Genomic DNA, 574642 nt, shown 5'->3' with positions numbered 1-574642 from the left:
GTCTGTAGACTGATCATCTTCTCCAAACCAGGAGCTGAAACACAACAGCTGATTGTGCATTTTATCGAATTTTTGCTACAGTCTGGGAGATATCACTTGGATATCAAAGTAGTCAAATTTCTGGGTCCTTTTTATTTTATGTGAATATAAAGATAGGATACGTAAAATAGGACTATTGAGCTGGGCAGCATGGCTCCCACCTGTAATCACAGCTACTCAGGAGGCTGCGGCAGGAGGATCCCTTGAGGCCAGGAGTTTGAGATTAGCCTGAGCAACATAGGGAACCCCACCTCAATCTGTAAATAAAGAAATAAAAATAAAATAAGACAGCCAGGCATGGTGATTCTTGCCTCTAATCTCAGCACTTTAGGAAGCTGAGGCAGACAGACCACCTGAGGTCAGAAGTTCGAGATCAGCCTGGCCAATATGGTGAAACCCCGTCTCTACTAAAAATACAAAAATTAGCTAGGCACGCTGGAGCATGCCTGTAATCCCAGCTACTCGGGAGACTAAGGCAGGAGGATCGCTTGAACCCGGGAGGCAGAGGTTGCAGTGAGCCGAGATCATGCCACTGCACTCCAGCCTGGGCAACACAGTGACACTCTGTCTGAAAAATAAAATAAAATAAGACTACCCCAGAAAATTCCAAATATATAATCTCCATAATCATGTACTGCATGTATTGTGTAGTTGGTTTAAAATGTTTTGAAAACATCCACCAAAAATGCAGGCATCAGAGCAGAGGGAGTAACTGGCTTCCTCATTCTTACAAACAACACCAGAAGTGGCACTTAAGGCAGCCACCAATTTAACTCAGTTCTCTGTGCTATCCCAGCTGGGTCATTTTTAATTGTTGGTTCAGTTTTACAAAGTGAACGTGAGCGTCAATCTTTCTAAAGTCTTTCATGACTCAAATCTACACAAAATTGTTTTGAGTAAAGAAGGAGGATCCAAGAAATAAAGGCATTTTACAGAAATGACAGAAAAAAATAAGATCCTTTGATTACATTGGTAGAAAAAAACTAATTTAAATTATGAGATAAAGCTGAGGAAGAAACCAACCGTGACTGCAAGTAGCACTAAGTACTTAGCATCCAGTGCCTTCTTAGATTTATCTCGGTTAGAGCACCAATAAATCATAGTGTCTAATGCAGATTCCTGAAAGGGAGCTGGAGAGCCCTGGTCCGGTCCTCACACTCTGTGGGAGGCGGCAGCCACTCCTTCCTGCCATCTGTCTAATGAACCATATGAATAAATGGCTGTTTCTCCACTCTGCTGCCCATTAGAATCACCTAGGGAGTTTTATAAACATACCAATACCCCAATCCTCACCCCTCAAAAATTCTAGAACAATTAAGCTGGACCCTGGTGGTAGATCTTGGGCATCAGTATTTTTAAAAAGCCCCCCGAGTGACCAAGGTGTTGCCAGAATTGAGAATTCCTAGAGGAGCTCAGTGATTTCTGTGTTTTTTTTTTGTTTTTTTTTTTTTTTGAGACAGAATCTCGCTCTGTCGCCCAGGCTGGAGTGCAGTGGCATGATCTCAGCTCACTGCAACCTCCGCCTCCCGGGTTTAAGCGATTCTCCTGTCTCAGCCTCCCAAGTAGCTGGGATTACAGGTGCGTACCACCACACCCAGCTAATTTTTGTATTTTTAGTAGAGATGGGGGGGTTTCATCATATTGGTCAGGCTGGTCTCAAACTCCTGACCTCAGGTGGTCTGCCCACCTCGGCCTCCCAAAGTGCTGGGATTACAGGCATGAGCTACCACGTCCAGCACGTTCTTTTTAAAAGTCTTAGATCTCTATTTCATGGGCACCTCTCCCTTGGTCTCCCAGTCCAGAAAGAAACTCCAGAAAGTCAGGAGCCTCCTTTCGTTTTCAACTGTGAAACATACAAGGGCAGAGACACCACATGCGAAGGCAAAAGCAACATTGACAAGGGAAAATGTGATGTTTTTGTTTGTTTTAAAGGGGAATTCTAAATTAACTCTTAAAGTGTGTTTGGGGCTTCAGGTGCACTGGAAGGTCTTCCCTGGAGCAAGGAGCAAGGAGCAGGGACAGAGCCCCTGGGCAGGGGTGAGTGCTCTGCCTGGAGACAGCCCTCAGCACTCACGTGGGAAACTGCTCAAGGCAGCCCAGAGTCCCTGCAACAAACTTCATGCCCAAGGAGTGAGCAGTTTCTCTAAATACAATAGAACCTCTGCCACTTTGAAGATAAGCTCTCACAGGCTGCTTAAAACAATAATTCTGTACTTTCTTTCCTGTTTCTAGATTTATTTTAAGTATTAGTATAAAATGTCAGAGCAGCTGATAGCAGCCAGATCAGTTTGTATAAAGCCTGACTGCCTGTTTGTAGTATATTACAGCTATATTTGACACAGGAAAGCACTTAATCATGCCTGCTATCAGCACACCACACCCACCTTTGTGAGGACCCTCAGGGGCTGTGAGATTTATCACTGTGAACTTGAACTGGATGGACAGGCCCTAATGGATAATGCAGGCTGCTTCTGAGAACTTCGGGCTAAAAGTGTACCATCCACAACCCCAGTGCCAAGAGAAAGGTCAGGAACACCAAGCACCTCCCAGGACTGGCCTCAATAGATCCAACCTATGCCCTGAATTTTATCTCAAGCAGTTGAAGTCTGACGAGTATAAATCTGAGGACATGGTAAGAAACTCCTTCTGCTCCATTTTGCCCCAAAATTGCCTCTCCTGAGGGCCCATTAGCCACGTTTTCGTCTTCACACCAACTGATAAACACTAGTGCTCAGATAGAAAAGGCTAGTAGCATTTCTGCAGGGTTCTTGCAGTTAGCCAACCTCTTCACCGAGTCCCTCTGCACCTCGAGGGACCCTGGGAGGCTGGCGCAGCAGAAGTGGTGGTGCTGTCCAATTCACATATGGGATATTTAAGGCCCACAGAGCTAAGGGAGGTGACCAAGGGGGACCGCAACCCAGAAGTCCTGTCCCTAAATCCTTCCTCTTAAATGTGATGCCATTGGCCCACTGGGTCTGCTGTCGGCATTTTACTAGAAGTTGAGAAACTTCGGTTCCACTCTTGGTTTCAGCATTCTTTAGTGAATACCTGACCTCTCTAAACTTCTGCTTCCACCTCTGAAGTGGGGATGATGTCGTCCCTGCATATCACAGAGGATTGGTGTAGAAAGGAGAGGTAAGCGTTATCACTTTGCCGTTAATATTAATATTTTAAAATGCCTCTTTGGAATTACATTTTGAATTCAGACTGACTGGTCTCAGCTCTTCCAAGGCATTTACCAGACCTCTCTGAGCCCCAGTTTCCACATCTGTAAAATAGCAATAAAAGAATCCCACAGGTTTTCTCATTTTTTTATGGAAGCTTTCAAACTTGTTTTTAGTGTGTTTTTTTATTTTAAAATATTTAATTGACAAATAAGGATTATATATATTCAGAGTGCACAGCATGATGTTTTTATATGCATACGTACTGTGTAATGATTACCACAATCAAATTAATTTAACACATCCGTTACCACTATGCTGTATATTAGAGCCCCAAATCTTTTTCATCCTATAACTGAAAGTTTGGACCCTTTGAACAACACCTCCCCTCTCATTTCCCCCTTCTCAAAGCCCCTGGTAACCACGGTTCTACCCTCTGCTTCTATGAGTTAAAGCTTTAGAGCATATTTTTGAAAGTAAGCAGAATAGTAAGCTGCCATGTATACATCACCTGGTCCCAAACACTTTTTTCTAGATTCCTTGAAAAAATTCTCAGGCATCATGCCATTTCACCCATCGCTGATAATTAGGATTGCATTTTTTTTAACGTGACCACCATGCCACTGTCACACCTAGCAAAATTAACAATCATTCTTTAACATCATGTCACATTTAGTCCAAAGCCAATTTCCCCAGTTGTCTCAAAGATGTATTTTTACAGTTGGTTTAGTCACATCAGAACGCAAATAGGGTCTGGATATTGGATGTGGTTATTGTCCCTTTTTTTTTTTTAAGTCATATCACTGTTTTGTTGGAGAAACCACATCATTTGTCTTGTGGAATGTTCCACATTCTGGATTAGGTTGATTGCTTCCTTCCAGTGGTGTTTAACTTTTTTCTTCCATTTCCATATCTCATAGGTTGAATTGTAAGGATTAAATGAGTTAATACTTGTAAAATGCTCAGCAGGTATATTAATTTGCCAGGGTTGCCAAAACAAAGTACCGCAGACTAGGTGGCTTAAACAACAGAAATGTGTTGTCTCACAGTGCTGGAGGCTGGAAGCCTGAGATCCAGGTGTTGTCAGGGCTGGTGTTGCCAGGGCTGGGAGAGAAAGGTCTGTTCTAGGCCACTCTCCTTGGCTGAAAATGCCCATTGTCTCCCTGTCTTCCTATCATCTTCCCCCTGTCTCTGTGTTGAATTTCCCCTTTTTATGAGGACATCAGTCACATTGGATTAGGACTTACATTAATTAATAACAATTTTATTTCCAAATAAGGTCACATTCTGAGGTACAAAGGGGTAAGAATTCAACAGATGAACGGGGGACAGGCGACAATCCAACCGCCAACAGCACGATACACATCCCATGGTAAAACTTCTATAAATATTAGCCATCAGCCTTCAACCATTAACATGTTATATTGTTACTTAAGGAATAAAAGTTAATATATGTAAAACCCTGAGCACAATACCTAGCACTTGGTAAAATTTCTATATAAATATTAGGTATTGGCTGGGCATGGTGCCTCACGCTTGTAATCCCAGCACTTTGGGAGGCTGAGGCAGGTGGATGACTTGATATCAGGAGTTCGAGACCAGCCTGGCCAAATGGAGAAACCCTGTCTCTACTAAAAATATAAAAATTAGACAGGTGTGATGGTGGGCGCCTGTAATCTCAGCTACTTGGGAGGCTGAGGCAGGAGAATCGCTTGAACCTGGAAGGCAGAGGTTGCAGTGAGCTGGGATCATGTTACTGCACTCCACCCAGCCTGGGCAACAGAGTGAAACTCCATCTCCAAAAAAAAAAAAAGAAAAAGAAAAAAAATTAGGTATTACATTGTAAAATGTTACAATGTTATTTTGTAATTGTTTTAATACTAATTTATATTCATGTTAGAATGTTATTTAGTAATTTTTAAGTACTAATTTAAATTCATAAGACTCCTAAGAAAGAGCCACAGCAGTAATCACTTTTGCTAGGTGGGGAGACAGGAGTAGGTCTGCAGATTGGGAGGCCTAGAGAGAGAGCGCGAGCCTGGGTGGGCGCTGGAGCAGCCCGGAGCCCCAGCTCAGGCAGGGCAGGGTCCTGGCTCTCCTGGGTCACCAGCGACACAACACCGGGAAAGTCACTGTTCCAGACTGGGGATTCCTTTTCTCTAAAATGACTATACAATAGGTATTCTCCAGCCCCCTTTTCACAACTAAAATTCTAGGTTCTATAAAGAAAAGGACCATGAAAGGCACAGCATGTGACTATCAGTTAAACAATAAGAAAGTTATTTCACATTATTTGTAGTATGTCCAAAAAACTTACAAAAACATTTACCAAGCAACACATCATTCTTTTTTTTTTTTTTTTTTTTGAGACAGAGTCTCGCTCTGTCACCCAGGCTGGAGTGCAATGGCATGATCTCAGCTCACTGCAAGTTCCGCCTCCCGGGTTCTGCCATTCTCCTGCCTCAGCCTCCCAAGTAGCTGGGACTACAGGCACCTGCCACCACACCCAGCTAATTTTTTTTGTATATTTTTTAGTAGAGACGGGGTTTCACCATGTAAGTCAGGATGGTCTCAATCTCCTGACCTCATGATCTACCCGCCTCAGCCTCCCAAAGTGCTGGGATTATAGGCATGAGCCACTGCGCCTGGCCTCATCATTCTTAAAAAGGACTAGGAAAGAAGGATTTTCGTAAAAGGAGCCAGGTTGTCATGTGCCAGTCTTCTCAGATTACACCACTATCTTCTTTACTTTGATTTATCCCTAACTTTTTTTTTATATATTTCATGGACCATTTTGACTTTCTTTTTATATGTGAACTATTTTTTGGTCTCAGAGTTGTTTGTGGTTATTTCTGTCTTCTTGTTTAAGCCTCTTACCAATAGCTTTTTGTTGTTGTTGTTGTTGTTTTGAGACAGGGTCTCACTCTGTCATCCAGGCTGGAGGGCAGTAGCATGATCACAGCTCACTGAAGCCTCGACCTCCCCAGGCTCAAGTGATCCAACTGCCTCAGCCTTCTGAGTAGCTGGGACTATAAGCACACACTGCCATGCTCTGCTAATTTTTGTACTTTTTGTAGACACAAGGTCTTGCCATGTTGCCCAGGCTGGTCTCAAACTTCTGAGTTCAATTGATCTGCCCGCCTTAGCCTCCCAAAGTGCTGGGATTACAAGTGTTAGCCATTGCACCCAGCCCATTTTGTCTTTCTGCTCCAGTTTTTTCACCAAGCACTTTTCCCTGACTTGTTATCTCTTTTATTCCCCTCATGGTACACCTGTTTCTTCCTCTTATTTCTTTTTTCTCGAATCTGGATGGAAAACACAAAATTTCTCAATATGGAGATGGAATCACTTACAGCATCCCAGTGAGGCTTCACCCTGAAAACCCTGCCTACTTTGTTCAGATGAGAACAGTCCCCCAGGGGAGATGTCGTGGCTGGGAATGAAGACAACAGAGCTCAGTGTGGACTCACAGCTTCTCAGACCTCTGCAGGTGCACAAGTCCCCTCTCCAACAGAATGTCACTTGTCCCAGCTGGAACATTTCTCCCTGGGGGCCGCTCTATCAAGAGTGCTCATTGCCCATCAGCACACTGGGAAGAATGATGATGGAGGGGTGTTAAGGGGGGGAAAGGAGATCCTGTTGTTCGGGGCAGGAGAGAACACAGGCTTTCATGCTGTTGAGCATTGGGAGAAGTGAGCTAATACATTTTCAGATCATCAGAAAGGATTACTAATCATAAAGAAACCCTAGAGTTTGCCAAGGGTCCTTAACATTTTCATGTTGCCCATCATCAGAATGGAGGGTCTGAGAGGGCAGCCACGGCTGGGATGTGGAGAGAAGGGGACACCGGTCTCCAGCAGTCAGGAGGGCAGAGGCCTTCACACCAGAGGATGACGTCTAGAGGACTAGGGACTTGGAGCCAATTTCTATGGTGTCTTCATGTTTTTCCATCCATTCTCCAAGCAGCTTTTTTTAAAAAAGCTGTGGGGTCCCCTTCTGTTGCCTGGTCTGGAGTGCAGAGGTACAGTCATACCTCACTGCTGCCCCCAACTGCTGAGTTCAAGCGATCCTCCTGCCTCAGCCTCCCAAAGCACTGAGATTACAAGCATGAGCCACCCTGCCCAACCTAAACAGCTTTTTTATCTTCATGTGGCCTTCCTAGTAGACTTCCCTCCTGAAAAGACACAGTTCCTGTTCAAAAAAATTACATGGCCTTTCTGTCTCAGACCAATGTCATTTGCTTGAACAGTATAAAACAGTTTTCTCCCAGATTTCTCTAATTACTTTGGATAAGCTGAAGAGTCAAAATAATATGACCAGAACTTGGCAACTCTTCGGATATGAGGAGTTGACAATGAGAAGAGTCAATGGTAATATCAAATTTTGAGGTCAGAGTTCCCAGAAGAAGGATATACCACATATAGAACACAAAAAGCTAGACTCTATCGCAGTACTGATCATCTTCAGGTCTCCTCTCACCACCAACTCTCTATCTTAAAATCTTGGGGTGGAAGCTCTGTTGGAAGGAAGCTGTCATTTCAAGGGCCATATTTCACTTTCATATATATTTATAAATTCCATGTTAGTGCTTTGTATGTGCAAGATGGTAAACCAGGTGTTAGGAGATTGAACAAGGGAGAAAGATACAGCATACCACCTAAGAACAGAGGGTTGGCTGGGCGCGGTGGCTTATGCCTGAAATCCCAGTACTTTGGGAGGCCAAGGCGGCAGATCACCTGAGGTCAGGAGTTCGAGACCAGCCTGGCCAACATGGTGAAACCCTGTCTCTACTAAAAGTATAAAAATTAGCCAGGCATGATGGTGGATGCCTGTAATCCCAGCTACTCGGGAGGCTGAGGCAGGAGAATCACTTGAACCTGGGAGGTGGAGGTTGCAGTGAGCTGAGATCACGCCATTGCACTCCAGCCTAGGTGACAAGAGAGAGACTCCATCTCAAAAAAAAAGAACAGAGGGTTAAGTAGAGAATATAAGACACGTATAGAAATAACTAGAATGCAAACATATTGGTTATTTGTATTAGAAATCATTTAGGAGACTGTCAACTATAAATAACAGAAAAATCTTACTTTTAATTGATTTTTTAAATAAAATAATTTTATTATCTCACCAAAAGTCTAGAAATAGAATGATTCTAGGGCTGGTTAACATAACAGCTTGAGGATTTCATGGAGCCAGGTTCTTTCCATCTTTACCCTCTGCCATCTGAGCATTTTGGCCTTGGTCTTCAAGCTTGTCCCCTTATGACACAAAAGGGCCACAGGTTCAGTCATTCCACAGGGGCACAACCACTCTGGGTGAAAGAAGAGGGGCCAATGTCTCCAATTGTTTTTCTTTTATTTTTATGGGCAGGAAATTGTCCTTGGAACTACCCCTCCCCCACTTCCTCTATGTCTCACTTATCACAAGTACATCACGTGACTATTCTTAGATGAATCACCAGCAAGGAGAATATTAACCCAATTGCTGGGACCAATAAAGAGTCAACGTTTCTTTGGACCTGGAGAGGGAGTCCTGGACACCAGACACCTAAACAAAATCTGGATTCTGTTATAAAGGTAAAGAAGAGGGCATGGCTTTATGGGGATAAAGAAGAGAATTTGTTGCAACATGCCTGTTGTAGCTGGCACATTCACTTGAAGCTGTTTAGTCCCATCTAACAATGTTTAGACAATGAAGTGTCTGAGATCCTTCCATTGTTTTCCAAGGGAAAGGGTAAATACCATGTTCCGCCAGAACTGAGGACGGCTCTTGAATAAACACAACTACTGATTTCTGTGGCACCAGTTGTATGCCAAATGCCACATGCCCGGCACTGCACTGCGCTAAGCATTTTAGCCCATAGCTCATTTTGTTCTTACCACAGTTTTGCAAAGTAGATGCTATTACCCTCATTTATGCAAATGAAAGAAAACAGACAAACACTTGCTTCAAGGAAAGTTAAGTAACTTGTCAAAGTCACAAGCTAAGCCATGACAGAGGTGAGAGCCAGCCCACACCTACCTCAGGCCCAAGCTCCTTCTCTTCCGGCATACATCTCCACTGCTTGATTCCCAAGACAAGTGTGCGGGGAGCAGGAACTTGTGATAGTGATGGAGGGGTGTTAAGTGGGGGAAAGGAGATCCTGCTGTTTGGAGCAGGAGAGAACACAGCCTTTCATGATGTTGAGCATTGGGAGAAGTGTGCTAACACACTTTCAGATCATCAGAAAGGATTACTAATTGTAAAGAAACCCTAGAGTTTGCCAAGGGTCCTTAACATCTTCATGTGGCCCATCATCAGAATGGAGGGTCTGAGAGGGCAGCCACGGCTGGGATGTGGAGAGAAGGGGACAACGTCTATGTATGACAGCAGGGGCAGAGGAAAGATAGCTTTATGCCCTCCCAAAGGTACTATGCTGCTGTAGAACTGGAGACCGAGAGTCGGGATAAAAAGGAGTCCCTGAGCTTATCCAGGAGGAGGTGTTGATTGATTGAGGACAGTGGGAATCCAGGAGTTAGAGTGGACAAGACTTTTACCCTCTTTCTGCCCAGAAAAGGTGGGTTCTCAGCACTGCTGATTATAATGGAAAAAAAAATAGGGCTGACTTAGAAAACCATTCAACAGATACACCAAAAGATTCAGATTATTTCATAAAGCTTTTCATTAGGAACCTGGAATCCACTTTGCATCCATCCAAATGACAAGTCAAGGCTGACAACAAGGCTTGTGTTGCACTTCATAATATGCAAAGTGTCTGTACATGCACCATCTCATGCGACATCTGAGGTGCCTGTCACTCCCCTCTCAGATGATGAAATAGGCGCTGATGGAAACATTCTCTATCTGCTTGCTCTATGCCGTAGCCACAGCCACATGTAGCTTTTGGGCACTTGACTGTGACTAGTACAATTAAGGAACTGAATTTTTAATTTTAACTAATTTAAGTTTTAATTTAAGAAGCCACCTGTGGGCCAGGCGTGGTGGTTCACACCTATAATCCCAGCACTCTGGGAGGCTGAGGCAGGTGGATCACCTGAGGTCAGGAGTTCAAGGCCAACCCAGCCAACATGGCAAAACCACATCTCTACTAAAAAGTGTAAAAATTATCTGGGTGTGGTGGTGGGCCTCCGTAGTCCCAGCTACTTGGGAGGCTGAGGCAGGAAAGTCACTTGAATGCAGGAGGCAGAGGTTGCTGTGAGCCAAGATTGTGCCACCGCACTCCAGCCTGGACAACAGAGTGACACTCCGTCTCAAAAAAAAAAAAAAAAAGAAGAAGCCACCTGTGACCTGTGGTTCTGTATTGCCGGTGCACTTGTAGATGTTGAGGACTTGCCCAAGTTCATGGCTCCAGTCAGCTGCAGTGCGTTACTCCTCTATTTCCAATAACAGATTGCAACAGAAATTTTTTCTGGGTTCCTTAAGTTAATCATTAACCTGATTTAAATGTCAGAAATTTAATTCTGTTGTGGAAACTTCTCAAGGATGAATGCTATAAGGGGAAAGGACCAATAATAGTTGAAATGAACATTCCCTTATGTCAGTTAGGTCTGGATTTGATGGGCAATGGGAGCATAGCATATATTCCAGCACTTGAGTGAAGTTTTCCACGCAGGTTGTGGGGAAACAAATGAGCTTCTGCACCCAGTAATGCCGGCAATTGTCTAAAAGAGACTACTCAGTGAGAGGCATGACCATAGCTGTCCTTCACCTTCTGGGAGGAAAGTCTCTCTTGTGATTTACTGGTAGCCATAAATCTTGGAAGGTCCTAGGCACCCAACAGAAATCTGACATTATTGCTGACATCATGATCTGACACTATTTCTGCTCATCAACACTGTTAGGGCAATTGAAGGGACATAGCAGCGGCAAGGGCCCAAGAAGGAGTGCAGGAAGGGAGGAGCGTTCATCAGTGTAACCTCATGCTTTCATGGAAAAGAGGGGCAAGGGGAGTAAGAATTACAGCAAGTTCCCAGGGAAAATATCTAATCTGTTTTGAGGGTGTATGTACAGTCCTCTGTTAATCTAAACAAAGATTCCCATCTGCGCGGGGATGAGGACCATCATCTCACTCTCAGTGCGGCCCCAGGTACTGTTTCCCTATCTCAACTCTTTGCCTACTAAGGGATTTTGGACTTGGTTGGGAAAATGTGCCAATGACAACACTGACCCCTCCCGCCCAAGCCTGACCTTCGGGAGGCTTGGGTTACCCTGTTGCGTGAAGTCGAGGGATTCCCAGCATGTTGGACATTCCTATCTCCTTAGCCTGCCTCCAGATAGCTCCCTTCCTTCCTGGATAGATAGAAGTATAGGTTAGCCAGGCAGGCAGGTGACCCTCACCTCCACCCCGGATTTAGTCAGAAATTTCATTCCATCATCATTATTAATAGCTGGGTGTGCTAATGTTTCCTGAAGAACATGATAAGAACCACACAAAATCTGAAGGAAACAAATCCATGACTCGGCACTTTCCCTCGTACTCGACAGCAATGGAGAGTTCCTGGTTGACCCAAGAATATCTGTGAGGCCTGGGACTCTTGCCCAATGTCTGCGTGAAAATCTAATCTTATGTGGGATAAGGGTGTGCAGCCACTGAAACTTAGAAAAATCATAGACAGACTCTGTGTAATGTCACCCTCGAGCCCTGCAGCTGCCCGAAGTCAATGAACAGAACCGCATTCTAACTACAGTGCCAGTTGCTGCTTCCTGAATTCCAATTAGTTTGCTAAAGGGAGGAAACCTAAAGTTTACTGAGAATTGTCTTCAAGGTTTTTATATGCATCTCAGATTAGTCCCTCCATCTCCCTGTGAGATAAGAAATATGGACTGATTGTAGAGGTGGAGAAGCTGAGGTTCAGAGAAGTTAAGTGATTAGCTCAAGATCACACAGCTAATTAGAAGAGCCCAAATCCAAACCTGACCTGTTCGTCTCTCAGCACCGAGCTCCTACCCCAGGCAACATGATCTGAATGGGGGCTGGGTACCCACTGGTATGGACTGAATTGTGCCTCCAATACAAAATAATTGTATGTTGAAACCATAACTCCCAATGTGACCGCATTCAGAGGTCAGGCTTTTAGGAAGGTAGTTAAGGTTCAATGAGGTCATAAGGGGGTGCCCAAAGCAATAGAACTGATGTTCTTATAAGCAAAGGAAGCCTGGGCAACACAGTGAGACCCTCTTTCTATAACATAAAAAAAAAAATTAGCCAGCCATGGTGGCACACACCTGTGATCCTGGCTACTTGGGAGGCTGAGGTAGGAGAATTGCTTGAGCTCAGGAGTTTGAGGCTGCAGTGAGCCATGATCACACCACTGCACTCCAGCCTAGGTGACAGAGTGAGGCTCTGTCTCAGAAAAGAAAAAGAACTGGCACCATGACTCTCTCTCCAAGTGAACACAAAAAAAGAGTTCATGTGAGCATCCAGTGAGAAGGTGGACATCTGCGAGCCAGGGAGAGAGGCCTCACCAGAAACCTACCCTGCAGGCACCTTGACCTTGGATTTCCAGCCTCCAGAGCTATGAGAAAATAAGTGTTCATTGTTTGGGCCATCCAGCCTTAGGGATTTTGTGATGGCAGCTTGAGCAGACTAGTACACCCACCTTGGTGCCTTTAAGACTTTCTCTTCAAAACACCTCATATAACACTCAGAAAAATGCCATGCTTACCTAATCCCACGTCCCACAGCGCCTTCCTAACCCCTACTGCCTCTCCAGCAGGGCCAGGGCTGGGTAAGGTGGGGAGGTACTTTCTTTCCCAGGGCACAAAAATGACAGGGATACCAAAAACTCAGTAATTAAATAACATTTTAATTAAATGTTTTAAAAAATCAAAATTAGGCCGGGCACAGTGACTCATGCCTGTAATCCCAGCACTTTGGAAGGCCAAGGTGGGCAAATCACGAGGTCAAGAAATAGAGACCACCCTGGCGAACATGGTGAAACCCTGTCTCTACTAAAAATACAAAAATTAGCTGGGTGTGGTGGCGTGCGCCTGTAGTCCCAGCTACTCGGGAGGCTGAGGCAGGAGAATAGCTTGAACCTGGGAGGTTGCAGTGAGCCAAGATCATGCCACCACACTCCAGCTTGGTGACAAAGTGAGACTCCATCTAGAAAAAAAAAAAAAAAGTCAAAATTAATGCAAAAACTCCATAAGACTTTGGATACTTCACAATTTTGCCCACAAACTCCGCCTCCCGGGTTCATGCCATTCTCCTGCCTCAGCCTCCCAAGTAGCTAGGACTGCAGGTGCCCGCCACCATGGCTGGCTAATTTTTCTGTATTTTTAGTAGAGATGGGGTTTCACCGTGTTAGCCAGGATGGTCTCGATCTCCTGACCTCGTGATCTGCCCACCTCGGCCTCCCAAAGTGCTGGGATTACAGGCATAGAGCCTCTGTGAGTGGAACCCAAACTTCATGCTTGAGATAACGGAACTACCCTTTTTTCCTCATTACAGATTATTAAGATGTTAAGGTCAGGCACAGTGGCTCACGCTTGTAATCCCAGCACTTTGGGAGGCCAAGGCAGGCGGATCATTTGAGGCCAGGAGTTAAAAGACCAGCCTGGCCAACATGGCAAAACCCCTTCTCTACTAAAAATACAAATATTAGACAGGCATGGTGGTGCACACCCGTAATCCCCGCTACTTGGGAGGCTGAGACATGAGAATCGCTTGAGCCCAGGAGGCAGAGGTTGCAGTGAGCCAAGATCACGCCATTGCACTCCAGCCTGGGTGACAGAGGCAGACCCTGTCTCAAAAAAATAAAAGATGTCAATAATAATCAACAAGCACGGGCTGGACACCGGCTGTGTTGTAGGCTTTGTCCTGGGTGCAGAGTATTCAGTAGTGAGCAGGGCAGATGAGGCCAGCCTCATGGAGAGGGCAGTCTGTAGGGGAACAGAAACAAGTAAGGGGCTGCAAGAGTCCACAGCACTGGGGCCACATGTGGTGCTTGCAAAGGAGAGTGGATGATAGAGGCATATGGAGGACACCTAAGCTTGAGTGAGAGCATCAGGAAGGTGCCCCTGGGGAAAGAGGCATCTTTGGCAGTTTAGCAAGTGACAGAGGTGGGAACACCCAGATCTAGGCAGAGAAGAAACATGTAAGAATCTTCAAATTGCTGCTGTTTACTGAGCACTGACAGATTACAAACATCGTGATGTTGAAAGCTCATGACATCCTGTAGGATAGGTGAGCTGCTTCCTCACACACTCCCATCTGATCCATCGACAAATTCCATTGGTTCCCATTTCAAAATAGGTAAGAGAGTCCGACCACCTCTCCCCAGATCCATCCCTACCACCCCAGTCTGAGCCTCCTAAATGGTCCCTGGCTCCCACCTTCAGTTTAGTTTAGTTTAGTTTACTTTGGTTTGGTTTTGAGACAGGGTTACACTCTGTCACCCAGGCTGGAGTGCAGCGGCATGATCATGGTTCACTGCAGCCACAACCTCCCTGGGCTCAGGTGATCATCCCACCTCAGCCTCCCAAGTAGCTGGGACTACAGGCTTGTGCCACCATGCCCAGCTAATTTTTGTATTATTTGTGGAGGTGGGTTTTCACCATGTTGCCCAGACTGGTCTCGAACTCCTAAGCTCAAGTGATCCACTTGCCTCAGCCTCCCAAAGTGCTGGGATTATGAGAATGAACCACCATGTCCACCTCCTGGTTCCTCACCTTTGCTCTCTTCAGTCATTTATCAATGTGGATGCCAGAGTCATCCTGCTAAATGATAAAGCAGATCATGCCACTTCTCTGGCTCAAGCCTTCCAATTGCTTCTCATCCTTACTCAGAGTAAAGTCAAATAAATAAAACAATCTGCCCTGCAAAGCCTCCTTCCCATGAGCCCTCTCCCTTCATCTTGTTATCACAACTCTATAATTTATGTATCTTGTTGATACGGTTTGGCTGTGTCTTCACCCAAATCTCATCTTGAATTCCCATGTGTTGTGGGAGGGACCCAGGGGGAGGTAATTGAATCATGGGGGCAGGTCTTTCCCATGCTGTTCTCATGAGAGTGAATAAGTCTCATGAGATCTGAGGGTTCTATAAGGGGGTGTTTCCCTGTACAAGCTTTCTTTTTGCCTGCTGCCATCCATGTAAGATGTGACTTGCTTCTCCTTGCCTTCTGCCATGATTGTGAGGCCTCCCCAGCCATGTGGAACTGTAAGTCCAATAAACCTCTTTCTTTTGCAAATTGCCCAGTTTCGAGTATGTCTTTATCAGCAGCGTGAAAACAGACTAACACACTTGTTTATTGTTGTTGACTACCCAATCACCAGAAAAACCTGTTAGTCAATCAAAACTGGGTTTATGAGATTTCCTGCAATAAAGAAGCAGACCACTTTGACAGAATCTTAGTAGTGTTTCAAAATGAGAAGTTAGAGCAGAGTCTTTGTGGGGATTTAAGGCTTCAACTAGGTGATGCCAAGGATGATCTTGTAAGGAGGAGAATTGGCTGGAATCAGATGATGTATGACATACCAGCTTTGAATTGGTGGGAGGATTGAGGTGAGGGTCTTGTAGGGTTTGATACGTAAACTGTTAGTCTTGATAAACAAGCACCATTTCCTAGTATTGTTTAATACATCAATTGAGAATTATTTCTGTTTCAGTTCTCACACCACTAGAATGTAAGTTCTACGAGGGCATGGATTACTTTTTCTGTTTTGTTCACCTGTATCCCATCTCATAGAATAATGCAGATATTGAGAGTAGATATCAATAAACATTTGTCAAATAAAATAGTGTGTTATTATTTCCATTTTTTAAATAAGGAAACTGTAACTCAAATAACTTCCCTTAGTCACATACTAGATGAACACAGGGCTATTTGATTCTAAAAACAAACTCTCCAGCACCACTGTGCTGATGGTAACAAATGGTTACAGAGGCACTATGTGTTAAGTGCTTTGAATATAGTCATTTAACTCAATAACTCTACAATGAAGGCACTATCATTATCCCCCTATTAAGGATGAGGAAACTGAGGATTACACAAATTAAGTTACCCAAAGTCCAAAAGCTCACAAGTACAGAAACAGTTCTCAAAATCAGGTTTTTGTGACTGAAAACACTGTGCTAATATCCAAAAGGTGGGAGCAACACAAGTGTCCATTGATGGATAAATGGACATAGAAAAAGTGGTCTATACATGCAAAGGAATATTATTCAGCCATAAAGAGGAAGAAAAGGCTGATACTTGCTATAACATGGATGAATTTTGAGGACATTATGCTAAGTGAAATAAGCCAGTCACAAAAGGACAAACAGTGGATGATGCCACTTATATGAGGTACCTGGAGTAGTCAAATTCATAGAGATAGAAAGTAGAATGGTGGTTGCCAGGGACTGGGGATAGGGGAAAGTGGGAAATTATTGTTTAATGGGTACAGAGTTTCAGTTTTGCAGGATGAAAGGACTTCTGGAGATGGATGTTGTAATGGTTCACAACTAAGTATACTTAATGCCAGTGAACTGTACATTTAGAAATGGGTAAGACGGGCCGGGCATGGTGGCTCACGCCTGTAATCCCAACACTTTGGGAGGCCGAGGTGGGTGGATCACCTGAGGTCAGGAGTTCAAGACCAACCTGGCCAACATGGTGAAACCCCATCTCTACTAAAAATACAAAAATTAGCCAGGTGTGGTGGCGAGCACCTGCAATCCAGCTACTTGGGAGGCTGAGGCAGGAGAATCACTTGAACCCAGGAGGTGGAGGTTGCAGTGAGCTGAGATTGGGCCATTGCACTCCAGCCTGGGCAACAAGAATGAAGCTCTGTCTCAAAAAAAAAAAAAAAAAAAAAAAAAAAAAAAATATATATATATATATATATATATGAGTAAGATGGTAAATTTTATGTCATATGTAATTCATCACTATCTTTAAAAGCTATACTAAACAAGCATATTCTTCAAAACTGGATAACCTGGATGACATGGACAAATTCCTGAAAACACATGATCTATCAAAATTGACTGATAAATAATTAGAAAATCTGAATAGACACAACTAGTAAGGAGATTGAATCAATAATCAAAACCTCTCAACAATATCAACAACAAAAAGCTGAGGAACAGATGGCTTTACTGGTGAATTACACCAAATGCTTTTTTTTTTTCCTGAGATAGGGTCTTGCTCTGTCACCCAGGCTGGAGTGCAGTGGTGTGATCACAGCTCACTGCTGCCTTTACTTCCTGGGCCCCAGCAATCCTCCCACTTAAGCCTCCCAAGTAGCTAGGACTACAGATACATGCCACCATGCCCAGCTAATATTTTTTAAAAATTTTTTTGTAGAGATAGTGACTCCCTACATTGCCCAGGCTGGTCTTGAACTCCTGAGCTCAGGTGATCCTCCTACCTTAGCCTCTCAAAATGCTGAGATTACAATCATTAGCCACCATGCCTGGACTATACCAAATACTTAACAATGAATTAACACCAATCCTTCTGAAACTCTTCCAAAAACTTGAAGAGGAGGTAATACTTCTTAAGTCATTCTCTGAGGCCAGCATGACCCTGATACTGAAGCCAGACAAAGATGTTGCCAAAAAAAGAAAACTGTAGGGTAATAACCCTTGTGAATATTAATGCAAAAATCCTCAAAAAAAAAATTAGCAAACCAAATTCAACAGCATATTAAAAGGATTAAACACCATGACTAAGTGGGATTTAATCTCGGAAAGCAAGAATGGTTCAATGGAGCAAGATGGCTGACCAGAAGCCTTTAGTGCTTGTCCCCCTCACAAAAACATCCAGAACAATGAATAAACGATAACATTGCAATAAAAATAACTGAAGGAGAGTGTCATTGTGCATCAGAGGAGTAATAGAAATCCGGGTGAGCACAGAAAATTGGAATGGCCACATAGAGAACCAAAGGAAACACTGAGCCTCCACCATCCCATTCCCTAACCAGGATGGGCTGGGAATGAGGAGAGACCTTCTCCTTTGGCAATGAGGTAAGAAAGAGGATCCCAGCAACCTGCATGAACACCTTGGACACCTACAGGCCTCACCGCTGGGGTCCCCTGCAGTCCTCACAGGAACTAAGCCCAGTGAGGGAACTGCCTGGAGACCACATAGCTGTGGTCCCACTAGAGAAGGCACCAACACTGTGCTCCACCTCCTGGGGCCTGCAAAACTACTGTGCTGTGCCATCTTGGATTTGAAACTATGGATGGAGAATGTCTTGTCCAGGAAGTGAGTACCCTTGGCTCGCCTTCATCCTTGAGGCTAAGCCACCACTGAGCTACTCCAGCCCAGTGGCCCAACATCCCCAAGCTCAGCTGTGAGCAGCTATTACACCCTTCCCTACGGAACCAAGCAGAGGCAAAGGTCCTCCACCTACTCCTCCCCAGCCCCTCAGGTCAGAGCTGAAGTGGTACCCTGTCTCCTGGGAAAAGACTACCTTGTACATGTATGGCACTCATACTTCTCTGGTACCTAAGTTGAAGCAGCACCCTGCATCCTAGAAAGTGGTGCCCTGACCACCCAGAGCAGTCACACACACACCAGTACCTAAGCCGCAGGGCATCCTGCATTCCAGGGAAATGGTTCCTGGGCCACCCAGAACAGTCCTGCCTTTCCAGGCCTGAGCTGAAGTAGCACATTGCCCCCTAAGGAACTGGTGCCCTGGATGAGCTGAGCAGCTCCACATCCCAAGGTTGAGCTGAAATAGTATCCGGTGTCCCAGAGAAATGGAGCAATGGCTGAGCTGAGACACTCAGCCCTACAGGCCAAACGGATCTAGTATTCTGCTTCCCTGGAGCTGGACTAGCCTACTAAAGTCTTAGCTGCTGAAACACCCCTCTTCCTGGGGAGTAGACTCATCACTGTGCTTTCTTCTGCCCTACTCCTCAGGGCCCAAATGATAGCTGTGCTCTGCCATTCTGGGGTACTTACTGCCACTGCACTTGCCCTCACTGAGTCTGAGATACTCCCAACCCTGACCATCTCAAGGCCTAGAGTCACTACTACATAGTACCTCATCCAATGGGACCTGAGTTATCACTGAGCCCTACTGGCTCAGCTTCCCAAATTGCAGCCATACCCTGCTTCCCAGGCTCAAACCTCTAAAGCATTCATTCCTTCCTCCCCAAACTCAGGCCAGGGTTGTGCCCTCCCCCCAGGGGTATAATCTCAGCAACAATTCCACCCCTGGGCCTGAGCTACTAGGGGGTGCCATAGAGTCACAGATCCTGGCTCTGTGGGCAACCTACATCTAACCCTGCCACAAAGAGCAAACCTGCACCCCAAGACCCAGGTGCCATGATAAGTTCATGAGACTGTGAACCGAAGACCACAACCCCACAACTGCTTAAAGCACTTGCACCTGTAATCCAGTGCCACTGCAGATGCTTGTAGGCTATGTCAGACCCAACACCAAGAGAGATCCCCTCAGCTAAGTCCCCTCATTGAGAAGAAAACAACAGGAGGACCACAAAAGCCCTTTATACTGAGGATATTAACAACCAATGCCACTATTGCCCCGTCACAAATTTTTACAGCCTAGGCCACTGAGATGTCCACAGTTATTACTGACATTGAACACAACAGAAGAAGCTGCATAAAGAGTATGCTAATGCACCTATCCAGAAATAGGGTCACCACACTCATCACAACTGGCACTCTAAAATCCAACTGCAGATGAAAGTCTTTCTCTATGAAAGTCACTCTAAAACATTTGGAAGAGGCAATTGTTCTATCAGATGCATAGACATAAATACAGGGACAGAAGAAACATGAAAAAGTAAGGAAATATCATACCACCAAAGGTACATAATAACTCTAGTAACAGAGTCCAGTGAAAAGAAAATCAATACATTGCAGGAAAATGAATTCAAAATAATGATCTTAAGGAAACTCAATGAAATACAAAAAATACAGATAGACAATTCAACAAAATTAGAAAAACAACTTATGATACGAATGAGATGTAAAACAAAGAGATAGAAATTATGAAAAAGAACAAAACAGAAATCCTGTGGTTGAAGAACTCAATTAATACAATTAAAAATACAATAGCTCAACAGCAAGTCTGCTGCTGAAGCTCAGCAGACTTGATCAAGCAGAAGAATTTCTGAACTTGAAGATGGGTTGTTTGAAATTACCCAGTCAGAGAGCAAATAAATAAGAATGAAAAAGAGTGAGTAGAACACAAAGAAGGAAACAATAGACACTGGAGTCTATTTGACAGTGGAAGGTATCAGGAAGGTGGGGATCAAAAAACTACCTACTGGTTACTATGTTCATTATCTGAGTGACAGAATAATCTATACACTAAACCCCTACAACATGCAATTTACCATACAACAAACCTGCACATGTACCCACTGAGCCTAAAATAAAAGTCAGAAAGGAAAAAAATAGAGCCAATGAAACCTACAAGATTCATGGGACACCATTACAAGATTCATGGGACAATTTTTATAGTATGGAAACTCCAGAAGGAGAAGAGAAGGGAACAGGCATAGAAAACATATGTAATGAAATAATAGCTGAAAATTCCCAAGTCTAAGGAAATATACAAACATTCAGATCCAGGAAGCTCAAAAGTCTCCATATAGATGCAACCCAAAAAGATCCTCCTTTAATGAGGCACATTACAGTCAAATTGTCAAAAGTCAAAGACAAAGGGAGAGTTCTAAAAATAGCAAGAAAAAAGTGCCAGGAAACATATAAGGGGAATCTTCATCAGACTAACGCAGATTTCTCTGCAAAAACCTTATAGGTCAGGAGAGAATGACATGATATATTCAAATTGCTGAAATTCAATTTAAAAAAATGCCAGCCAAGAATACTATGCAAAGCAAAACTATCCTTCAGAAAGGAAGGAGAAATAAAGTCTTTCCTAGGCAATCAAAAAAGTGAGGGAATTTATCACCACTAGACTAACCTTACAAGAAATGTTCAAAGTGTCCTACATCTGGAAGCAAAAAGACAATAATCACTATTATGAAAACACACAGAGGTATAGCACTTACTGGTAGAGAAGACACACAAGATACACAAAAGAGAAAGAGAAAAGAATCAAAACGTATCACTACAGAAAACCACCAAACCACAATAATAACAAGAGAAGAGACAAGAAGAATATACAAAATGACTGACCAGAAAACAATTAACAAAATAACAAGAGTATGTCCTCACCTGTCAAAAATAACTTTGAATGTAAACAGATTAAATTATTAAAGATACAGCCTGTCTGAATGCATTTAAAAAATCATGACCCAAATATATGCTGCCTACAAGAAACTCACTTCACTGTAAACACACATACAGACTGAAAATGAAGTGATATTCCATTCAAATTAGAATCAAAAGCACACAGGCATAGCTATACTTATGTTAGATAAGACAGACTTTAAGTCAAAAACGGTAAAAAGAGACAAAGAAAGTCATTATGTAATGATAAAGCTTTCAATTCACAAGAGAATATAACAATTGTAGGCCAGGCACGGTGGCTCACACCTGTAATCCCAGCACTTTGGAAGGCTGAGGCAGACAGATCTCTCAGAGCTCAGGAGTTCAAGACCAGCCTGGGCAACATGGCAAAACCTTGTCTCTACTAAAAAATACAAAAAATTAGCTGGGCATGTTGGCACATGCCTGCAGTTCCAGCTACTCAGGAGGCCAAAATGAGAGGATCACTTAAGCCTGTGAGGTGGTTGCAGTGAGCTCTGATTATGCCACTGCACTCCAGCCTGGGAGACAAAGTGAGACCCTATCTAAAACACAAAACAAAACAAAACAAAAATTGTAAATATACATGTGCATTCAATATCGGAACACCCAGATATATCAACAAATATTATTAGGTCTAAAGGAAGAGATACATTCTAATACAATAAGAGTTGGGGACTTCAACACCCCACTGTCAGCATTGAATAGAGCATCTACACAGAAAATCAACAAAGGCAGATCGAATTTAAACTGGACTGTAGACCAAATGGACCTCACAGACATTTACAGGACGTTTCACCCAATAGCTGCAGAGTAGACATTCTTTTCACCAGCACATGGAACATTGTCCAGGATAGACCACATACTAGGCCCACAGAACAAGTCTCAACAAGTTTTTAAAATTTTAAATCATATCAAGTATCTTTTCAGATCACAATAGAATAAAACTAGAAATCAATAACAAGAGGAACTTTCAAAAATGTACAAATACATGGTAATTAAACAACATGCTCCTGAATTACCAATAGGTCAGTGAATAAACAAAGAAGAAAATTTAAAAACTATTTGAAACAAATGAAAATAGAAACATAACATACCAAAACCTATGTAATACAGCAAAAGCACTATTAAGAAGAAAGGTAATAGCAATAACTGCCTGTATCACAAAGGTAGAAAGATTTCAAGTAAATAACCTAATGATTCATCGAAGGAACTAAAAAAAGCAAGAAAAACCAAACCCAAACTTAGTAGAAAGAAAGAAATAATAAAGATCAGAGCAGAAGTAAAATTGAGACAAGAAATAAAAAAGATCAACAAAATAAAACATTGATTTTTAAAAAGATAAATCAACAAACCATTAGCTAGGCTAACCAAGAAAAAAAGGAGAAAAGACTCAAATAAATTCAGAAATAAAAAATGAGATGTTTCAACTGATACCTAAGAAATACAAAGGATCATTAGAGATTATTACAACTATACTTCAACAAATTAGAAAGCCTAACAGAAATGGATAAATTCCTAGACACGTACAACCCACCAAGGCTGAACCAAGAAGAAATAGAAAACCTGCACATACCAGTTATGAGTAATGAGATTGAATCTGTAATAGAAAGTCTCCCATCATCTCTTCACTGCAGAATTCTACTGAACATCTAAAGAACTAATACCAATTTTTCTCAAACTCTTCCAGAAAATTTAAAAGGAGGAAATTCTTCTAAACTCATTTAATCAGGCTAGCATTAAACTTATGCCAAAACCAAACAAAGACACAACAAAAAGAAAACTATAGACCAATATCCCTGATGAATAAAAATGTAAAAATCCTCAACAAAATACTAGCAAACTGAACCCAGCAGTACATTAAAAAGATCATTCACTGTATTCAAGTGGGATTTATCCCATGGATGCAAGGATGGTTCAACATACTAAAATCTATAAGTGATACATCACATCAACAGGATAAAGGACAAAAAAAATACACTCATAACAACAGATGCAGAAAAAAACATTTGATAAAATGTAACATCCCTTCATAAAATATCTTAACAAGTTATGTATAGAAGGAACATACTTCAAAATAATAAATGCCATATGTGAAAAACCCACAGCAAACATTATACTGAATGGGAAAAGTTGAAAGGTTTTCCTCTAAAGACTAGAACAAGACAAAGATATCCACTTTAACCACTTTTATTCAACATGGTACTGAATATCCTAACCAGAACAATTAGGCAAGAGAAAGAAATAAAGTGTATCCAAATTGGAAAAGAGGAAATCAAATTTTCCTTGGTTGCAGATGACATCATCTTATAGTTTTCAAAAAATTGTAAATGCTCCACCAAAAATCCCTTAGAACTGACAAATTAAGTTGCAAGATACAAAATCAACATACAAAAATCAGTAATTTTTCTATACACCAACAACAAACTAGTGGGAAAGGAATCAAGAAAGCAATTCTATTTACAATAGCTACAAAAAAAGTTAAAAATATGTAGGAATAAATATAACCAAGAAGGTAAACAATTGCTACAAGGAAAACTATAAAACATTGATGAAAGAAATTGAAGAGGACACACATACACACACACAAAAATGGAATGACATCATTCCATGCTCGTGGATTGAAGGAATTGATATTGTGAAAATGACTATACTACCAAAAGTGATGAACAGATTCAATGCAATCCCTATCAAAACATCAATTACAGTCTTCACAGAAATAGGAAAAACAATCAGAAAATTCATACGGAACCAGAAAAAACCCAAATAGCCAAAGCAATCCTGAGAAAAAAAGAACAAAGCTGGAAGTATCACATTAAAGACTTCAAAATATACTACAAAGCTATAACAACCAAAACAGCATGGTACTGGTATAAAAAACAGACACATAGACCAATGGAGCAGAATAGAGAACCCAGAAATAAATCCACATATTTACAGCCAACTGATTTTTGACAAAGTTGCCAAGAACATTCACTGAGGAAGGAACAGTCTCTTCAATAAATGGTGCTGGGAAAGCTGGATATCCATATGCAGAATGAAACCAGACCCATATCTCTCACCATATACAAAAATCAATGCAAAATGAATTAAAGACATAAACATAAGACACAAAACTATAAAACTACTAGAAGAAAACATAGAAGCAATGCTCCAGGACATTGGTCTTGGCAAAGAGTTTGTGGTTAAGACCTCAAAAGCACAAGCAGTGGAAACATAAATAGACAAATGGGACTATATTAAACTAAAAAGCTTCTGCACAGCAAAGACAACAATCAACAAAGTGAAGAGACAATCTGTTGAATGGGAGAAAATATTTGCAAACTATTCATTTGACAAGAGGTTAACATCTAAAATATACAAAGAACTCGAACAACTCAACAGCAAGAAACAAAACAAAACAAAAAACTCAGATTATCTGATTTTAAAATGGGCAAATGAGCTAAACAGACACCTCTCAAACAAAGATATACAAATGGCCAACAGGTATATGAAAAAATTGTTCAACATCACTAATCATCAGGGAAATGCAAATTAAAAGCACAATGAGATACCATCTCACTCCAATTAGAATGACTACTCTCAAAAAGACAAAAAAGGCCAGGCACAGTGGCTCATGTCTGTAATGCCAGCACTTTAGGAGGCTGAGGCAGGCAAATCATTTGAAGTCAGGAGTTCAAGACCAGCCTGACCAACATGTGAAACCCAATCTCTACTAAAAATACACACACACACACACACACACAGCTGGGCACAGTGGTGCACACCTGTAATCCCAGCGACTTGGGAGGCTGAGGTAGGAGAATTGCTTGAACCCGGGAGGCAGAGGTTGCAGTGAGCTGAGATCGCATCACCACACTCCAGCCTGGGTGACAGAGTGAGACACCATTTCAAAAAAAAAAGCAACAACAACAAAAAAAAAACAGATGCTGGTGAGGATGCAGAAAAAGGACAATTCTTATGCACTGTTGGTGGGAATGTAAATTAGTACAGCCACTATGGAAAACAGTATGGAGGTTTCTCAAAAAACTAAAAATAGAACTACCATGTGACCTAGCAATCCCACTGTTGGGTATGTATCCAAAGGAAAAGAAATAGGTATGTGAAAAAGATATCTGTACCCCCATGTTTACTTCAGTACTATTCACAAGATATGCAGCCAAGATATGGAATCAACCTAAGTTCCATCAACAGATGAATGGATAGTCAATGGATGAGTGGATAAAGAAAATGTGGTACATATACATAATGGAGTATTATACAGCCAAAAAAAATGAAATCCTGTCATTTGCAATGACATGAATGGAACTAGAGGACATTATGTTGAGTGAAATAAGCCAGACACAGAAAGACAAATATCATATTTCTCAATCATATGTGGGAACTAAAAAAAAACTTAACGCATGGAGACAGAGAGTAGAATGATTTCCAGAAGCTGGAAAGGGTGGTCAGGAGGAGGAAACATACAGAGGTTGGTTAATGGGCACAAAAATATAGTTAGATAGAGGTAATGAGAGCTAGTGTTCAGTAGCAGAAGAGGGAGACTATAGTTAACAATAATTTATTGTATATTTCAAAATAAGTAAAAGAGTGGCATTAGAATGTTCCTAGCAGTTTGGCACGGTGGCTTACACCTGTAATCCCAGTACTTTGGCAGGCCAAGGTGGGCAGATTGCTTGAGCCCAGAAGTTCGAGACCAGCTTGGGCAACATAATGAAACCCCATCTCTACAAAAGAAAATTACAAAAATTAGCTGGGCATGGTGGTGTGCACCTGTAGTCCCAGCTACTCAGAAGTCTAGGCTGGGGGCTTCCTTTGAGCTGGGAGGTTGAGAAAGCAGTGAGCCACTCCAGCCTGGGCAACAGACTGAGACCTTGTCTCAGAAAAGAAAAAAAAAAAAGAATGTTTCTAGCACAAAGAAATGATAAATGCTTGAGATGATGGCTATCCTAATTACCCTGATTTAGTCATTACACACTGTGACACTCGTATCAAAATATTACATGTACCCCCATAAATAAGTAAATATGTACAACTATTGTGTATCCATAAAAATTAAAAGTTTTAAAACAGATGAATGCATAAAGAAAATGTGATATGTATACACAATGGAATACTATTTAGTCATAAAAAGGAATGAAATTCTGTCATTAGCGGCTATATAAGTGAGCTTGGAAAATATTAAGTGAAATAAGCCAGGCATAGAAAGATAAGTACTGCATGTTCTCACTCATATGTGAAAGCTAAAAAAAGTTGATCTCACAGAAGTAGAGAGTAGAATAGTAGTCACCAGTGCCTGGGAATGGTAGGTGGGAGCAGAGGATAGACAGTAAAGGTCAGTTAATAAATACAAAAGTACAGCTATATAGGAGTAGTAAGTTCTAGTGTTCCGTAACACTATAGGAAAACTAACAAAAACTTATTGTATATTTTCAAGTATCCAGAAGAGTAGATTTTGAATGTTCCGAACACCAAAAAAAGGAAATTTTTGAGATGATGAATATACTAATTACTATGATTTGATCATCACACATTGTATAAGTGTATCAAAATATCACAATTTACCTCATTAATATGTACAATTATCTATCAATTTAAAATAGAAAAGCAAAAAATGAAATAAGAACAATGAAAAAAGAATGCTTCAACAAAAAAAAAATCAATCAATATAGTACACTACATTAATAGAATTCAGGGGAGAAAAGCACATGATCAACTCAACTGATGCAGAAAAACACCTGACAAAAATTCAACCACCTTTCACGATAAAAACACTCAATATACTAGGAGTAGAAGGAAACTTCCTCAAAATGATAAAGGTCATATATGAAAAATCCACAGCTAACATCATACTCCAAACACCTTTGCATATATGGTCAACTGATTTTTGACAAGAGTGCCAATACCATTCAATGGTGGAAAGACAGTATGAAACCTTTTCCTCTACAATCATTAACAAGACAAGGCTGCCTGCTTTCACTATTTCAATTCAACATAGGATTAGAAATTCTAGCCAGAGCATTTAGGCAAGAAAAAGAACAAAAGTAATCTAAATTGGGAAGGAAAAAGGATAATTAATTATCACTGTTCACAGAGGGCAAGATCTTTTATGTAGAAAACCCCAAAGATTGTGCGACTGCACACACACAAACTTTAGAGCTAATGAATTCAGCAATGTTGCAGGATATGAAATCAACACACAAAAATCGGTTGCATTTCTATATACTGGCAATGAATAGTCTGAAAAGAAAATTAAGAAAAACATTCAATTTACAATAATATCAAAAAGAATAAGTTGACCTCCTGCATAGTCAAAATCCACATACAACATTTGACTCCCCAAAAGCTTAAGTACTAATTGCCTACAGTTGACTGGAAAACTTACCGATAACAACCTGTCAATTAATACATATTTAATGTTATATGTATTATATACTATATTCTTAGAATAAAGTAAGATAGAGAAAAGAAAGTGATATTTTAAAAATCAGAAGGAGTCTCAACAATGTCTGGATAATTACAAAAAGAGGGAAAGAATAAGAACAAAATAAAATCATAAGGAAGAAAAAATATATTTGCAATTCATTAAGTGGAATGGATTATCATAAAAGTCATCATCCTTGTCATCTTCACATTGAGTAGGCTGAAGAGGAGGAGGAGGAGAAAGGATTCATCTTGCTGTCTCAGGGGTAGCAGAGGTAGAAAAGGTAGAGGAGGTGAAAGGGGAGGCAGGAGAGGCAGGCACACTTGGTGTAACTTTTATTGCAAAAACTGAGTGTAAATGAACCTCGCAACTCAAATCTATGTTGTTTAAGGGTAAACTGTACTTAGGAATAGATTTAACTAAGGAGGAAAAAGATTGGTACACTGAAAACTACAAAACATGACTGAAAGAAATCAAAGAAGATAAATTAATGGAAAGACATTTCCATTTTATCTTAATATTGTGAAGAGGACAAAACCACCCAAAACAATCTACAGATTCAGTGAAACTCCTGTCAAAATACCAATGGCATGTTTTGTAGAAATAGAAAAATTGATTCTAAAAGTTATAGGAAATCTCAGGAGATCCTAAATAACCAAAACATCTTGAAAAATAACAAAATTGGAAGATTCACATTTCCTAATTTCAAAACTTACTACAAAGCTACAGTATTCAAAAAAAAAGTGATACTGGCATAAGGACAGCTATATAAACCAATGGAAAAGAACAGAAAGCCCAGAAATAATCCCAGAAATGTGGGGTCAAATGATCTTCAACAAGGGTACTAAGACCACTTAATGGAGAAAGGACATTCTCCTTAACGAATGGTGCTAGAAATACTGACTATTCACATGCAAACAAGTAAAGTTGGATCCTTACATCATACTTTTTTAAACTCAAAATGAGTCAAAGATCCAAAGTTAAAAGCTAAAACAATAAACTCTCAGAAAAAACGGGGAAATCTTCATGAGATTGGATTTGACAACCATTTCTTGGATACGACACCAACAACACAGTCAACAAAAGTAAATATTAAAGAACCATTCTTTTAATGAAAGTTTAAAACTTTTTGCATCAAAGGACACAATCAACAGAGTGAAAAAACAACCCACAGAATGACAGAAAATATTTGCAAATGACATATCTGATAAGGGATTCGTATCCAGAATAAACAACTCCTAAAACTCAATGACAAAAACAAACAACTCAATTCAAAAATGAGTATTACCAAACACTGAGCCGCCGTGCAGCTAGTATGCCACGTGGAAGCCGAAGCCACACCTCCTACAGGGCCCCTCCCACCAGCCAGGCACCTCAGATGAGAGCTACACCCAGGCTAGCACCAGCAGCTCAGCCGCCAGCAGTGGCACCCCCATCTGCAGTTGGCTCTCCTGCTCCTGCACCCCGGCAGCCAAGTCTGATGGCCCAAATGGCAACCACTGCAGCTGGCGTGGCTGTAGGCTCTGCTGTGGGTCACACACTGGGTTATGCCCTCACTGGGAGCTTCAGTGGAGGAAGTAATGGTGAGCCTGCAAAACTTGACATCACTTACCAGCAGCATCAGGGAACCTGGCCAGCACAGCAGCAGCAGCCTTGTTTCCATGAGATCAAACAGTTTTTGGAGTGTGCCCAGAACCAGGGTGACACCAACAAGCTCTGTGGGGCTTTCAAGAGGTTCTCAAACAGTGCAGACTTGCAAACAGATAGGCCTAATCAAGAAGTTCAAATTGGAGAAATGGAAAATCAGCTCTCCTAACCAAGTTAATTCACTATTAAAATAAAATTGATAGTGAAGGTATAAAATATAACCACCAGTTAAACCTCTCGTATGTCATCTATAGCTTCCTTGCTTCAGAATTGAAATGGAAGAGGGTGTTCTAACTGTGTAGAATTTCATTAAGATGGTGTAGAATTTGGGGCTGGGCAAATGTTTGTGTGGCCTCCTTAAACTGGCTGTTACGATTTTATTCTTTGTGAGTCAATTAGAATGAGATGATTTTCTTCCAAGAAAATGAATATTTCTCTAGAAGATAAACAAATGGCCAATAAATACATGCCTTAGTCATTTGGAAAATACAAATCAAAACCACAGTGAGGTACCACTTCACACAAATTAGAATGGCTGTTTATTTTTCATGAAAATAACAAGCATTAGTGATGATGTGGAGAAATTGGAACCCTCATGCATTGCTGGTGGAATGTAAGATGGTTCAGCTACTATGGAAAACAGTTTGGCAGTTCCTCTAAAATTCAAAACATAAAATTACTATATAATCCAGCAATTCCATTCCTCAATATATACTCAAAAGAATTGAAAGCAGGGACTGAAACAGATACTTGTACACCAATATCCCTCAGGATCTGTAGGGGATTGGTTCCAGGACCCTCTTGGATACCCAGATCTGCGGATGCTCAAGTCCCATATATAAAATGGTGTAGTTTTGCAAAAGCAATCAGTAGATATAAGGGAAAAAATGGTGTAGTATTTATATAAACTGATGCACATCTTCCCATATACCTTAAATCATCTCTAGATTACTTATAATACCTAATATACTGTAAATGCTATGGAAATCATTAATACTATATTTTTTAATTTGTATTATTTTATTATTGTATCTTTTTTCCAATTTTTTTTTTTTTGAGACAGAGTCTCACTTCATAGCCCAGGCTGGAGTTCAGTGGTGTGATCTCAGCTCACTGCAACCTCTGCCTCCCAGGTTCAAGTGATTCTCATGCCTCAGCCTCCCAAGTAGCTGGGATTACAGGCGTGCACCACTATGCCCAACTAATTTTGTATTTTTAGTAGACACAGGGTTTCACCATGTTGGCCAGGCTGGTCCTGAACTCCTGACCTCAGGTGATCCACCTGTCTCAGTTTCCTAAAGTGCTGGGATTACAGGCATGAGCCAGCACACCTGGCCATTCCAAGTATTTTTTAATCCATGATTGGTTGAATCCATGGATGCAGAACCCACAAATACAGAGAGACAACTGTATTATTCATAGTAGCCAAAAGGCAGACAGCAATGAAATTTCAATACATGCTACAACATGGATAACGCTTGAAAATATTATGCTAAGTGAAATAAGCAGACACAAAAAAAGACAAATATGGTGTGATTCCACTTGTATGAGGTATATAGAATAGGCAACTTCATAGAGACATAAAGTAGAATGGTGGTTACTAGGGACCTGGGGAGAGGTGAGAATGAGGAGTTACTGTGTAATGGGTAGAGTTTCTGTTTGACGTGATGAAAAACTTCTGAAAACAGATAGTGGTGATGGCTGCACAACATTGTGAATGTACTTAATATCAATGAATTAATCGTATTCTCCAAAATGGTCAAAATGATAAATTTTTGTTATGTTTATTTACCACAATAAAATAAAACACTCTAAAAGGGAATTCAGTCCTCAGCAGAGGCCCTATCTGCATTTTTCCTGGTTCAACCATGGCTCAATTGGGTTTCAGAGCCTTATTCATTTTTTTTTTTTTTGAGACGGAGTTTCACTCTTGTTGCCCAGGCTGGAGTGCAATGGCACAATCTCCACTCACCATGATCTCAGCTCACCGCAACCTCCGCCTCCTGGGTTCAAGCGATTCTCCTGCCTCAGCCTCCTGAGTAGCTGGGATTACAGGCACCTGCCACCATGCCCGGCTAATTTTGTATTTTTAGTAGAGACGGGGTTTCTCCATGTTGGTCAGGCTGGTCTCGAACTCCCAACCTCAGGTGATCAGCCTACCTCGGCCTCCCGAAGTGCTGGGATCACAGGCATGAGTCACCGCACCCGGCCTCAGAGCCCTATTCTTTTATGAATGCTATTCTAGCGTGAAAATAAAATCTTCCTGCAAGTATCAATCACCCTTGAGCCTGTTCATGTGCTGAGAAATAAAGGAGACAAAAAAATAATAGGGAACATAGAAAGATGTAGAGGGAAAATATAAACAACACAGGCAAACAGGCTGTGTTAACCAAACAAACACCTACTGTACTTGTTTCAAGTACTTTGGGAAATTTAAGAAAAATATGTTAAATGCTCAATAAGGACCAGGGGTTTTAAAATTTTTTATGTTACAGAAGAAAGTCCTTGTAGATATGCACTAATTGTTTCCTTCCCTCTCTCCAATCCATGATTTATGGAATACTTAATGGTCATTTACTACTCATCTACTCACAGGAAACTGGCAGATCTGATATTTTAACCTACTTAGAAGCTGATAAATCGGCCTGTTACCGTTTGCTTCATGGATGCTGGCAAAAGACAAGAGACTCATGGGTCAGAGACAAAGAATTTTATTACTTCCTATATAGCAAGCAACATGGGTACCAGAATGTTGCATCTTTCTTGCCCCCAAATCCCATGGGATGAATGCAGTTGGCCCAGGGGGGCACCTGAACACACCATGAATTGCCTTACAGTACAGAGGAGGAACTCTGGGCTTCAAAAGCCCAAATCATTCATAACAAGCAGTAAGCATACCTGTTCTTTGCTCCAGAGGGAAATATTTCTTTCAAGAAAGTCTGCTATATAAACATCCTTGAAAAGATAGTCTAGGCTGGGCATGGTGGCTCACACCTCTAATCCCAACACTTCAGGAGGCTGAGGTGGGCAGATCACGAGATCAAGAGATTGAGATCATCCTGGCCAACATGGTGAAACCCCGTCTCTACTAAAAATACAAAAATTAGCTGGGCATGGTGGTGTGCACCTGTAGTCCCAGTTACTCAGGAGGCTGAGGCGGGAGAATAGCTTAAACCCGGGAGGTGGAGGTTGCAGTGAGCCGAGATCATGCCCCTGCACTCCAGCTTGGGCAACAGAATAAGACTCTGTCTCCAAAAAAAAAAAAAAACGAAAGAAAGAAATTAAAGAAAAGATAGTCTAGAACAAAGGGCTGTCAGTGCCTCTGTTATTAATATTTGCTGGAACTTGAGAGACCCACAGAGAATTGTTTCCCCCTAATATCCACTCCTCACTTCTACTCTGTGGCTAAGCTCATCCAATTTGTCTTATATGGCATTTAATTAAGGCTACTGCCTACAGGACTCCAAGCAGCAGGATAGGCCAACCTACAGTACGGACCTCAGCCACGCCTCTCAGGGTCCTGTATCCAATCAGCAGAACACCTCACAACCCATCAAGGTCTACCTCAGAAATCCAGGTGGCTTTCTCCTTCACTTTCTGTATTGATTTTTTTTTTTTGGACACGGAGTCTCGCTCTGTCGCCCAGGCTGGCAGTGGTGCGATCTCGGCTCACTGCCACTGCCTGCCACGTTTAAGCGATTTTCCTGCCTCAGCAGCTGGGATTACAGGCTCCTGCCACCATGCCCAGCTAATTTTTTTGTATTTTTAGTAAAGTCAGGGTTTCACCATGTTGGCCAGGCTTGTCTCCAACTTCTGATATCAGGTGATCCGCCTGCCTCAGCCTCCCAAAGTGCTGGGATTACAGGCCTGAGCTAAGGCACCCAGCCTCTGTATTGATTTTTTAACTTCGCCCTAGATATTAATCCAGGTACAGGAGGAGGAAGTCTAGGGCAATCCCATCAACCATAACAACCCTAGCCAGTTGGTTTAGACTGACTTAAATGGCTTTAGCGGGAGAATGTCATAGCTGTGATCACTTCAGCTAAAAAAAGTGGCGAATTCCAAACCACCTTTTCTCATTGGATGCTTCCCCTCACAGAAAAAAACTGCCATAGGACTTACATAAATAACAAGTCAGTTATCCTATCCCTCCAAGACACAAGCCACAGAACCAAGAGCAGCTGCTTCTGGAGAACTCTGCACAATCATCTGAGGCTGCATGGTCTCCTGGTGCTGTTTCCTCAAACCCTCAAAGGTCTGTTATGGCCATCCCCGGGGTACAAGTCCCCATGAGAAAGGCTAATTAACACCTGGCTTCCAGACTAAAAGCAAATATCAAGGGTGCACACGCTGCCCCTGGAAAGAGAGCTTACAATTGTTGCAGCCAACAAATGAGGTCTACATCATTCAGCAGGGATGGAGTGCAGAGGGATCTGTGTGAAAAAAAACTGACAATGCCTTAGTGGCCTCCTGGCCAGCTGATACACCTAGAGTTCCTAGCTCAGTTTAAATAATTGAGTCTAGACCTTGATTTGGAATGACGGCCTAAAGGACAGACAATCCACTTATCCTGTCTGTACGAGGACTAGTACACCAGGGGAGGAGCGTTCATTCACCCCACAGAACGACGGAGCCACAGCTGTGAGAATGGGTGTGGAGAAGGCAGGAGACAAAGGAGAGTCCCCCTTTGCTACTTCCAGCAGATTTATCAGCAAGGGTAAGGGAATGGCAATCAAATCACAGTGAAAGTCATCTGGAGGAGGATGGCAGACCTAGAAGTCTTAAATTTCAGGTACTTGCAACAGCTTAAGAGAGCTACTGTGGGTGATTTTCCTTTTTGAGAAAGGCTGCAGAGAAAGATCACTAATATTGCTCACTCCCCTATACCTCCTGAGGTCTAAGGGGTTCCCTTTCCAAGTGCCAGGGTTGTTCCTTTTCCTCTACTACCATAAAATCATTGTTGTCCATTTCAGTAGCTATAAAGTCACCCTTTGTCCAATTATTCCCTTACCCATACCAAGACCTTTCTTTGGAAGGGTCAAGTACAAGAGGAACAAGGAACTTTTATTAAATGGACAGAGAACACTTCTATTAGTTTGCTTGTGCTGCCATAACAAAGTGCCACAGACTGAGTGAGTGGCTTACACAAAAGAAATTTCATTTCTCACAGTTCTGGTGGCTGGAGGTCCAAGATCAAGGTGCCATGGGTGCTTTCTGATGAGACCACTCTTCCTGGCTTGTAAGTGGTGGCTTCTTGCTGTGCTTCACATGGCCTTTCCTCTGTGCTTGAGTGGAGAGAGAGAGATATCTGGTGTCTGCTCCCCTTCTTTTAAGGACACCAGTTTTATTGGATTAGGACTCCTAATTACCTCTCTATTCTATTTCCAAACACAGTTACTTTGGGGATTAGGGCTTCAACATGTGAATTATAGGGGAACACAGTACAACTCACAACAACACTTATTTCCCCACTTTGGCCTGTGCAGACCCCCATAGGAGGACTTGGTAAGCAGTCTATTCAAACATGTGTTCACTATTTTTAGGACCTAAGGCCATGTTAATCCAACAAGAAAATCTAGGTGGCTTAACCAGAATGAAGTTTGAATTCCCTAGGGTTCCCTTTTGGCTGGGTTGTTACCCAGAGGGTGCCCCACAAAGCAAACCTGGAACTGCCACTTGAGGAAAGAAGAGAGCATTGTCCCAAGTTTTCATAACAGCAGAAACCCAAATTTTCAAAATAGGTTTGTTGCAAGACCATCCCCCAGGGCTTCTCCCTGCACATTTTAAGGTCAAAGACACTGACTCCCTATGTTCTAGACTCTTTTTTCCAGAATGTTTGCCTGGCAAACAGCCTTTGAGGATAATCATGTCTCCCTCTAGAGCAAAGGCAGTGTTGTTAAATTTTCAGTGTAATAATGTTTTATTCTAGAGCGAAGATCAGACACACTCATTTCCCACTAATGGAGAATTGGGATTCTTAAACGGAATTCCTTTCTTGTACACAACCTAATGAATGCTCAGATTTCATCTGCCCCCCATCACATTACCCCATGGGAACTGGGCTTGGGGAACTGGTGTAAATATGCTAAACTCTGGCTACTACCGCTATTCCATGAGACATAAAGTCCTTTGTCTCTGAGCCAAGTGTCTCATGTTTTCTGCCAACACCCTGAAACTATAGCAAGCTCACTTGTTAGCTTGCAAGTAGGATAAAACCTCAGATTTTTCATACCTCTTCTTTTTTTTTTTTTTTTTTTTTTGAGCCAGGGTCTTGCTCTGTCACCTAGGCTGCAGAGCAGAGGTGCAATCATAGCTCACTGTAGCCTCAACCTCCCAGGCTCAAGTGATCCTCCCACCTCAGCTTCCTAAGTAGCTGGGAGTGTGTCCTGGCATGTCACCATGCCTAGCTAATTTTTTAATTTTTTCTAGAGATAGAGTCTTACCATGTTGTGCAGGCTGGGCTTCTCTTTTTTTTTTTTTTTTTTCAACAGAGTCTCCCTCTGTCACCCAGGATGGAGTGCAGTGGTGCGATCTTGGTTCACTGCAAGCTCCACCTCCCAGGTTCAAGCGATACTGCCTCAGCCTCCTGAGTAAGTGGGAATACAGGTATGCACCACCACACCCAGCCAATTTTTGTATTTTTGGTAAAGATGGGGTTTTGCCTTGTTAGCCAGGCTGGGTTCAAACTCCTGACCTCAGCTGATCCACCCGCCTTGGCCTCTCAAAGTGCCGGGATTACAGGCGTGAGCCACTGCACACAGCCACTTCACACTTCTTGATGATCACTCTCATATCTTTTGTCCTGATCATTACCAAGGAAGCAGCCAAGAGAATATAATTCCTTTCTGAAGACAACCAAATTCAGTGACCAAACTGCCTTACTACAGTGCATGGACCAGGACAAGGTGAGAGAGTAGAGTGAGAAATATTTTTCAGTCAGTTTTTGAGGAGGCAGTTTCAATACTCAACACAGGAAGCTTGTGAATGGTAAGGAACTGTGCTGGTCCATTTGTGTTGCTACAAAAGAATACCTGAAACTGAGTAATTTATAAAGAAAAGAGGTTTATTTGGCTCGTTGTTCTGCAGGCTGTATAAGAGGCATGGCACCAGCATCTGCTTCTGGTGAGGACTCAGGAAACGTACAAACATGGCCGAAGGCAAAGGGGGAGCCCATGTATCACATGGTGAGAGACAGCAAGAGAGATAGCAGGAAGCTCCAGGCCCTTTTAAAAACTCAAATCTTGCATGAACTCATGGAGCAAGAACTCACTCATTACTGCAAGGATTGCACCAAGCCATTCATGAAGGATCTGCCCCCATGATCCAAACACTTCCCACCAGACCCTACCTCCAACTTCGGGGATTACGTGTCAACATAAGATTTGGAGGGGACAAACATCCAAACCATATCAGGAACACATAAAAACTCCATCAAATACCTTGATTATCAGGCCACGGTTGACTCCCCTTTGAAAAAACGCTCCTCATTGTCAGAATGCAAATGGTCCAGAAAACCAGACACATGACATGGATCAGTTTCACAGGCTACAGTGGTCTGACAGGAGTTGGCTGATCAGACTAGAACAATAACGCTGTAGCCTGAAGGAGTGTCCACAGTGGTGAAGTACCACTGATAGCCCTCAGAGGGGTCAGGGATCCAGTGTAGTCAATCCACCAGGAGCAGTCAAGGGCAGTGTCCCATGCAACACGGTCTCCCATTCTGTGAGGGGAGGAAGGTTGGATGGCTGGAGTATGGAGACTACAGAATGTTCTGAAAAAGTTTCAGCAAGGGTAATGGAGGGTCCTAGACCCAAAGTGACCTGTTAGAGACATCCAAGAACAGATCTTAGGATACCTGCTGTATTCAACCATTCTCTGGAAGCAGCCATGAGCAGTGTGTCCTCTGCATCCACGTAGTGATAGATATCAGAACTTGCCATCTAGAACCGTGTTCAACCACACTCTCTGCAAGTAGAAAACCTAAAAGATTCCTTCTCATGGCCACCACAACCAGCTATGGTTAACAAAAGGATTCCATAAAATGGGTACCAAAAGAAATAGAAAGAATAAGACCTACTATTTGATAGCACAATAGGGTGACTAGTTTCAGTAATAGCTTAATTGTATATTTTAAAATAACTTAAAGAATGTAATTGGTTATGTGCAGCTCAAAGGATAAATGCACATTACATGCCTGTATCAAAACATCTCATGTGCCCCATAAATATGTACACTTACTATATACCCACAAACTTTTTTTTAATGTAAAAAAAAGGTACCATAAGAAATTCTACTAAAGGCCGGGCATGGTGACTCACACCTGTAATCCCAGCACTTTGGGAGGCCGAGGCAGGCGGATCACCTAAGGTCAGGAGTTCTAGACCAGCCTAGCCAACATGCCAAAACCCCATCTCTACTATAAATAAAAAAGCAGCTGGGTGTGGTGGTGGGCACCTGTAATCCCAACTACTCGGGAGGCTGAGGCAGAAGAATCACTTGAACCCAGGAGGCAGAGGTTGCAGTGAGCCCCAAGATCGTGCCACTGCAGCCTGGATGACAGAGTAAGACTCCCATCTCAAAAAAAAAAAAAAAAAGAAAAAGAAAAAAAGAAATTCTATTACAAAGAACAAAGCAGGCGTGGTGGCTCACACCTGTAATCCCAGCACTTTGGGAGGCTCTGGCAGGCCATCACTTAAGTCTAGGAGTTCGAGTCCAGCCTGGCCAACATGGCAAAACTCTGTCTCTACCAAAAATACAAAATTTTATACAAAAATTAGCCAGGTGTGTTGGCACACGCCTGTAGTCCCACCTACTCTGGAGGCTGAGGTAGGAGAATCACTTGAGCCTGGGAGGGAGAGGTTGCAGTGAGCCAAGATCGCACCACTGCACTCCAGCCTGGGTGACAGAGTGAGACGCTGTCTCAAAAATAAATAAGTAAAAATAAAAGAACAAAGGAAGTAAGATTCTTTGGAGTCTTATTTAGAATAAGTCTATTTAGAATAATGTGCTAACAGACATTCTATATATATATACGAGTATTTTAAATATGTAAAAGGAAAGGAACTAAGCAGAGTATCATAGGTAGTGTCAATTTCTAATACAGAAATATTTATAATTTATAAAAAGATTATTTGAGGTACTAAAAATATCTCTAAAGCTCTGGAGAGAAAGGTACAATAAAAAGTATGTAATTTTTTCAATGTGTAGATTATCTTTTTCTTTTCTCTGTAACTAAAAACAGCCTGAAGGATTTTTTGTTGTTGGCCTCTTTTCTGTCTGTGGAAATCAGACAAGTAAGAGGAAGGAGTAGAGAAACAGCTCCCTTCCTATCTCACAGCCCAGATGGACAAGGCCTCCCTTTGACTGCCTGGAACAGGGATCTGGTGAGAGGGAGAAAAGGCAAGTGGGAGTTGCAGCAGTCCTAGTAAGGGCATCATAATGTCTTATTACCCCCCTACCCAAGTGTCAATTCTTCTAAACAATGTATTGAGATATAAAAACACCCCGTTACAGTATACAATTTATTCCCAAAGTATATTCACAGGGTTGTATAACACCATCACCACAATCTGAGTTTAGGATATTCACATCATCCCAAATAGAATCCCACTGGTAATGACTCCCTCAACAACTACATACACACACACACAAACACACACACACCAGCCCTAGAAAACCATTCACTACTTTTTTTTTTTTTTTTTTGAGACAGGGTCTCCCTCTCACCCAGACTGGAATGCAGTTGTGTGATCTCAGCTCACTGCAACCTCTGCCTCCCGGGTTTAAGCAATTCTCCTGCCTCAGTCTCCCGAGTAGCTGGGAGTATTGGTGTGTGCCACCAGGCCCAGCTAATTTTTGTATTTTTAGTAGAGATGGGGTTTTGCCATGTTGGCCAGGCTGGTCTCGAACTCCTGGCCTCAAGTGATTTGCCCGCTTCAGCCTCCCAAAGTGCTGGGATTACAGGCATGAGCCACTACATCCCGCCATTCATCTACTTGCTATCTCTATAGATTTGCCTATTCTGGACATTCATATAAAGAGAACCATACAATATGTGGTCTTCTGTGGCTGGCTTCACTTACTTAGCTTGTTTTCAAGGTTTATCCATGTCACAGCATGTATCAGTACTTCATTCCTTTTCATTGCTGAACTGTACTCCACTGTACTGGTGGATATACCAAATTTTGTCTATTCATTCATCATTTGATGGACATTTGAGCTGTTTCCACTTGTTGGCTATTATGAATAATGCCACTAACAACATTCTTGTATAAGTCTTTGCGTGGACATGTGTTTTTAATTTTCTTGGGCCTATATGTAGTCATGAAATCGCAGGCTCATGTGGTAACTCTATGGTTAACATTTTGAGGAACTGCCAAACTGCCTTCCACAGCAGCTGCCCTATCAAAAGTGTGCAAGGGTTCCAATTTCTCCATAACCTGCTCAACACTTGTTATTGTCTTTCTTTAATATAGCCATCCCAGTGGGCTTGCAGTGGCATCTCATTGTGGTTTTGATTTGCATCTCTCTAATAGCTAATGATGGTCAGCATCTTTCCATGTGCTTATTGGCCATTTGTATATCTTCTTTGGATAACTGGCTACTCAAATACTTTCCCATTGTTTAACTGGATTACTTATCTTTTTGTTGTTGACTTGTAAGAGCTCTTTATATATTCTGGATATCAGTTTCTTATCAGGTATATGATTTCCAAATACTTTCTCCCATTCTTTGGGTTATCTTTTCATTTTCCTCATGTACCATTTGTAGCACAAAAGGTTTAAATTTTTATATAGTCTTATTTTTCTATTTTTTACTTGGTTTCTTGTGCTTCTGATGTGATAACTAAGCACTGAGTAATCCAAGGTCACATTTACTCTTAGGTTTTCTTCTAAGAATGTAATAATTTTTGCTCTTTCATTTAGGTCTATGATCTATTTTGAGTTGATTTTGTATATAAGAAAGAAGTTCAATTTTATTCTTTTTCATGTGTCCACTTCTTCCAGGACCATATATTGAAAAGGCTAATTTTTCCCTCATTGAACTGCATGCCCATTTTAAGCAAAAAAAGATTGTTTTCTATGACTGCAGTCCGAGAGAAGGATAATCAGGCTCATTGACTCAGTCTTCTCACATCCCAGAATTTCTAGCACTTGCTATTTTGTGACATAAACCTCCTCCAAACACATTTGTTACCTAAACAAACACAAGAACTGTACTTAACCTTGCTGAACTACATAAGAATTTGAACCACTTCTGTTTGCTATAAATACGCAGTGCTGTGAAAGAGGCTGTTGGTTTCTATTGAAACTCAATTCTAGAGTATTTGTCTGGGAAGCTGGGGGACTGATTTTCCTGTTTTACCCATGACCTCTCCCAATAAATGCATTTATTAATTTCCATGAATTGTTGTGGCTGGTGGGAGGTATGCAGCAGCCGCCAGTTGTATGGCTAGAACATGCAGGCTGCCAACAGAAGGCCACAAAGACTATTGAATCTCTCTTCCCAATTTCATCACTGCCTTGGCCCCTGTGAATTCATGCCCCTCCTGGGCCTCCCACCTTACTGCAGAGAGAATAACGGGGACATAGAAGGATTCTTCAGGCTAATCCCACTGCAGCAGTTCTAAAACATCAGATGAGACTGTTGCCCTCACGGTGGTTCACTGAAGACCAGAGCTGGACAATAGTTAAATAGAACTGTGCTCAACTCCGAACACAGCAAGAGAAAGTGAGGATTTTATAGCCAAGGACCAGGGTGAGGGTCAGTGGATGGAAAATTATTAAGAGGAAATATCAGAGGTAAGAGGGAATCTGGCTGAACCAACATGAAAGGATTCTGGCTGAAGGCGGGCCAGGGTGATCAGACATCAATGGGACTGTAGGGCGTGAGGAAGCTGATGAGATACTGAGAATGATTAGATATCAACGGTGACCAGATATCGATGCTGGGGGATTCTGGCTAAACCAACTTTAAGGTATTCTCTCTAAAGCTGAGCAATGCAAAAATGGACAAAAAGTCCAAAAGTCAAGGCCTCGTCAGGAATAGGAACCAGAGGAGGCTGAGTTGGTCAGGAAGAGACCCTCTGTCAGTGGACCAACTCACACAAGCAACTTGGTGCATTAAAGGCACTCAAAAAAAAAAAAACTATCGATAGAAAACATTGAAGATTTAACTCAAAGCCTAGATTTGTTGCATGGGACTCCAGAAAAAAAAAATCTATTGAAATGGATTTTTAAAAGCCTACAAACAATCTCAGATGAAGAGTTATCATTATTTTAGAGAAGTCAATCTCTATTTCAACCTCTACTGATCTTTCAGACTGCACTGTTCATTCTAATTCTTATAATACAAAGGCAGAGCAGCAGATACTCTAGGGAAAGAATGCTTGCACCGTGAAATCCACAAGTCCTGGACATGGCCTGGAGACACAATGTCCAGGTCCCCCACCCAGTCAGGGTGCCAGATGGTGCCTGCTCCTCCCTAGGTAGAGACATGGAAAAACGTAGAATGCCAGGATCTTAAATCTGTAAGAGTAAAGATTCAGGAAATTCCCTTATTTACAGATAAGACAACTAAGGCCCAGCGTATTAAGGGGTTTGACCTATGCCACACAGGGATTTGAAGTTGATGCAGAAATATCTGCAGTGTACTGTTTTTCATTTAAATCACAGATGTAAGATGGTTTTTCATTCAAAATCTGATACTTCAAGCATGCCACTGCCATATCCAAACTTTTAAGCTGACGTTTTGATAATGAATATTAAGTGCTAGGTAAGATGGGGCAGGGTGGTGTTTAGTTACTACAGCTTCAAAACAACCAAATCTAAATATAATTTCTAGCTACCTTGTTGAAACACAAAAGACATCCTCCAGTACCTTTTTCTCTGCATTACATGCATTACAATGAGAGGTCAGTTGACCTTTGTTCCTTGGATTATTCTGACATTGTTCAAAGAGCCTCCCAGTTTGCAGCTCACACAGCCCAGGTGCTAGCCACCCCTGAACACAGATCCCCAGACCTTACTGTCAAATTCGGCAATTATTTTCTGTCTCTCTCTGCAGCTGCACTCAGAAGACTGCTTTTGTGGACCACCAGGAATTTCCTGTGATAGAATATCAGAAAGCTACTGGTGACTCGGAGGAGGTGACTTCACAGGGCAAAAGTTCCCTTTCTACAATAAACATTCTCAGTGTGGCCATGTGGGAGACTTCCTACACAGACCCCACACCTCCCAGCCACTTGTCATCTTGACACCAAATAGCCAGAGAAAGAAATAGAACCATTTGTAAGAGGTCATCTTTTTTTAAAATGAACTTGCCTATGGGTTCTGAGTATGTTATATCATCACGAAAACCCATGGAAAAAGCTTACCTGAAAATGATTTTAAGAAAACATATGGGCTTTTTAGGGGCCGGGCGTGGTGGTTCACACCTGTAATCCCAGCACTTTGGAAGGCCAAGGCAGGCAGATCACGAGGTCAGGAGATCAAGACCATCCTGGCTAACATGGTGAAACCCCGTCTCTACTAAAAATACAAAAAATTAGCCGGGCGTGGTGGCGGGTGCCTGTAGTCACAGCTACTCGGGAGGCTGAGGCAGGAGAATGGCGTGAACCTGGGAGGCAGAGCTTGCAGTAAGCTGAGATTGTGCCACTGCACTCCAGCCTGGGCGACAGAGCGAGACTCCATCTCAAAATAAAGTAAAATAAAATAAAATAAACATATGGGCTTTATAAGGCAAATAAGCAAGCCAATTCACAGTTCTAAGTGAGGGATGAGGCTGCCAAATGATTATAAGGCCCTTAAGCCTCTTGAGGCACCTTGCAAGATGTTTGAGAGAAAGTGAGGCTTTGCTCCCTCCCCAGCACATGGACTTCTCAGTCACAGGACCCCGCGGGAAGCCAGATGCACTCAGCCCTTTACTTCTCCAACAGCCGTTACAAAAGGCACCATTTGGAAGAAAGTCATTGAAGAGAGAAGCCAGGTTGGGCGCGGTGGCTCATGCCTGTAATCCCAGCACTTTGGAAGTCCGAGGCAGGCGGATCACGAGGTCAGGAGATCGAGACCAGTCTGGCCAACATGGTGAAACCCAGTCTCTACTAAAAACACAAAAAATTAGCCGGGCATGGTGGCACATGCCTGTAGTCCCAGCTACTCAGGAGGCTGAGGCAGGAGAATTGCTTAAACCCAGGAGGCAGAGGTTGCAGTAAACCAAGATTGCACCACTGCACTCCAGTCTGGGCAACAGAGCAAGACTCTGTCTCAAAAAAAAAAAAGAAACAAAAGAAGAGAGAAGCCAGAGCACGTGGTGATCAACCATCAGAGCTGGTGCACACTTAAGACACCTACAGTCCTCTTGCATCAGGTAAGGGCATGGTCCGGGGGAAGAGGAGCCAGCACCTACACGCACAGACACCATTACCAAAGGAAAGACAGCACAGCTGGCGAAACTTTGACTTTCCTCCTCAGTCTTTTAAATAGAGCATTCTACTCCTTAATTTATCCTGTTTTTGTTGTTGTTGTTGTTTATTTTTGTTTGTTTTTGTTTTTTTGAGATGGAGTTTGCTCTTGTTGCCCAGGCTGGAGTGCACTGGTGCGACCTCAGCTCACTGCAAGCTCTGCCTCTCGGGTTCAAGCGATTCTCCTGCCTCAGCCTCCCGAGTAGCTGGGATTGCAGGCATGCGCCACCATGCCCGGCTAATTTTGTATTTTTAGTAGAGACGGGGTTTCTCCATGCTGGTCAGGCTGGTCTTGAACTCCCGACCTCAGGTGATCCGCCCGCCTCGACCTCCCAAAGTGCTGGGATTACAGGCATGAATATGCTCATCCATATTCTAAGCAAGGGCTCTTGCCCATACACCTGGCTGCCCCTTCTACCTAGCTTATGGCTTTGACCTCATGACTTTCACTTGTCCCCTTTGGTCAATGTTTCCCATTCATATGATCAGTCTCCCCAAGGAACTAATAAGCTCCTCTCCCTTTTGTAAAACAGGACCTAATGCTTTGGTTAGACTTGAGTTTTCCCAGGTTCGTGTGTGTGTGTCTGTGTGTGTGTGTGTGTATGTATGTGTCTATGTACGGGTTCTCTCACACACACACCACCGTGGGGGGTCTAGAGCCCTTACCAGGCTTTCTGTAAAAAGCTAATGGCTGACCGGGTGCGGTGGCTCATGCCTGTAATCCCAGCAATTTGGGAGGCTGAGGTGGGCTGATCACCCGAGGTCAGGAGTTCCAGACCAGCCTGGCCAACATGGTGAAACCCCATCTCTACTAAAAATACAAAAATTAGCCGGGTGTGGTGGCACATGCCTATAATCTCAGCTAGTCGGGATGCTGAAGCACGGGAATCGCTTGAACCTGGGAGGTGGAGGTTGCAATGAGCCGAGATGGCGCCACTGTGCTCCAGCCTGGGCAACAGAGCGAGACTCAGTTTCAGTTAAAAAAAAAAAAAAGGTCACGGCAGCTAGGACCAGCTGCAGTTGGAGCAGGCAGCTGCCCTCCCAGGGCCATTCCTGTTCCCTACAGCCCCACAGGCCCTCTCTCCCCTAGGGGTCGAGTAGGAGACCAGTGCTATAAGCAGGAAACAGAGTTACACACATCTTTGGCACCACCCATGACAGAGCCCGGACTGGATTCATCACAGTTCTCCTAACGGCTTCCGCGTATGAGGCGTGAACTTCACCATCTCCATCTTGATTTTGACCTGTTTCTACGGGAACTGGGATCACAGGCAGGACTTTGCAGCACAACGCTGGCACCGATTTCACCTTTTCTGGGTGAAATACAGATTTGGTTGAACGACGGTCGCTTTCACTGCCTCCGGCTGAGGATTTGGTAGGGGCTCCTTTCAAGGCCACAGGTGTGGGTGACCCAGCCCCACCTCAAGCGGGCATGAAAGTACAGGCCGTGGAACCCGTCCGACCAAGGGTGATGAAAAGGGAAGTAGTGGGCACCATAGACACATGATTCCAGACCCCTCTTCATCCAGATTGTGGCTTGAGCCCTCAGCAATGATGTGGTTCCCATCCCTGCATCCCACACCGCAGCCCCAGGGCTCTCCCTGCCCAGGCAGCGCCGTCTGTGGCAAAGGCACACAGCGCAGATTGTAGGGTTTGGGGCTGGGCCAAGACCTACCAGGCTTCGCAACAGCGACTGGCAGCGGCTCCCTGCTACACGGGGCTTACTCCCCCAGCTCTGCCGGGGGCTCCACTCCCAAGCGGCTCCCCGTTTTCCTTCACTCACGGTGTCTCCTTTCCCCGGATTCCTGGGTTCAACCTTGATTTTCACCCATTGTCTCGCTTCCTCCTAGCCAGCCTTCTAACCCCACCGAACTGCTGCGCATTGACATTTACAAACGCACGCTTTAGGTAGAATAAACCGGCACCGCCCTATTCCCTACAGAATGTTCAGGAAGGATCTAGACAAGGGGACCCAGGCAGTCCCCGGGCCTGAAGGACGCAACTGGGAACCGGAGTGGAGTAACCCGGGTGCAGCGCCAGGCCACAGCCTGTAAACCTTTCTAAAATTACTCTCTCATCAAGGGTCTCTGAGGCCCTCACCTTCGAAAATTTCAGGTCAACAAGATGGCGTCTGAGCACTTACTTGGTGCCAGGCATAAAATAGCCCAGATCCCGGCCCTGGTGGACTCCGCATAACGAGGACGGCAGACAGAAATCAAATAACTATAAAAATAAACTTTAAAGTGTCTGAAGTGCTCCAGAGGAAAACTCAAAGGGCTCTAAAAGCAAATAACACATCCTGGGTATGTGATGGCATGAACTTTCCCAACAGCCCGGGAGTTTAGCCTGGTTAAGGAAGTGGCACCGTTATGCCTGCGGGGAATCGCCCTGAAGCGTGGGTGCGGGCGCAGCGGGGCTGCGGGAGGCCCCGGCATCACACAGCCCACAGGCTCCGGGAAAACGCAAGAGCGGAGGCGACCGCTTAGGCCCCGGCTCTCACCCCCGTCCTGGTAAATTGATGCAGCCCTGCCTGCTGCCACCATTCAATACGCCTGGTGTCTTCCGCAGCAGCAGAAAAACTGACCCTGGAGAATTTAAGCAGAAAAGTATTCCCTGCATTTCTCAAACAACCTGGAAAGACGCGAGAACTGCGCTCAGAAAACTGCAAGAAATGCGGCAGCCCAGGTGGGAGGAGTCCAGCCAAAATCACAGCAGAAGCGGAAGCCGGTGAGTAATGCTCGCGGGGCCCCCTAGCTCAGCGCACAGGCCCCAGGGTCAGCCTGTTTCCTTCACTTCTTAGTTTTTTTGTTTGTTTGTTTTCTTTTGATTCGGAGTCTCGCTCTGTCGCCCAAGCTGGAGTGCAGTGGCACGATCTCGGCCCACGGCAACCTACGCCTCCTGGATTCAAGCGACTCTCTTGCCTCAGCCTCCCGAGTAGCTGGGATTACAGGCACCCGCCACCACGCCCAGCTAAGTTTTGTATTTTTAGTAGAAAAGGGGTTTCACCACGTTGGCCAGGCTGGTCTGGAACTTCTGGCCTCAAATGATCCGCCCGCCTTGGCCTCCCAAAGGCCTGCTGGGATTACAGGCGTGAGCCACCGTGCCCAGCCTTCACTTCTTAGTTCTATCACTTACTGTGAATAGCTGTGCAACCTTGAGCAAGTTTATTAACCTCTCTGTGCCTCAGTTTCCTCATCTCCAAAATTAACCTTTTAAAATGCCATATTTCAACAAATCTAAAGTGCTGTCAATTTTATGATGTACTAATACTTTATAAGCCACTAAGAAGAAAAACACTGCCAGTTAAACTATGACACATGCTTTCACATCGCTTCAAATTTTTATCTTATATATCATTAAAAATCCTTAATTAGGCAGGGCACAGTGGCTCACACCTGTAGTCCTAGCACTTTGGGAGGCCGAGGCAGGCAGATCACTTGAAGTCAGAAGTTCAAGACCAGCCTGGCCAACTTGGTGAAACCCCCGTCTCTACTAAAAATACAAAAAGTAGCTGGGTGTGGTAGTGCACACCTGTAATCCCAGCTACTCAAGAGGCTGAGGTAGGAAGATCACCTGAGCCCAGGAGGTTGAGGCTGCAGTGAGCCGAGATCATACCACTGCACTCCAGCCTGGACAACAGAGCAAGACTCTATCTTAAAAAAAAAAAAAAAAAAAAAAAAAGGAAGAAAAACAAAAAAGCCTTAATTAGACTTTATTTAGATACAGGTTTTCATCATGTCATTCTTATACACACACACACAAAGGAGCATATAATTTTTAAAACCAGTTAGGATAGTTCTAGATCTTTTTCAATTCAGAGTCCAAGTATCAAAGGGCGAGAACCGTGTATTAGGTGTCAAGGTCAGAAGCAGAATCCAGCATTCCAAATTCTACCACCTGCGGCCTGTTCATTGTGGTCCATGAGTTTCCACTCAAAGGTCTTTGCTCTGTGCCATCAGGACACCGGCAGCATTTTCTCCTGGACCTTCATCAAGCCTCAGACACCTCTTTTGCAAGTTTTGGTGTGCTGTTTTCTTGACCTTACCTGGGGTGTCAAGAAGCTTTCAGAACACAGCCACAGTCCCTTCCAAATGATCCTTCTGGGGTTGTTGTCTGAAACAGCGGAGACTGGCATCCTTTTATGCCAACAAGAAGACAACTAAGTGTGTGCATCATGGACAAGGATGACCATGGGGCTGACGGCCATCTGATCACCTAGGAGGATCACAAGATGCTCACTGGGGCTGAGCCCCATCTCAGCACCGACCACAGACAGGCATTCCTACCAGCCCCAGGAAGAGGGCTGCGAGGGGTGAGTTAATTTACATAAAGAACTTAGACCTAGGCCTGGCACACAGAAAGCACTCAATAAATGTCAGTTATGTGTGTGTGTTTGAAGAAATACTGTAGTAAATTATTAGTGTTTTATAAAGTTGAGATTTTCGTTTTGTTTTGTAGATTGAGCAGGGCTTATGCATACCTGCAAGATAAGGAAAATGAGCTCAACTACTACACCATTTACATGCTTTCAAAAGTATTTTATAATTTGGGGAGGGCTATGAGGGAGAGGAATAGATAAGCAAAATAATCTTTCTTTAGTTTTGCCAGACAGCCAGGCTGTCCTGTTGATGAAAATGAAATGTACATAACCACATAGCTAGGATTCAGACCAGCTCAAAGAAGTCACAGCACACAGAGATATTCCTTATGGTTCAGCGCAATTGTCTAAATAAACTTTGCGGCCATGCGCGGTGGCTCACGCCTGTAATCCCAGCACTTTGGGAGGCCGAGGCAGGTGGATCACCTGAGGTCAGGAGTTTGAGACCAGCCTGGTTAACATGGTGTAACCCTATCTCTACTAAAAATACAAAAATTAGCCAAGCATGGTGGTGGGCACCTGGAATCCCAGCTACTTGGGTGGCTGAGGCGGGAGAATCACTTGAACCTGGGAGGCAGAGGTTGCAGTGAGCGGAGATCACGCCATTGCACTCCAACCTGGGCAACAAGAGCGAAACTGTATCAAAAATAAATAAATAAATAAATAACTTTTTCCCCAATTTTCTCCACTTCCAATGATTTAAATGTATCTCAGTTATCATGTAGTGTACTTAGGAACTAAAAACAGCCTTGTTGGTTTTCTTTGTGTTATGATTTGGAACACTGGATTCTGCTTCTGACCTTGACACCCAATACACAGTCCTCGCCCTGCAAGAGTTCATTTAGAGATGGAAAAGATTCTCCCCATGGAGGAGCTGTCAGAATAGGGAGTGGGAACAAAGACCAGGACACCCTCTCCCAGTTCCTGCTGCATGAGTAATCAGAAGCCACAGAAGGCAGTGTGGCTCAGCTGGCCCAGGCTGGTGCTCTGCTCAACTGGAAAAGCCTTTATTTCACAATCCTTTTTGAGTAATAGAAAATATTTTAACCCTTAAACACCATCACTCCTTTATCCATGCATTTATTTTCAGTGTAATTTGGTATTTCTAAGACTATTTGAAATCCGGATTTGGCAACTCACTGGCTACAGGGATCAAAGTTCTGCTCTCTTTGGGTTTACCTATAAAATGAGAATAAATAACTGGGTGCAGTGGCACATGCCTATAATCCCAGCTACTCAGAAAGCTAAGGCAGGATTGCTTGAGCACAGAAGTTCAAGACCAGCCTGGGCAACATAGCAAGACCCCGTCTCAATTTTAAAAGAAAAGAAAATACTGTTGCATCACGAGGGAAAAAAAAGAAAAAAAAAAGTTATCTCTTGAGCTGCCAATGTCTGTGACTGATTTCCAATTAGAATCAACTAAAATGGCCAGGCACGGTGGCTCACACCTGTAATCCCAGCACTTTGGGAGGCCGAGCAGGGCAGATCACTTGAGTTCAGAGTTCAAGACCAGCCTGGCCAACATGGTGAAACCCCGTCTCTAATAAAAATACAAAAATTAGCCTGGTGTGGTGGCACGTGCCTGTAATCCCAGCTACTCGAGAGGCTGAGGCAGGAGAATCACTTGAATCCAGGAGGCAGAGGTTGCAGTGAGCGAGATCGCGCCATTGCTCTCCAGCCTGGGCAACAGAGTGAGACTCCATCTCAAAATAATAATAATAATAATAATTAACTAAAATGAGAATGAATAGCATAGACCCAGGCGGCAGGTGCACAGGGAGCAGCAGTAGTTTGGGGCACTTGCCAACTCTCCCCATTTGCAGGCCATTTTGTCAGGCTTCCAACCTTAGAAAACAATTGTTAGCTTAGAACATGGTTTTGGGCCAAAATATAAGGACTTTTTACTTTGACAAACACTGTAAAGTTGCCCTCAAAAAGGATATGCCAAGTATAGTCCCAACGATGGTGTAAGAGGGTACCCAGTTCCACATATTCTCGCTGACACTGGATTCTGCAATTATGATTTCATTCTTGGTAAGGTTGTGCAGACTCCGTATGCTTATGGACTACTTTTTCAGATTTCTCATTTCCCTGTTGGGGTGTTTCATCCATCCACAGTCTTTGCACCTTACAGCAGTAACCTAACAGGTGGACATCCACTCAGACTGAAGAGGACCATGAGCACATAAGCTGGTGCAGTGGAAAAAAAGGGAACTCCAATTCCCAAGGTCATTAGGCCCAACACAAGCTGGGACCCTCTCCCAGAAGCCTGCTCTCAAAACCTTCAGGCAGAGGGGATAAAAGTGCTTCAAGGAACGCTTACTGTGTTTCGCCCTTCATGAAAAGAGTCAGTGGGCTGTCACTGTGTGGAGACAAAGCCAGGAGGGTGAGGCCTGTGGCGATTTGGTGCAGCCCAGAAGTGCAGGGCGAGCAGCTGCGGCCAGTTCTCCCTCCTGTCACTTAGCCTCTCGCCTTGGAGTTCCCGTAGCTGTAAGCTTGAAGTCTCAATTTATAGATTTCTTTGTTTATTCTAAAGTAAAGAAGCAGGAAGTTCATTTTTACCATGACCTTGACTAGATGTCTTTGATGATCATGTTTAATGGGTTAAAAATTCAACATCGTTTATTTATGTCATTATAACATGACGCCATCCTTGTTGTTATATTTTTCACATTTCTTTAGTGAGCGTACTTCCTGAAATAAAGTATACACACACACACACACACACACATCATGTCCATAGATTAAAGCAAAAGTTTTTCAACTTAATTTACTTAGTTTTATTGCAGCTGCATCACAATCTACAATACAAGTAATGTGATCTCATTCTTCAATATTTACCTGGACTTTTAAAATAATTGTTTGAGTCTTTCTAAAACTTTTTAGACTTTAATAGAGAAATTTTTAAATTTTCTTTTCCACAATCATTCATCAGATATAATCTGTATATCAGAATAGCTTTTTTTTTTTTCTTAACAGAGTCTCACTCATGTCTCCCAGGCTGGAGGGCAGTGTCACAATCTCGGCTCACTGCAACCTCCACCTCCCGGGTTCAAGCGATTCTCCTGCCTCAGCCTCCCGCGTAGCTGGGACTACAGGCGCGTGCCACCACGCCTAGCTAATTTTTGTATTTTTAGTAGAGATGGGGTTTCACCATCTTGGCCAGGCTGGCCACGAACTCCTGACCTCAGCTGATCCACCCGCCTCGGCCTCCCAAAGGGCTGGGATTACAGGCGTGTGTTTTCTCTTCCTTTAAATAGCAAAATGTCATGTCAATGGGAAAAAAAGAATTGCAAAACAACTTACAGCGGCTGTTCTAAACACCCTTAAGAAGTAGCCAAAATTTGAAGAAATAGCTCCACCTATTGTTCAAGATGTGGTACTGCAATGATAATATAGGCTCCTTAACTTCTATCAGTTTTTCAACCTTTTATGTGCACAGAAATCATCTGGGGATCTTGTTAAAAAGCAGAACCTCGTTCAGAAATTGAAGGGTGAGAACTGAAAATCTAACTGCTAACAAGCTCCCAGGAGGTGCCAATGCTGCTGGTTCATAAACCACTCTGAGTAGCATGGACTTAGTTTTTATATATGTAGCACATTTTAGTGAGTTTGACTATTAAGCCTAATTGCCTAAAAAGAATTAGAAAGTTTTTATTATGTGTAAAGATCATTTTAGATGCTAACAATCCATAAATCAAACTCATTTTCTCCCTTTCTACAAGGGATTACTTGAGATGAATTGGTGATGTTGAATTAACTATTATTTTTAAAAATTGCCCAAAATCAATCTACTTGAATATTCAACCCTTACTCTATTTTTTTTTTTTTTTTTTTGAGACGGAGTCTCTCTCTGTCACCCAGGCTGGAGTACAGTGGCGCGACCTCGGCTCACTGCAACTTCCATCTCCCAGGTTCAAGCAATTCTCCCGCCTTAGCCTCCCAAGTAGCTGGCATTACAGGCACCTACCACCACACCCAGCTAATTTTTGTATTTTTAGTAGACAGGGTTTCATCATGTTGACCAGGCTGGTCTCAAACTCCTGACCTCAGGTAATCCACCCATCTCGGCCTCCCAAAGTGCTGGGGTTACAGGCGTAAGCCAACACGCCCGGCCTATGACATTCATTTTAGGTCCAAGGGGTGCATATGCAGGTTTGTTATGTGGGTAAATTACATGTTGCTGTGTTGTGACAGTTCAATATACAGATTATTTTGTCACCCAGATCATCAGCACAATCCGCTATAGGTAGTTTTTCTATCCTCTCCCTCTCACCCTCCAGCCTCAAGTAGATACCAGTGTCTGTTGTTCCCTTCTTTGTGTCCACATGTACTCAATGTTTAGCTCCCACATATAAGTGAGAACATGCAGTATTTGGTTTCCTGTTCCTGCGTTAATTTGCTGAAGATAATGGCCTCTAGCTCCATCCATGTTGCTGGAAAAAAAAAATAGATTTTCTTTCTTTTTTTTTTTTTAATTTATTTGAGACAGTGTCTCTGTCACCCAGGCTTGAGTGCAGTGGCGCAATCATGGCTCACTGCAACCTCTGCCTCCTGGGTTCAGACAATCCTCCTGCCTCAGCCTCCCAAGTAGCTAGGACTACGGGCATGCTGCACCATGCCCAGTTAACTTCTGTATTTTTTTGTAGAGACAGGGTTTTGCTATGTTACCCAGGCTGTTCTCCAACCCCTGGTCCAAGTGATCTGCCCACTGTGCGTAGCCTATTCTTTTTTTTATGACTGCGTAGTATTCCATGGTGTATATGAACCACATTTTCTTTAAGCAATCTACCTTTGATGGGCACTTAGGTTGATTTCATGTCTTTGCTATTGTGACTAGCACAGCTATGAACATATGTGTGTGTGTTTCTTTATGATAGAATGATTTATATTCCTTTGAGTATATACCCAGTAATGGGATTGCTAGGTTGAATGGTAGTTCTATTTTAAGTTATTTGAGAAATCTCCAAACTGCTTTCCACAGTGGCTGAACTACTTTACATTCCCACCAGCAGTGTAGAAGCATTCCCTTTTCTTCACAACCTTGCCAGCATCTGTTTTTCTTTTCTTTTTTTTTTTTTTTTTTTTTTTTCCAGAGAGAGTCTAGCTCTGTTGCCCAGACTGGAGTGCAGTGGCATGATCTTGACTCACTGCACCCTTTGCCTCCCGGGTTCAAGCTATTCTCCTGCTTCAGCCTCTCGAGTAGCTGGGATTACAGGCGCAGGGTACCACACCAGGATAATTTTTTGTATTTTTAGTAGAGATGGGGTTTCACTATGTTGGCCAGGCTGCTGTCAAACTCCTGACCTCAAGTGATCCTCCTGCCTTGGCCTCCCAAAGTGCTGGGATTACAGGTGTGAGCCACCGCACCCGGCCTATTTTTTTATTTTAATCATAGCCATTCTGACTGGTGTGAGATGGTATCTCATTGTGGCTTAGCGTGTTAATAGCCCTCTTTGGTAAGTGGCCAACTTGGAACATAAACCCAGGACCAAGTCATTCCAAAACTCTTACTTTAAACCACTTTGCTACCTTGCTAGCTTGTGAGTGCACACCTCTTTGGGCTTCTCTTTATTAAATAATATGCAGCTTTCAGATACATATGTATAATATATAGTCGCAAGGGACTTTTTTAAGAGTTTGCCTATTCTGTATTCTTAAGATGCGAGGAGGTACTATAAATGCAAGTTTAGGAGACTTAAGAAAGTCGACATCTAAAAACAGAGAGATAATGGTATCCAACTTTAAAGTGTTTCTGAGAGGGTCAAGTGAACATCACGGTAAAAGGCAGTGTTACTACTTTTGGTTTGGTTGCTTTTTCTTTTTGTTTTTTTTTTTTTTTTGGTCACCAACTTCTCCCAATAAAGAACTTGAGTTTGTGGTACCCAGATTTAGGTTCCAATACCTTTAAAATTGAAGGTGAACCAGAGTGTTGGGAGGCAGATTACTTATAGCATAGCACCACACTGTATTTTAATGATTTGTTCCCTTAATTACCTGTTCCCTTCTCCTGGTCTCTGTATGCCCATGGGGCAATAACTCTACCTTTCTAATTTTAATATCTCCTGGCCGGGTGCGGTGGCTCACTCCTGTAACCCCAGCACTTTGGGAGGCCAAGGTGGGCTGATCATGAGGTCAGAAGTTTGAGAGGAGCCTAGCCAACATGGTGAAACCCTGTCTCTACAAAAATACAAAAATTAGCCAGGCGTGGTGGCGTGCATCTGTAATCCCAGCTACTCAAGAGGATGAGGCCAGAGAATCACTTCAACCCGGAGGTGGAGGTTGCAGTGAGCTGAGATGGTGCCATTGCACTCCAGCCTGGGCGACAGAGCGAGACTCCGTCTCAAAAAAAAAATTTTTGTTTATTATCTCCAGTGTCCAGCATTGTGTCCTGTGTGTATTTCAGGTTTGTTGAATTATAAATTCATGAATAACTAATTATCCCAATTAATTGTAGGGCAAAGATCAAACCTAGAAATTCCCTGAGGAATGTTCCCATTTGGTCAGTAGGTGGCAGTCTTGCCTATTTTGAGCCGGCTACATTCACTTCGTGATAACAAAACCTACTTTTCCACTCGAGGGAAAAGGAGGATGATTTGGAGCGCTCCAGAGCTGGAAGGCTTCTCAGGGGTCATTGCTCATGACTTCCGTGGGTCCCTTACTCTAGTCTGTCAAAGCAGAAGTCAGCATTTCACTCTCGATAACTACTGCATACAAGTAACCAAGAGACTACTGGCTCAATGAGGAAAAAGGCGTGGACACCCCTTCAACTCAGCATTTGAGAAAAGTGAGACAAGTGCCTGCTCAAAGGCGCTTGGTGTGCAATAGTGTGTCCCAGGCTATCAGCATGCAGGCAGTGATGGCAGATACACGCCCTGAGAGTGAAGCCACAGCGAAGCTTCGACAGCAGGGGCCAGCGGCGAGTCATGAGGGGAATATAATGGCAGCTTCTCTAACTCCGGACAATATCCAGCAGCAGCTAACACTTTCTCATTCTCCAGTTAATGCAATAAAATTGCAGAGATGCTACATACGGTATTAATAGGAAGCAATAAGTATGCATTAGAATAACTCCTTTCCCAGTGTCAGGTTATTCTGACCAATGTGACTCCAGAGAGGAACTAGGCTCGCTATCAGCAACACTGAGCTACAGCTGGCTGGACTGGGCTATGGCCTAAAATTCTCTGTCACATCTCCCTGTGCAAGACAGCAAATTTCTACCTCTGCCTCCAGCAACTTTTGTACACAGAACAATGACCCAATCCCTCCTGAGAACTGTCCCACCTACATACGGGAGAAGCAATAAAAAGAGACCCAGCCTCCCCAGGAATTTCTCTGGGCCAGAGTCACTCCTTATATTTAAGACAGTCAGCAGTTTATAACACCTGCTGCATTATAAATCTTAGTCCTCCAAACCAGTGGTCTTTCATCTTAAAATCAGTTGAGTGATGATTTGATGTCAATGTAATATTGAAGTCAGGGAAGAGAAATAACCACAAACCTCTGCTTGATATGAGAAGGCACTGTGAAGGAAAATGTTTAGGACTTACAGAAAGTACACAAGAAAAATGTATAGAATCCTTATGTTGGCAGACTGGATGTCAATTTATGGCATTTGCACATAGTATGTCTACTATTCTAGTTTTATTTTAAATGTAAGTTTCTTTACATTAAAAAAAATGTTTTGGGGAGGGCACGGTGACTCATGCCTATAATTCAAGCACTTTGGAAGGCCGAGGCAGGTGGATTGCTTGAGGCCAGGAGTTCAAGACCAGCCTGGCCAACATGGAGAAACCCCATCTCTACTAAAAATACAAAAGTTAGCCAGGGGTGGTGGCATGTGCCTGCAATCCCAGCTACTCGAGAGGCTAAGGTGGGAGAATTGCTTGAACCCAGGAGGCAGAGGTTGCAGTAAGCCAAGATCACACCACTGCACTCCAGCTTGGACGACAGAGCGAGACTCTGTCTCAAATTTTAAAAAATTGAAATATTTTAAAGTTTTGGTTTATAAATATTCTTATGGTAATATAAAAGGTATCTTTTACCACGTGCAGAGCAAATGACTAAATCAGAAATGAATAAGACAACAGTCCCAACCCAAAATAAAAAAGGCTTATAACAGGCCTGGCATGGTGGCTTACACCTGTAATCCCAGCACCATGAGAGGCCGAGGCTGGTGGATTGCTTGAGTCCAGGAGTTTGAGACCAGCCTGGGACACATTGTGAAACCTCACCTCTATTAAAAATACAAAAAATTAGCAAGTCATGGTGATGCTTGCCCATAGTCCCAGCTACTCGAGAAGCTGAGGTGGGAGGATCACCTGAGCCCAGGAGGTTTAGGCTGCAGTGAGCTGAGATGGCACCACTGCACTCCAGCCTGGACAACCAGAGTGAGATCCTGTCTCAAGAAATATAAAAAATAAATAAAAGAATTATAAGAGAACACTGTGACCAGCCTAACCAACATGGTGAAACTCCATCTCTACTAAAAATACAAAAATTAGCTGGGCATGGTGGTGCATGCATGCAGTCCCAGCTACTCGGGAGGCTGAGGCAGAAGGATGGCTGGAACCCGGGAGGCAGAGGTTGCAGTGATCCCAGATCATGCCACTTGCACTCCAGCCTGGGTGACAGAGCACATTTCTGTCTCAAAAATAAAATAAAATAATAAAAATAAAGAGAACACTGTGAAAAATTGTGTGCCAACCAATTAGATAACCTAGTTGAAATGGATAAATTACTTGACAGACACAAACTACAAAAACAGACTCAAGAAGAGTAGAAAATCACAGAAAAAAAGAGAAATAAAAAAGAATAGAAAATCTGAAAAGATGTATAACAAGAGAATTATTAATCAAAAACTTCCCACAAAGAATAGCCCAGGGTCAGATGACTTCACTGGTGAATTCTACCAAATATTTAAAGAATTAATGCCAATTCTTCAAAAATTCTTCAAAAAAAAAAAGAGGAGGAAACACTTCGAAATCATTCTATTTGCCTAGTATAACACTGATACCAAAGACATCACAAAAAACTACAAATATATTTTAAATGATACATGCAAAACTCAACAAAATACAAGCAATCCAAATTCAGCAACATATAAAAGAGGATTATATACTATGACCAAGTGGAATTTATCCCAGGTATACAAGGTTGGTTTAATATCTGAAAATCTATCAATGTAATACACCAAATTAATAGAATAAAAGACAAAAACACATACTGATAAGAGATAGCCCATGTTCATGGATTAGACGACTTTTTTTTTTGAGACATGGTCTCACTTTGTCACTCAAGGTGGAGTACAGTGGCACAATCATGGCTCACTGCAGCCTCAACCTCCAGGGCTCAAGGGATTCACCTTAGCCTCTGCCTGTCCCTCAGGTACCTGAGACTATAGGCATGTTCCACCAGCTAATTTTTTATTTTTTACTTTTTTGTAAAGATGGAGTTTCACTATGTTGCCTAGGCTGGTCCCAAACCCCTGGGCTTAAGTGATCCTCCCACTTTGGTCTCCCAAAGTGCTGGAATTACAGAAGTGAGCCACCATGTCTGGCTAGAAGACTTAGTATTGTTAAAATAGCCATATTCTCTGAATTGATCTACAAATTTAAAGCTTGCATTTATCAAAATGCAAGCTGCCATTTTTGCAGAAATTGGCAAGGTGATTCTCAAATTTGTATGGAAATTCAAGGGGCCCAGAGGAGTCAAAACCATCTTGAAAAAGAAGAATAAGGCTAGGATTTCTTATTTTCAAAACTTACTACAAAACTACAGTAATCAAGACTGTATAAGACTTTATGTATCAAGTGTATAAAGTTAGACATATATAGCTCAATGGCACTTATGGCCAACTGATTTTCTACAAAGATACAAGACAATTCAATGGGAACAGAATATTTCTTTTCAGTAAATGTTGCTGGGACAACTTGATACCACATGCAAAAGAATAAAGTTGGACTCTTGCCTCACATCACATACAAACATTAACTCAAAAGTATTAAATGCTCAAATGAAAAGCTAAAGCTAGAAAACAGAGAATTTTAAGACCTAGGAGTAAATCTGCATGACTTAGCATTAGGTAATCATAACTTAGATGTGACAACAAAACCACAGGCAAAAAAAAAAAAGAAAAAATAGATAATTTAGACTTCATTGAAATTAAAAACTTTTGTTTATTAAAAGACACTGTCAAGAAAGTGAAAAGACAATACACAGAATGAGAGAAAATATTTGCAAATAATATATATAATAAGGATCTAGTATCCAGAATACATAAATATTATTATAATTCAATAAAAAGACAAATGGTACCATTTTAAAATAGGCAAAGGACCGGAAAAGACATTTATCCAAAGAAAACATACAAGTGGCAAATAAGTTCATGAAAGTGATTATCAATACCGTTAATTACTAGGGAAATGCAAATCAAAACCACAATGAAATACCACTCCACACCCACTAGAAAGGCTACAATCAAAAAGACAGACAATAATAAATCTTGGCAAAGATATGGAAAAATTGGAAGCTTCATGAGCGGCTGGCAGGAATGTAAAATGGTGCAGCCACTGTGGAGAACAGTTTGGCTGTTCCTCAAAAAGTTAAACATGGAATTACCATGTGTATTAGTCCGTTTTCACACTGCTGATAAAGACATACCTGAGACTGGGAAGAAAAAGAGGTTTAATTGGACTTACAGTTCCACATGGTTGGGGAGGCCTCAGAATTATGGTGGGAGGCAAAAGGCACTTCTTGCGTGGCAAGGGGCAAGAGAAAAATGAGGAAGAAGCAAAAGCGGAAACCCCTGATAAACCCGTCAGATCTTGTGAGACTTATTCACCACCACGAGAATAGCATGGGAAAGACCGGCCCCCATGATTCAATTACCTCCCTCTGGTGCCCTCCCACAATACGTGGGAATTCTGGGAGATACAATTCAAATTGAGATTTTGGTGGGGACACCGCCAAACCATATCATTCCACCCTTGGCCCCTCCAAATCTTATGTCCTCACATTTCAAAACCAATCATACCTTCCCAACAGTCCCCCAAAGTCTTATTTCAGCATTAACCCGAAAGTCCACAGCCCAAAGTCTCATCTGAGACAAGGCAAGTCCCTTCCGCCTATGAGCCTGTAAAATCAGAAGCAAGCTAGTTACTTCCTAGATACAATGGGGGTACAGGTATTGGGTAAATACAGCCATTCCAAATGGGAGAAATGGGCCAAAACAAAGGGGTTACAGGGCCCATGCAAGTCTGAAATCCAGCAGGGCAGTCACATTTTAAAGCTCCAAAATGATCTCCTTTGACTCCAGGTCTCGCATCCAGGTCACGCTGATGCAAGAGGTGGGTTCCCATGGTCTTGGACAGCTCCCTCCCTGTGGCTTTGCAGGGTACAGCCTCCCTCCTGGCTGCCTTCATGGGCTGGCATTGAGTACCTGCATCTTTTCCAGGCACATGGTGCAAGCTGTTGGTGGATCTACCATTCTGGGGTCTGGAGGACGGTGGCTGTCTTCTCACAGTTCCACTAGGCAGTGCCCCAGTATGGACTCTCTGTCGGGGCTCCGATCCCACATTTTCCTTCTGCACTGCTCCAGCAGAGGTTCTCCATAAGGGCCCCACTCCTGCAGCAAACTTTTGCCTGGGCATCCAGGCATTTCCAAACATCTTCTGAAATCTAGGCAGAGGTTCCCAAACCTCAGTTCTTGACTTCTGTGCACCTGTAGGCTCAACACCACGTGGAAGCTGCCAAGGCTTAGAGCTTCCACCCTCTGAAGCCACAGCCCGAGCTCTACGTTGGCCCCTTTCAGTCACAGCTGGAGCGACTGGGACACAGGGCACCAAGTCCCTAGGCTGCACAAAGCACGGGGATGCTGGGCCTGGCCCACGAAACCTCTTTTTCCTCCTGGCCTCCAGCCTGTGATGGGAGGGGCTGCCATGAAGGTCTCTGACATGGCCCGGAGACATTTTCCCCATGGTCTTGGAGATTAACATTAGACTCCTTGCTACATATGCAAATTTCTGCAGCTGGCTTGAATTTATCCTCAAAAAATGGGTTTTTCTTTTCTACTTCATCATCAGGCTGCAAATTTTCTGAACTTTTATGTTCTGTTTCCCTTTTAAAATGGAATGCTTTTAACAGTACCCAAGGTATCTTTTGAATGCTTTGCTGCTTAGAAATTTCTTCTGCCTGATACCCTAAATTATCTCTTTCAAGTTCAAAGTTCCACAATTCTCTCAGGCAGGGGCAAAATGCTGCCAGTCTCTTTGCTAAAACATAACAAGAGTCACCTTTGCTCCAGTTCCCAACAAGTTCCTCATCTCCATGAGACAACCTCAGCCCGGACTTTATTGTTCATATCACTATCAGCATTTTTGTCAAAGCCATTCAACAAGTCTCTAGGAGGTTCCAAACTTTCCCACATTTTCCTATCCTCTTTTGAACTCTCCAAACTGTTCCAATCTCTCCCTGTTACCCAGTTCCAAGGTCACTTCCACGTTTTCAGGTATCTTTTCAGCAACGCCCCACTCTACTCGTACCAATTTACTATATTAGTCCATTTTCACGCTGCTAATAAAGACATACCCAAGACTGAGAAGAAAAACAGGTTTAATTGGACTTAATAGTTCCACATGGCTGGGGAGGCCGCAGAATCATGGCAGGAGGTGAAAGGCACTTTTTACATGGCAGCCACAAGAGAAAAATGAGGAAGAAACAAAAGCGGAAACCCCTGATAAACCCATCAGATCGTGTGAGACTTATTCACTATAATGAGAATATCGTGGGAAAGACTGGTCCCCATGATTCAATTACCTCCCCCTAGGTTCCTCCCACAATGCATGGGAATTCTGGGAGATAAAATTCAAGTTGAGATTTTGGTGGGGACACAGCCAAACCATATCACCATGTAATTCCATTCCCCAGCATATACCCTAGATAACTGAAACCGGGGACTCATTTCTTGCACTCTAATGTGCACAGCAGCTTTATTCACAATAACTCAAAGGTAGAAACAGGCCAAATGTTCATCAACAAATGAGTGGATAAACAGTTGTCATATATACATGCAATGGAATATTATTTAGCCATCAAAAGGAATGAAGTACTGGTTCATGCTACAACATTGGATGAACCTTGAAAATATATTAAGTGAAGGAAGCCAGACACAAAAGACCACATAGTGTATGATTTCATTTACATAACATATCCAAAATAGATAATTCTGTAGAGATAGAAAGCAGATTAATAGGCTGGGAGTGGTGGCTCATGCCTGTAATCCTAGCACTTTGGGAGGCTGAGGCGGGTGGATCATCTGAGGTCAGGAGTTCGAGACCAAATTGGCCAACATGGTGAAACCCCATCTTTACTAATAATACAAAAATTAGCTGGGCGTGGTGGCAGGCACCTGTAATCCCAGCTACTTGGGAGGCTGAGGCAGGAGGCAGGAGAATTGCTTGAACCCAGGAGGCAGAGGTTGCGGCGAGCTGAGATCACGCCATTGCACTCCAGCCTGGGTGACAAGAGTGAAACTCCGTCTCCAAAAAAAAAAAAAAAGAGAAAGAAAGCAGATTAGTAGTTCCCAGGGGCTGGAGGCAGGGAGAGATGAATACAGACTGCTTAATGGCTATTAGTTTCCTTTTGGTGTGATGAAATGCTTTGGAACTAGATGGAGGAGGTGGTTGCACAACACTGAGAATGTATGACATTCTGCTGAATTGTTTTCAGTTGTCAACTTTATGGTATATGAATTTCACCCCAAGGTTTAAAAAACTTCTGTGAAGATGAAATGTCTTTTACCTTGTTTCCTACAGCCTTTCTTTGCTTTTTTGTTCCAAAAAGGTCTTTGAGATCTCTGTAACGCAATGCTTCCTTCAGGCACAGCATCCTGATGCACGCTGCTCCCTTTGCACAGAAGGATTGCTCTCATCGCCTCACTGGGCTCACTCTCAACCCTTGTTTTGTCACTTCTAAAGGAATCCTTCCCTGATTTCACTTACTAAATCAGATTACCTTCTTGTATGCAGTCGTGTCCCACATAAACACCATTTCCAGCACTTATCTTCATTGCAATTTTATATTCATTTGCGTGAACAACTCTGCTTTTAGACTATCAACTGCATGAGGGCAAAGACCATGTATTTTATTCAGCATGGAAGACCCAGAGTTTGGGACTTAGGAGGTACTCAATAAACAAGCCTTGGAATGATTAATCAAATAAATATTTGAAAATTATCTGCACAGTGCCTTGTAGGCCAAGCAGGGCAGATAATCTGAGGTCAGGAGTTGGAGATCAGCCTGGCCAACATAGTGAGGCCCTGTCTCTAATAAATATATAAAAATTAGCGGGGTGTGGTGGCACACACCTGTAATCCCAGCTGCTCTGAAGGCTGAGCCAAGAGAACTGCTTGAACTTGGAAGGCAGAGGTTGCAGTGAGCTGAGATCGAGCCACTTGCACTCCAGCCTGGGCAACAGTGTGAGACTCTATCTCAAAAAAAAAAAAAAACAGTTCAAACATAGAATAACCATATGACCCAGCAATTCCACTCCTAGGTATATACCCAAAAGAATTGAAAGCAAGAATTCATGGCCAGGTGCGGTGGCTCATGCCTGTAATCCCAACATTTTGGGAGGCCGAGTCGGGGGATCACCTGAGGTCAGGAGTTCGAGACCAGCCTGGCCAACATGGTAAAACCCTATCTCTACTGGAAAAACACAGAAAATATTAGCCGGGCATGGCAGCACATACCTGTAATCCCAGCTACTCGGGAGGCTGAGGTAGGAGAATCGCTTGAACCTGGGAGCTGGAGGTTGCAGCAAGCCGAGATTGCACCACTGCACTCCAGCCTGGGTGACAGAGTGAGACTCCATCAAAAAAAAAAAAAGCAAGAACTCAAACTTGAAAACCAATGTTCAGGGCAACATCAACCACAGCAGCCAAAAGATGGAAACAACCCAAATGTCCCTCAACAGAGGAGTGAATAAATAGAATCTGGTATATACATACGATGGAATATTATTCAGTCTTAAAACGGAAGGAAATTCTGACAGGTGCTCAAGATGAATGAAGCATGAGACATTATGCTAAATGAAATAAGCCAGTCACAGAAGGACAAATACTTCTGATTCCACTTAAATAAGGTATCTAAAGTAGTCAAATTCATTGAAAAGGAAAGATGAATGGTGGTTGCCAGGGACTGGGGGAGGGGAGGAAGAAATAGGGAGTTGTTGGCTGGGTGCGGTGACTCACGCCTGTAATCCCAGCACTTTGGGAGGCTGAGGCAGGTGGATCGCCTGAGGTCAAGAGTTCAAGACCAGCCTGGCCGACATGTTGAGAACCCCGTCTCTACTGAAAATACAAAAAATTAGCCAGGCATGGTGGCGGGCGCCTGTAATCTCAGCTACTAGGAGGATGAGACCAGAGAATCACTTGCACCAGGAGGCGGAGGTTGCAGTGAGCCGAGATCGTGCCATTGCACTCCAGCCTGGGCGACAGGGCGAGAATCCGTCTCAAAAACAAAAAAAAGAAAAAGAAAAAGAAAAAGAAAAAGAAAGAAATAGGGAGTTGTTTGTTTAAAGGGGTATAGAGTTTCCATCTTGCAGAGTTTCCATCTTGCAAGATGAAAAAGTTCTGGATATCTACTGCACAACAGTGTGAACATACTTAACACTATTGAACTGCACACTTAAAAATGGTTAAGATGATATTTTTTGTGTGATTTTGTTTGTTTGTTTTGAGACAGAGTCTCCTTCTGTCTCTCAGGCTGGAGTGCAGTGATGCAATCTTGGCTCACTGCAACCTCCACCTCCCAAGTTCAAGGGATTTTCCCGCCTCAGCTTCCCAAGTAGCTGGGATTACAGGCGCCCGCCACCATGCCCAGCTAATTTTTGTATTTATAGTAGAGACGGGGTTTTGCCATGTTGGCCAGGCTGGTTTTGAATTCCTGACCTCAGGTAATCTGCCTGCCTCAGCCTCCCAAAGTGCTGGGATTACAGGCATGAACCACCACATCCGGCCTTGTGTGATATGTATTGTACCACAATTAAAATTTTTTTAAATTTAAGAATGAAATTTTGATACATGCTGTCATATGGATGAACCACATGAACTAGGTAAAACAGGCCAGACACAAAAGGACAAATATCATATGGTGCCACTTATATGAGATACATAGAATAGACAAATTCATAGACAGAAAGTAGAATAATATAGTTACAAAGGGCTGGGGCAGGAGAAAATGGAGAGTTACAGTTTAATTGAATGGAGTTTAGGTTTGGAATGATGAAAAAGTTCTGGAAATGGATAGCAGTGATTGTTGCATAACCTTGTGAATGCACTTAATGTATATCATGCACTTAAAGCGACTTAATGTACACTTACGAACGGTTGAAATTGTACATTTTGTGTCATGTAAATGTTACTATAATAAAAACATTTAAATCATTTTAATGTACTATGTGTATATAACAACTGTTTGTCTAGTATCCAAGAACATAGGCCAGGTGCAGTGACTCACACCTGTAATCCCAGCACTTTGGGAGGCTGAGGCGGGCGGATAACCTGAGGTCAAGAGTTCGAGACCAGCCTGACCAACAAGGTGAAACCCCCATCTCCACTAAAAATACAAAATTATCCAGGCATGGTGCATGCCTGTAATCCCAGGTACTTGGGAGGCTGAGGCAGGAGAATCGCTTGAACCTGGGAGGCAGAGGTTGCAGTGAGCGGAGATCGTGCCACTGCACTCCAGCCTGGGCAACAAGAGTGAAACTTCGTCTCAAAAAAAAAAAAAAAGAACATTGTCTCTGGAGCCAGTTGACTTGGGTTTAAATCTTAGCCCTAATACTTCTTTCGAGCTAGATGTCCTCATACTAAATACTTGACCTCTCTGTGCCTCAATTTTTTTCAACTATAAAATGGCATAAATAAAAGGGTCTGGTGAGGATTGAATAAGATGAACAGATAAAGCTTTTAAAAACTCCTATATATATGGATGCTCGATAATCATCAGAATTATCTTTATAAAATTTCAAGTACATAGAAGAATATGAAGTCTCTTACATACAAATGGCCAAGAAGCTATTCTCATTCCACATGTTCCACATCATTATTAGTGAAATGCAAATCAAACCCACAATGAGAAACCATTTCGTGCCCACTAGAATGGTTATCATCAAAAATGCAGATAATAACAAATGTTGGCAAGGATGTGAGAAACAGGAACATTCATTTCTTGTGGGGGAGTAACATGGTGCAGCCACTTAGGAAAACAATTTGGCAGTTTCTTTAAAAGTCAAACATGGGCCAGGCATGGTGGCTCACACCTGTAATCCCAGCACTTTGGGAGGCTGAGGCAGGTGGATCACTTGAGGCCAGGTGTTCGAGACCAGCCTAGGCAACATAGTGAAACCCCATTTCTACTAAAAATACAAAAAAATTACGTGGGCTATGGAGGTGCGCACCTGTAATCCCAGGTACTCAGGAGACTGAGACACGAGAATCGCTTGAACCCGGGAGGCAGAGGTTGCAGTGAGCCAAGATGGTGCCACTGCACTCCAGCCTGGGTGACACAGTGAGACACTGTCTCAAAAAAAAAAAAAAAAGTTAAACATAAATTTGCTAATCTACTCAGCAATTCCACTGCTAAATATATTCCCAAGAAAAAGAAAAACATGTTCACATAAAGACTTGCAAACATATGTTTACAGTAGCATTATTTATAATAGCCCCACCATGGAAACAATCCACATGTCCACCAACTGATGAATGCATACACACTCCACACGATGGAAAGCTAGTTGGCCATAAAAAAGAATGAGGTACTGGAACATGCCACCACATGGATAACTTTCAAAACATTATGCCAAGTGAGGTCGAGCATGGTGGCTCACGCCCATAATGCCAGCACTTTGGGAGGCTGAGGCAGGTGGATCATGTAAGGTCAGGAGTTCAAGACCAGCCTGACCAAAATGGTGAAACCCTGTCTCTACTAAAAATATAAAATTAGACGGGTGTGGTGGCAGGTGCCTATAATCCCAGCTACTCAGGAGGCTGAGGCAGGATAATCACTTGAATCCAGGAGGCGGAGCTTGCAGTGAGCTGAGATCACACCACTGCACTCCAGCCTGGCGACAGAGCGAGACTCTGTCTCAAAAAAAAAAACTTGATTTATGAACACTTACAGAGGCACTTATGTGTCAGGCATTATGGTAAGTGCTTTACAAATATTGACTTCTTTCAATCTTCATACCCATATGCATTAGGATTAATCATCCCCCATTTTTCAGATGGTGAGACTGAGGCAGAGATATTAAGTAACATATCAAGGTCACACAGCTAGTCTTGGCATCTGAGCCCAAGTAAACTGCTCCAGGTGGCTCTGCAAACTGGCTGAGCTTCGTGTCTCCCCGCAAATAACCTCACTGGGTCTCCCAAACACAGAAGCACAGAGGTGGGTATGATTATCTCCATTTCACATGTGAGACAGATGAGAGCACAGCAGTTATGTGATGTGCCCGAGGTCACACAGCTGCTGTCAGAGCCTGGATTCAAATCCAGGTTTGGTGACATGGAAGCTGTGCTACTTCAACCATGCTATGTCTTTTCAGTAAAGCATCAAAATGCAGCCATTCTGGGATCTGTGCGAACATCAGAGAGCGCACTTTTTTCTCTGACACGAACTAAATTGGGTTACACTGCTGTTATCTGACATCTTCCCCGGCTATGGTAGAGCCACTCTCATTGTCAAAGAACAGAGAGTAGCATTTTTAAAAAAGAAAACCCGGGAACTCAATAGACAGGAAATCCCTAGCAATTATTTCTCTAAGGAGTTAAAAAAATATTTTAAAATCCATATTAACTCAATGGATTGGATGCAAACTAGCCACATATACTGGAAGCCACATACCACGAGAGGACTAAAATCTAGACTGAAGCATTCTTACTTTTATTCTTAGATTTCCAAGTAATATGAACCCTTAACAAGATAACAATACCATCTGCTAGCACACTCTCTGCCCCATTATCCTTGTACACGGCTGAAGGGCCATGGTATATCAGCATCATAGAGCCCAGTATTGCTGCGTAGTTACAATGAACTTGAGTCTCCCGGCTATACAGCAATTTGAGGATTAACTTTATTAAACAGAATAGACAGATTTTGTGGAACGTGCCTGTTTTGGCTGAGAACTTATCTGCACGATTCTAATATTGAGACCAGGATACAGCTGTTTGTGACTAAGCCCATGCTCACTGAGTAAGTACTATCTGAGCATTATTCATCACCAGACATCTGTTTCCTGTTTTCTTTCTTTCCTTTATCATTCTTTCCCAATTTCCTTTCACCTGTAGGCCACCTAAGACAACCACAGTGAAGTAAGTCTAATGTTTGACTGTCTCTTTTCCCTTCCGTAACTGTTGTTAGGGTAGTGTAGTCATTCTACTTGGAGGATGGGGGAGGGAACCCAAGGGTCACTCTGAGCCTGGAAGGCTGTTGCCTGTGCAGTCTATCTTTAGGTGACTAACTTCCTCCCTTGTTCCCCATTAAGAACTTTTCCTGTTGAGGCAGTACCAGCCCCTCCAAACATACAATTGTGAACTGAATCACAAATGGAAAACCTCCTGTGGCACAAATAAGGCAAGGCAGTAACTTACCTAAAGCAAAGCCAGTACACTCTGATATGAAAAAAATGGAACCTCTTACATGAATACAGAACACAGGATGTGTTTAAATTTAAGGAAGTTCATTTCTATGCAAATAGGTTGAGGTCAGAGAAGTTTTCCTCAGCCCAAGGGAACATCTTTATCATCAGTGTATTACAACAGACTTTAGAGGTCATTTTACACAGTCCTCATATTTTACAAAGCTTGTCATTGTATTTTACAGTCTAAAAGATGAAGTGATTTGTCTAATAGATTCCATTTTAAATGGCTTAAGAATAAGAGAGCGCAATTTAAATACCCCAATAATGAATATTCAGAAAATGTGTTGTATGAAAGGAGAGAAGGTTAGCCCTCCCCTTAACAAACACAGAGTTCCTGGCATCTCACTATGTTTTTATCTTCATCTCACTGTACTCTAAGAATTCTTCTTTTTTTTTTTTAATTTCAGCTCACTGCAACCTCCATCTCCCAAGTTCAAGTGACTCTCCCACCTCAACCTCCCAAAGTAGCTGGGATTATAGGCACGCACCACCACACCCGGCTAATTTTTGTATTTTTAGTAGAGACGGGTGTTTCACCATGTTGGCCAGGCTGGTCTCGAACCCCTGACCTCAGAGGTGATCCGCCCACCTCTGCCTTCCAAAGTGCTGGGATTACAGGCGTGAGCCACCACGCCTGGCCAAAAACACATTCTTTGTACCTTGGCGCTTTTCTTAGCAACCTTCTTTGTATCTTATCCTCTCTTTTCCTCCCTATGTTATATGCAAATAGGACTTTTGAAATATTTAAGGCCGGGCATGGTGGCTCACGCCTGTAATCCCAGCACTTTGGGAGGCTGAGGCGGGCGGATCACGAGGTCAGGAAATCGAGACTATCCTGGCTAACATGGTGATACCCCGTCTCTACTAAAAATACAAAAACAAAACAAACAAACAAACAAAAATTAGCCGGGCGTGGTGGCGGGCGCCTATAGTCCCAGCTACTCGGGAGGCTGAGGCAGGAGAATGGCATGAACCTGGGGAGGTGGAGCTTGCAGTGAGCTGAGATTGCGCCACTGCACTCCAGCCTGGGCGACAGAGCGAGACTCCGTCTCAAAAAAAAAAAAAAAAAAAAAGACACTTTGTAAAATATTTAACATAGGAAGATGGCTTTATTATTAAAAATGTTTATTAAAAGCAGGCATAGAACAAAGTGAATGCTTCTTCTCAGATGGTTTCCTGTGCTTTGTCATTGTTACGGGAAAGGGGTCCCGATCCAGACCCCAAGAGGTTCTTGAATCTTGGGCAAGAAAGAATTTGGGGTGAGTCAATCCATAAAGTGAAAGCAAGTTTATTAAGAAAGTAAAGGAGGCTGGGTGCGGTGGCTCATGCCTGTAATCCCAGCACTTTGGGAGGCCGAGGCAAGCGGATCACAAGGTCAGGAGATCAAGAAAACATCCTGGCTAGCACCATGAAACCCTGTCTCCACTAAAAATACAAAAAATGAGCCAGGCGTGGTGGCAGGTGCCTGTAGTCCCAGCTACCAGCTACTCAGGAGGCTGAGGCAGGAGAATTGCTTGAACCTGGGAGGCAGAGATTGCAGTGAGCTGAGTTCGCGCCACTGCTCTCCAGCCTGGGCAACAGAGCAAGACTCCATCTCAAAAAACAAAAATAATAGTAATAATAATAAAGGAATAAGAGAATGGCTACTCCATAAGCAGAGCAGCAGCATGGGCTGCTAGCTAGCTATTTTTATGGTTGTTGATTATATGCTAAACAAGGGGTGGGTTATTCATGAGTTTTCTGGGAAAGGGGTGACCAATTCCCAGAGCTGAGGGCTCCTCCCCTTTTTAGACCATATAGGGTAACTTCCTGACGTTTCCATGGCATTTGTAAACTGTCATGTTGTGGTGGAAGTATCTTTTAGCATGCTAATGCATTATAATTAGTGTATAATGAGCAGTGGAGACGACCAGAGGTCACTTTCATCATCTTGGTTTTGGTGGGATTTCGCCAGCGTCTTTACCACAACGTGTTTTATCAGCAAGGTCTTTGTGACCTGAACCTCGTGCCAACCTCCTATCTCATCCTGTGACTAAGAATGCCTAACCACCTGGGAATGCAGCCTAGTAGGTCTTTTACCCAGCCCCTGTTCAAGATGGAGTCCTGTGGGTCAAATGCCTCTGACATCATCACTCTTCAAAAATACTTTGTAAATCAAGATTAATAATCAACTTATTGGCTGTTACACAACTTACTGAACCTAGCATTCCAGATGGTATAGAATTAAATAATTCTGCACTTTTCCTGTGTTTGTCTGATGTTAAGTCAATTAACTTCAGAGTTGAGGTTTCAATACCAACACAGGTGACAATTACCTTGCTGGTTGTCTAATACATCTACTCTCTTATGCACCCATTATAATAGAATTTTTCAGTTCAGCTCAGAAGCGGCCAAAGTAAAGGCTTCAACCTCCTTTGAAATAATGGGACTGCATCCAAGTTCTGGCCAATGGTATATAAACAAGAATTTTGTGTGGAAACTTCCTTAGGAAAAGCAGGCTTGCTCTTTGCCTGCTTGGATCATGAAAATGAGTATCTCACTCTAGGAATGAGGGTGCCTGGGGCTGAGACTTTGTGAAGCAGATCCAGCAACCAGCCCTCAACTGATCGCAGCTCTTCGTGCACAAGAGAAAAATAAACTATCTCATTCAAGCACTGTGATTTGGGGATCCTATCAGTGGATCCAAAATGAATGCTAACACACCAGCTCCGTCACTTGGGTCTCTGAAAAATAAAAGCATGTTTTAAAATTTTTGCCTGTCCTTTAAAATTCACAGGATTTCGTGTTATTATAGAAGATGGTCGGCTGGGCACAGTGGCTCACGCCTGCAATCCTAGCACTTTGGGAGGCCGAGGCGGATCACCTGAGGTCAAGAGTTCAAGACCAGCCTGGCCAACATAGTGAAACCCCATCTCTACTAAAAATACAAAACATTAGCCAGGTGTGGTGGCGGGCACCTGTAATCCCAGCTACTCGGGCTGAGGCAGCAGAATCATTTGAACCCAGGAGGTGGAGGTTGCAGTAGCTGAGATCACACCAGTGCACTCTAGCCTGGGCAAAAAGAACAAAACTGTGTCCGCCCCCCAAAAAAAAAGATGGTCCCAGTCATGATTCTTTACAAGTCCTAGGTTCTAAGGAATCGTTTAATAACAAGTCAATTATATAATCCTGGATAAAAATTGAAAGAGGCCGGGCACTGTGGCTCACGCCTGCAATCCCAGCACTTTGAGAGGCCGAGGCTGAGGTCAGGAGTTCGAGACCAGCCTGGCCAACATGGCAAAACACCGTCTCTACTAAAAATACAAAAATTGGCCAGGCGTGGTGGCAAATGCCCATAATCCCAGCTACTCAGGAGGCTGAGGCAGGAGAATCACTTGAACCCGGGAGGCAGAGGTTGCAGTGAGCTGAGATCATGCCATTACTCTCCAGCCTGGACAACAGAGAAACTACGTCTCAAAAAAAAAAAAAAAAAAAAAAAATTGAAAGATAATCTTGGTACATAAATTATTTTGTAAATAGAATCTCAGAAGAGCAATATATGAGATCGATAAGCAAACAAAACAAATATTGCATTGTTGAGGTTTTCAAATTTTTTTTATTTTTAAGAAAATAACTAGCCAGGAATCATTTTATTTCTACTGTGGAAGAATTATGAATTATTCAAGATCAATCTTTAATTGCTCAATGTAAATTAAGCCTTCATATGATTTGGATATAAAGTATCTTTCAGAAGCTAAATAATCATACTAACTGCTCCCTTGAGCCCGGGATGCAGAGGTTGCAGTGAGCTGAGATTGCACCACTGCACTCCACCCTGGGCAACAGAGGGAGACTGCCTCAAAAAAAAAAAAAAAAAAAAACTTATTAACTGCTGAATCTTTTACATTAACTTAAGCTTAATTCTCACATTATCAATTGTATTGCTCATATAATATTTGAACCATTTTTTCAAAATCAGTTGTAATGACTGAAAGATGAAGGTCTCCAATGTCTGAGATAAGTAAAAGGATATCAATTAATACTAGAACATTTACCTTCTTCAAGAAAAATATGTTAATGGCTTAATCATGATTGTCTACTTTTGAGAGACAGGACTCGCTGGATTTCCTAGGCCGACTAGGAATTCCTAAGCCTAGCTGGGGAAGGTGACCACACCTACCCTTAAACACGAGGCTTGTAACTCAGCTCACACCCGACCAATCAGGTAGCAAAGAGGGCTCACTAAAATACAAACTAGGCTAAAAGCAGGAAGTAGAGAAATAGTCAAATCACATATCGCCTGAGAGTACAGGGGTAGGGACAATGATTGGGATATAAACCCAGGCATTTGAGCAGGAAGTGGGCAACCCCCTTTGCATCCCCTCCCATTGTATGGGAGCTGTTTTCATTCTATTAAATCTTGCAACTGCACACTCTTCTGGTCTGTGTTTGTTACAGCTCGAGCTGAGCTTTCGCTCACTGTCCACCACTGCTGTTCACTGCTGTCCCAGACCCACCATTGACTTCCACCCACTGGATCCAGCAGGGTGTCCGCTGTGCTTCTGATCCAGAGAGGTGTCCATTGCCGCTCCCAATCGGGCTAGAGGCTCACCATTGTTCCTGCATGGCTAAGGGCCCAGGGTTCATCCTAATCGAGCTGAACACTAGTCACTGGGTTCCACAGTTCTCTTCCGTGACCCATGACTTCTACTAGAGCTATAACACTGACCACATGGCCCAAGGTTCCATTCTTTGGAATCCGTGAGGCCAAGAACCCCAGGTCAGAGAACAAAAGGCTTGCTGCCATCTTGGGAGTGGCCACCACCATCTTGGGAGCTCTAAGAACAAAGGCCTGCCTGTAACACTTCTACCACAGAATTGAGAAAATAAATTCATTTGTAATTTTTGTTTCTCTCACCTTCAATGTCACTGGCAAACATACTGCCTACCAGCTACTCCTCAGCCTTACACCTTAAGCATACGTCCTGATCTTACTCTTCGAGTTGAGGGTTTACCATCTTGGCATTGGGTAGCCGTGTTTCCCTGAGGCTACAGATTAAGAGGGGTCACCAACTCATTCCATCTGCTCTCATCTCGGCAGAGCAGGCCTACAGGTCAATCCCATTCCACTTGTGCATTTCATTCTGATCTGTAACAGTAACAAGGCCTGGATGAAAAGATCACTGAAAAAACAAACTAGAAATATTCTAAAATAGTTGTCATTTTCCTTCCATAGACTATCAGGGAGTTTGTATCTTTGAGACAGAACCCACACAGACTCAGTTTCTCTATGCAGTCCTTGTTTCCTGCCATTTAATTTTAGATGAAAATGAGACATATGAGTACACTGAAAAGTAACATCACCATCTGGAAAATTATACATAAGGAAAATGCAATAAGGGAATATAGATCCTTCAGCCCCTATTCCAGTACTCTTTAACAACTCTGCTTCCTTGGACGGGAATTCATGAGGTATAATACTTAAGGAGATTTTCATCTGTAGGTTTTAGGATTTTCTTATCGGCCATATTCACCACCCATCCTGGAGCAAGACCAAAGAAAATCTGCCTTGGATCCTTCCTAGTACAGAGCATTTTGAAGAGTTCATCTTTAGTGATATCAGGTAAGATATAACCATACTTCCTGGCGAGTTCAAGTCGTGCTTCAGGAAATTTGGCAGGATCCGCCAGGTACCCACGGTTCTTTGCATCAGTGTAATATGGTACCAGTTCTTCTGGTGGAAGCATTCTTTTTGGAATGGGTTGTCCACGAAGAAAGAATGGAACAGGTTTGCATACAATGTCTAAAAGAAAATTTAAATTTAAAAAGTGAGATGCAAATATTAGCTCATAGACATACCTAGAGATGTAACTCTAACATAGAGATGTAACTCTGTACCATAGAGATGTTACAGAGTTTCTCTTGATTATTAATTTTTATTATTTTTTTTTTGAGACGCAGTTTCACTCTTGTTGCCCAGACTGGAGTACAATGGCACCATCTCGGCTCACTGCAACCTCTGCCTCATGGGTTCAAGCAATTCTCCTGCCTCAGCCTCCCAAGTAGCTGGGATTAGAGGCACATGCCGCCACGCCCGGATCATTTTGTATTTTTAGTAGAGACGGGGTTTGACCATGTTGGTCAGGCTGGTCTGGAACTCTTGACCTCAGGTGATCCACCCACCTGGGCCTCCCAAAGTGCTGGGATTACAGGCATGAGCAACCATACCTGTATCTGGAAAACCAATTTTACTAAAATGAGTTATCTTAACTAAAGAGCAGGCAAAGAAATCTTATGTGAAACAAACCAAGGAATGCTGCATAACCCCAGTTCTGTTTTCAAACATTTTAAAGGACCCGAGACACATGTTCTGAAAGTGAGATAGTGAAAAAAAGGCCTACGCACAAGATATCACAGATGCCACAGGGCCTTTAGATAGCTTAGAAAGCAATTACACAAATAGATAACTGTATGAATACAACTGACACTCTACTCATCGTGTTAGCAATGCAACCTTAACCAAAGCTGGTTACAGAAATCAAAACAGTACTAAGGAAATTACTGAGAACCTCAAAATAATAGTACATATGTCACAGAGCAGTTACAAAGTTTACCTGATGTAATCCACAGAATCCATTCACACATGTATAGTATTTGGTATACAATGAGACAGATGTTAACTATCACCCACCAGGGCGTAAGCTCTGTGAAGGAAGGGACTTTTTTTTTTTTTTTTTTGAGACAAAGTCTCGCTCTGTCGCCCAGGCTAGAGTACAGTGGCATGATCTCGGCTCACTGCAACCTCTGCCTCCCAGACTCAAGTGATTCTCCTGCCTCAACCTCCCAAGTAGCTGGGATTACAGGCATGCACCACCATGCTCAGCTAATTTTTGTATTTTTAGTAGAGATGGGGTTTTGCCATGTTGGCCAGGCTGGTCTTGAACTCCTGAACTCAGGTGATCCACTTCACTTGGCCTCCCAAAGTGCTGGGATTACAGGCGTGAGGCCACTGCGCCCGGCCAGGAAAGGACTTTTGACTCTTGCACTATCGTCTCTCCATCAGCTGGAACAGTATCTAGCAAACACTAGCCTCTGGCTGTTTGCTGAATGCAAGAATCTGACAGCTGTTTTATACAGCTCTAATATATTGCATCACCTAGCAGTATCTCCACACAGGGCAAATGAGAAATGGTGATTAGGAGGTACTCCAGGCAGGCCACTCACAGAAATGAGAACTGGAAGCTATCTGCTAAGGGTCGAGACCAAGAATTATAAAGCAGAGCCACCTAAAGCCAGGTCATGCTCTGGATAAACCATCCTACCTACTTCACCTACAACAGAGGGTAAGTAAATAGTGGATGTCCTTGAATCATCAAGAAAGTATCTTCAAAATATATTTAAGAAAGAAATTTGTAGACCAGGCACAATGGCTCATGCTTTTAATGCCAGCACCTTGGGAGGTAGGAGAATTGCTTGAGCGCAGGAGTTCAAGACCAGCCTGAGCAACATAGTGAGACCTCATCTCTACAAAACATAAAACAAAAAAAAGTTAGCATGGTGACATGCACCTGTAGTCCCAGTTACTCAGGGGGCCTAGGTGGCAGGATTTCTTGAGCTCAGGAGTTTCAGATTGCAGTGAGTGGAACTGCACTCTAGCCTGAGAGAGCAAGACCATCTCAAATGAAAAGAAAAAAAAAAAATTTCTGGCCCGGCATGGTGGCTCACACCAAGGATCACTTGAAACCAGGAGTTTGAGACCAGCATGGGCAACACAGTAAGACCCCTATCTTTATAAAAATCAAATTAGCCAGGCATGGTGGCACACACCTGTAGTCCCAGCTACTCATGAGGCTGAGATGGGAGGATCACTTGAGCCCAGGAGTTGGAGGTTGCAGTCAGCCTTGATCACACCACTACATTCCAGCCTGGGTGACAGAGTGAGACCATGGTGCAAAAAATTTTCTATAACTTGGAAAACTAAAGTACAACAAAGTAAATTATTCAGAGGCAAAATTGCTAATAAGTGATAAGCCTGTGATTGGATTTGTTTTATTACTTTTTTAAACAAAAAGATCCTGGGACAACCTGCAGAGCTGCTGCAGAGAGCCACGCACAAGAGCATCAAGGCTGAGGGTGCCTCTGAAGATGCCAGCTCAGTGTGGCAGAGGGCATCTGGCTAGAGAACAAACTCCACCACCACATTCTGTGGTAACAATCACTGAAAAACACACTAACACCAAAGTCCTTCCAAAATGTCTGTGACTCTTTTAAAAATGCTGGTTTTCATATTTGAGGCAGCCTACCCTAAAAACTGAGTGATGGACCAAAATAAGAAAAGATGCTCATCTATAATAAACTAGAGGGAAAACGGAATCATCATGTTGGCAAATTTTTTTTGTTTTTTTTTTGAGACAGTCTCACTTTGCCACCCAGCCTGGAGTGCAGTGGCGCGATCTCAGCGATCTCAGCTCACTACAACCTCTGCTCCCAGGTTCAAGGGATTCTCCTGCCTTAGTCTCCCGAGTAGTTGGGATTACATGCGCCTGCCACCACACCCCGCTAATTTTTGTATGTTTAGTACAGATGAGGTTTCACCATGTTGGCCACGCTGGTCTAGAACTCCTGACCTCATGTGATCCGTCCATCTCGGCTTCCCAAAGTGCTGGGATTACAGGAATGAGCCACTGCGCCCGGCCTTTGATGAATATTTTTAAAAAGCTTTCAATTATGGGAAAAAGGAAATGGTAGTTATTTGTTTCAAACTCTACATACAGATGACACAAATCCTTCCCTTTTTCCCTTTTATATATTAATTTTCAAAGAATTTTCTTCTAATCATGCAATTTGGCCAGGAAATGTTTAACTCCCATTTGAATGTAAAAGCATCAAAGAATCCTTTGTAGAGCATTTAGTCAACAAGTTACATTTGGTTGTCATCTCTGCAACTTGAAAAATCCAATTAATTTATTCAACAAAATTTAAGTGAGCCTCTTCTAGATACCAGGCATCGCTCTATGTGCAGGAGATACAGCAGGTAGCAAAAGGTCTCCATCATCCTGAGAGATGGGAAAGAAAGAATGAACAGAGAAAGAGAAATGAACTTATACTTTGTCAGCTGGTGATAGCTGCCAAGGGCAAACACAATGCAGGGCAAGGGGACAGGATGTGACTGTGCGTGTGTGCGTGTGCACACCATGCATGTGCATGTGTGTACATATGCTCTTTTATTTAGTACAGGTGAGAAAGATCTCCTAATAAGCAGAGACCTGGAACAGTGGGGCCCAAAGCCATGAATATTCCAAGTGGGGGAAGCTCCAGGCAGGAGGAACAGCAGAGGCCGAGGCTGAAGTACACAGTACACAGGGCTCGGTGTATGGAGGAAGGCCAAACCCGGTGGCCAGTAAGGGAATGGAGGGAGCAGGGGAACACCAGGAGGGACAAGAGCTGGTGCAGATCACAGCCAGCCTTGCAGGAGCAGCACGGACACCACTGCAGGTTTTGTGCAAAGGAGTGACAGTCCATGCTTTAAAAGGAACCTTGTGCCACGTCACTCCACTGCAGATGGAAGCAAAACAGAGAGGCAACCTGAAGGCCCACAGTCATCCAGGCAAGAGGACAGTGGCTAGGACAGACTGGCAGTAGCTGGAGAAGTGGTCAAATGTGGACACAGTTTGAAGAAACAACTCAAAAGATTTATGAGGGCATAAAAGAAAAAGTTCAGGACTCCAAATTTTGGATGGACTTGTCATTTACTTACATAGGGAAGACTACAAGAAGAGCCAGGCTGAGGTAAAAGAGAAAAGAGGGGTTGGGCGTGGTGGCTCACACCTGTAATCCCAGCACTTTGGGAAGCTGAGAAGGGTGGACCATTTGAGGTCAAGAGTTCAAGACAGCCTTGACAACATGCTGAAACCCGCCTCTAGCCAAAATACAAAAATTGGCTGGGTGTGGTGGCAGGCACCTGTAACCCCAGCTACTCCGGTGACTGAGACAGGAGAATCGCTTGAACCTGGGAGGCAGAAGTTGCAGTGAGCAGAGATTGCGCCACTGCACTCCAGCCTGGGCAACAGAGCAAGACTCTGTCTTAAAAAAAAAAAGAGAGAAAAGAGACATTTCAGACATGCTATATTTGAGGTCCCTGCTAGACATTCTAGAGAATTGGCCAGGCAGGCAGATGCAGGTCTACAGTTCAGGGGAGGGGCTGAGAGCCTTTTTTGCCCTTGGTGTATGTGTCAGCAACAGGCTGTATTCTTTAAATCATAATAATCCATATGGTAGATGTAGATCAATACTACATCCAAACTACTACCAACATTTGCCATTCACTAAGTAATTTAAAATTAGTAGCCAACATGAGACAAAGAGAGAAAGAAGAAAATGACCGTGGAACAAACTTACCCAGACTTCTTGGATCATAGAAGGCTGTAGTAACAACACCACCATTTTTTTCAATGGCAGCAATAGCTAGTTCTGAAGCCAACTGTACTTCAATATTAACTTTTGCCGTAAAGGTGTCAGCACCCTGAAATATGTCAAAACAGTCTGTTGGTAAACAGCTTGGCTAAAAGTAAATTAATTATGTCAAGCTTCCTTTTTAGACAGTGTTTTTCCCTCCAAAGTGCCTATAACATAACAATACAGTTAGTCCTCCATATCTGTGGGTTCCACATCTGTGAGTCAACCAACTTGAATGGATAATTTTCGGAAAAAAAGTAATAATAAAAAATAAGGCTGGGCGCAGTGGTTCACGCCTGTAATCCCAGCCCTTTGGGAGGCCAAGGTAGGTGGATCACCTGAGGTCAGGAGTTCAAGACCAGCCTGCCCAACATGGAGAAACCCCATCTCTACTAAAAATACAAAAAATTAGCTGGGTGTGGTGCCGCGTGCCTGTAGTCCCAGCTACTCAGGAGGCTGAGGTGGGAGAATCGCTTGAACCCGGGAGGGGAAGGTTGCAGTGAGCTGAGATCGCGCCATTGCACTCCAGCCTGGGCTACAAGAGTGAAACTCCGTCTCAAATAAAAATAAAAATAAAATAAGGCCAGGCATGGTGGCTCATGCCTGTAATCCCAGCACTTTGGGAGGCCAAGGCAGGAAGATCACCTGAGGTCAGGAGTTTGAGACCAGCCTGGCCAACATGGTGAAACCCCGTCTCTTAAAATACAAAAATTAGCCGGGCATGATGGCAGGCACCAGTAATCCCAGCTATTTCGAGGCTGAGGCAGGAGAATCACTTGAACTCGGGAGGCAGAGGCTGCAGTGAGCTGAGATCACACCACTGCACTCCAGTCTGGGAGACAGAGCAAGACTCCATCTCAAAAAAAAAAAAAAAATCAATACAACAATAAGAAAACAATTCTTTTTTAAATACAGTATAACAACTATTTATATAGTATTTACATTACTTTCAATGGCAAAAGCCACAATTACTTGTGCACCAACCTAATATTACATGTTATAAGTAATCTAGAGATGATTTAAAGTATATGGGAGGATGTGGCAGGTTATATGCAAATACTAGGCCATCTTAGAGACTTGATCATCTGGATTGTAGTGAGAGGAGGCGGTCATGGAACCAATCCTAAGGGACGACTATAATTCCTATTTTAAATATCTCTGCTTTGAGGTCCTATCACTTTTTTTTTAACATTTTATTTAGGCTACCTTGTTTTACTAATTTTCAATCCGTGTAAGTAAGACTGACTACATTTCCATTTTATGTACACCTACTAAGCATTCATTCCTGACTTCATTAATAGTAGGCTGCTTAATCCTCATAACAACCTTATGATAGGATTATTGCTATCCCGACTTCATAGATGGAAATACCGACTTCATAGATGGAAATACCGACTTCATAAATGGAAATACCAACTTTCATAGATCGGAAATACCGACTTTCATAGACGGAAATACCGACTTCATAGATGGAAATACCAACGCACAGAGGTTGCATTGCCCAAGGTCACAAAGCAAGTATTCTAATCCAGGGAGTTTAGTCACAGTATCTGTATTCTTAACCACAACATTATGCTGTCAAACATAGATTAAAAACTAATCTTCCTTATCCCTAAGTAAGCAAGAGGCCAGCAGGAGGTTAAACAGGGGAATATGCAGGCTGGAGCAGGTGGAAGAACAGAAAATCTGACAAAATCTGAGCTTTGGAGAAGTTGGCCTCACTAGGGAAAAAAAGACAATAGAAATTTCACTTTGCATTCACTATTGACTTTATTATAGCCTCTAAGCTGAAAAAAAAAAAACCTCCAATTTTTCCTAGAATAGTCAACACTAGAAAATGTAGTTCTAGGCCGGGCGCAGTGGCTCACGCCTGTAATCCCAGCATTTTGGGAGGCCAAGGCGGGTGGATCACGAGGTCAGAAGATCAAGACCACCCTGGCTAACACGGTGAAACCCTGTCTCTACTAAAAATACAAAAAAATAAATAAATTAGCCGGCCATGGTGGCGGGTGCCTGTAGTCCCAGCTACTCAGGATGCTGAGGCAGGAGAATGGTGTGAACCCGGGAGGCGGAGCTTGCAGTGAGCCGAGATCGCGCCACTGCACTCCAGCCTGGGTGACAGAGCGAGACTCCATCTCAAAAAAAAAAAAAAAAAGAAAAGAAAATGTAGTTCTAGGCCGGGTGCGGTGACTCAATCCTAGCACTTCGGGAGGCCAAGGAGGGCGGAGTACTTGATGTCTGGAGTTTGAAACCAGCCTGGCCAACATGGTAAAACCCCATCTCTACTAAAAAATACAAAATGTAGCCGGGCATGGTGGCATGTGCCTGTAATCCCAGCTACTCGGGAGGCTGAGGCAGGAGAATGGCTTAAACCCAAGGTGGAGGTGAAGGTTGCAGTGAGTCGAGATTGTGCCATTGCACTGCAGCCTGGGCAACAGAGCGAGACTCCATCTCAAAAAAAATAAAAAAGACAGAAAAAAAAGGAAAATGTAGCTCTGAACTCTGAAACGTTAAATTTTTGGTCACAGTCAGGATGTGCTATATTTTTCTCTAATTTCAAAGCAGATTCTGATAAAAGCAAAAAGATGGCAGCATTACCACTCTATGGCAATAGAAAGCTTTCATGAAGCTGAAAGAAAGTGGCTCCCAGTTTAGCTCCTTCTATTATTAATTTTTCATGTATTTCAAAAATATTCCATCAATTCTAAGATGCATTTTCACACTTTTTTTATATCCAATACTGGTATATGTTTAAAATCAACAGTACCTTTGATTCAATAAAACAGGGTCTTGCTGTATCATTTGTGATTTTTAAGCAATCCATAGTTTGCTTAACCATCTCCCTATTTGGGGGCATTGGTGTCAGTTCCAGTATTTTCAGTAGTATAAATAGCATTTTTAGGACTATCTTTATATCAGGTTTCTTTCATTTTGCTTTTCCTTGAGAACATGTTTCCAAATTGATAATTTTGTGCTAAAGGATCAAAACTGTCTTATTATTCACTATTTACTACAAATCTGAAATCACAGAAGTAAATCAGTTAACAGAGCTATAAATAATGTGTCATTGCAATTACTTGACCAGTGCCCTGGGGTAAAGTTTTCAGGGTTATTTTTATTAATCTAATAGACAACACCTAAGGATGTTGGGATGTGCAGTTTAAGGGCTGATAAGGTCATGGATTTCCATATGTTAAGTTACATGTGTATTTCTTTATATACACTCAGGGTAGAATACTGAGGCTTAATCTTGTATTTGGTATTCTCTTTTCAAATTACTTTATTTGGAAAGTTTTTATCCATACAGTTCACTTTTTCAAAAGAATCTGAAAGGTTTTTTCATAAATATATGCTTCCCTCTAGTGGACACTAACTTACTTATACAACTGTATTATTGGCAAACAGTAGTTGATTAACAATGTACAAAAAATTTGGCCGACGGGTAGCTCACGTCTGTAATCCCAGCACTTTGGGAGGCCGAGGCAGGCGGATCACCTGAGGTCAGGAGTTCAAGACCAGCCTAACCAACACGGTGAAACCCTGTCTCTACTAAAAATACAAAATTAGCCTGGCATGGTGGCACATGCCTGTAATCCCAGCTACTTGGAAGGCTAAGACAAGAGAATCGCTTGAACCCGGGAGGTGGAGATCGCAGTGAGCCGAGATCGTGCCACTGCACTCCAGCCTGGGTGACAGAGTGAGACTCCATCTCCAAAAACAAAAAAAAAGCAGAAAATTAGCTGGGCCTGGTGGCAGGTGCCTGTAATCCCAGCTACTTGGGAAGCTAAGGCAGAAGAATCACTTGAACTCAGGAGACAAGAGGTTGCAGTGAGCTGAGATGACACCACTGTACTCCAGCCTGGGCCACAGAGTGAGATACTGTCTCAAAAAAAATAAAGAAGAAAGTAAAGCAATGAATCAAAGCACCTGCCCTCAAGGGAGCTTATATTCTAGTGAGGAAGACAATGAAAACAAATGCATAACTTGGTAATAAATGTCAAGTGCTCATATATATTCAAAGAAAAATACTTTGGGCAGAGTAAAGGAAACACTGTGACTCCTGAAGCAGGGCAAGTGCTCTTTTAAAAAGACTCTCAAAAAAGACCTTCCTGGCCAGGCGGGGTGGCTCACATCTGTAATCCCAGCACTTTGGGAAGCTGAGGCGGGCAGATCACCTGAGGTCAGGAGTTCGAGAACAGCCTGGCCAACATAGCAAAACCCCACCTCTACTAAAAATAAAAAAAATTAGCCAGACGTGGTGGCACGCACCTGTAGTCCCACCTACTCAGGAGGCTGAGGCACGAGAATAGCTTGAACCTGGGCAGCAGAGGTTGGCAGTGAGCTGAGATCGCGCCATTGTACTCCAGCCTGGGAGACAGAGTGAGACTCCATCTCTATTTAAAAAAAAAAAAAAAAAAAAAAAAAAAAGATCTTCCTGATATGTTGACATTCAAGCAGAGAACCAAAAGAAGGGGGCGCCGTGGGCGGTGGCTCACGCCTGTAATCCCAGCACTTTGGGAGGCCAAGGTGGGTGGATCACGAGGTCAGGTGTTCAAGACCAGCTTGGCCAATATGGCGAAACTCCATCTCTACTAAAAATATAAAAAATTAGCCGGGTGTGGTGGCGCACGACTATAGTCCCAGCTACTCAGGAGGCTGAGGCAGGAGAATTTCTTGAACCCAGGAGGCAGAGGTTGCAGTGAGCCGAGATCGTGCCACTGCACTCCAGCCTGGGCAACAGAGCGAGACTCCATCTCAAAAACAAAAACAAAAAAAAAAGAAGGCAAGCTTTACAGATATGCAGAAGAGCAGCATTCCAGGACCAAGGGACAGAGCCCTGCCATGATAGTATGACAGCTTTCCAAAACCACAGCTATCACCACTACATAACAGTTATAAACACAAATGGGCTAAAAATAAAGGGGGTAGAGTACTGATTATCTGGAAATCAAAAATATCTCCTACGGGCCAGGCATGGTGGCTCACACCTGTAATTCCAGCACTTTGGGAGGCCGAGGTGAGCAGATCACTTAAGGTCAGGAGTTCAAGATCAGCCTGGCCAACATAGTGAAACCCTGTCTCTACTAAAAACAAATAAAATTAGCTGGGCATGGTGGTGGGTGCCTGTAATCCCAGCTATTCAGGAGGCTGAGGCAGGAGAATCACTTGAACTTGTGAGGTGGAGGTTGCAGGAGCCGAGATTGCGCCACTGTACTCCAGCTCAGGCAACAGGGCAAGACTCTGTCTAAAAAAAAAATCCTCCTATATAACACCAAAAGATCTAATCAAGACTTACCTCCTCAACCAGCTGGACACCATAATCCCTTTTAAGTGGCTGGATGGTCACACCTCTCCCATTGACAAGCTGGGTTAAGTCAATAGGTTGACTAGGATCAACACGACCCAAATCAATAAGATACTGCAGTCTATTGAGACTCAAAGGCTTATACTGGCGTCTGAAACTGTAAAACAAGAATGTAAGAGTTGGAAAACTCTCATCTTCCTGTAACTTCTCGAAATCAACTCAAAGCTTTGTCTTGTGTTTTCCTCCACCAATTTTATTTAACTAAACAAAACCCTCTTGAGTGTAACACAAACATGTAATACTGCTTGATTTTGGGTAATGAAAACAAACCTGTACCACCTTTGTTCCACTAAAAATTATTTCCCTCTCTAAGCATTTACTTCACTTATTTACACAAATAAATCTGTGGAAAATTTAACTTACTATGGAGCTCAAAGTAATAATGGTAGTTATCATTTATTAGGTGACTACAGTGGGCCAGATTTTTATGTATACTGTCTATTATTGCTCACTCTTTTAATAACCATTAGAGCTGGCATTAGAATCTCCATTTTGCAGGTCTAAGTGCAGTGTCTGGGCCTCTTTTCCTTTTAATAATCCAGGCAAGATTTCATTACCAAAAAATGGTTCAGGGGAACAGTAGCAAAAGTTTGCTTCAAAGTGAATTTACAATTTCCACCAAAATTTCTACCAAACTATTTTTAGGTGCTTTTTAATGGAAATTGGGGACCTGTACTTTAAAAAGCAAAGCAACCTTACCTATGTCCTTCGTTAAACCCGTATTTTGGGATTCGGATGTAAAATGGAGTCTGGCCTCCCTCAAAGCCCAAGCGGGGCCGGGTTCCTCTTTGCCTTTCTCCTTTATGGCCTCTGCCACATTTTCTACCTCTTCTCCGACCTCTTGGTCTTCTCTCCTGCAAGGAAAAAAAAGAATTTTATGAATTTCAGATGCATTTCTAAAAACTGCATTTCAGCTCTTCACTTTTTGTTATGCTGTTCATTCATCCAGCCCACCAGTGCTAGCTAACACTATTGTGTCAAGCATGTCCTAGTTGCTCAAAGCTCCACACACTCTGTTAGCATCTTTGCCTCTAAAGACATAGCTAATTCTTGTAACCAAAGTCCAAGTGTGTTTCAAAAGCAAAAAGTAAAGGTTAGGATGGGGATAAGGTTTTTATAATAGGTTGAAACCGAAAAAAATCCTAGAATTAAATATTCACAACATTTTAAATGATAGGCAAGAATTTATTCTGAAATTAATTGTAAATATGCAAATGTTATTCATAAACCTGTAATTTTATTTGAAAACTGATCTGTTGAAGAAAATCTTTTCCTTAATTTCCTGTCATTTCACGAAAGCAATGAACTGACTGTTAAAATGACAGTACATTGTCAACTAACAGCTTTTCTAGCTCTATTTAGTCAACTGCAGAAGGGACAGCTGCAATTCAGATCTTTCCAATGAACATAAAGATACACCGGGAAAACATTTCATTTTAAATCCAATTTTGAATGACACAAAGACTTTGTAGTTTCAGCGAGTCGGCTTCTCCGCCTGGTATCTTTACACTTGTAAACATAACCTTATTAAGAACTGGGTGCGGCCGGGGGCGGTGGCTCACGCCTGTAATCCCAGCACTTTGGGAGGCCGAGGCAGGCGGATCGCGAGCTCAGGAGTTCAAAACCAGCCTGGCCAACACGGTGAAACCACGTCTCTACTAAAAATACAAAAATTAGCCGGGCGTGATGGCGGGCGCCTGTAATCCCAGCTAATCGGGAGGCTGAGGCAGGAGAATTGCTTCTGGGCGACAGAGCAAGCCTCCGTCTCGGAAAAAAAAAAAAAAAAAAAAAAAAGAACTGGGTGCACGTGGAAAGATTCCCCTCTGGGCAGTAAGGGAGAACAGGCATGAGGCAATCCTATTTTCATCCCAACACTCTCCTAGAAAGGGCAGTTCTCCTAATGACAGGGAGAGAAGGGCCGCTTTCATCGCCCGGGTCCCCAGCGCTTCCCCGCACCGCCACCACCCATTTACCGGTTTCTTGGAGCCGGGATTCGGCTTTAAGTTGGCCAGGCTCACACGCGGCAGGCCCCGGAGTAGGTCCAGGGCCCGGGCCCCACCGCCCTGCAAGGGACCGGCCATAACCCGCAGATCCAAGAACTTTCAAGGGCGCCCTGAGCTGCTCGGAGGCCACGTGGTCTCGGGGGCTGCTTTGTGGCCGTGGCCCCGCCCCTGTCGCGCTGCAGCCGCGCGCGCAAGCCCGGGAGTCGGGCAGAGGCGTGGGAGTCTGCAACCTTGTCTCGGTTGTCCTTTTAGTTGTTTGGGGATGTGATCTTATTTTCCGAGATCCTGCTTTGTCCTCGGGGTCCCTTTTAATATTCTGAACGTAAAACCTTCTCTTTCGCCAAACGAGAGCATGCACTAAAAACACTGCGTTAAATAAAGGATCTTTTTTGAGTCAGTGTTGGGCCTTGCCTGTTTGTCTAGGCCGTGTCTTCTCTGAGGTCAATGCAGAACCCAGAGTAAAGCAAAGTGAGCTGTCAATTATTAGCTTTTGAGCTTGCGTAATTATACACCGTGAGGTACGAAAATAAAACTGAGTGCACCTATCAAAATGCCTGGCTAATAACCAATCTTTGAATAAGACTCAAAGTGTGAACTCTCATCCGTGTGCATCTGTATTGTTTTGAGTGAATCGCAGTTAGTAACCACCTATTGTTAATGACTGGCGCCATACTGAATGCCTGGTGTATGCCAGACGCTGTATTAAATAAGCCTTACTCGATTTACAGCCATTCTAGAGGTAAATGGTGTTACTACATTTTACAGTTACAACAGGGAAGGCTTAGCAAGGTCCGATAGCTTGACCAACTTCTTGCAACAAGCGGCAGAGCCAGGATTCAAACGTACACTGCTTCCTACTATAAAAGTAGTATTTTTAGAATGTAAAATTGAGTATCTGCATCACAAAATACGAACATTATTACTCGAAAAATACCAGCTCTTCTTTTTTCTCTCAAGTGACTTAAATATAGAAAAGACTGTTCCTTTCTTTTTCTTTCTTTTAGTAGTGGTTTGACATTTCACTTGCTGGGGAGTTTTTTCTGCTAGCTCTAACTAGTAATCACAAATAATGAAGGTGAGACAATTTTTGGAGGGCGTCTGTCTCTAGGTATAACTGCGTCTTTTTAAAGTTCCTTTAAATCAAGTGTAAAATAACTACATAAAGAAAAAGTTGTATTCATTCCTTCAAGTACTATTTATAAGTAAGACACTGAACTTGTTGGAAATACACATGGATGAACTCAAATAGGATTTCATTCCCAAGTTGTTTGAAATCTAGTAGGGAACAGTTTCCAAAAGTGAATTATTATTATTATTATTTTGAGACAGAGTCTCGCTCTGTTGCTTAGGCTAGAGTGCAATGGTTCAATCTCAGCTCACTGCAACCTCTGCCTCTCTGGTTCAAGCAATTCTTCCGCCTCCGCCTCCTGAGTAGCTGGGATTACAGGCGTTCACCAGCACGCCCCGCTAATTTTTTTTTGTATGTTTAGTAGAGACGGGTTTTCGCCATGTTGGCCAGGCTGGTCTCCAACTCCTGGCCTCAGGTGATCCCCCTGCCTCGGCCTCCCAAAGTGCTGGGATTACAGGCGTGAGCCACGGCGCCTGGCCCGTGAATGTTTTTTAAAAGTTAAAGATAAAAGTAGGCCTCTTGTAGACTAATTAGCAAAAACAAAATATGTGAGTTCGATAAAATGATATGATGGTAAAGTCTAGACTCTATTTAGAAGCACAGAAGAAATAGAATGGGGTGTGGGGGGCAATAGAACCTATTTTCTGCCTTTAATGATTTTTGGTTTGTTTGTTTGAAATGGAATCTCACTCTGTCGCCCAGGCTGGAGTGCAGTAGCGCCATCTCGGCTCACTGCAGGCTCCTCACCCAGGTTCAAGCGATTCTCCTGCCTCAGCCTCCCCAGTAGCTGAGATTACAGGCATGCACCACAACGTACAGCTTTTTTAGTTTGTTTGTTTGGTTGGTTTTTTAGTAGAGACTGGGTTTCACCACGTTGGCCAGGCTTGTCTGAAACTCCTAACCTCAAATGATCCACCTGCCTTGGCCTCCCAAAGTGCTGGGATTACAGGTGTGAGCCACTGAGTCCAGCCTGCCTTTAGTGATTTTTAATTCAGTAGTTTTCATTGTGTTTTTATTAAACTTTCCTACCTTTGGGAAGAAAATTGCAAAATATAATTGCAAACTGTACCCTAATCTACAGAAAAGTGCACAATTATTTTCAATCCCCAAAAAATCATTGTTTGCATTAAGTAATGAACTTCTTGATTAAGTGTTAATGCCAGTAATGTTTTTTATCATGGAAAATTTTTTTATTGAATAAATAAAATACAAGAAATATGCTGCACTTCTTGGAAGTAGAAGTCGTATGGGTTATATAATGTTATTGGTGGACATCAGTTAATAATAATGGGAATAACAATTGTTGACAGTTAATTGTAGGCTACGTGTTTGTTTATCCCATATCCAACATGTTGATTAAGCATATAAAACTGTCAAAATAATTTGATGAGTTTCGTTTGTGTTGTAAGAATGTAAATTAAGGGTGTGTGGTCAATAAGTCAACAATCCTTACCTTAAGTATATAGTAGTTTTATGTCATCCTCATAATTGCACAAGTCATATTTATTACCCACCTACATGCTTGGGATGTGCTAAATCCTGTTTAAATCAAGTTAACAAGAACTTGTAATAAAAACATTAATATCTCAACAACTATTTAAGGTCCATCCTGATTCCAACCCCAGTTGATAATAACTGCTGAATCATTACATAATAACAATGAAGCCGGGCGCAGTGGCTCACGCCTGTAATCCCAGCACTTTGGGAAGCTAAGGCAGGCGGATCACCTGAGGCTGGGAGTTCGAGACCAGCCTGACCAACATGGAGAAACGCCATCTCTAATAAAAATACAAAATTAGCTGGGAGTGGTAGTGCATACCTGTAATCCCAGCTACTCAGGAGGCTGAGGCAGGAGAATCGCTTGAACCCCGGAGGCGGAAGTTGTGGTGAGCCAAGATCACGCCATTGCACTCCAGCCTGGGCCACAAGAGCAAAACTCTGTCTGAAAAAAAAAAAAAAAAAAGAATGAAGTGATACAATTTGAACTGCTTTGGAAGACTTCACACACTGCCACGAAATCTTCCCCAATCTATATATATATCAGCACCTGACAGTGTGTTAACATAGATTAATTCCTTTGAGTTAATTATTTTTCTAAAAAAAAGTTTTTTTGCCGGGCGCGGTGGCTCATGCCTGTAATCCCAGCTCTTTGGGAGGCCAAGGTGAGCGAATCACGAGATCAGGAGTTCGAGAACAGTGTGACCAACATAGTGAAACCCCGTCTCTACTAAAAATACAAAAATTAACCAGGCATGGTGGCATGAGCCTGTAATCCCAGCTACTCAGGAGGCTGAGACAGGAGAATTGCTTGAAATCCCAGGAGGCAGAGGTTGCAGTGAGCCAAGATCAGCCTGGGCAACAGAGCGAAACTCCATCTCAAAAAAAAAAAAGAAAATTTCAGGATTAGCAGAGAAGGGGACTGGGAAATGAAAATAAAAGGGAATAGGCTGGACACAGTGGCTCACACCTGTAATCCTAGTAAACCCAGAAATTTGGGAGGCCCAGGTGGGTGAATCACTTGAGGTCAGGAGTTTGAGACAAGCCTGGCCAACATGGTGAAACCCATGTCTACAAAAAATACAAACATTAGCTGGGCATGGTGGCAGGTGTCTGTAGTCCCAGCTACTCAGGAGGCTGAGGCAGGAGAATCACTAAAACCCAGGAGGAGGAGGTCGCAGTGAGCTGAGATTGTGCCACTGTACTCCAGCCTGGGCAACAGGGCAAGACTCCTCTCAAAAAAAAAAAGTTGAGCAGAAAATAACTGGAGAAGCAATATTCCTAAGTGAAGGTGGGAGAAAGCCAGAGGCAGGAGAACAATGAATCCCTTTGATATTGGGAGAAAACTAATATTGAGAGAAGGCTATGAAGAGGGCATGGAAAGGGGCTGGAAATAAATGTCCCCTTGATAAAACTTAACTAATTTTGCCTTGATAAAACTTGGTTCCAACCTAAAGGTCTTTATTCACACCTAAATAGGTTTTAATTTTATTGAAGTATTGTAATGCCTACATATGTTGAAAAAATCAGATAGTACAGAAGGGCTTATAATGAGAAGTAGTTGTTTCCTATTCCATTTCTAGTTTCACTCCCATAAGCAATCACTTTTAATGTTGTTTTTGTTTCTTCTAATGATTGCCTCCTTGTTTACAAATTAATAAAATGTCTACTTCACTAATTTTTTTATCATTTCTTTTTTTTTTTTTTTTGAGATGGAGTTTTGCTCTTGTCACCCAGGCTGGAGTCCAATGGCACAATCTCGACTCACTGCAACCTGCGCCTCCTGGGTTCAAGTGATTCTCCTGCCTCAGCCTCCCACGTAGCTGGGATTACAGGCACCTGCCACCATGCCTAGCTAATTTTTGTACTTTTAGTAGAGATGGGGTTTCACCTTGTTAGCCAGGCTGGTCTCCAACTCCTGAGCTCAGGTGATCCACCTGCCTTGGCCTCCCAAAGTGTTGGGATTACAGGCTTGAGCCACTGAGCCTGGCTCATTTTTTTTCCTTGAGACGACAAGTTTCGCCCTATCACCCAGGCTGGAGTGCAGTGACCTGATCACAGCTCACTGCAACCTTGAACTCCTGGGCTCAAGTGATCCTCCCACCTCAGCCACCTGAGTAGCTGGGGCTACAGGTATCCGCCACCATGCCCAACTAATTTTTGTAATTTTTGTAGAGACGGGTTTTTGCCATGTTGCCCAAGCTGGTCTTGAATTCCTGGGCTCAAGCAATCCTCCTGCCTCGGCCTCCCAAAGTGCTGGGATTACATGAATGAGCCACCACACCCAGCCTTTTATCAATTTTTAGCATTGTATATTCTCTTGTCTTATGATAAATGAAGATTTAGGTAATTTAAGCTATTTCTTCCTAAAATTTTTCTTCTCTCGTGGTAAACTTTGTAATTTAAATTATGTAATCTAAGTACTTTAAACATCTAATTCTTGGATTTTCAACCTTCAAAAATATACATTAACTCCTCACTCTGGGTAAGATAAAGATATTCACACTCCAACCTCTCATACTTCTTCACTCTTTCTACTTTCCAATTTTTGTTAGCTGTATCTTTCTTCAACATTGCTATGTATTATATTATAACTATATACTTTAAATGATTATTTAGTGTAAATGAGCTACAACAATTACCATATTTGCTGTCTCTAGGGCAATTTTCAGTGTTTTCCTCTTTACCAGCTAAAACAACTGACTTTCAGGCTGTTAGGCTTACTTTATTTTATATGTATATGTATATGTGTGTGTATATATATATATATATATATATATATATATATATATATATATATTATTTTTTGAAAAAGGGTCTTGCTCTGTTGCCCAGGCTGAGGTGCAATGGTGTGATCTCAGCTTCATCTGACGCCCAGGGTCAAGCAATCCTCCCACCTCAGCCTCCTGAGTAGCTGGGATTATAGGTGTGCGCCACCACGCCCAGCTAATTTTTGTATTTTTTGTAGAGATGGGGTTTCACCATGTTGTCCAGTCTGGTCTTGAACTCCTGGGCTCAAGTGATCCTCCTGCCTCAGCCTCCCATAGTACTGGGATTACAGGCCTGAGCCACTGCACCAGGCCTGATAGACGTTACGTTCATGATTAGGAGTCTCAAATTGGTCATCCTATTCCAGTGTTCAAAAAACTTTGTATTTTCACTCTCCAAGATGACTATTTTGTATCCTCTCTTCTTCAGTTAGTGATTTTTTTCTTATTCTTTTATTTATTTATTTATTTATTTATTTAATAGAAATGGGATCTCACTTAGTTGCCCAGGATGGTCTTGAACTCCTGGGCTCAAACTATCCTCCAGCTTTGGCCTCCCAAAGTGCTGGGATTACAGGAGTGAGCGACTGCAACCAGCCTGACTTTTCCTTATTCTTTTGTTTTATTTTGATTTGTTTTTTGAGATGGGGTCTTGCTCTGTCACCAGGCCAGAGTGCAGTGGCAGGATTTCAGTTCCCTATAACATCCATCTCCCAAGTTAATCCATTATCCTGCCTCAGCCTCCCAAGTAGCTGGGATTAAAGGTGCCTGCCACCACACCCAGCTAATTTTTGTATTTTTAGTAGAGATGGGGTTTCACCATGTTGGCCAGGCTGGTCTTAAACTCCTGATCTCAAGTCATCTGCCCACCTCGGCCTCCCGAAGTGCTGACATTACAGGTGTGAAGCACTGCACCTACCAAGATTTTGTTGTTTTGGTGATTCCTTCTCTCTCCTGAATCATCCAATCTCTCCTCACGCTGGATGGTCTCATCAGTGTACAAAAATGCTGTAACACAAGTTTGTTCTAATATGATTCATCTTTAAAAAGTAAAAACATCTGTAATCCCAGCACTTTGGGAGGCCGAGGCAGGTGGATCACAAGGTCAGGAGTTCGAGACAAGCCTGGCCAACATGGTGAAACTCCATCTCTACTAAAAATACAAACAAAATAGCTGGGCATGGTGTCATGTGCCCGTAATCCCAGCTACTTGGGAGGCTGAGGCAGGAGAATTGCTTGAACCCAGGAGGCAGAGGTTGCAGTGAGCCAGGAGCATGCCACTGCACTCCAGCCTGGGCAACAGAACGAGACTCAGTCTCAAAAAAAAAAACAAAAAGTAAAAACAAAATAACACTTTTCTTACCCCCACCAACTCTGTATCCCTCTAGCTGTGCCCATTTCTCTGCTTGCTTTCACAGTGGGAAAGGAATATAAATCTTGGGACCCCAAAATCACTAAGCCAAAGAAAAAAGTCAAGCTGGGAACTGCTTAGGGCAAACCTGCCTTCCATTCTATTCCTAAAAAAGATGGCTACTAAGATTAAAAAGTTACATACCTGGCTGGGCATGGTGGCTCACGCCTGTAATCCCAGCAGTTTGAAAGGCCGAAGTGGTGGATCATTTGAGGCCAGGAGTTCAAGATCAGCCTGACCAACATGGCGAAACCCAGTCTCTACTAAAAACACAAAAATTAGCCGGGTGTGGTGGTGCACATCTGTAGCCCCAGCTACTTGGGAGGCTAAAGCAGGAGAATTGCTTGAACCCGGGAGGCGGAGGTTGCAGTGAGCCAAGATTGCACCGTTGCACTCCAGCCTGGGCAACAGAGCAAGATTCTGTCTCCAGAAAAAAAGCAAAAAAAAATTTCTGTCCTCTTACCTTAGTTCTTAGCAGCATTCAAAACACTTGACCACTCTATCCTTGAAATATTTCCCTTGTTTAGTTTCTGGGATTGCTCACATTTCTGGTTTTCTTCTTCCATCCCTAGCTGATCTTTCTCCGTTACTTTTGGGGGCTCCTCCACACCTGTCTGACCTTTAAATGTTTTTATTTTATTTTTTTGAGATCGAGTTTTGCTCTTGTCATCTAGGCTGGAGTGCAATGGCATGATCTTGGCTCACTGCAACCTCCGCCTCACAGGTTCAAGCAATTCTCCTGCCTCAGCCTCCGAGTAACTGGGATTACGGGTCCCTGCCACCACACCCAGCTAATTTTTGTATATATATATTTTTAGTAGAAACAGGGTTTTACCATGTGGGCCAGGCTGGTCTCGAACTCCTGACTTCAGGTGATATGCCTGCCTTGGCCTCCCAGATTGCTGGGATTACAGGCGTGAGCCACCGTGCCCAGCACTAATGTTAAAATGTATTTTGGTATACAGATATTCTCCAAAAGTGATCATAAATGACTTAAAAATTCTCAGATTTATATCTGCTACCCAAATTGATATACATATATCAGAATGTCTTCTTAATATACTCAAAAGGGAATTCTAGATTTCCAGCCGTTTGCCACAACCTTTCCCCAAACTGTTCGTCCCTTACTATTCCCATCTTAACAAATGGAACACCTGTTTACCTAGTTATTAAAGAGAGAAATCTGGGAGTCATTCTCGTTTCCTCACTTTCCCCATTTCCCACATCAACAAGACCTATATCTTTGGTCCACAGACACCACCCTAGTTCAAGCCACCATCATCTTGCCTAGGATAATGCAACAGTCTATTGACTGATCTATTTTCACTGTCACTGTTGCCCCATTCCCATGGCCATTCTCTGAAAGTAGTCAGAGCTTCATTGTCCTTCAGTGGCTTCATGTTGCACTTAGAATTAAATGCAAACTTAGGGGCCAGGCACAGTGGCTCACACCTGTAATCCCAGCACTTTGGGAGGCCAAGGCAGGTGGATCACTTGAGGCCAGGAGTTCTAGACCAGCCTAGCCAACATGGTGAAACCCCATCTCTACTAAAAATACAAATGTTAGCCAGGTATAGTGGTGCGTGCCTGTAATCTCAGCTACTTGGGAGACTGAGGCAGGAGAATCACTTGAACCCGGGAGGCAGACTTTGCAGTGAGCCCAGATGGCACCATCGCACTCCAATCTGGGTGACAGAGAGAGACCCTGTCTCACAAATAAAAGAGAAAAAAAAGGAGTTAAATGCAAACTTCTTGCCATGGCCTCTAAGTATCTGGCTGATCTGGTCCCTACTTTTCTCTATCCTCAAAGCATTAGGGAGACTTCTGTGAATGAAATAAGCAGCAAATTTTCTGTTTTAAAGAGGGGAGGCACACACACACACACACACACACACACACACACACGAAGTGCTAATAAATAAAAAACTATTTCAGGGAGTAAGGAGTACCATGAAGACAATTAAACATGGGAATGTGTTAAAAAAGTAACCGATATCCTTGAGGACTTTTATCCTGAGTGGTCAAGGATTGCCTTTCCAAAGGGTCATTTAAGCTGAATGATACAAAGGAACTTTTAGCGCTTTCTTTTTTTTTTTTTTTTTTTTTAATTTTTTTTTTTATTGATAATTCTTGGGTGTTTCTCACAGAGGGGGATTTGGCAGGGTCATGGGACAATAGTGGAGGGAAGGTCAGCAGATAAACAAGTGAACAAAGGTCTCTGGTTTTCCTAGGCAGAGGATCCTGCGGCCTTCCGCAGTGTTTGTGTCCCTGATTACTTGAGATTAGGGATTGGTGATGACTCTTAAGGAGCATGCTGCCTTCAAGCATCTGTTTAACAAAGCACATCTTGCACCGCCCTTAATCCATTTAACCCTGAGTGGACACAGCACATGTTTCAGAGAGCACAGGGTTGGGGGTAAGGTCACAGATCAACAGGATCCCAAGGCAGAAGAATTTTTCTTAGTGCAGAACAAAATGAAAAGTCTCCCATGTCTACTTCTTTCTACACAGACACGGCAACCATCCGATTTCTCAATCTTTTCCCCACCTTTCCCGCCTTTCTATTCCACAAAGCCGCCATTGTCATCCTGGCCCGTTCTCAATGAGCTGTTGGGCACACCTCCCAGACGGGGTGGTGGCTGGGCAGAGGGGCTCCTCACTTCCCAGTAGGGGCGGCCGGGCAGAGGCGCCCCTCACCTCCCGGACGAGGCGGCTGGCCGGGCGGGGGGCTGACCCCCGCCACCTCCCTCCCGGACGGGGCGGCTGGCCGGGCGGGGGGCTGACCCCCCCACCTCCCTCCCGGACGGGGCGGCTGGCTGGGCGGGGGGCTGACCCCCCCACCTCCCTCCCGGACGGGGCGGCTGGCCGGGCGTGGGGGCTGACCCCCCCACCTCCCTCCCCGACGGGGCGGCTGGCCGGGCGGGGGGCTGACCCCCCAACCTCCCTCCCGGACGGGGCGGCTGGCCGGGCAGAGGGGCTCCTCACTTCCCAGTAGGGGCGGCCAGGCAGAGGCGCCCCTCACCTCCCAGACGGGGTGGCTGGCCGGGCGGAGGCTGACCCCCCCCACCTCCCTCCCAGACGGGGCGGCTGGCCAGGCGGGGGGCTGACCCCCCCACCTCCCTCCCGGATGGGGCGGCTGGCCGGACGGGGGCTGACCCCCCCCACCTCCTTCCCGGACGGGGTGGCTGCCGGGCAGAGAGGCTCCTCACTTCTCAGACGGGGCAGCTGCCGGGCGGAGGGGCTCCTCACTTCTCAGACGGGGTGGTTGCCAGGCAGAGGGTCTCCTCACTTCTCAGATGGGGTGGCCGGGCAGAGACGCTCCTCACCTCCCAGACAGGGTCTCGGCCGGGCAGAGGCGCTCCTCACGTCCCAGAGGGGGCGGCGGGGCAGAGGCGCTCCCCACATCTCAGACGATGGGCGGCCGGGCAGAGAGGCTCCTCACTTCCTAGATCTTTTTTTTTTTTTTTTTTTTTTTTATTGACAGGGCCTCACTCTGTCACCCAGGCTGGAGTGCAGTGGCACAATCACGGCTCACTGCAGCCTCGGCCTCCCAGGCTCAGGTGATCCTCCCACCTCAGCCTTCTGAGTAGCTGGGATTATAGGCACATGCCACCATGTCTGGCTAATTTTTTTCAGTTTGTTTTTTAGTAGAGATGGGGTTTTGCCATGTTGCCCAAGCTGGTCTTGAACTCCTGAGCTCAAGCAATCCACCCACCTCAACCTCCCCAAGTGTTGGGATTGCAGGCATGAGCCACTCACCCAGCTAGAAGACACTTTCAAGAAGGCCATGGTCACTAGTATCAGCTACTTAGAGCTCAAGTCAGATAATGCTGGGAAAACAGCCTAAAATTGAGCAACAAGGTTGTTAGTGATCTTGGCTGGACCAGTGTCAGAGGAACATTGGGGCAGCAGCCAGATTTCAAGGAGAGTTTCAGGGTGGAGGGTAAGGAAGTGGTGGTGAGTGTGGACACCTGTTTCAATCACTTTTAGCGCTTTCTAAGCAAAGGTTTATTTTGGAATTACATAGTAATCCCATGAAGGATCAGCTGGGGGCTCTGCTCCTTATCTGTCTAATTAAGACTCAAGCTGAGCAAGCAGGCACCCGCTTGAAATTTGCATGTTGTCGTGACAGGTGAAAAGAGAATCTGGAGGATCTCACACCAACAATGGAAAGCTCTCAGCCAGGTGCAGTGGCTCATGCCTGTAATCCCAGCACTTCGGGAGGCCAAGGCGGGAGGATCACCTGTGATCAGGAGTTCAAAACCAGCCTGGCCAACATGGTGAAATCCCATCTTTACTAAAAATAGAAAAATTAGCTGGGCATGGTAGCAGGTGCCTGTAATCCCAGCTACTTGGGAGGCTGAGGAAGGAGAATCGCTATAACCCAGGAGGCAGAGGTTGTAGTGAGCCGAGACCGCACCATTGCACTCTAGCCTGGGCAACAAGAGTGAAACTTCGACTCAAAAAATAAAAATAAAATAAAATAAAATAAAATAAAAATAAAAAAGAAAGAAAAGCTCTGGTCTGGAAGTGATGCTTGTCTCTTTCACTTAAAACTCACTAACCAGAACTACTCACATGGCTTCATCCAAATCAAGCCTAGGAAATACAATCCTACCATGTCCTGGAAAACAGAGAATCAGGAATATTTAGAAAACATGATTAATGACTACCACAATCCTTCAAACTGAGAGGAAAAATAAGAGGGAAAGGCTGGGCACCATGGCTCATGCCTGTAATCCCAACACTGTGGGAGGCCAAGGCGAGTGGATCACCTGAGATCAGGAGTTCCACACCAGTCTGACCAACATGGTGAAACCCCACCCTACTAAAAATACAAAATTAGCCAGGGGTGGTGGCACATGCCTGTAACCCCAGCTACTTGGGAGGCTGAGACAGGAGAATCACTTGAACATGGGAGGCAGAGTTTGCAGTGAGCTGAGATTGGACCATTGCACTCCAGCCTGGGTAACAAGAGTGAAACTCCCTTGCAAAAAAAAAAAAAAAAAAATAGGGAGGGAGGGAAAGACATAGATACATGCTTGGCAGTGGCAAGAGTTCTGTTAACTGTACAGGGGCATCAGTATTGCTAGGTCTGGTCCTTCTGGTAGGCACAAGACAGAAGGTGATCTGGTGAGCTTCCCCAGGTCTTTCTGCTATTTCACTCCTCTAAAATTGGGGAAATGGTTTCCTACTGTTTTACAGAGCTGCAAGAAAGAGCCCTTAAACTGTTACCTCCTTCTCCCTACTAATGATTTCAGTTTCCTAAGCTTCAGCCACATGGCCTTAAAATTCTCTAAAAGTAAAGAATAGTCTGGAGACATGTATTTTCTCCATACCAAATTCACAGAGCAAAAATCAAAGAAATAGGCACAAGACCAGCTCAATTATTTCATAAATGGTTGATCATTGTAATTTTTTTTTTTTTTAAGATGGAGTCTCTCACTGTTGCCCAGGCTGGAGTGCAGTGGCGCAATCTTGGCTCACTGCAACCTCCACCTCCCGGGTTCAAGAGATTCTCTTGCCTCAGCCTCCAGAGTAGCTGGGATTACAGGTGTGCACCACCACACCCAGGTAATTTTTGTATTTTTTGGTAGAGACGGTGTTTCGCCATTTTGGCCAGGCTGGTCTCGAACTCCTGACCTCAAGTGATCTGCCCGCCTGGGCCTCCCAAAGTGCTGGGATTACAGGCGTGAGCCACCACACCCAGCCTGATCATTGTAATTTTAAGACGATTTCTTATATATTACACACACATTTGTTTTTTGTTGTTATTGTTGTTGTTTGAGATAGAGTCTCACTCTGTCACCCAGGCTGGAGTGCAATGGTGGGATCTTGGCTCACTGCAGCCTCCACCTCCTGGGTTCAAGCAATTCTCCTGCCTCAGCCTCCCGAGTAGCTGGGATTATAAGCACATGCCATCACACCCTGCTAATTTTTGTATTTTTCCTAGAAACAGGGTTTCACCATGTTGGTCAGGCTGGTCTCAAACTCCTGACCTCATGTGACTCACCCACCTCAGCCTCCCTAAGTGCTGGGATTACAAGCGTGAGCCACCACACCCAGCCTACACACACATTTGAAGGAGAAAGTAAAAGGTTCAGTCAAGGTCATAGATGCTCCTAAGACATACACTTTTTTTCTTTCAGTGTTGTTAGAGTGTCTTTGTCTTTTTAATAACTTAATCCTCTGTTCTTTTGGGAATCTATTCATTGTAAGATATTTTCAGTCTGATGTCTGATATTAAATATAACTAATAGTAAACTGAATATCTGTGTGCCCACCACCCAGCTTATGAAATAAAATATTACATATACAATTATAGGCCCTTTTTCACATCTTATCACATTCCTCTTTCTCACAGCTTCCCCAGAAGTAACCAACATTCTGAATTTGGAATTTATCTTTCCCATGCATTTCTTCATACTTTTATTATATGTGTGTATATATATATATCCATTAACAATATATTTTTCAGATTTTTGCTTTTATTTATTTATTTATTTTGAGACGGAATCTCATTTTTCACCTAGGGTGGAGTGCAGTGGTGCGATCTTGGCTCACTGCAACCTCTGCCTCCTGGTTTCAAGCTATTGCTATTCTCCTGCCTCAGCCTCCCCATAACTGGGATTATAGGCATGTGCCACCACCCCTGGCTAATTTTTTTATATTTTTAGTAGAGATAGGGTTTCACCATGTTGGCCAGGCTTGTCTCGAACTCCTGACCTCAAGTGATCCATCTGCCTCAGCCTCCCAAAGTGCTGGGATTACAGGCATGAGCCACTGCGCCCACCCAGATTTTTGCTTTTAGTACAGCTGGATTTTCTTTTTTGAAAAAATGAGATTTGGCCGGGCACAGTGGCTCACACCTGTAATCCCAACACTTTGGGAGGCCGAGGCAGGCGGTTCACGAGGTCAGGAGATTGAGACTATCCTGGCTAACACGGTGAAAACCCGTTTCTACTAAAAATACAAAAAAATTAGCCAGGCTTGGTGGCGGGCACCTGTAGTCCCAGCTACTCGGGAGACTGAGGTAGGAGAATGGCAGGAACCCAGGAGGCAGAGCTTGCAGTGAGCTGAGATAGCGCCACTGCACTCCAGCTTATGGAGAGAGTTTCAAAGGAGAATTGATCGGCACATTGTGTGAGGAAACTACCAAGGCCAGTAAAAGCCCACCAGAAAGATTCTGGCAGAGCCAGTCTCAGAACTCACACAAGGTTGGGAAAACTTCATGTTCCCATCAGCCAAATCAAAAGATCTAACAGAAGGGGCATTATCACAAGGGTGTTGCACCAATACTGAGACCAAATTAGTCCTACACTAAAGGCTGTAGTGGGCCCAACTAACAAAGCAAAAAAGCAAGCCTCAAAATAACAAAATTGATTTTAAGTGACTTAATTGTATTCCAAAACAAAGCCCCCAAATCAGAAAAAAATACAAAAACTTCATTAATCAACAAAGTAAAATTTACAGTATCTGTCATTTAGTAAAAAAATGCCACTTATGATCAGGCAGGAAAATAAGATCTATGATGAAAAAAAATCACTCAATATAAACAGACCCAGAAATGGCAGAAGCGATAGAAATTGTTGTCAAGAAAGTTAAAACAGTTAATATATGGGTCATGTGTTCAAGAAGGTAGAAGGATGAGCACTTTAAGGAGAGATATAAAAAAAATGTTTTAAGATTCATGACAATATGAATATACTTAACACTACGGAACTGTATACTTAAAAATGTTTGGTCAAGTGCGGTGGCTTACACCTGTGATCCCAGCACTTTGGGAGGCCGAGGCAGGCAGATCATGAGGTCAGGAGATTGAGACCATCCTGGCCAACGTGGTGAAACCCCGTCTCTACAAAAATACAAAAATTAGCTGGGTGTTGTGACATGCACCTGTAATCCCAGCTACTCGGGAGGTTGAGGCAGAAGAATCACTTGAACCCAGGAGGCAGAGATTGCAGTGAGCTGAGATCACACCACTGCACTCCAACCTGGCGACAGAGTGATACTCCATCTCAAAAAAAAAAAGTTTAAGATGACAACTTTTATGTGACATGTTTTTACCGTAATAAAAAGAACACATCTGCTAATTAACAGACAAAAACAAACCTACAAGTAGACATGTAGAGATGAAAAATACGATGTCTGAGAGGAAACATAGTCTGAAAAAGATCATCAGCAGGTTAAATACTGTAGAAGAATAATTAATAAACTTGGGGACAACATAAATCATCTAAAATGAAACAGAGGAAAGACTGGAAAAAATAAACATAACATCAGTGAGCAGTGGAATAACATCAAGTGGCCTAGTACAGGTGTCATTGAATTCCCAAAAATTGTGGAGCAAGAAAGGAACAAAAAAAATACAAGAAATAAAGCCTAACTTTTTCCAAAGTTAATGATAATTATAATGACAATTATAAGCCTACATTTCCAAGGAGATCAATGAACCCCAAGCAGGAGAAATTTTAAAAACTATTCCAAGGCACATGTCTTCGTCAATTTGGGCCAATACACAAATCATCATAGAGTAGGTAGTATAAGCAACAAATATCTGTTTTCCACAGTTCTGGATGCTGGAAGTCCAGGACCAGGATGCCAGCATAGTCAGGTTCTGGTGAGGGGTCTCTTCCAGGTTGCAGACAGCTGACTTCTTGTTGGCAGAAAGAAGGCTGGAGAGCTCCCTGTGATCTCTTTCAAAAGGGCACTAAGCTCCCTGCAGTCTTTCTTTATAAGGGCGATAATTGCATCCATGAGATCTTCACCCTCATGACATTATGACCTCCCAAAGGCCCCACCTCCTAACAACATCATATTGTTGTAGGATTAGGATTTCAACATATGAATTTGGGGGAGAACACGCTACTTTAGTCTACAGTAGCACATCATAATTATAGGCCTAAAATCAGTGGTAAAGAAACAATTTTAAAGCAGCCAAAAAATAAAAAAAACACACATGTACAGAGGAACACAGATAAGAATGGCAGCAGACTTTTGTTTCTTTTTTTCTATTCTCAAGCTAACATGTTATAGACGTCTTGAAATGAATGAAAACCAGAAGACACTGGAGCAACATCTTTAAAGTACTGGAAAAAAAAAAAAAAGGCTGGGCACGGTGGTTTACACCTGTAATCCCAGCACTTTGGGAGGCTGAGGCAGGCGGATCACCTGAGGTCAGGAGTTCAAGACCAGCCTGACCAACATGGAGAAATCCCGTCTCTAATAAAAATACAAAATTAGCTGGGCATGGTGGCAGGAGCCTGTAATCCCAGCTACTCAGGAGGCTAAGGCAGGAGAATCACTTGAACCTGGGAGGCAGAGGTTTCAGTGAGCCAAGATCGTGCCATTGCACTCCAGCCTGGGTAACAGAGCAAAACACCATCTCAAAAAAAAGAAAACCACCAGAGCAACCACCTAGAATTCTATATATAGTGAAGATGTAGTGGCTGAAAACTTCCCACATTTGATGAAAAACATTTATTCACACATCCAAGAAGCTCAATGAATTCTAAGAAGGATAAATCAAAGAAGAGCCACATCTAGACACATCAAAGTCAAATGTCGAGAGCTGAAGGTATATATCCAGATAAATTAACGGCAGGGATCTAAGCACATACTTGTACTCCAACTGTCAATCAACAAATGGATAAATGAAGTATAGTATATACATATGATGGGATATTATTAAGTCTTAAAAAGGAATGACATTTGGGCCGGGCACAGTGGCTCATGCCTGCAATCCCAGCACTTTGGGAGGCTGAGGCAGGCAGATAATGAGGTCAGGAGTTTGAGACCAGCCTGACCAACATAGTGAAACCCCATCTCTACTAAAAATATAAAAATTAGGTGGGCGTGGTGGCACATGCCTGTAATCCCAGCTACTTGGGAGACTGAGGCAGGAGAATCACTTGAACCCAGGAGACAGAGGTTGCAGTGAGCCAAGATCACACCACTGCACTCCAGCCTGGGTAACAGAGTGAGAGTCCGTCTCAAAAAAAAAAATACAAAAAAATTAGCCAGGTCTGGTTGTATACACCTGTAATCCCAGCTACTCAGGAGGCTGAGGCAGGAGAATCGCTTGAACCCGGGAGGCAGAAGTTGTGGTGAGCCAAGATCGCGCCACTGCACTCCAGCCTTGGCGACAGAGTGAAACTCCATCTCAAAAAAAAAAATTGTTACTAAAAATAGAGAAGGACATTGTATAATGATAAAGGGGTCAACCTATGAGGAAAATATAGCAATTATAAACATATATGCACCTAACACCAAAGCACCAAAGTACATAAAGTGAAAACTGACAGAAGTGAAAGAAGATATAGACAATTCAAAAACAGTAGTTGGAGACTTCAATTCCTCACATTCAATAATGGATTTAAAAAATAGGCATAAAATGTCTAGGTTATAGAAGATTTGGACAACACTATAAACTAGTTAGACCTAATAGACATCTATTGAATACTCTACCCAAAAACAGCAGAATATATATTATTCTCAAATGCAGATGGAGTATTCTCCATAATAGATCACATGGTAGGCCATTAAAAAAGCCTTGATAGATTTTAAGTGATTGAAATAATGTAAAGTACATTTGCTAAAAACACTGGAATTTGTGAAAGAAATTTAGGAAATTCACAAAAATATGGAACTTTAAAAACACAATCTTAAATACCATTTGGTTAAATAATAAATCACAGAGGAAGTCAAAAAATACTTTGAGATGAATGAAAACAAAAACACAACTAAAACTTATCAGATTCAGGTAAAAGCAGCACTTGCAGGGAAATTCATGGCTATAGTTGCCTATATTAAAAAAGAAGACAGCTCTCAAATTGAAACTTTGAAAACTGAAGAAGAGCAAACTGAACCTAAAGAATAAAATAGTAAAGATATAATGAAAAGAAATAAAATAGAGGATAGAAAAACAATAACCAAGAACCCAAAAGTTGGTATTTGAAAAGATTAACAATATTGATAAGCATTTAGCTGCATTGACCAAGAAAAAATGGAAACAACTCAAATATCTATCAACTTATTAATGTAAATAAAAGGGTATATCCATACAATGAAACATTACTTGAAAATAAGAAGGAATAAAGTATCAATACATGCTATCACATGGATGAACCTTGAGAACATTGTACTAAGTGAAAGAAAACCACATATGTATGTCTAAAACAGGCAAATCTATAGAGATAGAAAGTAGATTAATTGTTGCCTAGGGGTAGGGTGGGGGAATTGGGAGTGATTGCTAATAGATAGAGTTTCTTTTGTAGATGATCTAAATACAGTTATGCATCGCTTAACAACCAGGATGCGTTTTGAGAAATACATCATTAGGCAATTTTGTCATTGTGTGAACATCATAGAATGTACTTACACAGACCCAGATGGTATAGCCTGCTATGCACCTAAGCTATATGGTATAGACTATTGCTCCTAGGTTACAAACCTATACAGCATGTTACTGTACTAAATACTCTAAGCAATTGTAACATAATGGTATTACAGTCATGCACAGCATACTGACATTTTGGTTAACAATGGACTGCATATACAACGGTGGTCCCATAAGATTATAATGGAGCTGCCCTACACAGGTATACCATTTTTTCACTTTGGGAGGCCACGATGGGCAGATCACTTGAGCCCAGGAATTCAAGACAAGCCTGCGCAACATGGAAAAAACCTGTCTCTACAAAGAAATAGAAAAATTAGCCAGGTGTGGTGGTGTGTGCCTGTAGTCCCAGATACTTGGGAGGCTGAGGCAGAAGGATCGCTTGAGCATGGGAGGTGGAGGCTGCAGTGAGGTGAGATTGTGCCACTGGACTCCAGCCTGGGCAACAGAGTGAAAGTGTCTCAAAACAAGAAAAAAGTATACCATTTTTTATCTTTTATATTAGGTTGGTGCAAATGTAATTACAGTTTTTGCATTGTGGAAATTTGCTGTTTGATATTGGAATACATTCTTAAATAAATGTGGTTCTGTTATACATCATTTTCATGAACATTTCTCACTTTATGTATTTTGCTAATGACTTATTACTTGATGTTTATTTTATATTTATTTTAGAATATGAAAATGATGTTCTACAAAAAGGAAATTCAAACGATTTTCTTATTCAAGTTCAAAATAGGTCGTAAAGCAGTGGAGACAACTTGCAACATCAACAACGCATTTGGTCCAGGAACTGCTAACGAACATACAGTGCAGTGGTGGTTCAAGAAGTTTTGCAAAGGAGATGAGAGTCGTGAAGATGAGGAGCATAGTGGAAGGCCATCAGAAGTTGACAACAACCAATTGAGAGTAATCATTGAAGCTGATCCTCTTACAAGTACACAAGAAGTTGCCGAAGAACTCAACGTCAACCATTCTGCAGTCATGCGGCACTTGAAGCAAATCGAAAAGGTGAAAAAGCTCGATAAGTGGGTGCCACAAGAGCTGAGTGAAAATAAAAAAAGTCATCTTTCTGAAGTGTCATCTTCTCGTGTTGCAGGCAACAACAATGAACCATTTCTCAATTGGTTTGTGATGGGTGACGAAAAGTGGATTTTGTACAACAATCAGCAACGACTAAGTCAGTGGCTGGACCCAGAAGAAGCTCCAAAGCACTTCTCAAAGCCAGACTTGCACCAAAAAAGGTCATGGTCACTGTTTGGTGGTCTGCTGTCGGTCTGATTCACTGCAGCTTTCTGAGTCCTGCTGAAACCACTGCATCTGAGAAGTATGCTCAGCAAATTGATGAGATGCATTGAAAACTGCAATGCCTGCAGCCAGCATTGGTCAACAGAAAGGGACCAATTCTTCACGACAACACCCAACCGCACCTCGCACAACCAATGCTTCAAAAGTTGAATGAATTGGGCTACAAAGATTCGCCTCATCCACCATATTCACCTGATGTCCCGCCAACCAACTACCACTTCTTCAAGCATCTCGACAGTTTTTAGCAGGGAAAATGCTTCCACAACCAGCAGCATGCAGAAAATGCTTTCCAAGAGTTATTCGAATCCTGAAGCATGGATTTTTACACTACAGAAATTAACATACTTATTTATCATTGGCAAAAATGTGTTGATTTTAATGGTTCCTATTTTGATTAACAAAGATGTGTTTGAGCCTAGTTATAATGATTTAAAATTCATGGTCTGAAACCACAATTACTTTTGGACCAATCTAATACCATATTTTGACTGTATCTTTTCTATGCTTAGATACACGAAATACCACAGTGTTACAATTGCATACAATATTCAGTAGAGTGTATAAACCTGTACAGCATGTTTATAACCTAGGAGTAATAGGCTATCCTATATAGCCTATGCGTATAGTAGACTAGACCATCTAGGTTTGTGTAAGCATACTTTATGACAATTGCACAATGACAAAATCATCTAATGATGCATTTTTTAATGTATCCCTACCATTAAGCAATGTACTTGTACTCCACTTGTACATTAAGCAATGTACTTCTACTCCACTTGTACATCTTGTGTATCTTAACATAGTATGTGCTATACTGTTATACAGCTGGCAGTAGATTTGTTTACACTAGCATCACCACAAACATGTGAGTAATGTATTGTGGTACAACATTATGACAGCTATGACATTACAAGGCCGTAGGAATTTTTTACCTCCATTATAATCTTACAGGACCACTGTCACATATGTGGTCTGTCATTGACTGAAATGTCATCATGCTGTGCATGACTGTATTTTGAATTAGATGATGGTGATGGTTGTGCAAATTTTAGATCTCACACTTTATATAGGTATACGGTATGCGAATTATAGCTTTATAAAGCTATTTTTAAAAAGATCTTTTAAAAAAGAAGACCTAGATAAAATAACTAGCTTTATGCCTAGGAAAAGGAAATTAATTTTAAGTTAAAAACCTTTTCCCAGACCAGGTGTAGTGGCCCATGCCTGTAATCCTAGCACTTTGGGAAGCCAAGCAGGAGGATCACTTGAGACCAGGAGTGTGAGACCAGCCTGGCAACGTAGTGAGACCCCATTTCTCCAAAAAAATTAAAGAAAAAAGTGAACAGGGCATGGTGGTGCATGCCTGTGTTCCCAGCTACTCAGGAGGCTGAAGTAAGAGAATGGCTTCAGCTTTGGTGGGGGTCAAGGCTGCAGTGAGCTGCGATTGTGCCACTGCACTCCAGCCTAGGTGACACAGTAAGACCCCATCTCAAAAAAGAAAGAAAGAAAAGAAGAACAAACAAGATAAAACAACCCAACCTTTTCCACAAGGAAAACTTCAGGCCTAAATGGCTTTACTGGTAAATTCTAGCCAACATTTAAGAAGAAATAATATGAGTTCCATACACTCTTTCAGACTTTTGAAGAGGGTGGAATACTCCGACTCATTCTGAGGCCAGCACTATCCTGATATCAAAACCAGATAAAGACATTACAATAAAAGAGAACTACAAACCAATATCCTTCATGAAAAAAAATTCTTAACAACTTTTAACAAATTAAATCCAACTAAATATATAAAAGACAATAGGTAATGACCAAGTGGGGTTTATCCCAGAAAGGCAAAATTGGCTTAATATTTTAAAAATTAGTCAATATCATTCACCATATTGACAGACTTAAAAATTATTTTAATAAATGTAGAAAAAGCATTTGTCACAAAAGGTTCATTTATTGCAATAATTCTCAGCAAATGAGGAATGAAAGGGAACTTCCTCAACCTGATAAAGTGTATATACAAAAAACTTACAGGCTGGGGCCGGGTGCAGTGGCTGACGCCTGTAATCCCAGCACTTTGGGAGGCCGAGGCAGGTGGATCACCTGAGGTCAGGAGTTCCAGGCCAGCATGGCCAACATGGTGAAACCCCACTCTTTACTAAAAATACAAAAAATTAGCCGGGCGTGGGAGTGGGCATCTGTAATCCCAGCTACTCGGGAGGCTAAGGCAGGAGAATTGCTTGAACCCAGGAGGTGGAGGTTGCCGTGAGACCAGATCATGCCATTGCACTGCAGCCTGCACAACAAGAGCAAAACTCCATCTCAAAACATGCACACAAACAAAACCTTAGAGGCTGGGCACAGTGGCTGTCACCTGTAATCCCAGCACTTTGGGAGGCTGAGGCAGGTGGATCACTTGAGGTGAAGAGTTCGAGACCAGCCTGGGCAACATGGCCAACCCCTGTCTCTACCAAAAATACAAAAATTAGCTGGGCGTGTCCAGGCGTGGTGGCTCACACCTGTAATCCCAGCACTTTGGGAGGCCGAGGCGGGCAGATCACTTGAGGTCAGGAATTCGAGACCAGCCTGCCCAACCTGGTGAAACCCTGTCTCTACTAAAAATACAAAAATTAGCCGAGTGTGATGGCGGGCACCTGTAATCCCAGCTACTCAGGAGGCTGAGGCGGGAGAATCACTTGAACCCAGGAGGCAGAGGTTGTAGTGAGCTGAGATTGTGCCATTGCACTCCAGCCTGGGCGACAGAGCAAGACTCCATCTCAAAACAAACAACGACAAAAAATTAGCCAGGCGTGGTGGTGGGCGCCTCTAATCCCAGCCACTCAGGAGGCTGAGGCAGGAGAATCGCTTAAATCTGGGAGGCAGAGGTTGCAATGAGCTGAGATTGTGCCACTGCACTCTCAAAATACAAACAAACAACAACAACAAAAAACCTTATAGGCCACGTGAGGTGGCTCACACCTGTAATTCCAGCACTTTGGGAGGCTAAGGTAGGAGAATTGCTTGAGCCCAGAATTTTGAGACCAGCCTGGGCAACATAGTGGAACCCCCATCTCTACAAAACATAAAAAAAATTTGCCGGGGGTGGTGGCTCAGGCCTGTATTCCCAGCTACTCAGGAGGCTGAGGTGGAAGGATCACTTGAGCCCAGGAGGTGGAGGCTGCAGTGAGATGTGATTGTGACACTCTACTACAGCCTGGGTGACAAAGTGAGACCCCGTCTCAAAAAATAAAAAAACTTACACTTAACATTATACTTAAGGGTGAAAGGCTGAATACTTTTGCCCTAATATCTGGAATGAAGCAACGTTCATTCACAACTTCTATTGGAGGTACTAGATAGTGTGATAAGGCAAAAGAAAACAACAGACATAATCACTAGAAAAAAGGCAAAACTGTTTATTTGCAATTACGTAATTGTCTAAAGAATCCTAAGAAATCTACAAAAAGAGCTACCAGAACTTTTATGTGGGTATAGAAAATTGCAAATACAAAATCCATGTGCAAAGATCAGTTCAATTTCTATATCTAGCAATAAACAATCAAATTGAAATTTTAAATACCATTTAAAGTAGCATGGAAAATATGGAATTCCTGGGGACAAATTTAACAAAAGATATGCAGACCTATACATTGAAAAGTATAAAATAAAGCTGACAGAAATCCAAGGTGACCCAAATAAATTGGGAGATTTATTTAGGTTCATGGATCAGAAGACTCAGTTTTCTTCAAATTGGTCTATAGATTTAAGGCAATCTCAGTGAAAATCCTAATAGGCTTGTATGGAGGAATAGGCAAGCCAATTCCAAAATGAATGCAGAAATGCTAGAATAGCCAAAGTAACTTCGAGATAGAAAAACAAAGTAGGAGGAGTTACAGTCATTGATTTTAGGCTTATAGAACCAGACCAGTCCAGATGAGGTGGTATTGGCATAGACATACAGATCAATGGAACATCGTAAAGAACTCAGAAGCAGGTTCACAAATTTATGGACGACTGATTGTTTAACAGCTTTATTAAGATACAATTCACACATTTAAAATGTGCATTTGAGGGACTTTTAGTACACTCAGAGTTGTGCAACCATCACCACAATCTAATCTTAAAACATTTAGGTTACCCACAAAGAAAACCCTATATTGATTAATAGTCACTCCCCATTTCCTCCCAAATCCCCCCAACCCCCTGTCCCTAGGCAATCACCAATCTACTTTCTGTCACTATGGACTTGCTTGTCTGGACATTTTACATAAATGGTATCATGCAATATGGGGTCTTTTTCCCTTCTGGAATTGCCCAAAATTTGGTGGGAGGAACCAGCTAAATTGTCTCCCAACTGTAGCCAGTTATTCCAATACCATTTATGGAAAATTTTCTTTTCTTTTTCCACTGGTTTGAAATGTTAATGAAATACCCTCATCATGTACCTATTTCTCCCTCATATGTGTGTTTTCCTCAGAGTTTAATTCTGTTCTAGAAATAAATCCAAGTCACAAAGAATATTCAGTGAATGATCTGATTTGCTTTTTTCTCTGTGCTGGTAATTTGCTATTGCAATTTCTGTAATTCTAAATGATGTCATACATTTGGGAAGATTAGTGCCACATCAGTACTCTTTTTTGTTTGTTTGTTTGTTTTTGAGACGAGTTGCCCAGGCTGGAGTGCAGTGGCACGATCTCGGCTCACTGCAACCTCCGCCTCCAAGGTTCAATTGATTCTCCTGCCTCAGCTTCCTGAGTAGCTGGGATTACAGGCACATGCCGTAATGCCCGGTTAATTTGCGTATTTTCAGTAGAGATGGGGTTTCACTGTGTTGTCCAGGCTGGCCTCGAACTCCCGACCTCAGGTGATCTGCCTGCCTCGGCCTCCCAAAGTGCTGGGATTACACGCGTGAGCCACCGCATCGGGCCCTATTTCTATTTTAATATTAATGAATATTCTTCTATGTTTATTCTCCCATGTTAATAAATTTTATAAGTAACTAAATTAAAAAGTCTTATTGGGGTATTTAAATATCATGTTTATTAAAGCATAATATTTTGAGATTTTAATGGGGATTACATTGCATTAGTAGATTAATTCTAAGAAAATTGACAACCTTACAGTATTAGATTTTCCTATCCAATTATGTCTTTTTTGTACTTTGGTAGCTTTTTACTTTTCCTGATATAGGTCTTGTAAATTCAAGTTTTGCTTGTGTGAAGTAAAACTGTCTCTGTTGACTGATGTCATAATCTTATTTATAGAAAACCCTAAAAACTCCACCAAAAAACCTGTTATAACTAATAAACAAATACAGTAAAGTTACAGGATACAAAATCTACATACAAAAATCAGTTGTGTTAGTTACCTTAAGAACAAACTATTCAAAAACATTTTTTTTTTTTTTTTGAGATGGAGTTTTGCTCTTGTTGCCCAGGCTGGAGTGCAATGGTGCGATCTTGGCTCATCGCAACCTCTGCCTCCCAGGTTCAAGCAATTCTCCTGCCTCAACCTCCCGAGTAGCTGGGATTACAGGCATGCACCACCACGCCCGGCTAATTTTGTATTTTTAGTAGAGATGGGGTTTCTCCATGTTGAGGCAGTTCTCGAACTCCTGACCTCAGGTGATCCGCCCACCTCAGCCTCCCAAAGTGCTGGGATTACAGGCGTGAGCCACCGCGCCTGACCTATTCAAAAAAAATTGTTAATCCCATTTATAATAGTATAAAAAATAAAATACTTAGGTATAACTTTAACCAAGAAGGTGAAAGCTCTATAAAATGTAAAAACTGTAAAGCATTAATGAAAAAGATTAGACAACAATAAATGGAAAGGTATCTTATGTTTATGGATGGGAAAAATTAGTATTGTTAAAAATGTCCTTACTACCCATCAATCTACAGATCTACAGATTCAACGCAATCCCTGTCAAAATCCCAATGGCTTTTCTTTACAGAAATAGAAAAAAAAATCCTAAAATTCACATGGAACCACAAAGACCCCTAATTGTCAAAAGAATCTTGAGAAAGAACAAAGCTGGAGGCATCACACTTCCTGAATTCAAATTATTGTATCTTACAAAGCTATAGCAATCAAAGCAGTATGGGGTTGGTATAAAAATAAACACATACACAAGTTGAACAGAATAGAAAGCCCAGAAATAATTCCATGCATATAAATCAACTAATTTTTAACAAGGGCACCAAGAATACACAATGGGGAAAGGATAGTCTCTTCAGTAAATAGTGTTGGGAAAACTGTTTATCCACTTGCAAAAGAATGAAACTGGATCCTTATCTATACACAATACACAAAAATAAACTCAAAACGGATTAAAGTCTTAAACATAAGATCTGAAACCATAAAACTCCTAGAAAGAAACATAGGAAAAAAATCTCCTTAACGTTGGTCTTGGCAATGATGTTTTGGATATGATACCAAAAGCACAGGCAATAAAAGCAAAAATCAACAAGTAGGATTATATCAAATTAAAAAGCTTCTGCACAGCAAAGCAAACAATCAACAAAGTGAAAGGGCAATCTACAGATGGGAGAAAATATCTGCACACCATGTATCTGATAAAAGGTTCATATTCTAAATATACACGGAATTCATACAACTGAATAGCAAAACAAACAAACAACTTGACTAAAATATGGGCAAAGGACCTGAATAGACATTTCACACAAGAGGACATGCAAATGGCCAGCAGAAATATGAAAAGATGCTCAGCATCATTAATCACCAGAGAAATGCAAATCAATACCTCAATGAGACATCATCTTACACCTGTTAAGGTGGCCATTATCAAGAAAGCAGAAGACAACTGCTGGCAAGGATGTGGAGAAAAGGGAACCCTTGTACACTGCTGGTAGAAATGCAAATTGCTGTAGCTGTTATGGAAAACAGTATGGAGCTCCCTCAAAAAATTATAAATAGAACTATCAAGTGATCTCACAATCCTATTTATGGGTATATAGCCAAAGGAATTGAAATCAGGAGCTCAAAGATATATTTGCATTCCCATGTTTATTGCAGTATTATTCACAGTAGCCAAGATATGGAGGCAACCTAAATGTATACTAAGAAATGAATGAATACAGAAATACAATGGAATATTATTTAGCCTTAAACCAAAAAAAAATCCTGCCATTCAGGACAACATGGTAGGACCTGGAGGACGGTATGTTCAGTGAAATAAACCAGACAAAGAAAGACAAACAGAGTATGATTTCACTTGTATGTGGAGTCTCAAATAGTCAAGCTCATAGAAGCAGGGACTAGAATGATGGTTGCCAGAGGCTGAGGAGAGGGGTAAATGGAGAGGTGAAGGATGAGGAGTACAAAGTTTCAGTTATGCAAGATAAATTCTGGAGATCCATACAACACAGTGCCTATAACAATATTGTATACTTAAAATTGCTAAGATGATAGATCTTCTGTTACGTGTTCTTACCAAAACCAACCAACAAAAACAAAAGCCTCCACAATATGTTTATTTTTATTTTTGAGACAGGGTCTCGCTCTGTCACCCACCCTGGAGTGCAGTAGCACTATCATGTCTCACTGCAGCCTCAACCTCCTGGGCTCAAGCAATCCCCCTGCCTCAGCCTCTCAAGTAGCTGGGACTATAGGTGCACACCACCACACCCAGCTAATTAAACAAATTTTTGTTTTTGTAGAAACAAGGTCTCCCTATGTTGCCCAGGCTGTTTTCTAACTCCTGGGCTCAAGAGATGCTCCTACTTCAGCCTCCCAAAGTGCTGGGATTATAAGCATGAGCCACTGCATCTGGTTAAAAAACCCTACAATAATATTAATAAAGAGGATGGGAGGAAACTTTGGGAGGTGATGGATATATTTATGACTTTTATAGTGGTGATGGTTTCATGGGTGTATGCGTGTCCCTAGACTTATCGAGATGATGTCAATCATACCTCAATAAAGTGGTTTTTAAAAAGTTTTGCCTGTGTGTGTGTTTACATATATATATATATAATATATATATGCCTGTGTGTGTATTTATATAACATGTATTTATTTACATACACACACACACACACACACACACACACACACATATATTTTTTGAGACGGAGTCTTGCCCTGTTGCCCAGGCTGCAGTGATCTCTGCTCACTGCAACCTCCACCTCCCGGGTTCAAGAGATTCTCCCTGCCTCAGCTTCCCAAGTAGCTGGGATTACAGGCACCTGCCACCATGCCCAGCTAATTTTTGTATTTTTAGTAGAGACGTGGTTTCACCATGTTGGCCAGGCTGGTCTTGAACTCCTGACCTCAGGTGATCTGTCCACCTTGGCCTCCCAAAGTGCTGGGATTACAGACGTGAGCTACTGTGCCTGGCCCTTATTTTTTTTTTATATTTTTATTTTTTTTGAGACAGAGTCTCACTCTGTCACTCAGGCTGACCTATGTTGATATTTTTAAATTTCTATTTTGAACATTTTTCTTCCATTTACATATTCTAACCAGCTATTGTTTGTAGCTAGAATAACCATTCCTTTTTGTATGCTGATTTAATAATTGGTTATATTACTGAATTTTCTTGTTAATAATGTTTATTTTGGGGGGGGCACAGGTGGGGACAGGGTCTTGCTCTGTCATCCAGGATGGAGTGCAGTGGCATGAACACGGCTCACTGCAACCTTGACCTCCTGGACTCAAGCGACGCCCCTGCCACAGCCTCCTGAGCCCAGCTAATTTTTTTCTTTTTAAATTTTTTGTAGACAAGGTCTCGCTGTTGCCTAGGCTGGTCTTGAACTCCTGGGCTCAAGCAATCCTCCCACCTCAGCCTTCCAAAGTGTTGGGATTACAGGTGTGAGTCACCACACCTGGCCTTATTAGTAATTTTTAAATGCTCTTACTGTATTTTTGCTTTGTACAATCATATCCTCTAAAATAAGAATAATTTTGTCTTTTTCAATTATTATATTTATTTCATTCCCTTACCTGGGGAAGAGAGAGATTGTTTTCATAGAAAGCTCCTTGGAGGATACATAACTTGGGTAAATGTTGCAGGTATAGTAGCGTAGACACCTCAACCTGAACTGTCCTACTCCCCACTAATGGAGTAAATTAATAAATGATTGGTGGCCCTTAGAATTCTCTACTTTTTACATCATAGAAAAACTCAACGTAATAGTGATTTGGAACATGTTCACAGTAAGAACTAGAGAGTTTTGTTTTCTCAATTAACGTCAGAAGCATTAGAACCAGAACGACTTCCTTCTGAATGGAGGAAGGTAAAACGAGGCCGAGACCCGCTGGGCTGCATTCCCACGAGGTTAGGCATTCTTAGTCACAGAATGAGATTGGAGGTCACCGGACTGGTATTACAAGACATAGGTTATAAAGACCCTGCTGATGAAACAGGATGCAGTAAAGAATCTGGCCCAAACCCACCAAAACCAAAATGGCAAGGAAAACGACCTCTGGTCGTCCTCTCTGCTCATTATACACTTACTATAACGCATTAGCATGTTAAAAGACACTTCCACCAGCTCCATGACAGTTGTAAACTGCTATGGCCAGGTAGGGAATCTACCCTATATGGTCAAAAGAGGAACCCTCGGTTCCAGGAAATCCCTGTCCCTTTACCAGAAAACTCATGAATAATCCACCCCTTGTTTAACATATAAACAAGCAATAACTATTAGTATACTCAGTGGAGCAGCCCCTAGCCCTGCTCTGCCTACGGAGTAGCCATTCTTTTGTTTTTTTTTGTTTTGTTTTGTTTTGTTTTTGCTTCTCTAATAAAATTGCTTTCACTTATGGCCCCAAATTCTTTCTTGCCAGAGATCCAAGAATCTTCTCTTGGGACTGGGATCCCTTTCCAGTAACACTGATATCACAACTAAAGGACTTAAAAGCCTGATAAATGTACACAAGTACATGAAATGTGAATCCCACTATTATCATTTTCAGTAAATTGTCATCAATTTAAAACTTTTGGAGAATCCACAAAATTCTCATTGTCCAAATCCAATCCACAAGAATGATTAAAAACAGTGTGAATAAGACCTCAAATCCTTCAGAACGCTGATATTACAGGAAAGGGGTCCCAATCCAGACCCCAAGAGAGGGTTCTTGGATCTCACGCAAGAGAGAATTCAGGGCAAGTCCATACAGTAAAGTGAAAGCAAGTTTATTAAGAAAGTAAAGAAATAAAAGAATGGCTACTCCATAGCTGGTTGCCCATTTTTATGGTTATTTCTTGATGTTATGCTAAACAAGGGGTGGATTATTCATGCCTCCCCTCTTTAGACCATATAGGGTAACTTCCTGACATTGCCACAGCACTCGTAAACTGTCATGGCGTTGATGGTGTGTCCAGCATTGGTGGGTTCTTGGTCTCACCGACTTCAAGAATGAAGCTGCGGACCCTCGCGGTGAGTGTTACAGTTCTTAAAGATGGTATGTCTGGAGTTTATTCTTTCTGGTGGGTTCCTGGTCTCACTGGCTTCAGGAGTGAAGCTGCAGACCTTCGCAGTGAGTGTTATAGCTCTTAAAGGCACTGCGGACCCAAAGAGTGAGCAGCAGCAAGATTTATTGCAAAGAGCAAAAGAACAAAGCTTCCACAGTGTGTAACGGGACCCGAGTGGGTTGCCACTGCTGGCTCAGGCAGCCTGCTTTTATTCCCTTATCTGGCCCCATCCACATCCTGCTGATTGGTCCATTTTACAGAGAGCTGACTGGTCCATTTTGACAGGGTGCTGACTGGTGCATTTACAATCCCTGAGCTAGACACAAAAGTTCTCCAAGTCCCCACTAGATTAGCTAGACACAGAGCGCTGATTGGTGCATTTACAAACCTTGAGCTAGACACAGGGTGCTGATTGGTGTGTTTAACAAACCTTGAGCTAGACACAGAGTGCTGATTGGTGTTATTTACAATCCCTTAGCTAGACATAAATATTCTCCACGTCCCCACCAGATTAGCTAGATACAGAGTGCTGATTGGTGCATTTACAAACCTTGAGCTAGACACAGAGTGCTGATTGGTGTATTTACAATCCTTTAGCTAGACATAAAGGTTCTTCAAGTCCCCACCAGATTAGCTAGATACAGAGCGCTGATTGGTGCATTTACAAACCTTGAGCTAGACACAGGGTGCTGATTGGTGTGTGTACAATCCTCTAGCTAGACATAAAAGTTCTTCAAGTCCCCACTAGACTCAGGAGCCCAGCTGGCTTCACCTAGTGGATCCTGCACTGGGGCCGCAGGCAGAGCTACTTGCCAGTCCCACGCCGTGGGCCTGCACTCCTCAGCCCTTGGGCGGTCGATGGGACCAGGTGCCGCGGAGCAAAGGGAGGTGCTGGTCAGGGAGGCTTGGGCCACGCAGGAGCCCACGGCGGGGGCGGGGGAGGCTCAGGTATGGCGGGCTGCAGGTCCTGAGCCCTGCCCCGCGGGGAGGCGGCTGAGGCCCGGGGAGAATTCCAGCGCAGTGAGGGCGGGCCCACAGTGCCGGGGGACCTGGTGCCCCCTCCGCAGCTGCTGGCCCAGGTGCTAAGCCCGCCGAGCCCACGCCCACCCGGAACTTGCTCTGGCCCCGGTTCCCACGGACACCTCTCCCTCCACACCTTTCTGCAAGCAGAGGGAGCTGGCTCTGGCCTGCGCCAGCACAGAGTGGCTCCCACAGTGCAGCGGCGGGCCGAAGGGCTCCTCAAGTGTGGCCAGAGCAGACACCGAGGCCGAGGAGGTGCTGAGAATGAGCGAGGACTGCTAGCGCGTTGTTATCTCTCAATGAGAGTGCAGTAGTGAGGATGACCAGAGTTCACTCTCATTGCCATCTTAGTTTTGGTGGGTTTTGGCCGGCTTCTTTACTGCATCCTGTTTTATCAGCAAGATCTTTATAAGCTATATTTTGCGCTGACGTTCTATCTCATCCTGTGACTTAGAATGCCTTAACCGTCTGGGAATGCAGCCCAATAGGTTTCAGCCTTACTTTACTCAGCCCCTATTTAAGATGGAGTTGCTCTGGTTCACACGCCTCTGACACTGGTTACCGTGTGAAAGAAATGGAGTGTTGTTTTTTTTACAGCTTTCTTCCGAACCTTACTCTCTAAGGATGGTATCCAGTATGTCCTTTTTTTTTTCAGATGGAGTCCTGCTCTGTTGCCCAGGCTGGAGTGCAGTGGTACTATCTTGGCTCACTGCAAGCTCCGCCTCCTGGGTTCATGCCATTCTCCTGCCTTAGCCTCCCGAGTAGCTGGGACTACAGGCAACCACCACCACACCCAGCTAATTTTTTTTTTTTTTTGTATTGTTAGTAGAGACGGGTTTTCACCGTGTGAGCCAGGATGGTCTCAATCTCCTGACCTCGTGATCCGCCCACCTCGGCCTCCCAAAGTGCTGGGATTACAGGTTTGAGCCACTGCGCCCGGCCTCCAGTATGTCCTTCACTGAATTGTAAACTTCTGAAGGTCAGGGCATTTTGGCTTTAAGTGTTTCTATCTTGTGCTCTCTTCCAGATCTTACCATGTAGTTGATATGCAACACATTTGTTGAGTAACTACATTTTAGGCCATAAAGGCACCTGTGCAGAAAAGGGCAGTCTAGTCTCATGCTTATGTGTCCAGAGTTGGTTCCTTCCGGTGGGTTCATGGTCTCGCTGACTTCAAGAATAAAGCTTGTCACCTTCGTGGTGAGTGTTACAGTTTTTTTTTTTTTTTTTTTTTTTTTTTGAGACAAGGTCTCTCTCTGTCTCCCAGGCTGGAGTGCAGTGACGCGATCTCAGGTCACTACAAGCTCTGCCTCTCAGGTTCACGCCATTCCCCTGCCTCAGCCTCCCAAGTAGCTTGGACTACACGACCGGCCAATTTTTTTTTTTTGTATTTTTAGTAGAGACGAGGTCTCACCGTGTTAAGGCAGGATGGTCTCGATCACCTGACCTCCTGATCCACCCGCCTCGGCCTCCCAAAGTGCTGGGAGTGTTACAGCTCTTAAAGGTCCCACAGACCCAAAGAGTGAGCAGCAGCAGCAAGATTTATTGTGAAGAGTGAAAGAACAAACTTTCCACAGTGTGGAAGGGGACCCAGGGCTGCCACTGCCAGCTAGGGGATGGGGGGCGTGGCCAGCTTTTATTTCCTTATTTGTCCCGGCCCAAGTCCTGCGGATTGGTCCACTTTACAGAACACTGATTAGCCCGTTTTACAGGGTACTGATTGGTGCATTTTACAAACCTCTAGCTAGCCACAAAGTGCTGATTGGTGCATTTTACAATCCTAGCTACAGAGTGCTGTTGGTACATTTTACAATCCTCTTGTAAGACAGAAAAGTTCTCCAAGTCCCCAACCGACCCAGAAGACCAGCTGGCTTTACCTCTCACTTAAACCTGTACTGTGTCAATATCCGTACATCAGTAAGTGTTGTCGATCAAGTTAGGGAAGTAGTGGATTTCTGGTGACAAATGTTACCCTTTCCAACTAAAGTTTAAAGAAGGTAAGTTGAACCCAAATCTACATACTGCTGTAGCCCCAAACGGAAATACTGCAAAAGCTCCATCAACGTCTCCCAGTCCATCCAGACTTTTACAAATGGATAGACCCCGGCCGCAGGAAACCAAGGAGCACCTGGGGTTGGGTTGGGTGAATTGGCTCTGGGGCTCATTCTTTTCACTACAGCGCCAGAAAAGCAAAAACCTAAACCAAGACCCAAGAGACCAGCCCTCAGCCTGCACCTGAGAGCACATTTTCCCTAGCCAGCACTGAGCATGCGCAGGCTGCGTGGTGTGGCGAAAGCGCAGCCAGGTCCGCGCTGCCGCCGCAGCCAATCGGAGGGAGGGAGCCGCCCGGACATTGTGAGGTGCCGAGGGAGGGGCGGCGGGCGAGGGGCAGGGCAGGGCGGACCCTGGACGCGCGGGCGCGCGCGGAAGGTAGCGCGGGGCCGCGTTGGCGCGCACGCGCCTGAGCGTGCGCCCGGTGGGGCCGGCCGGGACTCGCCGCTCGCACGCCCTTGGGCCGCGGCCGGGCGCCCGCTCTTCCTTCCGCTTGCGCTGTGAGCTGAGGCGGTGTATGTGCGGCAATAACATGTCAACCCCGCTGCCCGCCATCGTGCCCGCCGCCCGGAAGGCCACCGCTGCGGTGAGTGGCGTAGGCGTGGGCTCGGAGGGGTCCACTGGGCCGGCCACCGGTGGTTGCCCCTCGCGCGGGGTGGGCGTTGCGGGCGCGTGGCGGCCTGCGGACGAGGACGCTCCTCCCGGCCCGGGTGGGGTGCGAATGGTCCGCGCGGCCGGGTCCGCGGGGGGCGGGGGCAGCCGGGGGGTCACAGCCGGCGCGAGGGCCAGTCCCCAGCTCCTCCCTGCATTGCGGAGGAAGTGTGGCCCCGGGACCCCCGCGGGCCGGCCTAGGGCACGGCGTCAGCCTCTGCAGCGTGTTTCTGCCTGGTGTGTGGGTGAGGGAAACCTAAGTCCGCCAGGAAATCGCCTTATTGTCACCTCGCACTCTTATCCTCAATGAAAGAAGTTTGAAGATTGAGTGTCCTACAAGGTCAGACGTACTGTTTTTTAGAAAACTCGTGTATGAAAAGTCAAACTTATTTTTGCCTCCGGAAGCTTGCTTTTGCAGTGGAAAAATTCTACAGGATATGTGAGATGTTCCTGATTTCACTTGAAAGAGATAAACTGTTTTTCTTAGAATGTGATCATTTGCACTCAATGTCTAACTGGGACCTCTCAGTGCTACCCCCCCCCCATTCATTATCTCAGGAAATAAAGGGAGAAGTTGATCAGAATTTTTGCCATTTAAAAGAGGTCGATAAAGATTAAGTCGCCGAAGATAGTGTTGTGTAATTCTCTCGTAGGTTTCGTTCCGTTTTCCACCTTAAGCAAAGCTAGTGTGTAACAATCCTGTGTGGGCTTATTTAGGCATTGCTTATTAATTTTCCTCTTCTCTTATAGGTGATTTTCCTGCATGGATTGGGAGATACTGGGTAGGTACCATTATTATTAATAGTAACAGTAATGAAACTGGGTCATGCAACTTTTGTTTACGCGTTCAAAGGTTTAATGTTTAAGGGCGCTAAAATGGTATTTTAAGATTGCCAGTTAATGTATCTTACAGTGCGGTGATTTTATGTTTTGAAAACCCTCAGAATTTTCCCCTTATCATCGTGAGTTTATTGATTTTTTAACTCTGGTTTCTGGAACATATTAAAATTTCAAATTCCTCATTAGTTGCTTTGGGTATTGGATACCAGAGATCCGTGGAATGTTAGTAGGGACGGTGTGCAATTGAGAGCTTTCCAGAGCAGTTAAAATTTCAGAGCAGATTGAAGAGAAGAACTAGTTGATTTTGATAAGAGAACTAGTGGCAACATAAGGCATGCAGCATTCTGAATAGAGGGATTAGATGTTCACTCTAATGAGTTGAAAGGCAGGGGAGGCAACTCAAAGATTTATTTGGAGGCTTATCAAACAATTTGTTGTACTAACTACTTATTTTTATTTTATTTTTTGTTTGTTTGCTTTTTTCTTTTGTTATTATTTTTAGAGACAAGGGCTCTCTCTGTCGCCCAGGCTGGAGTGCAGTTGCAGGATCTTAGCTCACTGCAGCTTTGAACTCCTGGGCTCAAGTGATCCTTCAGCCTCAGCCTCTCAAAGCACAGAGATTAGAGGTGGGAGCTGCCTGAGCCTGGCCTTTTGTACTAACTTTAGATACATGATTTATCTTTTACTCAAGCTTTTTCTATATTGAGATGTTTTTGTTTTTATATTTAAATTGGTGATAATCTGTGAAACTTAAGCAAAATATGAATGTTGTTGAAAAATTGCAGAAATAGAGGAAAACTGAAGATAAATAAATTTTGATAAAGTAGCCCCAGAACGACTAAATTTTCTTTAAAATGAACCATTGGGGCCGGGCGCGGTGGCTCACACCTGTAATCCCAGCACTTTGGGAGGCCGAGGTGGGTAGTTCACTTGATGTCAAGAGTTCGACACCAGCTTGGCCAATATGGTGAAACCCCATCTCTACTAAAAATATAAAAATTACCCGGGTGTGGTGGTGCATGCCTGTAATCCCAGCTGCTAGGGAGGCTGAGAGAAGAGAATCACTTGAACCTGGGAGGCAGAGGCTTCAGTGAGCCAAGATTGCACGACTGCACTCCAGCCTGGGCCACAGAGTGAGACTCAAAAAAAAAAAAAATGCCATTAGGCTAGATTTTTGTTTGTTTGTTTGGAGACAGGGTCTGCTGTGTTGCCCTGGCTGGAGGGCAGTGGCGTGATCTTGACTCACTGCAACCTCCACCTTCTGGGTTCCTGGGTCTCCCGAGTAGCTGGGACTACAGTTGCTTGCCACCATGCCAGCTAATTTTTGTATTTTTAGTAGAGACAGAGTTTTGCCATGTTGGTTACGCTGGTCTCGAACTCCTGACCTCAAATGATCCACCCACCTGAGCCTCCCAAAGTGCTGGGATTACAGGCGTGAGCCACCACTTAAAAGTGATTCCTATTTTTTGCCTAATAAGTCGAGTTATGTAATACAAACTTTGTATGGAGTTACAGAAAAGGTTGCAGCACTCTTTCTGGCAATCCAGTGGTCCTGTGAAAATGATGAACTTATTTTACCAAATGAAACTCGAATAGCAGAATCTCTATTTTATGGCCAAACCTTTCTTGATGTTGCAAGTCAGGGAGAAGGTTGCTATCCTCTAACTTTGCCAATAATGAGCACTTCTATGCCTGAATGATTAGTTCAAGCAAAAAAAAAAAAACTTCAGTCTAGGCAGATTCCACAGACTGAAGCTAAAAGTAAAAATGGTGAAGACTATTAGGATCAAAAATACCAAGAACATCCATTACATCTTGACCAAAAGTTAAGTTTATATTAAAAAAGTATCCTTCTTTTTAACCTGTTGTGATAAAAGAAAAAACAAAGGTCTCCAGTTCTGAAATTATTTGGTGGGATAATGCTAAGGAAAGGCTGACTCTAGATTGGTTCCATGAGTGCATGATGAAACTTCGAACCTGTCAGCCTGACAAGTGGCAATTTAATACTTAAGATATTGTAGTCTCCCCTTACCTGCAGTTTTGCTTCCCATGGTTTCAGTTACCCGTGGTTAACTGTGGTTTGAAAATACTAAATGAAAAATTCCAGAAATACTTTATAAGTTTAAAATTGTACACCATTCTTTTTTATTTATTTTATTATTATTTTTTGAGATGGAGTCTCACTCTGTCACCCAGGCTGGAGTGCAGTGGCACGATCTCGGCTCCCTTCAACCTCTGCCACTCGGGTTCAAGTGATTCTTGTGCCTCGGCCTCCGGCGTAGCTGAGATTACAGGCGCGTGCTACCACGTCCAGCTAATTTTTTTGTATTTTTAGTAGAGATGGGGTTTTGCCATGTTGGCCAGGGTGGTCTTGAACTCCTGACCTCTAGTGATCCACCCACCTCGGCCTCCCGCAGTGCTGGGATTACAGGCATGAGCCACCATGCCTGGCCTGAATTGTACACCATTCTGAGTATTGTGATGAAATCTCATTCCGTCTCACCCAGGACACGAATCATTCCTTTACCTAGCGTATCCATGCTATATCCATTCACCATCTGTTAGTCACTTGGTAGCCATCTGGGTTATCAGGTCAACTGTTTTGGTATTGTTTTGCTTTTTTTTTTGAGACAGAGTCTTGCTCTGTCACCCAGGCTGGAATGCAGTGACACAATCATGGCTCACTGCAACCTCCACTCTCCAGGTTCAAGCAACTCTCCTGCCTCAGCCTCCTGAGTAGCTGGGACTACAGGCGTGCACCACCACACCCGGCTAATTTTTGTATTTTTAGTAGAGACGGGGTTTCATCATGTTGGCCAGGCCAGTCTGGAACTCTTGACCTCAAGCGATCTGCCCGCCTTGGCCTCCCAAAGTGCTGGGAATACAGGCATGAGCCACCTCGCCCAGCCTGTAGTGCTTTTATCCAAATAAGCCTTACATTGCTTAATGATGGCCCCAAAGTGCAAGAGAAGTGATGTTGTCATATTGTTATAATTGTTTTATTATTGTTAATCTCTTCCTATGTCTAATTTACACAATAAACTTTATCACAAGCATTATGTATAGGAAAAAACATAGTATATATAGGGTTTGGTGTTATCCATGGATTCAGGCATCCACTAGGGGTTTTAGAGCATCCCCCACTGTTTATTTCTGGAATTTTCCATGTAATATTTTCGAACCACAGTTGACTGTGGGCAGCTGAAACCATGGAAAACAAAACTGTGGGTGAGAAGGACTAGGGTATTTTAAACATTATATAATCACAGAAAAGTTATCCCATTAAATTTAACATTTAGTATTATCTAATATATTATGCATTCAACCTTTGCCAGATTGTTCCATTAATATCCTTTATAGCTATCTCCTCCCTAGTCATACATTATATTTAGTTATCACGTCTCTTTAGTCTCTTTTGTCTCTTTTAATCTGGAACAATTCCCTAGATTTTCTTTTGTCTTTCACGACATTGACACTTCTGCAGAGAACAGGCTAGTCCTTTAATTTGGGTTTGTGTATTTACTCATGATTAGATTCAGTTTATGCATTTCTGGTATAAATACCATGTAAACAATATGTCCTATTCATTGCGCGCATCAGTAGACTAATGATGCTGAGTCCTTTTATTGTTGTAACTTCGATCTTTTGATTAAGGTGGTATCTTCCAGGTCTCGACTGCAGTTACTTTCCTTTTGTAATTAAAAAGCAAGTTGCGGGGGGATACTTTGTGACTATGCAAGTTGTTCATCAAGCTTTCACCCAATATTTTTATCATCCATTGATAATTGCTTGAGTCAATCATTTCTACAGTGTGATTTTCCAATTCTGTCATTCCTTTTTTTTTGTCATTCCATTTTGTTTATTAATCTGCTACTCCCCATTTAGTTAGTATGGACTCAGATTTATTTTCTATTTATTTATTTATTTGTTTATTTTTTGAGACAGAATCTCGCTCTGTCACCCAGCCAGGCTGGAGTGCAGTGGTGCAATCTCGGCTCACTGAACCTCCACCTCCCAGGTTCAAGCAGTTCTGCTGCCTCAGCCTCCCAAGTAGCTGGGACTATAGGTGCGTGCCGCCACACCCGGCTAATTTTTTTTTTTTTTTTTGAGACCTTGTCTCGCCCTGTCGTCCAGGCTGGAGTGTAGTGGCGTGATCTTGGCTCACTGCAACCTCTGCCTCCTGAGTTCAAGTGAGTCTCCTGCCTCAGCCTCATGAGTAGCTGGGATTACAGGCACGTGCCACCACGCCTGGCTAATTTTTTTTGTATTTTTAGTAGAGACGGGGGGGTTTCACCATGTTGGTCAGGCTGATCTCAAACTCCTGACCTCGTAATCTGCCCTCCTCAGCCTCCCAAAGTGCTGGGATTACAGGCGTGAGCCATAGTGTCCAGTCAGATTTTTGTAGTTTTAGTAGAGACGGGGTTTTGCCATGTTGGCCAAGCTGGTCTCGAACTCCTGACCTCAAGTGATTTGCCCACTTCGGCCTCCCAGTCCCTCCCTGGAATTACAGGCATGAACCACTGTGTCATGCCTGGACTCAGATTTATTTAATAGGTTATGTTCTATTCTGTTATGTTTTAAACTTTTTAACTTTTCATTTTAAATAACTTGAAATTTACATAAAAGTTGCAGAAATAACATTTATAGCTCCTTATACCTTTCACCCAAATTACCCAATTGTTAATATTTCTGAACTATTAAAGAATAAGTTGCAGGCGTGTTGCCTCATTACAGCTTAATTCTTCAGTGTACATTTTTAAGTACCAGGACACTCCAGTATAACCATCATTAAGAAGTTAACACTGATGGTATACTACGGTCTAATCCACCAGCTCCATTCACATTTCATTGATTTGAGCCAATAATGTCCTTTATCAGTCTAGGATCACATATTGCCTCTACTTATCATTTCTCTTTAGTTTTCTTTATTCTGAAACAGTCCTTGTCTTTCATGACCTTGACACTTTGTCAAGAATACAGGCCGGGTATGGTAATACCAGTGCTTTGGGAAGCTGAGCATGAGAATCGCTTGAGCCCAGCTGTTTGAGACCAGCCTGGGCAACAGCCAGACCCTGTGTCTACCAAAAAAAAAAAAAAAAAGTGTAAGCCAGTTACTTTGTAGAATGTCCCTCAGTTTGGGTTTATCTGATGTTTTGTGATTTATACCTTTTTGACAGTAACACTATAGGGGTATTGCTGTGTCCATAACAGTGCATCATATTAGGCAGACCTCATGATGATTTTGTTGTTACTGATGTGTTTTATCACTTGGTTAAGATGGTGTCTGCCAGGTTTCTCCACATTAAAATAATAAATATAACATATGAAATATTTAAAATATTGAATATGTAATTAAAATATTAAAAAATATTTTGTGGGGAGATACCTTGATATTATAACATATTCCTGATCCCCACCATATGTTCACCCATGGATTTAGCACCCATTAATGATTATTGCCAGAATCTATTGTTGTGGTAGTTGCCGAATATCTTATGATATTTAAATATTTAAAGTTAAAATATGGTCTTTTAATTAAATTTCCTTTGTTCTGGCCGGGTGCAGTGGCTCATGCCTGTAATTCCAGCACTTTGGGAGGCTGAGGCAGGAGGATCATCTGAGGTCAGTAGTTCAGTACCAGCCTGGCCAACATGACGAAACCTCGTCTCTACTAAAAATTAAAAAACTAGCTGGACAGGATGGTGCATGCCTGTTGTCCCATCTACTTGGGAGCTGGAGGTTGCAGTGAGCCAAGATGGTGCCACTGTACTCCAGCCTAGGCGACAGTGAGACTCAGTCTCAAAAAAAAAAAAAATTCCTTTATTCTGGATTTATTATTTAGCAGTCTACTGTGGGGTAGAGCTTTCCTTTCTCCTTTATTTATTACTTATGTAGATACTCATTTGTTTCAAAATTTTAAATCAGTACAGACTCTTGGATTCCTATTGTATTCAGAGGATAACAATCAAGTTAGTTATTTATTTTGATGCTCAAATTGTCCTTTAGTTGGCCACAGTAACCCTTTCAAGCTGGTACTTGGTGTCTTTTGGACATATCCTCATTCTTATTTGATCACTTCCTCACTTTATGGTACAAGACTTTTTCTAGGATTGTCTTATATGTTTCCTGCTCTAGTCCTGGACTCAGCCATTTTTCCAAGAACCCTGGTTCCTTTTAGTAGACAGTGAGATCTGGATGCTATATGTGCTCCCAGATCTAGACCCTTGCAGTGGACAGAGCTAAGAATATATGGACATACATACATATGTACACACATATCAGTTTTAGTATTTATAAGTATTCAAAATCTTGAGTTTATAATGATTCCTCCAATTGCAGCCCAGCACCACAGGGTTTATTATAGCCTTCTCCCTTTCCATATTTGTAATTCCGTGAGGAACCTGACTTCTGTTCTTGGGGGGTTCTGGCCAACAGTGCAACTGTGGAGTGTGCCCCTCCAGTTGCACCAGCTCACAGCTATGCTTCATTCATGGGACCTCTCCCCATCTGCTGAATATCACACCTGAAAGCTCAGTTCCAATTAAGGGGAAACGAGGAGGAGGAAAGGCCTGGTGGAAAGCTTGGTTCTCTTCATGTGTCCCCCTCCCTGCTACTCCCCAGCCCCGATGTATTCCAGGAATTACTTATCTGTATTACCAGTCCCTGTGACATTTCCTAGACCAAGGAGATTATAAAAGTATAGAGAAGAATGTTTGAAAGATAAAATAAGTGGTTGACTGGATCAGATTTTACTGAGAGGTCAAACAAGGTGAGGATTTAAAATAAATTGGCAACATGGATATGTTTTGTGACCGTAATAAGTTTGCAAGTCTTCCTGTAATCAAGAACTATTAATAATAGAATTATAGAATGTGATTTGGAGATCATTTAATTACAAGGAATAGAAAACTCTTCAACTAGCTTAAACAAAAATTAGAATTTGTGGAAGGATAGAAGGGCAGCCCACTGGCATATAAAGTCCATGAAGGCAAAGGTTTCTTTAATAAACTTTCATTAAGATAAAATTCACATACCATAAAATATACCTCAGCACAGGGATTTTTTGTGTTTTGTTTAAATTAATACTGTATTCCCAGTGCTAGAATAGTATAGGACATGTAATAGCACTAAGTATTTGTTGGACAAATAAATGAATAAATAAAGAATTAAAGGGTGAGACATACGAGGAGCATCAATCACCACATGTATTAGTTTCCTAAGGCTGCCATTATAAATAACCACAAACTAGATGGATTAAAAACAACAGAAATTCATTCTCACAGTTAAACAGGCCAAAAGTCCAAAACCAAGCTGTCAACAGGGCCACATACATTCTCTTTAACGGAAGATCCGTCCTTGCCTGTTCCGTTTCTGATAACTCCCGGCTTTCCTTGGCCTCAGGCACCATACCCCCAACCTCTGCCTCTGTCTTCATGTGACCTTTGCTGTGTTTCTGTTCTCTCCTCCTCTTAGGAGGACACCAGTTATTGGATTTAGGGCTCACCCTAATCAAGTGTGATCTCAACTCTTAACTAAGGAAATCTGCAAAGAGCCTATTTTTAAATAAAGTCACATTCCGAGGTTTCAGGTGGATGTGAATTTGGGGGGAACACTGTTCAACTACACCATTATTCTCACTACCTTTCCCTGGTCTTATGGTCTCTCACTTGCTTCTTTCTGTAGATTTGCGTAATTCTCAGTGTGGACACACTCGTGTTATCCACAAGTGAACGATCCTAGCTCTGACTTATATCAACCCTACTTCTGGTGTTCAGTCAAGAATCTGATCTGTCTTAGGTCATTTTTTTTCTTGTCTAGTTAGTTGGTAAGACTGATTGGGACTGATAGGAGAGTTCATAAGAATAACGTGCTACATGAATGGGGTTGGGGATGAGTGGTGTTTCTTTTACAAACCCAGACAGAATCTCTGTTCTACACCCATATTACTACAGGATAATGAACAAATGGAAATAATATGTGTGCGTGCCACCACACAGGTCCTGATTTTGTTTTGTTTTGTTTTGTTTTTAAGTAGAGACAGGGACTCATTATGTTGCCTAGGCTGGTCTCAAACTCCTGAGCTCAAGCAGTCTGTCCACCTTGGCTTCCCAAAGTGCTGGCATTACAGGTGTGAGCCACTACACCCAGCCAGAATTCTTAAATCTTGAGTTTTTCATTGTCACTGAAAATTATCAAAAGAGTTGGCTACAGCTTGGCCATCCTTTTTATATTAATATGGTTGGAGTCAGAGTTTTATAACCTGTATAGACCTTCGAATCATCCAGTACAACTAGCTCCTGGTTATGGATGGGAAAACTGAGAACTAGAAAGGCATGATTCTCATACTATAGCATGCATCAAAATCACTTGAAAGACTTGATTCTTGGGCCCCACTGCCAGTTTCTGATTGAGTGGGTCTGGAATGAGACCAAGGAATTTGTCTGCATGCCTCCTCTTCTTCTTTCTTCTTTCTTCCTCCTCTTCCTTCTCCTTCTCCTCCTCTTCCTCCTTCTCTCTCTGTCTCCTCCTTCTCCTCCTCCTCCACCTTCTCTTCCCCCTCCTTCTCTTCCTTCTTTCTCCTTCTCCTCCTTCTCCTTCTCTTCCTTCTTTCTCCTTCTCCTCCTCCTCCTCCTTCTCTTCCGTCTTTCTCCTCCTCCTCCTCCCCCTGACTTCGACAGGGTTCTCCTCCGCCGCCGCCTCTGCCTCTTCCATCTCCTCTGCCGCCGCTGCCTCCCCCTCCCCCTCTTCCTTCTCCTTTTCCTCCTCCTCCTCCTTGCTTCGACAGGGTCTCTCACTCTGTTGCCCAGGCTGGAGTGCAGTGGCGTGAACACAGCTCACTGCAGCCTTGACCTCCTGGGTTCAGCCTCCCAAGTGACTGGAAGTACAGCTGCATGCCACCATGCCTGGCTATTTTTTAAAGTTTTTGTAGAGATGAGGGTCTCAGTATGTTGCCCAGGTTAGTCTAACTCCTGGGCTCAAACTGTCTTCCCATCTGGGCCTCCCAAAGTGCTGGGATTACAGGCATGAGCCAGTGTGCCTGGCCAGAATTTGCATTTCTAACAAGTTCTCATTGGATACTGATAGTACAGGTCTGGGGATCACACTTCTGAGAACCACCAGACTGACGGAACTGTCTGTGACCACACTTTTAGATAGTGGCTGAGTGGGGACTAGAACCCAAGATTCCTATTTCTTTTTCTCATATAAGGGTTCTTAGTATTTCTCCTTCCTTCCTTCCTTCCTTCCTTCCTTCCTTCCTTCCTTCCTTTTCTTTCTTTCTTTCCTTCCTTCCTTTCTTCTTTTCTTTTCTTTTCTTTTTTCTTTTCTTTTTCTTTCCTTTCCTTTTCTTTTCTTTTCTTTTTTTGAGACAGTTTTGCTCTTGTTGCCCAGGCTAGAGTGCAGTGGCGTGATCTCGGCTCACTGCAACCTCTGCCTCCTGGGTTCAAGCGATTCTCTGCCTCAGTCTTCTGAGTAGCTGGGATTACAGGTGCCCGCCACTGTGCCCGGCTAATTTTTGTATTTTTAGTAGAAACAGGGTTTCACCGTGTTGGCCAGGTTGGTCTTGAACTCCTGACCTCAGGTGATCCGCCCACCTCGGCCTCCCAAAGTGCTGGGATTACAGGCATGAGCCACCATGCCCTGCCTGGTTCTTAGTATTTCTTATGTAGAATGGAGGTTGGAGCCAGGCATGGTGGCTCACACCTGTAATCCTATCACTTCGGGAAGCTGAGGTGGGAGGATGGCTTGAGCCTAGGAGTTTGAGATCAGTCTGGGCAACATGGCAAAACCCTGTGTATTAGTTCTCTTGCTGCTATAAATAATTACCGAAACTGGGTAATTTATAAAGAAAAGAGGTTTAATTCACTCACAGTTCTGCATGGCTGGGGAGGCCTCAGGAAAGGTGGAAGGCACCTCTTCACAGGGTGGCAGGAGAGAGAAATGAGAGCTGAGCGAAGGGGGAGGCCCCTTATAAAACTGTCAGATCAAATGAGAACTCACTGTCATAAGAACAGCATGGGGGAAACCACCCCTGTGATTCAATTATCTCTACCTGGTCCCACCCTTGACACATGGGTATTGTGGGATCTGGCCAGCAGCCCGCAATGCAATGGGGCTCTCTCTTTGTTCCCAGGCGGATCGGCAGGTTGAGAAATAATAGACACACACAAGATAGTGAAAGCTGGGTCCAGGGGGGTCACTGTCTTCTGGTCCCGCGGTGCCAACAATGCACTGGATATACCAGCATTTATTACTAAGTTTAGTGAGGGCGGGGGTAGGTTAGTGAGGGATTTAGGGTCATTTGATTATGAGGTGAGATGGTCACATGGGGATGAAATAATTCTTTAACATAACATTTGTATGTAGAAGTATAGTACATTTGTATGTAGAAGTACAGTATACAGAGATAAGAATTTACAATATAGTGTGTGCATCAGTAATTTCTAATAGAGCCTTAAAACAGAAACACAGTCTTTCCATAACCTATGATTAGCAAGATATTAATCAGCAGTAACAGTTGTAGCAAAAGCTGGTTACAAACAATCCATAGAAACAGGATGTGAAGCTAGACAACTGGTTAGACCAGAAATTCTCAGAAGGGGAGTATGTCTTAACCCTAAAGAGGCCTAGAAGAACCGTGGCAAGATGAGGGCATTTATAGCCCTATCTTATCCATGTGGACAGGCGCCCCCAATGCGTCCGTTTATAGGCTCTCCACAAGGGTCGCATTCTGTTCCCAGAGCTATGAACATCTGCTTTTCTGGGATAGGAATCTTGGTGATGTGAATCCTCCGTGATTGCACATCCATTCATAGGCTCTTTGCAGGGGGAAGCACATCACACGCTGTTGGCTCGTTCTGGCAGTCCAACCTGGCATTGTCTTTACACAATCCTGCATGCAATTTTGTATTTACAATAATCAGGAGCATTTCATCTTTTATTCCGTAGCAATAGTTTCAGGGGGTCTCCCTACACATGGGGATTATTACAATTCAAGGTAAGATTTTGGCAGGGACACAGCCAAACCGTATCATCCACCTTCTACAAAGAATACAAAAAATTGGCCAGCCATGGTAGAGTGTGCCTGTAATCCCAGCTACTTAGGAGGCTGAGGTGGGAGGATCGCCTGAGCCTGGGAGGTCGAGGCTGCAGTGAGCTGAGATGATGCCACTGCACTTCCAGCTTGCGCAACAGTGAGACCCTATCTCAAAAAAAAAAAAAAGAGGTTGGCAAACAAGGGCCCATGGTTCAATTCTGGCCTGCCACTTACTTATTATTACAGTGTTAGTATATACATTCTAATACATACATATTAGTGTTAGTATTGTCACATATGTTCAAAGATCCCGCCCCCCCCCAGGGATGTCTGAAATCACAGAGAGTACCAAACCCTATGATACTATGTTTTTTCCTATGCATGCATACCTGTGATAAAGTTTAATTTATAAATTAGGCAAAGAGGTGAACAACAGCAATAGAATAATTATAACAACATACTGTAATAAAAGTTATGTGAATGTGATCTCTCTCTCAAAATATATTCTTGTTCTGTACTCACCTATTTTTTGATGGTGGTAACTGAATCCACAGAAAGCAAAACTGTGGTTGATGGGGAACTACTGTACTTATAGAGATATAATTCACATACCAAAAACTTCACTCTTTTAAAGTATACAGTTCAGTAGTTAGTTTATTTACAGAGTTGTTCAACTATTACCACTGTCTTAATTCCAGAATATGTTCAACATCCCCAAAAGAAACCCAACATTCATCTGCAGACTACTTATTCCCCTCCCTGGCAACCACTATCTTTTTCTGTTTCTGTGGATTTGCTTATTCTGCGTAGAAATGGAATCAGATAATATTTGGTCTTTTGCATCTGGCTTCTTTCATTTTATAACATAATGTTTTTCAGGCTCATCTATTTTGTAACATGTACCAGTACTGCTTTCTTTCATTGCCAAGTAAATAATTAGCTGAGCATGGTGTCATGCACCTGTAGTCTCAGCTACTTGGGAGGCTGAGTCAGGAGGATCCTTTCAGGCCAGGAGTTCAAGTCTAGCCTGGGCAATATAGTGAGACTCTGTCTCTTAAGAAAATTCACATAAAAATAATTCATTCATCAATTAATGAACATTTGGATTGTTTCTACTTTTTTACTCTAATGAGTAATACTACTCTGCACGTTTGTGTACAAGACTTTGTATGGACATATGTTTTTAGTTCTCTGGTGTATATACTTGGGAGTCAAATTGCTAAGTCAATGGTAGCTCTATGTTTAACCCTTGAAGAACTCCAGGACAGTTTTCATAGTAGCTGCACTTTTTTACACTTCTGCCAAGATAAATGGCCAGCAGTGTGTGAGTGCTCTGATTTCTCGCCATCCTCGTTAACACTTGTTATTGTCTTTTTGATTATAGCCATCCATTTCTATGTGAAGTGGTGTCGCATTGTGATTTTGATTTGCATTTCCTAATGGTTAATGTTGAGCATCATCTCATGTCCTTGAAAAAAGTAAAATAGAGGTCCCTCTTTAAAGATTTTCCTCTCCATCTAATTAGGAATAAATAGTAACTTCTCTTAAAAGCAAAATTTATTCGAAGACAGGTGCTAACATTCTTAAATATCTGCTAGCCGTAATAAAGAAATCAATGTACTTTATGTTCTTAGCTCCCTCAATTTAGCCTAAATATTTGCCCTGGCATGCTTATACTGGTCCAAGCAAGCATTAGGTCATAGCCTGTTCCTCTTCCTTATTTAAAAGTGTTTTTATCTTTCTCAGCATTCCACAAGTTAACTTCCTCCTTCCTTTGTTCTCCTCTACCTTTGCCTCTTTTAAAAAGTTCTAAGTTGCTAGCCAGTCGGGACAAATAACAGAATGTGAGGTCCCGTTCCAGCCAATGGAAACCAGACACAGCAGTAGGGTGGACTTGTCAGATTATAAATGACTCTGTCTCCTTTGTTCGGTGTACTCTCGTGACACAGCTACTGGCAAGTGTACCCTTTCTGCAGAAAGTAAAAATGGCCTTACTAAATAAATTAAATTTATGTTCAAGTGCTGTTTCTTTACGGCACCGGAGAACAAGCATTTCAAACATCCTTATTGGCCATTTGCATATTTTCTTTGGAGAAATATCTGTTCAGATCCTTTGCCGTTTTAAAAATTGGGTTGCCTTTTTGTTGTTGATTTATAAGAATTGTTTATATTGTCTGGACACTAGACTCCTATCAGATACATTATTTGTAAATATTGTCTCCCATTGCGTGGGGTGTCTTTGCACCCTTTTGGTAGTATGTTTTGCAGCACAACAGTTTTTCATCCTGATGATTTTTATGTTTGTTTGTTTGTTTCAGACAGAGTATTGCCCTGTAGCCCAGGCTGGAATATAGTGGCGTGATCTCGGCTCAGTGTAGTCTCTGCCTCCCCTGGGTTCCAGCGATTCTTCTGCCTCGGCTTCCCGGGTAGCTGGGATTACAGGCATGCCCTGCCATGCCCTGCCCAGTTTTCAAGTCCTTCACTTATTTTGTTAAATTATTCCTCCAAGTATTTTATTCTTTGTATACTATGACGAATGGAATTGTTGACTTTATTACATTTTTATATTGTTCATTGCTAGTGTATAGAAATATACCTTTTTGATAAGTTTTTTATATCCTGGGATCTTGCTGACCTCAATAGCTCTTAGGATGTTTTTGTAGATTTCATAGGATTTTCTGTATATAAGATCATAAGATACTCAGCTCACAAGATCATGAGAGGGAATTTTACTGATTCCTTTCCTATCTGGATGCCATTTATCTTGCCAGTTTCCCTGGCTACAATCTCTGGTAAAATGGTGTATTGTATTTATTAAATTTTTATGTTGAACCATCCTTGCATTCTAGGGAAGATCTCTCCTGGTCATGGTGTATAATCCTAATTATATGTCGATAGATTTGGTTTGGTAGTTTTTAGGATTTTGTATTTATATTCCTATGGGATAGTCTGTGATTTTCATTTTGAGACAGGGTCTCGCTCTGTCACCCAGGCTAGAGTGCAGTGGAGTGAACACAGCTCACTGCAGCCTCAACCTTCCAGGCTCAAACCATACTCCCAAGTATCTGGGACCACAGGTGCACACCACCATGCCTGGCTAATTTTCTTATTTTTTGTGGAGATGGGGTCTTACTATGCTGCACAGGCTGGTCTTGAACTCCTGGGCTCAAGCAATCCCCCCACTTTGGGCTCTTAAAGTGTTGGATTACGAGTGTGAGCCATCACACCTGGCTGTCTTTTTTTTTTTTTTTTTTTTTTTGGTACCCTTTGGTTTTGATGTCAGAGTAATAATGGCCTTCTAAATGAGTAACTGTTCCTTTTTTTGGGCGGGGGGGATGAGGAGAAGGATTCTTTTTTTTTTTTTTTTTTTTTTTTTAATTTTTTTAGTATTTATTGATCATTCTTGGGTGTTTCTCGGAGAGGGGGATTTGGCAGGGTCATAGGACAATAGTGGAGGGAAGGTCAGCAGATAAACATGTGAACAAAGGTCTCTGGTTTTCCTAGGCAGAGGGCCCTGCCGCCTTCCTCAGTGTACAGTCCCTGGGTACTTGAGATTAGGGAGTGGTGATGACTCTTAACGAGTATGCTGCCTTCAAGCATCTGTTTAACAAAGCACATCTTGCACCGCCCTTAATCCATTTAACCCTTAGTGGACACAGCACATGTTTCAGAGAGCACGGGGTTGGGGGTAAGGTTATAGATTAACAGCATCCCAAGGTGGAAGAATTTTTCTTAATACAGAACAAAATGGAGTCTCCTATGTCTACTTCTTTCTACACAGACAGTAACAATCTGATCTCTCTTTTCCCCACATTTCCCCGTTTTCTATTCGACAAAACCGCCATCGTCATCATGGCCCGTTCTCAATGAGCTGTTGGGTACACCTCCCAGACAGGGTGGAGGCCGGGCAGAGGGGCTCCTCACTTCCCAGACGGGGCGGCTGGGCAGAGGCGCCCCCCCCACCTCGCGGACGGGGCGGCTGGCCGGCCGGGGGCTGCCCCCCCCCCACCTCGCGGACGGGGCGGCTGGCCGGGGTGGGGGCTGCCCCCCCACCTAACTGACGGGGCGGCTGGCCGGGCGGAGGGGCTCCTCACTTGTCAGACAGGGCGGCTGGTCAGAGATGCTCCTCACCTCCCGGACGGGGTGACGGCGGGGCAGAGACACTCCTCAGTTCCCAGACGGGGTCGCGGCCAGGCAGAGGCGCTCCTCACATCCCAGACGGGGCGGCAGGGCAGAGGCGCTCCCCACATCCCAGACGATGGGCGGCCGGGCAGAGACGCTCCTCACTTCCTAGACGGGATGACGGCCGGGAAGAGGTGCTCCTCACTTCCCAGACTGGGCAGAGGGGCTCCTCACATCCCAGACGATGGGCGGCGGGGCAGAGACACTTCTCACTTCCTAGATGGGGTGGCGGCCGTGCAGAGGCTGCAATCTCGGCACTTTGGGAGGCCAAGGCAGGCAGCTGGGAGGTGGAGGTTATAGTGAGCCGAGATCACGCCACTGCACTCCAGCCTGGGCAACATTGAGCACTGAGTGAGCGAGACTCCGTCTGCAATCCCGGCACCTCGGGATGCCGAGGCTGGCAGATCACTCGCGGTCAGGAGCTGGAGACCAGCCCGGCCAACACGGCGAAACCCTGTCTCAACCAAAAAATACAAAAACCAGTCAGGCGTGGCAGTGCGCGCCTTCGGCAGGCTGAGGCAGGAGAATCAGGCAGGGAGGTTGCAGTGAGCCGAGATGGCGGCAGTACAGTCCAGCCTCGTCTCGGCATCAGAGGGAGACTGTGCAAAGAGGGAGAGGGAGAGGGAGAGGAAGAGGAGGGAGAGGAGGGAGAGGGAGAGGGAGAGGAGGATTCTTTAAACATTGGATTGGTAGACTTCACCTTGAAGCCATGTGGTACTGGGCTTTTCTCTGTGAGACTTTGGATTACTGATTCAATTCCTTGTTACAGGCCTGTATAGATTTTGTTTCTTGAATCCGTTTTTGGTAGTTTGTGTCATTCTAGGAATTTGTCTATTTAGTCTAGGTTATCTAATTTATTACCATGTAATTGTTCATACTGTTCTCTTATAATCTTTTCTATGTGTCAAGTTAGTAGTAGTCTGTTCTTTGTTTCCTGATTGTAATAATTTGAGTCTTCTCTGTTTTTTTTCTTTGGTTGATCTAGCTAAAGGTTTGCCATTTTTGTTGATCTTTTCAAAGAACCAACTTTTGCTTTAGTTGATAGTCTCTCTCTTTTTTTTTGAGATGGACTCTCGTTCTTTCTCCCAGGCTGGAGTGCAGTGGCTCAATCTCAACTCACTGCTACCTCCGCCTCCCAGGTTCAAGCAATTCTCTTGTCTCAGCCTCCTGAGTAGCTGGGACTACAGGCACGTGCCACCACACCCAGCTAGTTTTTGTATTTTGGGTAGAGATGGGGTTTCACCATGTTAGCCAGGCTGGTCTCTAACTCCTGACATCAAGCGATCCACCCGCCTCAGCTTCCCAAAGTGCTGGGAATACAGGCGTGAGCCACCGCGCCGGCCTCTGTTGCATTTATTTCCACTCTAGTTTTTATTATTTTCTTCTTTCTGTTTACTGTGGATAAAGTTTTTTGGTTTTGGTTTTTTTTCAGGTAAAAGATTAGGTTGTTAATTTGAGGTCTTTATTTTATATATATATATATATATATATTTATTTATTTTTTTTTTCTTTGGTCTCCCAGGCTGGAGTGCAGTGGCGTGATCTCAACTCACTGCAACCTCTGCTTCCGAGGTTCAAGTGATTCCTCTGCCTCAGCCTCCCAAGTAGCTGGGATTACAGGCATTCACTGCCACACCGGGCTAGTTTTTGTATTTTTAGTAGAAACAGGGTTTCACCACATTGGCCAGGCTAGTCTTGAACTCCTGACCTCAGGTGATCTGCCCACCTCAGCATCCCAAAGTGCTGGGATTACAGGCGTGAGCCACCGTGCCCGGCCTGAGATCTTTATTTTTAAACACAGATGTCTACAGCTATACATTTCCATTTGAGCATTGCCTTTGCTGCATCCTATGCATTTTCGCTGCTGCGTGTTTTTACTTTTTCTAAATGGTTAGGAAAAAACTTAAGACTTAGTGACACATGAAAAGTATATGAAACTCAGATTTTATTGTACATAAATAAGGTTTTGTTGGAACAGAACCACATCCTTTTGTTTACATGTTGTCTATAGTTAATTTTCATCCTAGAGTGGCTGAGTTGAGTAGTTGCAACAGAGACCTTCTGGCTGGTAAAGCCTAAAATGTTGACTCTTTTGGTCCTTTGCAGAAAACAATTATTGACCCCTGTTGTTTAATATTTCTTGATATACAGATGTTTTACATCATGATAAATTCATCATAAAATCAAAAAATCATAAATTTAGCCATTATAAGTTGGGAACTGTTTGTATATTCATACTATGAAAAATTGAGCTTTTCATTGTTATTTTTAGCTTGCATGAGAGTTAGAGCTGTATTTGCTTAGAGTAATATTCCTAAGATGATAATATTCATCATTTGATTTTTCTGTGGGTTCTTATGGGCTACCTGTTAACATTCAAATATAGAGCACAGCAGTCATTTCTTCACCATGTGGTCTTAACCTACTTTATCTGAGGTGTCTTCAATTTCTGTCTCTGATTTTTAAGTATTCTTCTAGACTAATTTAACAGTATATGTGCAAAGGCCTAATTTTTTAAAAGATTTTTGTGACATTAATGTTTTAAAGAATTTTTTCTAAGGAAAAAATGATGTCTGCGAACATTCATTTTATAAGACTGTACAATGAGACCGGGTGCGGTGGCTCATGTCTGTGATCCCAGCACTTTGGGAAGCCGAGGCGGGCGGATCACGAGGTCAGGAGATCGAGACCATCCTGGCTAACATGGGGAAACCCCGTCTCTACTAAAAATACAAAAAATTAGCCAGGCGTAGTGGCGGGTACCTGTAGTCCCAGCTACTTGGGAGGCTGAGGCGGGAGAATGGCGTGAACCTGGGAGGCGGGGCTTGCAGTGAGCCGAGATCGCGCCACTGCACTCTAGCCTGGGCAAGAGAGCGAGACTCCGTCTCAGAAAAAGAAAGAAAGACTGTACCATGAGAAATCTGTGTGAAAAAAATTGAAATGCCAAAATGTTTACAAAGAAGAATATTTGATAAGTTAGAATTCCAGCAATTTAAGTGGAAAAAGTGTATCCTGGGCAGGTGCAATGGCTCACACCTTTAATTCAAACACTTTGGAAAGCCAAGGCAGGAGGATCACTTGAGGCCAGGAGTTTGATACCAGCCTGGGCAACATAGTGAGATCCTGTCTCTACCAAAAAAAAAGTACATTCTAAAACTGTAGATACAATATAGTCTCATAACAAATAGGAGCTAAGCTGTTAATGATTGTTTCTTTTTTTAAAAAAAGGATTAGTTCTTGATCGCACCAGTCCAAATGCTTTTCATTTTCTACTTTTGTCTTTTCTCCCCTAATTGTAATAAGGAATAAAACATACTATGGTGCGTATGTATGTGCGTGTGCGTTGTGGGGAAAACCTGTCCTCTGTCTTACTGCTCCTGCTGTATAAATTCTTTTTGATTTTCATAGCTGAAACTAATCTTTTCCTTCTCTTCCACATTTTGACATTCTTTGTAACTTGTTTGTAGGGCTTAACTTTTGATCTGTGTGGTGGTATGTTTATATCTTGTTTCTCCTACGGGACTGCAGTTTCGTTGAGGATACAGTCTGTATCTCAATCTTTATCTTTCATGCATGTAGAATGTTTGTTTTTTAAATTTCTCTCCTCAGATGCGGTGGCTCATGCCTGTAATCTCAGCACTTTGGGAGGTGGAGGCGGGCGGATCACCTGAGGTCAGGAGTTCAGGACCAGCCTGGCCAACATGGCGAAACCCCATCTCTACTAAAAATACAAAAATTAGCCAGGTGTGGTGGCACATGCCTGTAATCGCAGCTACTTGGGAGGCTGAGGCAGGAGAATCACTTGAACCTGGGAGGCGGAGATTGCAGTGAGCCAAGATCGCACCATTGCACTCCAGCCTGGGCAACAAGAGCAGAAGAGCAGAACTCTGTCTCAAAAAAAAAAAAAACGAAAAGAAAGGCTGGGCGCAGTGGTGCACGCCTGTAATCCCAGCACTTTGGGAGGCCAAGGTGGGCAGATCACGAGGTCAGGAGTTTGAGACCAGCCTGACCAGCATGGTGAAACCCTGTCATGGTGGCGCGCTTGTAATCCCAGCTACTCGGGAGGCTGAGGTAGGAGAATCGCTTAAACCCGGGATGCGAAGGTTGCAGTGAAGAGATTACAGGCTGCACTCCATCCTGGGTGACCGAGCAAGACTGTGTTTCAGAATAAAATAATCTTCCAGTTGTTTTTTTTTTCTTCAACATGTCTTCTGTTATTTAAAAAAGACATTTTCTTGAGCTCTTTCATTGGACGAGAGCTGCTGGCCAAAAACTGTGTATATAGTAGGGAAAACAAGGGTCTATGTGGTTAAGACATAAACACAGTTAAGAGAAGTAGCACAAAATATAAATAAATAATATTAATAATTATTGAATTACAATTTTGAGCACAAATAGGGGCAGAGCCACAAATAGTCAAAATTTACTGTGAAATATTGTTGCATTGTCTGTATATTTGGGGTGAATAATTGAGAGGCAACTCTTCAACAGCCTGTTACTCCAGACAGGGGTAGAAACTAGTGAGTACAGCAAAAGGCCTTTGAACTATAAAGTCCATACCTTAAAGCTGTTGTACTTTTCTGTGTGAACTCCAGCATTTTTATTCTTTGGCAAATGTCTAATACATACAAAAGATTGTAAGTACTCAAAAAGCCAGTGGTATAGAGTTCTTTGGTATGGAGAAAATAGCCAATGTTTTATTGTATTAATAACAATTCTAAAATTCATGTTAAATTTAAATTTTTGGCCAGGCACAGTGGCTTACGCCTGTAATCCCAACACTTTGGGAGGCCAAGGCAGGCGGATCACTTGAGGTCAGGAGTTTGAGACCAGTCTGGCCAACATGGTGAAACCTTGTCTCTACTAAAAATAAAAAAATTAGTTGGGTATGGTGGCACAGGCCTGTAGTCCCAGCTACTCGAGAGGCTGAGGCAGGAGAATCACTTTTACTCAGGAGGCGGAGGTTGCAGTGAACCGAGATCACCCCACTGCACTCCAGCCTGGGCAACAGAGAGAGGCTCCATCTCAAGAAACGTAATAAATAAATAAATATATTTACATTTTTTATTCTGTTTCTATAGTCACCATCAATTTACATATTTCTCAATATACTTCGTAAGTGTAAACATAAAGGAATACGGCTGTCATCTGCCTTGGCCAGCCATGATATAGGTCAAGCTTTTATTATATGTAGTAATGTTTTGAGGAACATAATTGAAGCTTTATTTTATTTTGGACTCTAATAAATAGGTGGAAGATTGTTATTACTATTTTTTGAGACAGAGTCTTGCTTTGTTGCCCAGGCTGGAGTGCAGTGGCATAGTACGCTCGTGGCTCAGTACAACTCCCACCTCAGTCTCCCGAGTAGCTTGGACTACAGGTACGTGCCACCACACTTGGCTACTTTTTGTAGAGACAGGGTTTTGCCATTGTTGCCCAGGCTGGTCTTGAACTCCTAAGGTCAAGTGATCCACCCACCTCAGCCTCCCAAAGTGGTGGGATTACAGGTGTGAGCCACCACGCCCAGCCTGAAGATTATTTTATAAGTGTGATTTTTTTTAAGTGGCTGTGTAGTCCCAAAACTATAATTAGCTGAAATAATACTGTAATGTTTAAAACTTATTTAGTTATCCCTGAGGTCATCAGCACAAATCCTGAAATAGAAAATATAGTAACGATATACTTAGAAATTGAAATAGAAATAGAAAAAGCTTACAGAAAATCAGCATTGGCAATAACCATGGAAAACATTTTATAATGTGGTTATACTGTTATCTTTTGCAGAGATAACAGACAGGTTTAAATTTTATTTATTTATTTATTTATTTATTTCAGGGGGAAACGAGGTCTCAGTCTGTTGCCCAGGCTGGAGTGCAGTGGTGTGATCTCCGTTTACCGCACCCTCCGCCTCCCAGGCTCAATTGATCCTCCCACCTCAGTCTCCTGAGTAACTGAGACTGCAGGAGCGCTCCCAGCTAATTTTGTATTCTCAGTAGATATGGGGGATTCGCCACATTGCCCAGGCTGGTCTCAATCTCCTGGACTCAAATGATCCGCCCAACTCAGCCTCCCAAACTGCTGGGGTCAAAGGCTTGAGCCACTGCACCCAGTCTAGTTTTTTATCTTATATGCTGCTTGGATACCTTTGCTGGTCAAGGCTCTGTGACAAAGAGTGCCTTAATTGCTTGGTAATGTCTACTCTGGGCCCACGATCTAGGAATGGTAGCCCATATGCCAGGTATTTATTATTGCTGCAAAATATTGCTTATTATACACATTAAAATCTATTTGCAAAGCTAACTATGCACGTTAAGTTTATTCCTAATTCTACTGAAATTATCAGACAGAAAACTGGACGGGCGTGATGGCTTAGGTCTGTAATCCCAGCACTTTTGGAGGCTGATGTAGGTGGATCACTTGAGGTCAGGAGTTCAAGACCAGCCTCGCCAACATGGTGAATCCCCATCTCTGTTGAAAATACAAGAAAAATTAGCCAGCCTTGGTGGTGGGCACCTGTATCCCAACTACTCAGGAGGCTAAGGCACGAGAATTGCTTGGACTCAGGAGTCGGAGGTTGCAGTGAGCCATCCCTGCACTCCAGCCTGGACGACAGAGCAAAACTGTCTCACAAAAAAAGAAGAAAACTTAGTGGCTGTTAACACTGAAAATACGTACATTGAAATAGTGTATCAAATTCAAGTGAATAGCTTGTAATAAAGTGTTAAACATAAAAAGCAAAAAAAAAGGGGGGGGGTTGTTGAACATAGACTTGCATAGACCTGTAATATGTACTTGAATCAATTGATATAGCTCATAACTTACATTTGTCTTAGCAGATGGTAGAAGGTGTTTCTATCTACAGAATCTATAATCTTGTCTCAAAATGATTTCCCAAATGTTTTCAGACTTACCTCAGGGCAAACAGCTCATTTCCCTCAACTTCATCTCTCTCTTCCTGCTTATCCCAAAGTCACAAGTCTAGATCAGCAGTAAGCAGCAGGTAGCCCAGAAAAGGCCACACTCAGCCAAATCTGGTGACCTTTAGCTGAATATAGATGCGCCTTGACTTACAATGGGGTTACATCTGGCAGAGCTGAAAAGTTGAGCAGCGTACGGATGTGTTTTGCTTTTGTGCCATTGTAAAGTTGGAAAATCTTGAGTCTAACCGTTGTAAATTGGGGACCATGTATACTTTAGTAGTTGAGTCTGGTGGGTAGAGAATTTATCAGTTGCTTTGCTTTGCAACTATTATGCAGTTCTAAACTCAGATTGGTTTGGTGTAAGAACTTTTTTGAGTTGGATTTGCTATTTTTGAAAATTATTTTGAAAATTGTATTGGATTATGATATAGTCAAGTATTCAGATCTTAAATGTTCAGCCAGGCTGGGTGCGGTGGCTCACGCTTGTAATCCTGGCACTTTGGGAGGCTGAGGAGGGCAGATCACTTGAGGTCAGGAGTTGGAGACCAGCCTGGCCAACACAGCAAAACCCCGTCTCTACTAAAAATACAAAAAATTAGCAGGGCGTGGTGGTGCACGCCTGAAATCCCAGCTACTCAGGAGGCTAAGGCACGAGAATTGCTTGAACCTAGAAGGTAAAGGTTGCAGTGAGCTGAGATTGTGTCACTGCACTCCAGCCTGGGTGACAGAGTAAGACTCTGTCTCAAAAGAATAAAAAATAAATGTTTAGCTGGATAAATTTTTACTTACACCCATGAAACCATCAACATGATGAAGATAGAGAACATTTCCAGCTCCCCAGGAGTATTTTTCATTCTCCTGGAGTTAGTACCCTCCCATCCCAGAGGCGACCATTATTCTGACTTCTATTGCTATACCATACTTTTGCCCGTTCTAGACCGTCAGATAAATGGTATTATATGTATATCTTCTGTGTCCAGCTCTTTTTAAAAGTTGGAACATACACTTTACTATCTCATAAATCTATTCCTTTTATTTTCAGAAGAATAAACTTTTTATTTATTTATTTATTTATTTTTAGTAGAGACGGGGTTTCGCCATGTTGGCCAGGCTGGTCTGTATCTCCTGACCTCAAGTGATCCGTCTGCCTCAGCCTCCCAAAGTGCTGGGATTACAGGCGTGAGCCACCGTGCCCAGACTACTTTTTTATTTTTTACTTTGTAACTTGTTATTTAGATTCAGGAGTACATCTGCAAGGTAAACTGCATGTTCTGAGGGTTTGATGTACAGATAATTTTGTCACCCAGGTAATAAGCGTAGTACCTGATAGGTCTTTTTTCTGATCCTTTCCCTCCTTCCACCCTCCACCATCAAGTAGGCCCCAGTGTCTGTTGTTCCTCTCCTAGTATCCATGTGTTCTTGTTATTTAGCTCCTACTTACAAGTGAGAACATGTGGTATTTGGTTTTCGGTTCCTGTGATGGTTTGCTTAGGATAATGGCCTCCAGTTCCATCCATGTTGCTGCAAAGTACATGGTCTCATTCTTTTTTTAATGGCTGCATAACAATTCATGGTGTATATGTACGATATTTTCTTTATCCCGTTTGCCGCTGATGGGTATCTAGGGTGATTTAATGTCTTTGCTGTTGTGAATAGCAGTGCAATGAAAGTAAGTATGCATGTGTCTTTATGGGAGAACTGCCGAGACCAGCTCTGTCAGGGAGACCCTAACCCAGCGGTGCTAGAGGAATTAAAGACACACACACAGAAATATAGAGGTGTGAAGTGGGAAATCAGGGGTCTCACAGCCTTCAGAGCTGAGAGCCCCGAACAGAGATTTGCCCACATGTTTATTAACAGCAAGCCAGTCATTAGCATTGTTTCTATAGGTATTAAATTAATTAAAAGTGTCCCTTATGGGAAATGAAGGGATGGGCCAAATTAAAGGAATTGGTTGGGCTAGTTAACTGCAGCAGGAGCATGTCTTTAAGGCACAGATCGCTCATGCTGTTGTTTGTGGCTTAAGAATGCCTTTAAGCGGGGCCAGGTGTTCCTTGCCCTCATTCCGGTAAACCCACAACCTTCCAGCGTGAGCATTAGGGCCATTATGAACATGTTATAGTGCTGCAGAGATTTTGTTTATAGCCAGTTTTGGGGCCAGTTTATAGCCAGATTTCGGGGGGGCTTGCTCCCAACATGTCTCCCTTCTTTGATTTGCAAAGAGATATAAAAGCAAAGGCAGCTTTGTCATGGTGAGCTACTTCTCGCAGGAGTCAGGATCCGCATCTGCAGACTATACAAAGACAAATAACATAGATTAAAAGCACAATCATCATTGAAATCACAGAGCTTCCAAGTGTTTTTATCCATTTTAATGGGTTACTAGCTGCTAATTTGTCTGCAGCTCCTTTAAGCACTCCAGTTCCTGGCATTAAGGTCAGGTGTGCCTGGGATGCTTTAAATATTTGTTCTTTTAATTTTGCAATATCCAAAGACAAGTTTGTAGGGTGTCCTTCTAGATGCTTTTTTATTCTTTCCCAAATTTTGATCTTATTAAGAGCATTTAATAGTTTCCACAAATCCTTATGTTAAGCTCCTAGAGCAGGCCATATCATTTGAGGTTGAGGTGCCACTATACTGCTGTGGTTCCAGATAATAGGAGCTCTTGCCATACTTCTTATCATTTCTACCATCTGACCGTTTTGTTCAGATCACCTGAACATAGTGTGACCGTGGCACACAGACTGAGAGGTGCAGTTCAAGCTAAACATCCCCTTAGGGGACCAATCAATAATGATTCCATAGGAATCATTGTGCCGCACCTCTGCCTGTTCTGCAGTGCAATCTTCCTAAACAAATATGTTCATTATTTCTGGCCAGGTCCAGTCCTTCTTAGAAATAGGTTTTTGAGGGTAGTATGCCTCAATAATAGGAGCAGATTTATTATGGTAAATACTGAGATCAGAAAGCATATGTAACTGTGTCAGAGTGATTACATCTAGGCATTATTGCCAGCCAAGATTGATGAATATGCCTAATAAGTATAATTGTTCTCTGTGTCAGCCCTTATTGAAGGAATACTCAAGGCAGTGGTGATAACCACTATCATAGCTACCTTTAAATTATTCATTGTGACTGGTTGTCCCGCTTTCCTCAGGTTTTCTTCTGCCGTCTGTGACAGCTTCTTGATCTGTCCCCAGGTGGGTGGCTCTGTTCGGGTGTTGCTCATGACAGTTGGGATCCTCCTCAGCGTCCGTCTCGACATGGCTGCAATCAGGGGGCCCTCGGGATGCTCCCGGGTCTCTTACTCGGCATCTGGCTCATCTGATAAGGTTTCAGGTGTCTTGATGGTATCCAAATCGGCTGTTGATTTTTGCCTGGAGAAACACAAGCATAACCTCTACCCCAAATTATTATTTTACCTATTTACTAACTTTTTGTAATCGGATCTCTCCACCAAATCAGTTGTTCTGCTTCTGTCTTTGCAGCTGGTTTCTGTAGATGCTGTTCAGCTGCTGATAACATCTGGCCTTTGGGCAGGCTCAAAAAATTTAAAGTTAATAATGCTAGGTTCAGTTGCATCTGTGGGGTTCCATATTCTCTGTCTCCTTTCTGCTTTTGCAACTGCTGTTTTAGGGAGAGATTCATTCTTTCCACTATGGCTTGTCCTTGAGAATTGTATGGGATACCAGTAATGTGTTTGATATTCCACATAGAGAAAAATGTAGCTAGAGCTTGGCTAGTATAGCCTGGGGCATTACCTAATTGTTTTAATAGAAGTTGGAATGCCCATCACCGCAAAACACTGCACAAGATGATGTTTAACACAGGCAGAAGACTCTCCTGATTGGCATGTAGCCCAGACAAAGTGAGAAAAGGTGTCCACACATACATGTACATAAGCTAGTCTCCCAAATGAGGGAATATGTGTGACATCCATTTGCCAAAGAGAGTTAGGTTCCAATCCCCGATGATTAACTCCTCCTGTAAAAGATGAGGACTGTACCATTTGGTAAGTTGGGCATCGCTGGATAATAGCTTTAGCTTCTTTCCAGGTAATGCTGTATCTGCGTTTGAGACCAGAGGCATTAACATGGGTTAAATCATGAAAGTGTCTAGCATTAAATAATTGCATTAGCAACTAGGCGATCAGCCATTTGATTCCTTTCAAAGGTCCTGGAAAAGGTGTATGAGCCCTAATGTGGGTGATGTAAAAAGGATGCATTCTATTAACTGCTGTTTGCAGTTGAGTAAATAAAGTCATCAGTTGTTCATCTGCATGAAATTGTAACTGAGCATTTTCAATTAACTGTGTGGAATGAACCACGTATGAAGAATGCTTAGCAGGCTGCAGGTTGTTTACTGCAGGAATTGTAAATGTAAACCGTTCACAGTCTTGCTCAGCTAAGGGGATGGTAAAGAAACAGTCTTTTTAATCTATGACTATTAAAGGCTCTGTCGCCCAGGCTGGAGTGCAGTGGCACGATCTCGGCTCACTGCAAGCTCTGCCTCCCGGGTTCCCGCCATTCTCCTATCTCAGTCTCCCAAGTAGCTGGGACTACAGGCTCCCGCCACCACACCCAGCTAATTTTTGTATTTTTAGTAGAGATGGGGTTTCACCATGTTAGCCAGGATGGTCTCAATCTCCTGACCTCGTGATCCGCCCACCTCGGCCTCCCCAAAGTGCTGGGATTACAAGCATGAGTCACCACACCTGGCTGCTTTCTTTCCTTTTAAAGAGACTATTTTAATTGATTTTGATCACCTCTACTCAAAACTATCCTAAGGTCCACATTAGGATTAGTCTCTAATAATCTGAAGATATAATTCAATTGTTTAAAAGAACATATTAAGAAGACTTTGGTAGAATTACATGTATCAAGAAACACTGGACTTGGGCACAATGGAGATATGGCTGACTTTTGAAAAAAGAAGTAGTTTTTTGGGGGAGGGCAGGGCAAAGAGGTAGGAAGTAGTTGGTACTATAAGGAAATGTTAGAGACTATTTTGGAAATGTATTCATTATTTTAAGGCAACTAACAAATGGTCATCTTTCTGTTAGGACATTGTAGCAGCAGCCTTTACTGGTCATGAAATTTGCATGATATCTAAAATTATACTTCTGTAAATAGGTCAGTGTCGATTAATAGTAACTTTGTATAGAAAAGCAGATGCCAGCTGGCATAGAAGTGGCAGTGTAGATGCTGGTAGTTCTGGAGTCCTGGAAGCTATGAGATGCCATACATCACAAGGCCATCACAGCCAGGTAGATAAATGGCTGAGGAAAGCAGCGGAGCTGGCCGTGCCAGCATTTACAAATGGAACACTTCTTGGGCAGCCAGGTGTCATGGGGCACAGACCCACAGTTCTCTTTGCACACATCATGCTCACAGTTCCGTCCATAGAAGGAGAGGGGGCAGGCACAGAAGGACCCCAGCATGCAGGTTCCCCCATTCAGACAGCAGGTTCTGTTTAGTTCCTTACTGTCCTGTATCTCCCTGGGCGGCACAAGTTGGGAAGACCGAGGATGAATTGCAGGCTCCTCCTGGGGCTGAATGCTGTCATCTCTGAAGGCCAGGTCTCCCTGAGATGGACGCGCAAGTTCCTGATGGCCCAACCCTTAACGACCTTTTTTGACTTTTTGATGATAGCCATTCTGCCTGCTGTGAGATGGTATTTTGTTGTGGTTTTGATTTGCATTTCTCTAATCATTAATGATCTTGAGCATGTTTTCATATGCTTGTTGGCCACATGTATGTCTTTTTTTTTTTTTTTTTTGATTCAGTCTTGCTCTGTCGCCAAGCTGGAGTGTTCAAGCAATTCTCCTGCCTCAGCCTCCTGAGTAGCTGGGACTACAGGCACGCACCACCACGCCTGGCTAATTTTTTGTATTTTTAGTAGAGGTAGGGTTTCACTATGTTGGCTAGGTTGGTCTCGAACTCCTGACCTCAAGTGATCCGCCCGCCTCCGCTACCCAAAGTGCTGGGATTACAGGCATGAGCCACGACCACGCCCAGCCTGTCTTTTGAAAAGTGTCTGTTCATGTTTTTTGTCTACTTTTCAATGGGGTTGTTTGATTTTTTTTTTTTTAACAGTAAAGTGGAAGCAAGTTTATTAAGAAAGTAAAGGAATAAAAGAATGGCTACACCACAGAACAGCTAGGTGGTTTGTTTTTTACTTGTAAATTTAAGTTCCTTATAGATTCTGGATATTAGACCTTTGTTGGGTGCGCAGTTTGCATATATTTTCTTCCATCTGCAGGATGTTTGTTTACTCTGTTGATAGTTTCTTTTGCTGTGCAATAGCTCCTTAGTTTAATTAGATCTCATTTGTCAATTTTTGTTTTTGTTGCAGTTGCTTTTGGCGTCTTCACCATGAAATCTTAGACAAGTCCTATGTCTAAAATGGTATTTCCTAGGTTGTCTTTCGAGTTTTTATAGTTAGGGGTTTTACATTTAAGTCTTGAATCCATCTTGAGTTGATTTTTGTATGTGGTGTTAGGTGGGGGTCCAGTTTCTATCATCTGCATATGGTCACCCAGTTATCCTGGCACTTTTTATTGACTGGGGAGTCCTTTTTCCCATTGCTTGTTTTTGTCAGCTTTGTTGAGTATCAAATAGTTGTAGGTGTGTGACCTTACTTCTGTGCTGTCTATTCTGTTTGATTGGTCTATGTGTCTGTTTTTGTACCAGTACCATGCTGTTTTGGTTATTGTACCCCTGTAGCATAGTTTGAAGTCCAGTAACATGATGCCTCCAGCTTTGTTCTTTTTGCTTAGGATTGCCTTGTCTGTTTGGGCTCTTTTTTTGGTTCCATGTGAATTTTAAAACATTTTTTCCTAATTCCGTGAAGAATGTCATTGGTAGTTTGATAGGAATAGCATTGAATCTGTAGATTGCTTTGGGCAGTATGGCCATTTAACAGTATTGATTCTTCCTATCCATGAGCATGGAATGCATTTCCACTTGTTTGTGTCATCTCTGATTTCTTTGAGCAGCGTTTTGTAATTCTTGTTGTAGAGATCTTTCACCTCCCTGGTTAGCTGTATTCCTAGGTATTTTATTCTTTTTGTGGCAATTGTAACTCACACTTTTAAAATAAAATGTGTGCTTTTTGTACAAAAAAATCTCATATCGCTGTCATGGAGCTTCCTTGGTTCATCTTTTACTGCGTGTGTTCCATTGTGTGTGCACTCAGTCCTGTGTGTGCTTGTCCACGCCCCCACCCTGTATATATATGTACGTATATATAGATGAGTCTTTTTTTAACTCTTGAGATAAACCTGCAAACATGTTCCTATCACCTCTAAATACTCTCATGTGTATTTCCCATGCACAAGGATACTTGTACATAACCAACATACAACACTCCAAATTAGGAGATGAGCATTGATTAAACACTATATCCAGTCCACAGACTCCATTGAAGTTTTGCCAGCTTTCTCAGCTGTGTCCGTTTCCTTTCTGGCCTGAGATCCTTTCCAGGAGTATGTGTTCATTTGAGCTGTCATGTCTTGAGTCTGAAACTGTTTATCAGTTCTTCTTTCATTTCCTTTGCAGTTTTAAAGCATATAGCCACAGCCTTCAGTTCTGCATATTCTGCAGAGTGACTCTTCAACTTGAGTCTGTCTAATGGTTCCTCATGACTGGGTCCAGTCATGCATTCTTCGTCTTTATTTTTGGTACCAGTTTTATTGACATATAATTCATATACCACACAATTCACTCATTTAAAGTGTGTAATTTGATGGTTTTAGATGTATTCACCGTAAGTTTTGCAACCATCACCACAGTCAATTTTAGAACATTTTCATTGCCTCAAAAAGAAACCCTATACTCTTTCATTTGTGTTCTATTGTAACTGGCTTCTTTCACTTAACATTGTTTTCAAGGCTCATCCGTGCTATAGCATGTCAGTACTTCCTTCTCATTGTTGAATCATACTCCGTTGTATGGCTGTGCCTCATTTTATTTTATTTTATTCTTTATTTGAGATGGAGTCTCGCTCTGCCGCCCAGGCTGGAGTACAGTGGTGTGATCTCAGCTCACTGCAACCTCCTCCTCCCGGGTTTGAGTGATTCTTCTACCTCAGTCTCCCCAGTCGCTGGTACTACAGGCATGCGCCATCAAGCCTGGCTAATTTTTGTATTTTTAGTAGAGACAGGTTTCACCATGTTGACCAGGCTGGTCTCGAACCCCTGACCTCAGGTGATCTGCCAGCCTTGGCCTCCCCAAAGTGCTGGGATTACCGTATGAGCCACCACGCCTGGCCTCATTTTGTTTATTCATCCATCATTTGATGGACATTTGGGTTGTTTGCACCTTGAAGTTGCGTAATACTGCTAAAAAAGAACATTTGTGTACAAGTTTTTTGTTGTTGTGTTTTTGTTTTTGTTTTGAGATGGAGTTTCACTCTTGTTGCCCAGGCTGGACTGCAGTGGCACGATCTCGGCTCACCGCAACTTCCGCCTCCCGGGTTCCAGCAATTCTCCTGCCTCAGCCTCCCGAGTAGCTGGGTTTACAGGCATGAGCCACCACATCTGTACTGGACATATTTTTTCACTATTCTTCGGTATAGACCTAGGAATAGAATTGCTGGATATGGTAACTTCATATTTATCCTTTTGAGAACCTAAAGGTTATCTAAAGTCGCTGCACCATTTACATTTCTACCAACAGTGTATGAGGGTTCTGATTTCTCACCATACCCTTTAACACTTGGCTATTATTTGTCATTTTTACGATAACCATTCCGGTAGGTATGAAGTGGTATCTCACAGTGGTTTTGGTTTGCATTTTCTAATGACTAATGATGTTGAGCATCTTTTCATGGTGTATTAACCATTCATTTGTCTGAGAAATGTCTATTCAAGTCTTTTGCCTATTTTTTTATTGAGATGTCTTTTTTGTTTAATTCGAGGTAAAATTCACATGACATAAAACTAACCCTTTTAATGTGAACAATTCATGACATTTAGTATATTCCTTTTTTTTTTTTTTAAACGAGACAGAGTCTCACTCTGTCGCCCAGGCTGGAGTGGAGTGGCACAATCTCAGCTCATTGCAATCTCTGCCTCCCAGGTTCAAATGATTCTCCAGCCTCAGCTTCTGAGTAGCTGGGACTACAGGTGCGCACCACGCCCAGCTAATTTTCATAGATTTAGTAGAGACGGGGTTTCACCATGTTGGCCAAGCAGGTCTTGAACTCCTGGACTCAAGGGATCTGCCCGCCTTGGCCTCCCAAAGTGCTGGGATTACAGGCATGAGCCACCATGCCTGGCCAAAGTTTTTTTTAAAGTATTTTTTCTTTTCCTTTTACTTTTAGTTGATACATAATTGTTCATATTTATGGGATACTGAGTGATATATTTTGATACATGTATACAACATGTAAGAATCAAATCAGGGTAATTAGCATATCCATCACCTCAAACATTTATCGTTTCTTTGCATTGTGAACATTCAACACCCTTTCTTCTAGCATTTTGAAAATATACACTGAATTGTAGTTAACCATATTCACTCAACAGTGCTACAGAACACCAGAATTTATTCCTTTCATCATTATATTGATAGCCATCCTAGTGAGTATGAAGTGATGTATCATTGGGGCTTTGATTTATGTTTCCTTAATGACTAATGATGTTCAGCATCTTTTCCTGTGCTTTTTGGCCATTTGTATATCTTCTTTGGACAAACATCTCATCAAGTCTTTTGCATATTTTTTAATTGGGTTGTCTTTTTGTTTGTGAGTTGCAAGTTTTTTTTATTATGGATACTAGACACTTTAATTAGATGTGATTTGCAAACATTTTTCCCACTATGTAAGTTGTCTTTTCATTTTCTTCATAGTGTCCTTTGAAACACAACAGTTAATTTTGATGATTTCTAATTTATCTATTTTTTTCTTGTCGGTTGTGCTTTTGATGTTATATCTAAGAAATTGCCAGATCTGAGGTCACAAAGATGTATGTGTGTTTTCTTCTAGTTTTATAGTTTTATCTCTTACATTTAGGTATTTGGTCAGTGTTTACATATGGTATGAGGTAGCAGTCCAACTTCTTTGTATTACATGTGGATATCCACTTGTCCCAGCTACTTTTGTTAAAAAGACTATTCCTTCCCTGTTGATTTGTTTCAGAAATAAGTTTGACAGTAAATGTGAGGTTTTATTTCTGGATTTTCGGTTGATTTATATGTCTGTCTGTACTCTAGTACTAGTCTTTCTGAATGTTACTTGGTAGGAATTTTTGAGATTAAGAAGTGTGAGTCCTCTAATTTTGTTCTTTTTCAAGATTTTTGTTGTTGTTGTTATTCTGGGTCTCTTGAGTTTCCATACAAATTTTAGATCGGGTTCTAATATGTGCAAAGTCAGGTGGTATTCTGTTAAAGATTGCATTGACTCCATAGATCAATTTGAGAGTACTGCCGTCTTTAAAATATTATATCTCCCAGTCCATGAAAGTGGGATATCCTTCCATTTATATAGATTTTCTTGTATTTCTTAATATGTTTTATAGTTTTCAGAAAAAAGTCTTTAACATAGCTATTTACACATATACACATGTGCATATACACAAAACTCCTATATAATATCCTGGTTATAGTTAATGTTATGTAAGTATTGCAGTTAATACTGTTGTTACTAATCTTTTTATATGTCTTTAACACTTTGGGGGAAGTGGGTTGAAATAGAAAAATAGTTAATAGAAAAGTATTTAACAGGGGGCTGGGCATGGTGGCTCACGCCTGTAATTCCAGCACTTTGGGAGGCTGAGGCAGACGGATCATGAGGTCAGGAGATCAAGACCATCCTGGCTAACACAGTAAAACCCCGTCTCTACTAAAAATACAAAAAAAAAATTTAGCTGGTGTGGTGGCGGGCGCCTACTCGGGAGGCTGAGGCAGGAGAATGGTGTGAGCCCGGGAGGTGGGGCTTGCAGTGAGCCGAGATCGCGCCACTGCACTCCAGCCTGGGCAACAGAGCAAGACTCTGTCTCAAAAAAAAAAAAAAAAAAAATTAACATTCATCAAGACTCTTTGATGTAAGAAAGGCTGAAATTACTGGTACTTTATTCTTTAGTAGAGATAATATGTAAAAAGCATCAAGTATATGGCCAAATGTAAATAAGCAGGAAACTATATGTATAACATGATCCCTGTTTTGTAAAATGTGCATCTATTCCTTAATTGACATGCATGGGAAAAATCAGAAGGAAATGCATCAGAAAATTAACTGTTTATTCCTGGCTAGAAGGATTTGATTATTTATAATTTTTCAATTATTCCATGTTCTGCTTTGAACGTGTATGTATGTGAACATGTACGCATGAAGAAATATTAAAGTTGCTGGATTAAAAAATTTTTTTTTCTTAAGTTTTCTGTAGAGTGGGTCTTACTATATTGTTTAGGCTGGTCTTAAACTCCTGGTCTCAAGCTGTCCTCCTACCTCAGCCTCTCAAAGTGCTGGGATTATAGACATGAGCCACCATGCTCAGCGAAAGTTGCTGTTTTTATTTTATTTACTCACTTATTTATTTATTTTGAGATGGAGTCTCACTCTGTTGCCCAGGCTGGGGTGCAGTGGTCTAGTCTTGGCTCACTGCAACCTCTGCCTCCTGGTTCAAGCGATTCTCCTGCCTCAGCCTCCTGAGTAGCTGGGATTACAGGCAATGCACAAAAACGCCCAGCTAGTTTTTGTATTTTTAGTAGAGACAGGGTTTCACCATGTTGGCCAGGCTGGTCTCGAACTCTGGACTCAAGTGATCCGCATGCTTCAGTCTCCCAAAGTGCTTGTAAGCATGAGCCACTGTGCCCAGGTGAAAGTTACTGTTTTTAAATAGTGTAGTAAGCATGTAGAGATGTTAGACAACTGATTTAGTTTATTTATCTGAGGCTTTTTTCTTTTTCTTTTTTTTCTTTTCTTTTTTTTTGAGATGGAGTCTCGCTCTGTTGCCCAGGCTGGAGTGCAGTGGCGTGATCTCGGCTCACTGCAGCCTCCACCTCCTGGGTTCAAGCAATTCTCCTGCCTCAGCCTCCTGAGTAGCTGGGACTACAGGTGCACACCACCATGCCTGGCTAATTTTTGTATTTTTAGTAGAGATGGGGTTTCACTATGTTGGGCAGGCTTGTCTTGAACTCCTGACCTCAGGTGATCTTCCTGCCTCACCCTCCCAAAGTGCTAGGATTACAGGCGTGAGCCACTGCACCCGGCCAAGGCTTTTTTTCTTTGTGTAAAATGTTAATTATTTCTCTTGCCTACTTTATAAACACATTGTATAAAGACATTTTAAAAATATATCTATAGTTTGGAAGTTGTGAAGCCCTGTGGAAATATCTGAAGGGGCACACACTGCTGTTCAGAAATCTGAGAAATCATCCTTATCCCTAGGTAAAACTTAACAGCTGCTGGGTTCTTTTTAGATTCATGGTGTTGTTTTAATAGTATTGAGGGCCCACATTTTAAAGATATTTTTAGGCCGGGTGTGATGGCTCACGCCTGTATTCCCAGCACTTTGGGAGGCCGAGGCGAGCGGATCACGAGGTCAGGAGATCAAGACCATCCTGGCTAACATGGTGAAACCCCGTCTCTACTAAAAATTAGAAAAAATTAGCCGGGCGTGGTGGCGGGCACCTGTAGTCCCGGCTACTTGGGAGGCTGAGGCAGGAGAATGGCGTGAACTCGGGAGAGGTAGCTTGCAGTGAGCCGAGATCGCGCCACTGTACTCCAGCCTGGGCGACAGAGCGAGACGCCATCTCAAAAAACAAACAAACAAAAAAAAACCATATTTTTAGGATTTAACATTTATCTTCACAATTTTTTAAAGCTACTCTTCTGCTACTTACTTACTGGGATTTAAAACAGTGTCTAATAGCATTATTCAATGATTTTTCCACCAGGCACGGATGGGCAGAAGCCTTTGCAGGTATCAGAAGTTCACATATCAAATATATCTGCCCGCATGCGTGAGTATTTCTGATCTTCAGGCTTGTGATTCAGAGTCTGGAGAGGAGCAATTGTGATTGCTTTACCCTTCCAGAAAAGTATTTGAATACAGTTAATTTTTACTTTTTAAATATTGTTTAAAAATAAAGATTAGTAGAATTCCTTAAAACTAAAATGGTTTCTTAGGTAAATTGATTTTTTTCTTTTTCTCTTTCGTTAAGCAATTTAAAATATTGCTGTCTTGGAGGTCAGCTGAACTTAAGACCAGAAAAATTATTTTATTTATTTATTTATTTATTTATTTATTTTTGAGACAGAGTCTCACTCTGCCACCCAGGCTGGAGTGCAGTGGCGTGATCTCGGCTCACTGCAACCTCCACCTCCTGGGTTCAAGCGATTCTCCTGCCTCAGCCTCCAGAGTAGCTGGGATTACAGGTACGTGCCACCACGCCCAGCTAATTTTTGTATGTTTAGTAGAGGCAGGGTTTCACCATGTTGGCCAGGCTATTCTCAAATGCCTGACCTCAAGTGATCGACCTGCCTTGGCCTCCCAGAAAAATTATCTTAGATATACAAATATCTATAAAGTTCTAGGATATCCCTAGGGTATCTCTGAAGGGGATTTACCTGTTAGATTTGTGAGAACTCTTTATTACGTTGAAAACACTCTTTAATTTTATCGTTTGGGGCAATGTTGATGTACTGTGGAAAGAGCACAGACTTTGGAATATGATAGGTATTGTTTTGAATTCTGGCTCTGAAAGTTTTGAGCAAACTTAGAAGATCAATAAGATTGGCACATTAGGTCAAGCTTGTCCAACCTGTGGCCCAGGTCAGTTTGAATGCAGCCCAATGCAAATTAGTAAACTTTCTTAAAACATTATGAGATTTTTTTTTTTGCGATTTTTAAATATTATTTTATTTTTTACCTCATCAGCTATTGTTAGTGTTAATGTATTTTTATGTGTGGCCCAAGACAATTCTTCTTCCAATGTAGCCCAGGGAAACCAAATGATTGGACACCCTTGATTTAGGTCAAAAAGTTGCTGAGAAGCAATAACCATGGAGAAGACAAGAAGGGATTGGACATACTCATGTCAGTTAGTAATTCATCCCCAGAAGTGGTAGTAGCAGTAGAGTTGGGACAGATACATAAACATGAAAGAGGGAATGGGAAGAAGAATAACAGCTGAGAAGATTGGATAAGAAAACATTTCTTCCTCTTTTTATCCTGAAATACAGTCTGTCTTACCTCTAGGCTACAGTGAATACTGTGGCTAGGGTTGCTATGTCCTCTATCATTCTGCTCAAGCAAGAGACAGAATTCTTTTTATTCTTTTTCTTTTTTTTTGAGATGGAGTCTCTCTCTGTTGCCCAAGATGGAGTGCAGTGGCATAATCCTGGTTTACTGCAACCTCTGCCTCCCGGGTTCATGCGTTTCTCCTGCCTCAGCCTCCCAAGTAGCTGGAATTACAGGCGCCTGCCACCATGCCTGGGCTAATTTTTTGTATTTTTAATAGAGACATGGTTTCACCATGTTGGCCGGGCTGGTCTCAAACTCCTGATCTCAGGTGATCCGCCCGCCTCGGCCTCCCAAAGTGCTGGGATTACAGGCGTGACCCACCCCGCCCGGCCCAGAATTCTTAATTACGTTGGAATGGATATTGATATTTGCCCCAAGTTGAACTGCTTTAAAAGGCTGTTGCCCAACCTAGGAAGTTTGTATTTTCAAAGAAATTTTGATACAGTTTGTAACCTCTAAGGTGGACTTACTTCATGAATCAGGAGGAAAGTGGTGAGATGTAGTTAGAGTGTGCTTATTTTTCTTTCCTTTGGATGGAGCTGAATTCAGATTATCTAGCATATTTTTAATCACAGACTTGAATTGGCTATAATGGACACTTAGGCAAATTTTGGATTTCCCTTATTTATTTAGAGGTCTCTTAAGCAAGTACATAGCTAAGAACTAGAAAATTAGGAAAAGTGTAATCTGAGCATATGAGAATTGATGCTACAGTATCAGTGTAATAAATCACTCATTGTCCTTAGCCCTATACCGGAATCTCGTGTTTTATACATTTCCAACTGTCTTGGTTTCTGGTTTCTCTTCTCGTGTCTGAGAAGTCAAAAGTAGTAAGTAAGGGTGTTGAGAAGGGAAAATGTATCTGTCAAGCTTCGTCCTTTGTTGCTGTTGCTCTGTCTTCAGAACACATTTGGAGGGGCGTGGAAAGCAGAGTTGTACAGGTGTGGATGAAATAAAACAGTTCATATGTTAAAACTGTAGCATATAGTTTTGTGTAGGTCTCAAGCAATTATCTGTTTTTGATTAATGGAATTTATCAGTTTTTATGCTTTGTTATTCTGATTTTGTTGTTTTTTCTTTTCCATGTAGGCCTGTTAGGCCTGTTACATTAAATATGAACGTGGCTATGCCTTCATGGTAAGTAAGAATTTACTTATTGAATAAGAACATTATATTACTTATTTAATGTTATCAGAAATGCTTTTGTGTACAGCAGTTTTTATTTAGCTGTTTTTTAAATTGCAAAGTTGCATAGTTAACCTCTATTTACATTTTCATACTCTGGATTTAGGGGTAAACTTAAGGAGCTGTACATACAGGTAGAGGAAATAGGAGAGAGTGTTTGAATAAAAATCATGTGGGAGAATATCTTCTGCTGCTTGATAAACCTTTGTTGGTTTTAGTAACCCAACATTCGAATGACCCCTATTAAACCACAGCCTCTTCATCTTTCCAATTTCTTGCCTGTCTGGGTTGTTTTTAAGGAAACCGCTTCCCTTCCAGCCCTCTGAAGATATCCTCACATTCCCTCTGCACTTTACTGTCAGAAAGTAGGGTCAGTTTTTTGTTCCTATGTGCTACTTCCAGACTATGATTTTTCCTAACTGTTCTCTGAGACTCCTAACATCAGGTCTGTTAAAAAACGATGACTTTAGCCGGGCATGGTGGCTCACACCTATAATCCCAACACTTTGGGAGGCAGAGGCAGGCTGATCAACTGAGGTCAGGAGTTCAGGACCAGCCTGGCCAACACAGTGAAACCCCATGTCTACTAAAAATACAAAAATTAGCCGGGTGTGGTGGCATGCACCTGTAGTACCAGCTACTCAGGAGGCTGACACAGGAGAATTGCTTGAACCTGGGAGGGGGAGGCTGCAGTGAGCAGAGATCATGCCACTGCACTTCAGCCTGAGCAACAGAGTGAGACTTCGTCTCAAAAAATAAATAAATAAATAAATAAATAAATAAATAAATAGTGAGACTTCGTCTCAAAAAATAAATTAATTAAATAGATAAATTAAATAAAATAAAACATATTTCTGGTTAGCCTTTTAATCCAAGCTACCATGAATGTAGTAAAATATACTTACTACAATAATAGATTTTTCTTAGAATCAAAAGATTTTGCCTTATTTTACAGGTTTGATATTATTGGGCTTTCACCAGATTCACAGGAGGATGAATCTGGGATTAAACAGGCAGCAGAAAATAGTAAGTACAGAAAATGTTTATAAAGCCAAAAGTGTTCTTAAATGTTTTTAGTAGATTTAGTAATCATATCGCTACTGGTTAAAAATTACACATTTGGGCCGGGCACGGTGGCTCACGCCTGTAATCCCAGTACTTTGGGAAGTAGAGGCGGGTGGGTCACCTGAAGGTCAGGAGTTCAAGACCAGCTTGGCCAGCATGGTGAAACCCCATCTCTACTGAAAATACAAAAAATTAGCTGGATATGGTGGTGGGCGCCTGTAATCCCAGCCACTTGAGAGGATGAAGCAGGATAGTTGCTTGAACCTGGGAGGTGGAGGTTGCAGTGAGCTGAGATCGCCCCACTGCGCTCCAGCCTGGGCAACCAGAGCAAAACTTCATCTCAGAAAAACAAAAACAAAAACAAACCAAAAAAAACCACATTTATCTAATCTCAGGAGGTACTGCTGTTTCCTTCCTTTTACCCCCTGCCCCCCAGAGAGGGTCTTGCTGTGTCACCTAGCCTGGAATGCAGTGGCGTGATCAAAGCTCACTGCAGCCTTGACCTCCTGAACTCAAGCGACCCTTCCACCTCATCCTCCTGAGTAGGCTGGGACCATGGAGGCGCACACCACCATGCCCCGCCAGGTTTTAATTTTTTCTTTTTGTAGACACAGGGTCTCCCTGTGTTGCCCAGGCTTGTTTTCCTTTCTGGTCACTCTGTTACTTGTTTGCCACAGTGTCCGCATGGACTCACTTGAGTATAGGCAATGGAGATGAGGTGGATGGGGACAAATGGCATTTATCAACTTTAAACTCTGTCAGACGTATAATAATTTTTCTTTGATTTACATAGGAAAATGGAGAAAACAGCAGAATGTTTATATAGTTTTGGCCGGCCGGGCGTGGTGGCTCACGCCTTTAATCCCAGCACTTTGGGAAGCCGAGGTGGGCAGATCATGTGAGGTCAGGAGTTCGAGACCAGCCTGGCTAACCTAGTGAAACCCCGTTTCTACTAAAAATTAAAAAATTAGCTGGGCGTGGTCACGCACGCCTGTAATTCCAGCTACTTGGGAGGCCGAGGCAGGAGAATCGCTTGAACCCAGGAGGCAGAGGTTTCAGTGAGCCGAGATTGCGCCATTGCACTCAGGCTTGGGCAACAAGAATGAAACTCTGTCTCAAAAAAAAAAATAGTTTTGGCCAGTTATCTTCATTAAAGAGACTTGGAATAACAGTGAAAATAATGATATAATGAGTATAATGATAAGAAACAGTGAAAATGTGGTCAAGTGCGGTGGCTCACGCCTGTAACCCCAGCACTTTGAGAGGCCGAGGCAGGCAGATCACCTGAGGTCAGGAGTTTGAGACCAGCCTGGCCAACATGGTGAAACCCCGTCTCTACTAAAAATACAAAAAAATTAGCCAGGCGTGGTGGCGGGCACCTGTAATCCCAGTTACTCAGGAGGCTGAGGCAGGAGAATCGCTTGAACCCAGTAGGTGGAGGTTGCAGTGAGCTGAGGTTGTGCCATTGCACTCCAGCCTGGGTGACAGAGGGAGACTGTGTCTCAAAAAAAAAAAAAAAAAAAAAGGAAGAAAAAAGTTGTTAATGTTAGTGCGGTAATAATAACACGTGCCACTGATTGAGCACATAACTGTTTACAAGCTAGGTGTTTCTTACAGGGCACCTCATTTGACACCGCTGTGAAGTATTAGCTCTGCTTTACAAAACCTCGAAAGCCTGGTCTCTGGTTAGGAGTCCATCTCCTTTATGATTATGGTAATTCTAGTTGTTCGGAGGGAGAAACAGAATACTAACTTACTGGGACGTGTCTATTTTTAACAAATGCACAGGAGGCCGGGCACGGTGGCTCACACCTGTAATCCCAGCACTTTGGGAGGCTGAGGCAGGCGGATCGCCTGAGGTCGAGAGTTCGAGATCAGGCTGACCAACATGGAGAAACCCCGTCTCTATTATAAATACAAAATTAGCCGGGCATGGTAGCGCCTGCCCGTAATCCCAGCTACTTGGGAGGCTGAGCCAGGAGAATTGTTTGAACCTGGGAGGCAGAGGCTACAGTGAGCTGAGATCCCACTGTTGCACTCCAGCCTGGGCAACAAGAGTGAAACTCCGTCTCAGGAAAAAAAGAAAGAAAGAAATGCACAGGTGCACAGGAATGTGCTTTTCTTTTACATATGTGTACTGAAATATTGACAAGTATAATAATGTGAGGACTGGGATTGCCTTCAGGAAAATCTGGTTGGTGACTCTTGAGTGTGGGTGGGTGTAGGTGGGTGTGGGCAGCAATGGCAAGGCAGGCTGGCTGTGAATTGTTTTGCTTTTTGGTAATTTTTTATTTACATAGTTACTTAGAGACTGTCGCCCAGGTTAGAGTACAGTTGGTGATCATATCTCACTGCAGCCTCAAATTCCTGGTCTCCAGCAACTCTCCCGCCTCAGCTTCTGAGTAGCTGGGACTACAGGCATGTGCCACCATGCCTGGCTAATTTTTAAACTGTTTTGTAGAGATGAATTCTCATTATGTTGTCCAGGCTGGTGGGAAACTCTTGCCCTCAGGTGATCCTCCCCAAAAGTACTGGGATTACAGGCATGAGCCACTGAGCGCAGCCCTTTTGTTTTAAAAGAACTCTTTAAGGTCTTTAAAACAGGGAAAATGGCCGGGCGCGGTGGCTCACGCCTGTAATCCCAGCACTTTGGGAGGCCGAGGCGGGTGGATCATGAGGTCAGGAGATCGAGACCATCCTGGCTAACAAGGTGAAACCCCGTCTCTACTAAAAATACAAAAAATTAGCCGGGCGCGGTGGCGGGCGCCTGTAGTCCCAGCTACTCGGGAGGCTGAGGCAGGAGAATGGCGTGAACCCGGGAAGCGGAGCTTGCAGTGAGCCGAGATTGCGCCACTGCAGTCCGCAGTCCGGCCTGGGCAACAGAGCGAGACTCCGTCTCAAAAAAAAAAAAAAAACAGGGAAAATACATTCAAAAGATGTGAGATATTTGGGAATGTCAAACCAACAACACTGACTTATGGGATCATTAAAAAGTAGATTAGAGTTAGAATCCTAGAGTTGGGATTTTGTCTGAAAATAATAGATGACAAAAGTATGAGGGTAAGTGTTAGATGCTATGGAAAACAGGGAGGGCCTGGGCCCTGTGAAGAAGATACGTGGGCCTCATGAGGTCCAGAATGAAAGATTCTGTCCTAACAATAGAGTTGGCCTATGAAATACTTGTTACTTCTTTCCTCTCTGAAAATTCCTCTCAGAGAAAATTAGAATCAGACTCAGCCAGGAAAGAAAAAACAAAAGAGAATGTGCTACTGAACAAAGAAGACAGTGCTCAGGTTACATAGTTGGGGGTACATAGTGCCCTTACCCTTAGGTGAAAGGTGATTGAGGCCAAGGGATGTTGCTCATACCTGTAATCCTAGCACTTTGAGAGGCTGAGGCAGGAGGATCACTTGAGCCCAGGGGTTCAAAACCAGCCTGGGCAAGAGTCGCTACAAAAAAAAAAACAAAATTAGCTGGGCGTGGTGGCGCATGTCTGTGGCCCCCTCAGCTGCTTGAGAGTCTGAGGTGGGAGGATTGCTTGAGCCTGAGAGGTCAGCAACAGAGTGAGACCCTGTTTTGAGAGAGAGAGAGAGAGAGACAGAGACAGAGACACAGAGAGAGAGTGTGAGCGAGCAAAAGAGATTTATTCTGGTTTTTTTTTGTTTGTTTTTGAGATGGAGTCTTGCTCTCTTGCTCAGGCTGGAGTGCAGTGGCGCAATCTCAGCTCACTGCAACCTCCACCTCCTGGGTTCAAGTTATTCTCCTGTCTCAGCCTCCCAAGTAGCTAGGACTACAGGCCTGTGCCACCATGCCCGGCTACGTTTTGTATTTTTAGTACAGACGGTGTTTCACCATGTTGGCCAGGCTGGTCTCAAACTCCTGGCCTCAAGTTGATCTGCTGGCCTCAGCCTTCCAAAGTGCTGGGATTACAGGCGTGAGCCACTGTGCCTGGCCAATTCTGTGATTTTTTTTAAAAAACAATAGAATGAATGGTTTTAAACACTTTTTAAACCATTAACTTAACTACGTACAACACTTAACTACGTACAATTTTAAACACTTAACTACGTACAATTTTAAAATGACAACTTTTAGGTACAAATGCCTATGGTTCATTGAAGAGAGAAACATGGAATATATATGAGCAGAATTAACTATTAATTTTTTAAAAATCCATCTCTTGATGAGAGAAAGAACTGTTGTTAACAAAATATTTAATGGGAAATTATTGAAGTTTTAATTAAAATTTTATTTTTTTATTTTCAATTTTTGTGAGTACATAGGTGTACATATTTATATGTACGTGAGATGTTTTGATACAGGGATGCAATGTGAAATAAGCACATCATGGAGAATGGGGTGTCCATCCCCTCAAGCGTTTATCCTTTGAGTTACAAAGAATCCATTTACACTCTTGTAAGTTATTTTAAAATGTACACTAAGTTACTATTGACTATAGTCACCCTATTGTACTGTCAAATGGTAGGTCTTATTCTATTTTTTTTGTACCCATTAACTAGCTACACCTCACCTCCAGCCCCCTTCTACCCTTCCAGCCTCTGATAACCATACTTCTACTACTGTCTGTGTCTGTTAGTTCAGTTAGTTTTAGATCCCACAAAAAAGTGAGAACATGCAATGTTTGTCTTTCTGTGTCTGGCTTATTTCCCTTAACATAATGATCTCCAGTTCCACTTGTGTTGTTGCAAATGACTGGATCTCATTCTTTTTTTATGGCTGAATAGTACTTCATTGTGCATATGTACCACATTTTCTTCATCCAGTCATCTGTTGATGGACACATAGGTTACTTCCAAATCTTGGCTATTGGGAACAGTGCTACAACAAACATGGGAGTACAGATATCTCTTCAATATACTGATTTCCTTTCTTTTGGGTATATATCCCAAAAGATATATACCCAAATATAGTTAAAAGAAAGATACTTTCTTTTGAGTATATATCCAGTGGGATTGCTGGTTCATATGGTAGCTCAATTTTTAGTTATTTGAGGAACCTCCAAACTGTTCCCCATAGTAGTTGTACTAATTTACATTCCCACCAACAGTGTATGAGGGTTCTCTTTTCTCCACATCCTTGCCAGCATTTGCTATTAACTGTCTTTTGAATAAAAACCATTTTAACTGGGGTGAGACGATATTTCATTGTAGTTTTGATTTGCATTTTGCTGGCGATCAGTGATGTTGGGCACCTTTTCATATGCCTGTTTGCCATTTTTATGTCATCTTTTCGGAAATGTCTATTCAGATCTTTGGCCCGTTTTTTTTGTTCTTGTTTGTTTTGAGACAGAGTCTTGCTCTTTCGCCAGGCTGGGGTGCAGTGGTGCAATCTTGGCTCACTGCAACCTCCGTCTCCCGAGTTCAAGTGATTCTCCTGCCTCAGCCTCCCAAGTAGCTGCGACTACAGGTGCGCACCACCATGCCCAGCTAATTTTTTAATCTGTAGTAGATACGGGGTTTCACCACGTTGGGCAGGATGGTCTTGATCACTTGACCTCGTAACCCACCCTCCTCGGTCTCCCAAAGTGCTGGGATTGCAGGCATGAGCCACTGTGCCCGGCCTGGCCCATTTTTTGATCAGATTATTAGATTTTTTTCCTATAGAGTTGTTAAAGCTCCTTATATATTCTGGTTATTAATCCCTTCTCAGATGGGTAGTTTCCAAATATTTTCTCCCATTCTGTGGGTTGTCTCCTCACTTTGTTGATTGTATCCTTTGCTGTGCAGAAGCTTTTTAACTTGATGTGATCCCATTTGTCCATTTTTGCTTTGGTTGATATGCTTGTGGGGTATTTCTCAAGAAATTTTTGCCCAGACCAATGTCCTGGAGATTTTCCCCAATTTTTTCTCGTAGTAGTTTCATAGTTTGAGATCTTAGATTTAAGTGTTTATTGTGATTTGATTTTTGTATACAGCAAGAGATAGGGTCTAATTTTATTCTTCTGCATATGGATATCCAGTTTTCCCAGGACCATTTTTATTGAAGAGACTGTCTTTTCCCCAGTGTATGTTCTTGACACCTTTGTCAAAAATGAATTCACTGTAGGTGTGTGTGTATAGATTTGTTTCTGGGTTCTCTATTCTGTTCCTTTAGTCTGTGTGTCTGTTTTTATGCCAGTACCATGCAGTTTTGGTTACTATAGCTCTGTAGTATAATTTGAAGTAAAGTAATGTGATTCCTCTAGTTTTATTCTTTTTGCTTAGGGTAGCTTTGGCTACTCTGAGTCTTTCGTGATTCCATATAAATTTTAGGGGGCTAGGCACGGTGGCTCACGCCTGTAATCCTAGTACTTTGGGAGGCCGAGGCGGGCGGATCTCGAGTTCAGGAGATCGACCATCCTGGCTAACACGGTGAAACCTCGTCTCTACTAAAAATACAAAAAATTAGCCGGGCATGGTGGTGGGCACCCGTAGTCCCAGCTACTTGGGAGGCTGAGGCAGGAGAATGGCATGAATCCAGTAGGCGGAGCTTGCAGTGAGCCAAGATCACGCCACTGCACTCCAGCCTGGGTGACAGAGCGAGACTTTGTCTCAAAAAAAAAAAAAAAATAATTAGGATTGTTTTTCTATTTCTGTGAAGATTGTCATTGGTATTTTCATAGAGATTGCATTGAATCTGTAGATTGCTTTGGGTGATTTGGGAAAAATATTCCATGGTCATGGATTAGAAGAATTCATGAACAATAACAATCAATATTGTTATTGGTTCTTCTTATCCATGACCATGGAATCTTTTTTCCATTTTTTGGTGTCCTCTTTCATCAGTGTTTTATAGTTTTCATTATAGAGACCGTTCACTTCTTTGTTTAATTCCTAGGTATTTAATTTTATGTGTGACTATCGGAAATTTGATTTTTTTAAAATTTCCTTTTCACGTTGTTCTCCGTTGGCATATGAAAATACATTCTAATTTTGTATTTTAATGAAGTGCTTTGAATTTTTCACTCATTTCCACCTTAAAAGTAATTGCGCTTTTCTATTACTAATTTTTTCCTAATTTAAATTTTATCAGTGGGCTTAACTCTGAAAGTATTGCTGACTAACTTTCATGTTGTTTTTAGTAAAAGCTTTGATTGATCAAGAAGTGAAGAATGGCATTCCTTCTAACAGAATTATTTTGGGAGGGTTTTCTCAGGTAAGATAAAATTTGAGTGGAATGTCAGTACCATCAGTATACTTATTTAGAAGTCTGTGCATTAATCCTTTCTATAGAGTAGTCTTTTTTGATGTTATAGAATCTTGACTGATACACTTACCTTTGATGTTTAATTAAGTTTCAGTGTACTGGAACTAATTAATTTCTTCTTGAAAGAACTATAATACACATGTACACATGTAATTAAATTTCTAAGTTAACACAGTTTATCCTTTTAATTAATTAAAACTGATAACACAGGCATGAGTCCCCTCTATAGGAGGAGACTACTGATAGGAACAGTAAAGTGGAAGACAAGAGAATTTCTTCCCTTTACCTTCACGTATTACAGGTTTTAGGTATGAATATGTGGTGTTTATTTTTGGCATTTTTCTTTGTCTCTGTACTTTTTCCCCTGCTTTCTGTACTCCCTCCACAGACGTAGCTTCCTCATACGGACCTTTCTTTCATGGCTACTGCGGCATATAAGCTGTTTGCCATGGAACCAGTCCCCAGATGCTCTAACTTATCATCTGTAAATCTTCTAAGTTAGCAACTTAGTGTTTGGATTACCTTAATTAGGGAGATGTTTGGATTACCTTAATTAGGGAGATGTCAGAATTCTGAAATTATTTAGAAGATAGAATTCAGTAGAAAGATTTGTTGATACAATATAGTGAAAAGGTGTTACTGATTTGGTGTTTGTTGAAATTCACAGATAATGTATATTGTAATACACATTGTGACATAAACATAGGGACAGAAATTAATGATCCAGGCCAGGCACGGTGGCTCACGCCTGTAATCCCAGCACTTTGGGAGGCCAAGGTGGGTGGATCACTTGAGGTCAGGAGTTCGAGACCAGCCCAGCCAACATGGTGAAACCCTGTCTCTACTAAAAATACAAAAATTAGCCGGGCATAGTGGTGCACGCCTCTGTAACTCCAGCTACTCCGGAGGCTGAAGCAGGAAAATCACTTGAACCCAGGAGCCAGAGGTTGCAGTGAGCCAAGATCGCACCACTATACTCCAGCCTGGGCAACAGAGCTGAGACTCTGTCTCAAAAATAATAATAATAATGATCCAGAATAACAAGTTCATGTGGGAGTCTGTATATTTGATATTCATTCATTACAGTATATAGAAACCAACTCAATACCTCAAGCAAGGAGTAAGCAATGAGTCTGTGGCATCCTATCAAGGAAACTGAGGAGGAAAATGAGGCAAGGCCTCAGGAAGTAGCTAGAAATTGAAAAGCAGTTGGGCCTTGCTCACCATCTCTCATCTCTTGTTTCTTTGCTTGTCTGTTTCATTTACCTTTCCATAAACAATTGGCCATCTTGGCTTTTGCAGCCTATAGCTTTTCCAGCTCTTGAATTTACATGTTACAGGTGTAGCCACACAGAGAGTGACTGGTGGTCATCGAATCCCATTTCCACAGTGCCAGGAGAAAACATCACTGCCTGGGATGTGAAAGGCTCTCGTGTACTCATGTGTTGCAGTAACCCATGGGCATGGTCAGAGTGATGGGGCTTCTGGATGCTGGCAGGAGTACAGCTTCCAGAATGTGGGATGTTGTGAGCTGGGTAGGCAGATACTCTGAAGGTGTCTGCTAAATAGTTATTATTATCTTAAATTCTCATTTAGAAAGTAATACCAATTTAAGGGCCAGGCACGGTGGCTCACACCTGTAATCCCAACACTTTGGGAGGCTGAGGCGCGTGGATCACCTGAGGTCGGGAGTTTGAGACCAGCCTAACCAACATGGAGAAACCCCGTCTCTACCAAAAATACAAAATTAGCCGGGTGTGGTGGTGCATGCCTGTAATCCCAGCTACTCGGGAGGCTGAGGCAGGAGAATCGCTTGAACTCAGGAGGCGGAGGTTGTGGTGAGCCAAGATTGCACCATTACTCTCCAGCCTGGGCAACAAGAGTGAAACTCCATCTCAAAAAAAAAAAAAAAAGTAATACCAATTTAAGAGCAGATTGGATTTTATGCCTAAAATTCTGCAAAGGAGAAAATATAAATTCAGAATATTCGTAAGGCATGTTGTAAGTGCAGCAGTTTCCCATGGTACAAACTATGTCTCGTCGGAAAGGAAGTCTGTATGTTCTCTGGTGTAGAGAACCGCATCCTTTAGGACACGGTGGGGTGTGTTTGTATTTCCGATATTTGCCTGATTTGATTTGACACCAGCCACCAAGTTTGATTTTTTTATGGATATCATTAGTAACAAGATATTCCCTAAATTGCTGTGGGCAAGCATGTGTGTTCCATTGACTTTCCCTGCTTGTCTTTTCAGGGAGGAGCTTTATCTTTATATACTGCCCTTACCACACAGCAGAAACTGGCAGGTGTCACTGCACTCAGTTGCTGGCTTCCACTTCGGGCTTCCTTTCCACAGGTAACTTGGTTGATGCACTCAACATGAGATTACTGAGCTAAAGGTAGCTAGTAGATATTGTTGGAGATAAAGTCATCTTATTTTTTTTTATTAATAAACTTTATTTTTTGGAGAAGTTCTAAATTCACAGCAAAACTGAGCAGAAGGTACAGAGTTACTATCTACCTCCTGTCCCCACACATGCACAGCCTCCCCACCATCAGCATCCCCACCTCCACAGCCATGTTTTTGCTGCAGTCAGTAATGCTGCACTGACACATCACCATCACCAAGTCCTCCACTTACAGCACTCATCCTTTTTTAAAAATAATTTTCTTAGACTTTTGTGATGTATTACTAGGCCTTATTTCTGTACGCTATACTGTCTGTATTGTGGAGTACATAGAATGGAATTAGAAAGAAACCTTATTGTCACAAATCTTATATTAGAAGGATTTGATACATTTTAGGATATATATGAAAATTAGGACTTTTTTTAACATATAGAAATCATACTTATTTTTAGACCAGGTGCGGTGGCTCATGCCTGTAATCCCAGCACTTTGGGAGGCTGAGGCGGGTGGATTACCTCAGGTCAGGAGTTCAAGACCAGCCTGGCCAACATGGTGAAACCCCATGGCTACTAAAAATACAGAAATTAGCTGGGCGTCGTGGTGCACACCTATAATCCCAGCTACTCAGGAGGCTGAGGCATGAGAATCACTTGAACCCAGGAGGTGGAAGTTGCAGTGAGCCACGATTGTGCCACTTCACTCCAGCCTGGGTAACAGAGCAAGACTCTGTCTTTGGGGGAAAAAAAAAAAAAAAGATAGCTGAATAAAACAGCAACTCAAAATACTAAAACAACCAACCAAACAAACAAAAAAAAGCTGAAAATATAAAGATGGATTAAAATATAATCTGCTTGGCTGGGTGCAGTGGCTCACGCCTGTAATCCCAGCACTTTCGGAGGCCAAGGCAGGTGGATCACAAGGTCAGGAGATTGAGACCATCCTGGGTAACACAGTGAAACCCTGTCTCTACTAAAAAATACAAAAAAATTAGCTGGGCGTGGTGGCACGTGCCTGTAATCCCAGCTACTTGGGAGGCTGAGGCAGGAGAATTGCTTGAACCTGGGAGGCAGAGGTTGCAGTGAGCTGAGATCACGCCACTGCACTCCAGCCTGGGCAACAGAGCAAGACTCCGTCTCAAAAAAACTAAACGAAACAAAAAAATGTATATATAATCTGCTTCAAGGAACTCATTCACTGGGAAGATATATATTATAATATGAGGCAAGGTGATCATACATCCTATAGAAGTCAAAGGGATGTGGTGAGTATATGGATGAAGGAATTTTATTTTTTTGGCCAAATGTAACTTCTAATATGTTATATATATGCATATTTATGTACAATTTTAAATGCCTGGCATAGTGTCCTATACTTTTACAAAAATAAAACTATTTCTTCTTTTGCTTTTTGCAGGGTCCTATCGGTGGTGCTAATAGAGATATTTCTATTCTCCAGTGCCACGGGGATTGTGACCCTTTGGTTCCCCTGATGTTTGGTTCTCTTACGGTGGAAAAACTAAAAACATTGGTGAATCCAGCCAATGTGACCTTTAAAACCTATGAAGGTATGATGCACAGTTCGTGTCAACAGGTAGGTGTCTAGAAGCAGTGATCAGCGCCATATTTGTAACTTTTTTCATGTGATATTTTCAAGAAAAGTAACATTTGAATGCTTGGGGATTTAAATGAGTTAATTCATATTGAGTCATAAGTTAGCAGTCATTAGATGAGTGTGTATTCAACTTAATTCAACAAATATTTACTGATTGGCTATTATACACAGCATTGTACATAATTCAAAGATGAATAATAAACATTCCCTTTCATTAAAATTTAAGATAAAATTTAATAGAAAGATGCATGTCTAAGTAACTGTATGGATAGCAGAATGTGATATACATTGTATTAGAAGCTTTAAAAAGTGCCCTTGGAAAATAACAAAAGGTGCCCTGAAAAACTGAGAAGAGATTAATTTTATCTTAGGAGGCACTGAGACCATGATGAAACAGCTAGATTTTGAAAAACGGTGGGATTTGGATAGCAAATGTGCAGAGAAAGAACTATAGGACAGGAAAAGCAAGCCATTCAGTCTTAGGAAAAGCTGGGCATGATAGGACAGAAGACATAGGGAACAGAGACTCTTTGTGCTGAGAAGGGACTTACTAGACTTACTCTCTAGGCAGCAGGAAGCTGTCAGTGTTTTTGGTTGAAGTGAGATGTGATCTGATCTACATTCTAGAGACAGGTGATCCAGCAGGATTTAGAGATTAATTATGTGGGGTGTAGTAACCAAGGAAGTATCAAAAGGGCCTGAGATTTCTAGTTCTGATGCCATCATAAAAAGTAGGTGCAAGAAACAGTTTTAGAGTAAAGGAAGGAGATAATACTGAGTTTAATGTATTGAGATCAATGTGCCCCCACAATATCAAAATAGGATATTGGAAATACTTGTCTGAAGTTCAAGCCTGGAAATGGAGATTTGAAATAATTACTAATATAATTGATCAACGAAGAATTATCTTGAGAAAGCATTATAAGAAAAAAAGCTCAGGGATAGAACTTTGGGGGACACATTACAGTTTAGCCTAATGAGAAAAGGAGTTAGGTGTTGAGAGTATGGGTGGAGAGAATTTCAGAGTGGGAAGGAGATGTGTAATGTGTTCCAGAGAAGGATTAAGGAGAAATAGTTTAGGAAGAAAGTACCCAATATTAAGCCACCTGTGACCTTGGATGTTTGGGTAGATAAAGCCAAAATGCAAAGGATTGTATGAAGTGGATAGGGAAATGAGGAAGCAGAGGCAACATGTATAGACCTTTTAAAAAAGTTTTGGTAAACAGGAAGAAGAGTAGGAAATCTGTTCTTCAGTGGGATCAGAGAAAGACCTATGAGTGGAAGGAGGGAGGAAGAAGATGCAGTAAAGAGAAGATAATTGATAGAGGCATTCTCAGAGGGATCATAGAATAGAATTAAGTCCTGAGATGTATAGTGCTTGCCTTAAAAGAGGAGAAAACCATTTTCAATCAAGATAGAAGAGGACAGGCCGGGTGAGGTGGCGGGCACCTGTGGTTCCAATTACTCTAGAGGCTGAGGCGAGAGGATCACTTGATCTCCGGAGGTTGCTGCTGCAGTGAGCCATGTTGGCACCCTGCACTCCAGCCTGAGTGACAGAGTGAGACCCTAAAAAAAAGAAAGAAAGGATGGATGAATATAAACAGGAGATGGAGAGAGAAGAGAGTGCTTGGGAGCTCATATTAGATGTGCTTATCTTTTCAGTCAAGTAGAAGGTGCGATCACTTGATAGAATGAAGGAGGCCGGAGGCCTGGATAGGTCTGGAGGCTTGAGAAGACCTAGAGTAAAAATTGATTCCTAGTGAGATAGTCATACTGACAGTTTTACAACCACTCAGCCTGGGTTAAATAATTTAGGGACGGAGAAAGAGGTGGTAATATGATTTATCCAGAAAGACAAGGGTGCCTGGGAACCTGAACCTAGGGTGTTCTCCTACTGATATAGAGTATTACAGTGTTGAATCCAGAAAAGAGAGGGCAGGGGAAGTCCTGGAACCCTTAATGTGTGCAAGAGGGACTGAAGGTCTCTAGAGCAGCTGTTTTCTTCATGGGCTTTGTATCACAAATACCTTGGAGCTTCATAAAAGCTCTATAGATGAGTCTACAACAACTCTGGGCTGAATGAGGAGGAGCAGAAAATGAGGAGAAGTAGGATAGTGGGAGGTGATCTCACAGGAAACTCTTTGGGACTTCAGAGTATTGTGAAATAGAACACTTTCATGCTGGGGCTCTTTTCTGAGTGACTAAATTACAAGGCTGAAGGTTAGCTGCATTGCTACTATTTGGCACTGTGAGGCTAAGTAAGGCCTTGAAATATAAGAGCTGATAGCAGGAAGTGAGTTTGAGGGAGGTGAGAAAACTGAGCCAAATGCAAGAGGCTAAGAGGAGAAAGTTTCTTCTATGATAAATCTTTGGTATATTAATGTTCATATCTTCCCAGGAACATCTTAGGTACATGCTCTCTATCAAATGGTTAGTTGTATGTAATTCTTTATGAAAGACACAGCATAGTTAATGCTATGGATTTAGCGCATAATTCAGTTTGAAGAATGGTAGAAGCTCTGCTTTGTCACTCATACTTAGTTGTCAGTAATTGTTCACTTACTGAGACTTCTCAGTGTAGGCACCATCGCTTCTAAACTTCCCTGCCCCCCAGTGTCTTATATTGTTCCAGTATAGGAAGATGCAGAACTAGATACTGGATGGGAGCTGTCATTTCAGTGTACAATAATCATGATAGGAAATGTCCTGAAATTTCTGTTGGAGCCTCATTTCTCTTTTGTCTTATTTAATTGTAGTAAAAATGTGATTTCGCCTTTATGCATACCATAGATTTGATTAGTGGCATTTTAGTGGGAATTTAATTTCTGACTTACATAACTACCTACCTATTAAATTACTTTATTCCAAACAGGAAATGATGGATGTCAAGCAATTCATTGATAAACTCCTACCTCCAATTGATTGACGTCACTAAGAGGCCTTGTGTAGAAGTACACCAGCATCATTGTAGTAGAGTGTAAACCTTTTCCCATGCCCAGTCTTCAAATTTCTAATGTTTTGCAGTGTTAAAATGTTTTGCAAATACATGCCAATAACACAGATCAAATAATATCTCCTCATGAGAAATTTATGATCTTTTAAGTTTCTATACATGTATTCTTATAAGACGACCCAGGATCTACTATATTAGAATAGATGAAGCAGGTAGCTTCTTTTTTCTCAAATGTAATTCAGCAAAATAATACAGTACTGCCACCAGATTTTTTATTACATCATTTGAAAATTAGCAGTATGCTTAATGAAAATTTGTTCAGGTATAAATGAGCAGTTAAGATATAAACAATTTATGCATGCTGTGACTTAGTCTATGGATTTATTCCAAAATTGCTTAGTCACCATGCAGTGTCTGTATTTTTATATATGTGTTCATATATACATAATGATTATAATACATAATAAGAATGAGGTGGTATTACATTATTCCTAATAATAGGGATAATGCTGTTTATTGTCAAGAAAAAGTAAAATCGTTCTCTTCAATTAATGGCCCTTTTATTTTGGGACCAGGCTTTTATTTTCCCTGATATTATTTCTATTTAATACTCTTTTCTCTCAAGAAAAAAAAAAAAGTTTGTTTTTTCTTTATTGTCCTTCATAGCAGGCCAAGTATTGCCTCTCTGCAATAGACAGCTACTGTCAATACATGCTGTAATTTGACATTCTGGGTCACAGATATAAGGTATTTAAAATCTATTTATGCTTTATAGAGAAACCAGACATTAAAACTTCATGCACTACTTATTTCGAATTACTGTACCTTATCCAAATTTACACCTAGCTATTAGGATCTTCAACCCAGGTAACAGGAATAATTCTGTGGTTTCATTTTTCTGTAAACAACTGAAAGAATAATTAGATCATATTCTAGTATGTTCTGAAATATCTTTAAGACTGATCTTAAAAACTAACTTCTAAGATGATTTCATCTTCTCATAGTATAGAGTTTACTTTGTACACGTTTGAAACCAACTACTGTAGAAGATGAGGAATCTATTGTAATTTTTTGCTTTATTTTCATCTGCCAGTGGACTTATTTGAAATTTTCACTTTAGTCAAATTATTTTTTGTATTAGTTTTTGATGCAGACATAAAAATAGCAATCATTTTAAATTGTCAAAATTTCCAGATTACTGGTAAAAATTATTTGAAAACAAACTTATGGGTAATAAAGGCTAGTCAGAACCCTATACCATAAAGTGTAGTTACCATACAGATTAATATGTAGCAAAAATGTATGCTTGATATTTCTCAACTGTGTTAATTTTTCTGCTGTATTCCAGCTGACCAAAACAATATTAAGAATGCATCTTTATAAATGGGTGCTAATTGATAATGGAAATAATTTAGTAATGGACTATACAGGATGTTAATAATGAAGCCATATGTTTATGTCTGGATTTAAAAATTTTAAACAATCATTTACTATGTCATTTTTCTTTACCTTGAAGAACATAAACTGTTATTTCACTTCTACAAATCAGCAAGATATTATTTATGGCAAGAAATATTCCATTGAAATATTGTGCTGTAACATGGGAAAGTGTAAATGTTTTTCATGGTTTCTATCAATGTGAAATAAAATTTAATTCTGACTTTTCTGTGACTTTGAGTATTTTAATATTTGGAATGTTAACATTTGGAATGAATGTCTATAATGCAATGGAGGAAAATAACAATGTACTTAAAAGAATATATATTCAGAGAGAGAAATTTTGATGATGGTGTGGTTGACTTAGAATGGAACCAGGCATAAGAAATAATCTCATGTTATTCAGTTTTAATTGGCTAAAAAAAAATTTCCCAAATTTGGTTTTCAATGTTTCTACCTATTTAAGAAGTTTTATTTGGTGTTTATCTTTTGTCTTTTTCTTAACTCTTTTTAAATTTTATTTTATTTTATTTTATTTTTGAGACAGAGTCCCATTCTGTCACCCAGGCTGGGGTGCAGTGGTGCGATCTCGGCTCACTGCAACCTCTGCCTCCCAGGTTCAAGTGATTCTCCTGCCTCAGCCTCCTAAGTAGCTGGGATTACAGGAGCCCACCACCATGCCCAGCTAATTTTTGTATTTTTAGTAGAGACAGGGTTTTGCCACGTTGGCCAAGCTGGTCTCCAACTCCTGACCTCAGGTGATCCACTCGCTTCAGCCTCCCAAAGTGCTGGGATTATAGGCGTGAGCCACTGTGCCCGGTCTTTTTCTTTAATGTAGTATTCACTGGGTTTTTTAAATTAGTGTCATAAGTCAGTTATCCAAGTAGTTTTTCTCCTTTATTTCAACATTGACTTCTGACTTTTCCGAATATAGGAATTCCTTCTGTCCTGTTAAGCAGTCCTTCGCTTTCTGCTTTTGGATACTTAAGTGACCACCTCACTTTTTTGTGATGCAGCTTGTTCAATTTTTGGATAGTTCTCGTGGTAAGAAAATTCTGGACCAAATATGTTGTCTCTAACTTCAGTTCGTTTTATAAAATGTTTATCTTTCACATCAGCACTGTATTTCATATGATAATCTTTAGTTCATGATCCTTTTAAAAATAATTTTGTTAACTACTAAATGTGGTCAGAGCTTGGTACTGACTGTTATGATCTAATTACCAATGGGTAACAATAGTTGTATCTATATGTAAATAGTTGGGTAATTTGCCTACTGTTGCAGCCACTCTTACTGCTGCATTTTGAAAGTATAAATAGTTTTAAATCCTCTTAACAAGTACCATTTTATTTTGTAGAAATTCCTAAAAAATGAAAATGTAATTATTTAATATATGCTGGGCACTATACTAAGCATTTTATATCCTTTAAGCATATAGTCCTCTGATCAACCATCTTGATTTTACAGAAGAGGAAACTCTAGAGAAGGAAACTATTTACTTAGGATTCCAGAGCTATTAATGTGCAAGAGCCAGGATTCAAATTCATGTGCCTAACTTCATGGTCTTTATAACCTTGCTCTGTGCCCCAGTGGGGTAATTTAAATGCTTTGAAACACACAAATGATGTGTATTTCATATAATACAGGACACATGGAAATGCTGAGTAGAACTATGATACAAATCAGCTCACCATAAAGTACAATCTCCAGTGGCCAGAGAGAACTAAAAGGAAACTAAAAACCCGCATGACACAGTTAACTTTGGGGCTTAAGATGAGATAAGGTATGTAAGTAATTCACCCTTATTTTTTTTATTTTAAAATGTTTTTGTAGAGATGGGGTCTTGCTATGTTGCCCAGGATGGTCTCGAACTCCTTGGCTCAAGTGATCTCACCGCAGCTTCCCAAAGTGCTGGGATTACAAACAGCCACCATGCCCAGCCAAGCCAGGACCCTTTTAAGGGCAGTGCACATAGGTGAACTAGAAAAAAAAAAATCTGGCCCCTTCCACCCCGTCACCCCCCAGCATAGGGAAGTGGAGGGAAACTTGCCTGTTTTGGTCTGGGCTGTGGACTGGGAGAGATGAAATCATCCCTCAAAACTTTTTCACCAGGAGTTTGTGTTCATGTGCATTTTGATTTTCAAGGTATATACCATTTATGTGGTCTGTCAACACACGAAGTTAAATATTAACGTCAAGAATCTCCCTGGACTGGCTTTACTCTCAGGCACCTGGAAGAAGCAAACAAATACTTTATGAAGACTGACAGCCTCAGAATTTAAATTCTGAGGTTGCATAAATTTAACCTTGTCAAAAATGAGCTCAGAGCCCCCACATTTCAAATCATAAGAGGGAATGATTTACCTACAGCTGAATACCAGGTGACCCGAAAGATAAAAGGAAGGCTGGGCACGGTGGCTCCCTCACACCTGTAATACCGGCACTTTGGGAGGCTGAGGCGAGTGGATCAGTTGAAGGTAGGAGTTAAGAGACCAGCCTGGTCAACATGGTAAAACCCCATCTCTACTAAAAATGCAAAAATTAGCTGGGCATGGTGGCGTGCACCTGTAATCCCAGCTACTTGGGATGCTGAGGCAAGACAATCACTTGAACCTGGGAGGTGGAGGTTGCAGTGAGCCAAGATCATGCCACTGCACTCCAGCCTGGGTGACAGCAAGACTGTCTCAAAAAAGCGGAAGAATAAGTGAAAAAGAGTAACAGTATAAAATGCAGATTTGAGGCCGGGTGTGGTGGCTCACACCTGCAATCCCAGCACTTTGAGAGGCCAAGGAGGGTGGATCCCTTGAGGTCAGGAGTTCGAGACCAGCCTAACCAAGGTGGTGAAACCCCGTCTCTACCAAAAATATGAAATTAGCCGGGAGTGATAGCACATGCCTGTAATCCCAGCTACTTGGGAGGCTGAGGCAGGTGAATTGCTTGAACCCAGGAGGCTGTAGTGAACCGATTTTGCACCATTGCACTACAGCCTGGGCAACAAAAGTAAACTTTGCCTAAAAAATAAATAGGGTCAGGTGCGGTGGTTCATGCCTGTTTCCCCAGCACTTTGGGAGGCTGAGGCAGGTGGATCATGAGATCAGGAGTTCAAGACCAGCCTGGCCAGTATGGTGAAACCCCGTCTCTACTAAAAATACAAAAATTAGCCAGGTGTGGTGGTGCACGCCTGTAGTCCCAGCTACTCAGGAGGCTGAGGCAGGAGAATCATTTGAATCCGGGAGGCGGGGGTTGCAGTGAGCCGAGATCACACCACTGACTCCAGCCTGGGCAACGGAGCGAGACTCCGTCTCAAAAATAAAAAATGCAGATTTGAAAAAAGGTTCAAAAAATGAAAAACAGCCTTTTCAAATGAAAATTTTCATCTAGGAGTGATGGCGCTTGCCAGTAATCCCAGCTATTCCAGAGGTCGAGCTGGAAGGATCCCTTGAGCCGAGTGCGAGGCTGCATTGAACTATTACCACACCACTGCACTCCAGCCTGGGCAACAGAGTGAGACCTCATCTCTGGACAAGTGTTATTTGTGACAGCACAATGTTTGATACAACCCAAATGTTGAATGAAAGTGGACCAGCTAAATAAACCATGAACATTTACTCAATGGAATGTTAGGCAGCTATTAAAAAATAAGGTGCACTGAATTCGTTAGGAAAGGATTTAGGTTATGTTATCGGATGAAAAAAATGTAAAAAACTGAAAGGGGTGGAGGAAATAAGACCATATACTTGACTTGGCTAGAATTTGCATTTAAAAAAACACTGAAAGGACATTTGAAGAGTGTAATAAAAGTAGTTAATATCTATGGAGCGTGAATAGGGAAGGAATGAAGTGAATAAGGATAGGAGTGGGAGAGAGGAATCCTGCCTTTGGGATACATTGTTTATTCTAACACAGATTTAAAAATCTGAATACATAACAAAATTTACCATCTTAACTACTTTTACCTGTATGCTTCAGTAGCATTAAGTACATTCACATTATGCAACCATCACCACCATTCATCTCAAGAACTTCATCTTTCCAAACTGAAACCCTGTACCCACGCTTTAGATTTTAAATTGTGTTAACCTGTGACCTATAAACACGATTCAAAGGCCAGGTGCGGTGGCTCACGCCTGTAATCCCAGCACTTTAGGAGACCGAGGTGGGCAGATCATGAGGTCAGGAGTTCGAGACTATCTTGGCCAATATGGTGAAACCCCATCTCTACTAAAAATACAAAAATTAGCTGGGCGTGGTGGCATGCGCTGGTAATCTCAGCTACTCAGGAGGCTGAGGCAGGAGAATCACATGAATCCTGGGGGCAGAGGTTGCAGTAAGCCAAGATTGTGCCACTGCACTCCAGCCTGGGCAACCAAATGAGACTCTGTAAAAAAAAGGAAAAAGAAAAAAGATTCAATGGATGAGTTAAACTATATTAGAGACAACAGATTTTAAAGGTAGTTCTGAGGAATTTACTCAAGGAAGCGCAGCAAACAAGGGAGGGTAGGAGACTACAAAAATAAAGTAAAAAGGTCCAATACAGGCTTTAAAAGGTCCAATACAGGCTTTAATAGAAGTTGCAGAAGGAGAGAACAGAATGGAGAGAACTATAAAATGGCTGATGTTTGCAGGGTGTGGTGGGTCACGCCTGTAATTCCAGCACTTTGGGAGGCCGAGGTGGGCAGATCACGAGGTCAGGAGTTCGAGACTATCTTAGCCAATATGGTGAAACCCCATCTCTACTAAAAATACAAAAATTAGCTGGGCGTGGTGGCGCCTGCCTGTAGTCCCAACCACTCGGGAGGCTGAGGCAGAAGAATCGCTTGACCCCAGGAGGCAGAGGCTGCAGTGAGCTGAGATCGCGCCACTGCACTCCAGCTTGGGCGACAGAGTGAGACTCTGTCTCAAAAAAAATAAAATAAAAATAAAATAAAATGGCTGATATTTTTCCGGACTTCAAGAAAGGTAAGAAACCCCAAATTCAGGAAGCAAAAAATGAGTTACTAACAGGATAAGTAAGTGAAATCTCCACTGAGACACGTGATGGTGAAGAGCAAAACAGAATACCATAGAAAAAGAATTTGTTTTCTTTTTTTTTTTTTGAGACGGAGTCTCGCTCTGTCGCCCAGGCTGGAGTGCAGTGGCGCGATCTTGGCTCACTGCAAGCTCCGCCTCCCGGGTTCACGCCATTCTTCTTCTGCCTCAGCCTCCCGAGTAGCTGGGACTACAGGTGCCCGCCACAACGCCCGGCTAATTTTTTGTATTTTTAGTAGAGACGGTTTCACTGTGTTAGCCAGGATGGTCTCGATCTCCTGACCTCATGATCCACCTGCCTTGGCCTCCCAAAGTGCTGGGATTACAGGCGTGAGCCACCGCACCCGACCAGAATTTGTTTTCTTTAGAGATGGGGTCTTGCTCTCTTGCTGGCAGTGCAGTGGTATGATCATAGCTCACCGTAGCCTCGAATTTTAGAAGCTCAAGGAATCCTCCCACCTCAGCCTTCCAAGTAGCTGGGACTACAGGCATGTGCCACCACGCCCAGCTAATTTTAAAATTTTTATAGAAACATGGGGTCTCACTGTGTTGCCCAGGCTGGTCTTGAACTCCTGGCTCTGGCCTCAAACCATCCTCCCGTTGTGGCCTCCTAAAACCCTGGGATTAGAGGCATAATCCACCACTCCAGGCCAGAAAAAGATCTTAATGGCAACCAGAGAAAAGGAAACTACTTAAGCTGTCACATTTTTTAAAAAAATGGCAAAAACCTCAATTACTTTTGCACCAACCTAATATAAAAGTTGAGGAGATGTCAATGTGGAATTTTCTGACTGAAGGCAAAAGAAAACCATTTTTAAATACATAGTTTATAAGAAAATGACTACTGGCAGAACTTTTTAAAGGTGTTTGTTCTATGAGAAAAAGAAAAGTGAATGAGAGGAAAAGCGATTCAGAGAACTGGAAACAGTGATAAGCATTTGGGTAACTAAACAAGCACTGATGACTGTGTGAAACTAATAATGCTAATCTGGGGGCTAAAATACTGGATAAAGATAAAACACACGCAAAAATCAAGTGCATTTTATATACTAGCAGTGAGCACATGGAAATCAAAATTTTAAATGCAATACCATTTTCTCTTGCTAAAAAATAGTACTTTGGGCTAGGCGCAGTGGCTCATGCCTGTAATCCCAGCACTTTGGGAGGCCAAGGCCGGGGGATCACCTGAGGTCAGGAGTTTGAGACCTGCCTGGCCCACATGGTGAAACCCCGTGTCTACTAAAAATACAAAAATTAGCCGGGCATAGTGGTGGGCACCTGTAATCCCAGCTACTTGGGAGGCTGAGACAGGAGAATCACTTGAACCCGGGAGGCAGAGGTTGCAGTGAGCGAAGATCACGCCACTGCACTCCAGCCTAGGCGACAAGAGTGAGACTGTCTCAAAAAACAAACAAAAATAGTACTTTGGGATAAATCTAAAAAATCTTTTTATAGGATTTGGAGGCAGAAAACTACAAAATGATGATGAAAGACATCAAAAAAGATCTGTATAAATGGATACATATACCATGTTCACAGATTAGAAGGTTCAGTATAGTAAAGATGTTTATTCTGTCCACACTGATATACTAATTTAATGCAATTCCTATCAGAACCCCAGCAAAATTGTTGTAGTTATACACAAGATGATTCTAAAACATATAGAAAGGCAAAGGAACTACAAAACTTTAATGTTAAAAAAGAAGGCCCAGGCGTGATGGCTCACACGTGTAATCCCATCACTTTGGGAGGCTAAGGTGAGAGGTTGCTTGAGTCCAGGAGTTCAGACCAGCTGGGGCAACATAATGAGATCCCATCTCTTATATTAAAAAATAATAATAATTAGAAAAAGAACATGGAGGGGGGTGGTCTCTGTACCAGATTTCAAGATTTACTAAATTGAGACAGTAATCAAAAAGGTATTGGCAGAAAGACACATAGATGAACAGAACAAAATAACACAGAAATAGTCTCCTCACACAAGTGCAGCCAACTGATTTGAAAAAGTTACAAAACAGTTCAATATGGCAGGGTGAGGTGGTTCACGCCTGTAATCCCAGCGCTTTGGGAGGCTGAGGCAGGTGGATCATGAGGTCAGGAGTTTGACACCAGCCTGGCCAACATAGTGAAACCCCGTCTCTACTAAAACCACAAAATATTAGCCGGGCGTGGTGGCGGGCGCCTGTAATCCCAGCTACTCAGGAGGCTGAGGCAAGAGAATCGCTTGAACCTGGGAAGCGGAGTTTGCAGTGAGCTGAAACCGCACCACTACACTCCAGCCTGGGTGACACAGCGAGACTCTGTCTCAAAACAAAAAACAAAGAAACAGTTCAGTAGAGGAAGGATAGTCTTTTCAGAAATTGTGCTGGAGCAATTGGCTATCCATAGGCAAAAGAAAAAAAAACACACGAAAAAATCTCCATCTAAATCTTACGTAGAAACTAGCCTAAAATGGATCATAGATTTAAATGTCAAATGTAAAGCTCTAAAACTTAGATAAGAAAACAGAAATCTTGGGGACCCAGGGCTTGAAATGTTTCCAAATATGACAGCAAAAATGTACTCCTTGCAAGAAAAAAAAATGAATTGGACTTCACTGAAATTAAAAACCTTTGCTGTTTTCAAAGACCCTGTTAAGAGGATGAGAAGACAGCTGAGACGGGGAGGAAATATTTGTAAACTACATATCCTGACAAATGACTAGCATTTAGAATATGTAAAGAGCTCTCAAAATTCAACAGTTACAAAAAAAATCCAATTAGAAAATAGGCAAAAGACATGAAGAGATATTTTGCTGAGGAAGCTATAAGAATGGCAAGCACATGAAAAGATGACCAACATCACTAAGCCATTAAGGAAATGAAACGTAAAACCACAGGCAGGACATCGTGGCCCACCATGCCTGTAATCCCACCACTCAGAACTTTGGGAGGCTGAGAGGGGGGTGGATTGTTTGAATCTAGGAGTTTGAGCCCAGCCAGGGCAACATGGTGAAACCCCGCCTCTACAAAAAAAACTACAAAAATTACCCAGCCGTGGTGTCGCATGCCTGTGTTCCCAGCTACTGTGAAGGCTGAGCTGGGAGAATCGCTTGAGCCCGGGAGGCGGAGATTACTTACAGTGAGTTATGATCGCTGCCACTGCACTCCAGCCTGGATGACAAAGTGAGATCCTGTCTCAAAAAAAAAAAGTAAAATCACAATAAAATATCACTATATATATATTAGAGAATATCTAAAATAAAAACAGTGACAATGCCAAATGCTGATGAGGATGCAGAGAAATGGAATCTTTCATACCTTGCTGGTGGGAATGTAAAATGGTACGGCCACTTTGAAAAAGTTTGGCAATTTATTTAAAACCTGACATATGCTGATATAACTTCATAATTGCATTCTTGGGCATTTATTCCAGGGAAACAAAAACATATCTACACAAAAACCTGTACAGGATTATTTGTAACAATTACAAATAATTACAAACACAGCCAAAAACTAGAAACAAGCAAAAAGTCCTATGGCTGAAGAATGGTTAAACAAACTGGTGCATCAATACTATGGAATAGTATTTAGGAATAAACAAGAACGATGTACATAATGACTTAGATGAATCTCAAGGGCATTATTCTGTTTTTTTCCTTCTTTTTTCTTTCTTTTATTTAAGAGATGGGGTCTCACTCTGGCATCCAGGCCAGAGCGAGCACAGTGGCATGATCATGGCCCAGTGCAGCCTCGAACTCCTGGGCTCAAGTGATCCTCCCACCTCAGCCTCCAGAGTAGCTGGGACTACAGGCACCTGCCACATGCCTGGCTAATTTTTAAATTGTTTTTTATAGAGGTGGGGTCTGGCTTTGTTGCCCAGTCTGATCTCAAGCCCCTGGCTTCAGGCAATACTCCCACGTTGGCCTTCCAAAGTGCTGGGATTACGGGCGTGAGCCACCACATCCCACCCGAAGGGCCTTATTCTGAGTGAAAAAAGCCAGTCTCCAAATGTCATGCACTGTATATAACTTTTTCAAAATAACTAAATTACAGAGATGGAAAATGGATTAGTTGCCAGGGGCTAGAGATGGTGTGGGAGAGGGTAGTAGATGTGACTACAAGGGAATAGCATGACAATGATCTTTGTGGTGACAGAATAGTTCTATATTTGATTGCAGTGGCAGTTATATGAATCTACACATGATAAAATGATAGTGGACTATACATATTTTTAAACGATGTCAATGTCATGGTTGTGATATTGTACTATATGTATGATGTAACCATTGGAGGAAACTGGATGGAAGGGGACACAGGACCTCTATGCTTATCTTGACAATTCCCTGTGAATCTATAAAATATTTCAAGATAAAAAGTTTTTTAAAATGTACAATGGGAGGGCTGATAGAAGTTGAAATATTCTGTGGTTCTTCCATTTTGTGTGAGTAGATAAGAAATAGTTATTCCTTTTAAAGCTAAGTGTTCACAGTGTAAGGCTAACTAAAAAAACGAGAATAAATAGATGTAAATTCCAAAGTAGTGGGGATGGGGATGTTTTTATTTATTTATTTATTTTGAGATGGAGTCTAGCTCTGTCACCCAGACTGGAGTGCAGTGGTGCGATCTCGGCTCACTGCAACCTCCACCTCCCAGGTTCAAGCGATTCTCCTGCCTCAGCCTCCTGAGTAGCTGGGATTACAGGCGCCTGCCACCACTCCCAACTAATTTTTGTATTTTTAGTAGAGACAGGGTTTCACTGTGTTGGCCAGGCTGGTCTCAAACTCCTGACCTCGTGATCTGCCTGCCTCAGCCTCCCAAAGAGCTGTGATTATAAGCGTGAGCCACTGCGCCCAGCTGAGGGGATGAAATTTTTAAGGTTCCATTAAAAAAAAAAAAGATGAGAAAGGAGAAATAAAGCATATAAAACATAGAATAAGACATTTCATACTATGATACATACAAATCCAAAAATAACAGTTATTTCCACTGTGATGGACTAAATTTGTCAGTAAATGACAGAAGCTAGGCTGAACAAAAGAATGATCTAAAGCTACACACACACACACGCACACATTTTGGTTTTTGAGACAGGGTCTCGCTCTGTTACCCAGCCTAGAGTGTAGTGATGTGATCACAGCTCACTGCAGCCTTGAACTGGGCTGAGGCAATCCTCCTGCCTCTGCCTCCCAAGTAACCAGGACTACAGGTGTGCACCACCATGCCCAGCTAATTTTTAAGATTTATTTTTATTGTTTCATAGAAAGGGTTTTAGTATGTCACCCAGGCTGGTCTCTAACTCTTGGCCTCAAGACATCCTCCCACCTCAGCCACCCAAGTGCTGAGATTACAGGTGTGAGCCACCACACCTGGCCGAAAGCTGTATTTTCATTACAAGCAATATCAAACACATAGGGCACAGAAAGTTTGAAAGGGATGGGAAATTATAAACAAATACTACCCAAAGTAAGCTGGCTTGGCTATATTTGTATGAGGTGAAATAGACTTTAAGGCAACAAATATACGTCCACACAAAAACTTGTACACGAATATTCATAGAAGCATTATTCATAGGAGCCACAATGCAGAAATCACCCTGATGTTCATAACCAACAAGTGGATAAATAAGACGTGGCATAGCCATAAAATAGTATTCAGTAATAAAAAAGAATGCTGGCCAAGTGCGGTCACTCACACCTGTAATCCCAGCTCTTTGGGAGGCAGAGGCAGGTGGATCACCTGAGGTCAGAGTTCGAGACCAGCCTGGCCAACATGTGAAACCCTGTCTCTACTAATAATACCAAAATTAGCCAGGTGTGGTGGTGCACGCCTGTAATCCCAGCTACTCGGAGACTGAGGCAGGAGAATTGCTTGAACCTGGGAGGTGGAGGTTGCAGTGAGCTGAGATCACACCATTGTACTCCAGCCTAGGCGAGAAGAGTGAAACTCCAGTCTCCAAAAAAAATAAAATTAAATTTAAAAAGCTACCACATGGATGAACCTAATTTTATCTAAATAAAGCTGTTAAAAAAAAAACTTTAATGCCTGGTAGGAAGGCTTTGTGTCATTTTTACTTATGCTTAATTATCCCTCCCAGTCATGGTGATGCTGTTGAAGATAACAGTTCACATTCCCGTGGGTTCCAGATATCGGAGGAACCAAAGTCAATCTTGTTTTCAAAGAATCGTGGTTGTCTCTCAGGTGGCTTTTTGAAGGACTAATACAAAGACTGCCTTTATTTGCTCTAACTCAGAACTCTCTCAGGGTGAAGAAATAGCTCAGAACTCTCTGAGGGTGGAGAGTTGACCAACACAGAGGGTGTTGGTCAAAAATATTTAAAGTCAAATGAACCACTGACTACCACTTAGGGCAAATGATATAAGTTGGAGCAAACAATAGACACACCAAAAAGCCTGGGAGGAAAGGCTGAGGAGTGAGATGCTTTGGAGAAATAAAGGTTTTCAAGTGCTTTCACGTATTTCTGGATATCCAGACCATGTGTATGAACAGGGCAGGGTGCAGGTTCAGAAAAGTGGCTGAGTGGCTGGTTGTGGTGGCTCACACCTGTAATCCCAGTATTTTAGGAGGCCGAGGTGGGCGGATCACTTGAGGTCAGGAGTTCAAGACCAGCCTGGCCAACATGGCGAAACCCCATCTCTACTAAAAAATACAAAAGTTAGCCAGGCATGGTGGCCCCAGCCTGTAATCCCAACTACTTGGGAGGCTGAGGCAGGAGAATTGCTTGAACCCAGGAGGCAGCGGTTGCAGTGAGCCAAGATTCCACCACTGCAGATTCCAGTCTGGGCGACAGAGAGACTCCCTCTCAAAAAAAAAAAAAAAAAAAAAAAAAAAAGATTTGAGAAATTCCTAAGCTCTCACCTCTGGCTGACCTTGAAGTCCTGGGCCAGCAGGTCATGAAGGTTAAGGCAGAGTTGGAAAGTGACCAGCTGAATATTACAAGTGTGCCCAACACAAAGAGCTCTACTGCAAAGTCTGGGAGATTTTTTTTCTTGCTCCAGGTGTTTAAAAAAATGAAGTATCTGTCAAAACATTAGGTAGACACTGAGCTAACAAAACAGATACTTTAGTGACTACACATGACAGAGTTTAGATATGTCATTAAACATATAAACTAAAAAACTCACATAACTCTAACAATAAGCGGCAACAATTCTGATTTTAAAAGTTACATTATAATCTTCAAAATGTTCAATTTTCAGCAAAAATTATGAGGCATACAAAGAAACAAAGCCTGGCCCATTCATAGGGAGAAAAAAAGAAATGAACAGAAACACTGTCCTTGAGGAAGCTCAGATATTGGACTTACTGAGCAAAGACCTTATTAAGCTGTCTTAAATATACCTCAAAAAGCTAAAGGAAACCATGGAGAAAAAAATTAAAGCAGGAGGACAATATCTCAACAACTAGAGAACATCAATCAATAAATAAAAATTATAAAAAGGAACCAAATACATATCTAGAACTGAAGATAACAATAATTAAAATTAAAAATTCACTAGAATTGCGCAGCAGGTTTGAGCAGGCAGAAGAATCAGCAGACTTCAAGATAGTACAATTGAAATTATCCAGTCTGAGGAATAGAAAGGAAAAAGAAAATAAAAATGAACATAGCCTAAGAAACCTGTGGGTTTCTTAGAGTAGCAACATACACATAATGGAATTCCAGAAGGAGAGAAAAAAGAGGAACAAAAGGAATATTTGAAGAAATAATGGCCAAACCCCAAATTTAGCTGGGTGCAATAGCTCGTGTCTATAACGCTAGCAATGAAAGGCTGAGGCAGGAGGATCACTTGAGGCCAAGAGTTTGAGACCAGCCTGGGCAGTATATTGAGACCCCATCTGATATAGTTTGGATGTTTTCCTCTCCAAATCTTATGTTGAAATGTGATCCCCAATGTTGGTTGTAGGGTCTCATGGGAGGTGTTTGAGTCATGGGGGCAGATCCCTCATGAATAATGGCTTCGTTCCCTCCTCACAGTAATGAGTGAATTCTGGCTTTATTAGTTCATGCAAGAGCTAGTTGTTTAAAGAGCCTGGCACTTCCTCCCTGCCCTGCTTGTTCCCTCTCTCACCATGTGACATGCCAACTCTCCTTCTCCCTTCTGCCATAAATAAAAGTTTCCTGAGGCCCTCATGATGCTTGCACCGTGCTTTTTTTTTTTTTTTTTTTTTTTTTTTTGCATTTTTTTCTTGAGACAGGCTCTTGCTCTATTGCTCAGGCTGGAGTGCAGTGACATGATCTCAGCTCACTGCAACCTCTGCCTCCCAGACTCAAGCCATCTTCCCATCTCAGCCTTCCAAGTAGCTGGGACTACAGGTGCTCACCACAATGCCTGGCTAATTTTGTGTTTTCTGTAGAGATGGGGTTTCCCCATGTTGTTTGGGCTGGTCTTGAACTCCTGAGCTCAAGCTATCTGCCTGCTTCAGCCTCCCAAAGTGCTGGGATTACAGGTGTGAGCCACCATGCCTACCCACCGTGCTGCTTGTATAGTCTGCAGAACCATGAGCCAAATAACTTTTTTTTTTTTTTTTTTTGAGACGTAGTCTTGCTCCGTTGCCAGACTGGAGTGCAGTAGTGTGATCTCAGCTCACTGCAACCTCCGACTCCCTGGTTCAAGTGATTCTCCTGCCTCAGCCTCCCGAGTAGCTGGAATTACAGGCACCTGCCATCATGCCCAGCTAATTTTGGTATTTTTGTGGAGATGGGGTTTCGCCACGTTGGCCAGGCTGGCCTTCAGCTCCTGACCTTAGGTGATCCTCCTACCTCAGCCTCCCAAAGTGCTGGGATTACAGGCGTGAGCCACCATGCCCGGCCGAGACCCAGACTTTTGAAAAAAAATCCCTGACTTTGATGAACGACATAAATCTACACATCAAAGAAGCTCAATGAACTCCAAGTAGAATAAACTTGAATATATTCACACTGTGGGGAAAAGCGAGAGAGATCAGATTGTTACTGTGTCTGTGTAGAAAGAAGTAGACATAGGAGACTCCATTTTGTTATGTACTAAGAAAAATTCTTCTGCCTTGAGATTCTGTTAATCTATAACCTTACCCCCAACCCCGTGCTCTCTGAAACATGTGCTGTGTCAACTCAGAGTTGAATGGATTAAGGGCGGTGCAGGATGTGCTTTGTTAAACAGATGCTTGAAGGCAGCATGCTCCTTAAGAGTCATCACCACTCCCTAATCTCAAGTACCCAGGGACACAAAAACTGCGGAAGGCCGCAGGGACCTCTGCCTAGGAAAGCCAGGTATTGTCCAAGGTTTCTCCCCATGTGATAGTCTGAAATATGGCCTCGTGGGAAGGGAAAGACCTGACCGTCCCCCAGCCCGACACCCGTAAAGGGTCTGTGCTGAGGAGGATTAGTAAAAGAGGAAGGAATGCCTCTTGCAGTTGAGACAAGAGGAAGGCATCTGTCTCCTGCCTGTCCCTGGGCAATGGAATGTCTCGGTATAAAACCCGATTGTATGCTCCATCTACTGAGATAGGGAAAAACCGCCTTAGGGCTGGAGGTGGGACCTGCGGGCAGCAATACTGCTTTGTAAAGCATTGAGATGTTTATGTGTATGCATATCTAAAAGCACAGCACTTAATCCTTTACATTGTCTATGATGCAAAGACCTTTGTTCACGTGTTTGTCTGCTGACCCTCTCCCCACAATTGTCTTGTGACCCTGACACATCCCCCTCTTTGAGAAACACCCACAGATGATCAATAAATACTAAGGGAACTCAGAGGCTGGCGGGATCCTCCATATGCTGAACGCTGGTTCCCCGGGTCCCCTTATTTCTTTCTCTATACTTTGTCTCTGTGTCTTTTTCTTTTCCAAATCTCTCGTCCCACCTTACGAGAAACACCCACAGGTGTGTAGGGGCAACCCACCCCTACACACACCAATCCAATTATAATCTAACTGTAGAAAGACAAAAAGATTACTGATAGCAGCAAGAGCAAAACAACTCATCACATCCAAGTGTTTCAATGAGATTAACAGCCAATTTTGCAGCAGAAACCACAGAAGCTAGGAAGTAGTGGGATGATACTATTTAAAATGCTGAAAGAAAAAATACATGTCAATGAACAATTCTGTATCCAAGAAAACTATCCTTTACTTGAGCCCGAAGTCTGAGACCAGCCTGGGCAACATGACAAAAATACAAAAATTAGCATGGTGGCATGCACCTGTAGTCACAGCTACTCCAAGGAAGGAGGGTGGCTCAAGACTTGGATTTTGAGGCTATAGTGCACAATCACACCTGTGAATAACCACTGCACTCCAGCCTGGGCAATGCAGCAAGACTTCTTTTTCGATGACTTTGGCTGGATACCACAGGTGGTTTGAGACCTGGATTTTGAGGCTATAGTGCACAACCACACCTGGGAATAACCACTGCACTCCAGCCTGGGCAACGAGCAAGACTCCTTTCTTGATGACCTTGGCTGGATACCCGTGGGTGCCCTTAGACAAGTGACCAAAACTGAGAGGGCTCCAATGGATGTGGAGTAGGAGGCAGCAGGCCTGGGGCAGCCAGAAGTGGGGAGAAGCCTCTGCTGCAGCCAGTTGGTGGGGGTTCATGGCCCCCACAGCATGTGGCAGACCCATATGCTCCCTCCTGTGAACCCAGAGCCTTAAGAATCTAGTTTAAATAGGCCGGGTGCAGTGGCTCATGTCTGTAATTCTAGCACTTTGAGAGGCCAGGGCAGGTGGATCACTAGGGGTCAGAAGTTTGAGACCAACCTGGCCAACATGGCGAAACCCCACCTCTACTAAAAGTACAAAAATTAGCCGAGCATGGTGGTGGGCGCCTGTAATCCCAGCTACTCGGGAGGCTATGGCAGGAGAATCGCTTGAACCCGGAAGGCAGAGGTTGCAGTGAGCTGAGACTGCGCCATTGCACTCCAGCCTGGGTGACAGGAGCAAAACTCCATCTCAAAAAAAAAAAAAAAAAAAAAGAAAGGAAATAAAAAAGAATCTAGTTTAAATAATCCCAACTTAGCTTCAGCAGTATACAAATGCTGTGTTCCTATTCAATTTCATCCTTCCATCTTCATGTAGTTGTTGTTACAAAGGAAATCTTTACACAATGTATGCCCATTAACATGGATTTATAACTTATGCTTCTATGCACTTGTGTTTTAAATGGCAAATTCAGCTCCTAATAGGATTAAAGTATGCAACTGAAAGAGATTGGTAAAATAAAAATTTAAAAAAGAGATACAACTATATGTCTTGAAGAGACTCATTTTAGATCCAAGACAAATATATTGAATGTAAAAGGATGGAAAAAGGTGTTCCATGAAAACAGTAACTAAAAGAGAGCTGAGGTGGATATACTAGTATAAAAATAGAGTGCAAGTAGGCTGGGCACGGCGGCTCACGCCTGTAATCCCAGCACTTTGGGAGGCTGAGGTGGGCGGATCACAAGGTCAGGAGATTGTGACCATCCCGGCTAACATGGTGAAACCCCGTCTCAACTAAAAATACAAAAAAAATTAGCCAGGTGTGGTGGCGGGCACCTGTAGTCCCAGCTACTGGGGAGGCTGAGGCAGGAGAATGGCGTGAACCCGGGAGGCGGAGCTTGCAGTGAGCCGAGATCGCACCACTGCACTCCAGCCCGGGCGACAGAGCGAGACTCTGTCTCAAATAATAAAAAAAAAAGTGCAAGTCAAAATTTGCTACAATTTGCTACAAAAGAACATTATATATGGATAAAAGGGTTAAACCATCAAGAAGATATAACAATCATAAACATGTCCATACTTTACAACAGAGCCCCCACATATATGAAGCAAGAACTGACATAGTTTAAGGGTGAAATAGGTGGTTCTATAATAATAATTAGAAACTTAAAAATACACCCCTTTGGCCAGGCGTGGTGGCTCATGCCTGTAATCCCAGCACTTTGGGAGGCCGAAGCAGGTAGATCACCTGAGGTTGGGAGTTCGAGACCAGCCTGACCAACATGGAGAAACCCTGTCTCTACTAAAAATACAAAATTAGCCGGGTGTGTTGGCCTGTAATCCCAGCTGCTTGGGAAGCTGAGGCAGGAGAATCGCTTGAACCCGGGAGGCGGAGGTTGCAGTGAGCCAAGATCACGCCATTGCACTCCAGCCTGGGCAACAAGAGCAAAACTCCATCTCAAAAAAAAAAAACAACAACAAAAAAACAACCCCACGACTTTTATTAATGGATAGAACAGTTAGAGGATCAGTAGGAAATACAGAACTTAAACAACATTATAAACCAACTAGACATAATACATACAGTACACTCCACCCATAAGAATGCATATTTTTCCAAAGTGCACATGGAACATTCTCCAGAATTGGTCATTTGTTAGACAAATTAAATGTCTCAATTTTTTTATTTTCAATTTTTTGGCAGAGTCTTGCTCTGTCACCCAGGCTGGAGTGCAGTGGTGGGTTCTCAACTCAGTGCAAACTCCACCCCCTGGGTTAGATGATCCTCATGTCTTAGCCTCCCAACTAGCTGGGACTACAGGCGCGCCACCATGCGTGGCTAATTTTTGTATTAGTAGAGACAGGGTTTTGCTATGTTGGTTGGCCAGGCTGGTCTCAAACTCCTGACCTCAAGTGATCTGCTCGCCTCAGCCTCCCAAACTGTTGGGATTACAGGCATGAGCCACTGCACCTGGCCTCAATAAATTTTTGTTTTTATTCATTATTTATTTATTTATTTATTTATTTTTTCTTGAGACAGAGTCTCACTCTTGTTGCCCAGGCTGGAGAGCAATGGCGCGATCTTGGCTCACTGCAACCTCCGCCTCCCGGGTTCAAGCGATTCTACTGCCTCAGCCTCCTGAGTAGCTGGGATTACAGGCGCCCACCACCACGACTGGCTAATTTTTAGTATTTTTAGTAGAGACAGAGTTTCACCATGTTGTCCAGGCTGGTCTCGAACTCCTGATCTCAAGTGATCCACCCGTCTTGGCCTCCCAAAGTGCTGGGATTACAGGCATGAGCCACAGCGCCCGGCCTTGTTTTTATTTCTTTATTTATTTTGAGACAGGGATCTCGCTCTGTCGTCCAGGCTGGAGTGTAGTGGCACAATCATAGCTCACTGCAACCTCTGTCTCCCAGACTCAAGTGATCCTCCCACCTCAGCCTCCCCAGTAGCTGGGAGTACAGGTACATGCCACCATGCTTGGCTATTTTTTTTTTTTTTTTAATTTTTAGTAGAGGTGAGATCTCACTATGTTGCCTCCCTATGGTGTTTGATCTTGAACTCCTGAGCTCAAGCAATCCTCCCACCTCAGCCTTCCAAAATGCTGGGATCACAGGTGTGAGCCACCATGCCCGGCCAAAGAATTTTTAAAAATCATAATCATACAAAGTATTTCTTTAACTATAATGTGATGAAGCTAGATATAAATAACAGAAGGAAAAAGTAATTTCACAATTATGTTCAAATAATACATTCACACAACTTCAAAAAGAAATCAGAAAATAGAACAATATTTTGAGACAAATGAAAACAAAGCTACGATATACCAAAATTTATGAAATGCAGTGAAAACAGTGCTCAGAGGGAAATTTATAGCTCAAAAAGAATAATCTCCGCCAGGTGCAGTGGCTCATGGCTGTAATCCCAGCACTTTGAGAGGCTGAGGCGGGTGGATCACCTGAGGTCGGGAGTTCGAGACCAGCCTGACCAACATGGAGAAACCCCGTCTCTACTAAAAATACAAAATTAGCTGGACGTGGTGGCACGTGCCTATAATCCCAGCTACTTGGGAGGCTGAGGCAGGAGAATTGCTTGAACCCGGGAGGTGGAGGTTGCAGTGAGCAGAGATCACGCCATTGCACTCCAGCCTGGGCAACAAGAGTGAAACTCCGTCTCAAAAAAAAAAAAAGAAGAAAAATCTGACATTAATTACCTAACTTTATGGCTTAAGGAATTGGAAAAAGAGAAGAAAAGTAAACTGCAAAATGTCAGAAGGAAATAATAAAGATTAATTAGAGACAAAAGAAAAGATTAGGGCAGGGAACCATGGCTCATCCCTGTAATCCCAGCACTTTGGGAGGCCAAGGTGGGAGGATCTCTTGAGCCCAAGACATTGAGGCTGTAGTGAGGTATGATTGTGCCACTGCACTCCACCTGAGTGACAGAGCAAAACCCTGTCTCAATAAAATAAAAATTAATAAAATATAATATAAATAAATAACAAAATAAAATACCAAGAATAATTTTAGCCAATGAGGTGAATTTAGCCAAGAGTTGCACACTGAAAATTATGTTATATTGCTTAAAGAAATTAAAATAGATCTAAATAAATGGAAAGATATCCCGTTGTAATGAATTGATAGACTTAATGTTGTTAAAATGGCAATGGTCAATCTTCATGACCTTGGATTTGCAACTCTTTCTGAGATTTGACACCAAAAGCACAAGTAACAAAAGCAATATATGAATTGGACTTTGGTAAAATATAAAGTTTGTGCATGAAAGGTCAATATCAAGAGACTGAAAAGAGGCTGGGCGAGGTGGCCTACATCTGGAATCCCAGCACTTTGGAAGGCCGAGGCGAGAGGATTGCTTGAGTTCAGGAGTTTGAGACCAGCCGGGGCAACATAGTAAGACCCTCTCTCTACAAATAATCCAGAAGTAGCTGGGCATGGTGGTGTGTGCCTGTAGTCCCAGCTACTCAGGAGGCAGAGGCAAGAGATTTGCTTGAACCCAAAAAGTGGAGGCTGCAATGAGCTGTGATCACGCCACAGGACTCAGCTTGGGCGACTGTGAGACCCTGTCTCAAAAAAAAAAAAAAAAAAAGACTGAAAAGATAACCCACAAAATGGGAAGGGAGACAATGATTGAAAAGCATATTTATCTCAAGGCTCTAGAGTCCAGAATTATATAAGAACGTTTACAACTTAACAACATAAACACAACTCAGTTAAAAATTGGGCAAAAGACTAGAATAGACATTTCTCTAAAGAAACCATAGAAGGCCGGGGGAGGTGGCTCATACTTGTAATCCCAGCACTTTGAGAGGCCGACGTGGGTGGATCACCTGAGGTCAGGAGTTCCAGACCAGCCTGGCCAACATGGTGAAGCCCCATCTCTGCTAAAAGTGCGAAAATTAGCCGGGGGTGTTGGTGCTCCCCAGGAATCCCAGCTACTTAGGAGGCTGAGGTGGGAGAATTGCTTGAATCCGGGAGGTGGAGGCTACAGTGAGCTGAGATTGTGCCACTGTAATCCAGCCTGGACTGTTGTCACTCTGTTAGTGAGACCCCATCTCAAAAAAAAAAAAAAAAGAAACCACAGAAATGGCCAACAAGCACATGAAAACATGCTTAACATATTAGGAAAATGCCAATCAAAGACACAATGAGATACCATTTCATACCTCATCAGATAATTAGAATTCTAAAAATGAACTAAACAGGCTGGGCACAGTGTGTCACTCCTGTAATCTCAGCACTTTGGGAGGCCAAGGTGGGCAGATCACCTGAGGTCAGGAGTTCAAGACCAGTCTGGCCAACATGGTGAAACCCAGTCTCTACTAAAAATACAAACCATTCGCTAGGCATGGTGGCAGGCACCTGTAATCCCAGCTACTCCGGAGGCTGAGGCAGGAGAATCACTTGAATCTGGGAGGTCGAGGTTCCAGTGAGCTGAGGTCACGCTATTGCACTCCAGCCTGGGCAATAAGAGCGAAACACTGTATCAAAAAAGAAATAATAAAAATAAAAATAAAGGACAACAACAATTGTTGACAAAGATACAGAGAAGTTCGAGCCCAATGACGTTTCCGATGGGTATGTAAAAATGTTGCAGTTGCTGTGGAAAACAGATGGACAGTTCCTCGAATTTAAATGTAGAATTACCATGAAACCCAACAATTCTACTCCTAGGTTCACACCCAAAAGAACTGAAAACAGGTGTTCCCACAAAACTTTGTACAGGCATGTTCATAGCTGCACTATTCACAAGAGTGAAAATGTGGAGTAGTGAAAGGTGGGTGGAAACAATGCTTATGTCCATCATGTGATGAATGAATTTTAAAAATGTTATCTATAGGAAATGCATATTATTCAGCCATAAAAAGGAATGAAGTACTGACACGGCTACAACACAGGTGAACCTTGAAAACATGCTAAGTGAAAGAAGCCAGTCAGAAAAGGTCACATATTCTAGGATTCTATTTATTAAATATATAAAATGTTCAGAATATTCAAGAGTATAGAGGCAGCCAATTAGTGGTTGCCAAGGGTTGAGGGGAGAAAGGAATCAGGAGTGACTGCTTAATTGATACTGGGTTTCTTTTTGAGGTGATGAACATTTTTGGAAAACTTTTGGGAACTATCGAGTGGTGATGGTGGCACTATATTGTTATCATTAGAAATGCCACTGAATTGTACACTTTTTTATTTTATATTTACTTATTTATTTATGTTTGAGACGGAACCTTGCTCTGTCACCCAGGCTGGAGTGCAGTGGCGCCATCTCAGCTCACTGCAACCTCTACCTCCTGGGTTTAAGCGATTCTCCTGCCTCAGCCTCCCGAGTAGCTGGGATCACAGGCGGCCACCACCAGGACCAGCTAATTTTTGTATTTTTAGTAGAGACGGGGTTTCACTATGTTGGCCAGGCTGTTCTCGAACTCCTGACTTCAGGTGATCCGCCCACCTTGGCCTCCCAAAGTGTTGGGATTACAGGTGTGAGCCACTGCGCCCAGCCAGAGATCTTTATGTTTAAACATAGGTATCTACAGCTATACATTTCCATCTGAGTGTTGCCTTTGCTGTATCCCATGCACACTGGGTATGCACACACCAGGCCTTTACACTTTAAAATAGCTAAAACAGGCCAGGTGAGGTGGCTCACACCTGCAATCCCAGCACTTTGGGAGGCCGAGGTGGGCAGATCACCTGAAGTCAGGAGTTTGAGAACACCCTGCCTAACATAGTAAAATCCCATCTCTACTAAAAATACAAAAATTACCAGGGCGTGGTGGTGGGCACCTGTAATCCTAGCTACTTGGGAGGCTGAGGCAGGAGAATTGCCTGAACCTGGGAGGCAAAGGTTGCAGTGAGCCGAGATCACGCCACTGCACTCCAGCCTGGGTGATAGGCCGAGACTCCGTCTAAAAAAAAATAAAAAATAAAATAAAATGAATTAAAATCTAAAAAAATAGTTAAAAATGGTCTTAGACAAGGTAGCATGAAAAAAGAAGAAAAGTAGTTAAATGGATAAATTTTGTGTTATGTGTATTTTAAAGAAAAACATCAACTGATTCTTTGGGAAAAAAGAAAAATGACAGAATTATTACAATAAATGTACAAATCCACATTATAAAGGGAAATTTTTACATACTCATTAATTGAGGCATGAAGCAGACAGCAAACAGGGATGTAAATATTGCAACATTTTCTGTAGAAAACAATTTTTTTCTGTGTGTTCTTTTTTAGAACACATAGATATGCATAAAAATTGACGAGATAGGCCGGGCGCAGTGGCTCACGCCTGTAATCCCAGCACTTTGGAAGGCCGAGGTGGGCGGATCACCTGAGGCCAGGAGTTCGAGATCGGCCTGGCCAACATGGTGAAACTTTGTCTCTACTAAAAACACAAAAAATTAGCCGGGTGTGCTGGTGGGCGCCTGTAGTCCCAGCTACTCAGGAGACTGAGGCAGGAAAATCGCTTGAACCTGGGAGGTGGAGGTTGCAGTGAGCCAGCCGAGATGGCACCACTGCACTCCAGCCTGGTCAATAAGAGCAAAACTCCGTGTCAAAAAAAAAAAAAAATTGACAAAATAAATCTCAACAAATACTACAATTTAAGCTGGAAATCAATAATAAAAAGATAATTTAAAAATGAAACAAAATAGGGAAACGATCCCAATACTTCTCCCCCAAATGAGTGAGTCATAACCAGGAAAAACCTGTCATCTCAGTATAGAAAGAACATTATTAGGCGGTGTATTTTGATGAATGATAGTTACGTGGTGTGGGAGTTATACCTGCAAATAGCATGAGTTGGTCGTGAAGGGTTTAAGTGGGGAAAGACTTTTTGGAGGAGCCTGCATTCTCCACTATGAACCCTGTCACAACTTAAGTCACCTTCCTCTCTGATCCTCAGAAGCTGGTGGGATGCCTTGTGTAATTTCTGACCAGAAGGTTTCCGTCAACTGTTCTTCAACTATTCAAAATGCCATGCCCAAGACTGGTTCTTAGTACTCCAGGAGCTCACGAACGATTTCACCTTTATTTATTTTTTATTTTTTTTGAGACGGAGTTTCGCTCTTGTCGCCCAGGCTAGAATGCAATGGCAGTCTCGGCTCACCGCAACTTCCGCCTCCCGGGTTCAAACGATTCTCCTGCCTCAGCCTCCCGAGTGGCTGGGATCACAGGCCATGACGCCCGGCTAATTTTGTATTTTTAGTAGTGACGATGTTTCTCCATGTTGGTCAGGCTGGTCTCGAACTCCTCACCTCAGTTGATCCGCCCGCCTCGGCCTCCCAAAGTGCTGGGATTACAGGCATGAGCCACCGCGCCCGGCCGATTTTTTTTAAAAAAAGGAACGCTTAGCCGGGTGCAGTGGCTCAGGTCTGTAATCGCAGCACTTTGGGAGGCCGAGGCGGGCGGATCACTAGGTCAAGAGATCAAAACCATCCTGGCCAACATGGTGAAACCCTGTCTCTACTAAAAATACAAAAAATTAGCAGGGCGTGGTGGCGGGCGCCTGTAGTCCCAGCTACTCGGGAAACTAAAGCAGGAGAATCGCTTGAACCCGGGGGGGGGAGCTTGCAGTGAGTGGAGATCGCGCCACTGTACTCCAGCCAGGCGACAGAACGAGGCTCCGTCTCAAAAAAAAAGGAACTCTTAAAACGAGTAACTCCGTAACCTAACTTAGAGGACACGGGTTCCATTTTTCCCCGTAGCAGTCTCCTATGGAGAAAGTGCTTGGCTTCCCACAGACTTTAAAACCTGCCAAAGTTCCATGCTCGGAATCTGCCCCCGTTTCGAGATACTTGGGCCTCCGCGAGTTCTAAAACTCCGGGATGTCCCGATGCAATAGGGGGCCGAAAACCCGCCCCGTGAGGGGGCGGGACCGGAGGTGAACGCGCAGCAAAACCGGGCGCCTTCCACGACCCTCTAGCCGGAAGCCACGCCTGCCCACTAGCCCGACGCCCGCCTGGCGGGAACATGGGCTCGCCCCTCACCAGCGATCTGCAGTCAGTTGGTAGCGCCTGCACGTCGCGCGCGGTGTTCGATTGTCGCTGCCTGGGGAGGAGGAGCCGGAGCCGCCGCCGCCGCCGCCGCCGCCGCGGGCTTCGTTCGTAAGGAAGGGGGCCTAGGCCCGGGCCTGCGGTGGTGGGGGTTGCTGCGCGCCGGGGGTCGCTCCTGCTGTGTCTTCCGCTCCAGCTTCGCCCACTTCCCCTTGCCAGCGGGGTGGGCGCGGAGAAGACCTGCCGGAGCCATGGAGGACGAAGTGGTCCGCTTTGCCAAGAAGATGGACAAGATGGTGCAGAAGAAGAACGCGGTGAGCGCGGCGAGCGGCGCGGGCCGGGAGGGAGGCCGGGCCGCGGTCCGGCCCGAGGGGGCCGCCCCCTCCCTCCTTCTCCCTCCCCTCCCCCTGCAGCCTCCCGTCTGGGAGCCGGGCCCGCCGCGCCCGCGTCCCCGGGGAGGGTGTCCGGGCCCGGGGCGTCGGGTCCCGCGGCAACCTGCGTTAGGACCCGCTCGCTCTTGTATTTCCAGTCCCTGCTCGCTGGTGCCGTGTAATAAACCTAATCGATTTAGGGATTAGGGCACGCTCTCCGTTGACTTTAAACTTTCGTGCTAGTAAAACCTTGGCAATTTAGCTTAGGAATTGAAGCGTAGAAAGTCCTCAGAACTTGAAAGAATGGAGTCTTCCGTGATCCGTGGCCAACATCTAGAAAGAGCATCAAATAGAGGCTTGTGATCGGTATTAGACATCGGGCTGGTAAAATGTAAAACTTCTGTGTCTTATTTTTGAAGAGGGCTGAACGTCCGCCTGGTTATCTCAACTGTGCTACATGTTTGCTTAGCGATTAAAAAGGTAAAGTGTGCCAGTTTCTTGGCGAGTTGCTAAACGTTTTATAAAAAGCGGGTTTTGTCCTGTCGTAATGTACAGAAGAGTTAGGACTACAGCACGCACACTCACCGGAATGCTGGTAGAGGGATTTGGACAAATTATATTGTTGGGTATTTTCTAAGTGGTTTACAGTTAATACTGGTGGCATTTTTTTTGTTATTGATGAATATTCATGTAAGCATATGCTTTTGTGGTTTGTAAGAAATCCTCATACGACCAGTTTCTACAGCTTGCCCATTTGTGTGGCACTTTCAGTCCCTTGCTTCAGACTCATCTGTTCTTAGCTAAACATATTTTTTCGAGACGGAGTTTAACTCTTGTTGCACAAGCTGGAGTGCAATGGCTTGATCTCGGCTCACTGCAACCTCCGCCTCTCGGGTTCAAGTGATTCTCCTGCCTCAGCCTCCCGAGTAGCTGGGATTACAGACGTGCGCCACCACGCCTGGCTATTTTTTTGTATTTTTAGTAGAAACGGGGTTTCACCATCTTAACCAGGCTGGTCTCGAACTCCTGACCTCAGGTGATCCGCCCACCTCAGCCTCCCAAAGTGCTGGGATTACAGGCGTGAGGCCACTGCGCCTGGCCTCTCAGGTAAACTTATATAATTGTCCTCACCTAAATTTGTTTAACCACGTTCGGCACATTTTCATCATCAGTGTACCTGAAATAATTTTTCTTCCATCTATGAAGTAAATTCCATGTCAAACTAATGTGAAGAGAAAAGGGATGCTCTGATTTGTACAGCACTTTGGAGTTAAAAAGCATCTGCTCAAAATTCTTTTGTGACTCACACAGAGCTGTGAGTACATAAAGGGTATCCATTTTACAGATTAAGACACTGAGAGAGATTAAGTACTACTACTTAAATTAAGTACTGTGTAGTTTGGAATAAGCCAGGACCCAGGTTTTCTTCTGGACAGCATGCTTTCCACATGACAGCTAGATCAGGAATTAGTGTTAACACTAAATACGTAAGACTTCAAACATCCTCTGTTCCCCTTTTTCCTTTAACAGGTGCATTGCCTCGTATTTCATTTCATACCCTGTTAATCTGTATTTGCAAATTTTGGCCTTTTAAAGTATTTCCTGTTTATTTTCTGTTCTAGATATTACCAGTGCCATTTTTCCTCCCCATTGATATGGCCCTTCATTTCCCACTTCAAATTCTGGTTATTTGATAGGTTATCTGGTTATTGGAACATTTTCGTTATTTTGTTTAAACTGGAAGATTTTTCTCTGGTCTGGAGATCCCCAGACTTGCACAGTAGAAGCTCCCAGGGAAAAAAAGCCATTTGTTGGGTAATGTTCTCTCCAACTTAGGCTGTAATATGTATCCTTTAATCATCTAATGCATTAGATGTTTGCTTGATTTTGTTTCTTTCCTTGTAATAATGTTTCTAAGTAATTTTTTAGTGGGCAGGTGTGGAGAAGATAAATTCATATTTATCTGCAGTTCTCAAATCGTCAACAAATTTTCAGATCTTTTGTAATGAGTCTGGAAGAGAATGAGAATAAACTCCACAAATAATCCTCAAATCTAAGTTTTCTTCTCAAATCTAAGTTTTCAGGTAGTTCAAAACTTTTCCAGTATGAAAACTTGCCTCCCAAAAAGAAAGGTAAAACTGACTGGCTCTTGTACTTTTGTTTTCCCCAGCATTTTCCCTGCCTGTCCTCTGGAAATTCAAACAGGCTGATGAAATACAGAGAAAGAGAAATGGTCAGAATGACACTCCTCTTTTCCCCAACTGCATCATCAGCCTACAGATGGCTTTTTAAGTGTTCAGTAATTCAACAAAATGTGTTTTAGGGGTTGTAGAATTATGGTATATGTGTTTCTCTTTTTTTCGGTAGTTTTCAGATTTTTCTCTCAGCTTTTTTAATGTTTTATATTATGAAAAAGTTAACTTTTTTTTTTTTTTTTTGAGACAGTGTCACTCTGTTACCCAGGCTAGAGTGCAGTGGTGCAATCTCGGCTCACTGCAACCTCCGCCTCCCCAGTTCAAGCGATTCTCTTGCCTCAGCCTCCCTAGAAGCTGGGACTACAGGTGTGCACCACCATGCCTGGCTAATTTTCGTATTTTTAGTAGAGATGGGATTTCAACGTATTGGCCAGGCTGGTCTTGAACTCCTGATCTCAGGTGATCTGCCCGTCCTGGCCTCCCAGAGTGCTGGGATTACAGATGTGAGCCACTGCGCCCAGCCTGAAAAAGTTAACTTTGAAGAGTAATAGTTGTCATCAGAATTGACAAATTTAAGTGCAAATTTAGATATCATTTAAAAAAATATTTTAACATGCTGCTGCTTTACCTGAATAATTTTGTTTTACTAAAACCATAGGTGTCACACTTAACTAAAAACAGCTTACCATTTATTGAGCTATTACTCTGAGCCAGGTATTCTGCTAAATACTTACCCACCTTATCCCATTTATTCCTCAGGCAACTTTGCAAGATGAGTATTATCCTCATTCTGAAAATGAGGATGCTAAGTATTTAGAATAGTCTTAAGCCAAATAGCTAGTGAATGGCCAAGTGAAGATGTGAATCTAAATCTGTTTTGCTCCAAAGCTAGTACTCCTCTCTTAAGCTACAGTGTCTCTCTAGAAGACCCTTGCATCTGCTCTTGAACCATGCATGGATACAATTAAGTGAATACAAAATCAGGAAGTAAGAGTATGAACTTGCTGTTTTGGGGCAGGTGTGTTTCCCTAGTTACCTAGATCAATATCCTGACCCTAGTTCTACCCAAGATGTTGTCCCACATGTGTACTTGATCTCAAGTGCACATGACCAAGCCACAGTGAACCACAGAAAGTAGTTCGAAATTTTTAGGTATTAGCTGTTTTCTGCTTAAGCTGTTTTCTTGTCACTTTGATTCGGTGTCAGTAACCAAGTCTGACTGCTAATGTGGGTTCAAATCCTGGCTTTTCTGAACTTTTCTGAACTTTAGCTGTGTGATTTTAGGCAAGTTCTTTGTCATCACTAAAATGTTTCTCGTCATGGTAAACTGGAGATAATTTAGTAAGGATTAAGTGAATATAAAATGCTTCTAGTGTAGGATTGTGGGCCTAAAGGATGTAATAAGGCCTAAAAAACAATCTGAGGTTGCCTTTCTTTGTAAAGGATTCATTTAGATTATAGAAGGAGGAGTGAGGCAAGGACATAAAGTTTTGAAGTTCATGGAGAGATTTTGTGGGTAGTGCTGAGGTTTATTTATTTATTTCATTGAAGGCTCAAGGTTGAGTGGAATTAAATTGCAGGGAGAGAAATTGAAATTAGATGTTAGAATTTCGTAGGAGCTGGGATACCTGAAATATTGATTTACATTTCCAAGTACCTCAGTTAAAATAACAACTGCAACAAAACTTTGATATCTATATCAGAGTTAGATTAATTAGCATAATTCAAAATTTAGAATGACTATACAATTTTTAATAACAGCTTTATCGAGAAATAGAATTAAATTCATTCTTAAAGTGTAGTTGACTCTTGAACAATGCAAGGGTTGTGGTGCTCACACTATCCCCCCTCCCTACCCGCATGCAGTCAAGTAGTATAACTTTTGTAGTAGTATAACTCATGCAGTCATGTCACTCAGGCTGGAGTGTGGTGGCATGATCTTGGCTCACTGCAACCTCCGCCTCCTGGGTTTAAGCAGCTCTCCCACCTCAGCTTCCCGAGTAGCTGGGACTACAAGTGCGTGCCACCACACCCAACTAATTTTGTATTTTTAGTAGAGATGGGATTTTACCATTTTTCTCAGGCTGGTCTCCACATCCTGACCTCAAGTGATTCACCTGCCTCGGCCTCCCAAATTGCTGGGATTACAGGCGTGAGCCACTGAGCCCAGCCTTTTTTGGGTATTTTTTATAGAGATGGGGTTTCACCATATTGCCCAGGCTGATCTAGAACTCCTGAACTCAAGTGATCTGCCTGCCTTGGCCTCCCAAAATGTTGGGATTATAGGCACTTAGCCTGGGTGACAGAGCGAGACAATGTCTCAAAAAAGAAAAGAAAAGAAATAAAGGAGAGAAAATATGTTTACTGTTCATGAAGTGGAAATGTGTCGTCGTAAAGGTCTTCATCCTCTTTGTCTTCACATTGAATAAGCTGAGGAGAAAGGAAGAGTTGGTTTTGTCATCTAGGGTTGCAGAGGTGAAAGAAAATTCTCAGGTGAATCTGTGCAGTTTAAACCCATGTTATTTGAGGGTCAACTGTTAATTCAGTGGCTTTTAGTGTATTTACGGGTTTGTGCAACTATTACTACTGTATAATTTTAGAACATTTTCATCACTCCAAAAAGAAACCCTGTACCTATTAAGCAGTCACTCCTCATTCAGCCCTCATTTGCCCCCACCAATTTCTCACACGCCTCTGACAGCCACTAATATACTTTCTGTCTGTGTGTTTGCCAAATCTGGAAATTTTCTGTCAGTGAAATTATACAGTATGTGGTCTTTTGTAACTGGCCTCTTTTGCTTAGTATAGTCTTTTTTTTTTTTTTTTTTTTTTGAGACGGAGTCTCATCTTGCTCTGTCGCTCAGGCTGGAGTGCAGTGGCGCGATCTCGGCTCACTGCAACCTCCGCCTCCCAGGTTCAAGCAGTTCTCCTGTCTCAGCCTCCCGAGTAGCTGGGACTATAGGCGCGCACCACCACACCCGGCTAATTTTTGTATTTTTAGTAGAGATGGGGTTTCACCATATTGGCCAGGCCGGTCTCAAACTCCTGACCTCATAATCCGCCTGTCTTGGCCTCCCAAAGTGCTGGGATTTCCACGCGTGAGCCACACCGCCTGGCCTGATTTTTGTATTTTTAGTAGAGACAGGGTTTCACCATGTCGGCCAAGCTGGTCTAGAACTCCTGATCTCAGGTGATCTACCCGCTTCAGCCTCCCAAAGTGCTGGGATTACAGATGTGAGCCACTGCACCCAACCACGATTTGCTTATTCATTCATCATTTGGTGGACATTTGGGCTGTTTCAGCTTTTTGGCTGTTGTGAATAATACTGTTAAAAACATTGCTGTACAAGTGTCTCGCTCTGTCACCCCGGCTGGAGTGCAGTGGTGTGATGGCTCACTGTAAGCTCCGCCTCCCGGGTTCCCACCATTCTCCTGCCTCAGCCTCCCGAGTAGCTGGGGCTACAGGCACCCAGCACCATGCCCGGCTATTGTATTTTTAGTAGAGACTGGGTTTCACTGTATTAGCCAGGATGGTCTCGATCTCCTGACTTCATGATCTGCCCGCCTCGGCCTCCTAAAGTGCCGGGATTACAGGCGTGAGCCACCGCGCCTGGCGACATATGTTTTCATTTCTGTTGGGTGTATACCTCGGAGAATAATTACTGGGTCATATAGTAACTATGTTTAACCTTTTGAGGAACTGCCAGACCTTTCCAGTGTGGCTGCACCATTTTACATTCCAACTAGCAGTGTGTGAGGATTCCAGTTTCACCTCATTTTCACCAATATCATTTGTCTTGATTATAGCCTTCCTAGTGGGTGTAAAGTGGTATTTCATTGTGGGTTTGATTTGCATGTCCCTTGTGATTAACAATGTTGAGCATCTTTTCATTGCTTTGTGGCCATTTGCATATCTTCTATGGAGAAATAAATGTCTATTCAGATCCTTTGCCCATTTTTTAGAAAAGAGTCAGGGTCTGGCTATGTTGCCCAGGCTGGAGTACAAATTGGATTAGTCCATTTTTAAATTGGGTTGTCTTTTTATTATTGAGTTGTAAGAGTTCTTTATATTCTGAATACTAGAACCTTGTTAGATATGCTGATACTGTCTCCCATTCTGTGGGTTGTCTGTCTGCTCTTGGTTGTGGCCTTTGAAGTATAAAATATTCTAATTTTGATGAAGATGAATTTATATATATTTTTCTTTTGTTGCTTGTGCTTTTGGTGTAGTTTAACTGCAAATTTGAGATGACATAGTAATATCATAAGTCCTAGCTTTATAGTGATGTTATTGAGCTACAACTCAAATATCTATAATTCATTGTTTAAGAAAATAGATAATGGGCCAGGCATGGTGGGTCACACCTGTAATCCCAGCACTTTGGGAGGCTGAGGTGGGCAGATCACGAGGTCAGGAGTTCAAGACCAGCCTGGCTAACATAGTGAAACCCCATCTCTACTGAAAATACAAAAATTAGTTGGGCGTGGTGGTGGGCGCCTGTAGTCCCAGCTGCTTGGGAGGCTGAGGCAGGATAATCGCTTGAACCCAGGAGGTAGAGGTTGCAGCGAACTGAGATCACGCCACTGCACTCCAGCCTGGGCGACACAGTGAGACTGTCTCAAAAAAAAAAAAATGGATAATATCTTAATTCTTTAACCTTGAAATCTTATAATAATGCCTATGAAGAAGACATTATTATAGAAGAAGTAACTGTTTTACTTGATTGAGCTTAAATATGATCACTGAAAATGCTGGCTTATGGCCCCTGGAGATTATTGTTATGGTAGAAATAAGTAATTATTTGTATATTTTTGTACTCCTCATCAACCATGCTATGTGTCAGACCCTCTATTTTGATACTTTATCTGTGTAATGTTGCCTCATTTGGCTGTTTTAACTACTCAAGGTTGGTGTGTTATGCTCACCTACGTATAAAGAAGCTGAAGCTTGAAAAGGACAAATAACATTACCCAGATCTTGTAGTTAGCAAATGTCAGAGCATGGATTTGAATCTAAATCTGTCATATATGTACACCATATTCTTAACTATAAATCCCTATTACTCCCTCCTTTTTACATCTCCTTGAGGAGAGGGATGTTCGTATCCTACATGGTCTTGAGTATACTGAGCACATAGTACAAGTATCATGGTTTATAAAATCACTTGTTTTCTATTACCAGATAGGAGCACCAACAATGTAATAAAATAGTGTGATAGCTGTAGTTTATCTTTCAGCCAGTAGTGTGAACTAAATTTGGCTCTGGAAATTAAAGAAGAGTCTTTCTTTCTCTTGCATCATCTGTAGGAGATGCTACAATCTCATAGACTTGGACATGTATTCTTTTCTTTTCTTTTTTTTTAAATAGAGGTGGGATCTCATTCTGTTATCCAGGCTGGTCTCGAACCCCTGGGCTCAAGTGATCCTCCTGCCTTAGGCCTCCCAGAGTGCTGGGATTACAGGCTGAGCCATTGTGCCTGGCCTAGGCTTGACATTTAGAGCTAGGTGATGCTTGGGGAAGGCTAAAATACAGCTTCTTGTTTGGTGATACTAGTCATCTGAATTCACAAAGGAGTGCTGCCACTGGCGCACTGCTGGGGAAAGGGCAGCAGTATAAGGGTCAGGCGACTAGTTCATGACCTTACTACCCGTCAGTATGACCTTGGGCAAGTCACTTTTCTTTTCTGGGTTTAAGTTTCTTTTTTTTGTGTGTAGTTAAGGGTTTGAAATAGATGATTAAAGATTTCTGTTTGTTTTAAAATTCCCTGATGTCAGAAAGGGTTTCAGTCTTGCTCACTGCTGTATCCCCAGTACAGTAGAGCTTGGTACATTTGACATTACTGGAGTAGATCTTACCTTTTCTAGTTAGTAATCATAGAACCTTGTGCAAGTTTCTTGACATATTTCCTCATCTGTAAAATGGAGATAATACCTGCTTCTATAGGGTTTATGGTGAAGGTGGAATTAAATCTATGTGAAGTATTTAACAATGCCAAGCACATAGCAGCACTCAAAGTTTGTTGTCACCGAATTAATGTATGATTATCTGTTTTGCATTTCACTCATTCAGATCATCATAGTTATTTCTTTTTGTTTGTCTGTTTTTTGTTTTTTTTTTTTTTTTTTTTTTGAGATGGAGTTTTGCTCTATCGTCCAGGTTGGAGTGCAGTGGCACGATCTCGGCTCACTGCAACCTCCGCCTCCTGGGTTCAAGTGATTCTCCTGCCTCAGCCTCCTGAGTAGCTGTGGGATTACAGGTGCCCGCCACCACGCCCCGCTAATTTTTGTATTTTTAGTAGAGATGGAGTTTCACCATGTTGGCCAGGCTGGTCTCGAACTCCTGAGCTCAGGTTGATCCTCCCACCTCGGTCTCCCAAAGTGCTAGGATTACAGGTGTGAGCCACATGCATAAGCCACCGTGCCCAGCCCATAGTTATTTCTTAAAGACCCTTCAGTGAAATATTTATTTGAATTAGTTGGAACACAGTGCAGTTTTCAGAAAGGTCATAGTTTTATTCCGTGAGTGTTACTTTTAGCTTTTTATTCCAACCATGGCCTCACCAGAGAGCTGAGTAGAAAAGGAAAGTAACAAAATTAATGCAAATATATTGCCTCTACTTGGAAAACAATTTAAACTGTATGTCTCATTGCTGATATGTTGGAAGAATCAACTTAATACTTAGGAAACCCTGCTTTTTAAGGAACTTCTAGAAGTGTGATTCTTTACCCTTATTAAGAGATTCTTGGTCAGAAGTGGATCAGAAATCCTGGAAATGTGGATAGAAGAAAAATGTCAATGGTAAATGGAGAATACAGGCCCACAATCTTTTTTTTTTTTTTTTTTTTTTGTCGTCGTCGTTTTTTAATTTTTATTTTAGAAATGGAGTCTCACTCTGTCCACACAGGCTAGACTGCCGTGGCACGATCATGGTTCATGTAATCTCAAGCTTCTGGGCTCGAGCAGTCCTCCCGCCTCAGCTTCTGGAGTAGCTAGGACTACAGGCACTATGGCCAGCTAATTTTTTATCTTTATTTTTTGTAGAGAGGGGGTCATGCTGTGTTGTCCAGACTTCTAGAGTTTGTTAATCAAAACCCTTAGGGTCTGATATATTTGGTAATTCCAGATTTTTCAGATTTGATAAAGATAATTTGGTATATACATCATATATTACATAATACCCCCAGCAGGATTTGGGCACTTCAGCAACCAGACATTAACATTTCTTTTTTTTGTTTTGTTTTTTGTTTTTTTGAGACGGAGTCTCGCTCTGTCGCCCAGGCTGGAGTGCAGTGGCGCGATCTCGGCTCACTGCAACCTCCACTTCCTGGGTTCAAGCAGCTCTCTGCCTCAGTCTCCTGAGTAGCTGGGATTACAGGCACCCGCCACCACGCCCAGCTAATTTTTGTATTTTTAGTAGAGACAGGGTTTCACTATCTTGGTTAGGGTGGTCTTGAACTCCTGACCTCGTGATCCATCCACCTCGGCCTCCCAAAGTGTTGGGATTACAGGTGTGAGCCACTGCGCCCGGCCTTAACATTTCTGTAGTCAGTTGTAATAGTCACATTACGTGGCATAGAGCACAAATAGCTTTACATGTGTTGTGGTTAGGTTTAGCTGCCAAATGAGTTTACCTATGAGAAATCTAGAAATCTTTTGCTTTTCAAAGGTTTTTGGTCTGGAAATTTGCAGATAAGGGATCGAAGACTTCATTTACTCACAACAATGTCATACCTGTAGAAATGCTTGTTTAATAATACGTTTTAAGTCAGTGTTAGATTTCTTTTCCAACAACTTTAATGTTTTACTGTTTCTAGATGACTAAATAGGAAGAATTTATAGAATTTTAAGATTAGGAGAGATCTTTAAACAGCAAATAATTAAACATTACTTATAATAACGTGTCATAATTTCTGTTGAACTTAAATTTTTATTTATGAGGTATTGGGTTGAATTGAAATGATGTAACTCTTTGTTACCAGAATAAAAGCTAATGGTTTTATTCTGGAAGGCCAAGCCTAATGTCTGTCACCTTTAAATGAAAAATTACATGACTAGAAGCCTTTACTTGATTTTATATCTAAGAAATAAAGTGATACTATGAGAGTCTTTGCTCGCTTTTTCCTTTGGCGTGTTGAATGAGGGACGTGCTGTGGTTCTTTCTGTTTTTTTGGGGGGATAGCGTGTATTTCATTGATTTGTAGGGTGCCTGTTTTCATACTTAAACATTTTAGAAAGCAGGATAGGTACACATATCATTGGCCAGATGGCCATTGTAATGTTCTTTCACAGGCAGAATGCTAAACCTAGCATCAGAACTTGTGGAATGAGTGTCATTGGCTTGGAAGGAAATCTGAGAGAGGATTTCTTTCTCTTTGAATCCTGAGGAACCAAATGACTGTGAAGAGCATTGGAGGTGAAAAGCAGCTGTGCACACTACTACAAAGCCAGCCCTAGAGCTCACGGCATTAGCTTTTTTGTGGATTCTTCTATGAAATGCTTTGTCACTTGTGTTCTTAAACAGCTCTTTGTGGGGTAAAAACAGATACTGTTGAATCTGAGTCAAAAAGTTCTGAATGTGAAGTACTTTTAGTAACAGCCAATTTTGTTTTACTTATATGTATGTTTTTACATATGTAAAAGGTGACGTGGTAAAAACTTCAACTCTAAAATAATTCTTTCAATAAGCAAAAGTAGAAAGAAGTTATAATGCCAGGCATGGTGGCTCACGCCTGTAATCCCAGCACTTTGGGAGGCCAAGGCAGGCAGATCACCTGAGATCAGAAGTTTGAGACCAGCTTGGCCCCCATCTCTACTAAAAATACAAAAATTAGCCCAGCGTGGTGGTGTGTGCCTGTAATCTCACCTACTCAGGAGGCTGAGGCAGGAGAATCGCTTGAACCCAGGAGGGGAGGCAAAGGTTGCAGTGAGCCGAGATCACACCACTGCACTCCAACCTGGGCAACAGAGTGAGACTCTGTCTTAAAAAAAAAAAAAGTTATAATAAAACACTGTATCATAGCTTAATCGTTTTTTCTTTATTGATGGTATACAAAGAAATGATTTATCCAGATATAGTACATTAAGTAAACATTAGACTAAATGAAATAGAATGTGAATATATTCAATTAGATGAAATGATTAAATTAAATTAATATCAAATTGTAATATTTGGCTGTAAGCTATAGGTGGTGCTGTTGCTCCTTATCTGATTTTATTCCTCTTTAGCTGTTTTCTGTGATTCTCCCATGAACCTTATTTCTGGCTAGTCCCTGTTTTACCATCTTGGGAATTCAATATGAAATTATTTTATTTTATAGGCTGGAGCATTGGATTTGCTAAAGGAGCTTAAGAATATTCCTATGACCCTGGAATTACTGCAGGTATGTGCTTTTATGCATCAAAGTTTTTTTAATAGGTAGTCGTCATAAAATACCAAAACATCTTCAGTACCAATATGTTTTTGTAGTCTCTTGATAATGGTGTAAACCATTACTAACTGCTATTTTTTTTTAAAGATGGCAATATAAATCAATAATCTACTAAGTTGCCATTATAGAGCAATGTCGCCTTTCTTAAGGAGAATAAAACCTGAATCTCTAAAGTTGGCAGTAGCAGTGAAATCTCACTGTGAGAGGAAGTTGGATTCTTGGCCCTGATTTGGTCTCCTAAGATTTCCCTTTCTTGATCTATTATTGATAGCTGCTGCCAGCATGAAGCTAGCTTCAGGGTGAGGATGGCAAGGTGTCGCTCCTCTCCCTTTTTTTTTCTTTTTTTTTTAGCACCAGTCAAGCATGTACACAGTTGATGTCTAGTAGACATTACACAGATTCATTACTGAAGTCTTATTCTTTATTGATAATATTTATAGATGTTTAAGGGGGTATATGTAATATTTGGTTACATGCATAGAATGTATAATGATGAAGTCAGGTTATTTAGGGTATCCCTCACCTTCAGTATTTATCATTTCTCTGTGTTGGGAGCATTTCAAGCCCTCTCTTCTCGCTATTTTGAAATATATAATGTTTTATTAACTATAGTGACCCTACTCTGCTGTGGAACCTTAGAACTTATTCCTTCTATCTAACTATATGTTCGTACCCATGAACAAACCTGTCTTCATTCCCTTGCCTCACTTACGCACCCTTCCCAGTCTCTGGTATCCATCACTCTGCTTTCTATCTTTGTGAGGCTCACTGTTTTAGCTCTCACATAGGAGTGAGAACGTGGTATTTGTCTTTCTCTGCCTGGCTTATTTCAGTTAACATAACTTCAGTTCCATCCGTGTTTCTGCAAATACATGATTTCATTCTTTTTTATAACTGATGGTATTTCATTGTGTATATACATTAAATTTTCTTTATCCAGTTATTCATTGATGGGCACTTAGGTTGATTCCATATCTTGGCTATTGTGAATAGTGCTGCAGTAAACATGAGGGGTGCAGATACCCCTTTGTTAAACTGATTTCCTTTGGATAAATATTTGGTAGTGGGATTGCTGGATCATATGGTACTTCAATTTTTAGTTCTTGAGAAATCTCCATACTGTTTTATACAGTGGCTGTGCTAATTTACATTCCCATTAACAGTGTATGAGTTCCCTTTTTTCTGCACCTTCACCAGCATCTGTTTTTTTTTTTTGTCTTTTTAATAGTAGCCATCCGGGCCAGGCGCTCATGCCTGTAATCCCAGCACTTTGGGAGGCTGAGGCGGGTGGATCACCTGAGGCTAGGAGTTCAAGACCAGCCTGGCCAACATGGTAAAACACCGTCACTACTAAAAATACAAAAATTAGCCAGGTGTGGTGGTGCATACCTGTAGTCCCAGCTATTTAGGAGGCTGAGGCACGAGAATCAGTTGAACCCAGGAAGTGGAGGTTGCAGTGAGCTGAGATTGCGCCACTGCACTTCATCCCAAGCCGCAAAGTGAGACTCTGTCTCAAAAAAAAAAAAAATAAATAAATAAATAAAAATAAAATAATAGCCATTCTGACTGGAGGAAGATGGTATCTCATGGTGGTTTTTATTTGCATTTCTCCAATGATTAGTGATGTTGAACATTTTTTCTTATACCTGTTGACCACTCGTATGTCTTGTTTTGAGAAATATCTATTCATGTTCTTTGCCCACTGTTTTTTTTTTTTTTTAAGATAAGGTCTCTGTTGCCCAGGTTGTAGTGCAATGACATGATCATTGGCTGACTGCAGCCTCCACCTCCTGGGCTGAAGTGATCCTCCCACCTCAGCCCCTCCCGTCCCTTACCCCCAAGTAACTGGGGACTACAGGAGCATGCTACCATGCTTGGCTAATTAAAAAAATTTTTTTTTTTAGAGACGGGGTTCTCCCTTTGTTGCCCAGGCTGGTCTTGAACTCCAGCCTTGGTCTCCCAAAGTGCTGGGATTGCAGGCATGAGCCACTGCAGCCAGCATTTTGCCTACTTTTTAATGAGATTATTTGTTTCCTGGTTGTTGTTGTTGTTGTTGTTGTTGAATTGTTTGACTTCCTTATTTATTGTTAATATGAGTCCCTTTTCACATGAATAGTTTGCAAATATTTTCTCCTGTTCAGCAGATTGTCTCTTTACCCTGTTGTTTCCTTTGCTGTGCAGAAGCTTTTTTTTTTTTTTTTTTTTTTTTGAGACACAGTTTCACTCTGTGGCCCAGGATGGAGTGCAGTGGTACGACGTGCGACCTCAGCCTTCTGGATTCAAGCAATTCTCTTGCCTTAGCCTCCCCAGTAGCTGGGATTACGGGCGCCTGCCGCCATGCCCAGCTAATTTTTGTATTTTTAGTAGAGACGGGGTTTCACCATGTTGGCCAGGCTGGTCTCAAACTCCTGACCTCGGGTGATCCACCATCCTTGGCCTCCTGAAGTGCTGGGATTACAGGCATGAGTGTATTTTAATGTTCCATCAAGAATGAAATATAAAAATAAAACTTTGATAAAAGTCAAAGTGTTAAAAAGGAAACTTAATATAGCCAATAACATGAATATCGTTATTTTCTGGTTGATGTTTTTTATTATCCACAAGTGCTTTCTTTGATATTTCTATTATATTAATTCAGAATTTAGGGAAAGGTGGTGGGGGTGTGTGAACATGATTGAGAAAAAAAGTCACGTTTATTTTCATTAATGGCTAACTGAAATTGAATATTTCTTTCAGTTGTGAAAACACTAAACCACAGTTGTATTACCAGTATTTACGACTAAAACTAAAATAATTCACAAATGTTTTAACTTCAGTTTACTTACATTGTAAAAGTATTGAAATTGCTCATTATTGTTGCTGTTCTACCTTATGCTAGGTCTTAATGTTTTAATAAGGAAGGGCTTGGCACAGTGGCTCGTGCCTGTAATCCCAACACCTTGGGAGATCGAGGCTAGAGGATTGCTTGAGCCCAGCAGTTCAAGACCAGCCTGGGCAACATAGCAAGACTCTGTCTTGATAAAAAAGAAAAAAATACACACACACAAATTGGGGAGCATGAACATTACTATCTTACATTTAAAAATATTTTGTAATTTTATATTATATAATTGGTTTGCTTCATAATCCTATGTATTTTATTTAATCCATTTTTAACGGATTCTGAGAAGGGCTCCATAAGCTTCACCAGACTGCTAGAAGGATCCATGGTGCAAAAAAAGGGTTAAGAACTCCTCCTCTAGGCCGACCAGGTGGCTCATGCCTGTAATTCCAGCACTTTGGAAGCTGGAGGTGGGTGGATCACTTGAGCTCAGGAGTTTGAGACCAACTGGCCAACATGGTGAAACCCCGTCTCTATTAAAAATACAAAAAAATTAGCTGGGCATGGTGGCATGTGCCTGTAATAATCCCAGCTACTCGGGAGGCTGAGGCAGGAGAACCACTTGAACCCAGGAGGCGGAGGTTGCAGTGAGTCAAGATTGCGCCACTGCACCCCAGCCTGGGCAACAGAGCAAGACTCTGTATCAAAAAACAAAAAAGAACTCCTCTATCTCTAGACCCCAGAAAGAGAAAGTAAGAGAAAGGAAGTAAGTCATGAAGTCCTACCTTCTGAGTTCAGGTTTCTGTCTAATGATCAGCAACTTCTCTTGCAAGTCAACTCTAAGAATAAACTTTCCTTTGAGATAGTTCCTTACCAAGGCATAACTTTATCCCGACAGACCTGTGTGGGGAAAACAACATAGTAATCCCATTATTTATTTAACAGGCACGTGTAGAGTTAGAGAGAGTATGGAGGTTGGATAGGGTTAATATTTATGAGCATCTCTAATTTTTTCCTGTGCTTCCTTCTTTGGAAAGCCTGTGTATTTATATAACAAACATTCGAGGTTTTTTTTTTCTTTGAGATGGAGTTTCACTCTTGTTGCCCAGGCTGGAGTGCAATGGCACGATCTCGGCTCACTGCAACCTCCACCTCCCGGGTTCAAGCGATTCTCCTGCCTCAGCCTCCTGAGTAGCTGGGATTACAGGCGTGTATCACCACACCCGGCTAAGAGTTTTTACTATGATTAAGAATTGTGCTGGGTTTATAAAGATGAATAAGATAAGGCCTTTCCCTCCTCATTGAACTTAAATTCTAGTAGAGGAAAACTGACATATAAACAAAGATGTAGGTACCCAAAGAAAAGTCCATACAGTGTTCATCTGGGGGAAAGAAGGAGGGTAGGAAGAAGAACGAAGAAGTTTACTTGTCAATCTAAGTACATAATCTGGGAGGTGCAGAATGCTGTTATGTAGGTGATAAAGCTGAAACTACATCTCAGAAGATGACTAGGTTCTCCCTCAGCAGATAGACAGGGAAAGATATTTCAGCAGAGAAAACAGTATGTGGAAGCAGTGTGGCATTTAGAAGTGAAAATAAAGGAGAGCTAGTTGCATATGGGGTTAAAGACATGGGAAGAGCTAGTTGCATACAGGATTTTAAAGACATAGGTGGTGTGGCACGCAGGGCTTCATATGTGATGCTGAGAGCATTACTACTGAAAGGTGTTAGGCAGGGGAGTATGTGACCAGATTTGCACATTGGAGGAAATGGGAAGCTGGAGCCTGAAAGACCTGTTGACTAATGAAGTTATTCAGGTGAGGAGTGATGAGGGCTTAAACTAAGATAATAGCAATATAAATGGAGAGAAGGGGAATTTGTTAATGAAAGACAGCCTATAAGGATTGGTAGTTGTTTGGATGGAGGTGAAGGAGTGGAGGAATTTAGGATGACTGAGATTTTTGCCATGGCAACTGGGTAGATGGTGCCATTTAGCAATATAAGAATATTCAAGAAAGGTAGTATGAAGGTGAGCTTGGGATGAGAAGAAAATAAAAATGGAGGGGTGAAGAGATAAAGGATAATTTGGATACACTGGATTTTGAGATGCCTATGAAACAAGTATATGCAGGTATCTGGTAGGTAGTTGAGTATGTCCTCCCTAGCAGTGCTGTCAAGTATGACTTTGCAGTGATGGAAATGTTTCTGATGTGAGTGTTGACTGATATGGTAGTGCTTAACTACATGAGGCTATTGAGCACTTGAAATATGACTAAGGAACGGAATTCTAAATTTCATTTAATTTTAACAAATTTTAAATAGCCATATATGTAAACAGCTCTAGAATATAAGAGAAAGGACAGGTTTAGGAAATATTTGGGAAGTAATAGCATAGAGGTGGGTTAGATCCCCTAGGAAAAAGGGAAAACAGAGTTGGGATATAACAGACTGATTAAATCAAATGAGATCTGAAGAGTCCTTGGGAGTTTACAATTAGGAGTGCAGGAAACTGAGCAGAGTGAGAGAGTAGAAGGTGGGTATTGGGTTGAAGGTGAGGAAGTAAACAGGAAGACAAATATTTGGGCTAGTAATAGATTCGGCTAGTTTTGTAAGTTTTTATATATAGTAGATTAATTTATTCAATCATGATTAAGTGTCTGCTATGTGCTAGATATTATTCCACATGCTGAATATAGTGGCAGACAAGACAAGGTCCCTGCTGTCTTGGAACTTATTAAAAGGATAGTAAACGTAGCTGTATGTTTCTTTTTTTTTTTTAAACAGTATTATTGAGATATAATTCACATACCATACAGTTCATTCATTTAAAGTGTATGATTCATTGTTTTTTAGTATGTTCTGGTACTATCACCACAATTAACTTTAGAACATTTTCATCACCCCAAAAAGTCATTCTCCGTTCCCCCCAACTGGTCTTCCTCCTTCCAGCCTAGGCAACCACTAATCTTTCTGTCTCTATAGGTTTGCCTGTTCTGGAGTTTTCATATAAATGGAATCATACAGTATCTGACCTTTGATGTCTGGCTTCTGTCACTTAGCTTAATGTTTTCAGGATTCATCCATGTTGCAGTTTATGTCAGAATTTTCAGGCCTTTTTATGGCTGAATAATATTCAGTTGCATGGATATTTCACATGTTGTTTATCCATTTGTCAGGTGATGCGTTTAGACTTTTTTGGCTGTTATGTATCACACTGCTATGCGTGTTTATATACAAGTTTGTGTGAGCATATGTTTTTGTTGTTCTTGTGTAGATACCTGGGAATGGTATTGCTGGTTTATGTGGTAACTGTGTGTTTAACATTTTGAGGACCTGCCAGACTCTTTTCTCCAGCCACCATACCATTTTATATCCCTAGTAGCAGTAAACGAGGGGTCCAGTTTCTCTGCATCCTTGCAAACACTTGTTGTTGTTTGTTTTTGATTATAGCTATTGTAGTGGGTGTAGTGGTATTTCATTGTAGCTTTAATTTTTATTTCCATAATGTCTAAGGATGTTGAATATCTTTTCATGTGCTTGTTGGTTATTTTTATATCTTATTCGGAGAAATGTCTATCCAGATCCTTTGCCCGTTTTTAAATTGGATTGTCTTTTTTTTTTTAATCGAGTTGTAATAGTTCTTTATATATTCCAAATACAAGTCGCTTATCAGACATAGAGTTTGCAAATATTGTCTCTTTTTCTGTGAATTATCTTTTTGCTTTCTCGATGGTGTTCATTGAAGCACAAAAGTTTTAAATTTTGATATATTCTATTTTTTCTTTGATTGCTTGCGCCTTAGGTGTCATATCCAAGAAACCATTCCCTAATCCAAGGTCATGAAGCTTTACTCCTGTTCATATTGAGTTAATTTTTATGTGTGGTATAAGGAAGAGGTTCAGGTTTATTCTTTTACATGTGGATGTCTAGTTGTTCCAGCACCATTTGTTAAAAAGAATATTCTTTTCTCCAATGAATTGTCTTGATATCCTTATCTAAAATCAGTTGATGAAAAATGTAGGAATTTATTTCTGGAGTCTTAAATTTATCCCATTGATCTGCGCGTCCATCCTTTTGCCAGTACTATGCTATCTTGGTTACTATAGGGAATTGTGAGTGCTCCAACTTTGTTCTTCTTTTTCAAGATTGTTTTGGCTGTTTTGGGTCCTTTGCATTTCTGTATGGACTTTAGGGTACGCTTGTCAATTTCTACACTAAAGGCAGATGGGATTCTGATAGGCATTGCATTGAGTCAGTAGTTCGACTTGATTAGTATTGCAGTCTTAACATTTAAGTCTTCCGGTCTATCGACATGAGATTTAAAAATTTTGTTTGGGTCATCTTTAATTTCTTTCAAAAATGTTTTATAGTAGCTGTGTGTTTCTTTTATATATGTGTGTTTTAAATGTATGTTTTACATATGTGTTTTATAGTAGCTGTACAGTAGCTATATGTTTTTTACCTTAAGATTTAGTGGCTACCTTGAGATCATCTTGGCAAAAACTCATGAGTGATCACAAAGGAGACTTTTCTTCTGGAGCACACCAAATCTGCTTGTTTCCTGTGATGTTAACAGTGTCTCTTGATCTCAGTACTCATTCCTTTCTGCTTTTCCATCAGTGTGCAGCTGACCCCTAAGGCTGCTTAATGCACTCTCCACCTTTCCAAGGTAATGTCTTTCTTTCTGTATACCTGATGTTCTATAGAAATCATAGGCAAAGGCACATATTTTATCTGCTAGAGTTTCACGATGTATAGTTTGTCCTGAAAGCTTTCATTAGTCCTGCAGTCAAGAAAACAGTTATAATCCCACAATTCCTAAGGTCACTTGAGCACAGAATACTTTCGTATAACCTATCTATTACATCTTGTAAGTCTTAGCATACCAATTTTAGGAAAAATCTCTAGGGAATTCATAGAGTCAACTTCAGACTTGCTTATCCAAGTAAATAGCTTCATAATCTTTTCCTCTACTTTTTTTTTTTTTCATTTTTTCCATGGTACCCCCAAAGGAAAAAAGAAAAACTTATTTCAAATCTTTGTTTTTCATTCTACCTCAGCAGCTTCATTTCTTTTTTTTCTTTTTTTTTTTGAGACGGAGTCTTGTTCTGTTACCCAGGCTGGAGTGCAGTGGTGCAATCTCGGCTCACTGCAACCTCTACCTCCCGGGTTCAAGCAATTCTCCTGCCTTAGTCTCCCAAGTAGCTGGGACTACAGGTGCGTGCCACCATGCCCAGCTAATTTTTTGTACTTTTTAAAGATGGGGTTTCACCGTGTCAGCCAGGATGGTCTTAATCTCCCGACCTCGTGATCCACCCACCTCGGCCTCCCAGAGTGCTGGGATTACAGGCGTGAGCCACCATACCCGCCCTTTTTTTTTCTTTTTGGAGACAGTCTTGCTCTGTCGCCCAGGCTGGAAGCTGGAGCGCAGTGGTGTGATCGTGGCTCGCTGCAACTTCTGCCTTCTGGGTTCAAGTGATTCTTCTGTCTCAGCCTCCCGAGTAGCTGGGACTACAGGCGCTTGCCACCACGCCCAGCTAATTTGTTTTTTGTTTGTTTGTTTGTTTTTTGTTTTTTTTTTTTAGTAGAGACAGTTTTACTATATTGGCCAGGCTGGTCTCAAACTCCTGACTTCGTGAGCCGCCCGCCTCAGCCTCCCAAAGTGCTGGGATTACAGGTGTGAGCCACCGTGCCCCTCATTTCTTATTATTTTGGCTTGACAATCTCTTCCATAGATAAGCATGTTTATTACAAGATAACTATATTCTCAGTATAGGTTTTGTTTGAGGCTAAGCGGGATAATCATTGACTTTTTAGTAATCAAAACATCCTCTGATAATTAAAAAGCAATCACCCAGCAGTACACAATTCATCATCTCCTTACACCTTTGCTCTCCTGCAAGCCCCTAGTAAAGTGCCATTTTATTTTTTTGCACGTTTGTGTCAGTTCTAAGCTTCAGAACCACACTAATAAGTTATTTCCTCTACACATTCAAAAAGTGGAGTTTTTTTCCTAGTAAACTAGCCTTGTTAACCCCAAATTGTTTGGGGCTTTAAAATTGTGGAGTCCCTTTATCTTTCTGCTGTTCAATCTTGTCTGTTTTGCTCAGCTTTCTAAGAGATATAGGACACTCTAGCCAACCACATATTCTAAATTCTTGAATAAAACTTAGATCCTGAATCTGTTTGTTGAGAGGATTGAATAATTTAGAAGGAAACCTCAAGTACCCGTATATTTTTCTACCGTAAAGCTTACAATAGGGTGTCTCTTTTTTTTCACCACTAAGAATTCCTTTTGTTATTTTTTTCTTCCATAGACCATATGTTTGAAATATTGTCTGTTAACAACCCGAACTTACTAAATAATATACCATTTTTTATTTATCATCCATATTTGGGCTGTCATAGCTTTTGTGTTCTTTGAGCACAATTTGAAACCATTAATGTGCTACAAAGACCATGGACTTCGGCAGTGAACAAACCTGGATTAAAATCCCAGTTTTTGGCTGGGCCGGTGGCTCATGCTTGTAATCCCAGCACTTTGGAGGCTGAGGTGTGTGGATCACCTGAGGTCTAGAGTTTGAGACCAGCCTGGCCAACGTGGTGCAGTCCGTCTCTACTAAAAATACACAAATCAGCCGGGCGAGGTGGCATGTGCCTGTAATCCCAGCTACTCGGGAGGCTGAGGCAGGAGAATTGCTTGAACCAGGAGGTGGAGGTTGCAGTGAGCCAATATCGTGCCCCACTGCACTCCAGCCTGGGTGACAGAGTGAGAGTCCGTCTCAAAAAAAAAAAAAAAAAATCCCAGCTTTGCTGGTTGGTAATGGTGTGATGCTGGGCACGTTATTTATTGGTACTTCCAATCTCTTCATCTTTAAAAATAGGGATGATCTCAACTTTGAAGGGTTGTTAGAAAGATTGATGAATGTGGATGCTCTAAGCATAATTCTAGGCACGTAATTATCACAGGTTAAATTTTACCTGTATTTTGTGAAGTGCATTTTAATGTCTCTGATTATATGCTGGTTCCTGGCAAAATAAAGCCTTTTAAACCTGGATAGGTGGTAGTTTTTGTTTGGATATCCTCATAATAATTTGCAGCTGGTGCTCTATGAAGTAATCCATGTAGAGGAATGTATAGAAACAAAGAAATGCATGTATTAGTCATGATTGCTTCAGCCTGACTTATATACAACATTATATATTTTATCCTCGTTTATCTTCACTTCTCCCTTGTGGAAAGATTGATTGCATTTTTCTAGTTAACCAGACTTATTACAGTAGTGAATTTTATGCTTCTAGATCTTGATGATAAGAACATTAATGAGTCTAGTGTTTGATCTGAAGATGTATGTATCTTAATATAATTTGCTATTATAAGGATCCAAAAATTGAAGTTTTGAAATTCTAAAATAGAAACAGGAATCTGGGAAAGAAAAGAATGTAGGTGAAATACTAATTTGTTTAAAATAAAATTGGTATACATAATTTTTTTGTTATTGCCTTGCAGTCCACAAGAATCGGAATGTCAGTTAATGCTATTCGCAAGCAGAGTACAGATGAGGAAGTTACATCTTTGGCAAAGTCTCTCATCAAATCCTGGAAAAAATTATTAGGTATCATTGATCTTCCCTTACATATATTTATGATGTTGTGATTTATTCAAATAGTTAATGGTTACATTTTATGGTTAGTTAATGGTTACATTTTTTTCTTAGTGAATCTAGATATACTGAAAGCAGTGCCTCGTAATAAAGGCGAGGGGAGTTAATTTGATCTTTAGGGTTTTTTTGCCTTTTAGGCCAGTCAAATTTGGCTTTCTTAACTTTTGACACAACTGGATAAACTCTTTCAGTAAGAAGAATTTTCTCTTAAAGGAAAGGTTGTGGATACCTTTTGAAATGGTTTTTGAAATTTTTTGACTTACAGAAAACTTGCAAGGATGATTAAAAGAATGCCGTATCCTTTATCCATATCATCAATTTTTAATATTTGCCATATTTGTTTTATCATATTCTCTCTTTTTCTTTCTCTATTTGCACACACACAAATTATTTTTTTCGGAACCATTTGAAAGTAGGTTGAATATATCATGCTCTTTTACCCTTTAAATACTTGCGTGTATTTCCTTACTACAATCTTATTTTTTTATGGAATCATAGTATAAGAAATATAGGAAATTTAACATTGGTATAGTATTTTATGGTTTATGTTCAGGTTTGTCAGTTGTCCCAATAATGTTTTTTTATAGTTCTTTTGTTTTTCTACCTTCAGGAAAAGATCCACTTCAGGATCACATAGCTAGTTTTCTTTCTTTTTTTTTTTTTTTTTTTTTTGAGACTGAGTCTCACTCTGTTGCCCAGGCTGGAGTGCAGTGGTGCAATCTCGGCTCACTGCAAGCTCCGCCTCCTGGGTTCATGCCATTCTGCCTCAGCCTCCCGAGTAGCTGGGACTACAGGTGGCCGCCACCACGCCCAGCTAATTTTTTGTATTTTTAGTAGAGACGAGGTTTCACCGTGTTAGCCAGGGTGGTCTCGATCACCTGACCTTGTGATCTGCCCGCCTTGGCCTCCCAAAGTGCTGGGATTACAGGCGTGAGCCACCTCGCCTGGCCTCACATAGCTAGTTTTCTAATTTGAAATCATTCTTAAGCTTTTCTTTATCTTTTATGAAATTGACATTTTGAAGAATACAGGTATCCCTTCTCCTTTGTTTTCCCCCCAAGGCAGAAATGTTCCTTTCTCATTTGAAGACCAACCTGTTTACTTAGGTTCATGATTTTACTTTTTCTTTGTTTTTGGTCTGTGATCTTTCACTATCAATTATCACCTGTGTAGGAAATGTACATAGGGTCCTAGCCCAACAAATATGAATTCCCTCACCTTAAATTTTATTTTGGGGCTGTCAATTTTTTGTTGATATATTTCCTGAAAGTCAAATTTGGAAGGAAAGAAAATTAAACGCAATTTTGTCTTTCACATTAATTGCACAAACCCAATAAAAAAAATTACTGTTGTGGGCCATGCTTTAAAATTTTATGTGTGTGTGTGTATATATCCTGTCCCTTCCCCCTCATTCCTGGTCCCCTGCCTCAAGTAGGGCTAAAAGAAACAAGGTCATTTCCTATAGAAGAAAGTATGTATGCCTCCTGAATATGTGGAGTTTAACTTTTTATTTTGACATAATAAGTGACTCACAGAAAATTACCACAAAAAAAAAGTACAGAAAGGTCTCATGTACCCTTTATCCAGCTTCCTCCTATGGCAATATCACATAACTCTCATATACAGAATCTCAACCAGGAAATTGACAGTGATACAGTCTACAGACCTTATTCAGATTTCATCAGTTTTTACTGGCGCTAGTGTATGTGTGGGGGCATGTATCCTTCTGAGCAATTTTATCTTACATATACATTCATGTAACCATCATTAATGTGTATTTTAAAATACTTTCATGCAAATCAGATTTTTATCAAATTCATAATGGGCTTAAAAAATAGAACTTGGATATGTTATACAATATGCAGAAAATGACCAATTGTAATGAATGCAAAGTGGAATTGGATTTTGGTTTAAAAGTAAACTAGGAAATATATTCAAGGCAGAATTTCCCACATTTTTAAGTTGTATCCTTGAAGCAGGTTTATTCCCCTATCCACCCCCTTTCCCACCACTTTTTTTGTTTTGTGTTGAAATAGGGGTCTTGCTATGTTGCCTAGGCTAACCTCCAACTCCTGGGTTCAAGCAGTCTTTCACATCAGACTCCTGAGTAGCTGGAATTGCAAGCATCCGCCACTGCCCTCCTTTGTTATTTATTTACTAATTTGAGACAGAGTCTCACTATGTTGCTAAGGCTGGTCTTGGACTCTTGGGCTCAAGCGATCCAACCTGCCTTGGCCTCCCAAAGTGTTAGGTTTATAGGCGTGAGCCATCGCGCTTGGCCCCTCCTTTGTTTTTAATAGCATATTCCTTATTTGAGGTGTACCTGCTTTTTTCTCATGATTAGATCAGGTTGTACATCCCCAGTTGGAATACTGTTTAAGCATGTTATGTCCTTCTCAAGGTATCATATCCAGAGTGATTGATAGTAATTTTGAGAATCTAGTCAAAGCCACACTGTATAGTGTATTGTTTTTCCTCTTGTAGCTAATAGCCATTCTGTGGGAGACACTTTTAAGATCCTGAAACTGTCTTACACCTTAACAAATCTTTTTCCTCCCCTCCCAATTTAGGATCCATTGATTTTTTGCTCAAACCAATCTTTGTAGTAGTAGTTGCAAAATTGTGATTTTTCTGACTCCTCTGCTTCAATACTTATAAAATCATCATTCTGTTAGAAGAAGAACCTTCTGGCCAGGCATGGTGGCTCACGCCTGTAATCTCAGCACTTTGGGAGGCTGAGGCAGGCAGATCACGAGGTCAGGAGATCGAGACCATCCTGGCTAACACGGTGAAACCCCATCTCTACTAAAAAAATACAAAAAAATTAGCTGAGTGTGATGGTGAGCACCTGTAGTCCCAGCTACTGCTACTCGAGAGGCTGAGGCAGGAGAATGGCGTGAACCCGGGAGGCGGAGCTTGCACTGAGCCGAGATCGCGCCACTGAACTCCAGCCTGGGCAACAGAGTGAGAGTCTGTCTAAAAAAAAAAAAAAAGACAACCTTCTTTTTACCCCTTAGCTAGTTATCCATTAGTGTAGACTCGCAGGTTCCTTTTCTGTATAATGGATTGTAATACATTACTATTCAAATTTAATTTGCATAAATTTTACCCCTACTATAATTTTACCTATGCTGTGTGTGTACTTAATTTATATTACCTTTTTTAATGAAAATAGTTTGTTTTTCTATCATAACTATTATTTTTATTGGTTTCAGAATGATTTATTCAGTTGACTATACCATATTTTAGTTGATCACTTGCCAGTTGTTAGATTTCTTGTTTTTAACTTTATGGTGGTTGTAACTAATGTCTTGATGGATATCTTTCTGCCTAAAGCTTTTTCTTTACATTGTTAGCTAGATTTCTACATTTACTACTACTGCTACTAGGTAGCACATTGTTGAGTACTTAAGATGTGCCAAGCATTGACCTGTATTAATGCATTTAATCCTCACAACAATCCAATTTGGTAGGTGCTATTATAATCTCCATTTTATGATGAGGAATCTGAGGCACTGAGCGGTTAAATACCTTGCACACAGTTGAATCAGTGGTGAATAGCCAAGCTGGGACTTGATTGCAGACAGCTGGAGTCCAGAGCTGGAGCACCTCCTTCCCAGCTAGCTGGACTGTGTTGCCCACAACACCGTATCAGATAGTAGGAATGCTTCTGAGGCTGTTCATGCCTCTTACTGCTCTGCTGTCTAAAAGGATTGTACTAATTCACTGTGCCAGAGCAGTGTGTGAGATAGTTCTGCTGTCCCTTTGGCAGCATTGGATCCTTGCTGGATCATATTTCATTGTTATATCAGTTTTCCCTTTTAAATGCTTTCTACCCTATTACTTTTGGACCATTTCTTAGTCCTTGCCATGTGTCATTATTAATCTTTGTTTTCAGTGTTACAGTACTATAGCATCTTTGGGATTTGAGCCTTCAAGGAAATTATTGAGAATAACAAGGAGCAGTAAAATTATGTGAAGACTAAAGTGTATGTGCGTGTTTTATCAGAGGGCTTGAATTGTGTTTTAGGTTTGACAAACTTCAACTTTACAAGATGAGTTCTACAGTTGTGATTTCAACCATTCTCTTATCAGTGATTCTCATCCAGACAACTATATATTAGAGTTGTCTAAGGAACTTTAAAAAATAATGATGCTTGCGCCTCACTGCCAGAGATTTGGATTGAATGGATCTGGTTCGGAGCTTGGCATGAGGATATGTTTAAAAGCTCCCTAGGTGATTCTGCTATCCAGTTGGATATAGTTTCTTCTATATTCTATACAGAGAGATGTGAAGAATTGAAAGAATTCTTTATGTAGCCTTTATTGCTTATGTAGGGAGCAAAATGTACTTAACTGGTATACTTTGTACAGTAGACCCAAACGTTTTCTGAACTTAGCTTCAAGGCTATGTGTTTTGTTTTTGTTTTGTTTTTTTTGAGACAGGTATCACTCTGTCATCCAGGCTGGAGTGCAGTGGTGCAGTTATAGCTCATTGCAGCCTCAAGTTCCTGGGCTCAAGCGTTCCTCCTGCCTGGGCTTCCTGAGTGGCTGGGACTACAGGCATGCACTGAATTTTTCTTTTTTTTTTTTTTTTTTTTTGAGACAGAGTCTCACTCTGTCACCCAGGCTGGAGTGCAGTCGCACAATCTCGGCTCACTGCAACCTCCTCCTCCCAGGTTCAAATGATTCTCCTGCCTCAGCGTTAGCTGGGATTGCAGGTGTGCACCACCATGTCCAGCTAATTTTTGTATTTTTAGTAGAGATAGGGTTTCACCATATTGGCTAGGCTGGTCTTGAACTCCTGACCTCAAGTGATCCACCTGCCTCAGCCTCCCAAAGTGTTGGGTTTACAGGTGTCAGCCACCACATTTGACCCCAGGCAGGCACCAGTTTTAAAATTTAAGACTGTGTTGATTGATTTAAAAGTGAATGTTTCTTTGGGCTATTGAAATATTGCACTGACTCAACCTATTTTTATGTACCTTATTTCATAATATCTCATTGCTTACCTCTTTTTTTTTTTGAGACAGAGTCTTGTTCTGTTGCCCAGGCTGGAGTGCAGTGGTATGATCTCGGCTCACTGCAACCTCCGCCTCCTGGGTTCAAGCTATTCTTCTGCCTCAGCCTCCTGAGTAGCTGGGACTACAGGCGCGTATCACCACGCCCGGCTAATTTTTTGTATTTTTTTTAGTAGAGACGGGGTTTTACCATGTTAACCAGGATGATCTTGATCTCCTGACCTCGTGATCTGCCCGCCGTGGCCTTCCAAAGTGCTGGGATTGCAGGCATGAACCACTGTGCCTGGCCGCCTCTTTAAGTCTTAAAGCTTGTGCACTCTGTATTACTTTATAGTTCATTTAAGATAGAGAAGGTACTGGGTAGGTCTTACTCATCCTGAGGTATTTTCTATGAAAGTGTTTTTTGTTTACCATCCCAGAAATATTTGTTTATATTTTGGATACCACCTTAAATTTTCTAACTTTATGGAAATTTATTAAAAACAATATTGCTGTGTATGCTTTAATTTTTATTTTATTTGACTTTATTTTGAGAAAAGGTCTGGCTCTATTGCCTGGGCTGGCATGCAGTGGTGTGATCTTGGCTCACTGCAGCCTCCACCTGCTGGGCAAAAGCCATCCTCCCACTTCAGCCTCCCGAGTAGCTGAGACTACAGGTGTGCACCACCACGCCCGGCTAATTTTTGTATTTTTTGTAGAGACAGAGTTTTGTCATGTTGCCCAGGCTGGTCTCAAACTCATGAGCTCAAGTGATCCACAGCCTCCCAAACTGCTGGAATTACAGGCGTGAGCCACTGCACCGGCCTGTGCTTTCATTTTTAAAGTAACAGTGCAGATATTTCCATATTCTTCCCATCTCTTTGTTCCATATACTTTCCTCCCTTTAGGTTCCCATGGCATGTGAATTTGTAGTTCCCACCAAATGAGGGAATTTATTTGGGAGTGTTGACTGAACTTGCATTGTGAAAAATAGTACATATGCTAATAGCTTATGCAAACTTCATCTACTTGTAGGAAACTTAGGATTTTAGTTCATGTTGTGCAAATAGCCTGTTAACGCAGTATTTTAGTTTTTAGTTTTTACAAATGCTAGCAACTTAAGAGATTTCATAATTTTCAGATGGGCCATCAACTGAGAAAGACCTTGACGAAAAGAAGAAAGAACCTGCAATTACATCGCAGAACAGCCCTGAGGCAAGAGAAGAAAGGTACTTCACAGTATAGACATATATTTATATTGAAAGTCATAGTTTTACTTCCTGCATCAATTCCCCTGTCTAATGTTCCCCTATTTACACTCCTTTTTTTGTTTTCTAATCAAATGGAAGTAGTAAATGTATGTAGCCATGTATTCTAATTTATTTTTTTTTCAGATTTCTTGAACATTTGAGAGGTAGAAGACATTGAATAAATAAGAAGTTATTTATATTGTACTCAACAAGTTTAATTGAATGGGATTGCTGGGGTAGGCACTGATGGAATTGATAATGGAGGTAGTGATTAGGGATTCAAATGGTTGCTTCCTCTATTTACCACATTTTTTTTTTTAGATTTATTTTGGCCCTTGATCTCATTCTCCTTTGCATGCTTTTTTTCTTCCTTTTGAATTTAGCAATTTGTGGCTAGGCACAGTGGCTCACTTTGGGAAGCTGAGGTGGGAGGATCACTTGAGGTTAGGAGTTCGAGACCAGCCTGGCTAACACGGTGAAACCCTTTCTCTACCAAAAAAAAAAAAAAAAAAAAAAAAATTAGCCATGTAGCCATGTGTGGTGGCATGTGTCTATAGTCCCAGCTACTTGGGAGGCTGGGGTGGGAGAATTGCTGGAACCCGGGAGGCAGAGGTTGCAGTGAGCCAAGATCATGCCACTGCACTCCAGCCTGAGCAATGGAGTGAGACCTTATCTTAAAAAAAAAAAAAAAGCCATTTGTTATAAGAACTTAAAATGTGAAGTTCATTAACAAAGAGTTCAGATTGTCCCTCACCTCCTATGAGGCCTTTGCATGTGTTCTTTCCTATTATATCTCACGAACTATGCAGTATTGAACATGTTGCTTACTCATAGTTGGTTAAATACAAATCGTTCTTCTGTTCTTGGGAAGCTGGTAGGTTAACAGTCAACATTGATTTAAAGCAATGGTTCTTGAAAGTGTGGTCCCTGGAAGAGGAGAGAACCTGACAGCTTGTTAGAAATACAGATTCTCAGACTTCGTCCTGTAACTACTGAATCAGGAATTCTGGTGGGGAGGGGCCCAGATACCTGTTTTGAGACAGAGTCTTGCTCTGCCGCCCACTCTGGAGTGCAGTGGTGCGATCTTGGCTCACTGCAACCTCCACCTCCCAGGTTCAAAGCAATTCTCCTGCCTCAGCTTCCCAAGTAGCTGGGATTACAGGCGCCCACCACACCTGGCTAATTTTTGTGTTTTTAGTAGAGATGGGGTTTTGCTATGTTGGCCAGGCTGGTCTTGAACTCCTGATTTCAGGTGATCCGCCCTCCTCAGTGTCCCAAAGTGCTGGGATTACAGGCGTGAGCCACTGTGCCTGGGGTTTTTTATTTTTTATTTTTGAGACAGAGTCTTGCTCTGTCACCCAGGCTGGAAGGCAGTGGCACGATCTCGACTCACTGCCACCTCCACCTTCCAAATTCAAATGATTCTCCTGCCTCAGTCTCCTGAGTAGCCGGGATTATGGGTGTATGCCACCACACCTGGCTAATTTTTATATTTTTAATAGAGACGAGGTTTCACCATGTTGGCCAGACTGGTCTTGAACTCTCAACCACAGGTGATCCACCTGCCTCAGCCTCCCAAAGTGCTGGGATTATAGGCGTAAGCCACTGCACCCAGCCCGTGTTGAGGTATTTAGGACATTAAGGCAACTACCGATTTTAACTTTGTTTCTCAATATTTTCCCAAAATTGATCATGTACTCTTCATGTTAATGTTAATGTCTCATACACTGTTATTTTTTTGTATTTGTATTAACTATATTAAATATATATATTAAACATATTAACTATATTAAAAGAGGTAAGTCAAAGGTAGGCTTAAACAGCAGTTGTTAATAAAGTTTATGTAATTTTTTCTAACGTTATATCCGTTTAGTTTTCTTAAATCTGGAATAGTTCCTCAGTCTCTCATTGTCTTTGTTTTTATTATTTTATTATTATTATTATTATTTTTTGAGACAGAGTTTCACTCTTGTTGCCCAGGCTGGAGTCCAATGGCACAATCTCAGCTCACCGCAACCTCTGCCTCCTGGATTCAAGGGATTCTCCTGCCTCAGCCTCCCAAGTAGCTGGGATTACAGGCATGTGCCACCATGCCTGGCTAATTTTGTATTTTTAGTGGAGACGGGGTTTCTCCATTTTGATCAGGCTGGTCTTGAACTCCTGACCTCAGGTGATCCGCCCGCCTTGGCCTCCCAAAGTGCTAGGATTACAGGCCTGAGCCACCGCGCCCAGCCTTGTTTTTATTTTTTTTTTTGAGACGGAGTCTTGCTCTGTTGCCCAGGCTGGAATGCAGTGGCACAATCTTGCCTCACTGCAACCTCTGTCCCCCAGGTTCAAGCGATTCTCCTGTCTCAGCCTCCCGAGTAGCTGGGATTAGAGGTGCACGTCAACACACCCAGCTAATTTTTGTACTTTTAGTAAAGATGGGGTTTCATCATGTTGACCAGGCTGGTCTCGAACTCCTGACCTCAAGTGATCCACCCACCTTGGCCTCTCAAAGTACTGGGATTACTGTCGTGAGCCACTGCGCCTGGCCTCTCGTTGTCTTTTATCAGTTTTACGTGCTTGACGTGTAGGTATAGAGCCTGTCTGCAAAAGAAAATTACTGTATGTGAAGTCTGATAAAGTAACTGATTGGTATCTATCTACACCCCATCCCCGCCCCAACACACACAGAAATACAGGAGGATTGAGAAATGAATTTTGAGGAGTCATGTAAAGAAAGATAGAAGGTTAAATCTAAGTTGCTTGTAGCTAAGCAGGATTTTATATTTTGGGTGCAAGAATTTAAGAAGAAAGTAATGTGTTTAAATGCTTAGAAAGGAAGGATCAGAATGTAGGAAGTGGGACCAGCAGTAGTGAAACTAGTGAGGAAAAGTTTCCCTCAGCCCATATGGGCAATTTCCCTTGGTTCCTGTGGAGCATTTGGCTACAGACACAGAAGCAAAAGCATTTAATCAAAGTGTTTAAGAACTGGGTTTTTGGCTGGGTGTGGTGGCTCACACCTGTAATGTCAGCACTTTTGGGAGGTCAAGGTAGGGGGATCACTTGAGCCCAGGAGTTTGAGACTAGCCTGAGCAACATAGGGAGGCCCTGTCTCTACAAGTAATAAAAAGCATTAGACAGGTGTGATGGCACATGCCTGTGGTCCCAGCTACTTGGGAGGCTGAGGCAGGAGAACCGTCTGAGTTTGGGGGTCATGGCTGCAGTAAGCCATGGTTGTTTCACTGCACTCCAGTCTGGGTGACAGCGTAAGACTGTCTCAAAAGAAAAAAAAAAAAAAAAAGAAAAGAAATGAGTTTTGGGGCCTGGCACGGTGGCTCAAGCACTTTAGGACGCCGAGGCGGAATTATCACTTGAGGTCAGGAGTTTGAGACCAGCCTGGACAACATAGACCCTTTCTCTACCAAAAAAAAAAGGTTTGTTTGTTGGATTATTTTTTTTTTTTGGAGACAGAGTCTTGCTCTTTTACCCAGGATGGAGTGCAGTGGCGTAGTCAAGGCTTTCTGCAGCCTCAACCTTTCAGTCTCAAGCGAGCCCCCTACTTCAGCCCCCAAGTAGCTAGGACCACAGGTGCATACCACCATGTTTGGCAAATTTTTAAAACTCTTTTTGTAGACCCTGGGTCTCACTATTTTGTCCGGGCTGTTCTTGAACTCCTGGGATTACAGGCATGAGCCAGCTTGCCCGGCCAAAAAATATTTTTAAAATTAACTGGGCATGGTGGCATGCACCTGTAGTCCTAGTTACTCAGGAGGCTGAGGCAGGAGGATTGCTTGAGCCCAGGAGTTCAAAGCTGCATGAGCTGTGATGGCACCACTGCACAACTCTTGCTCTCTTCACCACTGTGAAAAGTCTTGCTCAGTTGCTCAGGCTGGAGTCTTAAAAAAAAAAATAATAAATGGGTTTTTAAGCATTAGTTTGCTCATTCATTTATCACTGAGAGGCATTATGCTACATAATGAAAATACAAAGAAAAGTAAATCCTAGTTTTTGCTCTTGAGAAACTCAGTCTGATAGAGAAGAAAATGTATGAAAAGTTATCATATACAAACCTGTGTGAATCAATATTTTGGGAATACAGGGGGAAATCAGTGAAGGCTTCAAAAAGGAACTGACTAAATTTAAAAGGTACTAATGTCCGTCTGACCCACAGGCACCTGTTTGTGAAGTTTAACAGTGGTTATGTTTTGGAGAGAAGGCAAGGGAGTATGTTCTTGTAGCATTGCAGCAAACCACATCTATGGATGGTGGATGATTTAATCAGTCTTTGAAAAGGGTTATGGCAGCTGTTTTCAATGTGATAAAGCTTAATTGTAATCATGAAGATTATTTTGGAAAGAACCCATTTTAGTGATAATCCAACGTAAGAAGCTACTCAGAAGCAATTGAAAGGATTAGGTTGACTGGAAAATTATAAAACTGCCTAAATGTTCATATCGAGGTGATGTTTCTGGGGAGAAACACACCATTTTGTAGCCTCATGACTCATCAGTACACATGGTATTTGTCTCACTGGGGAACTCACTGTCTAAGTGGAACAAGGTTTTCCTTTTTCTTTTTGTTCTTTTTTTTTTTTGAGGTGGAGTCTCGCTGTGTCACCCAGGCTGGAGTGCAGTGGTGCAGTCTTGGCTCACTGAAACCTCTGCCTCTGGGTTCAAGCGATTTTCCTGCCTCAGCCTCCCAAGTAGCTGGGATTACAGGCGTGTGCCACCACGCCCAGCTAATTTTTGTATTTTTAATAGAGACGGGGTTTCACCATTTTGCCCAGGCTGGATTTGAACTCTACTGGCCTCAAGTGATCTGCCTCTCTTGGCCTCCCAAAGTGCTGGGATTACAGCTGTGAGCCACCATGCCCAGTGAAACAGAGTTTTTCAAGCATTCTCTCTCTCTATCTCTAGTTTTGGTTGAAAGCTGTCATTCTCTGGTGTGAACCTGGGAGGTGGAGCTTGCAGTGAGCCGAGATTGCACCATTGCCCTCCAGCCTGGGTGACAGAGCAAGACTCCGTCTCAAAAAAGAAAGCTGTCATTCTCTGGTCCCATCCCTTCATCCCTCTCCTTATACCAAGATCATTGCTTTTCATTTATTGTACTGAGCTATAATGGGTATTTTCTCTATTAAAAATATTGCTTAATATTTAAAATGAGAATCAAAGATAAAATGTTTAGTTCAAAAAAAAGGCATACTTGTCACTTTACTAAATTGTAAAATTTTTAACTTCTTTTTAATCTGTATGCAGGCAATTTTTTTTCCATCACATAAAGGTCACTGAGATACTGTGTCATTTATTTAGACCCCAAATTTTGTTTTTACAGCATGATAGTAGTATTGTTACTTTGAAAGGATTGTTCTTGATTTCTTTTTGGGGTGTTTGTGCGTATTTCAGTACTTCCAGCGGCAATGTAAGCAACAGAAAGGATGAGACAAATGCTCGAGATACTTATGTTTCATCCTTTCCTCGGGCACCAAGCACTTCTGATTCTGTGCGGTTGAAGTGTAGGGAGATGCTTGCTGCAGCTCTTCGAACAGGGGGTAAGTCCAGTGCATGTTATTTCTCAGTCCTTTGGTCACCACCCACAACCACTGCCATCTCCAACTCCATATTGCTGTTTGATGAGTGTTACCCTGTGGATAGCCCACCCACTGCTGCTTAGCTTGGGGAGAAGTTGTTGCTGATACGGGTCTGTTAAGGGGGAGAGGAGGAGGAATACTGGGGCATTTGCTTATTACTATGTAATTGTAAGAAATAGATTCCCTCTAATACATGGATGTTTTCCCTGATTTCATAGTAATGTACACTTTTTTCTCACAAATCTTTTGTTTCCCCACAATTTAATCTGCAAACTACATACCCTGATCTTATATTGAGAGTTAACAATACTGAATTGTTGAATAGTATGACATATAGTATGAATGTTTTCCATTTTCTAGTTAGAAAAAGGGAGGGTGAGTCTTGATTTATATATGGGAGCTTAATTTAATTTGAAAGTATCCAGTCTTAACATGTAACATTTGGATTTAAAGTTTTATATACAGGAATATTTGTTATTTTATACGAATTCATCCTTTTTCTTTTCTCTCATTCTGCACCATGGCTAGTTTGACCTGATTTTCTCCTTACTCTGCCCTTTCTACTTTGATTTCCTGACTGTCTCTTTTATTTTTTCTGCCTAGTTTATTTCCTTCTATCCTCTTGCATATTTGTATAGCAGTCTTCTGAGTGTGTCTGTATATGTGATTGGCAGATTAACTAAATGATTTCTTTGCATTGAAGCCTGAGTCACAGGAGACTAGACAGTTCTTTCTGTAACTTTCTCTACTCTGCTGGAGCAGCCAGAATTTATGGAGTTACGAAAAATGAATTGCCTGCTAGATCAGTTACTTCCTGTGCCTGAGGGATCAGGAATCATCAGTGCAGGAGCACTGTGGGTATCAGGTGAAGCCCAGAAAAGAAGTCTAGCGGGCAGTGAAGTGATCAGATTCTAACGAACTAAACTGAACGGTTTCTTTATGTCAGGCAAATGGGGTTTAAGAAATAGGAATGCAGTTTAATTACCTGGTATTAGAATTTTCTTTTAATCTGTTACAATAATTTGACAATTCTTTATGCCTATTTTTAGATGACTACATTGCAATTGGAGCTGATGAGGAAGAATTAGGATCTCAAATTGAAGAAGATATCCTTTGTGTGTATATTCATAATTGTTTTTTTTAATAAGTAATATTTATTGAACATATGCAAATGCCAGGCACGGTTTTACATGCAGTAGTCCTTCCAATGAATTAGGTGCTCTCATCCCATTTTACAGAGAGAAAACAGAAGCAGAAGAGGATTGGTCATTGTTCTAGATCACACAGCCTGACACTGACAGGGCTGGGATTCCATTGTAGGGAATTTGGCTCCAAGCCCATGACCTTGACCACCACGCTAGACTTTTTCCTTCATGTTGAAGCTGAATGAACTAGAAACAGCGAAGTTTAAAAGGACCTGGCTCTTTGGAAACTGAAACATATAAATCCCTAGTAAAATTGCTTCAGATAGCAGGAGAGTGAAAATATGATTGAGAACAAGAAAGGCAAACCGATAACATAATTAGAAGAGATTACAAAATACATGAGAACATTGGGTGTATCTCGTTGGCAATTTGAAAACCTAAAGAATTTCGCTTTCCTAGCAAAACATGAGTGTCCAAGATTGACTTTATGTACTTGGCAGGACAGGCTGTGTTATATTATGGTGACAACCTTGAAATTTCAGTGGCTTAACACCACAGAGGTTTCTTTCACAGATTAAACTGGACAAACAGGAATGTATTTGTCCTATATGTTCATCACAGGCTAGCTGAGGACTCTGGGCTTTGGGTCATTGTCCTCTAGGACCAGGCAGGTGGATTGGCCATTGTGAGTGGTGATGTGGCAGAAGGTAAAATGGATAAATTGCATACTGGCTTTCAAAACTACTGCTGAGGAGTGACATCTATTACTTCTGCTACCAGCCAGAAAGGTCTCTTGGTGTCACACAACTTCAAGTGGTCATAATTGTTTTAAGTAATCTGCTAGCTTAATTTTTCCTGTTGGTATAGAATTCAAAGTCTTATTCTTCACTTTTTATCTTGATTGTATTGTTTTCTTGGAAAGGAGAGGGACATCTATGTCATTTTATTTGTCTTGTTTTTCCTGTTATTGAAAAGGAAAGTACAGTATTGATGGCATTTATGACATTTAAATTTTTCTGCCTTGTAGATTGAGACTGTAGTGTCTGAATTTAAGTTGTGCAAAAGGGCATGGAAAGCACACACATATAAATGTGAAGACTTCTCAGTTAGGGGGACCTCAGAGCACACACAGTCACCTGAGCTCATTATCCCAGAGGAAGCGTGTTCTTGCTAAGCACCGGGAAAGGGCTCCAGGAGAGGGGTACTGTGTGTGAGTAGGGGCAGGGAGCATCTAGGTGGCTGTGTAACATGAGATTGTCCTGGTTGAGGAAATGGCCTTATTAGGAAGGGAGCTGTTCCAGGGTTCAGCTTTGGCAGTGGCCTCTTCTGCAGAGAAGAAGAGCCTGCTGAGGTAGCTCCTGCTGAGCTGGGGGAGGAGAGGAACCCTCACGGCCATGCTGAATGGTCTCTTCTCAGAGACCCTGTGGGAACTGTGTGACCAGAGAGACTTTAGGATCCTTAGTAGAATTCGGATTTGGGCAAGTAAAGCTTGAATAAGTTCAAGCTCCTTTTCAAACATGTGCTTTCTCATGTTGAGTACTTGAGTTACTTTTTGAAACCCTGTTGACTTGCATACTGCTGGCACTAAACATTTAGGAAATAAAACATGACTAGGCCGGGCGCGGTGGCTCACGCCTATAATCCCAGCACTTTGAGAGGCCGAGACGGGTGGATCACCTGAGGTCAGGAGTTTGAGACCAGCCTGGCCAACATGGTGAAACCCCGTCTCTACTAAAAATACAAAAATTAGCCGGGCATGGTGGCAGGCGCTTATAATCGCAGCAGCTACTCGGGAGGCTGAGGTAGGAGAACTGCTTGAACCCGGGAGGTGGAGGTTGCAGTGAGCTGAGGTCCAGCCTGGGTGACAGAGTGAGACTCCTTCTACCCACCTTCAAAACAAACAACTACTTTACAGTGTAAAAGTAATATCACTATTATTCGCCAATTACAGCTCAAGGAATTAGATATAGTACCTTGTTTTTAACATACTCTAAATTGGAAACAGTTGTCGTGAATTGCTTAGAAATTTCAGGTTTGTTTTTTTTTTTAAGATGGAGTGTCCCTCTGTCGCCCAGGCTGGAGTGTAGTGACCTGATCTCAGCTCGCTGCAACCTCTGCCTCCCAGGTCAAGTGGTTGTCCTGCCTCAGCCTCCCGAGTAGCTGGGACTGCAGGCACCTGCCACCATGCCTGGTTAATTTTTTGTGTTTTTAATAGAGACGGGGTTTCATCATGTTAGCCGGGATGGTCTCGATCTCCTGACCTCGTGATCCACCAGCCTCAGCCTCCCAAAGTGCTGGGATTACAGGCATGAGCCACCGTGCCTGGCCTCAGGAATTCTTATTTTGGCAGAACAGGAAAAAAAAGTGATCTTACTTTTGTAATTTTGCCTTTTTTCCTTAACGGCCTGGTACCTATATATCAAGAAATAAGGAATACAGACATGAAATACAAAAATAGAGTACGAAGTAGGATATCAAATCTTAAAGATGCAAAAAATCCAAATTTAAGGAAAAATGTCCTCTGTGGGAATATTCCTCCTGACTTATTTGCTAGAATGACAGCAGAGGTGAGTATGTGTGAATCTGAGGTTTCTATAATGTGATTCTGTGTTGTGAAGTGTAAAGCCTATTATCATCATAGACTACTATATAAATATTGCATATGTAATAAATTTCCGTTATTCTGATATATTTATATACTAGACAAATACTTAAGGTGATTGTGTCTTTTGTCAGTACTTTGCTCCCCCTCCAACTGTTTCCATGCTTTTAATGTGATTACACTAAATTATTTTCTAAAAACAAACGTGTTTTACTTTTTTTTCTTTCGAGACAGAGTTTTGCTTTTGTTGACCAGGCTGGAGTGCAATGGCACGATCTTGGCCCACCGCAACCTCCCCCTCCTGGGTTCAAGCGATTCTCCTGCCTCAGCCTCCCAAGTAGATGGGATTACAGGCGTGCACCACCACACCCAGCTAATTTTTGTATTTTTAGTAGAGACAGGGTTTCTTCATGTTGGTCAGGCTGGTCTCGAACTCCCAACCTCCAGATGATCTGTCCGCCTTGGCCTCCCAAAGTGTTGGAATTACAGGTGTGAGCCACCACGGCTGGCCACCAAGTGTTTTTTACTTTTTATGAATTAGTGTAGAACCAGAGAGTTGAATCTCTTAATTGCAAGTACACTTTGTAAGTGCTAACCTTTTTTGTGGTTAAACACTATAAAATTGGTCACATCATATTGATTATTTCTTTTTTTTTTTTGATACGAAATTTTGCCCTTGTTGCCTGGGCTGGGATGCAATGGCATAGTCTTGGCTCACTGCAACCTCTGCCTCCCGGGTTCAAGCGATTCTCCTGCTTCAGATTCTCCTGCTCCTGTAATCTCCTGCTGGGATCACAGGCGTGAGCCACTGTGCCCATCCTATTGATTATTTCTTAAATTTTTACAGGGAATTATGGAAAAAATGAAATTTATAGCTTGCTATTTATAGACATGGTTGTTCATAGATATTAGCTATATTGTATCTACAATTTCAACGTTTTAGTGAACATTGAAGAGAGTGAATTTTTCTTCTGTACACAAACATACCTCAGATACATTGCAAGTTTGGATTGGACTACTGCAATAAAGTGACACACGAGTCACACAAATTTTTTGACTTTCCAGTACATATAAAAGTTATGCTTATACTATAATCTACTAAATGTACAATAGCATTACATCTAAGAAAACAGTGTACACCTTATACCTTGCTAAACAATGTACACCTTGCTAAAAATTGCTCATGATCATCTGAGTCTTCAGCAAGTCATACTATTTTTCTGGAAAAGGGAATTGCCTGGATGTTGACGGCTGCTGACTGATTAGGGTAGTGGTTATTGAAGGTTGAGGTGGCTGTGGTAATTTTGTAAAATAAGACAACAGTGAGATTTGATGCATTGATGGAGCAAATATTCATGAAATATTTCTTGGTAGCCTGTGATGCTGTTTAATAGCATTTATCCATAGTAGATGTTCTTTCAGAATTGGAGTCAGTGCTGTCAAATGCTGCTGCTGCCTTATCAACTAAGTTGACATATTATTCTAAATCCTTTGCTGTCATTTCAACAATGTTCACAGCATCTTCACCAGGAATAGGTTCCATCTCAGGAAATTACTTTTTGCTCCTCCACAAGAAGCATCTCATCTATTCAGCTTTTATTATGAGATTGAAGCAACTCAGTCACATCTTGAAGCTCTACTTCTAATCTTCCTTCTCATGCTTTTTCCATTACATCTGTGGTTACTTTCATTTTTTTTTTTTTTTTTTTTTTTTGGTGGGGAATGGAGTTTCACTGTTGTCGCCCAGGCTGGAGTGCAGTGGTGTGATCTCTGCTCACTGCAACCTCTGCCTCCTGGGTTCAAGCGATTCTCCTGCCTTAGTCTCCTGAGTAGCTGGGATTACAGGCGCCCGCCACCAAGCCCAGCTAATTTTTGTACTTTTAGTAGAGACAGGGTTTCACCATGTTGGGCAGGCTGGTCTCAAACTCCTGACCTCAGGTGATCCACCCGCCTCGGCCTTCCAAAGTTCTGGGATTACAGGCGTGAGCCACCGTGCCTGGCCCCTCTGTGGTTACTTTCTCTGGTGAAGTCAAACCCCTCAAAGTCATCCATGATGATTGGAGTCAACTTTTTTCAAACTCCTCTAAATGTTGACATATTGACCTCTTCTCAATGAATCACTAATGTTCCTAATGGCATCTAGGATGGTTAATCCTTTCCAAAAGGTTTTCAGTTTACTTTATTCAGATCTATCTGAAGAATTACTTTTTGTAGAAGCTACAGCCTTGCAAAAAGTATTTCTGAAATAATAAAACTTGAAAGTCAGTTGGGCATGGTGGCCACACCTGTAATCAAAGCAGTTTGGGAAGCCGAGATGAGCAGATCACTTGAGTCCAGGAGGTGGAGACTAGCCCGGGCAACATAGCAAGTTCCCATCTCTACAAAAAAAAAAAAAAAAAAGAAAACTTAGCTGGGCATGGTGTGGTGCGTTCCTGTAATCCCAGCTACTCAGGAGGCTGAGGTGGGAGGATCACTTTAGGCCAAGAGGTGGAGGTTTCAGTAAGCTGAGATTGCACCACTGCGCTCCAGCGTGGGTGACAGAGTGAAATCCTGTCTCAAAAAAAAAAAAAAAAGTCAGAATTACTCCTTGATTCATGAACTGCAGAATCAATGTTGTTGTTAGCAGGCATGAAAATAACATTAATCTCCTTGTATGTCTCCATCAGAGCTATTGGATGACTAGGCATATTGATGACTAAGTGCATTGTCAATGAGTAGGAATATTTTGAAAGAAATCTTTTTTCTGAGCAGTAGGTCTCAATAGTGGGGTTAAAATATTCAGTAAATCATGCTGTAAATAGATGTGCTGTCATCCAGGCTTTGTTGTTTCATTTATAGAACACAGACAGAGTAGAGGTAGCATAATTCTTAAGGGCTGTAAGATTTTCCAAATGGTAAATGAGCATTGGCTTCAACTTGAAGTCACCAGATGCTTTAGCCCCTAACAAGAGAGTCCTTCAAAGTCCTTTGAGGCTTTGAAGGCAGGCGTTGACTTCTTCTCTTTAGCTGTGAAAGTCCTAGATGTCACCCTCTTCCAATATTCATCAACATTGAAAATCTTTGTTTAGAATAGCTACCTTCATCAATGATCTTAGCTAGATCTTTTGGATAACTTGCCGTAGCTTCTCCATCAGCACTTGCTGCTTCACCTTGCATTTTGTACTATGTTATGGAGACAGCTTCTTTCCTTAAACCTCATGAACCAGCTTCTGGTAGCCTCTTGACTTTTCTTCGGCAGCTTCCTCATCTCTCTCAGCATTAAAGAGTTAAGGCCTTTTTCTGGATTAGGCTTTGGCTTAAGGGAATGTTGTGGTTGGTTTGATCTTCTGTCTAGGCCACTAAAACGTTTTCATATCGGCAATAAGGCTATTTTGATCATTATTCATGTGTTCACTGGAGTAGCACTTTTAATTTCCATCAAGAAATTTTCCTTTGCATTCACAATTTGGCTAACTGGTGTAAGAGACCTAGCTTTTGGCTTATCCCAGCTTTCCATATGCCTTCCTCACTAAACTTAGTCTTATTTCTAGGTTTTGATTTAAAGTGAGACATGTTGACTCTTCCTTGTCCTTGAATACTTAGAGGCCATTGTAGGGTTATTAATTGGCCTGATTTCAATATTGTTGTGTCTCAGGGAGTAGGGAGGCCCAAGGAGAGGAAGAGAGACGGGGAAAGAGTGGAGCAGTCGGAACACACACAGCATTTGTCAAGCTTACTGTCCTATGTGGTCAAAGTTAGTGGTGCCCCTAAAACAGTGATAGTAACATAAGAAATTACTGATCACAGATTACCTAACAGATATAATAATAGTGAAAATGCTTGGAATATTGTGAGAATTACCAAGATGTGACACAGAGACATGAAATGAGCACATGCTTTTGGAAAAATAGCGCCAATAGATTTGCTCAACACAGCATTGCTGCAGACCTTCAATTTGTAAAAAATGCAGTAACTGCAAAGTGCAATAAAATGAAGCACAATAGCGCAGAGCAAGATAAAGCAAAGTATGACTGTAGCTGGTAAAAACTGGCGTGAGAAGATGACCCTGGCATATTCTATACATTTCTTGCCTCAAAACTGGAATCAGGCATTCCTCCAGAGATCCCTGACTTCTTTTGGGAGTGGGGTGTAGGCAATGCTATTAGAAACTATAATCTGGATACTAGAGGTACTCGTTGTAAGTTTACATTGTTCATAGTGTAATCACCTGACAGCTTCTTCCCGCCCACTACACAGACAAAACCAATTCACTGAGACTGCGCTATTGCGGTTAAGAAAGAGTTTTATTAATGCAAGGCTGGCCATGCAGGAGACGAAGTTATTACTCACATTAGTCTCCCTGAAGACTTGGAGGTTAGGGTTTTACAAGAATAGTTTGGTGGTAACTATTCCTAGGTGACTAGGGAATGGGTGCTGCTGATTGATTGGGGATGCAATCATAGGGATGTGGGAACTGGTCCTTCTGTACCTCTGGGTGAGGGGCCTGAGTTCTGGAGGGGTCAGTCTGAAAAACATCTCAAAAAACCAATCTCAGGTTCTACAATAATAATGTTACCTATAGGAGCAATTGGGGAAGTCACACACTTTGTGTCCTCTGGCCACATGACTCCTGAGCAGTGAGGGATTATAGAAACTATGTCTACATTTTAGCAGAGTTCAGGCCTGTCCCATAATCCTAATCCTCTGGCATTTCATTAGTCTTAACAAAGGTGATCTCAGGCTCTGAACAAGGAGGGATCGATTTTAGGGAAGGACTGTTACCATCTTTGCATCAAAGTTAAACTAAATTCCTTCCATGGTTAACTTGGCCTGTGCCCAGGAAAGAGGGAAGACAGCCAGCCTGTGACACTAGAAGCAAGATGGAGTCAGCCATGTTCAATTTCTCTCACTGTCATAATCTTTGCAAAGGTGGTTTTAGTAGCCTTTAAACAGTACTTAAATCCAATTTTCACATGTAAACTTTTAAGTATTTGAAGAAATTTTTAAAAGGAATTAAACTCTTACAAAGCCTTTGAGGAAAAATATTAATTTAATGCTTTTAAAACCTTAAAGGTTGATATGTGGTTTTATTATTATTAGGCTAATTGAGCATAAAAGCATTCAGGATATATATAGAAGGTGTCTATAACTGAGTGGTATTGCCCCCTACCTCATAGGAAATGGCTAGTGATGAGCTGAAAGAGATGCGGAAAAACTTGACCAAAGAAGCCATCAGAGAGCATCAGATGGCCAAGACTGGTGGGACCCAGACTGACTTGTTCACATGTGGCAAATGTAAAAAGAAGAATTGCACTTACACACAGGTTTGTGATTGTTTATAGATTCTTATTTTTATATAAAAATGCTTGCAACTCCTGTTTTAAAATAAATAGCAAAGATAATTACCAGTATGATAGTCCCTCACTTATCCATGGAGGGATATGTTCTAAGACCCTGAGTGGATGCCTGAAACCACGGATAGTACCTAACCCTATGTATACCACGTTTTTTCCGATACATATGTACTGATAAGTTTTATTTATAAATTAGGCATAGGAAGAGATTAACAATAATAACTTAATCAAATAGAATAATTATAACAAGATACTGTTATGAAAGTAATATGAGTGTAGTCTTTCTGTCTCTCACAGTGTCTTGCACTGTACTCACCCCTGTTCATTTGATGAGATGAGGCGAAGTGAATGATGTAGGCATTGTGACTAAGTGTTAGGCTGCTGTTGACCTTCTGATGATCCATCAGAAGGAGGCTCATCTGCTTCAGGTGGTCCTGCCTCATCGAGCCCTGATGATGTGGATGACTAATGGGTAGGTAGCATTACAGTGACACACACTGGACAAAGGGATGATCTGTATTCCAAGTGAGACAGAGTAGGATGGTACAGGCTGTCTTCATGCTACTCAGAACAATGTACAGTTTAAAACTGATGAATTGTTTATTTCTGGAATTTTTCATTTAATATTTTCAGACCATAGATAACTGAAACCATGGAAAGCAAAACCATGGATAACTGGGGACTAGTTCAAGAGGAGATAAGATTTCTTTCTTAAGTGTAAGAATGATTTTTTTTAAAAAAAATTATTATTATTTTTTTGCGGAGATGGGGTCTTGCTGCATTGTCCAGGCTGATCCCAAATTTCCAGACTCGAATGATCCTCTCACCTTGGCCTCCCGAAGTACTGGGAATACAGGCATGAGCCTCTGTGCCTTGTCAGAATGCTTTCTTAATACTGATTCTAGTTAACTAAAACCAAGTTGATATATTTATACTTTCACAGAAATAGTTACTATGAAAGCTATGTCAAAATTTATAAAATATAAGAATTAATAAAATGACCATGTTCTTTTTTAAAAGTTCATAAGCAATTGTATTGGTTACTAGGTAAATTGGCCATAATCCTTTTTATTTTGCAGGACTATATAATTTAAGGAAAGTTCTTCACGCTCCTCCACATGGCTTATGAGTACTTTAGGCTTAACTGTCTTCTGGATAATTTGTTCCTTTTTGTAATATTGATAACTTACATTTATGTACGATATGACTAGCCTTTTTATTCTTTAACAGCTGAAAACCGTGTTATAGTTATTTTGGTTGCATGTGCATATGTGAAAATTTTTTTTATCACTGTCTTAATTTCATTTGCCAAATAGGTTTTTGTGCTATGTTATCTGCTGTAAACTCAAGATTGTCTCCTTAAGGGACAACTTACTATGTTTCAGATAGTAGATTTGGGGAATTGATTTTTTCACCGATAGAACATTAAGCACTTAAAAAATAGCATCACTAAACTCTAAAGGGGCCTTTACTTAAAACAAATTTTGTTGGTAGTTATTTTTGTGGTTAAAAATTGAAAAAGTACAAAAGTTTATGAGTAGGAAATTCCATTCCCACTTTTGCCTGTGGCCACCTCGTTCTCCCTCCCTGAAAGTAAAGCAAGGTTACTAGTTTGTTGTGAAACTTAGGTATTTTATGTGTATACATGCAAATATTTTTGTTTTCCTTTTTCTTTGAGACAGAGTCTCACTCTATTGCCCAGGCTGGAGTGCAGTGGCGCCATCTCAGCTCACTGCAAACTCCGCCTCCCGGGTTCACGCCGTTCTCCTGCCTCAGCCTCCCGAGTAGCTGGGACTACAGGCACCCACCACAACGCCTGGCTAATTTTTTTGTATTTTTAGTAGAGACGGGGTTTCACTGTGTTAGCCAGGGTGGTCTCGATCTCCTGACCTCGTGATCTGCCTGTCTCAGCCTCCCAAAGTGCTGGGATTACAGGCGTGAGCCACCACGCCCAGCCTTTGTTTTCCTTTTTCTAAACACATATGGAAAATGTTATATGAGCTTCTGCCTCTTTTCTACTGTTTACAGACATGTAATCTCTATTTTCAGATATACTTAATTTAACTAGTCTGAAGTCCTTTACCTGTTTGAAGCCTCATTAAGTCACAGTTGTGTATTTCCATGTTTCATTTTGTAGCAGTTTTACTACTGATTGTTACTAAAATGCATCAACACTGATAAAAGTGGTCTCAGAAAATTCTGAGTTTGAATTGCTCTATTTTCTTTTAATCAGGTAGAAATATCTTAACAATAAAAATTGCACCCTAAAAAATGCCATCTATTAGAAAGTATTAAGTATAAATAGTTATTTAAAAGTTAAAACTTCTTTAAAAAGTAAAAGTGATATACTTACATAATCAAATTATAAATAGCTAAGACAAAAAACATAAATACCAAGTTTGTTTCTTTTAGCAAAAGGAACCCAGCCTAAAGTTGGAGCCAGTATGATTTTCTTAGAATCACAAAGTGTTCGCTTCAGATAGAAAACTCTCAAAGTTCTCATGGAAATAACAGATGTAAAAGAAATAAGTGTAACTCTTGATTACTACGTACCCAAGAGGAGATTAAAATTTTTCCCAGAGAGCAAAAGATTCATGTCCACTTTTGGGGCCCTGGATATCAGAATTAAGTATATATAAAGTATAGCAGGAGTTTTCAAACCATTTTCATCTGAAGGCCTTAAGTGAGTAGAACGCTGCTGTTCTGAGGATGGTGCTGCTTTGTCTTCCTTTGGGCCTTTGAGTTGGAAGGCATGTTAATAGTTTACCGGTGTCATGAACCTTTGATCTTTGAAGTGGTGATAAACTGGTATTTTATCATCTCTTACGGAATTTCAGTATACCTTATTCTAACTGCAACATTATTAGTATTTAGGTTCTTGCCACAACTTAAGAATAACATTTAACTTTAATAATGCTTTGTCATCTTCATTCAGAGAAATAACCTTTCTGTTTTTGAGACCTTTGATTCTGGTAATTCTCTTCAGTTTAGAACTTCAGAAATTTATAATCTTGTATAGATTAAGTTTTTAAAAATCATATTAGCTTTTTTTCTTGCTGAGTTCTCTTTTTAAGTTTTAAAAAAAGTAGTTGTGGTAGAATTTATATGTAACCTAAAATTTCCCAACTTAACCAGTTATTTTTAAGTGTACTGTTCAGTAGTAGAGCATTCACAGTGCTGTACATCCAGTCTCCGGAACACTTTTCCTCTTGCAAAAGTGAAACTCTTTACCCATTAAACAGTAACTCCCCATTCCCCTCTCCCCAGCCCAACAACCACCATTCTGCTCTCTGACTCTCAGAATTTGACTATACCAAGTACTTCATATAAGTAGAATCATAGAATGTTTGTCTTATTGTGACTGGCCTATTTCACTTAGCATAATATCTGCAAGGTTTATCTGTGTTGTGATATATGTCAGACTTTCCCTACTTTTTACGGCTGGATAATATTCCATTGTATGTTCATACCACATTTTGTATATTCATCTGTTGATGGACACTTGGGTTCCTTCTACTTTTTAGCTATTGTGAATAATGCTACTGTGAACTTAAGTGTACAGATACCTCTTTGAGACTCTACTTCCTTTCTTTTGGTTATGTACCCAACAGTGGAATTGCAGTAGTAATGGCTTATAGAAAAATTAGGAAAATACAGAAAAATATGAGTAATAAATTTAAGTCATCCATTAAGCTGCCTTCCAAAGAGAACAATTACCAGTATTTTGTTGTTTGCAATATTTAGTGAATTTTTTTCTGTGTATAGTTGGAATTAAGTACTGTAAAAACTATTTTATGCTCTTCTTTTAACTTAGCTACCATAATGTAAGCATTTCCCTCTCTTTTAAAATTTTTCCAGAGAATAGTTTGAGATGTATAAAATAAATCAGTGCTATACAAAAATAATAAAAATATTTTGCTCTTTTATTTACAAATTAATTTCATAAACAAACTTAACATGATAAACAACAAAAAGTTCTTCCATCTTTTATGGCTAGAAAAATAAATTATTTTAATAGCTATTTAAATCTGCCTCCTGCTCCCAGAGAAATTAATGTATTATATATATATATATTTCAAATTATCCCTAACCTTTAAACAAACAAGCGTAGATACTGCTCTATTTTTACATAGAATTGTAAACAGCCTTTTAAAAAGCTGGAGTAGGCTGGGTGCGGTGGCTCACATCTGGAATCCCAACACTTTGGGAGGCTGAGGCAGGCGGATCACCTGAGGTCAGGAGCTTGAGAACAGCCTGGCCAACATGGTGAAACCCCCATCTCTACTAAAAATACAAAAAATTAGGCAGGCGTGTTGGCGCTTGCCTGTAATCCTAGCTACTTAGGAGGCTGAGGCAGGAGAATTGCTTGAACCCAGGAAGTGGAGGTTGCAGTGAGCTGAGATCATGCCATTGCACTCCAGCCTGGGTGACAAGAATGAAACTCCGTCCCCCCCCCACCCCCACCCCCACTACCCCCCAAAAAAACCAGAAAGCTAGAGTAACTTTCCACTAGTTGGAATTGAACTTCATAAAATATAAACATTTTATAAACCCTACAATTCAGGTAATTTGATTTAATTATGACTAATCTATAGGAATATACAATACAAATTTGTCAGTCATCCACAATTAAGAACAACTATTTATGAAGAAAAATTTTACTATGTTTAGAATGAGATTTTATTCATATTCTTGAAAGGTAGCTTTGTTCCCAATAAATATTTCTCCTACTATTTCTGTATATTTTAGGGGATGTTTTCAATTCAAAAAGAAATAACATCCAGTTATTTGACTTTTTTTTTCTTGCTTGAAACTGCTCTGTTTTGGTTTTTACAGATTTAATAAACATTGACAAGGCAGGATCAGTGGACTTCACCGAAACCCCCACCTCCCTGGTTCAAATGATTCTCCTGCCTCAGCCTCCCGAGTAGCTGGGATTACAGGTGCCAGCCACCATGCCTGGCTAATTTTCTTGTATTTTTAGTAGAGACAGGGTTTCACCATGTTGGCCAGGCTGGTCTCGAACTCCTGACCTCAGGTGATCCACCCATCTTGGCCTCCCAAAGTGCTGGGATTATAGGCGTGAGCCACTGTGCCTGGCCCTCTTTTTTCTTTATTGCCTGAGTAAGTTCTTGTTTTTTCTGTTCTCTTTGCCAGGCTTTCTCCTCAAGGGTTTTTTCCACAGCTTTTGTTTTCTTGAAATTGGGATCTGAGGGATGCACATTGAACAAGTGGGAAGTGTACATTGCTTGAAACCATGCATTGCTAACATTTACCTCAAAGTCATCCTCTAATAATTTCTTTTTTTTCATGAGCTGCTTTTTCTTCTTTTTCTTCTTTTTGCTCAGGTTCTGGTGCTCCACAATCTTGTTGTAATTGAAGTGTTTCTTACTTTCCTCCTCCTCATCCAGTAAGGAAAGCCATTTCAGCCTTTCATCTTTCTATTTTGGTTTCTTCTTCTGGAGATGTGCCATCTTTTGCAGATTTTGTTCACTTTTTTCTTTATACCTATTTTTTTAAACTTCTTTAGCAAAGTACTGGTCATTCATATCAACATCAGAGGGAAGTTAATTTTCACTGGCCTCTTTAGCAAGAGTCTTCTTTTTCTTTTTGTCTTTTTTTCTTTCTTCTTTAAAAATTGTTCCCAAGGGGTCAGTTTATCCTTTCCTTTCAATTTGTTCTTGACCATCTCTTTGCACTTTCTTTAAGACCTGGAACCCACTTCGTTTCCATTTCCATATCATTTTCTTTGTCTTTCTTTTCTTTTTCTTGAATAACCTGCAAAAGTTGCCTATATTTAGTGATTTGTTCTTCATCGTCCTTCTGACTTTTGTTTTCCCATCTTCTTCTACATTGACTTCATCATCACCTTGTAGCTCCTCTTCTATCTCCTCTTCATTTTCGCTAGAGGAAGCTAAGTAGTCTTGAAAATCCATGTCCAAAAGCTCTTCCTTTTAAGCTTCCTGTTGAGTGTTGTAATTCTTTCATGTTCAGTCTCATCCCAAGTGATTTCCACCATTGATGTTCCCATTGCAGCAGATATGATATATATTTAGTTTATATGCTGTTAAATACACCTCTGAGGCTACGTCCTTCGGCTCATCATCAAAAGTAGTATCATCTGGTATAAACCTTAGATCTGTGAAAGAACAACTACTTTCAAATTCCAGGCCACCACAATCCTCATAAATTTTACTGGCTGTTTCAGGAGAATCACAGTCTACTACTGCATAATAGTACTTCAGTCATTTGAGTTGATAACCTCTCAGTTTTTCTCTAGAGGTCCAGTCCTTTTTTGGGGCATCTTCAGGAACACTTAATAGCTCTACTGATCCTCAAACTTGCTCTTCCTTCACCCTCTCCTTTCCAAACTCTGAAGAATATATTTTTACAGGAAATATAACACCTCCTTTAGGTTTAAATCAGTTGAACAGAGTCAGCAAATCTTTTGCCTTTAATCTATCCCAGTCCATGTTGCAAACTGCTAATTAATGTGTAATGTCATCAGCACGAGGAGCAGGTTTATCTGATTCTCTCCATGCATGCCCAAAACTTGATTCTTCTGGAAACAAATCTGCCATATCATCTTCATTTTCAGAACTAGTTTCTATATTTCCTTTACCCCTTGCAAGATTAGGGCTGCTGTCACTTGCATCATCATCCTCACCATTCTCTTCATCCTCCTCTTCATTTTCATCATCACTTCCATTGTCATCATCACCTGAAGCTCTACCAATACTTGTAATTTCATTTTTAGATTCCTCATCACTTCCTGTTTTACTAACACTTTCTAAATCTTCCTTTAGAGCATCTTTGTCAAACATTTTACTGTCTGTTGAGTTTTCATAACCATCACTGCCACTTGCCGTTATGGATGGAACCACTGGTTGCATTTCTCTTCTTGTCTTAGAACACTTGATCTTGGGAGATTTCACATCAGAGGTGCCCGAGTCTAATGTCCTTCATCTTTCTTTGAGAGAAGAGTTGATAGTATGTTGAATAATGTTTTTTTTCTCTTTTGTACTTTTTTGTGTAAATTTTTTGCTCTCCTTCTTTGGACTTATGTTGGGAGCTATCTTAGATTTACATGGTTTTCATTTTTTTAATTCTCTCAGAATTATCTATATCAGTTTTATTTTCAGAATCCTTTTGATTAGCTTTCTTGGTTTCTTTCTTTTTCTCAACTAGATTTTTTTGAATATTTCTTTTTTAGTCTGGAGTTTTTTCTTCTGTATTTTCTTTTGATTCATTGCTTTGCTATCTTTATCAGAAAGATCAGAATCAGAATCTGAAAGGTCATAAAAACGTTTCAAGTACTCTGCAGTGCTATGGTTAATGTGGTACCCTCTTATCCACAGCATAGTTCAACTTGAACTTTTTTTTTTGAGATGGAATCTTGCTCTGTTGCTGGGCTGGAGTGCAGTGGCGTGACCTCGGCTCACTGCAGCCTCCGCCTCAGGGGTTCAAGTTATTCTTCTGCCTCAGCCTCCCCAGTAGCTGGGATTACAGGTGCCCACCACCACACCTGGCTAATTTTTGTAGTTTTAGTAAAGACGAGGTTTCACCGTGTTGGTCAGGCTGGTCTCGAACTCCTGACCTCAAGTGATCCACCTGCCTCAGCCTCCCGAAGTGCTGGGATTACAGGCGTGAGCTACCATGCCCGGCCAATTTTGACTTTTTGATTCTTTTCTGGCATTTCCCAAAATCTCAGGTTCTTTGCAATGTGCCTAAACTGTTGGTCACTGATTATTTCTTGTTTGTTGCCATTTTTAACTTTTGATCTTGCTGAACATTAAATGCTTGAAGAAACCAAACACATCTGGAGTTCTCTCCCTTTTCTTTAAAAAAACCCAAAAACCTTTGTAAGCATCTTACTGGCTGTGTAATATTTCATCAGATGGATATACTTTTACTTTATGTCATTACTTCCCTGTTGGATATTTGTTTTTAGTGTTGTGCTGTTATAAAATTATACTCTTTAAACATCCTTTGTATTTTTGTGTTTTTAATTGCCATCTTAGAAATAGATTAGATATCAAGTTTCTAGGTTACAGACAATGCTGCCTAACTTTTAGAAAGGTTGTTGGAGTTATATTTGTCAGACTGAGATATTCTCAATTTTTACATCTTCTTAATTTGTAAGAGAATATTGACATATGTTTAAATTTATTCATTTCTGTGCTTCTTACTGATGAAATTGTTTTTGAGATCCTTATTCGAAATAACTTACTGATGAATTTTTAAAATATTTATTAGCTATTTATAAAAAATATAAGGTGTGACTTTAGAGGATTTTCCCACTTATCTGGGATATATTAAACAGGAAAGACAAAGAAGGACTTAGGAAAATGAAGTTTGGAAGTGCGTGCTCTGTTGACATTATTTAGCTTATTTGAACTTGTTTCAGACTTCTATTCATTTTATTGTGGTACCATTATATTTATTAAATATATATCTTTATGTATAACATTATTTGGGTTGGGTTTTTTAATAGTACTGCAAAAAGTACATTTAATTTAATTTTGCTGCAGGTACAAACCCGTAGTGCTGATGAACCAATGACAACATTTGTTGTCTGTAATGAATGTGGAAATCGATGGAAGGTATGGACTCTCTTGGATTCATATTATATACTCACTTAAAATAGAAAGATTTCTTCTGGTCTTTTCATAGGTCTGCCTAGATATCTAAATATATACAGATATGCTCACACTATACAGTACTCTTGTACTCCCTGACTACTTGTAATGGAATATACCATCTTGTTACCCTACTAGAAATAAAGAGTATTAACTTGACTTTACCACCTTTATTTGTTTTGGTGCAGGAAATGGGGAGTGAATCTTAACTGTTCAATTATTATATCACTGTCCTATTTATACTATATTCATTAAGTTGTTTTGACTCTTGTACTTCCAGAAAATCTATACATGTGTATTACTTGTTTTAATAGATTTTGATTTTGGAAAATTTTTTTTCCCTTGTTGAAATCAGACCCAATGATTTTAGTGTTTATTTTAGAAATTACAGATGAGCACTGCTGTCATTTGGTAGGCTTTTCACTAAGCCTTCATATTGCCTGTGTGCTCTTGAAATTAGTCCCACACAGGCAAGTTTATATTATTTAAATGATTCATTCTTGAGGGATTTTGTGAAACAAAAGCATAAAATTTAAATTTGGGAGCAGAAATACATATCAGTACTAAAAACATTTTAATCATTATTATAGATGAGGATGTTAAGGGTGTGAGTTTGGGAGGCTTACGTGGTAGGAGTTTAGTCTTTGGAATCATACAAACTGATTTTGAACTCCTTTGCCACTTCCCATTACTGAACTATATTGTTCTTATGTATTAAATGTAAATAGTACCTACATTTCGGATTGTGATGAAGAGTAGAGATAATATATTTAGTGTGCCTGATAATTGTTGGTGTTCTAAAAATGCTGGCTATTTTTATTAGTTTTTCTGAAGTTTGTACAAGATTCTTTTTTTTTTCATTTATACTTACATAGACTTTTCAGTTTAATGCTCATTTTGAATTATTCACTTAGCTTAAAGCACTTTCTGAAAATCAGAAATGAACTAGAAGCCATTTGGGCCAGAGTCCCAAACCATGTCGAAGATATCCATTTGGCTTCTTCAACTCCACTTTAAGGGGTTGGGGCCAGTACCTATTTTGTTTTATTTATTCATTAATTTTTTTGAGATAGATCCTCACTGTGTTGCCCAGGCTGGAGTGCAGTGGCGCTATCTCAGCTCACTGCAACCTTCGCCTCCCAGGTTCAAGCGATTCTCCTGCCTCAGCCTCCCAAGTAGCTGGGATTACAGGAATGTGCCACCATGCCCAGCTAATTTTTGTATTTTTAGTAGAGATGGCGTTTCACCATGTTGGCCAGGCTGCTCTTGAACTCCTGACCTCAGGTTATCTGCCTGCCTTGGCCTCCGAAAGTGCTGGGATTACAGGCGTGAGCCACCGTGGCCGGCCCAGTACCCTTATTACGTACAAAGATTTAGTTCTGAGCTGGAAAGATTACTGCTACTGAAAGTGTCTTCATGGTTTGAAACAGTATTTCCTACCCATCTCAGGTTGCAGAAGTTGTCATTGGTCTAGGAGAGGGACATTCACCTTCTTTTTCAATCGTGTTGAGAAAATTTGGCCTGTTCTCTTGGATTTGTTTTGCATGATGGATCTTTTTTGTTGTTGTTGTTGTTTGAGATGGAGTCTTGTTCTGTGGCCCCGGGTTCAAGAGATTCCCCTGTCTCAGCCTTCCGAGTACCTGGGACCACCATGCCTGGCTAATTTTTTGTATTTTAGTAGAGACGGGGTTTCACCACGTTGGCCAGGATGGTCTTGATCTCCTGACCTCATGATCTGCCCATCTCGGCCTCCCAAAGTGCTGAGATTACAGGTGTGAGCCACCGTGCCCAGCTGATGGATCATTTTTATTATGGTGATGAGGTGTACAGTGCAGTTTGCTTTGAATACATGCACTTTGTGACACAAGTTTTGACATAGTACTTAATTGAATTTAAGAAAGTTCAATTTTAGGATAGAAAGCTGATGCCTAGAGTGGCATATTTTAGAAGTTCAATTTTGGAATTGTTATTTTTTTTTTTTTAACCTTAAAAACATTATAAAGAGGTATTTAATAAAAATGCTGAAATTGTTTTATACAAGTTCTTTAGTTGTATGTTCCTAGTAGTTCTAAGTTGGGAAAGTCAGGCACTTAAGATAGGTGATTATTATGTGTGAAAAATACAGCATCTTTTTCAAAAATGCATCTTTTTTAAAAGCAATATCAGGTGTATGCTGTATTAAATGGGGAATGTACCTTATTGGTATTTAAAGGTCTTACAAAATATTTTTTCTTTTTTGACAGTTCTGTTGAGTTGGAAGAATTGGCAAAATATCTGGACCATTAAGAAAACGGATTTTGTAACTAGCTTTAAACTAGGCCAAGCAACTAGTTTTCCTGCAAATCAAATTTTTAAAGCAACTTGGGTTAGACTTTGTTTTTGACCTAACATCCCTTCCTTAAATGCCTTCTGTAGTTTCAGATCAGTAGGGAGACCATATAATAATTTTATGGTACCTGTTTCAAAACATATTTTTTCTGTTTTTATAAGTAAGTTGATATTAATTAAACTCTTGGCAATATTTCTTCTTTCTTAAAGGAAAATATACCTTAACTTTTTTTCTTTTACACTGTGAAACATACACAGTAGAAATTCTGTTACTCTCTGTTATTAATACATAAATGAAAATACATTTTTTTCCATATTGGCATGTAGCTACAAATATTAAAGGAGGAGAAAAGGTAATATAATTTTAGGTTTACCAAATATGGTGTGTATTCAAATAATACTTGACCAGCTTATCTAAAATGTACATAATTTTGAGGTAGCTTATGAATTTGATTTTAATTATTATGTTCACAAGCTTGGAATATTAGATATTATTTTGCATCTGTAACTAACCGTGATCATCATTTCTTGTAATTTCTTGTACATGTATATTACTTGTTCTTAATAGATTTTTGGAAACAAGACTTTATTGAGATCAGTTTGGTTTTCCTGTTAATTTACCTGTTTGACTTTATAATGTGTTTTAGTTTTGCAGAAGAACACTGTTGTAGTTTAGAAGGCTTTTCATAAATCCCCTCATAGGCAAAGATGAAAACTTCCCACTATTTTTTTCCCCTCTTAGGAAGACATACTGGAAAGAAAATGTTTAGCATCTTAGTGTAGTATAGCTATTGTAAACAGTTCATGACTAGATTTTGATTCGGAAATCTATACTGACCAAGGATTAATCTTAAGGATTGTATAATTCATTAAAGCTGTGGTCTTTCCATGTGGAGACTGATAGAAAATAATTTTGTCCCAAGTCTTATTTGCTGACTTTTTCTGTCATGAGTGAGATTGTTGAACAAACTGAATATATGGGCTATAGCAAGTAGCTTTACAGTACAGATCTTACAATTAAGTTTTGCTTTTGTTAAAGTGTGTACCATTTTTTCTGTTTGGAGTAAGACAAAAATTGTTTTGACATAGGTTCCCTAGGGTACACTTGCTCTAGCATACTTTAAAGGCCACTGTTGCAAAGTCTACATTTTATGCTGAATCTGCATTCTGTCAGGCACCCGTAGAAAGACCTCAGTACATGCTTTGCACTCTCCTTTGCTCCCTTTTTCCAATTTCTTATTGCATATCATTTTGTTGTAATACAGAAAGCAGCATTTTTAAATGTCCGTGTTAAGAATTGGCCCACTGGTACCAACTCACCTCTATTTTGTCAGTTCATAGTTGAAGATTTTGTTTTATTTCAAAAACAAAGTACATTTTTGAAATAATGTTTCAGAATAAAATAATCTCACTTTTAAGTGATCCATTTTAAAATTTGTAATTCAATAAAGTTTTTTTTGTTGTTAAACATATATCACATTTTGTCATTTTATTTAGACAATGAAGCTTGCTTTACCTTTTGTTTAACCACACACCTGCTGTCCCCTCAACTACTAAGGTATTTCTAAAGTACAGTTTTAATTAAGTGAAGCCTGGTCTTCAGTAAAAACTAGTATTCAGCAGCATTACAGAGCATGTTTTCTTTCTTATCTTTTCCTGGACCTCTGGCGATGGATGGAATGGCAGGTTCTGAGTAAATACGTGAGTGCATCCCATGTGTACACTTAATTTAATGTGAGAGACCAAATAGTGAGTCTTGCTATTGGAAAATACTAGACTTTATTTATTTATTTTTTTATTTTTTTGAGATGGAGTCTTGTTCTGTCACCCAGGCTGGAGTGCAATGGTGCAATCTCGGCTCACTGCAACCTATGCCTCCCAGGTTCAAGCGATTTTCCTGCCTCAGCCTCCCAAGTAGCTAGGATTACAGGCGCCCGCCACCATGCCCAGCTAATTTTTGTATTTTTTAGTAGAGATGGCATTTCACCATGTTGGTCAGGCTGGTCTCGAACTCCTGACCTCAGCTGATCCACCCACCTCGGCCTCCCAAAGTGCTGGGATTATAGGCATGAGCCACCGTGCCCGGCCCAATACTAGACATTTGTAAAGTAATCAGAAGTAAATATTAAGGGTAGTATTTTATGATATTTACTTTGAGGGCAAAGTAACTTTGTTAAATGAACATGCAAAGGAATTAGACAAATATACTAGCAGATAATGAAGAACCATCCTGGGGAAAGCAGAAAATGATAATCTTGGTTTTCTAGCTTACCTGGATGATGACGAGCATTGGTTTATAAATTTTGCTAAGCTGTGGCAAAAATTCAGAAATATTTATATTCACCCAATCACTTAAACCTATATGTAATCTTACAAATGGCAAATATTTTAAGTATTAAGAAGACAGCAAAAGAAATAACAGGCTGTGCTTTGAATTATTATAGCTACATAGTCGTTGTCCTTGTGGGTCAAATTGTAATTTGTGGATTTGAATTGACTTTATTTCTTTTTTCTTTATTTCTTTTTTTTTCTTTTTTTGGAGACAGGGTCTCACTCATTCACCCTGACTGGAGTGCAGTGGCACAATCTGCTCACTGCAACCTCCACCTCCTGGGCTCAAGTGATCTTCCCACCTCAGCTTCCCGAGTAGCTGGGATTATAGGTGCACGCCAGCACACCCAGCTATTTTTGTGCTTTTATTAGAGATGGGCCATGTTGCCCAGGCTGGTCTTGAACTCCTGGGCTAATGCAGTTTGCCTGCGTCAGCCTCCCAAAGTGCTGGGATTACAGACTTGAGCCACTGTGCCCAGCCATTTCTCAAAATAAAAACTACAGTTAGAGTTGTGATTTAGAGAGTTTCACTCAACAGTTGTTCCCAGGCTGGGCTTGGTGGCTCACACCTGTAATCCCAGCACTTTGGGAGGCTGAGGCAGGAGGATTGCTTCAGCCCAGGAGTTCGAGACCAACCTGGGGAACAAAGCAAGACCCTGTTTCTACAAAAAATAAAAAAACTAGCTAGGCATGGTGGTGCATACCTGTGGTCTCTGCTATTCAGGGGGCTGAGGCAGGAGGATCCTTTGAGCTCAGAAGATTGAGGCTGTAGTGAGCTGTGTTTGCACCACTGTACAACACCCTGGGCAACAGAATGAGACCCTATCTTAAGAAAACAAAAACAAAAAAACAAACCAGACCAGTGAGGTGGCTCATGCCTGTAATCCCAGCACTTTGGGAGGCCAAGGCAAGAGGATTGCTTGAGCTCAGGAGTTTGAAACCAGCCTGGGCAACAGAGCGAGACCCTGTCTCTATATAAAATTTTTAAAAAACAAAAAATTGTTTTCTATCTCCCCTTTATTTAGTTGTATTTAGTTGTAGAAAATTAATGATTCAAAAGGAATTGTATATCCCACTGGGAAACCCGATGGGGATAATCACTGAATTACTAGTGAAAGCCACATATGAGGCCAGGCACGGTGCCTCACTCCTGTAATCCCAACACTTTGGGAGGCCGAGGTAGGTGGATCACCTGAGGTCAGGAGTTTGAGACCAGCCTGACCAACATAGTGAAACCCTGTCTCTACTAAAAATACAAAATTAGCTGGGCATGGTGGCACATGCCTGTAATCCCAGCTACTTGGGAGGCTGAGGCAGGAGAATTGCTTGAACCTGGGAGGTGGAGGTTGCAGTGAGCCCAGATCGTGCCATTGCACTCCAGCCTGGGCAACAAGAGCAAAACTCTGTCTCAATAAAAAGAAAAAAAAAAGCCACATATGAAAAACAAAGGACCAATGTTAAGGATACTACTTCACAGGAAATAGGACAGAGTTACTGACAAATTCCTAGGAAGTAATGGAAGAATTATGTTGAACAATGTTTAAGTAAGTTGAAGTCAATAAAAAGTAATAGTGAAATTGAGTGGAAAAAACAGCTTATAATCATGGCTATATTCGATAATCAACAGCTATAACTTAGTAGAGGTGGAGTTAAGTTCTTGTGGGAAATGTGTTCACTGCTGTCTCTAGCATCCAGAAGAATGCCTGTCACATAGGTGCTCATGAAATAGTTTTTCTTGGATATGTCTTTATCAATGTGTTACATGATGTTCTTGGCTGTTCAAGAGCTAAGATATAAAGAAAGAAAGAATGTTCCATGGGTCGAGGACTTGCAGAGGTAGAGTGGATAATTAATGGTTGGTCATGTTTTAGACTCCAACTTTAAAATAAGGAATGTAAGGAGTTAGAGTGTTGGGAGATCCCTTTTGGTGCTTTATTTCTGCAAAGTGATGCAACAGTTTCAGTGTACTCTTGGTACTTGTTTATCCAGCTGGAGGATGGAAATTGAAAGCACAGGGAGCTGTCTCAGGTGACTTACCTTGTTCTGATTCCTCTCCCTGGATGCTATATAAAGATAGCTAATTTTTATTTTTCCCCTTAATGGCCATGATTCCAAAGAGACACATTTCATATGTGATATCCCATACAGTCTGGTTAAATTGGTCCAAGTGTTTTTATAATTGGGTGACTGAACTACTTTGAAGTAAACGTTATTTGTGTGATAATGCCAATGTGAAAGTATAGCAGGTATTAAAAAAGCAAAAACTGAGAGCACTGGAGTTTGGACTGTGATAGGTATAGCTTCTGTCTCAGCATTAGTGAACTCATGAATGAACTCAGCATTAGTTCCCAAATGCTTTCCTAATTTATTTAGGGGCAGCTTCGCCCCTTCTCCTCTCTACATGACTCCGGCAGGTCTCATTCACAGTGTCCCCCCTACCCCATGCCCGTCCTTGAGATTCCCATATGAACAGTGACAGCTAAGCCACCTTGAGCTGCGTTTGGGGCTCCCTGCAGCTTTTTGCCTACTACATGCAGAGATCCTTTGTGTATGATGAAGCTGAGGGGAGTTGAGATGGAGAGAGTCCTGATAATATCGGACATCTGGACCCAGCCATGTGGAAGCTGGAACTACTGTAGACTTCCTGCTTATGAGGAGAAATCATTTTCCTTTGTGCTTAAGCTAATTTGAAACAGGTTGCTCTCACAAGCAAGTGAAAAAAAATCTTAAATTATTTTGGGTGAATATTTGAGTTAAATAAAAGAGCTGATACAAAACATCAAAAGCTGTGAGAATACTGCTAAGATTTCCAGTTAACCTGCAGAAGCAAAAGAGACCTAGGGGAGCATTAAGGTTATGGGTTAATATCAGGCTGACTTATCTTAATGTTTTGCTGATCTGTCCATCTTTTTCAATTTTTTTATTGAGTAAGAACAGGTAACATGAGATCTACCCACTTAACAAATTTTTATATTTATAAGCACAATGTTGTACAGCAGATCTCTAGCACTTACCTTATATAAGTGAAACTTTATACCCATTGAACAGCAGCTCCCTACTTCCCCTCTCGCCAGCCCCTGGCAACCACCATTCTATGCTTCTATGAGTTTAACTATTTTATGCAGTATTTGTCTTTCTTTCACTTATCATAATGTCCTCACGATTTGTCCATTATCCTGATTCATCAATTCTGTCACATATGGCAGGAGTTCCTTACTTTTTTTTTTTTTTTTTTTGAGACAGAGTTTCGCTCTTATTGCCCAGGCTGGAGGGCAATGGCACGATCTCAGCTTACCACAACCTCTGCCTCCCGGGTTCAAGCAATGCTCCCGCCTCAGCCTCCCAAATAGCTGAGATTACAGGCGCACACCACCACACCCAGCTAATTTTTGTATTTTTAGTAGAGACGGGGTTTCACCATGTTGGTTAGGCTGGTCTCGAACTCCTGACCTCGTGATCTGCCCGCCTCAGCCTCCCAAAGTGCTGGGATTACAGGCATGAGCCATCATGCCCGGCAGGAGTTCCTTACTTTTATGGCTAATATTTCATTGTATAAACACACATATATATACATATCACTTTTTTTTGAGATGGGAGTCTCAATTTATAATGACTCAAATGATAAATATTGTGCAGAATATTCCTGCAACATTAAAAAATGGCCCCCAAACACAGGATGTAGGTATGACTTAAGAGGTCAGGTTTCTTGGAGGAGGCAAATCTTATAGAAATGATAGGAGTTCGCTGGGTAAAGAGTGGAACTTTAGAGGGAGCAGGTAAGGGAGAGCAGAAACCAAGTTTTCAGGAACAGTCATGAAGGTCTGAGTGGCATATGCACCTTTTCTACACATCTGTGTTCTAGAGACTAAAACAGAAACAGCTGGCTAGGGAGGCAGTAGCCTGACTGCAGAGGGCCTTGCTTATTATGCTGGGCCAAGAACTCAGTATTTGACTCCAGGCAATCAGGAACTACTGAAAGATGTTAAGGAGTGGAGGGATGGTGACAAGCAGAAATGTATGTGAGGATGACCACCTTGTAGGCATTTGAAAGATGGATTTGAATGGGCTGAGACTGGGAGCAGGAGACCAGGAAGCTCTTTTGTCAATGATGCAGATAAGAGATGATGGGGGTCGGAAGAAAGAAAGAGACAGGTAAGAAATATTTAGGAGGTAAAATTGGCAAGGCTGGGTGATTATGTGTGGGAAGAGAAAAGGAGGGAAGAGTCACAGTTAACACCAGATAAGAGCTTAGGTGATTGACTAGGTCACTGGGCTGCAGGCAGGGCCAGGCTTGGGGTATGGAGGCAGTGGGGTCATGAGTCACAACCAAGCAGTGGTGTGTTCCACCCTCCGTGGGATACACCGGTGGAGATGGCCAGCTGGGAGCTGATTCTCAAGTTCAGGAGAAAAGTCTTGATCCCAATTTGGTAGCCATCAGTAGATTGGTAGGTATTTTAAACAAGGGGATATGAGGACCAAGGGAGAACATACAGATTGGCAAGAAAAGGAAACCCAAGTCCATGCCTTAGGGGCCACCACATTTAACGGCCAGGTAATAACAGCAGCGACTAACGTGTAGTAAGTGCTTACTGTATTGTACATGGACTCGCTTTAATCCTCAGCAACACCAGGGATTAGCACCATTATTATCCTCAATTTCACTGATGAGGAAGCAGGCCCAGAAAGGCTGAGTTCCCACTGCCACATGGCCAGTAGAGGAGTCCGAGAGTCTGATTCCAGAACCCAAGCCCTTAGCTGCTGTGCTCTTCTGCCTGGGAAGGAAACGAAGAAGAGAGAGAATATGGAGAACTAGGAGAGCACCTCAGAAGCTGAGGGAAGTGCTGTTTCAAGGAAGGAGCCATCCATGATATCAGGAGCTGAGCAGCCCACTGAGAAGGCTGGGAAAACTGCGCTGTAGACTTGGCAGGGAGAGGCCTCCTTGGAGAAGTTGAGGGCACTGGAGCAGCTCAAGGTGAGAATGGGGAGATGAGGAAATGGAGACAGCAAGTGTGGGCTATTGTGAAAGGTCTGATGAGAAAGGGGGCAACAGGAGGCAGCTGTTACAGTGGAACGCGCGTTTGTTTTTAACCGGGAAATCGAGCATGCTTACGGTGCGGGAAAAAGCCAAGGTGAACTCAGTGATACAGGAGGGTGGGGAGAAACTGCTGGAACAAAGCTCTAAGTAAGAGTCTTTCATTTACCACTGTTCACCACCGCCCCTCGAGACACTCCCATGCATTTGCTGCCATATTTCCATATTCCCCAACTCTTCTTACTTTTATTGACAAGGTGAATCCTAAATCTCCTTTGGGGCTGTCAGTTCTGTCTATCCTTGCAATGATTTACCCTCAGCTATCTTTTCATGCATAATTCTCCAGGCAATCTTATTCCCCTATGTGCTGAAAAACCCCAAAATCAGTACGCCAGCCTAGACTCACCCACCCAGATCCCTCCATCCAACTGATTCCAACATGTCCTTTCATGTGTGTCTTCCCTCGTTCTCAGCATGTCGATTCCTTTGGGGTCACTCAGTTATGAATACCATCTCATCCAGTGCCCTCTCTGCCTCCAACACATCCATTCTTCTTGTTCTCTGGATTTTGACTTTGGTGCCATCTCCACCAGAATCTTTCCATAACCCTTCGTGACTCCCACAGCGCTGTTCTTCCCCTGCTGTGGTTCTTACTATATCAGAGTTGCCACTGACATGTCTGTCTGCCTTTACTGAATGTAAACTACTAGAGGGCAGGGTTTATGTCTTATTTGCAATCACATCCTTTTTTTTTTTTTTAGTAAGAAATGAGATTGGAAAACTTGGAAGCACATGTAAGGGATTGACACCTCAAAAAGGAGGAGAGCACATTGTTCTCTGGGACTGGACTGAGGGAGATGAGAATAGACGCTGATCTATATATATTTATAGGTTGCACGGGAAGTTGAGGGGACTTACGGACACAATTTGCATAGTAGAGTAGGAGGTAAAATGGTTTCCTGAGAATGAAGGAGAGGGGCTTGGGTTTGGGGCTTGAGTTGAGTCATGAAGATACAGGCAGGCTATGGAGGGGCCAGGGAGGGAGAAGGACCCAGAGGAGAACCATTCCCCTCGAGGGCAGGAGCACGGTGCCGCCTCCTGCAAAGTAGCGTCTTTCCCACTACTCAGAGCGTCCCAGATTTTGAGTGTGTTTCCTATTCTATGTAGAGATGGATTTCTTCAGGATGGTCTAGGTCTACCAACTGGTAGTTTTACCTGTGAGAAGTTATTCTTTTTATCTATGATAAAAATAGTGGGATCTAAGGACAGAATCCTAGTCTGGGAGCTAAAAGATAGGCTGCACGTATCCCTACTTTCTTAATCTTCTATTTCCCAAATACGTACATATGGAAAAATAAAGATTGAGATAAAATTCTTGTGCTTTATTTCTTTAAAGAATGAAAATGCCCATATTTCTTTCAGTAATAAAAATGGAAATATGCTTATTTGACAGTTTTGTTGTGAACATGACCAAGTTATGAATTTAAAAATTCATTCTTTAGGTTGGCAAATTCTGATAATAACAGTAACTCTTTTCAACAAAAGAATTTTCTAAGCACTGCTGCTGTTACCAGACACTTGAGACTGATCCACTTCAGAGCACAGTGCTTTCCATTAACCATGTAGACATCCACACGCACACATATGTCTCCATACATACATACATACATACTGTAAGATCAAGTAGAATGCTATTTTTACATGTAGTGGTCACATCTTTTATGAACTGTGAATTTGGGTCCTGCAATGGCACTGGTAAGTGACGTATTCAAACCGAGCTTGCTGGACAGAAGATGTCGTTGAGAAACACCTGAATGTCTTTTCTTTGAGGGGAGAGTAATCAGTTACCAAACTCATGCAAAATAAAAGTGGTTCCCTTTGCTCTGGTGGATGTACCTGCTCCGGGCAGCAGGGAGCCTTCTGTGTAGCCTTGGCCACTGACAACATGCTACTGTTATTGTAAATGCAAATACGCTATCTTTCTACAACAGCCATATCCCTTTATTTTTTTTTTTCAAAAGTATCACTAAAGGTGGCTGCAGTTTACATGGTGAATATATAGCAGTCTGTTGAAGGAATCATCTGTTATTAGAATAGCCTGAGTATTACTCCAGCAGAAGATGCTACAACCTCTAAATTCCCTGTGCTAGTTGTAGCCCATGAATTCTTTTATTATTTTATTAATAATAAATATATTTGAAAAATCCTATGCTTCAATAGATTTCTCCGATAAGGACTGAAGCAAGTCCTTATAGACAGCAGAGTTCATGAATCGAGGATATGAGTCTCTGTGCATCAGGGTGTAAATCTGAAGTTGAGCATCATCGAATATGTGTTGGGATGGCTCCACCATGTTTCTGTTGATCACTTCTCTCACCCGGGAGTCTAAGCTCACCTGTCGACAGAAACGAGTAGGAGCTGTATTAGAGACTTCAGTTGTATCTCTATCCCAAACTCCTAGAGCTTGTGGGGATTTTTGTTGTTGTTTTTGTTTTTTGTTTTTGGTTTTTTTGTTGTTTGTTTTGTTTTGAGACAGAGTCTTACTCTGTCACCCAGGCTGGAGTGCAGTGGCGCGATCTCAGCTCAGTGCAACCTCCGCCTCCTGGGTTCAAGCAATTCTCCTACCTCAGCCTCCCGAGTAGCTGGGATTACAGGCACCCACCACCACACCCGGCTAACTTTTTTAGTAGAGACGGGGTTTCTCCGTGTTGGTTGGTTTCGAACTCCTGACCTCAGGTTATCCGCCCGCCTCGGCCTCTCTAGCTGCTGGGATTACAGGCATGAGCCACTGTGCCCGGCCTTGTTGTTTTTTAAATATCCCAAACCAAACAAGATCATCCAAAAAATCCAAACTGCCAAAGAGAAACCAAAAGCATAATCAACGCAGTTCTCAAATGTCAGTGGCATCAGCAGGCTCCAGAGGGCTTGTGAGAGCGGTTCCTGGGCCCCACCCCAGACTCAGTAGGTGTAGGGGCCCCTGATGCTTGTTATTTCCCACAAGTTCTAAGTGATGCTGGCAGGGCTCACACTGCTGCTTTGAAGAAAACAGGCAGCACAGACTGCCCCTTGCTCATTTCCTTGTAACGTGGGGGCTGACACCTGGAGGCCCAGGCTTCCCCTGCTGGCCCACAGTGGCAGGGCTCTGGGGATGAGTGCTGGCCTGCCCGGAGGGTTGGGCACAGGGGTGAAGTGGAAGTTGACTCAAAACCCTGGAAGGTTCCAATCACAGGGCCTGAGGGCAGACAATGCCTGTGTTTAAATTCCAGCCCTGCCTGGGTATGGTGGCTCACGCCTGTAATCCCAGCGCTGTGGAGTTCGAAACCAGCCTGGCCAACATGGCAAAACCCCATCTCTACTAAAAATAAAAAATACTAGCTGGGCATGGTGGCAGGTGCCTGTAATCCCAGCTACTCGGGAGGCCGAGGCAGGAGAATCGCTTGAACCTGGGAAGCAGAGGTTGCAGTGAGCCGAGACCATGCCACTGCACTCCAGCCTGGGCAACAGAGCGAGACTCCATCTCAAAAACAAAACAAAACAAAATCCATCCCTGTCACTGTATAGCTGTGGGGCCTCAGGCAAGGTAAACTCTGTGTCCTAGTGAGCTCTTCCCCTGAAGTGGGGATGATGATGATGGTAATGTCTTAGGTTTTTTGTGATTTAATGACAAAGTGCTTGGATTTCACTAAGCCCATAGGAGATGTTGATTGCTCTGATGTTTGGCTCTTCCTAGACAAGGTGATCTGCCTGCTTCGGCCTCCCATAGTGCTGGGATTACAGGCGTGAGCCACTGTGCCCGGCCTGTTTTTGGTTGTATAATACTTTAAAAGATTGATGAAAAACCTTGCCTTAAAAAAAATCATGACAAAATAAAAATATGTGGAAGCCATAAATTAAAGGACAAAAATTATCTTGCTCCTTATTAATTCAAAATGAAAATAACTTTTTGGACTCAGTATTCAAACATGTCAACTGAATATTACCAATTTAACAACGCAAACTTAAGAAAGCAAAACGTAACGACGCAAAATTAAGTAAGCCAACGACCCCACCACCTGGTCTGCCTACACCAGACATATGGGAGTCATTTGAGACGGTGGGGTTTGCCTCAAATCCGACTCTTCCTCTCTAGCGTCTTCAGCTGGCCTAGCTAGGCCCTCACCATGTCCCTTTGGACTCCTGAATTAGTTTTCTAACGTCTTCTGCCCCTGGTCTTCTCCAAATTCACTCTGCAGCCCTACTGGTCTTTCAAAAATCAAAATTTGATGATATAAACAGGCTAAAATCCAAGGGCTTCCCAAGATAAAAATCCAGACACTTCGCCATGATGCCCAAACCTCTCCATGCTCTCCGACTACCCCTTCTCTAAGTCTCCTCCTGCTGCCTGCCCCCAGCCCTAATAGTTTGGTAAGCACCCTCCCTTTCTGGCACAATCTGTGTATACTTGCAGTGATCACACAACTTCATGCTCTTCCCCTGGGCTCGCCTGGTCCTGTCTCCTGGGATGTCCCCATCCTGCTGTGTTTGTGGAAATTTCCTTTTCACTATCCTTGGTCCATCTGTAGCCTCCTTGAGTATTTTTCTCATTCTCGCCCACCCCTTTGTGGATGGCTCACCCCCGAGCCCCAGTGAGTGCTGAGAGTGTGGCCAGGGGTCCTGGTCTGTCCGCCCACATCTCCAGGAGCTCCATGACAGGAGAGGCCCTGCTTCTTCAACTTGACATTCCTGTCGGCACATAGTAGGAAATAACTAATAGTTTTATAATTAGAGCTACAAGGCACCCAATTTGAGAACAATCTGACCTCCTAAATTTTATTTTATTATTATTATTTTTTTGAAATGGAGTTTTGCTCTTGTTGCCCAGGCTGGAGTGCAATGACGCAATCTCTACTCACTGCAACCTCCGCCTCCCGGGTTGAAGTGATTCTCCTGCCTCAGTCTCCTGAGTAGCTGGGATTACAGATGAATGCTACCACACCTGGCTAATTTTTTGTATTTTTAGTAGAGATGGGGTTTCACCATGTTGGCCAGGCTGGTCTCGAACTCCTGACCTCAGGTGATCCACCTGCCTCGGCCTGCCAAAATGCTGCGATTACAGAAGTTGGCCACTGTGCCAGGGCTGGCCTCCTACATTTTAGATTTGAAGAAACTGAAACACTGACAGGTGGAAACTTGCCCAATCTCATTCATCTGATAATTTCTTGAATGAAAAAGCCAGCCTGGGGAAAACCTTTTCAGCATCAGTATCACATCTGTGATGCTGCTGCTCTATAACATCAAGATACCTAAATACAAGATTTTTCTCAGAATAACAAGATAATTTTATTTAAAGGAACGTCTTAGGGTATAATATTTGTAAACAGTGTTCAGTGTCAAATGGAGACTCCAGGGGATACTTTTTCCAGAAAAATGCACAAAATTTTTCACAGATTTCAGAGGACACTTGGAGCCCTCTGCAAGTCCACAGTCAAAGTGATCTGAAAACCGTGAATGTGGGTGCAGCTGTTTGGTCATGTTCAGCTTGACCCAGAACATCAACTGCAAAATGTAGAAAACAGCTGCACCCGCATTCACGGTATTCAGATCCCTTTGACTGTGGACCTGCAGAGCGGCTCCAAATGTCCTCTGAAATTGGTGAAAAATTTTGTGCATTTTTCTGGAAAAAGTTAAAAGTAATGGCGAGGCCGGGCACGGTGGCTCACGCCTGTAATCCCAGCACTTTGGGAGGCTAAGGCAGGTGGATCACGAGGTCAAGAGATCAAGACCATCCTGGCCAACATGGTGAAACCCTGTCTCTACTAAAAATACAAAAATTAGCCAGGCCTGGTGGTGCGCACCTATAATCCCAGCTACTCTGGAGGCTGAGGCAGGAGAATTGCTTGAACCCGGGAGGCAGAAGTTGCAGTGAGCCAAGATTGCACCATTGCACTCCAGCCTGGGCGACAGAGTGAGACTCCATCTCAAAAAAAAAAAAAAAAGGCAATTACTTTTGTTTAGTTTTTTGAGATGGAGTTTTGCTGTTGTCACCCAGGCTGGAGTGCAATGGCACAATCTCGGCTCACTGCATCCTCTGCCTCCTAGGTTCAAGCGATTCTCCTGCCTCAGCCTCCCAAGTAGCTGGGATTACAGGCGCCCATGACCACACCAGGCTAATTTTTGTATTTTTAGTAGAGACGGGGTTTCACCATGTTGGTCAGGCTGGTCTCCAACTCCTCACCTCAGGTGATCCGCCCGCCTCAGCCTCCCAAAGTGCTGGGATTACAGACGTGAGCCACTGTGCCCGGCCTATGGCAATTACTTTTGCACCAAGTTAATTTTACCAACAGCCTTGGGAAAAGGCATCTCGTGGTCACATACCTCCTTAGGAGAAAGTATAGAAATGTAGTCTTCATAGATTATCCTTGCTTTCTCTTCAATAATGTTTTTATTAGCTTCCTTTTTCAGTTCCTCACAGGCCATCCAGAAGAGCATATTTTCCTCACTGAATTCTGTTCGGAGGAATTCACGGAATGCATTCCTTCCTGCTGGAGTGACCATTAATTTGTCAAATGACTGAGCCCAGGCGTTGACTTCTTCCAGAGTAGGAGCAGGGCTTCGTGGAGACCAAAAGAGAGGGGGCAAAAGGGAACTGTTAGTGGTAGTTAATTGGAATTCATCATTAGGAACATATCTTTTCCTCCTCCAAGAATGAAAAATATATGCATTTAGGCCCTTTTAGGAAGGGAAAGAACTGTTCGCATTTCCTCAAACCTTTGGGAAAAACACATGAATATGATACTTTCAAATTTTTTGCTGGATTGCATACCAAAAGGCTTGCAAACCAAGTTGCTAGAATAAATGCTAAGAACATGCTTGTTTACAAATGGGCACATCTTGAAATATTTTAAAAACTGTAAATGTAAAGAAAAATCCTGCAACCATCTGACCCAAAACTTCCTAATCATCTGTGATGAGTTCTGTACTACGACAGAACTAAGTCAGATTTGACAACATTAAACCTCTGGAACAATAGAGCAAGTGTCTGTTTAATATATTTTAAAATTATATAATATTTGAGAAAGAGAATATATGTAGTATAAGTGCAAGTTATAAATGCCACCGCTGTACTGTCCAAAGGTGACAACAAAATGAACACTTTTTTTTTTTTGAGACAGAGTCTCACTTTGTTGCTGAGGCTAGAGTGCAGTGGTGTGATCACAGCTTACTGAAGCCTCGACTTACTAGGCTCATATGATTCTCTCTCCTTGGCCTCCCAAGTAGCAGACCCTGCAGGCACGTGCCACCACGCCCAGCTAACTTTTTGTATTCTTTGTAGAGTCAGGTCTTACTATGTTGCCTAGGCTGCTCTCAAACTCTTGGGCTCAAGCGATCTGCCCACCTTGGCCTCCCAGAGTGCTGGGATTACAAGTGTGAGCCACTGCGTCTGGCTCACTTTATAAAAAACTTATAAACATTTAAAAACTATAATTAGGGGGTGCAAGTGCACTTTTGTTACATGGATATATTGCACAGTGGTGAAGCCTGTGTTTTTAGTGTAGCCATCAATGGGATAGTGTACATTGTACTCATTAGGTAATTTGTCATCCCTTACCTATCTCCCACCCTCCCATCCACCTTTCCGAGTCTCTAGTGTAAATGAACACTTATGAATGCGCCATTTTCCTTAAGAACCAGAACAGCACTGATAATGTTGCATTTATTTTCGTGCTACTTCTACTTGCTACTGTCTCTTGGCTTTGTCCTCTAGGGAACTGCTATACTTGATTTTGGGCTTACCCCTTTGAGTTAATTCTTACTTCTGTCATAATTATATTGAGATCAGAAAACATAGCTTAATAATGATCCTTAATATCTCTTTTATCTTGTTTCCATAGTTTCAAATGTATGTATGTAATCCTGAAAAATGTAGTCTTTAGTTTTTATTTCTTTATTTTATTTTCTTGAGACAGAGTCTCTCTTTGTTGCCCAGGCTGGAGTACAATGGCACGATCTCGGCTCACTGCAACCTCCGCCTTCCGGGTTCAAGTGATTCTCCTGCCTCAGCCTCCCAAGTAGTTGGGATTACAGGTGCTTACCACCACACCCGGGTAATTTTTTGTATTTTTAGTAGAGATGGCGTTTCACCATGTTGGCCAGGCTGTCTGGAACTCCTGACCTCAGGTGATCCACCCACCTTGGCCTCCCGAAGTGCTGGGATTATAGGTGTGAGCCACTGTGCCCAGCCAGTTTTTTTTTTTAAGTTTATCAAAATGGTTGACTATATGTTGTCTTCTGCAACTTGCTTTTTCCACCCAACATTAAGTTTCTTTTTTCTTTTTTGAGACAGAGTATTGCTCTGTTGCCCAGGCTGGAGTGCAGTGGTGTGATCTCGGCTCACCACAACCTCTGCAATACTCTGTCTCAAAAAAAAAAAAAAAAAAAAATTAGCTGGGCATGGTGGCATGTGCCTGTAATCCCAGCTACTCGGGAGGCTGAGCCAGGAGAATCACTTGAACCCGGGAGGCAGATGTTGCAGTGAGCCGAGATTGCACCACTGCACTCCAGCCTGGGTGACAGAGTAAGACTCTGTCTCAAAAAAATAATAATGATGTAAAATAAAATAAAATAAATGTCAAACATATGAGGATTTTTAGTTCACTTTTTAATTTCTGTTTTTTTAGTCTTACTCTGTTGCCCAGGCTGGAGTGCAGTGGCGCGATCTCGGCTCACTGCAACCTCTGCCTCCCGGGTTCAAGCGATTCTCCTGCCTCAGCCTCCCGACTAGCTGGGATTACAGGTGGGTGCCACCACCCCCAGCTGATTTTTGTATTTTTAGTAGAGACGGAGTTTCACCATGTTGGCCAGGCTGGCCTCAAACTCCCTACCTCAGGTGATCCGCCTGCCTCGGCCTCCCAAAGTGCTGGGATCACAGGCGTGTGCCGCAGTGCTCGGCTTTATTTTTTAATTTCTAACTTCTATTTGAATTATATTGGTGTCAGTACAGTTTGATTAATTATGTTCCTTGAAATTTATTGAGATACTTTATAAGGTAATGCTTGGTCAGTTATCATAACTGTTCATGTTTGCTTGAGAAGGATATATATTTTCAAATGTTTAAATCCAAGTTTTTGTAAATGACCAATAAATATAGCTTATTAATTAATTTCTCCCTGTTTCTTTTTTTCTTTTTCTTTTTTTCTGATACAGGGTATCACTGTGTTGCCCAGGCTGGAGTGTAGTGGTGTGATCATGGCTCACTGCAGCCTCAACCTCCTGGGCTCAATTGACTCTCCCACCTCAGCCTCTAGAGCAGCTGGGACTGCAGGCACGCACCATCACAGCCAGCTAAATTTTTTTGTATTTTTTTGTAGAGATGAGATTTTGTCATGTTGCTCAGGCTGGTCTCAAACTCCTGGACTCAAGCTTTCCCCCATCCTTGGTCTCCCAAAGTGCTGGGACTACAGGCAGGAGCCACTGTGCCTGGCCCAAATTTCTATAATTTGTCTAAAATTTCTATCTGTTAGAAATATCAGTAACTAAGAAAGGAATGTGGCAATCTCCCTCTATCGTTAGCAGATTTGTAAATGTCTTGCTCTAGCAATTTTTGCTTTTGATGTTTGAGATTATTTTATTAGGTACATACAAGTTGTTACACTTTCCTAGTAAGCTAAATCATTTAACGTTCTAGTAGTGACTTGCTCTGTCTCTAAAGTGCTTTAAAATTTTTTAAAGTCTATTTTGTTTACTGCTAGTATGGGGAAGAAGTATAGATTAGTGGATAAAAACAGACTCTGGCCTGTAATCCCAGCACTTTGGGAGGCTGAGGTGGACAGATCACTTGAGCTCAGGAGTTTGAGACCAACCTGGGCAACATGGTGAAACCCCGTCTCTACTAAAAATACAAAAATTAGCCAAGTGTGGTGGCCCATGCCTGTAGTCCCAGGTACTCGGGAGGCTGAGGCAGGAGAATCACTTGAACACAGGAGGCAGAGGTTGCAGTGAGCCAAGATCGTGCCACCGCATGCCAGCCTGGGTGACAGAATGAGACCCTGTCTAAAAAAAAAAAAACAAAACATTAATGTCAATTCTTATCATTCTATCCTCCATTTATTTTAACTTATTTTTATATAGGTTGAACATCCAAAATTCAAAAATCTAAAATCCATATTGCTCCAAAATCTGAAACTTTTTGAGCATTGACATGACACTCAAAGGAAATGCTCATTGGAATAATTTGAAGTTTTGGACTTGGGATGTTCAACTGGTAAGTATAATGCAAATATTCCGAAATCTGAAAAAATCTGAAATCTGAGACATTTCTAGTTCCAAGCATTTTGGATAAGGGAAACTCAAACTGTATTTCAATCTCCTTGTTACGTGGGTCTTTTTGGATACCTTCAGGTTCACTAATTATTTATTTAGTTGTATCTAATCTTCTATTTCAATCATCAATTTTTTTAAAATTTGAACAATAATATTTGATTTTTAAAACTTCTATTTTATTTCTTTTCAAATCTTCCAGGTCATTTCTTAAAGAAATGTGTTAACACGCTGGGCGTAGTGGCTCACGCTTGTAATCCTAGCACTTTGGGAGAACGAGGTGGGCGAATCACCTGAGGTCAGGAGTTCGAGACCAGCCTGGCCAATATGGGGAAACCCCATCTCTACTAAAAATACAAAAATTAGCTGGGCATGGTGGTGGGCGCCTGTAATCCCAGTTACTTGGGAGGCTAAGGCATGAGAATCGCTTGAACCCAGGAGGCAGAGGTTGCAGTGAGTCAAGATTGCACCACTGTACTCCAGCCTGGGTGACAGAGCTAGACTCCATCTCAAAAAAAAAAAAGAAATGTGTTAACAGTGTTTACTCTCTTAGAGGTTAGACCACTTTCTTTACTTATATACCATTAAATTTTTGGCAAGCATCTATAGCTTTTTCTTTCTCCCTCTCCCTTTATTGATTGATTGATTGATTGAGGCAGAGTCTTGCTCTGTCTCCTAGGCTGGGGTGCAGTGGTGCAATCTTGGCTCACTGCAACCTCTGCCTCCAGTGTTCAAGCAATTCTCCCTGCCTCAACCTTCCAAACAGCTGGGATTACAGGCGTTTGCCACCACGCCCCGCTAATTTTTGTATTTTAATAGAAAAGGGGTTTCACCATGTCAGCCAGGCTGGTCTCAAACTCCTGACCTCAGGTGATCCGCATGCTTTGACCTTCCAAAGTGCTGGGATTACAGGTGTGAGCCACCGTGCCCACCCACCGTATATTATATAATATACTTTTATTTTTAAAATATAACTGTTTCATGTTTGCTTGAGAAGGATATATATTTTCAAATGTTTAAATCCAAGTTTTTGTAAATGACCAATAAATATATATACTGTATCTTATATATAGTATATATAAATATATACTGTATCTTATATATAGTATATATAAATATATACTGTATCTTATATATAGTATATATAAATATATACTGTATCTTATATAGCATATATAAATATATACTGTATCTTATATAGCATATATAAATATATACTGTATCTTATATAGCATATATAAATATATACTGTATCTTATATAGCATATATAAATATATACTGTATCTTATATAGCATATATAAATATATACTGTATCTTATATAGCATATATAAATATATACTGTATCTTATATAGCATATATAAATATATACTGTATCTTATATAGCATATGTAAATATGTACTGTATCTTATATAGCATATGTAAATATGTACTGTATCTTATATAGCATATGTAAATATGTACTGTATCTTATATAGCATATGTAAATATGTACTGTATCTTATATAGCATATGTAAATATGTACTGTATCTTATATAGCATATGTAAATATGTACTGTATCTTATATAGCATATGTAAATATGTACTGTATCTTATATAGCATATGTAAATATGTACTGTATCTTATATAGCATATGTAAATATGTACTGTATCTTATATAGCATATGTAAATATGTACTGTATCTTATATAGCATATGTAAATATGTACTGTATCTTATATATAGCATATGTAAATATGTACTGTATCATATATAGCATATGTAAATATGTACTGTATCATATATAGCATATGTAAATATGTACTGTATCATATATAGCATATGTAAATATATACTGTATCATATATAGCATATGTAAATATATACTGTATCATATATAGCATATGTAAATATATACTGTATCATATATAGCATATGTAAATATATACTGTATCTTATATATAGCATATGTAAATATATACTGTATCTTATATATAGCATATATAAATATATACTGTGTCTTATATATAGCATATATAAATATATACTGTCTTATATATAGCATATGTATATATACTGTATCATATATCGTATATATAAATATATATACTATAACTTACATATAGTATATATACTATCATATATATAGCATATATAAATATATATACTATCTTATATATAGCATATGTAAATATATATACTATATCATATATATAGCATATATAAATATATATACTATATCATATATATAGCATATATATACTACATCTTATATATAGCATATATATACTACATCTTATATATAGCATATATAAATATATATACTATATCCTACATATAGCATATATACTTATATATAGTATATATACTATCATATATATAGCATATATAAATATATATACTATCTTATATATAGCATATGTAAATATATATACTATATCTTATATATATAGCATATGTAAATATATATACTATATCATATATATAGCATATATATACTACATCTTATATATAGCATATATAAATGTATATACTATATCCTATATATAGCATATATAAATGTATATACTATATCCTATATATAGCATATATAAATGTATATACTATATCCTATATATAGCATATATAAATGTATGTACTATATCCTATATATAGCATATATAAATGTATGTACTATATCCTATATATAGCATATATAAATGTATGTACTATATCCTATATATAGCATATATAAATGTATGTACTATATCCTATATATAGCATATATAAATGTATGTACTATATCCTATATATAGCATATATAAATGTATATACTATATCCTATATAGCATATATAAATGTATATACTATATCCTATATAGCATATATAAATGTATATACTATATCCTATATAGCATATATAAATGTATATACTATATCTTATATATAGCATATATAAATGTATATACTATATCATATATAGCATATATAAATGTACTATATCTTATATATAGCATATATAAATATACTATATCTTATATATAGCATATATAATATATATACTATCTTATATATAGCATATATAATATATATACTATATCTTATATAGCATGTATAAATATATATGCTATATCTTATATAGCATGTATAAATAAATATGCTATATCTTATATAGCATGTATAAATAAATATGCTATATCTTATATAGCGTGTATAAATATGCTATATCTTATATAGAGTGTATAAATATATATACTATATCATATATATAGCATATATAAGTATATATGCTGTATTTTATATATAGTATATATAAATATATATGCTATATCTTATATAAAATTATATGATATACTTTTATTTTTAAAAGTATATTATATAAAAATAAAATAACATAATATGTTTTGTTAGGAAGAATCTATTTGTATTTGCAATTAGCAAAGGGATTAGACTAATAATGGAACTGATTTCTCTCCCTGTCACACGATGAATTAAATGGAATTCTGCAGGGGAGGAATGCGAGGCCACATAATGATTGGATATTACTAAATTACAGTTAGAGAAAGTATGTGTTCTGTTGAAACATACAAGGCAAAGAAAAGAAAGAGGTTAGTATTTCTGTTAGTTTAGTGAGGTAAAAAAAACGTGTGATTTCACCTTTCTTCCCAGGTTGGAAGATCTGCTCTGAGTTCGTGGGAAGCTATTGTGGGCCTCTGATCTTCCTGGTTTCTAACAGTGAGACTGCAAAAAAAAGACATTCACATGTTGACAGCTCAGTCCCTGCCAAGAAAAGATTTTTTACAAATACTTTAAAGAGAACTTCAGATCCCCAAGTATTAATAGAATTTCTTCCTCTACTTGGAAAAAAAAATGACCCCAGTTAGTTTTCCCAAGCAAACCAAAAGTGTGACAATAAGGTACTAGAAATATAAATAAACGTTGTGGTTTCTACTATTGAGAAAGAGTTAGAAATTATTGTGTTCAATTATACTTAGAATAATGATTTTTTAAATAAAAACATTCATTAGAAAATAGTAAAAAAGGGTTCGGCGCGGTGGCTCATGCCTGTAACCCCAGCACTTTGGGAGGCCAAGGCAGGAGGATCACTTGAGGCCAGGAGTTTAAGACCAGCCTGGGCATCATAGCGAGACCCTGTCTCTATTTAATACAAAAATTAAAAAAATGAAAATAGTAAAAAAGTAAGACTGTCAGGAATGTATTGGGGTTTCATTTCATTTTCTGCATCTTAAAAAGTATACATCCTCTAGGCTTTGTTTCCAGTCAAAATGGAGGCTTCATATATTTATAGGCAAATATACAAAAGTAGTAGAGAAAAATAAAGTGCATAATCAAAATCTATTGTATTTCTCTAAAGAGTTTGTTTTCTTATACACATTCTGTACATTTGTCTGTAAACTTATTCCAAGTATTTTTGTTGTTATCGTAAATGGAATTTGTACTTTTATCTCATCTTGTAACTGGTTATTGTTGTAATATGAATGCTATTTTTTTTTTTTTGGAGACCAAGTCTTGCTCTGCTGCCCAGGCTGCAGTGCTGTGGCGCAATCTCAGCTCACTGCAACCAAGCGATTCTTGTGCCTCAGTCTCCTGAGTAGCTGGGACTACAGGCATGTGCCAACACGCCCGGCTACTTTTTGTATTTGGTTTCACCATGTTGGCCAGGCTGGTTTCAAACTCCTAACCTCAAGTGATCCACCCACCTGGACCTCCCAAAGTGCTGGGATTACAGGCATGAGCCACCGTGCCCGGCCACTTTCTTAATCACTTTATTGAGCTATCATTCATATGCCGTCAAGTTTATCTGTTTAAAGTGTACAATTCAGTGGTTTTTAGTATACTCACAAAGTTGTGCAACCATCCCTACTATCTAATTCCAGAACATTGTCATCACCCCCAAAAGAAACCCCACCAGTAAGCAGTCACTGCTTATCACCTGTATCTCCCCACTCTACCGGCCCTAGGCAAGCACGAATCCGCTTCCTGTCTCTATAGATTTGCCTGTTGTGGAGCATACCGTATGTGATCTTTGCTGGCTGTCTCCTTTCACTTGGCGTAATGTTTTTGCACTTAGCCCATGCCGTAGCATGTATCGGCACTTCATTTCTTTTTCCAGTTGAATAATATCTCATTGTTTGGATAGACACATCACATTTCGTTTGTCCATTCATCAGCAGATAGACATTCGGGTTGTTTCCACATTTTGGCTGCATGAATCATGCTGCTATGCACATTCCTGTGCAAGTACGTGCGAACATATATTTGTGTTTCTCTCAAGTAGAAACCTCGGAGTAGAACTGCTGAGTCATATGGTAACTTGAGTTTTAACATTTTGAGGAACTCCCAAACTGTTTTACAAGGCAATTGCACCATTTCACATGGTAATATTTGAGGGATCCAATTTCTCCATGTCCTTGCCAACAGTTACTGTTGTCTTTTTTATTCTAGCTTCATAAGTGGGTGAGAAGTGGTATTTCATTGTGGTTTTGATTTGCATCTTGCTAATGACTACTGATGTGGAACATCTTTTCATGCATTTACTAGCTATTTGTACATCTTTGGAGAGATGTGTGTTCAGATGTTTTGACCATTTCTAAATTGATTTATTTGCATTTTATTATTGAAATGGAAGTGTTCTTCATTTTAAGACCTGAAGCCTACAGAGTATTATTTTAATGATAATTTTATATCCTTCTTATTTCTGAATTCTTCTGTATTTGTATCAGTTATAGCTATAATTCTCTTCGGGTTTCATCTGCAAATAGGAAGAATTTTACCTATTTCCAATTCTCAGGCCTCTAATTTTCTTGTCTAATTAGCTAACACCTAAAATACTTTTTTTTTTTTTTTGAGACGGGGTCTTGCTCTGTCTCCCAGGCTGGAGTGCAATGGCGTGATCTCAGCTCCCTACAACCTCCGCCTCCCGGGTTTAAGTGATTCTCCTCCCTCAGCCTCCTGAGTAGCTGGGACTACAGGCGCGCACCACCACACCCAGCTAATTTTTGTATTTTTAGTAGAGACGGGGTTTCACTATGTTGGTCCTGCTGGTCTTGAATTGCTGACCTTGTGATCTGCCCGCCTCGGCCTCCCAAAGTGTTGGGATTACAGGCGTGAGCCATCGCGCCTGGCCAAATACATTGTTAAATAGTAGTAGAGATTGTGGACATTTTGCCTTATTCATGATTTTTGCAGGAATGCTTTCAGCATCCCATCAACATGAAAATGGATTTTATCACTGACAATTTGGGTTTTCTTTATCTTGTTGCTACTGTATTTTCTATATTCTTTATTATATCTTTTCTTAACACTATTTTATAAAAGTTTTTCAGCCTGTTTTTAGCACAACTGTTTTATAAATTTTCAGTGTGTGTGTGTGTGTGTGTGTGTGTGTAGCTCTATTTTTCTTTAAAGGCAAAATCATTAGAAATGCAGGAACCCTTTTGACTTCTTTCTTTCATGATGTCAGGGCTAAATAGTTTCAGTAAATAATGGCTTCTTTAAAAAAAAATCCAACCAAAAAAAACTTGAGAGGCATCTGAGTGGTACGCTCTCTGCATGACTTCCGAGGCTTCTTTTGTAAGCAAAACACATTACTGCTCAGTGGGTATGAAAAAGCAGAGGAAAAAAGAGATGAATTTGACAGGAGTTCCTCAGAGAACCAGAAGCTGTACTGCAAACTAAATAATGCAAACTTATTTCAGCTTTGATATACTTTTTCCCTCATTTCAAGTAAGAATGTTTTAAAGAGACAATGTGGTTTTGAAAAAGAGAAGAATTTTTTTTTGTGAAGTTTTCTTTACCTCGGTCCACTGTTATTGTTACAGCAGACCTAGAAGATGTCTATAGTAGCCAAGATAGTTGCTCGCTGTGTTTTAGGAAGTTTCAGTAAAAGAAGACCCATGGCCAGATATATTTTGGTAAAATTTTGAGTGATAAAGAGAAAACTTACTAGAAAGGAAAAAAACTTTATATTCAACTGAACAAGAATCAGCATGCCTTCCCTTATAACACTAAATACCAGAAGGCCTTACAGCAAAATGTTGAGAAAGATTCACAAGTACTTAGAAAAGAAATTGCCATTTACTTTTCTTGAAAATTGACTTGACTATGTATATTAATATGGATAAATCTCAAAAGTGTGGTGAAAAAAAACAAGGAAATTCACTATTAAAACAGTTGAAGTTTGCTGTGTACTTTTCCCCATCTCATTTCTTCCTCTCTTTACCCTAGAGAGAGCCACCATTTTTAACTTACTGTTTACCATTCCAATTCATAATTATGCTACTATATTATATTCATAAACATATTTTTAAACATAGTATAAATGTAATTATGTAACATGTATTGCTTTATAATTTTTTTTCCCTCTAGCATATGAATTTATTTATTTCTGAGACAAGGTCTCACTCTGTTGCCCAGGCTGGAGTGCAGTAGCATGATCATAGCTCACTGCAGCCTTGAACTCCTGGGTTCAAGTGATCCTTCCACCTCAGCTTCTAGAGTAGCTGGGACTACAGGCACATGCCACCATGCCGGGCTAACTTTTTTTTTTTTTTTTTTTAGTGGAGACATGGTCTCGCTGTGTTGCCCCAGCTGGTCTCGAACTCCTGGGCTCAAACAATCCTTCTGCCTTGGCCTCCCAAAGTGCTGGGATTACAGGCATAAGCCACCACGCCTAACTTATTTATTTGTTTAGTTTTGTTTTTCTAGTATATGAATTTAAGTGCTGTATGGTAGTGGATTGTATAACTATACCACAATATATTCATCCATTCTCCTGTCTATACCCTTTAGAACCATTTTAAATTTTTCTCACTCAGATGAATGCTGTAGTGAATCTTCTCATACATGTCTCCTTTTTTTGCAGGGGTGTGAGAAGTTTTTCCAGGGTATAGGTTTTTCTTTTCTTTTTTTTTTGTTTTTGTTTTTCAGACAGAGTCTCACTCTGTTACACACACTGGAGTGCAATGGCACAATCATCATTCACTGCAGCCTCAACCTCCCTGGGCTCAAGCGATCCTCCCACCTCAGCCTCCTGAGTAGCTGGGACTACAGGTGTGCGCCACCATGCCTGGCTAATTTTTGTGTTTTATTTTTTATTTATTTATTTTTTTGAGATGGAGTTTTGCTCTTGTTGCCCAGGCTGAAGTGCAATGGTGCAATCTCGGCTCACCGAAACCTCTGCCTCCCAGGTTCAAGCGATTCTCCTGCCTCAGCCTCCTGAGTAGCTGGGATTATGGGCATGTGCCCCCATGCCTGACTAATTTTGTATTTTTAGTAGAAACGAGTTTTCTCCATGTTGGTAGGGCTGGTCTCGAACTCCCGACCTCATGTGATCTGCCGGCCTCGGCCTCCCAAAGTGCTGGGATTACAGGCGTGAGCCACCGCACCCAGCTGATCTTTTTTTTAAGGTGGGAATTGATTTTTGTATATGGTGCTATGTAGGAATATAAATACATTTTTATATATTTGGATACCAAGCAGGATGACCAATTTTCCTGGTTTGCCTAGGGTTTTCAGGTTTTCTGGGCTATGGGACCTTTCAGTGCTAAAACTGAGAAAGTCCTATCAGTGGGGATGAGTTGGTACCCAAATACCAAGTATCCTGCTATTTACTGAATAGTTCATTTTCTCCTTTGCTGATGTCACTTTTATCACGTGTTGGTAAGGTTTTCTAGATTTATTGTCTTTCACTGATGTTAAAACTATAGGGTGTATTTTTGGACTAATTATGAATAACATTACTTTTGAAAGAAAATTTTCTTTTAATAATTTTTTCTAAGAAAGTCTGAATTATTTGATTGTATGTCATTGACATGAGATTGTTTACAGCTTTGGTTTCACACTTTTTAACACAAAATTCATTGCCACATTTTATATCAATATTTGACCCCGTTGTATCTATGATTGTTACTTGTTTCCTGAGTCTTTCCTCTGGGTTCCCTTTTTTTCCTCTGAAGTAGGCCCTTTCTTCGGTTCTTTTAGGTTTGCAGGCAGTAAACTCGGTTGGCCTTCGTATGTCTGAGAATGTCTTATTTTACCCACACTCTTGAATTATGGTTTGACGGAGTTTTCAGTTACTTTTCTCCAGCACTTTGAAGATATTGCTCTATTGTCTCTTCTACACACACCTAAGTACTACAGAAGTGTTGGCTATGATGGTGATGATAGTGTCTTAGGTACAGATACTTATTTTATTCGTCCTACTTGTTACCTGTAGGAGGAGCCTGCTCTGGGACCTGACCCGCCCTCTAGCCTTACACTATCCCGGGACAATACGTTGTTCAGGTCAGCATGTCAGCCGCCTCCCACACCCTGCGTGAGGCAGCAGAGAAAGGAGGGAGCGGAAGGTTTGAACGTCAGCTGGAGTCTCACCTGCACCTGGACATCCTGCACATCTCTAGGAGGATGGTCTCATTTCCCCACTGAGACCTACTGGCAGAGTGAGAATATAGGCCCCTAAATGCAGTCTGGCCATCACTGGTGTCTTCCTCCTTTAGGGCAGGCCCTGGACACCCACGTGTTTCCTCTGCCCACCACCAGCGCCTCTCCTCTGGCTTCCTGCAGAGCTGTCCAGATTCCTACCAGGGGCTGAAGTCTCACCTTGACACTGCCTAGCTCTTGTCAGCCCCATGGCCACGTTTCCTCTTGCTGTGGGAATGAAGAGACCATCGGTATCGGGATCCCCTTGGTGGATGTTCTATTGCTGTGTCCCTTCCACCAGATTGGAACTTCTTGGAAATGAATACTAGCCTGAGTTGGGCAGGAGCCACCAAACTTCCCCGGGCATTTCATTTTCAACTCCACTCTCCTCCCCAGGGATCAGTTCTGTTAGTTCCATTTCACGGTTCGTGATCAGTCCATTATCAGTTTTTCTTCTCTTCCAGCAGACAGTGAGGTCTTGGTCTAACTTACTGCCAAGCCTACATAAATTTAGGATGATTTGATTGCTGAAAGTGGTTCACAAACTTGGCTGGCACTAAGCACTTTTCATATCCAAGATTCCAAAGATGTAACCTAAAGTTCCCATGATTTTTAGGTGTAAATTATCTCCTTTTCTCCAGACCTTTAACAGCTACTCAAAGGGTCACAGATGTTTTACATTCAAGTCGTTTCTTTCCTTTTTAAAGCAATGACTGTCTGTGTGTCTTCCTCTACCCAGTAAGTTAGCATATATTTTAATATTTCTCTCTCTTTAAAACACATATTTTGACATTTCTCTTTATTACAAAACAAAATTTATGAAATGGAAGCAGCAGAAGGTAAAATCCAGGCTCCCTCTACTTCATCGCCCTAACCTTTAAGACCTATCTTAGATCCTAAGCCTTCATTACCACAGGAGTGCCTCGAGTCCAATTCTTTCTAACCATTTCTGCCCAAATGTTGATAGTCAATCGTGAACCGCCTGAGGTTGTTCTTTAGTTGTTTAACACACGTTGGCCTGATTTGAGGGATCTGAGCATAAACCCCTTGAGAGCTAGACAGATGCAGCCTGTTGTTATTTCTTGGGTGTCCCTGTGTGTCAGGCATATAGTAGTTGCTTAAAAAACACTTATTGAATTAACCATAAGCTGCCACCACTTTCAGGGGTGCCACGTCCCAGTCAGGAGCACATTACACTTCCCAGTCAGGAGCACATTCATTAAAAAGCCCCAAACCTTACCACGAGCAGCTACAACAGCAGCACCAGCAGAAGCAGCATGCGTTGGACCCGCGACTCCCCGCTCCGGGCTGGCCTGGGGCGGCGCCTGGTGTGTCCTGGGCGGCGGGCATCTGCCGCTTCCGCATCTCCATCCGCTCTGATCCCATCTGCTGCAAGAGGGAGAGGAACAAAGCGGGCGGGAGGGGGTTCCAGCGTTATGAAGGCGTAAGCCCAGGGAGTCAGCTGTTTGGATCATTGAAAAGATACAGTGCGACTACATTCAGGTCATTTTTGCTACTTCTCGTAAAATTTAGTGCTTAGAATCTTAGGATCAATTAATGTATCCAACATGTAACGCTTATCCTCTGCCAAGCATTGAGATACATTCCAGGGATAAACTAGCAGATGGAAGGCCCCTCCTTAGGCGCTCACAGTTCAGTAAAGGAGACAGAGACACACGCACTGAAGACTCTGCAGTCAGTGCTACGCAGGGCCGTTCCCAGCTCCAGGCATCCCTGTGGCCTGAACCAAAGGGGGACAGGGATGGTGGCAGCTTCATGACGCTGCCTGTGAGGCCAACGCTCAGATATGGGAGGAGGTCAACATGGGAAGGGCGGCCCAGCTAATACAGCAGGCTGACGAGAGGTCAGAAGAGGAGGTGAGTCCTGGATGCCAGAGTGGCCTGAGTCACATCTTTCCTAGCTGCGTCACCTTGCAGAAGTGATTGAAATTGGGACGTGGAAGCATTCAGAACCCCGCCTGGTACAGAGCAATTGCTCAATTATTCCCAGGAAGCCAGGCAGGAGAGCCAGACTGTGGCCTGCCCGGACCTGTCTTTCCGTACCAGGGATGGTCACCCTCACCTACTTCAATGGAGGCCAAGCCATACGACACAAAAGATCTGTGCCCTTCAGCCTCTGCCCTGTTGTTGGGGACTCCAAGAATGTGAAAGAAGAGAGATATAAAAGCAGCATGAGAAGCAAGAAATTGCTAAGCCCATTTTACGTTGGATACTATCACTTGATGGAGCTAATTGCAAGCTAATATCAAGGACACATTAAAGAACCATAAATAAGACTTTAGAATTAATTTCTGGATCTATTATTCTATTTCAACATTAGATTTGTCTGTTCCTATTGATTATTACCTAATTCTCTATACTGCTGGACTTTGTTCTAATTATTTTATTTATTTTTATTTTTTAAATTATACTTTAAGTTCTGGGACACATGTGCAAAACCTGAAGGTTTGTTACATAGGTACATAGGTATACACGTGCCATAGTGGTTTGCTGCACCCATCAATCCGTCATCTACATTAAGTATTTCTCCTAATGCTATCCCTCCCTTAGTCCCCCATCCACTGACAGGCCCCAGTGTGTGATGTTCCTCTCCCTGTGTCCATGTGTTTTCATTGTTTAATTCCCACTTATGAGCGAGAACATTCAGTTTTTGGTTTTCTGTTCTTGTGTTAGTTTGCTGAGAATGACGGTTTCCGGCTTCATCCATGTCCCTGCAAAGGACATGAACTCATCCTGTTTAATGGCTGCATAGAATTCCATGGTGTATATGTGCCACATTTTCTTTATCCAGTCTATCATTGATGGGCATTTGGGTTGGTTCAAGTCTTTGCTACTGTGAACAGTGCCTCAATAAACATATGTGTACATGTGTCTTTATAGTAGAATGATTTCTAATCCTTTGGGTATATACCCAGTAATGGGATTGCTGGGCCAAATGGTATTTCTGGTTCTAGATCCTTGAGGAATCATCACACTGTCTCCCACAATGATTGAACTAATTTACACTCCCACTAACAGTGTAAAAGCATTCCTATTTCTCCACATCCTCTCCAGCATCTGTTGTTACCTAACTTTTTAATCATTGCCATTCTAACTGGCATGAGACGGTATCTCATTGTGGTTTTGATTTGCATTTCTCTAACGACCAGTGATGATGAGCTTTTTTTCATGTGTCTTTTGGCTGCATAAATGTTTTCTTTTGAGAAGTGTCTATTTGTATCCTTTGCCCACTTTTTGATGGGGTTGTTTGTTTTTTTCTTGTAAATTTGTTTAACTTCCTTGTAGATTCTGGATATTAGCCCTTTGTCAGATGAGTAGGTTGCAAAAATTTTCTCCCATTCTGTAGGTTGCCTGTTCACTCTGATGATAGTTTCTTTTGCTGTGCAGAAGTTCTTTAGTTTAATTAGATCCCATTTGTCAATTTTTGCTTTTATTACCATTGCTTTTGGTGTTTTAGTCATGAAGTCTTTGCTCATGCCTATGTCCTGAATGGTATTGCCTGGGTTTTCTTCTAGGGTTTTTATGGTTTTAGGTCTTATGTCTAAGTCTTTAATCCATCTTGATTTAACTTTTGTATAAGGTGTAAGGAAGGGGTCCAATTTCAGTTTTCTTTTTTTATTTTATTTTTATGTTTATTTATTTATTTATTTATTATTATACTTTAAGTTCTAGGGTACATGTGCACAACGTGCAGGTTTGTTACATATGTATACATGTGCCATGTTGGTATGCTTCACCCGTTAACTCATCATTTACATTAGGTATATCTCCTAATGCTATCCTTCCCCTCTCCCCCCAACTCCACGACAGGCCCTGGTGTGTGATGTTCCCCACCCTGTGTCCAAGTGTTTTCATTGTTCAATTCCCACCTATGAGTGAGAACCCAATTTCAGTTTTCTGCATATGGCTAGCCAGTTTTCCCAACACCATTTATTAAATAGGGAATCCTTTCCCCATGGCTTGTTTTTGTCAGGTTTGTCAAAGATCAGATGGTTGTAGATGTGTGGTGTTATTTCTGAGGCCTCTGTTCTGTTCCATTGGTCTATATATCTGTTTTGGTACCAGTACCATGCTGTTTTGGTTACTACAACATTGTAGTATAGTTTAAAGTCAGGTAGCGTGATGCCTCCAGCTTTGTTCTTTTTGCTTGGGATTGTCTTGGCTATACAAACTCTTTTTTGGTTCCATATGAAATTTAAAGTAGTTTTTTCCTGTGAAGAAAGTCAGTGGTAGCTTGATGGGGACGGCATTGAATCTATCAATTACTTTGGGCAGTATGGCCATTTTCAGGATATTGATTCTTCCTATCCATGAGCATGGAATGTTTTTCCATTTGTTTGTGTCCTCCCTTATTTCCTTGAGCAGTGGTTTGTAGTTCTCCTTGAAGAGGTCCTTCACATCCCTTGTAAGTTGTATTTCTAGGTATTTTATTCTCTTTGAAGCAATTGTGAATCGGAGTTCACTCATGATTTGGCTCTCTTTTTGTCTGTTCTTGGTGTATAGGAATGCTTGTGATTTTTGCACATTGATTTTGTATCCTGAGACTTTGCTGAAGTTGCTTATCAGCTTAAGGAGATTTTGGGCTGAGATGATGAGGTTTTCTAAATATACAATCATGTCATCTGCAAACAGAGATAATTTGACTCTCTCTCTTCCTATTTGGATACCATTTATTTCTTTCTCTTGCCTGATTGCCCTGGCCAGAACTTCCAATACTATGTTGAATAGGAGTGGTAAGAGACGGCATTCTTGTCTTGTGCCAGTTTTCAAAGGGAATGCTTCCAGCTTTTGTCCATTCAACATGATATTGGTTGTGGGTGTGTCATAAATAGGTCTTGTTATTTTGAGATACATTCCATCAATACCTAGTTTATTGAGAGTTTTTAGCATGAAAGGGTGTTGAATTTTATTGAAGGCCTTTTCTGCATCTATTGAGATAATCATGTGGTTTTCGTCATTGGTTCTGTTTATGTGATGGATTATGTTTATTGATTTGCATATGTTGAACCAGCCTTGCATCCCAGGGATGAAGCCGACTTGATGGTGGTGGATAAGCTTTTTGATGTGCTGCTGGATTCGGTTTGCCAGTATTTTATTGAGGATGTTCGCATTGATGTTCATCAGGGATATTGGCCTGAAATTTTCTTTTTTTGTTGTGTCTCTGGCAGGTTTTGGTATCAGGATAATGCTGGACTCAAAATGAGTTAGGGAGGAGTCCCTCTTTTTCTATTGTTTCTATTGTTTGGAATGGTACCAGCTCCTCTTTGTACCTCTGGTAGAATTAGGCTGTGAATCTGTCTGGTCCTGGGCCTTTTTTTGGTTGGTAGGCTATTAATTACTGCCTCAATTTTAGAACTTGTTATTGTTCTATTCAGGGATTTGACTTCTTCCTGATTTAGTCTTGGGAGGGTGTATGTGTCCAGGAATTTATCTGTTTCTTCTAGATTTTCTAGTTTATTTGTGTAGAGGTGTTTATAATATTCTCTGATGGTAGTTTGTATTTCTGTGGGATCAGTGGTGATATCTGCTTTATAATTTTTTATTGTGTCTATTTGATTCTCCTGTCTTTTCTTCTTTATTAGTCTGGCTAGTGGTCTAGCTATTTTGTTGATCTTTTCAAAAACCAGCTCCTTGATTCATTGATTTTTTGAAGGATTTTTTGGTGTCCTCCTTCAGTTCTGCTCTGATCTTAGTTATCTGTTGTCTTCTGCTGGCTTTTGAATTTGTTTGCTCTCACTTCTCTAGTTCTTTAATTGTGATGTTAGGGTGTCAATTCTAGATTTTTCCTGCTTTCTCCTTTGGGCATTTAGTGCTATAAATTTCCCTCTAAACGCTGCTTTAGCTGTGTCCCAGAGATACTGGTAGGTTGTGTCTTTGTTCTCATTGGTTTCAAAAAACTTATTTATTTTTGCCTTAATTTCATTATTTACTCAGTAGTCATTCAAGAGCAGGTTGTTCAGTTTCCATGCAGTTGTGCGGTTTTGAGTGAGTTTCTTATTCCTGAGTTCTAATTTGATTGCACTGTGGCCTGAGAGACTGTTTGTTGTGATTTCTGTTCTTTTGCGTTTGCCGAGGAGTGTTTTACTTTCAATTATGTGGTCAATTTTAGAATAAATGTGATGTGGTGCTGAGAAGACTGTATATTCTGTTGGTATGGGGTTGAGAGTTCTGTAGATGTCTATTAGGTCTGCTTGGTCCAGAGCTGAGTTCAAGTCCTGAATATCCTTGTTAATTTTCTGTCTCGTTAATCTGTCTAATATTGACAGTGGGGTGTAAAAGTCTCCAACTATTATTGTGTGGGAGTCTACGTCTCTTTGTAGGTCTCTAAGAACTTGCTTTATGAATATGGATGCTCCTTTATTGGGTGCATATATGTTTAGGATAGTTATCTCTTCTTGTTGTGTTGATCCCTTTACCATTATGTAATGATGCCCTTCTTTGTCTTTTTTGATCATTGTTGGTTTAAAGTCTGTTTTATCAGAGACTAGGATTGCAACGCTTGCTTCTTTTTGCTTTCCATTTGCTTGTAAATATTCCTCCATGCCTTTATTTTGAGTCTATGTGTGTCTCTGCACGTGAGATGGGTCTCCTAAATACAGCACACTGTTGGGTCTTGACCTTTAGCCAATCTGCCAGTCTGCATCTTTTAATTGGGGCATTTAGCCTGTTTACATTTAAGCTTAATATTGTTATGTGTGAATTTGATCCTGTCATTATGATGCTAGCTGGTTATTTTGCCCATTAGTTGATGCAGTTTCTTCATAGTGTTGATGGTCTTTACAATTTGGTACATTTTTGTAGTGGCTGATGCCGGTTTTTCCTTTCCGTGTGTAGTACGTCCTTCAGGAGCTCTTGTAGGGCAGGCCTGGTGGTGACAAAATCTCTCAGCATTTGCTTGTCTGTAAAGGATTTCATTTCTCCTTTGCTTATGAAGCATAGTTTGGCTGGATATAAAATTCTGGGTTGAAAATTCTTTTCTTTAAGAATGTTGAATATTGGACCCCACTCTCTTCTGGCTTGTAGGGTTTCTGCAGAGAGATGTGCTGTTAGTCTGATGGGCTTCCCTTTGTGGGTAACCCGACCTTTCTCTCTGGCTGCCCTTAACATTTTTTCCTTCATTTCAACCTTGGTGAATCTGATGATTATGAGTCTTGGGTTGCTCTCTACGAGGAATATCTTCGTGGTGTTCTCTGTATTTCCTGAGTTTGAACGTTGGCCTCTCTTGCTAGGTTGGGGAAGTTCTCCCAGATAATATCCTGAAGAGTGTTTTCCAACTTGGTTCCATTCTCCCCGTCACTTTCAGGTACACCAATCAAATGTAGATTTGGTCTTTCTCATAGTCCCATATTTCTTGGAGGCTTTGTTCATTCCTTTTCATTCATTTTTCTCTAATCTTGTCTTCACACTTTATTTCATTAAGTTGATCTTCAATCTCTGATATCCTTTCTTCCACTTGATCAATTCGGCTATTGATACTTGTGTATGCTTCAGGAAGTTCTTGTGCTGTGTTTTTCAGCTACATCAGGTCATTTATATTCTTCTCTAAAATGGTTATTCTAGATAGCAATTCCTCTAATCTTTTTTCAAGGTTCTTAGCTTCCTTTCATTGGGTTAGAACATGCTCCTTTAGCTCAGAGGAGTTTATTACCTACCTTCTGAAGCCTCCTTCTGTCAATGCGTCAAACTCATTCTCTGTCCAGTTTTGTTCCCTTGCTGGCAACGAGTTGTGATCCTTTGGAGTAGAAGAGACATTCTGGTTTTTGCAATTTTCAGCCTTTTTGCACTGGTTTTTCCTCATCTTCATGGATTTATCTACCTTTGGTTTTTGATGTTGGTGATCTTTGGATGGGGTTTCTGTGTGGACGTCCTTTTTGTTGATGTTGATGCTATTCCTTTCGTTTGTTAGCTTTCCTTCTAACAGGCCCCTCTGCTGCAGGTCTGCTGGAGTTTGCTGGAGGTCCATGCCAGACCCTGTTTGCCAGGGTATCACTAGCAAAGGCTGCAGAACAGCTGCCTGTTCCTTCCTCTGGAAGCTTCATCCCAGAGGGGCACCCACCAGAGGCCAGTTGGAGCGCTCCTGTATGAGGTGTCTGTCGACCCCTGCTGGGAGGTGTCTCCCAGTCAGGAGGCACAGGGGTCAGGGACCCACCTGAGGAGGCAGTCTGTCCCTTAGCAGAGCTCAAGCACTGTGCTGGGAGATCTGCTGCTCTCTTCACAGCCGCCAGGCAGTAAGTCTGCTGGAGCTGCTCCCATAGCTGCCCCTTCCCCCAGGTGCTTTGTCCCAGGGAGATGAGAGTTTTATCTATAAGCCCCTGACTGGGGCTGCTGCCTTTCTTTCAGAGATGCCCTATCCAGAGAGAAGGAATCTAGAGATACAGTCTGGCTACAGCGACTTTGCTAAGCTGCAGTGTGCTCCTCCTAGTTCGAACTTCCTGGTGGCTTTGTTTACACTGTGTGAGGGGAAAACCGCCTACTCAAGCCTCATTAATGGTGGACGCCCCTCCCCCTATCAAGCTTAAGCATCCCAGGTCAACTTTAGACTTCTGTGCTGGCAGCAAGGATTTCAAGCCATTGGATCTTAGCTTGCTGGGTTCCGTGGGGGTGGGATCCACTGAGCTAGACCATGGCTCCCTGGCTTCAGCCCCCTTTTCAGGGGTGTGAACGGTTCTGTCTCGCTGGCATTCCAGGTGAAACTGGGGTATGAAAAACACTTCTGCAGCTAGCTCGGTGTCTGCCCAAATGGCCACCCAGTTTTGTGTTAAGGGCAGCCAGAGAGAAAGGTCGGGTTACCCACAAAGGGAAGCCCATCAGACTAACAGCACATCTCTCTGCAGAAACCCTACAAGCCAGAAGAGAGTGGGGTCCGATATTCAACATTCTTAAAGAAAAGAATTTTCCACCCAGAATTTTATATCCAGCCAAACTATGCTTCATAAGCAAAGAAGAAATGAAATCCTTTACAGACAGGCAAGTGCTGAGAGATTTTGTCACCACCAGGGCCCTAGTGGTGTAGGCATCAGAGGAAATCTTTTGGTCTGTAGGTTGCAAAGACTGTGGGAAAAGAGTACTGTCTGGGTCGGAGTGCTCTGTCCCTTATGGCACAGTTTCTCATGGCTTCCCTTGGCTAGGGGAGGGAGTTCCCTGACACCTTGCACTTCCTGGGTGAGGCGACACCCCACACTGCTTCTGCTCACCCTCCGTGGGCTGCACCCAACTGTCTAACCAGTCCCAATGAGATTAGCCAGATACCTCAGTTGGAAATGCAGAAGTCACCCACCTTCTGCATTGATCTCATTGGGAGCTACAGACCGGAGCTGTTCCTATTCAGCCAGTTTGCCAGCCACAGGTTGTTTGTTGTTGTTGTTGTTGTTGTTGTTGTTGTTGTTGTTGTTTTGGAGTTTTGCTCTTGTTGCCCAGGCTGGACTGCAATGGCATTATCTTGGCTCACTGCAACCTCTGCCTCTCAGTTTCAAACAATTTTCCTGCCTCAGCCTCCTGAGTAGCTGGGATTACAGGTGCCCACCACCACGCCCAGCTAATTTTTGTATTTTTAGTAGAGATGGGGTTTCACCATGTTGGCCAAGCTGGTCGCAAACTCCTGACCTCATGATCTGCCCACCTTGGCCTCTCAAAGTGCTGGGATTACAGGCGTGAGCCACTGCACCTGGCCTTAATTAGTCTTGCATGTAAGTTTCAGGACCACAAGAAAGACCCATCAAAGGGCTTTACTGTTTTTTTCTTCTTTCATCCACTGTGAAAACAATGCTCCCAACATACCCAGAGACCACCCACAGTGCTCTGCTGGGGTTACTGAGTTGGTGTGGCTCACTTAGCCAAAAGGTGGAGGCAGAGACACACGGTCAGCCACAGTCATGCTTTATGGGTACCACAGGGAGACAGCTTCGAAGGCAGAAACTCTAGGCTCAAGTGACTCCAGGGATCACGTCTTCACCTCACCTGTGGAGGAGATAGCCTAACCATGGTTTCACTTCATTCACTCAATTCGGGCACTGAGGCCTCAGGACAAGCCAGCACAATCTCCAAACCAAGATGTTTTGAACAAAAGATGCTCCAGGTAACTATTATTTCCTATGAGATGTTGATGCAACTTGCCTCATTAAAAAAACATATTCCTTGGGAGGCCGAGGCAGGCAGATCACTTGAGGTCAGGAGTTCGAGACCAGCCCGGCCAACATGGTAAAACCCTGTCTCTGCCAAAACTACAAAAAAAATTAGCTGAGTGTGGTGGCACACACTTGTAATCTCAGCTACTTGGGAGGCTGAGGCAGGAGAATCACTTGAACCCCGGAGGCAGAGGTTGCAGTGAACTGAGATCGTGCCACTGCACTCCAGCCTCGGCAACAGTGAGACTCTGTCAAAAAACAAAAAACAAAAAACAAAACCATATCCTAATTAATTTCCAGAAGTAGGAAGGACTGTGACATGGTGCTGTCCCAAGGTCTCAGGGGAGTCCTGTTCCAACATCTTGGCCACACTGGGTCTTCCCAATCAGTCCATGAAATATCTATTCACTTAAATCCTCTCTTACATGTGGGGTAAGGGTCTCTTCAAACAGGTCTTGCACATTTTTGATAGGTTTACTCCTGAATATTTTGTAGGCTGATTTTTGCTGCTGTCATAAATGATATCTTCCCCTAGTACCCAACTGTGTTTTCTAAGTAGATATTTTAGCATATAGGAAGGCTAAGAATACTATATTGAATTCTCTTACAGTTCCAGTAATTTTTCTGTTCATTCTTTAATTAGATGATCATACTGTCTCTACATGATCACACTAGTCTCTTTGCTTCCTGTACCTTTTTAAGGTATCTGTTCTTACCCTGGTCTTATTTCATTGGCCAGGAAGTTGAGTAAATATTGAGAAGTAGCAATAGTACTAGGCACCTTTGTCTTCCTCAAGACTTTCTTTAATGAGCAGACAGTGTTTTGCTGACATGTATGCTATGTGTTGGAGGTTTCTGGAAGATAACATTTCAAGTTAAGCAGGCTTTCTTTCACTATTTACATGGTATAAAATAAGCTGTGCTAACTTATTAACATTAAAAAAAATTTTAATTTTAACTCTCTAGCCCTATGTCATAAGCTAACATATTTGATTTGTTTATACACACCTATCTGTTTGTAAATGTCTGGAAGAATTTTAATGACTGAGTGAGCTAACTCTTAGAGAACATCATAAGGTTTCTTAGGACCAAATATAGCCATTAGAAGTCAAAGGTAACTTCTATCAAAGTCTGTTATTAAACATTTTTTTTGATATGTAGTTTTGCTCTTGTCACCCAGGCTGGAGTGCAATGGTGCGATCTTGGCTCACTGCAACCTCCACCTTTTGGGTTCAAGCAATTCTCTTGCTTCAGCCTCCCGAGTAGCTGGAATTACAGGCGTCCGCCACCATGTCCAGCTAATTTTTGTATTTTTAGTAGAGATGGGAGTCAGGCTGATTTTGAACTCCTGACCTTAGGTTATCCACCCGCCTCAGCCTCCCAAAGTGCTGGGATTACAGGCATCAGCCACTGCGCCTGGCCTGTTCTTATACATTTTTAAAAAAATTTTTGAGACTGGAGAGCTCTGGAATTGTATACATTTTTAAAAACAGCTTTATTGAGGTCTAACAGACATCCAATAAACTGCACATGTTTAAGGTATATAATTTGATAAGTTTTCATATGTATACCTGGGAAGCCATCATCACAATCAAGATGGTGAACACATCCTCACCCTCAAAAGTTTTCTCAAAACCCTGCTTCTTGAGAATTTCTCTTTTGTTCCTTCCCTCTTATGCCTCTGCCTTGGGTGCTGACTGATCTGCTTTCTCTCTATATCCATTAATTTGCATTTCTTGATTTTTATATAAAGGGAACCATACAACATCTTTTATTGTGGTCTGGTTTCCTTTGCGTAGCATGATTGTTTTGAGATTGTTGCATATATCAATAAGTCATTCCTTGTTATTCCTGAGCAGGATTCCACTGTATGGATGTACTACTATTTGTTTATCCATTCACCTGTTGATGGACTTAGACCTTTTTGATGGTTGCTGAAAAGTTTAGATATATAAGACATTGTCTTCTTTCGAACATGAAAATCTTTTTTTTTTTTTGAGACGGAGTTTTACTCTTGTTGCCCAGGCTGGAGTGCAATGGTGTGATCTCAGCTTACCGCAACCTCTGCCTCCCAGGTTCAAGCAATTCTCCTGCCTCAGCCTCCCGAGTAGCTAGGATTACAGGCATGCACCACCACGCCCGGCTAATTTTGTATTTTCAGTAGAGATGGGGTTTCTCCATTTTGGTCAGGCTGGTCTCGAACTCCTGACCTCAGGTGATCTTCCTGCCTCAGCCTCCCAAAGTGTTGGGATTCCACATGTAAGCCACCGCGCCCTGGTGAGCATGAAAGTCTTTTATCAGACTAAATTAGAAGAGACTGTTATTAAGACTGTATTCATGTTTACTGAACTATAATTTTGACATTTTAAATCATTTAAAGATTCGATAAGTAAGTGTACAGAAATACATGCTATTCCTGGAAAAGTTTACTAACAATCTCTCATCTCTATGTACAAAAAAATTCTAAATTAATGGGAATGGCTTTCACTTCCTTGCTAAATGTTGGAGTGTTTGGTGGTGGGAGTGATCATTTATACCATAAATGTCTGTGGAGAAATGCAAGAGCCTGAGGGGAACTAAAAGTGTTAATAAAACATGAATATTAAAAAGAAGCCAATGTTGATTTGATAATTATTGAAGTTGACTAACACACAGGGTTTGTTATACTATCCTCTCTACATATTTGTGTGGTTGGAAATTTCCTTAATAAAGTTTTTAAAATGTTGAATTCTTTTAGATTAAAAAAAATCTATTTAGGTGAGCATATCAATTTCCTCCTTTGAATAGTTAATGAAGTGAATTAATGCATTTCTTGATGTTGAGTCACCCTTACCTTACTAAGCAAACTCTTCTCAGGTCTAAAAGATAATTATTCTTTTATTATACCACTGATATAAATGCTACCTATTTACAAGATTGTAAAAATATGCCATCAATGTATATGTTAATTCCACTAGTCTTTTCAGACATCGGTATAGGATCTAATTAGCCAAACCAGCTTCATACATCTTCTCCTTTGCCTTCATCATATCTGTGGGAGAACTCTATGCACATATCATTTCCATTTGTCCTTTCTAAATAACATGGAATCAATGCCTTTTGACAGTGCTCTTCTCTCCTTTTTTAGTCTGTTTGGCAGAGAATGCTGGGCATCATTTTACTGTCCTTTGGGATGACCATGTAAGTCACACACATCATCCCCCAGGTACTGGCTGCCTTCACCTGATGGTCCTAGGGCTCAGAACTTAGAAGAATGTGAAATCATTGTTAGCATCCTCATATGCTAACATGTGTGGGATTTCAAAAGCAGCCTGAGGGCTGGACATGGTGCCTCATGCCTGTAATCCCAGCACTTTAGGAGGATGAGGCGGGTGGATCGCTTGAGCTCAGGAGTTTGAGACCAGCCTGGGCAACATGGAGAAACCCCATCTCTACACAAAAATATGAAAATTAGCTGGGTATGGTGGCGCGCGCCTGTAGTCCCAGTTACTTGGTTGGGGGGCTAAGGTGAGAAGATCGTTTGAGCCCAGGAGGTTGAGGCTGCAGTGAGCTGTGATTCTGCCACTGCCTCTAGCCTGGGTGACTGAGTGAGACCTTGTCTCAAAAAAAAAAAAAAAAACGCCCCAAAAAACAAAAAGAGCATCCTGAGGAAATGGGAATAATACAGGTTGATAGCTTATTAAACATTTCAGATCTCAGTCAAGAGACAATCCTCAAACAAGGCTTTTCCAAATTCCTAGGAACTCAACATCTAAGAGGCCTTTCAAAATTCAACTAAAAGCCAAGGCAAACTCTTAATTTTGATCACAATCTTTTAGTATTTTGGAATTGAAACCAGTAACTAGTTTTTAAAAAAGTTTTAACCTAACTAATTATCTCAGAGAGGTTCTTTCTTTCTTTCTTTTTTTGAGATGGAGTCTTGCTCTGTCACCCAGGCTGGAGTGCAGTGGTGTGATCTCGGCTCACTGTAACCTCCGCCTCTTGGGTTCAAGCGATTCTCCTGCCTCAGCCTCCCAGAGCAGCTGGGATTACAGGCGCCCACCACCACACCTGGCTAATTTTTGTATTTTTAGTAGAGATGGGGTTTCACCATATTGGCCAGGCTGGTGTCGAATTCCTGACCTCAAGTGATCCGCCTGTTTCAGCCTCCCAAAGTGCTGGGATTAGATGTGTGAGCCACCATGTCCAACCCAGAGAAGTTCTTTCTTATTTTCTGGTAAACACACTTGGTAGCCAGATTCCTTTAATAGTTATTTATTTTCACTGTAGTTCCCAAATCCTGAAGATAGCGATTATTGAATTACATATTGAGAATACGATGAAACACCAAGTATTGTGTTTAAAAAAAATCTCTTATCTCTTAAGGCCTAAGACTCAAGTTCCTGTTCCAGAAAGATATAGAATCATAGATAAGCTTCTGATGAAGGAGAACCAAGAATCCAAAAATACATAAATTCAAAGCCTTCTTCAAAGACCCTAAGAAGCAGGATCCTACCATCAGGGGATAGTTTAGGGCCTTGAAAGAGTTAGACAATAATATAAGAAAATTTGAGAGGACACATTCTCCTGGAGGAGACTCAAATCCCAAATCCATTTTCTTTTTTGTTTTTTGAGACAGGATCTCACTCTGTTGCCCAGGCTGCAGTACAGTGGTGTGAACACGGCTCACTGCAGCTTCAACCTCCTGAGTTCAAGCAATCCTCCTGTCCAAGTCTCCCAAGTAGCAGGAACCACAGGTGTGTGCCACCATACCCAGCTAATTAACAATTTTTTTTCATAGAGGTGGGATCTCACTATGTCTCAAACTCCTGGGCTCAAGTGATGCTCCTGCCTCAGCCTTCCGAAGTGCTGAGATTACAAGTGTGAGCCACTGAGCCCGGCCTACTTTTGCTTTAATAAACCTTGGCTCTTGAAGTATTTTTTCTTTGGGCAGTATGGCTGGGTAGATCATGGCTCCCACAGGGCCTCCGTTAGTAACATCTTTGTCAGAACACAGTGCTACTAGATTATTCCTTAGTACTAGCTGTTCCCTGCTTTAGACACTGACCTTGAATATCTTACTTCGTTTTAACTTCTTTTTTTTTTGAGACTGAGTTTCGCTCTTGTTGCCCAGGCTAAAGTGCAATGGCACGATCTCAGCTCACCGGCACCTCCACCTCCCGGATTCAAGTGATTCTCCTGCCTCAGCCTCCTGAGTAGCTGGGATTACAGGCATGTGCCACCATGCCCAGCTAATTTTGTATTTTTACTCCTGACCTGAGGTGATCCGCCCACCTTGGCCTCCCAAAATGCTGGGATTACAGGCATGAGCCACCACATCCAGCCACCTAGTTTTAACTTCTAACTTTGTTTTCCTGCACAGAATCTTGCCCTGCTGGGAACCCTGCCACAGGCCTCACCATTACCCTACCCAAACTCTGGTTCATATTTTTTTTTTACTCCTGGTTTCTGTGTCTTGCTGATCCATTCCACCCATCACTTCCATCCAAAAAGCTATTGTGAATGTTACAGAGAAGCTAAAGACTACAGCCTGAAATGGCTGACTGCAAATTCAGGATGGGATTGGGACTCTAGGCAAGCTGGGGCAATGATCTCACTTTGATCACTGATTCTGTTCCAAGCAAAAGCAATGACAGATAAGAAAAGTCTAAAAACATGTAGTTGAGTTCAAAACCAAGATAAATATACCTCCAACCAGAAACGCAATGGCAGTGTAAATCAATGGGCAGAGTGCAAGCAGTGGGCCTGCTTGGCTGTAGGTCCAAGTAATGGGCAGAGGCAACATCAGTCCAGAAGCTAAAAGGGACTAAAATTGCTCCAGGTTAAATGTGGAGTTGGAGCTACAGTCAGTGCTTTAAAAGTTGAGAAGAATCTCCTCTTCCTTATGATGGAAGCTTATAAAAAACACCAACTGTAGCTGACCTCTGCTGAGGCTAGATGTGGAATATGGGAGCATATAGACATCTCTATGGTCTGGAATGAGCTGGAACTGCTGGTTCTGAAATCTGCCATATTCACAATATCACTTGGGCAGAAATTCTGAATTGTCATCATAACATCTGGCTCTTAGTAGGTTGCCCAGATGATCAGTGAAGGAAATCTTAATGTTTCTAGATGGAGATAAGTAAAAACTAAGGAGGACAGAAAAAAGATCAACAACAAAAAAGAATGAAACAATTGCTTTAAAATGAACTTGCAGCTGGGCATGGTGGCTCATGCCTGTTATCCCAGTGCTTTGGGAGGCAGAGGTAGGAGGATTGCTTGAGGCCAGGAGTTTAAGACCAGCCTGAGCAACATAGTAAGCCCCATCTCTACAAAAAAATTAAAAAACTAGTCCAGGCACGGTGGCTCACGCCTGTAATCCTAGCACTTTGGGAGGCCAAGGGGGGTAGATCACTTGAGGTCAGGAGTTCAAGACCAGCCTGGCCAACATGGTGAAACCCCGTCTGTACTAAAAATACAAAAATTAGCCGGGCGTGGTGGTGCACCTGTAATCCCAGCTATCTGGGAGGCTGAGGCAGGAGAATCTCTTGAACCCGGGAGGCGGAGGTTGCTGTGAGCCAACATACACCACTGCACTTCAGCCTGGGTGACAGAGCAAGACTCTGTCTCAAAAAAAAATAAAAAATAAAAAAATTAGCTGGGTCTGATGGCACACGTCTGTAGTCCTAGCTACTCAGGAGGCAGAGGTTGGAGGAATGCTTGAGCCCAGGAGGTCAAGGCTGCAGTGAACTATAATCATTCCATTGCACTCCGGCCTGGGCAACACAGCAAGACACTCTCAAAAAAAAAAAGTATTTGCAAACTAAAATTCCAAAACATATGAAGAAAGGCAGTCATTAAAATCACCCACTGAAATATGAATTTAATGTTGCAGAAGAAAATGAAAAATAAAAGTTGCGATGCTCAAATAATAATGAAGAAATCATTTACATTTAAAATGTCAAAAAATAGGAAACTAAAACAAATAGAAATAAAATAAGAACAGGTAGTCACGAAAAAGAATCAAGTAGAAAGTTGCAAGGATATTAGAAAATAGTACTGAAGGACTAATTTAGAATGTTCAGAAAGACTAAGAGATAAAAAGACGCAGCGCATCATCTGCAGTTTGGTTCCCGAATGGCTACGTGAGGGACGTAGACCCTCTCTCCAGCAAAATATAATCATATAACTAGTGAGTTATTAAAAAACAATCATTTAAAGTCTCTGGAAATTTTTTTTTTTTTGAGACAGAGTCTCACTCTGTCGCCCAGGCTGGAGTTCAGTGGCGTGATTTTGGCTCACTGCAACCTTTGCCTCCCGGGCTCAAGTGATCCTCCTGCCTCAGCTCCCCAAGTAGCTGGGACTACTGGCACACACCACCATGCCAGGCTAATTTATATATTTTTTGTAAAGACGGGGTCTCAGTATGTTGCCCAGGCTGGTCTCAAACTCTTGAGTTCAAGCAGCCTGCCTTCCTTGGCCTCCCAAAGTGCTAGGATAACAAATGTGAGCCACCAGGCCAGGCCTAATATTTTTTAAAGAAGAAACTCTATACGTATATTTCTGCTCTTGTTTCTTTTCTTAGCTTCTTTAAAAGACATAGGATTGGCCAGGTTCGGTGGCTCACGCCTGTAATCCCAGCACTTTGGGAGGATTATATAAAGCAGTAATTATAACAATATGTTATTGGATTTGTAATACATATACACCTTAATATGTACAGCAGTAGTAGCCACAAAACAGTAGGGAGAGAAAGGAGCTACATATAAGAGAAAAGTTTCTATATCTTACTAGAATTAAGGTAGTATACATCTAAAGTTGATTCTGATACATTAAGGTATTATAAGCATTATAGAGGCCATGAAGAAATTACCTCAGGGCCAGGCACATTTTCTCATGCCTGTAATCCCAGCACTTTGGGAGGTCAAGGAAGGAGGCTCACTTGAGACCAGGAGTTCAAGACCAGCCTGGACAACATAGTGAAACCCCATCTCTACAAAAAATTTAAAAAATTAGCTGGCATGAGGGTGCACACATGTAGTCCTAGCTACTTGGGAGGCTGAGGCAGGAGGACTGTTGAGCCCAGGAGTTCGAGCTATGATTGCACCACTGCACTCCAGCCTGTGTGACAAAGTGACACCCTGTCTCAAAGAAAGATTAAAAATTAAAAAATATACACATACAGTGAAAAAATAACTAAAGTAAAATGGTACACTAGAAAATATCAACATAAAACAAAGGAAGTTAATAAGGGAGGAAAAGAGAACAGAGTAGTCATGAAATATATAGAAAGTGAAAAGAAAAACACAAAGGTAAATCTAAATGGATCAATGACAATGTGAAAAGTGTGCAGATTAAACAATCCAATCAAAAGATAGAGATTGCCAGAATGATTACAAACATAATCCAACTATATGCTGTCTACAAGAGACATACTTTAGATTCAAAAATGCAAATAGATAGAAAGTAAAAGGATGGAAAAATATATATCTGGCAACAGCAACCATAGAGAGCTGGAATGGCTCTAATAATAGCAAATAAAATACTATTAAACACAAAATGTTACTAGAGATTAATAGGGACATTTTATAATGATAAAAGAGCTAACGTCTCAGGAAGATACAACAATTATAAATATATATACACCCAATAACAGAACCACAAAAATACATACAGCAAAAACTAACAGAATTGAAGGGAAAAACCGACAATTCAATGATAACAGTAATAAAGTTCAATACCTTGCTTTCAATAATGGACAGAACAACTAGATAGAAGATCAACAAGCATATGAATAGAGGACATCAGGACACTATAAACTAACTACACCTAACAGACATCTATAGAGCACTCCACCTGCATCAGTGGAATACATATTCTTCTCAAATACACATGAAAATTCTCCAGAATAGACCATATAATAGGCCGTAAAACAGCCTCAACAGATTTAAAATCATTATTATAATACAAAGTATGTTTTCCAAACACAATGGAATAGAAAATAGAAATAGAAAAATACAAAAGAGAAAATTCATGAAACCAAAAGTTAGTTATTTGAAAAGATCAACAAAATTGACAAACCTTAGCTAGTTGATGAAGAAAAATGAAGACTCAAATTACCAAAATCAGGAATGAAAGATGGGAAATTACTACTGATCTTACAGAAATAAAAAGAACGATAATGGAATACTGTGAACAACTGTATGCCAACTAATTAGAAAACTTAGATGAAATGGAAAAAATCCTGGAAAGTCATAAACTAACAAAATTAACTAAAGAAGAAAAAATCTAAATGGAACTTTAACAAGTAAAGAGATTGGTTAGTTATTTTAAAAAATCCTACAAAGGAAAGCCCAGATCTGTTCAGGCTGGTGTATTTAAAAAAAAAAAAAAAAAGAAAAGCTCAGCTCAGCTCAGATCAAGTTGGTTTCACCGGTGAATTCTACCAAACATTTAGTAAAGAAGGACTACCAGTTCTTCAAAAACTGTTCCAAAAAATGGAAGGGGAGTGAATACTTCCCAACTTATTCTCTGAGACCAGTATTACTCTGATACCAAAACCAAATAAAGACACCATAATCATCTTTTATGAATACAGTTGCAAAAATCTTAAAATACTAGCAAACGGAATCTAGCAACATGTAAAAAAAGGATTATATGCCATGACTAAGTAGAATTTAATGTAAGAATGCAAGGTTAGTTTAACATAAAAAATAAACATAATAGCCATACCAATAAAATAATGGACAAAAATCATAATAGACAGAGCAAGATTATTTTGTCAGGCACAGTGGCTCACACCTGTTATCCCAGCACTTTGGGAGGCCGAGGTGGGTGGATCACCTGAGGTCAGGAGTTCAAGACCAGTCTGGCCAACATGGTGAAACCCTATCTCTACTAAAAAATACAAAAATTAGCCAGGCGTGATGGCATGTGCCTGTAATCCCAGCTACTCAGGAGGCTGAGGCAGGAGAATCGCTTGAGCCCAGGAACTGGAGGTTGCAGTGAGCTGAAATTGCACCACTGCACTCCAGCCCGGGCAACAGAGTGAGACTGCCCGTCTCAAAAAAAAAATTATTTGACAAAATCTAATGCATTTCATGATAAATAATATTCAGCAAAATTGGCATATAAGGAAGCTTCCTAAACCTGACCAAAGTCACCTATAACACACCTATATCTAAGATCATATTAAACACTGAAAGACTGATGGCTTTCTCTCTAAGATCAGAAATAAGAAAAAAAATCTACTTTTACCACTTCTATTCATACTACATTGGAACTCCAGCCTCGGCAGTAAGGCAAGAAAAATAAATAAAAGGCATTCAAATTGAAAAGGAAGTAAAACTATCTCTATATCTCTATTTGCAAATGACATGATCTTGCTTATTTAAAAATCCTAAGAATTCCACTAAAAACAAACAAAAAAAACAATTAGAACTAATAAATGAGTTCAGCAAAGTTGCAGGATACAATATTAACAAAGAAAAATCAATTGTATTTCTGTACACTAGCAGTGAACATTCTGGAAGTGATATAAGAAAATAATTCCAATATAGTATCAAAAGAATAAAATAATTAGAAATAAATTTAATAAAAGAATTATAAGATTTATACACTGGAAACCACAAAACGATTGTTGAAAGTAAAGAATATCTAAATAGGTCTGGGCATGATGGCTCACATCTATAATTCCAGCACTTTGGGAGGCTGAGGTGGGTGGATCACTTGAGCCCAGGAGTTTAAGATCAGCCTAGGCAACAGGGTGAAACACCTTCTCTACTAAAAGTACAAAAAATTAGCTAGGCATGGTGGTGTGCGCCTGTAGTCCCAGCTACTCAGGAAGCTGAAGTGGGAGGATCACATAGCCCAGAAGTTGAGGCTGCAGTGAGCCAAGATCACACCACTGTGCTCCAGCCTGGGCAAAAACAAACAAACAAACAAACAAAAAATCTAAGTAAGTGGAAAGATATCCCATATTTATAAAATATAAGACAATGCTGTTAGGATGGCAACATTCCTCAAGTTAATGTACAGATTCAATGCAATCCCTATCAAAATCCCAGATGCCTGTTTTGTTTTCTTTTTAGAGATAGGGTCTTGCTATGTTGCCCAGGCTGGACAACATAACACCTGGGCTCAGGTGATCCTCCTGCCCAGAAGTTGAGGCTGCAGTAAGCCAAGATCGCACCACTGCATTCCAGCCTGGGCAACAGGGCAAGACTGTCTCAAAAAAAAAAAAAAAAGAAAAAATGTTATGCTTCAAACGACACCAGACCAGCATGATCAACATGGTGAAACCCTGTCTCTACAAAAAAAATATACAAAAATAAGCAGAGCCTAGTGGCACGTGCCTGTAATCCCAGCTACTCAGGAGGCTGAGGCAGGAGAATCTCTTGAACCTGGGAGGCGGAGGTTGCAGTGAGCCGAGATTGTGCCATTGCACTCCAGACGGGGTGACAGAGCAAGACTGTCTCAAAAAAAAAAAAAAAGTGAAAAGACAACCCACAGAGTGGGAAAAAATATATGGAAGTCACATATTAGGTAAGAGACTTGTATCCAGGATGTATAAAGAACTCTTGCAACTTAAGAAAAAGGAGAGAAAACCCAATTTAAAAATGGAGAAAGGATTTGACTAGATATTTCAAATGGCCAATATACACATGAAAAGATGATTAACATAATCAGTCATTAGGGAAATAAAATCTCTACCACAATGAAATACTATTTTATTCCTACTAGGATGGGTAAAATAAAAGTAGACAATTAGTGTTAGGATGTGAAGAAATTAGAATCCTCATATGCTACATGTGAGAATGTAAAATGGGTTGGCCACTTTGGAAAACAGTTTGACAGGTCCTCAAAATGTTAAACATGAAGTTTCCAAATGACCCAGCAATTCTAGTCCTATATATGCCCAGAAAACTGAAAACACATGTCCACACAAAAACTTGTAAACAAATGCTGTTTGTTTATTGTTGTAAACATTATACATAATGGTCACAAAGTGGAAAAACACAAATATCTATCAACTGATGGATAAACAAAATATGATATGTCCATACGAGGCAATATTTATTTAGCTATGAAAAGGAATGAAGTACTGGATCCTGCTACAACATGGATGAGCCTTGAAAATATGTTAAGTGAAGGCTGGGCACGGTGGCTCATGCCTGTAATCCTAGCACTTTGGGAAGCTGAGGCAGGTGGATCATTTGAGGTCAGGAGTTCGAGACCAGCCTGACCAACATAGTGAAACCCATCTCTACTAAAAATACAAAAAATTAGCTGGGTGTGGTGGTGGGCACCTGTAGTCCCAGCTACTCAGAGGCTGAGGCAAGAGAACTGCTTGAACCCGGGAGGCAGAGGTTGCAGCAAGCTGAGATTGCACCATTGTACTTCGGCCCGGGCAACAAGAGCAAAGCTCCGTCTCAAAAAAAGGAAGAAAGAAAAAAAAAGAAAATATGTGAAGTGAAGTGAACGAAGGCAGACACAAAAGGCTACATAATGTATGATTCCATTTATAAGAAATTTTCAGACTAGGCAAATCCATAGAGACTGGAAGTAAATTAGTGGTTGCCAGGGGATGGGGTAAGGGGAATGAGTGACTGCTAGTGGGTGTGGGATTTCTTTTCAGAATTATGAAAATATTCAGGAATTAGTGGTGATTGTTGCACAACTTTGTGACTGTGCTAAGAACTACTGAACTGTATATTGTAAAATGGTGAGCCTTACGGTGTATGATTTATATGACAATTTTATAAAAGGAATGCAGGACTCATACATGCTATGGCATGACTAAGTCTTAAAAACATTCTGTTAATTGAAGGAATCAAGACCCCGAAGTCCACATGTTGTATAATACTTGTACATGAAATGCCCAGAACAGGTATGTCTAGAGAGACAGAAAGTAGAATAGTGGTTGCCTAGGGTTGGGAGCAGGGAGAGAGAACGGAGAATGACTACTAATGGGTACAAGGTTTCTTTTGATGAAAATGTCCTAAAATTAGATTATGATGATGGCTGCACAACTTTGTAAGTATACTAAAAACTACTGATTATGATTGACTGAGACAGAGTCAGTCTCTGTCGCCCAGACTGGAGTGCAGTGGTGTGATAGTAGCTCACTGCAGTCTCCAACTCCTGGGCTCAAGTGATCCTCCTACCTTGGCTTCCCAAAGTGCTGGGACAACAGGTATGAAACACTGTGCCTGGCCTGTGCTCTTTAAATGAGTAAACTTTATGGTGTGTAAATTTTATCTCAATGCTGTTTAAAGGTAAAAGAGTAAGGGAGTGTAGAGTTACCAGTTTCAATGTACATTTAACAGGAGTTTAATATAAGGAAAATGGAGATAATGATGGGAAAATAACAGTTAAAAAGAAAGTAGGAGGCCGGGCATGGTGGCTCATGCCTATAATCCCTGCACTTTGGGAGGCTGAGGCAGGCGGATCACCTGAGGTCAGGAGTTCCAGACCAGCCTGGCCAACATGGTGAAACCCTGTCTCTACTGAAAATACAAAAAATTAGCCAGGTGTGGTGGCATGTGCCTGTAATCCCAGCTACTCAGGAGGCTGAGGCAGGAGAATCACTTGAACCTGGGAGGCAGACGTTGCAATGAGCTGAGATCGCACCACTGCACTCCAGCCTGGGCAACAAGAGTGAAATTCCATCTCAAAAACAAAACAAAACAAAACAAAAAACCAACCAAACAAAAAGAAAGTAGGTGTTCTGAGAATTTCCAGAACTGAAAAAAACACAAATCCTCAGTGCTACAGACTGAATGTTTATGTCTACCACAAAATTCATTAATTGAAGCCCCAAGGTGATGATATTTGGAAGTGGGGCCCTAGGGAGTGATTAGGTCATGAGAATGGGGCCTTTATGAAAGGGATTCGTGTCCTTATGAAAGAGGCTTCACAGAGCTCTCTCCCTCTTTATCTACCCTGTGAGGGTGCGGTGAGAAGACAGTTCCTGGTTTCTGGCAACCAGGAAGCAGCCCTCACCAGACACCTATCTGCCAGTGCCTTGATCTTGGACTTCCCAGCCTCCAGAACTGTGAGAAACAAATTTGGTCGTTTGAGCCACCCGGCCTATGGAATTCTGTTATAGCAACATGAATTGACTAGACACTCAGAAAGTCTCTCTCTTTACAAAGCAGGACAAATAAACAAAAATCCACTACTAGAAATACCATGGTAAACTTTAAAACATCAGGAATTGACAGATAAGAAGCTTCCTACAAAAGTTTCCTACAAAAGAATGACAATTAGGCCAACAACCATACTTCTCTTCAGCAACAACAGATCCCAGAAGAAAACAGATAATATCTTCCTCTGAGATAAGACTCAGAGAGCTTATCTCTCACAGACCGTTGCAAAAAAATTATTAAAGCATATTTTACCAAGAAAAATAGATCCCAAGGGGAAGTATGGAATTCAAGAAACAATAGTAAATCTAGAATTTGATAAAATATGTCAGTAAATTTAATTAAGTACTGTCTGCAAAAATGGGTCTTAGGCTGGGCTCAGTGGCTCATGCCTGTAATCCCAGCACTTTGGGAGGCTGAGGCAGGCAGATCACTGGAGGTCAGGAGTTCAAGACCACCCTGGGCAACACAGTGAAACCTTGTCTCTACGAAAAATAAAAAATTAGCCGGACTTTGTGGTACATGCCTGTAGTCCCAGCTCCTTAGGAGGTTGAGGTGGGAGGATCCCTTGAGCCCAGGAGGTGGAGACTGCAGTGAGCTGTGGTCATACCACCGCAGTTAGCTTGGGCAACAGAGTGAGACCCTGTCCTCGGATGAATATTTGCTGATCTCTCACAGACTCTTGCAAAGAAAATTATTAAAGCATATTTTACCAAGAAAAGTAGACCCCAAGGGGAAGTATGGAATACAAGAAACAATAGTGAATCTAGAATTCGATAAAATATGGTAAAATATGTCAGTAAATATGTCAGGTGGGGTGGTTCATGCCTATAACCACACCTGCCTGAGAGGCTTGATTGAGGCCAGGAGTTCAAGACCAGCCTCGACAACATAGCGAGACTCCAATTCTAAACACATTTTTAAAAAAGAAAGAAACTCGGGCACCAGCCCTGTCCTTGTCCTCAGATGATTCAGAAGACTCCTGGGGAGAACCTGGCAAAGCATGAGAAGTACAGAGACTGCAGCTTCCCTCCGGACTGCCTGAGACTCAATGGGAGGGCCTGGTTGGAACAGCCAGGTCTAGGAAAAAGGGAAGCGACCCAGCTGCATGCATGGGTGAGTTTTTCCATGGGAGACATGGAAGGTGGCCAAGCTTGAATCTTCTTGAAAGATCCTGTGCAAAACTGTTGGACTGGGGAGGAGAACCCCAGAGCTGTATGACTGGGACCAAAGCTGAAGAGGTCAGGCAGGAGTGGGGAGATCCCTGTAGAAGAAAGACTGGTCTGAACTCCGGGAGATCCCTGTAGAAGAAAAACTGGTCTGAACTCCCATTGACCAATACCACCTCTGTCTTCAGCAGTGCTGCATCCAAGGCAGCAGAGCTCGGAAAGGAGAGAAAGCAGAGAGGAACTGGAAGGGCTATCCTCCTCTCCCCTGCCACTGTTGGTCTGCGCAACCTCTGGAGAGGCCAAAGCTGGGTGAGGGGAAACTGAAATGGAGGGCACTAAAGTTTGATTTCAAGGGGACTGAACTTTTTTTTTTTTTTTGAGACAGAGCCACACTCCGTTGCCCAGGCTGGAAGTGCAGTGGCGCGATCTCGGCTCACTGCAACCTCGCCTCCCAGGTTCAAGTGATCCTCCTGCCTCAGCCTCTCAAGTAACTGGGATTACAGGCGTGCATCACCACACCCAGCTAATTTTTGTAGTTTTAGTAGATACAGAGTTTCACCATGTTGGCCAGGATGGCCTCAAACTCCTGACCTCAGGTGATCCACCGCCTTGGCCTCCCAGAAGTGCTGGGATTACAGGCATGAGCCACCGTGCCTGGCAGGGACTAAACATTAAAAAAATTTTTTTTCTTTTTTTTTCTTTTTATGGAATGCTTCATGAATTTGCATGTCATCCTCGCGCAGGGGCCATGCTAATTTCTCTGTATTGTTCCAATTTTAGTATATGTGCTGCTGAAGTGAGCACTGAAATTTTTTAACGCCTGAAAATGAGACTGTTCTAATACTGACATTGACTTGAAAAGCTATAGAATCTGCATGAGATAGAGTTGAGGGGAGAGGAGGGGAAAACCGATACTGTTTGAACGTGGTGATAGGAGAAGAAATTCACTGCCTGTTTACACTCAGTTCAGTCTGGCTTGTTAAATTAGTGAACTACATAAAGAAACTAAGATTATCTAGTGCACAAGAATGGATAAAAGGTGACAGCAAATATCACAAATTACAGTTTGGGGGCAGGGACATGAAGGGAGATCTGTAAGGGATAAGATCAAAAATAGGAAGAGAAAGAAGGAGAGAATGGGGAATCCACAGTGGACCCAAAGTACCAAGGTTAAGAACCTAAAATTGGATTGGCATCAAAGAACTAAGAAGGGCCTGTAATCCCAGCTCCTTGGGAGGCCAAGGTGGGAGGATCACTTGAGGCCAGGAGTTCAAGACCAGCCCAGGCAACATTGCATGACCTCTATCTCTACAAATATTTAAAAATTAGCCAGATGTGGTGATGCATGCCTATAGTACTAGTTACTCAGTAGGCTGAGGCAGGAGGATCACTTTAGCCCAGAAGTTTGAGGCTGCAGTGAGCCATGACGGTGCCACTGCACTCCAGCTTGGCTGACAGAGCGGGACCCTGTTTCAAAAAAAAAAAGAGAGATTGGAAAAAAGAGAAAAGAAAAGAAGGAAGAGGAAAAAAAGAAAGGAAAAGGAAAATATAGCCAAGGCCAGAAGTCATGGTGCCAGAGCTCAGTAAGTGATCGAAGTAGCCACGTCCACACACCTTTTATTAGAAACCTCAATTTCTATGTAAGAATAAACTTTAACATCTGGATTAGTTTCCTAGAGCTGCCATAACAAATTACCACAAACCCGATGGCTTAAAACAACAGAAATTTATTCTTGCACAGTTCTGGAGGCTAAAAGTTCAAAACCAAACCGTCAGCAGGGCCAGGCATCTGCCTCTGAAGGCTCTAGGGGAGGATTCTTCCTTGCCTCTTCTGGCAGCCTCGGTGGCAACAGAAACCCAATCTCTGTCTTCTTTGCCACTTGCCCTTCTTCCCTCTATGACTGCCTGGGTCTTTGAAGCTCTCCCTCCTTATAAGGTCACCAGTCGTTGGATTTCAGGCCCGCCTTCATCCAGTTTGGCCTCATCTTCACTTGATTAGCCAGATGTGGTGGTGCATGCAAAGACCCTGTTTCCAAATAAGGTGATATTCACAGGTATCATGGTTAGAACTTCAACATATATTCTGGGGGGACACAATTCAACCCATAACAATGTCCAACGTGGAGTGAGGAATAGGATCTCCTGTGAAGCCACTTTAATGCTTCTGTCCCGAACTGTCAAGTGCATTAGATGACTGGACATTTTAATCTACAGCTGAGTTGACTAACCAGTGTGATAATTTATTAATATTATTTTTAGGCTGGGCATGGTGGCTCATGTCTGTAATCCCAGCACTTTGGAGCCTGAGGCGGGTGGATCACCTGAGGTCAGGAGTTTGATACTAGCCTGACTAACATGGAGAAACCCCATCTCTACCAAAAATACAAAAATTAGCCAGGCGTGGTGGCAGGTGCCTGTAATCCCAGCTACTTGGGAGGCCGAGGCAGGAGAATTGCTTGAACCCAGGAGTCGGAGTTTGCAGTGAGCTGAGTTTGCACCACTGCACTCCAGCCTGGGCAACAGAGCAAGACTCTGCCTCAAAAAAAAAAAAATCAATTGCAGTGCATTGAAACACATAAAATATGTGTAAAACTATGAATTCATAATGATACTAAAAAAACTTACTGACTACTTTTAGACAGTGATAGGGAACAATTTTGAAAACTGATAAATAAGGGGAAAGAATCAAGTTTTTATCCTACTTTTCCTATAAAAATTATACTTCAGGGTAACCTAATAGTTTAAGGATAAGTTTTTCTTTTAAAACATTTTACTCACTAATAAATTAAAAAATCATGGATGAAGAAATCACATATACAAACATACACATGCACACTACATATGTATATATACACAAATAAAATCACCTATGAAAAAATGTTCAGTTTTATCAAAAGTAAATTTAGAAAAATATTGGTATTCTCAATGAAGTATCAGAATAGACAGATGAACAGTAGCTGGAATCCAGTGGGATGAATTCATTTGAGGAATGTAACTAATGAAAGATTTCATAAATACTGAAGATGCAAAATTGAAGTTAAATGTGATTCAAGAATAAATATTAAAATTTATGTGGCAGGAAATCATGCAAAACAAAGAGATGCAAATTAAAACCAGGTATCTTTTTTTGATATTTTTACCTACAAAATTGGCAAAAAAAAAAAAAAAAATCAAGATTAACTGTATCCATTGTGAGGACTGGGGGAAATTGGCTTAAATCTCAACTCCATTGTTGATTAGCTGTATGAGCTTAGAGAAGTTATTCCATCTTTTTGAGTCTTGGTTCCTTCATCAATAGAACTGGGATACTGAGTATCCTGGAGGTGAAGATTAAATGAGGCGATACTGGTGAAGCACTTCAAATGTGCTTGCAACACATAGCACTCAATAAATGTTTGCTATGTGGTTATTCCTATGCATAGGAATTTGCAGTCTTGTGATTTATGTTCCTATTATGAATAGGATCTCCCTTCATGAATTTTCCTTTTTTTGGCCATCTTTGTCCAGTTTAAATATCCTTATTTTTCTGCCTTTTAAAACAAAGTTGGAAATGTTCCATCTTTTTATTTTTATGTATTTTTTGACACAGAATCTCACTCCATCACCCAAGCTGGAGTTAAGTGGCCCAATCTCGGCTAATTGCGACTTTCACCTCCCGGGTTCAAGCGATTCTCATGCCTCAGTCTCCCGAGTAGCTGGGATTACCGGCACACACCACCATGACCAGCTAATTTTTTTGTATTTTTAGTAGAGATGGGGTTTCACCATGTTATGTTGGCCAGGCTGATCTCGAACCCCTGACCTCAAGTGATCCACCCACCTCAGGCTCCCAAAGTGCTGGGATTACAGGCAATGAGCCACCGTGCCTGGCCAGGGCCTGATGCCTTTCTTAGGGACAAATCTCATAACACCTTTTCGATTTTTTCTACGTAGTTTAGGATCTTCTACTACCATATGACTATATTTTAAATTTATATTTTTTCAGAAAAGTATCTATCTTACCTAAGATTTTCAAATACGTTGGCATTAAACTTGTACATGTTATTTGGTTTTTGTGTAAAAAAGTCTTGATCCAGTTATGCACCGTAACTCATTTCTGATGGTTTGGGCTTTTCTATCCTCTTATCTGAATCAGATTTGCCAAAGGTTAGTCTGTAGTTCTGTTTCCAAAGAATTGGCTTTAGGTTTTATGGATCAATTTTGCTTTCTGTTAACTGTAAATTTCATTAATTTCTGCTTTTATTTTCATTATTCTTCATCTACTTTTTAAAAAATGGCTTACTTTTCTCCTGGCCTCTCACACTAAAGTTTTAGTTCATTTACTTTCAGTCACTGCTGGTTTTTAATAAGTGGGTTTAAAAGTACAAATTTTTATCCAGTTACTGCTTTGATCATATCCACTGAGTTTTGCTAGATAGCACTATTTTTATTTCCAAATAGCTCAGATCTAATAGTTCACCTCCAAATACCTCAGATCTAATTGCAGCTCAGATTTTTTATCCACAGCCTTTTTAAAGTTTATTTTTAATTTCTTGACTAGCCTGACTAGTTTGTATGTTTCTTTACATTTTGATCAGAAAATGTGGCCTGTATGATTTTAACATGTTTAGGTATATTATTACTTTGTAGATTGATATGATAGTTTTTCCTTTTCCAAAATATCATACAAATTAAATCATATGGTATGCATTGTTTGGAGTCTGGGCTTCTTTCACTTAGCGTAATGCTTTTGAGATTCACCTGGTCGTGTGTATCAGTAGTTCATTCTTGTTTACTGCTGAGTAGTACTCAATTATATGGTTATAACTGTCTGTCCAGGCACCTACTGATGGACATTTGTGTTATTTCCTGTTTTGGGTGCTTATGAATAAAGCTTCTATAAACATTTGTGCAGAGATTTTTGTGTGGGTGTATGTTTTCATTTTTCTTGGGTAAATACTCACTGGGTCACATAGTAAGTGCATGTTTATTCGCTTTCTAAGAACATGCCAACTTGTCTTTCAAAGGAGCTGTATCTTTTTTCTGTTCCCACCAGCAATGAATGAGAGTTTCAATTGTTCCACATCCTTGTCAGTAGCTGACATTGTCAGATTTTTTTTTTCCTGGCGATTTTAATAGGCGTAAGTGGCAGCTCATGGTGGGTTTAATTTGCATTTCCCTCTTGACTGATAATGTTGAACATCTTTTCATGTATTATCTGCTATGGGTACCTCTTCCTTGGTGGAGGGTCTTGGTAATTTTTTTTGGCCCATAGCCTGAAGCAAGAGCCCCTCAAATACCAGCTTTGTGCTCTTGCTGGTACCAGGGCATCTATACTTTTGCTGGCTACATGGCTTTCTTCATGTTCCTAATAGTGCTTTGATTGATTCTGTTTTATGTAAAGGTGTTTAATACATATGTGATGAATGATTAAAGAACTAATAATGTATCCCTCTGTGTTTTACCTCATGACTCAATGCATCTTTACCCTTTCTGTTTGATAATGTAACAGGGAATTTAATAAAATGTATGAACCCAGCCCAGGAAGGCATTTGTCCCTGCTCTCTTCAACTATCTACTGGTCACCTTCATTTCCCCAGTCTCAGACACTCTAGATACAAAGGACTCTAGAAGGAAAGAGAGAGAATACACACCCAGCAGACATTTTCCTTCCTCATTAGAGTTTCCATCACCTCTGTCCTTCCACATCAGTCAAAAGTTGTCAAAGACAAGTGTATCATACACATTTAATCCATTCTCAGAAATGGTTCATCATTATTCACACAACAATTCCTTCCCACTGTATTGCTACTTTCTATAATGTTACTTCTCTACCAGAAGCAAGAAACCTCCAATATCAAGTACCAGGACTATGATATCATTCTGCCATAGGAACATTAATATATCTCCAAATTTTTAATATAAGCATGCATTTAAATATCTACCTGTACACTATTATAATAACAGCCTTTAAAAAAAATAGCATAAGGGGCTGGGTGTGGTGGCCCACAGCTGTAATCCCAGCACTTTGGGAGACCAAGGCCATGGGCGGATCACTTCAGCCTAGGAGTTTGAGACCAGCCTGGGTAATATAGGGAAACCCTGTCTCAACAACAACAACAACAAATTAGCCATATATGGTGGTGCGGGCCTATAGTCCCAGCTATTTGGGAGGCTGAGGCTGGAGGATTGCTGGAGCCTGGAAGGCAGAGGCCACAGTGAATTGAGATAACACCACTGCTCTCCAGCCTGGGTGACAGAGTAAGACCCTGTCTCAAAAAAAAAAAGTATATATATATATATATATATATATATATATATATATATATATATACACACATACCATAATGGATAATAGAGTACTCAGAATCAAATGGACCCAGTACCACCACTACCTGTATGACCACAGGCAGGTCACCCCAACTTCTCTGTGTCAAATCAGGAAAATAATAGTATCTGGCTCATGGGGTTGCTGGGAGGAATAAATATGATAATTCATGTAAAATCCTCACATAGTGCCTGGAATTATTAAATGCTCAACAACTGTTACCAAGTATATTTTTAAAAAGAATAACATGCCATAAATCCATCATGCCAATATTTTAAATTTTATTTTGCATTTCCTTCCCTTTGTTCACAAAAATTATTTACATGATTACAAGAGTATATATATGATTTTGAATGCTGCTTTATAACTTTCTGTGTTGATATGATAGTTTGTTTATTTATTTATTTATCTTGAGACAGGGTCTCACCCTGTCACCCAGGCTGGAGTGTGGTGGTGCAATTATAGCTCACTGCTACCTCCGCCTCCTGGGCCTCAGGTGATCCTCCCACCTCAGCCTCCTGAGTAGCTGGGACCACAGGTGTGAGCCACTGCACCCAGCTAATTTTTTTTTTTTTGAGATGGAGTTTCACTCTTGTTGCCCAGGCTGGAGTGCAATGGCATGATCTCAGCTCACTGCAACTTCTGCCTCCCAGGTTGAAGAGATTATCCTGCCTCAGCCTCCCGAGTAGCTGGGATTACAGGCACCTGCCACTATGCCTGGCTAATTTTTGTATTATGAATAGAGGCAGGGTTTCACCATGTGGCCCAGGCTGGTCTCAAACTCCTGGGCTCAAGTAATCAACTCAGCTTGGGCTCCCAAAGTGCTAGGATTCCAGGCATGAATCACCGCTCCCAGCAGCAGTCTGTATAAGTTTTAGTAGCTCGGCAAGTCCAGTGTTTTACTTTTCTGTATCTCCATTATCTATTGCTTTATTCCAACTATTGCTTCTAACTTTCATGACTTCCTTTCCATAGCTGCCTTGTCTGCATGTGCCTGCCTTTATTTTTTGCTTTCAATGTTCTATAAAGAACATTTCTAAGAGTTAATCACCCATTATCCCATCTCCCAACGTTTTCCATCTTTTTGTTCCATATGCATATGCCGTTTTCAATAGTTTCACTGTCAATGATCTTCAGATTGAGCGCTCTCTGTCAAGCATCATGAATGCGTCAGGCAGCTTTGACCTTTCATCACCTGCCTCACAACTTCATTGAACCCGAGACTCTACCCTGCAGAATGCACTTCTAGATGGATTTTTTCTGGGCTGGCATTGTGAGTATTTCAGGGTCAGGGTGACCGTACCTCCTACCTCTGATGGCTGCACAATGACACAAAGGCAGGAATCCCAAACCTCACCCTTAGACACGGTAGCCGGTAATGACCTTTAAACTTAATCTGTATCCTGGTTAAATCTTTTGGCCCCTCATTTCCTACCCCTCTAAAATGCAAAGTGTAAGCTTGCCATTCATTTTCTGGGATCCTAAGAAGCCATGAGATGCAGGAGCCTGTTAGCCTGGCCTCTGGCCTCCCAGGAGAATCATTACCTGCCCCGCCACTCCTCATCCCCAAGAGCGTCTCTCTTACTCTTTAAATATTTTGGAAAGATTCTTTAAATCTTTTTTTTTTTCCTGAGATGGAGTCTTGCTCTGTCACCCAGAGCTAGAGTGCAATGGGGCAATCTTGGCTCACTGCAACCTCAGCCTCCTGGGTTCAAGCAATTCTCCTGCCTCAGCCTCCTGAGTAGCTGGGATTACAGGCTCGTGCCACCATGCCAAGCTAATGTTTATATTTTCAGTAGAGACAGATTTCACCATGTTGGCCAGGCTGGTCTTGAACTCCTGATCTCGTGATCTGCCCACCTCGGCCTCTCAAAGTGCTGGTATTACAGGCGTGAGCCACCGCGCCCAGCCAAGATTCTTTAAATCTTAATAGATACAGGAAGGCTAACAAGACATAGAAAACATCAAATGCTTCAGAAAAAAAATGTGGTTCACAAGCAGGAGGAATCTGCATGCTTTGTTATCTGAGATAAGGAAGAATGGGACCAGTGTGAAGGCAGCTCTGATACCAAGCCACCCGGCCACTTAGCTCCATTGCTTCTCCCAGATTTTTGTTACGATATGCTACAGAGTTAATTGATGGGACATTTCTTTCTGCTTTCACATTGAAGAAATGACTAATGACATTAAAATGGGGTGGAACGTGAAGCCAGAGAGCTATGTCTGGGGATTTTACAGCTTTGGTAATCCCCAATATACCAACTATAGCAGATGGACACAAACAAGGGAGTCTCCCTCCTAACTCTCAGCTGTAAGCCTTCCCCTTGCATTGCACTGGGATGCTATGATTTTACCTTAGTCCCTCAGTTGTGCCCTATACATATCTCTCCCAGTACTTTTTTAAGCCTGTTCAAACGATTGGGTCTTTGTTGCTGTTCCACATTAAGAACAAAACTCCTTTCCTCATGAGCCTCATTCATTTCAATTTCACTGTTTTCTGAGCTCCCACTGACTGTGGTTCCCAGGTGCATGAAAAGCACTGCGATATTCCAGGAATATCCTCCTGTACTGCAGCCTCAAGAGACACTCTCATTTCCTTGTTCTCTGCAGTAATGTTTCTGAGTATTTAACACAACGTGTTTCAATTTACTCCTAATTTTACCCTCCTCTAGGTCGTCCTGCCTTCTAGGTTTCCCCTGCCTGGGAAATCTTTCTCTAATACTATTTTGCCTTGGATGGAGGATGATTTTTCACAGATACCACATTTGCCAGCACACTTAGGGGGCCACTCGATAGCAAAGTAGCAGAGGGTTGAGTGAGTTGTTTTTTTTTCTTTTTTTGAGATGGAGTCTTGCTCTGTCACCCAGGCTGGAGTGCAGGGGTGCTGTCTCGGCTCACTGCAACCTCCACCTCCCGGGTTCAAGTGATTCTCCTGCTTTAGCCTCCCAAATAGCTAGGACTGTAGGCACGTGCCACCATGCTCGGCTAATTTTTTGTATTTTTAGTAGGGACGAGGTCGTGATCCGCCCGCCTCAGCCTCCCAAAATGCTGGGATTACAAGCATGAACCACCGCGCCTGGCCTGAGTGAGTTTTTTGTAGGATCCTCTGGTCTTAAATACTTGGTCTTAAAGTTGGATGTTCACTTGTGGGTGGAGGAGGGGGACCCTGTGACCCAGGCCCCTCTCAGCCCCATGCATGCCTCTGACTTCAGACAGAACTGGAAGTCGAATGAACGGGAGGAGGAAAAGGATGGAAAAGCCATTTGGCTGGGGACAGGAGGCATAAAGTGTGTTGGGGAGAGGGACAAATCTCATTTGAAGGGCTCTAGGCTTCCAGAACCTGAAGGAAACAGTTTCTGAAGATGTTTGGCTTCAAGGAAGATGAGTTCACAGGAAGTCTTTTTTTGGCTGCTCGCTAGATTCTCATTCAAGAATTTACACAATGAAGTTAGAAAAACAGACCTGCTGAATCCATGCTAAACTCTCCCTGGGTTTAGCTGCCTACCTGAAAATAGCAACAGGGGAATGTGGCTTTCTCTGAATCACGTACTGCAAGAGTAACACCGGGTCACCAGATGCTGCTGAAGTCACAAACAGGCCCTGTTACTATTAGCAGCCGAGACGTAAGCTGAATGCTGGTCAACAGTGATGTTCTGTTTAGTAGGATGCTGAGATGAGGCGATTCTAAGTTTGAGAGGACGCTGGCCCATTATCCTGCAGTATAGTCATCACCAGACAAAAGTCCATCTCACTGTGGCTCATGAAATATTAATGAAGAGCTAGAATTACTTGCACTGACTTCAGCACAAATAGACCAAAAAATCAAATCAAAGCTCTATTTCCACTATGTTTGATACAGAAAGCCAACAGTTTAGTAGCTGGTGGATTTTTGTGGAAATTCTAAACTTTGCTTCCAGGCAAATCTATGGGTTTTCAAAAATTTCTGTCTTTTGGTTTTATTGTCTGACTATTTGGGTTTTATTGTCTATTTTAAGAAAAAGCTGGTCCATTGTTTTCTAGTAGGGGAAGTCAACTGGAAGCTTAATAGTAACAAAAGACTTTTGAATTATAATTACTTCCAGATGGATGCTTACAGATGTCCTCATCTTTTAAAAAACCACTTAAGCATCTTACCATCTGTTTTTCAGTGACTTATCATGGAAATCTTTACACTTTTGTTTATATAGCCGTTGCCAAATGTGTAAGCCCCAGGAGGTTTTAAGCCAGTGAAGGCTTTAAGACTATAATAAGAGTGTCTTTCTCTTCTCTTCTGCCATTACTAAATGAACATCCTATATAACTCAACTTTTACAATGGCCTTTTGGGAAGTATTAGAAAGAAGAGAGTATGATATGAAGGAAATAAATAAATTATGTATGTTTTTATTTGTTCTTTCCTAATGTCAGCCAACAACGAAGGACCATTTTGTAAGTACTGATTGAAATCTTTATTAAGAGCTTTGCTTATCCCAGGAAATAGTGGCATTCTCAAGAAAATTGCAGCTGGGGTGCATTCCCAGTGATAACTTGGCCCAGGGCACCTCTGAAAGTATTAAACACTTGGGAAAATCTTTGTCTGTGGGGCTGCTTTAGGGACTCTTCAAATGGCTGAGGAATATATGAGGCCATCATTAATGGTTTGCATGAGAATGGCCAGCTATTTACTGTTTCCCAGCAAGGAGCAGGCTCCCTAATGAGAATTTCTGCGTAGTTATTGCAAATTATAGAAAAAAACAGCCAAATCACTTACATCATAGAAAAATTAATGTCAAAAATCAAAGTTGTGGCCAGGTGTGGTGGCTCACGCCTGTAATCCTAGCACTTTGGGAGGCCAAGGCAGAAGGATCACTTGAGGTCAGGAGTTCGAGACCAGCCTGGCCAACATGGCGAAATCCCATCTCTACTAAAAATATAAAAATTAGCCAAGTGTGGTGGCAGGCACCTGTAATCCCAGCTACTTCAGCTACTTGGGAGGGTGAGGCAGGAGAATCACTTGAACCTGGGATGCGGAGGTTGCAGTGAGCAGAGATCACACCACTACACTCCAGCCTGGGTGACAGAGTGAGACTTGGTTAAAAAAAAAAAAAAAAGCAAAGTTATTATCTCCCCAGACAAAGCTACCCCTTCTTGTTTTTTCTCTCTTGGTAAGCAGTGTTACTATCTCTCCAGTTGTTCAAGAAAACTCATCATCCTCAACTCCTCCCAATCCTAACTCCTGGCAAAGGCAAAGGCAATCTGTCTCCCAGCATGCCTCTCACATCTGCCCTGTTCTTCTCCACGTGATATGGCCCTAGTTAACATCTCAGGTCTGGATAATGGTGGAGGTCTCCCAGCCACTCACTCTGCCTCCATTCTCACCTTGGATAAAAGGTAAAATTCTGGTAGGAGCTGTAAGAAGACCGCAAATACCCTTCTTCCCTCTATGGTCTTTCTGCTCTGCTTCTCCTTCTGAAGCAGCATCTAGTGCTGAGACTTGGTAGGGAGGGACCTGGCTTTAGGGTGAGTGTGCTTTTCTTGGGAAATACCTTTCATTGTGAAAGGTGGGGTAGGCAAGGCCAAGGGACAGAAGAACAAGTTCCCTGATGCTGCTTGGCTCAGGCTGGGAAGAAGCATGGAGAGTGCTGAGCTGTGTAAGTGACATCACCAAGGCTGCAGAGCTGGCAGAGATCCTGGGCAGAAACCAGTTTGCTCTTTGTGGCTTCCTGGGTGCCGTCTCCTGTCAGGGACCTAACTGCTGTGGAAGGTGGCTGGCTGGGGTGCAGCTATAGCCAGATTAGGATCAAAATTAATTTCAGGACTGTGTAACGAGCATTCCAGGTTAGTCAAAGTTGACAACATTTTTCTAAATTGAGATTTCTTATCCTGTAACAAATGTTGTAAGCCTCATTGTTCACTATTTTCAGAATTTTGTTTTTAATCAACAGTAAAACAGGGCAGTGCTTTTTTACTGATGGTAGAACAGTGTCTAGCATACAATAGGCACCTAAAATATTATGTGTCCAGAAAAATGTATAGTTATGTATGTACATATACATCTATCTATACAAGCACACACACGTACCATATTGATAACACAGCTGCTTAATAAATTAACCTGTCCATTTTTATTTAGAGGAAATAAAATTAACTGCCAGAGTATGAACTGATCCATCTGATCTCTCTGTCAAAAATATAAGAATCAATCATTTTGGGCTGGGCACGGGTGGCTCACACCTGTGATCCCAGCACTTTGGGAGGTCGAGGTGGGCAGATCCCCCGAGGTCAGAAGTTCGAGCCCAGCCTGGCCATCATGGCGAAATCCTGTCTCTACTAAAAATACAGAAATTAACCGAGCATGGTGGCGAGGGCCTGTAATCCCAGCTACTCGGGAAGCTGAGGCAGGAGAATTACTTGAATCCGGGAGGCAGAGGTTGCTGTGAGCCGAGATCGTGCCACTGCACTCTAGCCTGGGCGACAGAGGGAGACTCCGTCTCCAAAAAAAAAAAGAACCAATCATTTTGTTTTTACATTTAAAAGCTTATCTTTTTCTTCATTTTCACAGCAGTATCCATAACCTATTGGTCAGTGTAATGAGCCAGTGCAAATATTGCAACTATGCATAGACAGGGAATGGCATGCACATCCCCACACAAAAGAGCAGCTAAAATAATGAAGGAAATGCCAAGTGATGAGAAAGATAGAGAGGAAGGATAGAGAGCAACCAGAACTCTCCCGCACCGCTGATGGGAGTGTAAATTGGTGTAACCAGTTAGGAACACTCACAGAATGTGTTTTGGCTGACCCCATACACACCCTCTGACCCAGCCATTCCAGGCCTTGGTATATACTCCCTGAGAACGTTGCACCAAAAGTATGCATTAGGATGTTCTACACATAATAGTCAAAAACTATTCAAATGTTCATCAATAGTAGAATGGGGCTAGGCACAGTGGCTCATGCCTGTAATCCCAGCACTTTGGGAGGACACAGCGGGTGGAGTTGAGACCGGCCTGGGCAACATGGCAAAACCCTGTCTCTACAAAAAGAAGCAAAAATTAGCTGGATGTGGTGACATGCGCCTAGTCCCAGCTACTCAGGAGGCTTAGGTGGGAGAATTCCTTGGGTCCAGGAGGCAGAGGTTGTGGTGAGTCCAGGTCGCATCACTGTACTTCAGCCTGGGTGACAGAGCGAGACCCTGACTCAAAGAAAAAAAAATAAAAAGTAGAATGGATAAGTGAATGTGTTTATATAATGGGATATTATTCAGCGATGAGAATGAACAATCTCCAACTACCTCAATAAGTGGATTAATCTCACCAATGATGTTGGCAACTGCCATTCTGCATTCTATTCTATCTCTATAATGTTTTCCTTTTTTAAGGGACAGGGTCTCACTCTGTTGCCCACAGTGGAGTGCAGTGGCTATTTGGAGGCATGATCATACCACTGCAGCCTCAAACCCCTGGGTTGGAGCAATTCTCCTGCCTCAGCCTCCCAAGTAGCTCGGACTACAGGTGCGTGCCAGCTCTGTCTCCATAATTTTGACTACTCTAAGTACCTCATATAAGTGAAATCATATAGTATCTGTCCTTTTGTGTCTGGCTTATTTCCTTCAGCATAATGTCCTGAAGGTTCAACCATCTTTGTAGCATGTGTCAGAATTTAAGAGGTGCGGTTTTTCAGAGAAGGAATGTTTTAGAAGTGGCAATAGACAGCAGAGACACCTACCTTACTTCTAAGCCCTGAAGTGGCAGAATTTCTGTGGGGAAATGTCTCTAACTACCAGGGCCATAGGGAAGGCAATGTTCTCAAAGACTAGCCAGATCCCAGTGAGAGATGAAACAGAAAGAGACATTAAGAGACAAGTATAGGCTGGGCGCGGTGGTTCACGCCTGTAATCCTAACACTTTGGGAGGCCAAGGCGGGTGGATCACTTGAGGTCAGGAGCTCGAGACCAGCCTGACCAACATGGTGAAACCCCATCTCTACTAAAAATACAAAAATTAGCCGGGCGTGGTGACGGGCATCTGTAGTCCCAGCTACTCGGGAGGCTGAAGCAGGAGAATCACTTGAACTTGCAAGGCGGAGGTTGTAGTGAGCTGAGATTGATTGCGCCACTGCACTCCAGCCTGGGTGATAGAGCAAGACTCCATCTCAAAAAAAAAAAAAAAAAAAGAGACAAGTATGAAGGCCAGGGCATGTTGCTGTTGGTAGACCGAGGTCGAGAGAGTACAGTGGGATGCTGTGAGGGGTGTGGAGGAGTGTCCCATGGAGCCAGGTCAGGACGTGAACAGCCCTGCCGTGACTGGGGTCAGAGGGCCGAGTGGGAATATTGGGTTTACTTGGAGGAGTCCTCTGAGTGCTGTGCTGACCTTCTGGCCCACAGCTGGTCCCTAGAGAACACTCGCTTAAAACAGAGAACTGGGCCAGGAATGTCCAGCAGTCTGGTGCAATAGCGGGAGGAGAGCATAGGGTGTCCAGTCAGAGGAGCCCTGCCATCCTGACCTTTGCCACTTGTGAGGCCTGGACCAAATTACTTCACCTTCCTAAGCCTCCACGTCCTCATGTGTATAACATTAGCTGCCTTGAGATTTGTTAAGAGGATTAAATGAGAGAATGTATGTGAAAGGTCTCTGAAAACTAGGTGCTACTCTGGTGCCTTATTTCTTTAAATTTAGTACTTATTGATATTTTATTTTTTGTTTACATTTCTTGCTATATAAACATTGATATTTAATGTAAAAATACGATGAGTAATATAGAAAGACCTTATAGGTGTTTTAAGATTGTAAACAAGGCTGGGTACAGTGGCTCACAACTGTAATCTCAGCACTTTGGGAGGCTGAGGCAGGTGGATGGCTTAAGTCCAGGAGTTTGAGACCAGCCTGGGCAACATAGTGAGACCCCGTCTCTAAAAAAAATTTAAAAATCAGCCAGGCATGGTGGCACACACCTGTAGTTCCACCTATTCAGGAGGCTGAGGTGGGAGGATCGTTTGAGCCCAGGGGTTTAAGGCTGCAGTGAGCTATGATTGCACCACTGCATTCTAACCTAGGGGAAAAAAAGACTGTAAACAAATTGGTCCTGTACCTTTGTGTCTATATTCAGCAGGGACTGAAATAGCAGGGACCCCATTTACCCACCCTCAGACATCTGGCACCTCAACCATTCACAAATCTAGAAGTAACCCAGAATGCCTTCAAGGACACGCAAGCGGTGACAAAAATAGCTGGGCAAAGCTGAGAACAGAAAAACTAGAGGGCAGGCATGTAAATCTGCCAGTTCACCAAGCAGAGCACCTTTGCACGCAGGTCAGGGAAGCACCAGGAGGTCTGCTGAGGGCGGTGAGTGGTGAGGGGTCTAGCTGGATCCTCACTCTTCCCCTGCTGGGCTTTGTGACTAGAGCCTGAAGCCACCTCCCTAGGCCTTGGTTTTGTCTTCTGAACTGGAGGCAAAATGACCACCAAGTTTTTCTTCTCTTTCTGACATGCCATGGTTACCTACCACTACATGGCTGAACTGTGCAAACAGGATGCTGAGTGAGAGAAGCCAGCTAGAAAAGGCCACGTATCATATGAACCCATCTATATAAAATGTTCGGAACAGGCAAATCTGTGGAAACAGAAAGTAGCTCAGTGGCTGCCTGGGGCTGCTGGAGGAAGGGACTTGGTGGTTGACGGCTAAGGGGTGCTGGGTCTCTTCTTGGAGTGATGAAAATATTCTAAAATGAATTGCAGTGATGGTTACACATCTCTATGAATGGATGTCATAAAACAGTTTTTAAATGCTGGTATTTTAATTTACCTTAAAGGCAGCATAGTGGATTGAGTACCAAAAAGTACAGAAATGCAGGTTGTGAGTTCTGTTCTGTCACTAACTTGTTCGCCTGACATAAGTCAGCTGCCTGCTCTGGGCTGCTGTTGGCTAAGTCGTTCCCCTTTCTGTTCCATAAAGTCATGATTCTGTGACTTAAACCTGAGACACCTGAGAAAAGGAAGGAAAAAATACCCAATAAAGAGAATAGAGAGACAAAAGGCAGTGGACATAGCACATGTAGCATGCTGGTGACAAACATGGCACACAGGCATTGTGGTGCCAGGAGGACAGACACAGGAGCATCGCACAGCATTGTAGTTAGTGTGGGGGCCAGCTGCCTGACTTCTGAAGGAAATGCTGTTAACACATCACAGCTGGGAACATAAAGTTCCTAACAGCAGAAATTTTAATATGTATTTGAACAATAATGTGCCATGAAAATAGTTTCCCTGACCATCATGCTACAGTGTGAAATGCAAATGAACATGCCAGTCACGTTACATAGCATTTCAGTGTTTTCTTTCATAGGCATACGTCAGTACAAAGATCAGAAATGCAAACTCTTTCCTTGGTTAAAAGCACCTGCAGTGCTCCTTGGCCTAGAGAATTATTGTATTTATAGTCTTTTCAACATTCACCAGGTGGAAAAGTGGGTTCCCACAGTGCATCTGGAAAAACAGAAATGCATCTGGCTTAACTAATTACAGTTCAGCTTTTATTTAATAGAGAAAACAATAAATATGTGCAATTAATGCCACATAAGCCCTTACTGTATTCAATCTCATACATATTTCATTTCTATCTCTGGTTTTGAAATCTAAGTAATCTAGAGCCCACAGGATATCATGTGTTATGCATGCTTCAATATAACCCTAAAAAATGTGAATTGACATTTGATATGAATTTAAATCCTCCACAAATCCACACTTCTGTTAAAGTGCCACAAGGTTATTATATGGAAGTAATGGTGAAGGCAATGGAGCATTAGGAGGAGGCCAGTTTCTTCTTTGGTTCTGATGTGGTGGAAGGAACACAGCCTCCCAAAAGAAAAAGGGTAACACTCCTTCTGTGCTCCCTAATGGCCACACCTACTTCTAGGTACACTCTGAGTACCCTCAATACCAGGACAGTGGTCTGGGTAACATCTGGTATCCTCTGAAGGTGATGCATTTTCCTCACCTGGAACATTCTCCAAATTAACAGTGCAGAAGGGAAACACAACCTCATCATCATCATCATCATCACCACCACTCCTCAAGTCAGGCAGGGAATTATAGCCAGGGGGAGGCAGAGCAGCAGCTCCTGGTGGTGCAAGGCGAGCGGGTGGGATCCAGCCCCACAGCCATCAAGGAGGCATTCCAGCCCTGCTGAGGAACAGAGCTCCCAAAGTATGGCCCGGAGTGGACACTCAAGCTCTTTCAGCAAGCAGAAGGCAGCTGTAGTAAGAGTAGCACCTGTTGCCTTTGCAGTGTGTGCCCCACATGCCTTGGACCTATCAGCCGCTCTGTATAATTTGGACTGACCTACCAAGCTTTTAGAAATAATGTCCTTTCCATAACTAAAAGCGAGCCAATTTTGCAGACATTGTGTCCCTCTGATGTGATGCAACAGGAATTTATTTGAGCCTTTGAGTCTAACCTCTAGTTTGCAGAAATTTAGGGAATACAGGAACAAGTTAGCAACTTGAGAAAGCAGCAAATGAATTCAATGTGGGACAATCGACGGGGCAGCAGGTCCAATTTCTTCAAGTTGGCGTATGAAAAAGAAGATGGATGATGAGGAAGATTAGTAAAGAGGCTAATAAGAAAGAATGTACTATGGTTACACATTAGATGATGTGAATTGCTTACTGTTAATTTTGTTGGGTATGACAAATGTATTGTGGTTACTATATGGATATTATAAAGTATGCTTAGTAAAAGATAAGTTCCTTAAAAGTAACATTCATTTTTATTTGAACTGTCTTTAATGAATAACATTTCTACTGATGCTTCCTACCATTGCCCCTAAATTATTAGCTGGAACTAAGGAAACTCTTATGGACAGGGCATCCAAGTTTGACCACAAGTGAGAGCAGGGCCTTACCCAGTGCTGCAGGAATCCACCTCTAGTCTGGTCCAGTCTGCCAGGGCAGCCCTAGCCCAGTCTGCTTGTGCTGGGCACAAATCTTAACAGACATTAGGCCTGGATGAATATTTGCTGAAGAAGTTCCTCTCCATCAATTACAGCAGATGGGTTATGGAATGTGTCAACGTACATGCAAATTAAGGATAAAAATGTACAAAAGATGTGTTTATAAGTGACTAACTAGCTTTCTCTACTTCTTACAGGAATGTCTGGGCAAATTTTCCCTCTACATTTCTTTTTTCACAAATTCCACTTTTGCCCATAGAAAATTCTCTATGATCCCCCGTGGACAGTAGCATTGGCTCCTCAAACTTTGTCTTTTGTCCATTATTAGAATTTTTTATCCTGGGATGATTCTTCTATGATAATGGTATGAAATAGCAAGCTCCTATTCTATTTAAAGCTTTCAAGCTGTAAGTAATTTGAAATCTCTGAAAGCCATCTGAGCTCTCTCAGCCACAAAACCTTTGTGCATATTATTTCCCTGTGGTCCTTCTTCATTAGTCCTTTTGGGGCTTGTTAATTGCTACTAAGTTTTCCTGTTAATATGAAAATGCTGAATGTTGAAATAGTGCATACCCAAAGGAATCTTAAGTTGGGTCCTTTGATTTTATTTCCTATAGGAGATTGCCTTTAATTGGTTTTCTGGTCTGTCTTTTGAAATTTTTTTAAAGAGTAGACTATTCTATAAGAATTAAAACTGTCATTGCTTGAACTTCGTATTTACTTTCATACAGATTGTTTCCTACAAAAACTTAGTAATACCCCACACTTATATTTATGCTATAGTCCAGAGGTAGACAAATGTTTTCAGTGAGGGACCAGAGCATACATATTGCACACTTTGCAGGCCTCCTGGTCTGTCTGCAACTACTCAATTCTGCCTCTATATCACAAAGGCAGCTCAAACATCAAACAAATGAGCATGGCTGTGCTCCAATAAATCTTTATGAATGCTGAAATCTGAATTCTGTAAAATTTTCATGTGTCACAAAATATTCTTCTTTTTTTGGGGGGGACAGCATCTCACTCTGTCACACAGGTTGGAGTGCAGTGGTGCAATCCATGGCCCACTGCAGCCTCAACCTCCTGGGCTCAAGTGATCCTCCTGCATCAGCCTCCTGAGTAGCAGGGACTAAGGCTCATGCCACCACACTTGGCTAATTTTTTACTTTTTGCAGAGGCAGGGTCTTGCTTTGTTGCCCAGGCTGGTTTCAAACTCCCAACCTCAAGAGATTCTCTCGCTTTGGCCTCCCAAAGTGCTGGGATTACAGGCATGAGCCATCATGTCTGGCCTTATTCTTCTCACTTTTTCTCCCAACAATTAAAAAATGTAAAAACCATTCTTGGCTGGGCGTGGTGGCTCATGCCTGTAAACCCAGCACTTTGGGAGGCCGAGGCGGGCAGATCATTTGAGGTCAGGAGTTTGAAACAACTCTGACCAACATGGTGAAACCCTATTTCTACTAAAAATACAAGGAAATTAGCCAGGCATGGTTCCGGGTGCCTGTAGTCCCAGCTACTCAAGAGGCTAAGGCAAGAGAACTGCTTGAACCTGGGAGGCAGAGGTTGCAGTGAGCCGAGATCCCGCCACTGCACTCCAGCCTGGGCAACAGAACAAGACCCTGTCTCAAAAAAAAAAAAAAGGAATAAAAAGAAAAACTATTATTAGTGTTCAGGGCATACAAAAGCAGGCAGAGGGCTGGAGGTGGCCCTGTGCCTTGTTTGCTGACCCCTGTCATAAACAGAAATTCTTCATAGACTGTTTATGGATAATTGAGAAAAGGAAGCGCAGATTCTAAAGTAGTAAGATCCTACTGATTATTTTCAAGGCTTCCCACCATAACTTCATGATCATTTAGCGTACCACAGTACAGCAGGCTGCACATCATCAGAGCCTAACGAATCCACATTTCTGCCTCTAGCCCAGGCCATTCCCTGGGTGCCATACACACAGATCCAACCAGCTGCCTGGCACCACAGTTGGAGCTCTCCTGGACATCTCTAGGGTCTAACATGGAATCTTGCATCTCCTCCTCCAGCCCCTCTGTTTCACCTCCTGTCTTCTCCATGGCCACACATGTTGCCACCATCCACCTACATCAAGAAGTCACCTTGATTCCTCATGCATCACTCATTAGCAAGCTCACTGCATCTCCAGGACTCACGCCAGGCCTGCACTGCATCCCCGCTACTTCTCCTAGGCTGGCGGCCCCATCTCTTGTCTCGATGGCTACGATAAGTCCCATATCCACCTCCTTCCCTCTCCCCGCACAGCTTTCTGCTACAGTAGCAGAGGTGAGTAATTGCAATGACCCACAAGCCTAAAATATTTACTAACTCTTTTAAAATAGAATCCAGATCCTGTTAGTCCCCTCCTGTGGGCTTCAATGGCAAATCCTGACACTAGAAAAAATCCAAACTCTATCAGGGTCTAAATATTGCACAATTTTCCCCTATGTTTACATGAGCAAATGTATCACATCTTACATTTAATATGTGAAATGATTTTGTGGAGATTTTGAGATCCCATTTATTAATAGGGAAAACTCAGCTTCAGGGAGGTTGCCTAATGTGCCTGACATTCAGTCAGCCCCAAACAGACTTGAATCTAGATCATGTGGTTCAAGGCATGGATGCATCTGTCACCCCACAGAACTGTGCCCCTCATACCACAGCTGCACATGGGCCACATTCGATGGATTTGGATTATTTGTGTAGGCCCATCAGTGAAGTCTTCTGGAGTCCTTTTCCCAGAAGGTCTGCTGTTGATTCGAGTGGGCTAATAGAAACTCCAGGGCATTACGTTGTCCCACAGGGCCTTAGCATTCCCAAGACAGTTCTCTGGGCTAAGCTGACAGAATGTTTTTGTCTGCAGTTCCTAGGATGTGCATGGGAGAATCTCTGCTCCTCGAGGTTTTAGTTTTCTACAGTTTGCACCAAAATATCTACTGAATTTTAGATCTCCCTCCCCCTTGGTGTGAAGTGTCAAATAGTAGATATGTTGAACAAACAGATCTAAAATTGAAGAAATTTCAGACTTGAAATGTTCAGTGGTTATGCGCTTTGGACTCTTCGCAGGGAACCATAGCATTTATAACCTTTCAGTAAGACAAAACAAGGCAGTTGGACACAGAGACCCAGGACAAAAACCTCCATACTAACGTATTGGGTAAAATGGCACATAGGGGACCTGTTTCAATTAAGAAAATATAAGCTATATGTAGCCTCCTAATTATCAGACCAGACTTGATAGATTTTAACAAATGTTTTATCTACCTAAGTTAGTATTTATACTTTTCATAAATGCCTTTATGATTTTGAACACAGATCACTAGAAGATAAAGAAAAGAAATAAAGCCTTTTGTTTAGTTTATGACATTTGTTTAACATGCTCGGGTGAGTTTTTCGCTTTACTAGATTTTGCATAATTTTATCCTTTTTATACTTCTTAGTACTCTTTCATCCTTTAAGCCAAATTTATTCTATGTGGTCTGGTTATGATGTTCTGGTGTTTTTGTTAATAAGTATTTCATTTTGCCAAAAGAACAGCACTGCCTAACCAGTCACTCAAGGGGCCGAAGGCAACTTATGTGTTTGGCAAAAACTTAGCTCTAGTGAGAATTTGATAAATTTCAGGTTGTTGCATAACTAGATCCCCTCACTCTTATGCTTTGACTTAAATCTGCCCACAAATGGTAAGGAGAGCAGTCCTCAGAATACGGAGGTCAGAGAGCAAAGCCGGCTGTCACTGAAGCTGGCTGTCATCAAAGTAAGGAACTAAAGGCTGAGATAATAAGAGTGAGATGACAGGTGAGACTGAGATAAGTCCAAGGCCTTGGGGACACACACATCAGTGCTGTCCTCCTGGCCCAGGTCAGGAGAGTCCTGCTACTCCGCCTCCAGGTTTACTATTTTCATCTCAGCTTTAGAGTAGAATCTAACTATTTCTATATATTAATATAGTATTTTTTTTTCAAGAAGCAAATGCCATAGTCAAAATAAAAGAGCAACTTGGCAACAGGAAATCTAATATGAAAATTAATTATATTTAAATCATTCATGGAGATAATGTTAAAATTACAGTCTCCACATAGACTTTCCTCTGCAAAGGTCAACCAGCTATTCTTTCCAGAAAATACTGTTAGCCTTTTCTTAATATTTTTTAATATTGTTTTCTTATTGCCAATATCTTATTATAAGCCCTACTTGATATAACACGAAGTAGTTAAATGTGGATTTTACTGAGAGTGACTATTCTGAATGCAATTCTTTCTGCAACTAAATTTTATCTAAATTCTTCAGTTTCAGGAGGTCATTTTTTGGGGGTCTACAAGTGACAAAGATTAGGCCAAATATGAATTCATAAACTTATTAGTAATATTTTTCCTGGATATTAAGTCATGGTACAGGTCTTTTATATTAAGTTTTTTTAAAAGAACATTGTTCAAATGGTGAAAATTTTAGAAACTGTACCAAATAGAAATATATCAAAATATAAATGTTTAAAATCAAATTATACATGGTCAGGGGCTTAAAATAATGATAAATATTAGGAGAATATTGGCAAGAGGTACCACTTACTGATACTCTCTTGAACCCTCTGCTGTACATGTATTACGTTAAAGCAAGTATTCTTATCACTGCTATACACATTCAAATTCAGAGGCTCACAAAACTAATGATCAAAGTCAAAGTTTGAGCCTAGTTCTCTTTCATTCCAATACTCATGCTTTTTACATTACATAACTGCAATCTGAAGCATAAAGAGTTGCATGATTTATAGTCCTTTGGGTATATACCCAATAATGGGATGGCTGGGTCAAATGGTATTTCTAGTTCTAGATCCCTGAGGAATCGCCACACTGACTTCCACAATGGTTGAACTAGTTTACAGTCCCACCAACAGTGTAATCATGCTGCTATAAAGACACATGCACATGTATGTTTATTGCGGCACTATTCACAATAGCAAAGACTTGGAACCAACCCAAATGTCCAACAATGATAGACTGGATTAAGAAAATGTGGCACATATACACCATGGAATACTATGCAGCCATAAAAAATGATGAGTTCGTGTCCTTTGTAGGGACATGGATGAAACTGGAAATCATCATTCTCAGTAAACTATCACAAGGACAAAAAACCAAACACCGCATGTTCTCACTCATAGGTGGGAACTGAACAATGAGAACACATGGACACAGGAAGGGGAACATCACACTCCGGGGACTGTTGTGGGGTGTGGGGAGAGGGGAGGGATAGCATTAGGAGATATACCTAATGCTAAATGACGAGTTAATGGGTGCAGCACACCAGCATGGCACATGTATACATATGTAACTAACCTGCACATTGTGCACATGTACCCTAAAACTTAAAGTGTAATAATAATAATAATTTAAAAAAAAATCTGGGCCTAGGCTGCCTAGATGAAGGGACTGACCAAAAAAAAAAAGTTGCAAAAATTATAACATACTTCTTTTCTTTCCAGTGTTTTCAAACTGACAAAACATGTATTACATTTTACACTCACAAATGGCAAATTTTTAAATACACATTTTCTGAATTACATTGGAAACAAATGATATAAAAGAAAGATAACAATGTAATACACAGAAAATTAATTCAAGAAAAATGTCAATAGGTCAAGGCAGATCACTTTTTTTTTTAGACAGAATCCTGCTCTGTCACCCAGGCTAGAGTGCACTGGCATGATCTTGGCTCACTGCAATCTCTGCCTCCCGGGTTCAAGCGATTCTCCTGCCTCAGCCTCCTGAGTAGCTGGGACTACAGGCACACGCCACCACACCTGGCTAATTTTTTTGCATTTTTAGTAGAGATGAGGTTTTGCTATGTTGGCCAGGCTGGTCTCGAAATCCTGACCTCAAGTGATCCACCCACCTTGGCCTCCCAAAGTGCTGGGATTAAAGGCATGAGCCACTGCGCCTGGCCCAAATCACTATTCTTATGCAACAACTAAAAAACTCAGATAAATAAGTGAAATTACATTTCTAAAGTCATCAGAGAACTGTGAAAGCAAAAATATTATATAAACTAAAATTTCTGAGTAAGAGAGTTCTTCCAAGCTGAGCTGTCTGTCACTAGCTGTTTTTTTCCTGAGGGCTTTTGCTGACCGTTAGCACAAGCTGTGGACATAAAGGGACTCTTTTCTCATGTGGCAGAACAAGTCCCCTTCAGTAACAAGGACTTCCTCAAACACATGGCTGGGTCCTACAAGACATTTATCAAATGTGGCGGCCATATGGGGAAGGTGGAGGCAAAGAACAAACTTAAAACCTCTGAAGGCAAGACTGAGTCTTCCATTCTTTTGAGACCAAGGAGATAGAAGTCCATCAGGCTTTCATTCTGGAATCCAAGAGAAAATTCCCAAGGAACAAGAAAGAACTGGGCATTAGCTAAATCTTATTAAAACTGCAGCCACCAGTCTGGGTAACATAGCGAGACCCCATCTCTACAAAACATTTGTAAAAAATGGTCAGGTGAATTGGCAAGTGCCTGTAATCCCAGCTACTCAGGAGGTTGAAGTGGGAGGACTGCTTGAGCCCAGGAATTCTAGGTTATAATGGTGCCAATGTACTCCATTCTAGGGGTGACAGAGGGAGATTCCATGTCAAAACAAAAAAACCCCCAAAACTGTTACCAGATCTGACCCATTCTAATACCTGCTGGCCTGAAGTGATCAGCCCTTCAGTCCTTCATCCTTAGACAGGAAATCCCTCCAAGGGAGATTCAATCCTTGCTGGTGGAAGAAATTACCAGAACCTACACAGTTTCTTTATATACAATGTCTACATATAATAAAAATTACTAGATATGTGAAGAGAGATAAAAATGTGATGAATAAAAAAATGGATACAGGCACACAGATGATCTCATTGGATTTAGTAGATAAGAATTAGATGGACTAAACTGATGAAAAGATGGGAAATTTCATCAGATAATTTAAATGTATTAAAATGAATCAAATTGGCATACTACATTTAGAAGAAAACAAGTTCTGAAATTAATAACTCACTAGATGATTTGACAGAAGACTCAGGCACAGAGGAAGACAGCTTAATTAACTAAAACACAGGTCAACAGAAAATATTCAAATTGAAGCAGAAAGATATGCGAAATGAACAAAACAGATCAGACAATAAGAGACATGAAGGAAAAAGGCCAACATATCTGTGATTTGGGTCCCAGAAGCAGGAGAGAAAGAAAGAAAACCAGACAAAGCCATATTTGAAGAGATATTGAGTGAAAATTTTCCAAAGTTGATGAAAGACGTCAATCCACAGATAAAAGAAGCTCAGTTAACCCAAAGGAGAATAAATAAAATGAAAACCACATATAGGCACATTATATTCACTGTGGTAAGTCAAAAATGAGAGAAAAACTTTATGAGGATAACAACAGGCTACCTTCAAAGAAGCATAACTTTCCAACAGAAACTAGGAAAGTCAAAAGATAATGGAATGAGAGTGTAAAGGCAGGCCAGACTGGAAGAAGAGATTTGCAGCACGTGCACACACACACACACACACACACACACACACACAGAATTTTGACAGATGGCTTGTATCCAGAATATATAAAGAACTGTGACAGATCAATAATAACAATAATAAAAGATCAGCGGCACAATAGAAAAATGGGCCAAACAGAAGTTCAAGACCAGCCTGGGCAACATGGTGAAACCCCATCTCTACCCCTTCCCAATATCCAAAATAAAAAAATTAGTTGAGTGTGGTGGTGGACACCTATAGTCTCAGCTTCACGGCTAATTGTGCCACTGCCTTCCAGCCTGGGCAACAGAGTGAGACCCTGTCTCAAAAAAAAAAAAAAAAAAAAAAAAAAAAAAAAAAAAAAAGAGAGAGAGAGAGAAAGAAAGAAAGAAAAAGAAAAATGGGCCAAAGGCTTGTAGAGGCATTTTAAATAGAAAATATACAAATGACTTGACCCAAAAACATATAAGAAGATGCTTAACATCATTAGTAGCCAGGGAAATACAAATTAAAACCATAATGAGATACCACTACACAGCCACCAGAATGACTAAAGTTAAATGGGCAAACAATACTAAGTACTGGTGAGGATGTGAAGCAATACACACTTTGCTGGTGGGGATGGATGTAAACTGATTTGGACTATGAAACAGTTTTGCAGTATCTACTAAAGCTAAACATACACTGGACTTATTACCCAACAATTTTTATCCTGGGCATATACCCAAAGGAAATAAGTTCATCAAAAGACATGAATGAGAATGTTCATATTAGCATTATTCATAATAGCTCCACACTGGAAACAACTAAAATTTCTTCAGTAGTGGAATGGAATACACTGTGGTGTATTCACACAAAGGAACGCTGCACAGCATTAAAAAATAACAACACGTACAACAACAAATGAATCTCAAAAACATAATGCTGAGCTAAAGAACCAGATGCAAATATTATACACTGTTTAATTACATATGAAGTTTAAAAGCAGGCACAATTGGTATATGGTGAAAAAAGTTATAAAAGTGGTTACCTGTGGGAGTGAGTCCTGAATGGAAGGAAGCGAGACGGAATCTTTGGGAGAGCACGGGGGGCTGAAAATATCCTATATCTTCATCTAGAGCCGTGGTGAGTGATTTTGGCCCCAGAGGACGCTTGGCAATGTCTAGAGACATTTTTGGTCATGGCATCCAGGGAGGGGCGCTACTGCATCATGCAGTGGGTGGAGATCAGGGATACTGCTAAACATCCTACAGGGCAATGGACAGCCCCCCTCAATAAGGAGTTGTTCAACCCCAAATTTCCACAGTGCTGAGGTGAGAAACCCTGATCTAAATGGTGGTTCTGTGGGGGTACACTTACATAAAGTTTACTAAGCTGTACTCTTAAGATGTGTAAACTTTACTGTAAGTTATAACTCAAGTAAATGAAGTTAAAAGCTGTCATAAACCTCACAAAAATACCAAATAGCTCCTCACTGAAACCTAACAAACACAGAAAAACTTTGTTTCAGTTTTAGAAATACTCTAATTCATTAAACAGTCCTAACAACTGAAATTTGCGGGGATTATAGTAGGTCAGGAAGAATTAAACTCTGTATGTAAAGTCCCCCTTAAATGCAAAGAAATATCTATACCTTTCTTTATGGCAGGAGATATATGAATTATATCTGGGTAGTCACTAGAAATAAGTATTTGTAAAAACACAATGAATGTATAATGGAAGACCCCATACATGTAAGATTCTTCTGGAGTCATCAAAAGATGAATAGAGAAAAATATACATATACCTTTTTTTTTTTTAAGTCAGGGTCTCACTCTGTTGCCCAGGCTGGAGGGCAGAGGCAAGATCATGGCCCACTGCAACCTCAGTGTCCCCAGGCTCAGGTGATTCTCCAGCCTCAGCCTCCCAAGTAGCTGGGACTACAGGTGTGCACCACCACACCCAGCTAATTTTTTGCATTTTTTAAAGAGACGGGGTTTCACTATGTTGCCCAGGCTGGTCTGGAACTCCTGGGCTCAAGTGATCCACCCGTCTTGGCCTCCTAAAGTGTGGGAATTACAGGCGTGAGCCACCACGCCTGGCCACATGTACTTTTTAACAGTAGTCTAATCTGAGTTCTCTGGATAATGACTTCCTGTCATTAATTATCAACATGACTTTTATACAAATTAAGAAATCTATGGGCGTGTGCTCTTGGGCTGCTCTCTGGCCAGCACCCTCTCCTGTGTCACCTCTCTTGTGTCCACAGTCTAACCCATCTCTTCATTTCCCTCAACCTCAGGTGGAGCCTCCACCAAAATGCAGATTTTTCCAAAAATCCTTACAGGGACGATCATCACCCTAGAGGTTGAACCCTTGGATACAACAGAAAAATGTAAAGGCCAATATCCAGGATAAGGAACGAATTCCTCCTGATCAGCAAAGACAAGTGACTGGAAGCTGGCAAGTAACTGGAAGATGGACATAACTTTCTCTGACTACAACATTCAAAAGGAATTTACTCTTTTTATGTTGTGTTGAGACTTCATGGTAGTGCTAAAACTAGGAAGAAATCTTACACGACTCCCAAGAATAAGCATAAGAGAAAGAAGGTGAAGTGGGTGTCCTGAAATACTATAAGGTGGATGAAAATGGCAGAATTAGTGGCCTTCGCTGGGAGTGCCCTTCAGATGAATGCGGTGCTGGAGTTTTTATGGCCAGCCACTCTGACAGGCATTATTGTGGCTAATGTTGTCTGATTTATTGCTTCAACAAACCAGAAGACAAGTAATTGTGTATTAGTTAATAAAAGACATGAAAAGAAAGAAAGAAAGAAATCTACGAGTCCCTTAAATCACATTATCACCCCACCCTGAGACATAAAAGTCCATTATAAGGGTGAGGTAAGGAGTAGGTTACATAATTCTTTCCAATGTTGCAAAAATTCAACAGCTGTATAAGTGTTGATTCTAGCCATTCAGCCCTAAAAGGGTTAAAGTCCCCAGTGTCCTTAGTCTAAGAGCAGCAGTACAAACTTGTGCTCCAGCCTTGAACAACCACAATTCAGTCAGCTTCAGAGGGGCACAAATGTAGACAAACCAGATAGCAGGGCGTTCTCCACTCCTTCACTGTTGGACGGAGGTGCACATCGTACAACCCAGCACCTCAGGAAGCCAAGCTATCAGATAACTTTGCATGAGATGCCTTTGCCTAAAACCCAAATGCTCACATGAAAAGGATTTTACACTTTAGAATAAAATAAATGCGTAACTAGAAATTGAGCTTTCAAAATCAAAAAGGTCAACTGGCTTTAATAACTATTGAAATAACTCATGTAAAATATCACTGCTGGGCAACAGAGCATATTACTCATATTTCACAAGTGATTCCCTATGCAAATAGCTAGACTCTAATCAGCTGGATTAGAATCAAGGTAATCTACTCCATGAATTTATAATCATGTAATATTACTCTGAGCACTCAGCCACATCAAACTTGATTGTGAATGGCCTCTCCAAGAGCCCATTCAATTGTACTATGAACTGACTCACTCCAAGCAGCGTCGCCTTAACTCTTGAGCTAGCTGCGCAAAGTAACATTCAGGGACCATCTCAGATGGTGCCGTGTAGTCAGTGACTCCCACTTATTGTACTAAATGCTAAGCTCTGACTCAGAGTGAGCCCTATTAGTTGCTGACTGACACTGTACTTGTTTGAATAGAAGCTCACATTGTGAGTCACCTGGTGGTGCACTGAAAACCAATCTGAAATATTCCCAATTGGACAGTGATTCACATTATAATCATATTGGGACCTAACTTGACACATGTGATTTCAAAACTAAGTTCTGCCAAACTGGCTTGGGAGCATGCTAGAAAGTCACTCCCTTCTTAATGCCCTGTCCTTCTGTCTAAGAACATGTAGTAAGTATCCCAAGATGCAAAGTATTCAAGAGTAGGGTATTCATGCAAGAGGTTTCTTGGAGTCAAAAAAAAAAAAAAAAAAAAAAGAGTAAGATACTCAGTATCCAGTTCACACACTGGAAAAAACCACGGTTTCCTTTTTCAAGGATGCAGGCATAATTCCTAGAAGTACCTCCCCTGGAAGACACACCATCCCTATAAATAACTTTGTAAGACCAGATGTTCACTAGAAAGTCTCTGCCGTATAATTCATTTTTTTTTTTGAGACGGAGTCTCCCTCTGTCGCCCAGACTGGAGTGCAGTGGCGCAATCTCGGGTCACTGCAAGCCCCGCCTCCCAGGTTCATGCCATTCTCCTGCTTCAGCCTCCCGAGTAGCTGGTACTACAGACGCCCGCTAATACGCCCAGCTAATTTTTTGTATTTTTTAGTAGAGACGGGGTTTCACCGCATTAGCCAGGATGGTCTCGATGTCCTGACCTCGTGATCCACCCGCCTCGGCCTCCCAAAGTGCTGGGATTACAGGCGTGAGCCACCGCGCCCGGCCTCTGCTGTATAATTCTTAAACTGTGGATGTGAGGGCTGGACCTTTAAGCCACTATCTGCATCTGTCCATGGAAGGTGAATGTGGTTAGATGCCCACATGCGGAAATAAAAGAACAGCAGGATTTCAGGAATTAATACTTAATGCCTGGAATGAAACCAGTTACAGGCTACTGCATTAAAATAAGAAAGCTTTTCTCTTTTACTCTCGCTAGTCCATAAAATCTAGAATAATAAAATCTCCTTCTGTGTAATTTTGAAGGCGTTTTCTAAAAGGCTTTCTTATAGGAAAGACCTTCAAAGCCAGCTGGAAGGATATTTTAAGAATTCAAGAAAAGCTCAAAAATGATTTCTAAAACTGCTACAGGAGATTAATAGAATATGCAATCAAATGTATACCCAAGTGGGGCCTAAAATGCTAATGCTGGCTCTGACAATAGCTTGATCTGTGACCTTACCTTACCTGAGGCGAGTCATGTGGTCATGTCTTATAATGTGAGGGACCAAGATAAAGCTGTGGGACAACAGTAGCCACGACATGACTGCCTGGTCCTTCTTGGTGCTAGAGATAGCACATGCTCGTACACTTTTTCCTTATTTATACTTTCTATCTGTTAACAGTTCATTAATCCGTAGTAAACAGGAAATCAGCAGTGTGGTGTGTAAGAGCCCTGGGGAATGAGTCAGAAGTCTTCATTCTATTTTGGCCCCTAATTAGCTGGAGATCTCTGGCCCAGACCCTTAACCTCTCTGAATGTTTCCTCATCTGTAAAACGAAGGAGGTAGAATAAGTAACCTGATTTTCATCATTCTGTATTTTTGATATAAGGGGTGTTTCAGCTAAAACGTTTACAGTGATCTCAGACAAGTTAGCACTTCAAGCTCCTAAGGTACATTTTCAGATTCTCTTAAACTGGCTGTTCATCAGCCCTGGCAACACAGCGAGATCCTGTCTCTATAAAAAATTAAAAAATTAGCCAGGTGCGGTGGCAGGCACCTTAAGTCTCAGCTACTCCTGAGGCTGAGGTGGGAGGATCCTTTGAATCTGGGAGTTCAAGGGTGCAGTGGGCCTCAGTCGTGCCACTGCACTCCAGCCTGGGTGAGAGAGTGAGACCCAGCATCAAAAAAAAAAAAAAAAAAAAAAGACTGTTTTTCTAATTTGGATGATGGACATGTGTTTCATTATGCATACTCTTTATAGTATACAAAAATATGCATTCTGTTACTGATCTTATTTATAGTTTGAAGTCTAGCCAATTTAGCATCAATATAATAATAGTAATAACAGCTTTTGCTTGGTATGTGCCATCCCGTTATAAGAGCTCTATGTTATTAATTTACTGAATGCTGTCAGCTAGCACATTAGGTAGATACTCTTTTTTTTTTTTTGAGACGGAGTTTTGCTCTTGTTGCCCAGGCTGGAGTGCAGTGGCTCCATCTCGGCTCACTGCAACCTCTGCCTCCTGAGTTCAAGCAATTCTCCTGCCTCAGCCCCCAGAGTAACTGGGATTACAGGCGCCAGCAACCACACCCGGCTAATTTTTTGTATTTTTAGTAGAGATGGGGTTTCACCATGTTGGCCAGGCTGGCCTAGAACTCCTGACCTCACGTGATCCACCTGCCTCGGCCTCCCAAAGTGCTGAGATTACAGGAGTGAGCCACCGTGCTCTGCTGAGCTGCCGAGGTAGGTGCTCTTATTACCCCCATTTCACAGATGATGAAACTAACGCCCAGAGAGGATAAGTAACTAGTCCAAGTTTATGCAGTTAGGTTGGGATCTGAACCCAGTTACAGAGCTCAAGACTCCCACTGGTTTGGCAACACTGCCTCTCATATGCGTTACTAATACGTGATAAGAAAGATGTCACTTATGGCCAGGCGCAGTGGCTCACTCCTGTAATCCCAGAACTTTGGGAGGCGGAGGCAGGCGGATCACCTGAGGCCGGGAGTTCAAGACCAGCCTGACCAACATGGAGAAACCCCGTCTCCACTAAAAATACAAAAAATTAGCCGGGAGTGGTGGCGCATGCCTGTAATCCCAGCCCCAGCTACTTGGGAGGCTGAGGCAGGAAAATCTCTTGAACCCAGGAGGCGGAGGTTGCAGTGAGCCGAGATCGCGCCATTGCACTCCAGCCTGGGCCACAAGAGCGAAACTCAGTCTCAAAGAAAAAAAAAAAAGAAAGAAAGATGTCACTTAACGAACAGAAGATAAACAGGATGAGACCCCCAAAAAAATTAGGTTTGGAGAAAAAATATTTTAACAAAAATAGTAAATTGCAAACTATGGTTGTGCCAAAAAACTTACAGATAGAGTAATTTCACTAGAAATGTCCTTGTCAAGTTTGGGGCGGAAGTCAGACCGTTTTGCGAATTTGAACATTTGTTTAGTCAATTCCACGGTTTGGAGCCACTAGGGATGAAATGAAGCCAAGCCACGCCAGGGCCCTGCCACTTGTGTCCCAAGGAGGGTGGCTGGAGACTGATGCAGAAGCCCCTTCCTCCCCACACTCCGGGGCAATGAGGAGCCCGCGTGCAGGTGCCTAATTCCGCTAGCCAGTGGGCGAGGGTCCTGCTGGCACCGAGGGCACCAAGGCTGGGGTTTTGACACCAACGAACCCCAGCCAGGTGACTGGGGAACGTGGGGAGTTCGACAAAGAGCGATAGGCTTTTGCCATTTTTTTTTTTTTTTTTTGAGACGGAGTCTTGCTCTGTCGCCCAGGCCGGAGGGCAGTGGCGCGAGCTTTTGCCAAGTTACGAGACGGACAGGAATCGAGGAGATTCCCCTGTAGCGCTCTCCACCTTCCGGACAGAAATCCTGTAGACCACGTTCACTTCTCCACTCCGTGCATCGCCCGTGGCCCGTGGGCAGCAGCTGCTCCCCTGGGATCCCCCTCGCCTGTCCGCGAGCTCTCGCACGGCCGCGTCCCTGCTGCTGGGGTCGCTCGCTGGCCCTGGCTGCTCGCCAGGATTTTCCTTTGATGCTGTCAAGTCCGGGAAGCTCACGATGCACCTCAGTGCCCGCGCGCCGCCTCTCCCAAAGCCCCTTCCCCACTCACTCCCCCACAAGCGTGGAGGGAGATGGGGTAGGTCGCGGCGCCTATAGACCCCCTCCCGGCGCCCACTCTCTCTCTTCCACTTCTCTAGCAGCGGTAGGGCCGCAGCGCACGCAAACCTTTCCCCAAAACGCCCACCCCACTCTCAGCTAGCCGCTTCTCTCAGGGCTCCTCCGCCCGAGCTGGGTGTGGGGATCGCCGCGCACACAGAGACGGGAAAGCCACCCCGGTCCCGGAGCGCCGCTTCCCTAGAGGCCCCTGGCCCGTCCGCTCCCCCAGCGCTGGAGGACAGCCGCGCACACAGACCCTCCCCTCCAACGCCCACCGCGGTCCCCAGCTGCAGCCTGCACCTCCACTTCCCGCCCCCAGTCTCCCGCCCTCCGCCCCCTGCTTTCCAGTCTCCGCAGTCCGGGCGCCCAGACTTGTTTCGACTTCCCAGGGCAGCTCCGAGGGTGCGGAAGATCAAGTGCCCGGGTTTGTTCCAGGAAAATCCCGGCGGCGCCTGCACGTTAACTGCCCTGGCGCAGGCGAAGGGTGGAGGGCACTTCTCTGTTCATTCGGTTTTCAAGAGCGTGAACAGAGGCTCCGAGTGAACGCCCATACCTAGTCGGTCTTCTAGGGTCCACGCGTGGGGCGTCCACTTCCTCACCCTGCCCCTCGGTGCCCCTGCCCTGGTTGCACTTCTCCTAAAAGGAGGCGCTACGATTCCAGGAGGCTCTGTCTCCTTACCCTTCCCAGCGGCGCTCAAACCACCAGCCCCGGGCGCCCAACCCCTTCCTTGTCCTCTCCCTATCCCGTGAGAAAGCCGACGCTTCCACCCGCCTGGTCTTTCCGAAATACGCTTCGGGTGGTCAATGCGATTTCTAGGGTCTAAAGACTAGACTCCCGCGTTCCCCACCAAGACACCGACGCGAAGCCGCAGAGGTGGAATCGCGGACGCCCTGGCAGGCCCGGGACATATTGATCCTGGTGGCGCGATGCCCCTCTTCGCACGCGGACGCACTCGCAGCCCCACTCCCCCAAACTCGCACTGCGGGAAGGAACCCCCGACTCGCACCGGCTCCCGCCCCGCAGCAACGGCGACACCCTGAGGTCCGGACGAGCGGCGCGCCCCTCCCAGCCTCGGCCACTTTCCAGCACGAAGCCTCAGGGCGAGCCCGAGACGAAGAAAGAGAGTTCGAGGAACTGGGATACTCACGAGCCCACCGTCCACCCTGCCGGCCGGGGAGGAAGCCCCGGCCGGCTCGCCTCCGTCCGCCGTGCGCATGCGTCCCGCGGGTGCCTTCTCAATATTGCAGCGCGGAGGGCTGCCCTCTCTACGTCGGCGATTGCTCACCGCGCCTTTCGCCTTTCTCCGGCTCTCGGTCTTTGCTCTAGCCCTCTTCTCCCGGCCTCTTCCTCCCCTTGCTCTGCCTCCTCCCCGCCCCCTCACTCCTTTTACCCGGCCGGGCAATCCCACGTCTCGCCTCCCTCCAGCGGCGGCGCACTCCACCGCCGCGGGTGCTAGGGGTACCCCCGAGGCCCCACGCGGGGCGCGACCTCCACCCCGGCCGCAGCCCCACTGCTCCAGCCCCGCATTAGCAAGTCCCAAGAGTGTGGATGCGAAGCCAGGCGCGCGTAGAGGGCGTCCGCGAAGCCCTCTGTGTCATCGCCTCCCCTCGGCGCGCGGGGCCGAGCGAGACTAGAGTGTGCTGGACTGCGTGCTCGGACCTCGTGAATGAAGGGAGCGGGAGGAAGGAGCGGGGGTGGGCGGCAGGCATGGAGGGGGCGCTTGGTCCCCAGAGCTTCGCGTCTGTGGACTGCGCGTCTCTGGAGGGCAGCCCCCTACCTTCTCCCCGGCCCGGGGCGCCTCTCTGAGCTCTGTCCCCGCCCCACCCCGGCGCAGCCTAGGCCTCCGGTCTTCCCGCCCTGGAAAGCGGCCCTCGCCCCCTCCCAGCTAGCCAGAGCGCGGAGGCCCCACCCAGCAACCGAGCGGGGGATAAGGGGGGGAACTAACCCCTGACTCCAGATCCCGCTGAGACCCTCGGCAGTCGCCCTCCGCGTCCCCTTCTCCAGGGACTCCGGAGTCCGGGGAAAGGAGTAGACCAGGGGGCAGCGGGAGGGGGAACCCAGCCGCCCAGCTCTCCGGACTCGCAGCACCGCGTGTCCCCGTAGCCCGCAGCGTCCCTTCGGGAGTGGGACCCGGTGGGGCCGCGGGGTTAGTTCCCTGGAGCCCGGAGGGCTAAGCTGAAGCTGGAAACTGACCTGACACAAAAATAACATCACGTCATTTCCTCCCTTGCCTGCCGAGAGGGCAGGGGAGTGGGAGAGCGAGCGCTGGGAGCAGGCGGAGGCGCGTTTGGGGGAGGCTCGGAGTAGGCGGAGGAGAGCGACACGCTGAGAGTTTGAAAGGCAGCCTCGGGGAAGAGCGAGGGCTCCCTCCCGTTTTCTTGGACCATGGAAAGGAAATGGCCCAGGAAAAAGTAGCTTGGAGTGTCTTCCCGCGGGGAGGGGCGGTGTCCCGGGAGCCGCCAATGTCCCGTCCTAGGACTTGCCCAGCCACGTCCCGGCCTTCCCGACCTTGCCACCCTCCCTACTGCTAGCCCCAGCGGAGCGGGTCAGTTGGGGTTAGGAAGAATCGGGAGAGGCTGGTGTCCTGGGGAGGCTGGGTGTGGGGCGTAGTGGAGACCACGGTACTCACCGGCATAGGCGAGCTCTGCCCAGCGGTGGCGTCTTCTTCCCTGGGCTTGGCTACCGGATGGGGGGGCCTCAGCGGACGACCCCCCGAGGGTCGGCCGGGCAGTGCCAGCGCCGCCCCGAGCAGGAGCGAGAGGCGGCCCGGCAGCTCCTCGTGCCCCCTCGAGAGCCGGGCGGCCGGCAGGGCGGGAAGCAGGGGGGAGAAGTCCAGGCGCCTCCGGGGAGCCTCGGGAGGGGGTCGCCGGAGAAGGTGAGAGAAGAACCTTGCGAGGCTGGAAAGCGGGCTAGAAAGGAGGCCGAACAGCTTCGGGGCGGCGGGCGAGTCTGGGAGCTGTGCAGGCGGGAAGGACTGGGGTGGGGAGAGAGAAACAAAACCAGCATACGGTTACTGTGGTGTCCGGCCGCTTAGATGGGGCTCTTTACTACAGAATTTTGAAGCGTTACTTTGGGGGTGCAAGAGAAGGTCGGTGAAAGCAGAAGGAAAGGCCTATAGTTAGATTCTTTCCCCTCCCACTCCTGTATTTCCTAACTCCGTGCTACTTGAAGTGTGGTCCGTAGGCCAGCAGCTTCGCCAACACCTAGGAGCTTGTTAGAAATAAAGACTCTTGAGCCCCACCCAGCCAATGCATCGGAATCTGCATGGTAACATTCCCAGGGGACTACCATGCGCGCTGAATGTGACATGCGGTATGCAGAAGGGTCTGTGTTCACATCGCCTGGTTCTTCAGAATTTGGATGAAAATCTTAGTTCACTTTTGTAACTGTTGCTCTTCCCCTCCCTTCTCTGGTCTTCCCTTGTTCCCCCTGCCCTTTCCCATCTCCCTAAGTGCCCAGGGCTCTGCCTGCCAGAGGCACAGAGTTGGCCTTGGCTACTAGATTCTATTGGGATTGTTGTCTATGGAAGGTCCAGATAGTGGCTGAAGGTGGCTGAAGGGCCTCAGACCCTCCACAGGCTGGTTGGAAAAAGGGACTGGCCAGTGCGGCTGTAGGTATGTTGCGTGGAGCTGGGGACACCGGGATTCCATGTTAGGGCTGCTACTACAAGTGAACCCTCTGCAGACCTCCTTTCCAAACTCCATGTGTCCTTCTTATTCCCGGGAACACCGGCCTTTCCACCTTCCACTTGTTGCTTAGGAGACCTAAGCAATGAGATATTTTTTTTCTTTTGGAAAGTGGAGGGAAGCACTAGTTTAGAAGTCAGAAACCCACGGTTCTACACTCAACCTTGCCACTAACTTAATGGCTAACCTTGGGAATGTCTCTTTATTTTTTGAGTTCATTTATAAAGGGGTTGAACTCAGTGGCTTTTTAAGGTCACCTGCCACGTTCAGACTGTCATCTTTGAGACGCTCTTAGTTTCTTGGTACACTAACGTTTAGTGTAGTTACAAACCGGAATGTAGCTCGGCCAATCCAAACACCCCCTCATGCCAAACAAAAAACAATTTAATCTGTCTGTGAAAAACAAGAGCGGTGGTTGCCAAAAAAAATGAAGGTGGAGGCGGGAAGCAGCGAATAAAGTGCTGGGGTGGTGAGGCGCGGGAGGCGAGCGCGGGTGTTCTGGGTTGGGCGTGGGTCCCAGGGGCGCGGCGGCCGCTCTCCAGGGTCCTGAAGGCGGGAGCGGTCGCGAGCGGCCTCGTGGGCCTGGCGCGGTTCCCTCACTCCGCAGTCACCAGGCCCGGCCTGTATTCTTTCGGCGGTGGAAGTCTTGTGGGAAGCGATTGTCAGGAGAGAGGGAAGGAAACCTAGCAACCCATTCTCATTCATGAGGCCCTTTCTGGGAAGCCGCGAGTGCGGTGGCTGATTTGTCTTGCTGTCGTTTGTTTGCTCCTGGGTGAGTTGAACTCGGTTTGCATTTCCGAGTAAGTTCACACTGTTTCACTTCCCCTCATTACCTTTTCCTGGAGAATGGGGTCGTTCTCCCAGTATTTTCATTCTCCTCGTTCAGCTGCTCCCCTCCCCCGCTCTCTGGCAAGGTGCTTTTATTTTAGGGGCTGGAGCTGGGAGCCGAGGAGGCTTCTGGAGAAGCGCCAACAGCTCCCTCGAGGGGGAAAGTGGGCGACTTGGAAATCGGTCTTGGCGCCCAGGGAACGAGCTGCTGAGCGTTCGTCTCGCTCGGGAGGAGGACAGGGGACGCGCCCCTCCGGCTGGGGCTTGGGGTGGAGGCTCAGCTGCCGCCAAGCGTGCTCGGCCTCCGCCGGGCAGCTAGTCCTGGGCGGCACCTGCGGGGGACTGCGGGCCGGCGGCCGCGTCTGCGCCCCACTCCGGAGCGAGGGCCCTCGGCGAGGGCGGGAACTTCGGCGGCCACGGGCGGCAGGGCCGGCGGGACCCCACGCTAAGAAGTCGAGAGAGGACCAGCCGGGTTCCTGGCGACCTAAAGCCTGACTGAGCCCACCCACGGCCTTCCCGACCCTACGCAAGGGCTTGAAAAAAGCCGAAAATGCTGAAAGAGAGCGCCCAGCACTGTTCTGCGACGCACGCCCAACTTCGAGGAGCCCGAGCGAGCTCCAAAGCCTTTCGTGGGTCCCAGAATTTGGCGTCTCCAGCTCATGTTTTCAAATGGTTTTGTGAGAACGTGCGAACTCGTAACCTCCTTTCTCCCTTCGCCCCAGTCCTTCTTCCCAAGTCACTTGCAAGCCCCTGCCCCTTCCTCAGGCACGCTTCATTAGGCATTTTGCTTCGGTCCTGTGCTTCGAGACAGAGACTCTTGTGAGGCAAGTGGTGGAAATGGTCAGACAGAATAAAAGTCCCAAACCTGATCCAAGAAAAACAAGACTCGGCTCCTTTGCTCCTCTGGAGACAGTCACCGCTTGCCGGCCCCACACTGGCCTCCGGATCAGCCGCCTGCTCCCCTGCTACTCTGAAGCCACCGCGAGCCTGGCGCGGGACCCAGCGGCTTCTCCAGTTAGGGGAGGGGATGAGGGTGAATCAAGCAAGGTGTGGGGCGCTGGAATCCTTCCGAACTTCTGGCAAGGACAGAGCCGAAGAGTATCAATGTAGCCAAAAAATTCGATCTGAGAAAAGTTATCTGCAGAAAGACCTTCAGCTGCCCGAAGGGCTGCACTTCAGAGAGCCTTGTCCTCCTTTTAGGCCAGATTCTATTTGACAGTCTGAGGACTGTCAAAAAATAGCCACAAAATGGAATCATCAGTACCGTATTCCTGGAAGCACTGGTCCTTAGGGATCCAGAATACTTGGGGAATACTTTATTCTGATTGAACCACCACTTCCCTAATCAATCATGTTGGCTACTGAACAGCAACCAGAGTGCCTTTATGCAGACGAAAATCGCCACAGCCTAAATCCGTATGAACAATGTCTTGCCCATTTCAAATGGAAGGTTTTCATTCATGCTTAAATAGCAGCATTTCATAAAGGAAATATCCATAGCAGAATAAATGACTCCTGTACCAAAAATTTCTGAGACTCTTTAGAATTAAAGTCACAGTTCAAATAGAATTTGAAGTTAGTTTTATGAAATGACCTATTTTCTCCTGAACTTTATTTTTAAGTTCCACTTTGCTGTAGTTTAGTCACATTATACATTTTAACTTTCTGTTATTTGGAAATGTAATTCTTCCACTTGGATGGAAGAATCTAGCTGACAGTGAAAACTATAAAGGCAAATCTTTCCCTGCATTGACCATAAATTATGCAGATTGAAAGGTGGCAATATAAATAAGCTAACAGATCCTGGCTATTAGAGTCACAGGTTAATATTAACTTGAGGTGAACCCAACTCTTCATAATATGTTTCTATTATTAAGGTTCCTTCAGAATCTTAATGTTCCTTGTGAACATACAACTCTTAAAAAGAATATTTCTGCAGCTCATAATCAGTTCTGACTTGTTCCATTCTTTTAATAACTTTTAAAATGTATTTATGCCTAAGGCTTACATGGAGATGTCATAAGGAAATGTTGTGTAATGGAGGCAATGATAACGAGGGAGGAGGGGCTGGAAAGGGAAGTGGAGTGGGCCAGAAATGAGAGCTACTTAGATGACTTGTATGTCTAGAGAAGGGAAACACTCAAAGGCTCTGTCTGCCTTGCTTCTGCAGAGATAACTGGGTCCTCTGTTCTCGCCATAGGTATTACTAGCCAAGTAAGGGACTTAGGGTAGGAGATGGTGTTTTTTAGTTTTTTTGGTTTTTTTGGTTTTTTTTTTTTTTTTTTTTTGACAGAGTCTTATTCTGCTGCCCAGGCTGGAGTACAGTGGTGTGATCTCGGCTCACTGCAACCTCCACCTCCTGGGTTCAAGCGATTCTCCTGCCTCAGCCTCCTTAGTAGCTGGGACTACAGGCATGTGCCACCATGCCCAGCTAATTTTTGTATTTTTAGTAGAGATGGGGTTTCACCATGTTGGCCAGGCTGATCTCAAACTTCTGACCTCATGTAATCCTCCCACCTTGGCCTCACAAAGTGGTGGGATTATAGGTGTGAGCCACCATGCCCTGCTGGAGATGGTGCTTTGAAAACTTATTACATAAAAAACTGAACCCTTGTTATTCTTCTCCGAGCTTTCTCCTCTTGCAGTCTTCACCAGCTCAGCAAATGGGAAGTTTAACTATTTTTGTTCAGGCGAAAAACATCATTGGAGTATCCCAGACTCTCTTTTTAAAATTCTCTGGCCAAATCCAACTACTTCATATTCACAGCTGTTACCCTGTGTTATAGGTTGACTTGCACCTCCCAAAATTTACATATTAAAATTCTAGTCCCTAGTACCTTGGAATATGACCTTACTTGGAAATAGCATTGCAGCAGATGTAATTAGTAAGATGAAGGACACCCTATTCCAGTATGACTGGTGTCCTTATACAAAGGGGAAATTTCGACACAGATATACACACAGAGAGAATGCCATGTAAGGCAGAAATTGGGTTGATGCATCCACTGCCCAAGAAATGCCAGAGATTGACAGCAAACCACCAGAGGCTAAGAAGAGGCATGGAGTAGATTCTACCTCAAAAGGAATTTGGCCTCAAGATTGCAACATGGAAACGCTGACTGAGTTTCCAACTGTTCTGTCCTGTCCTGTGGACTTCAGAATGAAGACTGCAACATCAGCTCTTACTTGAATTTCCAGCCTGCTGGCTTGCCCTACAGATTTCAGACTTGACACCCTCCACAATTACATGAGCCAATTCCTTAAAGTATATCTCTCCCCATGTAACACACAGATGCACGCAAGCACACGCGCGCGCACACACACACACACACACACACACACACACACACCCCTTATTGCTTCTGATTCTCTGGGGAACCTTGACTAATGCACACCTTTCACTGATCTTTCTCCTTCCGTTTGCCATATTTCCTGTCATAGTCTCATCTCAACACCGAAGCCAAAGTTATCCTTCAAAACAGTTATCCTTGAAAATGTCACTCTACAGGTGCAGACTTTCTTTCTTTTTTCTTTTTTCTGAGACGGAGTCTTGCTTTGTTGGATCACCGGGCTCACTGCAGCCTCTACCGCCTGGCTTCAAGCAATTCTTATGCCTCAGCCTCCCTAGTAGCTGGGATTACAGGTGTGTGCCATGACGCCCAACTAATTTTTTGTATTTTTAGTAGAGACAGGGTTTCATCATGTTGGCCAGGCTGGTCTTGAACTCCTGTTCTCAAGTGATCCACTCTCCTCGGCCTCCTAAAGGGCTGGGATTACAGGTGTGAGCCACTGCACCCATCCCGGCTCCAGACTTTCTATTGACTTCTCATTTCAGAGTAAAATCCAAAATCCTTACTCTAGTTCTCAAGGAACTACGTGAATGATTCCACTCTGCCTTTGAGATCTCTTCTTCCTCTACAGTTCCTCTCTGCAATACAGTTTTTTTTCTATAGCACTTGTCACCATCTGACATAGTATATATTCACTTGTTTATTTGTAAGAACTAAGCAATAATTTTGTCTCTTTCACTTATTGCTCCCTCCATAGAATCTAGAAAAGTGCTTGGGTGGATAAACTACTCAATTAATATTTGTTGGATAGATGAATTAAAAACAAACTCAAATATCATTCAGCCATAAAAAGGAGTGGAATTCTGATATATGCTATGACATAGATGAACCTTAAAAACATGATGTTAAGTGAAAGATGACAGACACAAAAGGACAAATATTGTATGATTCCATTTATATGAGGTGCCAAGAATAGACAAATTCAAAGAGACAGAAAATAGAATAGAGGTTACTAGAGGCTGAGAAGAGGGGAGAATGGGGAGTGATTGTTTGGTGGATACATAATTTCTGTTTGAGACGTGTATCAGGCCATTCTTGCATTGCTATAAAGAAATACCTGAGACTGGGTCATTTATCAAGAAAAGCAATTTAATTGGTTCATGGTTCTGCAGGCTGTACAGGAAGCATGGCACTGGCATTTGTCCAGCTTTTGGAGAGGTCTAAGGGAGGTTTTATTCATGGTAGATGACGAAGTGGGAGCAGGCCTGTCACATGGCAAGAGGGGGAGCAATAAATAGAGTAGAGGAGGGAAGTACTACATGTTTTTAAACAACCAGATCTCCTGATAACTCACTTACTATCATGAGGACAGCACCCAGCCACGAGGGATTTGCCCTCGTGACTCAATCGCCTCCTACCAGGTCATGCCTCCAACACTGGGGATTACAATTCCACATGAGATTTAGAGGAGACAACATCTGAACTACATCAGGAAGATAAAAGAGTTCTGGAAATAGATAGTGCCATTGAATTGTATGCCTAAAATGGTGAATTTTATGTTGTTTATATTTTACTAAATTAAAAAAAAACCCTCAAGATGTGAGCTGAGAGGCGCCCAAGAAGTCCATTCAGGGAGGAAGGACGGCAGAGTTAATTACTCTTTATTCTCTCATTGAGTTTGCAGCTATCTCTTGGGGTTCTCTCACTTGATTTCTGCTGCTGCCACTCAAAGTGCTTGTAAGAGAGACATTGCCTAGTCTCATTCTGCTCCTAGCATTTGATGGAACATATATTGTGACATGGGGGAGTAGAAAGAGAACAGCGGAAACAGAAACCAGACGAGGAAGGGTCTTGTAAGCCACTCACTTACTCATTCTTTCAACAAACATTTATTGTGTGTCTCCTGTGTATGAGGTACTGTCCTAGATGCTTGGGATTCCATGAATGAGAAAGAGCATGACCTGCTCTCATGGTGTGGTGAATGGGAGGGTATTAAGGGTCCATATAGCCTGAATAAGGGCAACCAAATCATGGTAAGGATTTTGGATTTTATTGTAAAAGCAATGGGAAATCATTGAGAGGTTTTTCAGCAAGAGAGACATCTAGTTTATATCTTTAAAGACTGCTTTGGCTGCTGAGTATTGGAGTGAATTGGGGAGGGGGCAAGGGTAGGAATAAGAAAGAAGATGATGACTTGGACAGGTCATGTAAATAAAAACATAAATAAATGGACAGGTTTGGCAGAAGTTTTAAAGATTGAATTAACAGGACTTCAGATGGATTGTAAGTGCAGGCTGAGAAAAAAGGAATCAAAGATAATTCCTAGTGTTTTTTTACTTGAGCAGTTGAATGGCTTACTGAAAGGAGAGGACTAGGGAGGAAAATCAAGAATCCTGCTAAAGACAGATTTTTGAGATGCCTATGAGTCATTCAAATGGAGATGTCAGACAGGTTGATGTAAAAGAGGCTTGAGCTTAGGGTAGGGAGGTCTGGGTGGGAGTCTAGGAGATGTGAATTTGGAAGCACTAGCATACAAAGGTATTTAAAGCTACTGGAATTGGATAGGATCCCTAGAGACCAGGAAACAGAGGGAGAGTCAGAGAGATAGAAGACTGAATCAATTTAAGGAGTTTGAACCATATCTAGGTGGAAAAGGGTATCCCTTGACAACATTTAGTCAGGAAGTCAACACAATCATGTGTGTGTTTTTGAAAGATCTCTCTGTCCTCTAGTGTTATTTAGAAGCAGGCATCACTGGAAAGGAGACCAGGGACAAGCTGTTGTAATTATTATTATTATTATTTTTTTTTTGAGATGGACTCTCACTCTGTCACCCAAGCTGGAGTGCAGTGGCATGATCTCAACTCACTGCAACCTCTGCCTCTCAGGGTCAAGCGATTCTCCTGCCTCAGCTTCCTAAGTAGGTGGGATTACAGACACCAGCCACCAAGCCCAGCTAATTTTTGTGTTTTTAGTAGAGACAGGGTTTCACCAAAGTGCTGGGATTACAGGTGTAACCCACCGTGCCTGGCCTGCAATAATGTTTTGAGAAGTGATTGTGACTTGATCCAGGAAAGTTTTAAATGGGTTGGAACTAAATGAACAGATCAAGGGATAATTCTGAGTAGTGTGGTCAAAATTTGAGGATTGACTGGAGGTTCAAATGAGGACAAAAGCAAGGTCAAGAATTATACCTCCAAGTTTCTAGGTTGAAAGGGAACCATTTGCTGGATAGAAAACTCAGGAAAAGAAGAGTCTGGGGAAAGGGGAAAACATATTGCTAATCTTTTTTTTTTTTTTTTTTTTTTTTTTTTTGTGAGATGGAGTCTCACTCTGTCACCCAGGCTGGAATACAGTGGCACGATCTTGGCTCACTGCAACCTCTGCCACCCGGCTTCAAGCAATTCTCCTGTCTCAGCCTCCTGAGTAGCTGGGGTTACAGGCTCCTGCCGCCACACCTGGCTAATTTTTGTAGTTTTAGTAGAGACACAGTTTCTCCATCTTGGCCAGGCTGGTCTTGAACTCCTGAGCTCGTGAACCACCTACCTCAGCCTCCCAAAGTGCTGGGATTACAGGTGTGAGTCACCGCACCTGGCCTATATTGCTAATTTTGAAGTGCTGCTAGACATTTATATCTCGACACTTAGCATATATTTGCAGCTTCTGTGTGGACCTCAGGAGACAAAGCTGAGTGGAATCATCAGTCCACAGGCTGTCTCAAAGCCACCGACACAGCCAAGCTTAGCCAGGGAGAATGAGTCAAGTGAAATGAGAAAAAGACCAAGGAGGAAAGCCTAGAAAATTCCTGGTATTTCAAAGTCAACAAAGGAAGGGGAAATTTCAAATGAGGCTGATGAAGTGCAGCTCAAGAAGTTGAAGAAAAACAAGATAAAAGGGACACCATCTATAATGTTCCTAATACTGTTCCAAAGATGCATTATTTATTCCATACGATAATGATGCATGCAGGCATTAGTCTCATATGCACTTTACAGAAGACTGTAAAGACTTCAGAAACTCATAAAGGTGAAAAAACTTGCCCAATGAATCGTATCTAGAAAATAGCAGAGCAGGTTTGAAGAATTATAAACAAACTCTAGTCTAGCTGGTGTCTAACTCTTTGTTCCTTGTAAAGGGAATGAGATGTGTGTGTGTGTGTGTGTGTACACACATATCTGTGTATACATAGACTATCTCTGTAAGGATGCATAGAGCTTAGGAGCTGAAAAAAGTGAAGAGTGGTTTGGTGCCTTGGGTGAGAGAATGGTGGTTGGAAAAGGTGGGATGGAGACTGACTATACTGTATATATTTTATTCTTTATATTGTTGTAATAAAGAGTCTGTGACACAGAATCCATTTTTTTTAAATGTTTGGCCATTGGCAGCTTCTAGTTACCATCACTCCTACTCCCCCATCTGCCCAACATCTGGGTAAGCTGACACAAAAGCACAGGTGCTCCCTCCTTGGGCAGCACCTGCAGGAAGTTCAAACCACACAAGTCCTGGCCATTGCAAAGGAGAACCCTCCACTCAGTCCCACTATGAACCCCAAGCCACGCTCCTTTCTCTGCTCTCTTGGCCAATTTTGGGCCTGCTTGTGGTCCTGCCCTGTTCTGCTCAGAGGGCCTCAATATGTGATCAATAAACCTTTCCATGTTCTCTTGGTGTGTGTAGCCTACCGGTCCTGACAACTGTAAAGCTGTGCTATTTTAATTTTGTGTTGTTTTGGTTTTTTGTTTGTTTGTTTTGAGACTGAGTCTCTCTTGTGCTATCACCTAGGCTGGAGTGTAGTGGCGTGATCTTGGCTCGCCGCAACCTCCAAATCCCAGGTTCAAGCGATTCTCCTGCCTCAGCCTCCCGAGTAGCTGGGACTACAGGCACCTGCCAGCATGCCCGGCTAATTTTTGTGTTTTTAGTAGAGACAGGGTTTCACCATGTTGGCCAGGCTGGTCTCGAACTCCTGACCTCAAGTGATCTGCTCACCTCAGCCTATCAAAATGCTGGGATTACAGACGTAAGCCATCGCACCCAGCCCCTATTTTAATTTTGAATGTTCTAATAAATAAATGTGAATTAACTAAACAACATTTTAAATGACAGGAATATAAAGAGTCCATGTGCCAAAGTCCTAAGATTCCAAGATCTACCTGTGCTTTCTCCCCACTTTTTATATTTGCTAGCTAACTAAAAAGAAAAACAAACATGAAATAAACTAAAGCTCCTGCTTCTTTTCTTGTAGCATTCTATATCCCCAAAGAGTAGGACAGGAATTGTTACATTTGATATCAGAAAATTGAAAAGAAACATTTAAAACTCACTTTTGAAGTTTTAGAATGTTTTTCTGGGATCCCCAGCTCTATAAAAATTGTATTTGTTTCCAGGCGCGGTGGCTCATGCCTATAATCTCAGCACTTTGGGAGGCTGAGGTGGGCAGATCACCTGAGGTCAGGAGTTCAAGACCAGCCTGGCCAACATGGTGAAACCCCTTCTCTACTAAAAATACAGAAATTAGCCAGGCGTGGTGGTGCGTACCTGTAATCCCAGCTACTTGGGAGACTGAGGCAGAATAATTGCTTGAACCTGGGAGGTGGAAGTTGCAGTGAGTTGAGATCGCCCCACTGCACTTCAACATGGGTAACAGAGGGAGACTCTGTCTCAAAAAAAAAAATGCATTTGTCCAAACTGCTATATTTTCTTATCATGGAGGTTTACAATTTTAAAAATTCAGTGAGTATATCTATATCTAATATAGACATACATATATATATATATATTTACCAGTGAAGCTATTCCTAGAGAATAGTAGAACCCTATAAAAACACATTTTGTATACTTATCTTTATTATAAGAATATTGACTTTTTTTTACCCTGAGGTATACACATTTATAAAATGTTCCTATAAACGTTATATCAATAACTACTCCCTCCTGCCCCCAGCTATTCGATGAGTAAACTGCAGACCAGTGAGGCCGGATGATTTCTGTTAGCGTGAGTAAGTAGTAGAACTGGCTCCCCAGACCCACCTCCTGGCTGTCACGCTCCTTGACACCATATCCAGGAGACATAGTCATTGTTAACTGATGCTGATGACTGTAATCTATGAGAGTGATATTCTTGGTTCATATTCTCCCAATGCCTATTTATGATAGTTTCTAGGAGTAATTAAGTACTTTTGACCACATTCATCATCTTAGACCAAAATTTAAATTTGTCATCCTCTCACCCTCAGCAAATAGGAATTCAATGACTAATTACTAATCCCATATTTCCAAGCCTACACAGGAGGTTGAATTACTGACTTGAACTCTGTAGGTACTAGCTCAGTTAGTCACATGGCTGCTAATTCTCCACTTTACTTAGTAAATTGATTAGTTCTCTGAATAATACAAAAATAATAAAAAGAATGACCCAGCTTTGGCAAGGCCTATAATCTCAGCACTTTGGGAGGCTGAGGTGGGCAGATCTTTTGAGCAGAGGCATTTGAGACCAGCCTGGGCAATGTGGCAAAACCCCGGCTCTACAAAAAATACAAAAAAATTAGACAGGTGTGGTGGCGTGTGCCTGTAGTCCCAGCTACCCGGGAGACTGAGATAGGAGAATCACCTGAGCCTAGGAGGTTTAGGCTGCAGTTAGCTGGGATCACACCACTGCACTGGTGATCGGAGACCCTGTCTTGGGGAAAAGAAAGAAGGAAAGAAAGAAAGAAGGAAAGAAACAAAGAAAGGAAGGAAGGAAGGAAGGAAGGAAGGAAGGAAGGAAGGAAGGAAGACTACTTCCGTAATGGTTGGATTTACCTAAGATTTGGAAACAGTGTTTTAGATACCAACAGGGCATTAGAAATGACAGACGCCCCTGACATTTTACACAGTAAAGAGTGCACACCAAAATGAAGATATTAGCAGGATCTGCGTCAAGTAATGCCAGACACCTTTGATAAATTAAATCCATGGAGTACAGAATATTGTTAGTCTGTAAAACAAGTCAACAAGGTTCATACTGTCATATTTCATCCTAAGGTTTTTTGAAGATGGATGTTAGTAGCCATGAGAAATGAAAAACCCTCTCATCCAAATCCCAAGAGCTGGTGGAAGCAAATGCAGGCATGAAAAATGTAGCATGAGAAACGTAGGGGATGGAGTTGCTCAGAATATTTTTTTTAAAAAACAACTTCTCTTTTTTGAGTGGCATAAGAGATAAATTTCACACTGCCACCATTTGAGTTGTCACGTTTTCCCAGGCTCTGCCGCTCTCCTGAGGCACTGGTGAAATGAAGGGAGACAGTTGGCTAAAGCACAGAGCGATGGAGGAAGGGTCAGGAGAGGGAGACATGACCACAAGTTTCCTTTGTGACTTTGGATCCATCTCTGTACTCGCCTGGGCCTCAGTTTCCTCATCTGTGCCGAAGATGGTCTCTAGGGCTTCTAGCCGAGCCTACGTTTGGGTTCAGCATGGGGCCCATTCTCTGATACGTAATCAGTCTCCAATGCCCTCTCTTAGGACACACACACGTCCAAACCCCAAACCTTCCACCTTACAGAGGAAGCAGAGCATAATCCCCAGCGAGAGCCAACCTGCCTCCCCAAGCATGCACTTCTCAACATCCCCACAGTTACTTCCCAGCTCTCTTAATTAAATTATAGTGGCCTCCTTAACAGTTCCAGCCTTTGCACCTACACGGCGCCTCTGCCCACCCCACTCCATTCCCCACGTTACAGATGAGGGATCTTTCTAAAAGGTAAATGTGAGGCTGGGCTAAGTAGCTCAAGCCTGTAATCCCAGAACTTTGAGAGGCCGAGGCAGGTGGATCACCTAAGGTCAGGAGTTCAAGACCAGTCTGGCCAAAATGGTGAAACCCCGTCTCTACTAAAAATACAAAAATTAGCCAGGCGTGTGATGGTGGGTGCCTCCTGTAATCCCAGCTACTTGGGAGGCTGAGGCAGGAGAATTGCTTGAACCTGGGAGGCGGAGGTTGCAGTGAGCCGAGATTGTGCCACTGCACTCTAGCCTGGGTGACAGAGCAAGACTCAAAAAAAAAAAAAGAGGTAAATGTGTCCTTCTCTTCCCTTCCTTTTAGCCTCACAGGGGCTCATCATTTCTCTGCAGGATGAAGTTCAAGTGACTTCACATGGCATAGAAGACCTTCTGCGATTTGCTGATGTGTACTCTGTCTACCCATCTTTCTGTCACCTATTCCTTGGTACTCAAAGCACCATACATTCATGTTCCTTCCGTTCCTAAAATTTCCTTGTTCATTCTCATTCCTGGGACTTTGTGTCAGCTGCTGCTTCTGCCTGAATCACTCCCCTCTCCAGTTACCTCTTCTTCTCTCCCAGGGCAATCTCCTCTCCTATTTATCCTTCAAGTCTCAGCTTAGATGCCATTTCCCTCAGGAAGCTCTCTCACGTTGGGGTTGCCTGCATGCTCTGTATTGTGATAGTCTGTTTTCCCATCAGGCTCTGAGCTCTGTGAGCCTCAGGACTTTGCAATATTCAGACCTGTGTCTCAAAACCCTAAGCAGTTGGCCAGGCACAATGGTTCATGCCTGTAATCCAGTACTTTGGAACATTGAGGCAGGTAGATCACTTGAGGCCAGGAGTTCAAGACCAGCCTGGCCAAAACAGAGAAGCCCCATCTCCACTAAAAATGGATAAAATTAGCTGGGCATGGTGGTGCACACCTGTCATCTCAGCTACTCAGGAGGCTGAGGCATGAGAACAGCTTGAGCCCAGGAGGCAGAGGTTGCAGTGAGCTGAGATCACACCGCTGCATGCCAGCCTGGGCGAGAGGGCAAACTCTGTCTCAAAAACAAACAAACAAACAAAAAACCCCCACAAAAAAACCTAAGCAGTACTGGGATATAACATGTACTTAATGAATATCTGTTAAATGAATGAACTTTGAAATGTCATGATCTGGAGTTGATAATTGTTGAAGCTGGGTAATGGGCACATACGGTTTTATTATGCTATTATGTCTAACACTTTTGTAATAAAAATGTTTTTTGATAGATGTGGTTTTACATTTCTAAACAATGCATCTCATCTCTTTCTCAATTACAGAGGCGAGAAACTGTGGGATAGAGGCTGCAGCAATTGCATGAGTAGACCCTGAAGGTATGAGGTTTGTTAAAATGGATGTTCAGAGAAGGCCTGACACAAGAGGGCCACTCCATTTGTCCCCACGGACCTGGGCCGGATCTCTCAATTTCACACTGATGGAGCCTGAAAATCAACAAACAAGACGGCAAGAACAGGGAAGACATTGTTCTCTCCAAAGTGGACAATTTGTGACAGGCCCAGGAAGGCTGCCTGGGCTTTATAGCTTTTCCAGTGGTTCCTAATAAACCAGGCTTTGTGTGAGCCTCGTTCAGGCCATGCGGGGCCCTGTCGTTCTAAGGCTTTCTCCCTCCTCTGGCCTGGCTGCTGGGAGAACTTGTTAGCGGGCATTGATTTCTTTGAGTTGGACGCGACTGAATTAGACTGCTTTGCTTGGCATTTTAAAGGGGATGTTTTCTTGGGGAAGTTGGAGGTTGGCACTGCCTTGATATGAAACATTTTAGGGGCCATTCAGAATTCTTAACTGTCATTAATTTCTTTCAGGGCATATGAAACATTTGTCTGAAGAAAGATTTTAACAATTTCAGTTTGAAGACATCAAGAAATACCATATGATCTCTGACCTTAATCAGATGAAATCTTGTTTCATCCACATGGTGGAAAAAAATTAGGGAAATAATGCATTTCTATATCTACTAATCAACTGGCCAATCAATATTAACTGGGCTCTTACTCTGTGCCCACTATGTACGAGGTCCATCTGCAGATGGAGATAACTAGATTAACAACTATTATGGGAGAAACTGGCTACAAACCCAGCCCATAGGATTCCAAGGGGTTCCCGGGAGGCAGCACAGGGCTAATGGAAAGCTGGACTCACCGATGCAGGCTTTTAAAAGAAAAACTCAAAGTATCTGAGTTTTTTTTTTTTTTTTTTTTTCATGGAGTCTTGCTCTATCGCCAGGCTGGAGTGCAATGGCACAATCTCAGCTCACTGCAACCTCCAACTCCTGGGTTCAAGCTATTCTCCTGCCTCAGCCTCCCGAGTAGCTGGGATTACAGGCACCCGCCATCATGCCCAGCTGATTTTTTTTTTGTATTTTTGTAGAGACGGGGTTTCACCATGTTGGCCAGGCTGGTCTTGAACTCCTGATCGACCTCAAGTGATCCACCTGCCTTGGCCTCCCAAAGTGCTGGGATTACAGGTGTGAGCCACCATGATCTGAGTTTTTTAAAAAAGCCCATGTCTTTATAGTTTACCAGCATTTTTACATGCCTTGTCTCATTTGATTTTTTCAAAGCAACCATTCAAATTGAATGTGAAAAGTATTATTGTCTTGATTTTATAGAAGATAAAATGTCATGCCTGTAATCCCACCACTTTGGGAGGCCGAGGAAGGCAGATCACGAGGTCAGGAGATTGAGACCATCCTGGCTAACATGGTGAAACCCTGTCTCTACTAAAAATACATACAAATTAGCTGGGTGTGGTGGCATGAGCCTGTAGTCCCAGGTACTTGGGAGGCTGAGACAGGAGAATTGCTTGAACCGGGGAAGCAGAGGTTGCAGTGAGCCGAGTTGGCGCCATTGCACTCCAGCCTGGGTGGCAAAGTGAGACTCTGCCAAAAAAAAAAAAAAAAAAAGATAAAACAAAGACTCAGAGAATGAAATACAACTTAGACCTGAATTCAAAAACCAATTCTTGGCATTTCAAAGACATTGCCCTTTATGTCATCATCTTGCTTGGTGGCAGGGTGTACCTGTGTCAGCCAAAAGGGTGATATCACTGAGCTTTTCACTTGGTAAAAAAGGACATCTTCAAGTACTCAGACTTCAGTTAGTTACAACTGAGCCTCAAGTCGCACTGGTTCGAAGTGCTGCAGTGCTTGGATTTCCACCAGATGTCACCATTTGCCATTGTTCTACTCCCTGCCTTTAAAAAGCATTAGCAAAGAAGAGCCCATCTGCTCTTGGGCCCCTGAGAATGCTTATTGCATCTGGGAGTGAGGTGGAGGGCTGTATTCCAAGAAGGGAGCAATGAGCTCTGAATCTTGACTCAGGGAGAAGGAATTTGAAAATGTCATGGCCGGGCGCTGTGGCTCGCACCTGTAATCCCAACACTTTGGGAGGCCGAGGCGGGCGGATCACCTGAGGTCCGGAGTTTGAGACCAGCCTGACCAACATGGAGAGACCCCGTCTCTACTAAAAATACAAAATTAGCCGGGCATGGTGGCACATGCCTGTAATCCCAGCTACTCGGGAGGCTGAGGCAGGAGAATCCCTTGAACTGGGAGGCAGAGGTTGCGGTGAGCCGAGATCGTGCCATTGTACTCCAGCCTGAGAAACAAGAGCGAAACTCCATCTCAAAAACAAAAGAAAAGAAAAGAAAAGAAAATGTCATGAGCTCTCTGGTTCCCGATTTCCTAAAACCCAAAGGCATTATTTCCCCCTCCCCTTGTGATTTCGTGTATCTAAAAACCCAGCCCATTTCTGATGGATAAACCAAGCAGAACTATAACCTGGCTTTTGGCCAAAACAACTTAGAAAAGGAGGAGATTTTCTTTTCTTTTTAGAGATAGGGTCTCACTCCATCACTCAGGCTGGAGTGTAGTGGCATGATCATAGCTCACTGCAGTCTCTAACTCCTGGGCTCAAGCAATCCTCATGCCTCAGCCTCCTGAGTAGCTAGGACTTAGGGGCATGTGCCACTCACCCAGCTAATTTTTAAATTTTCTTGTGGAGACTGGATCTCTCTTTGTTGTCCAGGCTGGCCCCAAACTACTGGCCTCCTAAAGTGCTGGCATTACAGGGATGAGCCACCATGCCTAGCCCTCCAGCTAATTTTTTATAAAGCAGGAGGTTTTGAAGTGAAGACAGAACCAAGGAACGCTGCACCTTCTCTGTGATCAGAAGTAGAAGCCAGCAGGATTTGCATCACGCTGGAGTGTGGTTTCTGAGGAGGGGCTGGAAGTAGCCCTGAACCCCAAGTCTCCCACCTGCTCAGATTTTATATGGTCCAAATTACACTACTCAGGTTCATTCTTGTGGATCTAATATGAGTGTTCCCTGTAGATTTCATGAGCAGGAGTGATGTATGAATTCATTTACATCTAAGTGCATTTGAATTTGAACTTTTGTTTCTTTTTTTAAAGGGAGAAACTAGGCCAGAATGAGAGAATGAGGTTCCTAGGGTATGTCTGTGGATGTTGGCGAAGAGTCCAAGGTGAGGGGTGGGTGAGAGAGAGGGGAGGCAAACTTCTCTTAACTTCTAGTTTGGTCCAGGCTAACGACCAGGGGCCTGAGGGACCCTCCTTTGCCTCCTGTTCCTCACACCCTCCTCACCTTCACTCTGCTTATCTTCAGGGTAGCAAAGAATCCATGTGGGGCAATGGTTGGCCCCCCCAAAGCTTGGACTCCCCACGGGCCAACAAATGATGGGAGATGTGTGGCTTCTCCAAAACTGCAGCTCTGGGAAAGGGGAAGCTTAGAGATCTTAATGATGCTAATAAGTTGGTAAAAATAATCAGGTGCAGGTATTTTTAAGACAAGGCAAAAACAGAAAAAAGGAAGCAATAGTACCTGGATTTTATTTGCTGATCATAAGCTTACTTTTTAATCCAGCAAACTTGTTCTTCAACAAAACTGTCTGTAAAATTAATTGCATGTCCTCCTGATACGATGTTGATGGTAATAATACTTTCTCTTCAAATGAAAACTTCAAAAATATATCCTTCAGAACATGATCCTCTGGGCAAATGGTCACAGATGAAAGCCTTAAATACAACTCACAGAAGCAGAGACAGCAGATTTATTACAGAATTCGGAAATGCAGTGTGACATTGGTAGTATCAACTGCTTTGATCATTTCTTTCAAGTAATGTTTTATTCATTTCATTTGGTCATATTTTGCTCAACTATTTTTATGTAACTTCACACAATCTATATATTTTGTTGATAACTTACAGGTAAAAATATTCATTTATTAGTGTGGGTGTTTATCCGATGACCCACACTGGGTCACGCTGACTCAAGAGAGGACAGAGGGTCACACAAGAACTTCACAGCTTGTGTCCCCTAGGGGCTGAGGGTCTGCTGACTCTAGTTTTGTGGGGCTTATCCACAGATACTTTGCAGAATGTCTGGTGGTGGGAATAGGAGATAAACAGAGAAGATGTGTAGAATTATCTCTGAGGCGTGATTACAAAGCTTGTGGGTGATAGATATAAAAATGCCAGGCCTCAAATATCTAAATCAGGGCTGTCTACTTCAGGTGTCATCGTTGATTTTGGAATCCCATAAGTTGGTTTAAAGTTGCAATCACTCAAAATATGTGCTGGACAACCCCTTAAGATTGTCTTACAACCTAAAGAACAGCTAGGGCTGATTGATCTTTTTTTTTTTTTGGAGACAGGGTCTCACTCTGTTGCCCAGGCTAGAGTGCAGTGGTGTGATCTTGGCTCACTGTAGCCTCTGCCTCCTGGGTTCAGGCAATTCTCCTGCCTCAGCCTCCTGAGTAGCTGGGATTACAGGCATGTGCCACCACACCCAGCTAATTTTTGTATTTTTTAGTAGAGATGGGGTTTCACCATGTTGGCCAGGCTGGGCTCGAACTCCTGACGTCAAGTGATCCACCTGTCTTGGCCTCCCAGAGTGCTGGGATTAGAGGTGTGACCCACTGCGCTCAGCAGGGCTGATGGATCTTGAGACAGAGACCACATCTATACTGGGCCAGATCCTCTCTCCTGGGAATTTGGAATGAGAACATGGAGCCACAGCTATTAGAGGCAGTTTGCTGGTGTTAAACTATCTTCCACAGATTCCTGGTCTGAGGTTCCTGGGCTGCTAGCCTCCTGCCTCCTTGCTATTTCCTTTTGTCTTCTAGTCATATGCAATTTGAACAGACAGTTACAAAAACGTGTTGAGACAATGTCTTGCATATTTTAGTTCATTTCCAGTCTTATTTTGAATAAAAGTTCTTAGAATGATCTATCACTTGAATATAAATCCTTACAATTTTTAGTGTTGAGAATTCGAAATCATATAAGCCAAATATAGTCTTATGGGAAAACATATTTGGTTACATAGTTGATGTCAAATCAAATTACTTTTGTAGTCTGTGATTTGGGTTTCTTTCTTGAATATTTGAATATATTCCAGTTGTCACTATATGGTTTAAACTATTATCCTTTCAACATATTTGCTTCATCTTAAAATTTCATTTTTCAGTCATTTGAAATGCAGGAGCTGTAAAACCATTCTATAGATGTTTCTAAAATAAACTCTTAAGTGACACAAGCTTGATTTGGATCACCTTTTCTCATAGAATGGAAATAAATGGTTTCTAGAGAACCTAGAAAAACAAGTTTACTCCCCGATATGGTTTGGCTGTGTCCCCACCAAAATCTCATCTTGAATTGTAGCTCCCATAATCCCCATATGTCATGGGAGGGACCCGGTGGGAGGTAACTGAATAGTGGGGGTGGGTTTTTCCCATGCTGTTCTCATGATAGTGAATAAGTCTCATGAGATCCGACGGCTTTATAAAGGGCAGTCCCCCTGCACACGCTTTCTTGCCTGCCACCATGTAAGACATGCCTTTGCTCCTCCTTTGCCTTCCACCATGATTGTGAGGGCTCCTCAGCCATGTGGAACTGTGAGTCCATTAAACCTCTTTTTCTTTATATATCAACCAGTCTCGGGTATTTCTTCACAGCAGTATGAAAATGGACTAATACACTCCCTGAGTTTCCCAATATAGTTTATTCACATCTTTATCTTGCAAGAGGGTAAAACTTTAATGTAAATTTTCTAAAACATTTGCAGTGATTCTGTGGCTTTGTGAAGACTGGCTTGATTTCAGCAGGGAAGCCAACATGATTTTATGAGACTTTTGAACAATGGTAATGATACTAGATATATTTTTCTGTAACCATTAAAACCATTTAAAATCTGAGAGTTGTAAAATCAATGAAAAGACAAACAAACCAGTATACTAAAGCTAGCCAGGATTTTTGCAGTATGCTTCTTTGATTTTCATATGGGATATTTTTTGCCATTTAAAATATTCCCCAAAAGGTCAAGATGATTTGTGCAGTTACTGAATGTTTGCTAGACAGCATACACAACAGCTTCCATTGTGGTGTATAAATAGAATATGAAAAGTTTGTTCGTTTGTTATTTAAATTTAAAGGTACATCGTAAGCTCTAGTCTTTGGGATTCTTAAAAACAAATGTATTATGTTAATTTTCAAAATACAAAAAATCTGAGTGACTATCTTCATGAACCCTCATGTCCATCACCCAGTTTCAATAATTAAGAACACATTGTCAAGTCTGCATTATCTCTTACACTCCTACTTTCCTCCTCCCCTGGATTATTTTAAGGCAAATCAAAGACCACATCTCTCTTCTGAAAACCCTTTCAGTACTTCCCACTTCCTCTGCCCCACCCCCCGCGGTTTTTTTTTTTTTTTTTTTTAAACATAACCCCAGTTCCATTGCTGGATATTTTTCAGACAGTCAAGGAGGCATTGGACATGGCCTACAGGTTAAAAAAAATGGGGCCACATTAACTGCAGCAAATAATCTTTTGAGCTTGCCCCAGCTGATCACCGGAGACCCTTCTCCACCTTCCTTGCTTGGGGGCGTCTCAATTGTTTCTAAAACCTCCAGGGTGAATCAGTATCATGTGCCATCGCCCTTTTCACTCTTCCCTGCCTCTCTTTCTTCAGCAATGCCACCTCTGGCTCTTTGCAATATTACATTGACTTTTTTCAAGCCAATGTATATCTGAAAAGCACAAATACACATTATGCTTTCTTTCGGGTATGTGTACATAGAGGTTTTTAAAAGGATGTGTGTGTGTGTGTATATATATATATGTATATATATATGCATCCATTTCTGATATAAAGAATGCTTTATTTTTTATTTATAGTCACCAGAGTTTTCTAATTATGACCTCTCCTGCGGGCCTTACTGCAGTGAGATACTAGCCTGTTTCATTGATAGAATGGTTTTCAATTTTTCCTGTTCAGATTCTTAATCAGAATTGTAAGTGGAGTGTACAGGTGCTCAGATTAGAGCCCAGTGGATGGTGTGGTGAAGGCTGCCAGTGTAATCCCAAACGCTGGGACTACAGACGTGAGCCACCACATCTAGCCGCCATTTACTTTTAAGTTGATCACCATTTCATTTTTTACTTTGAAAGGCATTAGCTGGTATCTTAGGTGCTTAATTAATGTAAGGGATTGTCCAAGTTAGCTATATAAGAATAGTCTCTGGGATGATAATAAGTACCTTTTATGACAAGATGAAACACTATTTTATTTTATTTTTTTATTTTTATTTCTAATTCACACATAATAATTGCATATATTTATGGGGTACAATGTGATGTTTTAATATTTGTATACATGGTAGAAACCTTAAATAAAGCTAACATATCCATCATCTCATCTATTTTTTTTTTGTGATGAGACAGTTAAAAATTTGCTTTTTGCAACTTTGAAATATACATGATTACAAGCTAAGTATTCCTTAAACAAAATGTTTGGAACCAGAAGTGTTTTGGATTTCAGATTTTTTTCAGCTTTTGGAATATTTGCATTATATTTACTGGCTTGGCATCCCGAATCTAAAAATCCAAATCTGAAATGCTCCAATGAGCATTCCTTTTGAATGTCATATCTGCACTTAAAAAGTTTCAGATTTTGGAGCATTTTGCATTTTGGACTTTCAGATTAGGGATGCTCAAGCTGTGTTAACTACAGTCACCATACTGTAGAATAGATCACTAAAATTTATTTCTCTCATCTCACTGATACTTTGTGCCCTTTGACCAACATCTTCCCTTTCTCCATCCCCCCTCTTTTTTTGTTCTTAATATCACATGGATTGTCCTGGGTTCTGTGAGCTTAGAGGCTGAATAATTGAAGACCTTTTTTCACTTTCCCAAAGAGCATACCCAAGGTCTTCCTTATGGTCTCCATCAAAGGAAGACCAAGTAAGTACTGCTCACTGAGAACCCAAGGACCTGAGCCACAAGGCCTGTGGAGCCACATCCCCTTGGCCTCACTTGGGAAGACCCTGCAGCAGGTGCCAGAGGAGACAGCCACTGAACATGTGCATGCTAGCCACGGCAGAGAGAAGTATGGCTGACTTCCAAATGAGCCCTTTCCTCAATAGGTTTGTGAACATCTCAAGTGTTAAACTACTTACTATGGAATTATTTTTGGAGCGCCTTCAGGAAAATAAGAAACAACTTTATTCTTCTCAGTGAACTTACTCTTTCACAAATGGAGGCAGGACAGAATAATTCTGTCTTCTGAATACACTTATGGTAAGGTGTTTGGCCAACAGGCGTACTTGCTCTCTTACTAAGCTGTTTTTCCTTTCTTCTTTCCTCTATCATTTTCATCACACAAGGCTCCATTGTCTTTGTAGCTGCCCTTTGGTGCCTTGAGATTTATTTTCTCATTTCTGTGTATAAGGTCTCAAAATAAGTGCTTTGATCAGCTGCTCAAGGGATCACATGTCTGGAACAGCAGAGCACTCAGAAGCCCACACTTTCAGAAGGGCATTGACTTTGGAATGGGCTGAAAAATAACCTTGTGGAAACAGCTCTCTTGTCTAAGCTCTGACCATGTTTATAATTAAGAAAGAATGCACACACATAAACATATATATCTATATTGACAGAGTTGACTTATCACTAGAGCAGCTGTAATGCTTTCTCTTCCTCATGTCGATTGTCTAGAAAAACTGCTGGCTAGAGTTCACCCGCCCTCCCACTTGCATTCTTGCCCTGAAAGGAAACAAAAATCCTGATGGAAGAAAAAAGAAATCTGATCAGCCGGGCACGGTGGCTCACGCCTGTAATCTCAGCACTTTGGGAGGCCAAGGCAGGTGGATCACATGAGATCAGGAGTCTGTGACCAGCCCAGTCAACATGGTGAAACCCTGTCTGTACTAAAAATACAAAAAAAAGTAGCTGGGGGTAATTGTGGACGTTTTTAGTCCCAGCTAGTTGGGAGGCTGAGGCAGGAGAATCACTTGAACCTGGGAGGTGGAGGTTGCAGTCAGCTGAGATCACGCCACTGCACTCCAGCCTGGGCAACAGAGCAAGACTGAGTCTCAAAAAAAAAAAAAAAAATTGAAAAATAAATAAATAATCTGATGAAGACAAGTGTGTGAGTGTATGTGCAGGTGCGTGGGATTTTGTAGTTTATTTTGTAGTAAATTAGTGGCCCATGTTGGAGTATTTTGGGCAGAAATCATACAGAAAGTACTATGAAGAAGACTGACTTCAAGCCCAGGAAACTACAGTCCACTTTTTAAATCACTGTCAGAAGCTATCAAATACTTATTGAAATCAGTGTCAGAAAATCCAGATTCAAATCACCTCTCAGCTGACTTCACATATGCAACCAATAGTATATCTAAACTTGTTTTCTCATCTCTAAAACAGGTCAGACCACATCAATGCTATTAACCCAAGGAGCCAAATGAAAAGAACAACTGGAATAACCACAACAATAAATGTAGGTGATTTGTGTGTCATATTGTCAGTTTAACCTGCCTTTAGAGGTTTGCTTTTTAAAATTGTTTATTTTGAAATAATGCTATAGTCATAGGAAATCACGTGCACAGAATGTACAGAGTGGTCCCGTGTACTGATCACCCAGTTTCCCTCAATAGAGACTGCATAACTGAAGAACAATATCAAAACCAGGAAATGACATTGGTACCATTCACAGAGCTTCTTCAGAGTTCACTCATTTCTGTGTGTGCACGTGTATAGTTTCATGCAATTTTAGCACATTACACATGTAATGTGTGTAACTGCCACTGCAGTCAAGACACAGAACTGGTTCATCACCACCAGGCTCCCTTTAAAGTATGACCCCTTTGTAGCTATATCCACCACCCTACCTAATCCCTAATCTTTGGCAACCATGAATATGTTCTCTACGTCTATAATTTTATTTCAAGAGTGGCTTATATAGGCTGGGCATGGTGACTTATGTCAGTAATCCCAGCACTTTGAGAGGCCGAGGTGGGCGGATCACTTGTGGTCAGGAGTTCAAGATCAGCCTGACCAACATGGTGAAACCCTGTCTCTACTAAAAATACAAAAATTAGCTGGGTGTGGTGGCACGTGCCTGTAGTCCTAGCTTCTTGGGAGGCAGAGGTGAGAGAATCGCCTGAACCCAGGAGGCAGAGGTTGCAGTGAGCCGAGATTGCCCCACTGCACTCCAGCCTGGGCGACAGAGCAAGACTCCGTCTCAAAGAAAAAAAAAGAGTGGCTTATATAGAATCATACACATATATATAGTGTGTGACTTTTTGGAATTGGCTTTTTCTCCCCCACTCAGCACCATTCCCTAAAGTTTATCAAGTTGTTTCGTGTATTAGTAGTTCATTCCTTTTAGTGGCTTCATAGGATTCCATAGTATGGATGTACCACAGTTTGTTTAATCATTCATCCCTTGAAGGGCTTTTGGGTTGTTTCTGGTTTTTGACTATTACAAATAAAGCAGCTGTGGACATTGGCATACAGGGTTGGTGCAAATGTAGGTTTTCATTTCTCTGGGATAAATGCCTAATGGTGAAATTGCTAGACCATATGGCAGTTGTATCTTCAGGTTTATGAGAAACTGCCAAATTGTTTTCCAGATTGGCTGTACTATTTTACATTCCTATCAGCAATGTATTAATGATTCAGTTTCTCTGCATCCTTTCCAGCAGTTGGTGTTGTCACAATTTTAGCCATTTTAGCAATTCTAGCCATTTTTATAGTCACTATTTTTTTCCATTTTAGCTATTCTTCTCGGTGTGTAGTGATATTTCACTGTGACTTTAATTTGCATCTCCTAGTGGCTAACAATGTTGACTATCTTTTCATGTATTTATTTGCCATCTGCATATTCTCTTCAGTAAAATGGCTGTTCATGTCTTTTGCCCATATTCTTGTTGGATTGTTTGTCTTTTACTTTTGAGTTTTGAGAATTATTCTAGGTTCAAGGTGTTTGGCAGACATGGGGGTGAAAGTATTTTCCTGCCATCTGTATGCTGTCTTTTACCCTCTCAATAGAGTCTTTGGCAGGACAAAAGTTTTTTAGATTCTAATGAAGTCTTATTTATTGATTTTTTTTCTTGAACGGATCATGATTTTTTGGTGTCTGTGTATTCTTCACCTAGCCCTACCTCATAAAGATTTTCTCCCATTTTTTTCCTAAAAGTTCTATAGTTCTCCGTGTAGTTGTAAATTTAAGCCCATGTTATATTTGGGGGTAATTTTTGCATGAACTGCAAAGCTTAGGTTGAGGATTTTTGGAGAATTTCTGACTGACCCCTTGACGTCTAGATACATTTTAGCTCACGTTCCCTCTTTCTGCCTCTATATATGTTCTTAGACATTATTTCACGTCTACCTTAGATTTCACTGCTTTCACTCTAACACTGGGCTTCTTCAATTGTCTTACCCCATAGTGATCATATTCCTCCCCTAATATCTTACTGATTGAAAGAATATACAATAATTATGTAGGTATCTTATGTTATTGACATGAGTCATGCTGATAATATGCTATATGTTTGTCTTTCTCAATACACAGTAAGTCTCTAGAAAGGAGGGAGCATATCTTGCTCTTTCTCTTTATTCCCTATGGCTCCTAGCCCAAGGTTTTGCAGTTAGTAAGGATTCAATGGTATCTGCAGACTCAAAATGAGTTGAGTGTTTCCATCCTTACATTTGCTAGATGAGGCACATGTCTCCTCTTTCTGTATTCAAATGCAATATAAAAAGATTTTTTCAAAAGGCAAAAACTGAGTGAAGGAGCCAGTAGCATCCCAACTGGATTGCTTCCTTCTACCCTCACCTGCTGCTGTACAGACTGGAACCTGTTAACAGGTTAGTGAGGTTAGGATAGAAGTTAGGCTGCCCAGCACCAGCATGTGTGGTCGATTCCAGGATGCCATGGGAAGGTGTAATACTGATTCTTAAATATTTTTGCATTTTATTTGTCTTTGATTCCACTTAGAGCATACCTTCTCAAGATAGTTAGAACTTTGAAATTATATATATGTGTGTGTGGGTGCATATACATACACACATATACAACAGCATACATATGCACCATACAATGGGTATATTTGTTGTTGTTGCTCTCTGTTTCCTCAAAGTAGCCTCCACATTCTGCCTTTTAGAAATATCTTTTGCATGTGTCGCCTACATTAAGATGTCCATTAATTCAGGACTCTTGGACACTACATCCCATTTCATTGCAGCTTGCTAAACTCTTAGTGCTTAGATGATAATAGGCGGTGTGGGAATTCATGTGTTATTTGTTCACATATGTCTGAAAGCTCAAAAGAACAGGTCCGTATATTTTTACAGAAAAAGCTTTGTGTTGACCCTTTTTATTTTTTTTTTCCCCTCCACTTGTGCCAAATGGTTAAAATAACATTAGGAGAAAGGGCAGACCTAGAGAATTTTGTAAAGAATTTGCAAATAAATAATGATATCAGGATATGAGCCGCGGCAAAAGAACAGGTGAATTTTCTGGTGTTAAAGTATTTGAACAGTTTTATAGTTTTGCAGCATTTAATTTTGAGTGTGCTCATTGCTTGTTAGACATTAACACATGTCCATATTCTATGCCAAGTAACCTTTTATGAGATGGTTCTATTAATAGCTAAGAGGATTTACAGACTCAAACTGTATTTTTTTCAAATATACACACAACATCCAGCAGGAAAATTGTCACTTTTTGGAGAAATAATGTTATTACCTACTGATAGAAACTCATGCTTAGGAAATTCACCTTTGGAAACTTTGAATTTGGAAAAAACACCCCTCAGCTCCTTAATGTTCTTATGTTCTTAGTTTATCAATTTTTTCCCAAGGAATTTTTTGTAGAAAGCGGTCTATAATTTTTCTTTCATTATTATATGGGATGTAATATTTATATCGGAGAAAGATATCCTAGGGCTAACACTAATAGCCACAAAATCTGTCTAGATTTGTTGAATGTTATCACCTGAAACAAGCAAACAAACAAAAAAGCAATACATAATAATTTATTTTGGTAAAGGGAATCTGTTTAGATTGGAGAAAACTAGATAGATCAGGTAATTATCATCTAGGTTCTAGATTTCCCTTGGGGATGGTTTGAAAACATTTTTGATAAAACATTAAGATAAGTGAGCAATGGCACTAAAGCTTGAGTATAGTTTTATATTCTTTCTGGGTAAACACTTTCCCTTGACGGGAAAGGATCATGGATTGTGGAAATCACCTTACCTTGATATCAGGAACAGCCCTGAGGTCTCCTTCATTTTCTGTGATTTGGTGAATGTCTGTATTATATCTCTGAGCCCTGAACAGGGGCAGAAACTGTGTCCATATAGACGGCCTGGAGAAATGTTTCTGGAGGCACTCTTGGTTATCTTGGGAAAGCTGGGGCATGTTTTCACAATAAAGGCCCCAAATGAGTCCTGTTGCCTGGTTTTCCCAATATTAGCACAGGATCCACTCTGCTTCTCTTTGTTTGGTTAATGCTGGGCTGGCTCTGAATCTGTGGGGAGACTTCTCCAAAAGTTATACTAATGAAAGCAAAAGGATTACCTGCTTTGTGGATCAGCAGCTTATCCACAGATCTTTCATGTTCTATTCCTGGTAGAGCTGCTTATTTTGAATGTCTAGGTACTGTATGTTATGAGTGCCCTCTAAAGGCAGAAATGTATTCTTAATTAAAATGTAATCCTAAATCAAAATGGAAAGAAATGATCCAAGTGATATACAGCTTAGCATATAGTGATAAATTAAATAGATTGTTTGGCAAAAATTCTTGTGTTAGTGGTGTGTGATAGCCAATAGTACTTGACAATCTTGGGCTATGCAATTGACAGGCAGATGGTTGGCTTAATCTTTCCAGGTTTCTTAAAAGGTCATCTTAATAGCAGTCATCTTTGTAGCTAGTAACATATGCAAAACTCATACCCAAACTTAAACTCAAGAATTATTATTCTTTTTACATACATCATGTGGAGTAAGTTAAATTGATTTTCTTATGAGATGACTAGGTACCCAATGAGTAAGCCAAGAATTGGCTTCTAACACTATACTTCATATTTATAAACTGCTTTATAAATATAAGATTATTAAACAGAGTGGAAAAGGTAGAATACCTTTCTGTCAAGAGGCAACTAATGCCCAATAGCTTCTGTTGGGTTTGAGGGTGCACAAAGGTAAGGGATGTGTATTACTGGGGTCTATGAACTGGAAAAGTTTCCTTTTGTAAAATTGCTTTACAGATTCAACACAATGGCTATCATATGTCAGCTCCTTTCTTTTGCAGGAGTTGATAGTTGATTCTAAAATTCATATAAAATTATAAGGGGCCGGGTGCAGTGGCTCACGCCTGTAATCCCAGCACTTTGGGAGGCTGAGGTGGGTGAATCGTGAGGTCAGGAGTTCGAGACCAGCCTGACCAACATGGTGAAACCCTGTCTCTACTAAAAAAGGCTGGGCATGGTGCTCACGTCTGTAATCCCAGCACTTTGGGAGGCCGAGGCGGGTGGATCACGAGGTCAGGAGATCGAGACCACGGTGAAATCCTGTCTCTACTAAAAATACAAAAAATTAGCCGGGCGCGGTGGCGGGTGCCTGTAGCCCCATCTACTCCGGAGGCTGAGGCAGGAGAATGGCGTGAACCCAGGAGGCGGAGCTTGCAGTGAGCTGAGATCGTGCCACTGCACTCCAGCCTGGGCAACAGAGCGAGACTCCATCTCAAAAAATAATAATAAAAATAAAAATACAAAAAAATTAGCTGGGTGTGGTGGCATATACCTGTAGTCCCAGCTACTCAGGAGGCTGAGGCAGGAGAATTACTTGAACCCGGGAGGCAGAGGTTGCAGTCAGCCGAGATCATGTCACTGCACTCCAGCCTGGGTGACAGAGCAAAACTCTGTCTCAAAAAAAAAAAAAAATTATAAGGGACCCAAAATATCCAAAACAGTCTTGATAAAGAACAAAGTTGAAGGATCACACTTCCCAATTTTAAAACTTACAACAAAGCTACAGTAATTACCATTGACATTCTTCACAGAATTAGAAAAAACCATTTTAAAATTCATATGGAACCAAAAAAGAGCTTGTATAGCCAAGATGATCCTAAGCAAAAAGAACAAAGCTGGAGGCACCATGCTACCAGACTGCAAACTATACTACAAGGTTACAATAACCAAAACAGCATGGTACTGGTACAAAAACAGACCCATAGATCAGTGGAACAGAAAAGAGAACTCAGAAATAAGACCACACATCTACAACCATCTGATCATCAACAAATCTGAAAAAAAAAAAAAAAAAAAAAAAAAAAAGCAACTGGGAAAGGATTCCCTATTTAATAAATGGTGTTGGGAAAACTGGCTAGCCATATACAGAACATTGAAACTGGACCCCTTCCTTACACCTTATACACAAATTAACTCAAGATGGATTAGAGACTTAAATATAAAACCCGAAACTATAAAAACCCTAGAACAAAATCTAGGCAATACCATTCAGGACATAGGCACAGGCAAAGATTTCATGACAAAATCGCCAAAAGCAATTGCAACAGAAGCAAAAATTGACAAATGGGATCTAATTAAACTAAAGAGCTTCTGCACAGCAAAAGAAATTATCATCAGAGTGAACAGGCAACCTACAGAGTGAGAGAACATTTTTGCAGTCTATCCATCTGACAAAGGACTAATATCCAGAATCTACAAGGAACCTAAACAAAGTTACAAGAAAAAAAACAAACAACCCCATTAAAAAGTGGGAAAGGACATGAACAGACACTGTCAAAAGAAAACACTCATGTGGCCAACAAACATATGAAAAAAGCTCGACATCACTGACCATTAGAGAAATGCAAATCAGGCTGGGCATGGTGGCTCAATGCCTGTAATCCCAGCACTTTGGGAGGCCGAGGCAGGTGAGGCCAGGAGGTCAGGAGTTCAAGGCCAGCCTGGCTAACATGGTGAAACACTGTCTCTACTAAAAATACAAAAATTAGCTGGGTGTGGTGGCTCATGCCTGTAGTCCTAGCTACTCAGGATACTGAGGCAGGAGAATTGTTTGAACCAGGGAGGTGGAGATTGCAGTGACCCGAGATTACGCCACTGCACTCCAGGCTAGGTGATAGAGCAAGACGCTGTCTCAGGGAAAAAAAAAAAGAAGAGAGAAATGCAAATCAAAACCACATGAGATACCATCTCTCACAAGTCAGAATGGCAATTTCTTAAAAAGTCAAGAAACAACAGATGCTGGTGAGGTTGTGGAGAAATAAGAATTCTTTTGTACTGTTGGTGGGAATGTAAATTAGTTCAACCATTGTGGAAGACAGTGTGGCAATTCCTCAAAGATCTAGAACCAGAAATACCATTTGACCCAGCAATCCCATTACCGGGTATATACCCAAAGGAATATAAATCATTCTATTACAAAGATACTTGCAGCACATGTATATTCATTGCAGCACTATTCTCAATAGCAAAGACATGTAATCAACCCATATGCCCAACAATGATAGGCTGGATAAAGAAAATGTGGTTCATATACACCATGGAATATTATGCAGCCATAAAAAGGAATGAGATCATGTCCTTTGCAGGGATATGGATGGAGTTGGAAGCCATTATCCTCAGCAAACAAATGCAGGAACAGAAAACCAAACACCACATGTTCTCACTTACAGGTGGGAGCTGAACAATGAGAACATGTGGACACAGGAAGGGGAACAACTCACACTGGGGCCTGTTGGGGGTGGGGTTGGGGGAGGGAGAGCATTAGGAAAAATAGTTAACGTATGCTAGGCTTAATACCTAGGTGATGGGTTGATAGGTGCCACAAACCACACGTTTACCTATGTAACAAACCTGCACATCCTGCACATGTACCTGAGAACCTAAAAATTAAAATAAAAAAATTTTAAAAAGTGACAGTAATTAAGACTGTGTGGTACTGGTATAAGGATAGGTATGTAGATGTGTAGATCAATGGGACAGAATTGAGAGTCCAGAAATAAACCCATACATTTATGGTCGATTGGTTTTTGACAATGTGCCAGAACAATTCAATGGGGAAAGAATTGTTTTTTCAGCAAATGGTGTGGGGACAAGTGGTTATCCACACGCAGAAAAATTACATAGGACCTCTATTTCTCACTCTTTACAAAAACTAATTCAGCATGAATCATAGATCAAATGTAATAGCCAAAACTATGAAACTCTGAGAAGAAAACATAAGGTTAAATCTTTCTGACCTTGGATTAGGCAAAGCCTTCTTAGATACAATATGAAAAGCACAAGAAAGTAGGTAAATTAGACTTAATCAAAATTAAAAACTTTTGTGCTTTAAAGTACATCAAGAAGAAAGTGAAAAGGCAACCCGCAAAATAGGGGAGAATATTGCAGATCATGTAAATAATAAGGGACTTGTAATCCAGAATATATACAGAGCTCTTACAATTCAAAAACAAACAAAAAATACCAATTAAAAATGGGTGAAGTGTTTAAATAAACATTTCTCCCAAGAAGATGTACAAATTGCTAAATAAGCACACGAAAAGATGTTCAACATTATTAGACATTGGGAAAAGGAAGTCAAAACCACAGTGAGATACCTATTCATACCCAAATGGATTTGCTTTAACTAAAAAGACAGACAATGACAGTGTTGGTGAGGATGTGGAGAAATGTAGATCTTTCATTCATTACTGGGGTGAATGCAAGGCCTTGCGACCACTTTGGAAAACAATTTGGCAGTTCCTCAAAATGTTAAATATAGAGTTACCACATAAGCCAGCAATTCTACTCCTAGGTATCTACTCAAATAACAGAAATGAAACCTACGATCGCACGAAGACTTGCACACAAATGTCTAAAAAATTGAAACAATCTGCATGCCCATTAACTGGTAAGCAGATAAGCAAAATATGGTACATCATACAATGGAATATTATTCAGCCATAAAAAGGAATGAAGTATAGATACATGTTGCAACATAGATAAACCTTGAAAACTTTATGCTAAGTGAAAGAAGTCATCCACAAAAGGCCACATATTGTATGATTACATTTATTAAAGAAATCTCCTGGATAGGCAAATCTTGAGATATAAAAAAATTAGTATTTGCCTAGGGCAGGGGGGTTTTTGGAGAGGAAGAAAGTGACTACTAATGGATAAGAGGTTTCTTTTTAGAGTGACGAAAATGGGCTAAAATTGATTGTGGTGATATTTGTATAGTGCTGTGAATATACTAAAAACCATTGAATTGTACCTTTTAAATGGGTGAGTTACATGGTATGTGAATTACAGCTTAACAAAGCTGTTAAATTTTCTAAAAAGAAAGGCAACTTCCTAAATTGACCAAATGTTTTCGAGTGGGGCAATAAATCTCATACATCATTGCAATTTCAGGAACCAAGCTGCAGTATAGCTGTGTTTTCTGGTGCCAGGTCTCTTGCAAGGCTGCAGTGAAGGTGTTGGCTGCTAACATTTCAAAGCTCAGCTGGGCTCACTTTCAGGCTCACCCATGCAGTTGTCCACATTTGGTTCTTTGAAGCCTGTTGGACTAAGGGCTTCAATTTTCTACTAGTTGTTCACTTGGGGCTATTCTTAGCTTGGTCACATCAGCCTCTTTATGGTTAACAACACAGCACCTTGCTTCATCAGAGTGAGCAAGTGAGAAGAACCTGGGATAATGCAAGCAAGGCAGCTTGCATTGTAACCTGATCTCAGAAGTGACATCCCTTTACTTTTGCCATTTTCTGGTCCTTATAGGAACATCAGTAGATCTAGCCCACACTCAAGAAGAGAGGATTTCACAAGGATATGAGTCATTGGGAGGTGGTGATCATTAAGAGCCATTTCAGAAGCTGTCTACCACATGGACCATATTTTTAAAATGTCAAATTGTGGAGGTTGTCCTTATGGGGCCGATGGTGCAATGCAATGAAATTAACTTACCTGAAAAATCTGAAGCTTGGTTGCCATGAGTATTCAGGACACTGGTATGGAGTGTAAGTGAAAACCAGCATGATTGATGATAGATGTGCTTTGGCAATACCAAAGCAATCAGAAGTTGTTAGGACAGTTGGTTAGAGCACTTTGTGAAGGGGTCATGACGTCACTACTCAGTGTTACCATTAGGCCAAACTAGGCCAGCTTCTTGCAAATGCCTATTGTTCCCAAGGAGACTGTGTGAAAGAATGGAAAAACCATTCTTCCATTAAACTAATAATTTATTCAGTCAGCTATAAAAACTTCTCAAAGTCCTTGTGTAACTGAAGGTAGGCTGGCAGCATAATCTTCACTTGGGGGTGGTAAGTTTTCATGACAAATATTTTAGAATAGGATTTTCTTTGACTAGAACTCTTCTACTTCTGTGGGCAAATATAAGTTCAATTCATACTTGGAAAGAAAAGATTGGAAATGATGGTGTTTATAGCATTCCATATATTTCAGACAGAAGAAATTCCTTTGAAACGTCATATATTTTCTACCTTCTGATGATTCCTAAGTGGTAGATTCCTAGTTTACATCTCCAAACATGTAATCCTATTCTAGTGAAGAATTGAACATTAACTTAATAAATACATTATTAATATTATTTTCTCCTGTCCATATAGATTCATCTAACTTCCCCTTATGTCATTTCTAAATAACAAATCTGAAGCTCAATTTCAAAGAAATTACAAAGTAGCTCAAAGGTTATCTTTCTTATGTCATAATACAGCAGTCCCCAACCCTTTTGGTACCAGGGGCCAGTTTCGAGGAAGACAATTCTTCCACAGACAGGGTGGGAGGTGATGGGGCTGGTTTCAGGATGACACTGTTCCACCTCAGCTCATCAGGCATTAGATTCTCATACAGAGTGTGCAACCTAGATCCCTTGCAATGTGCAGTTCACGATAGGGTTCATGCTTCTGTGAAAATCTACTACCGCTGCTGATCTGACAGGAGGCAGAGTTTAGGCGGTAATGGGGCTTGCCCGCCGCTCACCTCCTGCTGTGCAGCCGGGTTCCTAACAGGCCATGGACCACACCAGTCTGTGGCCCAGGGTATGGGGACCCCAGGTATGTTATATAATTAGGTAACTGAGATCACCGCTATGGTCTGTGTCTCCCCAAAATTCCTGTGTTGAAATCCTAACTCCCAAGGTGATGATATTAGGAGGTGGGACCTTTGGGAAATGATCAGGTCATGAGGGTGGAGCTCTCATGAATGAAATTAATGTCCTTATGAAAGAGACCCCAGAGAGCTCTCTCACCTCTCCACCATGTGAAGCTACAATGAGAAGACAGCAGTTTGCAACCTGGGACAATCCTTCCCAGAACCTCACCATGATAGCACCCCAATTCTGAACTTTCAACCTCCAGAACTGTGAGAAAATGACTTTCTGTTGTTTATAAGCCACCCAGTCTACAGCACTGTTACAGGAGCCTGAATGGACCAAGAAAAATCTCCGATAGAAGTGTTACAGAAATAATGTTAAGAGAGATAATGCCGGGAGTACCTGCCTCTTCTCTTCTCCCTACTCCAGGCAAATTGTCTGGTAATGTTGTGATGCTCGGAGAACGCCAGCCCAGGTGCCTGTGAAGCAGTCCCCTCTGCTCACTGCACTGTTCCTGATTTTGTTCCATAACTTTGTGCCTCTAGGAAAAGAGGAGAGCCTCCCGAAATCTGATGAGACTCGCTGTATCACGCCAGTCTGTGGCTTAGGTGATACAGAAAGGAAATGCGAAGATCAGGCCTCACTGCCAGCTTTGCTCAGTTACACAGAAAACATGCTGTTTCAGCTTTTGGGAGTTTCTTAGTACACGATCGGTTTCTTTTTCTCTTTTATGAAAGTTTTTCCCCTTAGATTTGCTTTCAAAACAACAGACTTTCACTTCTGGCTAAGACAGAATGAGTGACCTAGTACAATCTTTGACACTGTTATTATATATCTTTATTCATAATCAATGCATGATTTTGATTATTCTGACTTTAATTTTACGAGTAAAAATGGGTTGGTTATAAATCCCTTTCAAAGAATTTTTTTTTTTTCTTTTTGAGACGGAGTTTTGCTTTTTCTGCCCAGGCTGGAGTACAATGGTGCGGTCTTGGCTCACTGCAACCTCTGCCTCCTGGGTTCAAGTGATTTTCCTACCTCAGCCTCCCAAGCAGCTGGGATTACAGGCATGCGCCACCACACCCAGCTAATTTTTTGTATTTTTAGTAGAGATGGGGTTTCACCATGTTGGTCAGCTGGTCTCGAACTCCAGACCTCAGGTGATCCACTGGCCTCGGCCTCCCAAAGTGCTGGGATTACAGGAGTGAGCCACCGCGCCCGGCCCCTTTCATTGCTTTTTAAGGAAAACATGCTATCATATATACTTCACCTCCAGGGCAGTACATTCTTACTTTAAGGCAAAGACAGTTGCTGAGGCCTGGACTAGGGGAAAATTTGGGCTCCAGATGGGACTGTTGGATAAAATACCAGACGTCCTGTAAATGTGAATTTTAGATAAACAACGAATAACTTTTTAGTATAAAAGTAAATACTGCAATGGAATTTATTATTTGCTAAATGTGCAACCCTAGGTTAAGAGAGCTTTTCAGACCCACTTCTCAGCCCGAGTTTTCTATTTAAAATCAGAATAAGAACGCCTGCTTCATGGAGCTGTTAAATCCAAATGGAAATTAATTTGAAAGCGCGAAATCAAACTTTTCAAAAGAATGACGGTTACAATAAGAGCGTTTTGGCCTCTGCTAGCTGCTTCCGGGCGGAGGTCCTCGGCCTCCCCTAGGCGAGGCACTAGGTCTGGGGGCGGCGGGTCTTAGCGTGCCCGCCACGCTCGCCGCCTCCCACCTGCCCTGGCTGGCTGGGGCCCGACCCTTGCGTCGCTCCGGGGCCCAAGTTACGGACTCGGGAATCCAGTTGTCCGCACCGAACAAGCCCCGCCGCAGCGCCCGCCCCTCCTCTTGCTGCTTTGGAGTCTCCCGGCTTCCGCCTTCCGCAGCAGTCACGTGCCTCCGATCACGTGACCGGCGCCTCTGTCATTCTACTGCGGCCGCCCTGGCTTCCTTCTACCTGTGCGGCCCTCAACGTCTCCTTGGTGCGGGACCCGCTTCACTTTCGGCTCCCGGAGTCTCCCTCCACTGCTCAGACCTCTGGACCTGACAGGAGACGCCTACTTGGCTCTGACGCGGCGCCCCAGCCCGGCTGTGTCCCCGGCGCCCCGGACCACCCTCCCTGCCGGCTTTGGGTGCGTTGTGGGGTCCCGAGGATTCGCGAGGTAAGGCCGCCCTCGCGTTGTTTGGTCTCAGGCTGCAGACCAGGTCAGGCGACTCTTGCAGTTTCTCCAGCTTGCCTGGTGCGTGCTGGTGTCTCGCCGCTTGGTCCTCTCCTGTTCTTCGGCCCCCGGTTGCCAGATTGCTTTTCTTCCAGGCCTCAACCAGGTTTATTAAGCGAAATTCTGGAGCCTTTCTCGCAGGGGGAAGAAACGTCAGGGGCGGGCAGGAGAGTGGAGGGGGAGGGGTAAAAAGTATACCTTCTCCAGGACTGGGCCACGGCCCTGGATCGCTGGGGGTGCGAGTAGTTCAGGGACTTAGGTAATTGTCTAGAGACACCTTGAGCTACGCCAGGACGGGCCGCTGAGGCTGAGCCTCCTTGGCTGCAGAGTTCCAGCCTGGCCCAGTTGAAGCCTGTTTTTTCCTGGGCCCTGTCGTTCGCGCTGCCCAGGGTTGTTTATACAGCAAATCTTCAGATACAGAGATTAAGTTCCAAATTGATTAAGATCGTTGGAAACCCGGAATATAATTTTGGGTAGGATTTTAACTTCTTTGTGGCCATGGCCGTGAATTTATGTTTTGCAAGTGGCAACCTGTATTTTGCTTTGTGTTAAAATCAGTCGTTTGTATCTGGAAGTTTAGGAGTGAGAATTACATAGAATTTCATTATTGTAGGTTCTTGTCGTCCAGCCAGACCGCCATTGTTGGCTTACCTAAATTGTAATATGTATTTGTTCTAAAACTTTCTCTCCGAATTTTGATTTTGCAAATACTATGAATTTTGTTTGAAAAGGAAAGCACTGTCTTCTAAGAAATTATGTTCCCACTTTGTGTATTTTAATTTGAGTAATTTTCGAAAGGACTTAGAATTTTTAATGTGCCACTTCAAAATGATGCTTAGTAAATGTTTATAAAACTAGCCTTATCCGTACTATTCATATTCTTATTGTTTCTCTATGAGAAAAGTTAACCACAATTGTATAAATTTACAATTTTTCCCATATTTATACCTATTCTATTTAATCATGATTTCTGATTTCAGTATATTAGGTGATTGCTTTAAAAATCTTACTGCAGTGTTAGTGCCAATAATGAAAAAAATTTTTCTAGAAAAGCAAAAGCCTAAAGAACTCTTTTATGGAGCAGTGGACAATATTTGAAATATAATGATACTTTCAGACTTAGGACATTTAATATTTGAGTTGAATGCCTGGGGAGATTAAAGTGATCACGATATTCATAATCATAATATTAATAGTTGTAAAAAAAAGAAACACCTCGTATTCTGTTTTTACCTTGCATCAAAATTGAAGATTTGTTGAAAGACATTCAAGATTACGAAGTTTAGATGACCAAAATGGATATCCGAGGTGCTGTGGATGCTGCTGTCCCCACCAATATTATTGCTGCCAAGGCTGCAGAAGTTCGTGCAAACAAAGTCAACTGGCAATCCTATCTTCAGTAAGTACCAATTTGCTGTGAATCATGGACAGTCATATGCTTTTGCATCAGACTTTTTCATGGTCATGCTTCTATGAGAGAAATACAGGGAAAATACTGAAAAATGTGGAAGAAACACTTCCTCTTCAGAATAATTAGCTGTCTTAGGGAGTTAAGTGTAGTGGGGTGGAAACAGCTTGGCGCCCTAGTGGGGAAGCAGAGCGGCTTATGGTGCTTTTGACCTTCTCTGGCTGCCTGGGGAAGTACTTTTGGAATAAGTGGGAAACATAGGAGGAATGTCCTTGGGCTAACGGAGGGAGGAAGGGGATGAGGGGCAAAACCTGCTAGACTGGTCTGATATGCCCTGGCAATCAGCATGGGGGCAGGTGGCCTTTTTAGAGTGGTGCATACAACTAATAAGAAGCACAGATATTTGAGTTGAGAGACTTGGATTTGAGTTTTGGTTCTTGCTATTAGTTTGGTGATCTTAAGCAAATCACTTAACTTCTCTGAGGCTCAATAAAGTAAAATGTGAAATGGGGAGACATACCCCACAGGCTTGTTGCTGAAATAATGTATTTATTAGCACAGTAGAATACAAGCATTAGTATGTTGAATACAATACATTTTAGTTCCCCCTTCTTTCTTGTATGTATTAATATTTAATGTGCTGATGTTTCAGTATTTTGTATTTATCTATAAAGTGAGCATTCATGTATTCTTGACCATATTTTATTGACTTCATATTTATTTTGGTATATTTATAACTGAGTTACCAAGGAATTCAGTTCAGATTTGCATATGCATTTTGAAAAACAAATTGAGGAATCTAGTTTTATATTAGTGTTAATTTTATATTAGTATTAATAGTTTGTGTTGTTGTAGGAGGGATCTATAATGTACAAAAATGATCCTTTAATTTCTGTTAATTTAATCACTCATCAAACATTTATTGATTACCTGCCAAGTTTGAGGCATTTTTCCAGGCTTTGAGGCTACAAAAATTCCATACAGAGTACTGTCCCTGAAGGAACTAAAACTCTAGTAGGGAAGTCAGATGTATTAATAGATCATTTTAATTCACTATTTTTTTTTTTTTTTGAGACAGAGTCTCACTCTGTTGCCCAGGCTGGAGTACAGTGGGGCAGTCTTGGCTCACTGCATCCTCCGCCTCCCGGGTTCAAGCAGTTCTCCTTCCTCAGCCTCCCGAGTAGCTGGGATTACAGGCACCTGACACCTTGCCCGCCTAATTTTTTTGTATTTTTAGTAGAGACAGGGTTTCAACATGTTGGCCAGGCTGGTCTCGAACTCCTGACCTCGTGATCTGCCCCTCTTGGCCTCCCAAAGTGCTGGGATTACAGGCGTGAGCCACCGTGCCCGGCTCTAATTCAGTATGTTAACTGTGGCAATAGAAAGATGCACAGGGTCTGGCAGGTGCACATAAAAAAGACAAGTAATTCTACCCCTTGGAAATTTTCCTGAAGGGGCTGGTCCCTGAACTGAGTTTTTGAGGATGATGGGTATTTAGCCATGTGGCAAGTAGGAGCAGCCTTGGGAATAGAACAGATAATGTGAGCAAAGGCAGGGAAGCAAAAACAGCACACTGGGTGGGAGTCATACATGTTTTGGAGGCAGGCAATGCAGAGAGCTGAGGCTAGAGAGGCAGCCAGGGGCCGATCGTGAAGATGCTGTGTGTGGGTGTGTGGTTGGAAGGAGTTTGGACTTGATCCTATCAGTCAGTGCTTTTCAAGCTGATTTTTAAGCTGTGAAGCCCATGATTGATATGAAGTTAGCATGTAAAACAGATGAAAATGATAGAATGGAGGTGGGAGTGTGTGTCCCAGAGCCCTCTTTTTGAGACCATTCACCATTTTCCAAGGAGCTGTAGGTGTTGGAAACCAATGAATCTTGTAGCCGGGAGTTAGAAGACCATATCTGCCTCTTGATTGAATTGTTCTACTAGCAGCATGAAGGGTGAGTTTGTAGGTGATAAGTCTAGAGGTAGAGAGAAGCTATAGCAGTAACCAAGGTATTGGAATAGATAGAATTGGTTAGATTGAGAGAGTCTTAGTGATTGATTTGGTGTGTGGGGGTGAAAGAGAAGTCTTGGATGACTTCTGGATTCCTACTTTAAGGAACTGGGTTATTGTGGGGCCACTGACTGAAGGACAGGAGGAGGGGAGACTTGCTGATGTTTTCTCTGTTCATCAGTGTTTGTGTAATTGTTTAAATTCCCTGTGAAATTAGGATTCTGAGCTCTGTTTCCTAATTTCTTTAGTCCAGAGTGCATTTAGACTAGAGGACAGGGAGTTTTATGTTTATAAAGCCTGGATCTGTTTATAGCCTACATAGAATAATATTGTTGATCATAAAGCACTGGTGGACTGGCCAGAGCTCCGCCTAACGTTGGCATTTGGAATGTTTGTAGTTACATGGAGCTTTTAAAATTGCTTTATTTCTGTTCTTCGTTACCCATGGTCTATGACATGTTGTGTTTTCCCGTTTTCCTATATATCTGTCTTTTGTTCTGATGTCCATCTCACAAATTTCTTTTGTAAAACCCCTCCACTCCGTAGGCCTGTGGGCAAATGTTCACCAAATGTTAACTGTGGGCCTGTTGAGCCTGTTGATGTGTGGGTGCTGGTGGGTGTGAAATGTGTCTCATATAAAAGAGCTTACAGATTGTTGGGGGCTGGAACCAACACATGAAGAATCAGTGAATCTTCTATCACATTCTGTACTGAGATAATAAGACCTGTGGAAGCGTCCCCCAGTGTCGAGAGCCCAATATGCTTTTGTTCTTCACAAATTAATATGTTATGAAAATACAGTATTTGAAACATGTATTTATATTTGATTAAGCTTTTTTCTTAATAAATAGACATACATAAATGAATGGGTATGGCTGTGTTCTAGTCAAACTGGAATCTGGTAAAACTACCTTGAGGATACAAGAATTATAAAATGCCATCCTTGCTCATGAGTTTAAATCTCATGAGGAAACAGACTTTTATCAAATTAAATAGCAAATTGTGCTAAATGTTAAGATAGAGAAATATATAAATATATAAAGTGTATATATATTTACAACAAAAGGAAATACACAACAAAAAGTGGGAGCAAATAAATGCTGGGAGTATTGGGGGAATTTTCACAGAACGCATAAAGACACTCACAGGTGGCCAGGCGCGGTGGCTCACGCCTGTAATCCCAGCCCTTTGCGAGGCCGAGGTGGGTGGATCACCTGAGGTCAGGAGTTTGAGACCAGCCTGGCCAACATGGTGAAGCCTCATCTCTACTAAAAAATTAGCCGTGTGTGGTGGCAGGTGCCTGTAATCCCAGCTACTTGGGAGGCTGAGGCAGGAGAATCGCTTGAACCTAGGAGGTGGAGGTTGCAGTGAGCCGAGGTTGCACCACTGCACTCCAGCCTGGGCAATAGAGCAAGACTCTGACTCAAAGAAAAAAAAAAAAGACAGTAACAGGAGTTGTCCAGGCCGAGGAACACCTGGAGTTATCTAGGAAGGGAGGTCCAGGCAGGGAGCTGAGGCCTGGGAGGACATGCAGTGCTTGGGAGCTTCAGGTAGTTCAGTGTGGCTCTCTCCAGGCTTCTTCATTTACCAGCTTCGGAGGCCAAAAACCTTGGGGCCATCCTTGCTGCTTCCCTTTTGCTCACAGTCCATGTCCAGCCCATCAACACATTCTTCCAGCTCTACGTCCAAAAGATGCCTCGAATCTGAGTGCGATCCTGTGTCTGCGGTTCCTGCCTCGTGCATGTTGTGTTCCCCTTGCATGTGCTCTGTTGTTATTGCCTGTTGCCTGCTGTCTGTCTCTGCTATCCTTGCTGCCTCAGTAGGAGCAATTCTTCACAGAACTGCGAGAGTGATTTCAAAAAAATACAAGTCTGATCATGCCCCCTCGCTCACAGCTCTCTAGCTCCCGCCTTCTTGATCTTTCTCACATAGCAAACCTCAGCTCCTTGGACCTGTGTATCTGTCTCTCCAGAAGTTCCACCCTTAGATTCTTTGGCCTCTTCATTCACTTCATTTGTGTGGCTGTATAGGTGATCTCACAAGCCCCCTACCCGGACTGGTTTTTTTTTTTTTTCCATAGCATTTACAGCCTTAGCATTATAACATGTGTGTGTGTTTTCAAGATTATTTGTTTTTGTATTTGCGTATTTTCTGTTTTCCTCACTGGAGTGCAGGCTGAAAAGAGGGGTCCCTATTTATTGATGTGTCAACTGTTCTTACAGGTGCCTGGCATGTAGTAGGCTGCCAGTTAATATTAGTTGACTAAATTATGAATGGAGTATTGTGCTTATCAGGAATTGGTGGAGATGAGTATTTGGAAAAGGAAGTAACATGCTTGGTAACTAACATCCTATTTAACATTATTTTCATAGAAATACAGTGACATAGGTTTTTCTATCCTATTCACTCTCTCTTTTTTTTTTTTATGAGATGGAGTTTCACTCTTGTCGCCCAGGCTGGAGTGCAATGGTGCGTTCTTGGCTCACTGCAACCTCCGCCTCTTGGGTTCAAGTGATTCTCCTGCCTCAGCCTCCCGAGTAGCTGGGATTACAGGCACCTGCCACCTCGCCTGGCTAATTTTTGTATTTTTAGTGGAGACAGAGTTTCACCATGTTGGCCAGGCTGGTCTCGAACTCTTGACCTCAGGTGATCCACCCGGCTCTGTCTCCCAAAGTGCTGGGATTACAGGCATGAGCCACCATGCCCAGCTTCTATCCTATTCTCTTTTAAAGATGAGTAGATAACTGTTCTGATGGGTTAAGTAACATGTGCATGATTATATAGGTTTTAGTTAGTCAATTGATTTTAAATATTTTTACTGAATGCCTCTGCGTAAGTGCTAGGTAGAACTCACAGTCCAAGGGAATAATATGACCCCATATGTACTTGAGAAGGCCGCCTGGTAGTAGGTAAGAAGATGGTTTTGAAGAAGGTTGAATTGGATGCGGGGAAATCCACTGGTGGAAGGTTGTCCTAGTGCTGAGCTACTCCAGAGGCAGGGAAGTAGAGAGGAGAGTAGTTTTAAGGGGAAGATTGTTAGGTCTGGGGCCTGATTAGCTGTGGGTCATTCTAGAAGATACCAGAGCCCCGAACCTGCTGGATTATGGAAATGTCAAAGGAAGACCCAGAGAGAAAATAACTTAAACAAGGAAAGAAAAAGGTTAGGGAGTGGCTAGACAAATAAGAAACAGTTATTTTAATGGAAAAGAAAGCTGCAAAATTATAAGGTTACCAAGTGTAGCCTTCATGGTATACCTTCTTCATGGTAGAAAAACCACCACCTTTTGACATGATTTTCTTCACAGAGGTTATGACATCCCTTTACATATCAGCATAGCAAAATTTAGGGGTAAAATTATTTTTATCTAGGAAGTTCAGGTTTATCAGTGTGCTCAACATTTCATTTATTTTGGGGCCAGATCTAGACTGGATGACCTTGTTATTTTAGTCTACCCCAGGGTGCAGAGTGCATTTTTTCCTGACCGGTACGTGAAGTGCTTAGCCAGAATGGAAAGTGGGCAAAGTGTCTGTTTTTGCTTCCAACTTCTAGCCTTTGGGATTAACAATCTTAGTTCTGCGCCTGTAGGGTGTGGAGTGCCACTGCCATCTGTGGGAGGATATGAGTGGGGACCGGGGGAAATAATGCCAGAGTTCAGCGCAGGGGGTGTAGTGAGAAATGAAGAGAGCTTTTCATAGTAGCTGAGGCACAGGAGGCAGTGAAGATGAGTGACTTGAGTGGGATGAGAAGAATCTGGAAGCTAAGGAAGAGAGTGTCAAGATGTAGTCATAGTGTCACCTGCCTAAGAGAGATCTAGAAAGACAGAATTCTCCTTTGGGTTGGTAATTAAGAAATTGTTGAAAAAAATAAATGCATGAGAATAGTTTAAAATGTTAAAAAATGAGCATGTGTGAAAACAAAGTTACAGTGCTTAAAACAGTGTGAAACTGATGTAAGAAGACAGAATAGTGAATTACAAAGTCCAGAAGCAAATTTGAACTATACAAAACAATTTGGCATATAGCAGTAGTATGTACAAAACCCAGAAGGGACACTGATAGATTTTTGAATATGTAATAATCAAGGTCTTCTTTGGAAGAGGGTGGGGTTAAGGGTAGAAGTAGTAGGACATATGCAAGTTCAGGTCCCTTCTCTTGGGGAGGGGACAGTTCTGAGTGCCTCACCTTCCCAGGCTCTCCTGTGGGCTCAGGGAAAGCTGTCCTGGGTTCTTTGCTTGAATCCTGCTGGGCTTTTTTGCTTCAGTGTCCTGAGCCCTTCATGCTATCCCTGGCTTCTCCTGGGAGCTCTTCTTTCATAAATCACTTGTACATGAATCTTCGTCTCAGGGCCCAGCTCTGGGAGCCTGACCCGAGGCAGCTCTGAAAGTGGGCCATCCTTCTATAACTATGCTTTTTTTTTGTTTGAGACAGGGTCTCACTCTGTCACACAAACTGGAGTGCAGTGACACAATTTCAGCCCACTGCAACTTCTGCCTCCTGGGTTCAAGTGATCCTCGTGCCTCAGCCTCCCGAGTAGCTGGGACTACAGGAGTGTGCCACCACACCCAACTTATTTTGTTGTTTTATTTTTTGTAGAGATGGGGATCTCACGGTGTTGCCCAGGCTTGTCTTAAACTCCTGTGCCCAAGGGGTCCCCCCATCTTGGCCTCTCAAAGTGCTGGGATTACAGGCATGAGCCACTGCACCTAGCCTAACTGTGCATAGTGGGAACCTGCTTTACATTCAGTGTTTCTCTGAGTGGGTTTTGAGAACACCAATTCCTCAACATATTTGGGGTCAGGGGAGGAGGGACAATTTTTTAAACTACTGAGTTAAAAACTATATTGGGGCCAGGCGCAGTGGCTCATGCCTGTAATCCCAGCACTTTGGGAGGCTGAGGCAGGTGGATCACGAGATCAGGAGTTCGAGAGCAGCCCGGCCAATATGGTGAAACCCCGTTTCTACTAAAAATAAAAAAATTAGCTGGGCGTGGTGGCATGGGCCTGTAGTCCCAGCTACTCGGGAGGCTGAGGCAGGAGAATGGCTTGAACCCAGGAGGCAGAGGTTGCATTGAGCTGAGATCGTGCCACTGCACTCCAGCCTGGCAACAGAGTGAGACTCTGTCTCAAAAACAAACAAACAAAAAACCAAAAAAACTATATTGGTGTTGTTTGAACAGGAAAATAGATTACAAAAATTTTTAATTTTACACTTGCTTTTACCCATGTTCTAATATACAGCGAGTGCTTTTTCTTATATTTTTTCATTTAATCTGCATAACCACCTAGTGGGCTAGGGCAGGTAGTATCATAGTTGCTGTTTTACTGGTGTGAATAGTGGTCAGATGAATAGTGACTTGCTAAGCTTTCACACCTGGAACTGGAACTCTTCCCCATATTGACTCAAATTCTCTGCTTTTCCTACCATACTGGTGGCTTAAAGGAGCTGACTTGAATGAATCCTGAAGTGCCCAGAGTCTTACAGGGGGCTAGCAGGTCTGTTCTGCTGACACATCTTTTAGACAAGGAAGGGTCTGTATTTAGAGATTAGGATGGGGGTTTGCTATATTGTATGATTGAGTCCCTGAGGAGTGGAGAAGTTGGGAAGGTTGAGCTGTGTTTCTTCTACCTCCAGAGATAGTCTTATCATTTTCAAATTCAGCAGCATCACCACCGGGGAAAGTGACAGTGGGATATCATCTTCACTGGGGATGACAGGGAAGATGACAGGAACATGATGCTGAATTTGAAAATGGTAAGACTATCTCTGGAGGTAGAAGACAGTGGAAATGATTGGGAGGGAGGGAAGATGGGACTCTCGATTGAATCTCTCACAGGAAGGAGTTTGGAAATCAAAAGCAAGATTTCAGTGATTGAGTGCTGGGGAGGAGCCTTGAAGGGCGAAGAGCCAGTGATGAAGCGACCCCTGGAAGAGATGGAGGAAAATAGGAGAGTGTGGGGTCAGGATGGAGAGTTATTTTCCAGAGAGGAGGAAAATCAGTTTTGTTTTTTTTTTTTCTGTCTGGAGGGAAAGAATGTACTAGAGAAAAATGGTCGTAGAAATTCATATAAAGTGGCTTTGGACTTGATAAATTAGATAGCCATGTGAATTGTTTGGCTTGAGAGGGGGAATAAGGGTGAGACACTGGGTAATGCTGAGAGGTGACATTTTACTGAGTGCCTACCATTTGCCACATGCTACTAACCACCTTATGTGAATTTAATTTTATCCTCAGTACAGCCCCTTAGAGGCAATGCGATTATTGTTCGCATTTTGCAGATAAATTAACTCAGGTTCCAGGGAGTTCACACTGTCTTATTTGTGGAGAAACTAAGCATTGAATCCAGGTCTGTCTGATGCCAGGGCCCTTGCGTCAGCCCTTGTGGTTTGCTGCCAAGGAGAGAAGAGAAGGACTGAAAATTCCTCTATCGCTTGCTTACATATTCAACTCTTACTGAACAAAACATCTTATTCTTACTTTCTAGGGGACAGATGATTTCTGCTGAAGATTGTGAGTTTATTCAGAGGTTTGAAATGAAACGAAGCCCTGAAGAGAAGCAAGAGATGCTTCAAACTGAAGGCAGCCAGGTGATGAATAAACATTATATAATGAACACTTCCCCGTGTCATCCAAAAGTTTAGAAAAATCTTAGTGATTATAAGTGACTTCCAGTTTTCTTGCTAATTTGGAAAGAACGTTATATTGAGCATGTTTACCTTCATCCTTTTCTGTATTTCTGAATATTTTCTTAGAATATACACCTGGAAGACAAATTTCTGGAAAAGAAGTTACTGTTTCAGAGTATGTTAAGTTTTAAAAGTTGCTTAACTTTTCTTTTTTTAAGAGAATTTTTTCCACTTGGTATTCTTACTAGTAATGTTTGAAATACCTAATATAATTGAAAATGTTTGAATTTGCTAAGTTAAAAGGGATATCACTTTGATGACATGGGATTACATTATTTTCCTGTTGATTTATTAAGTATTTATATGTCCTTTGAAATTTTTTTGGCGGTGGCATTCTTTTTATTTTAATATATAAGGTTTTGTTACTTTTTGATAAACAGTCTTTTTACATACAAAATTTATTACTGTTTGCCATATTTATAGCAAACATAGTTTCCTTTTTTACTATTTATCTTTGAAGGGTTGTGGAGTTTTTTCATATACAGTGGTTTAAAATGTTTAGTTACATATATTGATGTTTTACATTCTTTCATGGTAAGTTTATTGTAGAAAAATAAAATACTATTAAGCAAAAGAAAAAAGTTATTCTACCTAATATTTCTCTGTTCAAGGTGACTTGTTTACACTTAGCGTATACCTCTCTAGATATTTTTCTGTGCATAAAATAACTTATACACTTATTTCTACAAATGTGAACTTTTTACAAAAAGGGGTGATATGTACATATCTTTGTTCTTTTCATTTAACTGTATATTCTTCCCTTCCCTACTATGCCTGTAAAGATATTTCTGTGGTATTTAAAATAATTAATTTATTATTATTTCCCATTTATGGAAAGTTCCGTTGTGTAATTTTCCATTTAATGGATGAACCATAATGATCTAAACTAATTCTATACTGTTGCATATTTTGGCTACTTCCTTTTTTTTCTGTTTTGAGGCGAACAGTTAGTAATCTCATAATTAATTCGAGAAGTGCAATTATCTGGCTGGGTGCAGTGGCTCACACTTGTAATCCCAGTACTTTGGGAGACTGAGGCGGGCAGATCACTTGAGGTCAGGAGTTCGAGACCAGCCTGGCCAACATGGTAAAACTTCGTCTCTACTAAAAATACAAAAAAAAAAAAAAAAAAAAAAAGAGTGTAATTATTGATTAAACTATTTGAGCGTGTGAGAGTTTTGATATGATGAAAATGCTGTCTTGATAGATTGTACCAGTTTGCAGATCCTGCCAGCAGTATATGAGAGGGCCCATGCCCCTGCTCCAGCACCCCCTCTGGGTCTAGCCATTCATCTTTTGGTCATTTTGATAGGTGAAAGATAGTATCTTAACGTAATAGTGTTACACATTTTCAGATGGTTTTTGGCACCTTTTGTATCCATATCGATTGCTTCTATACTGTCATGCACTGACTACATAAAGATGTTTTGGTAAGTGTTGGACTGTGTATGTAATAGCGGTCTTGTAAGATTATACTACCATGTTTTTACTGCACGTTTTCTATGTTTATGTTTAGACACACACATACTTACTATTGTGTTACAGTTGCCTATAGTATTCAGTATAGTTACAGACTGTACAGGTGTGGAGCCATAGGTTCTACCATATAGCCTAGGTATGTAGTAGACACTACCATCTGGGTTTGTGTAAGTACACTCTAGGATGTTCACACAACAAGGAAATTGCCTAATGATGAATTTCTCAGAACTTTCCCCATTGTTAAGTGACACATGGCTGTATGTTTTTTATTTACTTTTCTATGGAAGTGTTTATAATCTTATTGATTTGTCAGTTTCCTTTATGTTTTAAGTATACCAGCTTTGTGCATGCCATATTTCCTCAGCTTGTTTGTTGAATTTTTAACTTGGTTTATGGGGTCTTTGCCATATTGAAGTTTAAGTTGTGCGATGAAATCTAGTTCTTCCTTTCCTTTGTGATGTCTGCTGTTGGTGTCATCCTTTGAAAAAGCTTCCCCACCCCAACCGCATGTGCAATGGAACATGTAGCTGATTCACTGTTTTTTCAGCACATACACACTGAGTCCCTGCCATGTGCCTGGTGAGACTGGGGATGTGTGTTAATAAGACAAGACTTTTCCCTTAAGGAGTTAGGAGTTAAAACAGCCCTTTCTTTTCTTTTTTTCTCATTTTTTTTTAAACCTGTTTCTTAGTAAGTGTGCAAAAACAGTTCTTTCTTAATAGCAGTGTCTGGTGTGATGGGCCTTTTATGGGGCAGTTGCCAGGAAGCTTTTTATCCAAACAAAATGGCAGTATATCTGAAAAAGAGTTCTGACAGAAATACCGTGGGCAACTTATATCTTTTTTTTTTTAATTTTGCTTAAATAGGTTAAAGTGTTTCCACTTTAGTGTTTTGATTAAAAAACCCAACTATTTGTTACTGTTAACTGTTTACATTCAGTATGGTGAGTGGGCTGTCTATCCATGGAAGACATGATTCATAGGTAGGCGTAAGTTCTAGGATAAGTATGATTTTGATAAGGTCTCCATTTTTTTATAGCATGGTTTTTATCACATGCTGTTTGTTACATTGGGGATTTATTGAATGAGTGAATACCAAGTGAAATACACTTTAATTTATACATCCTTAAGGTGGGGAAGTTTTTCAATGTATGACTCCAAACCTATTACTGAATGCTGTTGCATACTTAAAACTATGTTTTTTGGGGGGTGATTTAAGGGATTTTATAGAGTGTTTTGATTTGTACCCTATTTGATTTATATGCTGAGTTTAGAACTTGGCCCCATAATAAGGTTCAATTCTGCTGCCTATCGGGGGGCCTCATTGGCTGAAGGAGCCCATATACAAATTGGTCTGATTCTTACAACAGTCATGGGGAAGTTGGTAGGTAATATATTGTTGGCTGCAGTTTTTATTGAATTATGGAGAGGTTGTCATGTAGTTGATACACTGTAGAATGGAGACTAGTCAGGGCCTTCTGATTCCAATCTCTGGTACTCTTGTTGCTCTTGTCTTCTGTTCCCTTTAAGTACAACAAATAAAATACTCAAAACCAATTGTAATTTTTGATTGCCTATATAACTTTATGCCGTCGTCGGTAATCAAGAGTTATTAGTGGCTAAGTATATCTATTTAAAAATAGTAAACATTCTGAAACTTATCACTAGAAATGTTCACAAGCTGATACAAGCCATAGTAAGGTCCTCTCATACTTCATCACAATATTTATAAAAGGTATATGTTTTCTGTAAGTAAAATTTGTTAGTAATATTTGTATCCTAATTTATGAAAGAGAGACAATGTTTTACTGAAGTTCCATTGAAATGTGTCTGCAAATAAAAACAATAACTTTAATTTCATTTTTTTTTTTAGTGTGCTAAAACATTTATAAATCTGATGACTCATATCTGCAAAGAACAGACCGTTCAGTATATACTAACTATGGTGGATGATATGCTGCAGGTAGGTATATTCTTTACTTAACACATTTGGTGACTTCATTTTTTTGCATACCTCACAGTAGCAGCATTTTTGGTGAGATTTCACTTAGAACATTTGTTCTCTTCTAGAGCATAATAATATATTTTTCTCATTTATGTGGGTTGTAATTTGCTAATAGAGCTAAAGACAGAGATACCCACACACAGGCTGTTTTTGTTTTTCAGAACACCAAGTAATCAATATGTATATTTTTCTGAGATACCTCAGAGTTTTTTGTTGAACGCCAGCAAAGCTTGCTGTATCACCTGAGGCTTTCTGGATGCTCTGTGTACTTATGGATGATATGGCTCCTTCTCATTCAATCAGTCAACACATTTCAGTGCTCATATGTTCTAGGCCAGTGCCGGGCCCTGGAGGTTCGGTGCTTTTGTTCCTTTTGGGAACAGTTTTGCTTATCATCGAAAACGTTTCCAGTTGCATACAGTTTCTGTTTACTGCGTTACCATCCCTGAACCCAATTATGAATAAAGGAGAGGCCTCCTTTATTCATATTTATGTATTTTACACTAGAGTATAATCTAGGCTTAGATGGTTGGTATGTAGAGCAGTTCTTATGAGATCGGCCTTCCAGCTGCTGAGTGTCTCAGGAGACTTGAAGGAAAGAGTCAGTCTGGGTGTTTAGGGAGGGTTGTTCTATTAACTTATAAGGAAAAAAACATTTATTGATGGCCTAATTTTCACCAAGCACTGTACTATTATTGATAATACAAAGGTTGGGCAGAATGGTGCTGTCTTCCTAGGGGTCATCATGTCCTTTATAGGAATCTAGTGATTTTATAATGTGAGGAAGGATCAATATCAGGACTGTCTTGAGAATGACCTCAGTCTCTCTGAGCACTTTTTCATGTAAAACAGTAAAGTTTAGAAAAATGTGAATGTTATGATCTGCCATGGTTATCTTGTTACTGTATGGGACTGTACCTAGAATGAGGGAGCTGTGAGTCGGCATGCGGACCGTGGTTGCTCATATCCTTAATTACTGTCCATATGCTCATATCTATAAATTAACACCATGACATGCTGGTAGCTCCCATTACATTTCAGCGCAGCACCACAGGGTTCTTTGTCTCTCCTTTCCGTATGTGTACCTCTTCTGTAACAGTGAGATTGTGAGTTCCTCTTATCCTCAGTGTGTTTACTTGTTTGTTCTACCCTAAAATACACAGAAAATAGTTTCAGAGTTGTGGACCCATACAACTCAATTATCGAGGAAAGCAGTGTGGTGATTCTTCAAAGAGCTAAAAACAGAACTACCATTTGACCCAGCAATCCCATTGTTGGGTAGATACTCAAAGGAATAGAAATCGTCCTACTGTAAAGACCACACACACGTGTTTGTTCGTTGCAGCGCCATTCACATTAGCAAAGACATGGAATCAATCTAAATGCCCATCAATGGCAGATTGGATAAAGAAAACGTACATATACTCCATGGAATACTATACGGCCATAAAACAGAATGAGAGCATGTCCTTTGCAGGAACATGGATGGAGCTGGAGGTCTTTATCCTTAGTAAACTAACACAGGAACTGAACACCAAATACCACATGTTTTCAATTATAAGTGGGAGCTAAATGATGAGAACACATGGACACAAAGAGGGGAACTGCAGAAGCTGGGGTCTACTCAAGGGTGGAGGGTGGGGGGAGAGAGAGGATCAGAAAAAAATAACTATTGGGTACTAGGCTTAGTACCTGGATTATGAAATAATCTGTACAACATACCCCCTTGACATGAGTTTACCAATATAACACACCGGCACATGTACCCCTGAACCTAAAATACGAGTTGAAAAAAACACATACACACAAAAAACAAGTCTTTTACCTGGAGTTCAGTATTTGTTTGCAGTTTTTTGTTTTAAACTCAGGGTATATAGTCAGAATACTGTGTTCAAGTTTCAGAGTGATTATTTTTCATGAAATACTGTAAGAGTCATTTGTTTCTGTTGTATTCTATTTTAGTTTTTTCCTCATCCTTGTGCATTTCATTATTATTATTTTTATTTTATTTATTTTTTTGAGACAGGATCTTGCTCTGTTACCCATGCTGGAGTGTAGTGGCGTGATCTCGGCTCGCTGCAACCTCTGCCCCCTGGGTTCAAGTGATTCTCCTGCCTCAGCCTCCCGAGAAACTGGGATTACAGGTGCCTGTCACCATGCCTGGCTAATTTTTGTGTTTTTAGTAGAGACGAGGTTTCACCATGTTGGCCAGGCTGGTCTCAAAACTCCTGACCTTAGGTGATCTGCCCACCTCGGCCTCCCAAAGTGCTGGGATTACAGGAGTGAGCCACCATGCCCAGCCTGCATTTTATTTTTGAGTATGTAAAACATTAACATGTTTCCAAAAGTCAAAACTATGCAGAAAGGTATACTCAGAGAAATGTCACTAATCCTAGCCCATTCCCACCTCCCTCTCGTAGGTGACCAATATCATAGTTTTTTTTTTTTTTGAGACAGAATTCCGTTCTGTCCTCCAGGCTGGAGTGCAGTGGTGCAACCCCCGCTCACCGCAACCTCTGCCTCCTGGGTTCAAGCAATTCTCCTGCCTCTGCCTCCAGAGTAACTGGGATACAGGCACCCGGCATCATTCCTGGCTAATTTTTATATTTTTTTTTTTAGTAGAGACGGGGTTTTACCATGTTGGCGAAGGTGGTCTTGAACTCCTGACCTTAAGTGATCTGCCTGCCTCGGCCTCCCAAAGTGCTGGGATTACAAGTGTGAGCCACTGCGCTCAGCCCAATATCATTGGTTTTTAATTTTTTTTTTCTGTGAACATAGACAGGCAGACACATGTATATTTTTTTATTTCCCCCTCTTATTTCTATAAAACACTTATTAGATATAATCTCTTATTTTTTGCTTGTTTCACTTAACAGAATATGCCAGAAATCATTACGTGTCAGTTCATAGAGATCTCATCTCCCTGTTCTGTTTTTGACAGCTACATGGTACCCCATTAGTGGATGTACCATAGTTCACTCAGCCTCTGATGTAATGATGGACATTGTGGTTGGTTCCAAATTTTAGAATTAGAAATCATGAAGCAAAGAATAACCTTGTGCAAATATATTTTTGTGTTGTTGGGTGTATATTTCATGGTAAATTCTTAGAAATGGGATTGCTGGATAAGAGGTAACTCCATATGTAGTTTTTTTTGTTAAGATATTGCCAGACATTCCATTTTGCATTTTCATCAGCAGGGTGTGAGTGCCTGGTTCCCTGTAACCTTCTCAACAGAGGGCATTGTCAAGCTGTTACATTTTTGCCTATCAGAATGGTGTCCGAGGTTGAACATCTTTAGATGACCTTAAAGGTTGCTTTTACATTTTTTTCCCTGAATTATTTGCTCATGTCTTTGCCCATTTTAAGGAGTTCTTTATATATTAGGCATATATCTCTGAACAAAGTGCAAATATTTTCTCCCAGTTTGTTATTTACCTTTTTGTCTTAGCTTATAACATTTTTCACAGGGTAAAACAATTTATTTTTATTTTTTATATAGTCTAATTTATAAAAAAAAATTTTTTTAATCTAGATTTTGAGTAATAGAAAGCTTTTCCTTATACCCAAGTTTACAGTGGAATTCACCAAGGTTTTTTTCTAGTGCTTGTATAGTTTCATCTTTAGTTAGACATTTGGCCTGCTTAGAGTTGGTTCTTGTCTATAGTGTAAGGTATGTGTCTAATTTTATGTTTTCCAAATGGCCATTCAGTTGTTCTAGCACCATTTATTAAAATGTCAGTCTTTGCCATAGTGGTTGGAGATGCTGCCTTTAACATCAAACCTCCCTATATAACTAGATTTATTTCTGTACCTTTTATACTTTGCTTCTGGAATGCCTGTGTATTCATGCTCCAGCACCACCCAGTTTAATGATAGAGGATCTTATGGCTAGTTCCCTTCGCAGTTTTTTTTTTCCCCCAGTATTTACCTAGGTTTTCTTGAATGTTGTTTTTTTTGTATGAAATGGAATGTCAGCTTATTTGATCTATGAAAAAGTTTGTTGGTGTTTTTACTAAGTTGTGTTAAATCTGTAAGTTACTATTTAAAAAAAAAAATCAAAACAAGGCCTGGCAGTAGCTCATGCCTGTAATCCTAGCACCTTGGGAGGCTGAGGTGGGAGGATCGCTTGAAGCCAGGAGTTTGAAACCAGCCTGGGCAACATAGTGAGACCCTGTCTCTATTTAAAAAACTAATAATAAATTTATAAGTTAACTTAGGGAGAAATGACATCATTATATTACTGAATTTTTCTGTCCAAGGACAAGGTATACCTTTCCGTTTGTTAGGTGTGTCTGCGTCTTCAGGAGTGTTGTAATTTTCACATAATGGTTTTGCAACATTTCTTGTTAAGTTTATACCTTCATATTTTATCTTAATTATACTGTTAAAAACAGCATTTCTCTTCCATTTTATCTCTGAACTTTTGTTTGTTAATGTATATGAAAGTCATTGATCTCTGTATATTTTCTGTTTTGGTACCTTAGTGAATTCTTTTATTTGAATTAATTTTGTGATTGAATTTTTCTCTAATTTATAAAAGTTGTAAATTATAAATTTTAATTAAAATTTTATAATTTTCTATTTTTGCAAAAACAGATAATTTTACTTCTTTTTCAATTCTTATGGGTTATAAAACAGATAATTTCACTTTTTTAATTCTTATGGCTTATAAGAACTTGTCAATTCTTAGTTTTTGAGTGCTATTATTAAGAATAGGTGTTGAGTTTTGTCAAAGGCTGTTATTTTCTGGGCATCTACATAGATAATTGAATGACTTTTTTTCCCCTCTCCTTAGATATATCAATATAGTGAATTATAGTAATGGATTTTATAATACTGAACCAACCTTGCATTCGAGGTTAAATCCCACTTGGTCATGTTGTCATATTTTCTTGATATGATATTGAATTCTCTTTTCTGTTATGTAGGATTTTTGCCTCAGTGTTCATATGTGTAATTGGTTTACAATTTTATTTTATTTTTTGTTTTCTTCATTTGGTTTAGGTATCAGCATTATACTTGCTTGATAAAAAGGATTTGGAGGTTTTTCTTTATTTGCTATGCTTTGCAACAATTTATTTAGCATTAGGACTACAAGGGCTAAGTTTTGGTAAAATTCCCTTGTGAATACATCTGAACCTGTTGTTTTTGGTGGGGTAATTATTTGATAGCTTTCTCTATGTCTTCTACAGAAATTGTTCATTTGAAGCTTTCTATCTCAAATGGTGGTAATTTTGGTAATCTGTATTTTCTCTGGAAATTATTGTATTGAAGCTTTTACATTTACTTTCATAGAAGACTAATCTTATTAAATCTTATGCTTCAAATTTTTTTCTCTATTTGCATATTATGTCCCCCATGTCATTTCTTAGTTTATTTGTGCTTTCTGCTTTTTTTTTTTCTTGATTAACCAGTGTTTCTCCCCCATTTTGTTAATTTTTTTCAGAGTCAGGATTTTCATATTAATTGATCTATAGTTTTTCTCTTCTCTACCTTAATTTCTGCTTTTGCCTTTATTATATTCTTCCTTTACTCTTTTTTGTTGTTTACTTTGTTCTTTTACTAGCATTTTGAACTGGGAATTTTAATTTATTTCCATTCTTCTATTAACAAGAAATAAATATTGGCCAGGCATGGTGGCTCATGCCTGTAATCCCAGCACTTTGGGAGTCCGAGGTGGGTGGTTCATGAGGTCAAGAGTTTGAGACCAGCCTGGCCAACATGGTGAAACCCCATCTCAACTGAAAATAAAAAATTAGCCAGGTGTGGTGGCGCATGCCTATAATCCCAGCTACTGGGAGGCTGAGGCAGGAGAATCACTTGAACCTGAGAGGTGGAGGTTGCAGTGAGCTGAGATTGTGCCATTGCACTGCAGCCTGGGCAGAAAGAGTGAAACTATCTCCCCCGCCCCCCCAAAAATTAAGTATTTAAATATATGCATTTTCCTTTGATTACTGCTTAAAGTATATCCTTCAGCTCTGATATGTAGTGATTTAGGTTTTTCTTAATCCAGTTTCTGCGTTCCCTTTCACAGAGGGTTGTTTAATATTTATGTTTTAATTTTCAGGCAGAAATGCTTAAAACATTTTGTTATAGATTTCAAAATATCATGTTTTAAAAACATTTCTACTTTATAGAATTTACTGATACTTTTTTTATAGTATATGATCAATTTTATAAATATACCAGGTGTCCTTGAGAAGATGTATTCTTTCTTAAGGGGTATAAGTTTGATTTATATTTATCAGATCTACTTTATTGATTATGTTATTATTTAGGATACAGGTTTTCTATACCTTTACTTTTTGTCTACTTTTTTCTCGGTCTGGTTTTTTTTGTACTAAGAGTGGTATGTTAAACGTCTCCCCCTTATAAATGCATTTTTTACTTTTCTAATATCTTTTGTACTTTTCACTTTATAAAGGTGGATGCTGTATTTGGTGCATATATACACATTAGTGTTATATCTACAGTGAATTGTGGCATTTATCATTAAAAGTGTCCCTTTTATCATACTTAATACATTTTGGCTTAAATTATACTTTAATACTGGTATAGCAACTCATGGCTTCTTGTTGTTTCTGATTGTCTGCATATCTTTGCCTGTCCCTTTTTTAGGTGAATCATTTTGTTTTAGGTAAGTCTTTTGTATACAGTATAGATTCGGGTCTTGTTTGTGAGTTGAAACCCCTTTTTTTAATAGGTGAATTAAACCATCCACATTTATGAATATTACTAAGAAATTTGATCTCAACTGTCATACTGTGTTATGATTACTGTGTGCATTACTATTTTATTCTTCATTATGTGTTTTGTTTGCATTTTTATTAAACTTTTTTGGCATTTAGGAAGTTTTCTGTCTGTTCTGTTGGTTATCTTTGTATTTATATCCCTTTAATGCTGTTAATCCCCTGTTTTATTCATTTATAATTTCACTTGTCATTTTTAATAGTATTTTTTTATTTGCAACAGTCAATGAACTTATTCTACTTTTCCTCTCTTCTCATTTTTTAGTGGCTATTTTTTACTTTGTCAGAACATATAACATTTATATATTATTATTCTACACTTGTTCCCACCTTTGTTTTGTTATATTAAATTTTCACCACTGGTTCTTTTGCCAAAGTTTTCCCAGGGATCTCTTAATTAGATGAAGCTTATCTGCTAGTAGGTTCCTCAGGAATGTCTTATGTGTACAGTAGTCTCTAAATTTTTGCATTAAAATTTTTTCCTGTAATCTTCATACTTGAAGAGCAGCTTGGCTGATAGAGGATCTCTGATTCACAGTTCTTTGACTTTTGAGTCTGTTCTCTGTTGAACACCTTATAATTTAGTTTTACTTTTTGAGACCATTTTGCTCTTTTCTTTCATTTCTTTCTTGAACTCAATCAGCTATTTTTAAATTTTCCTTTATTAGGGGCAGATTTCTCAGTTTTGGTTTTGAATTTCTGATTCAAGGTGGTATTTTATTTTTCCAGATGTTTGAGGATATTTAATTCAGTTTGCATTGTTACGTTACAGTTTTGTTTTGCAGTTGTTTTCTTGGGAGAGGAATTTCATCACCTGAGATATTTTGATTTGCATCTTTTGGTTTCTTTTTATGGTAGTTTTGTATCTGTGTGGGGTTCTTTCATCTATTCATATCATGGATTTGGGTGGTTTATAATACTCCTCACTCAAGAGTACCATTTTTTTTTCTTCTTTTTTTCTTTGATGCATGGTCTCACTTTGTTGCCTCGGCTAGAGTTCAGTGGTACGATCTCAGCTCATTGCAACCTCCACCTCCCAAGTTCAAGTGATTCTCATGCCTCAGCCTCCAGAGTAGTAGTAGCTGGTATTACAGGCGTGTGCCGCCGTGCCCAGCTAATTTTCGTATTTTTAGTAGAGATGGGATTTCGCCATGTTGCCCAGGCTGGTCTCGAAATACTGGCCTCAAGAAATCTGCCTGCCTTGGCTCCCAGAATTCTGAGATTCAGGTGTGAGCCATCGCACCTGGACTCTCTCTCTCTCTTTTTTTTTTTTTTTTGAGATGGAGTCTTGCTCCATTGGCCAGGCTGGAGTGTAGTGGCATGATCTCTGCCCACTGCAACCTCCACCTCCCGGGTTCAAATGAGTCTCCTGCCTCAGCCTCCTGAGTAGCTGGGACTACAGGCATGCACCACCATACCCAGCTAATTTTGTTGTATTTTTAGTAGAGATGGAGTTTTACCATGTTGGTCAGGGTGGTCTCAAACTCATGACCTCAAATGATCCACCTGCCTCGGCCTCCCAAAGTGCTGGAATTACAGGCGTGAGCTACTGCACCTGGCCTCTCTCTCTTTTTTTTTTTTCTGGTGAGATGCAGTTTGTTTGTTTTATTCTCTTTCTCTCCTGTTCCTTCCTTTCTTTTCTTTTTTCTTTTTCTTTTTTTTTTTTTTGAGACAGAGTTTTGCTCTTGTCATCCAGGCTGGAGTGCAGTGGCACAGTCTTGGCTCACTGCAACCTCTGCCTCCTGGGCTCAAGCAATCCTCCTGCCTCAGCCTCCTGAGTAGTGGGATTACAAGCGTGTGCTACCACGCCTGGCTAATTTTTGTTTTTTTAGTAGAGACAGGGTTTCATCACATTGGCCAAGCTGGTCTAGAACTCCTGACCTCAGGTGATCTGCCAGCCTTGGCCTCCCAAAGTTGTGGGATTACAGGTGTGAGCCACTGCACCTGGCCTCTTTTGTTTTCTTTTCTTTTTTTTTTTTTTTTGAGATAAAATCTCACTCTGTCACCTAGGCTGGAATGCAATGGCGCCATTATAGCTCACTGTAACCTCAAACTCTTGGGTTCAAACGATCCTCGCACCTCAGCATCTTGAGTAGCTGGAACTACAGGCGCTTACCACCACATCTTGCTAATTAAAAAAATTTTTTAATTGTAGAGATTAGGGTCTCATTATATGCCAAGGCTGGCAGTTTCTTTAATAGATGACTTTCTTTTGGTGGGGGGCAGATTGTATGCCCTTGGATTTTTTTTTTTGGTCTCATTTTGTCTTGCAGAACCCTAAAGTTTCCTCTTTTGTTCCTTTTTCTTTTTGCCACCCAATCTCCTAAAGATGCTTCTTCTTCTTCTTCTTCTTTTTTTTTAAACCTTATTATCTCTCAAAAATGATGCCTTTCCAAGACTGCTCCCTGCTCCCTGTAGCTCGTGCTCTGGTCTACCAGTACTCTTTTTCAGTTTCTTCATAGTTAGAGTTTATTTTATTTTATGGTGGCGATTGTAGATCCACCTTAGAACTTCTTCCTTCCTGTGCCCATATCCTTCCTTCTACACACATTTTTCAGATGCACTTTATCATCCACAAAAGCTTGTGATGGAGTATGAGAGATAGCTTTTGTTGGGATTTGGTGTTTCTTTTATTATGGTTAATTACAAATGTGTATTCTCTGTCTTGTTATCCTGAGGGCATGGGTTTTGTGTAGTTTTTAGTTGATCTTTTTGTCGACCTTTATTTATGAAGGATCAGTGGAGAGATTCAGATTTAGGTAGCTGGTATTATTCTCATCCACCAGTTCAATGTATGTATGTATGTATGTGTGTGTGTGTGTATATATATACACACACACACATATACTTTGTATACAAAGCATATATATATACTATGTATATACAAATGTGTGTATATATACACACACTATATACTATATATATACAAAGTATATGTATATACGTATATACATATATACATTTGTATATACATATGTATATATGTATATACGTATATACATATATACATTTGTATATACATATGTATATATGTATATACAATGTGTGTATGTGTGTGTATTTTATATATATATATATATATATATATATATATATATATATGCTTTTTTTTTTTTTTGAGATAGATTCTTGCTCTCTCACTGAGGCTGGAGTGCAGTGGCACAATCTCAGCTCACTATAACCTCCACCCACCAGGTTCAAGCGATTCTCCTGCCTCAGCTTCCGAAGTAGCTGAGACTACAGGCACATGCCGCCACACCCGGCTAATTTTTGCATTTTCAGTAGAGATGGGGTTTCACCACGTTGGCCAGGCTGGTCTCGAACTCCTGACCTCAAGTGATCTGCTTGTCTCAGCCTCCCAAAGTGCTGGGACTACAGGCGTGAGCCACTGTGCCTGGCCCAATGTATATATTTTTATTTTTTTAATTTTATTTTTGTTTTCTTGAGACAGGGTCTTGCTCTGTCACCCAGGCTAAAGTGCAGTAGTGTGATCACAGCTCACTGCAGCCTCGAACTCCTGGGCTCAAGTGATCCTCCCACCTCCGTCTCTTGAGTAGCTGGGACCATAGGCGTGTGCCACCACACCTGGCTAATTTTTTATTTTTTTGTAGAGATGGGGTATCACTATGTTGCCCAGGCTGGTCTTGAACTCCTGGGCTCAAGCAGCCCTCCCACTTGGCCTCTCAAAGTGCTGGGATTACAAGTGTGAGGCACTGCACCTGGCCCTCATTATAGTTTAGCAGTTGATTTTATTTGTAAAATTTTAGTTGCATGGAAAAGTTTATATATACCTTTATCATAATTCCTTGTGCTATTTATAATAATTTTTTTTCTATTTTTAATCCTATCATTTCATCCTTATCACTTCTGAACAAAATGCTTTTGGACAGAATTGCTTATGTTTCCTCACATGCTTAGTTTTTAGCACCTGATTTTGAGGATTAAATTGTTTTCTTTGCATGGATATCAACAGCAGTTGCTAAGTGTACCTGACCGGAAAGATTTCTTTATCCTTATTCTCTTAAAGGTCTGTAACCTGGATACCTCTACCAATGAAGCAATGATGGCTCATCTGAATTTTGGATTCCTTGATAAAATCATTATCACAACTATTTCAATTGTTATTCTAAACAATAATGACTCATTACCTAAGGAGACAGTAGGCTATTCCTTGATGGGTAATTATTAGTGTAGACCAATATTAACCAAAAAACCCCACTATATTTAAAAATAATTAAATGTTAATCTGAAAATAGGAATTTTTTGTTTATGTGGTTATTTGTGCTTTTAAAAAGTATTATGACCCACAAATCACCACTAAAGAACTTACATAACAAATACCACCTGTTCTCGAGTAACCTATGGAAATAAAATAAATAAATAAATTAATAAAAGTTTAATCAGAAAAAGTATTGCTACTGCTGATATGGTGGTGTAGTAAAAAAATTTTTAAAAAAGTATTGCTGTTTAACAACTATATTCACATAATGAATCAGAAAGTGGATCTCAGCCAGTGATAGAGAAAATTTAGATGAGAGGTGAAGTTTTAATGATTGGAACTAAGAATTTTCTCTTACTCAGATCCTATGTCCACTGGTAGTATATGCTGTTTTCTGCTGTCTTTATCCCAAGTTTTCTACCATGATATGCTAAGAAGTAACTTGAACATTTGCGATTCATTTAATTCCCTGTTTCCCTTGCCTATTTGTTAGTAGTTCGAGGTGCATCTAGACCTAATTTGTGCTCTTCCTGCTCCCTTTCCGATTTTGATTTCCCTCGTATGGCAGCCAGGTGTTCACACTTGGTTATCGGTGGTGGGTGTAGACCTGTTACATTGGGAGTAGCAGGTCAGAGGTGCAGGCCGAGAAGTGTAACTTGTAGTCTTACACTTTGTGATTTAAAATAATCATAATCATTAAAGGTGATTTTTTTAGTAAAATATCTGTGCCTACTACCATCCCTACCCCCTGCCCCGTAGTAATAATGACAGACAAATCACACATACACACACACTGAAAAAAGAACACAGACTGATGGGAGGTTGAGAAGTGGTGCACAGTCGTTACATTCTTTAGCAAAATGTGTTCTGACTGGTGATATCATTTCTTTTCTTTTTTAGGAAAATCATCAGCGTGTTAGCATTTTCTTTGACTATGCAAGATGTAGCAAGAACACTGCGTGGCCCTACTTTCTGCCAATGTTGAATCGCCAGGATCCCTTCACTGTTCATATGGTAAATTTTGAATTGATTGGATTCTTTTTTTAAAATTTTTTTAAAGAGAGAGGGTCTCACTATGTTGTCCAGGCTGGTCTTGAACTTTAGGGCTCAAGCAGTCCGCCTGCCTTGGCCTCCCAAAGTGCTGGGATTACAGGTGTGAGCCACTGCACCCAGCTGGATTTTTTTTTTTTTTTAAATACAAAGAAGAAAGGTTTTTATTTTAAAATTTTTGTTTTATTATTATTTTAAAATTGACAGATAGAATTGTGATTACATTCTCATTCAGGTAAGAAAGAAACCTGGGCCTTTTATGACATAGTAACCTGTCCGTTCCCATAGGAGTAACTACTATGACATAGCTTTCCATATTGGTGTTCAGTAGAGAAAGGACATTGGGAGTTGGAAGGAGATAGGGTTGCTCTGATGCAGTTGAGGTTTTGTAGACTACAAGGAGTGCATCAAAGCCTGTGGAGAATTCTCACATGTAAACAGCTCTACAGTGTTTGTAGTGGGGTTAACTACATTTTACTATATAGAAATTAAATTTTACTTTGAAGCAGCTACTGTGTTTCGTTTTTATTTTAAGTAGTTACCTGATTGCTTTTCAATATCTTAAATACACTCTGGTTTTTTTTTTGAGACGGGGTCTCACTCTGTTGCCAGACTGAAGTGCAGTTGTGCGATCTCGGCTTGCTGCAACCTCCGCCTCCCGGGTTCAAGCGATTCTCCTGCCTCAGCCTCCTGAGTAGCTGGGATTACAGGCATGCGCCACCACGCCCATCTAATTTTTGTATTTTTAGTAAAGACGGGATTTCACCATGTTGGCCAGGCTGGTCTTGAACTCCTGACCTTGTGATCTGCCTGCCTCGGCCTCCCAGAGTGCTGGGATTACAGGTGTGAGGCACTGCACCCGGCCTACACTCCTGTTTTAAACTTAGGCTATGTTTGGAAGCCCTAGTACTGAAGAATTTTTCATGGAATCTGAAAGCAGGGTTGAGAGAATAAACCTTTGTACAAACAAGACTTCTCTATTTCCACTGGGGAGTGGGCTACGGGTTGGGGATGGCAGGAGCTGTTGGGGGCATGTGGTAGCTCCAGAGGCTGCTTGTTTCAGTAGATGTTTTTAAAGTTTTCAAATCAAGGGCCACTGGCCGTGAAACATTTTTGAACATGTATGTTATCTTGCTCCCTCCCTCCCTCCTTCCACATGTATATGTATTCATACAGTATAGTTATATATTGTATTCATATAGTATATTTATATGTTGTGGACATTATGAAATATCTATAAAAAGAAATTAAGGAGGACTGATGAAATAAACTGTATTTTAAAGAATACTTTTCAAAAAGCCAGTAATATATTTCCTTCTTTAAAATTGTAGAGGCTTGTTTTCTTCACTGTTTGGTTTAAATGTCCTCCTAATGGTATAGCAACAAAACTGACAAATATATTAAACAAATATACACTTAGGAAATGGTTCATTATTACTGTGCAGCCAAATCCATGTTAACTTCTTGGTAATTTCATTTACTTTTGGCCAATCTTTCACATTCTGAGGGGCAGACTCCCATTGGTTTAACCATGTGCTGATAAAGAGCTTATGCTAGCTTATGCTCTTGTTCCTTTGTCTTGTGCATGCACTGCTGATAATATTTTCAATCCTTGGCCTCCTAACAGTAATCTTTTTAAGTCAGTTGTCTATTTTGTGACAGTAAGATGAGTTTAAACTAGATAATGTATTTATAAATTCATTTAGCTGGGCATGTGAAAACCTCAGCATGTCACAACTCAATGAGCAAGTAAAGGCGCCCCATTAGTCCCTATGTTGTAGAATTCCAAATACACCAGAACACTTAAGTGTCTGACATTCTGACCTTGGAAGTGTACCTGTCAGACTGGTTTGCTGTATTCAAATGTAAGAACAAACATGAGTCTACCAGCACAGGAAATTATTTTGAGGTTAGCTAGTGTAGCCTTTCATTCTCTACTGGGATGAATTATTGCTGAATGATTTGGAGTTTTAAGACAGTGATTTGCTCTCAGTACTGATAGAATATTTATTAAATTGGTTTGTGTATGGAGAACTAGTACTTTATATTGCCTATTTAATTTTAAAAATGGTTAGTTTTATAGCTTGAAGAAAATGGAGAAATCTTTCAGGAGAAAGGATATTTGTTTATGTTGGGAGAGACGACTAATACCTAGGATGTATATTATCCTAAGAAATGGATTTTTAAGTATTAAAACTCCCAAGTGGCTTGGAATGAGTGTGGGAGAGGCTGGCAGTTTGTTGAAGAGATTGCTTAGAATTCTGGCAAGTGGTTTGGTGACAGTCTGCTTCTAAGAAAGATTTTTGTGTTCTGTTTTTTGCTGGTCATATAATGAATTCCAATCTTACTTTTGAAACTCAAAATAATACAGGGAGTGTCAAGAAATTCCTAAGACCCAGCTAATTTGGGTTCACTTTGATGGAAATATTTAAAAATATATTTTTAATGTTTGTTTCAAAATATATTTTAAAAAATGAAATATAAACTATTATTTTTAGAGGGGTTGAGTGTTAAGAAATTGTGTAGCAAAATTGTTACAAATCCTTTTTTTAAGGTATATGATGTGATTTTTAGAATTAATGTTGCGTTAAATGTATCTCTTATTTGTTTTCAGGCAGCAAGAATTATTGCCAAGTTAGCAGCTTGGGGAAAAGAACTGATGGAAGGCAGTGACTTAAATTACTATTTCAATTGGATAAAAACTCAGCTGAGTTCACAGGTAAAAGAAAATTTTTTAAAGTACCTTTGAAAGGAATATAACATCCGTGTTCTTTTAAGCTATTTATAGTAAATATGTTAAATTACAAAAATGTTTTATTAAAATAATGCCGTTTTGAACTTGTCAAGTAAACCAAACTACTCTCAGATATGGTAGTGTGCTTTGCTTTTTCTTTCTTTGACTGGCTTCATTTCAATCCTTTCTGTCTTTTCTGCCACTTGGGGTTTCTTAGTCATGCTTTTCAGGGGTCAGGGAGTACCTTTCTTCTAGGTGGCTGCCAAGATGATACAGGCTGGAGAACTGAAAGGACCCACACAGCTCCAAAGAGCACGTGCGTGTGAGGCTTCGATAAAGGAAAACAAACGGTACAGCAGGAGAGAGCATGCCTCGGGCCGAGAGATTTCCAGGCGCAGCTCCCTTGGCTGCCCCAGGATTGTGAACCACCAAGATTTGTGCGAGAAATCTTGGTTTTTGGAGAGCTCTCTGAAAGATTCGAGTGAGATCTTTTATGCCCTTTTGGTTACATAACCAGGCTAAGCTGTCTAACCGATTACACTAATAAACAAACTGGTCCTGGGTGCCACCAGGGGCATTTCAAACTGCAAACAGCATGTTCTAGATCATTATTAGCTAACCTGCTTGTCCTTGTCTGGCCAAGTCCCTCCCGTGCTTCCAGCTGCCTCTGGGTGAGCCTGGAGCTACCTGGTCCAGCTGCGAAAGGGGTGAGCCTGGAGCTACCTGGTCCAGCTGTGAAAGGACACTGTCCCACACGGTGGCTCGTTCTCACAATTTCACAGTTTCAGGGTGGGATTAGTTAGGCCTAACGAACCTACTGGTCATGTTGGTTGCTTGCAGGCCTTTCTAGCTCTATGTCTTCGTGGAGGAAGATAGCCTGCAGGTGTAATGCCTTGGAAAATGACAAGTTTTCTGTTTTGTCTTCATGTTTCCTCAGAACAGGGCAAAAGATAGGACATGAATGATGGCTCTGTGGAGTGTTAGTTTCAGGCTTACAGGGTTGAAGTGTAGGTATGAAGAGGTTTGGTGGGATTGATACTCAGAAGAGGAGAGAACTGAAGGTGGACAGGGGAGGAGGATTCTGGAGATGAAAAGGTAGAAGGGAATGAGATTTTGATGTGAGGGTGACCTAGAGGAGGAATGGGACCAGGAGAAACAATATTATTAGGTTGTTAGATTACAAATGAATGTCTATTTGAAATTTTTTGAAAGTTGCCATTTAGATTTCAGGTGACTTTATTATTTTAATAGATTTTAGTTTGAGGCATAAGAAAGACACTGTATTTTGCTTAGATTTACTTTTTGTCTTGTTGCCTGCCTTTTTTAGGGGAGCCTAATTGCCATTTGTATTTGGATGGAGATATTTTAGAGTTTCTTGATCAAAATCTTTTTTATGTTAATAGCATCAATTTTAACTGGTTTGGGGCTCGGTTTTAAAAAGCGTTTTTACAAGAGCCACCATTTTATTGAGTTTGTGAGATATTTCAAAAACAAGCTATTTAAAACATGTAAGAAACATGCTTGTGAAAGTGAGATTTAAAATTTCTAAATGTAGCATATTGGTTGGGATCAGAATGTTAGTTAAATAGGATACACTTCTCCCTTTTTTCCTGCTTTGAAATGATCTCTCCCTTTAAATAAACTTCATTCCAGGCCTGGTGTGGTGGCTTATGCCTGTAATCCTAGCACTTTGGGAGGCTGAGGCAGGCCAATTACTTGAGCCCAGGAGTTTGAGACCAGCCTGGGCAACATAGCAAAACCCCGTCTTTACGAAAAATAGAACAATTAGCCGGGCGTGGTGGTGCACACCTGTAGTTCCAGCTACTCAGCAGGCTGAGGCAGAAGGATCACCTGAGCCTGAGGAGGTTGAGGCTGTAGTGAGCTGTGATCGTGCCACTGCACTCCACCCTGAGTGACAGTATGAGACTCTTGTCTCAAAAAACAAAAAAAACCCCACAAAAACAAAACTTCATTCTGGGTAATGTTAGCTTTCAGGTATAGTGGTAATAAGGCTCTGTAGCTGAATTCATAAAATGAAAATTGGTAGGGAAGAATGGATGCCGTGGCGTGCTACTAGCTTTTTGGGCACTTCTACCTTAAACTTTTCCTCCTAGGAATAACAGATACATTGTGCCTCTCAGGTGACTGTCACTTCTGGAATGATTGACTATGCTTGTAATGATGTGCAACAACTGGGAGGAATATTTCTCTCATCACTAGTGGAAGTAAATATTTCAATGTCTAGAATAGTTTTCATTAGAATTGAACTTTTTATAGATAAATGCTCTTCAAGTATTTTCTGCATCTTTTTAGTGCACTCTTTTTTATCACAGAGTGTTTGGCTTTAAGTTGTGGACTTTAAATTGTGCAGTGCCTCTGCTTTGCGGGTCCTTCTGCTGCAGGGGAACTCTTCAGGGTACCCAGGCTTAGCCTGGCCTTGCTTCTTAGTCTGGCTACTGCTTCTGCTTGGCTCTCATTGCACTGTCCCTCTTGCTGTGGGCAGGCACTTCTTCATAGCCTTCTATCATGATTAAAATTCAGACTCTTCGTTTTAAAAAGTAACAATTATTTGTGATATTACTTGCTACTTTGCTCAATTGTCATGCGATAGTGCTACATCTAGAGTGTCTCTTTTTTCTCTGTCACAAGTGTTTTTCTCTCTCACAAAAAGTACCACAATTTCATGATTCTAATAGAAATAAACTTTCAAAAGTCCAAGTTAGCTGCAAGTTTAGATGTTTTGTTCTTTGACCTTATAGTGGCCTTTGAAGCCTTTTTGGGTAGTTTGGAGCGTTGCACTTGGGTTGTGGGGACTCATGCCTGTACTTCATAGATAGTAGTTATTGAATGATACAAAGTTAACATTTCCTTTCAGAAATTCATTATTGCTTTTCTCTTGCACTTTCAGCCTCTGACTTTCTTTAAATTTTCTTTGGTCATTTCTATATGACATTTGAGATTTTGATTGTCATTATAATTCATTAGCTTTGCTGTGGATAACCAAGTCACATATTGTACCTTCCTGACATCAGGCACCTATTTTTGAAAGCTTTGCTACAGAATATAGTGTGGATAGTTCAATTTAAGGCAGTCATTTTACTGGAAAAACAATTCAGTAAGTAAATCTTAAGACTTGGAAATTTGCACTAGCTTTACCCATGAAATTTACCTGGAGCTTAGTAGTCAGTTTATTATTGTTCCATTTTTAGCTACTTACTGATTAATATATTATCTGGAAGAATGTAACGATATTTAGAACATTTTATGTCATCCCCTTGCTTTTTATTTAGTAGGATTAGGAATAAAATTATAGGGGAAAAATTATTACATAGAATTAGGGGAAAAGTTTGCTTAGCTCCCTTTTGTAAGCTGATACATTAGGATAAAATCAAAACAAAACTAAATAATGAGTTATTTATTTCGTAATAGAAACTGCGTGGTAGCGGTGTTGCTGTTGAAACAGGAACAGTCTCTTCAAGTGATGTAAGTATATTCCTTCACTGGCCTAAACATCCCCAAAATAAATTATTTTGAGTCATATACACTTAAAATTTTGAAGGTGTTTACTAGTTCCCCAACTATAAATCCATGGTCACCTCCAGTTAGGTTAATTGTATTATAAACTATATATAAATATTGATGGTCTGTGGAGATCATCTTTTCTGTGGTAGACATAAGACTTGTTCTTTCCCGTTGCTCTTTTTTCCAGGTGACTTTTGTTTCAGACCTGAGAAACAAAGCAAAAATCAGAATTCAGAAGCACAACTGGAGCAAATAATCATAAAGTTTTCTCTTTAAACTTCAGTTATCTGATTAAACTGTCTAATATCTGTCTAATCAAAAGGTGAACAAAAGCGTCAAACATTTGAAAGAAATTCAGTTACTTTTATTTATTTATTTATTTTTTGAGACACAGTCTAGCTCTATCCCCCAGGCTGGAGTGCAGTGGCACAATCTCAGCTCACTGCAACCTCTGCCTCCCAGGTTCAATTAATTCTCCTGCCTCAGCCTCCCGAGTAGCTGGGACTACAAGCGCCCGCCACCACACCCAGCTAATTTTTGTATTTTTAGTAGAGATGAGGTTTCACCAAGTTGGCCAGAATGGTGTCGATCTCTTGACCTCGTGATCCGCCTGCCTTGGCCTCCCAAAGTGCTGGGATTACAGGCATGAGCCACCACGCCAGGCCTTCTTTCCACATTTTTGTAGAGCCAAAAGGCTCTACATAAATACATAAATAATCTACATAATTAAGATTAATTATGGCTCCCCAAGTTCCTTTCTTGGCTAAAGTTACGTTTTCCATTTGGGAATGGCTGAACTTTGCTGTGCTCTAGGAATAGCTCAGGAACTGGAAGTAAGTTTGGACAAGTTAACGATGTTCATGATGAGAGCCAGTTGATAGAAAGTTAGGGAAAACGGAGACAGAAACAGAAGTGTGTCTAGCTTCCTTTGTTGAAAGTATCACTAGGAAACTAGGAAGTATCTTTAGAGGGTAGTTTCTGTAACCTGCCTGCAATAGACCCAAGTGAAGCTCTGTAGGAGCCATTTAATATCCATATTGGTTGCTGGTACTCCCATAATCTGAATGAATGTCACGGGTATGTATGTTCCAAGACCATAGATGGCAGCAAAATCCATTTTGAAGCTGGGCTTCTCTTGGAGCATGGGTTGAAGTGTTTGATGACTCATATGTTAGGCCAGAAAATGGCTATTAGCCTTCTGAAGTGGAATCAGAACAAGGTATAGAACTAGATACGCGATCCTGGGGCCATGGTGGGCTGAGGAAATGGTAGGTAAGAAGCCTCGTTTCTCAATCAGAAGCAGATGTTTACATTGAGAATCTTTATTTTGCTTAAATTGAGAGTCTTCATTTCATGTGTCTTGAATTTCTACCAGTTTGAAAAATTATTTAGCTTATTTTAGACTTACAAACTTATTTAAGTGGTTGTCAAAGTATTTTAAGTTATTAAAGCTTAAATAAGGAAATGCAAACTCTGCTGACATGACATCCTTATTTTGCTATTTTCTGTGCAGTGTATTAGAAAAACAAAATTAACTGAATTGGTGGTGTGTTGGTCTAAGTGATTTACCTGGTAGATTCATATACATCCCAAATGGAATTCACATCAGGAGTGATTGTGAGTTAGGAAAAGATGGCCTTTGGTTTCCTACCTTCTTCCCTTTAGTGACTCTCAACCCTGAACATATTTTTGGACTCTTCCTGAAGTTCTTACTTTTTTAGATGGCTGTCTACTTGAAAAGCAGACCTCCATGTGTTGAGAGTAGGGTGTCAGCCCTTCCTTTGATTCTTATATTTCCATAGGGGAATCTTAATATAGCAGCTAATATTCATTGAGCACTTAACTATGTGCCTGACGCTTACTCATTTTACATTTACATCTCCTTGAATATTTACACTCCCTGTTCAATGTAGGTCATATCATTAGCCGCATTTTATGGATGAGTAGTGAGACCAAACAGAAAAACATACCAACATGCCCGAGGTCACACAGAGACTCTGAAGAAATGGATTGCTTAGAGAATTACTTGTGAGGCAGCTGAGTTGGAATTGCATCTTTAGGCATTCCTCAAGTTGCATTGCTTACTCAGACTTTTTAAGGTATCAGTATCACATCTTTAAATCATATCTTTTCAGAGTGGAGAAAAGCAGTTTGGTAAACTGCATTACAAATTATTGCCACTTGATGTCAGTATAAAACAAGTTTTACACTGCAAAATGTGAAATAAACATGATTCAACAGTCTTACCTTTTTTAAAATGGCCTCAGAAGCATCATTTTAAGTTATAAGTGGATCATTACAAACATTTTGTTTTTTTTTTTTTTGAGATGGAGTCTCACTCTGTCACCCAGGTTGGAGTGCAGTGGTGCGATCTCAGCTCACTGCAACTTCTGCCTCCCAGGCTGAAGCGATCCTCCAGCCTCAGCCCAACCACCACCACCAACCTCTGACCCCCATCCCACCAGTAGCTGGGACTACAAGCACGAGCCACCATGCCCCGCTAATTTTTTTTGTATTTTGGTGGAGACAAGGTCTCGCTATGTTGTCCAGGCTGGTCTTGAACTCCTGAGCTCAGGCAATCTACCCGCCTTGGCCTTCCAAAGTGTTGGGATTATAGGCGTGAGCCACTGTACCCAGTGAAACATTTTTATTTAAATGACATTAGATAAGTGGAATTTCCTTAAAGTGCATTATTTGTCTTCTCCTAATTGTGAAAATAGACATCAGATTATATGTACTTACTTTAGACTGTCTGAGTTGTTTACTGATTCTTAAACATGGATTGTAAGTCTTTTCTTCTGAGGAAGGCAGGACAGCGTGGAAGTGGATTGCTGTGCTGATGCCCTGATGAAAGAATACTGTGATTCCTCCACAAACTTTGGAAGATTTAGAAAGAACCTGGGGATTTGTTTCTTTCTCTGTTTTCATTTTTCCCCTCCCTAGCTTCATTTTTACAGTACGCATAGGCAAGAGAACGATTCATGAGAGAGCCCACATGTTTCCGTGTCCTGTTCTCTGTGATTTGTGTTGCAGAAGCAGTCTGGAATGAGTAGTTGCTAGATGAATGCTGTGTCACTAGTAGTGACTTAAGTTGCCAGGTCCTTCTTGCTTGTTTCATCTTGCCTCTTGATTTAGTGGAGCAATCCATGTCCAGTAGAAATTTCTGTGATGGTAGAAATGCTCACGATAGCTGTACTGTCCATTGTGGCAGCCCCTAACCATATGTGGTTCTGGAGCCCTTGGAAGTGTTGCCGGTGTGAGTGAGGAAGTAAATTTTCAATTTTATTTAGTTTTAAAAAGAGCCTTATTGAAATATATTTCACATGCTATAAAATGCATCATTTTGCCATTCAGTGATTTTTAATAAATTTACAGAATTGTGCAACCATTACCACAGTCTAACTTCATAACATTTCAACATCTCAGAAAAACAAACCAACCAACCCTGTACACATTAACAGTCTTCCCCATTCCTGTTCTTGCCTCCAAGCCCTGGCAACCACTAACCTACTTTCTGTCTTGGGATTTGCCTCTTTTGGACATTACATATAACTGAAATCATACATGGTCTTCTGTGACTGGCTTCCTTCACTTAGCATAATGTTTTCAAGATTCATCCGTGTTTTAGTGTGCAGTAACAGTATTTTAGATTGAGAGGAAAAAGGACTTAGTTTTTTTTTTTTCTAAGTAGAGATGGGGGTTTCGCCATGTTGGCCAGGCTGGTCTCGAACGCCTGACCTCAGGTAATCTGCCCACCTCGGCCTCCCAAAGTGCTGGGATTACAGACGTGAGCCACCACACTTGGCCTAGGACTTAGTTTTTTTTTGGCTTTTGACCAGATTCCTTAAATTGTTTTCTCTGGCAGTTCTAATATTCTTGTTAATGAGAGACTAGTTTGTTTTTAATTTAATGCTGTGCTGATGTAATACTTGTCACCCCTTCAGAAGAGGTGGAAGACTTCTTTGCTTTAGTTCTTTACTGCTTTGATTATAAGTCCATCAAAAGTGCTGATTAAGTAGCAGAAATCAGTGGGCCACATCAGTTATTCACATACTGCAGGCCTGTTATTAAATTGTAGTCTGCTGTAGCTGGTGAGTTGTGAAGTTTGTGGGGACCTGGAGTAACTCACAGGCAATTACAGACAGTCCCTGCCCTACGATGGTCCAACTTATGATTTTTCAACTTTACAGTTGTGTGAAAAGCATATACATTTGGTAGAAATAGTACATGAAGTATCCATATGACCATTATGATTTTCACTTTCAGCACAGTATTCAGTAAATTACACGAGCTGTTCAACACTTGATTATAAAATGGGCTTTGTATTGATTTTTGGAAGGATTGCCTGGAGATATATTCTGAAATGCAAAAGAAAATTAACTGGTAAAGTATTTAAATTTAAGACTTTCTTTTACATGTCATTTTCAAAGTATAGCACTGATAACAATAATAAGCTAACCTAATACTATGTATTTATCAGTTATGTTCTCGGAAGTTGCATACAAAGCAATAATTTATAAAGAAAATCACTTTTTTTTAGTTATGCTGACAATTTTTTTTCTGTAATAAAGATTCCCACTAGTCATGTAATTGAATTACTGGATTAAGCACATTAGATTGAAAGCAGTACTTTGAAGATTTATAAATTTGTAAACCAATAGTAAAACTATTTTTTTTTTGGTGAAACTATCTTCATTTAGATATTTTATGACTGTTGACTAGAGGATCTCTTTTAATCAGCCAACTTCAAGAGAATTCTTGGGGTATATATGTATTTTAATTCCTGAATATTGATAATAATAGTATATTTTACAATTGTTTAGTGTTTTGTAGAAATTGATTTCAGTGTCATGACAGTTTTTTTTTATTTTTCCCAGTGGTAGAGATATTATTTTTCTTTTCCTTTGCTAACGAGAAAACAATTTTCGAGATTAAGTGATTTGCCCAACATTATGTGACAAAACTTCTGATTCTTGTTCTAGTTTTTACTCTGTCCTTCTCCCTCTCTATTCCTCTTTTACTTTCTTTTCTCTATTTCTTTTTTAAAATTATGTCATAACTTACATAAAGGAAAATGCACAGATGTTAAATGTTCAGCGAGATAAATGTATACCTCATAATTCCTCCTACTGCCTTCACCTCAACTCGCACAAAGGTTATCATTATTATGACATCTATTACCATAGAGTAGTGTTGTCTGATCTTGAACTCCATTTAATGGAATCATACAGTATAAATTCTTATGTGTCTGAGCTCTCTTGCTTAATATTGTGTCTATGAAATTCATTCATTGCATTTAGCAGTAATTCTTTTTCATTGCAATGTAGTATTTCATTATATGAATATTACTCATTCTCTTATTGATGGATATTTGGGTTGCTTCTAGTTTTTTGACTCTTGTGAATAATTTTGCTGTGAACATTCTTGTACATATCTTTTGGCAGATGTATACCTTTATGTCTGCAGCACCTAATTTTAGAATAGAATTGCTGATTAATGGGATGTATGTAAATTTAGTTTTAGTGGATCTTGCCTGTTTTTTCAGTTTGTGTGCCCTTCAACAAAGCATGAAAATTCCATTTGTTTCAGTTCTTTACTGACACTTGATATTGTCCTGTGTTTTCTAAGTGTCTATATTGAAGCAAAAATCACACATACACACATATACAATCACCTTTTAGTTTTAAAAGAAAAAGAAAAGTTTAATAGTCATGAAACATATTAATTACTTTTAGAACTTTGATCAGCATCTTTTCATTTCACTTAAAACTGCTTTCTGGGACTTATTTTAGTCAATTGTATGTTTGAAAAGTTCATCTTTGTGGTTCACTGATACCAATGTGCTGTGCATTTTCACCATGAATCTGTGGAACAGATGCCTTTTACTCCAAGCAGACTTGTTTTCTCAAGTGCGGATAATTCCAGAATGTAGATGAATACGGTCTTTATTCTTTTTCACTTAGTTTGCACTTAAATCCTAGCATTATGAAGATGAATATTGAAAATTTGTAAACATTTTTATAACATTAGTTTTACTTTGTACATACAGTATCATTGATGTTTTTATGTTTCGTTTATTGCATACTTATTTTGCAGTTCCTCAATTACTGAATTTGTAATTCTGTAGTATATGGATCTCTGAGACCACATTCACCAGGAAGGTGAATACTGTAGTTGCTATTATCTTTGTGTTGTGACTTTCACTGTAATATAGTAAGAGCTTGCATTTTCAGCAACATTGAAGAATTTATCTAAATGACATTCTCTTAAATGTGTTGAGAAGTGAAAATAGTGTTTTTCTCTGCCATTGAGGTTTGCTGTATAGAAAGTGCATGTTGTAGCAAGTTCTTAGCTCAGAATGCTTGGCACAGTACAAAGAATACTAGCTCAAGCATGAAGAGAGTTGACTTCTACTGCCAATCTAAGATTAACTCGCTATTTTCTTTTTTTTGAGACAGGGTGTCACTTTGTTGCCCAGGCTGGAGTTCAGTGATGCCGTCTCTGCTCACTGCAACTTCCACCTCCTGGGTTCAAGCGATTTTCCTGCCTGACCCTCCTGAGTAACTGAGACTACAGGTGCATGCCACCTGCCCAGCTATTTTTTGTATGTTTAGTAGAGACAGGACTTTGCCATGTTGGCCAGGCTGGTCTCAAACTTCTGACCTCAAGTGATCTACCCTCCTCGGCCTCCGAAAGTGCTGGGGTTACAGGTGTGAGCCACTGTGCCTGGCCAACTCAGTATTTTCATTTCAGCAAATTATATCACCTTTTTATGTCTTGGATTCCTCTTCTGAAAAAATGAGTATCATAATAATACGCTGTTGGTATCATAAAAGGGGAAATTTTTATTTCATCTTTAACTTCAATTTAAGTGAAAGACCAGGAAGTAATGCACTCTACTTTGCGTAATTGAAGGCAATAATTTAATCATTTACCAGTGCTGTTTCTCTCTATACTATGAAAGTAATCTCTGGAATGGTATGGCTACTGCCTGATAGTGTGCAATAGGAGAGAGTATGTCAGATTTAGGACCAGCACTTTTTATATGCTCATTTGTAATGGGAATACTGAAGCTATAAATAACAACCAAGAATCCATCCTTGTAGTGTGTTATGTATTTCAACATAGCATGGTGAGTAGCCACAGAAAAGAAACACTTACCCTGAAACAAAGAATTTTTGTGATGAGAGGAAACTGATGGTAAATGGAAGAGAAGAGGGTGCTCTCTGTTGCCTTTTTATTCATTTGTCTAGAAATCTTGCTTGGTTATCTCTCTAAGCAGGAAAGATGGGATTCCTCTTCTTTAGAAAAAGTTTCTACCTGATGACTTAATTGGAAAAAAAAATATTTTTTCATTATGGAATGTTGTTTTAGAACTGAAAATGCACTATTTATCTGTCTTTAATTTTTGCTAATGTTTCGAGTTTTCAGGCTAATTATATTACTAGATATATTGTGTTTTTGTGGAACTAAATTAACTGCTTTTTAGGTACAACCCAAGATCACCTTTTCTTGATACATTAGACTATTCCACCAAATGTACTTATATTGTTTTGTTTTTGTATTAAAGTGCCTGGAATTTCTCTGAAGTGTTAGGTTTTTATGAACGGTATTTAAATTGGAACAAAGTTTAGTAGCATCATGTATGTTAGGTTCTGTGAATTTATATAACACCTGTGATTCTTTCCTTAAGAAATTCTTTTTGAAATTAGCATGTTCATTTTGAAGGCTGTTGTCTGAAATTTCTTTTCCTTTCTCTTCTTCTTCTTCTGTTTTTATTTTTTTTTTGAGATAGAGTCTCACTCTGTCACCCAGGCTAGAGTGCAGTGGCGTGATCTTGGCTCACTGCAACCTCTGCCTCCTGGGTTCAAGTGACTCTTCTGCCTCAGCCTCCTGAGTAGCTGGGATTGCAGGTGCACGCCACCACACCTGGCTAATTTTTGTATTTTTAGTAGAGATGGAGTTTCGCCATGTTGGCCAGGCTGGTTTTGAACTCCTGAGCTCAAGTGATCCACCCGCCTTGGCCTCCCAAAGTGCTGGGATCACAGGCGTGAGCCACCGCACCCAGCCTCCTTTCTCTACTTCTTAAAGTCTTAAGGCTTATTGTACATATTTAAGGAAAAGCCCAGGTCAGATGTTCCCACTAGCTTTGGTAAAATGAAGGGGCTTGCAACTTTCTGGGAGTATTACTCCTGTTTATTTTAAGTTTCAGGTTTAAGCACAATTTCTAAGGGACAATGTTATTGAACTGATGGTTTTAAAAATCATAGTCTTTTTCAAGTGTTTAATCAGACTTTTTATATGCCATATGGGTTTTTAAATAAAGTTTTTATTTATTGAGTTCCTATGTTTGTCTAGCTGTGTTGTAAAATGAATTATTATTTATTTATTTATTTACTTTTTTTGAGACAGAGTCTCACTCTGTCGTCCAGGCTGGAGTGCAGTGGTGTGATCTTGGCTCACTGCAACCTCTGCCTCCTGGATTCCAGCAATTCTCATGCCTCAGCCTCCCAAGTAGCTGGGATTACAGGTGTGCGCCACCAGGCCCAGCTAATTTTTTGTATTTTTAGTAGATATGGGGTTTCACCAGGTTGCCCGGGCTAGCCTCGAGCTCCTGAGCTCAGGAAATCCCCCCGCCTCAGCCTCCCAAAGTGGTAGGATTACAGGCATGAACCACTGTGCATAGCCTAAATTATTTTTCTTAAATCTAACAATATTCAGGGTGCTTGGCAGTGTTTTTCTCATGAGGATGAAGAAATTTCATATTGAAAAAGTTCAGGAACTTGTCCACGGTCATTTACATATAGGCCTATCTTGAAGTATTTACTCTTCTTTTTGTTAATTTTATTGTTCTTTGATAGTTCTGTAATTATGTGGAACAGTATTCTCTATACATAGTATCTTTATTCAGGGATATGTGAAACATTGCAAGGCAGTGTGCTTATTTATCAAACTGTATCAAATATAAATTATTTTGTTCCGGATTTCCCTGTGTGTTAAGTAGTCTTGACTTGTGTAGATTTAATTCAGGAGACAAAATCTTGTTCATTTCTAAGAGGTAGAGATTAAAGCAAACATGAGGATTAACTTTTGAAAAGAGATTAGGGAATTTTGGATGCTCAGATGGTAATTCCAGTAGGTAATCTGACTTTTCATTTAGAAATGTGTGTCTGATCGCATGACTTTAAATGCTTCCCATTTAAAAACTCAACACTTCTTCTTGTGCAGAGTTCGCAGTATGTGCAGTGCGTGGCCGGGTGTTTGCAGCTGATGCTCCGGGTCAATGAGTACCGCTTTGCTTGGGTGGAAGCAGATGGGGTAAATTGGTGAGTGCCCTTTCCTTTTAATGTAAAATAACATTTACAAGCATCTCTCCTTGACATTTTCAAAGAAATATGTAATCATCTAAAAGAAATATTTTATTTTTTTCATATCTGTTTAACAATTGACTATGCTAAGCTTTTTAGAAGTTAGTAACTATCAAACTGAGCCCCTTTCCTTGCTTGATCTGTTCTTTTATAAGAGGTTAAGGCCTCTTAAGAACCTAATGCTTAACAAGACAGATTCCAGGTACTCAGAATATAAAAAATTTTAGAAAATAATTGATGATGAATGTAGGCAAAAATCAACAAGAAAAGTTCTTACCCAGGAAAGAGTGAATATAAGCCTTTCTTTCTAATGCCATATAATTTAGCCCAATCTTTGTGGGATCCTAATTTGCAGGTATAGAAACTTTGAGGAGCTGCCTGTTCAGGCTTATACAGACAAGCACCTGAAAACCTCCAAAACAATGGAAATCTTGTTTTACCATCAGAAAATCAATTTATTTGTTCATGAGAGATCTAACTGCTTTTAAACCAAATATTCTTTTCATTTAGCAAGGCATTGTTTCTCTGTTAGAAAATCTACAGAGGAGTTTAGGTTATCAACAGTAAGTTGCTTGGTGGGTGAGGATTTAAAGCAAGCATTGGACTCTTACCCTGTATCTCCAGTGTAGGATATACCTGTGAAGGGACCCAAATATTCTAGGTCTTTTCAGTCAGTATTTGTATGCAATTTCTTAGAATGGGTTACTTCTGCGAATAGCTGTTCTTGTGAGTTGTTATTTGAATTGTCACAACTATTCAATATCCATCAATTCAGTAAGTTACTAATTATTTTTCTATTAATCTATAAAATTTCAGTCCATTCTTGTTTATTTAATCCTCAGTTTGCCAGGAAAAATAGCCATCACAGTTTGTCATCTGGGTCCAACAGACCCTTTAAAAATATATTTTTAGTCATTTTGTGAAAAATTGACGGAACTAAGAATAAAGAGAGTGAAAAACAACTATTAGAAATTTCAATAAAAATTAAAATATAGCAAACCTTTTTGTAAAAAGTACATTTTGATACACAAATATCATAAAAGATTACAGAAAATCATCACATGTCCTTGAGCGAAATGATCTAGGTTCTTGCTGCAGAATACTGTCTGGAAGTCTTTCATGTTCAGTGGCTAACTAGTTGAGAATACTATATTTCCTTTTTGTCCTTAGAAATATATTCCTCATTTATCAGTTCCTGAGTTTGAGTAAATGCATTTATGATATAGCTATCTAGAGACTCACAGTTTAAGATTTCACTTATTTGACCCATTTCACCATTATTGTTAGAGAATAGAGTGCAATCTATCTCTTTGTTTTCATCTTCTGAATAATCTAATAATTGTGAAACACTTTCCTCTGTTGGTCATTATTATGGGCAGAAAATAAAAAATTCTGAATTCTCAGCTGTGTTCACACTTGTCAGGAGATTCATTAGAAAGACTCACAGACATAGCATATAGTTCTATTCACAGATAAGATTTATTACAGAGATACAGTGAGGACGCACAGCTGTATCATAAGGGACAAAGACACAGGCTGAGTATGGAGGAATCCACGTGCAGGCTCCCTTATGCTCTCTTCCTCCCAGAGGGGTCGCACAGGGTATCTTCTCCCAGCATTGAAAATGCAGCAACATTTGTGTGAGGTTTCTGTCCCGGAAACCCATCAGAGACTCAGCTCTGAAGATTTTATTAGAAGTTAGTTATGTAGACACACTGTGCCTAAAACACACCAAAATTTCAGACTCCTGAAATAAAGTAGGTGTCTTAATCTATTTGGGCTGCTTTAACAAAATACTGGGTGGCTTATAAACAATGGAAACTTACTTCTCACATTTCTGGAGGCCAGGAAGTCCAAGATGAAGGCACTAGCAGATTTGGTGTCTGGTGAGGGCCTGTTTCCTCATTCATAAATGGCCATCTTTTCACTGTAAACTCAGATGGCAGAGGGGACAGGGGTCTTTCTCAGGACCCTTTTAGAAGGGTACTAATCCCATTCATGAGTGCTCTGCCCTCATGACCTAATCACCTCCCAAAGGCCCCACCTCCTAATACCATCACCTTGGGTGTTAGTCTTTGAACATGTGAATTTTGGAGGGACACAGACATTTAGACAATAGCAGTAGGAATTCAGCATAAGCCACATGTTTGTACAAATGGTTTAGTTTGATCAATTTAGGAAACTTTACCAGCCAAATTCCCAGAAGCCAGCCAAAGGCCAACCTTGTAAGCACGTCTTTCTGAGGCTAGCAGCCTTAGGACTTTGCTGTTAACTCTTTTCTGCACAGAAACGTAAAGGTGAACTACAAAAATGGTGTTACCAGTCTTTTTACCTCCATAAAAGATAATGCAGTATTTTGGGCAGTGCAATAAAGGGTAATTATTTATTTCACTATTATATCATCTTCCTAGGTGATTCCATCAATCTCTAACTTTCTTATTATTTTAGTCTTTGATTTCTTAGTATAATTGGTTATAATCAATGAATAATGATAAAATAATATATAGGATGATAAAACAGCATAAGACAACTAAAATTCAATAATATGTGGTTTATAAAAGAGTCCAGTAGAATTGTTTGGCAGAATTAAAATTCATTTTATCTTACAATTAGGGTTATTGTAAGATAAAATGAATTTTAATTCTACTAACCAAAAATTAGATTTTTTTCTCCCTATGGAGGACCTGTAAGAAAGAATCAAAGTCATGAAATAGCAATCTCTACAAATAGTTATAATTGCTTATAAAATAAACTCAAATACCAAAATTTGGTCCCTTTGAACTCTCATGGTATACTGAGTACAACAAATGCTGCTGTTCTGATGGCTAGTACCTTAGTATTTTAGAGACCATTCAGCAATGTTAACCATTTAGCAGCAAAAAGATCAGGATAAATATAATCTAGACTATTTCATGTTCAACCAATATATTTTGATATGCTAATGACCACTAATAAGATTAGCAGTAATCAGATAAACCTTTAGGTGGAGAAATGGGCATTAATAAAAGTATAATAACTTGCTGAAAGTATAGCAATTTCAAAAAGTCATTTAATCTTTTCATTTTTTCAGAAATATGTACTTTCTACTTTTTGAGTTTTTGCTTAGCATTGAATTTGTGTGTGTGTGTGTGTGTGTGTGTGTGTGTTTCTCACATTGCAAATAGGAATAATGTGAGGAGAAAAATTTTCAAGTATAGCCCATTTGAAGAGAGGAAGATAACTGAGGTCTTTTTTTTTCCTTTCTGAGACAGAGTCTCACCCAGGCTGGAGTGCAGTGGTGCAATCTCAGCTCACTGCAACCTCCGCCTCCTGGGTTCAAATAATTCTGCCTCAGCCTCCTGAGTAGCTAGGATTACAAGTGTGCGTCACTACCCCCAGCTAATTTTTGTATTTTTAGTAGAGATGGGGTTTCACCATGTTGGCCAGGCTGGTCTTGAACTCCTGACCTCGTAATCCACCTGCCTCGGCCTCCCAAAGTGCTGGGATTATAGGCATGAGCCACCTTGCCTGGCCGATAACTGAGGTCTTAAAAAAACCCAGCACATTTTAATCTATATAGTTTGCTGACTTTTTTATTGTTGTTAAAAAGCCTATTATATACATAATACAACACTGTTTATTTGTATACCTATGTAAGATAGAAAAATTTACATTATATTGTGCTATATATTGTTAGCCTCACAAGAAAGTCTGAAGGTTAACATTAACTTCCTAAATATTGGAGCTATAAGTGGGCCTTTGCTGGGGGTAATTGCCTCTACTGCCCAAAGTAATTTATAGATGCAGTGCTATTCCCATTAAACTACCATTGGCATTCTTTTTTATTTTAATATAATTTGATATGAAGAATTATTAACTAAGTACACATTTGCCCTTTTTGTATTTTTTTGGGAAATTTTTTGGTATTGTTATGTTTTTTTGATAGAGATGGGGTTTTGCCATGTTGCTCAGGCTAGCCTCAAATTCCTGGCTCAAGAGATCCGCCCACCCTGGCCTCCCAAAATGCTAGGATTAGCAGCTTGAGCCACCATGCCCAACCACTAATTTTGTTTAAAGTGGAAAAAAAAAAATGACTCTTGAGTGTCAGAAAGGTAGTGAGTGCAGATACCACCCATAAGGTGGGGTGGGTGATGTAAAATAGGTGGGCAATGGTAAGAGACTGGAATCATTAAAATTTGCATGCTTGGAGGAGGGGCTGAGTACAGCTGAAATTTAGACATTTGAGGAGGAGGTTTTGCCCAGCTGATATTGGTGTCTCTGAACTCCGAGGAAAAGCCTCATGGATTTGGAACCCAGGACTCTGGGGAGGGGAGCCAGTTGGCTAGTGCTGACATCTTTGAGGAAATGTGATGAGGCTTGTTCTGCTAGAGCTGGAAAAACTGCAAACTGAATTTGGCTGCTGCTGTGGGAAAGAACTGCTGCTGCCGGGTTGAAGGAGTGTTACTGGGGTAATGCTCTCAGGATCAGGAAGCCAACAGGAGGAAGTCTGTTCTTCCTTCCTTGAAGTCAGCCTCTAGCTCCTGTTCTTGGCATAGCCTAACATGGAGCCAACTGGTAGAACAGAAATGTGGTTTTCAGGGTCTCAGCCACAGCATCACAAAGCCAAGTGCAGAAGGCTTGGCTTAATAACTGGAACAGACAGCAAAGGAAACCAGGGACTAGGGTGTTTACAGTATAAAGTGACATGATTTTATAGCAGTTTATGTACTGATATCAATATTAATTAAAAAGCAAGTTTTACATAACATCCAAAAATAGAGAAGACAAGGCAAAAGCCATGCATGAGAACATTAAAAACAATTAGTGAACTGAACTATATACAAATCATACAAATGAAGAAATGACACAGATAAAAGCCTTTCAGTAAGTTACAGTAAGTTTAGATTGTAAAATCAGGCTTAGCATTTTAAACATTTATATTATTAGAGCAGCTTTAGTTTTACAGAAAAACCAAAAGTGCAGAGAGTTTCCATTACATCCTCTCCTCTCCCGCCTCAAATTTCCATTATCATTAACATCTTGCATTAGTATGGTATATTTGTTCCAAATGATGATCCAATGTTAATAGATTTTTATTAGTAAGTTTCCATAGCTTATATTAGGGCTCACTCTTTGTGTTGTACATTCTATGGTCTTCGAGCTCTTAACCCCTTTGGTCTTTTTTTCTTTTTAAATGGTAGGCTCTGCTCCAATATGAAGGTCACTTTTAATGGTCTTATTTGATGATTTCTGTTTTTTTTTTTATTTGATGATTTCTGAACTCTATTCTTTGAATGTAGGTATTCCCCAGGGCAATTTCCTTAGCTTTTCTTCTATTGTATATATTCTGTCTCTTGGTGTAACCTCCTTCATGTCCATGTCATTTTCCTAGTTTCCTTATCAGTAAAGTAAGAGATCAAACTAGAAATTTGATCAAACTGAGGTTTTTGATCTCTTGATCAAACTGAGGTTTTTCCTGACCCCCGAATTCAGTAATTGGCTATGTCAAATTTGAACCCATCACAGGTTTTCACCAAGCGCTTCCCTTCTTTTCTCTGTTTCCTTTATTTTAAAGCTATCGGTGGTCTTATTGGTTGCCCAGACTCAAAATCTCCATGTAACATTTGGCTCTATTGTCTGTCCGATTGCTCTTTCCATTCCCGTTGCCATATTACAAGTCTTTGTTCCCTTTCTTCTTGCCGCACAGCAGGAGCTCCTGCTTCCTGAGATCCTGTGACTTTTGGAGAGAGGGTTAAGTGGAGCTGTACTGGAAATGGTTCTCTGTGAGTAGCAATCTAGCTGCTTGTTATTGCTGGCAGAAAAGAAACAGGACATAATTCAGAGAGACCTGTTCCATTAGTGCAAAAAGAGAATAATTGCTTATTTCTTCTTTCTAAATGTTTTGTAAATGTGTTTTTTTTGTTTGTTTGTTTTTCAGCATAATGGGAGTGTTGAGTAACAAGTGTGGCTTTCAGCTCCAGTATCAAATGATTTTTTCAATATGGCTCCTGGCATTCAGTCCTCAAATGTGTGAACACCTGCGGCGCTATAATATCATTCCAGTTCTGTCTGATATCCTTCAGGAGTCTGTCAAAGAGAAAGTAACAAGAATCATTCTTGCAGCATTTCGTGTAAGTGTTTTATGTTGGTTTGTGTGTATGTGAGGCATTTTTCACTGTGCAGTATATTTGAGTTTTTAGCAGGCGGGAAAAAATTACTTGTTCTTCTTGTGGTTATGAAACCATAGAGTCTTGGTGAATATAGAGTAAAATATCACTAATTTGTATTTATGGTGTGGGCAGTGGGATAGGTGAGAGGAAACTATCTATGAATGAAATCTGTGAGTTACAGTATGCTTGTAGGGAAATGCAATTGGATTATGTTCAGATGGAGGAAGTCCTTTTCTGTTGCAGTGTATTCCAAGAGACTGTTTTTGAAGGAGTTTCTCTCTTATGGAGCATGTATGTTAGTATGGAGTTGTGTTTCAGGTTCTGGATCTACTGACTGGAGTACATTTTTGAGGCAACTATAAAGATCTATCATTATTTAAACAGTAAAGTTATCCTATTAGGATATTAGATTTGTCAGTTACCTAAGTCATCTTCCTCCTTTGAACAGATGAGGAAGTTGAGGACAAGAGAAAGCCTAGCTAGAATCGAAATCCTAGGTTGCCAGGTGGTTTTAATACTTCACGTTGCTAATTGGCTACCGAGAGCCAGTGTATTTGCTGTGCCAATTGTCTACTGATAATTTTGTTGGTCACTTTAGATGGGCTTCTATGGGATGGCTTGGTTGAAGTAATCTCTCTAAGAATGCTATTCAAGGTTAGTAATAGTGGACATGTCCCATATAGTGCCTACCCTCTGCTATACATTGTTCTAAGATTTTTCTGTTTAATTCATTTAATGCTCACCAGAGCTCTATAACATGTTATTGTTGTTACTGTTAGTATATAGGTATCTTTGCTATACGTTGGGAATACTGAGGCGTAGAGGTCACATTGCTGATAGGTAGCAGACATGCAAATCCAGAATGTTGGCTGTAGAATCTGTGCTTTTAACCATTTTTGTTCTTATACTTTCTTTAAAAAACAAGTAAAAAATAAAAAGTGGGGCTGGGTGTGGTGGTTCACACCTGTAATCCCAGCACTTTGGGAGGCCGAGGTGGGCGGATCACCTGAGGTCAGGAGATCGAGACCATCCTGGCCAACACAGTGAAACCCCGTCCCTACTAAAAACACAAAAATTAGCTGGGCGTGGTGTCATGTGCCTGTAATCCCAGCTGCTCAGGAGGCTGAGACAGGAGAATCGCTTGAACCAGGGAGTCGGAGGTTGCAGTGAGCCGAGATCGCGCCACTGCACTCCAGCCTGGGCGACAGAGTGAGACTCCATATCAAAAAAAATAAAGTAAAATGAAAATAAAAAGTGGTACAGATGTATTGCAAAATTTAATGTAGATAACACATTTGCCAAATATAGTTACTAGCATCTTTCAGATGTTTGCAAGCACAGAGATAAATAAATAGATGTATAATTTTGTTTTGTATTTAAAAATAAAAATGACATATTATACTGGTCTATAACTTTATTCTTAATATATAGTGAATATGTTTTCATTTCTGTATATGTGGATATTCAGTATTTTTTTTAATGGCTATTTTCCGCTGTGTTGGTGTAGAGCTATTTATTTAACCAGTGCTCTATTGATGGCCATGTGGTGGTGTTTCTAGTTTCTTTTACATATGTTTGCCCACTTTGATGAATATTTCTTTTGGATTTAGTTCTGGAGATGGAACTGCCGAGTCAAATGAATGTGTTTGTACACTTTTTTTTGTTTTTTTAAAGACAGTCTCACTGTGTTGCCCAAGCTGGAGTGCAGTGGTGCAATCTCAGCTCACTGTAACCTCCACCTCCTGGATTCAAGCGTTTCTCGTGCCTCAGCCACCTGAGTAGCTGGGATCACAGGCATGCACCACCACATTCAACTAATTTTTGTGTTTTTAGTAGAGATGGGGTTTTACCATGTTTCCCAGGCTGGTCTCGAACTCCTGACCTCAAGTGATCCACCTGCCTCGGCCTCCCAAAGTGCTGAGATTACAGGCATGAGCCACTGTACCCCACCATTTTTTTTTTGAGACAGGGTTTTTACTCTGTCATCCAGGCTGGAGTGGAGTGGCGTGATCATAGCTTACTGCAACCTCGGACTCCTCAGCTTGAGGGATACTCCTGCCTCAGCCTCCCAAGTAGCTGGGACTATAGGTGCATGCCACCGAGCCTGGCTAATTTAAAAAATAAAATCTTTTGTAGAGACAGGATCTTGTTTTGTTGCCCAAGATGATGTTGAACTCCTGGGCTCAAGCAGTCCTCCTCCCTCAGCCTCCCAAAAATTGTGGGATTACAGGTGTTAGCCACAGCAGCTGGCCTGCACTTTTGGTAGATAATGTCATGCAGTTTTCAAAAATGTGCAGATTTACATTTCCATCACCTATATATTGGGAGTGCATATTTTTCTGCTCACTATAATATTACCCTTCTTTTAATTTTTACAAAATCTTGGTTTAAAAACTAAATCATTGTTTTAAATTTGCATTCCGTTAATAATGAATGAGGCTGAGCATCTTTTAATATTATTGGCTATTTATATTCTTTCTATAAATTGCTTATTCATAGCAGTTGTCACCTTCCAAATTTTAAAATTTGATGTGTAGGAACTCTTTTCTAGGTGTCGGTAGTTAATAACAGCTAATGTCTATTGAGAGCTTATTCTGTGTCAGGCACTGTCCTAATTACTTTAAATGTATTCCACATATAATTGTCCCAGGAACTCCATTTAGTGGTCACTAGGACACGAGAGGTTAAGTAATTTGCCAAAATAGCTAGGAAGTGGCAGACCAGGGATTTAAACTCAGGCAATATGATGCGTGCTTTTAACCATCATGCTAATCTGTCTTTGATGCTGAGAATAATAATTGTTAAAATTTATTAAGTAATTTTTATGCATTGCCTTATTTAAGCTTCATGATTACCCAGTAAGTTCTATTACTATTTTTATTGATAAGGAAACCAAGACTCGGAGATAATTCCCCAGTAAGTGAAAAGATTGGAATTTCACTGAGATCTGCCAGCTCCAAAGCTGTCCTCTTAACCACCCTGCTATCTCCTTTTTTTCTTGTCTCGATGCATTTTCTCAGGAACCTTAAGACTGGCATTAAAAAGGGGGAAACGTGAAAAGGAAAACCAAAGCTAATATCAGGGGAAGATTTCTTTGCTTAAAATACCAGCTGGATGTGTTAAGCCCTGTGTATTTCCTGGCTGCCTGGCAAGGGCTGAGTGAGTGAGGGACGGCATGGAGGAGTGGTGTTCAGTGTGGATTCTGGGAGAGTGTACAGTGAGATCCAGGTGTGGCCTGCTGGGTGTGATAAACACCGACCAGCTATTGACCAGGTGTTGGGCTGGGCATTAGATTTTCTTTCGATTATGTTTATTTATGAAAGTAACAGTCTTTTTCATGTAAAAATCATTCTGTGGTCCTTGAAGTTCACTCTTGAGAAACAGGCAAATGCGGAGCCTCCTTACTTCTCTCCCTCACCATGGTGGCTCTGCTCTTCATGTTTCCTGCACACTCTGTCCACATGAGTTGTCACAGTAAATTTCAGTCCAGCTAAAATAATAATCAGTTCTTAAGTCAAAGTAGGTTGTATTAATGAGGCTTTACTTTGGAGTATTTTAGTAGGTAAACTGAATGTATTTTTTTCTTCTACTTAAGTGCTTCATTATCCATATTCGTATTTATTTAGTAAAAGCAAAAATTTTCAGAAATGGAGTCTTTTGCCAATCTCTCCTAAATCACAAAACAGTTGTGGGTTCCATGTATGTGCCAGGGGCTGTGCTAATTATTCGGGGACACAGATGACCAACATAGAGCTGGACATCGAAGGTCTTATGGTTTGGTGAAGACAGTCGACGTGAATAAGCAATGCCAGTGCAATGCAGTGATGAGTGACGAAGGGAGGAAAGGCAGTAGAAGAGAGGCGGACAGCCAGAGGAGGGGTGTGAGGAGGAGACAGGGCCCGAGGGGCCTTTTGAACGGGGATGTGAGGAGAAGAGAGGGCTCAAGGGGCCTTTTGAACCAGGAATAGTTATCTTGGAAGTGCAACGGTGGGGAGAGGTTGAATGTTAACAAGTGAAGAAAGAATCTTCTGGAATCATCAGTAGTTTGTGCTTGTAGGACTTGTTATTCCTTTCCCTGACCCAGGTGACTTCTGAGAGAGTAAATGGAGCACATAAATCTGGCTCTTGAAGATGCAATCCTGGGATTTGTGGCTGTTTACTTTCTGAAGGCACAGACTTGTTCTGTGAATGGATCTTTTGCCCCTACCACTCTGGGCATAGAACTAGTGGGGCCAACATGAATATTTCAGTCATCCTGGTTATCACCTGACACTAACTTGTGCTCACACTCTTGGGCATCACTCACTGAAGCATGGCACCTTCTAATAAGACCCTTTGTCAGATCTAGTTTTAGCACTTTATTCTGTGCTCTCCTGCTCTGAGGGAACATGGAATAAGAGCTGATTCTTCTTTTAAATTTGTTCACTGTGGCAAAATAGATATTGCATCTTTTCAACTCAATAAATTTATTCTCTGAGGGCTTAATGCTCCTTCTGTTCCATTTGTCTTAGTTTTGAGTTTCTCCCTTGTCTTTCCTTTTTTTTAATTCTACCATTGTCACAGGAGCCTTTATTTTGCCAAAATCTTTTAGTGTAAATTAAGCATCTACCATTTGCAAAAATAGAGCTAGTTTGATCTTTTACTGTTATAAAAATAATGTGGTTTTATGGTTAAAAAGATACAATAGAAAAATATTAAGTAAAATTGTAAATTACCCACAATATCACTCCCACATACGGAGCCCCCTTGACGTTTTAAAACCTGCAGTTTATAATCTCTGTTCCTTTACTACAACTAGGCTTCAACTCTGGATGAATTACGATAGGCACTAAATAGCTGAAGGAGTCTTTGAAATCTCATCTCTTCATGATTTGGGTGGATCATGCTTGGCCCTCCTCACTACAAAGTCTGTATGCACTCAGGCCTGTAGTGAGTGTGCTGGCATGTGCAGTGGCAGTCAGGTTCGCTGGGCTCTTGGGCTGGCCTCCAGGCTTTGGCCAAGTTGCTTAGCCTCTCCGTGCTTTAGTTTTTTTCGTGTGTCCTGTGAGAGTAATATCATCTCTCCTACATCTATTACTTTGTTGATACTCACATGATAATACCCTTCGAAAAATATGTGCTAAATGAACCTTTGGTGCCTAATGGACCCTCAGTAAATATTTGTGACTGTATAAAGGGCTGGTCGTGGGGTGGTTGTTGGCACCAGGGCTACAGCAGTCATGGTAAACTTACTTCAGGTTATGTGAACACTGGGTTCATATAGTTGTCTCTGTGGGGTTTGTCTTTGGATGTTACCTAGACAGAAAGAATAGTGAAAAGTCTTTTGGAACGCAAGTGTGTTATTTACAAGGGAATTGCCATCCAATGAAAAAGTTAACCTGGAGGTAAAGACTGGCCCAGTTACTGAATGTTCACATTTTAAAAATTAAGAGAGAAGTAAAAACATGTTTACTTAATTAGATGAACATATAACAGAAAGCAAGACTAGAGAGAGAGGGTCCCTGTTTTCTGTTAGCACATGGACTTTTGTCTAAATTGGAAGTTGTTAATAAACTTGGTACTGAAAGCTTTTTTCAGAAAAGGAGATATATTTTGTAACTGCTAAACTGTTAGGAAAGATGGTTACATTTGACTCAATGTCTTTGCTATTAGATTATCCTAGAAAGATGAATTATTATTGTTTTTATTATCTTTTGTGTGACTTTCCCTTAGGGGCAATAGAAAGGTCAGCAGTTTCCTAATTAGTTAATGTGGAAGTGAATAGTACTATTTTTCCATTTACCTCTACCTGTTCTTTTCTGTATGTTATATATTTTTTGAAATGAAAATATCTATTTTTCAAATTGTAAAAGATTGTAAAAATTTATAATTATTTCTTGTTATAGGCTTTTAATAATTTGTTAATAACTTGTCTATTTAAGGTGAAATAGACGTATGGGAAAGAGCTGTAATAGAAGTCAGGGTCTTATTTTAGCTGTCCTGTTGTTTCAAAGAATGTATCTTTCCCTTATATCTTTTCCTCTCAGTTTCAAGAGACTACATGGCTTTTAAAGGTATTATTTAGAATATTTTAAGTGCTGCAAGTTTCTATGAAAAACCAGGTATTAATAATTTTTTTTCTTTTTGAGACAGAGTCTTGCTCTATTGCCCAGGCTAGAGTGCCTGCTTCGGCCTCCCAAAGTGCTGGGATTACAGGTGTGAGCCACCGTGCCTGGCCCAGGTACTAATTTTTAATAATGGGCTGAGATTTAATCTAAAGCCCAGCAAAAGCTGCTTTAATCATTATATGATATTCTATCCAAGCTTCCCACATACCCTACTTTTTTGTCCCCACTTAGTTCCTCCTCTCTTCCTTTGTTTTTCACTGAATCATTAGGTAAAATAAAAAGGTTATTGGAAGCATGTATCTAATACTGTAATATCACAGAAGAGAGATATTAGTTGATATTAATTGAATCCTGCCTTTAAGTTCTTCCTTCTCCTTTTCTCTCCCATTCTTCCTCTTGTATTTATTCATCTATCAGTGCATCAGATGTTTATTGAAGACCAAATATATGTAAGGCAATTTGTTGGTTACTGAGTATATGGAAAGATGCATAAGATAGAATACCTTTTCTCAGAACCTTTGCATTTTGTTTAAACCTTTGTTTTGATAGCGTAACTTGATGAAGTCACTGTGTTTACGGTATACAAAGCTCAAAAAGTCACCATAAGTGTAGAGCCAGACTGAGATTCCTAAGTTTTTTCTTTTGACCTCATTTGGGAGCTTTCTGAATTAATTATGTACCTTTATGGAAATCTGAGAAATAGAGTAGTGTAACTGTTTCATAATGGCGCAGTAGAAGGATAGACAAGAGTCTCTCTGGAGTGGATAGACCTAGGTGTGAATTCCAGCACTTGATTGTTTAGTGTTGGGAGAGTGGCTTGAACTCCCAGAGCTAGTTTCTTTATGGTGAAAGGTGGTAGATGGTACTTAACTCATTTAAACATTAGGTAAGGAATCCATGAAATAACAGTTAAAGTGTCTGCAATAGTAAATATACAGTATGTATTTATTTCCCTGCCCTTTTCTCCATAAAATCATGGAATAATAACAGTTTTCCTCTTTATCTCTGTAAGTTGGATTCTTGCTAAGTTAATATTAAGCCCAGGTAAAGATCTAGTGCTGTTTTGTTTGATTTAAAAGAGACAGCATGAATATGTTACTAATATTTAGCAAGATTTAAAAATCTCATTTAAACTATATTTATAATTTCAAATTTTTACTTATAATGCATAGAATTTAATAATTTATGGGCTTCTATTGTCTAATTTTGGGTTTCAGAATATTTAAAATAGACCCAGTCCAATGGCAGAAATATTAGTTTTTTTTAGATTCTCATATGCTAAATTTGGGGTAATGCACTTATTATGTGAATATGCTGAGAGCAGAAAGAAGAACATCTTTAGACATCCACAATTTTGATATGTACAGTGGAACTAAAATTGAGCCATTGATAAAGACATAGTAAAGCCATTTGATTTATACCATCAAACTGATTTTAACAATGATGATTTTTAAAGTAATTTTCAAATTCCTGTAACCTTTAAAAAAGATTTTACTGATGAGGTTATTTGAAGATAGTATAGACACATCCTAAAACTCAGGGAAATTTTTTTTTTGTGGGAGGCTTTAGAAAACTTGCTGAGCTACTGTGAGCTGAACAAATCTAGCAGCTGCTAATGATTGTTATTATTTTTCCATTTGGCTGGATGAATTTTATTTTTGAAAATGTCAATCTCACTTATTCATAGTGCATGCTGTACTCCAGGTCTCTGCATATATTACTGCTGTTGGTTAAACTGATTTGTCAATCTTTAGGTCCTAAAATAAATTAGGATGTTTTGGGGCTGTGACTGATAAAGACATTGAAGATCATCTTTGTTGCCTAGAGTTTTACATCTGTTTGTTGTGCATTTGATTTCTCTTCTGGGCTCTGCTTAGTCAAAAGCCTACATTATATGTCAGATAAAGTGAATTGTATTTTTACAGTGATATACTTTTCATCAGAAAGCCTTAAGAATTACAGCCAAATTGAGTTGTTCTTTTCATTAGATAGATTAATCATGATGTTTAATTCACATCTACACATGTATACTCACTAGACATAAACATGCACACGCATGTACATGCATTTTTCCATGCAGGCAGTTCATACTCATAACCCTTTCAAAGAGGCTAGCTCTAGTCTGTGTGTGTGGGGCTGTTCTGACCACTGCTATGGCATGGAAATATTGCCATGAAGAAATTTTATTCTGGAGTCTATCCCTTATCCCCTGTTTCAGGAATTCTGCCTCAACGTCTTTGCCTAACTTCTATCTTGCTTAGTAGATACTAGGTTTGGATGAGGTCTGGTAAGACTGAGACTTTTTAAATTTTGGGGTGAGTCCTTTAATACAGCATTTTTAAAAGTGTGGTCCACATTATCAGTGCAGTGCAGTGAACTGTTTGTTAGTAACCTGCAATGGATAAGTACAGAAAGTGAAAGTCAGCATTTAGAAACTTGTAGGAATTTGACAGAATAATGATTTATTGAATTTTATAATATGAAAATTGAACTTGTATTTTACATGTCTTGAAATTCATTCTTACTGTGTTTCATAAAAGTATTTGCTCATGACTGATTGAAAATCAAAAAACAAGCAAAACTGGTCTTCACCACCGATGGTTTTCGAAACACTGCTTTCACATATATTTTACAAGGCCAGCAGTTCAGTTTTGCTGACAGAAAGATCTGAATTGTCACCTGATTCCACCTTGTTCTTAGAAATGTCAACATCCCTCTGCACCATTAATTTGCCAAAGGCAAAAATGATGTTTATACTGGATTTGTCACTTTTGCTTTTGTTGAGGTGAAGATACCATCTACTTTTAGAGAAGGAATAACATATTTCAGGGAGTGGAGCCAAGATGGCTCAATAGTAACAGCTCCAGTCTACAGCTCCCATTGTGAGTGACACAGAAGACGGGTGATTTCTGCATTTCCAACTGAGGTACCAGGTTCATCTCACTGGGGAGTGCCAGACAGTGTGTGCAGCGCACAGTGCGTGAGCCAAAGCAGGGTGAGGCATCGCCTCACCCGGGAACTGCAAGGGGTCAGGGAATTCCCTTTCCTAGTCAAAGAAAGGGGTGACAGACGGCACCTGGAAAATTGGGTCACTCCCACCCTAATACTGCGCTTTTCCAACAGGCTTAACAAATGGCACACCAGGAGATTATATCCCGCAACTGGCTCGGAGGATCCTGTGCCCACGGAGGCTCGATCATTGCTAGCACAGCAGTCTGAGATCAAACTGCAAGGCGGCAGCGAGGCTGGGGGAGGGGTGCCCGCCATTGCCGAGGCTTGAGTAGGTAAACGAAGCGGCCTGGAAGCTTGAACTGGGTGGAGCCCACCACAGCTCAAGGAGGCCTGCCTGCCTCTGTAGGCTCCACCTCTGGGGGCATGGCACAGACAAACAAAAGGCAGCAGTAACCTCTGCAGACTTAAATGTCCCTGTCTGACAGCTTTGAAGAGAGTAGTGGTTCTCCCAGCACGCAGCTTGAGATCTGAGAATGGGCAGACTACCTCCTCAAGTGGGTCCCTGACCCCCGAGTAGCCTAACTGGGAGGCATCCCGCAGTAAGGGTGGACTGACACCTCACACAGCCGGGTACTCCTCTGAGACAAAACTTCCAGAGGAACGATCAAGCAGCAGCATTTGTGGTTCACGAATATCCGCTGTTCTGCAGCCACCGCTGCTGATACCCAGGCAAACAGGGTCAGGAGTGGACCTCCAGCGAACTCCAACAGACCTGCAGCCAAGGGTCATGAGTGTTAGAAGGAAAACTAACAAACAGAAAGGACATCCACTCCAAAAACCCATCTGTATGTCACCATCATCAAAGACCAAAGGTGGATAAAACCACAAAGATGGGGAAAAAACAGAGCAGAAAAACCAGAAACTCTAAAACTCAGAGCACCTCTCCTCCTCCAAAGGAACGCAGCTCCTCACCAGCAACGGAACAAAGCTGGATGGAGAATTACTTTGACGAGTTGAGAGAAGAAGGCTTCAGAAGATCGAACTACTCCGAGCTAAAGGAGGAAGTTCAAACCAATGGTAAAGAAGTTAAAAACCTTGAAAAAAAATTAGACGAATGGCTAACTAGAATAACCAATGCAGAGAAGTCCTTAAAGGACCTGATGGAGCTGAAAACCACGGCACGAGAACTATGTGATGAATGCACAAGCCTCAGTAGTCAATGTGATCAACTGGAAGAAAGGGTATCAGCGATGGAAGATGAAATGAATGAAATGAAGTGATAAGAGAAGTTTAGAGAAAAAAGAGTGAAAAGAAATGAACAAAGCCTCCAAGAAATATGGGACTATGTGAAAAGACCAAATCTGCGTCTGATTGGTGTACCTGAAAGTGACGGGGAGAATGGAACCAAGTTGGAAAACACTCTGCAGGATATTATCCAGGAGAACTTCCCCAATCTAGCAAGGCAGGCCAACATTCAAATTCAGGAAATACAGAGAACGCCACAAGGATACTCCTCGAGAAGAGCAACTCCAAGACACATAATTGTCAGATTCACCAAAGTTGAAATGAAGGAAAAAATGTTAAGGGCAGCCAGAGAGAAAGGTCGGGTTACCCACAAAGGGAAGCCCATCAGACTAACAGTGGATCTCTCGGCAGAAACTCTACAAGCAAGAAGAGAGTGGGGGCCAATATTCAACATTCTTAAAGAAAGGAATTTTCAACCCAGAATTTCATATCCAGCCAAACTAAGCTTCATAAGCGAAGGAGAAATAAAATCATTTACAGACAAGCAAATGCTGAGAGATTTTGTCACTACCAGGCCTGCCCTACAAGAGCTCCTGAAGGAAGCACTAAACATCGAAAGGAACAACCGGTACCAGCCACTGCAAAAACATGCCAAATTGTAAAGACCATCACTGCTAGGAAGAAACTGCATCAACTAACGAGCAGAATAACCAGCTAACATCATAATGACAGGATCAAATTCACACATAACAATATTAACCTTCAATGTAAATGGGCTAAATGCTCCAATTAAAAGACACAGACTGGCAAATTGGATAAAGAGTCAAGACCCATCAGTGTGCTGTATTCAGGAAACCCATCTCACGTGCAGAGACACACATAGGCTCAAAATAAAGGGATGGAGGAAGATCTACCAAGCCAATGGAAAACAAAAAAAGGCAGGGGTTGCAATCCTAGTCTCTGATAAAACAGACTTTAAACCAACAAAGATCAAAAGAGACAAGGCCATTACATAATGGTAAAGGGACGAATTCAACAAGAAGAGCTAACTATCCTAAATATATATGCACCCAATACAGGAGCATCCAGATTCATAAAGCAAGTCCTTAGTGACCTACAAAGAGACTTAGACTCCCACACAATAATAATGGGAGACTTTAACACCCCACTGTCAACATTAGACAGATCTACTAGACAGAAAGTTAACAAGATATCCAGGAATTGAACTCAGCTCTGCACCAAGTGGACCTAATAGACATCTACAGAACTCTGTACCCCAAATCAACGGAATATACTTTCTTTTCAGCACCACACCACACCTATTCCAAAATTGACCACATAGTTGGAAGTAAAACACCCCTTAGCAAATGTAAGAGAACAGAAATTATAACAAACTGTTTCTCAGACCACAGTGCAATCAAACTAGAACTCAGGATTAAGAAACTCACTCAGAACCGCTCAACTACATGGAAACTGAACAACCTGCTCCTGAATGACTACTGGGGACATAACAAAATGAAGGCAGAAATAAAGATGTTCTTTGAAACCAATGAGAACAAAGACACAACATACCAGAATCTCTGGGACACATTCAAAGCAGTGTGTAGAGGGAAATTTATAGCACTAAATGCCCACAAGAGAAAGCAGGAAAGATCTAAAATTGACACCCTAACAACACAATTAAAAGAACTAGAGAAGCAAGAGCAAACACGTTGAAAAGCTAGCAGAAGGCAAGAAATAACTAAGATCAGAGCAGAACTGAAGGAGATAGAGACACAAAAAGCCCTTCAAAAAATCAATGAATCCAGGAGCTGGCTTTTTGAAAAGATCAACAAATTGATAGAGCACTAGCAAGACTAATAAAGAAGAAAAGAGAGAAGAATCAAATAGACACAATAAAAAATGATAAAGGTGATATCACCACCGACCCCACAGAAATACAAACTACCATCAGAGAATACTATAAACACCTCTATGCAAATAAACTAGAAAATCTAGAAGAAATGGTTAAATTCCTAGACACATACACCCTCCCAAGACTAAACCAGGAAGAAGTTGAATCTCTGAATAGACCAATAACAGGCTCTGAAATTGAGGCAATAATTAATAGCTTACCAACCAAAAAAAGTCCAGGACCAGATGGATTCACAGCCGAATTCTACCAGAGGTACAAGGAGGAGCTGGTACCATTCCTTCTGAAACTATTCCAATCAATAGAAAAAGAGGGAATCCTCCCTAACTCATTTTATGAGGCCAGCATCATCCTGATACCAAAGCCTGGCAGAGACACAACAAAAAAAGAGAATTTTAGACTAATATCCTTGATGAACATTGATGCAAAAATCCTCAATAAAATACTGGCAAACCGAATCCAGCAGCACATCAAAAAGCTTATCCACCATGATCAAGTGGGCTTCATCCCTGGGATGCAAGGCTGGTTCAACATACGAAAATCAATAAACGTAATCTAGCATATAAACAGAACCAAAGACAAAAACCACATGATTATCTCAATAGATGCAGAAAAGGCCTTTGACAAAATTCAACAACCCTTCATGCTAAAAACTCTCAATAAATTAGGTATTGATGGGACGTATCTCAAAATACTAAGAGCTATCTATGAGAAACCCACAGCCAATATCATACTGAATGGGCAAAAACTGGAAGCATTCCCTTTGAAAACTGGCACAAGACAGGGATGCCCTCTCTCACCACTCCTATTCAACATAGTGTTGGAAGTTATGGCCAGGGCAATCAGGCAGGAGAAGGAAATAAAGGGCATTCAATTAGGAAAAGAGGAAGTCAAATTGTCCCTGTTTGCAGATGACATGATTGTATATCTAGAAAACCCCATTGTCTCAGCCCAAAATCTCCTTAAGCTGATAAGCAACTTCAGCAAAGTCTCAGGATACAAAATCAATGTGCAAAAATCACAAGCATTCCTATACACCAGTAACAGACAAACAGAGAGCCAAATCATGAGTGAACTCCCATTCACAATTGCTTCAAAGAGAATAAAATACCTAGGAATCTAACTTACAAGGGATGTGAAGGACCTCTTCAAGGAGAACTACAAACCACTGCTCAGTGAAATAAAAGAGGATACAAACAAATGGAAGAACATTCCATGCTCATGGGTAGGAAGAATCAATATCGTGAAAATGGCCATACTGCCCAAGGTAATTTATAGATTCAGTGCCATCCCCATCAAGCTACCAATGACTTTCTTCAGAGAATTGGAAAAAACTACTTTAACGTTCATATGGAACCAAAAAAGATCCTGCATTGCCAAGTTAATCCTAAGCCAAAAGAACAAAGCTGGAGGCATCATGCTACCTGACTTCAAACTATACTACAAGGCTATAGTAACCAAAACAGCATGGTACTGGTACCAAAACAGAGATATAAACCAATGGAACAGAACAGAGCCCTCAGAAATAATGCCACACATCTACAACTATCTGATCTTTGACAAACCTGACAAAAACAAGCAATGGGGAAAGGATTCCCTATTTAATAAATGGTGCTGGGAAAACTGGCTAGCCATATGTAGAAAGCTGAAACTGGATCCCTTCCTTACACCTTATACAAAAATTAATTCAAGATGGATTAAAGACTTAAATGTTAGACCTAAAACCATAAAAACCCTAGAAGAAAACCTAGGCAATACCATTCAGGACATAGGCATGGGCAAGGACTTCATGTCTAAAACACCAAAAGCAATGGCAACAAAAGACAAAATTGACAAATGGTGTCTAATTAAACTAAAGAACTTCTGCACAGCAAAAGAAACCACCACCAGAGTGAACAGGCAACCCACAGAATGGGAGAACATTTTTGCAACCTACTCATCTGACAAAGGCTAATATCCAGAATCTACAATGAACTCAAACAAATTTGCAAGAAAAAAACAAACAACCCCATCAAAAAGTGGGCAAAGGATATGAACAGACACTTCTGAAAAGAAGACATTTATGCAGCCATAAAACACATGAAAAAATGCTCATCATCACTGGCCATCAGAGAAATGCAAATCAAAACCACAGTGAGATACCATCTCACACCAGTTAGAATGGCGATTATTAAAAAGTCAGGAAACAACAGGTGCTGGAGAGGATGTGGAGAAATAGGAACACTTTTACACTGTTGGTGGGACTGTAAACTAGTTCAACCATTGTGGAAGTCAGTGTGGCGATTCCTGAGGGATCTAGAACTAGAAATACCATTTGACCCAGCCATCCCATTACTGGGTATATACCCAAAGGATTATAAATCATGCTGCTATAAAGACACATGCACACGTATGTTTATTGCAGCTCTATTCACAATAGCAAAGACTTGGAACCAACCCAGATGTCCAACAATGATAGACTGGATTAAGAAAATGTGGCACATATACACCATGGAATACTCTGCAGCCATAAAAAATGATGAGTTCATGTCCTTTGTAGGGACATGGATGAAGCTGGAAACCATCATTCTCAGCAAACTATCACAAGGACAAAATACCAAACACTGCATATTCTCACTCATAGGTGGGAATTGAACAATGAGAACACATGGACACAGGAAGGGGAACATCACACACCGGGGGCTGTTGTGGAGTGGGGGATGGGGGAGGGATACCATTAGGAGATATACCTAATGCTAAATGACTAGTTAATGGGTGCAGCACACCAACATGGCACATGGCTACATATGTAACACACCTGCACGTTGTGCACATGTACCCTAAAACTTAAAGTGTAATAATAATAAAATTAAAAAAAAGAAAAAAAAATATAACATATTTCAAAAAATGTGTTGCTGCCACATTAAGTAGATTATTTCTGGCAGATTCAGTTTCTTAACTACTTTTTATAACCCATTCATTCCTTCTTTTCATTTTTTATAGCAAGATGACACAATGAAATGAGAACATGTATTTAAAGAAGAATAGAGAAGGCTTAATGATTGATTTGACAAAGTTGACGAAAAAGGGAAAATCAAAAATGACTAATCTTTGAAATGCCATTATCTTGGACAATTTAGAGGGAAGTTGGTTTTAGAAGAATACCATAGGGTTGTTCTACATTAGTTATTGAATGTGTTGAAGTTATAGTTGAAGCCATTAGTTATGATAATGTCTTTTTTTTTTTTTTTTTTGAGATGGAGTCTCACCCTGTCACCGAGGCTGGAATGCAGTGGCATGATCTCGGCTCGCTGCAACCTCTACCTCCTGTGTTCAAGTGATTCTCCTGCCTCAGCCTTCTGAGTAGCTGTGATTACAGGCATGCAGCACCACGCCTGGCTAATTTTTGTATTTTTAGTACAGGTGGGGTTTCACTGTGTTGGCCAGGCTGGTCTAGAACCCCTGCCTTCAGGTGATCCGCCTGCCTTGGCCTCCCAAAGTGCTGGAATTATAGGTGTGAGCCATCAAGTCCAGCCGACAATATCTTAAAGATGGAGTTTAATTCTCTGGTCAACAAATACATGTAATGAAATTAACAAAACCATATAAACAAAAGAGCTTTGATATGTTTCTAAAGTTAGAGGAGAGGATAGGTAATAGGAAAAGTAACTGGGAAAGACCATCGAAAGTTTAGTAGAGAAATAAGTGAAATCTCACAAAAGGAAAGGAAGAGGGGAAGAGTTTTATAAGTAAGAGGTTAACAGATTTACACCTCCCCTCTCAGAAAATAATTTGTTTAGAAAGAAATAACAGGTGTTCTGAAACAGAATAGTTTGTAGAAGTAGTTATACAAGGAACTGGGGGTTAAGAGAAGAATTATAAATAATCTGTGATATCTAGTATGTCCTATTTACTAGGATCTCACACTTTAGTAAAGGAGACAAGCATGTAATAATATTAGTGTCATATATCATGATTTCTTCTTTGACTATGGATTACATAGGAGTGCATTGTTAAATTTCCAAATAGAAATTAGAAAGTTACTGGTCTTTTTAAGCTTAATTCCATTACGGTTAAGAACATATTCTGTAAGATTTCAATCCTTTGAAATTTGGGACTCATTTTATGGCTTGTCTTATAGTCTGTCATAGTGGATGTACCAAGTGCACTTAAAAGAATGCATATTTTGCCAGTGGAGTTGTGTTCTGTGTCATTTAGGTCAGGGTGGTTGACAGTGTTATTTAGATCTTCTATGTACTGATTTTTTTGTTTAGTGGTTCTATCAATTGCTGAGAGAGCTGTTAAAATCTCTAGCTATTATTGTGGATTTGTCTATTTCTTCCTGCAGTTTTGTCAATTTTTGTTTCATGAATTTTGAAGCTCTGTAATTAAAACACAATGAATGCTACATTTTCCTGATGAACTGGACTTTGTATCATTGTGAAATATCCTTCTTTATCACTGGTAATGCTCTTTGTTTACTTTATTTGAAGTTAATATCACTCCAGCATTCTTACGCTTATGGTTGCATGCTATATCTTTTTCCTTCTTAGTTTCAACTTACCTGTGTCATATTTAGTTTGTCTCTTTTAGGCAACACATCCTTGGGTCTTAAACTTTTATCTATTCAAATAATTTCTGCCTCTTAACTGGAGTATCTAGTTCACTGGCATTTACAATAACTATTGATATGATTGGATTTAGGCCTACCATTTTACTCTTTGTTTTCTGTTTGCTTATCTGTTTTTTGTTCTTCTATCTTCCATTTTTGCTTTCTCTTGGGTTAAGTGCATCCTTTAAAAAATTTCATTTTACTTAACATAATGACCTCCAGTTCTGTCCATGTTGCTGCAGATGACAGGATTTCATTCTTTTCTATGGCTGAATAGTCTTCGGTTGTCAGAGGCTGAGAAGGGTACCAGGGTAGGAGGGGATGAAGTGAGATTGGTTAATGGGTACAAAAATACAGTTATATAGAAGAAATAAGACCTAATGTTGTACAATTCAGTAGGTTGATAGTAAACAGTAATCTACTGTATATTTCAGAATAGCTAGAAGATAATAATTCAAATGTTCCCAACATAAAGAAAAGATAAATGTTTAAAGTGGTGGGCATCCCAATTACCTTGATTTGATAATTATAGATTATATATGATTGTATCAAAATGTCACATGTACTCCCCAAATAGGTCCATCTGTTATATATTAATAAATTTTTAAAAACTATCATAACATTTCTTTGGGGTCTTTAACTATTTGTTTTTGCACTATTTTATTTCTTAGAGGTGATTTTGGAGTCACAATACACATCCTTTCTATTGTACTACCTTATGTAAAATGTAAGCACTTGTAGTCTTTTATGCTACAGTTGTCATGTTACTGTATTTACATGTTATAAGCCCTACAATACAGGGTTTTGTGCTTTAAGCAGTCTCATGTATATTATGGAAGTAAAGAGGGAAAAACAGTGTTTTATATTTATCCAGGTATATATTAATATGATATCTACAGTTCTTTTTTCTTTTCTGGACACTCAGCTTTCCACTTGTGGTATCACTTTCCTTTAGCTGCAGAATTTTCTTTAGCCCAGGGATCAGCAAACTTTGGAAGCCTATGGGCCAAATGTGGTCCACCTGTTTTTAATCAATAAAGCTTTATTGGAACACTGCTTTGCTCATTTGTTTATGGTTTTTAATGACTGCTTTTGCACCGTAGTAGTAGAATTGTGCAGTTGTGACAGAGACTGCAAAGCCTAAAATATTTACTCTTCGCCCTTTTACAGAAAATGTTAGCCAATCCCTGCTTTCGGATATCTTCCAGTGTATGTCTGCTGGTGACTGATTATCTCAGGTTATTATAAAAAATGATTTTAGTTTACCTTTATTCTGGAAGGATATTTTTGCTGGATATAGTTCTGTTTTTTTTTTCTTTCGGTACTTTCAAGATATCGTTCCACTTCTGACCTCTCTCCTTTATTTTTCTCTCTCTTTTTTTAATGCTCTCTCTCAGCAAAATCATCTCCATCGTTTCTGATGAGAAGTCAGCTTTCCTTTGTATTTTTGTTCCCCTGTATATAATGTGTTATCTTTTTCTGGTTGCTTTGAAAATTTTACTATATTTGGTTTTCTGAAGATTGACTTTGATGTGTCTGGATTTAGTTTTATTTGTATCTACATTTCCTAGTATTTACTGAAGTTACAGATTTGTAGAGTTGCATCTTTTGCTAAAGATGGAAAATTTTGGCCATTATATTTTCAGGTATACATTTGCACCTTTTTACTTATCCTTGCCTTCTGGCATTCTAATTCCACTTATGTTAGACCTTTTGATATTGCACTGCAAGTCACTGAGCCTTTGTTCACTTTGTTTGTGGGAGGGAAGAAACAGTATTTTTTTGTATCTGTCTCTGAAATTGAATAATTTCTGTTGCTCTGTCTTCATGTTCACTGACTCCTTTGTCATCTCCAGTCCACTTTTGAGCTCATTTGTAAATTTTAAAATTTCAAATGATCTGTGTTTTTATTTCTAGGATTTCCATTTGGGAATTTAGTTTCTGTGTCTCCACTGAACTTTCTTTTTTTGCTTTTTTATTGGTACCGTTTTTTTCTTTGGTCATAGTCGTAATGTTTACTTTAAATCTTTTTCTGCAAACTCCAACATCTAATTCATCTCAGGGTTGGTATTTCTTGACTGACTTTTCTCTTGAGTGTTGGTCACATTTTCCTGTTTCTTCATAGGCTTATTAATTTGGGAGTGTATTCTGAATGTTGTAAATGATACATCCTAGAACTGGCTTCTGTTATGTTTCTCCATAGGACATTGAGGTTGTTTAGCAGGCAGTTAACTTGGCTGGGCTCCAGCTCCAAGCTCTCTCTTCCTGTGGGGAGAAGCAGCTTAAATCTTTTTTCAGTTCTTTTAGATGTAGCTGGGCTGCTGGGAGTCTGTCCTTGTGAGAGGTGACAGCGTGCTGGCAGTCCTCACAGCCCTCGCTTGCTTTCAGCGCCTCCTCTGCCTGGGCTCCTACTTTGGCGGCACTTGAGGAGCCCTTCAGCCCACCGCTGCACTGTGGGAGCCCCTTTCTCGGCTGGCCAAGGCCAGAGCCCACTCCCTCAGCTTGCAGGGAGGTGTGGAGGGAGAGGCACGAGCGGGAACTAGGGCTGCGTGCGGCGCTTGCGGGCCAGCTGGAGTTCTGGGTGGGCGTGGGCTTGGCGGGCCCCAAACTCGGAGCAGCCGGCCGGCCCTGCTGGCCCTGGGCAATGACGGACTTAGCACCCGGGCCAGCTGCTGCGGAGGCTGTACTGGGTCCCCCACCGGTGCCAGCCCACCGGCGCTGCGCTCGATTTCTTGCCGGGCCTTAGCTGCCTTCCCGCGGGGCAGGCCTCGGGACTGCAGCCTGCCATGCCTGAGCCTTCCCCGCCTCCGTGGGTTCCTGTGCAGCCTGAGCCTCCCTGATGAGCACCGCCCCCTGCTCCACGGCGCCCAGTCCCATCGACCGCCCAAGGGCTGAGGAGTGCGAGCGCATGGCGCAGGACTGGCAGGCAGCTCCACCTGCAGCCCCAGTGCGGGACCCACTGGGTGAAGCCAGCTGGGCTCCTGAGTCTGGTGGGGACGTGGAGAGTCTTTATGTCTAGCTTAGGGATTGTAAACACACCAATCAGCACCCTGTGTCTAGCTCAAGGTTTGTGAGTGCACCAATCGACACTCTGTATCTAGCTGCTCTGGTGGGGCCTTGGAGAACATTTATGTCTAGCTCAAGGTTTGTAAACACACCAATCAGCACCCTGTGTCTAGCTCAAGGTTTGTGAGTGCACCAATCGACACTCTGTATCTAGCTGCTCTGGTGGGGCCTTGGAGAACCTGTGTGTCCAAACTCTGTATCTAACTAATCTGATGGGGACGTGGAGAACCTTTGTATGTAGCTCAGGGATTGTAAACCACCAATCAGCGCCCTGTCAAAACAGGCCACTCGGCTCTACCAATCAGCAGGATGTGGGTGGGGCCAGATAAGAGAATAAAAGCAGGCTGCCCGAGCCAGCATTGGCAACCCGCTCCGGTCCCCTTCCACACTGTGGGAGCTGTGTTCTTTCGCTCTTTGCAATAAATCTTGCTACTGCTCACTCTTTGGGTCCACACTGGTTTTATGAGCTGTAATACCGTGGAGGTCTGCAGCTTCACTCCTGAGCCAGCGAGACCATGAACCTACCGGGAGGAACGAACAACTCCACATGCGCCGCCTTAAGAGCCGTAACACTCACCGCGAAGGTCTGCAGCTTCACTCCTGAGCTAGCGAGACCATGAACCCACCAGAAGGAAGAAACTCCGAACACATCTGAACATCAGAGGGAACAAACTCCGGACACGCCGCCTTCAAGAACTGTAACACCGCGAGGGTCCGCGGCTTCATTCTTGAAGTCAGTGAGACCAAGAACCCACCAATTGCGGACACACTTGCGTTGCATAGGTCATTGGTCAGCTAGAGATTTGGGCAGAGTTCATATGCAGAATTTGGGTCTTCTTTATGTTTCTCTCTGATTTCTCCTCTCACTTTCTAGCCGCTGTAGTCACTCTGAATTGTCCTCTGTCTCCTTAGGTCATTGAGGCTGTGGTTTCCGGCTGAGTTTTACCTGAATTTTTCTGAGTGGGGCGTATCTTCAGGAGGAGAGCCATATGTAAAAGTAGAAATTTTTCTAGTGCCATTCCTTTTTTTTTTCATATCTAGACTCCATTCTAGTTTCTGCTACCTTTTGTTCGTTCAGGTAATCTTTTATATTTCATCCAGATTTTATAGTTGGTTTCTGTGGAAGGGTTGATCTGATAGAAGCCACTTTATCATTCCTGGAAGTGGAGTCTCTGGAATATATTTTAAAATTGAACCAGTAAATATACACTTTGTTCACAATGTTTTACATGAAAGGATAAAATAGTAACATGATAGAAATTCAGAAGTAACCTGATGAAAATATCACAGAATCGTAGTTTTGTTTTTCTGACTTAAGATAACAGTTCAAACTGAACTGTCCTCTCTCTCTGAAATGAATACTTTCTACTTTAAGTAGATGGAAGCTTTGCTAACTTTAATAGTCTCGAAGTTTACCAGGGTCACTTTGGTTCTTATGTTTTAGTTTTGTGTGTTTGTCTGTGAATTATAAACTCAGAATTCTATAGGCAACAAAAATATTCTTTAAACTTTTTGTCAGCTTGACAATGCTATGCCTTTGCATGGGCTTGGTGTTCACTGGACATCTTGTGTCTGAAAATTTCTCTGAGATTGAATTTGGGAAACTTGCAGCCATTATTTCTTCAAATAAAATATCAGCCCCATTCTCTTCCTCCTCTCCTTTTGGTATTCCAATTGCACATATGTTGGGCCATTTGATAATACATAACAGATTACTGAGCCTCTATTCATTTGTTAAAAAAATCTTTTATCTTTTTATTCTTCTCCTTGGATAACTTTAACCTATTTTCAAGTTCACTTACTCTTTTTCTGTTTTATCTCCACTTGGTTCTTAAGTCCATCAGCTGATATTTTTTTATTTCAGAAATTGTAGTTTTACTTCTAGGATTTCTGTTTCTTTTTAAATAATTTATAAGTTTTTTGTTTGAAATTTTTCATGTATTGAAAGCATTTTATTTCATTGAGGATTTTTATAATAATTGCTTTGAAGTCTGTGTGTTCTAGTATCTGGTTCATTCTGGAGCTGTATTCAGATAGGATTTGGGTCTCCTTTCTTGCTCTTTGTTTTCTGGGGCTCCCCCCAGCCTTAGCCCTCAGTGTTCATGGTTTTCCAGCTTCACTTTTCTGGTTCCCCAGGCCAGAAAGACTATTTTTGGCTTTTCTGTGGCTTCTTTGCCACTGTGCCTTAGCTTCAGGATAAAAATTGCAGTGACAGGAACGTATTTGTATTGTTCCTTGACTTCCCTACTGTATGTGAGTATGAACTTCATACCAGATTCTGTCTGCTTCTATTTACTGTTTTTTTAAGTAGTTGCCTTTTCAGTCTGTTCAGGTTTTATAGTTGTTTTCTGCCAGAGAGAGGTTGGTTCAGTAGGTTCTTAAATCCATCGTACCTGAGTGGACATTCATGTTTTAGTTTTGAAGTAATTTTAAAAGCAAATTAATTTATACTGTTGCTGCTACTCTATTCATTATCTATTCATAATAAGGAGGATTGCAAGTAATTTCTGATATCTATAGATGTAAGCACTGAGTAGGAATATTAGGTTCACAAATATTTTATTATTGAATATCAACTCTGAGCCAAGCACTTGTGATAGAAAGAAAAATAAGGCAAACTACTCTCAGGGTACTTAAAATCTGGTAGAAACATAAAGGGAAGATTGGTGGGCATTGATTTCACTGACTTCCACATACTAAGCTAAATCACTTTTTGCATTTGTTCAGCCTTATTATTAGGGATAGAACTTACTTGTAAAAAGAAAAAAAAATTCAAGTTTTTTTACAATTGGAGTTAATTGTTACTGTTTTGTTTTTTTTTTTTTTTTTTTGCATTTGATAGGCTTTTTAAACTAGCTTGGTGAAAGTAGCTTTTTTTTAAAACAGAGGTCTGTCTTGTTGCTTCTTGTTCCAAGAGTTTAGCCTGGTCCTTACTCAGAAACATTGCTTAATTCCATGACAGCTTATTGTTATAAATTTGTGGATTATTTTGCCATTTTCTTAAGTACTCTTAAAAATAGAAAATCCTAGAAGAGAACTCGGGAATTTGCCCGAATGTCGCAAAACTTTTCTGATAATTGTTCAAACAAGGGAGTTTTAAAAATTGTTGTCCCTTGTGCTTACAGGTTGATTAGAGATGGGGGAAAATGGTGACAGACTGGGAACTGGAGAACTTGGCTTGATTGCAAACTTGAAGAAACACTCTCTCTTAGTATTGTATGTGCTCTAGGTGGGCAACAAATGAGAGCTCACAGCCAGAGCAAGTCCATGAAAAAGGACTGTGGTGGATTTCATTGTAAACGTGTTCAGTGTTGTAGGGCTCATCTGGGTCAAAAATTAAAGATGTTTAGTAATCCAGGAAATACAAAAATGATCAGAAGTAGGCTTCTGATATGGGACAGACACTCAGGAGCGAAGTAAGGATTTGAGATAGAGTCATCCACTTAAAGGTGATAGTTAAACTTGAGAATAGGAGGAGGAGAGAGACTATAAAAGAATGTGCAGAGGTCTCTGAATCCATCACATGACAAATTGTATAGTTTCTCACTATCACTTTGTCTAACCCAGAACTTTTTAGAAAAATCAACTGAAAGAGAAACTCGCCAAGAATATGCCCTGGCTATGATTCAGTGCAAAGTTCTGAAACAGTTGGAGAACTTGGAACAGCAGAAGTACGATGATGAAGATATCAGCGAAGATATCAAATTTCTTTTGGAAAAACTTGGAGAGAGTGTCCAGGACCTTAGGTGTGTTATTCTTTTTAATTCTCATGTGCTGGATCTGTTGGGCTTTGTTTGACTTGCATAGCATTTTAAGAAAACCTGAATTTGTTGTCACCTATACAAATCAAGAGAGTCCACTAAAATACGTTAATGTCTCCTGAGAAGACATCATTCTGACATGGCAACAATTGGTCAGAACTGTGTGTTATCTCTTCTTATTTACGGAGATTCCCACTGTTTTCTGCCGTCTAAACTCTGACCGGCTTTACTCCCTCAGGATGACTCCACCCTGGAGCTCCTCGAGTCTTCTCTTAGAGTCTTTTTAAGCAACAAAGGTAGTTTGTTAATTAGTGGAGGAGGTTTGCCTGTATATGGAGAAAGTATTTGTTTTCCTGCTTTTTGAAGGCCTTTTGGCTCATGTTTTAATATTAAAAATAATGTAAATAATGTATGTACAGTAAAGAATTAGCCACTATGGAAGGGACTCCATGCCACTCCCACCATCTTCACTGCCTCGCCTCACTCTCCCTCGGGTCTCTTGTGTTTGCTTCCAAAAAGCCTTCTAACCCCTCTCTGCCTGCCCCCTACAACCCACAAATTGGGCTCTGCATATTCTTTTGGATCTTGTTCTTTTTCTGTTTCGTACATAATATCTTGATGATCTTTTCCATTAACACTCATATTCTTTGTTTTTAAATTACCACTGGCATGTTTTTAAAAGAGTTACTCTCTGGAAATAGAAACTTCTCTTGGGTGGATTGGGGTTTGGAGCCAGGCTGATTCTTGGAATTGTTTGGCTACTTTTTCCCTGTGTGGCCTTGCACAAGTGTCTTGACTTTTTCAAGTCTGTTTTCCTTTTGGTAAAACAGTAATAAAAATGCTAACCTTGCAGGATTTGTTGTGAGGTTCCGTCTGCCCTGCAAATGCCTTCAGCATAGTATGTGCTCCAGAAATGTATTTACCAGATGATTCAGTACAGCCGTAATCCCAAGGCCCAAAGATTTCCCAGAGATGGGAGGTGTTATCTGTATCAGTGGTTTGTAATGGATTTTGTGGAGGAAGAAAAATGATTTTTATTATTCTAGATTTTCAAATATTTCAAATATGGATACATTGATTATAATAGGCAGGCCAGGAATAGGCTTCACAGCTATACATTCTGTTCCTATGTTTATTAAAAACTGATGACTGGTTCTCCGTAATAATCATTTAAGGCCTGTTTTTGCAAAAAATAAGATTAGTGATAGCTTTCTAAATGATTTAATCAATTTTAGCTAATTATTATTGATTATCTTGAATTTGGTAATTTGAAAAATACTATTTACATAAAGCTAATAGGGTGATGGGTGCAGCTAAAAGAGGCTTTTCTCTGTTTTTGCTGTTACAGGATTAGGATATGAATATTAAAAATACTTGTTTACTTCTTATACTAACTGGCCCTACATTAAAGTATTGTACTACTTTATTCAAATGGTACCCTCTGATCAACTTATCTAGTACATCCTGGTTATACCGAATTACTAGTAGTATTTGAATGGTTACATCTTTTATAAATTTTTACTTCAGAGAAAGTCCAAGTATGTTCTGACTGTGTTTGTCTACTGGCTAACCACATTAAACATTTTCCTACTGTAAAGCTTGGAATAATCAAGTTACTATCCAGTGAATGGTTTTTAAATTAAGGTGAATTGCAGTTTGTTATATGTACAGAGGCTTTTGTATTTAGTCTGTAATGGATTAATTCAATTAATTATGTCTACACTCTTTGTAATCACATTGTAAAATATTGTGCCAATAAGTGTGATTTTGTTTTTGTGATGTATTATTACAGTTTATGATATTTATAGTATAATATGAGTTTATTATGTTAAAGTACTATGCTTTTACATAACATATTATTTTGCCTGTTGGTCTGGGAAATACAGTATTTCAAGTGTCATGGTAGAAATTCTGATTATCAATTTTTTTGCTTATACACATTCATGTATATATTGGAGTAAGGATTTTGAAAGCAAGTGCTGATTTTTATGTCTCATACCCAGCATTCAAATTTGACAGGAGGGTTGGACCTTACTACACTGAATAAAATTTCACATGATTTATTAAAGATTATTTAAACTGTTTAAAGTTCGTTTGGTGGTAGTTTTTTAATGTACAAAGGATGGTCAGTCTTTGTAATTAAATAATAAGTGAAGACATTTTATTTTGCTTAATTTTGGAGTACTGTCAGATTCTTATAAACCTTGAATTCTTTTGAACATTTTTATAGTTCATTTGATGAATACAGTTCAGAACTTAAATCTGGAAGGTTGGAATGGAGTCCTGTGCACAAATCTGAGAAATTTTGGAGAGAGAATGCTGTGAGGTTAAATGAGAAGAATTATGAACTCTTGAAGTAAGTTTTTTGTTCTACTTTACACTCTTAATATCTGTTATCCCAAATCCTCACCAACACTCGTTTTTGTCACTCTAAATTTTAGATATTCTATGGTTTTAATTTGTATTTTCTTGCTGACTAATGTGGTTGAATGCCTTTTCATATCCTTTTGACCATCTGGACATCTCTTCTTGGAGAAGTGCCTGTTCAAGTCTATTTTCTTTCCTTCTACAGGAGTTCTATATGTATTCTGAACATGAAGTTGTTGTCTCATATATATATTTTCATCACAGCCATTTTGTCCCCACTCTGTTGCATGCCATTTTACTTTTTAATGGTGTCTTGATGAAGAGATGCTCTAAATTTCGATGTAGGTCAATTCATCAGTCTTTCCCTGTATGGCTAGTGCTTTTCTGTGTCCTGGTTAAGAAGTTTTTGCCTACTCAAGGTCATGAAGATGTCTTTATGTGATATCTCCTAGAAGCTTTATTGTTTAACTTCTTATATTTAGATACCCAGTCCATCTGGAATTGATTTTTGGGTAAGGGATAAAGTAGGAAACAGGATTTATTTTTTTCTTTCCATAGATATCTAATTGAACCAGCCCCATTTATTGAAAACACTTCCACCAGTGCCCTCCAGGTTTACCTTTGTCATAATAAGATGACTAATATGTGTAGGTTTCTTTCTTTTTTTAGTGAGGTATAATTTGTATAGCATACAATTCATCTGTTTAAACCGTAGAATTCAGTGGTTTTTAGTATATTCAGATATTTGTACCCATTGACAAAATCAGTTTAGAACATTTTCATTGCTTCAAAAAGAAACCCCATATCCTTTGGCCGTCACCTCTCTATCCACCCATCTACCTAGCCCTAAGTAACCACCAATATCTCGATTTGCCTGTTACAGAAATTTCATGTAAATGGAATCATATAATAGATTTTTTTTTGTGACTGGCTTCTTTCATGTACTGTAATGTGTTCAGGGCTCATCCATGTTGTGGAATTTATCACTACTTCATTCCTTTTTATGGTTGAATGATTTTCCGTTGTGGATAAGACCACATTTTATTTATTCACTCATCAGTTCATGGACTTTTGGGTTGTTTCTACCTTTTGGTTATTATAAATATTGCCAATAATACTTGTGGTATGAGTTGTTGTGTGGGTGTATGTTTTCATTTGTCTTGCTGTTAGATACTTGGGTGTGAAATTGCTGAGTCATATGTTAACTCTGTGATTAACCATTTGAGGAACTGCCAGACTGTTTTCCAAAGTGGCTACACAATTTTCTGTTCCCACCAACAGTGAATGAGGGTTCTGATATCTCCACATCTTTGCCAACGTTTATTATGACCTTTTTGATTCTAGCCACTCACACTGAGTGAGTGTGCAGTGATATCTCATTGTGGTGTCTATTTGTATTTCCTGATGGCTGATAATGTCAAGCATCTTTTCATGTGCTTATTGGCCATTTGTATATCTACTTTGGAGAAATGTCTGTTCAGATGCTTGGCTCATTTTTTAGTTGGATTGTCTTCTTATTACTTAGTTGTAGGGGTTCTTCATATATTCTGGATACAGGTCCAAGATCATATATGTGATTTGCAAATATTTTGTCTCATTTTGTGGGTTATCTTATCACTTTGTTGATAGTGTCCTTTGAAGCACAAAAGTTTTAAAATTTCGATCAAGTCTAATTTGTTGTTTCCTTAGTTTCTCATGCTTTTGGTCTGTTGCCAAAACTGATTTACTCCCATGTTTTCACAATATTTTTATAGATTTAGTTCTTACATTTGGGTTCTTGATCCATTTTGAGTTAATTTTTGTATATGGTATGAAGTAAGGTTCCAACTTCTTTCTTTTGCATGTGGCTATCCTGTTGTCCTAAGTACTATTTGTTGAAAAGATTGTTCTTTACCTATTGAATTATCTTGGCATCCTTGTGGAAAATCAATTGACTATAGACATGGGTTTATTTCTGAACTCTCTGTTGGTCAGTAAGATTACTGTGATAGTAGTACCACACTGTTTTGATTGCTGTTGCTTTATAGTCAGTTTGGAAAACAGGAAGTATGACTCTTATACCTTTTTTCTTTTTATAAAAAAAAAGAGTGTATCTTTATTTAATGAGTCTCTAATTGGTAGATATTTTAAATTGTTACTAGAGTTTGCTGTCACACACAGTGTGAGAATTACTAATATATACTTTACTACAACTTTTAAAATAGACTTTAATTTTTAGAACAATTTTAGATTCACAGAAAAATTGAGCAAAAAGTAGAGTGCTTTCATATGCTACCTCTACCTCCACCAACACACAGTTTCCTGTTTCTAACATCCTGTTTTTAGCATTAGTGTGGTACATTTGTTACAATTGATGAACTAATATTGATATGTTATTATTAACTAAAATTCATACATAGTTTGCATTAGGATTCTTTTGGGGAACCTGCCCCGAAAATCACGTAGGTTCTTTTCTATTTTCCTAAGTGTCAGCTGGCTTGAGAAATAAAGGGACAGAGTACAAAAGAGAGAAATTTTAAAGCTGGGCATCCGGGGAAGACATCACACGTTGGTAGGATCCGTGATGCCCCACAAGCCACAAAAACCAGCAAGTTTTTATTAGGGAGTTTCAAAAGGGGAGGGAGTGTGCGAATAGGTGTGGGTGACAGACATCAAGTTCTTAACAGGGTAATAGAATATCACAAGGCCAGTGGAGGCAGGGCAAGATCACAGGACCACAGGACTAAGGCGAAATTAAAATTGCTAATGAAGTTTCAGGCACCATTGTCATTGATAACATCTTATCAGGAGACAGGGTTTTGAGATCAACCGGTCTGACCAAATTTATTAGGCAGGAATTTCCTCTTCCTAATAAGCCTGGGAACGCTATGGGAGACTGGAGTTTATTTCACCTCTGCAGTCTCAACCATAAGAGACAGGTACACCCTGGGGGGGCCAGTTCAGAGACCTACCCCTAGGTGCGCATTCTCTTTCTCAGGGATATCCCATGCTGAGAAAAAGAATTCAGCGATATTTCTCCCATTTGCTTTTAAAAGAGGAGAAATACGGCTCTGTTCTGCCCTGCTCACCAGTGGTCAGAGTTTAAGGTTATCTCTCTTATTCCCTGAACAATTGCTATTATCCTGTTCTTTTTTCAGGGTGCCCACATTTCATAATGCTCAAACACACATGCTGTACAATTTGTGTAGTTAACGTAATTATTACAGGGTCCTGAGACGATATACATCCTCCTCAACTGACAGGATTAAGAGATTAAATTAAAGACAGGCATAGGAAATCACAAGGGTATTGATTGGGGAAGTGATAAGTGTCCATGAAATCTTTACAATTTATGTTTAGAAATTGCAGTAAAGACAGGCATGAGAAATTACAAAAGTATTAATTTGGGGAACTAATAAATGTCCATAAAATCTTCACAATCCACGTTCTTCTGCCATGGCTTCAGCCGGTCCCTCCGTTTGGGGTCCCTGACTTCCCGCAACAGGATTCACTCTTTGTATTGTGTAGTTTCCTCATTATGAACTTTTCAACTTTGTGTATAGCTCTGTGGGTTTTGACAAGACTATCTTTGCTCCAATGAATTGCCCTTGCTCTGTTAAAAGATCAGTTGACTATATTTGTGTGGGTCTATTTCTGGGCTCTCTGTTCTGTTTCAGCGATCTATTTGTCTATTCTTTTACCAATACCACATTCTTTTGAGTACTGTGGCTTTATAGTAAATCTTGAAGTTGGTAGTGTCAGTCCTCTGACTTTGTTGTTCTTTAATATTGTGCTGGCCATTCTGAGTCTTTTGCTTTTCCATAACTTTAGAATATATGGAAACAAACATTAGTTTGTCAGTATCTACAAAATAACTTGCCAGGATTTTGATTGGGATTGCATTGAATCTGTAAATCAAGTTGGGAACAGTTGATATCTTGACAGTATAGAGTCTTTCTACTTGTGAACGTGGAATATCTGTTTATTTGTTTCAATTTTCTTTGATTTCTTTCATTTGGCTTTTGTTTTCCTCTTATAGATCTTGCACATATTTTGTTACATTTATACCTAAGTATTTCTCTTTCTTTCTTTCTTTCTTTTTTTTTGGTGCTAATGCTGATGGTCTTGTGTGTGTGTGTGTGTGTGTGTGTGTGTGTGTGTGTGTGTGTGTGTTGTTGTTGTTGTTGTCCACCACCCTCCCCGCCCTGCCCTTTTTTTTTTTTTTTTTGAGACAGAGTCTCACTCTGTTGTCCAGGCTGGAGTGCAATAGCGCAATTTCAGCTTACTGCAGCCTCCGCCTCCCGGGTGCAAGATTCTCCAGCCTCAGCCTCCTAAGTAGCTGGGATTACAGGCGCGCACCACCACGCCCAGCTCATTTTTGTATTTTTAGTAGAGACGGGGTTTCACCATGTTGGCCAGGCCAGTCTCTAACTCCTGACCTCGTGATCTGCCCACCTCAGCCTCCCAAAGTCCTGGGATTACAGATGGGAGCCACCATGCCTGGCCTTCCCCCGCCTTTTTAAGAGGCAGGATCTAGCTCTGTCACCCAGATTGGAGTGAAGTGGTGCGATCATAGCTAACTGTAACATCAAACTTCTGGGCTCAAGAGATCCTCCCATCTCAGCCTCTTGAGCAGCTAGGACTACAGGCACATACCACCATGCCCGGCTATTTTGTTTTTGTTAAATTTTTGTGGAGATGGGATGTCACTCTGTTGCACAGGTTGGTCTCGAACTCCTGGCCTCACAGCAGTCCTCCCATCTCTGCCTTCCAAAATGCTAGGATTATAGGCATGAGCCACCATGCTTGGCCTAGTGCTGTGTTTTTAATTTGAAATTCCAGTTGTTCAGAGATAGTGTATGGGAAAACAACTGACTCATAGATGTACCTTGTATCCTGCGACTTTGCTGTAATTATTTCTTTTATTTCCTTTTTTGTCTTATTACACTTAATGATACTTCCAATATGATGGTGAATAGAGTGATGAGAGGGTACATCCTTGCGTTGCTTCTGATCTTAGGGAGGAAAGCATCTAGTTTCTCATTATTCAGTATGATACTAACTATAGATTTTTTTTTTTGCACATCATCTTTATCTGATAAAGTTGAGAATGTTTCCCTCTATTCCTAATTTGCTGAGAGTTTTTATCATGAATGGATGTTAAATTTGTCAAATAATTTTCCTGACTCTATTGATATGATTTTTCTTTTTTAGCCTGTTGATGTGATGGGCTACATTAATTGATTCTCAAATATTACGCTAGCCTTGCATACCCGGACTCAATCCTGTTTGGTCATAGTTTATAATTCGTTTTATATGTTATTAGATTTGATTTGCCAATATTTTTGTTGAGGATTTTTGCATCTATGTTCATGAGAGATAGTGCTCTGTAAATTTCCTTTCTTGTGATGTTTTTTTCTGATTTTGGGATTATGGTAATGTTGGTCTCATAGAATGAGTTAAGAGGTGTTCCCGCTGCTTCTTTTTCTGGAAGAGACTGTAGAGAATTGGTATTGTTTACTTCTTAAATGTTTGACATAATTTACCAGTGAGAACATGTGGGCCTGTTGCTTTCTGTTTTGTAAGGTTATTAATTACTCATTTCTTTAATAGATACAGGCCTATTCAGATTATCCACTTCTCCTTAGGTGAGCACTGTGAAGGCCACCTAACTTCCATAAGACTGGACTCCTTGGGGTTTTTATTTCTCTAGCTAGTTCTTGTTAAATCTTTAGCAATGAGTCAGTTACCCTTTAAGTGTTTCTACCAGTTGATAGATCCAACAGCAGTTTCTGCTGCCAATAAGCTTTGATTCTCTGTCACCCATCTCTCTAGCTTCCAGGGAGATGGTTTGTCCTGGGACCTCAGTTCTCTGATGGTTCCTGATGGATCTAAGAAGACTTGTTTTGTTCAGCATTTTTTTTTTTCCTGCTGTGAGGATTGGAGTGATGATTTCCAAGCTCTTTACATGCTGTACCAGAAACTGGAAGTCTGCTCTTTTGTTTCCAAGATGATTTTGGCTATCTGGGTCCCTTAACATTTTATATGAATTTTAGAATCACCTTGTTAAAATCTACAAGGAACCCAGTTTGGACTAATAGGGATTCTGTTGAAGCTGTAAGTCAGTTTGAGGAGTATTTGGTATTCAGATCCATGAACCTGGGATGTTTTCTGATTTGTTTACATCGTATTTAATTTCTTTCAACAGTGTTTTGTAGATTTCAGAAAATAAGTTTTGCATGTCTTTTGTTAAATTTATTTCTAAATATTTTGTCCTTTTGATGCTATTGTAAATGAAGTTGTTTTCTTCTTTTTCAATTATTTATTGCAAGTTTATAGAAAAACAATTGAGTTTTGTAGATTGAACTTATGAAACCTTTGTCTTTATTGGATTCCTTTGCATCTTCTGTCTGCTGTTGGCCCTTGAAAATGCAGGAATTAGGGATGCCGACCCTCCTCCCCCACAGTCAAAAAGCCGTGTATAACTTTTAGCTTCCCCAAAACTTAACTACTAATAACTTCCTGTTGACTAGAAGCCTCACTGATAAGAAACAGTTGATTAACACATATTTTGAATGTTACATGTATTATATACTGTATTCTTACAATAAAGTAAACTAGAGAAAAAATGTTATTAAGAAAATCATAAGAAAGAGAAGATATATTTACTGTCCATTAAGTGGAAGTGGATCATTGTAAAGGTCTTCATCCTCCTTGTCGTCATGTTGAGTAAGCTGAGAAAGAGAACATGTTGATGTTGCTGTTTCAGGGGTGGCAAATGGGTGTAAGAAAATCCATGTGTAAGTGGACCTGTGCAGTTCAGATTTGTGCTGTTCAATGGTCAACTGTACAAGATTATGTCATCTGTGAATAGAGAGTTTTACTTCTCACTTTTTCAATCTGAGTGCCTTTTATTTCTTTTTTTTTGCCCAGTTGCCCTGGTTAGAACCTCTCCTATGCAAATGTGTTTATGAATTCTTTGTTCTATTCCATCATCTATTTGTTTATTCTTACTCCAATACTATGTTATATTAATTGCTGTTCATTATTTTCTGTCTTGGTGTCTGATAGTATGAGCATGAGCATGCCTGTTCTTCCAAGGTGTCTTGGTGCTTTCTGGACTCCTGCATTTCTGTATGCATTTTAGAATCAGCTTGTCAAACAAATGGTTTGACGGGTATTTCGATTGGGATTGAAGCCATAGTTTATTCTAGGGGGAATTGATATTATTTTAATTTGGAAGGAGGGTCCTCCAATCCATGAACATGGTAGTATATCCCTTCATTCATGTAGGATTTCCTTTGGATAATGTTACACTGTTGTCTTTCATTAAATTTATTCCTTTGTGTGTGATTTTTTTTTTTTAGTGTTCCTATAGATCTTGTATTACAGTTTTTCACCTTCTACCTCAACTTCATTGGAACTTTTTGTGATGATAGAAGTAGTTTATATCTGTGCTGCTCAATACAATAGTTTGTCACTAAAGAGCACTGGAAATGTTCTTGGTAGCTGAGAAACTAAATTTTTATCAATTTAACTTTAAAACAAACCACATGTGGCTAATGGTTGTCATATGAGGCAGCAAAGTTTGAGTCTGGTATCTAAAAATACCGGTATAAATAGTTCTGTGTTGTAAATCAGGTTGCTCCTTGGCTTACCTCCCTGCCAGCTTGGTATTTGGTTTTCTCATGTTTAACATTTGTTCTTCTGACTTTCCGCTTCAATATTTTATTGTTTTTGTTTCACTTCCCATTTTGTCCTTCCTTATAGATTTATACTTTTAAGAAATCCTCTTATTGTCATTTAAATGAGGCATCCAGATGGAGCATTTTTAGGCCCACCTATCTCTGTTGTTTAGACTCCATTTTCTGTGTATTACTGAAAATGATACATTATTCTCATTTAAACAAAATGGCAAATCAAAGTGAGTGGTTGATGTCAGCAAGACTGACAGAATAGGAAGTGGGAAGGAGTGGATTAGTTTTTCACTGTTACCTTATGACTTTGAGTTTTAACAACAGAAAGAGCTTGGAGGTTTTTTTTAAATCTAGTGTTTAGAAAACTTGAATATAGTGGAGGGGAACGTTTTACAAGTTATTACAAAAGCATTATGCATATCTTTATTATGATACACTTAAAGAGACTTTTGAAAAGGGTACTTTCTATTTTCTGGTGTTAGGTTTTAATTTTTGTGGCTTCTTCAGATTACTCCCTTTACCTTTGTATGACACTGTGATTTTTCTGAATAACCAGGAACAATGGTATATGGTATTTTTCTTTTTTTTTTTTTTGAGACGGAGTCTCGCTCTGTTGCCCAGGCTGGAGTGCAGTGGCGCGATCTCGGCTCACTGCAAGCTCCACCTCCTGGGTTCACGCCATTCTCCTGCCTCAGCCTCCCGAGTACCTGGGACTACAGGTGCCTGCCACCACACCCAGCTAATTTTTTCTATTTTTTAGTAGAGACAGGGTTTCACCGTGTTAGCCAGGATGGTCTCGATCTCCTGACCTCGTGATCTGCCCACCTCGGCCTCCCAAAGTGCTGGGATTACAGGCGTGAGCCACCGCGCCTGGCTAGTATATGGTATTTTTCTTTTATGTTTATATGATGATGAGAAATTTGAAATTATTGTTTGTTTGTCTTTAGTTTTTATTCTTGTTAATGGAGAAACCAAACTCCGTGAAATATTTTAAAGAGGCTTCTTCTGAGCCAATATGAGTGACCACCATCTTGGGAAAAACAGTCTTAAGGAGCCCTGAGAAAGTGTAGCTGATTTCTGTTTTACATTAATGGTGGCCAGTTGTGCCTAAACTCCGAAAGGGAAGGGGTATTATGAGTTTTTTCTGATCCCTCTTCCCATCATAGCCTGAAACTCAGTTTTTGAGGTTTCTCTGGGGTCCCCTTGGCCCAGAAGGGAGTCTGTTCTGTCAGTGGGGTTGTTACCAGTTGTGAATCTGTATGGGTCTGCAGCAACGTGATCCTTGCCTCCTTGGAGGAAATAATTCTGCTGAGGGGCAGAAATAGGTTTAAGGCAGAGTAAGAGACCAGGGCAAATTTTAGAGCAGAAGTGAAGGCTTATTAAAAAAGTTTTAGAACAGGAATATAAGGAAATAAAGTACACTTGGAAGAGGGCCAAGTGGATGACTTGGGAGATCCAACTGCCCTGTTCTGCCCTTGACTTGGGGTTTTATACATTGGCATAGTTCCGGGGTTTCCATTTCTCTTCCCTCGATGTTTCCCTTGGGCTGGGCTGTCATGTTCAGTGTCCTGCCAGCACTTGGGAGGGGCCACATGCACAGTATGTTTACTGAAGTTGTGTGCATGCTCACTTGAGGCATTTTTCCCTTATCAGTTGAGCATTCCTAGAGGAAGGTCATATACTGGTTAAACTCTGCCACTTTGCACCTTACTGTGCATGCTTGAGCCTGCCCACCCCACTCTTGAGATATTATTGGGAAGCTGCTGATCACCAGCTTCAGGTGTTTTCTATCTGTTGGAAGACTGTCGTTCCCTGGCACCAGCTGCAACCAATTATTATCTTAGAGTGGCAGCTTAACAACCCCCTGACTTGATGGTCACCTGACATTCTTTACATTCTTATAAATTATATGCATGAGATGAATGACAGGTACTAGTGCTGCCCAATAAGATAGATCTGGATGAAATCTTTATTTGATTCTGCTGTTTAAAAAGCATCATGCATACTGGTCTTCCTTTTATCTGTGGATAACCACACTTACGTCAGGTAATTCCACACTTAGCAAGTATAAAAGTTAATTTTTCCCTCTCACTTTTGAAGTATACAGAAAATACCTTGTAGCTTGTATGTTAGTAGTTTTGAAATAAATATATATTTTGAGTAAGAAAATATTCTGAAATATAAGAAGCCGTGGAGATAGAAGAAAAGCAAAAACTGAGAGAGAAAACAAGTTTCTAAAACTGAGGAAAACATTGTGAAAGAGAATGAACATATTTGTTGAATGATCAATTAGAATAATAATGTAAATTCTAATTTGATTTGAACAGATGCTTTTCAAGATTACATTTCTAGCTAATGTCGAGGCAGAATTCACATTTGGTCTAACTACAGAGCTGTGGTGTGTTGCTGCCTGGATCCATTGGACTATTTGATAGAATCATGGGTTGTGGTTAACGTGGCAATAGAGGTTTGGATTGTGGTTGATGAATCTATTGTTGACTTAACTGTATTCAGAGACATCTTGGAGGGAGTTCTCTCATTGCATACCATAAAATGTCTTTTTTTGAACCTGTTCTTTTGAAGAACATTTTAATTGACGATTTGACACAGAAATAGCATGCTCAGCAGGTTTACAGCTAATAATACAAAAATGTTTTCATTGTTGCTGAAGATATTCAGTGGACTTAATGGTCCTGAAGGGTAACAATTAAAATCATGTCCACATTTTGCAGATTTGACTAGAAAGCCTGTGATTCCTTCCAGTTCTAACATTATCTGACTCTAAGGCTGTGCTTCTCAAATGTTAATGGAGATCTTGTTAAAATGCAGATTCTAATTCAGTAGTCCTAGATTAGGGTCTGTGATCAGCATTTCTAAGTAACCAGGTGATGCCCATGCTGCTGGTGTGTACACCATATTTTGGGTATCAGGGTCTCAGCCATATGGAGAATGGCTTAAGTCACTGAGAATAGTTTAAGGCAGGGATTGGCAACGTGATTTGGGAAAGACCAAGGTAGTAAATATTTTAGACTTTTTGAACCATTTTGTTTCTGTCCCAAATTACTCAACTCTGCCATTGCAGTGCCAGCTATGGACACCAAGTAAACTAATGAGCCTGGCTGTGTTCCAGTAAAACATTTACAAAAACAGATGGCATCTGGGTTTGGACTTGAGCTGTTATTTCCTGACTTCTGGTTTGATGTATTCAGAATGTCAGTCTTAAATAACGAAATTCTGAAAATAAGATTAAATACAGAGATTGTTCAAGCTCAAAGCTTGAAGATGGCTACCTGGGAGCATAGATTCAACTTGCCTTGAATATGCACTCCAATTAGTAGCAGTTACAAGTGGGCTTTTAAGGGAAAAAGAAGAGGCACTTCCTAAGTCGTTTGCCAAGAATTTACATTAAAATGACATAAACTGTTGATTAGCTGTACATTGATCTTTGTATCACAAATTCCAGGAACACGAGGGTAATGAGTGGGATAGTTAGGGACAAAATGCCTTTAAATAATTGCCCTTGGACCCACACTCTTGTTTCTGGGTGTGAAAAATGTTATATATTTCACATAGCTCTGACGACTCTGAGCTATTTTTCTTTTCTTGAGAACAAATGTTATATTTTAAATAATTTTCGTTAATGCAATTTGCTTATAATTTCATAAAATTTCTTAATATTTAAATTATTGAAATAAAAACAAAGAAGTAATTTTTTGAAATTATCAAAATGTTTCAGTTGAATTAAATTTAATGTAATTTTAGAATAATTTGCAAGTTAGCCTTTTAAAAACACACATAGTTTGAAATGTTAAAAATATTAATAGATATATGAAAAACTGAATATGTCTTGTTTCATCTTGAAGGCAGAGAGAACTAAAGTGGAAAGGTTTCTTCACTGCTCTTCAATCTCAGACTCTTCCTGAGGAGGAACTAGGGTCAGCAGGCCATAGTCTCTTCCGGTGCCTAGGCATACCTTACCTACATCTTTATATACCTTTACTTATACATGTTATCAGACTAAATGTATTAATTTGTGACCTGTCATTTTTACTTCCTATGGCTTGAAGTCATTTAACATGACTGTCTTAATACATATTACAATGGCAGGTGGTGATTAGTACTATGAAGAACAGTGGAGTAGGAGAGGAGAATGGTGGGGAGAGTACTGCCTTAGGGTAATCGTGGGCTCTTATACAAGAGATGACATTTGAGCTGAAAACTGAATATTGTGTCTCAGTGTACTAGTGGGTTCAGTTGGCTAATTTAAGTTTGTGTGTATCTATTTCTGAGTTGCTGGGGTATTAGAAAGAGTTGTTTTTATATATTGGTCTTCTACCAAGCCATTTAAAAAACATTCATTCTGACTGGTTATCACAGTTACGCTCTGCTTTTAGAATGAATTGAGAAGTTTTCCATCTATTTCTAGGCCCTTGAGCATTAAAATAACAGAGGAGCAACCTATTCCTTGAATGATCTCTGCTTGCACACATGAGGAAGGTAGTCCTTTCCAAGCTCCTTGGATTCTGAGCAGCACCATCTCCCTCCCCTTTCACTCCCAAGGGCACATGCACATCTTGGGTAGCTGCACCCACCCTCAGTGGTCCTTGAGGAGGGTAGCAGAAGCCGGGGCAGGGGGAGCCTTCTTTGCTGCTGGTTCCTGGCTCCTGTTCTCAGAAGTACCCGTCAGGCTCCAGTGACAATTTATGTGGTTGTATTGGAGAAAGTACCAGAAGGGCAAGGTGACAGGATGGTGGATTTGGGCTGCCATCTTTTCTCTTGCTGTTATGGACTTCACTGTTTGGAAAGTATATGTTCCACTCTTCTGTTAGAGTTGGGGCAAGAGAGAGGGGAAGACGTGTGTGCTTAGTGCTCAGTCCACCCTCTTATCATCGAGCACTGAAAGTCACTTGTCCCAGTAGTACCAGTAGGTCCTAGGGTTTATAAATGGCTTATGAAAATATATATAATTGGAAAAGATCTATTGGTAGTTTTGTGTTAAAATAACTTTTATTCATGTTCTAGTTTTCTTGAGGGGGGAGTCCCTGATATTTTGGAAATTGTGCATGGTGTACATTGTGAATCTGAAAGAAACTTGTTATATATGTTTGAAGGTTTGAAAACTGCAAACTTATGTCTAATAGTGAAATCCTTAGAAGAATATGAATATATTAATAAATGTCTATTTTCAGGAAGATATCTTCATTATACCTGTGCTCTGTTGTAGTCTATAGAAAAATTAGAACTTGATCTCTCTTTGGATAAAATTTATTTCAGAATCTTGACAAAACTTTTGGAAGTGTCAGATGATCCCCAAGTCTTAGCTGTTGCTGCTCACGATGTTGGAGAATATGTGCGGCATTATCCACGAGGCAAACGGTAAGAGAAAGCCATTCATTTCATTTGGTTTCTTGAAACCTTCAGTGTAGAGTCCTAAATAATGTACTTATCTAAAATGGAGTAGGTTAGCAAAGGAACTAACAAAGCAAATGAAATCAAGATTGCCACAATAGTGAGAATTATGATAAACCCAGTTAAAAATGAGTAGTATAGGCCGGTTGCAGTGGCTCACGCCTGTAATACCACCACTTTGGGAGGCCGAGGCAGGCAGATCACAAGGTCAGGAGACCATCCTGGCTAAGATGGTGAAACCCCTTCTCTACTAAAAATACAAAAAAAAAAAAAAAAGAAAAAAATTAACTGGGCATGGTGGCACGCGCCTGTAGTCCCAGCTACTCAGGAGGCTGAGGCAGAAGAACTGCTTGAACCCAGGAGGCGAAGGTTGCAGTGAGCTGAGATCGTGCCACTGCACTCCAGCCTGGGCGACAGAGCAAGATTGTGTCTCAAAAAAAAAAAAAAAAAAAGAAAAGAAAAAGAATAGTATAAAAATATATCACGCCTGTAATCCCAGCACTTTGGGAGGCCGAGGCGGGCGGATCACAAGGTCAGGAGATCGAGACCATCCCGGCTAAAACGGTGAAACCCCGTCTCTACTAAAAATACAAAAAATTAGCCGGGCGTAGTGGCGGGCGCCTGTAGTCCCAGCTACTTGGGAGGCTGAGGCAGGAGAATGGCGTGAACCCGGGAGGCGGAGCTTGCAGTGAGCCGAGATCCCGCCACTGCACTCCAGCCTGGGCGACAGAGCGAGACTCCGTCTCAAAAAAAAAAAAAAAAAAAAAAAAAAAAAAATATATATATATATATATATATATATATATATATATATATATATATATATATATATATATGTACGCTGGTATAATACTACTGTGTAGATCACATTAGATATTTCATGTTAATGATTTGGTAGCCATTTTGCGAGCACTGGCTATTTTTTGTCTTACTATTTGTACTTACAGAGATGAATGAAGCATAAAATATTTACTTATCTGGCCCTTAGGAAAAGAATCGCCACTCCCACCCCCACCCCCCGTAACCTAATCATAAGGGAAAGGGCTGCTTGGTTAGTGCTTGCCAAGTCTCTGTGTAGTGACTCACGCACACTAAAGACGGAAACTTAATGGATTTCTGTAAGTTTTGCAGAAGTACGCTTGTCCCTTTTGTACTTGGCCCTTTCAGACCAAATACCTGGATACAATTAAGGGATGGTTAAAAAATAGTGAAGTTAGCTATTGGAATGGGGCACATAGATTTTGTAGCAGTGGAAGGATAACAGCAACCTCAGCATCTGAAGAATACCTCAGACCCTGGAGATACAGGGGAGGTAGGGACATCAATGATCTTTGTTTCCAGTGAACTGCCTCTAGAGCTTTCCTCAAAGGAAAACAGAGAGATCTCCCAAGCTGTTGCCAGTGCCTTCTGTTTAATTGAGTGCTGGGCCTGTCACCCACTGCGAGGCAGCTCTCACTGCTATACCATGGCCACTCCCTTTAACCTTACTGAAAAATTTATTGGGAACAGAAGAGATAATGGTAGCCCCTGCACCCCCTAAGCAAAATGCCAGTCAACGGCTCTGTACTTCCCTAATTCCAAAGCTATCCCTCAGCCATTCCATGGTACGGACAAATGTCCTCTGGCTGGTGGCATAGACAAATAGGCCAGTCTCGCCTTAAAATAAGGACTCAATTATTTGAACTGAACTCAGACTCCTAAGGTTTATCATCCAGCTAGGAGGCCACTCAGCCTGTTTCACTAACTCATGAAGGTCCCACTTGGGTGGCCCCAGCAATGATAAACCACTTTCCAGGGGCACAATGAGCACCCTGGTATTATACTTCATGGAAGCCAGGCATTAACTCATCTTCTTCTCAAAGAGACAATAAGTTGCGCTTTAGGGGTGTGGTCATAAGGAACCTTCAAGTATTTCAGGAAACGCTACCAGTAGATTATGTAGTCCTCAGACAAGTGTAGAGAGCTCTGTAAAAGGAGGCTGTCCTTGTAGACTCTGATGATTCGTTCCATTTGTTTAGGTGGTTGAGTCCAGGGCCCTGGGGGACATGGGTGGTGAGGTCAGTGCTGCAGGTTGGCCTTATCCTGGTGCTTGGAGTCTTGTAGGTAGTAGCCTTCATGAAATGGCATATAAAACTAATTAAGTGGACTTGGTTCCAGCCTGTGCCAGCCAGATTCATCAGAACCACCCACAAGTGTTGTGTTTATAGATACATTTTTTGGAAGGCAAGATGGTGTAGAAATGAGGGGTTGATACTGTAGGAAGACATTTCTCATGCCTTCCTTTTTTCTTTGTTTCCCAATAAGCCTTTTGCACTCCTATCTCTCATCTTTCTGAACTTCTTGCAAGACGAGGCACTAAATGCCCTTTACAGAGAGGTTTGTCTGCCTAAGAGCAATGGGCAGATGTGCTTACTGCCATATGAGAGATTGGGGTTTCTCTAAGTTCAGGGTTCCTCTTATGCGCAGTGTGCAGGGCTCATCTGGCTTCCTTTATGTTCACTTGTGGAAATTGAGGCTTGGGGGACTAGCACTAAAATGCTAGTATCTTGCTATTTCTGTTGCTGTGAGCAATAAACTATCCTTTGTCTCGGACCCAGGAGTCTCATGTGTTCTACCGGGATCCATGAAACTGTGGCAGGCTAACTTGTTAGCTGCAAGTAGGGTAAAAACTAAGACCCTCATAGTTGTTGACACTGTAATATCAAGAGCTGTCCAAAATTAATATCATTAAAAAATAATTGGTTTTACTATGGAAAATTAAAGATCTTTAGATAAGGCAAATATAAATTTAGCTAATAATAGTCAAGGTCTATAACTCATTTAAAATGTGTTAAATATGAAAAACAGATGGATAGATGGTATATAGAGCCCTCTTAGATTTATAGCTGCTAAAAAATGAATGAAGATAAAAATATGATAGTTTTAAAACGCTGAAAGTGAAAAGCATGTTGAAGAATTCATCTTCTCACAGCACTGCCTCAGCTGGTGTTTCAAATGTTTCTTTTGGATATGTTGTGCACACCTGACCTGCTGCCAAGGCAGAAGCCTGCTATGCCTTCACGTAATTCTGCTCTACTGCCCTGTTCCTTTCTTTCTCCCTGCCTTACTGTCTCTCCCTAAGAAGAATGATCTCTCCCATCATGCTGTACCTTCATTTGACTTCCTATCACCAATATCTGCTGCAGTCGATCCTCCGTGCTTTTCCTAAAATAGTCTTTTTTGGCCCAAAACTGTGGCCATGCTAATTCTTTTCTATGTCCTTCCAGTGGCTTATATTTACATCATGGACCAATATAGTCATTCTTTATTCTGAAGCCTCTCACCAGCATAACTTACTTTCTGTGCAAGCTCTGGATCCTTCTGCTTTGAGATATGTTTTCAAATTATTTTCTCCTCATTAAGACTCTGCTTTTTGAAACTTCTCAGAAAAAAAAAAAAAAGGCATGGTTTCTCTCATGGTTATAGGGTTGTTGTTTTTTTTTTCCCCCCAAACTTTATGGGTGTTCAGTGGATTTGCAGATCAACAATTTGAACTAAGTTTTCTAAAAGATTAATCATAATACTCAAACATTTTAAATTACATAATTCTTTCATGTCAAGTATTGGAATTATTTTGTTTTTGATCTTTTACCAGGTTATCTAGAATAGACTTATTGAGTCATAAGAAAGGATCGCTGGGTGCGGTAGCTCACGCCTGTAATCCCAGCACTTTGGGAGGCTGAGGGGGGCAGATCACGAGGTCAAGAGATCGAGACCATCCTTGGCCAACATGGTGAAACCCCGTCTCTACTAAAAATAGAAAAATTAGCTGGGTGTGGTGGCACATGCCTCTAGTCCCAGCTACTTGGGAGGCTGAGGCAGGATAATCGCTTGAACCCAGGAGGTGGAGGTTGCAGTGAGCTGAGATTGTGCCACTGCACTCCAGCCTGGCAACAGAGCAAGACTCCATCTCAAAAAAAAGAAAAAAAAGAAAGTATCTATACTCAGTTTCTTTTCTTACCCTTTATTGCTACTGAATTAGAAAATGCTAACTTACTATTATCATTTGGCAGGAATGGCTACAAGAGTTAGAAGCTTGGCCAGAGAGTTTGGGATATTCAGGTTATATGCGGATTTCTCACAGAAGCCCAGCTCAGCACTTCATCAGACACTCAGTTGACCAGCCCATTCAAACAAAAGCAAGAAAATAGAGTGTTGCCTCTAGTGAGGTATCAGGAGAAGGATTCCCAGCCTACTTGTTGGTCGCATTCAGTAATATAAAAGCATTTCTTCATATTCAAAAGTTGTAGCTTTTTGATATGATTTTTTACCATAGCCCTCATTAATTTTTTTTCCTTATGAATAAAAATAAAACTTTAACACTTAGAAAAATTCACATGCTTTGTGATAGATCCATTTTCACCACAAGTCAGTTATCTTAAAAAATAATTGTGGTATCTCAAATTTGAGGTTGATATTTGGAACTTAAATGATAGGTTTAACCTATTCAAGACAGCAACTGTTGCTAAGATATGCCACTTAAAGTCACTTAAGGTGATAGAAATGATCTTTATTGGCCGGGCACAGTGGCTCACACCTGTAATCCCAGCACTTTGGGAGGCCAAGGTGGGCAGATCACGAGGTCAGGAGTTCAAGAACAGCCTGACCAATATGGTGAAACCCCGTCTCTACTAAAAATACAAAAATTAGCCAAGCATGGTGGCATGAGCCTGTAGTCCCAGCTACTCAGGAGGCTGAGGCAGGAGAATCGCTTGAACCCAGGAGGCGGAGGTTGCAGTGAGCCTAGGCTGCGCGACTGTACTCTAATCTGGGTGACACAGCGAGACTCTGTCTCGAAAAAAAAAAAAAGAAATTATCTTTATTGGCATTATCAGTAAAAGTCTGTCTCCTGCATTATATTCTGGTAAAGCTAACAGTGACCATTTTCTATTACCTCAGTAAAAATAATGCCAGTGAAGAAGTTGAGTTTCAAGTTCTTATTTAAAAAAAGTCGTGCACTTCTGATTGGAAAAGCAGTTTTATACTCCCTATTCCTTCCTTCAAACAGCTTCTCATATGCTTCTAATGTCATATTTGCACTTTGGACTATTTCAACAGTAGCATGGTGAATAGGCACATCACGGACTTCCAATTCGGTTAGTACAGCCTTTTTATCCACATAGCCGTAACTCTGCTGCACATAGCTAGTCCTTTGTCAGTGCCAAGTTCAAAAAACTGCTTCCAGTCCAGATCATGCAAGAGTTAGAAACTTGTCCAGAGTTTGAGATATTCAGATTATATGTGGACTTGTCATGGAAGTCTACCTCAGCACTTCATCAGACATATTGTTTTTTTCATGTTTACACAGTACATATATGGATAGTTACTTAGCAACACGGACACCAATGCAGAGTCATGCAGTGGGTAAGTGCCCAGACTAAACTCGCCTGCTTGGTTTTCAGATCCCAGCTCAGCCACCTAGTAACTGTGAGATTGGGCAAGTCCCTTTACCTCTCTGTGCCTTGGTTTCCTCCTCTGTGAATGTGAAGAGTGAGTGAGTTAATACTCATTGATAATAATAATGTAAAACACTTAGAGTCATGCTTGCTACATAGTAAGCACTCTTTAGGTGTTTGCTGAAGCAAGTAAATCAGTAGATTGTTCAATTGTCAAGTAAAGTGTCTGCTACTTCAAGCAATAGCAGTTGTTCTTCTACACTCTTTTTGTTATCATGGGATTTTTCACATTAAATTTTGCTTCTCTAAGAACATGTTTGTCATTAACTTCTCGGTGGACTTTTTTGTTTTTACAAGTTTCTCAGGAATGAAGTGTCAGAATGTTGTCTCTTGCAGTTTTGTCCTTTTCTCCCATCTCTATCTCCATCAAACAGTAACCTTTGTCGGTTGACAACATTTTATAACAAAAATATTCTGGAGATGCAAGTAAATGTTTTGCTGGTCCACTGATACATTTTTAGATACAGTAAGCCCTCACTTAACATCATCCATACGTTCTTGGAAACTGAGACTTTAAGTGACAGCAGGTCCTCGAATAATGTCCTTTGCTTGTTTTATGTCGTTTTGCTTGAAGTCAGTTTCCAAGAACCTATTGATGTTAAGTGAGGATTTAGTGTACTGAATATCACATTTCCTATCCATCCTTTTCTTTGATCACTATCAGGTTTTTCTCAGTGTGCATGTTTACATCTAGTTTTTAACGTGGAACCCTTTTCACTCTTGTTTTACATGTGTGTTATTTTCATGACTGCTTTTGTAGTTTTAAGAAACACTTTTGATCCAATTACTTGTTTTCGTAAGATTGGGTGGAGAGCATAACGTGACAGTTAATTGCCCCCCAGTTGCAAATTTAATACTTGTCCTCAATAAATGCAATGACACAAAAATAAAACGAATTTACCTTATCAACTGTACTGGCCAGTTGAGTTCTTTTAATGGACTTGTAACCTTTAATATGGTAACATGATTCTGAGAATCAAACACAATTTAGCATTAATCTTACTTTTCAAAAATACATGATGTTCAGGAATAAAACTGTTCCATTGCTTTTTCTTCAGGAGGCACAAAACACCTGTGGCCCCTGATAGAAGTCCAGAAATCACACCCTGATGATTAATGCCTGACACTCACCTTAGGGAATGTGCTCCCTCTGCATGTATGACTTAATAGCACAAGTCTGGCATAATGAATGTTGTTCTAATAATTAAAACATTGTGACAATATCAAAGCTCTATCAGACTCTCTTACATGGCTTGTACAGCTACACTTTTTTTTTTTTTTTTAAAGGAGTCTGGCATCTAAACCACCTTTCTATATTCCAGGAATTCCCCATTTTACAAGGCTTGTAATCCCTCCCATTATAGAAGATTAAAAATGCCACAAATTCACTTTGCTCTTCTCCCTTACATTTAGCCACCTGCCCGTGGCCTAAAAGCTCAGTTATAAGCCGATGTAGCTACCCCAGACCTCCAGCAGGAACGAGAGACTGGGGAAGCAGGGATAGCCAGCTCCATGAGGAGGAGAAGAGGTGGCAGCTCTGGGTAGCTGGGTGTGAACAAAGTAAGCTGTGGGGTCAAGGGCCGAGCTGAAACAGCACCCTCACTGAACTACTTGATTTTGATGGTGATTCAGCCTGGCCAGCCCTCGAGTACAATTGTCCAGTCTTCCAAGCCATATGCAGTTACCTTTCAATAAATTATTTTGCTGGAGAATTATCAGGCAGGGTAAAGTTTTTGTTACTTGTAACTAAACATATTCACTGATATAAGAGATTCTTCTCTGTTTAATCTGACAAACTGTACTGCCTTTGAATCTAAATACAAATGTCCAATTTTCTGTGCTCCCACAGGATTCTGAATATATTAATGCTTCCATTATGTAACACTTTTCACTTTGTACAGTGATAATGTGATGAAGTCTGTTTATCTCACTAGACTGTGAACTTCTCAAAAGAGCCACCTGTATCTGACTAGACATAGTGTTCACCACACAGTAGGGCATAATACTTGCTGAAGGAAAGAGCTACCAAAAGAATCATGTTTGTTCTGTTAAAATACAGACTTTTTTATCTGGTAAATATCTCTGTGTTCCTTTGTTCAAAGCCTAGCACAGCATGTGTAAATACAAATTAAATTGTGTTGATAGTGGCACAAACCTTTTATTGACCAAACTGGTTTAATTTTTCTATTTTAACTTATAGTCATCATGAAAAGTAACAAACTCTCATTATAGAAAACTTGAAAAATACAGAAAAGAATAAAGAGGAAAAAGCAACACCCTTAATACTACAAAGTATGAGATAAAAATGATTTTTTAGTTTTTTCCCCATGCATATATAGTATGTATTTTTTCTTCTGAAACTGTGATATGTGACATCTCCTATTTTATCTCCTGCATTTCCTCATTTATCATGGGTATTTTCCATCTACAGAGTTTTAAAAATATGGTTTAATGCTATGTATAGGTACACATGCTCTAGTTCACTCAAATCTTACTACTGGGCATGCAATTAGTTTCCAAATTTTCATTATTAAGAAAACAGAATTAACATCTGTGTGAACATTTCTGGTTATTTGCTGGCCCCTTCAAATAGATTTAATGAGATGATATGAGTACTTTTGAGATTTTAATAAACATTATTGAATATAGACTAATTCAGAGTCCCCCTGGCAGTATATAGGAATACCATTTACACCACCTTTTCAGCAGCACTGAATACTATCATTACCTCTTTATGGCATCTGGTGCTTTTAGTTTATATTTTAATCACTTACATGATCCGTAGGAATATTTGTTGAGTCTTGCCCCATGGAGCTTACATTTTACTGAAACCTTTGCTGTCTCTCCCACCACTTTTTTTTTTGTTTTTGAGATGGAGTCTCACTCTGTTGCCCAGGCTGGAGTGCAATGGCGTGATCTCGGCTCACTGCAACCTCCACCTCCTCGGTTCAAGCGGTTCTCCTGCCTCAGCCTCCTGAGTAGCTGGGATTACAGGCGCCCACCACCACACCCAGCTAATTTTTAGTAGAGACGGGGTTTTACTGTGTTGGTCAGGCTGGTCTCAAACTCCTGACCTCAGGTGATCCACCCACCTTGGCCTCCCAAAGTGCTAGGATTACAGGCGTGAGCTCTGTAATCCCACAGAGCCTGGCCTCTCCCACCACTTCTGTGCTTAGAGCTTTCTTGGACGGATGCAGTGGCTCACACCTGTAATCCCAGCACTTTGGGAGGCTGAGGCAGGGGGAATCACGAGGTCACGAGTTTGAGACAAGCCTGGCCAGTATGGTGGAACCCTGTCTCTACTAAAAAAATACAAAAAATTAGCCGGGCATGGTGGCATGCACCTGTAATCCCAGCTACTCGGGAGGCTTGGGCAGGAGAATTGCTTGAACCCAGGAGGCAGAGGTTGCAGTGTGCTGAGATCATGCCACTGCACTCCAGCCTGGGCAATGGAGCGAGTCTCCATCTCAAAAAAGGAAAAAAAAGGAAAAAAAAAAAAAGAGCTTTCTCTTTATTCCTCCTTTAGTCAGGTAAGTAAAAAAAATAAAAAAGAGTGAGAAGAGTGAGCTTCCTCACTTAGAAATCTGATAAATATTCTCCAAAATTATCTTTTTATTTTTAAAAACGGTAATGACCTTCCTAATTAAGGAAACGAAAATAGGCATGGTTTCTGTGCTCATTGAATTTATAACTCTAGAGGGTATATTGCTACACAGATTAAAAAATATTGACTTTCATATAAGTAGCATTGTGCAACTTAACCATTTTTAGCAATATGAGTGGAATCATAATATGTTATAGTGTGATATCATTTTATTAGCTTCTAAACAGCCATGTTTAGAATACTAAACAAATAGAATTCTTATGAGGATATTTTATGTAAACTCATCTGAATTATTTATATTAAGATAGAAAAAGACCTTTAGAACAAACAAAAATAGTTCTGTATGTTTTAGAATATTTAAAAGTTTACTCTCAAATTACATTTTTTGGTTTCATCAGCTGCTGCATTCTTTAAATGTATGTACCAGTGCTGAACTTGTTAATCATATTTCAGAATATTCCAAGTTCTTAAAGCTTAACATGCTATTGACTTAACTTGTTTTGAAATATGGTTAGCAAGATTACCCCTATTAGACAATAGCTCATAAATGAAGTACTTGACTCTAGTTCTAAAAAATCATCAAATATCTTGTCTTTTTAATGATATTTTGTAATCCACCAGCTGGAAAGATTCTTTTCTCACCTTTTTTTCAAGCATTCATGATATTGGGCATTTGTATAATCTGAAAATAATTGGTGCTTCAATTGCATCTTGAGAAGATGAGAAATGTCTGTTTATTTCAATAGCACTGTGAGTTTCAGTGGGGCGAGATCATCCACTTGGTATGAGACCCACTGGGCTCTGGGGTGGAGAGTAATAAAATGTAGTTTACTAAATGCTTAAGAAATAAACATAATAGGATGGGTGCGGTGGCTCATGCCTGTAATCCCAGCACTTTGGGAGGCTGAGGCGGGTGGATTACCTGAGGTCAGGAGTTTGAGACCAGCCTGGCCAACATGGTGAAACCCCGTCTCTACTAAAAATACAAAAATGAGCTGGGCGTGGTGGTGAGCACCTGTAATCCCAGCTACTCGGGAGACTGAGGCAGGAGAATTGCTTGAGCCTGGAAGGTGGAGGTTGCAGTGAGCCGAAATCCTGCCACTGCATTCCAGCCTGGCTGACAAAGCAAGATTCTTGTCTCAAAAAAAAAAAAAAGAAATAAACATAATAATATCAATCATTAAAAGCTTTTCAAAATTTTATTGGCTGGTGATAATAAGAACAAGGGTTTAGAATGTCAAAAACACTGCTTTTGCTAGGCAGTATTATTTGTTGTGAGAATTACATGAGATGAAAAATATGAACATTTAGCACAGTGCCCAACGTGGGGGAAAGTGCTCACATTTGATATTACTGTAAGTGGTGTGTGAGCTGTATGTTTTTAATCAGTCCTATTTTGCTCACAACATGGCAGTTTTCTGAGATTGTATTTGGTCCTCATTATTCACAGGTTCCAGAATTGTGAATTTGCCCACCTACTAAAAAGTTTATTTTCAACAGCTGTGTCAATACTAGAGGCGCTTTTGTAGTTATCCATGGACATGTGTAGAGTGGTGAATAATTGGAGTCGCTAATGGACACATCCCCAGCTGTGGGGGAACAAGGCAGCGTTCTGCCATCCCATGTTGTCTCTTACGCTAGAAACAAGCGTCCTTTACGTGGTCTGTTTAGTACCATATTTTTTTTTTTTTGCATTTTTGTGGGGTTTTTGTGTGTGTGTGTGTGGTGATTTTCCTGTTTAAAATGGCCCCCAAACCTTCTGGAGTGCTGTGTAATGTTCCTAAGCACAAGAAGGGGCTGTTACGTGCCTATGGAGAAAACTCGTGTGTTAGAGAAGGTTCCTTCAGCCAGGAGCTATGGTGCTGTTGGCTGCTAGCTCAGGCCTCAGAGGCAGTCTAGAGAACAAGCAGCCTGTGACCGTGCTCTGTGAAGCTCAGTGGGGCTCCAAAGCTGACTGTGAAAGGACCTTGTCAGCTATTTTAAGGATTTGGGTCCTTTGTTTTATTTTTATTTGTTTTTTTTTAAGAAACAGGGTCTTACCCTGTTGCTCCAGCTGGAGTGCAGTGGTGCAATCATAGCTCACTGTAACCTTGAACTGGGCTCAAGCAATCTTCCCACCTCAGCCTCTCAAGTAGCTGGTTCTACAGGTACACACCACCATGCCTGGCTAATTTTTTATTTTAATTTTTTTGTGGGGACAGTATCTCATTGTGTTGTCCAGGCTAGTCTCGAACTCCTGGGCTCAAGCAGTTGTCCCAGCTTGGTCTCTCAAAGTGCTGGGATTACAGGCATGAGCCACTGTGCCTGGCCTGGGTCCTTTTGTTAAGACAAGTAGAAGCCACTGAATTGTTTTAAGTAGTAAAAATCATATGCAGAGTTTTGCCAAGATTCCTTTGACTACAGTGAGAATGGGAGGCGGGAGAGCAGCCTGTATCATCATCGCTGCACAGCTGGGCTTAGTGTCCTGCAGGGACATAGGCTTTATGTCCTTTAATCATCACAGCAACGCTGTGAAGATGTCCTTGTCTTCCCTATTTGTCAGGGAGGAATTTACCAGGTAAAGGACTTGTCTAATTAACATGTTTGATAAATGGCTGAGCTGATATATTAGATAATGTTTTAAAGTACAGTGCCTGGCCTGCAGTAAGCACTCAGTTAATGTTTGATGATAGTTACATTATGTTCTTTTTTTTCCCCTCAGTTCAGTGCATTTTTTTTAAAACCATGCTTTAAAGAATAAAATATGAAAAGGTATGCAGATAAAAGCTTCCCTCTCACTCCGACCCCCATCTACTTATTTCTTCCTGACCCCAGAAACATTACTGATCTGTGAGATTGTCTTAAACCACCAAACACTGTACTGCATTAAGGTGCCGCTTGTCACTGACTATATTGTAGGTATCCTCCACTAGACAGGACTGGTGGCTGAAGAATGGACAGGGCAGTCCACACTGTTGTGTGGAAGCTGAGACTCCACAGCTCTGTCTGTAACCACACCTTTGCAAAGAAACAGAGGACCAATTTCTATGCATGAAGAAATAGCCATTTTTACTTTCCTTTGTGTTTGTAATAAGTGGATTTTCAGGATGTCGGAAGTGTGGTGATAGAAAGCAGTGTCGGTTGTCAGTCATCTCGGTGGTCTCGAAGATATGAATGTTCTCCTTCGTCTCACTGCCCAAGTCACATGGCATATCCCATTGTTATTACAAAGGGGTGGATATCTTAAAATCAGTAGTCTTTTCCAGGAAATTAGCATGGGTGCTCTTTAACCCCCTGTTCCCTGCTATCTACATCTAAGCCCCTATCTTCACGCAGCACGGTCACTGGTGGGCTTGATATTGATTGTATGTTGTTATGAAAATTAGATGGTGTTCAATACTGATATTAAACAAGCAAGAAATACTGATAATAAAAACGTTAATACTCAGCCACTTAGAAAACAATGATCTAAAATACTAGTGCCTGGGTGGTATCTAGGCAGATCATATGTTTCTGGATTAGAGATGAGAAATGAGAACAACTGTTGGATTTATCATTAGGAATTCAAAAACGAAAGTATTTGAATACTGTAAATCTATGGTTCAGGGAAAATGATGTAAAAAAAGACACGTTTGGTTTATTTACGTACATTGTTACTTTCCTTTTTAGCGTGTTGGTATTTGAGCTGCCTGCTTACAAACTGTGAATTTGAGAGTAATTGCATCTTCCTCACCACGTCTCTCCCGTTTGCAGGGTCATCGAGCAGCTCGGTGGGAAGCAGCTGGTCATGAACCACATGCATCATGAAGACCAGCAGGTCCGCTATAATGCTCTGCTGGCCGTGCAGAAGCTCATGGTGCACAACTGGTATGCCACGGCTTTTTGCTCACACTTGTACATTAGTCTGCAAACTCTCACTTGCCATTCTAAAAGTTCTTATGCAAATGCTTTGAATGATCATTTTTAAAATTAGTTATTTTGATTCAAAATTTAGAAATATATTTTAGTAATTCAGAGCAATGACACATTAGTTTTATAAAGACGGACTGCACTAAAGGTCTCAAGGAGTGTATATTCAAAATAATAATTTCAAAAACGACTCCAGAAGTAACTAAAAGGACCCTGTGACATAAGTCAGTCAGTCCTTTTTGGAGCTGAATGCAGTTGGACTACTGATTCCTTTAGAGACGCCACAATTTTGCAAGGCTTACCTATTCAGCATATGGTAAACTGGATGAATTTTACCAATTCACATAAAAACACTAAAAGCTGATAAATCAACTTAGATTCAGCTCTCACATTTCATTCACTATAGTTTTTGCTTTTGAAGTAACTAAAGTTATGCTTCTTTATTGCCTGTTTTTATTTTTAAAATAAAAATTAGTGACTTTTTTGTACCCACTTAAAACAAGATCAATTAAAGAGTAACTACTTAGACATGGTGAGCCCTTTGTGTACATAATAGAAGAAATGAAGATTCCCCTTGACATAGCTGCTTTTAGCTGTAGGTTGGGTGTTCAGTGCCTTCAGCAGTATCCTAAACAGTTCAAATGCCTCTCCATTCCCCAGCCTCTGGAAGGATGCTCTGTTTTTTTGTTAAGGCATCAGGAACAAATATACATTGCTTGTAACTGACAGTAATGCTACCAGCACTTCCAAAGGAGAGGGTTAGTGATGCACTAGCATGAGTGCGTTTGAAGATGCAGGCACATACAGTGTAGGAGAATATCCAGGAGTACTGCTGTGGTATCATGTGTTACATATTACGTTCCTGCCACTTAACACTTTTATCATAAATAATGACATTTATGTAAATTCTTACAAGTGCTTTTTGAGTGCTAGCTTTGTACCCTGATAAGTGTACAAATCTGTACCCTGATAAGTTAAATGATGTTAGGTATGATGAAAGTGGGTGCAACTTTACATAGGATGATTAGAGAAAGCCTCCCTGAGTAGGCCACATAGCTAAGTTGACAATAATGATAAGTAACCAGCCATACAGCTCTATTACTGGAGTGAATAAGCATTTTAGGTGGAGGGAATGAGAGGTGAAAAGGCTGTGAAGTAGTAACGAACTTGGCTTGTTTAAAGCAATGTACAGGGAATTATGTGGTTGTGACACTCAGGGGTGGAGGTGCTACTGGCACCTAGTGGATAGACAGCTGGAGTGCTGGTAATATCCTGTAATGCAGGCAGTCCCTAGAATTAAAGAAGTATATGTGAGTGCCAATGTTGGGCAACTCTGATATGAAGGATGGTCAAGGGCAAACTCTGACATGAAGGATGGTACGAGGGGAAAAACATGGTTCAGGAGAGGTAGGCAGAGACCTGATCGTGTAGGGCCTTGTAGGCTATAATTTGACTCCTGTAAGATGAGTTGAAAACCATTGCAAGGATATTAAATAGGGGAATGACAAGATGTGGTTTATGTTTTGAAAGGGTCACTTTGGCTACTCCCTGGAGAACGGGTTGTGCAAGGGTAAGTGAGAAAGCATGAAGAGCATTTGAGCTGGTTTTCATGGTAGTCTGGGGCTGAGGTAGTTGGTGGCTTGGCCTAGATGATAAACATTGAGATAAGAAGTAGATGGACTTGGGGTAGATTCAGAGCTAGTGTGGACAGCACTTGATGGGCTGAAAATGTTTTTTACTTTTTTCCATAACTTCAGTGCAAGAAGAATGGGATCAAAACAGAAGGTGAAAACCCCAGAATGGTTTTTATCAGTTTAGCAGGAGGAAAAACTTCAGGTCTGTCAGTAAAACATAGGATACATCACAGGATTTCTCTCCTTACTTCACTTTACCCCAAGCCAGATTTTTCAACATAAATCATTTATTTAGTAATTTCATATCTTATGGTTTGTTTATATCTCTTTCAGGAATTTAATTTAAAGGATGTTGGCATTTAATAGAATTTCAGGCCATTGCAACCAATGAGCTTATAGTTGCCAGATGTTTTTCTAAAGTTTCTGTGAAAGTCAAAGTTTTATTTTCCCATTGTGTTGAAATTAGGGCTATTGAAATACAGTTATTATTTTATTAGCGTATTTCTCTTGAAGTCTTTCTTGTTGGGTTAGTGGTTTTCTTGTTTTAAAAAATGTATATTCCTAATATGAAAGGCAAGATGTGTGTGAAATAGGATGTTGACCTTTTCCCTTTGCCAGTGGAGGAAATTTTTTAGTTGAGAATTTTTGTTGTTCAGATGATCATGTATTGAAGATGAAATTTTTAAATTTGACTTTTTTCTTGAATTTAGGAACTTGATGTAGTCTCATAGTACATTTTTCTGTGTGTGATTATAAGAGGAAGTGTATTCTGTCTTTACAGGGAAATACTGGTTTATTTGCTCTTTATGAGAGAGTATTCTTTTTTCCTCTCTCTTTCTAATTATATGGCAAACTTTTTAAATTTTAATGTTTTAACTACGATTATCTCCTTTGCATTTAATGGAGAAGCTTAGTATTTTCCCACACTTCCTTCATAGAGAAATTTTTGTATGAAGGAAGATTAAAATTCACCTGTGATCTCTGTATTTGATTGTGACTTATAAATTTCTGTGGCTCCCTGTGCCAGAGAATGAAAGTTGCTCAAGTAATAATTTATTACAATACCAGTTTAATTTGAGACTAAATAGAATACCATTTGGAAAGTAATCTTTTGCAAAGTATATCCCCAAATGTAAAAGAAGTTTGGATCAATACCTTTTTTCAGGTAACCTAGTTGTCTATACTAAACTCATAAAGACTACCTTTCTACCTGCCTAAAATAGGGGCTTTTTAACCTAAAATATGCTGCTGGTGTTCTAAAGAATCTTGTAAATTTCTCTAAATTGTTTTCTTTTCTACCAAGTGAAAACTTGAAAATACAGTGGAGTTTTTCTTTTAGCATTGGCTCGATTTAAATGGAAACGAGTTATTATAAATGGTGTATTTTAGCCCTCCATAGTGAAATAATTATTTTAACATAATTAAAATGCAAGCACAGATGAAAGCATGAAGGTCTGCGTGACAGGCAGCAGCAGCGGCACTTTGCCTGCATCCCTGGGTTTTTCTGCCCTAAAGGATTTTTAGGTTTTTGATATTGCATTATTCCTGAAGTTTTTGTTTATCAGATTAAATTGTAACTTTGGATACAATAAAATTAACATTTATTACTTTCTGCCATGAATTTAAAAAATTTTAGGTATAATTTCAAAATTACATTTTAAGTGTAATTTATGTTACTTATGAAATCATGGAACTGGGTCAGATATGGATTTGGATTTTGATTTTGATTCTGTTATAAGGAGTTAAATATTAAGTTTCTTGATAATGTAGAGATACATTTGAGTTTATATCATATGGAGTATGGAGTTATATAATGGGAAAATACTTATTTATTTTATGATTGATTTCAAAACTGTATCCTTGAATTGTAGGTGTTAGAATACCAGCGTTTCTCCCCTTCCACATCACATCTGTATTTCTGTGGAACAATGGATTATAAATAACCCTGACTGAGAGTGGGTGAGGAGCGGTGGAGGAGGAATAGAGTTGCTGGGGAGGGAGGGGACAGTGGCACCCACTGGGCGCCCTCAGCTGGGAGGCCTGAGCAGGCCAGTCCTACTCGCGGGCCTCTGCAGCTCTTATCTTTTTGTGCCCACCATGGCATTCCTGGTGTGCCCTTTGTTCTTTTGTGCAGTGCTGGATTTTTATATTCATAAATTTGGCAGAATATATAAACAGTGACAACTAAGAGAACTTGTGTATATACACCTAATTCATCCGTTTCACATCATAAGATGTCATCGTTTTTCTCCTACAGAATGATTTTAAATGTAATCAGCCTCTAATGCAGAAGCAACGATATGTGCATATGGACAGCTCAGGACTTCAGGAAAGAAACACTGACTTTTGTAGGTAGAGGATCTCACGTAGAATTTTTCATTTTTGTCTCTAGATTCTTGTTCAGCCCTTTCTTAAGCAGCATAATAAGTTATAAGAGTGTTACCATCTAGATTTTTTATGCTTAGGTAAATTAATATAACAGAAAAACTCACCAGGCCAAGGGTATGGATATTACTTTGTTCTCTGGTGTTTCTATCTGCTTTGCATATTTTAGTTATTCTGTAAGTGCAGAGCCATAAATACAGTGATTAAAATAGTTACTTATGAACTAAAGAAAAAAAAACCTCTTATGTGTTTTAGCTAATTTTTAGGATAATAATCAAGTTACCAAAACATTCCACATGATTTTTAATAAACATAACATTTCTAGATTTAACGTTTTCCAGAACTAATTTCTAATTTCTAAATTAGAATTCTAATTTCTAAATTAATTTCTAGATTCTCTTTCTGGGTCTCTGGAATTTTCTAGGTACCTGAAATTTTCTGGGTACCTGGTCTGTTTCTGGGTACCTGGAATTTTCCACATTATTATGACATTTTTAGTGGAGGAACATTTGAAAATGTCTTTAATGTCATATGTTTTCTGTATTTGAAAAAAACAAATATAACTGGATTTTTAAAAATATGAAAACCCATTCCAGGTAAAGAGGAATTTTTTACAGCTGTTATCTCACTATCAACTGGTAATTCAGCCTCCCAATCGAAGGTTGCTGCTTCTTTGCAAGTTAGAAATGTTTCCTAAGACTGTATTAACTTTTCTGGACAGTATGCACCACTGAATTACAGTTGAATTGCAAATGCCGGCATAACATAAACCTCAGATTGTTGCAAAGTATCAGCCTAAATAAATATTCAGAAGAGTTGGAAAATAAGCATTTTGACAGTAAAGAAAACCCCTGATGGATAATGTAGTCTGTGGACTTTATAATTAAACATAAAATCAATTACAGGTTTCACACATAGGTGCACATGACTAAGTGTGGGGATCTGTGGATCTAGTTCATGTTTTGGTTTTGTTTGCTTACGATTGGCTTTGTAGACAAACAGGTACCTAAAGTGGGATTTAAAGGATCAATAAAGTGTAGACGAAAGAAAAGCCTGGTCTAGTAAGGAGAGGTAGAGAAAAACGAATTAACTTGCTTTGGTTTTCATTGCTTTCTCTTCCTTCTGTGGGTGGGGCAGTTACATCTGTGATCCCTTGGCATATTTCATTTCATGGGCTTTGTGTGTGTGTGTGCACGTGCACGCATTTTTTTTTTTTTTTGAGGCAGAGTCTCGCACTGTCACCTGGGCTGGAATGCAGTGGCGTGATCTTGGCTCACTGCAACCTCCACCTCCCGGGTTCAGGCAATTCTCCTGCCTCAGCCTCCCAAGTAGCTGGGATTACAAGTGCCCGCCACCACACCCAGCTAATTTTTTATATTTTTAGTAGAGATGAAACATCTTTTAAATCCAATAAACTCAATAGAATGGTTGGCAGAGTATACTAAAAATTTAATTAAGATAAAGCAAACTTTATATTCACTCTCTAAGATATTTAAGTTTTTGAATTATTTTCTCAGTTTCCCTTTATGTATGTCACCCAGATGTTAAGTCATGATGGGGGAAAAAATGTTTTATAGCTAATGGAAATGAATTGACAGGTTTTTGTCAGTAGTAAAAACCTGAGGAATTGACCAAAAAGAGGAGGAAGAGTATCAGCCTATTGTCTTAAGAAAGGTACCTTTTGATGTAAATATTCTTTAATTGAATTTTTATTCCATTTAAATTTTAAAAGAATTGTGCAGCAGTGCAGCAGTTACATTTTTAAATCTAAATCCTCTTAGATGAATTAGATGAAGTTTATCATCTGTTTTTACTTACATTTTAAAAAAGGAATTCAGCATAAAGGTGCCAAAGTGTTAGTACAGGGCCAGAGGTTTTCCTAAAAGACCAGATTTCTCCCACCACACGGTATCAGATCTGTACTGCATTCTCCTAGAGGCACCTCTCACACTGGTAGGAGCTGTGCTCTTCTTGCCTTATTTTCCTTAAGGGTTAGGCATTTAGAAGCCTGAAATGAAAACAGTCTCTTGGATGAGTTTTTCCTGCCTTGCTAAATATCCCAGAAATGTATTCTGAGAAAACATTTCAGTGTCTGGTTTGAACACTATGCTGTTCCATTTGTATCCAGCTCTTTTCTCAGTTAAGAGAGTTATGGGAGTGTTTACTTTTATCTCTGTAATTGTCTCTAATTACAGACAGGAATACTTGTTAGAAAATTCAATTTGTGCTAAAGTAGAGAAATACAAAGTAGAAAATAAAGGCGTAGCACACAATTTCAGTGCACTGTCATAGCAGGACGAGCCGCAGACAAAACCCCTTAGATACTAGGTTAAAGAAGGAAGTGGCTGTATTCGGCTGGGAGCTTTGGCAGACTTGTGTCCCGAAAACCAAGCTCCCTGAGAGAGAAATGCCTGCCCTTTTAAGGGCTTACAGCTCTAAGGGGGTCCATGTGAAAGGATTGTGATCAATTGAGCAAGCAAGGGATATGTGGCTGGGGCTGCATGCATCAGTAATCAAGACAGAACAGAACAGAAAGTTTCACAATGCTTCCTTATACAATGCCTGGAATCTATAGATAATACAAGCGGTTACGTCAGGGGTTGATTTTTAACTACCAGACCAGGCCTGGGGTGTGGCGCTGGGCTGTCTGACTATTGATTTCATTTTTGCCTTTCTTTAACTTTTACTTCCTCTTTCTTTTTCTGAGGTATGAGACAATAAGAGAGGTGGTCTCCTTCCTTATTCCCCCCTGTGAGAATCTCACTTATTAGTGGGAGTTCTCATTCTCATTTTCACTACTTAGGTCTTCCTGCAAGACAGATGGATAATGATTCATGTAATACATTTGTGCCGAGGTTTTCTGATGAACTAAGCTAGCAACAAAACTTTTTATTATTTGAAGGAATAAGGGTAATACAGCAGCAAGCAAGTTAAGCTCTGCCAGTTTTATTAGTGATTATTTCTAACTGTATGATTATTTCAACTGTATGATTTGATTGAGCATGTAGATGGGGGTTTGGTTTTTAATAATGGAAGTTTTTAACAGCTAGAAGCTTGAACTTGTGGGCGTCTGTTCGGGGAAAGAATTAGTCAGAGTATAGTTATTTTGAGGCATTAACTTTTTTGCTTCCTAAGGCCATTGGTCTCCTATGTTAGTCTTTCCACAAACATAACATGGCCTAGGCTGCCGGCAATGTTTTCGGCTAAGGGAGGAGGCTCTGGTAACTTTTGGTTTATATGCTTAAAGAATGATTTAAAGACTTGGAAATGCTGCTGGGCCAGACGGGTCTGGGTTCTTTGACTAAGTAGTATGTGTACAGTGGGGACACTTATATATAAGTGCTAGCAAGGACAAAAGAGGTCCTTACCTGGGAAAAAGATTGAGTACAGTGACAGAACAATAGTAAAACAGTATACAAGAATACTACTAGGCCTAAAATTTCTAACTATATTACTTGTTTGACGAGTCCTAAAGCTTCGGCCGTGGGTAGACTAGTCAGCTTCTGGTGTGTGACTAGAGCAGGGCTTGTTGTTTCCTCAGCAGCGCAGTCTCATCTTAGGATTAGCTGGGTTGGATGATCTGAGTCCTACTGGCTGGTTCACTTGTCCTGAGATGCCGGTGTTAGCCGACTGTGGTGGATCCAAGAAACAACACCTGCAACTTTAGCAGCAGTGGGAGTGGACAAGATTACAGTATAGGGCCTATCTTATATGGATCCTAGAGAAATTAGATTTTACTTTTTAACCGAAACAGAGTCACCAGATTTAAAGGAGTGTCAGGCTTATAGGCATTTTTGTGTGCTTAATTATGAACACTTTGTATGGCTATTCCTGAAGCCTGCATTTGCTTTTTTTAAGGTTAATTCCCCTAGTTCCTGGAGGTTACTTTTAATTTGGGGGACTTATGATTTGCGGGGTGGCCGACTGAACAAAATCTTATAGGGCAACTACCTAGTTTGTTTGGTGGGGGTGCACCTGACTTGGAGGAGGAGCATAGGCAAAAACTTGATTTTATTTTAAATGAATTTCCTGGCAATATTTCTTCAGTAGCTGCTTGAGTGCCAGTTTATGTGTTTTACCTTTTTCTGAACTTTGTGGCTGGTAGGCAGCATGTAGTTTTCATGTGATCTTTAATAACTTTGCTGTTTTCTGTACCAAGTCAGCTACAGACGCCAGCCCGTTATCTGAGGCGATTCGTAAGGGTGGTCCAAAGCTAGGAATAAGATCTCGGAGAAGCACATGGGTTACTTTACGAGCTTTTTCAGTTTGTATTGGATAAGCCTCCACCCACCCAGAGTAGGTACACACAAGAACTAGTAAATACTTGTTACCTCCACATTTTGGCATTTCTGTGAAGTCCACCTGGAGATCTTCAAAGGGGGCTGTTCCATAAGCTAGTATGCCGGGCAGAACGGCTGGACCTTGCCTCGCATTGTGCTGCTGGCAGGTAATACATTGCTGTGCCACTGTTTTGGCAAGGGCTGATAAATGTGAGATGTAGAATAACTGGCCTAACAACTTTTTAAGTGACTCTTGGCCTAGGTGGGTGATCTCATGCACAGCCAGTACAACTGTGGCTCCTCGCAGTTGTGGCACAGCTATCCTTTTATCCAGTAACTGGATCTATCCTTCTTCTATTATTTGTCCTCCTTCTGTCTGGCAAAAGTCCTTTTTTTTTTCATTAGAATAAGTAGGTACAAGGTCAGGTGCTTGAGGGAGAAGGAGGGCTGTGACTGACGCCCGGTAGCGGGTGGATGCAGCTTTCCGAGCCTCTGAGTCAGCCCAGGAGTTCCCTAAAGCAACTGTAGTGGGAGCTCGCTGGTGTTCCCTGCAGTGCATGACTGCCACCTTTTGGGGCCTCTACGCTGCTTCTAATAGTTGCAGGATTTCTTGCTGATGTTTTATGTTTTTTCCTCTGGAGTTTAACAAGCCTTTTTCCTTGTATAATGCCCCATGTACTTGGAGGGTTAAGAAGGCATACTGAGAGTCAGTGTAGATGTTCACAGTCTTACCTACACTTAGTTCTAAAGCCTGAATTAAAGCAATGAGTTCATCCTTCTGGGCTGAAGTACCCTGGGGCAATGATTGGGCTTCAATGACAGTATCCAGGGTTACCACTCAATATCCTGCATATTTTTCTCCTTGTGGGTTGATGAAGCTGCTCCCATCCACATACAGCTCCCAGTCCACTGATGCCTAAGGCTGGTCCCAGAGGTCAGGTCTGCTAGAGTAAACTGAGTCTAGCACCTCTACACAGTTATGCTCGACAGGGCTTTCTGATACTGAGAGCAAGGTGTTGGGGTTCAGGGTGTTACAAACTTCAATGGTTATGTGGGGATTTTCACAGAGCAAGCCTTTGTACTTGGTTAGTCTAGCATTCGTTAGCCAATGATGTCCTTTGGTATTCATTAAAGTCACCACAGCATTGGGGGGCTTTTATGTTCAGGTTTTGCCCAAGAGTCAGTTTATCTGCTTTTTGTTCTAGCAGGGCAGTTGCTGTTAAGGCCCTCAAACATGGGGGGCAACCTTTAGAAACCCCGTCTAGTTGTTTAGAGAGGTAGGCCACCAGCCTCGGCCAGGGTCCCACAGTCTGGGTCAAAACCTCAACTGCCATTTTTTCTCTCTCTGATGCATATAGTGTAAATGGCTTTGTCAGGTCAGGCAGACCCAGGGCTGGGGCTGACATGAGTTTTTCTTTCAACTCACAGAAGGCTTGCTGCTGTTGAGACCCCTATTCAAAAGGTTCGTGGTCGCCTCCCTTTGTGACTTGGTACAGAGGTTTGGCCAGTACTGCCAAGTTTGGGATCCATAACCTGCAGAACCCCACAGCTCCTAAGAATTTTCTCACCTGCTGTCTGGTCTTAGGCTCCGGTAGGTTGCAAATGACCTGCTTTCTTTCTGATCCTAGGCTGCGCTCCCCCTGTCGGATAGTAAATCCTAGGTAGTGTACCTGCTGTCTGCAGATCTGAGCTTTCTTTTTGGACACCTTATACCCACAGTCCTCCAGGTGCCGGAGCAGGCCATCTGTTCCTTTGACGCACCCAGTTGCTGTGGGGTGTCCCAGCAGGAGGTCGTCGACACACTGGAGCAACACACAGCCTGGGTCTCTGGCGGGAAACTTTTGCAGGTCTTGAGCCAGGGCCTCCCTGAAGATAGTGGGGGAGTTCTTGAACCTTTGGGGAAGCCAGGTCCAAGTGTACTGAGTGGTGACACCTGACCCCGGATCTTCCCACTGGAAAGCAGACAATTTCTGGCTCTCAGGAGCTAGTCTGATGCTAAAGAAAGCGTCCTTCAAGTCCAGGCGGGTGAACCAGCTGTCCTCAGTACATGAGCAGCTGGCGGCAGTCAGCCTAAGTAGGGTTATGAGTCTGGATAATAGTTTAGAGCAAATTAATTAAGGCTTGAGGCTTTTTAGTATAAGCTGGGGTATTCTTTCAGTTGAGGAGATCAGCAGAGGTGAAGGGTTGATACACAAAGGCACACCTTTCTACCATATGCCCGTCCTTGTCTACCCCAGTATATCACTGCTCCGTCAGGGGCATTTGCATAGCTCGAGCACGGCCAGATTTGAGACTGCCTGCTTGACTATCTTGACTTCCTTCCCTGGCCTCTCGCGGCTCTGATCCTCCCCTTTGAGGTGAGACCTGGAGCATGTTAGCTCCTGAACCTGGTTCCTGGGGGGCTGCTGGCCTCTGTAAAGCGGGGGTAGGCTGGGACATATGGAGGGAGAATTTCTGTTACCTCTGGCGGCTCCTGCAAAACTGGTTTCTCTTGTTGTTTCTGGGATTTCTTCTTTTAATTCTGTCTGCTGGCGAAGCTGCTCTTACTGTTACTTTTTTTTTTCTTTTTTTTTTTTTGCAATAAGCTGTTAAACAGGGCTGGATCTATGCTGGTTTTGTCTATATTATGTTTAACTATGAGTCACTCTAAAGGAATTTGGTCTGGGTACACTGGCTCTGACCCCTGTCACCACCTGAAATACATGGCCAATTGTTCCCTGTCTGTAGTTATTTCTGTTGGCCATCCAACACCAAAAGAGGGCAATTCTAATTTACATTCACAGAGAGTTCTCACCTGTGAGGGGTTAGCTTAACTCTGTAATCCCCTGCACAACCTTTTTTAAGGTTCTGTAACGTGCACTTTAATAGAGTAAATTTTGGATGTTTTGATGACTTTTTTCTTATTTTTTTGTATATGTATATTTTTTAACATAGTTCCTAGCAGGGTGGGCTTACTTTCTGTCTAACTTATTTTTTATTTTTATTTTTTGAGACAAAACAACACTCACACTACAAGAAGGAAAGGGTAAAAGGTCACTCACTTGTCTAATTCACACTAAATCAAAATTAAAACCAAAGCAAGTGTCGATAAAGGCACGCCTGTTCATCAAGCAATTCAAGCCAAGTCAAAATCAAAACCAAAACCAAAGTGCCAATAAAGGCACACTGTGGGTGATCAGGCCACGCTTCCACTCAGATGGAGTGGGCAAGTTCCTAAGACCAGTCTTACCATATTCCAGATGTCCAACTCCAAGCGTCAGTTCCTTCGCAGTGTTCAGCCACTGCATTGATCCTCCGTGGGGGACTGCCATGCACCGCTCTGATGAGGTGTTCCACCAGGACAAATGCCTACCCCGGAGCGCTCTCAGGATCTGCGTCGCTCAAGCTGGCTGGAGTCCCCCCCAGGGATGCTCCAGAGGGCAGGCCTAAGCCACCTAAGGGGCTACCTCTACCATCTGTTAATTACCTCGCTTCCCGGTCAGGGAACCAAGAAATGTAGCAGGACGAGCTGCAGACAAAACCCCTCTGACACCAGGTTAAAGAAGGAAGTGGCTTTATTTGGCCAGGAGCTTCAGCAGACTTGCGTCCCAAAACCGAGCTCCCCGAGAGAGAAATGCCTGCCCTTTTAAGGGCTTACAGCTCTAAGGGGGTCCATGTGAAAGGGTCATGATCAATTGAGCAAGCATGGGGTACGTGGCTGGGGCTGCATGTATCAGCAATCAAGACAGAACAGAACAGAACAGAAAGCTTCACAATGCTTCCTTATACAATGCCTGGAATCTGTAGATAATACAGTGGTTAGGTCAGGGGTTGATTTTTAACTACCAGACCAGGCCTGGGGTGTGGCGCTGGGCTGTCTGACTATTGATCTCATTTTTGCCTTTCTTTAGCTTTTACTTCCTCTTTCTTTTTCTGAGGTATGAGACAATAAGAGAGGTGGTCTCCTTCCTTATCGTGAGAGCTGTGACAGAAGTGTATGTAGGTGTCACAGGAGCTTGGGAACAGGCGGGATCAGGCAGTGCTAGAGGTGTTAAGGGTTAAGGAGTGAGTTGGTGGAGATGTGGCTGGGGTACCAGGAGGACTTCAGGCAAAGGCACCCTGTGAGCCTGCTGTGTGTCGGGAGTCACAGCAGTGTTGTCAGAAGTGGAACTGGGATTCTAGCAGTAGCGGAACTAACACCAGAAGGCATCCTTTGAAGTCGCGTGGAGGCTTAATAAGATTACAGTCACCTGAATGTTAATTTTACTTCTTTTTGGATTTTTATTTTAATAAGTAAGGGGTTTATCTTTCTCATGTCATGTGGACTGTGGATGTCGGTGAGTCCAGAGCCTAACAAAATCATGAAAGAGCCAGAGCCCTTCATCCTACTGCTCCCCTTCCCACAGTATGGTGCTTTCGTCCTCCTGGTTGAGGTGGAAAAGGGAAGAGTGGAAAGAAAAAATGTTCTCATGAGTCTTTGTTTTTGAGTTTTTTAATTGGAAAGAATTTTAACTACTGAAAAGCTGCTTTCATCTGTAGTCACCAGCTTTGACATTATGCTGCATTTGTATGTGTTCTCTTTCTCTCTCTTTCTGAGCTGCTTGAGAATAAGTGGCAGACATTATGACCCTGCAGCCCTGAATACGTGGGCACAGATCTCCTCAGAGGTAGGATGTTCTCTTACGTAACTGAGGTCCATTGATGCAATATATAGTGCGTACTCAGACTCATGGTTTTGGTAAAATTGATTCTTAAATGATAATCTAAAAAAACTTTGCAATATTTTAATAAATTCAAGAAGCTATACCTTAAGAAATAATGTAAATGATCTATTATAGAAACAAGTTAGCCACTAGAAGATCCATCAGAACAAAACAGGAATGTAATTGATACTGCTAGTGAGAATATCTTAGTTGAACGAAGTCTAGACATGTTTTTCTTGTTCTTCTCCAAGAATAGTTTGTTTACAAGAAACAAATACCTACCGAAGTTAGCTTAAATATAAGGAGACATGTGACAAGGATATCAGGTGGCTCACAGAATCTAAGTTAAGTGAAGTCACACAGTCCACTGAAACTGGAGACCAGAAAGCTGGTGGGAAGTGAGCCAGGCAGTAGTGTTTTCCACCTCCCATTCTTGCGTGGTTTCTACATTCATAGCCAGGCTGTTCACTTCTTCTCTGTAGACTGCTTTTCCTGCCCAAGACCCTGTCATGATTGCTCTAGAGGCATAGGCTGAGCTGTGTCATCATGATGTTCTAGCTCAGCTTTCCGCATCAGCTGACATGGTTTGGGTATGCCCTTCCAAATTCCTGGGTGCAGGAAGCTCCCTTGCTTCCTGCCTGGCCTGTTCATTGGCCAGTTGTCTCTCCTTTACCTGCTGAGTGAAGCCAGAGTGGGAGGATGACCTGGGCTAGTACAGTACCTGAGGCCCATTCCTCAGAGGACTTTGAAGGACTTCCACAGAGCTGCGGCTGGACTTTCTGCCCTGTCTGCGGGGCAGTTCTCCTGGTAGCCTTGGACAGACCCAATTCTGTCTCCTTTCTCACTTGTAGTTTACAAGAATAACTGTGGATATGCCGGGAATGTAATATCCCCAGATAGGGAAGGACAGCCTGGAATAGCCTGGGCTCCATTCCACACTCCCTTCCTCCCCACAGCAGGGTGAGCTTCAGCACATTAGCCCAGCACATCATGTGGCCCCCAGGGTGTAAAACTCAGGGTGGGCTACTTCCTGGGGTCCTTCAGCTGCCTTGGAAGTGAGGCATGCACAGATGAGACTTCATCTGCCCTGGGCTGCTTTCTTGCACGTTGGGGGACTGGCTTGCCATGGATCCCAGGCCTCTGTTGTCCCTTGCTTCCTATCTGTAAGTAATAAATCTGCTTCATATAGCCTCTTGGGTGTGGGTGTTCTGTTTCTCCAAATTCAGCCAAGTTGGTAACCAGTGCACAGTGAACCTGTTTCATATTTTCTTCTTCCTCTCTTCCAAAATATCAACTTCACTTTTTTCTGGTCTGGTCATCCTAATTTTAAAGACAAAAAGTATAACTTAAAAAAAAACAACAAAAACTGGGCTGGCCAAAAAAAACATGTGGTGCTAGTCTCTTATGTTTGTTGTGGGGAGGTTTGAGGAGGGCAGCTGCTCTGGCCCAAAGGTTTTCAGCCTCTGCCCTCGAATCTCCAGCTGTCGGTCATCAGCCAAGAGCGGAACTGGAACAACAAGACTAATTGTATTAATTATTAATTTGTTCATTAAAGGTTTATTGAGCATTTGTTTTGTGTCCAGTCCTGTTCTAGGCTATGGTGATGTACGTTTCTGCCCTCATGGAGCTAGAATCTGTTAGTGGGAGGACCAACAAGTACAGAAAATGACAGCACAGTGTGTTGCATGCTTAGATAGGACCGAGCTCTGCATCCGTTGGGGAAAGATGAGTGAAGTGTTTATCTTGGTTGTGGTGAAATCAGGACTGTCTTCCTGGAGGCAGGCGGCCTGTGCTGAGGCCTTAAGCAGGAGCTGACCCATGTGATGAGGAGGAGGAAGGCAGGGCTTTGTGCTTTGCTGGCCTTCTGTTAGCTCACATTTGTTGCCCACCTCAAGGTAGCACCTAACAAATGCCGTCGAGTGGATGGCGTTGCCAGAAGGGACAAAGCAGGGGATCTGCATGGAATTCTGTTGCCTAGAGGAGCACAGCCCAGTGAAATTGTAATGCGAGCAACACAGGAGAAATGTAAAAATTTCAAGTAGCCATATTTTGAAAAGTTAAAAAAAGTGGAGTTAATTTTAATAATATTTTATTTCACCCAATATTTCTACATTATTTCAACGAGTAATCAGTGTAAAATTTTCTAATGAGATATTTTCCATTTTTTTCACACTGAGTCTGAAAAATCTGGCAAGTGTTTCACACTCAGCACAGCTGAGTCTGCATGTGCCCCCTTCCTGGGGCTCAGTAGCCACCCATGCCGAGTGGCTCTTGGCCCCTGTAAGGCTGAGGATGGAGGCTGAAGGGGTGAGTTGGGAGAGATGTGGCTGCTGAGGTAGGGGAACCTTCCTTGTCACATTAAGGAGTGAGGACATTTTCCCGGAATAATGGAAGCAATTAGAGGACTGAACAGGCGGCTACCGTGAGAAGGCTTGTGTTTGACGTCACCCTGCCTGCTGCGTGGCAAGTTCAAAGGCAAGGAAACCAGGTGGGAACTCTTAGATCACTCTAGAGATGAGGCAGTTGTTCCCTAGGTAATAATGGTGATAGCAAGGACAGAGGAAAGAAGACCAGTTTTTTTAGTTATTAAAAATATGGAAGTGACAGGACTTAATGATTGCATGGAGCTGGTGGCGAATGAGTCACATCAAGATTGGCAGTCTGGCTTCCGAACTGCAGCTGGATGTGTTCCATTGACTCACACAGGAATGTAGATGGAGGAACAGGATTGGGGTGGCACTGAGGAGTTCATTTTTTAGACACATTGAATTTTATGTTTCTGCGTTCTAGCCAAGGAGAAATTCAAAAGCTGGAAATATAGGTTTGGAGTTCAGGAGTAAGATGTAAGCTAGAGCGACATATTTAAAGTAATCAGTGGAGTGAGAGTGGAAGTCGTGGAAGGGGATGAGATTACCTGAAAAAATGTGTGTAGAACAGGAGCTCTTCACTGGGGAGGTTTTGGATTAACTCCCTGCAATTGTATGCAGTAGGAGAAGAGCGCATGCTTTCCACAGGAGTCTCAAAGAGCTGTGTGATCCAAGAAAGGCTGAGAACCACCTGCTGCCATGGACTCTGACAAAACATGGAATGGGCTGACAGAAGAGGAGTAGATTTTACCCAGGGAGGGTGGGGTGGTAGCAGTTAAGACCTTAACTGCTTAACTCTAGGGAGAACTGGCTGGAAAATTAGGTGAAAACCAGGAACATGTGCTGTTAGGGAAGGAAAGGAAAACAAGTATATTTCAGGAAGGATGGAGTAGTGGTGAGCAGTGTAAAATAAGCCGAGAGGATGAGGAAGGAAGGACTGAAAAGTATGCAGTGGGTGCAGCAGCGAGAAGGCCATTGGCCACCTGGGCCAGGTAATTGATGGAGGCAAGGCCCTGAAGAGCCAGGATGGGATGGTTACTTAGGGAAAGTAACCAGGTGGGACTGTCTACCATTAAAAGCGTGGAAAACTTTCCTGCCGATACTCCTTCTACTAGTGAGACTAAAACATCTGTCCAGACTAGCTCAGATCAACTAACTTAGCAAATACATGTTTATTGAAAGGAATTGCTAATTCAGAGGTGGGGTGAGGTGTCCAATTCATGCCGAATAAGTGTTTTCCTCATAACTAAAGATTTGACTTGTTATGGTCCAAACTTGTGATTTGGGAGTGGAAGTGGGGCTAGATAGTGGGGACGAAGCAGAGCCATTCTTTAAACATGGTCAGAGTATTCCCTGGTCTTTCTCCATGATCTTGTGTGCCACAGATAGCAGGAGGGAGCGGAGGGAGACAGTCCTATTTCAGATGATGGAGGGAAGAGAATTAGCATTATTGAGGCACTAACAAGGGATGTTATCTTTTGAATCTTTACACATCTCTACAGTAGATGGGTAGATGTTCTCCTGTTTAGAGATACTTCTCTTTTTTATGCCTTAGGGTTTCAAATATACAGAACTAACTTGGCGGTGATAGAATGCATTTGTTGTTTGAATCTCTGTTCTTCAAATAATGTTCTGAAGTTCCTCTGGGTAGCAGGGTAGAATAGTATCTATTCAGAACTTGATAGTCATGATTTACTTTAATCTTGTTGAAACCTTGTTGAAATCTCTGTCAAAATCAAAAATTTTAAGTACCTTAGATTTAAAATATTATATACTTAAAAAAATTGTTACTGTATAAGAATAGTCTTTTCATAATGTGGCAGCTAAGGACCAGTTAGTTTCCTGAAATAAATTTTTAATTTGAAGCTTTAAGGGAAAAAAGCTTCCAATTTGGAAAAAATTGTTAGAAATTATTTTGCCATTATGTCATGTTAAATGAGAGCAAATATAAAGTATGGGTATATAATCAAGGTTGATTATTAAATATAAAAGTAGATGTTAAGGGATGTCTATACAGCAGTTTACTGTTGTTGAAAGTGTTCTTATTTGTGGCATAGCACTAGAAAGAGTAACAACTTTTTCAAAGAATAGGCAACTTGTATTATGTGGCTTGTATTAATGTTTTTAATGGAATAATCTTTGGATGGTTTTGAGTATAAGTTGTGGTCTAAAATGTTTAAAACAGAGTTTTGATTTATTTTACATTTTGCTAATTAAAAATTTTGCCTAGTTTTTTCCCACTAAATGATTTCTTGTCAACGGTCAGCGCCCTTCAGACCAAATTGTTCATATATTATGCTTTTAGGAACATCATTAACATGCAGTTTGAAACTTAGAGCTCTTTATAAAGGAGAACATACAAGCAAGTCATCATACTCTGGCATTTTTCTCCCAGCTGTTTTTGTCTGTCTCCCTCTCCTTTCTTCCTTCTCTTTGTTTAAATTGTGCTAATCTCCCAGTTGGGGTAGATGATAGTATTATGTGGTCCTAATGTATTTTAACCTTGCTGACTGTCTTTTTGGGCACTCAAGATTTTCTCTGTCATATGTTGTTAAACTTTATTTTGTTGGTTCTGGCCTGATATCACAATCTGCCTTTCCACTCATCTTTGTGTAAGGGAATTAGATGGGGCATCCTAGATGACAGATTAGCTGTCAGGTGGAAATTGAGTCAAGACTGCTGCGTGCTTAGACAAACCACAGACAAACCACTGAGCAAAGTGTCTTTGTTTATTTTCTGATGCTTGTAATAGAATACCTGAAACTGGGTAATGTCTAAAGAAATGGAATTTATTTCTTACAGTTATGGAGTTTGAGAAGTCAAGGTTGAGGGGCTGCATCTGTTGAGGGCCTTCTTGTTGGTGAGGACTCTGTAGAGTCCCACGGTGGCACAGGCGTCACATGGCCAGGGGGCTGAGTGCCCGCTCATGCTAGCTCAGGTCTCTCTTCCTCTTCTAATAAAGCCACAGTCCCACTCTCATGATAACTCGTTAATCTATTAATTCATGAATGGATTAATCCGATCATGAGGGCAGAGCTCTCATGACCCAGTCACCTCTTTAAGGCCCCTCCTCTCAATACTCCCACATTGGGGATTAAATTTCAACATGAGGTTTGAAGGGGACAGATACTCAAACCATAGCAGAAAGTTTCAGAATTCCAATATTTGGGAAAAAATATTAGTTCTATTGTCATATGTCTAGATTTATTTAAGTTTGTAGGTAAGCTGTTACCTAAATATATTTTAAATCCAGGTTGACTGATCTAGTCACATATACACTGGCTTTAATGCAAGTATATCTAGTATAGGTGCTGTTATTTTTTTTTTTTTCTTGCAGACAAGGTTATGTCTCAAGGATAGTTATTTTTGTTCAAGAGAACAGTAATCGGAAGGATAGGTTCATCTAATGATGTAACAGAAACCCCAAATACCATGACTTAAATGAGAGAGAGATTTGTTTTTATCTTACATCCAGGGGTGGGCTGGGCAGACCAGAACTAGACATGCGCAGAGATCCAGGCTTCTTCAGCTCAGCGCACTGCCGTCCCTGGGGCGTGGCCTCGTCCTCTTGGCTGTCGGGGTGGGGCGGGGAGGAGGGGGAGGGGGGAGGAGGGAGGGGTGTTCCAGGCCGTGGGGAGGCTCCTGGAAGTTGCCTCTCAACACTTCCATCTTATATCGTATGGCCCTTACTCAGTCTTCTGGCCATATGTAGCTGCAAAGGAACTGGGAAATGAAATCTTTCCTCTGATAGGCTATGTGGCATACTAAGATGAAAGGGTTCTGTTATTGAGGAAGAAGGAGAGAAAAAGGATATTAGGGAACATTAGCAATCTCTTCCCCAGGAGTTATAAATCTATACTCATCTGTACTACATTATAAATAATTGCTTTGATTTTAATTCTTAGGTTTTGGGGGGCCATATGACCTACCCCACTGGCAGATAATTCAGAATGCTGTGGTTGTGCTTGGGTTTCCGGACCTTTTAATGCCCTTCTTCCTTTCAGAGTTTGAGAAAAGTCTTGTAATCCCTTGTTTGTAGGTTTTTGAAAGTTAATATTTGATAATTCGGATGGCATAGGCATTGCCCAGGATTTTTGTTTTAATGTTTGAAATGTTTAAGAAAATGAAACAACTGAAGTAGTTATACTACTTTTGTTAGCTTACTTAGAAAATAGTAAATTGTAGATTGCATTTAAATGAAATTTAATTTAATTTAAAAACTGGTTTTTGACAGAGGGGGTTGGTGATAGTAGGTCCATTCATCACCTACTTGTAAAGTTTATATTGGATTTACAAATTTAAACAAGTCTAACTTTTCTGTTTACTGTTTTGAGTAAAGCTAGAGCTAGATGGTTCATCCCACGGTGAGGCAGCAAGCACATACTGCGTTGTGACCCCATGGGAAGGACTCAACGGCCACGTGACCACGTGGAGAGCAGGCTTAGGCCTAGGAGGGTTCTGGGCAGAGAGGAGATGGGGACTGTGAACAGAAGGAGGAAGTGTGGGGGAGAGCTGTGCATGCAAACACATCCAGGTAGGGAGATCCTCACCCAGCAGGGGAATTACCAGACAGCTGGAGTCTGTTATGAAGCCAAAATAAAGTTGGAGACATGCATAGTGGCCACATCACGATAAACCATCTTTGCCTTGATGTTCTGAATTCTTTCCTGAAGGCTGTGGAAAACCACCGAGGGGTAAAATAACAGTGTCATTTTAGCAAGGCCATTTTAGAGACAGTGGTTGTGGGGAGGGTACTGGATTTTGGATTGTAAAAGACTAGAGGGAAAAGACCAGTAAGGAGGCTGCAGATCCAATCCAGCCATGGTGAGAGGTGGGATCAGGGGTGAGGAGGGTGGGAGAGATTCAGTATATGGAGGAGAGAGGATCTGTGAGACTTGTATACCAGTTGGATGTGGAGGAGAAATCAGAGGGAGGAGGCCAACAACTTCCCAGGTTTATCCTTGACATTCTTAGTTACCAAACAAAATCACACACACAAATTAAAAACCTCTGTCACCTTCTATGTAGTGTGCCAAAGTTGTATAATCTGCTTTATTCTTTTAAGTAGCTCTGAGACTCATTTCAGGTGATTATAATTCATATTGAAGAAACATCTGGCCCACGTGTTGTGGTTTGTTTTAGTTTTTGCATATCTTGTGGGAAAATGGATTCTCTAAAGAATAATTTTGTAGGCTAGGAGATTCTTCAAGTATAATTATAAAGCTGATTTAATTCACTTTCTACTACATATCATTAAAACATTGAACTAGTCTTCTAAAATATTGTTTCTTCACTGTGGATTTAGTTGAGCTTTCTTATGTTATACGCAGATTCTAATGAAAAATAACTTTAAATTTTGTTTGAGCAATTCCGCAGTTAGATTATGGAGTAGTTGGTAGGTTTAACTGCTGAAGACTTTGTCTCTACTGCTGTTGCAGCACATTTTCCTTTAGGAGAAAGATGCATCCTTTTCCAGGTCTAACTCTCCTGTAGGACTCTTCAACTACCGTTTATTCAACAATCATCGATTTCTTAGTTTATACCAGGAACTGATCTGAAAAGTGGAAGGTGATATAAATGGGACACCATCTCCACTGTCATACGCTCTCAGTCTTTCTAAATATAATTCAAGAAAAAGAGGTCTGCAATAAGTCTTAAATGTGGACTTTGCTTACGTGCTATCTTTGTAATAAATAGAAAATAAACGTTCTTATTAGAAGTCCTCATAACTGCACAGGCATTTCTCCCACACTGCACGTTGCATAACTGGATCTGTATGTAGTGCAGTTGGCTAGGGTCATGCCCTGTGTTGTGCAGGCTGCTTTTGATTATAACCACTTGCTGATCAGGAACCAGCATTTAAAAGGTAAAGGAGTGTTTGCTGCCAACTCCAATGCTTTGAGTGGCTCAGTGCGTTGCCTGCCCATCATAACCACACGTTGGAAAAGCCATGAAGCACAGAAGATGCTGCCGATCTGTGACAGGGCTGGTAGTAGCAGGGGAAGAGGACAACTCTTGAGCATAGCCAGAGATAAAGAAACGCACACTTTGTTTAGTGGCATTTAGATTTTACAGCTTGTTAAAAAGGAAAAGATTTGATTAGTGGAATTCCTGTAGGAAAAAATAACTTTGTTATTGCAAATTTTACATAAATTGCTTTTAGAATACACTCTTTAACGCAATTTCTTTTAAAATGTACATTTTTGTTTCTTAGGACTACAACTCCTATAAATAGACTCGAATAGACTTTTAGAATCACTGATCTCTTTTTCCTTTTTAATTTCATGGATCACCTCTTTAGGGAGACTGCTAATCTATTAGTCTTTGAATTCAGATGCTGTTAGAAGGTGAAGTGTCTAGTGATTATGAAAATATGTTTGAGAAAATAAATTGAGGATTTGCACTGTGATGTTCTTAATCTTTTTTATTCTCCCAGCTGTACAATAATATGTCTCCACCCAGTGAGAGGTAGAATAATGTACCATGAGGTAGTACTATTAGTCGTTAAAACTATGAATTTTGAAATTAGACTTGGTACCAGTACACTCCCCACTAATCTAGTTGTCCTAACCTTACAACATGTCAGTTATCATTGCTAAACTCGAGTTACGTATCTATAAATTGGGCTCATCTGTACCTTTATGGGTATTCTTGTGAAGAGTACATAAGAAAATGTATGTCAAGCAGCTAGTGCAGTGCTTAGTAACTAGCAGGCACTAAAAAATGGTACATATTGTGATGTTAAATACTGTTTTTCCTAGGCTGACATAAAAATACTGTAGAAAGAGTTGGACTATATAGTACTTACTCTTGGAATTTAAATGTTTTTGTAAATTAGATACAGATGAGAGAGGGCACTGTGGTTTTTATATGGTTCAGCTGTTATGTAGGAAAAACAAAATTTGTTTTTTTTCAGTTCATAAAAACAAAGTTTGCTTTGAGTTCAAAATCATGATAAAAGCCAGAGGAATCGCTAAATTTATAACTAAACTATAGTGAGTTAGCATTAAAGAAAGCAGAGCTATGTAAAATTATTGATGATTTATTTTTCCCCTTTACCAAATATAAATCTGTATTATAAACAACTATAAAGTTTATATTTTCTAAGATAAATTGTGTTTATATATTTAGAAAAGAATAGTTTGTTAATGATTTACATTATACCAGCTTGTTTTCCACAACAGGATAGGTAAAGATTAAGAAACGTAATTATGACTCAGTTGTAGTTTTAATGATCGTTATGACAAACCCACAGAAGTAGGCTATAGAATTCCAAGAACATTATGATTTTAGTTATGAAAAATTTGCACACTAAAGGAAGACTAGAGAAAACAGTACAAAAATGCTGCTAACAGTGGGTTTTCTACTTGGCTTTGTGGACAGGCAAGGCCAAAAAAGGAAAATAAAAGAGACTTAGTAGTTTTCATTGATTAATATATTTGTCAGTAGAAAATCACTTTTTTCCTATCACTAAGTTACACAGCTGAAGTTACCATGTGTCAAGTTATATAGGTAAAGTTAGCATGTTGAAACACTATTATAGTCAGTGTCTTCAATTATAGTTTTAAAGAAACATTTGTAATGTTTGAGTCTTTAAGCAACTAAATACACTGTGAAGGTAAGGCATTTGATTAGAATGGGTAATGGTCTTCCTGTTGTTTGAAGAGTTACTATAGCTAAGTAAGTGCTTCCTGGTGCCCTAGCTCCTAGCAGAATAGAAGCTAGATAGTCAGTCACCTTCAGAATGCCCCTGTCAAGCCTCAGGCACCTTGTGCCTTGTGGGAAGTGGAAGTCAGTTTTTCAGTGTTTCTTCATCAGATGTAAACTCTTTTGCAGCAGTATGATCTCTTTTGTGAGCCGTTTATGTACTTGGGTTTTTAAAAAGGGGAGTAGGTTTTCAGACTGCCCTTTTTTCAGTTTCAGAGATGTTGAGATCCCAGGAGATTTCAGGTGTGGATGAAGTTAAAGAGAAGAAAAATATTGCACCTCACAAATTTTGCATCTTAGGTGGCAGAAGCAAAGATTTAATGTCACATTCCTATAGATTGCTTGTATAAGTCAGGCACCTTTTGACTGAATTATAAGTTGAAATTTTATTGTATTGATCTTCATGTATTGAGGATGACTCAATACCCAGATTAATTCACAAAAGATCTCCTTGCATCCTTTGTTCTAGATATATTATTATCCCCTGAGGTAAAATCTATACTAGTTTTTGCTTTTGCCTGACAGTAGTGTAATTTTAACCTGAAGAAATTTTTCACACCCACTTGTTGTTTTCTAATTTATGAAAAAGGAAGTGTCTGCCTTCTGCACCTTTCTGAGCTCTTACTGGAAGCCAGGCAGCTCTGGAATAGAATAGGACCAGAGCCCTGAGTAGGCGCTTTGCTCACTTAGCTCTTGGGCAAGTTAATGAAGTTTTCTGAGGCCCTGTTTCCTCTTTTGTAAAAGGGAGAAGATATTAATAATACCCAGCTCACAGGGTGCTCTAAAATGAGAGGGGAGAATGTGTGGGCATACCTGTGATAAAGCTTCCATGGTGGCTCGGAACGCGGTCCAGATGGCAACAGCCATCCTGTGTTCCCAGCTTCAGGCCCTCGATGGCAGGACCCCCTGTGCCTGGCACAGAGGATTCAGAGGCAGGCTTGTGTCCCCCAGTCTTGGGAATGTTTTCATTGACTACATAATGTCATTCGACATTCAGGGGAGCAAGCTATAGTATTTTATAAGCTGGCCAGGTGCAGTGATCCTAGCACTTTGGGAGGCCAAGGCAGGCAGATCACGAGGTCAGGAGTTCGAGACCAGCCTGGCCAACATGGCAGAACCCCATCTCTACTGAAAATACAAAAATTAGCCGAGCGTGGTGGTGCGTGCCTGTAATCCCAGCTACTCGGGGGGCCAAGGCAGGAGAATCACTTGAATCTGGGAGGTGGAGATTGCAGTGAGCTGAGATCACACCATTGCACTCCAGCCTGGGCAATAAAGTGAGACTCAGTCTCTAAAAAAATAAAAATAGAATAAAATACATAAAAGCCAAGTTCGAAGGAGTGGATTTTCCCCAAAGTTCGTATAGGTTAGGTGTTTTTAATACCCTTTTCAGTGGAGCCACAGTTCAGTTCCTCCTGGTATGTTAGAAAGCCATCTAACACCCCACATGCCATAACAAACAACAATTTCAAGAAAGCTTGAGGAGGAAATTGTATTCTTCTTTCCATGAATCCTGTCTGGGCTCTTCTCTTGCTGGGCTTTTGGCATTTTGACCTACAATACTCAAACCAGGCTCACAAAGTTCCACCTGGGGCCCCTGATGTGCAGGTTCTTAGTTGGACCCTTTTTCATCTATATGAGTCCTTGTTCTTCCCCCAAATCCAAATTACATGAACTGTCAACTAGGCAGAAGAAAGGAGGTGCTGATTTTTCTATGTGTCACGTACTTAGGTCAGGAAGAAGTAGATGCCTCCGGGCTACCTTGTATGTACGAATAAACGAGAGTGAGCCTGGCCGGGTATGGTGGCTCACGCCTGTAACCCCAGCACTTTAGGGGCTGAGGCAGGCATATCACTAAAGCCCAGGAGTTAGCGTCCAGCCTGGACAACATGACGAAACCCTGTCTGTACAAAATATACAAAAATTAGCCAGGCATGGTGGTGAGCACCTGTAGTTCCAGCTTCTCAAGAGGCTGGGGTGGGAGGATGGCTTGAACCCAGGGAGGTCAAGGCTGCAGTGAGCTGTGACTGCACCACTGCACTCCAGCCTGGGCAATGGAGCAAAACCCTGTCTCAAAAAAAAAAAAAAAAAAAAAATTGTGTAGGAGAGGATGTTACCTGTAATTTATATCTTTGACCAGGAAGAAAAAAATGAATGGAAGATGGTAGGGTGGAAGCTGTGGCTGCATGTGTCTTTACGTTCTCTGCTGGAACAGCGCACCTGTGCTAGGTTTTACTGTCCTACTTTGGCCCCACTTCAAGAGTGTTTCTTTTGTGAAGAAATCAATTATCTTCACCACTTGTTGTCTGCTAAGTATTAGTGAAGTCTGATATGGGGAATGAACTACCCTCAGGCCTCTGGAAGGGATGGAGCAGGTGGGAGCCTGTCTGTGACCAGACGCACAGGACCCTTTGTGATAACTTACCAGTTCCCTGCCTGAGCTCCTGGAGGCTTTCCCATACATTCTTATTAGTCATTTTTGGAAACTTACATTTAGAAGTTGGTCCTTGACATTGGTGCTTTAGGGAGAGAACCACGTCTTACTGTCATTGGAGAGTGGCACAGTGTCTTTGAGTACACTTTTAAAATGTTTTCTAAGGCTCCACACTAAAGAGTCTAAAATTGAAATATTTGAAGACCTCCTTAAAATGAAGCATATCTAACTTCAGGCTTGATTTCTCACATATATGTAGGAAAAATATATTTATAAGTTCTGGAAATTTGCCATAAATATTATTACCTCCACCACCAAGAAAACAAATCTGTGTGACCACAAATGCTCCCAAGTTGCAGGCATTCCCAGAGGAGCAGCATTGATAGTGACTGTAAACTCTTGTTTTTCCTGTCTAACAAAGATGATAGGATGGCTTCCCTTTCAGCCTTTGCGTGAACTTAACTTCTGGTTGGAAATAAGATCCCATTGTCTAAATTATGTCAGCGTAGTTCCTGGTAGCACAAGAATATTAAACACTTTAATGTGACATCCAAAATTAATGAGTCAGTTATAAGAACTTTCCTTGAAGGATGGAAAAGATCATAACCCATTTTCATGTCCTGGGATGCTTCATTCAGTCTCATGGTATTAAAAAATGAACAGCCTTTGGATTGGGGGGAGTGGTGCGTGACACTTCACATGCTCTGGGCCACCAGTTCCTCCTCCCTGCTGCTCCGCCACTGCGTGACATTTCCTTCTTGTCCTCATTCCCAGTGCTTCTGTCTTTTCTGTCTTAAAATCTTTGCTGCTTTGGCCTAGGCGGCAGTAGCAGGGGGAGAGCAGCTCAGGTGAAATGCTTGCCCTCTTCTGGACCACTGTGGAGAGAGGCGGAGTCATATTTACCTGTGTACATCGGTGGCCCCCAAAGGTGGTTTCTTGGCGATGCTCACACAGTTGATAGGCGATAGGCAAGAGACGATGGTATTGACAGTGTACCTGATGCTTGCAGCCCAGCCAGGGCCTCCATACCCAGTGCCTCCTAGAGCCCCCATGGGAATACCCAGGAGGTCATGGAGCTGGAACGTAAACCCACGTCTCTATTCCAAAACTCATGCTTTTTTATAAGAGGAAAACTTTTAAATAGTTTTTTCTTAAAAAGCCTCTTTTTCTTCTTCCTAATTGGTTCTAAAACAAAAGTTTCGGCAAGTGCCTCAAAGGAAAATAGGGACAAGATTGTTTTCTGTCCTGGAATTCACAGTGGTGTCTGTATGTACTTTAGAGCTAAATATGCACATACTGTGGGCACATGCTTATTTTCTGAATGAGAGTGCTCTAAAAGGATTGGGGACCACTGCTCTGAGCCCCATTGCCCCATCTGTGGAGTGAGTGCTGCTACTCAGCTCCTGGGATTGTTCTGTGGTTCTGGGCTGACCGTCTCTGTGTGGGCTTTAGACTGTGCTGGTGCAGAGTGAGTGCCCCAGACCAGTAGCTCCTGATGGTGTGGGGACTCCCAATGCTACTTTTGGTGATTTATTTTCACGTACTCTTGTGTCATCCCAGGGTGAAGATACACATATTCTCTAATAGCAGGACATTTGTTTTTCATTTATGAGGTCATTCAGAATCGTAATTGAGGTGATGTTGAACTTCTTAGATTGCAGAAATGGCAGTAGCAGTAAACAAGACCTTTATCTGAACAGGAAAGTAGTCTTTCCCCAGGAAGTAATTACATTTCCTTGTAATCACCTGTTTGTGTAATCGTAATAACTTTACAAGTTATTCATAAAAATAGGAGAATGACTAGTTTGTCTTTGTCATAACTTGTTTGTGTATGATACATGAAGTAGAATTCATACAGCACAAGTACTTTGGAAATTTGGAAAAGTTTAATTTTCTAGGACTTTTTAGTTATTTTTGGATGTTAAAGTAAGTATATATGACAGTGCATAATGTGTTTCAATTTTGGAAGTGATTCTTTGCTATTGAAATTCTCATTCTCCTTACTTCATTCTTTTTTTTCAGGGAATACCTTGGCAAGCAGCTCCAGTCCGAGCAGCCCCAGACCGCTGCCGCCCGAAGCTAAGCCTGCCTCTGGCCTTCCCCTCCGCCTCAATGCAGAACCAGTAGTGGGAGCACTGTGTTTAGAGTTAAGAGTGAACACTGTTTGATTTTACTTGGAATTTCCTCTGTTATATAGCTTTTCCCAATGCTAATTTCCAAACAACAACAACAAAATAACATGTTTGCCTGTTAAGTTGTATAAAAGTAGGTGATTCTGTATTTAAAGAAAATATTACTGTTACATATACTGCTTGCAATTTCTGTATTTATTGTTCTCTGGAAATAAATATAGTTATTAAAGGATTCTCACTCCAAACATGGCCTCTCTCTTTACTTGGACTTTGAACAAAAGTCAACTGTTGTCTCTTTTCAAACCAAATTGGGAGAATTGTTGCAAAGTAGTGAATGGCAAATAAATGTTTTAAAATCTATCGCTCTATCAATCTATGTCTCTATGCAGCTCTCTGTTCATCTATATATCATCTGTGTATCTACACACACAGACACTATTAGTAGTAGCACAGCTGTAAAATCTTAGTTTTTAACATGATACTGTGGTTCAAAAGATTTGCTTTTGGAGTTCAGTGAGAAGTTTTAGCATTAGATTTATTTTCAGTACTTTTATCCTTGGTTTTTAGTGCCTTAAGTTTGTTTTGTCTTAATACATTTTGGTTTAAGCATTGCCAATATATATTTTATTCTCTCCCCTTTCGTTTCTAGAACCACATCCCTTTAGCAGTACATACATGGCATGCAGGCCTCCTCTGAGGCTTTTGTTTTTGAACCACGTCAGCTAATCTCTCTGAGTCTCATTTTTCATTCATTTTCATGTTTTTTCACTTTTTATTCCTAGCAGTTCTATGAATGTTGAGTAGATGTGCTAAAGCTAATAAAACATTTATTCTAGTAAGTTTTTTCTCCTATAGAAAGCCACTCGTAGAATCCATCTCCTGTTTAAGAATCGAAGATTGTTTCATTTTCAACATAGAAATCCTATGGAAGAAATTAGTTAAAATGATGCATAAATTAGTCAATGGGTTCATATGACTTGAATGATTTTCCTTAAAGGGGTTCATGTTTGCCAGAATAGAGGTAGTGTGATCAAACCAATTTTTTCTTTTACTAAAAGTTTAAAAATTGCTTATGTGTAGTTTACTTTTAGAAACATGGAAAATCATTAAATAGAACGTTTCTCATAGTAATTACAGATACTACATTAGCAGAAGATCAGGTTTCATGTTAATATATTAATGGTCTGTAAAATTTTTAGGATTTTAAGGCACTCAATTTCTAGAAGTCCTAGTAACCAGAGACACGGCCATCTTCTGAATTTCGTAAGAATACATGGATTGTTTGGTGTCATAGTTTCTGATTTTAGTTTCATTTTGCACAGCCCTATAGTTCTAAAGTAGAAATCAGTGACAATTGTTCTTGCAGAAAGTATTAGTGCTTTAGTTCCTAAGAAGTGCTTTTGTACATGGGAAGCAACACTCCCATGTAATCATGCTTTAATTTTTTTTTTTTTTTTACCTTACAGCTTGCATATTTATTGAACAAATACTACTAAAATAGCTAAAATACATTGGGTACTTGTCATGAGTGCATCGGTAAAGATCACACTGTTACAAAAGCCTGCATTTTCAGCAGTATACAGCTGCAACTCTACATAAATGCCACAGATGCAGAATACTGTTTTCTTGCTCTATTTACACAGCTGATATACCTATTCTAACAAAGGAGGGAGAGGAGTAATGCACAAGAAACTCAGGCCAATGGGGGAGCAAGAAGAAAACAAAGAAGTGCAGTGCATGCGTCATCGGTGTTTAACAGTCAGAAGCGAAACAGTTCAGAACAAGGCCTGCCCTGTCAAAAGAAGAGCTAAAAGACAGTTATATAAAAATTAAGGTGGGCTTTCAGACTGGCTAACACAACAACATTCCATGAGTAGATGGTAATTTATTTTTGTTTATCCATTTCGTTGGGAGCAAGGACAAAGATGTAAATCTACACCTTGCTTATCAAAATTGCCAAAAAAGAATGCTCTGCCTTTTAAAAAAGTACCATGATTTTGTAGACATTGTTTTCCAATTTAATATTTGGAAAAGGTGTCATTTTCATATTCCTACTCAGATGCCAGTGTTTTGGGTTTTTTTCAGGGGGAATTTATTTAAAAAGGTTTTGCTCTTTTTTTCCACAAATACCGTTTCAAACAGAAAGAACCCAAAGAGACACCTCAAAATGCCTGTAAAATTATTGCTTTTCTTTCTCTAAGTCAGGCAGGCGAGGCAACGGAAAGGAAGAGATTTGGTAAGTAAATTACAGTTTTGTGATTGCTCCCACTACCGTGACTGCATGTCTGTGGGTGCCAGCCGACGAGACAATCGTCTCTCACACTCTGGTAGCATTCACTCAACCTACAACACTGAGGAAGAAAGCCACACTGAAGACACAAGGAAAACAAGTCAATCCAGTCTAGAGAACAACATTCAGGGAAACAGAGTACCAACACCTTCTTAGAACATGGAAATAAAAAATAACTCCATCAGAGCTACCTCGCCAAGGAGCATGTTGAAAGTCCAAAATAGCACCATTCATCAGTGTCTCAGGTCCTGTGGCAGCATCTCGGTCAGTTACCACAAGGAAACAATGAGTTTCAAACTACTTCTATACATCAAAAGAGTACATGGATAAAATATAGAGATATACAGACAATTGCATAAACTACTAGGTTTGTTACATTCTAAATGAAAAAAAAAGGGGGGACTCAGGAGTGGACCAGTTGTGTGAGCACGGTGGGAGTTTGAGTTGTGGAAGACGTTGTAGCGAACCAGGCCTGAAGGCCCACCTGTAAGGGTTGTAAACGTGGATTCACGGTGTGAAATTCTGAGCATTTTCACTTGAGTCAGAATGATTAAAAACTGGTTTGATGATACCTATTTGTCCACTGTAAATTCTCTAAAGCAAGGCTCAGAGTCACATAGTTTCTTCTTATACTTAATGATTTACACAGAAAAAAATCCCATATATAATACCATGACCTCATCAATACCCATACACCATATGTAATACAAATGGAGGTGTTACGATTAAAAAAAGTAGAGGTAACTGATTCTTGGGGAGCGGAGTTCACTGCTGCCCATTGGAGTCAGGGAGGCAGCGTTTGTCTCATTGTTCTTCTTGCGGTTCACTTTCTTTGGGACAGGAAGTCTTCCCTTAGGAAACCTTCCCTCCATGTCCTTGTTTGGAAATGGTTCTTGACTGACCCAAAGAGTTCTGGGTAGTAAACCATTTTGAGAAGCTTAGTCTTGGGCTTCTATTCTCCCTGTTTTCAGTCCAGAGAGACCAACAGACAAAAGCCCCGCTCCCTGTTCACTCCCTCTCCTCTCTACACTCGGCAGGAATCGGCGAGCGGCCAACAGGCGCGCGCGCCCCGACACCCCGCACCCGCGCCCGGGCGCCCCGCTCGCCGCGCCGCCCCAACTGCACCGCGCGGCGCCCCGGGGAGACAAAGCGGACCTGCTGCTCTGCGCCCCGGCCAATCATGCTTTAATTATTATCTCGTATATTAAAATTAATTCCCTCGAGGTACGTTTTTTCCACCTTAAACCTTTACACCCAACTTACAGAGCATACAACAGTCATGAAAGGAGTCACTTTCATTTTTCCTTTGCTTATCAATGTTTTTGATTAACATTCAATGCTTAAACCCTCCTTAAACTATAATACCACCTACATGTTCAATTAAACTGCAGACACCTAATGGAGCAGACTTATAATATGACAAACCAAATCTTAGAAATTGCTTATGAGTCAAATGCAGGTAACTCGACCTAGGGATACAGGTAGTAAAAATACTGTTAAGCATTTTTAAGCATCTTTAAATCAGCCTAAACAAAGAGCCCAGTTATTACAAAATGTGTTATTACACCTGTGTAAACACAATTTACACAATGTGATCAGTATAGGATTGTTGAGTTTCATTTTCTCTATACTTATTTTGACATTTTCCTTGGTTTCATAAGTCCTCATCTAAGCAAGACCAGGACCGGGCATTTCAGGCCAGCCACGGTTAATGGAGTAAAACTGCTATGGATCACAGAACTGAGGTGACACTTTGTGGTGACCGTGTGAGGCTTTCACAGGGGCTAAACAACAAACCTTGAGACTGGCAGTCTTAGGACCTGGGTGTGACAATCCAGATGCTGGTGGGGTACATTTCTTTTTGTGGTCAGTCTCCACCTGCGCCCGCTTTATTTTTTTATTTTTTATTTTTTTTGTCAGTTGAGTTAAAAGTCCATGCTCTTCGACTGGGTTTGAATCCGTCACCTACGTGTCTCTTTTTTGCAAGCCGGTATATGAGGGAGCTTTCTAAGTTGTTGGATATTGCTCATCTCAGTGACATATAAAACCCTGAGTTAAGTATTGTATGCCTTCTCCAATAGGAGGCAATTTCTTCCCTTTCTGTCTTAAAATCCTATTGTGTCTCATTGACCCTCTGTTCTCAATTTGTCAGGAATAATGTCACTAAAAATACACTGGGAAAAAAAACAATGTAGAGTTGAGGTATTGTTTTATTGGCTTTTTTTTGTTGACGGCATAATAGGTTATACAAAGTTTACCAGTAACCAAACTAAATAAACCAATTGCTAAAATATCCAGTCTCAGCAGGTATACATAGTACCTTTTAAAAAGAAAACTTTTGATTTTTAGATTTTGAGAAGCATACAGACATTCTCATAAAAGGGAGAATGAAATTATATCTTGCTTTCTTAGAAAACTCTTATTTTGGGTCTTGTTGACTCTAATTTTTAAAAAGATGCATGTTTTAAAAAGATGCACCTCCCGTTGGCAGGTGAAGCTCATTCCCACACATCGTTCCTAGCCAGGCACAAATAGTAAATTTACAGAATGTCTCCAGTTAAAATTTTTTTCTACTTTCTATTTAGCCGCATCAGAGTAATTGGTGTTAATTTTCATATAATTAAAATTTAAATAATTTCTAACCTCTAGCTCTTAAATCTTGGAAAGCACAGATCCAAATTTTGATGCATTTGATTTATCTGAAAATTAAAAGTTCTCTGTTCTCATTCTTTGCCTTTGAAAATGAGAATATTTTAGACTAAATTTTGAAACCACTCAAAGTTGGTAGATGGCAAAGTTACTTCCCAAATACGAACCTTGTGATGAAATCTCTTTTTGGTTTGAAATTTCTCTCTTGTTTTGCTGTACAAAATGTTCTGTTCTGGTTAAGAGATGTGCCTTTAACTTTGTGAACAAATTTCCAATGAAAAAGTCAGTTGGAAAGAAGAAGGAGCTGTAAATAATTTTAAATTCCTTTAGCATTGTATGCACATCTGACACGAGTTCCCTTCTCTTTTAGTTCTTAGAGTGTTGATTACTCTTCCAAAAATAGGATAAAAGTGGAAGAAACACTTCCGTGATTGAAGGAATACTAGTCTGAGATGCTTTTATCTTTCAGTACTATGTAGACCTGTGTCTTTTTCCCTTTACAAAGGAGGAAAAAATATATCCAGGAAGTCGGTTGAAAGAACCAATCTACAAAGAACACCAAATAATAATGTTTGTAACATGTAGAAATAAAATATTTGAAACAATAGCACAAAGGTTGCATGGTGAGGCAACGAACTTCTGCTCTTGTTAAGACAGCAGATTACATTAGATAGGAAGTGATATAACAGGAATATGAAGTAGACTGTGATAAGGATATGTATTTAATTCCCTAGAGCAACCACTGAAATGATAAACAAACTGAAATTGCAAGGTATAGCTAGCTAAAGAGCCACTGATGGAGATAAAATTGAATACAAAGAATACTTGATTAACCCAAAAGAGTGCAGGAGAAGAACATGGGAGAGAGAAGACACACAGAAAATGAGTAGCAAGGAGGCTGGGCATGGTGGCTTACGCCTGTAATCCCAGCACTGTGGGAGGCTGAGATGGGTGGATCACCTGAGGTCAGGAGTTCGAGACCAGCCTGGCCAATGTGGTGAAACCCTGTCTCTACTAAAAATACAAAAATTAGCCGAGCGAGGTGGCATGTGCCTGTAATTCCAGCTACTTGGGAGGCTAAGGCATGAGAATCGCTTGAACCCAGGAGGCGGAGGTTGCAGTGAGCCAAGATCGCGCCACTGCACTCCAGCCTGGGCAACAGAACAAGACTCAGTCTCAAAAAAAAAAAAAAAAAGAAAAGAAAAGACAAAAAATAAGTAGCAACAAAGTAGACTTTAAGCCCACCAATAACAATAGCTACAGTAACTGGCAAGGATCCAGGACTCCTGCCCTTAGGCATCCAGAATTGTAAGTGTTTCAGCATGGCCACCTCCAGGAAACTCATTGTTTCTAGGTCTCAGATTTGTGGAGAGGACGTTTTCTGGCGTGCTACATGGCTTATTTCTGTCACCACTCCCAAACACCCAGCTCTTCACAGGCTGCTAATAGAGTGGAAAAAGCAGAAACCTGTTATCATTTGTTCACCAACTCTCCTGCTACCAAAATTTTCCTGAGAGCATTTGCTGTCATCTTGTTTTCTTTGTCCTCATGGGCTCATTCCTTCTGTTTTTCTTTTGTTTGTCCCACCCAACCTTTTTTAAAAAATCCCTTCTAGCCTTTCAAGTGGGGTTGCAGAGGAAGCAGAAATGAATATGTGTATTTAGTTCATCATGATTAAACTGAAATCTCAAAGGATTTTTTTGTTGTTTTTGTTGTTTTTGAGATGGAATTTCGCTCTTGCCACTCAGGCTGGAGTGCAGTGGCATGATCTCGGCTCACTGCAACCTCCACCTTCCAGATTCAAGCGATTGTCCTGCCTCAGCCTTCTGAGTAGCTGGGATTACAAGTGCCTGCCACCACGCCCAGCTAATTTTTGTATTTTTAGTAGAGATGGGGTTTTGCCATGTTGGCTAGGCTGGTCTCAAACTCCTGACCTCAGGTGATCCACACACCTCAGCCTTCCAAAGTGCTGGGATTACAGGCGTGAGCCACCGGGCCCAGCCTATAAGGTGGTATTTTTAATCATTGTTGATGTATAAGGTCCATATTAGAATAAGCATAGATTAAATTTGGGAATAAGGGGGGGCAGATGTACCAGAGTATATGGACTCGCAGTTGAAAAGATTATAAAGGCCATTCATTCCAACAATGCTTAGCATCTGCAGTTGTGAGAATTAAAATTAGTGTGAGTTGAGGATTACAAACAATTTGTAACAATTATACGTAGTTTAATATGATAATTTCATGTAGCAGGTGAATATCCTGCTTCTACTTGATTGATGCCAGCAACAGGCAACCTGTCCAGTTAGAATGTTTCTCATTTTGAACCAGCATCACTTTCTGGTAATTTTCAATATTTGAGCCAAATCCTACCTTTGGAATATAGAACAAGGTTAAATTTAACAGTCTACTTTTAAAAATGTTTATTCTAAAACCATAATTGTTAATTTTTGTCATGTAAAATATTTCTATTTCAATGCTAAATATTTTAGGTCACATTTTAGGTTAAGGTTGCATATTTAATTATCTACAGCAACCATGAAACAATAAACTGCAATTACAAGGTAAAGCTAAAGAGCCATTAGTGGAGATAAAACTGAATATGCCTTATTTTGGCATAAGGAGGTGAGGCAAATGTGTGTCATGTGATGTCAATCAGACCATGTGGCTGTGACCCGCCTCCTGAAGTGTTTGGAGAAACGATCACACAAGTGAGGTTTTGAGTTGGCTGGTTGCTGCAAAACGATCATACAACACAACGTCTGTGTGTGCTGGACTTGACCCTCTGAGGGCCAGCCCTCTGGGGGGCAGCCATGCCCTTCATTGCCCTTGAAGGAGTGGGCTTGGCTGGGCTTTGTGTGGCGCTGTCACCCAGGTTGCTCTGTGACCCTCCGTGCCAGCACTGCTGGCTGGATCCTGACCCACAGGTATCAAACAGGGCATGACCCACAGGCAGGGCCTGACCCACAGGCAGCAAACAGGAGATGCTGACTGTCGTCTCGGGTGGCCTGCTGAAAGATGCACACAGAGTGCATTTTGTATGGAGTTAATTCCCACTGGCAGAGGAGAAGGTGCTGCAGTGAAGCTTGCATGATGAAAGAAGAGACAAGCTTGTCTGGGAAAAACATTTTTGGTATTTGTAAATGGAAGGGTCAGGCCAGTTATGAAGGAGAGTGAAGTATGCAAGGTCAGAGTAGAAAGAGTTCCAAATCCTTCCTGGCCATCCAGGTAGGTTTATTCCCTTGTCAATCCACCCTTCTTTCTACAGGCCCATCTGCCCGTCCATCTGTCCATTCACTCATCCTTCCCCTGCATCATCTTATCATAGTTCTGTTTTATTGCTACTGAGACCTCAGTGCTTCAGAGACATTTCAGTGATTGTGAAGATGAACTTGTTGGTCTCCAGTCTTCTTAGGCTGATTAAAAGGTGGACTTTCTGACCTAACTCCTGAATACAGTGCTTTATCCCAGTGAGTGTCCAGTCAGCCTTGCCTGGTTGAACTGACTTCCAGGTCCCTCTCTCCAGGAGCTCTCCCCACCTGAGACAGAAACCCTGGCCTCCCAGAGCCTGCCACCCTGCCCAGAGGTGACCGGGCCTCAGTGGACCCTCTTCCAGGGACTTGCAGTTGGGATCTATTCAGAGATATAAGTCTCTGTGCTGTAATACAGCGGTCCCCAACCTTTTTGGCACCAGGGACTGGTTTTGTGGAAGACAATTTTTCCATGAACTGGCCAGGAGGGGGATGGTTTGGGACGATTCAAGCACATTACATTTATTGTACACTTTATTTCCATTGTTTTTACCTCATAATACATAATGAAATAATTACACAACTCACCATAATGTAGAATCAGTGGGAGCCCTGAGCTTGTTTTCCTGAAACTAGATGGTCTCATCTGGGGGTGATGGGAGATAGTGACAGATCATCAGGCATTAGATTCTCATAAGGAGCATGCAACCTGCATCCCTCACATACAGTTCACAATAGGGTTTGCGCTCCTGTGAGAATCTAATGCTGCCACTGAGCTGAGAGGAGGTGAGGCTCAGGCAGTAATGTGAGCAATGGGAAGTGCTTGTAAATACAGATGAAGCTTTGCTCACTCACTGCTCACCTCCTGCGGTGCAACCTGGTTCCTAACAGGCCACGGTCCGTGGTGGAGGCGGGGGTGGGGACCCCTGGTGTAATAGACTCAGGTGCTGTGGGCACCCATATTGACTTTGATACAATGTCATTCCTTATTTTGATGTAATTTCACACATGCAGAAAAGTAGCAAGAAGAGTAAGAAGAGCTCCCGTGTGCCTCCCCTTGGGCCCATGCTGGCTTTATTGCTGATGTTTTATGATAACTTGTAAGATCTGGTAGGCCCATCTCTGATAACTTTTTTCCCCTTAACACTTTTTAGAATTTTTATTTTTTGTCGGTTCCTTTTTCTAGATGAGATTTGAATTATTTTTTCAGGTCTTAAAAGATTCCATTGAGATTTTGATGCGATTTATTTTAATCTGTACATTAATTTGGGAAGATTTTTATAGTACCAACTTTTCCCATCCAAAAAAATTGAATGTGTCTTCATTTAGTCAATGTGTCTGAAGTTATTGGAGTTTCAGCATATAAATTCCATGAATTCTTGTTAAAGTGATTTCTACTTGTATTTTAATTTTTTTGTCGTTGTGAAAGGAGTTTTCAATATATTTTCTAACCACTATTGCTAGCATATAGGAACATTATTTATAATTATATATAAATAGTTATCCTGTATCTAGTCATTTTTCCATATTATTATTAACTTTAACAGTTTTTAGTCTTTTTTTTTCTGGGTATACAATTACATATTCTATAAGTAATGACAGTTTCATTTCCTTTCCAATAGGAATGCAATTCACTTCTGTTTTATGTTAGTAACAGAGAGATCTAGGCTCAGTAAGCTCTGCCTCATACTGTGAATTCGATATTATCAGATTTGTTTAGACTTCAGCTTCATTGACTGTAAAATAGAAAAATGACAGTACCTATGTCATAGAGTTGTGAAGGTTAAGGAACACTCTGTACATAAATAACAAGCACTTAAAATGTTCCTTATTAGTTATCGTATTGGTCTGAATTCACAGGACATTGCTGCTTAGTGGGGCATCTTTTGTGGCGCTTAATTTTAAAGGTGATGCCCGTGGTGTTTCACTCTTATGCAAGATACAACTGTCGGTCTGAGATATTTATGTGAAGGAGAGATACAGCTGCTCCTGGTCTACTTTGAGTTGAGTTTTCTCCCCATCAGTGATAGATGTTGAATTATCTCCATGCCCTTGTGGCATCTATTGAAATAATTCTGTAGACGTTCATATTTGACTTATCGATGTAATCTCCTAAGGTGACCTCCAAATTAATCTATGAGTTTCCTAATACTAAGATACCTTTACAATTGTTGAATAAATTATATTTGCTCATGGAAAATTATTATTATAATATACAAATAAATTCTGTTCATATTTTCAAATCCTTAATCTATGATTAGTTTATTGTCAATGCCTCTCAGCTTTGGCCACTTGCCCATTTATTTTATTTTATGTTTTACTCTTTTGAGACATGGTCTTGCTCTGCTGCCAAGGCTGGAGTGCAGTGGCACAATCATAGCTCACCACAGTTTCAAACTCCTGGGCTCATGCAATCCTCCTGCCTCAGCTTTCTGAGTAGCTAGGATGACAGGTGTGTACCACCATGCCTGGCTAATTTTTAAAAATTTTGTTGTAGAAATAGGGTCTTGCTGTATTGCCCAGGCTAGTCTCAAACTCCTGGCCTCAAGCTATCCTCCTTCCACAGCCTCCCAAAGCACTGGGGTTACAGGCGTGAATCACTGCACCTGGCCAATCTGCATTGTACTTAATAACTATAACTTTTATGTCCTTATCCAAGTAGTTGATTAAAATACCAGACCATGAACATATAAATAGATGAAGGGAACCCAAATATTCAGGTTAGAACTTCAATTCTATGATTCATCTCACTTTTTATTGTACAATTCATTATTGGTAAGGCTATAGTAAACAGAATCGGAATTTGGGGTTTGTTATAACAGCTTTGGCCTGCAGAGTATTTAGTGTTGAGTGATGAGGTCTAGTCCTCTAAGTCTTACAAAAGTGTATCCTTTAAGATACTTTTGGTTGCAAGCAGTAGGAAACTTGACTGAAAATAACTTAAAGACAATACCTGAGTCCCCTACAAGAAGCCCAGGTATGTCAGTCTCTGGACTCTCAGTTGGGCCCACAGCCCTGTGACTGCGTGCTGCAGCCAACTCCCCTCTGGCCCAGACACCAGATTTCAGCCTCTCTCCATGTCTTTTATCTACAGGTCCCTACAGGAAACCACTTGCTTCTCATGGGTGGAAAGCAGTGCACAGTCAATGGCAGGGCAGTGAGGTTAAATAGGAAGGCCTTGCACACTTTTACAGTTGGTGGGTTAGTCTGTTTTGTGTTACCATCAAGTAATATCTGAGGCTGGGTAATTTATAAAGAGAAGAGTTTTGTTTGACTCTGAGTTCTGCAGTCTGTACAGGCAAATTCTGCAGGCACCAGCATCATCTTGGCTTTTGGTGAGGCCTCAGGAAGCTTTTACTCTTGGTGGAAGGCAAACAGGGACCAGGTGTGTCACATGGCAAGAGAGAGAAGAGGAGGTGTCAGACTCCTTTTAACAATCAGCCCTCGTGGTAACTAATAGAGCAAGAACTCACTTATTACCAAGAGGACAGCACCATCCCATTCCTGAGGGACCCATCGTCCCCCCGACCCAGACACCTTCCACCGGGCCCACCTCTAACACTGGGGATCACATTTCAACGTGAGATTTGAGGGGGACACACATTCAAACCATATCAGTCAGGATCTGGTCAAGCACCACCTTCCTCTGAAGCAGGTGGAGGAGCAGAGGTGTCTGAACGTAGCAGGGTTCCACCGGCAAAGAATCCCAAGGCAGCAGAGCTGGATCCAGAAGCCCCTCTGACTCTGGGGTGGCGCAGAGGGCAACCTCCCAGAGACCTTGGAGGACTGGAAGGAACCGGAGCCTCTGTCAGGGTTCTGCATGAGGCCTGGATTGGGATGTACACCATTGCCAGTGTAAGAAAAGCACCAAAACAATCCCTACTTAAAGGGAATGCCATTGTGCTCTCCAGCCCTTCTCCAGCAAGCCTATGTTGGCAGCAAGTCAGATGAAATCGCTATTCTGTAGAGATGCTTATTATCATTCAGTACATGCTGTATTCATCTCGGGCAAGAAATCCCATGGGATTTTCAGTGTGAGTCTGCCTGTTTGGCTCTGTTGGGCTCCCCTAAAGTACCTCCTCTGTTTCTCTGTCGGGGTGGCTTGTTGGGGAGCCAGGGGTTAGGAGAGTGATGTGTGGGTGTCCAGGAGGAAGGTGCTCTGGAAGGAGAGCCCTGCAATGGGCATGGGTCCAGCATATCAGCTCACCCTGAAGATGACTGCACCTGCCCTGGGCCTTGGAAGACTGAGTCCCTTTGTGAGCACAGTCAGAAGCTGATGTTGGTGCCCTAGAAGCAGATTCCATAGGCCCTGCCTGCTTTTCCTAAGCCTGTCACAAACAGGCGGCCCCAAGAAGGGTGCTCCTTGAATGCCCCTGCTGGGCGGGGGCTGCGTGTCTCCAGGCTGGAGGCTTTGTTTTTTAAAATGCTAGTCTGAACTTTTGAAGTCTTTTACAAAATGCACTTAAATGAGGAAAATCGGTTCCCAGGTTTCTGGGAAGCAACTCAGTGGTACATTTCAGGCTAGAGGAATATAACCCATCAATGTTAAATGTTTCACTGGACTAGGCTCTTAACATTCTTTTCTGCAAAGAGGACACATACTGTCCTTGGCAGGTGTGACTCCAGTGGCTTCCTCAAGGACAATCCCCCCATCACTGGCCTGGATTCCATTCTAGAATGCTCATTTCGCACCACTGTGAGCACAGCATGGGGAAAGAGGGGACACCAGATGGAGGCAAATATTATTAGAGATAAAGAGAGAGATAGACCCTGGTACAATAATATCTGGAGACTTCAACACCCCACTTTCAGCATTAGACAGATTGCAAATACAGAAATTTGACAAAGAAGCATCAGCTTCTTAATATGCAATATTAGGTCCATTTGGTCTATAGTGCAGATGAAAAAACATCAGATGCTGTTTCTTATTCTGCACTATAGACCAGATGGACCTAATAGATATTTACAGAACATTTCATCCAATAACTGCAGAATACACATTCTTCTCCTGAGCATATGGACCATTCTCAATGACAGACCACATGTCAGGCCACAAAACAAGTCTTAAGACATTCAGAGAAACTGAAGTTCATATCAAGTATCTTCTCTGACCTCAATGGGATAAAAGTAGAAATCATAAAAAAAGGCCAGGTGCAGTGGCTCACACCTGTAATCCCAGCAGTTTGGGAGGCCAAGGTGGTTGGATCACTTGAGGTCAGGAGTTTGAGACCAGCCTGGCCAATGTGGTGAAACCCTGTCTCTACTAAAAATACAAAAATTAGCCAGGTGTGATCATGGGCACCTGAAATCCCATCTACTCGGGAGGCTGAGGTAGAAGAATTGCTTGAGCCTGGGAGGCAGAGGTTGCAGTTAGCTGAGATCATGCCACTGCACTCCAGCCTGGGTGATAGAGTGAGACTCTGTCCAAAAAAAAAAAAAAAAAAAAAAAGGAAAAGAGAAAAAGAAACTTGGGAAACTCCACAAACAGTATGCTCCTGAATGACCAAAGGGTCAATAAAGAAATTAAGAAGGAAATTTAAAAATTTCTTAAAACAAAGGAAAATGGAAACGCAACATACCAAACCCTGTGGGATACAGCAAAAGCAGTAATAAGAGGAAAGTTTATAGCAATAAGTGCCTACATCAAAAAGCAGAAAAACTTCAAATAAACAACGTAACAATACCTCTTAAAGAATTAGAAAAGCAAGAGCAAATTAAACCCAAAATTAGTGGAAAAAAAGAAATAGTAAAGACGAGAATAGAAATAAATGAAATTGAAATGAAATAAACCCAAAAGATGAATAAAATGAAAAGTTGTTTTTTTGAAAAGATAAAATGGACAAACCTTTAGCCAGACCAAGAAAAAAAGAGAGAATACCCAAATGAAATCAGACATGAAAAATGAGACATTACAATGGATGCCACAGAAATTCAAAGGATCATCAGAGACTACTATGAGCAACTATATGCCAATACATTGGAAAACCTGGAAAAATGGATAAACTCCTAGACACATACAATCTTCAAGACTGAATCAAGAAGAAATTTAAAACTTGAACAGACCAATAACAAGTAATGAGATTGGAGCCATAATAAAAAGTCTCTCAGCAAAGAAAGGCCTGGGACCTGATGGCTTCATTGCCAAATTTTACCAAACATTTAAAGAAGAACTAATACCAATTTTCTGCAAACTATTCCAAAAAACAGAGGAGGAGAGAATATTTCTAAACTCACTCTCGGAGGCCAGTATTACCCTGATAACAAAACCAGACAAAGACACATCAAAAAACAAAAACAATGACAAAAAACAAACAAAAAAGCAAAACAAAAAAATGGAATTACAAGCCAATATCCCTAATGAAAATTGATATAAAAGTCCTCAAAAAAATCCCAGCAAACTGAATCAACAACACATTAATAAGTTCATTCATCATGACCAAGTGGGATTTATCCCAGAAATGCAGGAATGGTTCAACATACACAAATCAATCAGTGTGATACATTGTACTAACAGAATGAAGGACAAAAACTATATGATCATTTCAGTTGATGCTGAAAAAGCATTTGATAAAACTCATTATAAAAACCCTTGGGGCGGTTCCAAGATGGCCAAATAGGAACAGCTCCAGTCTACAGCTCCCAGTATGAGCGACGCAGAAGATGGGTGATTTCTGCATTTCCAACAGGTACTGGGTTTATCTCACTGGGGCTTGTCGGACAGTGGGTGCAGGACAGTGGGTGAGGTGCACCCAGCGTGAAGCAGGGCGAGGCATCGGAGGATCCCACGCCCATGGAGCCTCGCTCATTGCTAGCACAGCATTCTGAGATGGAACTGCAAGGCAGCAGCAAGGCTGGGGGAGGGGCACCCGCTATTGCTGAGGCTTGAGCAGGTAAACAAAGCGGCCAGGAAGCTCGAACTGAGTGGAGCTCACCGCAGCCCAAGGAGGCCTGCCTGCCTCTTTAGACTCCACCTCTGGGGGCAGGGCATAGCTGAACAAAAGGTGCAGAAACTTCTGCAGACTTAAATGTCCCTGTCTGACAGCTTTGAAGAGAGTAGTGGTTCTCCCAGCATGGAGTTTGAGATCTGAGAATTGACAGACTGCCTCTTCGAGTGGGTCCCTGATTCCCAAGTAGCCTAAATGGGAGGCACCCCCCAGTAGGGGCAGACTGACACCTCACACGGCTGGGTACCCCTGTGAGATGAAACTTCCAGAGGAACGATCAGGCAGGAACATTTGCTGTTCAACAATATTCGCTATTTTGCAGCCTCTGCTGCTGATACCCAGGCAAACAGGGTCTGGAGTAGACCTCCAGCAAACTCCAACACACCTGCAGCTGAGGGTCATGACTGTTAGAAGGAAAACTAACAAACAGAAAGGACATCCACACCAAAACCCCATCTGTATATCACCATCATCAAAGACCAAAGGTAGATAAAAACACAAAGATGGGGAAAAAACAGAGCAGAAAAGCTGAAAATTCTAAAAATCCGAGCAACTCTCCCCCTCCAAAGGAATGCAGCTCCTCACCAGCAATGGAACAAAGCTGGACGGAGAATGACTTTGAAGAGTTGAGAGAAGAAGGCTTCAGATGACCAATCTTCTCTGAGCTAAAGGAAGAAGTTCAAACCCATTGCAAAGAAGCTAAAAACCTTGGGAAAAGATTAGACAAATGGCTAAGTAGAATAACCAGAGTAGAGAAGTCCTTAAATGACCTGATGGAGCTGAAAACCACGGCACGAGAACAACGTGACAAATGCACAAGCTTCAGTAGCCGATTCGATCAACTGGAAGGAAGGGTATCAGTGAATGAAGATCAAATGAATGAAATGAAGGGAGAAGAGAAGATTAGAGAAAAAAGAGTAAAAAGAAATGAACAAAGCCTCCAAGAAATATGGTAATATGTGAAAAGACCAAATCTACATCTGACTGGTGTACCTGAAAGTGACGGGGAGAATGGAACCAAGTTGGAAAACACTCTGCAGGATATTATCCAGGAGACCTTCCCCAACCTAGCAAGGCAGGCCAACATTCAAATTCAGGAAATACAGAGAATGCCACAAAGATACTCCTCAGGAAGAGCAACTCCAAGACACATAATTGTCAGATTCACCAAAGTTGAAATGAAGGAAAAAATGTTAAGGGCAGCCAGAGAGAAAGGTCGGGTTACCCTCAAAGGGAAGCCCATCAGACTAACAGTGGATCTCTTGGCAGAAACTCTACAAGCCAGAAGAGAGTGGGGGCCAATATTCAACATTCTTAAAGAAAAGAATTTTCAACCCAGAATTTCATATCCAGCCAAACTAAGCTTCAGAAGTGAAGGAGAAATAAAATCCTTTACAGACAAGCAAATGCTGAGAGATTTTGTCACCACCAGGCCTGCCCTACAAGAGCTCCTGAAGGAAGCACTAAACATGGAAAGGAACAAGCGGTACCAGCCACTGCAAAAACATGCCAAACTGTAAAGACCATCACTGCTAGGAAGAAACTGCATCAACTAACGAGCAAAATAACCAGCTAACATCATAATGACAGGATCAAATTCACATATAACAATATTAACCTTCAATGTAAATGGCTAAATGCTCCAATTAAAAGACACAGACTGGCAAATTGGATAAAGAGTCAAGACCCATCAGTGTGCTGTATTCAGGAGACCCATCTCCCATGCAGAGACACACATAGGCTCAAAATAAAGGGATGGAGGAAGATCTACCAAGCAAATGGAAAACAAAAAAAGGCAGGAGTTGCAATCCTAGTCTCTGATAAAACAGACTTTAAACCAACAAAGATCAAAAGAGACAAAGAAGGCCATTACATAATGGTAAAGGGATCAATTCAACAGGAAGAGCTAACTATCCTAAATATATATGCACCCAGTACAGGAGCACCCAGATTCATAAAGCAAGTCCTTAGAGACTTACTAAGAGAATTAGACTCCCACACAATAATAATGGGAGACTTTAACACCCCACTGTCAACATTAGACAGATCCACGAGACAGAAAGTTAAAAAGGATATGCAGGAATTGAACTCAGTTCTGCACCAAGCGGACCTAATAGACATCTACAGAACTCTCCACCCAAAATCAACAGAATATACATTATTCTCAGCACCACATCGCACTTATTCCAAAATTGACCACATAGTTGGAAGTAAAGCACTCCTTAGCAAATGTAAAAGAACAGAAATTATAACAAACTGTCTCTCAGACCACAATGCAATCAAACTAGAACTCAGGATAAAGAAACTCACTCAAAACCACTCAACTACATGGAAACTGAACAACCTGCTCCTGAATGATTACTGCATACATAAAGAAATGAAGGCAGAAATAAAGATGTTCTTTGAAACCAACGAGAAAAAAGACACAACATACCAGAATCTCTGGGACACATTCAAAGCAGTGTGTAGAGGGAAATTTATAGCACTAAATGCCCACAAGAGAAAGCAGGAAAGATCTAAAATTGACACCCTAACATCACAATTGAAAGAACTAGAGAAGCAAGAGCAAACACATTCAAAAGCTAACAGAAGGGAAGAAATAACTAAGATCAGAGCAGAACTGAAGGAAATAGAGACACAAAAAACCCTTCAAAAAATCAGTGAATCCAGGAGCTGGTTTTTCGAAAAGATCAACAAAATTGATAGACTGCTAGCAAGACTAATAAAGAAGAAAAGAGAGAAGAATCAAATAGATGCAATAAAAAATGATAAAGGGGTATCACCACTGATCTCACAGAAATACAAACTACCATCAGAGAATACTATAAACACCTCTATGCAAATAAACTAGAAAATCTAGAAGACATGGATAAATTCCGGGACACATACACCCTCCCAAGACTAAACCAGGAAGAAGTTGAATCTCTGAATAGACCAATAACAGGCTCTGAAATTGAGGCAATGATTAATATCCTACCAACCAAAAAAGTCTAGGACCAGACAGATTCACAGCTGAATTCTACCAGAGGTACAAAGAGGAGCTGGTACCATTCCTTCTGAAATTATTCCAATCAATAGAAAAAGAGGGAATCCTCCCTAACTCATTTGATGAGGCCAGCATCATCCTGATACCAAAGCCTGGCAGAGACACAACAAAATAAGAGAATTTTAGACCAATATCCCTGATGAACATCGATGCAAAAATCCTCAATAAAATTCTGGCAAACCGAATCCAGCAGCACATCAAAAAGCTTATCCACCATGATCAAGTGGGCTTCATCCCTGGGATGCAAGGCTGGTTCAACATATGCAAATCAATAAACGTAATCCAGCATATAAACAGAACCAAAGACAAAAACCACATGATTATCTCAATAGATGCAGAAAAGGCCTTTGACAAAATTCAACAGTCCTTCATGCTAAAAATTCTCAATCAACTAGGTATTGATGGGACATATCTCAAAATAATAAGAACTATTTATGACAAACCCACAGCCAATATCACACTGAATGGGCAAAAACTGGAAGCATTCCCTCTGAAAACTGGCACAAGTCAGGGATGCCCTCTCTCACCACTCCTATTCAACATAGTGTTGGAAGTTCTGGCCAGGGCAATCAGGCAGGAGAAAGAAATAAAGGGTATTCAATTAGGAAAAGAGGAAGTCAAATTGTCCCTGTTTGCAGATGACATGACTGTATATTTAGAAAACCCCATCTTCTCAGCCCAAAATCTCCTTAAGCTGATAAGCAACTTCAGCAAAGTCTCAGGATACAAAATCAATGTGCAAAAATCACAAGCATTCTTATACACCAATAACAGACAAAAAGAAAGCCAAATCATGAGTGAACTCCTATTCACAATTACTTCAAAGAGAATAAAATACCTAGGAATCCAACTTACAACGGATGTGAAGGACCTCTTCAAGAACTGCAAACCACTGCTCAATGAAATAAAAGAGGACACAAACAAATGGAAGAACATTCTGTGTTGATGGATAGGAAGAATTAACATCATGAAAATGGCCATACTGCCCAAGGTAATTTATAGATTCAGTGCTATCCCCATCAAGCTACCAAGACTTTCTTCACAGAATTGGAAAAAAGTACTTTAAAGTTCATATGGAACCAAAACAGACCCCGCATTGTCAAGACAATCCTAAGCCAGAAGAACAAAGCTGGAGGCGTCATGCTACCTGACTTCAAACTATACTACAAGGCTACAGTAACCAAAACAGCATGGTACTGGTACCAAAACAGAGATATAGACCAATGGAACAGAACAGAGCCTTCAGAAATAACACCACACATCTACAACCATCTGATCTTTGACAAACCTGACAAAAACAAGCAATGGGGAAAGGATTCCCTATTTAATAAATGCTGTTGGGAAAACTGGCAGCCAAATGTAGAAAGCTGAAACTGGATCCCTTCCTTACACCTTATACAAAAATTAATTCAAGATGGATTAAAGACTTACATGTTAGACCTAAAACCACAAAAACCCTAGAAGAAAACCTAGGCAATACCATTCAGGACATAGGTATGGGCAAGGACTTCATGACTAAAACACGAAAAGCAATGGCAACAAAAGCCAAAACTGACAAATGGGATCTAATTAAACTAAAGAGCTTCTGCACAGCAAAAGAAACTACCATCAGAGTGAACAGGCAACCTACAAAATGGGAGAAAATTTTCCCAACCTACTCATCTGACAAAGGGCTAATATCCAGAATCTACAATGAACTCAAACAAATTTACAAGAAAAAAAGAAACAACCCCATCAAAAGTGGGTGAAGGACATGAACAAACACTTCTTAAAAGAAGACATTTATGCAGCCAAAAAACACATGAAAAAATGCTCATCATCACTGGCCATCAGAGAAATGCAAATCAAAACCACAATGAGATACCATCTCACACCAGTTAGAATGGAAATCATTAAAAAGTCAGGAAACAACAGGTGCTGGAGAGGATGTGGAGAAATAGGAACACTTTTACACTGTTGGTGGGACTGTAAACTAGTTCAACCATTGTGGAGGTCAGTGTGGCGATTCCTCAGGGATCTAGAACTAGAAATACCATTTGACCCAGCCATCCCATTACTGGGTATATACCCAAAGGACTATAAATCATGCTGCTATAAAGACACACGCACACATATGTTTATTGCGGCACTATTCACAATAGCAAAGACTTGGAACCAACCCAAATGTCCAACAATGATAGACTGGATTAAGAAAATGTGGCACATATACACCATGGAATACTATGCAGCCATAAAAAAGGATGAGTTCATGTCCTTTGTAGGGACATGGATGAAATTGGAAACCATCATTCTCAGTAAACTATCACAAGAACAAAAAACCAAACACTGCATATTCTCACTGATAGGTGGGAATTGAACAATGAGATCACATGGACACAGGAAGGGGAACATCACACTCTGGGGACTGCTGTGGGGTGGGGGGAGGGGGGAGGGATAGCATTGGGAGATATACCTAATGCTAGATGACGAGTTACTGGGTGCAGCGCACCAGCATGGCACATGTATACATATGTAACTAACCTGCACAATGTGCACATGTACCCTAAAACTTAAAGTATAATTTAAAAAAAAATTTAAAAAAAGATGTTTCTAATAATTTCTGAATATTTGTCAAATCATATATTAAAGTTACCAAAAAATAAAAAAAAATAATAAAAAAAAAGAACTTAAACAAATTTACAAGAAAAAGTCAAACAACCCCATCAAAAAGTAGGCCAAGCATATGAACAGACACTTCTGAAAAGAAGACATTTATGCAGCCAACAGACATATGAAAAAATGCTTATCATCACTGGCCATCAGAGAAATGCAAATCAAAACCACAATGAGATACCATCTCAGACCAGTTAGAATGGCGATCATTAAAAAGTCAGGAAACAACAGGTGCTGGAGAGGATGTGGAGAAATAGGAACACTTTTACACTGTTGGTGGGACTGTAAACTAGTTCAACCATTGTGGAAGACAGTGTGGTGATTCCTTCAAGATCTAGAACTAGAAATACCGTTTGACCCAGCCATCCCATTACTGGGTACATACCCAGTGGATTATAAATCAAGCTGCTATAAAGACACATGCACATGTATGTTTATTGCGGCACTATTCACAATAGCAAAGACTTGGAACCAACCCAGATGTCCAACAATGATAGACTGGATTAAGAAAATGTGGCACATATACACCATGGAATACCATGCAGCCATAAAAAATGATGAGTTCATGTCCTTTGTAGGGACATGCATGAAGCTGGAAACCATCATTCTCAGCAAACTATCGCAAGGTCAGAAAACCAAACATCGCATGTTCTCACTCATAGGTGGGAATTGAACAATGAGAACACTTGGACACAGGGTGGGGAACATCACACACTGGGGCCTCTTGTGGGGTCGGGGGAGGGGGGAGGGATAGCATTAGGAGATATACCTAAGGTAAATGACAAGTTAACGGGTGCAGCACACCAACATGGCACATGTATACATATGTAACAAACCTCACGTTGTGCACATGTACCCTAGAACTTAAAGTATAATAAAACAAAAACAAATCAAATGCATTTATTTCTGCTAATTAGAAATTGAAATGTAAGAGTGTAAAAAGATGAAATACTCAACAAAATTCAACAAAATAGATGCAAAACCTGTACATTGAAAACCATAAAACATTGCTGAGAGAAATTAAAGAAGATGAAATAAATGAAGAGAGATATTATATCATGATCATGGATTGGAAGATGCAGTATGTTTAAGATGTCAATTCTCCCCAATTAATCCATAGATTCAATACAATCTCGGTAGAAATGCATTTTTTTAAAAGAAACTGACAAGCTGATTTAAAAATTTATGTGGAGGCCAGGTGTGGTGGCTCATGCCTGTAATCCCAACACTTTGCGAGGCCGCGGCAGGAGGATCACTTGAAGTCAGGAGTTCGAGACCAGCCTGGCCAACATGGTGAAACCCCATTTCTACTGAAAATACAAAGATTAGCTGGGCATGGTGGTGTGCACCTGTAATCCCAGCTACTCGGGAGGCTGAGGCATGAAAGTCTCTTGAACCTGGGAGGCGGAGGTTGCAGTGAGCCGAGATTGCACCACTGCACTCCAGCTTTGGCAAGGAAGCAAGATTCTGTCAAAAAAAAAAAAAAAAAAATTCAGACAATCATAGATCAGTTTTCAAGAATTGTGTTCTGACTTTGTGTTCTAAGGTCCTCACTTTGCTTGGAAGGAGGAAATAAATGTTGCTTAACTTTTGAGTTTTATGTTAAATATTCATGGTGACATATTTAGGGTAATTCTTAAAATAAAAATAAGAGAAAACCAAGCCATGACTGTCGAGGTCAGATAGAGAGAAGCTGAAATTCCAGCTCCCCCGCCCATCAGCTTTGAGACCTGGTCCCCACAACGTGTTCCAATAAGACAGGGCTGGTGACGGCCAGGCAGGAGGAGTTAGCTCAGAGCCTGGCGCATGCGCAGGGAGCGCTGGTCCTTGGCCGCTTCTCCGGGCCCCCCCTGCGGTGCTCTCTGCTGGGCTCCTTCCTGAGCTGCCAAGGCCCTTCCAGGATTTTCTAGTAAATGAAGGAGAGTGCTGATCCTCTGAGCCTTGCACAAGTTTACTCTCCGATGGTGTGTGTGTGTGCGTGTGTGTGTCTGCACGCCTGTCCCTGTCCTCCAGGCCTGACTGTCCAGGCGGGCGGGCAGGCCCTCCGAGCAGGTCTCCTCACAGAGTGTGCACGCCGGACTGTTGAGAGGCCTCGTATTTCCAGGCCTCGCACGATCCTACACGCAGTAGTCGCTTAGTAAATATTGGTGGTTTTTATGAGATGTGTATCTGCAAATCAGCCCTCGGGAAGGATTCTGGAGGATTTGGAAATAAGAAAAAAGAGTCGAAGTGCACAAAACAGTTGGGTTTCTATTTAAATAGGTTTTAAAAAGGAAAACCTGACTTAGCCTTTAAATAGAGTGAGTGCAAGGTGCCTTGAGTTGCTTAGTAACCTCACACTGTTCTATTTATACAAGTGTATTGCACAGGAACTTGTGGTTCCGTTTAATTCCTTTAGGATGGAGAACATTTCCCAGGGATTCTGAGTTTATTCAGAGTGAAGAGCTTGACTGATGCAAAGGGGTGTTAAAAATTAACATGAAATTAATTTAAAAAATTGTTTGGAAATAATTTCAAGTTTGCAAAAAACAAAAACAGTACAAAGAACCTTTATACATAGATTCACCTTTTAAAAATATTTTACTCCATTTGCTTAATTATTATTTGCACATTCTGTCTCTTCTCTCTCTCCTTCCCTCCACACGAATTTTTTTTTCCTAAACCATTTAATGGTGACCTTTTAGCCCTAAATATTACAATGTGTATTTCCTAAGAATAGAACTGTTCTCTTACGTAACCACAGTACAATGATCAACTAAATAAGTCTGTATTTACTTTTATCTGATTTACTGTCCGTATCTAAGTTTTTTAGTTTGACTTAATATCCCTTATAGCAATATTTCCCCTTCAGTACCGGAGTTAGATTATGATTGGGTATTCCATCCTCAGAAATTCACACTTAATAGATTTGGTCTGAGGCCCAGGAATCCGTTTTTTTTTTTTTTAATTTTATTTTTCCAGAAGCTTCCTAGATAATTATGATTATGAGAGGTTCAGGGACACAAGGTGAGATATGCTGCCTGTGTGGCCAGGGTCACGGGCACCATCCTGATGAAGGCCAACCTGTCTGCAGCAGCCAGAGGACAGGCAGAAGAGCAGGGGGATGATGGCTGAAAGCTGTCCACTGCCTCTGTACAGGTTCATTTCCACCTTCGGAATCCCCTAGCCTGAGTTGTTGGGTCCAGCTTTGCAAGACACAGACTTACTGCTGGTGGGTTTGTGGCATCACCTTTGATAAGCAGTGCCACCATGATAGCTGCTTATGACTGTTCTGAGGGTTGAAGTAGATCATACATGCAAAATACCTGGCATGGAAGAGATAATAAATGCTAGGTTAGTTGGATTTTGAATACACGTTATCAAAAAGATTAATATGGTACTTACACAGCCTTTTGCATAGTACCATGGACTCAAAAGTTCCTTGATATTCCTCATGCCAAAGCCTTAGCTATCAATGAAACTCATGTTAAAGTCTTAGCAATCAATGACACACATGCTATATGAAAGGCAGGGTTTGGGAAACAAAATATATTAAGTTAGGAAAAAGTTAGAGTGAACTCATGACTACCTGATGCTAAAATTTATAAGGAAATGCAAAGGACCTAGAGCAGCCAAAACAATTTTGGGAAGGAAGAACAAAGTTGGAGACTTACAGTACCTGATGTAGGGACTTATTTTAAAGATACAGCAATTGATCAGGAAGGTATTGGCATAAGAATAAGTATAGAAATCAATGCAATAGAGATTTAAAAATCTCTATTCTTAGGGAGAGTCCAGAGACAGACCCACACAGATATGGCAATTATTTGTCAAAGTGCAAAGGCAATTCAGTGGAGACATGACAATCTTTTTAACAAATATTGCTGGAGCAATTGGATATTCATTTTTTAAAAAGTAAACTCAAGCTAAATTATTGACCTGAATGTGAAACCTGAAACCATCACATTTCTGAGTGAGTACTTAAAGTCTACTTATTTTCCTCTGACCACAGGCACCACGGCCCCTCCTCTGCATGCCTTTTTCCCTCTCAGCACCTCAAAGGCTAGGCCCGGAGCTTATGTTCCTACATTGGTTCCTATCTTAGTCCATTAATGCTGCTATTACAGAATACCAGAGATGGAGTCATTTATGGAGAAGAGAGATTGATTTCTCACAGCTCTGGAGGCTAGAAGTCCAAGACCAGGCACTGGCATTGGAGTCTGGTGAGGGCTTGGTCTCTGCTTCCAGGATGGAGCCTTGTTGCCGGAACACTGTGTCCTCACACAGCAGCAGAGATGGAAGGGCAAAAGGGGCCTCGTTAGTTGAACCTTTTCATAAGGGTGCTAATCTCATTTGTGAGGGTGCTACCCTCAGGGCTTAATCACTTCCTAAAGTCTCCACCTCTTGATACTATTAGTTACTTAATACTAACAACTCTTAATACTGTTACCTTAGAGTTTAGGTTCTAACACATGCATTTTGGAGGAAACACATACATTCAAACCACAGCAGCTCCTAACTTTCCCTCTGGAGACTTAGAAGATGGTAAACAGATGAAAAAGAGGGACACTTGACATCTGAAATCTTGAGCATTGGAAGGAGAGATGGTCTAGACACTTTCATATGTATGGACTTCAGATATGGTCTTGGCCCAAGATAGTGTTGTCGTCAATATACTTTCATCCTTTAATGCAGAGTATTACAAAGGAAATGTTTGAATTGTCATTAAATGTTGAAATCAGTTTGTGATTTTTAAGTTTCTGTACTAATTTTACAATCTAATTTGCTGAAAATGACTATTTCCCCTTTCCGAAAACACTTTATCTTCCCTTTTACAGTATATATGATTTTTAACTTAAAGCTTATTCTCTACTCTGTTCTATCTCTCATGTGGATATTTTGTGATCATATTCCAACTTTAAGAGGCAATCTCATTTTTATTCTTTTGAGACAGAGTATCACTCTGTCACCCAGGCTGTTGTGTAGTGGTGCAATCTTGGCTCACCGCAACCTCCATCTCCCAGGTTTAAGCCATTTTCCTGCCTCAGCCTCCCGAGTAGCTGGGATTACAGGCGCCCGCCACCACGCCTACTAATTTTTGTATTTTTAGTAGAAATCGTGTTTCAGCATGTTGGCCAGGCTGGTCTCGAACTCCTGACCTCAAATGATCTGCCTGCCTTGGCCTCCCAAGGTGCTGGGATTACAGGCGTGAGTCACCACACCCAGCCAAGGCAATCTCATTTTTGCCATTGATCTAGAACACAATGAACACATGTACAGAGGTTGCATTTCAGTGTGGCTTTATTTTTTGACAAACTGGATTAAGCAGGGAGTAGGACCTCAATGACCATTGGAATTGTCATGCATGTAGAATCCTACCTCAACGTTATTTGCCTGCCCTACAATGATGATTCACATTATTTATCACCAGATAATTTAACTGTCACCATCACATATAAATATCTATTTACTTTGTTACCCTTTTCAAAGTGGACACAAGCCCTTCCAAGAAGGGATCTCTTAGGTGGCAAGCCTTCTCTCCTTGAGGATGGGGTAGGCTCACCTGGAGAATCCCTGATCTGTATCAGTGAGCAGAGGGTATGGAGACAAATCTCAGTGGGAGGGAATCCCGCCCTGTTTAGCTCGGTAAACCCTTATTGGGCAACTTCCCTGTGTGTAGCCTGCATAGACAATGGACACTGTCTTTCAGTAGCTTACAGTCCATTGAGAAGAGTCAGCTTTAGATGAAAATTTACACTAGTTTTTCTAAGAGGAAAACAAGCAAGGTACTTCTTCCAAGTGATAAGTCACCTGGCCTCTCTTGGGCCCTTCACTCACTTCACCCAGGAGAGAGGGAGTGATTTAGCTAACAGTGAATTTGGGAGGAGAAACTTGCCATGTGGATCTCAGGTCCTTCCTTTCCAATTAACTGGAGGAAGCTGGGTGCAGGGAAGTTGCCCGTGTTGGGAGGAGTTGGCTTATCACAGCCGTGACTGGGGATGAGCCCGCCAAGTTCTGGAGTTTGGAATTGTGAAACTTCTTGCTCAAAGCCTCCAACAACAGCTTCATTAGTAATAAAGATGATTTTTGGCCTTATTTTCAATGGGTTCAGTATCTGTTAGGGAAAGGAATGTCATTTATCAGGGCCCTCAAAGATACCTACAGTAAGAATACCTACAACGGGAGAACAGAAATGGGACCCCTAACCTAGACTAGGGCTCAGGGAAGGCTTTTTAAAGCATGATCCCAGACCTGAACCTTAATGCATGAGCAGAGATTCACCAGCCAAGAGGAGAGGAGAGAGGGTGTGAGGACTCTTGTTGCCTGAGAGCGCATTATTGTGTAAGGGCCTGGAGTCAAGAAACAGCCCTATTTGTGTGAGGAACAAATAATGCAAGCTTCCTAAGAGGTGAGGTGGACTGGGGGACATGTAAGATGAGGCTGGAGAGGTAAGTGTGTGGAGTGGACTTTGTTTTCTACATTCAACTGTGGCCCTCACCTGAGACTCATAGTCCAAGAATTCCCAGCAACTTAAATAACTGGGCTGATGTGTCTTTTTTTTTGAGACAAAGTTTTGCTCTTGTTGCCCAGACTGGAGTGCAATGGCGCGATCTCGGCTCACTTGCAACCTCCATCTCCTGGGTTCAAGCGATTCTCCTGCCTCAGCCTCCCGAGTAGCTGGGATTACAGTTGCCTGCCAACACTCCTGGCTAGTTTTTTTGTATTTTCAGTAGAGATGGGGTTTCACCATCTTGGCCAGGCTGGTCTTGAGCTCCTGCCCTCAGGTAATCGACCCCCCATTGGCATCCCAAAGTGCTAGGATTATAGACGTGGGCTGATGTGTCTTGACAGTGAGATGTGGGAAACAGGCTCAGGGACTTTCAAGAAGAGCATTCCTGCCATGAATCAGCAAGTGGCGCGTGGCTGTCAATGACAGTGCCATGTGAGTTACACGAGTGCAGTAGAGCATGCGGATGCAGAAGGAGAGGGAACTGGCATCCTGTAGACTGGCATGGTAACATTGGGAGCACTGTGCTCAGGCTTGGGCATCGTGATTTGTGAGAAACGCTGGAAACCAGAGAACACTGAGTGATGCGAGAGCAGCATTTAAAACTGGGTCATACAAAAGGGGACGAAAGAAATTAGGGAAGGTTGAACTCGTCAGTATTGTCAGGTAATAGATTTTTGGCCCTATGTAAAGAAGGAAATTTCTACTAGAGTTGTGTAGAATAAAGTGGTGCTGAGAGGTAGTATTTCTGAAATTAGCTAGTACACAGTGAGTCCTACTTTGTGGGAGGCAGTGTGTGAAATGCTTTATATACCTTATCTCACTTAAAGCTCAGAGCAGCTGTATTGTGAGCATATGATTCTGATGTTCTTTTTAGACATTAGGAAATGGGTCTTAGCAAGCTGATGTGACTTACCCAAGGTGACAGGATTTGAATTTAACTTTCACAATTACTTGGTTGGGATCAGGAAAATCAGGGATAGCAACATGTCAAAGACGTTCTAAAATCAAAATAAATATCAGATTTTATGGAATGAGCAACTTTCAAAGGTTATAGTGCAGTAAAGCCTGACTGAGTGGAATCCCAGTATTTATCACAGACAAGAGTGGACTTGCTCTGTATTAACAGAATATAACAGTGCACCTTCTTCCCCAGCCCCCTATGCTGCCTGAACCTCAAGCACCTTTGAAAATCCTTAGGACTTAACTGTGCAAAGTTTGAAAAACGTCTGAATTAGGTGACTTTTAATAATCCTGTGGTTTTTATGGGCATGAGAAGTGGTGCAAGAGGACTCAGGTGGAGAAAGCTAGAAAGCAACCAAGGAGGTCAGAATTCAATGGCCCAGGCTGCTGAAGGATTTTTTTTTTTTTAATTAAACTTCTTTCCCAAGCAATTGTGGATTCATGTGCAATTGTAAGAATACAGAGAGATTATGTGTACAATTTACCCAGTTTTCCCCAAGGATAACACCTTGTAAAATTCTAGTACAATATTAAAACCAGGAGATTGATGTTGATATAGTCAAGAACATTTCCACCATTGAAGGATCCCTCCTTAGGTAGCCACACCCACCTCCTTCCATTCTCCTTCCTTAACCTGTGGTAATCTTTAATCTGTTCTCCATTCCTTTTATTTTGCATTTCATGGAGTCATATAATAAGTCGCCTTTCGGGACTGGCTTTTTTTTTTTAAACTCAGCATCATCCTCTGTAGATTCATAAAGGTTGTTGCCTGTATCAATAGTTTTGTTTCTTTAACTGTTTACTCATTGAAAGATATCTGGAATGTTTCCAGTTTGGAGCTATTTTGAATAAAACTGCTATAAACATTCATGCAAAGACTTTTGTATGAACATAAGTTTTCATTTCTCAGGGATAATTGTCTAGGAGAGTGCAATTGATAGCTGGATCAAATGGTTGTTGCCTGTTTAGTTTTTTAAAGAAACTTCCAAACTGGCTCCCAGAGTAGCTGCACCATTTTACATTCCCATCAGCAATGTGTGAGTGACCCGGTTTCTCCACATCCTCATCAGCGTTTCGTATTGTCACTGTTTTTGAATTTAGCCACTTTAATAATAGGTGGGTAAGTGGTATCTCATCATGGTTTTAATTTGCATTTCCTTAATGGCTAGTGGTGGTGAACATTTTTCATGTGCTTATTTGCCATCTGTATAGCCTCTCCAGGAGATGTCTTCATGTCTTTTACTGATTTTCTAATTGGATTTTTAAAAACAATTTGAGTTTTAAGAGTTCTCTGTATATTCTAGATACTAGTCCTTTGTCAGGTATATGGTTTGCATGTCTTTTCATCCTCTTAAAAGGGTCTTTCACAGGGCAAATGTTTTACATTGGGATGAAGTCCAATTTATGACTTTTTCCTTTTATAAATTAAGCTATTGGTGTCACATCTAGGAACTCTTTTCCTAGGCCTATATCCTGAAGCTGTCTCTTATTTTATTGGGGGCGGGGGGTGGGTTGTTAGGGTGCAATTAAAATACATATAGTATAAAATTTACAATCAGTGACATTTAGTACATTCACAATGTTTTGCAACAGTCACCATTATCCAGTTCCAAAACATTTTCATTGCCCCAAAAGGAAACCCAATGCCCATTAAACAGTCACGCTCCACTGCCATTTCCCCCAGCCTCTGGCAACCACTAATCTTTTATCTGTCTCTATGGATTTGCCAGCTCTGGATACTTATATATAGCCATATGATATAATTGGAACAATATCATATGTGGCCTTTGTGTCTGGTTTATTTCACCTAGCATAATGTTTTCAAGGTTTATCCATATTGATGTATGTGTCATACTTAATTCCTTTTTATGACCACCATTTTATTGTATGGGTGTACCACATTTTCTTTTTTTTATTATTATACTTTAAGTTCTAGGGTACATGTGCACAACGTGCAGGTTTGTTACATATGTATACATGTGCCATGTTGGTGTTCCACATTTTCTTTCTCCATTTATCAATTGATGGACATTTGGGTTGTTTCTGCATTTGGCTATTGTGAATAGTGCTGCTATGAACATTTGTGTACAAGTATTTGCTTGAATACCTGCTTTCAATTCACGTACTTATTGGCCATTTTTATAACTTTTCCAGAGAAATGACTATTCAAGTATTTGCCATTTTTAAATTGGATTGTTTGTTATTTTGTTTTTGTGAGAGTTCTTTATATATTCTATACTAGGTCCTTATCAGACATGTGATTTGCAAATATTTTCTTTCATTCTGTGGGTTGTCTTTTCACTTTCTTGAAAGTGTCCTTTGGAGCAAAACAGTTTTTAATTTTAGTGAAGTCCAATTTATCTGTTTTTACTTTTGTTTCTTGTGCTTTTGATGTCATGTCTAAAAAAACCGTTGATAAATTCAAGGTCATGATTTGCCTAATGCTTTCTTCTAAGAGTTTTATGGTTTTACTTTATATTTAGATCTTTGGTACTTTTTGAGTCACTTTGTATGTATCATGTGACATAAGGGTCCAACTTCATTCTTTTGCATGTGGATATATCCAGTTGTCCTAGTACCATTTGTTGGAAAAGTCTATTTTTTCTCCATTGAATGGTGTTGGCACTTTTATTGAAAATCAACTGACCATAGAGTATGGTTTCTGGGCTGTCAATTCTACTCCATTGCTCTATATATCTATGTCTATACTAGTACCACATTGTCTTGATTACTGTAGATTTATAGTAAGTTTTGAAAATGTGAAGTGTGAAAACTTCAACTGCGTTATTTTTTCAAGGTTCTTTTGGCTACTTAGGGTTTCTTACACACTTACATAAATTTAAAGATCAGCTTTTCCATTTCTGCAAAATGAACTATTAGGATTTTGGTGAGGATTGCATTAACTCTGTAGGGGATTGTTTTGTGGAAGAGTATTGTCAATCTAATAATATTTATTATCTCAATTCATAAACACAAAATGTCTTTCCATTTACTTAGGTCTTTTAAAATTTCTTTTATCAGTGTTTTATAGTTTTCAGTGTATAAGCCTTGCACCTCCTTGGTTAAATTCATTCCTAGGTATTTTATTTTATTTTTGATACTGTATAAAGTAAATGGAATTAATTTTTTTGGAGTAGAATGTTAACTGTTAGTTTTCATAAATGCCCTTTATCATGGTGAGAAAGATCTTCTATATTTCCAGTTTTCTGAGTGCTTTTCCTATGAAAGGCTGTTGACTTTGTCAAATGCCTCTTCTGTGTCATTTGAGATGGTCATGTGTGTTTTTTTAAACCCCTTCATTCTATTAATGTGGTGGTATTACATTGCTTTATTTTAGTATGCTGAACCATGTTTGCTTTCTGGGGATAAATCTCACTTAGTCATATTGCATAATCCTTTTAATACGCTGCTGGATTTAGTTTGCTCATATTTTGTTGTGGATTGTTGCATCTATATTCATAAGGGGTATAGGTCTCAGTTTTCTTTTCATGTGGTCTGTTTGCCTGCCTTTGATGTAAGGTTAATATTCATACCATAGAGTCAGCTAGGAAGTGTTCTCCCTTCTATTTTCTGGAAGAGTTTGAGATGAATTAATTTCAATTCTTCTTGAAAGATTTGGTAGAATTCACAAGAAGCCATCTGGTCCTGCAGTTTTCTTTGTCAGAAGGGTTTTTGACTGACTCAATATCTTTACTTGTTATTGGTTTGCTGAGATCTTCTGTTTCTTCTTGAGTCACTTTTGGCAATTTGTGTGTTTCTAGGAATATGGCTCTTTTATCAAGGTTATCCAATTTGTTGGTGTAGCATTGTTCACAGTATTCTCTTATAATTCTTTTTATTTCTGTAATATTTGTAGTAATGTCCCCATTTTCATTTCTGATTTTAATTATCTGTGTCTTCTTTCTTTTTTTTTAAATTAGTCTCATTAAAATTTGTCAATTTTGTTGATCTTTAGGAACCAACTTTTGGTTTCATTGATTCTTTGTGTTGTTTTTCTTTATTATTATACTTTAAGTTTTAGGGTACATGTGCACAATGTGCAGGTTTCTTACATATGTATACATGTGCCATGTTGGTGTGCTGCACCCATTAACTAGTCATTTAGCATTAGGTATATGTCCTAATGCTATCCCTCCCCCCTCCCCCCACCCCACAACAGTCCCCAGTGTGTGATGTTCCCCTTCCTGTGTCCATGTGTTCTCATTGTTCAATTCCCACCTATGAGTGAGAACATGCGGTGTTTGGTTTTTTGTCCTTGCGATAGTTTGCTGAGAATGATGGTTTCCAGCTTCATCCATGTCCCTACAAAGAACATGAACTCATCCTTTTTTATGACTGCATAGTATTCCATGGTGTATATGTGCCACATTTTCTTAATCCAGTCTATCATTGTTGGACATCTGGGTTGGTTCCAAGTCTTTGCTATTGTGAATAGTGCCACAATAAACATACATGTGCATGTGTCTTTATAGCAGCATGATTTATAATCCTTTGGGTATATACCCAGTAATGGGATGGCTGAGTCAAATGGTATTTCTAGTTCTAGATCCCTGAGGAATTGCCACACTGACTTCCACAATGGTTGAACTAGTTTACAGTCCCACCAACAGTGTAAAAGTGTTCCTGTTTCTCCACATCCTCTCCAGCACCTGTTGTTTCCTGACTTTTTAATAATCACCATTCTAACTAGCGTGAGATGGTATCTCATTGTGGTTTTGATTTGCATTTCTCTGATGGCCATTGATGATGAGCATTTTTTCATGTGTTTTTTGGCTGCATAAATGTCTTCTTTTCAGAAGTGTCTGTTCATGTCCTTCGCCCACTTTTTGATGGGGTTGTTTGATTTTTTCTTGTAAATTTGTTTGAGTTCATTGTAGATTCTGGATATTAGCCCTTTGTCAGATGAGTAGGTTGCAAAAATGTTCTCCCATTCTGTAGGTTGCCTGTTCACTCCGATGGTGGTTTCTTTTGCTGTGCAGAAGTTCTTTAGTTCAATTACATCCCATTTGTCACTTTTGTCTTTTGTTGCCATTGCTTTTGGTGTTTTAGACATGAAGTCCTTGCCCATGCCTATGTCCTGAATGGTATTGCCTAGGTTTTCTTCTAGGGTTTTTGTGGTTTTAGGTCTAACATGTAAGTCTTTAATCCATCTTGAATTAATTTTTGTATAAGGTGTAAGGAAGGGATCCAGTTTCAGCTTTCTACATATGGCTAGCCAGTTTTCCCAGCACCATTTATTAAATAGGGAATCCTTTCCCCATTGCTTGTTTTTGTCAGGTTTGTCAAAGATCAGATAGTTGTAGATGTGTGGCATTATTTCTGAGGGCTCTGTTCTGTTCCATTGGTTTATATCTCTGTTTTGGTACCAGTACCATGCTGTTTTGGTTACTGCAGCCTTGTAGTATAGTTTGAAGTCAGGTAGCGTGATGCCTCCAGCTTTGTTCTTTGGGCTTAGGATTGACTTGGCAATGTGGGCTCTTTTTTGGTTCCATGTGAACTTTAAAGTAGTTTTTTCCAATTCTGTGAAGAAAGTCATTGGTAGCTTGATGGGGATGGCATTGAATCTATAAATTACCTTGGGCAGTATGGCCATTTTCACAATATTGATTCTTCCTACCCATGAGCATGGAATGTTCTTCCATTTGTTTGTATCTTCTTTTATTTCATTGAGCAGTGGTTTGTAGTTCTCCTTGAAGAGGTCCTTCACATCCCTTGTAAGTTGGATTCCTAGGTATTTTATATTCTCTTTGAAGCAATTGTGAATGGGAGTTCACTCATGATTTGGCTCTCTGTTTCTCTGTTATTGGTGTATAAGAATGCTTGTGATTTTTGCACATTGATTTTGTATCCTGAGACTTTGCTGAAGTTGCTTATCAGCTTAAGGAGGTTTTGGGCTGAGATAATGGGGTTTTCTAAATATACAATCATGTCATCTGCAAACAGGGACAATGTGACTTCCTCTTTTCCTAATTGAATGCCCTTTATTTTCTTATCCTGCCTGACTGCCTTGGCCAGAACTTCCAACACCATGTTGAATAGGAGTGGTGAGAGAGGGCATCCCTGTCTTGTGCCAGTTTTCAAAGGGAATGCTTCCAGTTTTTGTCCATTCAGTATGATATTGGTTGTGGGTTTGTCATAGATAGCTCTTATTATTTTGAGATATGTCCCATCAATACCTAATTTATTGAGAGTTTTTAGCATGAAGGGTTGTTGAATTTTGTCAAAGGCCTTTCCTGTATCTGTTGAGATAATCATGTGGTTTTTGTCTTTGGTTCTGTTTATATGCTGGATTACGTTTATTGATTTGCATATGTTGAACCAGCCTTGCATCCCAGGGATGAAGCCCACTTGATCATGGTGGATAAGATTTTTGATGTGTTGCTGGATTCTGTTTGCCAGTATTTTATTGAGGATTTTTGCATCAATGTTCATCAAGGATATTGGTCTAAAATTCTCTTATTTTGTTGTGTCTCTGCCAGGCTTTGGTATCAGGATGATGCTGGCCTCATAAAATGAGTTAGGGAGGATTCCCTCTTTTTCTATTGACTGGAATAGTTTCAGAAGGAATGGTACCCACTCCTCTTTGTACCTCTGGTAGAATTCAGCTGTGAATCTGTCTGGTCCTAGACTTTTTTGGTTGGTAGGATATTAATCATTGCCTTAATTTCAGAAACCTGTTATTGGTCTATTCAGGGATTCAACTTCTTCCTGGTTTAGTCTTGGGAGGCTGTATGTGTCCAGGAATTTATCCATTTCTTCTAGATTTTCTAGTTTATTTGCATAGAGGTGTTTATAGTATTCTCTGATGGTAATTTGTATTTCTGTGAGATCAGTGGTGATATCCCGTTTGTCATTTTTTATTGCATCTATTTGATTCTTCTCTTTATTAGTCTTTCTAGCAGTCTATCAATTTTGTTGATCTTTTCAAAAAACCAGCTCCTGGATTCATTGATTTTTTGAAGGGTTTTTTGTGTCTCTATTCCTTCAGTTCTGCTCTGATCTTTGTTATTTCTTGCCTTCTGTTAGCTTTTGAATGTGTTTGCTCTTGCTTCTCTAGTTCTTTTAATTGTGATGTTAGGGTATCAATTTTAGATCTTTCCTGCTTTCTCTTGTGGGCATTTAGTGCCATAAATTTCCCTCTACACACTGCTTTGAATGTGACCCAGAGATTCTGGTATGTTGTGTCTTTGTTCTGGTTGGTTTCAAAGAACATCTTTATTTCTGCCTGCATTTCATTACGTACCCAGTAGTCATTCAGGAGCAGGTTGTTCAGTTTCCATGTAGTTGAGCGGTTTTGAGTGAGTTTCTTAATCCTGATTCTAGTTTGATTGCACTGTGGTCTGAGAGACAGTTTGTTATAATTTCTGTTCTTTTACATTTGCTGAGGAGTGCTTTACTTCCAACTATGTGGTCAATTTTGCAATAGGTGTGGTGTGGTGCTGAGAAGAATGTATATTCTGTTGATTTGGGGTGGAGAGTTCTGTAGATGTCTATTAGGTCCGCTTGGTGCAGAGCTGAGTTCAATTCCTGGATATCCTTGTTAACTTTCTGTCTCGTTGATCTGTCTAATGTTGACAGTGGTGTGTTAAAGTCTCCCATTATTATTGTGTGGGAGTCGTGGGAGTCTAAGTCTCTTTGTAGGTCACTAAGGACTTGCTTTATGAATCTAGGTGCTCCTGTATTGGGTGCCTGTATATTTAGGATAGTTAGTTCTTCTTGTTGAATTGATTGATCCCTTTGCCATTATGTAATGGCCTTCTTTGTCTCTTTTGATCTTTGTTGGTTTAAAGACTGTTTTATCAGAGACTAGGATTGCAACCCCTGTCTTTTTGTGTTTTCCATTTGCTTGGTAGATCTTCCTCCATCGCTTTATTTTGAGCCTATGTGTTTCTCTGCATGTGAGATGTTTTTCTGTACTTATTCCATTTACTGTGTCTCTAATCTTTGTCATTTCCTTCTTTCTGTTGGCTCCACATTTAATTTACTCTTTTTCCCTCTAGTTTCTGAAGATATCATGACCCCCAAATATCTGAGAAAGGTCTCAGTTAATTTAGGAAACTTATTTTGCCAAAGTTAAGGATGTGTACCCGTGACACAGCCTCAAAAGTCTTGATAACATGTGCCGTAGGTGGTCCAAGTGCAGCTTGGTTTTACACATTTTAGGGAGATATGAGACAGCAATCAATATATGTAAGTTGAACTTTGGTTTGGTCTGGAAAGGCGGGACAACTTGAAGCAAAGGCGGGACAGCTCAAAGTGGGGAGGGAGCTTCTAGGTCACAGGTAGATAAGAGACATGTCGTATTTTTTTAGCTTTCTGATTAGCCTTTTTAAAGGAGGCAGTCAGATATGCATTTATCTTGGTGAGCACAGGGATGACATTCAATACAATGGGAGGCTGGTTTGCCCTAGTTGTTCCTAGCTTAAGTTTTCCCTTTAGCTTAGTGATTTGAGGGCCCCAAGATTTATTCTCCTTTTACAGAATAAAGTTAGGTTGTTGATCCAAGATCTTTCTTCTTTTTGATGTAGGTGTTTATAGCAATGAACTTCCCTCTGAGCACTGCTTTTGCGGCATCCCGTAAGTTTAGGATTTTGTGTTTTATTTTCACTCATCTCTAAGTATATTCTTAATTTCCCTGTGAATTCTTCTTTGACTTGTTGATTAGGAGTGTGTTGTTTAATTTCTTTCCTTTTTTGATTTTTCCAGTTCTTCCTTCTCTTATTATTCCATTGTGGCTGGAGAACATGCTTTGTATGATTTTAGTCTTTTAAAACTTATTGAGACTTGTTTTGTGGCCTAACATATGGGCTGTTCAGGGGAATGTTTCATGTGCATTTGAAAAGAATGTTTATTCTGCTCTTGGTGTGTGGTGCTCTATAGCAGTCTGTTAGGTCTAGTTGTTTTATAATATTGTTCAAGTTTTCTGTTTCCTTATTGACCTTCTGGTTCAATGTTTTATCCATTTATTGAAAGTGAGGTATTGAAGTCTCCAACTATTACTTTAAAACTGTTTGCTTCTCCCAGCAATTCTGCTAATGTTTGCTTCATATATTTTGGGGTTCTGCTGTTTGATGTATGTAAGTTTATAATTATCCATATATAATGTTCTTCTTTATCTTTTGTAACAATATTTGACTAAAAGTCTACTTTGTCTGATATTAGCACAGCCATTCAAACTTCATTTTGGTTACTATTTTCATAGTAAAAAGAAATAGTACTATTTGCATGGAAAAAGACTTTTTCCCATCCTTTTACTTTCAACTTCTTTATGTCTTTGGATCTACAGTGACAGCTTAGAGGTGGATCATATTTATTGTCCATTCCATCAATGTCTTTAAATTGCAGAGTCTAAACTATTTATATTTAAAATGATTACAGAAAAGGAATCATTTAATTCTGCCATTTTGCTATTTGTTTTCTGTATGTCATATCTTTTATGTTCCTCAATTGCTCCATTATGGCCTTATTTAGTGTTTGATTGATTCTTTTGGTAGTATACCATTTTGATTCTCTCCTCATTCCTTGTTCTGTATATTTTACGTTTTTTTTTTTTTAATGGTTACTCTTGGAATTACAGTTAATATTCTAAATTTACAGCAATCTAGTTTGCATTGATACTAACTTATTTTCAGTAGCAGTAAACACTGCTTCTGTACAACTCCATACACTCCCTCTTTGTATTTTTGTGGTCATACATTATATCTTTACATATAGAAAACTAAAAGAGAAGTTAAAAACAAAGAATCCAATAATATTGGCCTTATATTTACCTACGTAGTTACCTTTACTAGTTTTTTTTTTTAATATGAATTCACATAAGTGTCTAGTGTCATTTCATTTCTTCCTGAATGAGTCTCTTAAATGTTGTTTGTAAGACAATTCTCCTATAATAAACCTCTTCAGGTTATATCTGGAAATCTCAATTTGTCTTTCATTTTTGAAGAATAGTTTTGTCTGAGATAGAATTCCTGCTTGACAGGTTTGTTTTTCCTTTCTTTCAGCACTGTAAATTTGTCATATACAGACTTCTGGCCTTCATAGTTTCTGATGAGAAATTGGCTGTTAATCTTATTGAGCATCCCTTTTATGCAATGAATCACTCTTCTCTTGCTGCTTTCAAGATTCTTTGACTTAGTCTCTAGAGAGTTTAATTATAATTTGTGTCAGTGTGCTTCTTTTTGACTTTATCTTACCTGAAACTTGTTGAGCTCCTTGGTTGTATAGATTCACATCTTTCATCAAATTTGGGAAGGTTTGAGCCATTATTTCCTCAAACATTCGTTTTGTCTGTTTTCCTCTCTCTTCTCCCCTTGGACTCTTATTATGTGCATGTTGGTGTACTTGATGGTTTCCCACAGGTACTTCAGGCTCTGTTCACTTTTCTTACTCTTTTTTCTTTCTGCTCCTCAGACTGGATAATTTTAATTGTTGTATCTTTAAGTTTATTGAATCTTCTGTCTGCTCAAATCCGCTGTTAAACCTCTCTATAGATTTTTTATTTCAGTTATTGTGCTTTTTAGCACAACATTTTTTATTTGGTTACCTTTAATAATTTCTATCTTTATTAATATCATCTATTTGTTCACATATCATTCTCTGTTTCCTGTGGTTATTTGCCTTTAGTTCTTTGAGCATGTTTAAGACAGTTGATTTAAAGTCTTTGTCTAATAAGTCCAATGTCTCGACTTCCTCAGGAGTGGTTTCTGTCCATTTCTTTTTGATTTTTTTCCTGCGCACGAGTCATACTTTTCTGTTTCTTTTTATGTCTTGTAATTGCTGAAAACTGGACATTTTGAATGTTATCACGTGGTAAGTATGGAAATCAAATTTTTGCCCTCTCCATCATTTGCTGTTGGTTCTTGTCGAGGGCTGCAATAGTCCATTTGTTTAATGACCTTTCTAAACTATTTTGGCAAAAATTGCATTCCTTGTCATCTGTAGTCACTGGTCTCTTTCCGGTTATTTTAGCAGCAAGTTTGTGACCCAACAGAGTTTTCCCCAAATGCCAAAATTTAGCAACCTTTTTCTATTTATTTCGGACTTCTCTGGATTTTTTTTTTTTTTTTTTTTTGGAGTCTTGCTCTGTCGCCCAGGCTGGAGTGCAATGGAGCGATCTTGGCTCACTGCAACCTCTGCCTGCCAGGTTCAAGCAATTCTCCTGCCTCAGCCTCCCAAGTTGGGATTACAGGTGAGACCCACCATGCCTGGCTAATTTTTGTATTTTTAGTACAGACGGGGTTTCGCCATGTTGGCTAGGATGGTCTTGAACTCCTGACCTCAGGTATTCTGCCCACCTCAGCCTCCCAAAGGGAGGCGTGAGCCACCATGCCCCACCTGGCTCTTTAAAATTAGATTTACCAAGTTCTGAAAAAGTTGTTTCTTTCTTTCTCTCTCTTTTTTTTTTTTTTTTTTTTTTGCCAACTTAATGGTCGCTGCAATGAGGAAACTAAATCTTGGTCCTCTCTACTGCACCATTTTCTACGATGTCTCTTCTATTTTTTTTCTGAAAATAATAGTTTTACATTTTACACTTCAGTTCGTGATCCAATTTGAGTTAAGTTCTGTATAATGTGTGAGATTTGTATTGAGGTTATTTATTTCTTTTTGTCTATAAATGTCCAACTCCTCCAGGACCATTTGTTAAAAAGACAATCTTTCTCCCACTGATTTACTTTTGTACCATTTCCAAAAATAAATTGGCACATTTGTTTAGGCCTACGTTTGGTTGTTGTTATTATGTTTTATTGATCTTAGTCTGTCTTTTCACAAATACTACACAATCTTGATTATCAGTGCTATACAGTAATTCTTGAAATTGGGTGAACTCATTTTCCCTACTTTATTCTTCGTTTTCAAAATTGTAGGGATTCTAGGTTTTTTGTTTTTTGCTTTTCTATATAAATTGTGGGATAATCTTGTCAATATCTACAAAAGTTTGCTTAGATTTTCATAGAAAATGCTTTAGATCTGTGTATCAATTTGGGGAAAATGGACATCTCTGTGATGTTGGGTCTTACAATTTGTAAACATAATTTATATTTTCATTTATTCAGGTCTTATTTGTTTTTTATTAGCATTTTGTAATTTTTAGCATATGAATCTATATATGTTTTGTTAGATTTATACCACCTACGTATTTCACTTTCTTTGGGTGAATATAGATGGTACTGTGTTTTTAATTTTTGGTTTCCATATGTTCATTGCTAGTATGTAGAAATATAATTAATGTTCAATGTTGATTTTGTGTCCTGCAATCCAGCTGAACTCACTTATTAGTTTTAATAGTTTTAGAAAGACTTCTTGGGATTTTCTATGGAGACAGTCATGTCATCTGCACATAGAAACAATTTTATTTCTCTCTTTCTGATATATATGCTATTTAGTTTCTTTTCTTGCCTTACTCACTGACCAGAATGTCAAGCATTCTGTTAACAAAAGTGGTGACAGCACACTTCCTTGTCTTGTTCCCACTTTTGGGAGCATGTATTTAATCTTTCACCATTAAGTATAATTTACCTTTAGTTTTTAAATAAGAAAGTTGACCACACAGTGATATGATTCTTATTATTCATCAAGAAAAGTGAGACTGGTAAGTTGAATTAATGAGCTTTAAAAAATGTCTAACACAGCCAAGCATGGTGACATGTGCCTCTAAGTCCTACCTACTTGGGAGGCTGAGGCAGGAGGATCACTTGAGCCCAAGAGTGTGAGGCTGCAGTACACCATGATAGCACCTGTGAATAGCCATGGCATTCCAGCCTGGGCAACATAGGAAGACTGTGTCTCTAAAAATAAAAAATTAAAAATAAATAAAACCCTGGATCCCAATTCAGGTCAGAAAATCAGAATCTCTGTGAGTGAAGCCTGAACACGGGCATGTGTTTAAGGTTTCCCAGGTGATAGTGAGGTAAGGCAACATCGAACGGGACTGGGTGAAATGATTTGCCTCAGCCCGCTGAACTAGCAAGTAACAGATTTTAGGGCTATTTTACAGAGGTAAATTTTTTGAGTCAATCTTCTCATCCACTGGCTACAATGTTTTTCTTATTTTCTCACCACTAAAGTTTTTGAAAGAGTAATCTCTATACCAGTGAGTCTCATGGTGTGATTTCCAGACCAGAAGCATCAGCATCACTTAGGAATTTGTTAGAAATGCATATTCCTGGGTCCCCACTCAGACCTACTCAATCAGAAGTTCTGGGCGAGTGAGGCTGAAGCCCAGCCCTTTGTGGTGGACAAGCTCTGCGGTGATTCTGATGCACCCTCGTGTCTGAGGAACACTGCTTTGCACAAGGCCGGCACCTTCCAGATATATTCTTCTTAATTCGGGTAATTTGGCTTCTTCTGTCAATATTCTACTGCTATGATTCTCAACCTTAGCTGGGCAGCTCATTAGAATTTCCTGAGAAGCTTTAAAAATCCTGATGTCCAGATCTTAGCCCAGGCTTGTTAGACACGGATCTCTAGGGATGGACTTGAGGCATGAAACTTTTTAAATTTCCAGGAGATTACAGTGAGCAACGCAAGGTTGGGGATTACTGCTTTATTGCAAGTGCTCACTCAGACATCACCAATCACCTCCCAGGCACAGAATCAATTGCTTTTCCCCACGGTCCCTTAAGCCTTTTGTGACATGGTACAGGACGTCTTTCTTGGCCTTCAGATTCTGGTTTCCAGGATGCTGCTTGATCCAGGCCCTCTTTTGGCTCTGTCTGCTCCTGGTTTTTCCTCTTCCTTCACTTCAAGGCTGTACTGTAAAGCTTCCCTCTACTCTCTGTTTCTTGCTTCATATTTCGCTCCCAAACTGTTGCCTGTGATCTTTCTCAGATTTAGTATGAATGTTGCTACTCCCCTGATCTCAGCAAGTCAGGCTCACTTCTCATTCAGACATCCCTGTGGCTTCTCTGTGGCCACAGTCAGGAGCACAGCATTCTGCCATTAAGGTTCACAACCTTTTGACTCACTGTCAACATTTCTTCAACATACCAAGTCATGTAGATCCTATTTTACAATATCTTGCACTTCTTCTCCAGGCACTGTGCAAAGCAGGGACATTAATAAGATACATAGGACTTAATCCGTGTCTATGAAGAATTCCTAGTCTGGCCACCAAGATCTGTTATTTCAACTTAAAAAATAGCCTGTCTTTATAAATTCCATTTCACTTGCCACTCTTATAGTTTGGGTCTCATGACCTGTCAATTGGTTAATTGGAGAGGTGTCTGAATTGACTACTCCAGTCAATTCCAGATGTTGTTGTTAGAAGATTTTTTCAAACTCTAGATCTAGCCTAGAGTTTATGTTCTTCTTTCATGCCAGCTTATGAGTCAAAGGACACTTAGCCCCATTCCCTAAACACACTCTCTCTTAACCCCTCACTACCTCTTCTTTTCATCTGAAATTCCTGTTGTCCTCATTCTTTCAAATCTTACCAATCTGTCAAAATCTAGCTCAGTGCGATTGCCATGGCCTTCCTGGTCCCCCCAGCGGAGTGTGCTCACTGCTTTCAGTAATTCATGTAGGTACCTCTGTCACTTGAGTGTCCCTTGTCTCACTTTGCCTTGTATTAGTATTGTGTGCTGTTTTGTCTCTTGTCTCTTTCTTGGCTGTGTCTGAGCATGAGAGTCGTGTTTACCTTGAGCCTTGCAAAGGGTCTTGCATCGAACAGGTCCCCTGACCTTCAGTATCCACTGAGACTGCCAATGGTGCCCTCATGTCAGAGGCTGAAAAGCCCAAGCTACCTTCTCCAGACTCCCTGCTGTATTCAGCATATTTTTTGTTTTTTGTGTTCTGATGCTTTGGCATTTGGAGCCTTGCTGACCCTGGAGAGACTGCCCCTCTCAGGCTTGACAATTCCTAGAGATAGCAAACCACTTGCCATGAGAATGCTTTTCAAATACAAGCCAACAATCTAGAGTTCACACCTCAAAGGCCTGCTTTATTGGGATCTCACATCTGGGCCACTATCTACCTACCCTAATGACCTCAGACAGCTAGGGAAAGTCCCTATCCCCCCAGAATCTACTGAAACTATTCAACCCATTCAGCCCTAAGCCTGCTCCCCCTGCCTCACACATTCCTTCCTGTGGAAACCACCATAAGGGCTCTTTCCCACAGTTCCCACTCCCCAACCCTTGACCACCCTCGGTGTTATTCTTCTTGGCTCTGCACGGCATGGCATGCTTCATCCTTTTGGGAACTGTGAGTAAAAAACTATCTTCCAAACTACAACCATTTCCTGATCTGTTGGCCTTACTATACCTCAAATTTTCTATTAATAGACTATATTTAAAGCACCTGCTGCCAGTGTTCTGGATGAGAATGAGGATTTCCTGTTAGACGAGATCTGGAAGATGCAGTTGAGGCACACCCCACTTCCTGGTGTCTTTGCTCCTCTGTGCTGGGCAATGTGAGCTGGTCACACAGCGTGGGTGTGGCATCCTGGATAGCCACACTCACTTCCTAAATGGGTGAATTAGTGTTTTGCTTATATGACACTCTGTTCAGCAGAGCGTCTGAAAAGCTGATCAGCTTTCATTCTTTTGGTAATATCATGGCTCTGGGACTAGAAAATTGAGGAGCAGATGGGTACCCAACAGAGGGGCAGCCTAGGAGAGGCCCGTCTCCCTTGACAAAGCTCTGCTCCAAGCTGAGACGTGTGTGATGAATCTTCACATTATACACGGAGTCACTGTTTGCCAAGGATGTTAAAATTCAGTTGACATCCCAAGCGAAAACTAACTCAAGCATTGAGCTCTAAAAGACATGCTGTGTGTATCCATGCTTCCAATGAATATTTAGTAAGCACGTGATTAATGCTGGGTGTCAATTTATTCAAATCGAGTTTTATTTAGAGGTGAAAACATGACACTGAGATGGAAATAAATCAAATGATCAGAAAGGAGTTTCTGTATCACCACTGTATAATTCAACAATAAACCAGTGGAATAGAGTATTTTAAAAAATGGTAGGAAGCTTTTTTTGATGTAGAGTACTTTAACTCAATTTAAATTAACATTTTAAACCAACTACCGTGTGTTGGAATGAGTGTTGGCACTTATGCCTGTGTGTGTTTGGGGTGTGTGTGTGTGTGTGTGTGGTTTGTATGTGTGAGGTGTGTATGTCTATATGTGAAGTATTTATGATGTTTGTGGTGTGTGTGCTGTGTATGTATGTATGAGTGTAGTGTGTGTATAGTGTATGTGGTGTGTGTGAGCTATGTGGTGTGTGCAATGTGTATGTGTGAGATGTATAGTGTGTGTAACGTGTGTGGTGTGTATTGTAGAGTGTGTGTATATATGCAGAGTGTGTGTGATGTGTATGTGTGTGTAGTGTGTGTGATGTGTTGTGTGTGGTGTGTAGGTGAAGAGTGTGTGTAGTGTGTATATGTGTGTGGTGTGATGTGTATGGTGTGTATGTGTATAAATGTAGAGTATGTGTATGTGTGTGTTTGTGGTGTGTGGTGTGTATATGGTGTGTGATGTGTGTGTATGTGTAGAGTGTGTGTGATGTGTTGTAGTGTGTGGTGTGTATATGCAGAGTGTGTGTAGTGTGTATATGTGTGTGGTGTGATGTGATGTGTGTGTTGTGTAATGTGTATATGTGTAGAGTGTATGGTGTGTGTTTGTGGTGTGTGGTGTGTATATATATGTGTGGGTGTGGTGTATGGTGTGTGTGTGTCATGGGTGAATAAGAGAACATGTGATTGATGCTACTTTCTGTCTTCGGAGAGTTTATGATACAGGAAGAGAGATAAATCATGGCTTCAACCTAAGGCAAAATGTGATGACTATTTTAAGAAAAATAAAAAATGTTTCATATGGCTGCCAGGACTGATGCATAGCTGTGGTTTGGAGAAACTGGGGAAAGTTTCACAGAGGAAAGGATGAGATTGGAGATCCACTCAGCCTTTCCAGGGATCTTTTGGCACGTGCTCAGCTCACTGCCAGCTGCCTCCTGTGGCACTCCTCGGATGTAACTGCTCTCAAATACTTTACCTTGCTGCTAAATTCAACAGGTACTTGTTGGTCCTTATCCACCAGACTTCATTATCCCTGCTTTCTTTGAAGGATGCTCCATTTTCAGTTTTGCCTCTGGTCCTACCAGGATGAGACTTTCCCACCCACTCAGGAGAGAAGGGGCGGCTGCACTCAGGAGAGAGACATCCTGTTGGAGCCTTGCAGAGCCACTCATGAGATCACTTAGCAAAGCTGCAGCTATGAAAAATGGCACCTAGAAAAAATACATCAATAGAAATGGGCATTCTGGAGATCAGACCAGACCATCTGGGATGGGGCCACCGTGGAACCCACAGAAGGGGGTTCAGACTGAGCCAGCGCAGCAACAGGTGAAAGAGCAAATAGTTCCCTGGGGAGGAGGAACCAGCAGGTGTCTTGGCATCTACCTGCGTCCTTCAGGACAGCACCCTTCCCACGGGTCCTGCTTTGAGAGTCACAGCTCTTCTTCATTCTCCCTGCCCCTTTAAGGACAGCCTTTCTTCCACTTTACAAAACAAAGGAACGATCTGAGATACTGTCATCTGCACTGCTGTCTTAAACATGTTTCTGTTCAAAGTAAAGAAGACATTAGAAACAGCATTTGGTCACTGTTGGGAGGTTCTGAGTTCTGAGATATTGCCCAGTGGGGCGGTGCAGAAAGCCACTTTTGATTCTGTGATTTCGTCTTTTCTGCCCTGACTGTTGTTGAGCAGTGTGCCCATCTTTAGGGACAGTTTCCTGACAGCAAAGCTTGGCAAGTATCAGTAAAAGCATGAAGGCCGTGAGGGCAAGACATTTATCCATCTGAATACAGGCTCACAGCAAAGCTCCAGGCCTTCTTTGAAGTATCCATGGAATCAAGTACAAAAGATTCGTAAAAAGCGCACAAGGAAGCATCTCTCTGCCCCTAAAGGAGCCCTTTGCAATTCCTCCCCTCAGACATGAGACAGACCCCTCTCATGGGCTTATTTCTTGGACTGTGACTCAGTTCCAATTTCGCATGGTTTCAAAGAGGAGAAGGTGAAAAGATACATGTTTACTTCTGGCGTTATAAATTTGCAAAAAAAAGTCACGTAGAGCACATACACATAATTATTTTATATTTTCACAAACCTTTATTCAAACCCAAGGGAAAAATATTTACATTCATGTTTGCCAGATTATTGGAGACTGAGAGTATATTACACTTAATGAGAATTACTAATACATATTTTATAAGTTCCATAGCTACTTGTAACACAGTAGTACCTCTTCTTTTTGCTGTTTATTTCCACAGAGAAGATTAAATTATACTCTCTCTTTCCTTTTTTTTTTTTTTTTTTTGGGATGGAGTCTTGCTCTGTTGCCCAGGCTGGAGTGCAGTGGCGTGATCTCAGCTCACTGCAACATCCACCTCCCGGGTTCAAGCGAATCTCCTGCCTCAGCCTTCTGAGTAGCTGGTATTAGAGGCACCCGCCACCATGCCTGGCTAATTTTTCTATTTTTAGTAGAGATGAGGGTTTCACCATCTTGGCCAGGCTGGTCTCGAACTCCTGACCTCTAGTGATCCACCAGCCTTGGCCTCGCAAAGTGCTGGGATTACAGGCATGAGCCACCGCGCCCGACCTAAATTATACTCTTAAGAACAGATCTCCTTATGTGGTTAGATGCAAAATATCTCCCATACTCAGTCTGGGATATAATGAACTAGGCTTGAACTTCAGAAAACTAATCACAGTTAATTAAGAGTTGGGGCCTTTATGAGGTGATTAAGCCAGGGGGGCTCCTCTCTTGTGAATGGGATTAGGTAGCCTTTTATAGGGGTTTGGAGGGGGAATTTCTCCCTTTCACCCCCTGCCTTCCGCCATGTGAGGACTCAGCATTCCCCCCACTCCTGAGGAGGTAGCACAAGGCACCATCTGGGAGTGGAGAGCAGCCCTCACCAGACACCAAACCTGCTGCCACCTCCGTCTTGGAATTCCAGCCCCCAGAACTGTGAGATCTAAATTTCTGTTCTTCATAAATGACCCAGTTTCAGTTATTTTGTTACAGCACCACAACAAATGAAGAAGGAGGTGTGTAAGCAAAAATGTTGGCAAACCACTGCTCTTTGTTTACTTTAATATAAGCATGTAAAACCCTGAGTGTGGATTCTAGCTTCTCAATGCATCCTTTTGCTCCTTGATTAATCCCCAAGTCAAGGAAGCATTTGAGGGATTGTTTTAGATTCATATGCAGATTGTGTGAGCAGTGTAGATCTTTCCTGAATTTTAAAGTGAAGATTCCGGTTCCTAACCTTCCAAATAAAGAACATAGCTTGTTAGGATTCTCTCTTAGTAAGTTGTAGCTTTGTCTGGAGGTACTAAGTGTTACACTCCTCATAAGTCATTTCATCCCGCATGTTTGCAACACATAAGATTCATCTTGATCTTGTGGGGATTATGGGACACCTCTTACTCTTATCTCTTTTTGCAGTAAGAGTAAGGAGGCTAGATAAGAGCATAGTCTTAATTAAGAAAAGTTTAAACCCTATTCTCAACTGTAACTTATATAGCTTATAATTTATAAGTTATAACATAGAGTTTATTCTTAACTTTATTGTAGCTTCAAAAAGAGATGATACAAATTCCAGAATCAAACTTTATCAGAAAAAGTAACTGGAATTTAGGTTACTCTGCAAGTTTAAAACAGAGAAACCCATGAACTGTTTGGAAAGAATGGCATAGAGGGGAATCCGCCATCCCTCAGCCTCCCATCTGTTGGTGAGGTCTCTGAGGCTTGCTGGATGAACTCTCAGGAGGTGACCCTTGCAGGCAGCAGGTAACTGTTCTCCCACCTCTGGGGACCATTCTGCTGTGTGCTGTGCTCAGTCTGACGCTGGACCATGAAGGGGAGTTCCTGGCTTCTCCTGAACTCAATGGACTTTGCTACGTTGACATCTCTATGGGATATGATTTTTTTTTTTGGCTTGTCCTCTGCACTGTAAACTAGAAGTGAGGTTGAGTCTCTCTCTGCTATGAGGAGTCAGCCTGCTCAAGGTAGGGGGCATTTAAGCAGCTTATCTACATTTAAAAGTAAAAACTACATGGTGCACTTAAAAATGGTCAAGATGGTAAATGTTATGTGTATTATATCGCAATAAAAACTGGCTGCTAATCCTTCTTGTATGATACAGTGGATTCCTGGCTGTCTGTGTCGAGGATGCAGAACTGCAGCACAGATTGCTGAAAGTAGGAAACGCCAAACAAGACTGGGTCCCCTGCTGTCTTCATGATGGTGCAGTTTCTCCCCACTGGAAATGGTCAGAGGCCAGCCACGGAAGGTGCCTTGCAGTGTAGGGCAGGTAGTCCACCGCATCAGTTGCGCATAAAGTCAGAACATACTTGACCATAATATAATTTCAAGAGCTCTAACAGGGATGGCAGCCTGGAGGCGGCCTTCAGAAACAGACTGGCCTGAGGCCGAGTCTCTGTTTGGCAACTCCCAGCCTGTGACCTCAGGCAAGCCACGTCACTTTGTCAGATGTTCATTTTGTCTCCTAGAACTTGGGGGATAATAATTGTACTGACTTCAGAGGGTGACTGTGAGACTCAAGTGAGCGCACAGCATAGGCAGTGGGCCGTCATTGTACTCTCTACAGCGACGCCCTGGCCATTGTCCATGGATGCTTTTCCAGGCATGCATTTGGAACCCAACTTCTTTGCAGTGTCATCAGACACCCAGATATCAATGCTGTATATGGAATAAAGGTCTGAAAAGAGGAAAATTATAGAAAAAATACTGTATAAAATTCATTCACTCATTCCTTAAGACATTTCTTGAATGTCTGTTACATGCCAGACACTTTGGTTAGACAATCGAATGGGAATTGAGCCTGAAGATTGAAGTGGGCCATTAGGCTCTGGGTTGTGTTAATGACATTCAGAGAAGCTTGGTACAGGATAGGTCTCTGGAGTAAGAGATGGGATATAATTGGTGTGCACTCACCTGCAGATAGCATGCATTATGCTGTTAGTTTTCAAGTAAAAGGTTCTTGCTTTGCCATTAAATGTACTTTGGACAAATCATTTGACATTCCCAGCACTCACCTTTCTCTGGTACAATAAGAATCTCAGATTCAGATGTGGATTGCTAATTATTTCACTCTGTGGTGTGGAAGGGGTGGTGGTGAGGGTCTGGACCAAGCTGGCCACTCACAGCCACAAACTCAGGGTGTAAATCCTGTACTCTTAAAATAACTCAGTTCTGTTTTGAGCCTTTCTTCTACTGAGGCAGAAAATTAAATTCAGCTCAAGGCCATTCATTCAGGCTTTCTGGGTCCGTGCAGGGATCCCCTTTCTCCTTCCCTTCGGAGCTGCTCTCCCCTGGGCAGCAGTGGTCATCTCCTCCCCCTGTGCTGGCATCTGCAAAGAAGGGCCGCGGTCCTGCTCACTCTGGGTCCTCAGATGCGGCCACCCCAGCCTGCCGGCCCTCCCTGTCACTGTGGTGGAGTCCCATTTTTGGTACTCATTTTTTCTTCATTGCTGGGCAATGAGCCACTTAGGTGCTTTCTGCGCTATGCCTGGGCCGCGCAGTCCCTTTCCTGCCATGGCAGTCCTGCTGCCCCACACCTGGGGAGGCAGACACAGGGCAGATAAAGGTTAGTTAATGTAGAGTCCTCTGACATCGTCTCCAGACATTGTCTCCAGACAAGGAAGGTCCAAAGCTGTGCTCAGTGGTTAAACTTTGATCTTCTTGGGGAAGTGGGAGGGTGGAGGGTGGAGAGGAGGGGATGCCTTTAGCTTTGTAAATTTCTGTCCTGCTTTTAGGCAAATGGAGGAGGGCAGAGAGCTTCCCTGCGAACCTGCCACACCTGGCAGCCCTTCATGGGCAACACTTTCTCTCGGATCCTGCAAGCCTATGGCGAGGTCAGTTCTTCCCTTCTGAGCCTCCACCTTCTGTGCGCCCTGCTGGGGCTGGGCCTTTCTCCCATGGGTGCGCAGGAGGTAGGGCCATCTGAACTCTTCCCTGTGTTCCTGGTCCTCTTTTCCAACTTGTGGAAACTTTCTGAAGCCTGTCTCTTCATCTCTGCTGTCTAAATCTGTTGTTTATCTGCCACATTTATTTCAGGCAAGTCGTCCCATTTAGTAAAGACACAGAATTGATGGATCTAAATAGGGCTTCTCAGCATTTTATGGTGTCACAGACCCCTTTGAAAATAGCATAGATTTCATGAATCCTATTCCTCCCAAAATGCCACAAACACACATACACACACACACACAGATTTATGTACTATTTCATGGGATTTGTCAATGTATTAGTTTACTCTTGCATTGCTATAAAGAAATAATGGAGACCAGGTAATTTATAAAGAAAAGAGGATTTATTGGCCCAGGGTCCCTCAGGCTGTACAGGAAGCGTGATGTTGGCATATGCTCTGTCTCTGCAGAGGCCTCAGGAAGCTTCCAATCATGGCGGGAGGTGAAGGTGAACAGCCACATCACATGGAGGGAGCAGGAATAGGGGGTAGGTGCTACACACTTTTAAACAACCAGGTCTTGGGAGACTAACTCATTGTCTCCAGAACAGCATCAAGGGGATGGAAGGGAAGCACCAGCAGCTTGGAGGATGGAGGAGAAGGTAAGGGCAAGATGAGCTGATGCTCATGACTGTGGGGGTGGGGTGGGGTAGGGTAAGGTTAATTGGTGACCCTGTGTATAAAAAATGTTTAATGCTTTCTGATTTTTAAATTTTTAATTAAATTTTTAAATATATATTTTATTTTGAAATAATTTTTAAAATTTTTAATTGACACATAATTGTACATATTTAGGGGTACAGTGTGATGTTTTGATACATGTCTACATTGTGTAATTATCACATCGTATATTTGATTGCATAATAATCAAATCAGGATAATTAGCATACATATCACCACAAACATTGATCATTTCTTTGTGGTGGGAACTTACAAAATCCTTTCTTCTAGATATCTTGAGATATACAATACCTTATTTTGACTATTTTCACCCTATTGTACAATAGGACACCAGAGCTTATTCCTCCTAATTGTAACTTTGTACCCATTGACCAACCTCTCACCCCCCACCACTCCAGCCGGTGTCTGGCAACAACCGTTCTATTCACTACTTCTGTAAGATCAACTTTTTTAGATTCCACGTATGAGTGAGAAGATGTGCTATTTGTCTTTCTGTGCCTGGTTTATTTCACTTAACATAATGTTCTCCAGGTTTATCCATGCTGTCACAAATGACAGGATTTCGTTCTTTCTTAAGGCTGAATAGTATCCCATTGTGTATATGTCCTGCATTTTCTTAATCCATTCATCTGTAGAAGGACACTTAGGTTGATTCCAAATCTTGGCTATTGTGAATAGTGCTGCAATAAACATGAGAGTGCAGATAACTCTTAGTCAGATAGTACTGATTTTATTTCCTTTGGATATATACCTAGAAGTGGGATTGCTGGATCATATTGTAGTTCTATTTTTAATTTTTGAGGAACCTCCATGTGGTTTCCCAAAAAGGCTAATTTGCATTCCCACTAACAGTATGCAAGGGTTCCCTTTTCTCCACATCCTCACCAACACTTGTTATCTTTTGTCTTTTTGATAATGGCCGTTCTAACTGGAGTGAGGTGATAGTGCCTTGTGGTTTCGTTTAGCATTTCCCTGATGATTAGTGATGCTGAGCATTTTTCCATATACCTGTTGGCCATTTGTATGTTTTCTTTTGATAAATAAAGACACAAAGCTGTAGTGATCACACTACCTGACTTCAAAATATACTACAAAGCTATAATTACCAAAACAGTATGATATTGGCATAAAATTAGACACATAGAACAAGGGAACAGAATAGAGAACTCAGAAATAAACCCATGCATCTATAGCCAACTGATTTTTGACAAAGGTGCCAAGAATGCACATTGAGAAAGGATAGTCTCTTCAATAAATGGTGCTGGGAAAATAGAATAGCCACATGAAAAAGAATGAAACTAGGATCCTATCTCTTACCATATACAAAAATCAACTCAAAATGAGTTAAAGACTTAAATGTAAGACCCAAATCTATAAAACTACTAGAAAACAACACAGGGAAAACACTTTATGACATTGGACTGGGCAAGGATGCTTTGGATAAGACCTCAAAAGCACAAGCAATAAAAGCAAACATCGACAAATGGGATTACATCACACTAAAAACTTCTGCACAGCAAACAAAATAATCAAGAGTGAAGAGACAACCCACAGAATGAGAGAAAAATTTGTAAACAATGCATCTGACAAAGGTGTAATATCCAGAATATGTAAGATGATCCTGTTTTAAAAGGCAATATAGCAATAAGTTTCAAGATCTTTAAAAATAAACCTTCTAATTTTGTCACTCCATTTATAGGAGTCTAGTTTAATTAAATCCTAAGTGATGCTCACAGAGATTCATGTAACTATTCAGGGAATAGCTAGTCCAATATAGATTGGAAAAAAACTCTAAATGATTAATGAGATAATTAATACATCAGTCAGACATATTTATATTTAAGGCTACTATGCTGACATTGGAAATCAATTTGTTTAAGAATTCTTAATGATACAAGACAACTTTTCAAGATATTTTAAGTAAAAAAAAGGATAAAATAAATTATAATTTTGATTAGGTGAATTGATAGTGCTTGTATATGTATATTTGTAGAATAACAGGTTTCTGCATTGTATTTAAAATTTGGGTCTACTAAGATCATAATTTACTTTAAAATCTTAAGTACAATAATACGTTGTATTTAAAATTTGTATGTGCTATGATTACTAGTTACTTTTACTTATGAATCCTATGTTAGGAAGAAAGAAACCTCACAAATGGGTTTTCATAACTTTAAGAGAATCTATACATGTTCATACTGTGATTTGGGTCAACTAAAACAAGGCCAGTAAGGTCAAAGTTGAATTAAGTACTGCATGTTTCACAGGTGTCACAGTGAAACAGCAAAATAATGAACATAACTAATTCCATTTTTGTTTAAGGAGCTTTTACTCATCCCTGCACATAGGCTAGGATAATTGAAGAGCACTGAGATAAAATACAGAAACAGCAATTACATAGTTTTTGAAGCTAACTCTGGGATTAAAGGGGAAGTATGTAAACGACTAACAATGTTTTGTTGAAGATTTATGGGCGCACTATGACCTGACCAAGGACAAAAAACTTCCCAGCCTCCTCGGACCCTCCCTGGAGCCCAGATGTCTGCAGTCATCGACTACCTTGCAATCCCAATTTCCTCCTCTTCCCCCTGCCTATAACATAAGAAGACCCTGAAATTGTACTGACTTCAGATGTTACTTTAGGACATTGGTCACCATCTTCTCAGTTTGCTGGCATGTCAAAATAAAGTTGCCTTCCTTGCTTTAACTTTTGTCTCTCAATTTTTGGCTGGTGCAGTGAGCAGAATGAGTTTGGACTCAGTTACATAGTAATTTTAAGTTGTAATAACCCTATATAATAAATACATAAAATTTCTCACAAACAAGTAGAACAGATATTATAGTCTCAAGATCAAGGGTTTTACAAAAACCATTTTGACTACAGTATAAACTCACAATGGTATTGATTGTAAATAAATCACTCCATTTCATGGTGGAAAATACAAAATACACATGACTTCAAACAATCTTTGCTGGATTTGGCTCTTCGAACAATTTTTAGTGTCTTCAACGGCTCTTCTCATGTTCTCCCAGGTTACCTCTTTTCTTTAATGGGTAGGTCAGCGCTTTGCACCCTCTCAGAGTTATAAAGCTCCACCGTAATTGCTCTCAGAGCTTGTGGCGTTGGGTTTTAATGATGATTTAAACAAGGGGTGTCCACTCTTTTGGCTTTCCTGGATCACATTGGAAGAAGAATTGTCTTGGGCCACCCATAAAATACACTAACACTAATGATAGCTGATGAGCTTTAAAAAAAATCACAAAAATATCTCATAATGTTTTAAGAAAGTTTACAAATCTGTGTTGGGCCACATTCAAAGCCATCCTGGGCCACAAGTGGCCCTCAGGCCGAGAGTTGGACAAGCTTGATTTAAACCAAGGCTGAACAAGTATTGGAGCTCACGTTTCCCTCTTTATACACATCTACATTCCGTGAAATTTTACCTGCAAAATATATCTGAGATGTGGCCTCTTTGTGGCCACACCCACCCCTTTCTCCTGCCGGGTTTCTCTCCTGTTCCTCACGCTGGCCGGGAACCTTCTGAATCTGGGCTCCGTGCGGGCCACTCCCTGCCTGTCCTCCCCCAGGAAGCCTTCTCGGCTGAGGAGCATAGACTTTGGGCTGGCGGACCTGGCCCCGGCGCTTTCTTCAAGGCTGAAGAGCTTCCTTCCACGCTGTGGCCCGCGCCTCTCAGGTCTCCCCTGGAGTCAGCTGCCAGGCACCCTGACCTCAGCGCTGGACTCCTCGGAGTCTGCTTCCTCCTCCCAGAGGCCTTCTCTGACCCGCATCTAACTGGTATTCCCTCGTTCTTCTTGTTCACAGCAATGTCTCACACCCTTCCTTCAGTAACTTGATGACTGTTTATGAGGTTTTTATTGTGGCTCTTTGCTTGCCTTGTGGCCTCCCCACGGCAAATCAGAGGAGGCCAGAGTCACTTCCCTGCACCCGGCTCCTCACGCGGTGCCTGGTAAGCAGTAGATGCTCAATGTGTGTGTGAACAATGTGCACGTGGAGTGGACAGTAAACAGGCCCTGGCGAGGCCTTGGTAAGCGTGTTCAACAACATTGGTCTCTGGCAGGTTGGATCAGGACTGATTTTAATTTCCTGTCTATATATTTCTGTATTTTGCAATTTTTCTCAGTGAGAATTAATTAATTTTGAGATCAGAGAAAAGCCTTAAATAAAGAAAGGCCAAGGAAAGAACGGCCACCTCCTGAGGTTTCAGTGAAGGGAGGACGGATTCCAGGATTCTGGGCACGTCGCTTGCAGAACCACAGAAAGGTCCGAATGGAGGTAGTCCTTGCAGGCACATGGGCTCCTGGGTGATAGTGAGTGGAGGCTGAGCTGAGCTCTTTCGGTGCCCCAAGGCCCTTGGGCTCTGGAGAAGAATGGACAAATTCAGCTATGGCATAGCAGGGAGGTTGAGCGACGAAAAGTAAGAGGCACTTTGGGGTTAAATCAGCCTTTTAAAAAAGTAGTCAAGAGGTAGGGAATGAGTTGCTTGATTTCTTCAAGAGTGTACGCAAGGAGGGCCTGGGAGGCAGTGCCAGGGTCTGGTGGGATGCCTCCTGATAAAGGGTGGTGATTTACATTGGAGCCGTGGTTCATACTGCTAAACCCTTTTTGGAGGTTCAGTTTTTCCATCTATAAAATGGTGTTAATAGTGCCTATTTGGCAGCTTTGATAGGAAGATGAAATGAGATCGTGTATTTTAGTTAGGCGCTTATTACAGGTCCTGATGCATAGTCAGTGCTCACTTACTCCAGTAACCAGGAACAAATTCTGTTGGGTCATCTCCCTACAAGAGAGAGGCTTCCCAGGATGAGAAGGCACTCCAAAATTGTGCTGTACAATTCAAGTTAGAATCCAGTTTGGGAGCCATTGCCTTGAAGCACTCACCGGCCTGTAATTGTCCATACTTTCCTCTTGCCCTAAATTTTCAAAAGGAGTGGTTGTTTTCCAAGTTACCTGCCAATATCCGCTTTTTGAATACCCCTCGGCAATTACCATTGCTATGCTAATTTAGGTGAAAAAACACAAAAGAATTCTTTTTAAAATTTCCATTAATGCAAATGGGTTTCTGGAAGTGAATATCATGGCCTTGTTTTGGTCACCGATTTGTGGGTGGACATTGTGAAATGTCATTTCCAATAGCAGGTTTGTTTTATTCTGGAACTTTGACCCCACAAGTGAAGCCTCTGCAATTCCTTTCAGTGAGAGAGACAATGGCATGACACTCTGTGCTCTTGCTTTCTTGCTTTTATGTGCACATCCGGACAAGTTGAAAGCTGAGTGGAAAGCAGCACTTTCTTAAAATTTTCCAAGGTACATTGAAGATAAACATCATTTGAATTGTTAAGTCAATCTTTACAGTAGAGGAAGAAAAATTGTGAGCAGCACAGATAGAAAACTGGGGCAAACCAATGTAAGAAATGGTCTGGCTGAGTCATGTTCCTGTTCCCGTCAGATTTTCCTGTGAAAGACATGAGGACAGACGAAGGCGGAGGTAAAGATGGCAGGTTCTTGGCCGAATCACTTGTTCTGGCTTGAGATTCTTAGCTAATGCTCTACTTCATAAGCAAACAACTCACAGAGACAAATTATGAGTCAGCACATGAAATAATTTCTAACAACAAAATAAAATACAGCCCACCACACCCATCCTCAGTGCTGTAGAGTGTTTATGGGGCATCTCTGGTATCTTTGAGGTTGTCTCATTCACTCCTTTAGTGAGCACAGATGACCACAGGGCAGTGGTGGGGAGGGCTGGGATGTGGACAAGGTGCCACAATAATCAAGGGATTAGGTAAAGCTGGTGTGTGTGTCTTTGCAGGGGAGTGGGCATAGGGGATAACAGAAATCATAAAGCCAGGAAATGGTATCTAAATGGGTCTTTAAAGTGTCAGGGAAACATGTCCAGGAAATTCAGCTTTTGAGGCCAAGAGACTGAGAATTAGGGAGGAGAAAGGGGACACCTGGGGTGGGGCATGGGCCCTGGAGGCTGCTGTGGGATCTGGGTGAGTGGGATGGCTGTGCTCAAAAGGCCAGGATGGGGCCAGCGGTCCTTCCCAGGTCACAGCAGCTGGAATGCAAAACATTCTGCACGCTCAGGACCAGGGTCTTTCTGGGTAGCCAAGGGAGGGAGGCTCAGCTAGATGTGCTTCACTTGCTTTGTGTGAGGGATTCCTCACTGTACCCACTCAGAAACCCTCAGGAGCATGCACAAAATAAGCCCTGAGATCCTGGGCCTCTTCAGACAGCTTAATATCCCTAAAGTCCTGTGACTCACAGCCCTGCAGGTGGCCAGCATTTGCCGAGAGAGGACCATCTTCTTGCCCTCCCCCTCACCTGCATCACCACACTCTGTGGTGCGGTCAGAGGCTGGGCTAGGGAGACAGAGGGCATGGGCACAAGTCCTGGCTCTGCCCCTCGCTCACCAGCTCTGAGGCCTTAGACAAGCAACTTGACCTCTCTGTGCCACTGTTTCTGTTTCCGTAAAATGGTGATAACAAAGAGTACCTAACTGGTAGGCTGTTTTAGGAATGTGTGAGATATGGCCTTAGGATAGAGCTGAGCACATCATAAGTTGTAGATGTTTTAAATACATCCCATCCATTAGTGCCTAATGTCCCCGCCAGTTTTTGGATTGAAGTATAACCAAACAGACAACATCATCAATACCAGCTGGCACTTCCAGCGCAGAAGAAATGTGAGCGTTCTGGGCGGAAAATCTGAGTTTCACCGGGAGATAAATCTATGTTCTTTTTTCATACAGCCCCAGAATCCAGGGCTGTGTTTCCAGCAGCCGTTTTATTCCCTCCCCTTTCTGTGTGTCTCTAGGCCATTTCCAATGGGTAATCTGTCTGGATGATCTGAAAATCTCAGGGGACCGATCCGCCCCTTCCGCCCGTGATAATTTTCTCTAATTGCTTTGTCCTGTTTTGAGTCTGTGCTGCTAAGCAACACGCGCTGAGCGCTTTCTCTTTCTGATTCTTCCTTTACTCTATCCAGCTCGGTAGGCGTGCCCTTTGAACCAGACACACACAGCAAACAAAGGCAAATGACAAAGGAGGAGAGAGCCAGCCAAGGGGAGCGAAAGGCCCCAGCCCCACACCGTGCAGAGCCTCGCGCTTCAGAGAGTGCAGGCGGCGCCCACAGAGCAAGGATGGGGGGTGGGGGGACGGTCCCAGCTCTGCGGAGGGGAGGCCGGGTGGGAGCTGCGTCCCCAGCGGCTGTGCTGCCGCCTAGGCAGTTGGGGGCTACCCTAGCCTTCCCAGATCAGCCTTTGGCCTCGTCTTCTCTGAGGGTCTCCTTTCCTTGCTCCTGCCTTGATGAGAGAGAGAGGGATGACGGCAAGCGCCTTGCTGGTGTGGCCCCGAGCCCAGAAGTCCCGAAAATTTGCCTGGTAGGATGTACGGGGAAGGGTCCTTTGATGAGTTTGTGGAAAAGGTTTTCAGCCCAGAAACTGTTGTGGCCTTAACACAAATGAAAGCTGCAAGGCAACCGTTTTATTTCGGATTCTGCACAAACTGCCGCAGCCGTGGCGGACCCCCGAGGCTGAGCCTGCCTCAGTCTATCCTCACTGCGCGCGTCTCCGACGCGGCAGGGCGGTCTGTAGGGCGCACCTTGGCTCTGCCCCTCCTTCTGCAGCACCCATGGGATCGCCTTCTCTGTCGGAAGAGACCGATAGTGTTTACGACTGTTCTAATATTTGTTTTCTCAAACGCACAGAGCCGACCGAGGGCAGGAGCCCCCACAGGCGCTTGCGGACAGCGTGCGGGGTAATCAGTCAGATGGGTTTGCGTTTCCTCTTCGCGGGTTCAACCTCATTTATGGAGCACGACCCGACCCCTCTCACTTGGTCAGCAAAACAAGAGGCCAGGATGTCTGCTGACAAGGGAGCCAAGCAGAAGACACTAGTGTTTTCTGCCTTGCTAATGATGTAGCCAAAGTGCTAGGAGCCAACACAATCCCTTCACCAGCATGAGGTCTGTGTCTCTCTGTGTCTCTCTTTGCTTTTGAACCTTAAACATTTTTGTTTATCAAATATTGAATACCTACTAAAACACATTTGCATATATAAAGATATAAATAATACTGTAGTCCTCATCATCACCAAATGAACACCTGGACACTTCCCTCCATCCCCACCTGTTTAAGGAAAAGCTCATGTTAGGCCCTCCCAGGCTCTCTGGCCCCTCTGTAATCCCTGCCCCTCCCCCATCTTTCCAGTAACCACTGTCTGTTGCCAGGCTGGAGTGCAGTGGCGCCATCTCAGCTCACTGCAACCTCTGCCTCTTGGGTTCAAGCGATTCTTCTGCGTCAGCGTCCCGAGTAGCTGGGACTACAGGAGCGTGCCACCACGCCCAGCTCATTCTTTTGTATTTTTAGTAGACATGGGGTTTCGCTGTGTTAGCCAGGATGGTCTCCATCTCCTGACCTCGTGATCCACCCGCCTCGGCCTCCCAAAGTGTTAGGATTACAGGCGTGAGCCACCGTGCCTGGGCTTTGCTTTTCTTTATGGTTTACTTCAGGTCTGTTATTAATTAATATATTATTCAATTTTACATACCTTTAAATTTTATATAAATAGAATCACACTAAGTATTTTTCTGCAACCTGTTTTCCAAAATATCAATATTATTTTCCAAAAGTCTATCCATGTTGATGAGTATACCTGAGTTCCTTCCTTTTTTTAACCTCATCTATGGAATGAGTATGCCAGCATTTACTCATCTGTTCTCCTATTGGTAGTTATTGGGTTTAGCTCTATTTTCTTGTTCCTCCAACCAGTGTAGGTCTGGCCAAACTTGCAGAACTCCTGTGCAGAGGGCAGCAGTTCTTAAACTTTTTGTTCTCAGGACCTTATTATTATTATTATTATTATTATTATTATTATTATTATTAAGACAGAGTCTTGCTCTGCATCCAGGCTGGAGTGCAGCGGCTCGATCTCGGCACTCTGCAACCTTCACCTCTGTGGCTCAAGGGATTCTCCCACCTAAGCCTCCTGAGTAGCTGGGACTATAGCTGCCACCATGCCTGGCTAATTTTTTTATTTTTTGTAAAGACAGGTTATCACCATGTTGCCCAGGCTTGTCTCAAGCTCCGGGGGTCAAGTGATCTGCCTGCCTAGGCCTAGCAAACTGCTGAGATTATAGGTATGAGCTGCCACGCCTGGCCTCCCAGGACTCTTTGATGCTCTTTAAAATTATTGACAAAAGGACTTTTGTTTATGTGGGTTACGTCTGTCAACACTTGCTGTATGGAAAACTAACAGTGAATGATTGTTAAAATATTCATTAATTCATTACAAACAATAATTGCATGTGATCAGAAATAACATTTTAATGAAGAGATATTTCTCAAAACAAAAAATGAGAAGAGTGCTATTGTTTTATATTTTAGCAAATCTTTTGAATGTCTGTCTTAATAGAAGATGGCCAGATTCTCATATCCACTTCTGCATTGGGTCTGCTGCAATTGGTTGTTTTGGCTGACATATATGAAGAAAATCCAGCTTCATGCAGATATATAGTTGGAAAGAGAGAAACATCTTAATAACCTTTTTAGAGAATTGTGGATATTCTTTGAAACTACATCAAAACTAGATAAGAGATAGTTTCCTAAAGGTTCATTCTAATGAAGAATCTGAAACATTTCAATAAATGTTTTGCATTCTGTTACATTAAAATCCGTAGCTCTTTGAGTGGATCTCATACTCAAGCATGATTTTCATGCATTGGTCATTTGAAAAATAATAGCTCACTGAGTTATGTGGGTCTTGTAAATGTTGACACATTTCCTTAGCAATACAAAAATATATTACATCAATTAACATCACCTCCAATCTCATTAGAGAACTCTTTTAAGTCTTTGGGAATTTTGAAGCCTTCATAGTAGCAGTTGCAAGTTTTCTAAAATTCTAATTTTTGCTTGAAAGCTCAAATTCTGCATGTTGGTAAACAGAAAAAAAAAAAGCTCAAAATTTTTAATTATTTACAACAAATATGACAGGTTTTTTTGTTTGTTTGTTTGTTTTTGTTTTTAGACAGTGTTTTGCTCTTCTCGCCCAGGCTGGAGTGTAATGGCATGATCTCAGCTCACTGCAACCTCTGCTTCCCAGGTTCAAGCAATTCTTCTGCCTCAGACTCCTGAGTAGCTGGCATTACAGGTGCACGCCACCATGCCCAGCTAATTTTTGTGTTTTTAATAGAGATGGGGTTTCACCATGTTGATCAGGCTGATCTCGAACTCTTGATCTCAGGTGATCCGCCTGTCTCAGCCTCCTCCCAAAGTGCTGGGATTTCAGGCATGAGCCACTGTGCCTGGCCACCATTTTTTTTTTTAAAGGGATGAGCTCGCTGGGTGGTTTTTAAAAAGATGCCAGTCATTCTTTCGATTAAAATGAAAAAATGAAAAAACAGTTAGTTTAAAAAAAAAAACCTAGTTCAGTTCACAGCTCAAAGAGTTGCTCAGAGAATTTTCCTCAATATAATCACTGTGCACACACAGGTGCCCTGTACTTCCTATTTAGTCACACAGAATATTAAAAAGACATGTAATCAGGCCCTAGATTTTGTAAAATCAATTCAGTTTCAATTTCACTGGGGTGAAATGGTTAAGTGAAACTGGGTGTTTATTTTTTAGCTGCAAATGCTTGGTGGTGGTGGTCACATGACTGCTAGTGTGGTTTGGTGCCATGGCCTTGGGTCACGCTAAGCACCAGCAGTTTTACCCACCATGGCTTTTGCACCATCAGTGCAAATGTCAGCACAATGTAAAAAGCAAATAATGTACTAGTATTATCATGAAAATAGTTTTGACCTGGTAGACCTCTCAAAAAATATCTCTAGGGACCCCCAGAGTTTTGTAGAACACACTTTGACAACCATTACTCTAGGGTACAAACTTAGAAATGGAACTGCTGAATTGTAGGTTGTGTTTATGTTTAACTTCCAAAATACTGCCAAATTGTTTTCCAAAATGAATGTACCAATTTATACTTAAACCACCAGTGTATGAATTCTGGTTTCTTTGTCTTCCCTAAACTTGGTACAGCCACATATCTCTTCTTTTTTAAAAAATTCATTATTATTATTTGTTTTGAGACGGAGTCTTGTTCTGTCACCCAGGCTGGAGTACAATAGCGAAATCTTGGCTCACTACAACTTCTGCCTCCCAAGTTCAAGTGATTCTCCTGCCTCAGCCTCCCGAGTGGCTGGGATTACAGGCACATACCACCACCTGGCTAATTTTTTTATATTTTTGGTAGAGACGGGGTTTCACCACGTTGGCCAGGCTCATCTCAAACTCCTGACCTCAAGTGATCTGCCCCCGTTGGCCTCCCAAAGTGCTGGGATTACAGGTGTGAGCCACCGTACCTGGCCACATATCTCTTCTTAAATTTGTGCTGTTCTAACTGGTATACTGAAGAATACATTTAGTGTTGATTCATTAATTGCTTATTTATGATAAAAATTTAAACCTTATTGACATACATTAAAGAAAACCTCAATAAATGGAGATAACATGTTAATTTTTAAATTGTGCTCTTATAGATGAACGAGCTTACTAAAATACCAGAACTTTCTATTACTTAATCTTTACAACAATCTTATGAAGTAGTTACTATAGTTTCACACCTGAGAACTGAGGCGTGGGAGGGGTAAGAATCTCATTCAGGGTCCCACAGCTTGCTGGGAAGGTAAGCCAACACTACACCACCCTCATGGACTCAGGCACCACACACATTCAACCAGGCAGGGGTTTAGGAAGAAAAAGGGAAAATACGAGAAGACACAACATTTATTTTTTATATAAGGCTGTCACTGGGCCAGGTATGGTGGTTTATGCCTGTGATCCCAGCACTTTGGGAGGCTGAGGCCGGTGGATCACTTGAGGTCAGGAGTTCGAGACCAGCCTGGCAACATGGTGAAACCCCATCTCTACTAAAAATACAAAAATTAGCTGGGTTTGGTGGTGGGCACCTGTAATCCTAGCTACTTGGGAGGCTGAGGCAGGAGAATCGCTTGAACCCAGGAGGCGGAGGTTGCAGTGAGGCAAGATCACGCCATTGCACTCCAGCCTGGGTGAAAGAGGGAAACTCCGTCTCAAAAAAAAAAAAAAAAAAAATGCTGTCATTGATTTCTTATGGAATTTTGGCTGGGATTTATTTGTATGTAGGCTTTCAAATTGTTATAAATCTTTCTGACTTATTTAATGCCAACAGTATTTTATCTGCTATAGAGTACTTCAGGAAGAAGACTGATTTATTCCTTGAAAAAGTGGCAGTGATACCATAATTTCAAATTCATTTCAGCTGTTTTCTTACTCCCTTAGTACAGATGCTCCTCAACTTATGGTTAAGTTACATCACAATAAATCCATCCTACATTATCATAGGTCGAAAATACACTTAACACACCTAACCTACTGAACATCATAGCTTATCCTAGCCTACCTTATGTGCTCAGAACACTTACATTAGCTCACACTGGGCAAAATCATCTAATGTAAAGCCTATTTCATGATAAAGTGTTAAATAGCTGATGTAATTTATCGAATGCTGTATTGAAAGTGAAAAATAGAATGGTTGTATGGGTACTCTACTTAATGTGTATCGCTTTTGCACCACTGTAAAGTCAGACCATTTTAAGTTGGGGTCTGTGTGTAGCAGACATCAGAAGTGGTGGTGTTCGTTCCCATCCCTTGGTGGCTGAGTAAGCATAGCTTGTGGTATGTGGAAAATCACTCAGGTACACTACCCGAGGCAGGTTGTTCTGTTCTACACACAGAACAGATGGGCTCATGGACCCAATTAAAATGCTCGAATCATATTTTTAACTTAATTGAAATCACACAGTGAGAGCAAAGGAGAAGAGAAGGGCCAGTTAACACACTTGGTTGAGGTGCAGTAAGAGGGAAAGATTCCTCTCTGAATCTTGGGGCACTCAATGTCAGATCACCTGAGACCCGAATGGGTGTCATTCGTGGGTGGCCAAATGAAGACTCATGAATATTAAGTACTCGTGTATCTTTAGCATATCCCAAATACCTAGTGTCTCTTCTACACTTTTTACATTATGACTATTTAGTACCCAAGTGGTGCCTCATGATTATTAGATATATTTTTATCCTTCCTTCTGTCTATGTTTAGCACACATGGTCTACTGATTAACTGCTAATCTTGTGCTTAACACATCTTATGAGTTCTGTTTATGTTCAACAATATTTTTGCTTTCCAGTTTCTTATCCCTTTAAAACATCTTAAAAAGTTATGCTTATGTTTGACAAACTACACATTTATTAATCTGATAGGCTGAATATTCTCAATGCAAATGCATATTATAGTTTGGAAAATGGCCATTTCAGGAAACATTATTTCTGTCTGTTTTAAACAAAAGCAACATATTTGTGTAATTAAGGTAGCTAACAGTTGTAGCTAAGAATTGAGCATTTTTATGAAGTCTATATTATCTTACTGTTTTAATCACCTAAAATTGTACTGTCTAATAGGTAGCCTCTGGCTGCATGTGGCTACTGGGTACTGGGACCTTGGCTGGTCCATTAAGGTCACATTGAGATGTGCTGCAAATGTAAAATATGTAACAATTTCAAGGTTTAGTATGAGAAAAGCAAAATGTCTTACTAATACTTTGTATATTGATTACATATTGAAATGATGTTTTGGTTATATTGATTACTTAAATTATTAAAAATAATTTTACCTGCTTCTTTTTGCTTTTTAAAATGTGGCTACTGGAAAATTTCATTATACATGTGGTTTGTATTATGTTTGTACTGGAAAATGCTCACCTAGAAAATAGTGCCATCTAATTGCTTATTGGGTTTTGAAATGCACCCATTATAATGGATTCAAAAATCCTTTCTGTTTAAGGAAACAGGAAGTCTTTCTTAGCTTTTTGAGAGGTTTAAATTGTTTGTTCATGGACATTTTTTGTGTAAAAATTAGTTCTATATTTTGATATTATAAGCCACTAAGACCTCTTTTTAAGATGAAAGGGTCTGTTCTCTCATTCCAAATCCATCGATCTTTTTCCTTCTCCCTAACTTGCTCAGTATAGATAAAATGTAAATGCTTCCTTTGGTAGCATTTATTCATACATATGGTATAACATTGTTTTTCGTGGCCACTCAGAAGATACAGTGAACATTGCCAATTAAGTCTGTGAAGCCGCTCCACACTGGATATGGAGAGCACAGTGTGAAGGAAAGGGGTCTTCCACATGGGCTGCCCTTTGCCTTAACTTTACTATGTAAGCAGCTTTCTTCCCCATTCCTCTGGAGAGGCTAACAGGAAGCAGAGTGGAAACCAGCATTCCAAGAGACGGTGGGAGGCAGGCAGCCAAGACATGAATGGTGGTGGATAAGTCATTTGGATGCTTTTAGGTTGCCTTTTAGTTTTCAAGACTATAGTATTCCAATAATATACAGTGATTTCTAACCAGGGGAGGTGAGAGGAAGTGTGCGTAAAATATTTGTTTATTAAAGGAATAATAGGTTTAAAAACCTCAAAGTACACTCATGAGGATGACCTTGTAGGTGATATCTATCCCTATTTGTTTTTCAGTATCTAAGTGTTAAAAGGAATCATGTTAAAGCTACCTTAAGCCCTCTTATGCAAAAAGCCATATAAAGACCTCTGGTAGCTCACAGTGGGTGCAGACAGTCCTACTGAGAGCTCTCAGCAAGTAAGTAGGAGCTGAAGTGAAGTCATTATGGATACTAATTCACAATCAGTGCATATGTCCTGGGGTAGAGCAGGAGGTGGCAAATGGAAGCCATTTAGACACCCTTGCTACACGATGTTGTCTGGGGGCAGCCCCTGCTCCTGGTCTGTCTCCAATCTTGGCTGCCACATTGAGGAAGTGGGATATTAGGGAATATTGACATGGAGGAAGAGGACTTGGTGCTCTGAGGAGCTCAGTTTGGAGAGAAATTTTAAGCCAGAGCTTGGGCAAAGCTTTCTTGACTACGAGTGCCTTAAACAGGGCAGGGGTCAAACCAGAGAAACAAGGATACCAGGAGTCTTGGAGACGATGTGAAGTGTTCAGCAGAAAATGTGAAAAACTGTGTAGCTGTCTTCTTAAATTTGAAATCTGAAATCACTGACTCTTCAATAGCTTTTCATGTCCTCATTTCAAAGACCTTTCCAAATGAAGATCTATCACATGTAAAGCTTTCCTAAAGATTGCATAGTAACAATGCGGTATACATGTTGCCCTCTGAAAATGCAGTTTCCTCTGTTTTTCTTTTCTCCCTCTGCCCCCCCTTTTTTGTGCTTTAGAAACCACTGTGCTTCCCACTTTAAAAGGACATTGGGTGAATTACCCACTATTTAACTCATCCTCTCCAAGTCAAAGGCCTTGGGTGATTCTGGGTTAAGAGGAGATTAGACAAAAAGTCAATCAATTTCTTATTTGCATATAGTGTCTTGACATGTTACTAAAACAATTGAGAATGACTAGTCAAAATCTTTTCAAGTTATACAGTATATATCTCATAGCCTTACTCATTAATGTGAAATGAAAATGAGGGCTAAATGGGTATTTTAGCCATAATCCCATTGTAGATTTCCTCAGGGGTATACACTGAACTTTAATAAAGCAATAACTTAGGGGAATTTTGTTCTTGCAGTGAGTTTTGGTATAGTATCATTGCTTTAGAGAAAATTTAATTCTAAAAAGCTCATTTCCCATTTGCACATCTGAAAATATGTTAAGTCTTACCATTTTTATTCTCAAGAGTTGGTTGTCAACTTTTAATTACTACAATTATTAGCTTTCTCCCTAAAAACTCATCCTTTACATGTACCTTAGAGTCTCTGTCCTTGAACTCTCCAGCCCTTGGGAGTCACCTTCCTCTTGAATATCTAATCAAAATAATGAGCCTTTATCTTCCATGATTTGTGGCGAATCAGTCCCTTTACCAAAGAGTGTCTCTCCAGCCTGGGCAACATAATGAGACCCTGTCTCTATAAAACAAATTAGAAAGATTAGCCAGGCATGGTGGCTCATGCCTGTAATCCCAGCTACTCAGGAGGCTAAGGTGGGAGGATCCCTTGAGGCCAGGAGTTTGAGACCAGCCTGGTCGACATAGGGAGACTCCGTCTCCACAAAAAATTAAAAATAAAAAAATAAGCCAGGGAATGGTGGTGGGTGCCTGTGGTCCCAGCTGCTCAAGAGGTTGAGGCAGGAGGATCCCTTGAGCCCAGGAGTTCAAGGCTGCAGTGAGGTACAATACAGCCACTGCACTCCAGTCTGGGCAACAGAGTGAGATCTTGTCTTAGAGTTTGAGACCCTAAGGGTGCCTCTGAAGATCCTGGTTTCTTCTTAGTCTGCCTCCCCCCTACCCCCACCAACCCTGGTTTTTGCTTGTTTCCTCTTGCTTCGAGTGGCTTCTGCTATTTGCCATCTCTGGCCATGCACAATGTCACTGACTTTGCTTGGTATTGTGAATTTCATCCTCAACTCAAATGTTGAAACAACTCTATCCCCATACCTCACAAAACAGAGCAAATGAACACAAAGCTGGTGTGGAGGCCAGGAGGTGAGAGCAGAATTAGAATCCAGAACAGGAAACAGCTTACACCTCGCTAGCCTCATAGGCATTGCCTGCACCCTGCAGAGTCTTTGCCTACCAAGTTCCCCTTTTCCTCACTATCTTCCTGTTATGTTACTGACTTGCATCTCCTGGGGGACAGGGCAGTTAGGGGGTGGCAGGGATGGGCTGTGTGGCTCCTGATTCATGTCTTTCCTCTCCACAGAACACTAGGACCCCAAATTTTATGATTGCAAGCCTGTTAGTGGGAACCCCAAATTTGAGAACCACAAATCCCTTACCTCATAATTATCCCTATAGAGACACATTCCACCCATAATAGAGGGAACTTTTCCTGTATTTAATCATAATGAAGTGAATATAGAAGCATCTGCATTTGGATAATTTCACCAAAGTTCAAGACAAGGCCAGCCATGGTGGCTCACGCCTGTAATCCCAGCATTTTGGGAGGTAAAGGCAGGAGGATTTTTGGAGCTTAGGAGTTTGAGACTAGCCTGGGTAACATAATGAGACCCCATATCTACAAAAAATTAAAAAGTAGCCAGGTGTGGTGGAGTGAGCCTGTAGTCCCAGCTACCTAGGAGGTTGAGACAAGAGGATCACTTGGGCTTGGGAAGTCGAGGCTGCAGTAAGCCGTCATCATGCCACTGTGCTCCAGTCTGGATGACAGAGTGAGATCCCCTCTCCAAAAAACAAAACAAAACAAAGTTAGAGACAAGTTTATACCTGTATAGGCAAAATTGCTTATAAAAATGGTCCCTCTCAGGACAAAGATAAAGTTTTTCCATAGATAAAGGTCACATTCTAACCTGGATGGAGTTTTAAAAATAATGTTGGGAGGTTACTTATCTACCTACACCTACTTTCCTACCTTTCTACCTATCTATCCATGTAGTGGAGGCGTAGCTACACATATCTGTATAAGGACATACCTATGATGGCAGACATCTTTGATTTCAGAGTGTCAAGATGCATTCACAGTTGTGAAGTGTCATTTTTGCATACCTTGAGAAGTGTTGCATAAACTTCAGATAACTTGGGATCAAAACTTAAATAGTTGACACCAAAGTTGACTTAGATAGTAGTCATTACACAATTACATTTAATGAGACAAACAAACACACAAAATGAGCCAGAAAGCTGGCTGCAATAGACATTCTCCAGAGATACTTTGAGAGATTGTACAATGTGGTGGTCAGAGTGTAGACTGGCTGAGTTTAAATCTAGGCTCTACCATTGATTAGCTTAGTGATCTTAGGAAATTGACTTAATTTCTCTGAGCCTCAGATCCCTTATCAGAAATGATGATGATGATGATGATGATGACGATGATGATGATGATGACAGTAATATTTGCCCCATGTCTGTTGGGAGGCTTATGTGGGCAAATCCAAGTGAAGCCCATAGCACTATGTCTGTTGTATAGCTCTGATTATAATGCACTGGAACACTTGTCCATCCCACATTTCATAACAAATGGTTGACTTTTGTCAGAATCACACTTTGGTTGGGAGTCACATGTTCCCTTACATCACCAACTGATGACCTTTTCAAGTTTCTCTGATGTTTTAATCTTTCATTTGATAAGCAGGTTTTTCCTTGGCTTGAGGATTTCTTCATCCAGTTCAATAATTCTATTTTCTTGTCTTTCTAGAGTATGTGGTGACTATGTTTAGGGGAGAACCATAAGTCATGGTCAATGCCAAAATCCTATTTTTTAGTTTATTTAAAGCTTCAATTTTCTGTAAACTGTGAATTATCTAGTTACCAAACCTCATCTTTCCCATCAACAGCCTAAAAGCTGGTTTTCTTTTGAAGGTCATTTCATAAAGAAACCAAATTTTCCTTCACA

General features: G+C 41.2%; 6 protein-coding genes, 1 long non-coding RNA gene and 7 pseudogenes across 34 annotated transcripts, besides 49 other annotated features; 7 read left to right on the top strand and 7 right to left on the bottom strand.

The window, feature by feature from the left end:
• Positions 10996–12195: an enhancer, noted in NCBI's record as "BRD4-independent group 4 enhancer chr8:55121526-55122725 (GRCh37/hg19 assembly coordinates)". NCBI's record gives its function as "activates an origin of replication core promoter dependent on BRD2, P300/CBP, MED14 and CDK7 cofactors, and independent of BRD4, by STARR-seq in HCT116 cells {active_cell/tissue: HCT116}" and the evidence as "EXISTENCE:reporter gene assay evidence [ECO:0000049][PMID:35650434]".
• Positions 29018–29312: an enhancer, noted in NCBI's record as "tiled region #5071; K562 Activating DNase matched - State 8:EnhW, and HepG2 Activating non-DNase unmatched - State 10:DNaseD". NCBI's record gives its function as "activates a minimal TATA promoter and a strong SV40 promoter by Sharpr-MPRA in K562 cells, with weaker activation in HepG2 cells {active_cell/tissue: HepG2 | K562}" and the evidence as "EXISTENCE:reporter gene assay evidence [ECO:0000049][PMID:27701403]".
• On the top strand, positions 29107–29876 carry CHCHD2P10 (coiled-coil-helix-coiled-coil-helix domain containing 2 pseudogene 10; annotated as a pseudogene).
• Positions 55445–55494: an enhancer, noted in NCBI's record as "active region_27372". NCBI's record gives its function as "activates an Ori minimal core promoter by ATAC-STARR-seq in GM12878 lymphoblastoid cells {active_cell/tissue: GM12878}" and the evidence as "EXISTENCE:reporter gene assay evidence [ECO:0000049][PMID:35858748]".
• RNU6ATAC32P (RNA, U6atac small nuclear 32, pseudogene) lies at positions 68279–68354 on the top strand (annotated as a pseudogene).
• On the bottom strand, positions 72647–85920 carry MRPL15 (mitochondrial ribosomal protein L15). Its single transcript, NM_014175.4, has 5 exons — positions 85770–85920; positions 84496–84650; positions 83728–83893; positions 78375–78498; positions 72647–73779 (listed from the first exon to the last, which is right to left on the bottom strand). Exons 1-5 carry the CDS (start codon positions 85875–85877, stop codon positions 73442–73444), a joined length of 891 nt encoding a protein of 296 aa, NP_054894.1. The 5' UTR covers positions 85878–85920; the 3' UTR covers positions 72647–73441.
• Positions 79865–80065: a silencer, noted in NCBI's record as "peak7022 fragment used in MPRA reporter construct". NCBI's record gives its function as "represses an SCP1 promoter by STARR-seq MPRAs in K562 erythroleukemia cells {active_cell/tissue: K562}" and the evidence as "EXISTENCE:reporter gene assay evidence [ECO:0000049][PMID:32103011]".
• Positions 119091–119660: a silencer, noted in NCBI's record as "silent region_19199". NCBI's record gives its function as "represses an Ori minimal core promoter by ATAC-STARR-seq in GM12878 lymphoblastoid cells {active_cell/tissue: GM12878}" and the evidence as "EXISTENCE:reporter gene assay evidence [ECO:0000049][PMID:35858748]".
• LYPLA1 (lysophospholipase 1) lies at positions 119214–178174 on the top strand. 9 transcript variants are annotated; one of them, NR_189622.1, is made up of 11 exons: positions 119214–119406; positions 120222–120253; positions 155348–155413; positions 157786–157833; positions 158837–158907; positions 166028–166101; positions 168405–168506; positions 169973–170149; positions 175495–175604; positions 176208–176344; positions 177943–178174. NR_189622.1 is itself a non-coding variant. In NM_001425837.1 (9 exons), the coding sequence occupies exons 1-9, from the start codon at positions 119338–119340 to the stop codon at positions 177946–177948; spliced, it is 645 nt and encodes a 214-aa protein (NP_001412766.1). In that variant the 5' UTR covers positions 119214–119337; the 3' UTR covers positions 177949–178174. The 9 variants fall into 9 exon arrangements, 7 of the variants coding, with proteins under 7 accessions (NP_001412766.1, NP_001266288.1, NP_001266287.1 ...); NR_189621.1 differs by lacking the exon at positions 175495–175604; NM_001425837.1 differs by lacking the exons at positions 175495–175604; positions 176208–176344.
• LYPLA1-TCEA1 (LYPLA1-TCEA1 readthrough) lies at positions 119214–254605 on the top strand. 4 transcript variants are annotated; one of them, NM_001425842.1, is made up of 21 exons: positions 119214–119406; positions 120222–120253; positions 155348–155413; positions 157786–157833; positions 158837–158907; positions 166028–166101; positions 168405–168506; positions 169973–170149; positions 173043–173147; positions 173793–173870; positions 175495–175604; positions 176208–176344; positions 210669–210731; positions 221111–221216; positions 227406–227493; positions 232902–233047; positions 234136–234192; positions 236644–236798; positions 241990–242136; positions 250698–250769; positions 253049–254605. In NM_001425842.1, exons 13-21 carry the CDS (start codon positions 210711–210713, stop codon positions 253055–253057), a joined length of 801 nt encoding a protein of 266 aa, NP_001412771.1. In that variant the 5' UTR covers positions 119214–119406; positions 120222–120253; positions 155348–155413; positions 157786–157833; positions 158837–158907; positions 166028–166101; positions 168405–168506; positions 169973–170149; positions 173043–173147; positions 173793–173870; positions 175495–175604; positions 176208–176344; positions 210669–210710; the 3' UTR covers positions 253058–254605. The 4 variants fall into 4 exon arrangements, with proteins under 4 accessions (NP_001412771.1, NP_001412768.1, NP_001412769.1 ...); NM_001425839.1 differs by lacking the exons at positions 173043–173147; positions 173793–173870; positions 175495–175604; positions 176208–176344; NM_001425840.1 differs by lacking the exons at positions 173043–173147; positions 173793–173870; positions 175495–175604; positions 176208–176344 and having other exon boundaries at positions 119214–119811.
• Positions 130805–131004: an enhancer, noted in NCBI's record as "active region_27371". NCBI's record gives its function as "activates an Ori minimal core promoter by ATAC-STARR-seq in GM12878 lymphoblastoid cells {active_cell/tissue: GM12878}" and the evidence as "EXISTENCE:reporter gene assay evidence [ECO:0000049][PMID:35858748]".
• Positions 135605–136552: an enhancer, noted in NCBI's record as "H3K27ac hESC enhancer chr8:54997169-54998116 (GRCh37/hg19 assembly coordinates)". NCBI's record gives its function as "activates a minimal SCP1, AML or CMV promoter by ChIP-STARR-seq in naive and primed H9 embryonic stem cells {active_cell/tissue: H9 hESC(naive and primed)}" and the evidence as "EXISTENCE:reporter gene assay evidence [ECO:0000049][PMID:30033119]".
• On the bottom strand, positions 147168–148068 carry CRIPTOP5 (CRIPTO pseudogene 5; annotated as a pseudogene).
• Positions 149845–149944: an enhancer, noted in NCBI's record as "active region_27370". NCBI's record gives its function as "activates an Ori minimal core promoter by ATAC-STARR-seq in GM12878 lymphoblastoid cells {active_cell/tissue: GM12878}" and the evidence as "EXISTENCE:reporter gene assay evidence [ECO:0000049][PMID:35858748]".
• On the bottom strand, positions 170385–199128 carry LOC133039971 (Uncharacterized). 4 transcript variants are annotated; one of them, NR_189618.1, is made up of 5 exons: positions 198779–199128; positions 182709–182761; positions 178642–178939; positions 176612–176792; positions 170385–171736 (listed from the first exon to the last, which is right to left on the bottom strand). It is a non-coding gene; the product is annotated as an Uncharacterized LOC133039971 (long non-coding RNA). The 4 variants fall into 4 exon arrangements; NR_189619.1 differs by having other exon boundaries at positions 178687–178939; NR_189617.1 differs by lacking the exons at positions 176612–176792; positions 178642–178939 and adding an exon at positions 195130–195274.
• Positions 175248–175441: a silencer, noted in NCBI's record as "fragment chr8:54958280-54958473 (GRCh37/hg19 assembly coordinates)". NCBI's record gives its function as "represses an EF-1alpha promoter that drives an FKBP-Casp9 reporter gene in an ReSE screen in K562 erythroleukemia cells {active_cell/tissue: K562}" and the evidence as "EXISTENCE:reporter gene assay evidence [ECO:0000049][PMID:32094911]".
• Positions 189445–190176: an enhancer, noted in NCBI's record as "H3K27ac-H3K4me1 hESC enhancer chr8:54943545-54944276 (GRCh37/hg19 assembly coordinates)". NCBI's record gives its function as "activates a minimal SCP1, AML or CMV promoter by ChIP-STARR-seq in naive H9 embryonic stem cells {active_cell/tissue: H9 hESC(naive)}" and the evidence as "EXISTENCE:reporter gene assay evidence [ECO:0000049][PMID:30033119]".
• Positions 190177–190907: an enhancer, noted in NCBI's record as "H3K27ac-H3K4me1 hESC enhancer chr8:54942814-54943544 (GRCh37/hg19 assembly coordinates)". NCBI's record gives its function as "activates a minimal SCP1, AML or CMV promoter by ChIP-STARR-seq in naive H9 embryonic stem cells {active_cell/tissue: H9 hESC(naive)}" and the evidence as "EXISTENCE:reporter gene assay evidence [ECO:0000049][PMID:30033119]".
• Positions 197389–198180: an enhancer, noted in NCBI's record as "H3K27ac-H3K4me1 hESC enhancer chr8:54935541-54936332 (GRCh37/hg19 assembly coordinates)". NCBI's record gives its function as "activates a minimal SCP1, AML or CMV promoter by ChIP-STARR-seq in primed H9 embryonic stem cells {active_cell/tissue: H9 hESC(primed)}" and the evidence as "EXISTENCE:reporter gene assay evidence [ECO:0000049][PMID:30033119]".
• Positions 197660–197967: a silencer, noted in NCBI's record as "fragment chr8:54935754-54936061 (GRCh37/hg19 assembly coordinates)". NCBI's record gives its function as "represses an EF-1alpha promoter that drives an FKBP-Casp9 reporter gene in an ReSE screen in K562 erythroleukemia cells {active_cell/tissue: K562}" and the evidence as "EXISTENCE:reporter gene assay evidence [ECO:0000049][PMID:32094911]".
• Positions 198181–198974: an enhancer, noted in NCBI's record as "H3K27ac-H3K4me1 hESC enhancer chr8:54934747-54935540 (GRCh37/hg19 assembly coordinates)". NCBI's record gives its function as "activates a minimal SCP1, AML or CMV promoter by ChIP-STARR-seq in naive H9 embryonic stem cells {active_cell/tissue: H9 hESC(naive)}" and the evidence as "EXISTENCE:reporter gene assay evidence [ECO:0000049][PMID:30033119]".
• TCEA1 (transcription elongation factor A1) lies at positions 198713–254605 on the top strand. 4 transcript variants are annotated; one of them, NR_109901.2, is made up of 12 exons: positions 198713–199098; positions 210669–210731; positions 218069–218269; positions 221111–221216; positions 227406–227493; positions 232902–233047; positions 234136–234192; positions 236644–236798; positions 241990–242136; positions 242464–242638; positions 250698–250769; positions 253049–254605. NR_109901.2 is itself a non-coding variant. In NM_006756.4 (10 exons), exons 1-10 carry the CDS (start codon positions 199036–199038, stop codon positions 253055–253057), a joined length of 906 nt encoding a protein of 301 aa, NP_006747.1. In that variant the 5' UTR covers positions 198713–199035; the 3' UTR covers positions 253058–254605. The 4 variants fall into 4 exon arrangements, 2 of the variants coding, with proteins under 2 accessions (NP_006747.1, NP_958845.1); NM_006756.4 differs by lacking the exons at positions 218069–218269; positions 242464–242638; NM_201437.3 differs by lacking the exons at positions 210669–210731; positions 218069–218269; positions 242464–242638.
• Positions 198775–198924: an enhancer, noted in NCBI's record as "active region_27369". NCBI's record gives its function as "activates an Ori minimal core promoter by ATAC-STARR-seq in GM12878 lymphoblastoid cells {active_cell/tissue: GM12878}" and the evidence as "EXISTENCE:reporter gene assay evidence [ECO:0000049][PMID:35858748]".
• Positions 199095–199264: a silencer, noted in NCBI's record as "silent region_19198". NCBI's record gives its function as "represses an Ori minimal core promoter by ATAC-STARR-seq in GM12878 lymphoblastoid cells {active_cell/tissue: GM12878}" and the evidence as "EXISTENCE:reporter gene assay evidence [ECO:0000049][PMID:35858748]".
• Positions 208600–208699: a silencer, noted in NCBI's record as "silent region_19197". NCBI's record gives its function as "represses an Ori minimal core promoter by ATAC-STARR-seq in GM12878 lymphoblastoid cells {active_cell/tissue: GM12878}" and the evidence as "EXISTENCE:reporter gene assay evidence [ECO:0000049][PMID:35858748]".
• LOC100131254 (ESF1, nucleolar pre-rRNA processing protein, homolog (S. cerevisiae) pseudogene) lies at positions 247269–249563 on the bottom strand (annotated as a pseudogene).
• A 7252-nt stretch (positions 254606–261857) lies between the features above and the next one.
• On the bottom strand, positions 261858–369366 carry RGS20 (regulator of G protein signaling 20). 7 transcript variants are annotated; one of them, NM_170587.4, is made up of 6 exons: positions 369097–369366; positions 341559–341903; positions 281437–281585; positions 274413–274496; positions 266851–267085; positions 261858–262891 (listed from the first exon to the last, which is right to left on the bottom strand). In NM_170587.4, exons 1-6 carry the CDS (start codon positions 369259–369261, stop codon positions 262703–262705), a joined length of 1167 nt encoding a protein of 388 aa, NP_733466.1. In that variant the 5' UTR covers positions 369262–369366; the 3' UTR covers positions 261858–262702. The 7 variants fall into 7 exon arrangements, 5 of the variants coding, with proteins under 5 accessions (NP_733466.1, NP_001273602.1, NP_003693.2 ...); NM_001286673.2 differs by lacking the exon at positions 341559–341903; NM_003702.5 differs by lacking the exons at positions 341559–341903; positions 369097–369366 and adding an exon at positions 340077–340289.
• Positions 275553–276752: an enhancer, noted in NCBI's record as "P300/CBP strongly-dependent group 1 enhancer chr8:54856969-54858168 (GRCh37/hg19 assembly coordinates)". NCBI's record gives its function as "activates an origin of replication core promoter dependent on BRD2, BRD4, P300/CBP, MED14 and CDK7 cofactors, with strong dependence on P300/CBP, by STARR-seq in HCT116 cells {active_cell/tissue: HCT116}" and the evidence as "EXISTENCE:reporter gene assay evidence [ECO:0000049][PMID:35650434]".
• Positions 275768–275907: an enhancer, noted in NCBI's record as "active region_27368". NCBI's record gives its function as "activates an Ori minimal core promoter by ATAC-STARR-seq in GM12878 lymphoblastoid cells {active_cell/tissue: GM12878}" and the evidence as "EXISTENCE:reporter gene assay evidence [ECO:0000049][PMID:35858748]".
• Positions 275798–276092: a silencer, noted in NCBI's record as "tiled region #14152; K562 Repressive non-DNase unmatched - State 1:Tss". NCBI's record gives its function as "represses a minimal TATA promoter and a strong SV40 promoter by Sharpr-MPRA in K562 cells {active_cell/tissue: K562}" and the evidence as "EXISTENCE:reporter gene assay evidence [ECO:0000049][PMID:27701403]".
• Positions 275798–276092: an enhancer, noted in NCBI's record as "tiled regions #792 and #14152 (exact overlaps); HepG2 Activating DNase unmatched - State 1:Tss". NCBI's record gives its function as "activates a minimal TATA promoter and a strong SV40 promoter by Sharpr-MPRA in HepG2 cells {active_cell/tissue: HepG2}" and the evidence as "EXISTENCE:reporter gene assay evidence [ECO:0000049][PMID:27701403]".
• Positions 275918–275967: an enhancer, noted in NCBI's record as "active region_27367". NCBI's record gives its function as "activates an Ori minimal core promoter by ATAC-STARR-seq in GM12878 lymphoblastoid cells {active_cell/tissue: GM12878}" and the evidence as "EXISTENCE:reporter gene assay evidence [ECO:0000049][PMID:35858748]".
• On the bottom strand, positions 306337–306442 carry RNU6-1331P (RNA, U6 small nuclear 1331, pseudogene; annotated as a pseudogene).
• Positions 317507–317556: an enhancer, noted in NCBI's record as "active region_27366". NCBI's record gives its function as "activates an Ori minimal core promoter by ATAC-STARR-seq in GM12878 lymphoblastoid cells {active_cell/tissue: GM12878}" and the evidence as "EXISTENCE:reporter gene assay evidence [ECO:0000049][PMID:35858748]".
• Positions 321146–321205: an enhancer, noted in NCBI's record as "active region_27365". NCBI's record gives its function as "activates an Ori minimal core promoter by ATAC-STARR-seq in GM12878 lymphoblastoid cells {active_cell/tissue: GM12878}" and the evidence as "EXISTENCE:reporter gene assay evidence [ECO:0000049][PMID:35858748]".
• Positions 321216–321275: an enhancer, noted in NCBI's record as "active region_27364". NCBI's record gives its function as "activates an Ori minimal core promoter by ATAC-STARR-seq in GM12878 lymphoblastoid cells {active_cell/tissue: GM12878}" and the evidence as "EXISTENCE:reporter gene assay evidence [ECO:0000049][PMID:35858748]".
• Positions 333682–334153, top strand: RPS27AP13 (RPS27A pseudogene 13; annotated as a pseudogene).
• Positions 336597–336646: an enhancer, noted in NCBI's record as "active region_27363". NCBI's record gives its function as "activates an Ori minimal core promoter by ATAC-STARR-seq in GM12878 lymphoblastoid cells {active_cell/tissue: GM12878}" and the evidence as "EXISTENCE:reporter gene assay evidence [ECO:0000049][PMID:35858748]".
• Positions 338780–338849: an enhancer, noted in NCBI's record as "active region_27362". NCBI's record gives its function as "activates an Ori minimal core promoter by ATAC-STARR-seq in GM12878 lymphoblastoid cells {active_cell/tissue: GM12878}" and the evidence as "EXISTENCE:reporter gene assay evidence [ECO:0000049][PMID:35858748]".
• Positions 339127–339758: an enhancer, noted in NCBI's record as "H3K4me1 hESC enhancer chr8:54793963-54794594 (GRCh37/hg19 assembly coordinates)". NCBI's record gives its function as "activates a minimal SCP1, AML or CMV promoter by ChIP-STARR-seq in naive H9 embryonic stem cells {active_cell/tissue: H9 hESC(naive)}" and the evidence as "EXISTENCE:reporter gene assay evidence [ECO:0000049][PMID:30033119]".
• Positions 339759–340390: an enhancer, noted in NCBI's record as "H3K4me1 hESC enhancer chr8:54793331-54793962 (GRCh37/hg19 assembly coordinates)". NCBI's record gives its function as "activates a minimal SCP1, AML or CMV promoter by ChIP-STARR-seq in naive H9 embryonic stem cells {active_cell/tissue: H9 hESC(naive)}" and the evidence as "EXISTENCE:reporter gene assay evidence [ECO:0000049][PMID:30033119]".
• Positions 339759–340449: a biological region, named in NCBI's record as "H3K4me1 hESC enhancer GRCh37_chr8:54793331-54793962".
• Positions 340340–340449: a silencer, noted in NCBI's record as "silent region_19196". NCBI's record gives its function as "represses an Ori minimal core promoter by ATAC-STARR-seq in GM12878 lymphoblastoid cells {active_cell/tissue: GM12878}" and the evidence as "EXISTENCE:reporter gene assay evidence [ECO:0000049][PMID:35858748]".
• Positions 340580–340629: a silencer, noted in NCBI's record as "silent region_19195". NCBI's record gives its function as "represses an Ori minimal core promoter by ATAC-STARR-seq in GM12878 lymphoblastoid cells {active_cell/tissue: GM12878}" and the evidence as "EXISTENCE:reporter gene assay evidence [ECO:0000049][PMID:35858748]".
• Positions 340710–340849: a silencer, noted in NCBI's record as "silent region_19194". NCBI's record gives its function as "represses an Ori minimal core promoter by ATAC-STARR-seq in GM12878 lymphoblastoid cells {active_cell/tissue: GM12878}" and the evidence as "EXISTENCE:reporter gene assay evidence [ECO:0000049][PMID:35858748]".
• Positions 341038–341332: an enhancer, noted in NCBI's record as "tiled region #5984; HepG2 Activating non-DNase unmatched - State 4:PromP, and K562 Activating DNase unmatched - State 4:PromP". NCBI's record gives its function as "activates a minimal TATA promoter and a strong SV40 promoter by Sharpr-MPRA in HepG2 and K562 cells {active_cell/tissue: HepG2 | K562}" and the evidence as "EXISTENCE:reporter gene assay evidence [ECO:0000049][PMID:27701403]".
• Positions 343934–344434: an enhancer, noted in NCBI's record as "H3K4me1 hESC enhancer chr8:54789287-54789787 (GRCh37/hg19 assembly coordinates)". NCBI's record gives its function as "activates a minimal SCP1, AML or CMV promoter by ChIP-STARR-seq in naive H9 embryonic stem cells {active_cell/tissue: H9 hESC(naive)}" and the evidence as "EXISTENCE:reporter gene assay evidence [ECO:0000049][PMID:30033119]".
• Positions 376481–376530: an enhancer, noted in NCBI's record as "active region_27361". NCBI's record gives its function as "activates an Ori minimal core promoter by ATAC-STARR-seq in GM12878 lymphoblastoid cells {active_cell/tissue: GM12878}" and the evidence as "EXISTENCE:reporter gene assay evidence [ECO:0000049][PMID:35858748]".
• Positions 377608–377757: a silencer, noted in NCBI's record as "silent region_19193". NCBI's record gives its function as "represses an Ori minimal core promoter by ATAC-STARR-seq in GM12878 lymphoblastoid cells {active_cell/tissue: GM12878}" and the evidence as "EXISTENCE:reporter gene assay evidence [ECO:0000049][PMID:35858748]".
• Positions 377828–377967: an enhancer, noted in NCBI's record as "active region_27360". NCBI's record gives its function as "activates an Ori minimal core promoter by ATAC-STARR-seq in GM12878 lymphoblastoid cells {active_cell/tissue: GM12878}" and the evidence as "EXISTENCE:reporter gene assay evidence [ECO:0000049][PMID:35858748]".
• On the top strand, positions 377916–505618 carry ATP6V1H (ATPase H+ transporting V1 subunit H). 5 transcript variants are annotated; one of them, NM_015941.4, is made up of 14 exons: positions 377916–378127; positions 379436–379583; positions 388075–388177; positions 391628–391717; positions 403631–403744; positions 406395–406499; positions 409944–409997; positions 419265–419362; positions 425322–425514; positions 448994–449172; positions 451418–451543; positions 464505–464606; positions 477471–477584; positions 505137–505618. In NM_015941.4, the coding sequence occupies exons 2-14, from the start codon at positions 379471–379473 to the stop codon at positions 505195–505197; spliced, it is 1452 nt and encodes a 483-aa protein (NP_057025.2). In that variant the 5' UTR covers positions 377916–378127; positions 379436–379470; the 3' UTR covers positions 505198–505618. The 5 variants fall into 5 exon arrangements, with proteins under 5 accessions (NP_057025.2, NP_998785.1, NP_998784.1 ...); NM_213620.3 differs by having other exon boundaries at positions 377916–378290; NM_213619.3 differs by lacking the exon at positions 409944–409997.
• Positions 478822–478961: an enhancer, noted in NCBI's record as "active region_27359". NCBI's record gives its function as "activates an Ori minimal core promoter by ATAC-STARR-seq in GM12878 lymphoblastoid cells {active_cell/tissue: GM12878}" and the evidence as "EXISTENCE:reporter gene assay evidence [ECO:0000049][PMID:35858748]".
• Positions 492343–493542: an enhancer, noted in NCBI's record as "P300/CBP strongly-dependent group 1 enhancer chr8:54640179-54641378 (GRCh37/hg19 assembly coordinates)". NCBI's record gives its function as "activates an origin of replication core promoter dependent on BRD2, BRD4, P300/CBP, MED14 and CDK7 cofactors, with strong dependence on P300/CBP, by STARR-seq in HCT116 cells {active_cell/tissue: HCT116}" and the evidence as "EXISTENCE:reporter gene assay evidence [ECO:0000049][PMID:35650434]".
• Positions 497290–497339: an enhancer, noted in NCBI's record as "active region_27358". NCBI's record gives its function as "activates an Ori minimal core promoter by ATAC-STARR-seq in GM12878 lymphoblastoid cells {active_cell/tissue: GM12878}" and the evidence as "EXISTENCE:reporter gene assay evidence [ECO:0000049][PMID:35858748]".
• NREPP2 (NREP pseudogene 2) lies at positions 508265–508464 on the bottom strand (annotated as a pseudogene).
• Positions 520221–520722: an enhancer, noted in NCBI's record as "H3K4me1 hESC enhancer chr8:54612999-54613500 (GRCh37/hg19 assembly coordinates)". NCBI's record gives its function as "activates a minimal SCP1, AML or CMV promoter by ChIP-STARR-seq in primed H9 embryonic stem cells {active_cell/tissue: H9 hESC(primed)}" and the evidence as "EXISTENCE:reporter gene assay evidence [ECO:0000049][PMID:30033119]".
• Positions 527618–528126: an enhancer, noted in NCBI's record as "H3K27ac-H3K4me1 hESC enhancer chr8:54605595-54606103 (GRCh37/hg19 assembly coordinates)". NCBI's record gives its function as "activates a minimal SCP1, AML or CMV promoter by ChIP-STARR-seq in naive H9 embryonic stem cells {active_cell/tissue: H9 hESC(naive)}" and the evidence as "EXISTENCE:reporter gene assay evidence [ECO:0000049][PMID:30033119]".
• Positions 528127–528637: an enhancer, noted in NCBI's record as "H3K27ac-H3K4me1 hESC enhancer chr8:54605084-54605594 (GRCh37/hg19 assembly coordinates)". NCBI's record gives its function as "activates a minimal SCP1, AML or CMV promoter by ChIP-STARR-seq in naive H9 embryonic stem cells {active_cell/tissue: H9 hESC(naive)}" and the evidence as "EXISTENCE:reporter gene assay evidence [ECO:0000049][PMID:30033119]".
• Positions 560907–561447: an enhancer, noted in NCBI's record as "NANOG hESC enhancer chr8:54572274-54572814 (GRCh37/hg19 assembly coordinates)". NCBI's record gives its function as "activates a minimal SCP1, AML or CMV promoter by ChIP-STARR-seq in naive and primed H9 embryonic stem cells {active_cell/tissue: H9 hESC(naive and primed)}" and the evidence as "EXISTENCE:reporter gene assay evidence [ECO:0000049][PMID:30033119]".
• Positions 561756–562560: an enhancer, noted in NCBI's record as "H3K27ac-H3K4me1 hESC enhancer chr8:54571161-54571965 (GRCh37/hg19 assembly coordinates)". NCBI's record gives its function as "activates a minimal SCP1, AML or CMV promoter by ChIP-STARR-seq in naive H9 embryonic stem cells {active_cell/tissue: H9 hESC(naive)}" and the evidence as "EXISTENCE:reporter gene assay evidence [ECO:0000049][PMID:30033119]".
• Positions 562561–563365: an enhancer, noted in NCBI's record as "NANOG-H3K27ac-H3K4me1 hESC enhancer chr8:54570356-54571160 (GRCh37/hg19 assembly coordinates)". NCBI's record gives its function as "activates a minimal SCP1, AML or CMV promoter by ChIP-STARR-seq in naive H9 embryonic stem cells {active_cell/tissue: H9 hESC(naive)}" and the evidence as "EXISTENCE:reporter gene assay evidence [ECO:0000049][PMID:30033119]".
• Positions 563011–563090: an enhancer, noted in NCBI's record as "active region_27357". NCBI's record gives its function as "activates an Ori minimal core promoter by ATAC-STARR-seq in GM12878 lymphoblastoid cells {active_cell/tissue: GM12878}" and the evidence as "EXISTENCE:reporter gene assay evidence [ECO:0000049][PMID:35858748]".
• Positions 563391–563510: a silencer, noted in NCBI's record as "silent region_19192". NCBI's record gives its function as "represses an Ori minimal core promoter by ATAC-STARR-seq in GM12878 lymphoblastoid cells {active_cell/tissue: GM12878}" and the evidence as "EXISTENCE:reporter gene assay evidence [ECO:0000049][PMID:35858748]".

This window comes from Homo sapiens, chromosome 8 (genome assembly GCF_000001405.40).
Source record: "Homo sapiens chromosome 8, GRCh38.p14 Primary Assembly".
NCBI lineage: Eukaryota > Metazoa > Chordata > Mammalia > Primates > Hominidae > Homo > Homo sapiens.
Note: the sequence above shows the minus strand (reverse complement) of the source record. Positions and strands in the feature narration are given on the sequence as shown.

What these genes read in the sequence shown, in the direction of transcription:
- LYPLA1-TCEA1 (NM_001425839.1), top strand. Translation starts at nt 119,338, where the DNA reads ATGTGCGGCAATAACATGTCAACCCCGCTGCCCGCCATCGTGCCCGCC. An exon ending in ATCCTGGAAAAAATTATTAG is followed by an intron (nt 221,217 to 227,405) that starts GTATCATTGATC and finishes CATAATTTTCAG; the next exon opens with ATGGGCCATCAACTGAGAAA. An exon ending in TTGCTAGAATGACAGCAGAG is followed by an intron (nt 236,799 to 241,989) that starts GTGAGTATGTGT and finishes CCTACCTCATAG; the next exon opens with GAAATGGCTAGTGATGAGCT.
- TCEA1 (NM_006756.4), top strand. Translation starts at nt 199,036, where the DNA reads ATGGAGGACGAAGTGGTCCGCTTTGCCAAGAAGATGGACAAGATGGTG. An exon ending in TGGTGCAGAAGAAGAACGCG is followed by an intron (nt 199,099 to 210,668) that starts GTGAGCGCGGCG and finishes TTTATTTTATAG; the next exon opens with GCTGGAGCATTGGATTTGCT. An exon ending in TTGCTAGAATGACAGCAGAG is followed by an intron (nt 236,799 to 241,989) that starts GTGAGTATGTGT and finishes CCTACCTCATAG; the next exon opens with GAAATGGCTAGTGATGAGCT.
- MRPL15 (NM_014175.4), bottom strand. Translation starts at nt 85,877, where the DNA reads ATGGCCGGTCCCTTGCAGGGCGGTGGGGCCCGGGCCCTGGACCTACTC. An exon ending in GTGTCCAGCTGGTTGAGGAG is followed by an intron (nt 78,499 to 83,727) that starts GTAAGTCTTGAT and finishes GACATATTTCAG; the next exon opens with GGTGCTGACACCTTTACGGC. An exon ending in CTATGATCCAAGAAGTCTGG is followed by an intron (nt 73,780 to 78,374) that starts GTAAGTTTGTTC and finishes ATTTTCTTTTAG; the next exon opens with ACATTGTATGCAAACCTGTT.
- LYPLA1 (NM_006330.4), top strand. Translation starts at nt 119,338, where the DNA reads ATGTGCGGCAATAACATGTCAACCCCGCTGCCCGCCATCGTGCCCGCC. An exon ending in CATGGATTGGGAGATACTGG is followed by an intron (nt 120,254 to 155,347) that starts GTAGGTACCATT and finishes TTTTTCCACCAG; the next exon opens with GCACGGATGGGCAGAAGCCT. An exon ending in TGCACAGTTCGTGTCAACAG is followed by an intron (nt 170,150 to 173,042) that starts GTAGGTGTCTAG and finishes TATTCCAAACAG; the next exon opens with GAAATGATGGATGTCAAGCA.
- ATP6V1H (NM_015941.4), top strand. Translation starts at nt 379,471, where the DNA reads ATGACCAAAATGGATATCCGAGGTGCTGTGGATGCTGCTGTCCCCACC. An exon ending in TCATTCTTGCAGCATTTCGT is followed by an intron (nt 425,515 to 448,993) that starts GTAAGTGTTTTA and finishes TGTCTAACCCAG; the next exon opens with AACTTTTTAGAAAAATCAAC. An exon ending in AAGAATTATGAACTCTTGAA is followed by an intron (nt 451,544 to 464,504) that starts GTAAGTTTTTTG and finishes AATTTATTTCAG; the next exon opens with AATCTTGACAAAACTTTTGG.
- RGS20 (NM_170587.4), bottom strand. Translation starts at nt 369,261, where the DNA reads ATGCCCCAGCTTTCCCAAGATAACCAAGAGTGCCTCCAGAAACATTTC. An exon ending in GGCAGAGCTCGCCTATGCCG is followed by an intron (nt 281,586 to 341,558) that starts GTGAGTACCGTG and finishes TCCCTCTTGCAG; the next exon opens with CAGATGGGATCAGAGCGGAT. An exon ending in CTTCCAACCTGGGAAGAAAG is followed by an intron (nt 267,086 to 274,412) that starts GTGAAATCACAC and finishes GTCTCCACGAAG; the next exon opens with CCCTGCTCCTACTCTGGAAG.